This window comes from Acomys minous (genome assembly GCF_964271855.1).
Source record: "Acomys minous genome assembly, chromosome: 6".
NCBI lineage: Eukaryota > Metazoa > Chordata > Mammalia > Rodentia > Muridae > Acomys > Acomys minous.
In genome coordinates this window covers 30,941,342-31,518,057 of record NC_140487.1, presented here as the reverse complement: position 1 = coordinate 31,518,057, position 576,716 = coordinate 30,941,342, and the positions used below count along the sequence as shown (strand labels likewise).

Here is a 576,716-nt window from a genome sequence, read left to right as displayed (position 1 = left end):
TTGATCATCTACTTTAAAGGGAATATATGATTACACACTAACCTAGAAGGAGACAGTCCTCTGTGAGGTCTGCTGAATGTTCTGTCTCAGCTGAAAGGACCTCGTTAGCTCAGATGCCAGAAGCTGGGGGTTAGTGATCAGTGGCATTTTCTTTCTCACCAACTTTACTCAGTCACTCTTAACTCCACACCAACTAGCATGTCATCATAGAATTAAAGAAGTAGTGAATATCACGGATTGGCCTTATCAAACCTCTTGCTTTTAGACATATAATGTGGTTTCTTGGCTGTGTGTGTGTGTGTGTGTGTGTGTGTGTGTGTGTGTGTGTCAGAGAGGGGGGGAGGAGAATCAGCTAGGTATTGAGACACATTTCATAGGCATCTTGAGAAGCTCCTTTCAGATTTCATTTCTCCAACTGTTGCAACCATTTTTAAATTACCTAGTCCTAATTTAAATCACTATATGCTCAAAATACCTGAAATAGTTTTAACTTGTTATGTCAAACTTTGTCTTACACATATCACATGTCCTCATTTGCTTAAATTATACAGTTCTGACCTGCTTTTATAGGAAACTACATCATTAGCATAATATCCATGAGTCTGTTTAATGGTAGATATCTTAGAATTATAAGTCTGTATTTACTTTCCATAGTCTGTTCAGCTCTTCCACATTCATGCTTTATAATCAAGTATATATAGCAGCACATTCATATTATCTTACTTTTCTGTCTTCTTAGACTTGTTTTCTAAAATCTGTCTTCCTTCTTATTTTCATTTCCCTCTTTTTTTTCCCTCCTTTATTAATTTATTCTTGTTACATCTCAATTACCTCTTAACAAACATAGAACTTCCATGGTCATCTAATGAGAACTGGCCACTTTCTCAGTTAAATTAATCTAGCATTTATGTTTCCTTTGGGTCCTGTAAACCTCTTTAACATCATTTAATTTCAACTAAGCATTGATGACTCTCTCTCCTAGTTTGTACTATATTTTTACTTACCCAATATTTACTGTATGTTTATCCATGAGCTGATCAGTGTGCTAGGCTCAGGACTGAGACAAAAACCATGATCCCTGTCTTAATGAGCCTTAAATCCTAGGCAGGTCAATAGTCATTAAATAAATAGGCCCTAGATCAGCACAAAAGCATCACCTCTGACAAGTTCTGTAAAGGCAGGTATTGTGTGTACTCTGTGACCTTTGCATTTCATTTTATCTGCCTTAAGGGCAAAGGAAAGCTACTGATGGAGAAGATATGGGAAATGATGCCTAAGAATGATGAGGTGTTAAATAGCATATGAGATACAGACTGATGACACTGCACACAGAAGCATGCGTTTTGCTAAGTTGGCACTCATTGAGGACATGGAGATCCAGCCCCATCCTCAGAGGTCTGTGATCTTCTGTACGATTTCATTTTTCCCAGAGGTAGGAAGTGCCTTTTCCATAGAGACTTTAATCTAAGAACACATTTTCCTTTCCCGAGACAGTTGTCATGTGTGTTTGAAGACTAATCTTAAATTTAAATTGATACCACTGCATCAATATACAAATTCTATACCAATGAATGAAAAATAACCTTGTGAGGAACAATTAAGGCCTTAAGTTGAGGATGAGACTCAATAATCTACTTTTTGTCCTATCATCCCTATATATTTTTATATTTCTTCTTCTTTCATTTCAACCCCTATCTCCAAACCTAAGAAGAAAAGATAAAGGAAAAGTGATACATCCCTGAATCCAACCTAGTTTTCTGTCTGAGTAAGACCAGTAGTAACTTACAACCAACTCACAAAGAAAATAAACATCTATAGACCAAGAAAGCAATAAAAAATCTACCCAACCCCACTTAAGAGAAATGGGACATCATTCTGTTATGGTTTCTTCCAGCTGATTTGAGACAAATAATATCTTTGTAGAGGCCCAAATAAAATTGAGGGAAATGGCTAAAGAAGGTAGGAATAGCACTTGTGGTCCAGTTTCTAAATGTTGAGAAATAGCAGGATTAATAAAAATCCTGTGTGTGACAGTCTAAAATGTTGGACCAAGTGAAATTAGAAGCTTTCTTCAAAGGTGTCTTGAGAGCTGTCCTGTTCTGATGAGGAACAGCAACTGAAGCACTTGTTGCTGGAACATGAAGGATGCAGGATGTCAGTGTCCAACATGCTGAGAGGAATGAATCCTGTCAGATCTGATCCAGATTCAATATCCAGTTTTTTTTTCTGAAAACATGTAATTTCTCACAAGCATTATACAATCCTAAACTTAGAAATGTATGGGGTGTGTAAGATGCACAGAACAATTAAAGCTGGTTCTCTACTCTTTGTATGAGCAGAAGAAAGACATCTGTAAATCTTCATTCATGCCGTATCAAGAATGGCATCTGATCCTAAATCACAGGAATTCTGTAACCAATAGGAAGCATTGTCTATGCATAGACATTCACGTCTGAGCCAGTCTCAGAGCTATTCCCATGTAGGGAGATTAGCAATATAATTTACCTGCTTGTTCTGCAGTTTAAATTCTTTACATCCTGGTTGTAGCCCCCTCCTTCATTGCCTCCCAAAACCCCACCCTCCCTCCCACATCGCATCTCCCTCCCTCTCTTAGCCTTCAGAAAATGGGGCCCTCCTCCCCTAATATATAACCTCAGTCCATCAAGTCTCATGTGCACTATATTTATCCTCTTCTGCTATGGCCTGGCAAGGCTGCCCAGCCTGGGGAAGTGATCAGCTTTGGAGGGACCAGAGTCCATGTCAGAAGTAGTTCCTACTCCCCATGTTGTGGGACCCACAAGGAAACTGTGCTGCTTACCTACTACATCTGAGAAGAGTGTCTAGGTCCTCATCATGCCTGGTCATTGGTTGGCTCATCAGTCTCTGCAGCACCCCTCCTCTGCCTGGATTTTTAAAATATATATTTTATTTATTATAATTTATTTACCTTACCTACCAATTGTTATCCTCTCCTTCTTATCTTCCCATTCCTACCCTCCCTTCCTCTTCTACCTATTCACCTCCCCTAGACTTCTGGCAACATCCTATATGTCTCATCAGGATAGTCTGCATCCGCTTCCACTGTGTGTCCACTAGGCTGTCTTGGCAAGGGGCGGTGACCAAATCTTGGGCACCCAAGTGCACGTCAGAAGTTCAGCAGCAGTCCTCCCTCTTCTACACTCTCATGATCCATTGGAAAAATCTGAACACAGGGGTATTGGTTCTCTGCATGCACTGTCCTTGCATGCACCAGTTTGTGCAGTCCCACCCCCTGTGCCCAGATCCACAGGCCTTGACGGTCTCCCTGTAGATCTCCTGCTCCATCCTGGACCTTCCATCCCCCCACACTTCCTTACATCTTTCAACACTCTACCTAGAGTCCAGCTTCAAGTCCCAGTATCTGTCTGATCCCCCACGGGGTGGAGCTTCTCAGAGGACATCTATGTTGAGCTAATATCCACTTATAAATGAGTATATATACCATGCGTGTTTTTCTGGGTCTGGGTCACCTCACTTAGGATGATCATTTCTAGTTACATCCATTTGCCTGCAAATTTAGAAATTCCCTTGTTTTTAATTGCTGGGTAGTATTCCATTGTGTAAATGTACCACAGTTTCTTTATCCACTCTTTGGTTCAGGGACATCTAGGTTATTTCCAGATTCTGACAATTACAAACAAATCAGCTATGAGCATAGTGGAGCAAATGTCCTTGTTGTATGGTAGAGCATCCTTATATGCTCAGGAATGGAATAGCTGGGTGTTGAGGTAGAACTATTCCCAATTTTCTGAGAAAGCTCCAGATTGATTTCCAAAAGGGTTGGACAAGTTTGTACTCCCACCAGCAATGGAGAGTGCTCCTCTTTCTCCACATCCTTGCCAGCATGTGCTGTCACTTGAGTTTTTGATCTTAGCCATTCATATAGGGGTAAGATGGAATCTCAGAGTCTTTTTGATTTGCATTTCCCTCATAACTAGGGATGTTGAATATTTCTTTAAGCATTTCTCAGCCATCTGATATTCTGTTGAGAATTCTCTGTTTAGCTCTGTACCCCTTTTTAAAACTGGATTATTTGGTTTGGTGGTGTTTAATTTCTTGGGTTCTTTAGATATTAGCCCTTTGTCAGATGTAGGGTTGGGAAAGATCTTTTCCCAATCTGCAGGCTGTTGATTTGTTCTGTTGACAGTGTCCTTTGCCTTACAGAAGCTTTTCAATTTCATGAGGTCCCATTTAATATTTGTTGCTCTTAGAGACTTAGCTATTGGTGTTCTGCTCAGGAAGTTGTCTCCTGTGCCAATGAATTCTAGGCTCTTTTCCATTTTTCTTCTAACAGATTTAGTGTGTCTGGTTTATGTTGAGGTCTTTAATCAACTTGGACTTTAGTTTTGTGCAGGGTGGTAAATATGGATCTATTTGCATTTTTTATAAGTAGACATCCAGTTAGACAAGCACCATTTGTCTTTTTTCCAAAGACAGTTGTTTTTGGCTTCTTTGTAAAAAATCAAATGACCATAAGTATGTAGATTTATGTCTAGGTCTTCAATTCAATTCCATTGGTAAATTAGCCTATTTCTTTTCTTTTTCTAAATTTTTACTTAAGTAATTTATTCAGATTATATTTAAATTGTTATCCCCTCACTTGTATCTCTCATTCCCCCTATCTCCTTGTTTCATCCTATTCCCCTCCCCTAGGTCTGTGATAGAAGGGGACTTTGTCCCCCACTATAAGATCACAGCCTATCAGGTCTCTTCTTGGTAGCCTGATTACTCTTCCTATGAGTGTCACCAGATCTCCCCACCAAGGTGAAGTGGTCAAAAGGTGGGCACAGGAGTTTGTGTCCAAGTCAGTTCCTGCTCTACACACAATTGTGGAGAATGTGTTGTCCATTGCCTTGATCTGGATAGGGAACTGGCCTATTTCTATGCCAGTACCATGCTGTTTTTTTATTACTGTTGCTCTATAGTACAACTTGAGAACAGGATGCAGATTTCTCTGGAAGATCATTCATTGTACAGGATTGCTTTAGCTATTCTGTTTTTTGTTTGTTTGTTGTTTGTTTTTCCATATGAAGTTGAAAATTGCTCTTTCATGGTTTGTAAAAAACTGTGTAGGTATTTCATTGAATCTATAGACTGCTTTTGGTAAGATGGATTTTTTTTTATTATGTTGATTCTCCTGATCCATGAGCTTGGGAGATCTTTCCATTTTCTGATATCTTCTACAATTTCCTCCTTCAGAGACTTGAAGTTTTTTTTTCATATAAGTCTTTCTCTTGCTTCATTAGAGTAACACCAAGATACTTTATATTATTTGTGGCTTTTGTGAAGGATGTGGCTTCCCTAATTTTTTTTCTCAGCCTGTTTGTCATTAGTATACAGGAGGGCTACCAAGCTTTTCGAGTTGATTTTGTATCCAGCCCCTTTGCTGAAGGTTTCTTTTTATTCCTTGGTAGAATTTTGTGGGTCATTAATGTATACTATCATATTATCTGTGAATAGTGAAAGTTTAACTTTTTCCGTTCCTATTTGTATCACCGTGATCTCCTTTAGTTGTCTCAAAACAGTTTCTAAAATCTCTTTGCCAATCATCATTAATTGACCATAATGAGGTAATTTCAGCATCTCTATGATTTTTTTCTGGATCTGTCCTGATAATTGACAAGGTCTTATTCTGCCTTTTACAAGTAGATCAGAAACCTATCAACATAAGTTTTTAGTTTAGTTTAGCTTTGTTTTGTTTTTACTCTGTTTATATGCTAAGAAGATCCATTCTAAAATATTGTCTTCTCTCTGCATAATAAGTCCAGTAGGGGGAATGAGTAGAAAGCAAGATAACTAGAATACAGTCAAGTTTAGTATCTAGGTGGTCCACATGTGTGCCATAAACTTTTGGCTCTACCTGAGTCAGTACTTTCTCTGTGTAAGCTGCTAATTGTCTAGGACTGTTTACATTCAAATCACCTGGTAATGTTTGAAACAAATTGCTCAACTCTTGAGGAGTTAAGCCAATAGTAGACTGTAACCAGTTAAAATCTCACAATAAAATTTGAAAGTCCTTAAGAGTTTGTAACTGATCTCTTCTGATCTGTGTCTTTTCTGGTTGGATCATTTGACATCATTTGAATTCTAAATAGCTGATAGATCTCCTCTCTGTATGTTTGCAGGAACAATCCGTAAACTCCACAAGGTAAAATTTTTTATGCTTCAGTAAACATTCTTTCTAATGCATTTGCATCAGAATTAGAATTTGCTAACAAAATATAATCCATATAGTGGTATATTATGGATTGAGGAAATTGTTTATGATATATTTTTATAGGTTTCCATTTAAAATGTTTGGACTATTTAGCATCGCTTGAGGAAGAACTTTCTATTGATATCTTTTCACCGGTTGAGGATTGTTATAAGTAGGTACTGTAAAAGCAAATTTTTCTCTATCTTGCTCTTATAGGGAAATAGTCAAGAAATTGATTTTTATTTTAAATCATCTTTCAAATTGATTATATTATAGGTCATCCCTTTTGGTAATAGAGAAGGTATGAGGATTCCAGACTGTAGGAGGTTGGATCATTTTATTTGCAGCCCTTGGGTCAGTCAAACACATTCAATAACCAGACTTCTTTTTAATGACAAACACTAGAGAATTCTAAAGACTTGTAGACTGTTCTATATGCTAATCTTCCAGCTGTTTTGTACCAGTTGTCTCTAATTTTTAATTGTCTTAGTGCTCTTGAGAGAACTTCAAGTACTATATTGATAATAAATGGAGAGAATGGGCAGCCTTGTAGTCTCCTTCATTTCAGTGGAATCGATTTAAGTTTTCATCTAGACTGATGTTGGCTACAGGCTTGCTGTATATTGCCTTTACTATGTTTAGGTTTGTGCCTTGTGTCTCCTATCTCTCTAAGACTTTTAACATGAAAAGGTTTTGAATTTTGTCAACTGCTTTTTTGGCATCTAATTATGTATTTTTTTCTTGTTTGTTTATTGGTTGATTACATTGATGAATTTCCATATACTGAACCACCTCTGCATGCCTGGGATGAAGCCAACATGGTCTCAGTGGATGATATTTTTGGTGAGTTCTTGGAATTCGTTTTGCTAGTATTTTATTGAGTATTTTTGCCTCAATGTTTATAACGGAAATTGGTCTGAAATTCTCTTTCTTTGTTGGGTCTTTGTGTGGGCTAGGTGTTAAGGTGACTGTGGCTTCATAGAATGAGTTTGGTAGGACCCTTCAGTTTCTATTTTTTGAAATAGTTTGAGGATTACTGGTATTTGGTATTTTTTGAAGATCTGGTAGAATTCTGCCCTGAATCCATCCGGCCCTGGGCATTTTTGTTTGTTTGTTTGTTTTTTGGGAGACTTTTGATGACTGCTTCTATTTCCTTAGGGGATATAGGACCATTTAATTTTTTGCCTGATCTTGATTCAACTTATGTAAGTGGAATTTACTGAAAAATTGTCCATATCATTTAGATTTTCAAATTTTGTGCCTAGGACATGCCCTGCAATTTGTTTTTTTCACAAATTGCATTTCCCCAGAAGTTTCCAGAAACTCTGCCCAGAACTAAGCTAACGAAGATACAATATATCCCTAAACCATCAGAACTTTGATTTAAATAAGCAACTTCATTATCAAGGTAGATGCTTCAGATATTTTATTCTAGCAGTGTAAAGCTAATAATAATCCTTACCTCCTACCAAAAAAAATCTAATTTTGAGAAGATATAGTTATTTAGGTCTTGTTGATCATAACCAGATATTATAGTTGCAGTCTGCTGTATAGTTTTTATATCATAGATTCTTTTTTGGGCAATTTCAGAAGGTTAGCTGATAAACTTCTTGTTTTGTGCAATATTTGCTCACTTACTGATTTGAACAGGCAGGCCAAAAGTAAATATTCTGACCTAGAACTTAAAGCAAAAAATGTAAATAATAGATATGAACTTGGGAATATATTAAAATGTTTTAATAAATATGTATAAACTTAATATATATATAGTGGCAAGCAACAGCTATTTATTTAGTTAAATTGGAGAAAAAAAGCTGCCAGATCAGAGACAATCCACTTGTCATTCCTATTTATAAATATTCTAAGCATTACTTGGTACAGTGTGATGCTCAAATGTCATCATATGATTTCTACGCCTTGAAGTGAAGATTGTTTGGGAATTTAAAATTCTGGATGGTTTTCTAATACTTTGAAGGGAGCTATGAAAACACTATCTACAGGAAATTGAGATTTAAAAACACTGTAGAAAAGAGACTTCACAAAGAAAAGACATGGCTTTTATGTTAGAAAATGCAGGCCACTTTACTTTGTCCTTTTATCTTTTGGAGAACTCTCTGGTCCTTACTTCTTTAAGCCTCTTCCATTTGGTGCCATCCCACAATGAAGATGTTTGTGACTGGAGCGTAAGTACTCTCGGCTAGGCCTAAGCTTTTAGACTTCTTGATTTTCTCTGGTTTCCACTTAGATTTGACCATGAAGAGGACCTACATGCTGCAGAAAAGTGCTCTGTTCTAGTTATTCCTCTTATTGTGATGGAAAATACCATAGCAAGAAGCAACTTATAGGAGAAAGGGCTTAATTTACCTCATAATTCCAGGTTACATCATTGCAAGGAAGTCAGGCTGGTAGAAGCAATGGAGAGCAGAAAGAAATGAATGCATGCACACTCAGGAGAAGTAGCATAGTTTTTTGATTGGTTGGATTTTTGTTTTTATCTGGAGTGTGAAGTGGTGGAGGTATACTATTTGTAACTTTTCTCATAAGAACTAGATCATTATCTGGGCATGGTGGCATTGTCCTATGGTCTAGCCCTTGAGAGGGAAGGAGAAGCAAGCATATCAAATACTGGAATTTATACTTGTTTACAAGGTCAAGTTCCAATCTTGGCTATCTAGAGAATCTTTGCCAAAACAACAACAACAACAATAACAACAAAAATTATAGAAAATTTTTACAAGAATTAAACTAAGAATTTACTTATACAGAATTTAAGAGTGCTTCATATCTTCATAGTAAAATAGATCTGTATGAGTCCAGGACAACAAAGGCTGTCTCAAAAAGCAAAACAAAACAAAACAAATCTGTAAGTAGTACACCATTTACCAACAACAACAACAAAAATGGACAATGAAACCAAAGCACATTAGTCTAGAAAAATGCAAGATACAAGAGGAAAGATCACATAAAACACTCACAAATTTGAGATGATGTCACAAATATTATTACTAATTCATTCACCACCAATCCACTTGCAAGGAAGTGGCAGAGAACAGGCAGCCAGCACATAGATGATAAAAATGAGACCTTTTTTAGATGTAATATGAATAAATTAATAAAATATATTTTTTTAAAATGAGACCTTTTATTAAAATGTTGTAATAATAAAATCTATTAAGAAAAGCCTATGTTTAAAATTCTAAATATCAGACTGACAGGAGGGCCGAGCGGCCTAGTGCAGTGGTCTTACCGTGTGTCTCAGGTTCCCTGTCTGGGGATCGGTTAGGTTGCTTTAATCTGACCATCAAAGGGCATGCCAAGTGTGTGGAGTTTGTCAAGAGTTTCAACTTGCCTAGGCTAATGCTGAGAGGAGGTGGCTAAACCATGCATAATGTTGCTTGGTGCTGGACTTAGGAAGGAGCCGTGGCCCTGGACACAGAGATCCCTAATGAGCTACCCTACAATGACTACTTTGAATACTTTTGACCAGATTTCAAGCTTCACATCACCCCTTCCAATATGACTAACCAGAACACTAATGAGTATCTGGAGAAGATCAAGCAGCGACTCTTTGAGAACTTGAGGATGTTGCCCCATGCCCCCGGGGTCCAAATGCAGGCAACACCTGAGGATGCCATGGCAGAGGAGAGCGATGATGAGGATGAAGATGCCCTGACAAAGGCATCTCCATCTGCTCCTCTGAAAAAGGAATTGCCTGTGAGGAAGAATTCTCTGATTCAAATGAGGAAGAAGAAGGTGGTCGCAAGAATTCACCTAACTTCAAAAAAGCCAAAAGAGTCGAAACAGAGGATGAAAAAGAGAAACATCCAGAATAGAAAAAGGAAGTCACAGAAGAGGAGAAAACCAAGGAGGAAAGCCAGAAGTCAAAGGGGTCAAAGAAGAGGCCAAGTTGGCCTGAGCAAGATCTACAGCTCTGACCTCTCTCCCAATCTCTCAGATTTTATATTTTCTATTCCTCTGTGTATTTATATAAAATATATTAAATATAATGTCCCCAGGGACTGAATAGGGACCAGGGACCACAGCCCAGGGCAGTGGTGCTGGGAGAATTCTTCCCAAAGCTACATCGTCCATCTGCCCCAGGTTTTTAGTTTTGAACAATGTAGGGTGTGGATGGAAAGAAAACAACCGCAAGACAAGATCCTGAACTGCCAAGTACCTGCTTAGGAGCTCTGTTAAGATGTCCTTATTAAGTTTTCTAGGTGGGGTGACCAGGTCTTCTGGAACCTCTTATTCAGGCTTAGATACCATCAGCCATCTTTAGATTGGTTCTGTTTATACTTTCCCACTGGTCTCAGGCAGCAGAAAAACTTATCCTCCCCCAGTTCTGCAGGTGGAGGTTGTTAGCCTAGCTTCCTTTTTGAGATATTTTCATTTTCTGAGACTCTTTGTAATAAAACAGCACATTTCTGTAAAAAGAAAAATTCTAAATATCTTTAAACTTGTATGCATGTCATGTAAATCTTATTCCCTTCATATGTACAATTTTGTATGTTAAAATATTTTAAAATATTATACATACTTGAATAATATAAGTAATAAATGTATACCTGGATATGAATTTAACCTAAGATGTATATTTTACGGAAACTTGTTTCTGTTAAAGGTATTTTGAATTAGTAACATTTTACAGACAATAAAAGCCTCAAATTTTACTGAGACTCTTATCACATTATTTTCTTTTAGACAGTAAACTATTTTTATTCTTTCCTTACCTTTCAGTAGTGAAAAATGACTTTCATGATCATTATCTGGTTTCATTACTTGTCTTACATCAATGAATTTGAATTCGTATGTGTGGATTTTGTTTTTTCAAGCTAAAAATTTCATTCACTTCATTTCTCTTCAGAGACATTCACAAAAGGAGAATAATCAATGTCTCAGACAACAACACAGTGAAACCTCAGCAGAAAAGTCACTCATGGCAAGCAGAGGCATCTGGCGCAAAAATAAAGTTCTTTTTCTAACCAAGCAGTCTATTTTCCAACACTGCTAAAACAAAACAAACAAAAAGTTTCTTATTTGTTAAGTACTTTCTGTGTTTCTGATATCAAATTATGCACATACACATTAGTAAACCTAGCCATAGTTGGTGTACATATAAGATATTCTGTTTAGTAATTCTTTGTTATTCAAATATTGACTTGATGGCCAAGTGAAGGTGAATATTGAGATTTTAGTCAAATCGTATTAATATGAAATTATGAACATGAGAGTTTGAAGGCTTGGACTCCTCCATTTATCCATTAAATTAATGATATATGTATAATAGATTAATAATATTATTCATGTGTTCCTCTGTTCATTTATTTAACAAATATTACCTTGCTCTTGCCTGTCACTATGATTATTCCTGACATATTAAGAATAGAGAATCCTTCATGGAATATAGACTTTATACAAAGAGATAGATTATAGTATTACTATTTAACTATGGTAACCAGCACAATTGATGATAGAAAGAGGAATAAGTGCTGCTTCGCCTGAGAAACCTCAAAGTAGAAATAGTTGAATGATGCTTAGGAAAGAATAAAAGAATGCTTTTCAAAAGCTATGCAGTAGGATTGGAAGCAGGTGTCTAGAATGTCTGCAGTACAGACAAGGACATGAACATGGAGAGAGTTCAAATCAGTGAGGGCTCATTTGTGGTAGAGTTTCACAAGCGCTTTGTTACATTGATGTCCTCCATCAAAGTGCATCAAATACCATAAAGAACTTTCTGAGTTGTATTTAAATTTTCTAAAATTTGTATGTGTGAATAGACATGTTGGTGTGTTTGAGGTGGTGGTGGTGGTTGAGTTTATACATGTGTGCACATGTAGAAACCAGAGGTCAACATTGGCAAGTCTTCCTCTATTGCCCTACACCTTATTTTTTTTTAATTGAAAAAAATATCCTACAATATATCCTAATCATGATTTTCTTCCCCACAACACTGCACAGATACCTTCCTCCTCCCCACGCATGCAACTCTACCTCCTTTCTTTCTCCTTTCCTTTAGAAAACAAACCGGTGAACAAAAACCCCAAGAAAAGAACAATAACAAGAACAGCAACAAAAGAAACACACACATACATCTGCACAGCAAAATCCATAAAAATACAAACTAGAAGCTATAATATATGTAAAAGATCAGTAAGGTAAAATACGCCTTTTATAAAACAACATGAGACAAAAAGTCAACAAAATTATTGAGTTCATTTTGTATTGGCCCTCTACTGCTGGGTATGGGGCCTACCCTGAAGTATGTTTAATATACCCCGTGAGAATTATTTGGATATCAATTGAAGACATCTTGTTTAGAGATTGGAGCCCATGTCTCCTTTCCCCTTTCAACACTAGTAAGTAGTAAGTAGTCTTTCTGGTTTGAACCCAAGAAGCCCTGTGCATATTGTCACATGTGCGTTCATATGTGTATCAGTCTTATTGTTTCTGGAAGAGTCTGTTTCCTGTCCATCCACCCCTTGATCTTACAAACCTTCCTCCTCTCCTGTGCAGCCCTCTTAAGCCCTGAAGGGAGGGGTTTGGTAAAGATATCCCTTTTAAGATTTAGTGTTACAAAATTTCTGGGTTAGTTCTCACTAATATATGGGAAAGTTAATTTGATGATGACTGAGCAAGGCACTGGTCTGTGAGTATAGAGGAATGTCCTTAGGTGCCATATTGTTGCTGTATTCATTTATCATAACAATAGTATTTATTTTTCTCCTAGGCCCATGGTCTACTATTTGATTTCAGGTTCAAGGTCACCCATTAGTGTCAGGCAAGATTTCTATCTTATAGAGTTGGCTTTAATTCAGCCAGAAAGAGCTTGGCTACTCCTGCAACATCTGTGCCACTATTGCATCAGTGTATCATGCAGGCCAATCACTATTATAGGTAACAGGGCTTATATCTGTGTTTAACATGGATAATGCATTTTAGCAATATGAACATTAGTCAGGCTCTAGATAGGCACCAGCTCAACTATTCTGTTTCAACCTTATTTTTTTTTACATTTTATTTAATTTTATATTTTATTTAATAATATTTAATTAAAATATATTTTAAAAATATGTATGTGTGTGTATATATGTGTATGTGTATGTGTGTATGTGCACATGTCTGCATGTGCTTATGTGCAACACATGGATACAGAAGCCCATGGAAGACAGAATAGAGAATCAGATCTCGGACTGGAGAGATGGCTCAGAGGTTAAGAGCACTGTCTGTTTTTCCAAAGGTCCTGAGTTAGATTCCCAGCAGCCACATGGTGGCTCACAACCATCTATAATGAGATCTGGTGCCCTCTTCTGGCCTGCTGGCACACATGCGGGCAGAATATTTACTGTACAAATAATAAATTAATTAATTAAAAAAAAAAAGGAATGTGGAGAATCAGAACTCCTGGAACTGGAATAATAGTTGGTTGTAAACCATCATGTAAGTGCTGGAAACTGAACTCAGGTCCTCTGAAAGAGAACTAAGCACTCTTAACAGCTGAGCCTTTGCTCCACCCCATATCATCATCATCATCGTCGTCATCATCGTCATCATCATCATCAAAATAATAATGATGATGATGACGATGACGACAACAACGACGACGACGATGACGAAGATGATGATGATGTCAGGGTATCTCACTGAACCTGAAGTTCAGCTAGACTATCTGGCCTAAAAACCTCTGGGATCCACCTATCTGCTCTTCCCAATGCTGGGATTACAAATGTGTGCCTCCAAAACCAGCTTTTATGTAGATGCTGGGTAGCTGAATCCAGGCCCGCATGCTTCCACATGCTTCCACATACACATACATATACACGTACACATACACTTCACATGCTGAGGCAACCATCTCCCAGCCTCATGAGCTGCATTTTGAACAGTATCTAGTTATTTTTGTGATTATTAAAACATGGGATGACTTTTGGGAAAAAAATAGAAATATGCTGCATTATTTATGAGCAACATGGTGGTATTTTGGAATAAGGTTATCACGGTACAGAGACAAAAAAAAGTGAGTAGAATTAAGAGTATTGAATCGATAAGGAAACATTTGGTGAATTGAATAAGGTGCTGAGAGGGAAAAGAAATTGTCAAGATTAGTTGTTATCCTTCAAGTAGACACACAATGCATTGTTAAAATGTTTGACACTGGAAAGGGAAATGAAGTTGGTCATAATTTCGTTGAATATGTGTATGTGAAGCATTTAATCATTCAAAAGGTGCCAAGTAGACAAGTGAAGCTTGGTGGCATCTTGAACTAGAAGCTTGCAGTTTGAGTTATATACTTATAAAACCCTGTTCTTCAAGTGAAATGAGATCAGCAACAGGAAGGAAGAGACAATGAGAAGCCACAAAACATAACTAACTCCAACATCAACTGGCTAAATAGTAGACTGGTTCAATGAATTATTTATCTAAAATAAACATCTTAGTGGTATTAGTTATAAATTAACTTAAAAATCTAATCACAAATACATACCAGATGGAAAAACATGTGTTTTCCATATGATATGAACTCAAGGAGACACATGCAGAAATCCGTAAGGTAGCAGTGGAGAAAGTCACTAATTTTGCATGGAAAAATAGATACAACAGTAGAAAGAGAGGTGTATTTATTCTGCCCTTGACGTATCCCTGAAAACATTTTGTTCATGGTGGTTTTATTTTAAAAAGAAAAATGGAAGCAAAGATCTCGGAAAAATCTAATTTCATCAAGTCAGGGATGCTTCCTGGGAGAAAATAAGAAATTTTGATGTATGAGACAGGACATAGTGGATCGAGGGAAGGTCAAGATGGATTCTGAAATATATTTTATGACAGAATACAACAGATGCTTCATCTTCTAAGAACGAGAGAGCCGTAGGGGAACGCTGTAAGCTGTGAAGCGACTCTGTTGGGAAATCTTATCTCTGTTGCATCTGCTTGCCAGTGAAGACTCCATCTCCCCACGCTCTAGTCACTTGGTAATTTCCACCCACTTGTTTGGTGTAAAGACCAACTTTCTTATATTTTTCAGTTCAGATAGCAACAACTGGGTGCCTAAGTTTGACCTTTGTTTTAGAGTAGATAATGCATCTAGAGCAAAGTCTTTGTGACCTAAAAGCCATTCACCCATCCAAACCGATAAACTTTCTCCAATTTGACTTCTACATTCACAACTTTTGACCTCAAGAAAACAAATCTTTTCTCAAAACACCTAATCCCAAACAATTAAAAAGTAATTTTTTTCCTGTGAAATAGTGAACATTTCTCTTCTTAATTAACAAATTCAATCCCTAAGTTATATATAAATATGACACTCATAAAATACACCTCATCATTAATTAAGACAAGATAAGTCCAGATTCTAAAAATGAGATAGAGGTTTTGATTGAATAGGAAACTAAAACGTGATAGCACAAGGGCAAATGCCAGCTTTTGAATTATATATAGTGATGATTCATGGGCTTAACCATAAATCTTAAATAAAGAGCGCATCCATCTCAGGGACTGTCAGGAGCATATGGAAGCGTCAGGTGCTGCAGTGACTAATGATGCTCTGTAGGCCAGGATGAACCCACCCCCCCACATACACACTTATTGCAAGAAACAACTAAAAATGCAAAGAAAACTTGATCCATATCAGGCAGGCTTATATTAATAAAAACAACAACATTTAATGCTGAGTAAGACACACACTAAATGCAATTTATTACAAAATACCTAAATGCTAATCACAAATGGTAATTATGAGCTTATGTGTACCTGCCTGTGTTTTTGTGAGTGTAGTAGCTCATGAGAATTTTTTTTGTATGTTTAAAAGCACAGATCCTAGACTTGGTTTCTTGTCCCATTGTAAACTTTTAAATTATCCTTCTTATGTACTGGTTTACTTTATATATATATTCTTTGTTATCGGTTGTATTTCAAGGATGTTTTGGTAAAATAAAATATTGACTCATGAAAAAATGGATTTCTGGAGTAGAGAGATGTAACTTGACACAGCATCTCCAGTTTTGAGCTGAATAGCTAATCATGACTGTCTTATATATTAAACCTAAAAGTCTTGACATATGAAGAGTTTCTTTTATTGAGTTGTGTAAAAAAAAACTTTAAAATTTGGTTAACTCCATAGTAATTTTACAGGGAACCCACATTTAAAAAATGATGTAGCATGGTTTTCCCTTTGGTAAGTAGCTATAGGGCATATATCGACTGTCTGGAATAACAGTGCTCAAAACACTGAAAGGAAAGCTCTCTCCCAGCAACAGAACAGGAGCTGTGATGGCCCCTGCTGAGACTTTCTTCTTTCTGTAAATTGAGTTCATAAAAAAGAACCTGATTTTTGTTGCACTACTGGATCCCATTTTACAAAGCTTTCAGTATATCTGGGCATCCTTGTGAGACTCTTATTTCTAAGCATTTCTTTAGGGTTTCTTCTCCTCACCCGGCCAGATCATTTTCAGGCCTGAAGAGCAATGGTACCAGGTGAGAAGTGAGAGCAGAAGGGCCAGGCCTTCAGATCCAGCCACTAAGCATTCACTATATCATACACAAAGTATTTAAAATATGACTGCGTCCATTTCAAAAGAATAAGTTTTTTTTTTTTGGCATAGTTTTGTATCCATCGAAAGAAAAAAAGAGCAACGTGGAAAACAATGACATTAATTTTTAGAAGTTTGTGATAGTGTGGTGGGTTTTATGCCTCACGTCTATCAGATGTAATATCATCTCCTGAGACTGAGGCAGACAACTCTGACAGGAGAGGCATAGATTACTCCTGGCCTTTGACCATTTCTTCTGTGTGTTTGTAGTTTGAATTTTGTTGATTTCTCCCAGGGATTTTTCTAGATGAATAATTAATTGGTGTCCACGTCAATTTTTCATGGTCATTGAGCTCTGTAGAAATCTTCCTAGAATAATCTTTTGATTTATGAGAAGAGAGTTCTTGCATATTCGACTCTCATTGCTATTTTAAGATTGTCTACAGCTGTATGAGATCGGTCATTAAAAACTCAATTAGCTTGCAGAGCGTAATTTCTTATGTTTTTTCTTGCTTCCCGCTTCCTTTTATCACTTCAACAGTGCCCAGAGAAACTTTCCTGAAGCTTCAGCAGTTTGGAGATTATTGATTTTACTATGATACAGCAACCACTTAGCACCCATGATATATTAGATTTAAATAAAATGTGTAGCTGTTGTCTGGTCTTATGTAATCTTAACATGTTTATTTGCCTGAAAACATCCAGGAATTTCTTTACTAGAAGCAGAATATAAATAAACATTCATACAAATAATCATAAAGGGGGAGGAGGTCCCCTTCAGTCACAGTCATAGGGGAGGGGAGTAAGGGGAAAATGGGAGGGAGGGAGGAATGGGAGGATACAAGGGATGGGATAACCATTGAGATGTAACAAGAATAAATTAATTTAAAAAAAGGAGAAAAAAAAGAAAAAATCATTTTAAATTGCTGTATGAAAATACACAATAATCTTAATAAATGAGTACCATTTACATACTAAGGACACTGTATTCCATTCACTACTTAAAAATTTCCTTCCTTCTGAGTCTCATCCTTTTGAATTTGACTACTGTAATCTATTAATGACTTCAAGTTTTCCTTATTTAAAGAAATGAAATCAAGGCCAGCCAGTTCTGGAAATGAAATGCTCTATAATGTACCCAATGGTTGTCTTATAAACTCTTTCATACATTCTCATCTCATTCTACAGAATCATACATAATGCTGTCTTGCAGTCAGTTTCACTCACAATAGAAATTCAGAAACATTACATCACTTATCATAATGCACTAGTTTAAATCAAATCAATACTCAGAAAACAAAGGTTGCCTTGGCATGGTAGTGCATGGTTTGATCACTGCACTTGAGAGAAGAGGCAGGTGGGTCTCTGAGAGTTGGAGGCCAGTCTGGTCTGCATAATAAGTCCTAAGACAGATAAGGCAACAGAAAGAGATCCCATCTTTAAAAAACCAGTAAGTACACAAAGAAATATATAATAAATGCTAACTCAAACATTTGTTATTTGTATATCATATTGAAAATATTTTTTCAAATTCTAGAAAGTATTTCTTAGCATAGACGATAACAGTCATCGAGGATGACTGGTTATGGTGCCTAGATTTATGAACCACAAAATTGTTCACTGGGTAGTGTAGATGTAGAAAGTGGACTTACCTTGTATTTTCTACAGATAATAACAGCTTCCAAATAATGCAATACTAACCTGTTCCTATCAAGTGTTCTATTGAATTTAACTCCGTGTCAGTTCCCATGATGAGCTAATAGAGCTTTCTTAGACCTGGGCATGGAATGCACATGGTTAGGGGAATTTGGGCAACTGGATCACAAGACTGGGGAAACAGTAATTGTGGAGCAAAATTTCTCAGAGGACACGTTTCCCATATTTATTGAGTCTGCAGGCTTTGTAGTAACCTTGCTGTAATTACTGGCTATGTGACTCGGGGCATATCACAAAATATTTTCTTCCTTAGAGTAGCTCTGGTTTCTTAGTAGATAATGTCCTTGTAAATATGACTCTTCTGAGGGTAGGACTGTGCAGTCTCTTCCCAGATATTTTTAAACCAATTAAATCTTCATAACACTTGTAAAAATTTAGCTTCCATGTAGTTTTAGTGCTTTAATTTCTTATGCACAGAAGCTCTCTCACTTGCAAGATATAGCTAAGGGCGGCTTCTATTTTATTGGGTTGCTAGGAAAATGAAAGGAATCAATGTTCATAAAGCCCTTTGTATACGACCTGACCCATACCACACACCACATAAATACAAATCAATATACGACCAGAAGCTACTGTCATCCTGCTACAGCTACAAAATTTACAAATGACTATATAAAGCAATCCCTACTTCCATAGTGAGTAAGATACAGGAAAGTATTTTCAGAGTTAAAAATTGCACAAAGGATATACATCGCTTCCTTAATAGTAAAAAGCTATAGAAAGCTTGGGGTCATGTCAGAGGAGTGCAATCTTACTTAAAGCCCAGTAGGATACAGACCTACACCCAGATAGCGGTGAAACAGACAAAAATCTGTACACAAACTCTAGACTTCAAGAAATTGGCTCTGCAACTGACAAGCAATGGCAAGGCATACAAACGCGGCTATTCTGACGCCGGCAGAGCGGAGGATGAGCCTCCGGGGACCAGGAAGAAGGCAGTAGGTGGCAAAGAGCTGAGAGACTAAAGAAGATTGGAATCTGAGAAGGAATCAAATGAAGGGCTGAGCCTTTTCACAGAATCCTTAGAGACGGCTCAAAGAAGCCAATATCAAGATCAGCCTGTGGTGCTTTACTGTTTGCTTTCTGCATATAAACATAACTCCTCACACACATGTGCTAACAGTTTTTACACATTGTTAGCATTTCTCCCATGGAGCTATTTTGCTAAATGTTAAATAGCCAACGTTCCAGAGTAATTGCCCATCCTTCTGATCGTCTTGTCCAACTCTGATGTGTTAGTTTCTGTTTTATACTACTATATAATCATCATTTTATTAGCTTATAATAAAATTTTTATTATAAAAATATTTATATTATTATTTTATTATTAGAATCCTGATTATTTTCTAGTAAGATGCAGAAAGGTAGTGAATCTGAATGAGATGAGAGACGGCAATGGTAGTTAGGATATACTATGTGAGAAAAAATTTATTCTCATCAAAAGGGGAAACCGCAAAAATAAAAATTAAAAGTTAATTATTAGATATGAAGATGACTGAGCAAAGTTATGCAGGTAAGGTGATAAGTAACTTGTTTTAATTAATTTTTAAAAAGAGACCATTTATTTGGATGAAAGTAAGGACAGGTATACGGGAGGGTTTGGGAAAAGAAAGGGGAAGGGGAAAACGCTGTAATTATATTATTATCTCAAAAAATTTAAAAGGGAACATTTAAAGTGAAAAAGGGAACACACAAATGTAATTGATTGTATACAATAGTTTACACAGGACTCTCAATGGGCAGAACTGTGACATGGGTAGTTTAGATAAATTGACCAAATCATGCTTATAAATGTTCAGCTCAGTTTTATGCATAGGAGAGTCCTTTGTGGAGTTTTAATACCAAATTTAATTTTTTAAATTATAAAACCACAAAAATTCCTAAGGGTCTATATATTGGCTATAAGTTTGATTCCTTCTGCATGCTTATGGCTCTACTACATCAGTCCTACTTTCTCAGACTCACTGAGGATCTGTATAGTGTGATTGACAGACTCTTTACGGTAGAGATTACAAAAGTGGCAAATGTGGTGATGGCCTTAAGACAGTGCACATGCTAACACCATTGAACTGCATGGCTTAAAAGAGTAAGTTATGTTTTTTAACTACTAATGAGGATCGATAGGTTGTTGGCTATTGCTCTCAAAGTGATAAATATCTATGTAGTAGCCATGATACTGAATTTGACTTATTTTCATTTGGGTTTTAAATCCCAAACCTCTTCTAAGCCCTTTTTGTCGAAATAAAATAATTTGAAGTCCCATTTGGCCACTGTATGGTAGGTATTATTTCTCCTTAAAAGGATTTTAATTTCGGAAGCTCAAAGCCTTGGTTTTCTAGGGAGGCCCAAAGAAGACTGGGGAGATAGATTCCCAGACTCTCAGTAGAGTTCTGGTTGTGTAGATGGTTAGGCCTAGAGGTAAAGCTTTATACAATCCATCAGGGTGATGAGCACTGTGTAGAAGCCATGCAGCTCCTATTCATCTGGAGAATAGAAATACTAGTTGACTCCTTCATTACCAACTATCATTAGATATCAGTATGCACTATCTTTCTACCCACAATCACTTTGCTGACTCTCTTTAAATTTAGTCTGTCTGTCTGTCTGTCTGTCTGTCTGTCTCTCTCTCTCTCTCTCTCTCTCTCTCTCCCCCCCCCCCGTGTGTGTGTGTGCTGTTGTTGATCAGTTTGCCTATCCTCAGTAACTCATTTTTTTCTGCACCATTTTATATGCTCATTATTCTCTGTAATTGCTCTTGCACTGATCACATTGGAAACATAGTTTGCATGTCTATTTCTAAAATTAACATGTATTCATAAAAATCAACATACCCTCCATCAAAATTCACCAGAATGAATCAGAGAGCTAGCATATCAATTATGTTATTCCTCATTTTTGCTTGGTGCTTTATGCGCAGTTTGTTACTTCTCACTCAGGGCCAGAAGTCCATGTACTTTTGGAGACTTGTTATTTTTTAGTTGTCATCATCATTATGACCAACATTGTTGTTGTTATTTGGCTTATTTAGTTATTACAATAATCAAACTTTACTTTTAGGAGCTATTTTCAGTTGGGTTTGATTTCTTTTAACATGAACTTGGAGGAGTTTGAAATTCCTGGCACTTCAAAGCAGCTATTCTCCAGGAAGGACTGGTTAATGACAGTGGTAGGAAGAGAATTAGCATCTAATATAGACGATAAAATGTATAAGGGTTTGGGGATCAGAGTGAGGGACCACTTGTTATTAGGGAAATCTTCCTGAGCTCCCTCAGTCCTCACTTACCTCTGTGGCTGATTCCAGTTGCCTGCTCCATTTATTTCTAATTATTCCCCCAGGGGAACAATTTGAATACGTAGCTGTACTTGTCACCAAAATTTTGCCCTTTTGTACTAACAGCCTAATTTTAGTGAATATTTTTTAAAAAATCAGGGTCCTTAGGATATTTGCTATGAAAAAGAAACAGAAGTTTGGGTGACATAAATGCTATCATTAATGTATTTTCATTTTTAGAAATTTAGAAATTATAAAGAGGATAAAATTCCCTCCCTCACCAGTGAGCATCAAAGTACTATAATAAATAGCTGATCTGTACCAAGGGGACATCACTACTTTCCATTTTATTTCCTCCCTTTTTCCTTCATCTGTCCAAATACCACTTGATTTTCTAATTCTACTTTCCTCTTTTTCTCATGAAAGCATCTAACAACTATTTGTTGATAAACAGACAACATCAAATATATATACACGTAGACATAGCTCAGTGACTTAGAGTAGAAAGTGATCCAACAAAGTGAGAAGTGCTTGGAAGAGAGGAGTTCCCAGTTAATTAGTAACTATGTTAAGGCTCTTAGTAACCTTCTCATCTTCATATGTATCTATAGAAAAATCAGCATGTGAAAATTATAAATTTTGGTATTAATTACAAATTGTGAAATGAGAAGTATGGATTAGGTCCAATGAAGAGTGTTTCACTTCAAAATGTTGTCTGATCAATGCTGTCACTTCAAAGCGATCATGTGTTTCTATTTTAAATACTTGAGAAGGTTTAGTGTAAAAGTAACACCTTGTATTTCTCATGAAAGATCAGTGTGTCTGTATGTTTTTTAAACAGACATTGACTTGATGATATCATTTCTGCTGCGAACACATACATACACATGTGAAGACCAAGATCTTTTTAAACACTAGTTTGGCAATTATTAATGTGCATATCACTTGCCAGAAATAGAAGCCAGAGATCACAGATTTCAATTAAAATTCCTGGCCTAACACCTACTGCTGTATGACTTAGGACAGGGGTACCTAAGTTTCATGTGCTGTTTCCTTCATTAAAATGCAGAAATAATTCCCACCCCTTAAAGTAATTATGAGGATTGTGTAAATAACTATTTTGAGTAATTGTGACTAGTACTGCTACTATCTGATCATTGATTTATGAAAGTGGTTACTGAATGGTTATCTTATGGGCGTGTTGTATTATTCACAAAGCTTCTCTTCCATGTTGAAAGTAATAGTTTCAGGGCACACAGATTTTCCTGAGGTACAGTGAACTGTGATGGTTCCCAAGACCTGGCATTTTTGGAGGCAACTCATACTCCTGAAAAGAACAGGGACAGAGTGGAATGACAGTATGAAGGTCAGTGGGAAAAAAAAAGAAAGGAATGCTAGTTCCACTGGGTCTCAAATAACCCCCCACTCTCTCCCTTAACTGGAATGTGAGTCAGATTTTCACAAGCAGAAATTTTAAGCAGAATGGAAAAGACACATAGGATTTTTTTCTTCCAATTTTCACAGCCTTTAATCTTGATATAACTTTAAACATTTAGCAGTATTCAAATAACTTTTCTTTATTAACTCAGACTTTTCGCCATGTTGAGTAATGTATTAAGATTCCATAAAATTTTGTTGTGTGAGCTAATTTATGAGAAAGCTTTCAATGCAGTTAAGGATTTCAACATCGTTTATAGTGCATCTATGTCCTCATTAGCCTTTCAAGGATTGCCATAAGCCTTGATTTGTAGGAAATGCTTACTCAGTGATGGCTTCTGTTAGTACCAGGATAGAAAGACAAGGAAGTTTAGGTTTGATAAGCTCTTCATGCCTAAAAACACGTGACTGGGCTTATAGTCCTACCCCTCTTAGTCTTCAGATGTATTTTGTTGATATTCTTCTTGGTCTTTGGGAATCTTCATAGATTTGTGAGAAAGATACTAACATGTAAATCCCAAATATGCATGTGTTTATGAACTTTTTGCACGATTATCCCCTTTGCAGTCTATTGAATGATCCTATTATGATTTTTCTATTATGGTATCTTCTATTAATGAAATCCAAAGATTTAATTTGGTAGTTCTTAGAATCATTATTTTCAAGTTGTTGCTGTGCTATATGGGAAATCGTGTTGACTACATTATTTTCAGGGTTCATATCTTGCCAAGATTGGCTATGGTATATAGATAAGGGCTTGGCCATTTTTAGTTATATTTCTACGCTTAAAATATGCACTGTCCGTTGCAGATTCAAAAATGTTACATCATGTTTTTCTTTGTCCTTCCTTCCTCCTTCTTTCTCTTTTCTCCCTCTCCTATTCCTCCTTGCTCATTCTACACTCTCTCTTTATCTCTCATTCAAACCAAGGTTGTTTTACCGTTGTGCCCCATTGCCAGCCCTTTTCTAATTAAAACAAAATGATCAAGATTTGTTTCATAATGCTGACAACGGCCTGTCAGTTTGAGAGAAGTAAATGTCACTAGAGAAGATCTAAGACACAGTAATGTTTTCAGTGATATCTTACTTGTGTAGGTTACTACTGCAATAGTAGGTAGGTAGCATAAGCAATGACAGTAGGAAAGGTGGTAAATAGAGTGATAGAAAATCACCTAGACTCAGGGAGGCAGAGGAAGGCAGATCACTGTGAGTTTGAAGCTAGCCTACTTTACAAAGTGAGTCCAGAACAGCCAAGGCTATACAGAGAAACCCTGTCTCAAAAACAAGCAAGCAAGCAAGCAAACAAGGAACCAAAACAACAACAATAACAAAACAAAAACAAAATAAATCACCTAGAGTTCTTTTTCATCATTTTTTCTTAAAATATTATTTTCATTCAATATGTTCTTATAATGGTTTCATGTCAGCAAATCCTCCCAGATCTTCTCCACATCTCCACAGACCCAACTTCACCCCCCTTTCTCTCTTTTTAGAAAATAAACAGGAAAACAAAAAAGCAAACAAGTCAGAATTTAAAAGACAAAGAAAATAACACACACACAAACTGTAAAAGCATAAAACTCAAAGCTATAATATGCAAATAGAAGACAAATAAATTTTTTAAATGCCCAGACAAAGCACTATAGGAAGAAATCTTCAAAAGCAACACTGGGTAAGTTTTGGATTGGAAATCTATTGCTTGGCATGAGTCCTACTCTAATGTGTGGTTTGTAAACCCAGTGAGACTCCATTGGAGTGAACTAGTTTTTCCTTTGTAAGCAATTTTCACCTGCAGAGTCTTGGCTAGGAATGGAAGATTAGGCCCATTTCCCCTTCCCAGCACCGAGACCCCATCTGGCTTGAACCTGTGCGGACCTGTGCATGCTGCTACAGGCTCTGTAATTTCATATGTGTGTCAGTCCACTTGTGTCTGGAAGACAGTGTCCTTGGTGTCAAACACTTCCTCTGGCTCTTAAGGAGCTTTCTGTCGCCTCTTCATCATAAAATACTGAGTTTTACATTTAGGTATGCGAAAGTACTCTTTAAACCCCATCTTACCAAAAATATCTAAGAATATGCTCTGCCAAAACATAATGAAATTGGAGGAAAGAAAAGAAGAACAATTGTGGAGGTGGACCAGCCATGGCTGGGACTCGCTAAGTGGTAGCCTAGGCAACAGGAAGCTGCTCTCTCACAGCTCTACTTGCTCGAGGCCTGGGGCAAGCACAGTAAGTTTCCTCTGAGGATTCACTTGGATTTCTGATGAGTCCACGTATGCCTCTTCTTTACAATGTCATCCTCGGTATAAGCCTGCAGATGCTCTAGGAGTCTCCATTGAATTTTATGTCAAGAACCTTAGTTTGGATTAGAGCATTGACTTAATGACAATTTTGCTGCAGTGATGGAAGATCAACCCAAAGGGGATCACCACTGTGGCACTGAATCACATCTTCAGCTCAGGACCCCCTTTTAATTCAATTTAATTTCATTCCAGGCCCACTGCTCAGTGATATCACTTTTAGAGAGGCTGTTACTTAGGAGTTGCAAATGTGAGGTCTGGGAGAAGACACCCTGGTCTTCAGCAAGCTTGCTTAAGGCAAGAATAGCAGCAAAGCATAGTTCCTAGAAATGATACTTCAGTGAGAGTCCCCGGGTAACAGCAATGGCAGGCCAGAGAGTCACCAGTCTGCACTGAAGCAGGAAGATCAAGCACTCCCACAGCTGACAATGACAAGAGAAGTCTGGAACAACGTTTACATTTATCTAGACTCCTGGAATGTAGTGACAGAATACTTAACCTTTTGGGAGTTATTCAAAGAAGAAATGGTGACAGATAGATGTACAATAAACTAAGCAAATAAAACTTCGGAAATAACTCACCAAAGAACAAAGAGTTGTAGAAGAAATGAAATATATACTCATTACATGGATTGTTTGCAAATAATAGTTACATTGCCATAATAATAGATCTACCTGCTGCAATTTCCAACTGAAATTGTGATAACTATATGAAGGTGGTCAGGGAAAAGAGGAAGATGCTCAACCCATTATCTGTGTAAGTTACATCTTCACCACCATAATGGGTTCCTGAACAGAAGTAACTTAAGGATTTATTCTGAGTCACAGTTTGAGGGCAAAAGTTGTAGTGAGCAAGGCATCATGGCAGGAAGCTCCAGGATGGAGAAAGGATGAGACAACTCTTCTTACATATCAACAGACCATTTGTGTGTGTGTGTGTTTGTGAGAGAGAGAGAGAGAGAGAGAGAGAGAGAGAGAGAGAGAGAGAGAGAGAGAGAGAAGAAAGAGAGCAACTAGCTGAAAATAAAGAAGAAACCATAAGGCCTGGCCTTAGGAACTCATTACTCCAGCAAGTCTCTATTTCCTGAAGAGTCCACTCCCTCTCAAAACAATGCCACTAACTTGGGACTGAGTTCTGGAACACATGAGCCTGGTCTCCTGGAAGGGAACCTTTCACATTCAAAACACAGCACTTTCTGTAACAGGGAGTCAATATATACCATCTAAAAAGGAAAAGACCAGGAAGCCATATGTGGCAAGATAGTAAGATTCTGGAGGCCAATCAGAAAACTGGAGCACTTAAAAGTCGGCTTGCAGAAGTAAAATCCTAGAAGAAACTAGAAATGAAGGAGGACATTACTGTTTTGTACTGTAGTTTCCTTTAAGGTTTTCAAACTAGAAATTACATTAGCACAAAACTTTGAGAAACACTGACAAAAAGATTTTTAACAAGGAAATACTTTCTAAGACTTTCATGCTGGTAAATGCAAACTGATGTCCCAGGGAAAGTCTTTCTGAACATCTATGGCTCCCAGAATTTTAAAATATATGTATTGCATATTTCATAAGGCGCTGCAGCTTAGTTCTTATGATAGGCTGATCTCTCACTCTTTCCTTTCTTTTTTTTCTCTACCTCATCTCCCCCGGACCAATTCTTTCTGTGTTTGTCTATGTACCAAAAACATTTCATGCAGACAGTTACTCATCAGATGTAATAACAACTCCAGATGACCCAGTTGTATTAATTTTTGAAAAATCTGAGTTCTTTCCTTCTTCCCATATTTGCAGAATCTCCCTATTTTTGGGTTTCTGGGCCTCTTAGTTAAGTGCACACATGTTTGACACTTTCCTGCCTTGAATTCCAATAGCAAATTGGGTCTCCTGCTGAATTTTCTGTCTTTCTCTCAGGGATGAACAAAAGCAATGAAGTCTCTAGAATGTTCTTCCTGAAAAAATTTTCTCATTCTTCACATTAGCCTCAGTATTATAATTGTGTCATTCATAATGATTGATGCATAGAATGTGTATAATTTTCTTTTAAGAATGAATAAATGAGTAGACTATTGTGAATATTGATAGATTCCAAGAGAATGGGTCTGATTCCTTTATTATTGAATATGAGTGATATTTAGATTAGTGAAACTTACATAAAAATCTGTTTCTCTATCCCACTTAAATTTCATGAGGGCTAGAAGACTTAAAACTATCTGTATTGGGAAATTCAAATGTGTTTTCACCTTCACCATCAAGCATCATGTATGGAAAGTAGGAAACTGCCTGTCAGTGTGGGTGTCAGCCACACAGACATCATGAGAAAGGGCCCAACTACTGGAGATGTCTTCTGTTGAAAGGTTAAGCTCAATAGAGGGACACCATTTACTTAAAAGACATCAATCAAGCCTTAGGGTGCCCTCTTCCACATTTTCCTTCCTCAGTTGAGCAACTGTCAGTTACCAGAGAAGACCTCAGCCCTTGTTCTGCTGGAATGTCAGGAGAATGCCTATTCATCTTAGACTACTAGGCACAGGGAGAACTTGGGTGGCTGTCTTTCACTGTGTGTATTTTTAGATAAAATTATTTCAAGATATAATTTTTTTCCCTTCACATTAGGATATAATCTTGACAGCTCGGGGGTAAACAGTCACAAGAGGTAGCTGAGTGGAAAAATTTCATTTCAGTAGCATTAAGTTCAAGAAGAAGAATTTAAAATGAAAAAAAAAAAAAGCCAACCTGTACACAAACAGTGTAACTTCCTTTCTCATCTCCTTCAGCTTTCTGGTCCTGGAACTGTGCAGTCTCAAGATGCAGACTTAACCCCAGTCTACCAGTTTCCTTCTCACGTGATAGGTGGTAGCATGACACACTGTTGGGTGTTTTTCCTGTTTTATTTTTCTTTGTTGTCAGTTCATGTGCTATGTCATGGCCCTCATACTCTATGACCTTGAACACCTATTTTAAAAACGTAAAGCCAAATGTCATCTTTAAACCATGGACCTTGAGTTAGTCACCATTCTGCTAGTGCAACAAAGTCCTGGAGGAAATCAACATAAAAGAGGGGAATTTTAATTGTGTTCATGGTTTCTGAGGTTTGCATTCTGGTTACTTTGTTGTTTCTGGCTCTAAGACTTCAGATTATTTTGACAGGGAAGGTGTGTGTGTGGGAGGGTCAATCTGCTCCCCTGTGGTGGCCTGGAAGCCACTAGAGAATAAAAGATCCAACAGCCTTTAGCCCTTCAGGGACACACTGCCACTCATCCCTACCCTCTTACTCGGACTCCCTTGGAAGGTTTTTCCCACCTCCAACCATGCTACCCACTGGGAACCAAGCTTTTGTTTCCACATATGAGCCATAGGGAGATAAGAAGACATTGTGCTGAAGGCAAGGTTTAAAAAAAATACATCATCCGTTTATACAGAAGGGTATATGAGCATGCCTGACAGTGCAAATTATTATTTCTTACATACTTAGTGTCATGTTTAGTATTGAGTCAGAGACACATACTGTTCTCAGTATAGGTTGATTAGGTACAAGATTTCCTCATGGTGTTGTATATTGTCGAAGCAGAAACAGCTCTATTCAAGAGGAGGATAGGGTTTGGCTTTGAAAATGCGTGAGATGTGGTCCTGTATCAGGATGTGATTTTGCCAGTGAAAAGAAATTGAGTATTATCCATACACACTTTTGTTTGTTTCTATCTGTTGCTTCTGCAGTATATTTAAGCTACTACCATGTAGATAGCTTTGCATCTGGTGCTGAGGGTAAGAGAATGAGCTCAACAGCATTGCCATCATCATATTGCTGCAAGAAGAAATGATTTATTTATTTATTGTTTTTAAACCAAGAACATTCACATATTTTTATTTTACCTTACAATATGAGTTAAAAGGAATAGAGGCCTTTATATTTCACACAGCTACAGCCATACTCTTGGGCTTACAAGAGGTTACATTTCCCACAAGTTGGGATCAAGTGCTTTAACCACTTTGATTTTCCAGCTGAGTCTTCCCTTAGAGTAACAAGCTCTCGTTAGTTGCTCCAATGCATGGCTGTTTCAATCAATACCTGCTAATTCCATTTCAAAAGCCAGTTTTGCATCTGGTGGAATTTATGCATCGAGCTATCCTTTCTCTCCATAGAACTATCCTGGTTTAGTCTCGAGTTGAGACTTTCTTCTCTCCTCATAGTCGGGGTGCTTCAAGCCCACCTCTGACAGCCTCCACGACCCTTACCTGAAAACTTGAAGGCACAGCATTTTCTTCTCTCTTTGAGTCTTGGCATAAAACCCAAAGCTGTTTTAAAGTATATTTCTTTTGCCAGCTCCAAGTAGCACTTCTTTGGGGGGTAGTGTTGGGTTTGTCTTCTATTTTTAGAAGAGATATTGTATATCTTGGTGGAACCTCATCCAGAATATGTGTGGACTTCATGTCTTTGGGTTTTTCTTCATTAGACTGACACAGACATCTGCTCATATGCTTTGCCTGTGTTTCAGTGTCCTTGAAATGCTTACTTTTAAAAAAGATCGTTGTGTTGGCTAGTCTTGGGTCAACATGACATAAGGTAGAGTTATCTGAAGGGAGGTAATTGTGTGAAAAATGCCTCTGTAAGATCCAGCTGTATTCCCCTTTCTCTACACTCACACCAGCATGTGCTGTCACTTGGATTTTTGACCTTAGCCATTTTGATAGGTATAAGATGGAATATTAGAGGCATTTTGATTTGCATTCCCCAATGGCTAAGGATGCTGAGCAATTCTTTAGTGATTCTCAGCTATTCAATATTCCTCTGTTGAGAATCCTCTGTTTAGCTGTGTACCCCACTTTTTAATTGGATTATTTGCTTTGTTGGTGTTTAAATTCTTGAGTTGTTTATATATTCTGGATATTAGCCCTCAACCAGATGTAAGGTTAGTGAAGATCTTTTTCAAGTCTGTAGGCTTTTGATTTGTTCTATTGAGAATGTCCTTTGTTTTACAGAATCTTTTTAGTTTCATGAGGTCACATTATTAATTATGGGTCTTAGAACCTGAGCTCTTGGCTCCTCAGAAAGTTGTCTCTTGTGCCAATGAGTTCAAGGCTTTTCCCCATTTTTTCTTCTACTTTACTTAGTGTGTCTGATTTTCTGTTGAGGTCTTTGATCTACTCAGACTTTAGTTTAGTGCATGGGTATAAATATGGATCTATTTGCATTTACTGCATGTAGACCAGAACAATTTGTTGAAGAGGCTGTCTTGTTTCCATTGTATGGTTTTGGCTCCTTTGTCAAAAATCAAGTATCAGTTGTTATGTGAGTTTATTGCTGGGTCTTCAATTTGATTCCATTGATCAACTAGTCTATTTCTATGATAGTACTGTGCAGTTTTTACTATTATTGCTCTGTAGTATATCTTGAAGTCAGGGCTGGAGATACATCCAGAAGTTCTATTATTGTATAGAATTGTTTTAGCTAACACTCCTTCATTGCTGGTGGGAGTGAAAACTTATACAACCACTTTGGAAATCTATCTGACACTTTCTCAGAAAATTGGGAGCATCTCTTTCTCAAGACCCAGCTATACCACTCCTGAGCATATACCCAAATGATGTTCCACCGTACAAGAAGTACATTTGCACAACTATGTTTATAGCAGTTTTATTCATAATAGTCAGAGTCTGGAAACAGCCCAGATATCCCTCAACAGAAGAATAGATAAAGAAATTGTTGTATATTTATACAATGGAATACTATTCAGCTATTAAGAACGAGAAAATCATGAAATTTGTAGGCAAATAGATGGATCCGGAAAAAAATCATCCTGAGTGAGGTAACTCAGACCCAGAAGGACATACATGCTATGTACTCACTTATAAGCAGATACTAGCCATAAAATACAGGATAACCATACTACAATCCACATATCTAAAGAAGCTAAGTAACAAGGAGGACCTTAGGGAGGATGCTTAATTCTCATTCAGAAGGGCAAATAGAATAGACACTGGAAGCAGTTGAAGAGAGGGAACAGGACCAGAGCCTACCATGGACGTCCTCTAAAATACTCTACTCACCAGGAGATGCAGGTAGATGCTGAGACTCACAGCTAAACTTTGGGCAGAGTGCAGGGATTCTTTTGGAAGAGTGGAGAATATAAGGACCCAGAGGGGACAGTAGCGCTACAAGAACATCAACAGGGCCAACAAATCTAGGCCCAGGGGACCTGCAGAGACTTATCCACCAACCACCAACCAAGAGCAAGGCATGGAGAGGACCCAGACCTTCTGCTCAGAGGTAGTCAATAAGAAACTCAGTCTCCATGTAGGTCACCTAGTAAGGGTACCAGGGGCTGTGTCCAACATGAACTTTGTTGCCTGCACTTTGATCACTTTTCCTGGATGAGGTGGCCTTGCTGGGCAGCAGAGGAATAGGATGCAGACCGTACTGAAGAGACCTGATAGTCAGGGATCAGTTGGTGAGGGAGGAAGTGTCCTCCTTTCTGAGGACTATGGGACTGGCATGGGGGGAAGAGAGAGGGAGGGTGGGCCTGGGAGGAGCCAAGGGAGGGGGCTAATATCAGGATATAACATGAATAAATTAACTAAGAAAAGAACAGAAAAAGAAGAAAGAAAAAATCTATCTATAAGGCAATTTCTTAAATAATGATTGATGAGAGAGGGCCTAGCCCATGGTGGGTGATGCCACCCATGGGTTGCTGGTCCTGGGGTCTATAATAAGCAGGCTGAGCAAATCAATGGAAGCAAACCTGTAAGCAATACTCGCCCCTTCCCCCCTCCCCTGGCCTCTGCATCATTTACTGCCTCCGGGATTCTGCCGTGTCATGACTTCTGTTAATGCTGTACGGTGCTGTAGAAATGTAAGACAAATAATCTGTTTCCCCCACTGAGTTTCTTTGGTCATGGTGTTTCATCACAACAATGATAACCCTAACTAAGACAAGTTATGAGTTAAAAATCAAATGAACTGTATTAGCAATCTCAGCTATATAATTAATGTTTCCTAATGATTTATTCTCTGCAAGAAGAAAAAGTGACTGTAAATATGTGGAAGCCTGATGGTATTTGTTGTGGACAGCTATTCACTGTACAGCTGCACCACAGTCTACACACAGCCTGAGCCACCTTTTCCCCACCACCACTGATGCTCAGAAGAAGCTGATAACAGAGCACCTTCCACATGTTGTCATGTCATCTGAAAGCACGCAAAGAAAAGCCATGATTACTGTTTGGAGGCAGGATGGAGAGGTTCAGAAATGCCTCAGAGGTGGTTTGGAGTATGAAGGAGTAATCAGAAAAGAAAACAAAAAAATGAATACACAGGGGCAGTAGCCTAACACTACAGGAGTAAGCTCTTGCAGGATAAGAAAGTCAACCCCATATTAGAAGACAAAGCCCTTTGGTTTTGGGCCCTCCCTATCCTCAGGGTGGGAGATGGTGGGACATATGGATGGAGGACATGATGGTAATTCTTGGTTGTCAGCTTGACTACATCTGGAGTTAACCAACATCCAAGTGGCTGGGTACACCTAGGAGAGGTTTTATTTTTTTCTGAATTAGATAATTTGAAAAGGGAAGTCCCACTTTTAATCCAGATCATTTGAGTTTGGAAGATCCAGCTTTAAACTGGCCATACAATCTGGTGTCTGCCTATGTAAAGGACATGGAAAAAGGAAGGGTTTTTTTTTTCCTCTATTCATTTGTCCTCACTCCGGATGGCAAGTCCATTCGTTCACTGTTGTCAGAGCACACTTCATCAGGCCTCCAGCATATAGTGGAGATCAGCTGATACATCTAATCTCCTTGACTGAACAACTACTGGATTCTCCTACTTTCTGTTCATAGACAGCCATTGTTGGACTAGCTTGACCACAGCCTGAAAGCCATTCTATTAAACACACTTGCTATGTAGACACTGGTTCCTTCTGTCACGTTGCTTTCTATAGATAATGCTGGCTACTACAGAGGTCCTTAGAAGATAGAGATGTGCATTGAATGGGCAGTGTAATACCCTGGTTCTTATATATTCTTTGTCTTTTGTTTCCTTGCATAGTTGGCCATGGGTTCACTGCCATTGTCATCTGGTGTGACATCCAGAGGCCCATAATAATGGCTTTGGACTGATGTTGAATTTGCACTTCCAAAACTATCAGTCAAGGTAACTTTTTAAATGTGTATAATTAACTCTGTTATTTCATTACAGTAATAGAAAACATGTTAGCACATACAGTCAAAAAATATTGATGATTTGACAGGTAGAAAAAGGAAGGCAGATCCTCTTATGCTGTGAAATCTGATCATTTATAGTCTGTATACACCAGGATATCATGAAAGACTTTTTAAAAGACAACTGTTCTAATAAGTGTGTGTGTGTGTGTGTGTGTGTGTGTGTGTGTGTGTGTGTGTGTATGTGTGTAAGGGGAAGTCTTTATTCTAAAAGTGCCCTGTAGAAAAATTTCAAGTGTAAAGAGAGAAACAGTAGAGTGATAAGAGGTTATATAGATATACATATATATTTTTTCAATTATAGAATGTGAAATAAATCAGTTTTGTATGACAAAGTTTTGTGGTTACCCAAATTCATATTTAGAGTAACAGTGAAGAAATCAATAAAAAGTATGTTGGGACTTAGTCTAAGAGGACTAAGATTCTGTTCTGAACTGTGGCTATAAGCTATCAAATAGATATGTCTTGGCATAAATATTATGAATATTAGTGGTTGATGTATTGAGTTTTAAACTGTTCCAAAAGATGGTTTTACTGGGAAACCATGTCTACTGTAGAAAACTGACAGGAATGAGCAAGAGGGAACAATTAAAGACATCATACAAAGTTAATAGGAAAACTCATCGGACATGATTAAAGGGCTTAAAAGACGTTAAATATAAAAAATTGAGCTTAAAGAGAGGAGAACTCTATGCCTTTGTTTATACAGCTGGCTTTGGGTCATATTTTTTTTTCAGGGGGAGGGTCATATTCTTGTATTCAGTGATATTCAGTAATGAAACAGATCTCTTATGATGTTGAGTTATATTATAAGATAATATTAAGGCATTAGTAAATGAAATTAATATTTTGACTAATAATATATGCAAAGCAAAATCATGCCTCTGTCACTTTAGACAGGAAGCTTAAAATACCTAGCTTTCAGTTTTATATATCTTTTTACTTTTAAAATATTTACTGATTTGAACATGGAAAAATCAGTTTCTTGTGTTTTTGTCTATTCAGTGCTAATATAAATGTTTTAAAAAGGAGAGGATTTCACCTTTTGCTTGCAGTCTCAAGGCTGTATCCAAATTCATGTTTTATCACTTATTGACAATGAGGCCTTTGCCTTAACAAGCTTACCTTAATAACCAGGTTGTCCTACGACTAGATGGGATATTATTTATCATTAAAATAGATGCAGATAAAGTTTACTGGCAAAGTGAAACCACACACACACACACACACACACACACACACACACACACACACATACACAGAGAGAGAGAGAGAGAGAGAGAGAGAGAGAGAGAGAGAGAGAGAGAGAGAGAGAGATACACATATAGTTATACAAAATAATATGAAACATGTGACATTTAGCACATTTTAAAATAATAATCCTTTAAAATTTTTATTTATATCTTGGTCTTTTTAAGCATTTACTTACTGTAAAATGTGCCTGTCTGGAACTGCCAGTATGTGAAACATAGTACTGTTATCTACTTTTCTATCTGGTGTAGTGTTATGTTATCCCAGTCCCTGTGGATGTGTGATGTGTGTGATGTGTGTGTGTGTGTGTGTGTGTGTGTGTGTGTGTGTTATGTACACACGAGAGGGTGATTGTTGATAAATGAGAGAAGACTGATTTGAGAAAACTCTTATTATTACATTAATACATTAATGACACATAGTACACATAGTTTTAACTCAAGAGTGGAGTTTGTGCCTCTGTTTCTCCAACAGCTTCTCAGAATTTGTAGACACTTTCTCTAGTGCTGGGGATGAAAAGCACTCTATCACAGAGCTACAGAGCTGTATCCCAGGCCCCTACAAATGCTTATCACCCACTGTGCAGACATAAAAATGTGTGTGGAAACAGTTCACCAAGTATTCCAGAAAGACTGAAGGAACATAGAGCTTCCAGTGACGTGGATTTGCTTCACTCCATGTGAGTCTCTATAATGAGATATAAAAAGCTCTCACACGACAGTCTCATCACAAAGCTGGGGACACGGCCACTAGATAAGGACTAATTGGAGGACATCAAGTAACTCTATTTTCTGTAATTTAAAGATGTTACTGCTCTGGAACTGGAGGGAGCCTGTGTCAAGCCACTCCTTTATTCCTGCTCCTATTCCCGGATTCTGGTTGACAGCTGCATTGTGCAAACCTAACTGCGATTTTATCCTTGACCTAAATATTTAACGTCAACTTCATCCTCAGTGGATTGTGGTGGAAATTGGAGTCCAAGATTAGCAAGTTGATTGGCTCCTCTATTCTATCAGGTCAGGTTGCTTACCTTCGCATGGAGGTGTCCTAAAAGCCGCAGCCTGAGACTTAGGCATGGCTGCTTACTGTAGACTCTCAGGTACTGCAGTCAATCGGTGGTAGACCTCTAGGCTGGTCAATGTCACTCTCTGTCCTACAGGCGCCTTCTTTGAAATGGTGCTCCCATCTTCTGCCTCAGTAAATAAGTAAGCTTTTCATATGACAATTGAAAGAAATAAAGTGAAAGAGAGAAAGAGACAGAAAAACTCTTAAATGAAAAGAGTTATTTCCTATGTTCTAATTTTTCAGCTGTAATATCTGTCCCAATATTCAGATTGAACTGTTCTTTTCTGTATGAAATAATACAGGTATTGGTTAATGAAGTCATCAGTTGAAAAAGTCAGTCAGCAATCATGTGCCCCCAAAGTGCTGACATTTTGTTTCATCATAAGGTTTCAAAGTCACGGGGTGAAGGAGGATGGATTCCATAATTGCACTTATGTCTGTGTCATTGCTCAGACACTGATAGCCTGCCCACTTCTGCTTCATGCCAGTTACCCTGCTTGCAAAGCCCATTTTCAAGTGTATGCTTTCTCCTTAGGCATGAAGAATGCATTATCCCCAGGGTATTTGTTTGGTAAAGGGCCCTTTTCTGTATTTTACCAATCTAGACATCAGTGACTACAGGGCTCAAGTGACTTGCTTCAAGCGACAGGAGTACATGGTCAATCAATGCCAAAGTGGGAGCTAAATGAATGCTAGCAATTCAGCAAGTGACTACAAATCAGGGTGACTGAATCTATTTATCACATCCAATTCGGTTATAGGAAATACGCTTGATGAAATACAATAACTTAATCCACCCAGAAGCAGCCTGTCCTATCCATCAAACAAACAAGACATCGCCCTCATATTTTGTCCCTTCAAAATAACTCAGAGGAACTTTGTAGAGTTGTCTAAATAACTTTTCGTGCCTTGTCCATCCTGTGGTAAAGCAGTATTTCCCCTCATTTAGTCACTTAGGGAGGAACAATAGCAGATGCCATTTACCAAGTACCATTGGTAAGGCATGGATGTTAAGATGCGTTTTTTAGAAACTTTGCATTTTACCTTCATTATGAATTTATTGCATTGGTAGACTTTTGAACACTGCAAAGAGACTTTTTTATGAATATGTAAGCGATTGGAAACATTTTTCTCAAGTTCTCATTTAGAACTTTGTTGGACACATTTTACCACTTAAGCAAATGGCATTATAGAAAAATCAACCTCTTCGCTGAATGTTATGCAACAAGGTCACTACAGAAGAGGTGGAATCACCCACATAGAGGAGCGATCAAAAAGTTCAGGTGTAAAATGCTTTAGAAAGTGCCAACACTTTCAATTCCCAAGCGCCTCAGCTTAATCACGATCAGCTCTGTGGCGAGGGACCGAAGGACAATTGCAGGGGTGTTGTTTATCTAGCTGGAGAGGATTCATTACCTCAGACGTTATTTGACATGAAAACAGATGTACCCCTGTCACCGCTTTGACCTCCCTAACAAGATGAACAACTGGGCTGATACATTTATTGATCAGAGCAAAACCCATTCCACCGGAAATAGCAGTAGATGCACACGGGTGTAAATGAGGACTTAACATCTGTTCCAAGGGGACTAGCCATTAATCTAAAAATCTCAAACAACACAACTAGCTGCACTGCACTGCTACCTTGTATTGTAGGTTTACAGATAAAAGTTTTATTTGTATTGGTTGGTAGGCAATATTTTATGAATATAGGTTTTGGTGTATGGGACTTGTAAATCAAGAATACTGAATTTGGTCTGCAGTATAAGTAGGCTAAGTATTGAAAGTGTCCGTCATTTTGTAGTGACCTTGGTTCTGTTTATCTTTCCAAAGGTAAAAAAAAAAAAAGTCATTGTAGAATTTGGCACTTACTGAACAATTCATTCAGTTATTCCCCCTGTTAGTGACATTTACAATATATGCAAGACACACTTTACAAAGTATATGGGGTTAATAAAATATTCAAATAAAGGCTGCACAGGGGTGAGGGACATTGCTTCTTGCATTAATGACGAACTCAAGCTAGCTTAGAGAAACTTTGTAAATTTACTCTTCCCAGATGTTTCCATCTCTCTCTTCATGTGATTTTTTTTATTTTCATGTCTCTAACTATTGAAATAATGCAATTAAAATACACAAAACACAAACAGCTTATGCTTGAATAGTTAAAAAAAAGAAAATTAACTTTCTCTTACCCGGCCTAATAATAGATCAACAAAGACATATATATTTACTGATTTTTGTGATACAATAATCTTAATAAGAAAAGAGATGAATAAACAGTAAAAATGTCTGTAAGTTATAGTTGATTTAATGAGAATGAACAGTCATGGGAAAATATCACTGGATAAAGAAAGGATAGTAACCAATGGTAATAAGATAGAGAATGTTGCCCACCATCTTTATTCAGATTCATTTCTGTATCCTTTGGTCTTCAGAGACAAGGATATCCTTTTTTGGGTAAAGAACTCTATTGCATGAATCTTCATTGCTTATTTCCCAGGAAGCATAGACAACCCTTCTTAGGTTTTATGAACTGCCGCAATGTAAGGTTTGGGAAATAGGTAAGAATGAGTCTTCTTGCTTCTGTTGATTTAATCACATCCCAAAGTAGGTATCCAGAGCCCAATTACTAGTTATGAGCCAGTAATTGTTAACCTTCTTTACTGAGGTAAATTATGGTATATAAATGATGCATGTTTGAAGAAGGAGGCTCATAAAAGGATGGCATTGTAGTGGATGCTGAATAACTCCATATATCTACTTTTCTTTTGAAATACATTTTCTGAAATTGATTAGAAGTAAAATACACTAATTGGAAAAAAACACATACACATATTCACACAGAGACACATACACAGTGACACACACACACACACACACACACACACACACACACACACACACACATTCATCCTTCTGCCTGTCTGGATAAAGCTATAAAAGAAAGAATGATGCATTTACTAGGGTAAAAATTTTATATTAGGGATACATGAATCAATCAATAGTTTTGCAAATTATTTCACAAGTCTTTTGTGCCAACTCAAACGCTATAAATATGAGATGTGCCATACTGAAATTGCTTTTTTTCCCCATAGAGATTTACTGACAAATCTAAACCCCTCAGCATTCTAAATGCAGACTTTAAGCAATGATAGATGTTAGTAGCCATTCTTCTATCGTTTCTTCATCCCTTGCCTATGGAGCTGGTCACTTTGACTAGATGTCATAAAGGGAGGAAACTTCTGAAGTGGTTTTCTTGGAGAATCCAATTTCTTCCCAGACACTGAAATTGAAAGTTGCTTAATTATGAGTTGGGGGTGTGTAGCTCAGTGATTGCACAAGTGCTCAACATGTGTAATGCTCTGAGTTGACCTCCAGAAACATCGGCAGCATTCCTGAGTTAAAGCTCATCTAATGGATACTGCCAAAACTTGTTTTAAATGAAAAATTATATTTCATAAAGACAGTCCTCTCAAGACACATAAATCAACGTTGAATTTGGACATCCATTTGAAAATTAAGAGTAATTTTGACAATTTCTCCATCATTGTCGAACTACTCCAACTTTTTTAGCCATCTATTGTTTGAAAGTATAAATTAAATTCTGTTATACAATCAGAGCTATAGCTGTGAACATGAACCATACAAAAATCATCATTATTTAAGACAAGCTTATTTGAAGCACAATTAATTAATATTGTCAGTTGATCATTATAGCAAATTGATAGTGTAGGTACACATAAGTGAATATATTCCTTATTATCATTGATAATGAGGGGCTGAAAAGGATCAATTAGGAAACTTGTGCAAAGTTTTGTTTTGAGAAGCAGAAAAGCAGTCTCATCCAATAGCTGTTTGATTCCCTTTTCACCCCTCTTATATTGAATTGTTGATACAGTAACCTTCCAAGTGCAGTAATGTTACTGTGTGGTCAATTGAAGGCCCTGGATGCTACTGTTGGCACTGTCATCTGAGGTGACCAGGACCTGGGAAAGTTGGATTAAAAGATGAAAGGTCTCTATAACATTGTAGCATAATCTTCAACCCAATATCTCTGATAGACATATTTGCAAGGCAGGATCTATTGAGGACTTGCTTATTCCCTCTTGGCAGAGTTTGGCCATCAACTCTGCCTGCATCTAAACTTGCAGAATTTTAGGCTGAATTCTGTCTGTGGTAGAAACAAGGACATTTTTCCCCAGTGGCTGATTTTCCACATTTGAAGCCAACTCCATAAGGAGGTTTCTTGATGCTCATCTTCTTCTTTGGGGCAAGCTGGGTGTTGCCAAGAGTTAACTAGTCTTGTTGTCAAAGAATCTTTAGAATAATAAAAACATCTTTAAATGCCATATTCTGTAGGTCTTTGAGGTTTTTGAAGACCTTATTTAACATTTTACTTCATATATCTATAGAATCATATCTATCTATTAGACCTAGAATGTAAATTCTTGTGATAAAATTAGACTAGCTTTTGACATGAGCATGATTTGCATCGATACACAAAATTCAATACCATTGAATTAAAAAATAACATTGTTTGTGAGTAACAATCAGGGCCTTGAAATGAGGAGTAGATTCAATAATCTTCCTTTTGTTCTATCCTCCTTCTATATTTCTATAGCCCCCTTTCTTTCTTTTCAGCTCTTATTTCCTTACCTACAAAAGAAAGAGAAAGGAAAAGGGATATGTCCCTGAGTCAAACCTAGTTTTCTCTCTTTAAAAGAGCAAAAATACTTATAACGAACTCCCAAAGAGTAAGCATCTATAGACCAAGAGAGTAAACAGAAACCTACCCAACCCCCCTTACAGGAAATGGAACATCATTCACTTAAGATTTCTTCAGGTTGATTTAGGGTGAATAATTCCTTTGAAGTCCCCCCAAATAAACTGGGTAAAATGGATAAGTAATCCAGGGATAGCATTTGTGGTCCATTTTTCAAAAGCTGTGAAATTCCAGGCTTAATAGGAGTCTTGTGTGGGATGATCCAAACTGCTGGACCAGTTGGGATCAGAAGTTTTCTACAACGCTGTCCTGGAAGCTGCCTTTTCTGATGGGTACCCTCAACTGAGGTGCCTGGAGCTGGATCATGGAGGATGCAGGTTAACAGCATCCAGCTTGCTTAGAGGAATGAATCCTGTCAGGTCTGATCCAGGGTTGGTATCCAGTTCTTTTGTTCTGAAAACATAATTTCTCATAAGTATTATATAGTTCTAATATTGTGATGGTATGAGGTGTGCAGGGTGTACAGAGCAATTAAGACTGGTTGCTTATTGTATGAACAGAAGTAGGACATCTTCAAATCTTCCTTCATGCCCTATTAAGAATGGCCTCTAATTATAAGTCACAGAGAATCTGTGACCAACATGAAGCCTGTGACTATTCAGGCAGTAAACAATCTGAGTAATTTTTTCATTTTGGAAGCTACTAACCTGAACTCCGGGTTTACTCAACTACTTAAGTTTTATCCCTTCTCAAGTCTCTGATGAGTTTGAAGACTAGGTAGTTTAGTCTGTCAATTAAACTTAGTAAGTTAGGGGTTAAGATGTTTCTAGATCATGATAGATGTTTAATTTAATAGAGATGATATATGATAGATATTAATCTCTATTCAGAAATTTAGACCCAACAAGATAGGAAAGATGTTTACTTCAAGTTTGACAAACACAAATAGCCAAATCACTATGAATGGAACATTTATATAATTCCTGATTGTCTCATGGTTCTTCCTGCTTTGTGTAGTTTATTTTATCCATGTGTAATAATATAAATGTATATGTTAAAAAAGAAGCATAAACAGGAATGGTGAGCCAGTCCTTCCCTGATGACATAGGAATGGGTGAGCCGGCCCTGCTATGATAACAAGGGAGCGGGCCCTAATCCAGGGCTCTGAGTGGATGTCACCCCAACATCTACCCCCATGTATGACCTGCTGGAACACATGAAAGGGCTAGACCTATAGATTCAGATTGAGAGATTAAGAATCTCTTTGACACACAGCAACAATGAGATATACAGCAGCAGTCCCAGTGAGGATCTGGTAACAATAGTGTAGGCCTCCAACCAGACCCATGACTCGGAGCAATCAACATTTGAAAGTAAACACATGTGGACAAAAGGCTGTATCGTGTGATACACTACATCTTCTGTGACAAGAGTTTTTTGTTTGTTTGTTGTTTTATTTACTGGGGGGAGGAGAGGGATTTTAGTGAATGATGTTCAAATCATAGACATTCAATAAAGTTCAAAAAAAGAAACAATAAGAAATTAAAAATAATAAAATTAAAACAGGAAAAAAAAAAAAGAAAAGAAGAAAGGTGACATGGACTTTGTTTCTTGCTTTCTATAACTTCCTCCTTGTGAAGCTGCCTTGCCAGGCCACAGAGGGAGTAGATGTGCTCAGTTTTTGTGTCACTTGATGTGCTGGGCTGGGTTGGTGTGGTAGTCATGGGGGGGGTCTCCCTTGTTTTGAGGAGAAGGGGAAGGTAGATAGGGGGAATAGAGAGGGAGGGTGCAACCAGGAGGAGAGGAGGGAGGGGGCTACGATCAGGATGTAAAGTGAAAAAGTAAGTAAATAAGTAAATAAATAAATAAGTTTATAAAAATAGGAGAAAGGTGTGGAATAGAGAAACTTTCCAAGGAAGTGTAGGATGAGAAGTAAAGGAAGGAAGTATGCCCAAACACTACTACAAAATGAAAGCATTGAGAATTTATATATTTTCATAATTTTATGGAAACATCAATATGTTATTCCTAATATTTCAACTACTTTCCTGTCAGAAATCTCATTAGTGAATGCATATGACTGCAAGATGAGGCTAGATAACGTCTGAAGTATGGACAAATTTCCCTGAAAGATTAAATTTGTTATTACTAGTATGAATTAGTTTATATATTCAGTTCTATACTCACAGAGTTTAGCAGATTGTTTAACACATAGCAAACACTTAAGATTATTTAATCATTAATGAGCAGATGCATGATAAAAATCATGGAAAAGTAACTGACATGAATCACTAATGTAACTAAATAGAAAAAATTAGAAAATAATTTATTTAATTGCCCATAATAACAACATCATATACCAAATTTGAATTTAAACCTTTTTCTTTTCAGTCTTTATTTCTCATGTTTATATAATATGCATGTCTTAATATGTTCTATGTTTTTATTTCAATAGTTTCTGTGGTATGTTATTTAATCACTCTATGTTTATGATCTTTATAAAGTTAATACTTAGGAATATCAAATGATTCATTATAAAGGTACAGCAGTTTGTTTCAACATTACTCACTAAGGTGACAGTATGGTTTGGTGACTTTTAAAATGATATTTTACAAATATAGTTCCCTTTAAAAAACTGGATTATGGGCATGGGGCAAACTCTGTGAATTTGAGACCAGACTGGTCTATATAGTAAGTCCCAGGTCAGGTAAGGGTACATAGGGAGACTTTGTTTATTTTAAAAATGAGTTATGTTTTAGGATAAAGCCTCAGAAAAAGAAGTTAAGACAAGATAGTTTTGTTTTAAGGGTGAAATTTTATTCTCAGAATCTAGCTCAATTTAGGTTAGTGTTCAAATACACTGATTTACCCATGTTCTTTGTTTAAAACTTGTGAACTTCAACGGTTTGGTTGCTCATTAGTCAACAAGCAGCATTCTCTTCTCTCTTGGGATTTCTTTCAGGCCTGTATGTGGTCATTCATTCAACAGTGTTTACTAAATGTTAATTTTGCCATACACTGGTTAACACTAGGAATTTAACGTTGAAGAGAAAAATACTTACTTTCAAGAAGTTTGTGATCTCTTTGACATTAAAGAAAAAAAAAGCCCCAAATAATTTTACCTGTTCATTCTTTCTTCACTATGAACAAATTGAAATTGCTACTAGGCCATCCCTGTTATCTGAGAACATATAATTCAAATGAAGTGCAGACTATTAACACAAGCTTTAAAAAAAAAAAAAAAAAAAAACAAGCACCAAGGTGCTAAGTTAGCATCAGATTTAAGGGATAATGTCAAATGAGCCATTGAATGAAGCATGAATATCAAAATGCCTACACCCAAGTGAAAATGCAAGTGATTAACAATCTCTTCCCCTTCAGGAAACTGCCAAGTTTTCTTTTGTGATGGTAGATTAAAATACTTTTATTCTGTACAATTTTCTTTCTTTCTAAAATGCTTTACCATTATCACATCTATTTAAAAATAACTTCCATCAGCATTCTATTCATTTTAGTCAATGATCACTTTTTAGAACACTGTGATTGAGAAGTTGGGATAATTATACAACACAGTTAAGTCTATACATCTATTTTGGACCCCATTGAAGATAACACTTGACATTTGTGAAGTTGTTTTTATTAAAAAAAAATATATGGGTAAATCCACATAAAATTGTCTTGGAATCTGCAACAAAGCCTCCATTCAGAATACAATCATGGAAAGAGCTAAAAGTCTCCAATTTGATACTCCTGACCAACTGTTTATCATAAAATTATTTCCACCTGTTTTCTGCCTTTTTTTCTATAATGACCATTCTGCTTTCTAACTCCTGTCCTTTTGGTTTATATGTTTTCTACAATTGACTAAGTAAACTGCCAACATCAGAAGCCTAACTATAATGACTTTCTGTATTTTTTCTTAAATCTGCTTCCATTCATTCTCTGAGCAAAGTAATTTATACTATTATGTGCCCCTAAAACATTCTGTACTTTCCAATGTGCCCAAGTCGCTACCATGCAATTTCCTTACTAACTAATAAGAACTCTATAAGACACAAAGCCTTTCCCCAAAAGAGTGGCTATAAACAGGCCTATTGACTTAGCCTTCTTAGAACCATTGTGCTATGGCTTCTGATTGTCTTCCCTTCTCTCTGTGAGAACTATTCCCAGTACCCAAGTTGTGTCTATACACAGGCAGCATTTGCTGAATTGTATATTAATATAAAGTGCAAATAACCAAACTAATCTTACAAGTTTGGACTATGATATGCAACAGTAGAGAAGACAGCAAATTTGGACACATCCATAGCATTTAATCATTCTGAAAAGATAAAACCCAATCCAAGTGTTGTCAGTTAACTGTTTTTAAGAGCTCACTACTGACCAGACAGTAAGCTGTCTCTGTCATCTCTTAGTTTTGGGAGCTGTTTGTCTGCACTTCCCATTTAAGTAATACTGATGAGTTTGAAGTCTAGACAGTTGTAGTTTCACAGTTAAGCTTCTGTTGTTTAGGATTTAAGAAAACATTTTAAGATCTAGAAAGGTGTTACTTTTTTTTTTTTAAAGATTTATTTATTGTGTGAGAGTGCTTTATCTGCAGAAGAGGGCATCAAATTACATTATCTATGTGGTTTCTGGGAATTGAACTCAGGACTTCTGGAAAAGCAGGTGGTGCTCTTAACCACTGAGCCATCTCTCCAGCCCAGAAAGATGTTTCTTAGGTTGCTAAATACAAGATATGATTTAGGTGCTAAACTTTAGACTCATCAAGATAGGATAAATAGTATTATCTTCAAGGTGGCCAAATACAAACGGGCTAAACATTTTGAATGTAACTTTTACATGTGGCTTTTTGATTGTTTTGTAATGGTCCTTCTCATATGTAGATATTTTTATAAATAATTTTTAAAAAGATCTCACCCATAGGAGGCTGTCCTGTAGTAAATATTACAGATGCTAGAAATTGCTTTTCATTTTCTCTGGAAGTTCCATTGTAATAATGTAAACTTCAGGGAATCTTCACACAATCTTTCTGAAAAGAAAAGAATTATAAAATATTTTTAAAGATATATCCCAATACAAAGAAATTTAGTAATTTTTGATGAAATAATTATTTATTTGAAAAGTAAATGAATAAAATATTTTGCAAAAATCTAGGAAATATCTTACCTTGACTATAAAACCAATAGACTAACTATGGTTAATGTATATTCTTAATTATTGAATTATATATAGAATATAAATATAATAGTGAATTATATAAAAAATAATATATTCTTATGATATAAGAATATAATTCTTAAATATATTGGAGATAACTTGTGAAATATACTCACCTTTTCATATTGGAAATTTTTAGATATTTGATATGAAAGAAAATTTTAGATACAAAACAAATGAAATTAAAGTTAGATAATTAATGCTCATAAAAAATCCTTGAAGGCATCTGTTATAGTTTGAATGTTTTAAAGGCAGAACACTGATGGCCACCTTAGCTCACATTCTTGAGGGGTTTGGAGCAGCATTCCTAGGTCAAGAACACCAATATTTTTAGAGCAAAGCATGTGATTATTCAAAATAAATTATGCAAATTAAATAAAATGGCCTTTCCTATTATTTTCTGGACAGGAGGTTAGGTGTATAATTTAAAAAATAATTTTATTTTTCAAAAATGTTGAATTTTATTGTGGAAATGGCCTATAAATTTGTACTACTTTTAAATGAACAATATGACTATGTTAAAGCTTCAGCAATTATTTCATTTTAAAAATTAAATGAATAGATATGTTTTGAATGAGAGTTCAAATATATAAGAAATTCATATATATTGAGACTACATTTGACTGTAGTATTAGCATCATTATATTATAAAATGTAGAAGTTATATTAATAACACTTTCTGGTCATTTTTGATATAATCTGCAAAGTATGATAAGAAACTCTAAGAAGTAACAATAATGTTCCTGACCTAATGAAATAATAATAATAATGTTAATAATAATATTCCCACAGTTATTGTGTCAACTATCTAAAAATATAAAGTTACTAATTCCTTAGAAAATATGAGAGTATAAACATAAATGTTTAAAAGGCAAAATATCAATAGTAGCTTCCACCCTTAAGTTTATAATCTCCAGAGGCAAAATCAGAAGGTGGTTCATTACTCCGTAACTGCCATGCCACTGTTGCATCAGTGGGGACATATTGACTGGCAGATATCGCAGCATGTGTTGTCTAACACTAGGTATAACCATTTCTCCACGAAATCCATATGTGTACCTTCTGACACTATAAATGCTAGTCATCAGGAAATAAGAGTTTAGCATACTAATTCAACTGCACTGCTTTCAGCCTTGCACTTCTTTGTGCAGTGGTCAGGAGCTGATGCAGAAACTCATAAGGGATCAAAGACTTGAGACTAAAGAAATATGAATGCTCATCCTTAAGTGGACATTTCTATCTGGACCACGGCTCATGTTACATCACAGAAAAGGAGATGGAATGGAAGTAAAACAGAGAGGATGTCAGGGATTGCTGTGAAATTTTGTCTTCTAGGTGTAAAATAGCTATTACATTTATGAACCAAGAGTAACATGTTTTTTATGCAAAATCTGCACGAGATTGAGTCAGCAAAAAATTCAAGCGTAGATGGGGAAGATGACACAAAGGCCTGCCTCCAAATGAGGAGCTATTGGTATCTCATTGATGTTGAGGGAGAGGAAGAAAGAAATTGAAAAAAGGTCATGTTAACAAAAATCCAGGAAGAGTTGGATAGTGGAAATGGAGCTGGATATGATAACATTTCATTATATACATATATGAAATTCTCAAACAAAATATAAAAATATATAATACATTAAAAGTTAAAACCATGAAATCTAAATATAAACTCTTCTCTGTTTTCCAAATGGAAGTGTTTCTTTGCACACATCTTGGATCTGGGTGAGGGGCACAGGAAATTGACCTTCCTTCCTGCCTTCTTCAGTGTGCCTTTTAAAACACTGCCAAGACACCTCTGTGGGCTCCCATCTGACTCCTGCACCTCTTGTGAAGGTAGTTAGGAGAATGGATATAGAAAACTTTACATTTATAAATCCAAGAACTTTAGGGCAAAGCAGCACTTGAAGAATTATAGACAAAAATACTAAATCAATTAAATGTCAACCCAAGAAAGGAAATAAAAATATAGAAATAGAATTTAAAAGAGGAAAAAACAGTAGAGATAAAATAACAGATAAAGAAACCAACTATCACCAAACAATCCAAGACATACCTCTTATGAAAGTAAATAAATCATTTGCAAACCTGGATAAAAACAAAAGGATGCAAATACAGAAAACAAGTCAGGAGCAGAAGGCACAGTCTGGACTATGACAAACATGTTATTTTTCTGAATTCTGTTTAAGAAACTATGAAAGCATACTCAGGCATAGCAGCCATGTCTGTGATCCCAGCATCTAGGAGGCTGAGTCAAGAGGTGTTGTAGCCATGAACCAGCTAGTCCATAGATTACAAAGCCAGACATTGACGAGTGATTAGGTCACAAGGCTGTGGAATAATCAATGGCTTACTCCATTTGTAGTTTGATGACATTATGGGTGGTCGTGGAAACTGTAGGAGGTGATGCATATCTAGAGGACAGACAAGTTCCTCCCTCCCTCCCTGTCCGCTACTGCCTCTGCTTCCTGGTTGCCTTGAGAAGAGCAGCTTCCTCCACGTATTTTTTTTTTTGCATTTTTAAAAATTAATTTATTCTTGTAACATCTCAGTGATTATCCCATCCCTTGTATCCTCCCATTCTTCCTTCCTTCCTACCATTTTCCCCTTACTCCCCTCCCCTATGACTGTTCCTGAGGGGGACTTCCTCCCCATGTGTATGCTCATGGGGTAGCAAGTCTCTTCTTGGTAGCCTGCTATTCTTCCTCTGAGTGCCACCAGGTCTCCCCCTCCAGGGGACATGGTCAAATATGAAGAACATTATGATAGGCAGATTTGGGCCCAGGGGTCCTGCTCAAACTATGGCACCAGCCAAGGACAATACAGGCCGTAAACTTCAAACCCCTACCCAGATCTAGCCAATGGACAGGACATTCTCCACAGTTGAGTGGAGAGTGGGGTATGACTTTCACACGTATTTTGGTGCCTCCACGTATTTTTTAACTGTCAAGATAGGATGCCTTGACTCAAGCCCAATGCACTGAGCCAGCTAACCTTTTGCCATAACTGTGGACAATTTTTTGTCGACTTCCATGTTGTCTCAGTGGAGAAATCTCCCATCTGGTGCTCTGTTTTGCTACTCTATCACCAGAGCGCAGTTGTCAAGGCTTCCGGAAGACACAGAAAACAAAACTGGGGAGAAAAGCAAATTGGACTTCTCAGATGAAAATATGTGGTTTAGTCTCTTAGCTGCTTAGTTACAGAGGCACAGCTGCCTCCCTGAAAGCTTAACAGAAGGTGGAAAACTTTATTTCAAATCTTCATCTGTTCAGATAAAACAATGGAAGCATCCATTTTAGCTTATTATGTTTGTTTACTAAACTAAGCAGAGTGACAGTTTCATAAACTCTATGAAATGTTGCATTTCGGTTATACATACACAATACACTAATTGAAAGAATTTAATAGGTTCCTAGATTTCGTATGACCGTACTTATATTATTAAAGGTAAATTTCCCATCTTATACATATTTTTATCACCTGGTTTCTAATTGAGTGAACTAAATTTTTTATTACACTTAATTACAACTATGCAAAAGATTCCAAAGACTGAATATAGGTAAAAAGTGTCAATATTAAAATAAATTTCAGTGATTATTAAAACTGACTAAATGTCTTCTAAGAAATTGCAAAATAAATATTTGAATTGGGTTTAAAATGGTATAAAGATAATCTCTGATGATTCTGAAATTTAATGTTTTATGTAAACATTTAAAATTCTCACTGGATTAACACTTTAGGAATGATGCATCTGCAGTAAGTAATTGAGACAGAAAGCAGACATCACCTTAACCAAATGCATCATCTACACTAATTGAAACAATAAATAAATACATAAATAAACAAAATTAAATATATCACAACTGGTTCATCTCTCATGGTCTAGCTGGTTTCAACTTGACAAATCATCTGGGAAGAGAGACTCTCAACCAAGAAAGTGCCTCCATACAGTTTGCCTATGGGCAATTTGGTAGAGTACTTTCTCAATTAGTTATTGCTGTGGGAGAACAGAGACCATTGTGGATGGAGCCACCCCTAGGCTGGTGGTTCTAGATTTCATAAGAGAGCAAACTTAGTAAAATCTTCTCCATAGCTTTTATATATCAGCTCCTGCTCCATTTGAGTTTCTGCTCTGACTTCCCACAGCACTGGAGTTGTAAGCTGAAATAAATTCTTTCTTCCTCAACCTGTTTTTTTCTCATGGTGTTTTATCATAGCACTAGAAACCCCAGAAGAGACACCTTGCAGATAGAAGTGAGATCTCTAGAGTAATAACAGGCTGCTACTTACTACCCAATGAGCAGAGAATATGACAGACTCTGAACCAAAGACATGTCAAGATTTAAAATGAATGTGTTTCTTTAAGAATTTCTAGTGTCCCTCAATAGAAGAATGGATAAAGAAACTGTGGTACATATACACTATGGAATACTATTCAGCTATTAAAAACAAGGAATTCCCCAAATTTGTGGATAAATGGATTGAGCTAGAAATGATCATAATGAGTGAGTTAACCCAGAAGCAGAAAGACTCAAATGGTATATACTCACTTATATCTGCATATTAGCCCAAGGAGCATGTCCCACGAAAGCCTTCACTTACCAGGAAACTGAGACAGAGGGGAGGACATTCTAGTGGGACTCTAGATGAGAGAATCATGGGAGAATGGCAACGTAGAAGGATCCAGAGGGTCCTAGAAGCCTACAAGTAGAACATTATGATAGGCAGATTTGGGCCCAGGGTTCCCGCTCAAACTAAGGCACCAGCCAAGGACAATACAGGCGGTAAACCTTAAACCCCTACCCAGATCTAGCCAATGGACAGAACACTCTCCACAGTAAAGTGGAGAGTGGGATATGACTTTCTCACATACTCTGGTGCCTCACCTTTGACCATGTCGCCTGGAGGGGGAGACCTGGTGGCACTCAGAGGAAGGACAGCAGGTTACCAAGAGGAGACTTGATACCCTATCATCATATAGAGGGGGAGGTAATCCCCCTCAGGAACAGTCATAGGGGAGGGGAATAAGGGGAAAATGGGAGGGAGGGAAGAATGGGAGGATACAAGGGATGGGATAACCATTGAGATATAACAAGAATAAATTAATAAAGGAGAAAAAAATGAAAAAAAAAAAAGAAGTTCCCAGCCTAGTAAGCCGGGGAAGGTTTACTAGGTAGGCATTAAGCATATGAGCTGCAGCAGAAGTCGATATACCCATGCCAACACTGGGGCCTGGTTTGACTGTGTTTTCCAAGGTTTATATACTTGAATCTTAGTGCCCAGTATGGAAGGGTTGAGGTGGGGAACCTTTATGAAATGGGGTGAAGTGCAGTGTAATCAGTGCGGTGTAATCATGTTGTGGGGTCACCATCCTCATGAATGGATTAATGCTGCTGTCACGGAGTGTGCCAATTCTCATGTTAGTGGGTAATTATATGGGGAGTCCCCTTGGTTATTGGCCCTTTTAGTCCTTAGCTTGCTTTCTTCCCACCTCTTTACCATGTTGTGCCATAGGCAGGGAGGCCTTCTCAAGATGCCAGTACCATACTCTACAAGAACCAGGAGCTAAATAAACATTCTACTTTATAACATGAATGGTCTTGGGTATTTGTCATACGGGAGGAAAATGACTGAAACAGGTTTGCCAGAGGCCTCAGGTAGCCTGGGAAATGCCTCTTTTCTTCTTTACCCACCTCTGTCTTGTTCCTTGTTCAGATGAGGTGTTGACCTAGAGGACACACATCTTATGAAACAGCAGAGAAACAGGAGCTAGAGCAGGCTGCTCCAAGGCCTCAGTGTTGTTCCGTGTGACAAGGGCAGAGCTCATTTTGGAAAATGAGAGACAGGAGTATCTGCCACAGCTTCAAGCATAGGTGATCTTCGGAGCCACCTGAAAGTGATATAGCTCTGCTTGGAGAGCTGCGTGATCACCTTTGCCTTTTGCAAGCGGTGTCTCTGTAAGATCGACTAGCAGAACCCGTGCATGTCAGACTCACTGAGAACCAAAGAAGCAGCCATGGATTCACCGCAAAGGTATAGGCAAGGTACAGGGAGTCATCTGTAAACCCGGGAGCTGGGAACGAAAATGCGAGAGAAATAAAAGGATATTGGAAAGGCACAGAGAGAGCTGTGGACATGAGGGCCAAACGAGCAACTCTCACAGTATAGCCTTCTTAGCAGACCTCACAGAAAGGGAAACATAGGAAACCACACAACTTCACTCCCTTCCGTTCTTCTCATCTCCCCACAAGCTCTCCTGAAGAGACCCACAGTTTGATCTTTCAGAGTTCTGCAGGAGAGAAAGCTCAAGGTCTCACCGGTTCAGCTCTCTAGTGTATTTTGTATTAGTTCAAGGGCCCACTTTTATGACTTCATTTCATCTTGATTACTTTCTTACTCTGAAAATAGTCACTCTGGGATTGAGGATTCAATCCCATTATATGAAATGAGAGTGGGTATATAAGTTACATCTACCCACATCTAAAATGTTAAACAGTGATAGCAATTGTACCACAGAAATCAATAGCTACTTTCCAGAGGCTTAGACAATTACGTCAAATGTGAAGCTTCCTTTTATTTGTAGATGAATATTAAGTAAAAAGTAGACGAGCTATTTTTTTTAATAAAGTGGATGGTGTGCCAGAGCATGATCAAGTTTTAATTCTTACATTTTCCTTTGCACAGTCAGTCGAGTTCTGAATGCTTTTTTTAGTTAAAAAAAAATTGCTCAGCAGATGCCCTTGACAGATTGTGTAAAGTAAGACCATCAATAGGTGGATGCCCATGAGCACAAGCACTGCTGTTCCTGAAGAACTTTCTAGTCCTTGACAACAGTTAAACACATCCATTTTGAAGAGTTCAATAAACCAAAGTCTTAGAATTCATAGCTTATCACCCCACTAACAGCTAATCCTTTCAAAAATATCAGAATCATTTCTCTTCTTATCCCTGCATCTGGACTTTAACTACAAAGTAAAGCTGAAGTAAAGTTGCCATCTTTGTACCAGTATAAGTAAGGGATGCTTGGTGCCATTCATCTTGAGTTTATTTTACATTACAAATTTGTAGAACTTATTGGAACAGAAATCTCCATTGTATACTCTAGTCTGCTCACCCCCCCTGCAGAGCCAAGCATAACATATGAATGCTAAATGCAGAGTTGTGGTAGCTGCTCAGTGTGGCTACACAGTCAGGCTTCTAGTTTATCCAGATAAAGCTGATTTCACTCAATGTGCCATTTCTATATTTAGTGAAAACTTTTGCCTTTGTTGTCAGGGAAAATTCAATGATTTTCTGAATCATTTACAAAAAAGTTAGAAGAAAAAAAAAAAGGATCTCATTATGAAACTACTCAAATGTATCATTGTAGACATTTAATCTTCCTTCCATGACATTCATTTTTATTCTTTCCCATTGCTGTTTATTACAGTAATTTCCCTAAAATGAAGCTTTAATTGTAGAGGAATTTTAGTCCAGAAATATGGCTGCTGTAGCAAGCGATCATATCTGAAGAGTTGGTCTATGTGACCCAGCTGGAATGCAGACATGCCACACACCTTTAATCCCTCTGGTTGGAATACATACATGTGCTTGGTACATATGTTTCATTCCAAACATTGAAGGTAAAGATAGTTTGTAGAAGAAGCACCAGTGCTTGAGAGTGATGTCTATTTGAGGGGCAGACAAAGTGACAAATCAGAGAAAGAGTTGACAGAATGAGCCACAAAGAGAAGATGCCCAACTCTCACCAGAAAAGAGAGAGAGGGGGAAAAAAGTATTTAAGCATCCAGCCCAGAGGCAGAAAAGGAGGCAGCAGTTTTAATAAGGGATTTTTTGAGTTTTACAGAGACAGGTTGAAGAAGGAACAAGCTAGACACAAGTGAAGACAGAAACAAGCCAGAGAGTGAGAGGGAGGCAGCAGATGAGAACTTACTGCTAAAGTTAGTATGAGGACAAGTAAAGCAATTCAGTCAGAAACTGAGAGGAGCCAGTTTGAATCAGTCATCTTGGAGAGGAGTTTGAGCCAGAACAACTGAGTTGAAGCATCCATCCCAAGCTCAGAAAGAACTAGAAAGAGGGACTTTATTCAGCAGTAAGTCTCAGAAGCTGAAAACATTCTAAGCCTAGGTTAGATTGTATGGATCCTAGAAGCTTCTAAGACTAGGCCTAGGTTAGCAGATGGATGCAGTGAGCTTCTGGGATGACATTTACCTCTGGTGAATAAAAGTTGCTTTAACAATTAACATAGTTGTGTCTTCAACCTCGTTAAGATAACTGAAGACAGGCTCTCCTTTCTCTAAGAGAGCAATCTCTGTTAACACATTTTCTTCCTGGTGCCTGGCAAAGGATAGGTGGACATCCTGGACTTGTAAAGTGCAGGGTGATGGTTGATAATCATAAGGAAAGTGCTTCTAATTGCTGCTTATGAGTTCCAAATACTTTTCTCTGAACACCTGCCACTGCAAGGCTGTTTCCTCTTTGCTTCAGCCTCCAACTTTAAATGGGATTATTTATGGACAGGGACGTCTCTCATATACCTTTGCAGACCTAGGACTTAGCAAACTGTGTATGGTGAACAGTTTCATTCAAAAGGCTCTACCTCCCTTTGAAGTTGGTTTTTGTCACTGATAGATGTGCTACAGTTTGCGTCAGACATGTCCTCTACAGATGTGTTCTAAATATTCCACCTCCAAGTGGTGATGCTACTTTGGAGAGCTAGGGAAAGGTTTGGAGGTGAACCTAGTAGGGGAAGCCATGGTTCTGGGCTCTGGTTCCTGCTTTTCTTCTTGAACCACCAAGTTGTGAAATAGGTCAGGCATATGTTTGCAGTCACTATGGATGAAGTAGATCCTGTATACTTATGCTCTAAAATCACGAGCCAAAATAACATCTGGTCGTTTTATTCTTATTTATTTATCATTGTGTGTGTGTTCATGTGTGTTCGTGTGTGTTCGTATGTGTCTGTGAGTGAGTGTGAGTGTGTGTGTGTGTGTGTGTGTGTGTGTGTGTGTGTGTGTGTGTGTGTGTAGCCATACATTACTTATCATTATGGCTTATTTCTATTGCAGATCCATGATTTCATATTTTTCTTTTTGAGAGAAGAGAGGGTGGAGCAGGTCTGACTCCCTCCCCCATTGAAGAGACAGTCATGTGATCTAGGTTAACCTGCATAGACATCAGAAGATGAGCATGGCTGGCTCACAGAGAGATATACCATGCAAGGCAGGTGGGTTCGTACAAGAGAGCCAGAAAGTTTGTCCAAAAAGGGGAAGAAAGGTTATCCCCACTCCCCTCAGTAGCAGCCAGCAGATTACATGGAGAAGAGCTGAAGCTGTGTTTGTCCTGAGGCAGAGCATAAAATATCCAAGGCTAGATACAGAAATTTGGGTTCTACCTTGGGAATTTTCAGCTACACTAACTAATCAGTTTCTGTTTTGTTTTGTTTTAACTCAAATTGCTTCGGATTGTGTTTTGTTACCAAAAAGATCCTGACTCATTTGTCAATTTAAATTTCTTAAGACTCAGTAGCTAATGTATCAAATAGAGGCAATAAAAAGTATAGTTGCATTAAGGAGTTTTAATAACATAATATGAAACTACACATCATGTGCTGGTAGTTCTAAAAATAGTTACTCTTTTTAAGGCTTTGATTGTCAGCACTGTTGTAAATGCTTTACAAATGCAAATTCAATGATCTCTAAATAACTGAGATGTGTTTTTCTGGTGAAGAAACTGAAAAGCACCAAATTTTTACAAAATTGTTTTCAGTCACAGAGACATTGAATAGGAAAGATTAAGAGTCAACACAAAATAAGACCCACAGGCTTATCTCCATCCTAGTATGACTTGCCACTGCCCGTGTATTTACTAAAGTCTTTGTTTCTGCAGCAACTGTTGCATGTGCCCATTATGGATGTTGTTTGCAAATTGTGAATTCTCATCCTGGGGATTTTGTCAACATCACCAGCATAGGTGCTTTAATCTAAAATTGTCAAGCACAGTAATAGGTTTTCTCTACTAGAGAAATAAGCCAATTTGAGCCGAATTAAAAGAAAAAAAAAAAAAAAGGCAGGTTTAGTTGGGAATGGGCTTGCAGGCAAGATCACCAGCCTCGGGGGAAACAAGGGGTGGCGGGTGCGGGGACGACCAAAGGCAAGCTATGCTATGGTGGGGAGGTTTTTTTTTTTTTTTTAATAGATTTTAGGTGGAAAATGACGTGTCTGCCACATGCTGGCCTTATGCCCAGGTATGGTTATCTAGGGCTGGGGGGAGGGGCTGGGGGAGGGCTTGGGGGTGACTAAAGACTTCAGTTGCGAGGGTTGGAACAGCCACTAGGAGTGCAGGACTGTACTGTTGACACCCTTTCTTTGTGTGGAGGCTTTCTGAGTGGGCAGGATTAGAGAGAGAGCGAGGAATGTAATTTGTAATTTACAAGACCAGGTTGCGGGTGTGGGGCAGCCTGGGACTCCAACCCAACACATAGAGCTACTGCTTCTGCTTCCTTAAGTCTGAGATGGGAAGCGATTGGCACCCCTAACAGGGGGTGGGTGTAGGGAAGCTGATACAGCAGCCCTACTGTTTCAAAGAAACATTGTGAAGCCCCGGGAACAGATGGTACTTGCAGATCTAAGAAGATAAAAGAGGTCACGACAAGATAAATCTCTGATTTTTTTTTCAATTTTCTTTTTTCTTTTTAATATCCTGATTGTAGATCCCTTCCTCCCTCACCCCCTCCCCTAGTCCTCAGAAAGGGAGAGCCCTCCTGCCCTATCTTTAGACCTTAATTTATCAACTCTCATCTGGACTGCCTGTATCCTCTTCCTCTGTGGCCTGGCACCAGAGTCCATGTCAGAGAAGCCCCTACTCCCCATATTACGGGACTCACAAGGAAACCGTGCTGCTTATACTACATCTGAGCAGAGGGTTTAGGTCCTTATCATGCATGTTGCATGGTGCTTGGTTGGTACATCACTCTCTGCAGCATCCACTCCATCCCCAGCCCCTACATTTGTTGGCTCCATTGGTCTCCTTGTGGAGCTCCTGTCCCCTTTATCCCCCAATTCTTCCATAAGACTCCCAGCACTCCACCCCAAAGTGTGGCTGTGAGTCTCAACATCTGCTTCGGCCATCCTCTGGGTAGAGAGTCTTTCAGAGGATCTCTATGGTAGGCTCCAATTCTGAGATTCCACCTTACACCCCTCAGAATGTGACAGCACATGCTGGCGAGGATGTAGAGAGAGGGGAACACTCCTTCATTGATGGTGGGAGTGCAGTCTTATACAACCACTTTAGAAATCAATCTGGTGCTTTCACAGAGAACAGAGAGTGGTCTGGAGAGATGGCTCAGAGGTTAAGGGCACTGACTGCTCCTCCAGAGGTCCTGAGTTCAATTCCCAGCAACAATATGGTGGCTCACAACCATCTATAATGTGATCTGATGCCCTCTTCTGACCTGCAGGTGTATGTGCAGGCAGAGCACTATATATGTAATAATAAATAAATAAATCTTTAAAAAGGTAGGGCTACCTCAAGACCCAGCTATACTACACCTAGGCATATACCCAAAATATGCTCTACTACACAACAAGGACATTTGCTCAACTATGTTCATAGCAGCCTTATTCATAATGGCTAGAGTCTGGAAACAACCCAGATGTTCCTCAACAATAGAATGGATGAAGAAACTGTGGTAGATTTACACAATGAAATACTACTCTGCTATTAATTACAGGGAAACCTTGAAATTTGCAAGCGAATGGATGGAACTAGAAATGGTTATCCTGAGTGAGGTAACCCAGACCCAAGAAGACATTCATGGTATACACTCACTTACAAGCAGATATTAGACACATAATACAAGATAACCACACAACAATACATAGACCCAACGAGGCTAAATAACAAGGAGGACCCTAGGAAGAATGCCTGATTTTCATTCAGAAGGGCAAATAAGCAGACACTGGAAGTGTTTGAAGAGAAGATATATCTTTTTATATCCCTGTGTAAACATGTCTTATTGTTTCAGAATTGGGTGGTGTGTGTGTGTGTGTGTGTGTGTGTGTGTGTGTGTGTGTACATACACTTGTGTATATGTGGAGCCCAGGTTAGAGATTGAAACAAAATACAAATTTATTTAATATGTACTTTATATGATAGAAAAACTTTCATAAAGTATTTAATACTAAAAGAAATGGTTAAAATCCAGGTGTGATGGCTCATTTCTTTAATCACAGCACTAAGGGAGGCAAAGGCAGGTGGATAGCTATGAGTTCAAAGTCAGCCTGGTCTACAAAGTGAGTCCACGACAGCCAAGACCACACAGAGAAACCCCGTATCAGAAAAACAAAGACAAACAAAACAAAGGAAAATTTGTTAAAATTGTACTTTTGTGCTAGGTATTTGAGTAGCAAATAACTGGGGAGAATGATTAGTAAATTTTAATGAACTATGGAAATTTTAAGTTTATCTTTTGAGATTATTTTCTGTGTCTTTTTTTTTTTTCATCTGTGGATAGGAAGTACACCATTAGAGAGGGATCTGTGGCCCTTAAGAAAATCCCTTCTAGGTCTTATATGCCTGCTTCAAGTTCTTCTCTCCCCAGGTTAAAATGTTTAGAGGTAGAGTTACTACAACCCCATAGTTTACAAATGAATCATTCCTTCTTTTGTCTTTGATTTTTTTTTAGTTCAAAATTCATGATACACACATTCGCAGAAGGAAAGTTTTCCATAAGAATTTTCTGAATAAATGAGCCATACTATAAATAGTAGAAATCTTATGAAAATATTCATGGTATGCCTTTGAAACTTTATGGGATTCACTGGCTTGAAATTTTCTATCATACTCAGGCAGTCTACACAGTACCTGTCTCTTTTTTACTATTTAAACTCTAAAAGAAAATTACACATTAGTATAATCATAAGCAGGCTTCCCATATAAAATCTTCAACCTCGCAGAAGGCAAATTTAATTAGTGTTTATATAAAATCATAACTGCTAAGCAGATGTCAGCACTTAAGTGATTTACAGATTGGTTAAAAAACAAGTTTCAAAACCATGCTTTTATTTTTTTTAATAGGACAAGAAATAACACATGAATAATGTATTCAAATGAGGATTTAGAAGTGGGAATGTTGAAAAGCATGCATGTTAAAGTTGGTTTATATCACAGCATCTATTATCTGTATGTTAATACCACAAATTGAATAACACTGAGTTTCAAACTATGCTCACTAAACAACTGGAGATGAATTAATTGCTTCCTGGTCATGGGACAGGCACACAAGGCACTTGTTATAGCTTCTGCAATATCATCATGAAGATCACAATATTCAGGTATTTTTTTTTGATCTAGGATAATAGCGTCTACTTTTACTTGTTTTACTAACCACCTCTAATTCTAAGAAAGAGTCGGAAACTATTAAAAACTATAGATGAACTTGAGTATTATTTTTAGCACTCCTCCAACTAATATATTGCTTTAATAAACATTTCCAACTACTGAATGTCGCTATAAAGAATCATCTACCAGGGATCCCACATTCAAGAAAATGTATTAACACTTATTACCATGAATTTCCTCATTAATATTTTATAAAAGAGCTGGCACAGGAAGTAACATTAAATATCTAAAAAAAAGTTACTGCTTTATTTTTTCTTACCTTTAGTTGAATTTGAAAAGAACAATGGGGATATGTGTTTCTATGTGATTCCATTGAATTCTATATAAATTCATGAGTTGCTATTTTTATTTTTTTTAATATAATTTTGGAGCTTTCTCATTTTACAAGTAACCGATACAAAATATGTTGATTTATTATCAAAGTTTGTGGGTTGCAGAATAATGGATTAATTTCCTCTTAAAAGAAAATTTTTTTTCAAAGACCTTTATACAAGAAAATATTAGTCACTTCTTGTTGCTGTGACAAAATACCAGATAAAATTGCCTTAATGTATTTGTTTGTTTCATTTTGGCTCCGGGTTTGGAGGCCAATCTGTGCAGAAGGCATGGTGGTTAGAACAAGAGGTAGCTAGCTAGTCCTATTGTAATACAGTGAAGAAGCAGAGAGATGAACTTCAGCAGTGTTCTCCCTTCCCTCTTCCCCTCTTATTCATTCTGAGATTTCAGATTTTGGGATGGTGCTGTCCATATTTGTAGTGGGTCTCCCATTCTCAGAATGGTTTGTTGGGAAAGTGCCTCACATGTGAGGGAGAAAGTTCTTCCAAGCATCCACAATGCCTCTAAGTATCTAACAGAGCCAAAACACTCAATATCTTAAGTGAAAGACACTTATATTCGTAGTGGTTCATTTTAGTTATCAACTTAATTGAATTTGTAACCACTCAGGGGACACGTTTCATTTCTTTATACCTGTTGTATATCCAGTGTGATCACTGCTGGGCACATGTAGCTTGCTAGAATTGAGGAACTGATTGTTTATTTTATTTCAATGAATTGCATTTACATTTAAGTAAGATATCATAGCCAAGAAAGGTATCAACCAAGGTTCTTTTCTCAGTCCCTTTTGTATTTGGTTGTGGTTATGTGACAGTTACAATTTATAAGTCTGTTTATACCATATAGTGATGAAAATAGAGCCACTCAGGATGTAAGAAAAAAAATTAAAATGTGAGGGAGAAAGACATACAAATATTATATTTTCCTCAAATGTATAACATAGGCCTAAATGTGTACATACTCAAAAGCTTACATGTGTACAAGGGTGTGAAATGGAAGCTGTGCAAGGAATTTTGAAGGAGAAGGAGATAGCTAAGTGGAGGGGAGACATGAAAAGGTCATGAGAATACAAATGGAATGAGGGGGGAATGTAAAAAAAATGGAGAATGACAGGGAAGCTATACCTATAATAACTCAACAATATGGCTGTCTAAACAAGACCTTGTAGAGGTATTTTAATCCAGCAACATGGCTGCTCTGACAAGGGCTCACATCCAAATCCCTTCTTAGATGGGATGCAGACACTCCCTGGATTACATTATGATCTGGCTGGAATATAGACATCCTTAGTATGCACTATTATTCCCAAAAAATGAAGGCAATATTAGTTTATAGAAGGACACAGCCATGTTTGAAAGTGAAGGTCTAATGGAGGAGCAGACAAAGTGAATCAGAGAAAGATTTGACAGAACAGGATATGCCCAGCTCTCATGAGAACACACAGGAAAGAGAGGTGAAGAGAGAGTCAGTCAGTCAGTTGAGAGTCAGTGGGGAGTTAGTTGAGAGTATAGTCGAATTGAGTTCATAGTGTTCAGTTTGTGGCAGTTAAGTTTGTGGAGTCCAGAGGCAGTTTGACAAAATTGATAATTTAGGACGTTGTCATTCTGCTCATTAAGAAATGTCATTCTGCTCATCTGAGAATATAAACCTCAAATTTGAGAACATGGATATGGTGGACTTATAATAATCCACCAGTCATTTTAACTATTTATGTGTCATTACAATGCATATTCTATCCCTAACTGGGATAGTTAGCTTTGTCAACTTGACACACCTTAAAAAATCATGGGACGAAAGTCTCAGTAAGAAAGTGTCTAGACCATGTTGGCCAGTGGTCATGCCAGTAGGGGATTGTTTTCATCCCCTTAACTAATGTGGGAAGACCCAGACAAAAGTGTGTGACACTATTCTCAGGATGTGGGCTCTGAAGGGTGTAAGAGTAAAGAACGTTAGGTGAGTGCTAAGCCCACATGTATTTATTGCTCTCTACTCTTAGCAGAGCATATGATCCGAGTAGTTGCTTCAAGTTTTGGTGCTATTTTTTTTAAGGTGCTTAAAGTAAGTATAGAGATTAAAACTAGGACACTGTTCATTATTCAAGGAAAGGAAGCTCTTCTGCTCCATACTTCCCCACCTTACCCTATCAAGCAGCATGGTCAGGCCTGTCACAGTAACACCCTACTCCTGGTACCAACTTCTGTCCTAATCACTGTCTTATTATTGTGAAGACATATCATGAACAGAGCAACTCTTATGAGAGGAAGCATTTAATTGGTGGTTTGCTTCCTGTTACAGAGATTTAGTCTATAACCATCATGGCAAGGAGAATTATGCTGCAGTAAATGAGGTTGAAAGGAGTTGGAGATATCTGAAGAGCACTTTGACATCAAACACAGAGATGCAGACTTTGGAGTTTGCTCTGCTGGCTTTTGGTCTTGTTTTCATTCAGTGTTTCTTCAAAACACTCCCTTTCCTTCCTTTTGGAATGCTAACCTATAATCTATGCCATTGTACATTGGAAATATACTATCTGCATTTTTCCTTACTATTTTTTTAATATTTGAGACCTATTACCTGCTTTTTTATTTTTATTTTACATTGCATTACATATCCGGATGTTCTTTTTCTCCTCAAACTGTACTTTTGTACTTTTCCTTGCTTCTTTTCACTATAGAACTGCATCAGAGTGATCCCTAATAACCAAATGACACAGTCAATACTAGGCTGTCTTAAAATATCTTCTACCAATACCATTATTCTAAAACTGTTCAATTTAGCCTCAAGCAGATTTTCTTGTACCAGGACAGAGAGTATCCATATTCTTTGCCAAAATATCACAAGAATGGTCTCTAGGCCAGCTGTTAATTTTTCCCCTTGAAAACCTCTTGAGCTTGGGCTTTACTTGTCAACATTGCCCTCAGTACCACTGTCTTCCATGCTTTTACTAGGGTTGCCCATTAGACTCCACTAAAAGAATTCAACTGCTTTTCTAGTACAAAGTCCCAAAGTCTTTCATATTTTTCAGGCAAAGAGCATGGTCGGGCCTATCACAGCAATATACCACTCTCTGGGACCAACTTTTATCTTAGCCACTATTTTATTCTGTGAGGAGACACTATGATCAAGAGGGGTGGGTTTTGAGACTTCAAAAATTCACTTCAGGCCCAGCCTCCCCCACCTCTCTCTCTTTGTGTGTGCTTACTCTGGATCAGGATGTAAAACTCTCAGCTACTGCTCTAGTTCCACACCTGCTTGTGTGCCACTAAGCTCTCCACCATGATGGTAATGGACTAATGATGACAATAAACTAACCATCTGAAACCTTAACACTCTCTTTCTGTAATAGTTGCCTTGGTCATAGTATCTCTTCACAGAAATGGAAACACTAACTAGCAGTGGTTCTTTTGTATTGATCATAGGCTCATCCATTTTTCCTGTCTTGGAAGGCCCAAGTAATATCATATTATATGAATTTATGATACTTTTTCCATATGTGTAACCACAATGTATATTCTAAAAAATGCATGGGAAAGTTTGACTGATCTATGCATAATATAAGATCTGATAATAAATGTTTAAAAACTGTAAGAAAAATTAGATTAGGGACACAGAGTTGTGGTAATTCATTTGTCTTATGTGCATGAGGCTCTGTCTTTGGTTCTCATGCCACAAAATAATCATAATTATAAACCATTAATTAGTCTATCCAATGTGAGGCTTCAGTTGGGAGAACAGAAATCAAATGTGATGGTATATGATTCTAGCTAATAAAAATACAAGCATATCTCTTTATTGCCTCATACTCAATTGCAGCCTCATCCATAGCCCTACAACAGAACACTGACTGTACCCTTCTTCCTCCCCATCCCCTGCCCTTGACCACATCTCCTGTGACTTACATAGACCACCCCCTCTTAGAGTTCCTACCACTCATCACTGTACCCAAGTCTCCAAACCCAGGAGGCACGCCTGCACCACCAGAAAACCAGGTTGGCTACTGGCAGACTGTCTCCGCTTTCTCTATTTACCTATATTCAATCCTTTGGTCTCATCCCAAGTGCAGCAACAGAACACCATCTCTAACCTTCCTTTTGCCCTGCACACATCTGTAGATCCCATAGATATTATCCTACTACCTTCCTTTCCCCCTCCTGCTGCTTTGTCCCAGGGCCCAACTCTAGCAAGCACACCCTGCTAACCCAAGGGATACTCCTCTCAGGGCAACAAGAAGACTGAAGACAGACTCTCACCTTTCCTACTGCTCCTGAAATCCAATCCCCTCAGTCTCATCCACAGCTCACTAGCAGGAAACCTGCTGCGGTCTCCTTTTCCTTTCTGACTGCCTCCCCCAGGGATCACAAAGGCCTCCTCCAACTTTCCTTCTTTTACCTCATTCTATTATCCCAGCCTCCAATACCAGATGGCATTCCCTGTCAGCATGCTAGCTGAAGAGGCCAGGAAAACAGGTAGCCCTCAGCCATCACAGAGGAAACAAACCAGAGAACAAAACACCCACTCAAAAAAGACAAACCCAGAAATAAGCACTTGAGCTATAATCATCCCAAACCCAAATGTGGAGACTCCCATTTAAAAACTCAGTCAATGACAGCCAGGGCAAAATGTCACCACTAGAGTCCAGCTGTCCTATATAGCAAGCCCTGAATATTCCAACCTCAGACAGTGAGGGAAACTATTGGAAACAGAGAGCTAGTGAAGATGTTATTAAGCCATGTTTCAACCCCAGCAAGCAGCAGAATTTGGCAGCCTCAGCCACATGGTTCTGGATTTCCAGTTAAGAATAAAATAAAGGACTTGGAAAATGAATCTCCGACCATGACTAAGGAAAGTCACTGAAGCCAGGTGTGTGGCAACATTTCAGACCCAGCAAGCAGCAGACCTTGGCAGGTTTGGCCCTGTGATTTGGGCTTTAGAGTCAAGGATAGAACAAAAGAGTTATGGAGTCTCCCTCAGGGACTAAAGAAAGTTAACGAGGCTAGTTATTTGGCAGGGTTGTCCTTTCATGGAGGCCTAGGAAGGCCATTGTGCGAAGCTGTGAAGGTAAAGCCTGGATTACCTTGGAGACCTCAAGATGTCGGAGATGCCGGAGCCATGGGACGCCTGGGGGAAAAAGCTACTTAATAGGCAACAGAATTAGCCCAAGAGAAAGAAGCATGTTCCAGTCAACAAAACTGAAAGGAGATGGAGATCTGAAGAACGTTTTGATGTCAGACATGGAGATGCAAGAGCTTGGAGTTTGTCCAGCTGGTTTTTGGTCTTGCTTTTGTCCAGTATTTCCTCACTGTGTTCCCTTCCCTATGTTTTGAAATGGTAATGTATATGCTGTACCATGATATGTTGGAAGTGATCTGCTTTCTACTTTTGATTTCATAAGGGATTACAGTTAAAAGATTATGTGACTCTCGGATGAGCCTTCTAAATGTTGTTGAGACTATGATGGACTATGGGACTTTTGAAATTAGACTAAATGCATTTCTGCCTTATGTTATGGCTACAAACCTATATGGGCCAGCGAGTGGAATGTGGTGATTTGAATAAGTACAGCTCCCATAGCCTCTTATGTGTAAATGCTTGGCCCATAGGGAATGGAGCAATCAGGAGGAATGGCCTTGTTGAAGGAAGGATGTCACTGTTGGGGAAGGCTTTGAGGTCACTGATGGTGAAGCTCTGCCTAGTTTGGCATACTGCTGCTGTCACGGGACAGAGTAGAAATGCTTTCAGCAGCCTGACCACCTTTTGAAGCTATGGTTTCTGTTGCTGCTACATGATAAAGTCCACATGCTCCTGTGTGCTGCCACACACCTGAAGCTGTTGACTGTAACCAAGGCCAGCTCTGAAATTCAACAGTCATTCGACAGGAGACATTTTCTGTCATCATCACTTGCAGGATTAGGAGGATGGTTGTTTCCTGAAGCAATCTAATAAATGGAAGTCAGTGTGTTACAAACATCCCACTAACCCAGGATAATTCTACCGCAACTAAGAATTTTGCTGCCCCAAATGCCAATAGTGTTACTATTGAAAGACTCTGCTCTAGTGAAATATTTGTGTCACCTTTAATATGACAGTTTTTAAAGAATTTTATTATTCATTCATTTATTTTATTTACCTTTATTTTATGTTCATTGGTGTTTTGTCTGCATGTATGTCTATGTAAGAGCGTCAGATCTTGTAGTTCCAGACAGTTGTGAGATGCCATGTGAATGCTGGGTTTGAACCCAGGTACTCTGGAAGAGCAGCTAGTGTCCTAAACCACTGAGCCATCTCTCCAGTCCCATGACTTTATTCTTAAAGTAAATGATCATCAGATACCTATCTTCATTAGGGTGAAATAATACATTCTTAATTCATAGTCACTATTTGTCTAGAAGTAATCTGTGTCATCTGTAGTTTTAGAAAGATGATGTCATTGGCTGTAAGGTGACATTTGTAGGGAAAGCTTTGAGCATAATCAAGAAGCTGAAGCTGTGGAAGTGATGCAAGCTAGTGGTCCCTTGGATGCAAGTTGCATTTACATGCATTGTAGGAACATTTTCCTCTCAGCTCAATAAACCCACTTTATATTAATTAGCTAATGACTCAAGTGTTTTAATAATGAAAAATCAAGTATATTATCAATAACATTAATGGTCATTCTACTTCTGAGTTGAACAAGAATAACCTAATTTGCATATATTAGGCATATTTACTTCTCCTTATATCAGATTTTTTTTTCATGGTACAGTTTGTAGATTATTTTTTAGAGACTTTGCATTACTGAAAAGTTTAAAAGAATGTTTTCCAAGATATTTTGTAGCTGACATCTAGGAACAATTTACATTCCAACTTTTTATTTACAGTTTTTGTTTGTTTTATATTTATTGCTAATTTTGGATAGTGTTTCATGTGTTCCTAATTGTCCTCAAACTCACTATGTAGCCAAAGATTGAATGAGATCCTTCTGCTGCCATCTCCTGAGTGCTGGAGAATAACCCAGGACTTTGTATTTGCTAGGCAAGAAGTCGACCAACAGAGCCAAAATCCCATTTCTTATTTACTTTTGTAAATCACATCAAATAACTGAAGGGTTGTGATTAGGTAACTAGGGTAAATAAGTTCAAATTTTAATAGAAAATGCTTTAAGCACTTTCAGATGGTTCTATTGTATGACTGCCGTTCCCCAAAGTTTGTGTCAGGAAGTTAATCCTTATATCTATATGATGATGATAAGTCAAAATGGAGCCTTCAAAAGGCAGTTAGGTTCACACACAATGAAATGTCATTGTGAATCAAAGCCTTCTTAGCACTAGGAAGGCAAATCTAAGCTTGCATGCTCACTGATTCAACCCAGTCACATTGACCCCACCACACGAGTACCCATACAGGTGGAATCCTTCAATCTTGAACTTCTTGGCCTCTACATCCATGAGCTGAAATACTCTATTATTTATAATTTGTGCACTGTGTGACATTCTGTGGAAGCAACTGAACAGAACCTGAGACAAATGGCAAGAGTTTGGAGAGTCAAATAATCAATGTCGAATCAATGCTGGAAATCCTTACATGGCATTTTGTTCTTATAAGTGAAATTGATCTGATTGTACAAGTCAATTATAGTGTGTTTTGAAAAGTACCATTTTATAAGTCTTAGAAAACTTTTTCTGTAAAGGATGGATTTTTTAAAAAAGACTTTGTAAGCTATATGAAATTTTTCCACCCTTCAGTTGTAGCACAAAAATAGCAAGGGATAATATATAAACAAGTAAGAGTTGATACTTGCCCAGAAAATTGGTTTAGAAAGGAAGGAAGGAAGGAAGGAAGAAAGAAAGAAAAAGGATAATAGAAATAAGCTGATATAATTTGTCTTGCAGAAATCACTATGTAACCTTTACTTTGGTTACATCAAAAAAGCATTGTAGGACTGGAGAGGTGGCTCAGCCATTAAAGGATAGGCTCACAACATCAACAAAAAGCGATTGTAAATAGGAATGCATTTCTTCTACTTAGACTATAAACATTTTCATACCTCAGCTTCTTGTCCCCTTAATCTTTTACCTATCTCATATGCAGACCTAAATAAGCCAGTCTTCTATTATATAAGGAGATTTAACAGTTCCATACCTATTATTTAGCACTCTGCCTTAGATTAAAGATCTATGTGAGTTGCTTCATGTTAAGGAATTATCTGATGTTGTCCATCTTTCAATTTGTGAAGTAATTTCTTCCATGTAACATAAAACATTGCAACTGCAGAGTTGAGGGTAAAGCCCAGGCTTTGGGGACATACACATAAAGATTTAAACATCAGTTCTGTTCCTTTTTAGTAATTTGGCTTTGTAGGCATACTTAGCATCTTTGAAGTTTTCTTTTGCAATGTTAGATACTAAATAACCATACAAAAGTAGTATGATTTGGAATGTGCAGTGAGAACTTTGGTTTTTAAAAACATAGAAAAGTTATGTGAATATGCTTCAGTTTCAATCCCCAGGTGTGGGGTATGAGGCTGCTTCAGATTGTCCACAGCAGCTGATTACGATTTGTCTCATGCTCTATCCAGAACATGATTTTTTCAGCTGAAGGTAGTTTATATGTGAAATTATGGGGATTCTTGAGAGTGTATAAATGTGAGAATCTGTGGCAGTGATTGCTGCTCCCCCTGCTGCTGCCCCTGTGCCCCTTTGTTTGCTCCTGCTGCTATTGCTGGTTGCTGCTTGTTTGCTGGATTGCTGGTTACTGGTTGGAGATATCTTGACAATGAATATCAAATCCACCCTGAGAAACTCATTGCCCCTAACCAGCAGAAAGTCAGTCAACAGGGTATCAACTCCCTTTTTCCCCTTTAACCTTCTTTCTCTGCTACCTAGGGGATGGTGTAGGGAGGTAGGATAAAGAATAAGACAGCAAATACAGGCTCAAAATTAATTCCATATATTATTTACTTTTCTTTAATTTTAGGGAATCATAATTAGTAATTGCATCAATCAATAAAAATAAATTAATCTACTTATTATTTGTTAATATAGTCCTTCAAAGCAAAGTTACGCACTGGATGTTTTCTTATTGAACTATTGGTGTTGTAGATGTGTAAGCAATGGAGAAGATGACATTTTTAGATTTATGAAATCCACCAATAGGAGATTGACTGATGATAACTGTGGTATGTCAAATTTTTGGAGTAGAAAGAGTGTAATATTAAACTTGTCATTGTTCTTTTAAAAGTACACCAGATAAATAAAACAAAGTATGTATTTCTAGGATAACCACTTGCGAGATTTTGAGGAGAATATGACAGAAAGGGAGGCCTTAGAGGCATCACCACTGACATATAAAGAAAACAGTGGCAATATGTCAAGATTTCACTGGGGGACAGGGGTGGGCCCAGGAGGCTTCAGCCCAGCTAAGCAGGTATTGATGGTTAGTGGCAGTTGGGGAAAGGCAGAGTACCTACATTCAGTGGATGGTTCCACCCCTATGTGTATATGAGCAACACTAACTGGATTCAGTAGGTCATAAGCAATAGTTAAAATAGATAGAAAAAGAGGAAGAAGATATAAGGTTGGAAAAGGATTGTTAGGGGGAGTCAAAGATAATTAGAAGGTGGAAGAGGAAGGTAGATATGATAAAAACCCAGTGTATATATGCCTGAAATTCTCAAAGAATAAATAAAAGTATTATAAAACCAAACAAACAAAAACAGAGGCAGAGCAAGACTACAAACTCTTCCACCCATGGATTACATGTATCAGAACAGCATGTGAGGACCAAAAAAAAAAAAAAAAAAAAAAAAAAAAGCCCATGATTTCCAAGTTCAGGAGAATATAAGCCCTTTATAAACAGCCTATAGAAGATCTCTGATGGACCAGAATCTTTAAGCCTTAGGTGACTCCCAGCTCTTTAGCCCACTTCCAGTCTCAAGAAAGCTTTTCACTTTCTTGTTTAAATTGTCACTATTTTTATCATTACCCATTTCATGTGTCTCTAATTCCATTTTTCTTATAGAAAACAGCAATCTAGTGATCTCATTGGATGCCCTGTATCTTTCTTGTAACAGTTTGAATCAATGGCAGACCCATTGCCATGTGCCAAGGAAGAGACAACCACAACATGGTGTGAGCATGAAGTAAGGCTGGGGTGCAACAGGCAAGAGAAGAGGGAATTGTTTCAAAGACCAATTCCTAAAGACTTAGTGCTTCTCAACTAGCCCCACATCTTTAAGTTTCTGTCTCTGCTCAACAGCATGAAGGTGAGGACCAAGCACTTAACCTATGGGTATTTGTAAAAGTAGGAACTGTGAGGATGTTTTATGTATATAGCGAAATTATGATCTTCTGAATTTACAAATAGCTCGAGTAAATCAGCCAAAGGAGAATGAACAAACCAATTTCTGAAAAGCACAAGATATTTCCCAAAATCTACAAATGGCAATAAAGTTGCATGCAAATGGTGTTCACTCTCAGTAACAATTGTGGAAATGCAAATCATGAAAGATGAATTGTATTTGTTTCTTATTAAACTGTCAAAATTTAGAATAGTTTGGTTATCATAGTGCTGGCCTTGGTTTAGATAAATGGATTCTTTCATACTCTGTTGAGAGTATAAATTGATTTATCCTTTCTAGAAGACAGTTTTGTAGTGTCTATGAAGACTGAAAATACTTATATCCTACAGCTGCTACTATAAATTTAATCTATCAATGTATTCAGTTTTTTCAGAGGTATGTCAAAGGTACTACAGAAATTTTTGTTCATAGTAAATGCTGAAAACAACCAAAATGTTTATACGAAGGGACCAGCATAATATATTTTAATACATATGATGATAGACAACACAATAATGGAACACAATGATATACAAATTTGTGTGTGAAAAAGAGAAGACATATCAAACAAAATAGTATTTTAATGGAAAACAGAAAGAGACAGAGTAATTTGCTATGGCCTCTTTTGGGGATACTTAGCTGACATCACCTCTTACTATGCAGCTCTGGCTCACATGCTATATCAACTTCTGTTACTACTTGTGTTAGATAACCCTGATTGTGTATAGACATAATATTTATCAGCTTTGCCTTCTAAGATGGTTCTAAGGGCAATGGTTCCTACACTTAAAGGAGGAGTTTTCCTCTCTGTAATTCAGAGGCCTCCAAGAAAACAAAAATTGTAGAGTCACACATAGGTAAAGATTGGATTTGTCATGAATATACCAACTCAAAAAACTCCAAAAAAAGTGGAAAGATGATGAATAATATGGTTGGGGGTCACCATGACCCTCATAAGCTACACACTGCTATCAGACTAAGAAGATCTGGGGGAAGAGATATAACAAAGATGCTTGGACTAGAAAAAGCATATACCCCTCAAATTTACAAAAGCATCCCTTCAGAATATAAAGTGGTTAAACACTTGACAAGAACTTAGCCTGTGAATCTGCCACAAGGACATATCTATGATGTGCCTCAAAGACACTCGGCATTAGCAATGCAATAAATGTTTAAACTTATGGAGTAGGGAACAAATTTCCAATACTACTCAGCTTCAGATTTCAAAAATCAAACCATCATTATCTAAAAGAAAGTATTTTCATTCAAGTATATTTTGAATTTTAAAAAAAGTTTTAAGAAAACAAATTAAAATCTAGTTATATATGTAGTTAAATATTTCAATGAGCTATAGATATGCCAAAAAACTATTAAAAGTACTTTAAGGCTTGTGGACAGAGATGTAGAACTCTCAGCTCCTTCTTTATCACCTTGTCCACCTGCACACTGCCATGCTTCTTTCCATAATGACAATGGATTAAACCTCTTAAACTACATTACCCAAAGCAGTCCTTCCCCAAGGTGGTGGACACACCTGTAAATCTTCATGTGAAGCAATAAAGTCAATTAAAGAGCTAGGCAGGCTTCAAGAATATCCAGTCTCCAGCCCATGACCCTATCCATCTCCCCAAGGAGTATTCATGGGCCCCAGGAAAAGCAATCTTCTGGCCAAGGGCTCTAGCCACCTTCTCAAGGAGACCCTCTGGGCCCCAGGGACACCTAGTTCCAACCTAAAGTCCAAAGCCCAAGGCTCTACCCAGCTCAAGAGGAAACATGCTGGGCCCCAGGGTCAGCCAGGTTATACTCCACCTTCACCCCAATACCCTGAATGTGGGTTTATCTGAGACACACTAGTGGAGGAGAGCTACATCTATTCCCTAAGTTCCAGATGCTAATCCATTCCTCTGTCTACACCCAAGGAGGGCTTTTGGGCCTCAGAAGTATCCAGCCTCTAGTATGAGGCTCTATCTACTTTCCTGAGGAGACCTGCCAGAGCCCCAGAAACATCCATCCTAATACCCAAGGGTCTACCCATCTTCTCAAGGACACATGCTGGGCCCCAGGGACACCAAGTTCCAAGCTCTGGCACACAGCCTGACCCATCTCCCTGAAGAAGGTTCCCAAGCCCCAGGAGCATCGAGCCTTTGGCCCATGGCTCTACCCAACTTTTAAAGTTGGGAGAGCCATTCCAGTCTTCAACCAATGGCCCTACCCTCCACTCAATGAGACCCTTTGAGGTCCAAGATAATCCATCTCTACCCATCTTCCTGAGGAGTCCAGCAAGTGCCAGGTATACCCAGTTGACACCAGAGACAAACAGATGGCTAAAGGACATTGTAAGAACACAATCAACAAGAGGCAGGACAATATGACACCACCAGAACCCAGCAACCCTACTACAACAAGTCCTGGATATCCTATCACAACTGAAACACAATAAAATGAATTTAAATTTATTCTTTTCAAGATGGTAGAAGCCTTTAAATGAACAAATCTATTAAAGAAATACAGAAAAATATAAAACAGATAGAGGCCTTTAAAGAAGAAATGAATAAATCCCTTAAAGAAACATAGGAAAAAAAACAGTCAAAGTGAGGAAAAGGAATAAAAAGGTTCAAAAACCTGACAATGGAAATAGAAACAATAAAGAAAACCCAAAGTGAGGGAATCTTGGAGATGGAAAACAACAGGAACTACAGACATACGCATGGAAGACAGGAGATGGAGGAAAGAATCTCAGATATGGAAGACACAATTGAAGAAATAGATACATTAGTAAAAATAAAGTTTAAATCTAAAAAAGCTCCTGACACAAAAGATCTAAGAAATCAGGGACACTTTGAGAAGACAACAGGAATAGAGTGAAGAGAAGATTCCTGCCTCCAAAGACCTGAAAATATTTTCAACAAAATTATAGAAGAAAATTTCCCTAACCTAAAAAAAGAGGTGCCTATAAACATACAAGAAGGGTATAAAACAAGAAATAGTTGGGACTTGAAAAGAAAATCCTCCCACCACATAATAACCAAAATGCAAAATAAAAGAAAAATATTAAAACAGGCAAGGGAAAAGGGCCAAATAACTTACAAAGGAAGACCTATCAGAGTTACATCTGACTTCTCAACAGATAACCTAAAATGCAGAAGGACATGGACAGACACCTTGCACACCATAAGACAAAACAGATATAATCCCAGACTACTATACTTGCAAACAAAATATTCAATCATCATAGATGGAGAAAACAAGATATTCCATGACAAAACTAGATTTAAACAATACCTATGAACAAATTCAGCACAACTTAAGAAACTAGAAAGAAAATTCAAACACAAGGAGGTTAACTACACCCAGGAAAACACAGGAAATAACTATACTGTGGCAAAACCAAAGACAAGAAGCACACACACACACACACACACACACACACACACACACATACATACACACCACACACACACAAACACCCTACAACTATAACCAAAATCAAATTTACAGGTTAACAATCATGTGTCAATAATAACTCTCAGCATCAATAAATAGACTCACTTTCCCAATAAAAAGACATGAGCTAACAGAATGGATGTGAAAACAGGATCCATCACTCTGGTGCATACAAGAATCATCACAGCACCAAAGATAGACATTACCTCAAAGTAAAGGGCTGGAAAAAGATTTTCTAAGCAAACAGACCCAAAAAGCAAGCTGGAGTAGCTATTCTTATTTGCAATATAATAGACCTTCAACAAAATTAAACAAAAGAGATGGGGGAGGACCCTTCATACTCATCAAAGGAAAAATCCACCAACATGACATTTCAATTCTGAACATCTACGCTCCAAATGCAGGGGCATTCACATTCATAAAAGAAACATTACTAAAATTTAAATCACATATTGAACGCCACACACTAATAGTGTGACACTTCAACATTCCTAATCACCAATGGACAGGTCATAGAGACAGAAACTAAAGGGAGAAATAATGAAACTAACATGTCATGAGTCAAATGAACCTAACAGATTATCTACAGAACATTTCACCCAAACACAAAAAAGTATACTTTCTTCTAGGCACTCAATGGAACCTTCTCCAAACTTGACCACATAGTTGGTCAAAAAACAAGCCTTAACTAAAAGAAGAAAATTGAAATAACCTTATGGACTAAAACTGGACTTTAACAACAGAAACAGCAGAAAGTGTACAAAGTCATGGAAACTGAACAATCTCTACTCAATGACCACTCAGTTGGGGAAGAAATAAAGAAATTAAAGACTTGCTAACATTCAATGAAAATGGAGGCATAGCATACCCAAGCTTATAAGACACAACAAAAGCATAGCTGAGAAAAAAGTTCATAGCACTAAGTGCCTTCATAAGGAAATTGGCAAGATCTCATACTAGTAAATTAACATCACACCTGAAAGCTCTGGAACAAAAAGAAGCAAATGAACATAAGATGAGTAGAAGGCAGGAAATAATCTCAGGGCTGAAATTAATAACTTAAAAACAAGGAGAACAATACAAAGAATCAATGAAACCAAGAGCTGGTTCTTTGAATTCAAAAGGATAGACAAACCATTAGCCAAACTAAGTAAAAGGCAGAAAGACAATAGCCAAATTAACAGAATCAAAAATGAAATGGGCCACATTAAAACAGACACTGAGGAAATCCAAAGAATCATTAGGTCATACTTCAAAAGCTTGTACTCAGCAAATTTGAAAAATCTAAACAAAATGGACAAATTTTCTTGATAGATATCACATACAAAAGTTAAATCAAGATCAGGTAAATAATTGAAATAGTTCTACTTCCCCTTAGGAAATGGAAGCAGTCTTTAAAACTCTCCAAACCAAAAAAAAAAAAAAAAAAAAAAAAAGAGCCCAGGGCCAGATGATATTATCAGAGAATTCTACCAGACTTTCAAAGAAGAGTTAATACAAATACTCCTCAAACTATTTCATAAAATAGAAATAGAGGAACATTGCCAAACTTATTGCATGAGGCCGCAGTCACTCTGATACCTAAACCACACAAAAACTCAACAAAGAAGGGGAATTTTAGACCAGTCTCCCTTACGAACTTTGATGCAAAAATACTCAGTTAAATACTCAAAAACTGAATCCAAGAACACATCAAAAACATCATCCACCATGATTAGGCAGGCTTCATTCCACAGATGCTGAGGTGGTTCAATATATGAAAATTCATGAACTTAATCCACTATATAAACAAACTGAAAGAAAATAATCATATGATGATTTTATTTGATGCTGAAAAAGCCTTTGACAAAATCCATCACCCCTTCATGTTAAAAATTTTGGAGAGATCAGGGATACAAAGCACATACCTAAACACAACAAAGGCAATATCAAACAAGCCTATAGCCAACACCAACTTAGACGGAGAAAAACTTAAAGTAATTTCCCTAAACTCAAGGACAAGATAAGGCTGCCCACTACCTCCATATCTATTCAAAATAATATGTGAAATCCTAGCTGGAGAAATAAGACAACTAAAGGAGAACATAGGGATACAAATTAGAAATGAAAAAGTCAAAACTATTTGCAAATGATATGATAGTATACATAACGGGCCCCCAAAATTCTACCTGAGAACTCCTACTGCTGATAAATATCTTCAGCAAAGTGTCTCAATACAAATTTAACTAAAAAATATCAGTAGCCCTTATGTATAAAAATGATAATTGACTGAGAAAGAAATCAGGGACACAACATCATTCACAATAGCCACAAATAATATAACATATCTTGGTGTACCTCTAAGAAAGCAAGTAGAAGTCCTGTGTGACAAGAACTTCAAGTAACTGAAGAAGAAAGCAACTGAAGAAAATACCAGAAGGTAGAAAAATCTCCCATGCTCATAGATTGGTAGGATTAAAATAGTAAAAGTGGTATTAAGAAACTCATTTTACAGATTCAATGTAATTCCCATCGAAATGCCAACACAATTCTTTACAGACCTTGAAAGAACAATTCTCAACTTCATATGGAAAAACAAAAAGCCCAGAATAGCAAAAAAAAAAAAAAAATCATTATATAAAATGAAAGAACATCTGGAGGCATCACTATCCCCAATGTCAAACTGGGGAGGGGAGCAGAGTAGGGATTTGGACTAGGAAGAGCAGGTGAGAGAGGGTTGGATGAGAGAATGGAAATCAGAGATGGGGGAGGGCATCTCTCAGATGTGCTAGAGACCCAAGATAAGGGAGGCTCCAGGCAGTCTATGGGGCCTCCCTAGCTGAGACTTCTAGCATTGGGGGATGTGGAGCCTAAAGTAACCACCTCCTATAGACACACAGGACTTCCAGTGGAGGGATAAGGACACCAAACCACCCACAAAACCTTTGTCCCCGAATTTATTCAGCCTACTAGATGTGCAGAGACAAAGATGGAACAAAAATTGAGGGAATGTCCAACCAAAGACTGATGCTACTTGAGACCCATGCCATGGGATAGAACCAATACCTGACACTATTTTTGTTACTCTGCTATGCTTGTAGACAGAAGCTTAACATATCTACTCTAAGAGGGTTCACCTAGCAGCTGATGGGAACAGATGCAGAAACCCACACCCAAACATTAGACAGAGTTCAGCCAGTCAAATGGAAGAGTTTGAGGAATGATTCAGAGAACTGGATGGGTCCAAGACTCCACAAGAAGACCTAGAGTCAACTAACTTAGGCTCATGGGGAGTCACAGAGTCTGAACCTCTAACCAAAGAGCATGCATGGATTAGTCCTAGGGCCACTTCACGTATGTAACAAATGTGCAGCTTGGTCTTCATGTGGGCCCCCCAGCAACTGGGGTGGGGGCTTCTGAGGCCTCCCTTTAGATCCCATTCCCCTATCTAGGCTGCTTTGTCTGGCCTCACTAGAAGAGGATGCATCTAGTCCTGCAGCACCCTCATATGCCTGGGTAGGTTGGTACTCATGGGGGACTTCCCTCTTCTCTGATGAGAATGAGAGGGGAAAATGGAGAAAGTGGTGTGGTTGGGGGAGGGACTGTGAGCAGAGGAGGGGGTTATGGTCAAGATGTAAGGTGAATGAATAAATTTTAGAAGTATTTTAATATATAAGTTAACATACAGGGGGAAGATGGAATAAGATTTAATATTCTAATAATGAGATAAGATAACAGATAGTAAACATTTAATATTTTGGGAGCTATATGAATTTGATAACATCGTAAAAGTCAAATGAGTGTTAACTTTTGGAATACTCTGTCTTTTTTCCTATATTTGAGGAAAAAATCAACATCTTACATGTAAATATAGACACAAAACCTGTATAAACACAGAGAGACTTGTGTATGTATGTGTGTTTGTGCACCTGTGTGCATTCCCACACGTGTGTGCATGTGTGTATGTGTAACACTCTTCTCATGGAAGCTGTCTCTAGCGATGTAGTTTGAAGCATCCTGGTAGCATAAGGTACACAAAGAATGAACAAAATGCTAAAATAGCAGGAAAGCAACTGCCTGACAGCTTGTGCATAAATATATCTTGGTTTCCTGGATTCTGTCAGTGTTTCTGCTCTCAACCATATTTTTTTTTTAGTATTTATAATATTGTACATATATGTGAATAAGGAATTGTAAGTTCTGCATTCTCTTTTGAATGTATCTGCACTCTACAAACTATGAGGAGAAGAGGCTTGTCTGTTAATAGGCACAGTGTCAATAGACAATATTTTTAAAGCAGTAAGTGGAGTGGGTGACTATTCCAAATTCCAGGTAGAAGCTTGGATATGGAGATTCTCACAACAGATTCTTCACAATGTATTACCACTTGCCTCTGTTTAATCCATATAATCAAGATTGTCTTCACATATTTTATAGAGAAACCCAATAGTTTTTAGTGAGGTAAAAGTGTTGGAGAAACAGCACCTAGGATGGCTTTGCTAGGTGCTAAGCTGTGTTGTCCTCCCTGTCTCTACATCTTTCCCTTCTACTCTTCTCTCTCTCTCTCTCTCTCTCTCTCTCTCTCTCTCTCTCTCTCTTCTTCCCCTCTTTTCACTATTACACCCCTCTAGATCAACCCTTTAGCATAGTTATTTCATGTTTGTGTGAAAAGAAAAATTAGGTTTTATTTATACAAATAATCTGTAATAAGTTTTACTAATTTATAAATTTTGCCTATTTTATTAGTTCATGCCATAATTACATCACTAAACTTGTTCATCCTAGATATGAGTTATTTGATAGTAAGGATTTTGGAGAAGACTAATTTAATGGGGTACCTTACCCTACGAAAACCCCAAAGGGTAAGTTAATGTTATCAGGAAGTTTCCTGATATCAAAGAAAAATAACTTGCCCTTTAAGATTCCTGAACTTGTCTTTAATGCTGGTTCATAAAGAGAGCAGAGCAGAGGGATAAATGAAGTTGTAAAATGCCTTATAAGATGGAGAGGCTCCTCAATCTAAGTAATAGTTGTGGCTCCTCCCTTCCGCAGGTGCTGAGGGGACGTCCTGAGAGGCAAAAGGCAGTTCTGTACTTGAGTGTCCCAAGCTGTGCTCCTCAGTGGCCACAGTCATTCTGCAGTCTTCACATCCCTCTGCACAGAGAGCTCAGGCTTTATAGAAAGAGCCTCCCCACCCTTCCCTACTTAACCTTCTCCTAGTCTCACCAGGAAGATATACCCTAGAAGCTCCTCCCTCTAAATATTGAAGAAGCTCTTCAGGATTCTCTTCTCTCTTCAACTTCTACCTTTCTCTGAGATTGTTCTCTTTTGCCTGTGAATTCCCTCATTTCCTCCACTTGTTGAATTAGAAAGCCTCCCAGCTTTGTTCTTTTCTTGTGGCTTTCAGAGTGTGTTAGCCCTTCCTTTAAAAGGTAAGCATTTTGGAAGAGTACATTTTTGCAAACTGACTGATTTATTATCCACCACTCACACCCTCATCCATTACACTCTATTTTCTGCCATTACTGCTCCCAAGGGACAGCACACATGACTTGCCAATACTAAAAGCAAATGACAATCTTCCTTCCTGTTCCACTTAAACTCTTTGTGGCGCTCAAAATATTGCCATTCTCTTCTACTTTTTAATTTTTAAAAACTTCATTTATCTTATGTTAAATCTTCTGCTGTTGCCTAGAGTTCACTTTAAAATCAGCCTGACTGGATTTTTCTCTTACCATAGGACCTGGAAAAGTGGTTCTGACCATAAGACCTTGTGTGTGTGTGTGTGTGTGTGTGTGTGTGTGTGTGTGCTGGGAAAGCAGTTCTGACCATAAGACCATAAATGTGTGTGTGTGTGTGTGTGTCTCCCATCCCTCTTTTTCACCTGTCTTACTCTTTCCTTTTTGGTCATGTCTAGTTGAAGGAACTTAATTAAATTCTTAAGTCCTGCCCTGAACTACAACCTCATAACTCTCCAACTTCTATCTGAAGACCATGTTCAGCTAATTCTGGAACTCATATACCACCATCCGCTCCACCTTAGAGCAATTCCTCCTGTCAGTTCTCTTATCAATCTGTGTGGGGAAGACAAAGTACCCTAGACAAAGTACACGATAAACAACTGTTTATTCGCCCTATTCTGGAGGCAGGAAATGTAAGACTGGAGTGTCACCATTTGGTGAAAACCTCTTCCAGGTGGCAGAGCGCCAACCTGTATTCTGCCTTCACACGGCTGAGGGGGAGGTTGGGGGACAGTCAAGCTCACTCTTGAGGCTCTTCTGAGGGTGCTGATCCCAGTTGTGAGCGTTCCATCCTTATCATCTCACCAAATTGCCTCCCAAAGGCCTTATCTCCTAATACCATCACCCTGTGGAGGGAAGTCTAAAATATGAACTTTGGGGAGACATAGACATTTGCTCTATAATTTATGCATCGTGAATTGCTTAAGCGCCAAAGAACAAAACTGAATACTGCCTCTGTAGCCGTCGCCAAATCTATTTAAAACTGAAAATTCCTCCTCAAGGTGCCCTCTTCCCTGCACTTACCCTCTTTACAATGTCCCACTGTTCTGTTTCCTGACCTAGTACCACACTGGTTTAGCAAATAACCCTAAGGCACAATCTCCACTGAACACTGAGAAGTTGTTGGCTCAGTGGCTTGGTTTTGTGATATATCTTTGGGAACTGTGTCTTCAGCTTTCCAGATTGTCCTGTGAAACCACAGTAAGCTTCTTGCCACTAAATTTATCTGCAACACATTTATGGTCTCTGAAACTAGATCCAGTTCAATCAACTACCAATGTAATTTTCCTCTAACAGTAGCTTATAGCCTCCATCACAGTTTTTTTTTCCTTTCTATTGGTACATCCACTGTGACTTCTTGAAGACAATACCCTTGTGGTACTAGCATAATAGACAGTCAATATTTGTATATTAATGATTTCACAAATTAAATGGTATATTCAAGCAGTAACTGTAGTAACTACCTTTTTCCCTAGAAGCTTTTCAACTACATAGAATCATGCTTAAGATATTAATGAAATGTCACCTAACTCAGGGTAGAAAAATGTCTTTTAATAATAGGGATTACTTCCAAGACTTACATTTTGCTTTAGTAACTATCACTTTCTTACAAAATTCCCTCTATCTACTTTTTTTGTTATACAAGAAGTTTTCATGCATGGTTGCACTTTCTTTGTTGCATTTGGAAGCAGAAATTGAAGTTATAAAGTTATAACCTTAAGATACATTGATGCTGTCAAACTGAAGGCCAGGCAAGTTTTTCTTTGCATTCCTGTGTGGTTCTTAGCATGTCAAGGATGACTAGTCGCCTTCATTAAGTGGCATGACCTGCCACTTAATGTGAAAATCCAAAGATATTGTAGGGCTCTGTCAAAACAGCTTAGCTCTTTTAGAATCTTCTGTATCATTTATTTTAAAGTTTAAAAAATAAAAAACAAAGAAAGATTTTGGAGTGATGACAGTTTTCAGTAGTAATTATAAGTGGTAAGTTGCAAATAGCATTTAGTGTGTGTATGAGAAGTGTAGTCAGTTTGAAGCCAGGAGACAAGATGTTTCTGAAAGGGCTGGTTTATGAAATGGAGATGATTGGACATAAAGGGAGTTGGGGTGTGGGTAAGAGGAAGCAGGATCACACTTATGGCCTAAAGAAGTTGTGGCTGCCCAGGAGAAATGAATGAATGCCTTACAGAAAGCCAGCCTATTAGGGACAGACTTGTCGTTAGAAAGAAGTACAAATGGACGGGATGGTTAGATTTTCTGGAATATGTAGATTCAGATGAAAACAAAACTAAATCTATATAAGTTAATGCCTGCCAAGTCCCAATTCCAGGTTGAGGAACACTAAGAAGACAATCATCACAGTAACACAGTTTCTCAGGAGTGTGCGTGTGTGTGTGTGTGTGTGTGTGTGTGTGTGTGTGTGTGTTGTGTGTGTGTGTGTGTTGTGTGTGTGTGTGTGTGTGGTTGGTTGGTTATTCAGACCATTTCTTTTCTTTGAAACCTAGATAATATTTTAGTTAGTTTTAGTATATACATGAGTATATTATTGAGAGAATGAACAGAACTTGGGGCTAAGAATTATATAAAACTTTTGGGGAAAACTGTGTACCTACATACAAAATTTTAATTTAATATAGAAGGCAACCAATCACTGTAAATTAGTAAATGTAATTAACTATTATATTGAGACCAGGGAGTTTTTCATTAGTACATCAAAACAAGTCTATTCCCAAGAGAAAAAAATAATGCAAATAGAAAATGCAAGGTGGAATAAATTCACAGTTTTGCATATGTAGAATTATAGCTGTGATTTTGTACAGATGTGTGATATGAATCCATGAGCAACTTCTATATTTATTACTAGAATGAGAAAAATAGTACAAGGTTCATCACTCACTCTGGAGTCAGGCTCCTTGGCTTCAAAGTTCGCTGTCTGCTGGACAGAGAGGTCTGCCATCTGCTGGGGTGTGGGACAGTGTAGAGCTCTTGGGGGATGCTATGAGAATTATAGAACTCAGTGAGGAGGGGAACACAGTACAAACACCCAGGAAGTACAAGGTGTTTCTCTGAAAGGTATAGATTGAATGACTGATTTCCTAAGTTTTTCAACTAATGAAAAGTTTAAGTTCCAAGTTAGCACAAGTGTGAGTTGAAGATGAACTATTGTTCTAGAATTTCTCATTCATTAGTAGAAGAATTAGAAACAAAAACATGCCCGTGTAAGAAACATGTGATTAACATACACACAGAGATGTGTTCCAATATGTCAAGAAAGAACTGTATGTTAGAAAGCACACAAGTAAGTGTAATGTAAAGATGACGTGAGGTGAGGACCCAACTGTAATCCCAGCACAAAAGGGCCTGAGGCAGGATGATCATTAGTTTGAGGCTAACCTGGACTATATAGTGAGACCTACTCTTAAAAGAATAAAACAAAGATGGTGTGTAAGAGAGTCTTGCAGGTGGCAGAAGTTTTGCTAATGGAGGAAGGAAAGGGATCTGGAATGAAGAGTGAATGTGGCTGCCAGCTACATGAGAGCACAAGGGAGGTGCTTTTCCTTGGAGCATGTTCAGAACAGGGGAAACAATAAAGAGCCGATTCTGTGAGTTGGAGGAAGTTAAAGAATTATTCTTATTTTTTAATCTCACAAGCCTTCGGGGTGCATTTGTAGAGCGAATTAACTTATCCACAAAACAGTTGCAAAAATTCACATAAGGTTGCTAACACCCAGTTGTCTGTGCTATATATTTTATATGTACTAGCATTTAATTTTCATACTTCCATGGGGTGAGTCACAGAGGAAGTAAACAGAAGTGCAGGAGAGAAGCCAGAGAGCCCCAAGACTCCTCACTCTGTAGTATGGTTTATTAAAACATTGGGGTTTTTTTTTTCAGATTTATTTTGGCTAAAAAGTCATGTTCTAAAACTAGTTGTAATTTTACATAATTAGTTATTATATAACTAATATAATGGTTGAATTGTTTATTTTTTTTATTATTTTCATGAACAAATCAATGTTTTATAAAACAAAATATGGTATTTCAGAAGTCATACCTAAAACTAATTATATTGATGATGTTATCAAGACTAATCATGTTTTATCATAATAATAAAGCACATGTTATAGTCAATAAAATGCCAAGACAAGTATTAAATAAAATGTTAACAACTTATTTGAGTGTCTATATCCCTGCTACTTCTTGGAATGAAAGGTTTATCACACAAATGAAAGCACAAACCTAAGAATGAAAGTCAGTGAGTGAGTCCTCATGCTGTTGGCTTCCCTGTCCTGCCTGCAGAACAGATCACGGGATGCCAGCTCTGTCTTTTCTACTTACCTCAGCCTTTTTTGCTACAGCAACAGCTTCAAGGCAATGTGAAATTTGGATAGGCATATAATGCTCTTGCTCTTACCTCCTCAAGGGTAGACCACAGGAAAATGATAACAACGTCCACAGGTTCACACAGCTAGGCGTCAGTGTGTATTGCTGTGCTCCCTTGGAGTCTCTACTTCACACTGTCTGGGAAGACTGTATTTTTATAGCTTGTCCTCAATGAGATTCCTTTCTTTTGGATTCAAGTCCTGTTCCCTCTACTGTTAACACCACAATCCACAGGCTGAAAAAGTAACTTCATATATATTTATTTACATATTTTACACACACACACACACAGACACACACATACCACACCACACCACACCACACAAATTTGTGGCAGCATCTACCTGTGAACCTAACCCTCAAAAGGTAGAGGAAAAACAATTTTAGCAGTTCCAGGTCATAGCCAGGTGGTGGTGGTGGTGCACGCCTTTAATTCCAGCACTTGGGAGGCAGAGGCAGGCAGATCACTGTGAGTTCGAGACCAGCCTGGTCTACAGAGTGAGTGCAGGAGATCCAGAGAGAGACAGAGAAACCCTGTCTCGAAAAACAAAACAAAACAAACATACAAACAAACAAGCAGACAAAAAGCAAAACAAAGCAAAACAAGACAAAAAACACCCTAAGAAGTTCCAGTCATCCATTACCATACAGTAAAGTTCTATATCAGCATGGATTACATAAGACCTTGTCGTAAAACAGATATAAATAAATAAATAAGGAAGGAAGGAAAGAAGGAGTCCTTTATAAACAAGGTTCTAACTCAAATGGAAGTAACAAGGTTCCTGAAAAAACTCACAATAAACTGTGGCATATTTCAGTTTTAGAGCTGTTTTTACTATTGGTTCTGTAATTAAACAAAACCTTTTTATATTCATGCTACTGGACACCTGAATGTCTTTTTGTTTCTTCATTGTCAGAAGCTTAATTGTTCAACATTGATTCATCACAATGAAGTACTTATTATCTCCAAACAAGCTCCACTTGAATCTGAAGGTGGCTTTACCACTAACCCTTGGTATATACATGTAGAAGAACATTTAAGGACAAAAAGGAGTGACATATAATGCTAATAATAATTCTAATATTGTCAACATCACTGGTAATCAGCAAAATATACAATGAAGGCATGCAGAGATATTAGCATAGAATTCAATGGGAAAAATATAGACAATATTAAGTATTGGTGAGGATAGAAAGAAAGTGATTGAGAACCTTAGGTATTGTTTCTAGAAGTAAAACATTAAACAGCTGCTCAAGGAGACAGTTTGGAAACATTTTACAAAGTTAAACATACATTTAATGCAGGACTGGGCAATGAAACCTGTATCCATTTACTCAAGAGAATTACAAGCATATGTTCAACTAAAGGCTTGTATTCACAATGACTTCAGAAAAACAAAAAACAGCACAATACTTGTCAGTGCAAAGTACTCCTGTGACCAGTCACAATAACCAGTGGCTTTCTAAGTCATTAAAGCCAGATGCAAAAGCATATACATTGTATACATTGCAAAAGTATATAAAAAAAATAGTAGTCAAGCCACAAAGAAGTGGTCACTGGGGCAAAGTTTAGAGAACTGACTTCCAAGCATGTGAGAAAACTTTCCGTGGCGACAAAAACGTCTCCCCTCTCAGGTGATGCCTGTGCCAGTGTTTCCCCTAAGTAGTGATTGCACAGTGCACAGTACACAGAGACTAATAACTCACTTTAGGCCAGTGAGACTCGCTCCATTTAAAACAATAGACTCAACAAGTTTTCCTTATTGTATGAGAATAAAATTCGTTAGTTAGCTGTTACCAGAATTTATGTTCTTTCATTAGTGATGCTCTCTCAAAATACCAATTCAGATAGTATAGAAAGTCTAATAGGAGAAAAAAAATTCAATCCTATTACCAGTTCAGAAGAGTTATTTGGATGTTTCTACATATGCACCAGAAATACTAAATAGTGTTTCAAGTAACATTAATATATTTCCATTGTAGTTATTTTTTATTCATCAAAGTTGTTCCTAAAAAACAGAAAGTAAAAGGAACTATATCTCTGTTTCTCTGTGAGTATCATTACCAGACAATGAAGACTGAATAATCATCTCACAGTCCATTTGGAAGAGATTAACAGTTAATATTTTTTTAATCCATATTTGCCAAGATAATTCAAAAACTTCTCAGAGGTGTCAATGTGTATTCCTTGAGAGGCCGTGTTTGTTTTCTCTTAGATTAAAATCTTTTTCTTTCTTTGAAACTCAAACTGCTGACTGCAACCAATAATATTGAGTGTTATAAATATTCTATTCAGATTTCTGAGGAGATTTAGTTGGGATTTTTCCTTTGATGACTGATGAGACAGGGAATACAGGACAGCATATTTTACTGTTTGTATTCTAGACAGACAGGATTTATATTCCTATTTTCTCCAAAGGACAGAGGGTGCGGGGCTTTTTCCTAAATCTATGTGCATTTTCTGGGCAAAGAATATCACAGCCAAATATTGGAGTCACTTCGATTCCAAGTTAGAAATAGTTATCTTCCTTTGAAACAGGAAACACATGGATGGTGACTAATGCTGTCAGTCCTAAACTGGTAAAGGTTTAAAACTAGTGCTCTGAAAAAAAAAATGATTTGTAGCCTTTTCTGATGTCCTTGGTGTAAATACTTCAACCATTTCCAATTCCAACTCACCTCAGTGCTATCAGCCAGCTTGCAAATTTCTCAAGCTTAGCCTTGTTTGTCATGAGTCATTTTCAGCTGGTTCTTAGCAAACCACAGAAGGAACAATATTTCCATGCAGTTATTCATTTAAAGCTCATTGATGACATGATCAAAAGAACAATTACAACTCATTTAAGTAAAAGTGGAAAATAATTGTACCAAACTGTAGATGCTATTGTATTATACCTTTAATGTAGAACAAAAATACATGAAAGTTACCTTTAGTCAAGCTATAATAAAAGAAACTCAGAATAATACAGCCTAATAGAATTGCTCCTGCAAAGACAGAATGCTCTCACATGAAGAGAGAGGAAGGAGGAAAAAGTAGGACTTTGAATCTAGGAAACTAGATGAATGTTATTGTCACCACAATATAAAATACAAAAGAATAGTGCGTTTGATATTGCCTACCTTTTGTCTTAGATGCCTGAAAAAAATACAAGACAAGGCTGGAGATGTGGCTTAATGATTTATTGTCCTTGCTGCTGTTAGAGAACATGTGGGTAGAATTCAGTTCCCAGAACCCAGGTTAAATAACTTACAATTGTCTGTAATTCAAATTTTACAGGATCTGATGCCCTCTACAGGCCTCTGTGGTCATCTACACTCATGTGTGCATGTACAAACATAGACACATGTATATACATAAAGATTAAAAATAAAACAACATAAGAGCTATTTATTAGGAAGAAAAATTTACTTGTCTATAGTTTTAGAAAGTGTCAGGACAGTGACCTGTCTGTGCATTTGTCATGGCTAAACCAAAGTCTTTTCATCATACAATACCTTGGTCCTATAACCCTCATCTCTTAGGTTTATTTAAATTTGTGTTAATTATACATTTAAATTAAATTTGAATTCATCCTGAGTGTGAATTTTTAATTAAGAGTCAGAATACTAGTTTTCTCATGGAAATTTGTTGCTTGAAGGCTGCCTAGAAAAATAAAGGATAAAACAAAAAAATGTCTTTGAGGTTAAACTCAACAAAATCATAAATGTACTCCCTATGAATACTGTTGCACTGAGAAATCCCTTCGGAGTCAGAAAAATAAATTTCTGTCTGCAGTGTTGTACATTCCCTAAACTCTAATCCTTTGAAGCACTCATTAGCGGATGCCTCCTTAGTGTATAGTGTTTTATGGCTTCACTGAGTGTGTCAACATTAAGCATCATTAAAAAGGGTAATTAGAATAAAAAGGGAAACTTCTATGTGTCTTTTGAAGGAGTTTGTCCTTGAAACTAAAAGATACTATAATAAAACTAACTTCTCTTCCTCTCAAAATGCATGGTCAGAATTAGAAGAATGTATCTAGACTCAATGGTTAAAATGGAAGCCCGCATTTAATATAATTTTTAAATTGGGTAACAACTAACCTAGCAATGTATCAGAAGGGTAGGATCCATGCACACATATGGATCATTGAAAGAAATGTTGTTTGGGTTAGTTTTTCATTAACCCAAAAATCAGGAGACAAGTGGAAAAAAATCTTAATTGTCTAACTTTAAAATAAAGATAATTTATTTTTTGTTGTTGTTTTTGTTTGTTTGTTTATTTTATTGTTTTGAAGACAGAGTTTCTCTGTCTAGCCTTGGCTGGCCTGGATTTGGTTTGTAGATCAGGGTGATTTCAAAGTCACAGCCTGCCTCTGTCTTCCTGAGTACAGGGATTACAAGCATGTGCCTGGCTATAAAATGTCATTTCTATAAAACATTATTTAAATAATTAAAAAATACACTTTCAAACACAGTTTATAGAAACAAAATACATATAGCAATAAATGAAAAACATTCCATCTCTATAATAAGAATAATTAAGAAATTTAAATTAAGAAATAAAAATATATTTAATAACATTTTTCTCACCACATATTCCCTAGAACTGTTAACTAGAAATCAAATATTAATCTAAAAACTATTTTGAAAATGAACTGTTTTACATGGTTGTTTCTGTCACATATTTCTTTCATTTTTTAAAATTAATTTACTCTTTGGGGTGCTTTACCGCTGTTGACTGTGTGTTCATCCTGTAATTTATCCTTTGACAATTTCTGTGACATGCACTCTGGCCACCACCCTTCCACTCTCTCTTATGGCCCCTTTACCTATACTTTACCTTTTCTCACACCAACTTCCTGTGATGATTTGAATTATGATGGGTCTCATAGTGTTCTTCATTACCGATTGGTGGGCCTGTTTAGGCAGGGTTAGGATGTGTGGCCTTGTTGGAAGAACTGTGTCACTGGAAATGGACTTTGAGGTTTCAAAATACTTGGACTATTTCCAGAGTCTTTCTCTGCTTGATGCTATGCTATGAGCTATCACCTACAGTTTCAGAGCTGATACAAGCGAGGCATGAATATGTCACTCTCAATCGTAGCATGAATAGCTCAGCAGTGGCTACATCACTAAGGTCAAAGATTTCCTCTCCCCAGCATGCCCTAACTGCCTAGGTAGGATAGGCCTCCATGAGCTCCAACCCCCATCTATAACTGAGTGCCTACAGGCTTAGTCTGTGATGGTCACTGTTGTAAAGTTGATTGAATCTAGAAATAGTTCCTTGATGGACCTTCCTCTACGCATGCATTAGGGGTGGATTATGTTTATTATAGTTATTGGTGTGAGAATACAGACTCATGGTATATAGTGTTTCCTTATAAGAATCCTAGATTGTATAAGTGGGGAAAGGAAAGTGAGTAGCAGCATGCACTCATTCATCCTTCTTTGCTTCCGATAGTGGGTGTGATATGGACAACGGCTTCAAGTTACTACTCACTAGACATTCTTGTCATTATTGACTATACCTGAAACAAGTTAAAATAAACCTGATTTCATTAAATTGCTTTTCCTATGTATTTTACAGCAACAAAATAAAAATTAATATAAGATCCTAAGCAGGCCATCACAACTACCCATTAGACAGCATATATCAAGGCCCTCCTCACATTGGTCCAGCTCTTACATTCTTTCCTGTCTGTCTTTCATGATGTTCACTGAGACTCAGAAGGGAGTGAAATGAATGCTTCTGTCAGTGGGCTACCTCCATTACAGTCAGGCCTCTTTGAACCAGTAAACACATCATGCCTGGCAGGTTGTTACTATAGCATGCAAAATCCAAAGTTGTGAATAACTTTGCTCATGTTTCTCTTTCATCTCCCTGCATAAACAGTTCCCCTGGTACTATGAAAGTGGCCCATGAAGAAGGAAGCTTTCAGTTTAGTTCCACTATTGTTTCTGTGAGCTTGGTAATCAAAGCATGTAGTGTCTTCATCAACAAGTTCTTACCATCTGGGGCTGGTGGGAAACCAAATGCAATGGTGATAACACCAGTGTCCTCTTAGTCAACAACATTAGGAAGTTATCTTATAGCTAGCATTGGAATTTTTGTTTAATAATCCAGGATTTGCTAACATTTTGTTAAGCCCATAGGTGCAAAGAGAAAAACCATTGACCCAAATCATTATGACCAAACTAATTAAAGCATTTTTTATTTGTGTAGACAGGGTATCTCTCCATGTAGTTGCAATTCAAGAGATCAACATTAAACATAGGTAAGAAAAGGATTTTTATTGCTCAGGAGGTTTACCAATTAGTTATTTGGAAGGCAAGTAGGAGAGGTTATGTAAACAGAAATAAGGCATGGTTGCAGTGTGGTCATAACAAGGGAGTCATAATGACAAGATAGTAATAATAACCTTTTTAAACAAAGGCATGGATGATGTTTCCTAGCAATGGTAGTAAGGACTTAAGGTTACAGGTAGAACATAGCCTTGATAAATCTTATTATTTAATAAATAAAAATAAATCCTATTATTTTACCATAAACATGAATGAATCTAGTTTGTCTTAACTATAAGGTGATTTTCAAGCTTAAGATGAAGGGATGTTGGTTAATCATATTCTATTAAGGGAGTCAAGTGGTCATGATTTCAATGGTATAGTGATTTTTTTTGCTCCAGTGTAAGGAGATTCAAGTTCAATCAGAAATATAATGCTTGTTTTGTTCAGGAACAGTAATGTTTTAGCTTTGGACCTAACATGTGTATGACTTTATTACAGTTAGCTTTGATTTTATCTGAATAACCTTCATTGAAAGATAATAATTAAATGCATGTTTTAATTTATAAAAGAATTTAACAAAATACACCAGAATTATACAACCAGCAAAATGTTAAACATTAAGCTAGACACAAGTGGCACACACCTGTAATACCAGCACTTAGGGAGGCAGAGGCAGATGGACCTCTGTGAGTTTAAGGCCATCTTGGTTTACAAAGCAAGTCCAGGACAGCCAAGGCTGCACAGAGATGCCATGACTCGAAAAATCAAAATAAATAAATATATAACTGTGCTTCTGATAATGCTTCCTAAATGGGCTTTAATACTGACATGCAGACAAGGTTCTTTTATGAACTCTCAAGGTACTTTGAAAATTGAAAGTCATGATTTCCATTAGGGAAGAATTTACATTCTGCTTCAGGGGGAACAAGATGTTTTTGGTTTCTTCATGGCTCTTTGTTATATACTTACTCACAAGTTTAGCTTCAAGCCTCAGTGGAGATGAGAGAACCACTCAGGAGAAAGACTCCCAATCCTGTGAGGGAAAAGATTCACAAAGAACAAAGTTCTTACAATAAATAGAAACTTGTTTTTTCAGTGTTGTAGTTTCATTCCTGTTGCTGTAATAAAATATTGACAAAAGGCAACTTAGAGAAGAAAGCCTTTATTCATTTTGCAATTGTAGTTCACAACCGTGACAGCAGGAGAGTCACAATGGTAACCACATGCCTTTATCCGTTATAGTATAGACAAACTCATACCTTGAAGTACCTTGTCATATCACATTCACAGGTGAGTTACAAATGGATGCAGGCATGCCAGGCACTTGCTCTACTGATTTCTCCACTCTTTACAACTCACAACCGCTTGCCTAGGTAATGATTTCACCCATAGTGGGCTGGGTCTTCCCACATCAATTAACTTAATTAAGACAGTCCTACACAGACTTGTCCAGAGAACAGCCTAACATAGACAATCCTTATTGAGTCTTTGGTTCCTGGAGGTGTCAAGGTATCAATGAAAGCCAATTATCACATTCAATTTAATTAATGTTGCAACTTGCATTGTATGTCTATAGAAAAATAACTTTGAAGCTAAAGGATAAAATATATTCAGGGGCTGGAGAGATGGCTCAACCTGTAAGAGCACTTGCTGTCTGTTCTTCCAGAGAATCCAAGTTAAGTTCTTAGCCCCTTTTGGAACAGCTTACAATAAGCATCCCACATCCTTTCCTGGCTTCCCCTAGCACAGTATTTATGTGCACATACAAATACCCACACACACATCCATAATACATAAATAAATTTAAATATTTATACGTGTGGAAAAGACCTTTAAATATACCTATTTGCTGCCTTCTAATGTCAGAGATTTTGTTCTCATTGAGAAAAGCTTGCCTTTTCTTTTCTTTCATTTCATTTGTTTTTTTTTTTCTTTTTTTTTAAGTCAAGGACTCATTAGATAGCTAAGCATGACTGAGAACTCATTGTACAGCTCATATTGACCCTGGACTTCTATTATTTCTCCTTACTGCAGGCAACAAAGCTCTTTACAAAAGACTTCAACGTTTTTTAATTTTATTTTTATTTATTTTTTGTTGGTACTTTGAGATAGGGCCTTACTATGCAGCTCAATCTGACCTTGAATTTTCCATCCTCCCACTCCAAGATTAACCTCTTGAATGCCTGGATTATACAAATATATCACCATAGATCTTTACTAAACCCAAATTGAACTTGGCCAGTTTATGGCAGAGTTATCTTTTCTGCTACTACTTCCTTATTGCTACTAGATCTCAGACTCTAGGGTGTGTCTTGCAGACATTTCTTGGGGCTTGGACTAACAGTGTAGAAAAAAAAAAAAAAACAAGAGACAAAATATGGGAGCTTGCTGGAAATGCAAAAATTTCTGGCCATGACCAAGGTTTGGCTAAGAATGTGCAGGATAAAAAAAATCACCACATGATTTGAGTTAAAATGAGAGGGGCACTACTCTGCCTAACCTAGAGACATCATGGTGAGACTCTGTCCTTTCTTAAAGGTCTAGGTGGATTTTACAGATCCTTTGTCTTTTTAGCCCCATTGAGTTACCAGGTATAGCACTTAAACTTTGCCTGAAAATTACTGAATTCCATATTTTCCTCCTGTGTCTTAAAAAGTAATCTTTATAAGCAGTGTTGAATTAAGTTTTCACTGCTAGAAATTAAGATAAATGGTATGCGGGTACCCAAGAAAAAGGATGGCTGACCATGAGTTTCAGTCTCCATGTATAACCCAGCTACTTTTTTTTCCCAAGGCTCCTAAAATAAATAGCAGGTGTGTCTTAGATATAAAGAATTACACTTTTGCTGAAGTTGTGCCTTGCCTTCATATTCTGAGATAAGAGATACCAATGTCTCTTCCAGTACAATGTAGACTATGTTTCACTAAAAACAATCTACCACATAGCTGTACATGCAAATGCTGCGTGTTCTAGAAGGAATGGCTATTTATACGGTGAGTTCATCAAGGTGCTTCCTTTTCTGAGAGAATGTCACATATTTTCCAGTTTCATCAGAATAAACTGGGGGAAAGCCCTCTCCAATGAAGCCACATTGATATATAAACTCCTTGTATGTGACACCGTGTGAAAGACTCCTTGGAAACTGCCCTCCTCTCTTCTTTCCTTCTGCCCTCCTGAGGACCTGATCCTTACCTTGACTTACTGTTTTTACTTTGTTCTTCTAACTGTCTCTGTCACTTCAGTTGTGTCACCTGTCTAATTATCTCAAATTCCAAGAAAGACTTATGCATGATCATCTTGTGCTGGGGACTGACATTATGCATACTTTCTCACCTACCACCAAGAGATGTTACTGATCTGGTGATAGGATACCGCAAGACAGAATAGAACTAGACCATAATAAGAACCACTGCATTGTGTTACCAAATGTACCTCCTTTTGCCATTATTTATAATCCCTGATCTACACAGCACCAAGAAGCTGTCCCAGTGTGCCCATGCCAGAGGGCTTTACTTTTGTTTGGCACCGTTTCTTTCCTTCTGTCTGCTAGGTGGACTCTTGAGGTAGCAAGCAACCATTGGCCACCCTACAGACATGCCTTGGTAAACACTGTGCCTGAAGGAGAACACTACACGTAGAGTGCACAAAGACAGTTCACTGGGGAAAGTGGGAGCATGGATTTTTTGTTCCGTATGATTTGTGCTCTTGAGTTCTAGGAAAGGCATGTCAGAAATAGGACTTATCTTTTCCTGATTTTAACTTTAATCATCCTCTTTCTTTATACAGAAAAAATGGCCTCAAGTTCCTAAAGGGAAGAGAGAGATTTAGTAATGGTTACTAGTGCAGCTGCCTAGAGCAGGAATTCTTACCAATTAGCTTTAGGTTTTGTAAAGAATTTTCCTCATCTTTCTACTCTCCTGGAACCTATGTTTGAAGTTACCATCTCCTAAAATTGAAAGATAGCTTACTTTGGTTCACTGGTTGTTAAATTACACCAGGAATCTAAATTGTTTAAAAGAATTGTATCTTTTAATATTAGTGTTTAGCTTTTCTCTATGATTTTTATACTTCTAATTCAAGCAGTATTAAAATGTATCCCCAGGAGATATTTGCCTCAGAGCTGTAGGCAATATTTCCTATTCCAATCCTTTTACAATGTACTCATCATTTTAAAAAAACACAACAAAACAAAACAACCCAGAACTGCAGACAGATGGCTTTTTAGAATTAATAAATGGATTTTGAAATATAAAATACACATCTCAGGATATGCATTGTCAGTAGAATTTAGGATATTTATCCACTGTTTCTTTTAAAAAAGAACTACATTTGGATTCTTCTCCTTAATGGAACTGAGTTGGGAATGTAAATTAAGTAAAAATAGTTTAATCTATAATCCTAAAAAAAAAAAAAATCAACATTCCACATGACTTTGTAATACAAAATAAGCACTGTAGTAGGGGGTAGACACTTAAGGTTATGTCCAAGTGGATCTCAAGAGTTCATGAAAAACACAGTTGGTTGTGTAAGTCTAAGAAGAGAACACCTCTGAAACATACTGCTTTAGAGAATACGAAAAGCAACTAGCACAGAATTGTATCATGGGAAAAATCAAAGATAAATGGTTTTATTTGAATTGATCATGATCTCACATACATAGCAGAAGCAATTAAGAGAAGTACCTCATTTACCCCAGAGTAGCCTTCTATTGCTTTGTTTATGTAACCTTTTAGGTCCAGAATTAAGAAAAATCAAATGGACTGGAAAGATGATGGCTTAGCATGTAAACATCTTTGCTACCAAACCAAATACTCTAAGTTCAATCCCCCAAACCCACATAGTAGAAGGATAGAACTGAATTGACTCTCCAAAGGTGTCATTTCTCAACTCTAAAAGTGTACACGATGGCATGTAGACAACACTCTTCAGATACCAGAATTCATATTAAATAAATAATTATTTGTTTTAATGTAAGAAAGTAGAAACAAAGTACAAATAGATCTTAGAAGGGAGAAGCAAATAAGTAAATAAATGCCAAAGCAACAGAAGAAACAGCTCTCTAAGTGCCTAAAAAAGTAAAATCATGAGCATCAACCTGTGAAACTATTATGTCAAAAATAACTGCAAAGTGACAGGCTTCAAGATATCTGTTGGAAACAGGACAGTAAGCAAAATGCCATGGAATTGATTGAAAATGAACTAAAATAATCATAAGAATAAAAAAATAAATGACAACTGTTGTCTGAGAATAAAATTAACTTAGTTTAGAACATTGAAAATTATATTGACTTAGAGTTAAGATTGCAATTAGAGAAAATAAAGATCCAAACAGTCTTAAAAATGTTCTTTGGTGTTTTTCTAAATGACAGCTACGCAAAGGAAGGCATAAGCTGGATGTTATGTTACACATTATTTATTAGTTATGACTGGTTGGTAGCAAAGTTTAAGCTGTTTTGTTAAAAAGACAAGGTAGAATAACAAGAGAAATTAAGAACAGTTTAGAAATCTGTAGAATAGATTGGCTGACTCCCTCCAAGGTGGGTTCACCTCGGCTCCAGGTATGGAAAATGGGAGGTAGGAAGGCTAATATTTAGTGGATGTATTTGCATCCCTATCATATGCTTTACGTGTCGTGGTTATGGCAAAGGCTCACTCGGTGAAATTCTTGCCATCCAAGAGTGAGGACTTGAGTTTGTACCCCTAATACATCAAAACAAAGGAACAAACAAATGCCTTGTTGCAGTAGCTCATATTTATAATCTCAGGTTTGGGACAGTAGAAACAGGAGGGTCCCTGGGACTTTTGGGACAGCTAGTCTAACCAGTCAGCTGGCTCCCAGGTTCAGTAAGAGATCCTGTCTCAAAAAAGAAAATACAGAGTAACTGAGGAACAATACCAGACATTGACCTCTAGCTTCCACATGTGCATATGCACCCATGAACAGACACACACACACACACACAAACACACACACACACACACATGCACACATACACACATACCCTTGTGCGTGTGGGTGAAGGTCAGCAGAGAGTGAGCATGAGAGCGAGAGAGTGAAAGAGAGAGAGTGACAGACAGAAAGACAGAGAGAGACAGAGACAGACAGAGACAGAGACAGACAGAGAGACAGAGAGGCAGAAAGACAGACAGGCAGGCAGGCAAACAGGATGACAGGCAGACAGACAAACAGAAACAGAAAATGTTTGGTGACAATGTACCTGTGGCTAAATTTAATAGTGACATGCCCCCCCACCCATAATCTTAATGCTCTGAATTAGTCTTTCTCTATTTTTAACTTGACACAACTAGTTTAAAATAATCCATTGTAATCATAATAGCAAACTAGATGTAGATAGAAAGTTAGTAAACTAGACTGAATGTAAGAATACAACATTCAGAGAGTGTTTCAGGCCTGGCACAGTGGAACATGCCTCTAGTCCCAGCACACGGGGGGGAGGTAAAGACAGGCATAGCTCTGTGAGTCCAAGTCCAGCCTGGTCTACAAAGTGAGTCCAGGACAGTCAGAACAGGATAGAAAAACTGTGTCTCAGGGGGGAAATAACAGAGAGTAGTTCAGGGATGGCAAAATGGCTCAGGCCCACAAGCATAATGACCCTCTGGTCCAATCCTCTACACTAACCTGGTGGAAAGAGAAAGCCAACTCTCACATGTTCTCCTTTGACTTTTACATGTACATCATGGTACACACATACCTATTCTAATACCTATACATGCAAAATAATAATGAATAATCAGAGAGTAATGAAAAGAAACAATCAATGACAACAGAGAAGGAGAGAAGGAAAATAAAAATATAACAAGAAAGTATATATAGTGATTTGAATAAGAATGGCTTTGATAGGCTCATGGGTTTGGCTACTGGGCATCAGTTGGTAGAATTGCGTGAGAAGTGTTAGCAGCTGCAGGCTTGGTAGAACTGCTTGGGAAGGATTAGGAGGTGTGGCCTTGATAGAGAAGGCATGCCACTGTGGGTGGGCTTAAGATTTCAAAAGACTCACATCATCCTCATTGTGCTCTTTGATTCCTGCTTTCAGATCAACATGTAAGCTCTTAGCCTTTTCTGTCACCATGCCATTGCTCACCTATCATGGACTCCAACCGTTGAAGCCATAAGCTCAATTAAACACTTTGTTTTATAAGTTGCCTTGGTCATTGTGTTGTATCACAGCAAATGAAAAGTAACTAAGAGAGTATAGCATCTATTCAGGGTTTTAGAAAGAATGAGATGAGACAATATTCAAAATTACACTGATGAGAATTTCCCAAGCAGATGATTTAATTAAAAAATTCAAGTAGCTCAAATTATCCAAGCCCAGATAGAATTCCCTCTGCAGACGTAAGGAAAGTAGGTGGGAAGGCAAATAGAAATGCATAAAAGCATGTAGACTATAAAGAAGAGATTGCTTTGAGAGGAATGGTGGCCACATTGAACAGAGCAGGATTACATACAAAAAAGGAATAAGCTTCTGAGCACATATGAAGCAATAGAACTTGTATGGAGGACAAGAACTTATCTGTAAGATGGATTAAGAAGGAAATGTGGGTGCAAATGAAGAAGACATGCTCATAGATTCACAGGAAAAATAAGACTTCTTATCAATGAACTAGGAATCCAGCTTGTGAGTTAATAGCAGATGAAAGAAAACCAATAGAAAACAAGAATGGAGGAGTTAAAAAAAAATAGATAACAGGACTTGCTAGTGTGCAGGCAATTCCACTGGCCTTCTCTCAGCGTCCTAGCCGCTGCTTTTGTCATCACTTGCTGCTGCCAGGTATGCCAGGTGTGTGCTGCATATAAAATGCCCCCCAGCTGTCCCAGAATTCTCTGCATGCCCTCTCTCTGTTCTCCACCTGAGTCCCCTGTCTCCCCCTCTCTCTGCCCTCTTGCCTCTCTTGTTGATTCTGGTCTGTCTGTCCACATGTACACCTACATGTACACCTGCCCAGTCCTCACTCCTCTCTGCTTCTCCTATAAATCTCTTTCACACCACATCTGTTGAATGGTGTGATTTCTCAGGGGTACACCTTGTCACCAGCCCGCCAAAGATACCCCCTTGCTGCAGTATATTTCATAACAGGATTGAATCAGGAATGTGCTAGACTAGATGAGTGTTATGGGAGAGTGGTACTTGAGGGAGAACTTGACAAAAGCAGGTCCCTGTATGACAGGAGATTTGGAATTCTTTCACAGTTAGTTACTGCTGGCATAGCATTAGCTGAGCTGGAAAATAGCACCAGGGTCCATTTTTTAAAAAAATATATTGAAGTTTCTCAAGGATTCTCACAAATATTTATGGGATGGAATCCAGTTAGATGTCATGGTTACTTATACTCCGAAGTTATAGGAATTTTCAGATTAAACATGATATTGATGATGGGATTTCATGAAGTGGTTGAATCAAGGATCTGTATCTTATGAATACAGTGCAGCAGTGACATAAGAATGCTTGTTGTGTTACATTCTCTATTGCACACTGTGATCCTAGGCTCCTGTCTTTGTGCCGAAGGAGGGGACTTCCTTGTCTCATTGCCTTGTCTACACCAGCTGGAAGCCAGAAGTTCTACTGCGGAGAAATTTAAAGACTGTGACAACCCTTACAAGTATTCTCAGGGCATTATTTCAACAGGTTTCCACTGGTGAAATAGTTCAGCGTACTAGAATATCTGGCTTAGCTGGTTGTACTAAACATTAGTTTTGCAAAGAGTAGTTCTTGAGCCTATGTTGTGCAACTTATAAAATATTTCAACAGCTGGGCAAACATTCTTAACTGAAGGAACAGGAAGTAAAGGGCAGTTAATCACTGCAGTAATAGAATACAAATGGGTCCAATAAAAGCAATAGAGGAGTCATTCAGTCTTAAGGGAATGCTAAGTATTTGCACTTCACTTAGCCTTGAGCTGCAGAGCAAAAAGAGCTTTTGTGATGTATGAGTTGGCTTAGCTGGAGATTAAACTGAGTGGTTACAAGCTCAACAGCCCTCAAAGTAAATAATAATTTAAACTATTAGTAACCCACATTTCCCCCCAAAACAATACGTTATTTTTATTTTTCATATAGAAGTGCCCTGAGTTTCTTGATGTCTTTTTAATCCATTGTAAAATAAGTTTAATACTCTACAGAGCAGCATCTCAATAACTGATCATTTTGAGAAGGACTGGAATCATTGCTTTGGTACTATACTTCCCACTGTGTTTCAAGCATTTAGATCACAGCCAGCATACTCAGGTATCAGCTGACAGCCCAGGAGGAAAAGGCCAAAAAAAAAAAAAACAAAAAAAACCAAAAAAAACCCAAAGGCCAAAGGCTTGCTTGCTCAAAGCCCAAAAAGCCACAGGCCAAGGCGCTGAGGAACTCAAGAGCAACAGAACTAAGAGCCAAGGAGCTAAAAGCTAAAGAGCTAAAAATCTCAAGCTAAAATCCTCAGAGGTAAAGCCTAAAGCACCCTTCTTTTTCTATAATTTGTCTTAAATACCCTTCAATTCAAATTCCCTCTTACTTTTTAATCCCTGTCAGATCCTTTCTTGCTCTACCTCTTGACCTTGGGTTAATTTTAGTAAACCCTGTATACAGATAGTGCTTGGGTTAAAGGTGTGTGTTAGGGCCCAACCACGACAAACAAAAGACAGGTTTTTGGGGTTCATAGTCTCAGAGATCACAATGGGATCAAATGCAGGTTTTACAGTTCACAATCTCAGGGATCACGTTGGGATTGAATATCCTGCAATAAACCTTGTTGTAGCTTATACTCTTTCAGCAATGTAACTTGAGTGCAACTGAAGACTACTTGCCCATTCTCATTATCGGATCAGCTTATCTTGGAGAAACCCACAGCCATTCTGTAAGTGTGCTTTACTGTGTCCTTAGCACTTTCCTTTCTGTGTTTAATAAACTCTGCCCCCACTTCATACACGCTCACCTTGAAGTTCTTTTCTGCATTGAAACCAGGAATCTTGGTTTTTCTTGGGTAAAGAATGTTGCAAAGAACTCAGATCAAATTCAGTGACTGCCTAGGTTGGGCCTCTGTTCTTCTCATTGCCCAAATTCCCTGATCTATAGAGATATCCACCAATCTAAATGGAAGTGTCTTGTGTTAAATACACATTTTTGATGCCAAATTACTGACAATAAGACCTTAATTGTCAAAGTAACATAAGTAAAATTAGAGCAGGGGAAATTATCCAGTGTCTGTTTCTAACTCACATGGCATAATTTATAGAATGGAAAAAGTTTAAAAGATTTTAAGTTGGATGTACAACTTATGTTTAGATGGCATGTTATATTTTCCACAGCACGTTTAAAGACATGATCTTAATTTAGCAAGCAGCTCAACCAATTCTTCTCATCTGAAATGAGCCCATTTGCACGTGGGTGCAATGGGGCTCAGAAAGTTTTGGCAATCGTTAGTGAGTAAAAGCTATAGAGCAGTCCAAAAGTTATTGGTGATACGTTTCTTTATGTGAGAATGAATTCTGGTTGACAGTAATTAATTTCAAAGACAGTGTGTCCCACTGATATGAACCATAGCAGTAAGTATTCAGGTGACAATAGGAAACTCATCGGTTACAACTTGTGTGAAAATGGAATATGGTAACACTGTGATGAACATAAAACATCAGTAGAATGACAGAATCACTTTCATAAAAATTGTTATTTTCAAAGCCGTGTGACATGAACTTTAAAATAGTCACATAAACATAAGCACAAAAGTCTCAAAAGCCATTCTGCATATATTTATTTGTTTGTTTGGCTGTTGCATAATTATTTATTTGTTCGAATGAACTTCAATAATTTTTCAAATTGTGGCTGAATTCATGAATATTCTTTTTTGCCACTCTTTTTGAGATTTTTTCTTCTTATTTATATTCTAAACACAATTTTCTTTTGACCTTTTGTTAATGAAATAAACATCTAACATGTACTTTAGAAGATGAAATTTGGCTTCATAAATAAACATAATTTATCATAGTTTTATTGGAACTCTTGTTATATATTTTGTGCTCCTCAAAGACTTGGAGCAAACATGGAGTCCCTGAGCAAACTAACAAAAAGATGAAAATACTATAATAATCCTCAAGAATAATTTCTGGACAAATATTATTGTTATAGTTCCAATCTACATTATCCAAAACTATCTATGAAAAACATTCATCATTATCTAACATTCTAAATGAATTAATAATCTTTAAACAGGTTATTCATATATATGATAATTTTATGAAGTTTTCATGATACAAACTCTCCTTTCCAAAAAATAATTTCTGTCTTTCAAATTTAAATACAAGTCTCATGTTTTGGAACAAGTCTTTCAATAGAGACTTAATAAAAATATATACACATCAGAGAGTTTCTGAATATTTTTTATTTCCCTTAATTATATCTTTTACTCCTAACAAAAATACTATGAATACTCAACTAGTTTTAATTTTTAGGCAATAGTTTGCAAATGTAAATTAGAATGTGATGTATCTTCATGCTAATTGTTTCTTAATCACCAAATTCTTTCAAATACACTATTATTTGGTCTTATCACAAACTGAAATAGGAATAACTCTTATAGAATATAGAATGTTCCAGAAGATGGCTGAAAGTAGATTAATGAGCTTTGCTCAAGGACGCATGGTTGGAATTTTGACTCAAGGCCCTCTGAAAATAATACTAGAAACAATCAGTTCTTTTTTCCAAGCCTTTTTTTTCCAAGCTGAGGAGCCTAGTGAGTAACACTGTAAAATGAGGGAAAATACACATTTATGCATCCCCAGACTTGGAGAAAATATGGAGTCACTGACAAACTAAAAAAAAAAAAAGATGAAAATACATCATTAATTCTCAAGAATAATTGCTGGATAAATATCATTGTTATAGTTCCAATCTACATTGTCCAAAGCTATGTGAGTCCTGAGAATGCCATCCAGAGGGTAAGTGTCCAGGAAGATGGACCAGCTTCCTTATAGGTCTACTTTGGCATGCAACATGGCAGGAAATGTCACTTCATCCTTTCCCTTCCATAACACACACACACACACACACACACACACACACACACACACACACGTCCACTTTACATCCCAATACACACACACACACACACATATATATTCACTTTATATCCCAATTATAGTCCCTTCCCTCCTTTCCTTCCAGTGCCACCCATGCCTCCTCCCTCTTCCCCCACCCCCCCTTCCTTGTACCTCAGAGAATAGGAGTTCACACACACACACACACACACACACACACACACACACACACTCACACCAACCTGTGCCAACTCATCAACTTGCTTCAAGACTTAGCCTGGCAAAGCAGCCTTGCCAGGGGGGAAATGATGAAAAAACAGGCAACAGAGTCCATGTCAGAGACAACCCTCCCCCCTGCTCCCCTTACTAGGGGACTCCCATGAAGCCTGAGCTACACTGTCTACATCTCTAGGAGACCTAAGTCCAGTCTTGGTCCTTGGTTGATGCTTCAGTCTCCACAAGTCCCTCTAGGCCCTGGTTAGCTGTGGAGTTCTTGTCACTTCCAGATCCTTCTATATCATGGCCCCCTTTTCTGCGAGACTCCCTAAGGTTTTCCCAATGTTTGTCTGTGAGTCTCAGGATGTTTCAATCCACAGCTACTCAGAGGACAGCTATGCTAGACTCCTGTCTGTAAGTATCAGGGGTTGGCTCTCTCTCCCATGGGGTGGGTCTCAGGTTGGGCCAGGCGTTGGTTGCACATTCCCTCCCTCTCTATCTTTATCCCTGTATGTGAGCCTTTCTGTGTAGGCAGAGGAGATTCCCCCTCCCAGTAAGCTTTTTGCTTTGTTATAGGTGAGTATACCCCCTGCTGACATGAGCTCAGAAGACCCTCCCCCCAAACCTGCACAAAAAGTGTCAAAAGCTGGCTCTTTGAAGAAAAACATATCAAAAGTGTCCTAGAGACAAGGCCTGGGAAGTGTCCTGGGAGTGGCTTTTGCAACTCAGGCACCCTTGGTTTTAAAAACCCAGAGGTTGGGGGATTAGCCAGCGCACTCCCCATTTCTCCCTCTGTAGTTTTGTGTCTTTGTGTTTCTTTTATCATGAAGGTTAGTGAATCAAACTTTACCTCTATGACTCTTGACTGTCTTTATTGTAACCAAGTGCGGTCAGTCACCTGACTTTTCACAGATGCTCCTTTCCCCTGCTGGAAGGGAGGCTGATTCCTATTGTCTCAAGTGGCATGTCTGCCCAGCGCTCCCTGGAGCTGGGGAATCTGGCTGGGAAAGCTCTCTCCCTGGCCAGGAAGCCTTCTTCAACACAGGTTCTCAGGACAGAGCCTTCTTCAGCTAGCCTCCAGAAGGCTGAACAAAACTCTGGGACCAGATTCTCAGCCCAGCCTCCCAGAGAGAGAGAGAAACCCACACCTGCACATCTTGTAGACAAAGTAAATTTAGGGTCGAAGTTTTTGTGCATGGGTCAGTGGTCTCCCTTCAGGAGGTATCCCAACTAGTTACAAGATGGCCTTTTCAGTCTTCATGACCCATGTTACTAGGTCTCTCAGCTAGTCACCTGCATATACTCCCAGAATCCTGCATGGTCCCATGTCTCCAGCTTGTCACAGAGATGCCTCTGCCCATGGTTTCTCTTCTCTCTGCAGGCCCTCTGTCTTCCTGCCCCGCTCTCCCCAGGTCTGATATCCACCTTAAGTAACAAGGAGGACTCAAGGGAGGATGCTTAAGTCTCACTAAGAAAGGGAAATAGAATAGACAGAGCTAGTGGTTCGAGAGAGGGATCTTTCCTAGCCTTTTAACACCAAAATCCTTCTACTACATATTCCAAACTCTCAAGACAAGTGTCTGTGAAACCACTCCTCAACTCAGCTCACACGGAATGACTTGAATAAAAGTTATATTTGTCTATAAAGAAACCTGACCTCTGGCCTCCGGGAGGTCTCAGGATCAGATCTGGGTATCTTCCAGAGAAAGGGAGAAACTGCAGAGAAATATCAGGCTCGTCATAGGGACCTCTTACCCATTGTCTCCTTGTAAACAACAGTGTCTCAGAATAGCTCTTCTCCCTTCCACCCTTCAAGCAGGAAACTTAAACTCCAGAGTCTCTTGTGTTTCTTCAAGATAGGCTTAAATGACTGTTTTATTTCACTAGGTTTTGTCTCCTGAATTTTCCATTCAGCAGCAAGAAGCGCAAATGTCAGATTTTGACAACAGCAGGGGTAGTCTTCTGCTGGTCTACAGCCCTGAGATGGCTCCAGGTCTCATAAAGGGAGCATACCAGTGACAGACAAATTGACCTTTTTTTTTTTCGAAGAGACTCCAGAAATAACACACTAACCTATTAGCCCATGGATTCATTAGCACACTGCTGCCTGTATCTGTTTGCAATTGTGATGACACCCATTTTTGTTTAAGAAATTCAAAACAGTTTCAGCCAATACTTATTTCTGAGGCTCTATAATGACAACGATTAAGTTTCTCCCATTTCTCTGACTCTGTTTTTATTTAATTAAAAAAATGTCTGCCATGTTGTGGTGGCTCACACCTTTAATCTCAGCACTTGGGAGGCAGAGGCAGGCAGATCTAAGTGAGTTATAGATTAGTCTGGTCTACAGGACAACCAGGGATACACAGCGAAAGTATGTCTGAAAAAAATAAAACAAAACAAAAAGAAAAAAGAGAAATAAATAAATCCTAGGTTTCCATAACCAAAATGAGAGCATTATTTTGGTGAGATAACTTTTTCATTTAAATTTTTATGTGCATGGGTGTTTTGCCAACATGAATGTCTGTGTACCACATGCACGTTTAGTGCCCATGGAGGCCAGAAAAAGCATCAGATCCTCTGGAACTGAAGTTGCAGACTGTTGTAATCTGCCATGTGAGGGCTGAGGCTCAAAGCCAGGTTCTCTAGATAAGGAATAAGTGCTCCTAATGACTGATCAATCTCTCTATCCTCTTGGGCAGAATTTTATGCTTATCTTCAAAAAGAAAAATGTAGGTTTATGCTAGATTATGTGATATTCTCTCTTGTTCTAAAAATGAATACTTTTGAAATTGTGCTATAAACATTTTGATTCATAAAGATGGTAGTATTTTTGACCTGCTGTGTTCTTTTTTGCTCAACATAATTCATATTTATTATAATTTCTTATTGAAATTTTAATATCTGGGTATTACAGTAATAAAACTGTTCACTAAATATGTAGTGGGTGATTTTGTTATGTTAGCCAGCTACTTCACTTCACATTACTGCTATACATAATTTTTGACACCCATAAAGGAGATTGAATATTATAATAAAGTTTAAAGCAGTTATACCATTTTTCAGTTTATTTCAGGTAACAAAATATTTTGCTCCAAGCATGTGGTAACCATAGTATTTGAATATCTAATACTGTATATGGTCTTCAAGCTCTCATGTTTCATTAGAAATGTCCTTGGACTAGACACTTTAAAACCTGGGTCTTCAGTTGACTTTCACATAACATTAAAAATTATGAATTTAAGTGAGCTCATGCCCTACATCTAGCTTCCTTCTTGCCAGTATCCGGGTCACTCAGCAAGCATTCCCTGTAATTTCAAGACTACGAATGTAGTGTTGAAAGACAGACTCTGAAAGACTAGTGATGGTTTGGTACAGTGTTGAAATGTTAACATGTAAATGTCACGTGAACATAAGGTTAACACCAAAGAGAAAATTTAAATTATGATAGAAGCCGTAAGATGGTAGGTAGTTTGAATTAAGTTGGCCCCATAAGCTCCTAGGGACTGACACTATTAGGAGGTGTGACCTTGAAAGAGGAAGTGTGGCAATGTTGGAGGAACTGTGTCACTAGAAGGTGAGTTTTTGAGGTCTCAGCAGCTCAGGACAGGACTATTGTGTCTCATACTCTTCGTGCTGCCTGCTGGACCAAATGTAAGACTCTCCGCTACCTCTCCAGTACCACGTCTACCTGCAGGACACCATGCTGTCTGCCATTATGATAATGGACTAAACCTCTGAACTGTAAGCCTGCCCCATTTAAAGGTTTTTCTTTTTAACAGTTGTTGTGGTCAGGGTTTCTTTTTCTTCATAGCAATAAAACCTTAACTAAGACAGATGGTGAACATGGGTTAAAGACAAACGAGGACGTATTAAGTAGTTCAAAGGGTGCTTGATCAGAACATGGCTCTCCTTACTGATACCCAAAGCCAGGTAGCACGTTGGAGGGAAAGGAGCTTATTCTAGAGTCAGATATGAGTGACAATGGGGCAGAGAACTAAATGCTGGCTACCCCCAAATTCCTTGTTCGAGAGTGCTAACAGTTTATTTTTTCAAACTTTTTCCCTGCATGGAGATACTTTCATTCAAACTCTCTTTTCTTACATTACATTTTCTAATAAGCTTATAAAATAGTAGTCTTCTACATGGCCTTTTTCATGTCATTAATGATGGTTCTCCCCACCTCCACCACCACGCCACCCTCCTCCTCTTCCCTTACCCTTCCAACCCTTCCTCATTTCAACTAGTGTTTCCAATTCCAGTAGTTCCAAGTCTACGTTTGTGCTGTATGTGTTCTACTATCTCTGCCTCCCTGAGGACATCTTGATTTTTCCTTTAAAGGCCCTTGTCTATGTTTCTGGCCTTTATCATCATACAAAGTAAAACATATGACAGTGAAAATCCCTATCTAGGATCTGCAAAGACAAGGTTTGTCTTTCTAGGCTTGATTACCTCACTCAGTGAAATATGAGTTAGGGAAGCTTATCTTCTTTGGGAGAGGTAAAAGAAAGGTGAAAGCATATGGAGAAAGGCAAGGGAGGGAGACATGGCTAGTTCGGAAGCAGGATGGTCTGTTCTAGTGACCCTGGGCATTATATATAAATCAAGGATTGTTGCATAGGGAAACAAGACCTAGGTGGAGACTGGCTTTGGAGCTGGTTCTAGACTAACTCTCTGACCACTTAGCAAGCCCCAGGTAGAGGCTGAAAACTCTCAGTGTACTTCTTACCTCAGATGGCAGCCAGGTGTTGGGATCAAAATAAGGATGTACCCCTTATTCCAAATTCATACTAGAGTAGGAGCCAAAGTGTGGGTTGGATTCCTAACCTTACTCTAAAAAAATGTTCCTGTCCAATACACACATATCATAATCCAGGCATGCTAAGAATAGTAATTTTATCATGTTACTGATTTACAATGTAAAGTGAATCGTCCACAGAGAATATTTAATTATTCTAAAGGAATAGATTTATTAGTATTGGCTCATACTGTTTTACTCTCAAAATGGCATGATCATAGAAGATAAAAACAGTGACCAAGATCATATACGATTACTGTAAGGCAGACTGTATGTACTTCATTGTAAAAACAAGACAGAAAGTTTCCATTTCTGTCCTTCAGGAATGTAAGGAAGGGCTAGTGCCCTTTCTCATCAGAAAGATGAGAAGTTGAGGGTGTTATGCAGACTTAGGCTATCATCTTTACCAGTTTAAGAGCTACTCAGCAGAGGGACACACCATTAAAAATGGAAGTTTTTATAAACGTCTTGTTCTATAGGTCAATACAGTATCAGTTTATTTTCAAACCACAGAGACCATGATATGATTTAGGAAACACCATATTCAAATGTTTTAGCAGTAGCAGGTTTTGTCCAGAGAGTGTGGGTAGCAGTTCACCATTCCCTGTGCCTTAAAAGAGGATTCAGCAATCTTCTATCTTGAATCAGAATTTTCTTTTCTTGGAGATTTATAAAAGAAGACAAGGCAAGATCAGTAAAACATGAGTAAATGTGGGTGCTGAAAAAAATCACATCTTACCTTTTGTTCTGGCACAGCCTCTAAAATCTATTTTATTATTCAATGCATGTGGGTGTAGGTACTATATGCAGTGTGTATATGTATGCATGTATGTGTTCCGTGTATATAAATGTGCAAGTGTGTGTACTCATGTGTGCGCATACAGAAGTGAAAGAAGGACCTGAAGAGTCATTCTCTATTGCTCTGCCTTACTGCCTTGAGACAGGGTCTTTTCACTACAAAAGGGGCTCATCCTATCAGCTATGGCTGGCTCATAAGTTCCTGGGTTCTACCCAATGCTGGGGTTACAGGCACACACAGATATGGATGGCTTTTCCCATGGTGCTCGAAATTTGAACTCAGATCCCTATGTTTGCAGGAAAATGTTCTTACACATGAACTCATCTCCCAAATCCCTTTTTTATTCATTTTAAACATCTCTGTTTAGCTTATATGTAGTTTCTAAAAACTAAAAGACTTTTAAAATATTACCAATTTTATCATGTTCCTTTTCATACCAATTAAAACAGGGCACCTAGTCATGACATTTAATTTCACTGATTAGAATTTTTAGCTTACTTTGCAAAATAAATAAATAAGTAAGTAAGTAAGTAAACAAAAAAGTCTACTTGCACTCCGCCCAATATTTGTCTGTGAGTCTCAGCATCTGTTTCTATCAGCTGCTGGGTGGAGCCTCTTATGGGACAGCTGTGCTAGGCTCCTGTCTGCAAGTATAGCAGAGCATCATTAGTAGTATCAGGGGTTGGATCTCACTCATGGGGGTGGGCCTCAGGTTGGGCCAGGTATTGGTTAGACATTCCCTAAATATCTGCTCTAATTTTATCCCTGCACATCTTGTAGGCAGGGTAAATTTAGGATCAGAATTTTGTGGGACTTCTTCCACTAGGACTCCTGACTAGTTAGAGGGTGGTCTCTTTAGTTGTCATGATACCTGGTACCAGTAGTCTCATCTAGAGTCACCCCTATATCTACAAGAAGATCAACAAAGCCAACTAACCAGGGCCCAGGGTGGCTTATGGAGAATGAAGTACCAACCAAAGGCTATTCATGTACTAGACCAAGGCCTCCTAACCAGATATAGATATAGCTGATGGGCAGCTTGGGCTTCATATGCGTCCCCTAGTAAGGGCAGCAGTGGCTGTCCCTGACATGGACTCTGTTGCCTACTATTTGGTCACTCCCCTCTGCCAGGTCTGTCTTGGCAGGTCACACTCACTCTTGATGTGACTTAATGTAGTTGGGTGGGTTGGCAGGGGTATGGGGGCGGGGTGTGGCGGGAGCTTCTCTTTTCTGAGGAATTTGAGAGGGATTATTGGGGGAAAAGGGAGAGAGGGTGGGACCAGGACAAGAGGAGACAGGGGGAAACAATCGTAATATAAGTGAATAAAGAAAGGAAGGAAGGAAAGAAGGAAGGGATGAAGGAGGGAAGGAAAGGAGGGAGGGAGGAAGAAAGGAAGGAAGGGAAAAGAACAAAAGAAAAGAAAAAAATTAATTTAGGGCTATCAAATGTTTCTCCTAGAGGAAAATATATTGCTATCATGATTACATTCATCCAATTATACAAATACTTTTATATTAAATGAACACAATTGTATAAGACCAGCTTACATGCCTAATGACATGTTTGTGCAAACATGCCTTCTTTGTACTCTGTTTCCAAATTTTCTCTTAAAATCACAAACTTATCTGAGCTTGACAGGGGCCATGTGTTTTGGGTCACATATCTCTGTACTTACTGTAGTGACTTCCTCAGCTTACACACTAGGATATGTCCTCCAATGTGCCTTGGGATAATCTGGCTTGTTTATAAAAACATGAGTTTGTTGCAGGCTATTTAATCACATTGTGAACCTCAAGACTGTGTTGTTTTCTGGAAAAACCCATTTCTAGATGTAGTATGGCTCAGCCCTACTACACACTTTTAATCCACAAGCTTTTGGCTTGAATAGAGTAAACAGGACTAAATAAAGTCAATAATACATTAAGGGGAAGAGCAGACAACCAGTTTACAGGAAGTAAACATATTTTTTAAAACAACACCATAACAAAAAACAAAAACAAAGAGTAAGAGGAAGTCAGGAGGAGGGACAGAGAGATGCACAAGAAGTAGAAAAGAGGAACATTCAGTTGAGGAGTTTGGGGATTATGTGAGGAAGGAACATTCCTTCTTTTGGGATGCCAGCTGAGGAGGAAGGGCAGCTTGGTGCATTCTTTGCCTCTGGCTCCCAAGTCTTTATTGGTAAAACCCAACAACTGAGATTTTTGTTTAAAAAAAAAAAAACCGGTCAAGACACCAGGTAATCCATTAATTACTATCTGGTTTTCCCAGTTGAGACAAAAAGTTCGTTCCAACGCAAGAAACAAAGACATTATTTGGGCTTTTCTATGAGGTTATAGCATACCATGGGGTCACAGGAAAGCACTAATTATATATTATAAAAAGGGCCAATTCTAATTAATGTACACTCTATAAACAACAAAGAATAAAGCCAATGCTTTGAAGCTGAATTTCTGGAAGCAAACCAAATGAGCTGTTTAAATGAAATATTCTCAAATGAAATAAGAATAAGAATAAGAATGAGGAGAAGGAGAAGACAAATGGGATTTAAACAACCAGTTCAAAATAAGCCAAAGGAATATTTTCCCTACTGGCAATGGTCCAGGTCCTGGAAGGAGCTCACCATCCATACGATGAAACAGGGCTGGATGTCTCGGTACAAGGATCTCATTCTGGTGTATGTGCCCACCCAGAGGACTCTTCCAATGAGTGGATCAACCATAGTATCCCACATTCAGGGGCTGAAATCTGTTAATGCAAAACATAGCATTCACCCCAGAGAGAATAAGTTTATTCTGGATCCAAATGTATGTGACCATAGATCAGGGTGATGCAAATCCCATGTTCCTAGTGGTAACAGTTTCATGAGGAATTTATATGTACAGAGCAGAAGAAAGTAAGATATCAAGGGTCTTTTAAAATACATCAGTGGAAACATCCAGAATTGGTTTACAACAAAGTGGGGTAGTCTTTCCTACGGGCCTCAAAATTTAATCTGAAGACATTCATGGGCTTTGAATTCATCAAAGCCAGTGGTCTGTCAATACATTCCGAAGAGATTTACCTAGTAGTTACTAGGCTGTTTCATGAAACACAGATGTGAGCAATGGATGCCACTAGGTGGGCATCAGATAGCTCTAGGTAATTTGCCTTTGGACCCTCAGCATTTCAACCCTGCACAACCACAGAAGTAGAACCATTCAGTGCAGCTTTCATTCAGTGTGCTCCTCCGCCCCCATGGAAACTTTAGTTTGCACATTCTATTTAACATATGGATTATGGATGGAAAACTTGCTCTCCCTTTCCTTAACTCTAATCAAACTAAAATTTTCTCATTGAGTATTTTCATTAGTAAATTTGGTTCATAGCAGGGATAGACCTTATCACCTAAGAAACTTTGTGAAAAATAATAAGTGTAATATTTGCATGTGTGCTGGCAAAGAAACATACCACGGTGCACATGTGGAGGTCTGACGACAACCTGCTGGAATCCATTTTCTCTTCTTCTCCTATGAGTACTCAGGCCCAGCAGCTGCTTCCTTGACCCACAGAGCCCTCTCTCCCACTCAGGATTCTGATCTATGTAAGAAGACAGCCATGATTTTCTGTGCATTTCTTCCTTTCTTATAGTTCTACACCTTGTCCCACAACGCAAGTACACTTTCCCTTTGTCAGTATATTAACTTCCAAGTCAGGCTAGCTAGCCAATTCAGTATGATTTCTTTGTGAGAATTCCCTTCCACATATTCCAAATTAAAACTTTCATTTTCTCTTCATACCATGTCTTTTAGCAGTATGACTTTAGGACCCGAATGTACTTAGATAGGTGGAAGGAAAATGACTATGTCTATAACACAGTTGCTAATTTAGATATAGTCTTGTGAATGTCATTCAAGGATATAAAACTAGCTAGTAGAAGGCTCATTATACGTTTCAATAATATTTGCCATTGCAGAACTGAAAATTATCTAATTCAGTAATAAAATAGGAAGTTAAACAAAGTCATATATTCTTAGGAATTAAATAATCCTTCATGTGTTATCAGATTCTCAAGCCATGCTGGGTCCAAATACTCAGAATTATTAAGAGAAAATTACATAAACACACAAAAAGTAACACATTTACTTTTTTTTGGCCACAATGTAAGAGAGAGAAAATTTTAATCTGTCTCCCCCTTGCCCATAGCAATGAGAGCTACATATAGAAAAGATGAAAAAATGTACATTTTAGCTATGTGAAAAACTTACTGGACTGAGAAGATGATTGTTTGCCTGTGCTCCAGGTCCCTTGCCTTTTGGGTTGGGCCATTATCACTAATAACCTGTCATTTCCTGATTCCTAGTACCCTATTATAATTCTCTTGCTTTCTATTCTTTAATCTTCAGGGACATGGGGCTTTATGTCATCTGGTGAGCTCTTTGTAATTGGGTTAGTGAGGTGCCTCATGCATAGATTCTACCCAGAGCTTATATAGCACATGAAAATGAGAACCATATGGCGGCTATGCCTGCAATAAATTTCATGAACAGAGGCAAGATTTGGCCATGTCTAAGAGAGCCACCTAGTGGAAGAACTGGCCGTGTGTAAGAGCTCTATGCTCCCTTCTGTTCTAGCTATTGCTTTTTATAGGGCATTCTAGTCTTAAGGACTTTATCTCTGAACCAATGTTTTTCCCCAGCCCCTTGTTGATTATCAGTCTCTGCTTTGGTCCCTCATTGGCAGAGGTAGGTAGGCATGGCAGAGGGTAAATAGGCTGTGTGTCATGTCTGTTAGTCGGTTTGAGCACATGTGTAGGATGAAAGGCATTGTAAATGAAATTGAAGTAGAAAAAAAAAAAAAAGAGGTTTGTAAAGAGTTGCCCTTAGGCTAAGTTTGCCAGGAGTCCAGGTTTACAGAAGTGGACTACTAAAAGCAAACCTTGCATAGACACAGACTTTTGTTTTGCTGGAATAGAAGGATTACAATTATTTTGTCTGCAAAACAAACTTTGTTCTCTCCGAAGACTGCATTTAAGAATATTCTGAGTTGATGTGATGGCTCAGTCAGTAAAGGTACTTGCCACCAAGACTGATGGTCTGAGTTGGGTACTTAGGCCCAAACGGTAGAAGGGGAAAACCAACTCACACAAAGTGGTCCTCCGACCTCATGTGTTCTGTGCTCTCTCTACACACACACACACACACACACACACACACACACACACACACACACACCACAAACAACACAAACACATGCACATACACATGCACACGCACATGCAAACACACATATATGCCTGCATACACATACACATACATGTACACACATTTACAGTAAATAGTAATATCTACTAAAAATTAAACAAATGTTTTTCCATCAGGTTAATGTTTGAGAAGATAACAGATTATTTTACATTTAAGAAATTTAAAAACCTGAGCTATTTTCCCTACAAGTTAATTGCTCTTAGAGTTTAATTATACATAATATGTAGAAGAACATTTAATAATTAAATGGCATTTTGTTTGCTCTGTTTCTAGAGGAAGAACCTTTAGAATTCTTTAGGCTCAAACTATAAGCCTACAATAATAGAATACAGGTTGTAAGAACTATTGCTTATTTGCTAATTAGAAGTAAGAACATACATATATCAATGACCATGTTTTGAATATGTTTTGTGATATAAACTAGCTTTCAGGTGTTTATAAACAGTACACTTGATAAAAACCTTAAAATTGACAGTTTTATACTCCTTACATCAAAATATTAGTTTTAAGCTTGCTTTGAAATGAAGATGAATAAAACCAAATGATCCCTTGTTGCTTTATAAAACTGTTGTTTGTGTTAACTTATATGACTGCCAGGATGCACAAAGAGATGTTAGTAACCTAGCAACTCAGCTTCAGTTATATTTTATAGCATATAGAGAGTCAACAATCATGATAGTGTATTAGAACTCTTAGGCTTTTAAGTGTTATAAAATTTGTATGCATGAAATTTACAATTACAAAGGAGTATTAGCTAATTTAAAAGTTGTCGATTGAACCTTATTCAAATTCTTAAAAAAACAAACTTTAATTTTGTTAACTTCCTTAAACAACAAAAACCCAATAGAAGAAGACACAACACATTATTTTAATATATAAGAACTTGTTATTTAAAGCAAATCATTTTATAACTTTTACTAAAAGTGGAAAATTAGTTCAAGAAATATTAGTTGTTCTAGATGGTAAAGTGATTTGCTGAAGACAATACCTACATATCTTATTGAACATTGAGAGTCATGCTGGTGTCTAAGCAGAGCTTTCATGCCTGGTGACTAATGTTCGTGGTGCAGTAAGGTGCTCTGCATGCTACTGGAGCATAAAGGTAAACATCAACCCAGCTACAGTGATGACCTGCCTACACAACATGCTAGTGAAATCATGGCACAAAACTTGTGGGAGTAACTAAGCACTGTCTTATTGGGTTTAAGGCCCACTCCATGAGATGGAAACCATGCCTGACAGTGTTTAGGTGGCTATATCCACAGGTCAATGTCTTGTTCAACCATTGTCAGAGGATCTTCCTGCAGGAGATGGGAACTTTTACAGAGACTCATAACTGGACAATGTGATGAGAGTGAGAGAACTTGGAATACTCAGTCCTAAATGAGATTCTGCCTTCAAATCCCTTTCCTTGGGGCTCAAGAAGCAATGCAGAAAAAGAAACAGAAAGTGTAAGAGCCAGTAGGAATGGGAGACACCAAGGAAGCAAGGCCTTCCAGACACAATAGGACTGAGGCACATAGGAACTCACAGAGCCTGTAGCAGCATGCATGGGGCCGACACAGGATCTAAGCCAGATGAAATGCCAGCTGGGAGGAGAGAAGCGGGCTCAAGGCCCTATCTCCAATTCAGAAAATACCTCCTAGTGTCAACCACTCAAAGAAGAGAAAAACAGTTGTCTTCAATGGAATATTACAGGGTATACAAAGCACACCCCCTGCTCAGCAGCAGCAGTAGATACCAACACAAAATAAACTCAGTGTTTTGGAGATTGTTTTTTTTCTCATAAATTTTTGTTTGGCCTCTTTTTTTTTTTTTTTTTTTTTTTACCATAATGGTCATAACACACACACACACACACACACACACACACACACACACACACACACACACACACACACGTCTATTTCTGAATATGTGATTCTGTGGGGTTTGTTTGTTTGTGTCAGGCTGTATACGTCTTTCCCTATTTTTTTTCTTGTTTGTTCTATTTTATTCTGGTTTGTTTGTTAGTTCTAAGAAAAAAAAGGCTTGGAGTTGGATGTGTAGGAAGGTGTCGAGGATCTGAGAGGAGATAAAGAAGGGGAAATGATCAAAACATATTGTATGAAAAAATACTTTCAATTGAAATGGTTATTTTATAAAGAAATATTAGTTATTCTAAACATAAACACTAGATTCTAGTTTTATATCTGTGTGTAAATTTTGATCGTAAAAACCATAAACTGTGAGGACATAGTCAATGTAATTACGTCACTCAGCATCTGGGCAGGTGACCTGGATTCCATGTCTGGTGGGCTGGTCCAGGCGTTGCTTGCTTCCAGACAAGAACAGGCAGACTTTGGGATCAAAGGTCCCAAAGTCCTGTTTCTTGCTCAGGGGCAGATTAGAGCCATGAGAGTGTGGCCTGTGGCTTGCGCACCAGGCCAGGCTCCTGGTCTTACTGGGGGAGATGGAAAATGACTTTCTACTGAAGTTACAGTTTAGCTCTTTTAATGAGATGGCTGCTATCAGACAGCAGTGGAGACTTGGGAGCTCCAAGAGCACGTGATGATACCAAAGTGTTACAGCCCTTTGTGCTGGGCGAAGCCCTGCAGAGGAAGCCAGCTGAAGCCCCAAACCAGCCCAGCTGGAAGTCAGGTCCAGTGAGACTCAGGCTATCAGTAATAGCTGAAGAAGATGGGACAGGCTCCAATGGATGCCAAGGCAGTCCCGCCATTGTTGCCTGACGACCAGTTGTCCAGTGGTGGTTCTTCCCTAGAATAAATGGAATTACGGATCGTCATGGCATAGGAATGGTGAGCAAGAGAGAGCAAGCCTGTCAGCCAGCCTTTATTTATAACCCTTGGGCAGTGGGGAGGGTTTCGAGGATGACTTTGTCTGATTCAGTCGAACTAAGAGTGCCAGTATAGTTCATTTACATGCAGTTGTACAGCACCTCATTTACATGCAGTATAGTTAATTTACATGCAGTTGTACAGCACCTCATTTACATGCAGTAGTAAGGCATCCTATCACAAGAAGGAAAACACAGTACTTAATTATCCTATGGGTGACAGAATAACTTCTAAGTATGATTAAAAGTCATTTTCTGGAGGATTAGGATCTCTTTGGCATGGGGTGAGTTTTACTAAACTTTATCAGAAAAGGGCCGGGTCTGTGTTCTTTCCTGAGGGCTATGTGGTGCTCCTTATGAGATCTAGAGTTATCATACCAGGTGGAGTGGGGACCCTGCTCAGAAAAGGGAGTTCACCATCATAGACCAAGCTCAAATGGCAATCTGGAGATGCCAGACTTCAACACTCGTTTTTATCAACTTCCTGTAATGGTTTATAAACTCAGACATCCATTCCCAGCATAAACATGCTCCTTAGACTGTTGTAGAATGACATCCTATAAATCAATAAACATACATATGGTACCAGTACTTTTTTTGCTTTCTTTTTCCTTTCATTCTTCCTTCCTTCTTTCCCTTTTCTTTTTTCATTTCCTTTTCCAAAATTCATGTCATAAGCACCAAACTGGCCTTAAATTCCTGATCCTCTGCCTCCTAAATCCTGCCACCACAGCTGAATGACCTTTGTTTGACAGTTATCCATACTTTCTTTACTAGGAAACAACAACAACAACAAAATTATTATGTTTTTACGTTAAACATAATAGTTCCTTAGAATCCAGTTTGTTTCTACTTAATGCAGAGTCTCATTTGTGGATTTCCAAATTTTTGTGGATTAACTGATTTTATATATTTATACCCACAATTCAGACACAGTAGGGACACTATTTAGGTGTAAATATTACACAGTCATTAAAAATGTACCAAATCTGGAGTATGAACTGCCTGAAATTTTTTTCTTTGAAGTCAGCTTTAACTGCAAAATCATCCAAAAATACCATGTTTCTAAGAATCTTAGAAAGGCAAAGCCAGAGGAAACTGTAGCTGACCCATTTCAGAGAAGAAAAGGTCTGTGACTCTTCTCTGCTGGCATTAGGGCAGAAAACTGAACTTTTCTGGTTAGTGAGAAAGCTGCTTATTGAAGTAAAAATTGAAGTTATCAACTCTCTTCAAAACACCCTTTGTTAACAGGCCTTTCCAGTAGTCAGAAAACTGAATCTCTAAGGCTGACGGCCACCTACAGTAGATGGTGACTGAGTCATAACTGAAGTATGAAATGGGTTGCCCTTTTATAAATTACAGAATTAATTTGATAGATAAATATGACCTTTAATCAGCTCAAAGCTTTATTGCTTAAAGCTTATTCCCTCTAAATCATGGACTTATATTAGAAAAAAGAGCACCTTAAGTAAAGTCCTTATTTCTAGTATTAATTTTTCTTCTAAATTGGTTTTTCTCAAACTTATTGAAATATCGTCTCTAGATGGTCAATGAAAAGGACTTTTTCCTGTCAGCAATTTATGAAACACGCTTAACTGACCCATGTTCAGTGTCTTTTCATAGGCTTTTAATAACCCTGGGTTACTTGAGCTCATATTTAGGAGATGACTTTCGTGTTAGCTAAGGTATGAGGAACTCTGATATTTTATTGTGTTAGCTAAGGTGTGAGTAGCTCTGATGTCTTACTGTGTTAGCTAAGGTGTGAGTAGCTCTGAAGTCTTACTGTGTTAGCTAAGGTGTGAGTAGCTCTGATGTCTTACTGTGTTAGCTAAGGTGTGAGTAGCTCTGATGTTCCATTTCATTTCTTTTCACTTTGCTTTGCAATTCACTTTTAGATTCTCTGTGAAGTTAAAGACACCAGATGAGTAAAGTTAGTACCTAACTCACTTCTGTGTCAATGCAAATCCCCAGGATTGCTGTACTAGAGGCCCAGATGCTACATTAGTCCAAATGAGATGGGTGTTAATTCTGAACACTTCTTTAGCTTATCAGGCTTAAATTCACTTATTTTCAGCGGTTTACTGATGTTAAAGTTTCAGTTACAAAGAAAAACACCATGATAATATACATTTACAAGGTCTGTATGCATATGATTAAATACAAATTAAATTTAAGCCAAATTGAAATAAGCCAAGGCTACTCACTTATGTTTTTTAAACCTTAAGATTTACAAGCTGCATAAATGGCTAGAGAATTTCTAAAGTAGAATTCTTAAAAAGGTTCTTGAACTTTTAATCTTATTTCTTTCAGTTACAAAAATCTGAATTTTTATGTATTCATTCCAGTCTTGACTGACTACAAAATAATTCCCTGAATAAATATGAATAGTAGGCTTTCTTTCTATCTTAACTGAAAAGATAAACTAGAAAAATGTTCAAAAGCTTTAATCCAAGAAACCAAAATTCTGGGTGTTGTACTGAGAAGATTGCAGAAGGTGTATCTGTGAGTTTGAGGCCAGCTTAGTATACAAAGCGAGCTCCAGGACAGCCAAGACTACAAAGAGAGACCCTGTTTCCAAAACAACACAAAACAAAACAAAAACAACAGCAAAAGAAAAAAACTCACAAATCCAATCAAACTAACATGACAAGCCAATCGTGTGTGTGTACGTGCGTGTTTGTATGCATCTATGTATGTATGCTACAGTTATATAAATGTATGTATGTATGTATGTATGTATGTATGTATGTATGCATGCTAGCAGGCATATAAATATATCAAAGAAGTAAAATGTGAATTCATCAGAAAAGAACATGAGCTCAAAGGGAAGAAGTGGTATGTACATAGGCCCACTAGCCAGTTACCTCAGGGAGAGCAGCTGCATCATTTTAGAATACACTTAATGCACACTCAGTGCCCTGCTGCATAGCTGTGGTGCACACTCAGTGCCATGCTGGATAGCTGTGGTGCGCACTCAGTGCCATGCTGCATAGCTGTGGTGCACACTCAGTGCCATGGTGGATAGCTGTGGTGCACACTCAGTGCCATGGTGGATAGCTGCGGTGCACACTCAGTGCCATGCTGCATAGCTATGGTGCACACTCAGTGCCATGCTGCATAGCTGCGGTGCACACTCAGTGCCATGGTGGATAGCTGCGGTGCACACTCAGTGCCATGCTGCATAGCTGCGGTGCACACTCAGTGCCATGGTGGATAGCTGTGGAAAGTCATCTCTTGCTGAGCCATGATCAAATGCTGCTACAGAACTTCACAATAGTCAGTGCTCATTTGTTCCCATGCAAAGAACAGCACAGATCTCCAAGTACATCTGTTTTCCTCTGACTCTTAACATCCTTCCAAATTGAAAACAAAGCATCTTAATTGCCTTGTCAAAGATTTGGAAAGGAGCACAATTTTTTGTTCAAAAGACAACTCCAGAAAACACGCAAGAAGCCACAAATGGGCCAGAAGCCACAAAGAATAGGAAACAAAAGAAAAACAAGGCCTGTTGTCTACTGCCAGAAGGAGTTCATCCGGGAGACAAGCTTTGAGTCTGTAGACTGCAAAATAGTCACTTTTCCATTTGTGGCAAAAGGCCATGGATGCTGGCTAAAGGAAGGATAGGATATTCCCGAAAGAACACAGGGTTCCCCTCTGCAAGAACTGCATTCTCCACTTCAGTCGAGTGTTGATGAACTTGAGCAGGAACTCTGGGAGGATCTCATCTCTATGGTTTCATCATCAGCTCTCTCCATGATCCAGCACACTGTTACCAGAGTTCTTGCCGTGGTTTGGTATCTCATCCGATGCTCACTCTCATTGAGAGACAGCATGGTGTAATTAGAAATCAACAAATGCGTTTATTTGTGGGGTTTTGCCATAACTGGAGAAAGAGAATTTCTCAATCACATTTCACTTGGTCCATAGCAGTTTCACTGCTATAGAAGAATGAAATATAAGAAACACACACTCTAGTGTCAGCTGTGAGCCTGGTTTCCTGGAAATGAGCGATGTCGTTTTTCTTCTTGTATCAGAGATGATGTCCATTGGGTAGGCCATTTTCACTCACAGTGTGAATTTCCTGTAGGGAGTCTTACTTCATAGGGCACCATTACAGCTGAGCTTGACAATGCTCAATAACAAAGAAAGAAAACACAGCAATTCCCTTTGCTTATTTGCCAAATATGAAAATAATAACAACAGTTATTATTATTATTATTATTATTATTATTATTATTATTATTATTATTATTGTTATTATTATTACTGCTACTACTACAGGAAGTTCAGTTTAAAGATCTTAGTTGGTTTCACTTTACACTTTTGAATTGGGAAACCGCCCCTGAATAAAGCAAAGTCAGTCTTCTAATGGCCTGATCGGAGGTCAGTTTATAGACAGAGAAAGGCTGAATAAAACACAAAGGAAGAATAAGAAATAGATTGGACACCAGGCACGCATTGCCACCTATAATCCAAGCAGTTGGCAGGCTGCAGTGTGATGATTGCTGTCAGCTTGAGGTCAGATTTAGCTACATAGTGAGTTCCATCTTAGGTTACAGTGTGAGACCTTGTCTCAAACAAAACCAAACCAAGAAAACAAAATAAAAGAGGGAACAAGTTAATAATTTAAAAATTGCCCTTCTCTATAAGGTTGTTATCATAATGTTCTGGCTAAAGCTTCAGCCCTGGGTATACCAATGGACGGAACTCAGCCACCAATCCCAGGATAACAATTAAACATGATCAGCAGGAAACATTTATTCAAGGCAGCTTAATTAGGATGAACATATGAGGGAGCTCAGTAACTTTAGGTGTATTTTCTTTCTTTTTTCTTTTTTATTAATTTATTCAATTTACATCTCAAGTATTATCCCCTTGCTTGTCTCCTTCCATTCCTCCCTCCCTCCCTCTTTCACTCTATTCCCCTCCCCTAGATCTGTGACATAAGGGGACCTCCTCCCCCATCATATGGTCACAGCCTATCAGGTTTCATCTTGGTAGTCTTCCTATTCTTTTTCTGAGTGCTACCAGGCCTCCCCACCAAGGGGAAGTAGTCAAATAGGGGGTACCAGAGTTCATGTCAGAGTCAGTCCCCGCTCTCTACACAACTGTGGATAATGTCCTGTCCATTGGCTAGATCTGAATAGGGGTTCAATGTTTACTGCAGGTATTGTCCTTGGTTGAGGCAGTAGTTTGAGTAGATCCCCCTGGGTCCAGATCCGCCCATCATGATGTTCTTCTTGTAGGTCTAGGACCTTTTGGATCATTTTATTTCCCCATTCTCCCATATTTCTCTCACCTAGGTGTGTTTTCAGGGATCTCAGTAACCCTGAGATTTCCTAGTGTTGCAGTTGTCCTTTTTGTTCTGATAAAACACTAACCAAAAGCACACTGGGGGAAGAAAGGGTTTATTTGGCTTATAGGCAGGTCATGGATGAAAGCCAGCATTGGAGCTCAAAGCAAGAACCTTGCAGCAGGACCTGACGTAGAGATAATGGAGAAATTCTGCTTAACTAGATTGCTTCTCTGATTCTTCTCCCCTTCCCGTTTTTGTTCTGTTTTGTTGTTTGTTTTGTTTTTTGAGTGTGTTTGTTTGTTTGCTTTTTGAGACAGGTTTCTCTTTGTAGCCCTGGCTGTCTTGGGACTTGCTCTGTAGACCAGTCTTACCTCTTACTCACAGAGATCTGCCCATCTCTGCCTCCCCAGTGCTGGGATTAAAGGCTTGCACCACCATCTCCAGGAATCTTTCCCCTTCTCTGGTAATTTTTAAATTACTTCTCAGGCCCACCTGCCCATGGATATAAGTACCCGCAGTGGGCTGTGCCTTTGGTCCAGTCATTTCATGTCAATAGTTATCAAGGAAATGCCCCACAAATGTTCATGGACCAAACTGACAGAGCCAATTCACAACTGAAAATCCTTCCCAGCTTTAACTGGGTCTGTGTAGATTGATAAAATCTAAGAAATTTATGAAAGTGAAACAAAGGCACCAGTGAAGGTCTGTGTAGCTAACAGCTGACAGGGTAGCTAGTTTTAATGTGAGGTGGGTGGTCTTGCAAATCATGATCTCAGTTCCAGTGTTATAAACTGGATTCTGGAGAAAGCGCCGTTGCTCTTAAGACTTGAGAGGAGCAATGTAGCCTCTATAATGTGTTAACTTTATGATGGGGCAGCCTCTGTTTCCTTCAGATGTTAATTGCTCCCACTTGAGTTTGTGATTTCATTATGTGGTTATTTGGCCTTCCAGGCTTAATTCCTTGTTACAAAGATGCTTAACAATCAGTCCTGACCTTCCTATAATCCAAAGTAACTTCATAAGGGGGTTATTTAGGAGAGAAAATATTTTAAAGGGACAAACAGAGCCACAGAAAGGCAAAAATGGAAGTAATTATGTCAGTTACTAGAGCCCCATCATTCCTTCAGGGTGAGTAGACATAGAACTAGAGAAAACCAGTGGGTTGCCAAGTATAGTGGTGTGTGTTTATGGTCCTAACACTCAGGAGGATGGGAAAAGGTTGCTGAATTGAAGGTCAGCCTGGCCAATATGACAAGATCCTACGTCAAAACAGACAAAGGATTCCCCAAGCAGATCCAATTGTGATGAGTACTTTTCGTCGTCAACCTCACCGGCCTGGGAATCACTTGGGAGATACACTTACGGTGCCCGTGAGGGTGTTGCCAAAGTGGTTTACTTGAGGCTGCGTGTACCAGTTGTGTGGGCAGCATCACTCCATGGGCTGGCTTCTCGAAGGAAAAGAAAGAAAGGGGAGGAAGTAGCTTTGTGTTAGTACCCACACCATCCCTGACTGAGGACACAGTGTGACCAGTCCTCTTTAGCTCCTGTCATCATGCCGTGCCGACAGTGATAGACTGAAGTATCTCAAACTCTGAAACAAAATAAAGATGTCCGACATTAAGGTGCTTCTTGTCAGATATCTGGTCACAATACTGAGAAGTTTGACTAGTGTGGAAAGTTGATGAGCCTCTCTTAAGTTTCTTATTAAGTACTATGTCCACAGCAACAACAACAAAGTAGTGGGCACACAACTAACTCAAAACTGATGGGCTAATGTCATGTCTACCGCATCACTTTCCTTCTGACTGCTTTTGTAAGAAGTAAAGGATACAAAATTAAACCAGTGAGAACTTCATCGCATATTGATTGATCTGTTCTGAAATTTTGACCATTTCTTATTTTCCTGGTTTTAGTATGGTAAGATAGCAATATAGTCTTAAATTTTGTGACTGAAACTAGCACAAGTAACTCTATTTTGATTTTTATCCTTGTTTTTGAGCTCCAGTCTATGAACTTAATCCAAAATAATGGCTTCTTATAGTTTTTCTTAATGTAAGTTTTTGCATAGGTTTGTAGCAGAGGGGAAGAAAGACTAGTAAATTGATGATTAAGACATAACTGCTTGGAGGCAAGCTGGACAGAGTTACACAGAAGAGATCTCACTTGGTTCTCTAAGTGAGAAAAAGGTGAGTCCAGGAAAATCACTGAAGTGTTATGATCTCATCTCCTAAATCTTGAACTACATGTAACAGGGATTAAAGACAAAAGACAGACATACATGGAGAGTTCTGCCCAGGACTCTTAACTTGGTTGTTATATAATTATGAATCAAAAAGAACATAGAAGAAAACAATTTGCTAAATGGGCATATGTAGAAGTTGAAAATTTATTTTTGTTATAATATAATTCAGAGTCTGGAACAAATCCCAAACCTACAGCTTTGGCATCTATGGGTAAGGATGCTGATGACAGTCATACACTCACATCTTTACTTGTCAATCCATATGCATGCTTGGTCATCACTTGGCTAATTAAAAAAAAAAAACTATTTCATTGTAGTTTCTATTGCAAACATTTTGGGCAATAAATCTGAAAGCTCTTCAGTTATCACTGCTTTCATTATCTTTCAATCCAAAGTTTCAGAAAATTAAAAAAATACCTAAATATGATATATATTTGCATTATTAAATAAAATACTTATTAATGGCAGATGTTATAAACCATACATAGTATATGCTAACATGCTCTGTATAATCTTCCTTTCTTTGTTTCTCAAGATTTGTTTCTTCTCTTCTGTGTCCTGACACTTTTCTTATTAGAAAGGAAATGAGCATCTTCCAGCTATAAGATGCTTTTGAGTGAGCAACAGACCTTGGTCTTGTGACCTTTGACTTCATATTTTGGTTTCCTATTAATTATAAACTATTGCTATAAACTATCTGGAAGACCAGAAAATTAGGCTATTCTACAGATGACACAATAACGTCTGAGAGTGGGAAAGCATATGGCTGAAGAACAAAGGACAGCCAATAATCATGTTTAAACAGACACAAACATGAGTCTTTGTCACTGTCCTACTGCTGTGAAGAGACACCATGACCATGGATGGCAACTCCTATAAAAGAAAGCATTTGATTGGAGCTTGCTTACAGTTTCAGTGGTTTAGTCTGTTATTGGCATGGCAGAGAACATGGTGGCATGCAGTCAGAGTAGCTGAGAGCTCTTCATCTGGATCATCACGCAGCAGGGAAAGAGAGACTCTGAGCCTGGCTTGGACTTCTGACGTCTCAAAGCCCACCCCCCAGTGGCACTCTTCCTCCAAAAAGGCCACCCCTCCTAATTCTTCTAAGTAGTGCTACTCCCTGATAACTAAGCATTCACATATGTAAGCGTATGAGGGGCATCCATATTCACACCAGCACAACATCAAAATCACGAATTGATTGAACTTACATGGTTTGGGATATAACATGTGAGCCCACCTTTCACTATTAGTAGCTTTGCGTGTGCTGTATTCTTCTGCTTCCTAGACAGGAACTCATTAACATCTCATTAGCATATCATTAGCATACCTTGTGCCATTCTCTAGCTGCCACCCCAATGTAAGATGTAATTCCTTTCTCTTGAATGTAGGCAGGATCTATGTAACGCTTTTAACCAGTGAAGTACAGCAAAAGTAAGGTTTCACTCCTGTGTTAGACCACAAATGATCGTTCACTCCCACCTTTGCAGCCTGCGGACTCTCCTTATTTGATTCTTGACTTTTCTAATTTTTTGTTTGTTTGCTTTCTGAGACAGGGTTTCCCTGTGTAGCCTTGGCTGTCCTGGACTCACGTTGTAGACCAGGCTGGCCTCGAACTCGACGACTCATCTGCCTCTGCCTCTCTGAGTGCAGGGATTAAAGGCATGCACCACCATGCCCTGCTTGCCTTTTCTAACTTTTATCAAGGGACGGGCTAAATAAGCAGTCCTCAAGGCATGGAATTGAGGCTGGCCTCCAGCTGATAGCTGCTGAGAAACTGATGATCCTAGCATTGTGTTATTAGAGAGTCCTGCTAGTAACCAACTAGCAGTATTTTGATATTTATTATTTTCCTAAGTAATGGTAATAGCAGGAGGCTGTGGTGCCATGAATAAGAGTGGCTCCTCTAGGCTCAGGGTGGAGTACTTGGTCTCCAGTTAGTGGAACTGTGCGGGAAGGATTAGGAGCTGTGTGACTTGTAGGCGAAGGTGTGTCCTTGGGGTAAGGGCTGTGAGGTTGTGAGGTTTTAAAAGACTCATCATTTTCTTCTCTCCCTCTCCCTCTCTCTCTCGCCCTCCCCCTCTCCCTCTTCCTCCCTCCCTCCCTCCCCCCCCCTCTCTCTCTGTGGTTGTAAATCAAGAATGAGAACTCCCAGCTGTTCCTTTGCTCCAGCACTGTGTGCTTTAACCCTCTGAAATGTAAGGCCTGATCGTGGTGTGCTACCACAGAAATAGGAAAGTAACGAGGACAGTGGTTTTAATATTAAGTATATTGTTCTGTGATTAACGGATCTCATTTGAAGTTATAAATGATAGAGAAATTAACTTAAAGACTTAATTTTGGAAAATATTTTCAATAGACAGAGCATTAGAACTGGCATTCAAGGGAATTAAAGATCATATAAAAGCAAAGTTCAATTCTACATTAGTATTTGTTTTTCTTATTGCAAAATTTCGTGCTTTTTACCCAACTCTTCTAAAAAAAAAGAAAAAAACCAAACCGTTTTTTTCCCTAGTGACTCAGAAATCTGGTTGTTTTGTGACACCTAGTGGCCTTTCTTGGCACAACAAGCAAAATAAATTCACAGCTTTTCATTCTTTTATAGCAAATTCCATTTAAAAATTGATAAGTAGAATCCTCACTGTCACTGAAAATTCCATAATATTAACCCACCAAAAAATGTAAATGCTATTAAAATGGTGACATATGAAAAAGCCTTCCACAGGCAAGAAGAGGTTCCCAGCCCCACATTGACAGGTGGACTTCCTCTGTGAAGGCATCACACAGCAAATTTAGAAAAATTAGTTCTTTGACTTTTTGTGATTTTCCTTTCCGTGTGTGTGTGTGTGTGTGTGTGTGTGTGTGTGTGTGTTAGTCTGTCTGTCTGTGTCTGCATGGGGACTAGAGATTGAAGTCAGTTGTCCTCTTAATCACTTTCCAAATTATTATTGTTTTATTATTTTTCCTTCTTATTTATTCTTTTTTAAAAAATTATTATTTATTATTATGTCCAGAATGCAGTTTCTCCTTCTGCCAGGAAGATCCTTGCATCCCACTTTAAGCCATTCTTGTTACTTAGCCTATCTCGGTCTGTGGATTACAGCATGATTATCATTTACTTCAGAGATAATATGAATTTATTAGTGAGTACATACCTTGTGTTCCTTTCTGGGTATGTGTTACCTCACTCAGGATGAATTTGTCTAGTTCCACTCATTTGCCAGCAATAGATTATTATTGTTTATTATTATTATTATTATTATTATTATTATTAATTAATTAATTAATTAATGTGAGACAGTATCTCATTGAGTAGCTCTGTCTGGCCTGGAACTATCTTTGCAATCCAGGTTGATCTCCAACTCATGAAGTTCTGCCTGCCATTGCTGAGATTAAAGGTGTGAGACACTGTGCATGGTAACTGCCTTATCTTTGAGATAAAATTTCTCACTAGAACGTGGAACTTGTCTATTTGGCTAAACTGTGTGACCTCTTCGGACCTTCCTGTCTCTGCTCCCAGGGCCCAGGGATACTGTGAGATCACCCTACTCTCAGCATTTTTATATGGGTTCTTGGGGCACGAAATCTTCATGATTGTACGAAAAACACTTTATTGATTGAGCCCCCTCCCCCTCCCAACTCCCATCTTTCCTAAAAGGTGAGGAATTGAGAAAACTTCTTAAAATGGGGGACATGTTAATGGAAACCATTTTAAAATGAAAACCACTTTAAAATTCTTCCCAGTCACTTGAGTACAACAACAAAACACTCCCCAAATATCTAGTCCAACAACTTAAAACTGTTAACCTGATTGAAATGTTGCCCTTTCTCTTTAAACCCTGCGTCCCTCTATGTTTGTTAACAGTTTTATTATGATCATTCTGTTGACACTTTATAAATATCTCCTCACTTGAGTCTATAACCATTTTCCAGAAAATGCTTTTGCTTTCTGAAAATTCTTTGCCTCTTTCTCATGCCCCAACCTTGAGTTCTGAGAGGTAAAACCCAGGGTCTCAGGCTTGCTCGTCAGGTGCTCTGTCGTCGAACTAGATCCCTAGGCCTTGGATTTTTTACTTTTTTGTACAGTATCAACTGGCCAGTTGCTTCTGTAGACAAAGGGTGTTGCTGGTGATAACTGCTCTGGCAGCCCGAAACCCAGCTTTACTTTTGCTTCTGTGAATTTAGGTCACTCCCGTGAGGTGCTGACGGGACTATCTGCATCCAACACAAGCAGGTGAAACTCTTGGCACAGCGCCAGACGCCAGGTGCAGACCAGTCACCTCTGCTACATCCCCCTGTGTGATTTCAGGTCTCAGGATTTACGTTTAAGAAAAATCTCCACAGTTGTTAGACCTGCATAGGGGTTACACAGCGAAACAAAAGCACTCTGTGTTCACATTTTGTTTTGTTTTGTTTTTTAAAGAAACCAATTTTATTTGTTTTTTTGTTGGTGGTTTTATTTTGTTTTTGTTTTTGTTTTTCGAGACGGGGTTTCTCTGTGTAGTCTTGGGTGTCCTGGACTCATATCAGTCTGGCCTCGAACTCACAGCGATCCACTTGCCTTTGCCTCTCGAGTGCTGGGATTAAAGTCGTGTGCCACCATGCCTGGCTCTAGTTTTATTAGTTTTAATTTTTTTAATTATATTTTATTCACATGACATCCCAATTGTAATCCCCATGCTCTTATCTTCCTGTTCCCACCCTCTCCCTCCCTCCCTCTTCTGTCCTATCCCCCTCTCGTAAACTTCTGGTTTCTCTTCAGACCAATAAATCTTTCACCTTTTACATTTTGTCTTTTTAAAAAATAATCAGTTTTGAGGTAAAACAGGCAGTAGTTGCCTTTTTTTTTTTTAACTTTCAAAGCGTTATAGCGCCACCTTGTGGCAGAATGACTGTAAGGCAACTGTAACAAAAGTGCTTTGGTGTCCTAATAAAAATAACAGGAATCTCCAGAAAGTGAAGCGGCAAATGAATTAGTCTTTATTCAAAGAGAGTGAAAAATTTTTTTTATCAAAAGCAAGAGAATTGGAATCTACTGAAATTGTATTCAGCCTTCCGATTGGACCTGTGTGTTTATTTTAGGTGATGCCAACTCATGAAAATGATAGGTCCCTTCTATCTGTTCAACAAGAAGAAGGGAAAATCTGTTTTCAACCTTTATGTGGGGGAAAACCACTTATCTTATACGAACTGGTGTTTGGTAAATATCTTCTCAGAGGTTTACCCTCTGTGCTTCAGCAACTACTGCCCTGTGGAGCCTGTGAAGTGTAGTGACCCAGATCTGCTTCTGGAGTTCAGAGGTTCCTTGGTTGGAAAAAAGACTTCTTAGGCTTCTAAGAAGCAAAAAATATTCTGCAAACTTGAAAGATGGTCTTGTTTTTATTTTATCTTGCCATTCAAACATGGTGGCTATTTTACGCTAGGGATTTTTAAGTGTGTTTTGTAGAGTTCGTTTAATTTCCCAGTTAATTTTTTCCCCTTCAAAACAGGGTCTCTCTGTGTAGCTATGTGTATTCTAGAACTAACTATGTAGACCAGGCTGTCCTCACACTCAGATATCCTCTGCTTCCTGAGTGCTAGGATTAAAGGTGTGCAGCACCATGCCTGGCCCTCCCTAGTAATTCTTCACCTTATCCCTCTTCTGATTCAGAACTTCCTAAAAGAGTAATTATTTGTATGTTATCTTAAAATAAATCTTAATGCGATCTCATCCCACTAAGCATTTTAGGTAGAAGGCTCCAAAGCTTATTTATTGTGTAATAGTGGGAGCAAAGAGAACTGCATATAAGAAAACATTTATAAAGACTGAAGGAAGCATCACTCTGAACTGCAATATATATGTATATATAATATTCATATGTAATATGTATGAACATATTTTATAATAATATTATAATATTGAGAACATAGCAAGAATTTTTCCTCTTTCCTCCCTTTTTAAAAACATTTCAATTTTCAATATTTATTTATTTATTTATTTATTTATTTATTATGTTTACAATGTTCTGCCTGCAGGCCAGAAGAAGGAAACAGATTTCATTATAGATGGTTGTGAGCTGCCATGTGGTTGCTGGGAATTGAACTCAGGACCTGTGGAAGAGCAGCCAGTATTCTTAACGTCTGAGCCCACTCTTTCCTTCTTATACCCCATTTCCAGTGAATATTTCTAGATATCCACTAAAAAGAAATTGTTGGCAGAGGAGGCCCATGGGGCGCCCAAGAAGCTTTGGGCTTTTATCTCTCTCCACCTGCTACTTACTAGCTTGGCCTAACTCAGACACAAAGAGCAAACCAGCAGAGCTGAGTTGGGCATGGGTCACAAACCACATTAGCTGCCATCCAGGAGGCCTGTGGGCTACCCAAGCAGCTTTGAACTTGTATCACTCTTCACTCAGTCCTCATGGGCCTGATTCATCTGGGTCACAGACAGCGAACCAGCAGAGGTGAGTTGCATGCTGGATGGAAACTACATTATCCACCATACCGAGAAGGCCTGAGGGTCACTTGAGCATCTTTAAGCTTGGAGCTTTCTCAGCCTGATCCTTTCCTACATGACCCAACTAGGACATAGACCGTGAACCCAGCAGAGCTGAGCTGGGCATAGGCATCAACGTCCATTGTCCATCATCCTGAGGAAGCCTCTAGAGAGCCCTAGCAAGCAGCCTTCCACTTGGAGATCTTTTCGCCTGCTCCTGACCTGCCTGGCCCACCTGGGACACAGTCAGTGACCCCATGGGAGGAACCTCCAAGCCTGCTAACACCAGAGACAACCAGATGGCTAGAGAGCATGACAAGAACACAAGCAACAAAACTCAGGGCCATATGACACCACTGGAAACCAGTGGTCCTAACACAGCGAACCCTGGAAATACTAACAAACACAAAGTGCAAGAAGATTTTAAATCTGAGGTGATGAAATGATAGAAGCCTTGAAGGAAGAAAATATATCTCTTGAGGAAATACAGGAAAACACATTCAAACAGATGAAGGATTTGAATAAATCCTAAAGAATTACAAGAAAATGCAATCAAATGGAAGAAATAAATGAAAGAAATGGATAAACCTTTTCAAGACCTAAAACTGGAGATAGAAGAAATGAAGAAAATACAATCTGAGGCAATCCTGGAGTTGGATAACCTAAGGAAGAAAGCAGGAACAGCGGACAAAACCAACATCAACAGAATACAAGAGATGGAACAGAGCATCTCAGGTGTTGAAGATATAATTGAAGTTATTGATACAGCAGTCAAATAAAATGTTAAAACTAAAATGTTCCTGACACAAAAATCCAAGAAATCTGGGACACTATAAAAAAAGACCAGACCTAAGAATAATAGGAATAGAAGGATGAGAAGACTTCAAGCTCCAAAGCCCAGAAAACATTTTCAACAAAATCATAGAGGGAAAACTTCCGCAACCTAAAGAAACAGGTGCCCACAACACACAAGAAACCTACAGAACTCCAAATAGATTCGACCAGAAAAGAAAATCTTCCTGCTACATTAAAATCAAAACACTAATTGTACAGAACAAAGAAAAAAAAATACTGAAAGCTTCAAGCGAAAAAGGCCAAGTTATATATAAAGGCAAACTTATCACAATTACACCTGACTTCTCTAGAGAGACTATGAATGACAGAAGGGCCTGGAAGAATGTCATGCCAACACTAAGAGACCACAAATGCCAATCCAGCAAAACTTGGAGAAAATAAAAAACTCCACAAGAAAAACAAGCTTAACTGGCACCTAGCCAGCTCTACAGAAGACAATAGAAGGAAACCTCCAACACAAGGAGGCTAACTACACCCAGGAAAACACAAGAAATAACCCTAATCTCACATCTGCAAAACCAAAAGAAAGGAAACACATATACTGTATCACTACCAACATAAAAACAAACAAACAAACAAACAAAAAACAGGAATTAACAACCACTGGTCATTAATATCTCTCAACAGCAGTGGCCTCAACTCCCCAATAAAAAGACACAGGCTAATAAAGTGGATGTGAACAGAGGACCCATTATTCTGTTTCATACAAGAAACACACCTCAGCAATAAAGATAGACATTACCTAAAAGTAAAGGGTTGGAAAAAGGTATTCCAAGCAAACATATGCAAACAAAATAAAACAAAACCCCCCACAAAAACAAAAAGACAAAACCCCCAAAACAAAAACAACCCCCACCCCAAAAAACAAACAAAACAAAACAAAAACAATTAAACCAGGAGTAGCCATTTTCCTATATAACAACTGTCCAGACCCGCCGGACAATTAACTGGGACCCTCGGACCCAGGGAGAAAATGGGGGGACAAGAGATGCGAAGAATGGACAGTAAGTCAAGGAGTCTGATCAAGCTGACAAAATTTTATTTTCTCACAGGCAATTATATACCATTGAAGCGGGAGGCAGAGTGGGGTGATCCAGGTGGGTGATTTTCACAAGATATCAGGGTGTCAGGAAGTTTGGCAGGGCGAGGGCCCCTGTGGTTCTGGGGCTGGGTGGAATTATTAGGCATCAGGAACCACAAGGTGTTATCTATAGACTTTGTTTCGCACGTCCTCTGAAGGCCTCTGTAATTCCGGGAATACTGAGAACAGCTGGAGAGTTACCGTGAGGGAGGGGAAGAGATCACAAGGCAGCCTTCTGGAATGTACCCTGAGGCAAGGAGGGAAAGAGGTCACAAGGCAGCCTGCCCCAGGTCCACTCGATGTATTATGCCAAGATCCAACCAAGATACTTGTCGGCTATGATCTTGGCTCCCCACAAACAACCAAAACTAATCAAAAGACATGAAGAATGACACTTCATAATCATCAAAAAAATACAGCAAGATGAAGTCTCATTCAGGAATATCTATGCCCCAAATGCAAGAGCACCCACATTCATAAAAGAAACATTACTAAAGCTTAAATCACACATTAAAATCCACACATTAATAGTGGGAGACTTTAATACCCCACTCTCATCAATGGACAGATCATCAAGACAGAAACTAAATAGGGAAATAATAAAACTAATAGATGTCATTAATCAAATGGATCATAAAGAAAATCTACATAACATTTCACCCAAACACAAAAGAATATACCTTCTTCTCAGCACCTTACAGAATCTTCTCCAAAACTGGCCATATACTTAGTCACAAGGTAAAAGAAGTGCAAAACAACCCTTTGTATCTTATCAGCCCACAATGGATTAAAGCTGGAATTTAACAACAACAGAAACAACAGAAAGGTTACAAACTCATGGACATAAACAACTCCCAATTCAATGATGTTGTGTCAGGAAAGAAATAAAAAAAGAAATTAAAGACTTCCTAGGATTCAATGAGAATGAAGGCACAACATACCAAAACCTATGGGAGAGAACGGAAGTAGTGCTAAGAGGAAATCTCAAAGCAATAAGTGCCTTCATAAAGAAATTGGAAAGATCCTATATTAGCAACTTAGCAGCACACCCAAATGCTCCAGGAAAAAAAAGAAGCAAACATGCCAAAGAGGAATCGATAAGAGGAAATCATCAAACTCAGGACTGAAAGCATTAAATTAGAAAGAAAGAAAACAATTCAAAGAATTCAGGGTAACCAAGATTTTCTCTTTGAGAAAATCAACAAGATAGAAAACCAAACTAGCTAAAAGCCAGAGGCAGAGAATTCAAATCAACAAAATCAGAAATGAAAAAGGAGACATAAGGACAGACACCAAAGAAATCCAAAGAATCATTAGGTCTTACTTCAAAAGCCAATATGCCACAAATTTTGAAAATATAAATGAAATGGACACTTTCTTAATAGATACCAATTGCCAAAATGGAATCAAGATCAGGTAAACAAATTTAATAGACCTACATCTCTTAAAGAAATAGAGGCTCTCATCTAGAGTCCCAATAGGATGTCCTCCCCTCTGTCCCAGTTTCCTGGTAAGTGAAGGCTTTCGTGAGACATGCCCCTTGGGCTAGTATGCAGATATAAGTGAGTATATACCATTTGAGTCTTTCTGCTTCTGGGTTAAGTCACTCATTATGATCATTTCTGGAGGGGGAGACCTGGTGGCACTCAGAGGAAGAATAGCAGGTTACCAAGAAGAGACTTGATACCCTATGAGCATATACAGGGGAAGGAAATCCCCCTCAGGAACAGTCATAGGGGAGGGGAATAAGGGGAAAATGGGAGGGAGGGAAAAATGGGAGATTACAAGTGTTCCACTTGTACCTAGTATTTTCTTTCTGCTGTGAAATGGCAACTGTTGATAAACCATTGTGTTTTTCAAATGTAGTGGGGAGGCTGTACTTCAATATTACCTGACTTTATCTGTAAAACGTCACTTAGACGTATCTGATAGCAACACTTGAGGTACCACGTGGGTGCAGCTTCTGTGTCTCCCAGTACACTCATGGTCTTGAGGTTTCTAGTATCCTGCTGCACCTGGACTCTGAGGGATTAGATTTAAATTGCTGAAAGTCAGAGATTCTAGAGTTACTGGCTACTTAAACACTTAGCTTTACTCTGTATTCTGAAAATTCAGTTAATGCCTCTATTGATCTTTCTTGTCATATGTCCTGGAAACTACCAGAGGGCTTGATGTTGTATTTGCAAAGTTTAGGTATAAAAGAGATTGTTGGTGATTATCTTTTCTTTTTTAAAATAAAAGAAAAAAATTTGAAAAATCTAAAAAAAGTTATTTGCACAGTGAGATGATCACAATTCTACAAATATCACCCAATAAACACAGATAAATAAAATGATTAATAAGTGGTCACCTTCCTAAGCAGACACTTAAATTTTAGCAGCACAATTCTAACTTGAGAATCTGAAAGTCCTCCAAATGCTGAAGGAAAGGGAGCTATCATGGTAATGCTTGCCAGAGCACAATTTGTGTGGTTGTTGTAAAGAACCATGCAAACACAACAGTAACAACATATGCCCACGTAAGGGTATAATTGTTTTAGAATCCACACAAATTTCATGAATATTTAACATGATTTCAATTTTATTGTTTAGAATTAATGTTCAAAACTCAAATGATTATCCAATATTTCATTACTATGAAACATATTGGCATTTGTTGTCAATGATGAACTGAACCATTTCTCTTATTAAATTTCAATAATTCTAATGTAATTGTAATCACTTATTGGCTTATTTTTCTAATAGCCTTAACAAGCTAAAATTAATTTTAAAAATCTATTTCATATAAAACAATAAATTGGTAACAAGTTCCATGGTGTTTGCCTTTAATGAAACACTTCTGAACACACTTTGACATTTCCCATTTAATTCTCACCCCACAGGTATTCAATTATCACTCTATTAGCATGTGCATCAGTAATGGTGTCTTTAATCTGTCTCACCATGCTATCAATTAGAAGGAGACTATCCTTGAACACGGGGTGTGGATTTGCTAATACATAATTCCTTGAACCTTGAGATCTCTCATAGCCCTTTGAACAATGTAATTCGTAACAATTTTCTCATTTAAAATGCATCTTTGGAAAATATAACTCAGAAAGATTAAATGTAATATGAACATTAAAAATCCTTGGTCATGGTATTGGTTAATACTATGATATAAGCCTTTAAAATGTTTTTGTATGTATGTATTTTGTATGTACTGATTTATTTATTTACTTCCTGTGAGACAGGTCTTACTGTGTTGCTCAGGCTGGCCTCAGACTTGTAATCTTCCTGACTCAGTGTCCTGAGTGCTGGGATTACAGAGACGCAGTATAACGTCTGGACAAAAATATTTATTTCTTCTTGTCAAAGACTATTACACACTTTTTACATGTAATACACCAAGGCACTTGTGCATATTGCTCAATTTGTACATTGGAAATATAGTGCTGGGTAATCTTATAGGATAACAATAAAAAGGAAAAATATGGATTATATATAACATAGAACCATAGTTACATGATTAGAGGTGAAAGAAGTAACTTCTAAGATAAGCATCACTTGGCCAGTAATCAGCCATTCTCTCAGCATCCTCTTGGTCCTTACTCCTCCAGCCTTCTCTGTAACCTATTAAGTACTATTTAAAAACCAACCAAGTGTTCTTTCTCTGAATGTCTAATTGATATTAATGAGAAAAATCTAAAAAACAATTAGAACAAGAGGCTAGGAACATTCTTTCTTCTTTTACAGTTAATTCCACACTTATTTTGTAAGACTACTTATTAAGTTTATGTAAAAAGGTTGAATTCATAATTACAACTTAAAGATAATTCTTTTCTCTCAACCAATGATTGAAAAATTGAGCCTGGACAATATAATGAAAAGAGAAGATGCCATAACTTTTTATATTGTTTCAATTTGTAGCAACTAAGGCTTCTTTTATAATTATAGAAGACTCCTTGAAAACCTAGACACATACATAAACAAAATAAGCAAGCCTTGCCTTTGTAACCTATACTACAATGAGATTTTTCTTTTAATTAACAGCAACTTATGTACAAATATAAGAATGAAAACAAGCCTCACTGGTTAACTGCATTTATTCTTCTGTGGTTATGGTTTTTTAAAAAAATACTTTTATAAATAACCAGAAACTGTCCTATCACTGTAAACTATGAATTAGTGATACATTATCAGAGCGCTCACAGCTTATGGAATAAAGAGGCTTATTAATTCTTCTAGCCAGTCACAGTTAGTCAACTGTCTTTGTTTACCCTGCACCAATTTTACTGTTTGAGTTTGCTTAGTGGTGGGTTGCACAAGAAGATTCTGGAATCATGACTTCATTTAGAAATTCCCAGCTTAGTGCTTTAACTATGCTTATCACAGTGATCTTCAGGGAGTAAAAACTGCTTCCAAATATGGTCAGATAAAGTTATTTCATCAGGTACAGTAAGTTTAGAATTTTCCTAAAAAAAAACTCAGACCTTTCCTTGGCAAAGACATAAAGTAAATCAGTGCAGAAAGTCCCCAAGAATGCAATGTGCAGGGACCAAAACCTAAAAGTGAGAGACAGAATGACAGTGATTTTTGCATTTGACTCAGCTTTGCTGGAACTGTTTCAAACAGCTTTTCTGCCTTCATGACTTTTGCTATTTCCAGTGGATATGGCTGTGCCAATTAACCTCACATTGCCTGAAGAATTTACTACAGGGTAGCCTCCCTCAAGACAGTTATACAAGACTATGCCAGGTCTCTCCAGATCTCATGCCTACAACATTTCTGTGCATCTAAACCTATAGCTAAAGTTCCAGAAGCTCCATAAAGGTAAGATACAAAATGAAATGTACAAGATGATGAGTCATACTATAAAATGAATACTTGAATTCTCTGTCTTATGCAGACAAAACCCTAAAGGACCTAGGTGGAAATGCACATTGAGAGAGAGGGATAAGGATGGAAAGAAACTAATGTTGCGTCAGGCTGACTTTATGGATACAGGCTCACTGGGAAGAAATTTTGCAGTTAATGTCTGTGTCTATTTCTTTTTATAACTGTTACAAAACACCAGAGAACATACATTTAATGAGAAAATACTTATTTTGGCTCATATCTTTAGAAGTTTTTAATACATTGAGGGGGTAGTACCATCACTTTGAAGTTGTAGTGAAGTAAATGTAAAGGTTGATGTAAAGATGGTTGCCATGTGAAGAGATCCAATATGGCAGCACTCAGCGTGCATGGTTTCTGAGTAGCAAGACCACAGTGGTTACAAAGTCAACGAGAGCCCATGTTTTAGACTCCAAAACACCAGCACCTGTGTGTTTCCCAGGTAGAGGAGAACCCATGCATAGTGCGAAAAGGAACAAGCAGTCCAGCCTCTGGCCATCTGACTATTCCTACCTTCCCGTGGCATGTTTCCGGCCTCCAGCCACCCAGCTCCCGGGATACAGGGAAATGGTTGCAGCCTCCCGTCCATAGCTCTAATCGTATCTCCTGAAGACACTGGCCAGACCTCCGGAGCATCCCAGAAATGACTCCATCACACATGTTGTCTGGGCTTCTTGAGCTCAGAGAACACTGATGGAGTGAGTGAGTGGCAGGGCTGTTGACTCCAAGTTTTCCCCCAGCAAGAGGAGGGCTCCTGGATTCCTGAGGATACCTGCTAGTCCTCAGGGTCATACAGGCTAGACACTCCTCACTCCAATCCCCTGCCTATGGGGCTAACAGGGACACAGGCACCTGAGGAGAAGGAAGGCTATTTCTGAAGATCCAATAGCCAATCCACAGCCATATCATCATACAGAAGAGGGCTGCTCTGGAAATATCCAGGACTCTTCCTGCAGCCTCAGGAAATCCATCAGGCACCACGAAAAAACAAGCCAAGGCCAGCCTAAGAACAGTCAACAAAAGTCAGGGTTTTAGGACACCTGTTATCCCAGTTATCCCAGAATCCAGTTATTCCATGGCAAGCAGCCCTGGATCCCCTAAAACAAATGATACACAAGAAAATAAATAGCCTTAGAACTATGCTTTTGACGATGATAGAGACCTTTAAAGAGGAAAAGAATAAATCCCCTGAAGAAATAGAGAAAAATACAATCAAATAAAAAGATTCCTGTAAAGAGGAAATGAATAAATCGCTTAAAGAAATGCAGGAAAATTCAAACAAACAGGTGAAGGAAATGAATAAAATAGTTCAAGACGTAAGAACGGAAATAAAAACAATAAAGAAAACACAAACTAAGGGTATCCAGGAGATGGAAACCTTAGGGAAGAAAACAGACTCCTGGGAGGACATGAGAGGGACTCTAACAGAGACTCCTAGTAGCAGGTGCCATGGAGACTGAAGAGGACTTTCCATAACTAGACAAGACTCCTAATAGAGAGAGGAGAACACCAACCCACCAACGAAAACTTCAACGCCAAATTTTTCCTGCCTATAAGATGTACAAGGATAAAGATTGAGCAGAGAGAGAGCCTAGATTGAGGGAATGTCTAACCAATTCCTGGCCTAACCCAAGACCCACTCCATGAGAGACAGCCAACCTCTGACATTATTAATGGTACTCTGCTGCGCTTGCTTACAGGAGCCTAGCAGAGTTGTCCTCTGAAGCACTCCACCCAGCAGTAGTTTGAAACAGATGCTGAGACTCAGATCCAAACATTGGGTGAAGTGTAGGGAGTCTTGTGAAATAGTGGGGGGAGGGGGAGAAAAGGATCTGTAAGTAATAGGAGCTCTACAAGAAGATAAACAGTCAAGTAATCAGGTCCCAGTGGACCTTCCTGAGACTGAAGCACCAACTAAGGACCAGGCATGGACTGGACCTAAGGCCCCTACACATTTGTAGCCATTGGGCAGCTCAGGCTTCACATGAATCCACTAGTAACGGAAGAGGAGGATGTCTCTGACATGGACTCAGTAGCCTGCTTTTTGATCACTTCCTCTTGGTAGGACTCCCTTGCCAGGCCACAGGGAAAGAGGACAAGCTCGGTCCTGACGTGACTCAATGAGCTACAGTGAGCGGGAAGGGGGGGGCTCCCCTTTTCTGAGGATTTCCAAAGGGCAGGGCGAGGGCTGTTATTGTAGGAAGGCCCAGGGAAGTCATAGAGTTGTGTATGCTGAGGAAAGCACTAAACCCAATCACTGGTGCATCTCCGAATAGCATACCACTATCGGTGACTTGGTAAGTGCAGGTGTGTTAATTTCCCACACATTGTCACCCAACACAGATATTTGGCTTGAATGGAAGACAGACAGAGCCTGAACAATAAAAGTTTGTCATCAACTTTACCAAGTAATAGCTCCAGCTGTAGCCTCTGTAACATATGTGATTTCATGATTTGAATAAATCAGCATATTCCCTGATTCTTGGAATGAAGTTAGTGATCTCACAAATTCTTTGCCTCCATAATCTTCAATAAGGACCACAAGTAACAGTTTGCTTTTAGCTAACCAGGCAACATACATTCACTATCCTTTGTGAGAGGTATCTCAACTTGTAAATCTTGATTTTATTTCCTCAGAAGATGGGAGCCATACCCAAGCTGTATGAATACATAGCTTTAAAAAAATCTCATGTTCTAACTATCCCCAGGCCTAGGCCTTGAAGCTTCTAGCCTCTGTAAAATCTAATTCTGGACCTTGAAGGCTTCACCTTCTATCTGCTAACCTTGGCGTAAAATGTTTTCAGTCTCTGAGACTGTAACTGCTGAATAAACTCATCCTTTCTAATTCTTTCTGAACTCTGACTGGTTAACTCAGCTATTCTGGCTCAAAACTCCTCTTCAAGCTGACTGATTCAAACTGGCTTTCCTCAGTGTTTCATTGAATTGCTCTTCTTTGAAAAAATTGATCTGCTTTGTAAAACTCTCTCTGGACATCCTATTGAGACTTTAGATGTGAGAAGCCTCGGAGAATGAGGAAACAGAAGGATCCAGTGTGTCCTGGAAAACTACAGGCAGGTCTGGGCCCTGGGGTCCTCCACAAACTATGGCAACAGCCAAGGAAAATATAGGCAGTAAACTTCAAACCCCTACCCAGACCAGCCGATGGAAAGGACATTCTCCACCATTAAGTGGAGAAGATCTGACTTTCACACAAACTCTGGTGCCCCATATTTGACCATGTCCCTTGGATGGAGACACCTGGTGGCACTCAGAGGAAGGATAATAGGTCATCAAGGTGAGACTCGATACCCTATAAGCATATACAGGGGGAGGAGGTCCCCCTCAGTCACAGACATAGGGGAGGGGAGTAGGGGGGAAGTGGGAGGGAGGGAGGAATGGGAGGATACAAGGAATGGGCTAACGACTGAGATGTAATATGAATAAATTAATAAAAAAACTGTAAGAAAATAAAAAAAAACATTTTTACCTAGAAAGCAAAAAAAAAAAAAAAAAAAAAAAAAAAAAAAAAAAAAAGGCCAGCTTTAAAGCTTTATAGGAAGCTAAGAAGGGGATTGGTGGAGCCAGCTTTGTTGGATTTCAGCCAGCAGAGAAAGCCAGAATAGGGCGTGAATATGTTTGATTGAATTATTGCCCAAATAAATAGAAGTTTTAAGAGGATAATAGATCTTATTTGCAATGAATACTTTTCCTCTTGGACTGACTAATAGCCATTTCTAACAAAGGGCAGGGAGAGGGTTCCTAACTGTGTGTGTCAGTGTAAACCTATGCCAAGTATGTGAAACACACATGCCCAGTGCTCCAAGTTAGCTTTCTCCAAGTGTTTGATCATATTTCTTTAAAAGATTAATTATGAACCTCTAATATACCTATATATTTATTGACATATAGACTTTATTTTATCTGTAATGGCAAACTTAATAAATATTTTAATATTTAAAAAAAAACTTTCTCTGAATTCCACAAACCGAACTGTACTGACTGCCTAAACTGAACAGAACTGAGTGAAATTGCACAGAACTCTAGTCCCAAACTCTACTCTACTCTGTCTATAATCTCTCTGTCTCTCTGTCTCTCTGTCTCTCTGTGTCTCTGTCTCTGTCTCTGTCTCTGTCTCTCTCTCTCTCTGTCTCTGTCTCTCTCTCTCTCTGTCTCTCTGTCTCTCTGTGTCTCTGTCTCTGTCTCTGTCTCTCTCTCTCTGTCTCTCTGTCTCTGTCTGTCTGTCTCTGTCTCTCTCTCTCTGTCTCTCTGTCTCTGTCTGTCTGTCTGTCTGTCTCTCTCTGTCTCTCTTTCTCTGTCTGTTTGTCTCTGTCTCTGTCTCTGTCTCTCTGTCTCTCTCTCTCTCTCTCTCTCATTCATTCATTCTCTTAAATAGCTTCTCTTTCCTGTCTGTTCTCCTGACTGAGAGGAGTATCCTATCTTTGATTCACTCTGTCAAATCTTTCTCTGGTTCATAATTGTGTCTGCCCCTCAATTAGACATCATTATTTTGAATTAAAGGTATGTACTAAAGGCATGTCTGTATTCTAGCCAGAGGGACTGAAGGCATGTGCTAAGGGTGTGTTTGTATTCCAGCTTGATCACACAGATGTAAGGGCTACTTGCCAGAGTAGCCATGTTGTTGGGTTAAAATCCCTCTACATCAATTCCCCATATCTATGTCATAATTCAGTTTGACAGTACCTTTTTTAGCTTTGTCTTTCACAAACATAAAATAAATGACACTATGCTGATTGGAATGAGTAAGCAATAAGTAGAAACTTCTCTAGATTTACTGGCAAAAACACGTGTATGTCAGAGAATGGGAAATATATCTAACAGAAATACAGAGGCTTCTACTTCAGTAAAATTTAGAAGGGTATAGCATAGGTCACACAGACATATCCTTTTAAAATCAAGAGTAAATTGTTGCATCTAGATATTTCTTCTACCAAAACACTAATGACATAAATATTAATATATGTACATACACGTATAATTTCACACTCAGTGATGGAAACTACATATATTAAACAGCTCCCATAATTTTCTGAGACATATGTGAAATACACAGTGTTCTCACCCTACGTGTCACTTTCTGTTTCTTTTATTACATCTTGATACCTATCATCTGTCAATATATCTACCATATATCTATCTCTCTAATTCTATTGTCTATTACAATCTATCTATCATTTACCTATCTATTTATTTCTATCATTCCTCTATTTATATCTTCTTTATTATATTTCATCTCATTCTATGTCTATGTATCATCTATCTATCTATCCAACTAACCTATATATCTTCTATCTAATTTGTATATCATCTATCAGTATATCTAGCATTTATATATTTGTCTATCCTCTATCTACCTACCTATCACTACTATCTTTTATTTTATTTCCTCACAGCCATAGATTAATGCAAATTCAAAAGGAAAAAGTGGCTCTTAGTACATAAAATTTTCTAAAACCTCAACTCTAATAATGATAGATATTATATTCTTCTTGGGCATAAAATGTAGAGTAACAGTATGGGTATGTTTTTCTTTTCAAAATTATATTTCATAGAACACATTTGATCATATTCTTTACTCTCCTTAGCTCTTCACAAATTCACTCTACTTTCCTATGCACCCAAATTCATGTTCTCTCTCTAATTAAACTCCAAGTTCCAACCAACCAAATAATGGAATTAAAACAAAACAAAAATAAGATATAAACCACAGATATAGAGGAAAGTACACCATAACCACTACTACTACTACTACTACTACTACTACTACTACTAATAATAATAATAATAATAATAATGATAATAGCAGCCATGGAATCTGTTTTGGGTAGACTAAACACTCCTGTGTATGGGAACTCCTCTAGAGTCTTATTAATATACTCACTGACATTCCTTTGGAGAGAACTGGTTTTCCTTTTCCCAGCAAGCATTAATTGAAAACAGGCTTTTTTTTTTGTTAGGTGTGAGACTTGGTGTCCACCTCCTTTCTCAGCACTGAGACTCTGTCTGTTTTGAACATGTGTAGATCTTATGTATACTGTCATATGTATGAGTTCATATGTGTCAGTCCTGCTGTTTCTGAAAGACTTTGTTTCCTTGAAGTCATTCATAGCTCTGGCTGTTATGGTCTTTTTGACCCCACTTCTACATAGATCCCTTAGACTTGAGGGGAAGGATTTCATACAGAAATCTCATTTATGACTGAGTACTCTGAAATCTCTCATATTCCTTACATTGTGCAGTTGTGATTCTTTGTTAATGATCATCTGCTGCAAGGAGAAGGTTCTTTAAAGAGGTACTGATCTATGGATACAGCAATATGGCATTATAAGTTATTTTATTTTTATGTTCCTTTAGAAGAATATTAGTATTAGGATTCCCCCTCAAGGCCTATGGCCTATCTAGTTTCATGTTCTTGGCAACTTTATCACTGTCAGGTATGAGTTCCATCTCGTGGAATGGGCCTTAAATCCAATTTTTAAAATGCTTGGTTACTACCATAATATTTGTGCCACTATTGCACCAGTACATCTTACAGGCAGCTCACTGTTATAGGTTGCAAGGTTTGTAGTTGGGTGATATTAATGGCTATTTTTCTCCTCCAGTAATGTGCAAAGCACCTTCAAGGACTGTGAATGCTAGTTAGTAGGAATCAAGCTACTTGTTGAGTACCAGTTCTGTTTCTTCAAGCTCAATTATGTAATAAGTGCTGTCTTCAGCAAGAAGGGCTTTATCATTAGCATGGATTGATTTGATAATAAACACCCTTTTTTTTGTACAGGAGACTTTCACCATATTCTGTATTTAAAAAAAATTTACATAGATGACAAGTCATGCAAAGTATTGGGAGGGAAAGTTTAAAGGGGACATTTGTATAGATTAGTCATCTTTAAAATTATGAATATAGGAAATAGCAAATACAGAAAATAGAGAACCAAAAGTCATCAGGAAGTTTAACTTTACCTCCTTATTCATGTAAGGAAAAAATATATAAGTAGATCCAATTGAAAGGTTCTTTTTGCTGAAGAACTGCAGAACATACACTCTATTGATTGAAGAGTTACTGATGACCTCAGATACTCATTAACTTCCACTACATGAAACTTGCATGGCTCTGTCGAAGGGCACAGCTCAAGCCACTGAAGCTGGAGATGCACTGGCCATGCCCACATAAGAAAACAAAACAGATGGAGAGGTCTCATCCTTCTGAAACCTCAGTTCCTTTTCTTTGGCTGTGAATGGATCCACGTAATGGTTCCTGCTGATATAATACAATCAATGTTTTACACACTAAAAAATAGAGACATGAGAAACAGTTTTTAAAGAGAGATTATGGAATGAAAAAGTTTAGAATAGTTACTGGAAATGGTTAGAACAATTATACATATACATATACATATACATATACATATATATATATATATATATATATATATATATATAATTTTGTTTTGTTTTTCAAGACAGGGTTTCTCTGTGTAGCCTTGGCTGCCCTGGACTTGATTTGTAGACCAAGCTGGCCTCAAACTTACAGCAATCCACTTGCGTTTGCCTCCCAAGGGCTGAGATTAAAGGTGTGCGCCACCACTGCCCAGCTAACAATTATATTATAATTCAAATAATTGGAAATACATCTTCTTTATGTAAGTGAAATTCCTTATTGAGTCTGGACCTAATGGGAAAACAAACAAACAAACAAACAAACAAACAAGTCTTTTATTTTGCCAGGTTAGCAAGATAGAGAGTGACCATGCTGAGAAGGCAGCTACATCTTAGTAAGAGTTCTCAACACTGGGCTCTAGAGACCAGTGCCCAGAGCACCACTCAGTGATAATGACCTTGGGTTCTTAGATACATGTCTTATAATTCTATATTGCACTCAAAATATTCCTGAAGTAAAAAGTATTCACATCCTACTGAAGCTGCTGAAAATTCAAGCATCTACTGACCTATATCCTCACCATTGCTCTACCTCCCTGATTCTGAACATCTTCCATAAACATTTTCCGAATGAATATCACTGCTTTCTCCATCCAGACAAGCTTTAAGTTCACAGCAGATAAATGGCAGAAAATGCTCTATAAGCTCATCTCCTGATCATTTATCTTCTGACCCAAGACACCAAGCTTTGGCTGTAATGCTTGAAAATGTGTTTCTATATGCTATGATTTTTGATTTTCTGCTTTAATGTCTACTTGGATCTTACTTCTATCTTATGACCAGGGAATTGCAAACACTTTCCAGAATTGGCTAACGTTTAGCATACTGGAGGCAAAGGCACTTGGAAAGGTGGCACCAGACAGTTGTCAATGATAATGATGACAAAGAAGAATGCTGTACAAAAAAAGAAAAGAAGAACTGGACAGAATATATGAAATAGATCAATAGCAAGAAAAACAAGGCCAACCAGGTTTCAGTTAAGCTTTGGTATGAAGAAAGCAACTTCTGTCTCAATCGCGTATCTGACTGTATCTGGGTCTCAGGCTATTTTCTTCCCTGGGAATAGGCATACTTTTTTATCCTACTTCCTGAGAATCCTGAACAACTGCAGAGGCAGCATCTCTGAGCATTCCTTTGAAGTGAATACTAAGGAGGCATTGCTAACATAGCTAAAAGTGTGCTGCACCATCATTAAAAGAAGATATTAAAATCAGAAACTCAAACCACGTTTACAGCTAGCTAAGCTATTTATTTATTTTTACACATTAAAAGAATATCAACCTGGCACCAATAATTTAGTTAAAAAGATCTCCACTTGTTTACTCTCAGTTAACCAGGCTGTGGGCCAATATTTTGTTTTGTTCATTCTTCCATTTCTTTTAGTGTTTTCTTTCTATAAAAATTTAGGAGACCAACATTCAACATAAAAAAAATTTAATTTCATACAAAAAATAGAATCTTGGAGTAAACAGAAACCATACTTAGGAAAAAAAAGAAACACTGCTTAATATTCTCCAGAATGGGATGGACTAGAACAAACATGTCTCCCTGACTCCAGACCTGACTGCAGATGTACCCTATAGTCTTAAGCTCTAATTTCAATATGTTTCCCTAGGACACATTTTGCTATTTGATACTAAGTTTTTCATATACCTTGATGTACTGGCTGTCCAGATGAGCCATCTGTACCTGTGCATGAAAGCCTGTTATGGCGCAGATACTGCTGTGGTTAAGGACATCTCCACCCCACACCTGCTGCCAACAAAGGGATGAACAGAGAAATAAAGAAGAGCTCCTAAAATGTCCCCTGTCTTCTCTTCAGCTGAGCAACATTTCTGTGGCCTGATGCTCCCTTTCCAGTTCTTCTCTCATTGTCTCAGCTGTCCATCTTAAGACCCTCCGTGTGTACTTCTTGTTCCTTTATGTTTCAGAAGCAGCATCCTTACTAATTTCTTGCACATCATGCTGTCTACATCTTGGAGAACCAGAGCTGCCACTCAAAATAGAATGGAGGGAGGTTAAGGAAGTAAGGAAGTAGGCAAAATGGTGCTTAGGGGCCAGGTCACCCACTGTCTGGTTGGCAAGTCACCCTGGCACATGTGAGGAGTGAAGGGCACCTGGATGAAAAAAGCAGTGAAATTGCAGATGATCCTGGAAGAGAAACTTTAAATCAGTCCCCACACAAGAACATCCTTGTGGATGTTATGAGTAAAGCATTTGAAAAATGTAGAGTGAAAAATGCCTATAAGACAGCAATGTTGACTTTACCTCTTCCTTGTATTGATTACTTAGAGAAATATCCCTAATAAATTGAGTACAAGTAAAAATAGCCAAAGTTAAATATGAATGGCCTTAAAAGGTTCTTATGTAAGTTTATAGAGAAACCCTGTGCTCCTACAGTGGAAAAGCATATGTTCCTGGGAGCAGACCTATTTAACTGGCTTATTTAGAGTAACAAGAACTTCACTAAATGCACAGTAGAAAGTTCTAGATCTTCATAGGATGGCATCTTTGCTTGCCATCTACCATCTGGATATATAGCAGAAGGATTCTATGTCAACACAGGTGATATCCTCAGAAATCCCTGATTATTGCCACACTATTTACAATTGATACAAAATTTAACTAGCCTACATGTCTACCAACAGATGAATGAATTTACACAAATAATTGTTATTCAGCTTTAATTATGAATGAAACTGTTGCAACCTATTTAAACTCTACATCCCCTCTATTTTAGTTCTTGGCGTATCTGTAGCTCCTCACATAACAGGAGCTATATTGTTTATAAGTCTCCATTTTGATCACAAGGTGAAATTAAGTTCAGGTTCTCAAATTCTACCTTCCTGGAATCTTGAATAGCCTTTTACTTAAAATTCAATACTTGTTGAATATTCTGCTTGAATTAATGATATATGTTCTATTTAAACAAAACCACAATACCCTACTTTTTATTCCCTTGTTCTGGAACAGTGGGAAACTGGCATGTTCCCAGGCCTATATCCTAGCCAATCAGCTTAAAATGCTTTGCCTAGCACCTGGTTACACTGTAGCTGGAACAACATCGATTCTTCTTGTATTTAGCTAATCAAAAATGATGTAATGCCGCCCTTCCCTTGCTTCCCACCTGGTTACCTGGTTGTTACCTGGTTATGATTTTTCTTATAAAAAGCCTGCCTAAGAAATAGGCCAGTGTCACAGTTTGGCTCCCAAGTCCACTGTGCCTTTGGCCATGATCAGTTTTGGGGTGTTGAGTTCAATAAAGCACCCATATCTTACTGGGATTGATATCTCAGTGGTTTACATGACTGTTCTTATACTACAACAAAACCATGTTATTTATAAGAAATTTTCTGTAATGGTTAGTGTAGTTTCCAAATTGAAAGTCTGGAATTACTTGTGAAAAATGTGGAAAATTTTAAATCTTGCAACATGCCTGCTCTGGCAAGGATCATATCCACAGACTTAGGTCTGTATGATCCAGCTAGAATACAGAAACACCCTTAGTGCGCATCTTTAATTTGAAACAATGACATCTCATTGAGGGGTAGACAAACTGATGAATTAGAGAAAGATTTGGGAGAATGAGTCAAAGATAGGTTATGTCCAACTCCCAGGAGAACAGACAGGAAAGACAGAGAGAGGGGGGGAAGGGAGGGAGGGAGGGGGGGGAGAGAGAGAGAGAGAGAGAGAGAGAGAGAGAGAGAGAGAGAGAGAGAGAGAGAGAGAGAAGGAGGGAGGGAGGGAGGGAGAGAGAGAGGGAGGGAGGGAGGGAGGGAGGGAGGGAGGAAGAGTATTGTTTGTGGAGACAGTGCAGAAGAATTCAGGAGTACAGTAGAGTTGTGTTCAGTTCAGTACAGTTTAGTTGAGTTTGTGCAGTTCAGTTTGTGGAGTTTAGAGGCAAATTTTCCAAGAAAAGCAATTCAGTGAGAAGCTAAGTGAAGCCACTTTGAATCAGACTTCTTGGAAAAGAATTTTGAGCCAGAACAGCTGAGTTGAACCAGCAAGCCTGAGTTCAGAAAGAACTAGAAAGGATGAGCTTATTCTGCATTAAATCTCAGAGGCTGAGAACATTTTAGGCCTAGGTTAGCAGACAGAGGTTGAAGCTGAAGCCTTTGAGGTACAGGCTTATAGAATATTAGGGTGTCTGGATGCTAGAAGCTTCTAGGCCTAGGCCTAGGGATAGTTAGACAGAAATGCTCTGGGTTCAGCCCAAGCCCTATATGTGTAAAGTTTGAGCATGACTTCCATCTTAGAAGGAAATAAAAACAACATTTGCTGAAAAAAAAATGTCTCCAGGGGGAATCATTTAGAGTAGGTTAGGCAGTGTGGAAGTGAGGCAGGAAGACCTGTCCACTGTTTGTGGCTCTATTCACTTAACAAGGCGTAACAGCATGCATGCATTAGTTTACCAATGATCTTCACTGGAGATGTACTGTGCCAGCTGCTTCAAGATCCTGATGCCTTGACTTCTCTGCAGTGAAGGGTCTAACCTAAAATTGTCGACAAATAACTCCCTTCCATTGTATTCGTTGGGATTTTTTTTCTCACAGCCACAGGAAGAGAAACTAAAACACTTTTATCCGTTTAAAAATAATTTCTGGTTAAATGGATAATCTCTAATTGTTAAAATTGATTTTTTGTCACAATTGGAAAAAATTGATTTTTGTTAGTATATAAATGAGTTTTATTCTGAAATTTTCATATATATTCTAAATTTTGTTCTTATTCTTCCTTATCTGCTGATTTTTTTTTCTCGTGTATACCATGTGTCCTTTTTTTTTTGAGCTAAGTGTAAAAGCTGGTGTTAATAGGTCAACTATAGAAGAGAAAAAAAAGGCTCTTATATGTGGCTGTTTTGTAATACCAATAGTCTTATTAGAGAGCTGTGCTTTATGCAAGGTCCTGAAGAGCCCAGGACTCAGCAAGACCCTCATAAAGAACTGATGCCGACTCCTAGGAGGAGATGGGTCATCACTACAATAGTCCTTGACCTGGTCTGACCAATGTTATTACTAGAGCTCACCAGTGAGGCCTGAGGAAAATGCTACACAGGCATGATATTTGCAAATGCACATTTATAAAATTGATCAGACTATATACATTTATGCAGAATGAATGGCAATATTCACTCATGGCTTTTCCTGAGTTCTGTACTATATTAAATATTATTCAGTCTGTATTCAGAATGTATTCACATCACATATATATTTCAGAGGTTAATATGTTGATTTATTATTAATACATCAAAAATCTATGATGATGTGGGAAGCAAAAAAATTGAACTAGCTGGTGTCTTCATGCACCTTCAAACACACACTTCAGAGAAACTTAATTTCAGTCAAGTTTTCAGAAGTCTATTGGTTACATGTACTTGAAATATTTACTTAAAAAATAAGACATATTGATGCATTCGTCAAGCCCTGTCTCAGGGAAGGAAGGACAGCTCCTGGTAGGTCTCCTGATTTTCTTGTTGCAGGCCTCAGACAGTGCAGATGATGGCTGGACTGCAGATCTGAAGTATAGAATGCTGCCTGCTCTGCCTGAGACCCAGGGTAGAAAATGGCTCTGCAGGGGCTTCCTGTAGAGGTGGAGACATCTCTGCTATTTGTCTCCTTAATCTTCTAGGCTCTCTGCTGTAAAGTGCAGTAGTGACAGATGATGGAGTGTAACAACTTCATGATGAATTCCAGTGAGTGGATCATAGTATATGCTATTGGGCTTTTGAAGCAAGGCCATGACACCTACAGTGGAAAGTGATATTCCATTTAAGATGACCTCTGGGCATGAGGCCATGGCACTGATGGAATACTCAGTCATGAGACACAAAGTGAGATTGTGCCTGGAAGGCTGATATGAGTTGTCTTAGACTGACAATTTCATAAAGTTAAACATTTATTGCAAATTGTAAGTGGTGCTTTCAGGCCGTGCCCAAGCTGAGCAGCGGTGTGTATACCTGTAGCTCAGCACTCAGGGGGATACAGGTGGTCTAGACCCCTCCAGTGGTTGGTCTCCTTCTCAAGTGCATTCCTTTGACAAGTTGGAGGAAGAAAACTAATTCCAAGCTTGATTCTAGCTAGGTGGCCTACTGATGTGACTTTCTATTGCAAGGAATTGCTTAGCAAAGATAATTACCGAAAAAAGAAAATCATCCCAAATGAGTGAAGTTTTAAACCTGAGAACCTGGCCAACCAATCTGTCAAAGGGGCTGTGGACTCGGGAGAACTCAAGATCACTTCTTGACATTTGCTAAGGACTAGGTGGATGGCATTAGGCCAAGAAGTAGGAAACTAAAAGATTGGAAAGAAGATATTGAACAGGAAGGATGTGGGATGTGAGCTCGAGTAGGAAAGGGTTCAGCATTTCCAAAGATCTAAGAGGAAGGAGTCATTACAAGACAGCCACTGAAAAGTGATGTAGACAGAATAATGGGGTCAGATGACATTAGCCATCCTTGTCACTGACATGCCAGTGCTTCCATGTCATATTTCTGTTACTATTTGATCATGAGCAAAGATTAGACTATGTTCCTGCTTATTGGTCTGCCTTTGTCTTCTAAATGAAACAAGCTCATATTAATTGTGGTATTAAATTTTACAAGTTTTTTTTTTTACAGCTATTCCTCCATTCCATGTTTAGTATCTTAAAATAACAGAATATATAATCAATCACAGTATGAATGGGTTAATAAGTTTACCCCTTGGTTTTCTTTTTAAGTATTATTATTATTACTACTACTATGTGTATTTGTGAAGGACCACACATGCCATGGCCTGTGTTTGTGTAGGCTAGAGAACAACCTTTGCAAACCTGTTTTCTCTCTGTTTACATGGGTGCTGGGGACTGGACTTAGCTGGCCACATTTACTGGCTGAGCCATCTTGCCAGTCCCTTGGCCTGTCCTTTGATTGTCTCTTGAACTTCTTTAATTTGTCTTTTTGGTAGTTGATGCTCTTGAACAACCCTTGTGTTTGCTTAAAAACAAGACAAACAGCGGTAATACTGAAACGTGATAGACCCTCCTCCCCCCAAAAACCCTAATTATTAATTTGTCCCAGCTGTTTGGTCACAACCCAGATACTGGAATCTTTTAGAATGTATTATTTAATTTATTCCACCCTGCTTTCTTTCATTTTTTCTTTCTTTTTCCCCACTTTTCTTGCTTTTTCCTCTCCTCCCTTCCTCTCTCTCCTTTCCTCACTTTCTTCTACTCTCTTTCCTTACTTTCCTCTCTCATTCTCACTTTCCTTCTCTCTGTTCTTATCTCCCTCCCCCATCTTCCTTTTCTTTTCTTTCCATTTGATTCCATTCTTGTCATTTAATTTCTCAAAATGAGGTAAAGTATCTTGCTAGTTTCTTTCTCATCCTGATTCTTGGACCCCACTTGAGATTTTAATACTTTTAGTGTGTTCAGTGACAATTCACTTTCATGTTATTTCTATTTCAGGTTCTAAACTGCACACTATTTCTGGGGCATTACCTAATCAGCATTCATGCTGATTTTCTATAAAATTGGATTCCTCAAGTGCTTTGATTAGTTTTGCAATGATAATACAATTATAATGTGTTAAAATTATTGGAAAATAACTTTTCTTCCCAATGCATCTTCTACTTATACTGAAATATTCTATGAAATAATTTTTACTATGTAAGATGTAATAATAATTTTATGAAACTCATTGACAGAAGTACTTAATGCCTTATCATTTTCTTCAGCTGGACCAAACTTTAGACACACTACTTTCAGTCACTAAGCTCTTTCCTCTTCAAAGCCTCAAGTCAATTTACCAAAGTAGGCATGCCTACAGGGACATCTTTGAAATATAAATACCTGGGAAGACGGTGCCAATCACTCAGTTTCTCTGTTGAGTAGCTCAAACTTTAGAAGATCTTTTGCTCTCTGTGTGAGGACAGAAGACTAACTTTCAATTGTTTCCCTCCAAATTGCAAAAACTACATTGTATCATGAAGCCACCAGAAATACATTATTTCTCAGAGAAAGAATGAAGTTTTTTTCCCTATAGTTCTTTAAGTATTTAAGGCTTCCTTTTCTTTCCTTTTTATTTTTTCTTTTGCCTTCCTCCCTCTCTCCTTGTTATGCATGGGTCTTTATTTTGCATTGTATATACTTGGTTATTTTAATTAAAAACATATATTTTAAGTTATTTTATCTCAGGAAAAGTTAGGGCATCCTAGCCTTATAGATGGTACTAGGGTTAAACCATCTGAGGCCCAAACATTCTGTACTTCAAACAGTATTTGTTGAATACTTACTCTGTTTTACCCACAGTAGTCCAACGGTATACTAATGATTATAAAAGCATACATGGATTTTTGTACTTGTGAAGTTTATAATCTTGCACTAGTCAACTATTCACAAAAATAAGCTAGGAAGATGTGTGGTAAGTGTGAGAATGAGAAATGAAGTACTCTTTGACTGTAAGCCTGAGGGATAAACCAAGTTCAGGGTTCTGATTGTTTGTGATAACTTTGGGTGGAGAGACCCAGAAAGAACATCTAGATTATAGGATGCACACCATGATGCCGGAAATGAGATAATATTGGAGGAACAGGGGAAAGGCATCTAGGTAAATGAATAAGATTTTGTGAGGTGATGCTGGGACAGGAGGGTTATACAAAAGATCTATGAGCAAAACCCACAGCCACAACATCACAACAGTAAAAATGTCCAAGTTGTGACTGAATCATGAATCTACTGCATGTTCAAAGCATGTTTGCATAGCTGCTGCTGAAGAAAAAACAAGAAAAACATAGTGTTAAACCTATAGGTTGAGAATAGGAACACTACCACAATTTAAAGTAAAATCTGAAGCAAGCATTAATTAAATATTGGCCAGGTCTATGTACTCTGGCCACATCCATTTCTGGGTTCCCAGAAAATGGTTCAGAGTCATGGTTTGCAAGGGCTTAAAAAGGCAGAACCCACACATTTCTCATCAGGTCCAATTACAGACAAGCTTATATCCTGAAGTACTTCTTGTCTTGAATCTTCGACCTATTTGCAGTCAGAGGCAAGAGGACATGCTAATACTATTTCCTGCCTGCGTTCCTTCTGCCCACAAGTAATCCAGCACACCTGGTGTAGTTGGTAGTTGGGTCAAACAAACTTCTTTAGGGAAGTGAAAACACGTGTGTTGCTATCTCCCATAATTAGTAGCCTCCAGCATTTCATGGAGTATCTGTCCTTGGGCATGAGATTTACAGATTAGCGGCATTTTTGTTTCATGGATCTCTTAGGGATAGTAATTAAAGTTTAAAATGTAATATTGGCTCTCATGATAGTGCCAGAAAAGAGGAGAAGAGTTTACTGTCTGGATTCCAACAGGACAATTAAAAAAAAGGAGAGCTGAGGTCAAGTTTAGTATTAGTCGGCTGTAGTTTTGGCAGAGGATTTCCCTACTGCCGGCAGAGGGCTCTTGGGCTCTCTCTCTCTCTCTCTCTCTCTCTCTCTCTCTCTCTCTCTCTCCCTCCCATCTTTGAGAGCAGCAAGACTAACATTGCCATTAAGAGGCTGCTGTGGAAGTCCAAGTAAGAGCTGACCAGTCTGAGTGAGGGTAACTATTCAGTGTTGTAGTCACAATTTATTTTTCATTATAAGGAGGTAAGGAGGTTCTTGAACCTTTCAAAGACTCTCATCAATTGACATTAACAATTTATTGAATTTTTCTGATACAGCAAAAATTAAATTATCCAGCTCAACAGAATAAAGTCTGTCCCCACCATAGACACTCCTCCCCACACCAAAACCAAAAATTCATCTGATCACCCTGGTGTTCTTCAGAGCCCAACAAAACGTTGAACAGAAAATAAAAGGAAATTGTTCAGTTAGCTAGTGATCAACTACTGCCATAGGTTTGCTTATCATTTGCTTTTTGCTTTTATTTTCAAATGTTCAGGTGCAGTATTGGGTATGCTGAAAAAATGAGAAATTTTTGGTTTTTAAAAATACAAAGCATTGAGATTTTAAAATATATTTGCACATATTTTATGTGAAACAATTTTTAATGACAAATTAAAGAAAATTAAATGTACCCCCTGCTGGAAAACACTGGTTATTTTATTGTAATACAAATTTTTCTACCAGACCAGAGTTTTTGGCAGTTTATGCAATCTATTTTTAACCCCTTATGCACCTGTCTTTCCAGCTGTCCACCATTGTAAGTTTTCTTGAGACTTAGGAGTAGAAACCCATATTTTTTACTGCACTTGTAAATAATATTCCCTCAGCTGTAGTTTGTTTAGTTTTTTGGGGGACGGTTTGAGGAGGATTTCTTTATGTACAGTCCTGGCTGTCCTGGACTTGTTTTGTAGACCATGGTGGCCTGGAACTCACAGAGCTCTTCCTGCCTCTGCCTCCCTGAGTGCTGAGATTAAAGGTGTGTGCCACCACACCCGACTTCGTTGTAATTCTTTTTTTTAAAATAATTTTAAAAAGTTATTCTTTTTATATCCTGATTGTAACCCCCTCCCTTGTCTTCTCCTGGTCCCACCCTCTGTCTTCCCCCCAACACACTTCCCTTAGTTCTCACAAAGGGGGTGCCCTCCTCCAATACCATCTGACCTTAGCCTATCAAGTCTCAACAGAACTGCCTGTATCCTCTTCCTCTGTGGCCTGGCCAGCCAGCCAGGAGATCAGTGGATACATTCTAATCACTGTCCAAGCTGGGCTTGCTTCACAGACGCCTGCAGATTTGCAGACTTGGGTGGAGATTCCGTTCCCTCATCTAATCTAGAGTGATAGATACACTTTAACACCCCATTCTCCATCCCCCACCCCCATCCCCAGTTCATTGTCCCTCACTTCCCTTTTTAGCTTTTATCACTAGCCAGTTTAAAAGCCATCTTCTCGTCTGCATGTCACATTTCTGTGCTCTGGGTGTTGTCTAATGCATACGACAAGATCCGGCCTAATTAGGATTTATCAAGTTTTTTCTCTTTATTCATGTAAACTCTATGTTCAGGCTGAAGAACGTTCCAGCTTCCTTATGTTTTCGTTTATTTATTTAACAACAACAACAAAAAAGTCAGAATGATTTGACTCTGTTCATACAAAAGCTAGTACCCATACTTACTCTTTTGGCTGTTTTTATTCCTTTTGTTCTTGTAAAGCAGTAGTTTTAAACATTGTCTAATAGTGTATAAATATACTCCTATCTGGGCTGAAAAACGTATTGATAAACACAAGATGGGAAAGTTGATATTTTCAATATTTATTAGTAAGGCTGATACAACAGCCTTTATACAGCACAGTTTACATAAATTATCAAGGTACCACTGTGTACAGTCACAAAACCAAGACGTGTTTTTACATAGAGTAAAACTCAAGACAGATTTACAAGCATTTTATTTCTACACAATTCTCATTTATTTTCAGGTCAGTTTATACAATCAATAGCCCAAGAATTTTCATTTCCTCATTAAATTTTTCAGAATGTTTGGTAAACAGAAAATAATAAAAAGATTAGCAAATCACCGAAAGAGCATGCAACATATCGTCGGAAACGAGACGCAGCTCCAAGAACTTCATGTTTTGTTGGAAATAAATTTTATTAGGTTTTGAACTTTTCTTAGACAAGAAACACCTTTTTAAAACAGATGTGTTGTTAAGATATTAGCACGCACATTAATCAGTAGTGGGAGCACCTGAGCACATCACTGAACAGATATACGGACACGGTTGAATGATAGTCACAGTCACATGCTGACTTCCAAAGGATGAGGCTAGCTCTACAGTTGCTATGGTACCAAATGTCTAGTTATTTACAGTGCAACAGATTCAGAAAATGCTCTCAGTCTACCTATCAGATAAAGAACTTGGTTAAATGATTTTTTGTTTAATGTTTATCTTTAATAATAGCCACAAGAGACATATGGAAAACATCAATATGTCATGTTCAATAAGAATATAGCTTTCACTCATTCATTCATTCTTGTGTTAACACTAAAGGCAAGTAATATTTAAGGGAAAAGCTCATGATCATTTATTGAGCCTTTACTTTCATTTCAAACTCAAAGAGCGGGAAAATAACTTCTGTCATACATATAGTTATAAACACATGTAGCTATAGTTGGCTAATTTTGGACTATTTGACATTATAGCAATTAAAATAATTTTTAAAAATATTGTTAGTTATGATTTAAATAATAAAGTAAAAAAATACTATAAACATCTTTATGGTATTTTAATGAAATGAAGCACTGATCAAATCATTTCTAATAAACTGGGCACAATAGAGTAAAACAAATAATTTATTTTACTTCACATCACTGCCATCACTATTGTTACTACGGCTACCATCAACATCAGAACAACCACTCTGTAAAGAGAATCAATATCAGCTGGTTACCAGCTATAATATTCCCAGATTATGACTATTCTAGTGTGTGTGATTCCCCAAATCAACCTTATAGATATGCAGAGAATGTATATTTAACCACCATGAATTATTAAGATGTGGACCATATTAAGGATCAAGGGCAATTACTACCCTTTAATGTTGAGTACTGTTCCTTTTAAACAGAAATGGTAATCAAACAAGTTCAGAGTCACCAAAATTTTTTCTTAATAGTAAGTAAAATCAGAGAAAACACCAACTTCTTGCTACTAGTGTTATCTGTATTTGTAATAATGATTCTATAATTCCCCATCTTTTATAAAAATCCACGCTGTGCTTTTTCTTCTCCTTTGAAAAACTTCTTAGTACTAAATTTTAAACCAATAAGCAACTACCACTTCTGATGACTCAGTGGGCTAGTAGGAAAAACAAAATGCTTCTCATTTTGTAAATGCTGCAAGAGATTAATATTCTAGCAGGTAGAGATTATAAACTCCGTTACTATGAAGATAAAAAAAAGCTACTTCTAATAACATAACATAAAATAAAAATGGAAAATCATGTATTGTGTTATTTACAAAAAAAGTAAAAAACACTAAGAGCCCTATTTGCAATTTAAAAAGAAACATTTTTGTTGTATCCCTCAGAAGTGCATTCATAAAAGAAATGGTGTTGCATAGAACAATTCCAGTTACAACCTAGGAGTTTCGTCAGCTGCGAAGTTGGTAAACTGGCAGGATCTTTTCCTTTCTCAAGGGGAATGCTGGTGCATAATAAGCTCTGTCACTGACTCTCTTGATTGGGCTTGTGATCTTGCCCCATCGATAGTCCCTTGGGGGAGCAGCTGCATTAGGAAGGTTTCTGTTCTTTCAAGCTTCACAGCTACTCAGGGTGCTCTTGCTCTGGTGGTTCCTCTGTTTGTGTAAGTTGTAACTAGGATGGAGTAAGCTACCTGGCTATACCTTTCCCAAAAGCAGTGGAGGACCAGTGCTGTAGAACAGGATCAAAGATGAGCCACAGCTTGCTGTGAAGAGCAAGTGGTGGAGCCTTTTGATGTCAGAAGATCCTCTTAGACTCCTTTCCTCCCCAGCTGTGACTGATTCTAGGCTGCCTCAAGTGCAAGTGTCTGCTGGAAATATCCATAGCAACCACCAGCAGATCTAGTAGTCTCTAAAAATAAAATGTTAGCAGTGTACTGTCTTGGAAAATTCACATCTCTCATGTGCCCCTTAGAAGATTACCAGTGGTAAATGGCATTGCATTGTCAGGGGGGAAGGGACAAAAAACAGAGAGAAGAGAGTGATGCTATTTTAGGACAATGAAGGGTGGATCGGTATTTTTTTTTAATGAGTGTCAGATACACAACTTGTCACATACTAGAAATTCTTTATGTTTCGGGTTTTACATTACTTTCAGTTTTAATGTTTTTCTCTAAATATGAGAAAATTTAATATCCAACTAGTATTTTAAAGATGACTTCCTGTAACACTACTGAAACCTCATCTTAAAGAAAGCAACAGTTTTTAGGTTCAAAAACTCTGCAAAGCAATTTAGTTTAATTGGGATAGGATGTGGGGATGGGATTAGAACTATGTACTTCAGTAAATTTAGAATGACAAATAATTTTTATTTAATATTCAATCTTCTTAGGTAAAATGGAAATTTATATTTAAATAAAATAAATTTTGGAACAACTTAATGTTTTTTCTCCCATGCTGGTGCTTGTCATTCGTTGGAAGTTGTTTCTCATATATAAAATTTGAAAATTAAAAGGCTATATAATAATCATCTCTCAGTTTGTATATAAGGCTATGTTTGCAAATGTGCTTTCCTATTTCATATATCTCTTTATTCAAGCCTCCTGGTGTTCTATGAAGAAGGGTAAGAATACACCATTACTTATGGGAAAAGTGAACTTAAATGAGATTTGCAAGGTAATATGTGCAAGGTCAGTAGTCAGAAGCAGAATTAGGACCAGAAGCCAGGATTTTAGTCCTAGATGAGTGCATTTCCCAGAATTCTGTGTTACTTTCTTTACTGACATTGGTGGTTTGTGGAGAAGATAAAACTGCATTTTAATGATTCATGCATTGGTTGTTTGGTTCTATATTATTAAAATATATGAAATATATTTTAATTTCAAGCATTGACTTTTTACATTATTTCTCACCATGGATGGAGTTTTTAGCTATGATATTATCATTAACAACAAAGCAGAATAGGAAAAAGAACATGGCATTGATGTGAGGACTTTCATTAGTAAAATTGAGTTTAGAGAAAAATTGTGCAAAATCAGGAAATGACAATACTTTAATGAATGTCATAGGAAAAATAAAACATATTTTGTTGGAACAATAATTTTATATCGCTGACAGAACATTACCCAAGATAAATAAAATATATAGAATACTTTACTTGTAATGGCAGTTCCCCAAAGAACAAGTAACCCTCTTCTTGGTGCACACCAATTAATCTGGATGCCTTGGCGGATACATTTGGGAATGGCTTGATGGAAAATTGGAGATTAAAATGTTTTCAAACAAGGTACATTTTGTGGGTCAAAATTCTTCTTTAATGTCCAATCACTACTTTTCATTTTATTTCTAGATAAATACAATTTCATTTTAACTTACTATTATCTTCACTCTTTACTATTTTAAATTACACCAAAACAGAGGTGTTTATGCCACATAGAATTCGGACCTACGGCTGTATAATTTTCTAACGTAGACACAGGGAAAACATGCACAGTGTAATCTAAAATCCATAGCTCCTAAGTCTTGCTTAATTTCCCCCATAAACACAGTCATTTCTTGTTCCGTAGACAAATCATAGTTGAATATCATATCAGAATTCCAAAATACAAAGTTCTATGAGATTAGAAGACAAAGAGTTTTGAACTTTTGAAAAGCAAGATTCATTACATCAGCGTTTTTTCCCCCAACAAGGCTTCTGTGTGTACAAGCAATTGCTTTTACACTACTGTTGAACACCATAATAACCTTTGTGCCTTTTTCTTCAGTTCTAGCTCAGTCTTATCAAAGACATTTACCTTAAAAATATCAAATCTTCTTTCACCATTTCTCATCTCAGCTATAAACAATCCGGTGCCTCAGGGCTATTTCCATCTCTGTGCTTTTAACACGTGAACTTCTTAAATCTTTTTTTTTTGTATTCCACAACAATGCAATCTGTTTGCATCTTCTATTCTATCTCATATTAGCCCCTGAAAACATAGATCAGCACAGTAGTGTTCAACTACAGTCTCGACCTAAGGCTGTGTAGCTCTGTTTCCTCACCCTGAGTAGACACATCTTCAGTGTGTTTGAGTAGGACTGACCAAAAGTTTGTGCCAATTGACTATTCTTTTTCTCAGATCCACTTTGTCAAGCCAGATACAGGCTTCTCCAATCAAAGTCTTCTTCATAAACTTCCCTCCATTGGAGAAAAGTAAAATCTAGAAAACATAGTCAAAATTATACATAGATTGACACACATACACATGTACATTTTTCAATTTTTAAGGAGTTTTTGTCATAAAAAAAACAAGGAAGAGAAGGAGACATGTCCTTGAGAGAGAGCAGAGATATTCTTGAAGTATCTAGTATTACAAATCAGTCCAGATCAACATTTTTATTATTCTTCCTTAAATTTTTTTATATCCCCAAATCACACACTCTGAAAGATAGGCAAATATAAGATACATATAGAAAAGCTCATTCTAATTAGATATGCTTAAATTGATGACACATGTCACATTTAAGATATATAACTTCAGAAGTAAGTATAAGTTCTGGTTTTTGTTTTAGGGGGGAGACTTTTACATAACCGCTTTTTAAAAATCACCTGAGTCCCTATCTTTGTATCAAGTTAATTTCAGGAAATCTCATCATGATTCTTCTTCATAGCTCTTATTTCTTAATCTCTGAATGCTTCCTTTGTTTTCATAGGCTTTAGAGTTTTGTCTTTAATTATTTCTTCATTTCTACCTTAATTCTGGCTAAATCTGTCAAGGAAGCTTAACTTTGTTTTTCAAATATATTTACATAAAATATATATGTATATTTTAAATTTAATCTATGTGTCTGTGTGTTTGGCCGAGTCCAGAAGAGAATTTTAGAGCCCCTGAAGCTGAAGATACAGAAGATTTCGAGCCAGCTGACGTGGGTCTTGGGTGGTGAGTGTGGGTCCTCTGGGAGAACAGTTCATACTTTTAATCACTGAGTTACCCTTGCAGCCCCTGAGCTCATCTTTGACATACACATTTATCTCCGTTTCAAGACATTAAGTGCTGGCATCATGAAACGGCTTCATATATTTCCATCTATTCCCCTCTATCCACCTTTCCTTTCCCCCATCTACTGAAAATATGCTATATGACAATCATTCTGCTAGATTGAAAGAAAAAAGCTAATGAAAATTAGGCCTTGCTGTAGAGAAATAGTGGCAGGTATATATATATATATATATATATATATATATGAGAAACTTTGCTTAGTAGAATAATAAGTAAAATAATTTGTGAATGTGGTGTTATGAATTATACTTAAGGTTCTCAGTAAAAATGATTATAGTAAGATATAATTTGGTATATATTAGAAGGAGGCTTTGAAGGTGAGGAAAATATGAGCAAAGAACTCAAGGTTTAACTTAATTTTAAAAAGTCTCAGATTTGTCTGGGATATATATAGAAAAAAAGTAACAACCAACTGAGACTAAACCAATATGCCTAAAGCCCACTTTGAAGGACTTTGAGTGGTGTAAGAAAATGCTGTTTCACTGAACAACTTTAATGGAAACCAAACAGGGTTTTATAAAGATAACTCTGGCAGCAGTATGAGGAAATTAAAGAAGTGAGACATCGGTTGGAAACTGACCAGGTGAATTAACAAAACACTGTAAACAACAAGGATGATAGCTAAAAAGGTTTAGTGAGTGTGACCATGGCAGCAAGAGAAATCCACCTCAAGTAGCAAAACAGATTCGAGAATTGGTGGGCGACCAACCGACCATAGTAAATGGGCTAAGAGGGTTCAAAGGGCTCTTGGGGTGTAATTCTAACGATGAACTATCATACAATATATGATCAGTATATAAACACAGAGCAACTGAAGGAACAAAAATATAACAATATGAACGGAAAAGTAAATCAGTAATATATAACAGAATTACCTGAAGAGAATGGCCCGCAGGACTTAGGCTGAATCTAAAAGTTTCATTAAAGGAAGGCTCTCGATCATGTCTGCATACCCTTGTTTTCTTTTTGATAACCTTTTTTTGAGTAGAGATGTTTATCACATATATTTTCACATATAAATCTGAAAATAAAGCATAAGCCCATTAAGTGTCCATGGGTCAATCACAGTGTTTTCTGTTGCATGCTAATGTTCTCGCTATATTCTATATAAGCACAGTAAATTTTATACAATTTATTTCAGAAAACATAAACTTATTATAAGTATTCCATTTTCTTATAAATTTAGGTTAGTTACATTTAAATTAACTGTTGTTTATTAAATGTAACACTCTAATTTATATGCTGAAAAATCTAGCTCAAGTTTAGAAAAGCAATTTCATCCTTAAAGTGGAAACTGAAGGGTTTTTTTTTTTCACATTTTTCCAATGTACGTCATGCACAGCTGAAAATTCGGCTAGAATTTGTTATAATATTTAAGACATGGTACTAATAAATTAGTAGATATCTTTCATTGATCACTATCATGAAAGTAGATACCTGGTAAATGATCCGGAGACTTAAATTTGTAGGTAATATTTCTGCACTGGAGAATTTCAACTATTAGTTGTTCACCTTCTGTTTTCATTTCCTTTTTCAATGCTAGCTTGATTTCTCCCATTACTTGAGTTTTAGCTAGAAGAAGTTAACAAAAACAAGTTGTGGAATAATTAATGCTGCTTATTAATGTTTAGCTTAGTCACTGTTTCAGATGTTCACTTGCTGCATGTTTTATCGGGTGTTCAAGACTTTATTGTATGTGGGGATACAGTGTAGAGCCCAACCCCTTAAGGAGTTAACAGCTTCGCGGGAAGAACATCATTCACATACGTGTAAGAAAGCATGCTAAATATGATGAGAGGCTGCTAACCAGGGACAGAAAGGAAATTATACGTAGATGTGTCACGTAGCTGTAGTGTCTCAGGTTTCAGGAGATAATTGATGACCTTGGAGGAAAGACAAACATGGAGATTGCAAAATTACACACACACACACACACACACACACACACACACACACAGGATAAAAGTCGTTTAATAGGTAGTATGCTGTTTGCCAGCCCTTGTGTATCACCAGGCTTGCTTAAGACTACACGCTGGCGCAACCAAATCTTACTGTATATAGTTTTCATTTCCTGTTTCCTTTATGAACTATAGATAGCTGTGGCAGGAATGATAAAACTGCACTAGGCAAAAGTATAAGTGATGGAAACTAGATTCACTGTAGCTTCTTCCAGCATTTGTCTTTTATTATTGAAGGAAACTTTCGTGACGTATCAAGTCTGTTGTAAATCCACTCATTTCTCTATTGATTCACTCATTCGCCGACTCATAATTTGTTCACCATTGTACTTTGTGCTTAGTGCCCTGTTAATAGAATGAATATAGTGTGTGTAAATCACTGAAGCCTACATGCATGTTTCCTTTTGAATTAGAATCTTACATGCCTGAATTAGAATATTACAGTGCTGATAGATATAGTCCACATAAACAAGACCCCCTCACCCCTATTTTTTTTACGAGCAGTATTATAGACTGATAGAAAATGTTTGAGAATACATTGTTGGCAGCCATGTTTTAAAATAGAATATATATTCAGATGTTTGACCTAATCATTGATCCAGGCTCAGAGGAATTTTCACCAATTCGGAAGAGATATTTTTATGGATAAATAAATGAGTAGGAAGAAAATTCTGAAGTATAGTAACATGGTTGCAAAGAGAACATGACAGGAACTATTCCTAGAAAAGATCTAGAGCTGGAAGTAAGATGAGGATTGGTTGAGAGTCAAGGGAGAGAAGTCCAGCATGTTAGCAGACAGAGATCATGTGGGAACTCAGGCCTGAAGGACTACAAGGCACTGCTCACTAGGGCAACATTAACAGCTTTATTTATACATTCATAGCACAGGAATTTATTGAGTGTCTCTAAATACAGCTGCAATGATTTATCTTGAATATTTGTTATTAGGATATATATATATGTACATTAAAATTCAGAAGGGACTTGTTTATGTGGATTATATCTATCAACATTAGAGTTTTAAAATTCTAATTTAAAAATAAAATAATATGTAAAAATTTAAATAATCATCCATTCAGCATTAACATAAACATGTTTATACGTGACTGAAGAGTGCTCTTTTATGTGCTGTTCGATTTTTCTAAATCCCTGGCTTGACAAAAAATGTAGCCTCGAGTACACTAAATCCACTGTGATATATTATTTTCACAGACGTGTATGAAGTTCATTCATTCTTATAAATTCAGGGATGGTGAAAAGAAAGAATATTTTGCCATCCTCTTTGGACAATTGTTGTTAGGAATTTTGATACTATGCTAAGATCAGTCATTTAGGGATAGAATGATGATCCCAGGGAGGTCCAGCTCAACAGGGTCCCTGACCACATACCATATACAGCTGGCAGGAAAGAGTTGGCCAGCACAAGAGAATCCCAGCCCCTAGCCCCGAGGAATTGAGCAACAAGCCCAGATCCAGCCTTGCTGAACTTTTGAACTGGCAGCCTCAGCTCATCACCATGGTGTTCTTTGAATCTCAGCAGTCAGATAAAACTGCTGTGGCAACCCACACCTGAAACTCCAGTATCATGTCCAAGGAATTCATGAAACTTACAGCATCTCTTTGGAATATCAAGACATTCCTGTGTTTGCTGGATTGAACACTTTGACTGAGTCTCCAAAGAGGACATGAAACCAAACCTAAGTAGATGGATAAACTGATTGTCCAATGACTGGATCCCTGTCCCCAAAGCTATAGAAAGACTGAGAGGTGACTTCAAATCATTAAACCATTCCTGAGTTGGAGGGGTGGGATTGATAAAAAACTATTACCAGTATATACTAACTCTACAAAATATTTGCTTTTATTGTGACACTTTCATACGTGCATTAAATTCAATGGACCGTATGTACCATCCGTGACCTGTTTTCCCCACACCCTCACCATGATCACCTTCCTTGGGAAGAGAATTCTCACTGAAAAGTAAGTAGACCAGGAAGAGTCACTCACTATTTGGTGCCAAAAGTAGACAGAAGTGATGGCATTAAAGAGACTGAAGCATCTTCCCCTGAGAAATACACTTTTATAGGTCACGGTCTCCTTTTCCAGATCCAACCTCCACTAGCCAGTGATCTGTTGCCGCCTACCTTCTCACTTGGGAGAAAGGCACATGAAAAGCTTGCTAATTAAAGTTCCCATGTCATCACGCTGTCTGCTTCCATGTTGGAAGTTTAACCCCACATCCTTCACAGTGTGATACCTGTGAAGCTTTTGATAAGTTTCATTCTATTCAAAGATTTTTTTCCAGCTTGCTCTTTAATATTTCTAACTGAAGAGTGAAAAGGACATGTTTACTGAAGTCATCTTAAAGCAGTTTTTGAGTGAGTTTTCTTCTGAAGCAGATTTGTGTGAAGATGAAAAGAAATCTGTGTCTCTGCTGTCTTCACAGGGTGGGCATATGCTCCAGATCTGGGTGAAACATTGAGTCCCAGGGCACCACATATATAGAGAATGTGTGATAATATTTTGGAATAAAGGAAAAATGGAAGTAGTAAAAAATTCACATAATTTTTGTGTCTCGATGTCTTGAAACCCATGCTTTGATTATATTACAAGAGTAATATTCTCAAGCTTGGAGAAAAATAGAATATTTTCTATACAATGAAGTGATAAATATTTGAGGTTATAGGTCTGATTTGAACACTACATAATATACACATAATTAAATCATAATATGGTAGCCTACAAATACGTATAATTTTAATATGTCAATTTACCAAACAAATAATAATAATGTTACTCAAGAAAGAAATTAATTTATTCTGCAGTTTACATTGTGGAACATGCCTATAATCTTTGCATTTGGCAAGTATAAGACAGGAGGTTTAAGAATTCAAACCTAGCCTCAGCTACACCGGGAATTCAAGCCAACTTTGCATATGTGAGACCCTGCCAGAAAGTAAGGAAAAGAGGTACAGGTATCAAGTACCTGTTTAAAAATAAAATACCAAATAATAAATGAAGTGAAAATTAAAAATGAATGTTGTATAAATAATTCATATTGAAAGTATTAATGATAAGAAGCATCTGGAAACAAAAATAAATATATGAATATTACAGAGAGAGAAAATCTTAAAGTAAATTATCTATGGTGGTTTGAATAAGAAGGGCCCCATAGGCCCACAGATTTGAATGCTTGATCATCAGGGAGAGGCACTATTAGGAGGTGTGGGCTTGTCAGGGTGGGTCTGGGCATGTTGGAGGAAGTGTGTTTCTCTCTTCCTGTTGCCTGTGGATTTGGTTGTAGAACTTCCAGCTCTTTCTCCAGCACTATGTCTGCTGGAATGCTGCCTTGTTATTGCCATGAGGATGTGGGATAAACCCCTGGAACTGTATGCAATCCCCAATTAAATGCTTCTTTTTATAAGAGTTGCCCTGGCTATGGTGTCTATTCAAAACAATAGAACATTAAGGCAGTACTTCTCTGTCTATTGAGTGGACCTTGAGTCCAATTAGATGGCTGTTGGGTACCACCAACATGTGAGTGCTGCTTATTACACCTTCGGGGATACCTTGTGGTACAAGTGAATCATGCATGTGGATCATTGTTGTGGTTCACAGGCATCACAGCGAGGAGGACTAGTAGTTGCTTCCCACTCCCCACACCTCCCCTGCAGCCTGCATAGTATTTTCTGATACCGTGAAAGTTGCAGAAAGGAGGCTTTCAAGTTAGATACAGCTCAAATAATATGAGTCCTATGTTCTAAATGTGTGGTGTTTTCAGAACTAGGGTCTTACCTTACCTTTTGAGAGGCAGTAAAGGGCAACAGCCACAATCTATATTGTGTAGAGAGTCACTTGGACTACACTGACCAACCATTGTAAAGGGGATTTCTCATGCCTGGTACTGGAGTTTTTGTTAATCTATGATTCTTGTCAGAAATACTGTCAATCCTATTGATGTAACTTTCTTTAAGTTGTGTGCATGAGTGTGTGTGTGTGTGTGTGTGTGTGTGTGTGTGTGCATGTGTGTGTGTATGTATGTGTGTGTGTGTGTGTAGATATATAGGTGTATATTATTAAACCTAAATTGTGTATAATTTTATGTAAATATAAATAATAAGATTTATTGGAACTTTATCTCCTGCTCCTTCTATGTTGGACCGTCCTTTGTTGGAACTCTCTTCCTCACTCTTCCACTATTCGGTTCATATCAGCTATGTCCTGTAATTTCCCTCTGACCTTCCCCACTCACCAGCTTTTGGCCACTCTTAGGCATTGTCTTCTTCAGGCTTTGGGAGATTCTTTTCAAAATTTTAAACCTTTAAAAAGCTATGTCCACTTAGGTTTTCAATTTCGCTTCTTGTGAAAATGACCTCTTTTTTGTTGCCCTGTTCAAGATAATACCTAAATCCAATTAAAAATGTTTATAAAGAGGTTTTGGCTATTTCTAGTCATGATAAAATGGATGCTAAGAAGCATTTGTCAAAGGGCTTCTTAAAGCCCATTAAAAGCATGGGAGGAAATCAACCAGAAAAGCCTATTTTTCCTCCCTAAATTACGTTCTTGGGAGCTTTATCTCAGAAAGAAAGATGTCTTAACAAAGGATGCAGAAAGGAGTGCAGGCTTGTCCTACTTTCCCAAAACTCTTAAATCTGAGCAGGCCAGTATAATACTTCTTATTGTATGATGTATCTATCTTCTTGATTCTGGGTTATTGCAAATAAAAGCCCTTATAACAGCTTACACAACTATTCTCCCTTGGGAAAAAATAGTGAAAATGTAACAAAATATTTCCTCTCTCAGTCCTCACTCCATCTCAAGGCAAGAAAATGTTTTAAGATCCACTTCATAGCTTGAATAATGATAGCCATGATGTACACATCCATGAAAAGAGAAGAAGTCTAAAGCCATGCCTACTCTTCAATAGGCTTGAAAAGAATTTCAAAATGCCTCTCCCTCATGGCCTCAACATAGTTTAAAGGAAAACCCCCAGATTTTGAGTTAGAATACCTAATAACTTTCTTTTGACCAAGGTGGAAATAATAATTACTTTATTTTTTAATATATTTTATTAATGTATTCATATTACATCTAAATTGTTATCCTATCCCTTGTATCCTCCCATTCCTCCCTCCCTCTCATTTCCCCTTACTCCTCTCCCCTATGACTGTGAAAGAGGGGGAACTTTTGCCCCTGTATATGCTCATAGCCACCAGTAACTATTCCAGAGGTTATACAAATAATCTAATGTACTCTAGATATTTTCTCTGTGGTTTAAAAAGACAGTGATAGTCCTTACACTGTAAAAGCTATGGACTAGTGAACAAACAAGGTGCAATGCACACAGCATGAGTGTTGCTTGGACAGTATATAATGCCATGGCAATTCAAACAAAGGGGTAACTTATGAAAATAAATTAATAGTTGCAAAATTGGGTATGCATTTTTTCCATTCTCTATTGCCAGCCTTGCCAGCCCAGCATCCCCACAAATCTTGAGCTCCCAGTTCACATGTATGTGCACATGCTAGTGCTCTCCCTAAATCTCAAATTCTTTACCTAATGGTTATAGAGGAGTATATACAGGACAAGAGTTACAATCTTATAATCTATTATTATAAACTAGTAAATAAGTCTTGGCCAACTTATTGACAGTATATAATAATATACTTTATGACTTTTTCAATTTAGTCAGCCTATCAATTTAGTCAGCCTAACGTGTACCCTGTCTAATTTTTTGAAAGTTTTTTACAGTTATTAGGGGATTAGTACAAATAATAAAGAATTAATTTACATGTGTTATGTAATGATTTCATAGGTATTCATCATTGATAACAAGTTTTATGTGGTTACATAGGAATATAAACTGTGAAAGAATACATATCTTGGTATAGTGTGAGAATTAAGATGCTTTGTTGTTTTTTTTAAATCAAATCCCGTGGTTGCACTCTAAGAAATTTTTTGTGTCACATTTCTTAGCAGTTTACAAATTTTATTTTATGAACCTTTTAGCTCAGGCACCAGTGGTATAGTCATTGCTCAATAGTCAAGGCCCTTTTTAAAAAACGCTTTTTTATTTATTATTTGAATATATGTAGGCGATATGTGCCTACCATGATGCACTGTAGGAGTCAGAGGACAACTTTCAAGTGTTTTTTTTTTCTTTCTTCTTTTAACCTGTGGGTTGCTGGAATCAAACTCAGGTCCTCAGGTTTTGCAGCAGAGAGCATTACCCACTGGGCAATCCCACCATTCCCTGCGCTTCAATAAATAAACTCTCATCCAGGTCTCTTGAGAAACCTTAGCAAATTTCAAGGATAATAGGCAATGAATGTGATAAAAATATGCGTATGAAATGTTATAATAACCACTGTTAATATCGGTGAATAATAGCAAATTTTATTTTAAAATAATTATTTTACTTATTTTTGTGGTATTTGTTAGTAGGAATTGATGGCCCCAACATTCACCTCTTGATTATAAAGATAGAAAGGGAGCTAGATAACAGACATGACTCCATATTGTTATTTTCACTATATAATTAAGCTGACTTATCAAGAAGTAACTGCAAGAGAACTTATCGTGAGAGTACTGGGAACAGAACTAAATAAGTTAATTGCATTCTGCTTCCTTTTTTATACAAACAAAGGAACAAACAAAAAAAACCTAACTAGGACAGGCCTTCAGAAACATTTCGTTTATTGTATTTTTTCCTATATATATATAAACTGACCCATACAGGTAAGAAAACACCTCTAAGAGTTAAATTTGAAATCTTAGTATTAATATTGGTTTTGATATAGTCTGCAGAAAACTATAAAACAAGGTCATGAAATGCAATGCAAATAAGATTGCCACGCTTATTTTAAAATCTACTAGCTTTTCTTGCTACTGGAGAATGTGGTGCAAAGAAAAGGTACGTGCTAATTATAGGAAATTGTTGAGTTTCACAGTCTAAAGGACTTTGAACTTGGTTTAAAAAAAAACATGCGATTGCTATTTTGTCCTGGCAAGTAAATTATTACAGCCTCTGGGGTAGCATTAGCACACCTGGCTGGAAATAATAAAAAAAGAATGTGGGTGAGTAGAATGAATTAGTGGGCTTCTTCTTCTCTGACAGGTTCAGTGAGGTAGGAAAGGACCTCTCTTCTAAAAGAAAGAAAGAAAGAAAGAAAGAAAGAAAGAAAGAAAGAAAGGAAAAGAAAGGGAAAATAAGCCACCCGTTTTCTCTTGACCTACTTAGGTTTTGTTTTGGTTTTGCTGTCATATCCACATCTTGCACTAGCAAAGCACAGACCTACAAGGTCCAGCAACGAAACACATTGAGGTGGCAAGCATAATGTTTGCATGGTTCTGCACCATGTCCTCTGTGTATCCGTTATGGTTGTTAGCTCAGTGTTTTTATTTTTATTTTTTTATTGCGGGGGGGAGGCTCTAATAGTGGAGTCAGATGTGCCTCTTATTCCTTTGTCTGTTCTTGAGAGTCTTTTCCTCCTATTGGGTTGTCTTGTCCAGCCTCAATATGAGGGCTTTTGCCTTCTCTTATTGTATCTTGTTTTGTCTTGCCAAACGGTTGGTTGTCTTTTGGAGGCCTGCTTTTTTCTAAAGTAATTTTAGGCAATAGAGATGTGGCATATTTAATTATATCTTTAAAATGTACGTTTTTTTTCCTTAAAATAGTTAACTTATATAGGCCTTATGTTAATTCGTATGCAGCTTAAATTCAATGTGGATTATTCTTTTTGCTGATATCTCTATTAAATTATGTCTGTTAGACATAGAACATTGAGAACGGTTATACATAAGAAGATCCTATGTATAAGGCATATCACAGATTTTTAATAAGTTAAAGTTCATGTTATCTGTTATAAGGCAATTGACAAAAAGGTTTCAACTTAAAGTACTGACATATGAATAGCTGGACACATGGTTTCCTTCTTTTGCTTCCTTTATTCTGAGTAAAAGAGCAAACAACGTAATGGCAAACACAGGTTTGCTAGGTTTAAGTTGTCAGTTAATCTAGACTTGATTTTCCATTTCTCAGTGGTATGTGAGGACCTGCACTCCATTCCAACTATCAGAGCACTACACATCACTCCCACTAGTGCAGAAAATTATTTTTCTCAATTAAAAGGAAATTTTGTGCCAGTCTTGGTAACACATACCTGTATCCCCTAGAACTGAAGAAATATAAGCAAGAGTGCAAGGTTGGCCACAGCTACACAGAGAGTTCATGACCAGCTGGGCCTCCAAGAATCCCTGCTTCAACACAGAAATTAATATGAAATAATATTATATATACACATTTAATATAATGAATGTTGCAAAATGAAAGCAATGAAAATTTGTTGAGTTTCCTTATAGGAATAGGACCATCATTCTACTTGGATAATATTGGAATTTACAAAACAGAAAAGAATCAAATATGAGATTGATACAAAGGGAACAATAAAAGTCAATGCGATAAGATGTGAGGAAGCTTACATCACTACTGACCAGTGTGAGAACATGAGTAAAAAATTCCATAATGATGATGTTTAGGGAGCATAGCAAATTATTTAGACAGAAGATATTTAGTAAGTGGAGACCTGGAACTATAAGTTTTAAAAAAACAATACCTCAAAAGCTTAATCATATTACAAATATGATGTAGATATATAAATAGTAATGTAATATACTTTTACATTACATATGAGTACTTATAAGCCAGAAGAGCTTCTGGTTTTCTTCATGAAAGATTATCTTGTGACCTATAGGTTGACTTCCAATTCCTTGTGTACATGAGGGATTATTTTAACCTCCTACGTCCTTCTCCTCCACCTTCCAAGTTCTGAAGTCACCTACACGATCCGCACTACCACATCAGGCTCAAACCAAAGAGCTAATGTGGTACCTGCTACCTCCCTATAATAGAAGGTAAAATTTCCTACTAAAAAGAAATACACATTAGTTCTAATAAGTCTAATAAGACTTACTCAGTCTAATAAGAGTTTCATAGCTTCAGTTTCAGTAATGAGGGGTAGGCAATAGATGCTAAGGTTCCAGAAGGTCAAAATGAACATGCTTCTGTAACACCAATCCCATTACATCCAACCTCATTAGCTGTCACCTGTGACCCACTCCATTGACAAGTAGATATGTCTACTATCTCCTTTGTTTTCATTTTATAGTCTTCCCCTTTAAAAAAAAGTTCTGTTACCTCCTTCATTTCTTTTTCACATTAGTCACTTCCTGTTTATGGAAATGCTCCCCAAGACAGCTTTGCCTAAAATGATCTTGCACTGGAAAAAATAGTTGCTGAGATTGCTGAGACAAAACCGAATTTACATGAAGTTCAGCTAAGTGTTAGAGATTTAGAGATTCTGAAAATGGAATTTCAAAGAATCATTTTCTCAGGGACTGGAGAAGTGGCTCAGCAGTTAAGTAGTTACCTGCCGCTCTTGTGAAGGCCCAAATTCGGTTCCCAGCACCCAATTCATGGGCCTCCCAACAGCCTGTAACTCCAGCTCCCGGCATCCTCCTCACCAGCTCCACTCCATGGGCAACTGCACTTACATGGGCCTATGTCCACACAGAGACACATATGCACACATGGACTTAAAGTAATTTTAAAACAAATCATTAAAAATAAATAATTTCCCAGCTAATATGCACTTCATTAAGTAACTCTACATGTTTAACAAACATTTTCAAAACAATCTTAGATAAGTGTCTTGGAAGTTTTTTTTATTTGTGGTTTGTGTGTGTGTGTGTGTGTGTGTGTGTGTGTGTGTGTGTTTAAGGCAGTTCTGGACTTCACTGTTTAGAGCAGGTTGGCCCAGTGCATAGAGTTTTGCATCTCTCTTCCTCCCCAGTACTGGTATTACAAGGGCAAGCTTCCATGCCTGGTTGTTTTGAAAGATTTTCCATTATCTTTTTGTTGTTTGGTCTATGCTGCACATCTCTGACCCAATGTTCACATGTGGAAAATAACTTCAAGAAGGCATTTTCTATAGTTTAAGAAATGTAAAAGTTTTTGGGCTTAATCTTCCCTGATTTATATGCTCTAATACACGGCTAAAATAGAACACAAAACTATTTCTGAAATCCTTTCTTTCTTTTTTTTTCTTTATTAATTTATTCTTGTTACATCTCAATGGTTATCCCATCCTTTGTATCCTCCCATTCTTCCCTCCTTCCTCTTTTCCCCTTATTCCCCTCCCCTATGACTGTTCCTGAGGGGGATTTCCTCCCCCTGTATATGCTCATAGGGTATCAAGTCTCTTCTTGGTAACCTGCTCTCCTTCCTCTGAGTGCCTTTCTTTCTTTCTAATCCTTTCTTTCTAATTCTTTAAAAAAACATGTTTTTGAAGCGAATAGTCCTACAAATGAAAAAAGGTTCTGACAATCTTACCCGCAAAAAGTGTATCGTGTTTATGAGAGACAGAACCCTAAGTTAGCCATTTCACAATTTGATGAGTTTCCTAAAATACACAAAATACAAACCATCATTTTCTATAAAATGGTGATTATGCCTACAGTATTTTGGGGAGTGCTTGAGATAATTGTTAATTTTGTAGTTTATACTTCCTTAAAATATAAGTTAGATACTTCAGCAACTGTATTGATGTGGGCATGTAGATGTGACAAATACACATTTTTCAAATGTGTATGTAAGTTTTTTGGGGGAAGAAGTGGAAATATCACTGCATATTTTAATGAAAAAAACACATCAGAAAGTGCTAAACAAAAAGCTGTTGAAAATACAGATAATCTGACAATCACACTATTTGAAACATGTTATCTAGATAAGATAATAGGACCCAGTTTTGCCAAAATAAAATTAAGTTATTCATTCTCCTCACAAAATATTAATTTAAGTGAAAATAGTACATCAATTTAAATTAAAGGGATGGATTAATCTCAATAAATATTTATACATTAATTTATTTTTAAAATTTCACAGGCTAAGAAATAATTAAATATTAAGAGATTGACCATGTATCATGTTAATTCTATATTAAATACTACATTCTATTGTTGCCTTTAAAGCACAAAGAACTGTGTTCTCTGTTCATCTTACATTATATGATTGACCACCTGTGCTTTATCTTCTAGGTTTCCTCCCTCCCACTGTCCCTCCCTCCTTCCCTCCTTCTTTCCCTTTTTCTTTTCCTTTCTTCCTTACTTTATCCTCTTAAGTGGTACTTTTTTACTTAAGTGGTAAATTTTACTCATAAGAATATGGATACAAATTTCCATAATGATGACATTTGGGAAATATACAAAATTATTTAGAAGAGAAGATACTTAGTAAGTGAAGGCCCAGAACTGTAGATCTTTAAAAACAAAAAAATCAAAAGCTTAATCATATTACAAATATGAAGTAGATATATAAATAATAATGTTACATACTTTTACATTATATATGAGTATTTATAAGTCAGAAGAGCTTCTGGTTTTCTTCATGAGACCCTTAAATGGTCTTTTAGCCTATTAAATATTCACAGTTTTGATTATTCCATAATAACTATTTTTTTATACAGCAGTGCACTCTTCCACAGGACTTATTCTTTCCCTGTGCACTCTTTAATCGTATTTTTCTGTGAAATGCAATTAAAGGAGCTGTAGCAACATAATACACCCATCAATATTTCCAGAGTACTGCCTTAATGTTCCATTGTTTTGAATAGACACCATAGCCAGGGCAACTCTTTTTGTTGCAGAGAAACCATGCCTGATTCTAAAATTCTAGCAAATTCCAAGGGCTAGTGAATCCTTGATCTTACAAGAGAATTTATTACTGCCACTTTACTGATATTGTAAATCGTATCTGTAGGTAAGTGTAGCTACTACCCTTCATCAAGAAGCTTCTCCTTACAGGAAATGGAGACTATTGCAGAAAATTACAACTTGACATAATAATTCACAGGTCATTGGGAGCCCATGAGTATACATTTCCCAATGGATAAATTTATTTATGGCTTATGAAGTATCATGGAAATGGGGGTGGAAAGATCCTAAGAGCTAGTAACCAGGACGTCTCCTGTGAAATTGTTGCTGTGTAGCAGTTTCTTCTAAGAATAAAGCCTTTCATCTTTGATAGAAACTTGTTAAAACATAAGATATAAAAAAGTAAAACAGCAGGGGATTTTAAGATGGGATGTTTACAAGGATGTAAAACAATAGATTGTTCTAAGTAGAGGAGAAACACTTTATTCTTCAAGGAAGCTCCTTGAGATAGGAAGTAAACAATTCCAATATCTTAAGAAAGTCACAGAAAATGATTAGGATCACCAGTCATGTCCCTCCCCAATAGTATATAAATAGTAGACTGCCAAGAGTCACTCTTAGACAAGGCAGGCTCCATCAAAGACTCCTAGTCAAGCCCAGGAAGAACCAGAGACCAGACAAGCAGCCTGGAAGAAAGAGAGTGCAGTTGAACTACACGGTTGGAACAAAGACCACATGAGCTGCCTAGAAGAGGTTCAGACCTATTGGCTACCTTGAAAGGACACTGAAAGCTTTGAGTGACCGGCAGCATGTGTAGTCTGTTCCAGCTTTTGTGAGCTGTCACTCATGCTAGGGTGAGCTCTGGTGATGTAGCTATCTCTGAGTTATTTCTGCCCCAAGCCTCTCACTCATATTCCAGTAAGCATTCCCTATAAACTCATTGGTTCACCAAGTTGTTGATGTCCGTTTTTGACATCCTATCTGGAGTGAGTCGATATGCGTGTTACACTAGGAAAAGATTTTCGTGTGACAACAGTCTATCACACATCTGAACAATAACAGTATCTATAGACATGCTAATATGAAAGGGGGAAATCTCATAGGATCACACCTCCAGAAAAAGAACTACAGGTTAAGTAATGACTGTTGAGAGATGGGAGAGCTAGCATATCCCAGGGATGATCCCCCAAAAGTTGTCACCCCTGAAACTGTATACACACAAACAACAAAGATAGAGTCAAGGGACTTGGAAAGAGCTGGAGGAAGTAAAAAAAAAAATGGTAAAGTGGTATAATTATATTTGAACAAAAATGTATCCTAAAATAAAGTAAAATGTTAAAAGAAATAAGTTTATATGATAGGCATGTTACCAGAAGTCCTTTTCCAGAGAGGAGAGAAGGCCAATAAGTAGGTCAAAGCCAGCTTGCTGACCTAGGCTGACCAGGCTGACCCTGGATGGCAGCCCACTCAGTGGTACTGACCTTTTATTGAAAGGCAGGCAGCTACTGGCCTTGGGAATGGTGGGTAAAATTAATATTCTGATAAGGCAGAGGATTCTGTGCTACATTTGGAGAATTAAACCAGACAATTATATAATTCAGCAGAACTAAGAGATCCTGTGAGGAAAATGCTTTCGCCCTAAGAATAAAGCTGCTGAAGATTGCAGAATGCCCAGCTCCTCCCCGGGATGTGTGTGACTTGGCAGCCAGTTAATCCCTGAGTGAACCTGCAGGGGGATCCAAACACATTAATGCACAAGGTTATCTACATAATGCCTCTCTCCGACCCTAGGATTACTTATACCACTTTTAAAACACGGTAATTCTGGTCTTCCTTGCATCTTTAACCCATGAGCTTTCCAGTTTTGGGTTGAAGCATCATATGTGTCATGGTGCTGTTCTAGGAGGCACTGTCTTAACCTGATTTTTTTGTTTGTTTTTGTATTTGTTTTCTATTTTTCCCAACTACCATTTTCTCATTTCCTTAACTGTCATTTTAGACAAAGGAGCAAACTATAGTTTCACCTCAATTTTTAAATTTCCCCCTTTCTTTTGACACCCACTTGGATGTTTTCCTCTCCCTCGCCTTCCTTTCCTTGCTCCCTCCCGCTTCCTCCTCCCGGTCCCCCCTATGTAACCCAAGCTAACATCAAATCACAGCCATCTTGCCTCAGCCTTCTTTGCAGGTAAGCCAAAATGCTGGGTTTTGACTATGCAGTCTTAACCTTTGTGTGCCAAAAAAAAGCTGCTATAAGCTTCTAATGGGGGCATTCATAACTGCTACCGACAAATCTGGGTGTTGGAGAGAGGCTCAGGCATTTATTTCTTTTAATCTCCCAAGCCTGCCAGTGGGGTATAGTACCCAATGGGCCTTTCTACAATGGCTTTTTCTTGTCTGGGGCCCCCTCTTCAACACTACAGCTCCTCCTGGGCTCTGAGAACAACTCCTTTGTGTTTCATTATTGGGGGATGGGGTTTGTCGCGTACAGTCCCACTTCTTTTTTCTGTCATTTTATTCTTCCAACCAGCACTTTAGATGTGTCAGTTGATGCCACCTGGGACATTATGTGACATCATCTAGCACAAAGGAAGTTGGATGGCTTAGGGTTTTCCTTCCAGAGGATGTTCTCCCAATTCTGAGATAGTCATTTTGGATTATTATCTCTCCTCCGTTCCACCTAGATTTCCTATAGATTCATATCCCTATATATCTTCTATTTATTCATATCCCTGAGCTTGTACACTGTGCCTTCCTTGTACACTGCTCAGCTTGTTTCACCAAAGTGCCAGTCCATTAGGACTCGGTAGTGTTCTCCTTCTTTATAGTCACAAATCTCATTACCTTTTTTTTTTCCTTTGCTGATTACTACGCCTGAAGGACAAGAGACCTCTGAGGTATCGTATCTGAGTCCAGGCCAGATGTTGCACCCATGATTGTTCCCATGCGTTGCTGACTAGCACGAGTCACAGCTTTCACTGCCTCACAAGCAGCGTGGGAGACAGAGGCTGCAGAACATCAGTGAGAACAGGAGGGAGGAATGAAGCTTCTCTGTCCTTGGTCTCCCCTTGACTTGGTTATTAGCTGCTTTCTATTATTTCATATGTGTTAACGTAAGCACATTGAGTTGCTCAGACATAGCCGGCTCTTGCTCACTGTGTACTGAAGACAGGAGTCAAAACACATCTCTCTTATTTTCAAATTATTTCTATCAGGCATTTGTTAAGGCAAAAACAAACAAACAACCCTTAAGCAGAACAAAGGATATGTTATTTTGTTTGTTTGTTGAGACAGGGTTTCACTGTGTAGCCTTGGCTGTCCTGGACTCACTTTGTAGATCAGGCTGGCCTCGAACTCACAGATATTCACCTGCCTCTCTGCGTCCCTTAGGGCTGATATTAAACGTGTGCCCCACCATGCCCTGGTTAAGGATATGTTAGTTTTAAATAACCAAAACATTAATAAATATGCAAACAATAAGTAGTAGTACTTTTGAAAAGAGAGGAAGTGATCTGATAGTTCTGGTTTGTTTGTTTTTTTAAGCCAGTCTCAGGTAGCCTAGGTTAACGTCCAAATCACTATCTAGTGAAAGGTGACCTTAAACTTATGAACCTACTGCCTCAACATCCCAAGTGAAAAGATCAAAATGGTCTGGTTTTCATGGTGCTACCCTTCAAACACCTCAGATAGAAACTAAAGGAACAATTAGCAGCAGACTTGCAATGATTTGGGTGAGATCTGAGAACCTAAACTTTGGTGACACTCTGAACAGAGAAGTGGGGAAAGACTTAAGAAACACTTTGGCAGTGGGCCCTGTAAGAACTTAACAATTGTTCTCTTTGTATAGCACATTAGATGCAAAATTCATGCTAAATTGCTTGTCAGAGATTCCTTTTTCTGATCGAGGGCACCCCCATCCCCAGCACCATTCGCCCACACACCCCACACCAGTATATAGAAGGACTGGAGCAATCAAAATTTTCTGTATAGGACAGCAAGTCAATGTCACTACATGAACTGACAAAAGAGTGAAATCTAAGAATCATATTTAGTTTAAAATCCATTTTACTCTTTGAATTCATGTTTAAAATGTAATCCCGATTGCATGCCAGATGGCTTTCAATTCACAGCCAGTTTCTTTCTTTAAAAGCCTATGCATTTTATTTTCCTTCAGTTTCCCCTTGCTTTTATTTTTCACATTATACTTCATCCTTAATACTCTTTCTGCATTTGATCTTCATAAATCATTTCTTGTTAATTCCTGACCCCTTACACAATCAGCATTACTGTATCACGTCAGCTGTATGTATAAGGCTACACTTCGAAGCTACATGGTTTGCATTCTCATTCTGAATCGTATTTAGGACAAAAATACCCCCAGTTGTCGCCTTTCCTTCTGTCTCTGCTTCTACCTGCATCTCACTTCCGCCATTTCTTATGTGGACTATAGATGAGCATCTAAGGAATCCCTTGATATAGATAAGTTGTGAAATTCTCCTTTTTGAATTCATCTTTTTCTTCCAACTGCCTAACGATAGTAGGGGTCAATATCTTCCTGATGACATCTCCTATTTTATAAATTATCTGAATAGTGACTCCCTTTTGAGTCCCATATCCCACTATTTCCTCCGGTACAAAATTGCAACAACAACAACAACAACAAAAAGAAAAGAAAACAGAAAGAAAGAAAAGAAAATGAAGCAGAGATATAGTGAGGCTCATTTATGTTGCATGTTCTTTTACGTTGCTTAAGCTCTGACTATGAAGTTTCTCCTTATTGAAACTCTAGCTAGAATTATTCCAGTTATATTACACATGCTTTTTATTCCCCAAACTTCTTGAAACATTCTTCTTTCAGGAAACTTTCACAATCCAAGCTAAAATGCAGAGTGCCTTGATATTCAATGTGCATTCATTTCTAAGAGAATGCATCCTGATTATTCATAAATATGTTTGTGGAAAAAACTCATCATTGGCCACCTCCTGCTGTGCTCAGTGGAAACAAACTACAATCCTGAAAGTGAAGACTTAAAAACTATTACTTAAAGTAAATTATGTAATTATAAATAAGTTTATATCCTTTTTATTCAGGTCTCATGTGGTAGCTTTCGTAAAAGCCATGCATGAACAAATATGAGAAACATCAACTCTCAAGACCCTTGGTTTGATGGGTATGTAAAAGCATCTTGTTTTAAAAAGTCCCTGACGGGGTTGAAGACCAGATAGTTTTACAATTAAGCTTCGTTGTTTAGGAGTTAAGATGTTTTTAGGTCTATACAGATGTCTTAAGTTGATAAAGATGAGATATGATAGATATTGATTTACATAAGAATTTTAGATAGGAGGGATGTTTTCTTCAAGGTTGCCAAATACAAATAAACAAAACACTATGAATATAACAATTATATAATTCCTGATTGTTTCATGGTTCTTCTTGCTGTAGGTGGTTTATTGTATATATGTGTAATAATACCAATATATGTAAAAATATTTTTTGTAAAAATATTTTTTTTAATTCTCAATATTTCTGTGTAAATATTCATGTCAGGTTCACAGATTTCAGTATGCCTGGTTCTGCCTTTAGTTAATCTTAGTTTTGATTTTGATGTTTTATTTTGATCAAAAATATTAAGTATATTGTGTTACTACCTTGCTGGATACTAGAAATAATATATTGTATTGGGGTCACTATATTTTTAAGATGCTAGCAGAGTACTTGGCAGGTAAGTGGCATCAATGCTAGTTTGTAGTTGTTACTAAGGTGTACGTGAGTTTTTAAAGTAATGAGTCATCGAGTAGAATAGGCACATTTCAACTGCAGCATCGCCCTGATAAACCTTGTAAAGCAGAACTCTGCCGCAGCAGTATTCTATAGCAGCGGTGAGAGTTGTCAGGGATTCAGAGTACAGTGTAAATTGCAGAAGTCTCACTGGTGTGCTATTTCCTGGATAAGCAAGCACCTGCTTTGCTGCTAACAGTGGAATTCTCATATTCAATGACCTGAGTAGACTGCAGTTTTTCTACAGTAAAAGACTTAAAAAAATATGGTCTCTTCTCTTCCACGGTTTTCAATGTTGTGAAGCAAACAAAGTATTGTTTATTTTGGAGAATAGCCAACACTTAACACACGAGTAGTGTGTGATTTCTTCAGAGCACATTATCTGATATCCACGTGACATTATTATCTATAAGGCTGGTTTTGGGGGGGCATCTGACACTGGCTTGATAGAGGGATTCTTTTGTGAAATATTCTACCTGTTTCTTTTTCAGTTCTACTTTTTAACTCACATATATATATAATATCTTCCTTTATAGAAACTGTAATTTTCCAAAACTTGCTAGATAAGAAAAATAAAATATATAATTTAATTAGAGAAAAAAGTAACCTAAATGGTAAGAGAACAAATTAACTTTATTGAACTTTAGCATGTCCCAAAATTCTCACTTTTTGTGCTCAGTATTTATAAACACCTCTTACTTTAGAGTGAAAATAAGTAACTTGATAATTTGCATCACATAGACTCTCCACTTCCAGATATTAACTGTTGCCATCTGAAGACAGTTTCTTTTTTAAGCAAGTGAATATACTCTAAACAAAACTGGTAGCCAGAGGTCTTTAGTGAGCACTCTAAAGAAAGTATTTAGTTTATTCAAGTATGATGGTGTATGCTTTTAAATCCAGGACTGGAGGCAGAACAGGGAAGTTGAACTCTCTGAGTTCAAGGACATACTGGCCTAGTTCCAGTCTAGTTTAGGCTATATAGTATGACCTTGTTTAAACAAAACAAAACAACAACAACAAACCAAAGCAAATCAAAAGGCTTACTTTGTTGCAAAACATACCATTATTAAAAAAATATTTGAAAAGCCATAATATTGAAATGGTATGTATTTATCACAATAATATGACAGTGTTTTTGCTCATCTACCAAGTTTGTATTGATCCTTTAATCGCCTCACATATCACTTAATATGCATGACTTCTTATGAAATATCAAAGGTTATATATAAATAGCTCATTTTGTTGAATGCTTAGTAAAATTGCATGGAAAATAAGATAATAAAACTGCCATGAAAATCTTCCTATCAACATGTTCTAGTTTTGTTCTCCCTTCACATTTCTCAAAAGAATTTTATATAATGTATATACATATTTACCTTACAATGTACTGATTTAAAAATATTTCAGTAGAAGAACACAGTCTTCCTGTCTTTCCCTATCTTATGGTATAATTACATTATAATCTTTTTATTTTTAAGTTTATTTATTTCACCACTTATAGCACTTGAATATTTTTCCCATTGTTGAGACAATGAGAACATTACATAAACTATTTTACTGAATTACTTGGTTTCACTCAAACATTAATTGTTGTTTTTAATACATTGTTTTTGAGTATTTCATACATTTTATTCTAATCATAATAATTTCTCATTCCAATGACCCTCTTATGTCAATCCCCAATTTATTTCCACCCATACTTTGTGTTCCCATAGTTTGAAAATTCAAGTGATACCCCATGCTGGCAAGGATTTGGAGAAAGAGGAACACTCCTTCATTACTGGTGGGAATGTAAACTTGTACAACCACTTTGGAAATCTATCTGATGCTATCTCAGAAAACTGGGAATAGGGCTTCCTCAAGACCCAGCTACTCCACTCCTTAGAATATACCCAGAAGATGCTCCAGCACACAACAAGGACATATGCTCAACCATGTTCATAGCGGCCTTATTCATAATAGCCAGAACCTGGAAACAGCCTAAGTGTCATTCAGTAGAAGAATGGATAAGGAAACTGTGGCACATTTACACTATTAAAAACAAGGAATTCCCAAAATTTGTGGACAAATGGATGGAAGTAAAAAGGATCATAATGAGTGAGTTAACCCAGAAGCAGAAAGACTCAAATGGTATATACTCACTTATATCTGGACACTAGCCCAAGGGGCATGTCCCATGAAAGTCTTCACTTACCAGGAAAGTAGGACAGAGGGGAGAACATCCTATTGGGACTCTGGGTGAGAGAAGTATGGCAGAATGGGGGAAATAGAAGGATCCAGAGGGTCCAAGAAACCTACAAGAAGAACATTATGATGGGCGGATCTGGGCCCAGGGGCTCTGGTCAAACTATGGCACTAACCAAGGACAATACATGTAGTAAACATTGAACCTCTACTTAGATCTAGCCAATGGATAGGACATTCTCCACAGTTGAGTGGAGAGTAGGGACTGACTTTTACATGAACTCTGGTGTCCCATATTTGACCACGTCCCCTTGATGGGGAGGCCCAGTGGCACTCAGAGGAAGGATAACAAGCTATCAAGAAGAGACTTGATACCCTATGATCATATAAGGGGGAGGAGGTCCCTCTCAGTCACAGACATAGGGGAGGAGAATAGGGTGAAAGCAGGAGGGAGGGAGGAATGGGAGAATATAAGGGATAGGATAACAATTGAGATGTAATATGAAAAATTCATTTAAAAAAGTCAAAAGATCCCATCCAATGCCATTAGCACAGGCTTTATACTCCTGGGTATGTGGCCACCCTCTGGAGTGAGTTCTATTTACCGGGGCCACACTCTTTAAAGAAATCTAAATCTCAGATGAGAGTGGTTGCATCCGCCTCTACTCTCAGCACTCAGGAGGCAGAGACAGGCGGATCTCTGAGTTCTAGGTCAGTCTGGTTAACAGCAAGTTTCAGGACAGCCAGGGCTACACAGAGAGTCTCTGTTTGGAACAAATAAAATAAGACAACAACAACAACAATGACAGCAAAAATGAAATAAAATAGAATAAACGCTCTCTCTCCTAGCAGCTATGACAAATATTTACTAATTAGGTATATGACTTCTTCCTCCAATTAAGTTATCTTTAATTCTGTAGCTGGTTGTGTATTTATGTTTAATTGTTTCCAACATTTCTACCAATACCAATTCTGTTTGTTGCTTGGTCAGCCACTTTATCTCTTCAATCAGTTCCTATTCTCCATCTTATTTCAACACCTTACTTATTTCCCATTCATAGCTTCGCAAGAGAAGATAGTTTAATTCCCATAGTTTTTCTTTTCTTTACAGTGCATAACACTACTTATTTATCTACTTATGTGTAAATATAATACATAATTTTTGTGATTGTTCATTACAGAGTACCTAGGCTCAGCTAAAGGTCAGTTGTACACACAAAAAAATTCTTCACTATGGTTTTGAAATTCTTCTGGCAGGTAGATGGGCACTCTGTAGCTTATGGTCCTCATGAACTGAGAAAGCAGAGGCACAGGTGACTGAGTGCTCTGTTAGAGCTTGGCGGCTATGTGCACATGTGCACTAATTTGCTTCTCTGGAGACCCACCCCATTTCAAACAAGTCTTCAGAGCCCAGATAGATGCATGGGTTCTTCAGTCCTTGGGACGATATCTTCTTTTTGAGTGAATAAGAGTCTCTGAGATCCCAATATAAATTTTCTTTTTTCTTTTTCTTTTTTCTTTTTTTTTAGTATAGAAAATAGGTAGTGTTTATTATGGAATAAAGTGGAGTGAAAGAGGACAATGCCAAAACAGATCCAGATCTCATTTTAGGCAGTCTTTAGACTACCTCTAAAGTCTCTAGAACAAGCAGATTTTCTTAAAACGATTTTTTCCTGCCCAGCTAATTGCTTAGCCCAATTTGGGTTAACTCAAAGAATAAGAAATAAGTCTTTGTTCTTTATCAGAATGCTTCCTCTTAGTAATTTTATAAAGCTTAGATTAGTTATATATTAATGACTACCTGGATTATTGTTTTAAATTTATTTTTAATTTATTCATATTGCATCTCAATGGCTATCCCCTCCCTTGTATCCTCCCATAAATTTTCATTTAATTTAATTTTTTTAATAATTAGAGACACAGTCTCCTTATTTTAATACAGGTTTTGTTGGGGAGTTCTTAATATTCAGTGCATGCTATAGTCTTAAGATTCTCATCATTTGTGTTTGTTACCCTTATTTTATTTTGGTTCCTCACAGTTGTGCATGGTGTTCAGTATGACTTTGAAGGTGTTTGTGTGTGTGTGTGTGTGTGTGCGTGTGTGTGTGTGTGTGTGTGTGATGAGAAAATAACTGTTTATACAGTGTTTTCAAAAACTTGACTGACTGCTGTCTTTCATACAGAAAAGATTGATAACTTATTTCAGGAATTAAACATTGTCTTCTGTATCACAAAAGAACTAGAGGATAATAGAAATAATTATCTATTTAATCTTTCCTACATAGATAAGGAATATACAAAGATTTAAAAATAAGTAATCCTTAAGTTATAGATCTTATTTTTTTCATTAAAATTTATTGCTCTAATGCCTATTTTAAGGCATCGGACTCTTCCTTTTGTTTGAATACTTCATTGCCAGTTACTTGTGGACGGCAGTACCTTGCTTTGTAATTTCCATTGTTGTTAGTAATTCTCAACAACTTTAAACACGATGCTTACAGGTGATGATACAGTGATGTGTGATGACGATGTACCCAGGGCTCAGAATCAGACACGTTGGGGTCCAGACCATCATGTGGCCATTAAAGCTGTCAGAATCTTCTGACCCACAGTTACATTTTATGTGAATTGAAAGAATCCACAACTTATATGGTATGATTGAGATCTTTCTTGTATCTGGTAGATAGGACTTAAAAATCATCATGGCTCTTACTGCTTCTGGTTTCTGTTAGTCACAAATATTACTACACCACCATTCTGAAATCTTCATTCGAATTCAGACCTCAGTTTTCAATTCTAAAGCCATAGTTTTCCTATATTATACGTCTTTTTCCTGCTTTGAGTTCTTATGTACACTTCACTCCCCAAGAAATGTCTAAAAGACTTTAATTCAGAGCACTATATTTGTGCAGAGAGCACTATTCATCTTTGTGAATGCTGATACTTTAAAAGTCCATTAGTATTTAATCATTTTCATTTGGACCATGCTCATTGTTCAGAGAATATTGAACTCATGTACAAGACTTGGTTTTCCTTTAAATTTCTACTTGTTCTGCCCTTGAACCCTTTGCTCCAGCTTCAGGAGTGATAAAGTGCTCTGCCCAGAGGCACTTAACAGGGGGAGGGTGGAGGCTGAAGTGATGTCAGTGGCTAAGAACACTGGGTATTCTAGAACGTGCTTATTCTGTTCCCAGCACTCACATGACAGTTCTCAACTGTCTGTAACTCCAGGTCCAAGGGATCTGATGTTCTCTTCTGAACTCCTTGGGCACCAAGGCATGCACACAGGCAAACCATATAAAATAATTTTAAAAGTGTAAGTGAGAAAGAGCTTATATTAGTTCACAGTTCAAGGTATCCAAGCAGGAAAACAAAGGAGCAAGAGCTTGGAGTTACAGGTCATGTCCTCAGTCAGAAGAGAGCAGCAAATGCATCCGTGCTCGGCCTCAGCTTGTTTTCTTCACTTTATCCAGATCAAGGTCCCTTGCCCAGGGCTAGAACAGCCATTACACATTAATAAACATAAACTCTATAATCCCCCACAAACATGTACAGAATGGAAATCTTCCCAGGTGTGTTTAAATTCTGCCAAATTGGCAATTTCACCTAACAACTACACATTCTTTTCGCCTCTTTTTTCCCTGAGGTATTTCTTCAATTTAAGATGTGCTCCTCCTATGACAATATGGATAGCCCTCGTGCATTATTTTCAAGGAAAGCACTTAACGCAGTCTATTCCACAAACCGTGCCCTCATCTTGGCTTCTGCAGCTTCAGCAATGTTTTCCAAGGCTATAGTCCCTAAAACACATCTTTTGGCATGCATTTTCTTCATAATTCTTCTTTGTATCATGAAAAGCACACGTTGTCAGAGCAGTTCTTAGAATATTTAATTACAGATATGGCATAATTACGAGCAATCCACATAGCACAGCTGTTCACACCTGAATGCTTCCTGCATGGCACAAGCCAGCGTTGCACTGCACAGACCAGACACTCATTCAGATCAGTGTCTATGTTGACTTGATCACCATAGTCTCCAAATATTTAGCACAGTGTCTTATGCACAATATATTTTTTTTCACATTTAACAATAACCAGTGTTGGAATTATAAGAAAGATAGTGTGGGTACTGGTAAACTAAGGGAGTAAACACACATTTTGTAGTAAATTACTGGCTATCTCCCAAACAATTATTGCTATGTTCTGATGCAGAATCTTCAAATGTTTTTTTTTCTTTTTGAGGGCTACTTTTTAAGTAGTCTACTTGGGGGAAACAGAACACTCTGAAAGGTAGGCTGCATGCTCAGTGGTAGATAGCCAACACAAACCAGACTCAGTGGTGCCTTTGTAGGTTCTTTGTGCCATAAAATTTTGCCTGGGCTTTGGTTTGTTTTTGTTTGTTTGTTTTGTTTTTTGGTTTTTTCAATTTACAGGTCTTTGCATGTATATTATGGCTTGAGGCTTTGTGTTCTTATGGGATTCCTGTGTGTGTGAGTGTGCGTGTCTCTGCAGCTATACATCCTTCTTGTACTCTTTCTTTGGCTTTTTTATTCTGTTTGTTTTGTTCTATAATAATTTGTTTCTGTTTTATATAATTATATTCTTTAGGTGCATAAAAATAAACATATTTTCAATGAAAGAAAAATATCCAGAATTGGAAAGCGAAAGGAGAGAGAGAGAAAGAGAGAGAGAGAGAGAGAGAGAGAGAGAGAGAGAGAGAGAGAGAGAGAGAGAGAAGGTAGGGGGTGGCGTAAGGGGAGTGAACATTAAATAAATACTTTACATAGACCATTAGTGTATTCCAACCTACTTAACAGATTCATATTACTTAATACATCTATTTTTTTCCATTTAAGAGAGGAAACACTTGGAGAATGTGATTTATAAAAATGTCTTTTTGTTTATCTTGAGAGAAGATAGAGCATTCAAATTCATGTTCCTATATTTTCATCTGCTCATTAAAGGGAATAACTTTTGTCCTACACTTTTTTATTTTGAATTTTTTAAATATGTATTTTTTTTTTACCCAGAGCAGAACAATATACTAGCCACTGTTAGGAGTGTACTTAAGATATATATATATATATATATATATATATATATATCTATATAAAAGAAATAATAAAATGTCAGGAGAAAAAAGATTCATGTAATAGTTATAGGTTTACATTAATTTTATATAAATATACAATAATTGCATTGTATCTTGTCTTCTACCCTCCCTCCCCCTCATAGCATTAATGCATGGTGTGATTTCATATATAACAATAACAGAGTCCTTAGATCAAAATACCTCAGCATCTGGGCAGGAGCTCTCTATAGGCAAAGTTATCTATAAATGGGGACCCCAAACTCTATGATAGAGTTTGGTATATTTGTATATTTAAATATTACACACACATATACACACACACACACACATATGTATATATAACACATCACGTCACATCTTCATGGATGAGCTTTCTTTAGAATGGACTGAGATGCTCAATAAAACTTAAATGAGAAATGCTAAATTTTCAAGGTGAAATAAAATACTGCACTAATCTGTCATATTTTAATGAGCTGACTTCTTTTTCTGGTACCTAATGAAGGACTGGAGGGAACAAAAGCACTATGAGAAAACCATGGACTTTGTCTAAAACCAAATTATGTTGACTTTGTTTTGTGCATTTTTCTTCTTCCATTGAACTGGGTGCTTGTGTTGCCTGACAACAGAAAGAAAGCGATTATCTGCACCAGACAAAGCAAACAGCACATGTGTCCTTTGTATACCTTAGGCACAGCAAAGATGACTTCATATTTCTATGTGCACAGGCTCTATCATGCCAGACTGCTGCTGCTTCCCATCTCCCTTTCTCTACTCTCTATAACCTTCCTAATTTGATTGTTTCTATATGTTTAATATTATTGTGGATTTCTTCACACATTAGCTATCTTTTATGTTTCTCTTGCAACCTACTTTTATAGAACTATGAAAATCAATCTGGTGCTTTCTCAGAAAACTGGGAATAGACCCAAGACCCAGCTATTCCACTCCTTGGAATATACTCAAGAGATGCTCCAACACACAACAGAGACATATGCTCAACCACGTTCACAGCAGCTTTATTCGTAATAGCCTGAAACTGGAAGCAACCTAGATGTCCCTCAGTCGAAGAATGGATAAAGGAAATGTGATACATTTACACTATGAAATACGATTCAGCTATTAAAAACAAAGAAACCCTGGAATTTGCAGGTAAAAGGATGGGACTAGAAATGATCATACTGAGGGAGTTAATCCAGACCCAGAAATATACACATGGCATATACTCACTTATAATTGGACACTAACCCAACAGAGATGTCCCCTGAATGTCTTCACTTAGCCGGAGATTGGGATAGATACTGGGATTTCCTATTGGGACTCTACTCTAGGTGAGAGAGGTAAGGAAGGATTGAGAAATAGAAGGATCCAGAGGGTCCTAGAAACCTTCAAGAAGACCATTAAGGCTGGCAGATCTGGTTCAAGGCAGGTGAGCTCAAACTACTGTACCAACCAAGGTCAAGGCATGCACTAAAGCCAGAACCGCTATCCAGATCTAGCCAATGGATACTACATTTTCCACAATTATGTGGAGAGCAGGGACTGACTCGGACATGAACTCTGGTGCCCCCTAATTTACCACTTCTCCTTGGTGGAGAGACCTGGTGACACTCAGAGGAAGCATAAGCAGGCTACCAGTAAGAAACCTGATAGGCTGTGATCTTATAGTGGGGGACAAGATCCCCTTTTGTCATAGACCTAGGGAAGGGGAAAGGGATGAAAGAGGGAGGGAGGGGTAGAGGGAAGCTACAAGTGAGAGGATAACAAATGAGATGCAGTCTGAATAAATTACTGAAATAAAAATTAAGAAAAGAAAGAAAATTAGAAATTTGATTATTTTGAAGATCAGTCTTAGCTAAGGTCAAAACAACTTGTCTGAAGTTCTGCTAGCCCCAAAGGGGACATAACTATAAATGCCTCACATTGCATTACATATTCTCTGTTCACACTCTCAACCCCCGCCCCTCTGTTCTACAGCTAATCTGAGATGCACTGGTGACCAAGGTCAGTTCACCGAAGCATAGACAGACGGACTCACAAGTTTAAATAAAAAGAAGCAGTCTCTGGCCTCTTTTTGGAAAACAAACATATTTTGTGTGGGATTGGCAGGAAGGAAGGAAGCAAGCAAACAAGCAAGCAACGTGGAGTGAGCAGTGTTAACATTCACGCAGAATAAGTTTACTTATAAGCATTAAGGTTAAGAGAAAGGTGGAATTAAGTGTCTAAAATTATACAGGAGCTCTGCTTATTTTTATACTTGAATTCTAGAATCATGAGTAATTAAAGGCCATTGATTATATTCATATGTATTTATAGAATATTCTTATTTCAGTTTATATATCTGTATGTTGGAACACAGCTCAAGAATGGATTCATGTGATGGGCAAGTCCTAATGCTTGTGAGAAAACTCCAAGAAAACAAGACAAGAGTCTATGGCTTCAGTTCTGTTAAAACACAGAAATTTGCTTAGAAGGTGTTTTTGTGCTCTGAGCAGGTGTAGTGGGTAGGAGCGAGTTTCCTTTAGTTGTTGTTATTCATGAGCCAGTATGGAAAACATGCTTTTGCCACATGTGACTTGTTTCAGGGAGTGAATATCTTACTTAGGAAACTATTCTTAATCCTCCAAACTCAAACTGTCTGATGCTCTGAATAAAGCAGATAAAGTTGGAGATTGCATGAGACTTTATTCCACCTAAGTTTTAGGCTTTACTCTCCCAGACTCACACCACCAACGTGGGCTCTACACAGCTATATAAATATTCTCATTTAGGTACATAGAGTATTTTCTATTTTCCTGGTGGCACATAACTGCATAACTTAGTGTGATCTGCAATGAACTTGTATGCTGGATCATCTAATGGATTTTGAATAATATATATGAAAGAATTGAGTTTGCGTGAAGTCTCTGTCTCTCTCTGTCTCTGTCTCTTTATCTGTGCATGTGTGTGTGCATGTGTATGTGAGTGTGTGTGTATATGTCTGTGTGTGTGTGTGTGCATGTGTGTGTGTGACAGGACCAGGAAATGGATGGGACTTTGGGGAACATGGCAACAGGTAAAAGACATACAGATGTTGAATGAGCCAAAGATATCTTATCGAGAAGCCATGAAAACCTGGCATCTTCTAGTACCATGAGGAAACTATCTTTTCTTCCAGGGATTACAAAATGAGGTCTTTGTAGACAGAGAAGCCACTTCACATATCTCACAACAGATCAGAATTGAAGCAAGTCCACTTGTGTTCTCTAGTGATCTCATAAACCATGTCTCAATCACTCTATTTTTTAAAAATGGAAGATTTGGTGTCATATCTTAGGTTCAATTAAATTATAGCTTCATGTAAATTGTGATTTTTTAATCCTTAAATACAATACCAATATACACTATTTATTTTACAAGTTACTTAAAGAATTAAATGAGGTAATGTATTAATAATAAAAGCGATTGAAAGGGGCAGTTCACAAAGGATAACAAATATTAAACTTTAATCACAAAATAACATAAATATCAATAAATGCTGTGATGAAAGAAACAGTCATCAAACAATGAAGGAAAAATTACCAATAAACATATAAAGACATTTAACATCTTAAGTCACCCGAGAAATGCATCAAAAGACTACATTGGGTTTGCTATCTCCACACTTAGAATGAGCACCATCAAGAAAACTAACAACAGCTAATATTGGGTAGGATACAGGACATTACGAAATACTCATACATTACTGTTGATAATGTAAATTAGTCAAGCCACTATTTAAGCAGTATGAAAGTTCTAAAAAATTGAAAGTAGAAATATCACATAATCCAGGTATACGACATATATTTACTCAATATATCACGAAGTTCATGTTTATAGGCACACTACTCAAAATAACTAAGTCAAATAAGCAACCTGAGGACCTCACATAAAATTAACACATGAATAAATATGGTGAATGTAAAGAATAACATTGTATTCAACCACAGAGAAGAGTTAACCCATGACCATTTCTAGAAAACATGTGCACCTGGAGATTGTCACAATGAAGAAAACAAACCAGACACCTAAACACAGTGTCACATTTTCTTCCTTTGTAATCTATAGATTCTAGACACACACACACACACACACACACACACACACACACACACACACACACACACACCATTTAAGCAGCTGAAGAAAATCTGTAGGGAGGGAGGTGATTAGTGTCAAATGGGATGGGGTAGGAGACGGAACAGAATGGAAATAGAACAAGAAATATGGTCAAAACTCATGACATATACTTTAAAAAAGCCTTCTTTAGACTTCAAACTTGCACTGAATAAATTAGAGAAAATTTAAAACTTTAAAACTTGTGGGGGTTTTTTGGTGTGTGTGTGTGTGTGTGTGTGTGTGTGTGTGTGTGTGTGTGTGTGTGTGTGTGTGTGATTAAAGGTATCTGTGGCTGTTTTGCCTGCTCTTGGGACTCTTTTCTTTCCTTCAGATTGGTTAGATTGTCTTATTGTAACTTGTTAAACTGTGTTCAGTTGTTATCCTTGAGTCACCTGCTCTTTTCTAAAGGGAAATTGAGGAATGGCTCTCTGGAAGAGGAGGGGTCTGGTGTGGTGGGGGTTGTGGGAGAACTGGGAGGAGCGGAGGGAGGGGAAACTGTGGCCAGGATGTATTATATTTAGCTATTTATGTAGTGTGACACTAATTATGCCAGGCTTTTGTTCCTCTGCGATGTACAGAAGCTTCTAAATTGCATGCAATCTCACTTGTGAACTCCTGTTATTATTTCCTTGGCTTTTGGCGTCCTTGTCATGAGACGTCCTTGCCTAGGCTTGTATCTGCTCCTTGTGTTCTCTCTGGCAGCTACAGAGCTTCTGCTCTCACACTGAGGCCTTTGCTGCACTTTGAGTCAGTGTTTTCAAAGTGAGAGATAGAGATTTAGTTTCGTTCTTTTCCATGTGGATATTATTTCCCAGCCCAATGTAAGACTCCATCTGGCTGCGGCTTTGTTGGTTGAATCACATGTCCTCTATTCTATCCCACTAAGCTTTTCTTTCCCTTTATCTCCACGATCCTCTTGAAGGCTTCAGCACCCCAAAGTTTCGAATATTTAAGTATGATTGAGGAAATTGAACAAGTAGGTGCTGCACACGAAGTCACTCTTGCTCATTAGATGACGAGTCACCATTGGCTGTTTTGTCACTTACACCTAGACGAGTTTATAATGCCGCATGGAGATTCCGGCACAACTCAAGAACGTCAAGGTCACTTACCCTCTGTGTCTGTTGCTCCCATTCCTGGCTGTTTCACAGGGTCTAGTCCATTCTGCCCCATTTTTCCTCTGTTTCAGAGAAAAAAGTGGCATCTTTGGTTATGATTCACTCTAATACAAATGAGGTAAAATTTTAAGCAAAAAAAAATGATATTATATATTCAGAGTCAACAGTGGATGATTTGTATGGAAAATATGCAAGTAGTTAATTATGCTATATCACATTAATTTTAGAATGGGAACTTCATTATTATTCCTAGTCAGTCTAAACATAATATCACAAAAATCAACACATTTTATTTATAAACTCATTTATAAAAATTGCACTCATGAATTTTCAAATTTTCTCTTATTTAAAAACTATTTTTCAACACACAGAAAACTTTAAAAATGCTCACATTAATAGGAGACTACATTATCTATCTATCTATCTATCTATCTATCTATCTATCTATCTATCCAGTCAAACCTATCCATACTTTTAAACATCTACCTTTTTAAGTTTTAACTTAAGTGAGAGCTATATCTTTATAATAACGAAGTGTTACAGCCTTTTCAGTGAGAAGGTAAATACTGAATTAGATAAAACATGTAAATAATTTTGTAACTTAAATAGATATTTCTTAAATAAAAACAAGTGGCCAATGTGAAAAAATTGAACATTACTAATCACCGGGTATAAATGCTTTGACACATCATATTAATTCAGGCAGGGGTGTGGAGCAGTGAGAAGTCACATACACTATTTAGGAACTTCAATCAGTATAGATGTTTTGAGTCTATGGACAGTATGAACTTTCATCAAAAATTAAAAGTAAATCCTATCAGTGTGCCATGGTCCATGCAGAGTCTCATAACTCCTCAAAGTACTGAGAATAAGTGTGACGTGTTTCACACACCTTAAGGAGCGTGAGAGACTATACAAACCAGGGGGTGGGAAGGAGTGCTATAACCTGCTATATTCTACATATGACACGGCTTTTGCTGTCACAAACACTATAAAAATATAACTAGACAACAAAAATCCTCAAGGTAATGCTGAAATGATGGCTTTCTTACTCAATAAAGATCAAAAGTCAAACTACCATGTGGCCACACAATCCTATAGGGGAATACACATACAAAAAATCCAGTATGTTATAGATATCTATAGTTCAATATCTAGAGTTCACCGAAACTCTGGTTATAATAATTAATAAGTATCAGTGTCCAACCTACTTATAGGTCAGTAAATTAAAATCTTGTCATTTGCCACAGCTAGAATGCAATGAGTTAAGTGAAATAAGGCAAGCACTGGAAGACCAGTATTATTATATTTCACTCATATCTGGGATCCAAAAATGTCCATCTCACATATATGACAATGGTGTTCCCAGAGGCTGGGAGAGTAAGGAGTGGGAAGGACACAGGCAAGGCTGCTTAATGGGATTTTAGTTACAGATAAATAGCTTCCAGTATTCTACTATACAACAAACTGACTGAAACTACTAACAAGAAAGCATTCCAGAAAGTTATTAAAGGGATTGTGTACATCTTCACCACAAACAGATGAGAAATGTCTGAGAAAAATCTCTATGCTTATCTTGGCTTGAACATTACACAGTACACATATTTATTCAGATTTTATATGAATTCCACCAACAGATAAATTTTTGTCTAACTTGGAAAATAAAAAAAAGCTACATTGTAATGTGTTTTTAAAATATAGACTTTTCATCCTACTTAATGAAAAATTTAAGTTCTTTCTATATTTTCTTGTGTGTTAAATAAATTGGTTTTACGTCACACTGCTCTTTGCTTATGGGTCTGTGGTCTCTTGCCGTGTGGCAGCTAAGTGAGAAGACTGAGTCTTCTTTTATAAGAGGGCAGTGGGAGAGGTCTAGGAAAATTGAGCTCAGTGCCTGAGTAAATAGATATTCATAAATATAATGTACTAACAAATAGATAATAAAATTAAAAATTTTGAATTTAATCAAAAATCTCTTTTAGTTTCTGCCTCAAAGGTTTGATCAAGCCAACTGGATAAGGACTTGACAGTACTTCAAAAACGGTGATATTAATGCTGGCTGGGTAGCAGCCAAAACGCTGTAGTTGTGTCTTGTTACCTCAGCCAGAGGAAAGGCTTCATGACATAGGGTGGATTTGGGAATGGTTGTTAGACATACTTAGATTCTATCGTAACATGATGGAATAAAACTCAAACATGGTAGAATCTGGAAGAAGCATGGGACAAAGAATACCTCAATACCCAATCTATGAGAATGTAGTTCTGATGCAGAAATGTTTATTGACAATTCTAATTACCAAAAAATGTTTTTGATTTGCTGAATCCACTAAAGTTGTAACTGTAAGAATCATATTATATCATTTCAAGCATCTCTTTTAAAAATCTCCTCTTGACATTCTATTCCAGACAAGAATTTAAAATGTTTCTGTATATAAAAGAAAACAGAAAGGCAGAATAAAAGAAAGAAAAGATTGCAGGCTGGCAGCGTTTTGGAGGCAGAAAGATCTCTATGAGCTTAAAGACAAAGTGAGTTCCAGGCTACACAGCCAAGGCTTTGCAGAGAAACTGTCTTGGAAGACAAACAAACAAACAAACACACAACCAAACAAACAAAAGCACAAAATAAAGCAAAACCCAGAAAAAGAATAGATGAAACTTTGAAAATTTAGGAATTATTTTATCTTCAAAGCCATTTTATGGTTCGATTGCAGCAATTTTACATCAAATACTTAAGCACTGAATTTTATTTAGTGATTATGAGCACAAGACCCACATGCATATAGATTATATAATTCCTAACGTTTGTATGTGTGCATATGTAATGCATGCATATCTATGTATGATCTATGTGCATATGTAGACTGTGTCCATGTGAATTCATAGTCCTGACTACAAAAACAATATAGAACTTAATTTTCATTTCCTTAATTTTGTTATACTGAAAACTAATCCCAGGATTGTGCATATTCTAGGTAGTTGCTCTACCACTGAGCTATATCTCCTGTTCAGCCATGCACAGGGCTTCAGTTTGTCTAATTGTTTCATTAAGATAAAATCAGTTAGGTTGAAAAAAAAAAAACCTAATGCAGCTCCTTCTTTTACTGTTAGCAGAAATGAAAGCTTAGAGCTTAGCTGCAGTATGTTGCTGGAAGAATGAATCAAAGATATCTATCTCTTGTTACTAAGCAAAAGTATAGAATGAGGATACCTTTAGTATTACCCATATAACAGAGTACTTAAAATGAGTATCTTTGTATTATGCCTAGGCTTATTAAAATATTATAATTTTGTTAATGTTAATAATTAAAAATTTATATCAGAGTCATCAATTTTATTTTTAGTGATATCTGAATATTCTGCTTCCACCTAAACTTCAAGACATTCATCAAAATGTGCAGTACATCCACCTTGAAGAATGTGCAAAATTTTTCTGCACACTTACATGGTGCAGTTAAACGATGTGCAGAGGACATGTACCTGTGAGATGTGTGCAGCAGGCAATTTTCCTGCATTATCAGCAAACTGACTTCAACTCAGAACATTCAGATAGCATATGATATATCTTAAATGTCAAAGTCAGTCACCGAATAGTTATTGAACATCTGCTCTAGGTCAAACAACAATTGTGTGAGATACAAGGAAACACTGAAAAGAAGGAACAAATAGTTCTTACATTTGTCATATAGTAAGTTAAAAGGAAAATATTTTATGTTCATATGGTGAAATGGCTGTCTCCCACACAATTTATAGAGGAATTTGTTTAAAGGGAAAATATGAAATAAGAAAACAAACAAACAAATTGGGAACATGCTAATCTTTTACCCCAGACATTCAGACACTGAGGGAGTAAGACATTTTTATATCTGGAAGTAATAACCTTAACATCATTATTAAATTATAGTCTGAAAGTTACACGCTGACTAGGAGATTTTTAGATTATTTGTAGTACAATATTCATAATTTCCTAAGATACTCACAATCTAGAAAGAAATATAATGAATTTGATTAAACTCCTGTTGATTAGTTCGGCAGAACTATAAGAGGTGAAACATTAATAAAATCAGATTATTTTTAGGAATGATTTCCAATAAATAGAACTGATGAAATATGACCACTTTTATTGAATACACAAATTAAATTTGAAAGATAAAGTCATATAAGAAATCTCTCAGATAAACTGGTACTAGAATAAGAATTCCTTTAAGTTGGAAAATATAACTTAAAGCTATTAAAATAAATGTATTATTCCCTGTAAGAATCTGTTTTCCTTATTATTTTTCTCTCCTAAAATGAAACAGTATCTAAAAGAATTACTGTGGAGATCAAAGAGAATATTTCCATATTTTGTATGAAAAGAATAAATTCCCCTTTTGGAGAATTCTTCCAGTTCCACTTCCAGAGATGACCACACAACTGGCGAAAATGAAAAGACCTATGACTGTCCTTTTAGATACTCTCTGTCACAGCAACACCACCGTGCACTGTAGCACAGTAACAGCAAGGGGCAACACGGAAGTTCACAGGAGTAGCTGTGTCCAGTGCAGCTCTGTCATAAAAGGTCATTTTTATATATTTTTCACATGCTGTGAAATAGCCTCCTTTTAACATTAGAAACTGCTGAAGCCGAGGTTCCGGGTCCTTACACCTTAGTCTGTGCATGCTGTGGCCCTCTTACTGGTGTTTTCCAAGCCACGAACTAACTCACGGAAAGGAAAATGAAAGGTCTGAAGTTCAGAGTTGGAAACTGGAACAGACATAAACTACAATGTATCTAAAATCCACCCGATCACAACACGCTTCAGCTTTGCATGAGTTGTGAAAGCACTATTACGAGGTTAAGTGTACTTATGTGTAAGCTATATTCCTAGCTCTAGAACAAGTTCTGTAAACCACGGGGGGTGGGGGGGCGGAAATTCAGAATCTTTCATTTTAACTGTAGAGAGCTTTAGAGTTGAAAAGTCTAAATGATTTTTCCAATTTGTCATTTGTTTCAAAGATGATATGAATTCCGCAAATGTGAAATATCTACTGAGTCGAAGAAAATGAACCTATGTTGACGTCAAATACCAGCGCTGGTGTCTGGTCATTGTGTGAGGAGCTCCTCTGAACTGCGGGCTGGCCTAGCTCAGTTATTATCCTAACAGATTTTATGTTAAACGCAGGCGGTGCAGATGAAGTCACCATGCTAGTGATCTGCATTCATCTTTAGAATTAACTGAAGTGAACCGGTCGACTCTGAACAACTGATTCTTATATAAGCACCAGCAGCCCAGACGTCCAGAGACAGTGATTCAGAATGGATAATCACCTCGTTTTTCTTCCGTGAAATGTTAAGAATGAATTACCATGTTGTTAAAATTGGAGCCCCCCTCCCTTTTTTTTTTTTTTTAAATAAAAGAACCACTTACATCCTTGGGATAGGAAGTAGATTAGTCTCCCCTGCCACACAGCTGCTTCCTTCACTGTCCATGCTAAACCCACTGCCAACGCTGCTGCCCGAGGAGCCAGTAGACACGCAGCTCTCTGCAGGTCGGTGATTGGCGGGCTTTGCTGCATGACGTGGGGGAGAGTTAACATCACAGTCAACAAGTGAAGCTCATTTTTTTTCTCCTCCAAATGTAAAAATTGCATAGGTACATACTACTTTTAGAAAGGACCAGCAGAAACAAAAACATTCTTCGTTCCTCAACCTGCTTTTCCTTTTCATTTCTTTAGCCGTTAATACACACAGGCAATATAGAATCCCTTCACTTTTTTATTACACGTGAAAAACTTACTGGAAAAACCACTCCCATTGTTAGCCTCAAATAGCATGTAATTGTTCCGCTATTATTTGTACATCACTACAACAGTGCTATGGAATTTCGGAGACCCACACAGAAACTATTTTAGGATACTCTGGTAGTACTAAGAACAGAATAAAATTAATTGGGTAATTACTTTACATATTAATAGCCACTAACCAGAAAATCTTTTTATAAGAGAATTGCATGGCAGAATAGAGACTTTACACGCGGCTCTACCAACTCACCTGGTATTCTAATTTCTTTTTTCAACCTAAAGGTGTTTTATTTCCCCCTCCGGGATTTTGTAATTGATATGGGGACTTGTTTCAGGGTTTTTGAGAGTTTCCGTTTTGTACCCATGGAAGCATAGCATTCACATTTGTACTATATGCTACGCAGGAGCACAGCACTCTCTCTCACCTGGTAGAGCTCTAGACTCGGGGTGGGAGGAGCTGCCATGCACAAAGAAGGAAGAAAGACAGTGCATCTCATACTTTGTGAGGAAGAACTTATTTAGCAATTATTTGAAGCTCTTGGTGTGCATCCCTTGCTAGAGAGAGCAACCTTTTGCCTTCCTGATCTATACTCATTCTCCAGATACCCTAAGCTTTCTTGTGTGGAAACAAGGCCATCAGTAATGGTGACCTCTTTAAGATGGGGATGTAGCATGGTATAAAACTGGAGCCTAGCAGTTTGTTACTTTTTCTCCTGTGATATTAATTGCCAAGCTCCTATCTTTCTTTTCTTGGGATTTATGGTCTGTGGCTATTCACTAATGTCTTTGATCTTACCTGGTCTTTGACAATTATTTTTTTCTGGGTTCTAAGTCTGTATGTGTTACAAACTGCAAGACTTTTTGGCATCTTTTCCCTCTATAAGCATATCCCTGTTCCATCAGTAGTCTCGTATGTGAATGTGTTCTTGCTACTGGGTGAAGGGTTAATAATCTTTTCATACTATGAGGTATATAAGGAAATGTATAAACAGGATGAGTTTTAGTCTGGAAAACAATTATAGTCTGTAATGAAAACTCAAATTGGATGGAAAACTGAGGACAAGCAGAGTAGCTACTGTCAGGTCTTGTAAAATGTTTAACTTTTCTTCTGTCTTCATTACAGCAATAAGACATCCTTACAAGCTACCAAGTAATTGTATATCTATTCCAATGATGACAGAATTCCTCCTCCACAAAAGGAGAACTAGGAAGAGATTTTTATAAAACTCAATTACATATCTGATGCTTATAAGTTGGAAACTGCTACTTAAAAGAAGTTATGAGTGTCAGCCAGCAATAAAAATACTAGTTATCTATATAGCATGAGATTTGTATAAAGTAATAGATCTAATATTTGCTAAACATTTTATTCATCTTATATAAAAGAAACCTATATTGCATATTTGGTGTTAAAGAAAATACTATAAGTGGATAATTTAAAATATAAAGGGGACATGGCTGGAATATTAAATTATAACACATATATATGTATATAACAATTAAACAGCATAATCAACTAACAATAATTCAGATTATCCCATTAATTTAGAAAAAGTTTTTATGCTTTAAAATGGCATTAAATAACCCATCTCCCTAGATTTTTAATAGTAGATAGTACAACATTGAAAGAAAAACATTAATTTCATTAACAAAAACCAAAAAACCTCAATGTCCTGTTTTCAAAGGCAGTAATTAATAGATAATAATTGAAAACAAATTAATCTTACTATTTAAAAACAATTTTTAATCCAAGAGTAAGCACACTACATGCCAGAAATTGCAACCTTATAGAACATACATATGTCTACATTTCAACTTTAGTCATCACCTGCGTCAAGCGTCTTTTTTTTCCCTCTCCTTCAGAGCAACTCTTAAGTCTGGAGGATCCATTGCTCATGATCACTGCATCACTTATGGAGATGACCTCTCTCTACCTTGAATATTTGTTACATTAATGCTGCATCATTGGTAATCCTTACACATTTGCCTTTGAACAGTGGTGAAGTAGTATTTGATGAACAAATGAATGAATAAATAGCAATGCCATTGTTCCTTAACCAAATGCCAAGAATGCCTTAATGAATTAGCAGGCTGTATTTGACATTTTATACATAATATGTTTTAAAGAAATTATGCATATTTCTCATAAAAGTGGCATCTAACATAGAAACATTTTTACTTTATTTTTCCAAAGAAACCTTTTGAAAACAATTTTTGTAGCTTATTAAAATAAGTTACGACAATTTTTATCTGGTATACCATATGGAAAAAATATAGTCATCTGACTAGATTTTTAATCCCAGTGTCCTCAAAAACTGGTTTGAGTGATGAAAGATATTTAGTGCTAGTATAATGAGTGCTGAAAGGCATAGATGTATGTTTAACAAAAGTTAATTACAGATCATGTATAGCATATGAATATTTGCATTAGGATGATGACAGAAAATAATATGTATAGTAACATTATATAGGAGCAATCACCATAACAAATGCTAGAGCTTGTTGTTTCCTATATTGGTAAACAGACAAAGAACTTAGATTTATTTTTTCTGCATTTTGAGCGAAATAACAGAACCATTAAAAGCTTAGCCTTCCATGATTTTATGATTCTGAAAATAACAGTTTAAACTAGTCTAATTCTGCTTTTACTCGTGTTTTAAACAGTTTCAGAAAACATATAATACAATCCATGAAGCTATGCACCTGTGTAATGCAAAGTAAATTGGTCTTTTTACAAGCAAGTTGAAATATTTCAAAAATATGAAACCTAGTTTTTGGAATTATTTTTAGATACATACTTCCATTTTGAAATGCTAATTTCGCTAAAACAACAACTACTACAACAATAACAAAAAACAAAACAACAAGGTACCCACTACAGGAAAGGTTGACTGCTATACACCCGTGGAGGCAGGGAAACTTGTTAATGTCAACAGGGCAACATTTGAGAATGTCCATCCCCTTTTGATACTTGATTATTGAGGAGGCATTTCAGGTAAACACTTTACCTTCATGGGGGTAAAATTATCTTTTACCTCTTTATTGTCTTTGGCTGTTTTATGGTTCAGTGTCGTTGTGTTTTATTACTTCTTGGTGACTAATCCTAATTAAATGTGATACTGTCTCTTTGAAAGCACATCTGTCTTCAATTAGTTATCTCTGTTGGGTTGCCTCATCCTCTCCAGAAGACTTGACTATGCAAAGCTATCAGCCTAGCTGCCACATGATGGCAGCACTGTGCCCAGAAACCTTAGCAAATTGCAAAACAGACTGAGCAGGGGGATCCTGGCTGTTAGGAACTGGTTAAGAATGCTAAGAGTTTAGCATTTTCTTTGATGGTTGTTTCGAGTTCTACGATTGTATCTTCAGGACTATACGTGCAGTAAACATCGAACCCCGACCCAGATCTAGCCAAGGGACAGGTTATTCTTCACAGTTGAGTAGAGAGTGGGGTCTGACTTTCGTGCGAACTCTGGTGCCCCATATTTGACCACGTCCCCTCGATGGGTAGGCCTGGTTGCACTCAGAGGAAGGATAGCAGGTTACCAAGAAGGGACTTGATACCCTATGAGCATATACAGGGGGAGGTAATCCCCCTCAATCACAGTCATAGGAGAGGAGAGTAAGGGGGAAATGGGAGGGAGGGAGGAATGGGAGGATACAAGGGATGGGATAACTATTGAGATGTAATATTAATGAACTAAAATAAAAAAAACTGAAAAAGATAATTTGCAAAGTCTTTACAAAAAGAATTAATTATTTTTTAATTAAAAAATGCTAAGGGTTACTTACCTACTCTAAACCATCATTTGCCTTTAATTGCAAAGATTAACAAATCATTATATCTCAAGGTAATGGGAGCATTCAAAGCTGCTAATTCTCTTTTATATTACATTTACTTTTCACAAACAAACAAACAAACAAACACTTTGAGGGCTTTGTTTTCTTTAGAATTTAGTGTTTAGAAGAGACTTAGCCTTTAGCCTAGGACTTCGTGGTTCTGGTCTTACAGCTGCTGAAGCAGAGACATAGTTACAAATATTTTGCAATAATTTATGTTGGTAGCTTGTAGCGACTTCCTGAATTACTTCCTTATCCAATACTACATCTTATTTTTATAGACGTGGTCTGTACTATTTTGAAAATGTTTGAAATTACAAGAAATGAATCAATTAATATTGACCTCATCTTTTTCTGAAATCATGTGTTCTAAGGATTTTTTAAAACCTTGTTTTAACTTTAGGGACCTTTTCTACCCTCCTTCCCTCCCTTTTTCCCTTCTTCCCTCCCTCCCTTCTTTCTCTGTTACTGCTGCTGTTAGTTTTGTACTTACTTCTGAAGTTTATCTCATGTTCTAAAATGCTCATTGAATGTAGAATTGAAAAATGTCAGTTTTTAAGTTCAAATACGACTAGCATTATTGAGTATGTTTTACTTTGAATCTTGTCTGGTCTCATTTTTGGGTGTTTCCCATTACAGTTCAGGGATTGATTTATTGATTTAAGGAGAGATGTTGAATTTTATATTTCAAAAGCTAAATCTTTCCCAAATCGACTTCAGTGTATTTGTTATCAATTTTTAAAACATATTTCTAGCTTATAAACTAGAAAATGGCATAGAAAGCTTCCACACTGTTATTTGCAGGAGTGTGCACATATCCCATATTATAAGTTCCCACAATGAAAAGTATTGAAAATAAGCATCTCTGTCACCTAACTCAATCACTTGCAAATCTTGGAGTTGAGCGATTGAAGTGAAGATGTCACTGAAACATCTTTTTAAAAAGTTGTTAGTTGACTATCTAACAGTCATTATAAATATTTCCTATACAAATGACTAAACTGTATTTATATCATTATGTGAACCATGATTCTGAAGTTCTGCTACCTTTCTTCCTAATAAACAAAGACACTTAAATTATTCCACATTCGCAGAGTTTCTTCCATAGATGGAAATGGAGGTAAATGTATCCTTTGGTATTGTCTAGGAAAAGTTGGTAGCACACTGAATCGACATATGTCCCTCCTTTCCATATATATTGTATTCATGAATGAAAATTTTAAGACACTTTAATGATCAATTTGCTCTGTTTTATCTAATACTACCAGAAGCTGGCAGTTGTTTTCTATACTCACTAATCATTAATTCCAGCATTATAGAAACAGATTAATGTCCCTTTCTGTTACAGAAGTAAAGCTGTGCTTTAACATATCAAATGAGAGTGAAGTTAAGCTAGTAAGATGACAGGTGCTTCTTTATATAAATTTTCCATAATGGTTTATATAATACAGTACTTGCTTTTTATCTTATGATTTTCTTTTTAAAACATCTTTCTTTTCTGTAAACATTTAATTTAGAACTGATTTTGGAAGAAAAAAACCTAACCACAATTTAAATTAGTGAATGGTAGAATGAGGTTTTAGTAGGATACATTAAATAAAATTAAGAAAGTCAATGCATTTTATCTTGAATAAATCTAATTATAATTTTAGCTACATTCAGGTGAATAGAATGAATCAAGACTATTTCAAGTGCAGTTTTGGTTTTTCACTAATATTCTAATTCAACAAAGATCTCTATCAGTAAAACACTGGTGCTAAAATGAACATGTTTAAATGAGAGAACATTAGAGAATTTCACTCTCATGGCTAACTCTTAATTTTTTTCAATATTAATTTGATATGCGTTCGAAGGAGAAATATTATCTCTCGTGTTTTGCTGACAATGGTCTTAAATTACATCGTCAGACATGTATTTCTCACAACTGATAATCAGAGACAAAAATTATTCATAAAAAAGAAACTACTTGGTAGTATGCCAACTGATTTAAAATGCTACAAGAAGTAGTGATAATAAATATTTTGATAACCAAGATGCTATCGTTAGGTGAAATTCGAATGGTTGCTTCATAAAATTCTATTTTATAACTCATTCATTCATTTATTTATTTCTGAGATAGCATCTTATACAGCTTGCACTGAGCTGAGAAGGTACCAATGCTAAGAGCCTTGAAATTCTGATTATCATTTTGTTCACCAGACAGCTTTTGTTTTTATGTTATTATAGAAATTGAATCCAAACTTTCATATGTGCTAGGGAAGCATTTTAGCCACCACCATTCTGCAATCTATAAAACTCAACTCAAAGGAAGTAACGGAGTACATATCCAGTAGAAGTTATAAATTAATAATAGCAAATAAGCATATGTGGGTAATACTACATCAAACATTGAATAATATTTTTCATATTATTTAAATTTATTCAGTGGTTGTAAAGAGTAAGCTTAATAAATGTTTGATAACTGCCTGTGTAGAACCGGGAGATCTAGCTTCTTTTCTAAATTTCTAAAGAGATCATCGTCAGTCACTGCTTTTATGCAGTTGGTTTTAATGGATTACAGAGAGTACGACACAGCTAATGGGTTTCTTAGTCTTCTTCAATGAAAATTTTAGTTATAGTAGATGGTGATTAATACAAAGACCCACAACAACCCAAGGCACAGAGAGAAGGAGCCTGAAGAATGGTTAGCCTTTGATGGAGTGAATATTCCCTAGTCCTGTTTCCCAAGGCTCAGGAATCATTGCTGAAGAGAGGGCATGAAGAGTGTACCAGCCAGTCGGTAGCTGACTACAAGGAAAGAGTGTCTTCTGGACAAGGAAAAGCAGCTACACAGACGGATTCACATTGGTTGTGACAGCATGCATAAAGCCTGTGTAGTGCAAGCCAGACCAAACCCCAGCCCAGAGAGTGGCCATGGCCATGAAGTCTCACACATATTCACAGAGCTGTCAGCAATTGTTATCTACCAAGAAGAGGAGTGTCAGTTTTCTCTGAGAGTTGTAGCCCTCCTGAGTCAGCCATGCTCCAAAAGAAGGGTGCATATCCAAGAATATTTGTGCAGCACAAATTGGCCTTGATGAGGTTAAAAACAGGAGACAAAATTGGGTGAATTGGGAGGGGAATCCGAGAAAAAATGTGGGAGGAGTGTGCTCAATCAAAACACAGCATACAAAAATTTCAAAAATAATAAAAATTTAAATATGATTTTTCAGATATGTCTAAAGATGATGAAGTTTGGTTGCATATAAACTTGTCATTGACTACACATCAATCTCCATTTTGCATGAGTTTAGATAAAATAAAGTTTCTCCTATTTTACAATTTTTCCCAGAATGATATATTGTGTGTTTGCATGTGTGTGTGTGTGTGTGTGTGTGTGTGCATGTGTGGGTGTTTAAATAAATATTACTAACAAGTATGGAAGCATCTCAAGACAGAGATTTCTATCTTGTTTGCTGTAGTAATACCACAAATTGAAGAGGTTCTGAAATGTAATATGCTTAAACAAATACATGTATGAACATGAAAAGTAATGGATTTGGTAAAATTCTATTTTTTGGTTATTGGATCGTAAGAAACATTCAATGTTTCCTTTCACTTCCTCTTATTTATTTATTCATTTTTGAGAGAGTGTCTCACGTTGTAGGCTAGAGTTGCCCAGAACTTACTTTATAGCCTACGCTGGCCATAAACCCATGCTTTTCCATTTCTCTTCAGATTTGATACAAGATGATAATGTTTCCCATATTTTATGTTAAAGAATTAATTTTTTAAGAAAATGAAGAAAAAATATGATACACATGTTTTTCAAGATATGAACAGTATGAACAGAAATACAATATATTTTTCTGTTATACTGTATTCTCAGTCTGCCCTGGACTTGGCACAGCATAAGAGCCAACAGGCCACTGACCAATCAGAGTTCAGGAATAATGAACAATATATTAATATATGATCATAGTTTAATCCAATTGATGGCCAGAGAAGCATAATATTTTTAAAATAAAATTTGAAAAAGTGATTTTGAAAACCTTTAAAATTATAAATTAGTATTAGATGAGATGAGAAAGAAATGGCATGAAATGTATTAAAGGTAAATAAGACCCAGAAAGTTGAGAGTCAGATGAGGTAAGTAGGCCTTGAAGAGGAAGTTCTCGCTATCGTCTTGTCTTCGCGTCATATAAAAATAGGATTGTGTGTAAAATTTTGTGTGGCAGATCTAATACACTTTGGTTTCATGATAGCTTCCTTGATGGGGGAGGGGCTCCTGCGGTCCCACCCCTTGGTGAAAAGCCAGTTGTTGGTTATTGGAGTGGGGAGAGTTATATTCTCTCAAGGATGTGGTTGCTGGAGACAGCTCATGCTCTAGCAGCCGGCCCTGTAGCCATGTGCATACAGGCAGCACCAATTGTAGTAAGTCGGTTCAAAGCCTGAACAAAGCACAAGATGCTTAGAGCGACAGGTAAGGCATTCTAGAGAAAGGAATGTGGGGGTAATAGTGATAAAGACACAATATATACATGTATAAAATCCTGAAAAATAGTTAATCCCAAGGGAAATTATATGCAGGTTAAATATTCTGATATTTATGAAAGCCAAAATTATGAAAATGTGAAAAGATTGACATTATTATAAATCAAAGATATGACATTCTTAAACTGTATGAGGCCACTGTAAGCTTCACTGTACATGAGAAAATATGAGAATCAAAATTGACTACTATTTTAACATGACAGTTTGATTTCCTGTACAGAGTGCCAAAAAGAGTTTCTGGACTTTCTTGGTGAGTAGTCGCATTAGCGTGATAAGCCTACAGTGATGAAATGAGAATTAATTGTGAACAAAAATTGGTGCCATTTAGCAAAAGCTTTCTTGACAGTCACCAATCATCTGGTACTGTCACATATATTGACCATTTAAGAATACTTTTCATTCACATTTTTTTCTTCAGAACTTGCTTCACTCAGAATGCTATGACTCTAGCAACTAAGTGTGGTCAGAACTAGAAAGTGTATTTAACACAAAATGATTTTTCTTCTTGCTTTGAACAAAAGAAAAAGAGAAACAACTATTTTTATGCTACAGACACAGTAAATAAGGATAACTAGCAAGTAAAAAAGCGATATAAATTATTCCCAAAGGTTTGTTTCTATATGAAGCCTTTAAATATATTCTTATAAATTAATAGTTGGGTAGATTTAAAATATTAACCCTATAGTAATTTACTTAAGTAACTAATACAATTAGCAAGAAGAACACATTAAAACAACTAAACTTAGGATGTATAATAGATTTACTTATGCTGAGAGAAATGTGAGTCACTGCACTCTGCATTTTCAGTTTATCAAGCGACAATAGAGACCCACAGAACTAGAAAGCATGTAGTTCTAAACTGAGTTGTTCAATTAGGAAAATCAGATTTTGCTGCCACGTTCTTTATAAGAACAAATAAAACAACCTTTCATTTTATTGTCTTGTATTTTTCGCTTAACTTTTTTCTACCTTCCACTACTTGTAATATTTAATTATTTTTTGTCAAAATACTACCAATTTATGAATTGTATTTTCAATATACTTAATCACATTGAAGAATGTAGATATGAATTCTCATTAGTGTGAAGCTACATAATCATATCTATGCCATTTATTTTGATACATTCAAATAAATTCAAGATCCCATTGAAATTCTGCATTCATGATGTTACCTTCTGAAACAAACTTTTTGTAGTTTCTTGGCATTCACATGCATGTAAAAACATATGTTGCAATAAAGTAAAAATACTATTTTGATGGTTTGATCCAATATACATGAAGATTCTCCTCATCATATTTTATACCTTCACCTCCTTTGACCTAGTCTAATAGAAAAGGGTATAATATGGTTTTAGAATGTGTATATAATTATCAAGTAATTGCTGTGTTGTTTGATATTGAATTTAGGCAATATTGTTAAGTTGTCCAACAGTGTCTTGTCAATTACTTTCTTCTCCCCTGGTGACTCCATGGTTCCTCCTCCTAAATGCGAAAGCTCTTGGCCCCATAAGTGACATCTTAGCTTATCTACTGTCCATACTCTGTCTGGGCTATGATCTCTGTGTCCCATGATTCTTTCTTTTATTTACCTGCCTGCTTTATTTTCTCAGCTCTAGCTTATTGGTGTTAAGTTGAATAATGTTTTTAAAGTAATATGCTGGAGTCCAAGGTAAAGTAATTTATATTTAAAAACTTGGTTTCGTGGTTATTGTTTGCCATAGACCAGTGGTTCTCAACCTTTGGGTCATGACCCTTTTTACAGGAGCCTCTTAAGACCACTTGAAAACACAGGTATTTACATTAAAATTTGTAACAATAGCAAACTTATAGTGATGAAACATCAGTGAAAGCAATTACATGGTGGTGGTGGAGGGATTACCACAACATGAGAAACTGTATCAAAGGGTCATAGCATCAGGAAGGATAAGAACCACTGCAGAAATTAGTAATATTTAATGATTCCTTCTTTCTTAAACTAGGTCTTCTTAGATCATGGATCAATATTCTCATCTTTATTATTTAGTCTCAGAGGTAGTCAAGATGCTAAGGTATAGCACCATTGAAAACAAGTTTTGGTAGTTTTATATTTAAGGCCAGTGGCTATTGCTAGTCCTATTCATTTAAGAATAAAAATTCCCAGAGTTGACCAATGCAAATTTTGTGAATAATTTGTTGGAGACCCATAGCTATGACTAGAAAAAAAAAAAAACAAAAGCACCTATTGATGGGAAATCATGTCTTCACCTTCACAGAGGAAAGTACATCAATAAGAGCATTATCTGATCAGAACTACATAGTCACTGCCTGTGACTCTGCATGCACAGCAGAGATTTCTGGCAATAAACTTAAATACTTACAAAATATTGAAAATATATGCATAATCATTCTAAAATGTGGAAGCTTTCAAAAGGCATTTTGATTTTGACAGACAAAGAAATCCCCCATCCCACAGAACAGGCAGAGAATGGTGAAAGCTGAAAATTTCGAACAACTTGAATATTGACCTTCACATGCTTTTGGGGGCAGGGATATTTACTCTGTTTATGTGATTGTAAAGTCAATTTTCTTATAATTTCAGAATGCCAAGGGTTTTATTTTATAAATTTGGCTTTTTATTTTTGTACAAATACATTGAATTGAAGAACGTAAAATTTGTGTTTATTAACCATTTACATACAAAATAAAGACAACCCCACCCACAAATGACTATTTCATTTGTCTTGCTTTCTGCTTCACTTTGCCTAAGGCCCTGTCTTTTTCAGAAATAGAATACACTAAATCTCTTGGGACAAAACTTTCTATGTTGAGTCAGAAAAAAATGAGACATGGGTTAGCAACTAACGTTTGTAAGCAACAATTCTCTTCTCTCCCAGACTCCAACCTCACCCAACCAGCCACCCACTGCCACCTCTCCGAGAAAGCAACTCGATGGCTTGGTAGGGCACAGGACAAGGATCGCTCTCTATCAGGTGCAGCAAAGAGCTTCATTGACAGTGGTATCTCCAGCAGCCATCCATGGAAAGTAGCTTCAGGCTTCAGGCTTACAACTGGGCCAACCAACAGGCAATGTAACTTTCTCTTTTATCTCTTATGTATCTCTTTATCTTTATGTTCTCTCACCTCATCTCTTCATCTAGTCCAAATCACCTTACATACTACTCTGTAGGAGGGATATGTCTACTTACTCCACACTACCTACTTCTGAAACTAAGATGCATAATTCAAATCTTAGTGTCAAAGGAAAATAGTGTCCGGCTGCAAATTGCCCTTAAAATCAATAATAGTTTGTAAAGTAAATGAACTGTCAAGATTTTAAGAAGACTGGCATTTGCTTGGGTATGATCTTTAAAACTATATATTCATGTAGCATTCTACTCCAGTCTCAGGCCTACCTGGATTATATAGTCTCTCTGCCCCCGCCCCCAATCTTATCTAATTGGTGCCCATATTTGAACATGTCCCTTGGATGAAGATGCCTGGTGGCACTCAGAGGAAAGATAATAGGTCACCAAGGAGAGACTTGATACCGTATGAGCATATTCAGGAGGTCCCCCTCAGACACAGACTTAGGGGAGGGGAAGGGAGTAGGGGGGAAGTGGGAGGAAGAGAGGAATGGGAGGATACATGGGATGGGCTAACAACTGAGATGTAATATGAATAAATTAATAAAAAAGGAAAAAAAACTATATTAAAAAAAAAGAAAAGGAAAAGTAACCCAAATTCCTTCTTAACCTTTCTTTCTTGGTTGCTATGAATGCAGAGCCTGGGTTCAAACAAGGAATCTAGAAAAAAAAAAAAAGAAACAAAACACCTCCCAAGGTTTCTTATTACAAATCAAAATCCAGTTATACCTCATTGGCATCAGGATGATTTGGTGCAATTGGTCTAACTTTTCCCTCAGGTTTCTGGATGGCAACTAAACTTCAGAGGGAAAGAAAACGATCCTTTGCTTATTCCATAATCCTTGCTTGATTAGTTCAAGCATAAATCTGCTGAGAAGCTTATACAATATCTGAAAAGCTCTTTATGGACAATTTTGTCAGCTTTGATTGAAATATCTCTAGATATGTACACAGCTTCCTCTGAAGCCCTGGCCCCTGCCCCCTGCCTCCTACTTTGTGCACCTGCCCCCTGTCTCCTGCCTCCTGCCTCCTGCTCCCTGCCCCTTGCCTCCTGCCTCCTGTTTCCTGCCCCCTGCTCCTTGCCTCCTGCCCCCTGTCTCCTGCCCCCTGCCTCCTGCCTCCTGCCCCCTATCTCCTGCCCTCTGCCTCCTGCCTCTCTGTGGTTTGTGCACTGGGAAGGTTTCTTCCATTGTTGCAGAAGAGTGGTGTCATGTAGGTTGAGAATGTAAAAGTTGTTCTTGGCTGCCAGTTCTAGCCACTTCAGAAGATGTTTAGTGATTAAAAATAAGCAAATCAAAATTGTTTTAACCTAAAGTAAGAGAGGTTTATTTCAAAGGAACGATTGTGTTTAGAATTCAAGACTTCAGAGCTGTAGACAGGATTATAGGGACAGCTTGGACGTGAGGCTGTGGGCTCAGCACCCCACCCTCTGACCACCTGATTATTCACCCGTAGGACAGGATGGAACACCTGAATGACTTCATCATCCACTTATTGTGATAAAATGAGAAATGGATGACACTACCTTTTGTACAATGCTAGGAACTATTTAAATAGACTGCAAATTTCAGAGTGCAAATGGAATTACATGAACTACATTGTGAGGACTGAAAGGATAGAATTTTAGTCCCATAAAATATTATCACTACTTCTGTGGAAAGTGAGGAGTAAACAGGGATTTAATAATTTGTTGTCTATTCATAATACTGGCCATCTTACTCTCCAGATCAATTGAATTTTACATAAATTTAGTTGTATAGTATGTTTATGATAAAGACTGGAAAAGAATTATTGTTAATTTGTATTATTATAACTTATAAAAATGGGGCAAGACTATATTGATATTTTAGAAATGGAATTATACCATTAAAAAGGGCAAAATAAATATAAAAATAATTTTCCTTCTGATTGGAAATCAATAAAAATGACTTCTTATTCAGTTTTGGCACTTTAAATGTAAAGTATATATTTGAGCATTACTCAGAGAAAAAGGACTAAAATTATTTTCAAACAAACTTTAAGAACAAAGCTATGATTAAAATCTTACCAATAAGTATATAGTAACAATGAAACCACAGTATTAAAAATAAGGCTTGAAATGAGGCAGAAATATGATTATTGTGACACCTAAAGTCAATGCAGGATCTTACACAAGACAATGGGTAACATGAGGCCAACTGGCCTTATTTGATAGAATAAAAGGTAGGTAGTGAATTTTTTTCTCTTTTTCCTCATCTCCTTTTGGGGAATGGTTTCTTACTATGTAGCCCTGGGTGTCCTGGAACTCAAAATAGAATATCTATCTCCAAGTACTGGCATTAAAAGCATGTGGTACTATGCCTGGGCAGCAAGTAGTGTTTTAACTATGTTCAGAGTATTCTAGGAAAACAACAAAGGAAAGGAACCTTGCACTCTGGTGTCTATCTTTAAACTGGACTGGGAAACACACACTCAGTGTTGTGTTTAAGCTAATTGCTTCCTTAGCCAAATGGAAATCTAAAGAAACCCTCAATGGCGCTTCACTCTGTCACCTCAAACAACCATTGGTCTTACATATCTGCTATGAGTGAGTGGGACACATTAGATGTATTACATTTTCTGAGAATAAATAGAAATACTGTAGGCAGATGAAAGGCATCATTTTAATTTATAGCAGATATGTAAAATTGACTATTTCAGAAGTGGAAATTATATAATAAAAATGTCAACTTTTGACAAATTATATTTAACATGTGATTTTGAACTAAATTAGAAGAAAATTAAAGCAACTCTAGTTTGATTCCTGTCGTGGGCAGTGACTACATTGCATGAAAACTCTGGATGTGCTGTTAAGTTAGCCACAGTTGTCAGCTTTCTCCTTTCTTATGCTAGCTGTGAGATCCAAAGCAGGTCCTCATGATATTTACCTTCCTCTCTGCAACAATCTCAGAAGATCATCAACTAGACCAGACAAGGGGACTGGAGAGAGAGTTTAGGAACAGTGAAAGCCCTTCCTACTAGCCCAACCCCATCACACATTTATGTTTCCAGGCAATCTCTGCTTTTATTTGGTAATGCTTTCCCTTCCGGCTTACAGTGTTTCCAGTGTGGGACTCTGTTTTTCTCCCAAGTGTTTCTGTTGTGGCAGCTCTAACTAGCATGTATTGATGACCATATTCTACTGAAAGGAATTAAATGAGAAAAACAAAAACAAAACCAACACACTCATGTTATGCTGCATCATATAACAATGGCTCAGAACCCGGTAGTTTATGAATGAAATAAAGATACTTTATTTATTACACAGGCACTTGGATATTCACATGCCCAACACAGCTGATACACTTAACAGCTAAGGAAACACGCACAGAAGATGTTTACTTGTAGGCTCAGGAGAGAACTTCCTCTGTGCCAAGGTGAATGAGTGCATTAACAATTTTTCCTTTGCTTTCCTCTAAGTATTTCCAAAAGTTACACATCAAATAATATGCAACAACAAAAAAAAAACCTGATCCACATTTCAACTGGTATGCTAACTTGAATTGTGAGCAATGTAAACTTTTATCACAATGCAACATATTTTATAGTCATGCTTGAACAGATTAGGTTAGTAGCATGCATTCCATTCTGCAATATGAATACTGTTAAACTATTTTCCAACAAAAGTCAAAAGACGCCCAGTGCATAGAAAAATACAAATCACTGTAGTCAATATATTGTGAGACTGATCTTGGGGCTTACATGATGATGATGAAATCCTAAAATGCCATGCCCACAAAAGCACATTAAGAAGGGGATAAACATATTTCATTAGACAATCTCTAAAAACATTAAGGGTGAGAGCTTTAAATTTGGGGGGATGTTCTTCCTGTGTGCTTTGATCAGGGCCTTTTCTGCTCACCTCCTTCTGGCTTGACTGGTCCATCGGACATCACCTTCCTGAGGGCTAGCTGGCTTTGGTCTTGGTTGCCATTGGCTGGTGGAGGCAGATTATCAGACTGAGTTCTTTGAATGGGAAGGACGCCTGCTATGCTGTGTCTGTGCTGCTTCCTGGCATGGTTACACTGACCGCTTTTATGTGCTGCTGTGGCAGTGTGGGTGGAATGGAAACGCAGAGTGTACCCTCAGATGGAACCAGCTTCAATGTTACTCATGCAAGCAGAAGTGTGCTCTTGATCTCTTTAGACTGTGTTGTCCAATGCCAAAATGATACCACATGCACAGCGCTGAAGGGGATTAAAACTGGCTGTTTCCTTGGAAGTGGCAACCAGAGAGATGAGGAAAACAACAAACTACCTCCATGGCCTAGCCGATGCTTCCTGGTGGTGACAGTGTGCCTACAGCCACGGGGATATCGGCACGCAGGGTTTTATAGAATCACGTCAGCAAATTTCACAAATGAAAACTTGTTAAGATGAGTGAATGGCTAGACTTTAATCGACTAACAACTACTAGACATGGCACTCCTTGACTTTGAAAACATTCCACTGATTAGAAAAAAAAAATAATTTGTGATTTCTGTTATTCTGTACAAACTGTGATCAGATTATGCCCCTTAAGGAGATTACACTGGCTCATCACATAAGCGTATATGCATAGGAAAAATATACATTTTTGAGAATATGAATTTCTGCACAGGTTCTTCAGGAGACATGTGTGGGAAAAGCTCCTTTTCCCATGTGCATCCTGCTTTAAAATCTTGCTTCAGGTGGCTTTTTACCTTAAGCTTTAGACTTTGACGGCTGATCTCACTAAGCATCTCCTTAATTTTGAGGTCTAAGTACCTCATGGCTGACCTGATTAAAAGTGTGTGTGTGTGTGTGTGTGTGTGTGTGTGTGTGTGTGTGTGTGTGTGTCCATGCTTGCCTTTGCAGGGATAAAGCTAGAAAACTGGCAGTCCCTTGTGCTCTAAACGAAAAAGGAAGTGCACACAAAAAGACACACAACACGGCTTTGCCTGCAAACCTCACAGACAGGGCCACCAAGTACTATGCGCCAGGTTGGATGGATGGTGGAAACAAAGGAGAAACAGCCAGTTTTATTGCAGTCTATGCAAATTAAAAAACAAAACAAAACTAAAGGAGGAAGAGCGTATTTATGTACTGATACTGTTCTTACACAGACAAAAGGACAGAGACCAGAGTGAGCAGGGGATGCCAAAAAACAGAAAGCAGACAGGGAAACACAGCAGGAGAGAAAGGCAACAGATGAACATTAAGCTGCCATGCTGAGGAATTTATTTGCGTCTTTTACTTGGTTGAATGCGGTGTTGTTGCACGGCGGCTTCGGCCGCGGCTATGGCCGCCCCTGCGTCTTCCAGGTGGGTCTGGGCGACACTGGTTTTGCTTTGACTGCGAGATGGTCCGTGAGATCGGAGATGGCCTTCAGATGATGATTTTGAGCTACCAGGACTACTATGAGATTTCTCAATGGTGGGAACCTGCATGTCTGGTTACAAAGGGATAAAAAGACGAATTAAGCTTGCTCTCCAGCCTCTTGATGTCAAAGCCTAGTCTACATATAATTTGAAACTGCCTGTGATTTACATTAATGCTATGTTTATAGGTCATTCACTCAACTTCACAGCATACAGTATTGTGATTAAATATTTTAAAATAATTCGGGAAAGGAAGCAAAGGGAGCTGAGTCTGAAGAAGAGACTTATTCATTAAGAAGATGGAGTTTCCTGGTGACAGTGCAGACCAGGGACATCAGCTTGGCCCTTGGCTCTAGTACGGACCACCGACACTATCATGGACCCTAGGGGCAGCATGGCCCAAGAACCTCAACAGAAGGCCAAGCTGAGGTCTCTGTTCTGTGCTGCATCTGGAGACTGTGTGGATGTCCTCAGTCTGTGTTGTTCCCAGAAAGTCCATGATCCAGGCTGCCACTGACTGCAAAGGGCAAGGAAGCTTCTTTTGCAGTAATATTGATGACTGCAGGCTCACAGTTGAAAATGAGAATATATATATACACATCTTCTGTGACAACCTCTCTGACGTGCCCTCCCCCCCACCCCCACCCCTGCAAGGAAACAGCCTAGACAGGAAGCCATTGAAGAGAACTCTTTACTATTGTGATAGGGACTATGAAGTGTAGCTCCACAGGGTGGAGTGGGCTGGATGCGGAGGGATGTGGGAGGGGCTGCGAAGGGTGCAGGAGGGAAGGAAGTGGAGGGGTAGAGGGTAGGGGGAGGGTTCAATTTTATATAAGGAGCTGGCCATTGGGAGTTTGACCATGCTCCAATGAGTCTATGAGCAGCACATTTAGACACAGTGTATTTTTGTTGTTCTTTTTCGCTTTTCTTTCTTTCTTCTTCTTTTTCTTTCTTTCATTTTTTTCGGTGGAGGGATTCAGGGGTGGATCTGAAAGGACTAGGAAGTGAGTATGATTGGGGTGAATTATCTGAAACTCCCAAATAATCAATAAAAATATGTTGGAAAATAAAAAGAAAACTGAGTGTTAAGAAGCCTCAGATAACAGATCCCTCAGCTTCCCTGTTTCTCAAGAGCTTTGCTTATTTTAGGAGAGGCTGGTGAATGACAATGGATTTTCTCAGCTGTGGAGAGTGCTTAAATGAAGCCATAGGAAAAATTTGAGTGAGCAGATTAGAACATATTAGAAGAAAATGTCTATACAATCATTTTCTCAGGAAATTGAGACTGTAAAGGTGGAGAGAACCAAGAGAGAGAGAGAGAGAGAGAGAGAGAGAGAGAGAGAGAGAGAGAGAGAGGAATATGAAAATATGAGAGTTTTATGTTAATCATCTTCCAGAAAGTTTAGCATGGGAAAGTTGAAGTGGCTAAGGAGAATCTAATCTACAAGCCCAATCTATAACACATACTCAGAAATCATCTTCAGCACTTTTTGTAGTCTGTGGTTGTCAATGACTTATTAGATGTGATCCTAGCTTCTGGTCCTGTAGAACACTATAACACAGCTGCCTCTTTCTAATGTACACAGAAGCACTTGGGGAAGGCAGCGGTATACAATAATTATCTATAATACTTATAATGATTAATGTATCTTGCCACCACAAATTTAACCTGTGCAGGTGGGTGAGCTTATCAGTTATGGGGAGGATGGATAGTCATGTTGTTGAATGGTTGTTTAAAAAGTTAAAGGGAAAACTCATTCCAAGAGAAGTGCTGTGACCATTGCTAAAAACTTCATTATTAATCGAAATCCAACATTTAGGAAGAGTTGAGTTGACATTTATTTTGATGACATGGGAAGATGCTCTTCACAGGATAAGTAAAAGCAGGATGCAAAATTTTATTTATAGACTGACTGTATGAGAATTATGAGATGCAAAAATTACAATGAATGTCACATCAGAAAATTTTACACTTTTTAAAAATAGTTTAGTGAATTCTATAAAATTTTATTATGGATTTTCTGAAATAGAGTTAGCTTATGTCATCCAATCTCGTTTTTATAAAGAAAACAAAGATGGCAGATCTAACATCTATGTATGTGGTGATATGTTCTTAGAGTCACTTTCTTTTGAATTTGGACCACCCTTTCTGTGACTTCACATTACTTTTTCCAAGGGAATTAAATTTTACAATGTATATTAACAATAGAGTCACTCACATGCAAGAAGCCACTGACCAACCAAACAGACAAACAATGGTTCTACTTGAAATATATCCTACCCTTGGCTGGGTCAGGGAAGATACCATGGCTCCTGCTCTTGATAACAGAGGGCTTTGGGGACTGCTGGCTGCTTTGACTGGAGTGAGACTTGCCATGGTCAATGCTCTCCGTCTGTTCTTTCAATGGATACCACCGAGGAGTGTTGTCTAGATGAGATGTGCTAGATAAATCAATCAATACCTGAAAAGGGACAAAGAAGCAGTAAAATGAATGGGCGGAGATAAAATTGGATGATTAGTTTTTCTGTGACCTAAACCTTACTAAGGATGTGGCCAGATGATTAAACACAGCCTTAAAAATGACAAAGCCACCTTTCTCAGCTTTCTCTACATATTTACTAATTTTTCCTCAGACATGATATTGACAGTGATGTCTCATAATGCAAGATGCTTAATAAATGTGTGTTTAAACTTCAATATATTATGCTATTGACCATTCCCTAATTTCTTGAGTAATATGAAAAGATCAGAGTCAAAAGTCAAACTTTTTTTTTAATGAAACATGTTGTTTGGGTTGTGCTATAAAACAATTTTTACTTTGGAAGACAGACAAAATAAAAATTAAAAGAATAAGTTATATATTTGCCTTGATTCAATGTCATTAAGAATCAACAACACCTCTGATGGAGTTGAAGACCAGGTAGCTTAGTTTTACAATGAAGCTTAGTTGTTTAGGGGTTAAGATGTTTTTAAGTCAAGGTAGATGTTTTAAATTGATAATGACAAGATGTGATGGAGATTGATTCACATTCAGAAATTTAGATGCACCAAGATAGGGAAGATGTCTTCTTCAAGGCTGTCAAATACAATTAGCCAAAAACACTTAAGAATGTAACATTTATATAATTCCTGATTGTGTCATGGTTATTCTTCTTATAGGTAGTTTATTGTATATTTGTGGAATAATACAAATGTATATGTAAAAACTAAAATAAAAAAGAATGAAAAAGGAATAAGTTATTTGCAATTGCTACCTTATTTAGTCTATTTTAAATATACTTTACTGTTTTAAATAGAGATGTGACTACAAACTGATGATGACAAACCTTTGTATCATGGTTTAGCTGGAATTTTCCTTTCTTAATCACACAAAAAATCCTGTATTTTTACAGTCACTGGCATTATATATTTCATAAATAATGGATGGTGTAGATATATGATCTCTCTTCACATAAGCAAAAGAGTATAGTAGAAGGTCTTCAGTAAGCCAGTATTTTGAAATGTCTGTAGATCAAATGCAACCTTATATTCTAGGGTAATTCTGCATACAATCAAAGTTAGTTTCAGTGACTGAACTAGGAAGGAATTTGAAAGCTAAGATTCAGTGGTCTGGATTTGACAGGAAAGAGAGGAACAGTATTTTAAAATCCTAAGAAGCCCTCATTACAGAGATGAAATTTGTAACACAGACAATCTTTATTAAGAAGGGGTTACATTTTGTAAGCTTCAGGGTTTCTGGAAATCATACATGCATTCATGCATACATACATACATACATGCATACATACATGTATACATAATATGTATTACATACATATATTCACACACATAATTTAAGTAAAGAACACTAAAGAAACTACTTAGTTTTATAACATTATTAATGAAAACACTAAAAAAACTTGTTCACTCTTCCATATTCCATTCTTAGATATATTCTCATTTCTTATAAATTTGTATAATAATTGGTTCAAATGCCTTCTCTTCCATCTAGTATTAACTTTTAAAAAATTGAAAATCTTTAGCATGCCATTTAGTCACAGAAGGCAATGTGAAATGTTACATCCTTACATTTATTTGGGGAGAGTAAGTAAAAAAAAAAAACCCTGAAATTGTATTTGAAAAGATCCAGCTTATTTTATTTTTCTTGTTATCTCAGATCTCACTTGGAATCACATCATAATTTTATATTTTCCTCCTGAAACACTATTGAATCTTAACTAAATAAAAGGTACATCAAATGGTAGATTGAAAAACACTTCTCAGGCTTTTGTTCACCTATTCAAAAAGTAACTCACGAAATTAACTTCCCTGCCAAAAGGTTTTGGTCAGGAATGGCTACTGTGCAAACTGAAGACATTTCCTTTTTAAAATTTGTCACGCTTTAACTTGTCACGTATGTGATAGTATGAGAAAAGGAAGTCGAGACTTACCTCTCCAAGGAAGTCGTTGGAAGAGAATCTATCATAGTCCCAAACTGTCACCTCCAAGGTCTTCTTCATGAGCTGCATTCAGACACAGCTGTCATCAACCCATTTTCCCAACGTGGATCTCAGCACATTCACAGATGAGTTCACCTTGACTTTTCACTTTACTAATGTACTTGGTATTTTATTTAAGACTATTTTTTAAGTGTTGTGTAAAACTTAATGATTAATTTGTAGTTCAGTCTAGTGTTTGATTACAGGAGATCTCATTATTTTGTGCACAAACTTTTACATTTATTGTTCTATATTTATTCCTCACTTAACAAAAAGCATCTCACTCTTTTAATATACAAAGGTGATGAATTTAAAGCATTTAAAGTTTTTTTTTCATCTCAGTCATTACCAAAAATGAAGCATTGTCTTACTTCTTTAGAACCTAACTTACGTTAAAGAACACAGATTAATATTGATTTATAACTACATATTTAGCTCCATCTTCAGGGAACAAACCAGAAACCTCATTTTGAAAGACCATTTCTATAGTTATTGTATATGGATGAATTTTCAGCTTTTATTTATAATTTCTCCTAGAATTTGACACTTTGAACTAACAGTTAATACTGCTATTCACAGAAGTTATGGAATTCTTATTTTTTTAATTAAAAATATATACAATAATAGAATTTTGTCTAGAATTACTTATTTTTGGTTACCAAGTTTTATAATAATCACCATTACACCTCCTTCTGTAAATATTAGTTTTCTCCTTTTGGTAAGTTTCAATTTATAGAAATTAATTCCTACATCATAGCTGGGTAAAATATATATCACATTTTATGCATCTTAATTTTTTTGTGTTCCTTCTGAAAAATCAAAATATAGTCAGTTGAAAATATTTCCTCCCAATTTGTAAATCTGGCCCAGTTTACTGAAAATGTTTAGTTCTGGAATATTCTACAGGCCTCATTTCACTAAATTATTTGTTCATGTTTTGGCTGCTTTGTCACAAAATGAGCTTTGCTTTTACCTTACCTTTGAACTTCACTTATCTCTTATCACAGAACATATTTCTCATATCTTTAATGAACTTATAATGTGTTTGGAAATCCTTGATATAGGCCTTGATTCTTCCATAATACTGTCATCACTATACTTATTTCAGTCTAGATGTGTCATTTATATAATAATAATTACATACCTGCTCCATGGAAATGCTTTTATAAATTACTGTTTGATTCCATTCAGGATTAAGACTTTTCTGGACATACTTCGTCCTTCTCTTATACTCAGCACTAAATTAGAAGAGAAGAAAGAGTTATTCTGACATTTTGCCTTAATTGATGACTTTACAGTCAAACTGATGGACATGCAGAATTAGCCAGATCTTTGGCCTCACACCACTGTATAATCATTTTATCTTCCAGGTGAAAAATCAATTTTAAGTTGAACACACTGTGACAGTTTAAAAATATATCAGCTGTCTTGTATTTTGCTTGTGGTACTCAGTATGATTTTGATATTTGAACTATATAAAATTTACTATTTCCTGAATGTGGGAGATATTTACATTAACTACCATATTTTCCAGTGTATAAGATGACTGGGTGTATAAGATGACCTCCAGCTTTTCCAGTTAAAATATAGAGTTTGGAATATACTTGCCATATAAGACTACTCTCTTCCAATGCACACCCTGTGCAGCGGACTTGGGCATGAGTCTACTTTCAGGCAGGGCACAGATAGCCAACACTCTATTAAATGCTGGCAGACAGCCAGTGCCAGCCTACACTGCCCCTTTAAGACGTCTCCTGAATTTGGCATGGAATTTTTTGGGTTAAAAAGTCTGATTATTAAAAAAAAAAAAACAGGCTTCTTATGTGATGGAAAATATAGTATATATAAAGTTAATATCTTTTCTTTCATAAATAATAATATACTCTTGAACTTTTCAAAAGTTGTACATCTAGTTTTGTCAGCAAAGGAAAATTGCCTTTCACTAAAATATGGTGAGAATTAAGAGAAAGGAACTTTGGCACATGGGTGTGATCTTCACATTTGCAGATGGAAGCAGGAGTTCAGATTTCTCTGCTACATGACTAGTTTGGACCAAATTTTGTCTACATTAGACCCTGTTTGTTTGTTTTTTCAAGAAAGAAAATAAAGATAAAGCATTAATTGCACCTACAGAGAAAAAAATGCAAATAGATTTTACAACACATGAGATTTCAAAAACTTTCCCAACGGGATATTTGAAATTCTCTTTAAAGTATGACATTTGCAGTGGTTATAAAGCAGGTTTGAACGCCTTTTGCCACTAGTTTATAATAAAATTGAAATGAATTAATACCTTCATTCATTGCAACTTGGGGCATTTAGATGAATTCCCAATTTTTCTCTGGCCTTTGAGCAATCATTAGAAGCTCATATACAATTCATTTAACAACGTGTACTGAAAATCCATCTAAATTAAGTCTTGCAGTACACCTATGGCTGGCGTGGGCCAGTGGCTGGAGTCGGAAATAGCTGACTGCTATCTATGGTCAGTAGAAGTGATCCCACAGGCAAGGCCTTCCTTAACTTTGTCTTTTCCAGGATTTTCTGTCTTAATTCACATCACGTTGATTAAATAATATTTCATTTAGGCAGATATCATTTATAAGGAAGTCTTGACATGTATGTACCTTTCCTTAAAGGCAGTCAAGACTCCATACCCCTCCCACTCCAGGAGAATCCAACGTAATTTTTGTGGGATAAGTTTTGAACATTGTGATTTTTGAAAGCTGGAATGTACTATGTAGTGAAATTTGAGCCACAGGGCTTGTGTCTCAGCAAACCTCACATGTCAGACCTGATGAACTGATTCTAGTGTATTTTCACTTCTAACCAAATAACAAATATTAGAACAGGATTTGATGTATATATTGTAGATACTATGGAAAAGGTGCTTATGCAATGATTTTTTTAAATTTTTAAATTAAATTTATTAACATCTTAGATTGGCCCTATATATTTCTTTCTTTCTTTCTTTCTTTCTTTCTTTCTTTCTTTCTTTCTTTCTTCCTTCCTTTCTGTCACCAAGCTTATTCATTTATTTTTAAATTAATTCATTCATATTACATCTCAATGGTTATCCCATCCCTTGTATCCTCCCATTCCTCCCTCCCTCCCATTTTCCCTGTACTCTCCTCCCCTATGACTGTGACTGAGGGGGACTTCCTCCCCCTGTATATGCTCATAGGATATCAAGTCTCTTCTTGGTAGCCTGCTATTCTTCCTCTGAGTGCCACCAGGCCTCCCCTTCAAGGGGACATGGTCAAATATGGGGCACCAGAGTTCATGTCAAAGTTAGTCCCCACTCTCCACTCAACTGTGGAGAACGTCCTGTCCATTGGCTAGATCTGAGTTGCAGTTTTAACAAGCAGAATTATCAGGAAATGATGAGATTGTACATATATTTTGCCTATATCTTCATCAATATCTTGTGAAGTTTAAGGTATTTTATATATATATATATATATATATATATATATATATATATATATATTCAGATATTTAAGTCAATTAATTCTGTTTCTAGCACAGGAATTTATTGAGTGTCTCTAAATACAGCTGCCAATGACTTATCTTGAATATTTGTTATTAGGAGATACATATATATATGTACATATATACATATATATGTACATTAAAATTCAGAAGGGACTTGTTTATGTGGGTTATATCTATCAACATTAGAGTTTCAAAATTCTAATTTAAAAATAAAATAGAATGTCCTCCCCTCTGTCTCAGTTTCCTGGTAAGTGAAGGCTGCCCTTTGGGCTAATATGCAGATATAAGTGAGTATATACCATTTGAGTCTTTCTGCTTCTGGGTTAACTCACTCATTATGATCATTTCTAGCTCAATCCATTTATCCACAAATTTCGGGAATTCCTTGTTTTTAATAGCTGAATAGTATTTCATAGTGTATATGTACCACAGTTTCTTTATCCATTCTTCTATTGAGGGACACTTAGGCTGTTTCCATGTTCTGGCTATTATGAATAAGGCTGCTATGAACATAGTTGAGCAAATTTTCTTGCTGTGTGCTGGAGCATCTTCTGGGTATATTCCAAGGAGTGGAATAGCTGGGTCTTGAGGAAGCCCTATTCCCATTTTTCTGAGATAGCACCAGATATATTTTACCAGCCAAGGACAATACAGGCGGTAAACCTTAAGCCCCTACCCAGATCTAGCCAATGGACAGAACACTCTCCACAGTAGAGTGGAGAGTGGGATATTACTTTCTTACATACTCTGGTGCCTCACCTTTGACCATGTCCCCTGGAGGGGGAGACCTGGTAGCACTCAGAGGAAGGACAGCAGGTTACCAAGAAGAGACTTGATACCCTATGAACATATACAGGGGGAGGTAATCCCCCTCAGGAACAGTCATAGGGGAGGGGAATAAGGGGAAAATGGGAGGGAGGGAAGAATGGGAGGACACAAGGGATGGGATAACCATTGAGATGTAACAAGAATAAATTAATAAAGGAGAAAAAAATGCAAAAAAAATTCTGTTTCTATCCCAGAGAATTTCTTCCACTTTTATAAAAGAAATATATTTAAGAATATTCATAAGAATATTATTTCTACTAAAACTAATAAATGAATAAATTCACTTATTATATATGAATATATTATATCAATAAAATATTAAACAACCAGATAAATTTAATCTAATTATTGAAAATATTTTTCTTTAAAGTTTTGTAGAAAGGTAAGCATGCCATGGTTAACTTATAATTAATTATGTGATTTAAAATTATGTTAAAAATTGGAAATTACTGAATGTACTTGTATATAAGACATCTATATTAATATCACAGGAAAGTTTAGGAAATATAAAATTTACATTCAATTTAGTAAATATTCTCTTATATTTATGGTTTTGAGCCTAGCCTTTAATGGCTAAGCCATCTCTCCAGCCCTTAGTAAATATTCTCTGTGTACAAGAAAGTGGTTTTAAAGTTTCCAAGTATACTTGTAATATATTTTCAATTATAAAATCTGAATGCAAAGATGATAATTAAATAATAAACATACATATTTGTTAAGGCATAAGTTTTAGTAAATTTGAAAGGTTTCAAATCCAAAAACTGCAAGTTTTGTGGCATTGTATGTCCTTTTGTGTTTTATATTTGTTATTTATTTTTGATAATGGCATAGGAACAACTAATATGAACATTTTATAGTTAACAGCTGATATTGCGCCTACTTTGGAGTTACAGCTGTCCCTCTAAGGTGGTGTACTTAAGCCAGGCACAGACTAGTACATTTCTGCATGACGTGGACTTAGTTATCTAAATGGTGAAACCATGGGAACACCATAGAAAAGATAAAGTCTAAATTTGATGATCACCAGTAATACTTTTTTAAATTAAAGTTCTAAACTAGTGAATATAGTGTGTGTGTGTGTGTGTGTGTGTGTGTGTGTGTGTGTGTGTGTGTATAATTTTTAAGACAAGCATAAAGTGAAATGCAAGCACATTTTTTCATTAAAATACAGCTATGCCTTAAACTGAAATCATCTGTACTGTTGACCTTTTCCAAAAGATTTATCAATCTTCATATTTTCTTTATCCATAAAATATGAGTAAACACTAAAGTTTTCACATCCACATTTAGCAATTCTCGTCACTTACATAGCGAAAAATATTAAATACCAGTTATGTATCAGAAATCATGCATGTCTACCATGATAAACAAATGTAATGGTATTATTTTATGGTCACACGCTTTATTTACACTTGAAAAGCATTTTATAGTCACACTGAAATAATAAGTAACCTTAAGTTCTGACTGCTTCCTAAGCAGATCTCTGACTGATTTGTCCGTGTCAATGTGCTTAATCTGAAAGGCCTCCATTGAAAACAGGTTCTATTTATTATCTCACTTAATAGGTAAGATGGCTGAAGCTTAGACTTTTAAGCCTTAGAGGAAATAAGGTGTGCTAGTAAAGCTACAGAGGTAATAAATGGTAGGATTAGGATTTAGGTAATAAAAAACTCCATATTCTTTACTCTTAAATATGCTATGTGAAATTAACTTACACATTTCCAAAAGTATCACTTATTCATATGTTTTCTTAATAACCTTTATTAGTTGAGCTGTGTACTTTCTCTCTATAAAGTTCCTTCACCTCAATTTACCTATAATAAAAAATATTAATATGCATAGACATTCTCAAAACAATACCTTTATTATTGCCTAGAGATATTCTGAATGGCATGGTGTATTTAAATACTGTGTGGCAATTAGACATTAACACTGCATGAATTTATCTTTTAACAGAGTCAGAAGTTATCTAAGATGGCACAGATTAAAGCAGTCTATTAATAGAGTATGTCTTATTGAACTTGGTTCTTCAGTTCTGTCCAGACTCAAGCCCCTTTCTACTACTTTATTGTTCACTTGAAAAAACCATTTTTATTATCACTACACAGCTTGTTTGTATTGGATTATATAACAAATGGCCAGCTTCTATACAGAGAATCTACATGATTTTTTTTTGAGTTTCAACAGATAAAAATAAATATACAAGCTTATGTACAAAAGTATACAGGACATCAGACATAAGAAAATTTATGTATGATATTTTATGCCACCGGAAGCTTTTATACATTTGAAAAGTAGGACTCATAAATTAATAAATATTGTCCTTTTATAGTCTTGTCAAGTTTAATGGAAGTTAGTTTAACATCTTAATCACTGATCTGATATGTACAAAACAAAAATCATACCTGATGATTCTGTATATATGTATATTTGTGTATATAGTTCTTGATTATTTTTTTAAAGAGAAGGGGGATATGTGGAAAGGACTGTAAGCTTTGTCACAGGTGAAATCAGTCTTGGCGGGCTTTACCCTTGGATACACCATGGATACTTTGAGAAGGACTGGGTGGAGCCATCCTGGGCCTGGAATTCAAGAAGGGGACCTGGGGACTCCACCTGGACTATTGTTTTTCTAATCAACCCTCAAAGGGAGAAGGAGACTGCCCTTGACATGTGGCACAGGCAGGTAGAGAGGAGAAAGCAGCAGCAGGTTCAGACTGGGCTTGAGCACACATGGATCAGCGAACAGGCTGGACCAGCACACAGGCCAGAGACACCTAGGGACCCATCCCGAGGAACGGATACCGGAAGGTTCACTCTTTTTCCCTTTAACCTTTTTTCCCTCTTATGTAAGCTAGTTGGGTTATATAATAAAGTTTAATTGTTAAAAAACAGAGCCTAGATATTTTTCAATCAATTAAAGTCTTAACAGCACCCATGTAAGCCAGAATGCTAGCTGTTTGGTGAGCAAAGACCTTATATCAGTCAGTATAAGTCTATAAACTCCCAAACTGATCCCTTTCAAACTATAGGTTTTCTATGCATTGAAGATGTGAAACCTGAACCCCTTCTTTGCTTCTGGATTTGTGATCTTGCCAGTCCATACTGATTGTTGAGATTTGGAAATTTTCATTTGCTTCCAAGTCTTATCTTCATTACCTGAGCCTGCTTCATCTTCACTTGTAAATCCCGTTAACTACCCACATTTGACACTGTTATCCTTGTTTCCAGAATTCAATTGTCTCACAGTCTGAGAGTCTGAGCTTTCTTTTCTTTTTTGTTTGTTTGTTGGTTTTTGTTTGTTTGTTTGTTTGTTTCCTGCTCGCTCAGCAATCAGCTGCTGCTTGTAGTGGCGAGGCGCAGCATGTTTCTGCCTGGTCTACAGAAAGCAGCATCCCCCTTTTGAACTTTGATGGCTATCTGAGGAATCTGAGGAGTCCTTTGTGTTCCCACAACAGCACAGCAATGATGAGAACAGAACTCCTAGAGGCTTCAACCCCGAAGCCACTTCTTGTTTTTTGTGTTTTCCCCCTTCAAACATGTGCTTCTGTCGTTGTTCTTGTAATTCCTCTTCTCTTTCCAATCTTTAAGCTAAACGTTCCTAGGCGCCCATTGCTCTCTTTCTGCCTCTCAAGGCAGGTGGACTAGGTTTCTTGTTTAGGCATCAGTTACTCCTCTTGGCTTCCCAATTCCCTTCTTTCCATTTCAATTTTGGCCCTTTGTTCTAATCCTGAGCTTGTGTCTGGATGCTGACAGAATGTAGTCTGACCCAACATTTTTATTTATCCTTGCTTCTAGATCTTGACTTCTTGTCTCTGACTCTGGGTTGAAACTTATTTTGATCCCTATTCCTGCACCGAGACACCTCCTCACTTCTACTGTGATGGAGATGTTGATGCTGATGTTGATGTTGAGTGACTCTGGCCTCAGGATGACTTCCTTTCTGTGTGCTGTGCTTGTCTTAATTTTCAGATGAGTTCAGTCACTCCCAATTATCAGAAGTATATTCTTTGTGTTCTTCAGACTTCTGTCTTGGAGGATGTAGCTACAGATCATGTTTTCTTGTTTATACCATGAAGCAGGCTTGCTTTTTGGTTATCTGAGGCTGCAGCGTCTTCAGTTAAGTCTCTTCATTCATTAGCTCACTCTTTGCTTCTTCTCTGGCACCTGTGTTTATGTCTTTCATTCTCTGGTTTTCTGTTTCTTTCTGTTGACCTTGACTATGATCTTGAGTAATGAGTTTTAAGGCACTGGGAGAGCAGAATACACCTCAGGCTCCTTTTCCTTCCTCTGTCTAGGGATGTTTTTTCTGGGACTGAAAGAACGAGAGGCCTAAAAGGATTTTTTTAAAAATTGGTGAACCCCAATATAAGAGACAGGCAGTTAGGTGGTCCCAGGGAGTAATTGGGGAGTGCATGAGCTAACAAGATACTGTTACCTAACACGCCACCACAAATGGCTTGGCACCTATCTAAGGGTCACTAAATTCTTTGAAGAAACAGACTTAAATGGTGATTTGAAAAGTAAAGAGATTCAAGCTCACAACTGCAAGAGGAAAAAAAAAAAGCCACCAGAGATAGCATTATCTGATAGCAACTGACTCCTGTCCTCCCCCTCCTGCTTCTGCCCTTGCAGATGGGATTACTAAGAAGAGACTTCCCTAAGCAAACCAGTGAACAAAGAGAGTTAATCCATGGGTGGTCTTGATGCATTTTTGTAGCCCTTTGGACAATAGACTCTCTTATGTTAACTAGGATCCTCCCTGCATGGGGGGCACTAGGAGGTAAAGAACTATAAAAAGTTCCCAGGCCAACGCCCGGGTCGCTTCCTGATACTGTTGGTGCAACCCAGCTTGAGCTGTATCATTAACGATTCCTTTTTTTTTTTTTTTTTTTTTTTTTTTTGAGGGTTTTGAGTTTTTTTCTGGTTCTTTTTGGGGATCTGAAGAATCTGGGCAACATCTGGTGCAGCAGGACTATCCGTCTTGTTCTGTATCATAGCCTGCAAACCTAATCAACCCTCTTTAGTGAAAATATCATCTTAGTATAGAAACACAGCAAAGCATGCACTACTTCTCAGTATTTATGCCCTGAGTTCCAGAACATTGGGATCACAGATGCTTGCCATCAAGTCCAGTGTTCAGTTGAATTTTGATAAGAGGTACACGATAGTTTGGAGTCTCAGAAGCTAAGATAGTACCTCTGTTTGCCAAAACCAACAGCAGAGGTCAATAGGAAGCTTTACTACAGCCTACTTTCGACAATTAAAACAAAAGTCTTTATTTTTTTCTTGGTTTTTAGAGACACGTTTCTCTGCGTAGTCTGTAGACCAGGCTGGCCTCAAACTCAGAGATCTGCCTGCCTCTGTGCCTGGTTAATAACATTTATATTACTTAAGAATTTCAAATGTGTGTATTTCTCTTGCCCAGCAGCCATCAGTAGCAATATCCTCTCAGCTAGGGGTGAGAATTAATGAGCTCCTCCCCCACCCATGCTAGTGTTCCAGTGGGCATGATCCCACGCAGGTCTGTGTCCTTTCCACAGCTTTCATGACCATATTTTGTGAATCAAAACAATCCTCTTGCTGATCTTTTTTAGTTTTACTTCTTCTTTTTTTCTTTTCTCCTTCCTTCAGTGAATTTATTAGTTTATAGGCATATATGCCATTATGTACTCAAGGCTGGCCTTGAACATGGGATGCTCTTCCATCACTTTATTTATTTATGTATTTATTTACTTATTTTGTATTTCCCAACTGCAGAGCTGAGCACACAAAGCTTTGCCTTTCAAATACTAGTTTAAAGCTATAACACTATGTTGCAACTTTATACAATTGATAAGTTATCAAAATTAAAAAAGCTATGCCAGATATCTGCATTTGTGAACCACAAATGGAGAGAGAAACTGGGCTTCTTGAGTGTAAGCATAATTTGCGTCTGAGGGGAAAAGGCTGTTCTCCACTACCTTCTTGTTAGAGGGTAGAGTACATCAATGATATCACATCATGGCATGTTTAATAATCAAAGATTTATAAATATGAGAAAACACAAAGTTAGTTCATCAAATGAATCTGGCATTTCCACTTAAAACACAAGAAGGGCATTAGAGGCGGGGAGGAGTGGAGGGAGGGGAAACTGCAGTCAGGATGTAATATGAAAAGAATAAATTAACTCGCAGTCTTTGTTTTCTTTTTAATCTATTAAAATAAAGTCAGGTTTGGATATCACATTCTGGTATATGTTCCAAATCACAACACTCATATGCTAACAACGGCATTAAAGAAAGTCTAGCTAGTTACTGTACTTCCAGTTATAATGATAGTTAAAACTTTTTACAAGCGTGGGAAAATCTCATTAATGAGAAAAACTGTATTTTGCCCAACAAGATGATAGAGAAAAATGGGAGATTTTTCGGGTATGCCCATTTCCATTTCATAGTTATCCACATAAATGTATAACCAAGGCCATAGGCTGTTTGCCATCTTTCCCTGGCATTCCCACCTGATCTTAATCCTTTCAAGCCTAAGAGTATATCTAGAAAAAACTCTGGAAAACGTAAGGAAGAGATGATAAAACTGGTCCAATGTGGATTTATTAGGGCAACAGGACTTTCATGATTTTATTTATCTTTATTATTTTAAATTTATTTTTTTTGTGTGTGTGAGTGTTTGGCCTACATTTATGTCTGTGCATCACTTGGGTGCCTAATGCCCACAAATGCTAGAAGAGGACTGGGGCAAGTGTTAGAGAAATTTGAGAGCAGCCATGTGTGTGAAGGCAACAGAGCCCAGGTCCCATGGAAGAGCAGCCATTCTTTAACATGCTGAGGGACCCTCCACACTTCATTATATTATTTTTAATACACTGCACTTTTTATGGAAGACAGTTTGTAGGCCTTTCATGATATTGCTGTAAATTTATTTTGTATAGTTTAGTAACTACACATTCTGTCTGTCTCTCATTTAACTGTCCCTGGCTACTATTATCATAAAGTAATAATAGCAACTTCCACTTAGAAAAGATTACTATGTGTAAGATACTGTGCTTCCCATGTTTGGCTGTCATTAATAATATTACACACACACACACACACACAAACACACACACACACACACACACACACACAAGACGTTATTATTATTCTTAATTGCAGAAGGGAACACTGCTATGGAATATTCATGGCTTCTAGGTGACAATATCAGGAGACAATTCATGTCTCAGCTTAGCAGTTTCCATTGTCATTTCATGTCAACTCCTTTTCACACTGACAGTTCTCAAAGATATGAAGAAAATGGTATCTGGATGACAACTTGACTTGTCATAACAGTCAAATGATAGTCACAATATTCCATGCTCACCAATTTATTATAGGCAATTTCCAAATGTGCTCCCCTGTAAATTAAATTCATAAAGTCACCAACCTGGTGATGACCTCCAAGGTTCATTAGATAAATGGCAGAGAGATGATGAATAAGGTGACTGATCATTTGTGCTCTACACTGACACAATATCTATGAAACAGAACTAATTTTACACATCAAGCCAAGAAATTCAGATTGTGTCCACAATGAAAGAACTAGCCAGCATAAGAAAGCATCACAGTGCCTAGGTTCTCAGGTGGCTAATGATGTGGCTATAAGGAATGAAGTTTCTGATACTAGTGAGGGTATGGTAATAGTGGTGAAGATAAATACTTATACCTTTAGAAATAAGTTTTCCAGGATCAATAAAATTGTCATATTTTAATAACAAACACAGAAAAAAACTGTAACAGTAATATGATTGAGACTAAAATCTTCATCATCCAACTAGTAAAGAGGGTACATGAGTTACTTCAGTGAAATGACACATTTAGTTCATAAGGCATTGGGTGATGAGAAATTATATCCTTTGGGTTATAGCTTGAGAGGTGGTCGTGCTTGGTCAGATAGTGATGCAGCTCATAACAATCAGAGATTTTGCCTACTACCAGAACCAAATAAAAGTGTTCATGTGATTACTCATACATTATAGCAAATTGGCTTTTGTTTGTTTGTTTGTTTGTTTTTGCTTCCCAGTCATTTTGTGGTACAAAAGACATACAATTATGAGACATTTCAACATCATATAAGAAAAGAACAGATTTGACACTACATTTAAAATGGAATAAACATTTTGGTCTAGTCCAAAAATTCACTTTAAAAAATAACTTGCAATATCTTCATTTGTAGTAAGAAGTCAGAAGAACTCAAGTTCTGATCCTCTCATTAACAACTAAATTGGATTCAGTGGAAACTGCAGTCATATTCCGTTTTAGGGTGACATTTCCTTATCCTTTTTTTTTTTCTGTTTTTAATATTTTCTATGTCCTATTTCACATTGGTTAGAACTATTTGTTGCAGGCCTAATTCTTAAAAGTTTAGGCCAAAGCTGCGGTATTAGCCGATGTACATAAAAACACACAGAATACAACTCTAGGTATTAACAGCACAGTTGACACTGAAGGAGGATCAACTCTACCTTGCATTCTGGACAACCATGACTTGACTGCATTGATTCCAGAAGCCAGAGTAAAGGGGACAACAGGAAAGAGAGAAAGACAGGAAAAAGTTAGGAATAGAAATAGACAGGAAACATGAGATTAGCAATCGCGGGGGCAGAAGATAATCTTAGAACTACCACGAACAGCACTAATATGTCTTATAAATCCTAATTATATGGTCACATGTCTAATAAGTCCTAATTACATGGTCAGTCAGTAATTAGTGATAATTTACGGACCGTCGAGGAGTTAAGCATGTTAGTTACCTCAGAGCTGAAGCCCACCTTATGAGGGATCTATGAACTATATGAGGGTCAGAGCATTAGGTGTGCATTTGTTTTCCCTTTCACTATAGTTTTTTTTTAAATCATTAGTAGCTAAGCATTATATAGCAGGCTAAAATATTCATTTTTCCTGTCTCTGTGTCTTACTTACTCAACTTGGCAGCTTTCCAACTAAATCACACCATGCATAAGCATAAGTACTCTTATATAGCATAAAAGATTCCTCAGGCTCCAGTGAGGGAAGATGGAAAAATAAACCACAGTACTTTTTCATTAACACAATCAAAAATACTTACAGACAAATCCCATAAGTTCATAATTTTGTTAAAGAACACAAAAGTTCTCATGACCCAAATTAAAATAAATTTTATTGTTTGTTTATTTTTGTCATTCTCTCCTTAAACGATGTGGCCAAATTGTATAATCAAATATATAAACTTTTTTCATTGTAAGATTTATATCTTTAATTACATCTGTAAAGTCCTTTATGACATATAACATAAAATGTAGCATAAATTTACTAATTAATAAAAATAAACATAAAAGATTCTCTTTCCTGGCTTATATGGCCATTTTTTCTAATTCTACCTAGAATTACTGAGGATTTAAAAATCTTAAGAAAATAAAATTAGATAAACAACACCAACATTTCTAATGTTCTAGAAGGAATTCTTTAGGTAGGAGTATGGAATTAATACCTATACTCTGTTTGTGATATATTGTCTCTGCATTGTCAGATTTTTTTCCCCACTGAAAAACTAAAAATTGTGAACGTGCCCTCTTGATAGTGACAAGGAAACTGAATATCAAAAAATTTGTTATGTGCCTATGGTGCCTTAGTGAGTACGTAGCAGATGTACAGCAGTGCGTAACTCTAATATGGCTCCTCTTCACACAAAGCTCATGCTCCGAAAACACATCTACATCGTTTGGATGCTTTTAAATCTGTTGAGGCATCACAGCACATAATGTAGTTTTAGGAATCTTTGATTTGTACTTGAAAGCATTTGTTGTTGATGGGTAGCATGTTCTACAAACACTACTTAGGTTCTCAACCAACCCAAAATACTATGAAAGATCTTATTAAGGAAATGAAGGAATCATTTGTGGATTTTATATGAATTAGCATTTAAAGATTCATACTTAAATATTTGCAAAAGGATTAACTGGTAGGATTTCTTTTAAAATTATATGGCCATAAATGTATATGAGTAAATGTGAAATCTAATTAGCTAGTAAGAAAAGCTTTTGAAGATAAAAGATGGTCAGTCACTAGACTACTATCTGTGCTCCTGTACTATATTTAAAAGTTCCAAGCAAAAATCAATACTCAAATGTCACCTCTAAACTAAACAAAAATGAACCCAGTGTTCCTGGTAGCTGGGGAAGGTTTTTACACATCTCCATTTGTTGACTGTTCTTGGTTTCACCACATTAACTTGGCTAATATAAATAGCTTAGATTAGGTACAGTGATTTATAGAGGTCAAATCTCCATTTTGAAACCATTCTCAAGTACTCACCGTTATGTCAGAACATTGATATTAGCATTAATTATGTGGTTAATCATTATGCATCTCTAAAGGACACTTATTTTTTTACTCAGTGTTTTTTATTTTGTGCTGGGGAATGAAGAATTCAGACATGTTAAACACTTACTCTGCCATGGAGTTAGGCCCAAGCCCCCAAGCACTTACTTTATATCAAAAATGTATTTGTCCCACTAAAGATTCAATGAAACATCTTTTATTTATAAAAAAGTAGTACTTCAAATGCTATTATTTGTTACTATATTTAAAGCATTGATTTGAAAATGTGTATATTAACATGAGTTCATAGAAAGTCACTTAGTGAACATCAACCATATCAGATAATAATACATATATTGTGTAAAAATAAATAGTGAACAAAAGTTGAGTTTTCAAGTGAATGTAGAGATGGAAGTTCTTGAAATCTGCCACCATTTCTTAAGTGCTCTTCTAGTTAATCTGACTAACTGCTGCAAAAGTGGTTCTCACAACCAAAATGCTGCTTGCTTTCAAGTAGACTGCCTTTACTATGACAACTCATCTCTGAGAACCATTAATAACTAAATTTAAAAGTCTAATTTAACCTTATCTACACATTAGAAGTGAATATGATGGCAAATGTAGGCAAAGAAAGACCATCCAGGTTAGGCATGGAAATTATTGAATAGAAGATACTATCACGATTGTTTAGCCTGTGGGCTGCAATACTTAGAAGACAATGCCTCTGTACTTACCCTCGCCCTGGAAGTAGGTACACCTTAACAAAAGGGTCAGAGTAGCCATTGTTATCTCTGGGGACGAGATTTCTTGCTTGAAGAATATGTATTATCAGATTTCCAAGATCATAGTTGATTTGAAGCTTTAGGGTATAGAAAACAATTCCATGAAAAGAAAAGCACAGGAGACAGTATTGTTTGATACTTTACTAGTTCTTTTAACACTTTGTAAGAAATTACCTACTTCATCTAAATTTGAAACTAAACAGTTAATGCCCCATTTAACTGGAAGCTCCCAGGCATGTCTAGATTTCAGTGAACATACTGTTCATGTTTACTGGACTTCACAGTAAAGACTCTGGACCTTGTTTAAGTTGGCCTAGAAGAAATATCATACACTAAATACTTATTATAATTTTATATTTATATTTTTCATAGGAAAACAATAACACTTCACTGTTATTCATTATTATAATTGCTAAGATTGTGAAAATAAAATAAATAATTTGAAAATGTCTCTGAGGGGAGTTGAAGTCTAGATAGTTTAGTTGGTTAGGGGATAAGATCTTTTTAGATCAAGATAAAGGAGTTAAGTTATTAGAGTTGAGATAGGATAGATATTGAATTTCATTCCGAAATTTAGACCCAACAAGACAGAAACATTTACTTCAAGTCTACCAAATACAAATAACCAAACCACTATGAATGTAACATTTATAGAACTCATGATTGTCACATGGTTCTCCCTGCTGTATGTAGTTTGTTTTATACATGTGCAATAAAATAAATGCATATAAAAAAGAATCAAAAGTTTGAGTATTTCCTGTGTTGCCTGTGGAAAGACAGGTCTGAGAGGACACGAAAAGACTCTAGCAAAGACTCCCAGTAGCAGGGACCATGGAGACTGAAGAAGACACCTTCTAACTAGACAGGTCTCCTAGTGGAGGGAGGGGAACACTAATCTACCTGCAAAAACTTTGACCCCAAATTCACCCTGCCTACAAGATGTGCAGGAATAAAGATAGAGCAGATAGGGCAGAGACTGTAGGTATCTCCAATCAATGCTTGACCCATCCTTGGACTCACCCCATAGAAGAGAGCCAACCCCTAACATTATTAATGATATTCTGCTATGCTTACAGACAAAAGCCTAGCAGAGTTGTCCTCTGAGACGCTTCACCCAGGAGCGATTTGAAACAGACACTGAGATTCACAGCCAAACATGGGGCAATGCATAGGGGGTCTTGTGGAAAAGTGGGGGAAAGGAGAAAGGGACCTAGAGGTGACAGGAGCTCCATAAGAAGACCAACAGAGCCAACTAACCAGGGTCTAGAGCAGTTTGTGGAGACTGAAGCACCAACCAAGGATCATGCATGAACTGGACCTAGGCCCCCTACACAGATGTAGCAGATGGGCATCTCAGGCTTCATGTTGGTCCCCTAGTAATGGGAGTCGGGGGAGGCTGTCTCTGACATGGACTCTGTTGCTTGCTTTTTGATCACTTCCACCTGATGCACCTGCCTTCCCAGGCCATAGGAGAAGATGTACTCATTCCTGATGCGACTTCATGGGCTGGCTTGGGGGTGGAGGTGTCCCTTTTTCTGAGGAATAGGGCAGAGGGAGTGGGAGAAGAGGGCTCTATGACCAGGATGTAAAATGAATACATATATAAACTAGGAGGGAGAGAGGGGGGGGGGGAGACTTCTGCTTCTTAACATCAGCAAGCAGCAGAGGACCAGCAAGATCAGGACTGCATAGCAGGTCATGCTCAGTGCCCTCAGTTCCTTCCGGGGGATGCTCCCTGGGACACCCCTTTGCATTTTCTCTGCTTCACTTTAGCTTTTGCCTGTGTGTGCACAGTCACTTCACTGGTTTTCCAGTTTTTCTACCCTTGCCCTCGTAATATTTTCTGTAGGCTATTGACACACAGCTTTGTATTACATGTTTTTTCATCAGTCTTCCCCTTACTATAAAACATGTAACACTGCTGTACTATGTGAAGAATAATTCACCTTTGTTTGTATCCAAAGTTCTTTCTGGAAGCGTCAGCCACTAAGAGCAGATTCCATCCTTGCTTGAGTGTGAGCACAATGGCTTCCTGTGTGCTACCGCTGCCAGTGACACCCTCTGCCCTTCTCTTTGTTTACTGAAACATTAGTTCCTATCTCTGCTGCCCTGTAAAGTCCTTTGTGAGAATTTACTTTACACTACAGTGGAGACCCATTTGTTTTTCCTTTTTCAACCCTTGCTGTCCTCTGACAACTAATTTGTATTTTGCTAATTCTTACTTCTCATCTACCTTGAGTTACTTTTTGATATTACCTAAATCTAAATTTAAAAAAATATTTTACTGTAATTCAAAATAAGACATAAACTGTGATAACACACTATACCAGAACTATACAGCAATGTTCTATACTTTTAATTCTATTTTCCAGTCAAAATTCTTGCTTCTGATCTTAAAAATTACAATTTTTATAACTTACAGTATGAAACAAACTTCCCTATGATAGTTGCTTATTAATTAAGTAATTGATTTAACAAAAGACATCACTGGATTCATGAAACTTGAAGATTGACCACCAGGCCTTTGGAAGGAGAAGTTGTGTATGAAATAAATTCGAAATACACAGTTGCTAACATCTGTAGGCAAGGACGGAGGATTTTGCAGTCTGGAATTTCAAAGCTATGACTAATTTCCATGCACACACACACATACATTCTATGCTACAATGTTGTATTTCCTTCATAGCCTTGTATATGTTATAGAAAATGAAAGAGCCAGATTGTTAGAAATGTCAATAGACAAAGGCCAAAAAAAAAAAAAAAGATAGAATGATGACATTAGAACCTTTTCATACCTGAATTTCTCCTGTAATTGGATGAGAGGCAGCCTTTGTTGCATCAGTAGTCTGAAATATTAAAGACCACATACTACATTAATAAAATTATTCATAAGTATTCTCATTTTAATTGTCTTTTGAAGTTAACTTCTGTTGGTTGCAGCTCACTGCTTGCAAAATACATTTTATCCATTTGGTTGCTTCAGAATATAGCATCTTCTTATAATTCTCCTATTGTTTAATTTTAGGATACATATATTTATTTTTCATTTTGAAAAACCTGTTGTGAAGCCATAATTTTATGTCAGCATTAAGTACTTTCAATTACTTAAACAAAAATGATTGTTGTTATTTTATGACATTTTGTTTAAATATGTAGAGGGATTTTTGTTGTTTGTTTGTTTGCTTTTCAAGACAGGGTTTCTCTTGTAGCCTTGGCGGTCCTGGACTCGCTTTGTAGATCAGGTTGGCCTCGAACTCACAGAGATCTGCCTGCCTCCACCTTGCGAGTGCTTGGATGAAAGGTGTGCACCACCACACATGGCGTATTTAGAGGTTTTAAAGCTCTACATATTAAGGAGATGATATTCACATAAGACTGCCTAGGAGCTCAGAAGATGGGATGAAAGTCATATTTTGTGCTCCTTGTCTTCTAGCTCCCTGGCATGGTGAGGCACCCATGTGAAATGTGTACTCAGAACACACCACCTCTAAATAAATCAAACTTTTTAGATAAGTTTTCATGTCACTCATAACTCCTTGGGCAAATAGAGCTTTCAAAGCAGTTAAGAAAGAGCTCTAGCAGGCTGACAGGATGGTATATGGTCTTAATCTCAGCACACAGGAGACAGAGGTGAACGGACCACTGTAAATTCAAGGCCAGCCTGTGTATATATGAGTTCCTGGCCATCTAATGCAACACAGTGAAATGCTGTTTCAAAATAAGTTAATAAATAATGAAATTAAAAAGAGTGATCTTGTAAGCTAATTCATGCTCCTGAATAGATGCTTGTTTATGAACTTGTTAAATTTCCATTATATTTTTATACACATGTAGAGATATCTCTGGACCCAAGCCTATGACAGAGTATTAGGTAATAAGGCATCAATGCAGAGTGGCAGCCATCCTATACATAAAAGCTTATCTACTTATAGGTATGCAAACCTGGCTTTACTTTAGTAATTGAGTGTAAATTGAAATATTAATTATAGTATCTTCACATACTCACTTACTTATCTTTTAAATATGATTTTATCACAGAATTAAGACAGTTTAAAAAAACTTTTTAAAATCTTGTTTTAAAAGACTCCCAAATAATAATATCAACTCTACCACTGGGGGTGGGGGTCAAGAGGGTTAGAGGTATTCAAATTAATATCACCTATAACATAAACTATTTATTAACATCAAAACTCTGCAGTTGTTTGCACATAATTATATAAATATAGGAGAAACAGTCACAGGGGCCTGAGGAAAGACTCTCGTCTGTGACCCCAAGTATACAGACAGTAACAGCTAGAATTGACAAATGGAATTAAATTGGACTTACAAGCTTCTGCACAGCTAAGAAACCAAACACATACGGACACATCCCTTAGAACAAAGAACATCTGCAAAACATATCTGACAAACAATTTATTTCCCCAATATATAAGAAACTTTGAAAACTCAATAACCACAAACGGAATAAGTATAAAAAAGGATCATAGTTCTAAATAAATATCTTTTTTAAAAGAAGATATACCAATTGATCAGGTCTATAAAAAAAATTCCTACCTCCCCACCCCCATCCCACCCCACCCCATCATCAGAGAATCACAGATCAGACTAACAATGGAGATCAAACCTATAAACACCCCCAAGGAAAGGCTATTATTAAAAAGACTATCATGAAAAGTGCTGGAAAAACCAAGCTGAAAAAGGAGCCCCTGAGCACTGTTGGTGGGACTGCAAATCAGCATGACCATTTTAAAAACAGTATGCTAGATCCTAAGAGATTGAACAGGAGCCAGTGATGCATTGCTGGCCACATGTCTGAAGGAAATGGAATCTGTATTTTGAAGAGGCCTTTCCATGTCCACATATATTTCAGAAATATAAACAACAGCAAAGTATGGTAACATCAGTTTGTCAATAGATGAGTAGATTAAGGATAAAGAAAATGTGTTATATACCCTATGGCATACTAATGAGCTACACTAATAAAATAAAATAGAATCTTGTTGTTTGTAACATGTGTGAGTTACAAAATTAATCCAAGCATTGAAAGACAAATACTATATTCTTAACTCACATGTGGAATCTAAACTCATGTTTTTCACAGAAATAGAGACCAGTGTGGCAGTTTATCAGAGGGGAGGTAAGGAAAGAGAAGAGGGAGGTGGATGAGAATGAGATCTAGTGTCCCATTGAAAAGTAGTTGGGTGAACGTAATGACCAAAAGGTAATATTTATATAAAATATTTAGAAGAATGGATGTTGAATATGCTCAGGAAAATAGTAGGCATTATAGGTGATTAGTATGCTAAATAACTTGAGTATACACTAGAATTAAAAGATGCAAAAGTGTCAGTAAGATGGCCCGCTGGGTTAAAGGGCTCGCAGCCAAGTCTGACAAGAGTGGGACTTTGTGGTGCAAAAGAAGACTCTGACACATGCACTATGACATACACAGGCCTGCTCCATCCACACAAAATAAACAAATAAAGCAATGAAAAATATTTATTTAAAAACTAACAAAACAAATGCCAAAATATTTACAAGCAATTGCAGATATTTTAATAAAAGTACTGAGTAAAAATGTTACATAAGTGTATTCTAAATATCTAAATTAAAAAAGACATCTAAATATATACTTATATTAATTTTAATTTAAGCAATTTAGATTTAGTATATTATCTTCATTTAAGTGTAACTTATATATTATTAGCATATTTTATAATGTATATGAGTATATTTTAAGCAATTTAATTTTAATTTAGTTAGCTTTATTCCTACACAAATAAAAAATTAAAACCCTAATTCTTAGAGATGTAAGGTACGTTTGTCTTTACTTTTGCCTGGTATTAGGATACAAATGCTTCAGAGTTACCATTTATTATATAGGAGATAGAAAACAAATGATAACTCAAAATATTATGAACTATTTACAAATATATTATTGAGCCAAAGGTACCTGCTAAAAGTAAGACAAAAAAGGAAAAAAAGATAAATACCTGGTGCTCTCTTTAAGGTAAGCCTTCACATTTTCACTTAAAAATATACACATGCACATGTGCACACACACATGCATTCAATACCACATATATGTTAATAATGACCAGATTTGATTATGGATTCATGTTACTGTCAAGGGTTAAATAGTCTCTGTACTAGAATTTTCCAATGGACTATATTTGTGAGTCACTAAATTAATTAACATTTTCTAATAATCGCACTAAATATAAATAGCAAATATAATAATGCCTATGTGAATTCTAAATATCATCACTTTATCTTGTTAGTAAAATAAAAATTGTGTTAAGATATTTGAGTCTTAGGCAGGCATGGTGGTACATGCCTTTAATCCCAGCACTCAGGGAGACAGAAGCAGGAGGAGGATTGCTGTGAGTTCGAGCCCAGCCTAGTCTACAAAGTGAGTCGAAGACAGCCAAAGCTACACAGAGAAACCCTGTATCAAAGAATTTTTTTTCCACACAAAGTCACTGGAATTAGGCCTGCATTTCATATATAGCGATGCTGGCCAGACTGCCAAAATGTGATTGGCAGTTTCCTTTTGGAAAATGAAACACTAGAAATATATATATATATATAATAGAATATATTATATTTATATAGAAATATATATAGAAACTATTATATATATATTTCAATAAGATATCATAAAGCTACATAGGCCCAAATTATTGGAGAAGGAAAGAATGGCTACATGTGATAATAGCTGCCAATACCACATTCCTAATGTTGCCCCATTTTTAGGGTTTTCATCTTTTAAAGTATGGTACCCAAAGCTAACATATTATTAAAGGAAAAACTGTAAATTTGTTCCTATAACAAGAACAGAGGTTCATAAGTGATCACTGACAATGCAGAAGATCTTCCTGACTGTTCTAAAAAAATCACTCAACTACAATATGTGCTCAGGGGGAAAATGCACATGCAGCTAAAAAGAAGAATAAAATAAGAACCTGGTAACTGTGGTTCACAGAAAGCACCTTTGGGAGGAAGAAGGGAGGAAATCAGGCAGGCAGGGTAGGAGGCTAGGAGGCAGGAAAGAAGAGAGCACGGAGGCAGGGGGAGGAGGAGAAGGATGCAAGGAAGGAGAGAAGACATGTGGTTTGCTGACTGCGCAGCTCTTTTCAGGTTGTGTGCTCTTCTTGGAATGTTGGTGCCTTTCTTCCTTTCATCTAAATTGGTTTTTAACTACCTCCTTTCGTGGTCCCAGCGTTCTGGGTGTCCTCTCTCTACTCATATCCATTAAGTTTGGCTGAGAATCTTTTCATCTGCAATTATATCTGCAATGATAAAACGTTAAGGAGTCTCCCACAAGCTGGAGAAGTCACAAAATCTAGATCCCTGAGCTCCATCCACACATGTTTTGAACTAGTCAAGGCTGTGTAAAAAAAAATGCGTGTTTAAGACACTCCTATATGGTGCTGTGTAAGAGATGTTGGACCAGGAGCACGAAGTAGAACCATGCTCTCCCTGGAATGAGAGGGAGGAGAGTTTGCATCTTTGTAGTTGGGTAGAGCACGACTCCTGAAAGTCAGTGGTCATGGACAAGTGTCTGTGGAGCATAAACCAGAGCTGAAGCCCTCAGGAATGTAACACTGATCACAAGGGTATCAGGGTGCATGTAATAGCATCATGTCTATAGCCATGTCTAAGAAAGGAAGTCCACGTCCTTTCTAGGTATTTTTAGATTGTGTAGGAGTGTGCCATAGCAGAGATGGCTCAGTGGACACGCAAGTAGCAGGAACGCCTCCTAAATAGAGTAACAAGTCAGAAAAGTACACATGTTATTGTCATCTGCTTTTACTAGGTTGAAGTACTACTGCATCATCCATTTTTCTACTTTCTAGAAACTGTAAAGAAATGGTTACTACAAGTAAAGAAACTCACATGAAAAGCAACCCATGAGTTGGAATGGAAACAGAACCCAGAATGGTGATCATCAGTCATTGTTGTCCTTTATTTCTTCTTGTCCTAAATTATTTCTATTTCTTTGTATTTTTTAATGTGAAAAATCTAGCAGACTATATACATTTTGGTTTTAAAAAGTCATAAACCTAATGTATATAGGAGTAAACCCCTCGCCACACATCAACTCTTGGAAGTCTCACATTGTTAAAGGTTGTCAATCTAAAAACTGAAATATCTTACGAGATGTGATTCTCTATCTGGGTCAGTTAAGCGGCCAGAAGAGGAAAATGTTTGTTTCAGTAGATCATTAGGACATGACCTGTCACAACGAACATGATTCCTAATGTTACTTCCCTTTTTGTCTACATGCTGGCTGGATTCAACAGCCCGAATTGGCCATGTGTGGTGACATGGGGCGCTCCTCACCTTGCTGCTGCCATGCTTCTTCTTGCTCACGGAGGGTGACCCTGGCTGCCCCGGGCTGGGAACAGAACTGGAGCCTGCTGAAGTAGGACCCGAGTGAGCGTGAGACCCTTTCTCCACGACTGATGACATGACCAGAGGTGACTGCTGGAGTGAGACTTTCTGCAGCTCTGCTGCCAACTGCTTGGGATCCACCCCTGGGGACTTTGCCTTATCCACTAGAACAAAACAAAAGGCTTTATGTCTTGGGTTCATATATTGGACATACTATGGCACTGGTTGGGGTTCTAGGTGATGATGATACAACATTACTTAAGGGCAAAGTTAAACTTTCAAAATCAAGTGTACTCAATTGCAGTTTTATGTATCTATTTCTAGGGAAATCCAGAAGGCCAATATATGAGTATTAGGATGAACTACAGGGCCAATCTGAAGTTCTATTAAGTTTTCAGAAAAATATTTTGAATATTTAATGAAATAAACTGTGGGGATGACAAAACACTCCCATTTTATCTCCAAGAACTCATTTGCAAGAACACATATTTCCTCTCTTCTAAATCTTCCATATTTTGTTCTTTATAGAGAAAATTTCACAGATTATCTATCTATCTATCTATCTATCTATCTATCTATCTATCTACCTATCTATCTATCTATCTATGACCTGGCTTGTATATTTCAGTATTCCTGATTTTCTAGTACCATTGTAATAACAACAGTAAAGGGTCAAGTTGTGCTGAAATAAAAAATAGTAACTAAAAGTTATGTAATTAAAAAGGAATGGCTCAAAAATTGCCTTCTCATGATAAATTAATATTTAATCAGTGTAAAACCTGAACTCATATAGTACCCATTTAACATAGATTTCTTGTTTAGTCTAACAGTTAAATATAAGTTTCCCCAGAAAGCTAATAATGATATCATAATCATAAACATGTATATAAAGCTATAATTTTGTTTGTATCTATGTTAATACAGGCTACTTCTGCATGTATCTCTTCATTCATGGTTGAAACCAGGTTTGTGTCACCTACCAACTTTTGGTGGCTCGTGAAGTTCCAGGTGCTGAGGATTTTCGGAATCGGACAACATATTGAGGTCCCTAAAAATTGAGACAGGTTATTAAGAAAGACACCAAGGAAGCCTGAACCAAAAGGTGCCTTTTCCAATTGCCCTGATTTTATTTTCAGGAGGTCAATGAGAAGTGGTTCATGATATAAAGCAATTCCCAGGCATGCTCACCCTGCTCACCCAGTATGTACTAGCAATGGTATATATTAGCAATGTTGTTAAAAGTCAAAGCTGATAAAAATGATCATTTAAGGTGAAATCTTTATGAAATAAACACAAGACGATTCAAAATATTACACACATTTATAAACTCTACATGGGTTCTGGCCTTGTTTTAAATGAAATATGTTTTAATAAAAGCACAAAGGGGAGAGAACTGTGACATAACCAGAAAGCATCTAGCCTTAGCCTTTGATTCAGGACACAAGAATGCCAAAAATCTTGTATTGACTTGATTTCCTACTTACTGAAAATCTGGCTGACTGGCAAAGGTTCCACCTTAACAATTTTAAATTAAAAGAGACATGGATAGCCAAAAAATGGAAACAGAAAGATGGGGAAAAACTCACAGTCTTACACATATTTCTGCTTCCCCACTTTGCTGATTAATGATGCTCTGTACTTCTTCATATGTTTTAGAAGTTAAGGGGATCCCATTCCATTCCAAAACTTGCATCCCTAAAAAGAAAAATTTGGTTGTAAACTCAAACATGTGTACTATCATCAACCTTGGTTCACAGGGCACAAAAGACTTCTTGCTTGCTTTAAAAAGCCAGAGCAGCACACCATTTCCGAGAACACTGCTTCAGTGTTCTCCAGAACACTGTTACAGAGTCAGATACAAACTTACCTCGATGCATGGTATGTGTTTAAGACAACATGCAAGTTCTGCTTTTGCAGACCTATAAATTCTTACCAAATACATGCATTCTGTTCACACTTCCACTAAGAGAACCTTAGAGAATACACATACAAGTAATTGCAACCATTGGCTTGAGTGTGCTGACTTCTGCATTATTTCATGGAATGGAGTGATTAAAAGTCAGTAGGATTGCCTCATAAAGATCTGCTCTTGATTTTGCCTAGATAAAGAAGATTGTACTTGTGTCTTCTATTTCACTGCAGATGTTTTTGAAGAGAATAACAAGAATGGTACAAGAAAGCCAGATTTGCAGGTCTGTGGCCTGTACAATAGTACAAAACTCTGTAGTTTGAAAATCCACTTTTTCATTTTTCACAGAATCTAATAAATGATGTACCCTTCCTTCCTGGTCAAGGCATTTCATTTATACCACCTATATGAAAAGAAAAATTTGTACAAAAAGAATATAATAATCTTTAAGATTTAAAACATTTTTACATGCAGTTTTTTGGGTCATTTTGTGAGTTGTCAAAATTACGTAAGAGTACATATTTGACTTGGTTTACATGAAGCTGATATGTTCATGAATATCATCTAATAAGGTGCCCAAATATTTATAAATGTTATAAGATTTACCCTAGGGAATATGACAGTATGTCATGGCGTAGTGAATGAAAACTAATTAGTGAACTATTATATTTTTAATAAACTTCACACTCAGTGTAATTCACTCTTGCTTACTTCAGCACCATTTCAGTGGAAAATTGTAAATATTACCATATTTATAATTGGCTGTGTTTTTAAGTTTTAATGATATTATATCCATTGGGAGGTGTGTTACTAGTTGCAATTAAGTAGAGGAAATCTTTTATACATAGTGGAGTAACAGAAGAAGTCTATCAAAAGGCTCAGAGTAACACAAAGGCTTTTCTTTAACTTACTCCAAGAAAACTTTACCTTCAGATGGGTCTTAGGATTATTTCAACTGTCCCAGCTGTTGTACACAGAAAATAATATACATACATAAGACAATGATACTAAGAATAACTCGGCACAATGAAAGCACAACACAAAGGATTTTTAAAAGCCAGAAAGAAAACCTACATTTATTTTGAATTGAAAACTTCATTCGGGAATAATTTAAATATTAACTCTTCATGTTTCTACAGAATCATAATTCATGGAAATAGTCAAAGGTCTATTTTTTTCTATTGTGTTTGCCTGTTCAGTCTAAAAAAAACATTTTAGAACAAAGGGGACACTGGTAAAACTTAATTGTCTTAACTGAAATAAAAATGCATCTATATTGTCATTGTCATATATTGTTTATCAGATTCCTGCCAAGATACACACTTTTAACTCGGGGAGCTGCTATGTCCCAGGACATTCACCTGAACTTTTGCACCCATATTTTTTCATGTTATTTTGTGCATTTGTGAAAGCTAAAAATATTCTACGAGTTCCTGTGTCCTGGCCTGGTACTTATGCTGATGTACTATGAAATGGGCCACTATTTTAATCATAATTATTTAATGTTTCCCATTCCAATGCTTCTCACTTCTTGTAAGAGAATGAAATTCCACTAGTGTTCATTTCATAAAACATTTATAGAACTATGAGTTAAACATCATGTAATTTCAAAACAATATATTTGATTCAAGACACAAACAAAATGAAGGATAGTAATCACAGAATCATCTCAGTAGTTACATAAAGGAAATTAGATAATATTTTAATAGCCATTAATTTGTATAGGAGAAATGTATGTTATCACAGTTTGAAAGATTTATAATAAGCCAGTGGTTAATGTTAAAATGAATAAAGAAGGCTGAGCAGTTCTCTCTGTGATCTGAATAGAGCAAGGGTGCCCATCCGTGGCATGTTTACTCAGCAAAGGTCTTTAAGTGCTAGTTCAGGCAATCATGCAAAAGAAAGAAAGGAAAGGCAGCAGGACTAGGAAACAGCAGTCAGACTCTCACTGTTCACACACACACACAATCTTACAACCAGAGAGCCACAAAAGCGTTACTCAATAACTATTTAGGAGTGATAAATGTGGCAAAATTGCAGGATAAAAAGTAAACATAAAACTTCACTAGCATTGCTGTAACGACAGTTCATTAATAAAAATAGAAAGCAAGAAAGCAACTCTATAATATTCAAGATAATACAAAATACTTTGAAAGATAAAGTAACTAGGAACAAATTTAGTCAATTATGTGAAAGGTCTTTTGAATATAAAGTATAAAGCAGTTGTGAATTGATTAGGATATAAAGTCATGGGAATTATATGGCCATAGTATTCAAGAATCAATGATGTTAATAATGCTTATGTATCAAAAAATTCTCCTGCAGACTCAAATAAACACAAATTAAATATCAAAGATATTCTTCAAAGAAAGGATAGAGTTTTAAAATACTTTTGAAATTACTAAAGTCAAAAACATGGAAATCCAACTTGAGAAGAAGACAAGGTGGGATGTGATTAAATAAGTAAAGGGGAAAATCTCACTGAAGTTATTATTAAATTAAAAAGCAGCACAGCCCAAGTTTTTAGACTAGTGTTATAAAGCTACAAAGCAATAAACAGGCACTCACTCTAATTTAATCTGTTAAAAACAGGAGACATATAAGAGATTAAAAAATATGCTTAACACTATACAGTTATTGGCTGTATACAAATAGAGTCGTCAGCATTCTCCTAGGTCACTGCTAGTAAAATAAATAAGAAAAGACATTCAGTTTATGCTTACTAACATTATATTGTAGCTCTACTAAGTGCAACAAATACTCAAGTATTTAAACACGGCACAATGTAACCAAATTATTTACAAAGCCATTTTAATAATAACAAGGCAAGATACCTTAGAGATTGTTATGTATATGGAAATATTAACTAAATTGCAGACATTTAAGAACTGAAGCTATCAAGGAACAATCAGGAACCTGGTATGCACTATGTAATTTTAGCAGAAGCAATGGGAGGAATGAAAGTGATTCAGTTGCACGTCTCCCTTCTGTGCCTCTGCTAGAGAGAAGTCAGTGTCACCTTTGTCTTAGCTTGCTGATATTACAAGATGCCGCTGGGACACAACCCTATTATCTGATGGAAAGTAAAGTACATGGGGAAGATTCACAAAATTAAAGTAGGGTATCAGTTTTAGTGAAGAAATGGTGGTGGAGGTTTTCAAATGCATTCAGCACTGTTATTCTCTTTGCGTATGTGAATAAGGCTATGGGTGATGGTGGTACCTCAAAGAAAAGTGGGTACAATTTGTCCTTAGGTTCTATGGCTTCCATTGCACCTAGAACTACTCTTGTAAACATGATGGCACAGGAAGGAAACAAAGTTGTGTGCTTTTTTGTATACGTTAGTAGCAATATTGAAAACCCATGCTTTCAAACACAGAGAAGATAAGGGAATAAAATTTCCTATGAATTGTGTGCCAACCTTGAGATTATAATGATAGGATTTTTTTTTATAATTCCTAATGATTACTAAAACAATTCACTATCATGGTCCAGTATTTCCTGGAAAGATTGATACACATGGCAAAGCTAATTTATTACTATAATCTATAATCTTAGATTACTGCGATTTATTAGAATAAGATAAAATCAGAAACTGAGGGAATAAATCAGAAGAAGATATTGTCCATGTTAGTATAATTTGATTGGTCTCCAGGAAATAATATAATATTCATAATGGCACTATCTCATTTTAAGAAAATTTCATTTCAGAAAAGTAGAAACATTTCATAATTGAACTTATAAGTTGATTCTGTTAATATGCCTAGGAAGGATGTTTCTAATGACTTTCTAATTAAATGATATTAGCATATTAAAACTATCACATCTGAATAATGTCATGTCCAATTAATATCAGCCGACTAAATAAAAAGTATACAAATTATTCAGAGATGACTAGTTAACTGAATGGACAACGGAAGTTAAAAGAAGTGCTGAAACATCCAAATGGTTACCTCTTCCATTTTAAGTGTCCAGGTTGAATCATTAAGGACTCTAACTTTAGGTATGTCTTTAATCCTTTTTAATATTCATATATTCTAAACTATTTCTTTTTAATGCCATTAAATGTACTCTACTACTTATATAATTGATTTCAACACAGAATATGATCACTTTCCTTCAGTAATATGGCCTTCTAATAAACATAGGTACTATTGAACAGGTGGCAATATCATCACCACTGAGTATACTCATAAGAAAGTGCAAATTTTGTTTCATAATATTATTTGGTAGATTAAATGCACAGAATGTTGCAACAATTTCTGAGATATGATTTTACAATCCTACCTGAATGAGGCAGGAGGAGATGTGTAATTGAAAAGGCAGTTTTGATGCAGAATCTTGTAATCAATCTTCAGCTAGCATTAAATGGAAGTTTATAACATTCTGATAATAAAACAAAAGCAGAAGGAGAATGGACATTGTAAGGGAGAGCAAGGGAAGTGGGAGGTGGTCGTCAATGTGTTGGAATTCTCAATTATAGGATAAGTGGTTTGAGGTGGTCGTCAATGTGTTGGAATTCTCAATTATAGGATAAGTGGTTTGAAGTGGTCGTCAATGTGTTGGAATTCTCAATTATAGGATAAGTGGATTTTGGAAACTAGAATTCGCAGTGAGTGTGGTTGGTAATATTCTACTGTGTATGTGACATTTGCCATGAGTAAACCTTAAATTTCCTCACCAATAAAGAAGTGACATGTAAGGTCAAGTATGTGCCAACTAGCTTGATTGTTAATTAAGTTCATGTACACATCTATTAGACTAAGAAAGTATAATAGAAATATTTTTTGAGAAAAATTTAAAATATACTTGGTTTGCTTGGTATAGTGTATAATGCATATTATATTGATAAACTGTCATAGATTGTATGTACTCACTGGTAAGCTGGCTCTGGGAGCAGGGCTGAGCCCTATCTTCTTTTTCCTATTCAAACAAGTTTGTGCCAAAGTGTCTCTGATGCCTTTCATCTGAGGGTGAGTTACTTGCCCATCCCAAATGTGACAAGGAGCACAAAGCACTTGAAACAGCAAGAAGGTAAAGAATTTCACACAGAGGTTTAGACTATTTAGCTTATAATGTGGAAGTGCGTGCTGTGGGAAAGGGAAGGAAGTTGGAAGCCATGGGATTTGCAGAGATGGGAGCTCCAGCTAAGCCCCTTGGCTTCTCCCAGTTGGTTTCTTCTGGATGTGAGCATTTCATTTGGTGTGTTTATTTTTGTCTGCTGTTATTTGTTCTTTTACTTGGAAGTCTCACCAGAGGGAAGACCCTGCCTGCACTGCCTGGGAAATAGGACTCTCCATGGGATTCGGCAGCTTGTTGTCTTTAAGTGACTTCCTCACTACCTTTTTGTTGGGAGTTTGTAAGCCCTGTAATTTGATGATTACCCTTTTTTGATTTCTCTATTTTCCTTCACTAATTTTCTCTACTGGAGGTTTTCAATGCTAAATTTATGAAATTATTCTATCTGCTACTTGGCATTTATTCTTTTACCTTTTGCTTGGCATATGCTTATAAAGCCACTTATTAAAACTAAAAATACGACTCTGTTATCCCAGATCTAATCCCTTAGTCTCATCCATAGCATTGCAACGGATCTCCAGCTGCATCCCTCCTTACTCTAGGTCCAAATTTCCTGTGGACCACACAGGATCCTCCTACCCCCACTCCATGGCTGAATCTCAGTCACCAACTCAAGCATCCACCTTCTGCTCAAACACAGGACATGTCTGCCAGAAAGCCTGTCTCCCACACCAGCAGTCATTCCGTGTGAATACAGAATCCAAGCAGGTCAGTACAAGAAGCAACAGACAGCCAATGCACTCTCCGAAAATCCAGAGAAGAAACAGAAACCAAACAGCAAAAGATCCACCCAACAAAGAAAAAAAAAACCTGTAATCAGCACCTAGTCCTGTATTCATCTCAAGCCCAGATGCATAGACACCAGCATAAGAACACAATTATTAACAGCCAGGGCAATATATCTCCACTAGAGCTAAGCTATCTGCATCATGCCCTGAATATTTCAATACAGCTGACACACAAGAAAAATATATTAAAACCCAAAGATAACAGAGGTCCATAAACAGGAAATGAACAAATCCCTTAAAGAAACCCAGATAAACATAAAACAACTTGGGGAACACATGGCTAAATCCTTTAAAGAAATCCAAGAATATACAAAGAGTTGAAGGAGATGAATAAAACTCTTCAAGACCTGAAAATGAAAATAGAATAAAGAAAACACAAACTGAGAGGATTCTTGAAATGAAAATTTGGGAATTTAAAAAGGAACTACAAAGGCAAGCTTCACTAACAGGATATGGAAGAGATAGTCTCAGGCATTGAAGATATAGAAGAAATGGATATATTGGTTAAAGAAGTTCATCCAATATAACAAAGTTAAATCTAGGCCAGATAAGGAACGAAAACAGAATTATAACTACTACTGAAATAGAAGTAGTTATTAAAAGTCTTACACACACACACACACACACACACACACACACACACACACTCACACACACAAAGCCCAGGGGCCATATGGCTTTACCAGACCTTAAAAGAAGAGTTATCACCAGTACTTCTTGAATTAATCCACAAAATGGAAACAGAAGGAACATTGTCCAATTTATTTTTATGGGGCCATGGTTACCCTAATAAGCAAATCACATAGATATTCAATAAAGAAAGAGTATTACGGACCAATTTCCCTTATGAACACAGATACTAAAGTAGTCAATAAAATCTTTGTAAACTGAATTCAAGAACACATCACAAAGATCATCTACCATGGTCAGTAGACTTCATCCCAGAGATGCAGGGATCGATCAATATATGAAAATAAGCAAATGAAATCTATCGTATAAATGGACTGGAAAAAAAGCACCTGGTCTTGCCCTTAGATGCCAAAAAAGCTTTTGACAAAATCAAACACCTCTTATGATAAGAGTGCTGGAGAGATTAGGAATACAAGGGACATACCTAAGCATAATAAAGAAAATTTACAGTAAGCCTATAGACAACATCAAATTAAACAGACAGAAAGTAAAAGAAATTCCACTAACATCAGGAACAAGACCAAGCTGTCCACACTCTTTATATCTGTTGATATAGTACTTGATGTTCTAGCTAAAGCAGTAATTCAACTGAAAGAGATCAATGGGATACACATTAAAAAGAAAGAAGTCAAAGTATTGCTATTTGAAGATGATATTATAGTATACTTAAGTTGCACTAAAACTTCTATTGGGAAACTTCTACGTTCTACATCATCAAAGTAGGTAGACACAAAATTAACTTCCAAAAATCAGTAGGCCTCCTATATACAAATATAGGAAGGAAGTCAGGGAAACAACACATTTCACAACAACCTCAAATAATATAAAATATCTTATGGTAACTCTATCCAAACAAATGAAAGACTTATATAATAAAAACTTCAAGTTTTTCAAAAAATAAATTAAATAAGATGCTGGAAGATGGAAAGATTTCCCATATTAAAGGATTAGTACCATTAACACAGTAAAATTGGCCATCCGACCTAAAGCAATCAGTAGATTCTCTGCTTCCTCCATCAATATTCGAACACAACTGTTGACAGACCTTGAAGGAAAATTCTCAACTTCATATTGAAAAACAAAAGCCCAGGATAACTTTTTAAAAAATCATGAGCAATAAATGAACTTCTGGAGGTATCACTATCCCTGATTTCAATTTGTACTACAGAGCTATAGTAATAAAAACCAGATGATATTGGCATAAACAAACATGTTGGCCAATGGAATCAAATCAAAGACCCAGACATAAATCCACACACCTATAGACACTTGAATTTTGATAAAGAAACCAGAAATATACAATGGAAAAAAGAAAGCGTCTTCTACAAATGGTACTGCTCTATCCGGATGTTTGCACATAGAAGAGTACAAATAGATGAACATTTATCACTCTGCACAAAACTGAAGTCCAAGTGGATCAAAGACCTCAACATAACACCAAATACACTAAATATGATAGAAGAGAAAGTGAGCAATATCCTTGAAATGCACTGGCACAGGAGACAACTTTCTAAACAGAACACTGATAACACAGTCACTAAAATAGGCAATTAATAAATGGGACCTCACAAAACTGAGACGTTTCTGCAAATCAGGATATCATCAATAAGACAAAATGACAGCAGATAGAATGGAAAAAGATTTTTACCAACTCCATATCTGATAGAGGAATAGGATCCAAAATATACAGAACACACACACACACACACACACACACACACACACACACACACACACACACATCCCAGATATTAAAAAAAAAAAAACAAATAATCTAATTAACCAATGGAATACAGGTCTTCACAGAATTCTCAAAAGAGGAATGTCAAATGCCTGAGAAGCATTTTAAAGATCCTAGGGAGGATGCTGAATTCTCATTCAGAAGGGCAAGTAGGATAGACACTAGAAGAAGTTAAAGAGAAGAAAACGAATAGGAGCTTAACAGAGAGGTCCTCTGACAGACTCCACCCAGCAGGGAATTGAAGCAGAAGCTGAGTCCCACAGCCAAACTTTGGGCAGAGGGCATGGAGGCTTGTGGAAGAGTGATAGAAGGACCCAGAGAGGACAGGAGCTCTACAAGAAGACCAACAGAGCCAACAAATCGGTGTGGGAACCAGGCCCGACTGGGCTGCCTGCCTGTCTTGCTATTTCACGTCCTGTTTTTAACAGCTTCCATGTCTGTGCTTATGTTGGTTAGCTAGTCATGTTTACTGCGCTGAGAAGGCACTCCTCCCCTCCTTGGGACTTTCCCTCCTATGTGCAATCACCTCTTAAGGGATTTCACCTGCAAGTGGCATGCCTGTTTATCCAAAGATAAAAAGGATCTTTGGACACTGAATAAAAGCTGCCCCTGCTGCTGCTCTCTTAGCACAAAGGACCCGCCTTCTCATTGTGTGTTAAATCCACAGTCCCTCGCTCTTGACTCGGTATCACGGTGGCCCACACGCCAAGTGGAGGTCTCACCGAGATCAGGGAAAGAAGGGAGGAAACTGATGGATCGCCTGGGGAAGTGGCCAGTGCCTCATGGAGGTAGGAAACGGGCGTATTGGAAATGGGTACCATGTGTTCTTCCATGGTTCTGGTGGATCAACTAGTGAGATTGTTAGAGGATCAAGGCACCGGGATTAAGCATAAGCCTGTTAAAGATTTTATAAAAACAATAGAATCGGGTAGTCCTTGGTTCATGGTATCAGGAGAGCTAAGTATCCAAGATTGGGATCAAGTGAAGTCTGATTTCAAGAGGATTTCACAAAACGAAGGGTGCAACAGTGTTTCTATCGCTACCTTTTCATTATGGCGTCTCGTTAGAGATGTGTTTAGGAATGAAGATGAGAAAATAAGAGAGCTGCTAGGAAGTATGGAACTTGCCCTGAATGAACTGCAGGAGGAGCAATCTTTAAAATCTTTGGTCCCGTCTGAGGTTGCCTCTGATGTATCTTCTTCTACTTCTGAGGAGGAAGGAGCAACTTTAACCTCTGAAATATGGGCCCTAAAGAAGAAGTTGATGGAGTGTAAGGTCAAAGAAAAAGAAACTAGAGGAGAGCGGACCCCCGCCATATAACCCAGATTACCAAAATCAATTATCTTTGGCAGAGCCTTCTGCTCCCTCTCGGGGAGTAGTCTTTCCAGTAGTTGAAGTGCCTTACTCAACTAACCCAGGGCAAATGAAGAGACAGCATGAAAGCCCTCCAGTTTAAAGACATAAAACAGCTTAAGGAGGCAGTTGTGGCTTGTGGTCCACATGCCCCTTTTACGATTGCCGTTTTTGAATCCTTCACAGGACGATTTTTAACACCTAGTGATTGGCAACGAATGTGTAGAGCAGTCCTCAGTGGGAGTGATTATTTGCTCTGGCGCAGTGACTATTAAAAACAGTGTATTCAAGTCTCCTCTTGGTAGCCTGCTATCCTTCCTCTGAGTGCCACCAGGTCTCCCCATCCAGAGGACGTGGTCAAATATGAGGCACCAGAGTACGTGTGAAAGTCATACCCTATGAGCATATAAAGGGGAAGGAAGTCCCCCTCAGTCCCAGTCATAGGGGAGGGGAGTAAGGGAAAATGGGAGGGAGGGAGGAATGGGAAGAAACAAGGGATGGGATAACCATAGAGATATAATATGAATACATTTAAAAGAAAAAAAAGAGGACAGCGTATTCCGACCACTGCACGTAATGCAGCGGCTGGAGTTCCACAGAGGAACATGGATATGCTAGCAGGCGTGGGTTCATGTACTGAACTTAGTGCCCAGATACAATATGACCCAGCTGTGTATGCACAAATTGCAACTTGCACCACGAGGGCTTGGAAGTTCTTGCCTAATAAGGGGGCAGGAGAGCAGCTGTCTAACGTGGTTCAGGGACCCTCGGAGCCCTTCTAGGAATTTGTTGATCGCCTTATGCACTTGGCAGGAAGGATTTTTGGAGACGTAGAAGGAGCCATGCATATTATTAAACAATTGGCCTTTGAAAATGCTAATAAGTATTGCCAGGAAGCCCTTAGGCCTTATAAATATAAAAGTGTGAATGACTATCTGAAAATTTACCGGAGTATAGATACTACTCACGTAATGAGGAAAGTAATAGCTTCTGCTGTTCGGGGATGGTCACCTTTTGGGGGAGTCTGGCTGAAAACATGTTTCAGATGTGGCCAGACAGGACACTTCAAGAGAGAATGTACTCAAAGGGAGACTGGACAAGCTCGAGATAGAGTTGATCATACGAAGCTAGGTTTATGTCCTTGTTGCCAATGAGGGTATTGTTGGGGAAATGAGTGTCACTCTAAGACCGATAGGCAAGGGAGGCCATTTCAGGGAAACGGGCCCCGGGGTCAGCTCCAGGCCCCATCAAGACAGGTGTGGGGAGCCTTGCCCTCCAAGTGATTCAGCCTGTGCATTTTATCCCCCAAAGAAACCCATTTTTATCCGAGATCTCACCCGGGGGACAGCAGGCAGTGCAGGAATGGACCTCTGTACCTCCACCAGGGTCACAGTAGTTGTGATGTAATACAAGTTTTAAAAAGTTATTGAGCTTTCTATAAAGATTCTAAAAGATAGTGGGAAGTTCTAAATAAACATCACCAACATATGTTAATGTACTTCTATATCTATAAATTATCCAAAGAAATAGTAATAAAAATTAAATTTTACACTAGCCAGAACTCTAACCTCATTGACCATTTCAAACCTCAATACTGATGGGCTAAAACAACTGTTAGAATTTTTATTCTAAGGAAAATAGCAGAATAGCAATCTTTAAAATATTTTTTGATTTGTAATTAAATCTACAACAAAGCATAATCCTCAGAAATTACAAGAAAGAATAATAAAAGTCAGACTATTTTCTGCTCAGTATTTGTTCAGGATGATTTTCTAAATGCTACTGAGAGATAGACTTTAAATTTAGAAGAGTTTATGGTCTCTTTAGTATCTGATTTGCTAAGTTTTTAAAGACGATTGTTAACTGATCAAAAACTAGTAGATAAACTTAGAAAATTCTGACACATGGAAAATTGCACAGAAGTTAATATTGGGATTATTTCAAACCTAGGTTGATAATAATTTTGCAGTAACAATTTTTGCCAATCTTACCATTCTGGAATATAACATTCACCTGTTATTAAACAAAATAAAATACTTTGTTTTGAATGGGATCTCAAGAGAAGATTGAATCAAGTGTTTTAAATAAAAGGTCACAATCTGAGCTTAGGTAAAATACCAGCACTTCCTTTGTTATTTGACAACTAACACGTCCTTCAAATTGGCATTAATTTGTGCTAACTAGAAAAATCTACTTCATTTGTTATATGTTGTGAATGTGCAACTAAGATAAGGAAAGAACAAGAGGTAACCAGAAAATAGTTTTGGATTCTCAAGAGACAACAAGAACAGAGTCATTATCATTGAGTGGTCTAAACATGATCATACTTCATGCCCTGATTCTCCTGGAAAGTAACAGGAGAGGTGGACAAACACTGGACATTAGACCTGGTCAAACCTTTTTCAATAATGACTTTGTGATTAGAAGTGAAAAACTACAGTCTAAAAAGTATATTGTGGACAAATTGCCACTCATCACACCTGCAGGACAATATCAATTCTAGAAAACATCACAGTATATATTTTGATATTCAGAAGTACAGACAGCTGAAATTTAAAAGAGATGAAAAATTCTTAGTTTTCCTTAGGTAGAGAAATTCAATTATATAAATATACATACATAATCAAAATATGTCATCTACTACTTACTGACTCAACTATTTATACATAAATTGTTTCCTTAGAAAACAATTAAATTTGAAAAAAGCTGTGAAATATTACCCACACTGCTTTAAATAAATGGGAATAAAAATATTTTAACATTGTATGAGAACAGAAGTTTTAGTGCTATATGCTGTATTAGGGTAATGCTTTACACAAATAATAAAAAGCAAAGTTGTAACACAACCATTCTACAATTTTTAAGACCTTGGCATAGTCTCTAAACTTTATGCTTATGTACAAGATACAATGTATGAATTACAATATTACATGAGACAAACCAAACACACACACAAACACACATACAATAGATAGATAGATTATAGATAGATAAATAGATAGATAGATAGATGAGAGGTAGATAGATGAGAGATAACTGGCGTTCTAGAAGCATATATGCCTACAAAATGGGAGGGATATCCTGAATTTACTGCATTTGCCTCTTTACCTATTAGATAATCTTACCACAACTTATTGAGAGACATGCTGTGAAATGTTTGAACTTGAAGTTGGGAAGGGAGATACACAGGCTGATTCAAGAAGCTGGATTTGCCTAAGCACACACTTTGATAAAAGTACTGTGCATAGACTGTGTAAAATCTATAATAATAACTTATCAAAATACCTAAGGCCCTTGTATGTGAGTTCCAATACATTTCACTTACAATGACGGTGAATCAGTTTTAGAGTAAAGATTGCAAGTCACAATATGCAAAATTTGAACCAAGAAGTGAAAACAGAACACTTCTTAACAATTACTTTATTTAGAATAAAATAGAAAAGTTACAAATATTTTTGTAATAAGCAAATTTCCACTTCAAATGATATTGCCTGAAGCTCATGAGCTATATGTATATAAACATATATATACATATGAGGTATATATACATATAGCTCAGGTTTTCTCCATTTATAGACGATAGAATTTGTAAACAGAACAGTCACATTATCTCAGAGAAAAAAATGAAAATTACCATGATGTATTTTGAGCACCCATTCATAAAATTTATTGTATATAGACAATGGAACACATGTTTGGTTCATTGCAAGATCTATAAAGATTATTATTTTAAAAAACTCTCAGTGAAGTTAATGCTATCTTAAAGTAAACAGAACCACATCCAGATGTTGGCAACCTTGTGAAGTGAAGGGAATATTTAGATGTCACTGACCCTGTGATCTGTGTTGCTGCTATTACCGCAGGAAGGCATGTGTGCTCCAGTCAAAGTTGGAAATCCTGGCTGTGTTCCAACACATATTGCTGCCAAGAGCAGGTGGCAGATGGAATTGACCTGTGAGCCATCTGTAGCTAGTTACCTGACCTTAGCTTCTAATGAGTTTTGTTTAAAATTTTCATGGCTACTTCTTTAAAAAAATAAAATATTCAGCCAGATCATTAAAGTTTTTAAAAATTTGTCCATCAAAAAATCTTGACAAATTTTGTTTTTCAATAAAGTCTCCAGCAACTAGCCAATTGCTAAAAAGAGCAATACAAATTAAAGTAAACTTATCCTATTTGTGGATCCATTTTCTATTATATCATAACACATACTAACATCGTTATGCCAAAATTTTACCACATTAATTACAACATTTTCTGATAAAAATGTAAACAAATTTGCATATTAACTTACATTCAAATGAAAACACTTAATATGAGTACATTCCTTATATTTTGTTATGAAAATTTTAATTCTTACCTTCTACAAGTTTCCCTGTATGTTCCGCACTTCCACCAGGAAGAATCTTAGCAATATAGGCCCCAATTTCTCCACTATGTCCTGGGATTTCTTTACCACCAACAATTCTAATTCCAAGGCCATTACCTGTTTTAAAAAGTTAGCAAAATGTTAGTAATATTTCAAGAAGGAAACTCTTATCACAAATAGGTTACATAAAAAGTGGATTAGATACCCAGAAGTAAATGTAGCAAAACACTCAGAGTAGAAACTGGATATCAATCATAAAAATATGTGATTCTGATTCCAAAAATAGATAATAAAAAATAAAGTTTTTGGGGCTTAAGTATAATACACAATTATTAAATTGTCATTAAATGCTTTCTCAAGGTTAGTTATATTTACTCAAATGGTAAATGACCTCACATTCAGCCAGATATATTTAAAAAAATTCATATGCTCTGAAAAGCTCCAAAGTAAACAATTTACCTTTAAAATGAAGAACAATTTACTTTCAGAACAATAGTCATGGCTATTGTAAGCCAGACGAATATAATTCCAAGATCAAAATGACTTCAAGTGATAATAAGGCTACAACTTATGATTACTCAACCTTAACTCCTAACTGTGCAGTGCTTGGGCCACAAGATTATTGTTCCTGGTTATGAATAACTTAGTCCTAGTTCTTTATTCTATCATCAGATTGATCTATAATTACCTACTTGAAAAGAAAATAGAGAGTAATTATGACAAACAATTCTGATAGACATGAACTTTCACAATTTCAGTTGGTGTACTGTTTCTAATAATCTAAATACAAGTGAGTACATGTAGTGCCAAGGATGCTTTTGGACAAATGTCAAGGGTGTTCCAGAAAATTGTAATACAAGAACTCTTAATCTCTAATGAAGATACAACTATGTATTAACTTAGCAATTTTTATTAAATATGATATCAGAAGTACTATTCCCAAAGGTTTTTAAAAATCTCAAAATCATGTTTTTCCTCATTTTATTCTTCAAAATATTGCTGCAGCTAGCATCTGTACAATTCCTGTGTTTGTTACACAACTAATTATACTGGATTATCACATTTTTGTCACCTTTAAACAAATACATATTAAATAGAGTATCACCTTCTAGTTCCTGTGATAATTATAGATTACCTTCCTTCCCTACTACTCTCCTTTCTTCCTCCTCTTCCTTCCTTATTTCTTCCTGTCTCTTTCCTCTTTTCTTCCTCCTCCTGTCCCCTCCTTCCCCTCCAGTCTTCCTCCTTTACCCCTCCCGTCTTCTCTTGTTTTCTCCTTTATTTTATCTCCTCTTGTTTTCTCCATTTCTCTTCTGTCCTCTGTTCCTCTCTCTTTCCCTCCATCCCTTCTGTCCATCTTTCTGCTTTTTCACCAGGATATATATTCTAACTATCAAATCTCAACATAAACAAGACTAGCTATCTGTTTCTAAATGTCCTGTTATTATTGATTCATGGGAAGCAAGGCCCTAGTTCTTTCTAGTGCCACACCTAGAAATTTTCTGCCCCGTGGTGTATGGCTCACAATTATTTCTTATAAGGGTAATTATGCTATGCAACAAATTTAACATAATAGCAATAGTTGAAATAATCTAGTATGTAAAAATTCAACTAAATCTGGGGAAAAGCAAGTGAGTCATAGGAATTTAGATGTTAAGAAGTTATCAGGGTAGAATCTACAATAACACTTTAGATACGTATCAATCAAAGGTAGAAGATGAAGAAAATAGCATTAACCAATTGCCAATCAATTGATATGGTCCACATTTACCAATATACTAATTATGTTTTTAAAATTGTTAAAAATTTCATAAAATATTAAAGGTTCCTTTAATAACATATAGTAGGAAAGTAAAAGGTCTTAGAAAAAATAGGATGTTTTTACTCTACTGGTATATCATGAAACTAGTTCATATAGCTTTTGGAAATAAATGTTGGTCTTTAAATATCATATATTACATTTCCATAAAACCAAATATCCCTCTTCAAATATAGGAAGCATGATGTCAATGTAAGTCTTGTTTAATTGAAAAATATAATAATTTTGGACTAAAGTTACTGGAACTAAAGGGTCATTGATATATAATATTTATATTAGCAACTTTCCAGCTTTTTGCATCTATTTATTTTGTGTGCAGACATGCATCTGTGGTGTGTGTGTGTGTGTGTGTGTGTGTGTGTGTAAGCTATGGTAATCATGTGAAGATGACAACTTGTGGCACCTGGTGTCCTCCTTCACCCAAACACAAAAGAAATTTCCTTTTCTCAGCAACAAAGAGAACTTTCTCCAAAATTCAAGTGACACCACATGCTGGCGAGGATGTGGGGAGAGAGAGGAACACTCCTTCATTGCTGGTGGGAATGCAAACTAGTACAGCCACTTTGGAAAGCTATCTGGCGCTTTCTCAGAAAACTGGGAATAGGGCTTCCTCAAGACTCAGCTATTCCACTCCTTGGAATATACCGAGAGGATGCTCCAGCACACAACAAGAAAATTTGCTCAACCATGTTCATTGCAGCCTTATTTATAACAGCCAGAACATGGAAACAGCCTAAGTGTCCCTCAGTAGAAGAATGTATAAAGAAACTGTGGTACATATACACTATGGAGTACTACTCAGCTATTAAAAACAAGGAATTCCCAAAATTTGTGGACAAATGGATTGAGCTAGAAATGATCATAATGAGTGAGTTAACCCAGAAGCAGAAAGACTCTAATAAATAAAGGTTTGCTGGCTTGCTGGAGGTGCTCACTTTGGTGCTCGCTTGCTCATCATGGCGCCACCATGACCATTGGAGACTCCATTTATTCCTGGGAGGATTGGCACTAGATGCCCAGGGATCTAGGCAGCAATGGTGGGACTGCTGGCTTGGTGCTGACCCCTCTCCCCTGGTGAGACTGGGAATGTGGCCTAGTCCCCAGTTGACTGGCCTCACCCTAAAGCATTGCAGTTGCCCCTGAGTGAGAAACAAGCCCTTGGGACCTTTGCTCTCAAGGTCCCCAGTAATCATACAGAGGCAAGCAGCCCTCAGGATGTGGGACCCAGGCTATCCACCAGCAGAAAAATCTTAGCAATCCTGGATGACAGTCCTGCAGGACTTCCAGTGTAAGCTGTTTCTATGAGAGGCCCTGAGTGAGGGACATGTGGCACAGGACTGAGTACACTTTCTAGATGACAAGAGTGGTCCTTCTTGACAGCCATGTGGATGAACTAGAATTCAGACCTACAACCTTAAGGAGCTAACTTTCACAATTCTCTTGCTTGAGGTTGGAAGAAGCATCCCATATTTAGAGAGGAACAAAGCATGGAGTATAGACTTGCAAGGTCATAAGTACGCTGCCCATTTAAACCAGGAAAATGTTGGCACAGTTAATGTATATTGCTTCAAATATTACTCAGTTTGTTATGCAGTAATAAGAAACCACTAATATGAGAATAAAAGCTGTATTTTTAGCCTTCTCTGCATGACCATGTGCTAAATATTATCTTGTTATCAAATCTTGCAGAATATTAATATTTATAGGACTTAGAAGGCAGCGAGCAACCAATGTTAGAGAATGGGAATGAAAAGGAAAATGAGCTATGAAAAATAATCTTCTGACCTTTGTAACAGGCTCATTTCCACAATGATGGGGTTCTGGAACAACAGAAGCAGCGATCACCTACCATTTACACAATGGCACTTAATAAAGAATACACATGTACTTCAGCTGATGTCTTCCCAAGTGAGACTAAAGCATCAATGTTAATAATGTTGAAAATAATATATGAATCTTTTAACTGATTCATAGCACATGCCTTTGAAACTGCATGGTCTCATTAGACCTTGAAGCAAAGGAGCAGGAAGAAACCCTTTTTTCCTTCTTATATGTGAAGAAATAAAGCTTTGCTGACATATACAGAAAGGAGTAGAGTCCATACTCTTAATCCATGTGAAAGACATAGTTGTGAATTTTCTACCTAGTTTTGGGCTTTAAGGAATCATTCTGAAAGTATCATGCCCACATTTCTCTACTCAGTTGTTGAAGGTGAAGGGAGAAATATCCATGAGATCATCAAAAGGAGAAATTACTAAGATATGAAAACAACAATGATAACAAATAATTTGAGAGCCAGACTGTCAGTGAAGGCTGAAAAGAAACATTCATTGCTTACGTAGCCCACATGTTATTGTGCACAGATAAATTTAGAATGGGTTAAGTGATTTGGATTGATTATGATGTTGTCAGTGTAATTTCTAGGACATGCTCATGTATCTGTGAAATATAGTCAGAATGGAAATGCATATTTTTTGAAATGATAGGTTTTACCATTCAATTACAACATGACATTTGTATAGATATATTAAATTAATAAGTAAACAGATGACTATTTAGGTGGTTTAGTTTGACAATCTTTAAGTGTAAATGAGTACATGCATAAAGGCCTGGTAATAAAATTTCCCAGGAGCCACATTTTTGGGTGATAAATTGAGAGACTGATATATTCACAGAAGTTCTAAAGTTGCTGACTCACATAAGTATATAAATAAAACTCAGGTGTCCAGACTATTTTTATACTACAGATTGAAACTCCTCTTCTGTTATTTCTCTGCATGATAAATATTCTCTGGTGATAAAAATGCAATCAGTCATTTTTCCATGCCTTTTTTGACCGGTGCCATGCCATCCTGTTCATACTGGACTCTATCACACTGGAAATACAAGTCAACATAATCTCAATCATTACCTAAGTTACTTGTGGTCTAGATGTTTTATTATAAAAATAAAGGAAACAGACACAGGTATTTGTACCTGGAGCAGGATGCTTCTGTGATAAATTTGACTGTGTGGCTCTTATAATACTGAAATGTTTTTGTGGGAGAGTTGGGAAATTGGATTGGAAAACTGTTGAGTGAAGTGGATACAGATTAGTGGGATATTTTTGTAGCAGCTTGGAAGTTGTGTAGTGCTGAGAATTAAGTGAACCGTTATGGCCCAGTTCCTAAAGTCATAGTGGAGAACAAGAACTTTATCAGCATTAAAAAAAAAATCTGGCTACATTCTGCCTGGGTCCTGAAAAATTGCTAAAGGCTAAATTAAAATATAAAGTACTAAATTTTTGTCAAACAAATTTTTAAGAAGTTGCACTGTTATCCTTGTTGGTCATAGAAAATTCATTTTGGAGTGATCAATGGTCAATGCAGAGAATCATAAGTGGTCAAATACTCATAAGTGACTCTGAGTGTTCACCATATGAAGTACTGTATACTCCAACCTCCTGTTCAAGGATTCAGGGATCATTGTGGTAAGGGAGAAAGAAAGAATATATGATCCAGAGAATTAGAGAAGAATGAAGTAAGGTTATGTATTCTGAGTGCTATATAGTTGTTACACACATGTACTTATAATAGGTGTGGTGACATACATGAGACCAGAACAAGATCAAAGCAGTCAAAATTCTGGCATGGATGTGTGATGGGCTTGCTGAAGCCTTTAGCCAAGGAGCTATTGGCAACTGATGGCGGCTCAGGAAAGAGGATGCCATTTTTCTTTGGGGTATGGCTACTGATAGATAGCCTATGCTCTAGCAGATGGCTTCATAAACATAGGCAAATGGACAGAATTAATTGGGTTATAAAATACCAAAAGACATGAACTGGGCAGAGAGAATAGACATAGGCACATGGACATAGCTAATTGAATTATAAAACAAAGACATGAGAGTAGAGAGGGGGAATGTGTTGGGCTTGAAATGTTTTGAATGAAAAATGCCCTCCACCACCTGTATTTGAATACTTATGGACACTATTTAGTGGAGGGTATAGACCTGTTAGGATATAGTCTAATTGAAGAAGGATGTATATTGCTGCGAGATGGTTTTGAGACTATGTAGTCTTGCTTCACTTCTAGTTCACTCTCTGGGTTTCCTGTGAGACAACATGTGATGAGCCAGCTTCCTGCTCTGGCATGTCATTGCCACGCCTTTCAAGCCCTTATGCACTCACATACTGCAACCATAAGCCACAATAAACTCGTCCTTCTAAAAGTTTCTTTTGTTCATGGAAATTTATGATATCGTGAAAGTAGTAACTCCTAAAGAAGGTATCTGAAGGGAGTTTGAAGATTCATATGTATAGAAGGCATTAAATTTATATATGATAATTTCAAAGAATAAATTAAAATATTGAACAAAGAATTGCTGGAAAAAACTTAATATCTATGCAACATAACAAAATAGTCAAAGAATTTATCTTTGTAAGAACATATGAGATTCAAACACTATGTCATTATTAGGTAATTTTCAGAGTATAAAATGTATATGTCAACTGCATTACAATGTACTTTCAACTCTTACTATGTATAAGTGCCCTTGTGTATTTAAACATAGAGAGAAAAGGATGAAAACATAATATATAAAATTAAGATGGTTCTCTTTTTAGCTTTTTGCTTTATATCACTGTCATCTACAGTAAAGGAATTATAGTACATATGTATGTAAACATGTATCCATACCCTTATATGTATAAGAAGGTTGAATGTATATAATTGTAGACATTTAAAGATTATAAGTTGAGAGTTAGATGAGCATTTTGACTTTGAGATTTGCAACCAAGAGGAAAGTAAATATATAGTCTTCATAAGAAAATGAAATGTAGTTTTCATATTTATTAGCATAAAATATGAAAATTAAATATAGAGAAAAATTTATGGCTAGTTTGTGAACATATTTAGGTATTCAGAAATAGTTTAATGCAAATATTGATATTCATGTAGTCATTGTTACATGCTTTATTTCAAGTATTTTGTAAGTACTTGGAAACAGAATTCTACCTGGGGACTTTTAACATTTTGAATCAAGACTGAATCATAGTTTTTATGGTATATCTATTTGTTGTCCCTATACTAAGATTTAACAGCTACAGAAAATGATTAAATAATTTTTAATATTTTTATTATTTGGAAGTAGGATATAAGAATTTTGTTGGTGATAATATATTTAACTTATCTATTGATCAAAACATTGCACATTTAGAAAAAATGCAAAAAAGCATACAAATCTTTTTAGATTTATCTTTCTAGACTTTGAATATAAATGTAGCTTCTGGTGTCCTTCACTGCTTGTTGAGAGTGGATATAAATGTATAAATCACTTCCACTTATACTTTTTGAATTTTTCTTGCAGACAGAAAAACTCTCTTTTGCTCATCAAACAAAGTAGATTTTATTTTACACCAGACAGAGTTGCCTAAATCAATTAAATAACTGACAGATCATGTTGCTGACTGTGTGGTACAAGGAGAACACTCATCTGTTGCTGGTGGGAGGTGCAAACTTGTACAGAAGCTGTGGAAGTCAATGTGGCAGTTCCTCCAGGAAGCTAGGAATAGAAGTACCTCAGGATCTATTCTCAAAGAAATAAAGCCTGGAAGCTTCTCTAGCATCCCATACATGCAAAGGCTACTACATCCTACTATAGAAACACTTGAACAACCATGTTCATTTCTGCCTTATTCATAATATCTAGAAACTGCAAACAGGTAGATGTCTGTCAGTGGATGAATGGGTAAAGAAAATGTGGTACATTTAACAATGGAATATTATTCAGTCATTTAAAAGTGAAATCCTGAAATTCATAGGCAAATAGATGGAGCTACAAGAAATTACTCTGAGTAAGGTAACCCTGACCTCCAAAGACAAATACGCTATATATTAGCTTATATGAAGATGCTAGCTGTTAAGTCTTTAATAAGCAGGCAATAGTCATCATAACCACAGAGGTAAGGTACAGAGTAAGGGGCTGGATGGGGGAGATGGACATCCCTAGATAGTAGGAATAAAATATTTATGGATGGACAAATTGAGTAAGACTCAAACAGGAAGATCAAATGGAGAAGGGTAAGAAAGAACGAGTGATGGTAGTACAGTTAAACTGAGGTCCACTTGAGGAATTGTATGGAAATCTAATATAGCAGAAACTTCATATATATATATGTTGGTCTACATGAAATGGCCAAATAATGGGGGTTAAGGGCATTTAATAAAGATGTTGGACAAGGAGGACTCATGAGAACCAACAAAATAACTCAGGCTATTGTCAAAGCTATCAGACGCTTTCCACAAACTGATGGGAAGGCCCCATGGTGAAGACAATACCCAGAAGACTCATTGAACATGGGGAAGTCAAGCTGATGTCCACAGAAGGATTTCACTCTATTCATTAATGTTCAGGGTATTGTAAGGTATACTACATGCTGCCAAAGAAAAAAGGTACACGACAGCCTAGATACAAACCCTTTCATTTTCAACGATGCGCTACCTACTAAATGCACAATTCCAATAGTGGCACAAAGCTTATGAGAGTAACCAACCAAAATCTGACTGGATTTAAGGTCTATTCTACGAGATAAGACATATCCACAAGACTGAGAGGCCAAGAACCTGAGATAAATTAGGCCAGACACCTATGGGAAAACCATATACTACTGTTTTGTTGAAACTATGTATATAAACATATTACTTTTAAGGCCAGGTCTCATGCCCAGTAGATGGCTAACATAAAATGAACTCAATTGTGTGTGTGTGTGTGTGTGTGTGTGTGTGTGTGTGTGTGTGTGTGTGTGTGTGCTTTTGTCTCATAATGCTTTGTTCATGAATTACAAAAAAATATCTAAACAGGTTGTTTGAATTTGTTATATGTGTTCTAGTTTTGTGTTTTTATGGAATTTCTGTGTACTTGAACATGTGTGTATATGTGTTCTTTTGCTTTTTTTCCTTGGCTCATTTCCTTGTTTGTTTTGTCCTATTCTAGTTTCTTTTTATTTTATTTATTTTTATTACTATTTATATTCTGTTGACTTTCTAAGGACAGAGAAAAAAGCAGAGGATTCACATGGAAGAGGAAGAGAGGAAGAATCGGGAAGAATTGGGGAAGGAGAAATTGCAATAACATTGTATGGAAAAACATCTATTTTTAGTAAAAAATAGAAAAAGATATACATTCTGAAACGTTCACAGTAAAGTGCCAGATTCATTACCCATTTAAAATGCATGAGAAGGTGGAATGGAGCATAAGGCTTTTCCTAATTTCCTTACATATGCCCTTATCAATGACCAGAATGTATGCATGATGGGAAGTAAGCATGGTGGTGAGAAACACCTATTTGGTAATAGTATGTCTGTGGTTAACAGCAAATTCAGGAATGGAAATGTGTCCTCTTGTGAAAGAGAATTATAATAATTATATTTATAACAGTTTTATGTGATATAGCTTCTTTGGTCTGTGGCTTATAGTATGATTATTCTTTACTATATGGCTAATAACCACCTACAACTGAGAACATACCAAGTGTGTCTTTCTGGGTCTGGGATGATAGTTTCTAGTTTTATTAATTTGCCTGAAAATTCCTGATGTTCTTGTTTTTAGTAGCTGATTAGCATTCCATTGTGTAAGTGGCCAAAATTTTCTGTATCCATTCTTTGGTTGAGGGGCATCTGGGTTGTTTCCAGTTTCTGTCTATTATGAATAAAGTTGCTGTGAACATAGCTGAGCAACTGTCCTTGTGGTATGGTGGAACATCTTTTGGGTATATGCCCCGGAGTGCTACAGCTGGGTTTTAAAGTAGATCTATTGCCAGTTTTATGAGAAAGCTTCAGATTGATTTCCACAGTGGTTGTGCACGTTTGCACTCCCACCAGCAATGGAGGAGTGTTCTACTTGCTTCACATCCTTTCCAGCATATGCTCTCACTTGAGTTTTTAATCTTTGCCATTCTGACAGGTATAGGGTGGAATCTCAGAGTCATTTGGGTTTGCATTTCCCTGATGACTAAGGAGGTTGAACACTTCTTTAAGTACTTCTTGGCCATTAGAGATTCCTCTGTTGAGAATTCTTGGTTTAGCTCTGTACCACATTTTTATTTGATTATTTGGCTTGTTGGTGTTTATTTTACTCTACTTATAATAAATGGAGGGATAAAGATGGACAGAGACTGAGGGAATGGGCAACCTATTGAGATGCCTAAATCTGAGACGCACCCTAAAGGTGAGAGCCAACCCCTACTCTATTAATTATACTCTGCTATGCTTGCAGACAGGATCCTTGAATAACTGTCCTCTGAGAGGCCCCACACATCGGTGTGTCAAAACAGATGCTGAGACCCATAGCTAAACATTAGGGAGAGCTTGGGAAGTCCCGTGGAAGAGTGGGGGGAAGGATAGAAGGACCAAGAGGAGACAAGAACTCCATAAGATCACCAACAGAGTCAACTAGTCTAGGCCCTTTCGTACTTACCAAGACTGAAGCACCAACCAATGAGCATGCATGGTCCAGATCTAGGCCCTGTACACATATGTAACTGATGGGGATCTTGGTCTTCATGTGTGTCCACTAGTAAGTGGAGCAAGGGCTGTCTCTGACATGGACTAGGTTGCCTACTTTTAGATCACTTGCCCTTGGCTTGGCTGCCTTGTTACACCTCAGTGGAAGAAAATACACTTAATCCTGATTCTACTAGATGTGGCTCAGTAGATGAATGAGGGAGGGGGTCTAACCTTTTCTGAGGAGAAGGAGAGAGAGGAAAGGGGGAGAGGGTGGGAGGGTGGGACCTAGAGGAGAGGAGAGACTATGATTAGGATTTAAAGTGAATAAATATATAAATTTAATTTAAAAGAGAGAGATAGCTCAGGAATTTCAGGCCCTCTCTTTCTAAAGTTTACAAATCAGTGTTGTTTAGTGTTTCCAAATCATTGGTGTTTATATAATTTATGTACAGCTATCAACATAGTCAATTTAAAAAGAAACTTGTAAAAAAGAAACTATATAACTTCTAGCCATCACTCACCTACTCTCCGCTCCACTTTTGTTCTAAGCTTTCGATTTATTTGTCTATAGATATTTTATTCTATCATTTCCTATCTCTAGACTCATAGAACATATAGACTCCAGGCCCTGACTTCTTCAACTGAGTATAATGTTTCCAAAACTCTTTCAAGTCACAGTGTGAATTAGTCATGCATTCCTAGTACACAGTAAGAAATATCCACTCTATGGATGTACAGTCCAGCCTCAGAACAAGAGGGAAACATTCTGAGAACTACACTGTCAGGGAATTTTATTGTCCCTTCATAGTGTATACTTAAATATTGATGGCTATTATATGAGGTGATATCTTTTCTTGAACCCCGACCATGTATTGCAGTTTGCCATTTAATGAGGCATCTTGGTGCAGTGCATGACACCACCTACTTATATATTCATGCAGGGATCGACATTCTGGTTGCTTTCTTATAAAGATCTGTAACGGTGTCAATTCAAGTATTCTTAAAAGCTTGGAAATATTTCAATTATAGTGATTATATGTTAAAACTTTGTTTTAATGTGTTTCAATTTGTATTATTAAGCAATGAGCAAGGACTTGTATTTGTGGGGTTTCCAGTCATGGCATAACTGCCAGACCATACCATTATGCTCTGAGGCAGAAGTAAGCAGTGAGTTTTGCTCACTTGGCACTTGTCAAACATTACCCACCCACTGTGTCTCAGTGCTCTACTCATGCAATGCTGAGAAGAATAAAAAAGTGGTTTTGAAATATCATAGATAATGAAAAGCTTATTTTAATTCAACATTAAGTCGAATTTCAAAACGTTAAATAAGTAACATTTTCAGTCACATAAATTTCTTATTTACACCTCAAATTTAGGTTATTCTTTAAAATTAAGTCCATGTATATAGACTTAGCTAATGTGAGCATTAACTAACCCAGGGTTAAACATGACAACTCTAATCTGTCAAAGACTACATTCCATTTGGTTCTCTATACTGTATTAGCTTTATACAATTTTTATTATTAGAGGAATCATTAAATATTTCATAAAACTTTTTAAAAAATGAAAGTTATGGAAGAAGGCATGCTGTCTCAGGAAGAGTTTAGAATCTCTGTTCTGTTCTCACAAAGTAGACATTAACTGTCTTTAAAATTCTAAGAATGCCATTATTTTCCTTGGGAACTCACTGGAGTCCTTGAAATGTTAGAGTACTGTGCGGCTTCTTTCCAGATTTCTGAGATTTCTCAGAATTCTGTTGTGCCTGTGAATCAGTTTGATCCAGATACCTAGAACTACTATTGTGTAGCCTGATGATTCAATCCTTTGGAGTACAGGGAGGTTTGTTAGGTCTGCAACTTTCTTTTTAGGCCTACAAAACACATATTTCAATGGAACATTTAGATATTATTGCTTATGAGAATCTTACATTAGAACAAATTTCAATAGATTACTCATTTGTGTTTTATTTAAATTTAAGTGTCATAAGACTGTACAGACAAAAGCAGTTCTTTTAGATGACTAAAAATAAAATATGGTATTTTTACTAGTGTATCAAGACATATGTCATGATTGAAGGCTTGTTTGATAGTCTACCTTCTGTTCCATCTTGGAGAATACGTCATATGCATCTGAAATAAAAAAGAACACTCTCCTTTTGGTTTGCAAGAGCTTGTAGTTATACTATGTCTAAATGCTCTTCATGTCCTCTATTTTGTTGATGATTATTTCTGTAATTATTCTGTCATTGAAAATGTCACAATGAAGTCTTCACCTATAATTACATTAATTTTAACAAAGATTATTTCATATGTGTAAGGGCAGTGATGTTTAGTACAAACATGTTTGTAATCATTACATATTCCTGCTGAATTCTCTCAATTTTTCAATTTAATTTTTTATATCAGCTCTTGCTTTTGTCTGTGATGTCTATTATTAATTACTTCTGTCACATTTGGTGAATGTATGAATGAAATTCAATTTTAAATAATTTTATTTTCAATTTATTTCATTCCTTGGATCTAAGCTTAATACTTTGTAGATAGCACATTGTTGTATGTGCTATTTTACAAATGCCTTTGCTAATATGTGGTGTTTGGTAAATTTAATCCTCTTACAGTTAAGAAAGTGTCTGTTAAGGAACTTGTATTTGTTACCTTGTTGTTTGCTTTCTGTATGCTTTACATATTTAGAGCATTACTTCTTGTATTTTTACTTTATTTTAATCTTTGTTTTATTTTTGCAGTGATACAACTTGATTTATTTATTTTTACTTGTCTCTATTCTATTAATATTTTATTTGTGGTTACCATGATAGTTTTACATTTGAAAATAGTATTAAAACTGTGAAATATCAAATGGTTCCATTTTTTCTTCAATGTCATGTGAAACTATTCTGATAAAGTTCTATATTTATGTTATAACAATATCACAAATTATATCTGTACATATTATGTGCCCAATGACATCAATTTATACTGATCCTATGTATCTTATATCTGATAGAAAAGAAAAAGTGGAACTACATACCATAAAAGAAAACTTTTTTAAGTACTGAAAACATTACATAGCAGATCATAAAATAGAATCCTCTTCCAATGAGTACACTATATAATTGAACAAGACATTATAAATTATTAACTACTTCAGCATTTGGAAGTTGTGAAAATCATACAAAGAAGAGAGAAGCATACATTCCAGAGAAACTACTAGCTTAAAAGTAAGAACAATAAAAGTCCACTGTGCCTTTCCTGATTACTTCTATATGCACCTCAGCTGTCATGTGACCTTAACTGGGCAAATGAGCTATAAAGACTAGAAAGAGGCTGTGATGCTATGAAAAGCAACAAATAGGAAATCTGAAGATTCTCTGGGAATTAGGTTGGGCTACTGATAATTAAGTGGGTCCTAATTAATAAGCTCTCTTCATGTTTCTGGGTAAATGGAGTCTTGGTATATAGATAGCATATGACAGGCAGAGCCTAAACAACTATAAATATCTAGTCTAGAAAAGATAACACACACATGTAACACAAGTGAGAAACTAGAAATTTTATTTATTTATTTATTTATTTATTTATTTATTTATTTATAGACTATATGAGTTTTATTAAGTGGGAATGGGAGGAGAAGGAAAGGGAGTATGGGTATCCCAGAGAGATAGAGACAGAGAGAGGAAGAGTGAGAGGGAGAGAGTGTAAGGGGGAGTAGGGAGAGAAACTAGAAAGTTTAAAACTTCTCTGAATAGGGAAATAGAAGGATCCATAGGGTCCTAGAAACCTACAAGTAGAACATGATGGGCAGATCTGGGCCCAGGGGTCCTGCTCAAACTATGGCACCAGCCAAAGACAATACACACAGTAAACTTCAAATGCCTACCCAGCTCTAGCCAATGGACAGGACATTCTTCACAGTTGAGTGGAGAGTGGGGTCTGACTTTCACACAAACTCTGGTGCCCCATATTTGACCACATCCCCTGGATGTGGAGGCCTGGTGGCACTCAGAGGAAGGATAGTAGGCTACCAAGAAGAGACTTGATACCCTATGAGCATATACAGGGGGAGGAGGTCCCCCTCAGTCACAGTCATAGGGGAGGGGAGTAGGCGGAAAGCAGGAGGGAGGGAGGAATGGGAGGATACAAGGGATGGGATAACAATTGAGATGTAATATGAATAAATTAATAAAATATATATTAAAAAGATATTTTCAATGAAAGAATAAAAATTATAATGACAAAAAAACTTCCCTACATCCCCAATAAAATGGCAAATAGCTTCCTTTAGTCATCAAAAAATATATATTTTAAAATATTATGTTATACATGATAATAGCTACAGGTTTATGTGTCAAAAAGATTTACTAAGTCAAAAGTTAGACTTTTTCTAATTCATGTAAAACAATAATGAATTAGAGAAGCTAATGCAGAGAGGAAATCTATTAAATCATGCAAAAATAATAACATGAATAAACACATTATAGGGCTTGTTAATTTAGGAGAAATGGTTCAACATTTCCAAAATATATCCTATGAAAATAACCTCTGAATAACCAGAAAATATTATCCTATATTGATTTATCTTCTAGAAGCAATTGGAATGATTTTTCAGTAAGTAATAAATTCTATAAAACCACTCCTAAAAGCATTAATTGGACTAAATATGTAAACATTTTCTTAAATAAAATGAAAATCAAATCTAAATAGATAATAAAAGTATAGAATCGATTGTATAGAATAAAATGATGAAAAATAGTTCTAGGAATTAAATACTTCCTTTTTATTTTCAATTTGAACAACTATATATAATATGTAATATAATATATGATTACTGTGTATAGTTATATATTATAACTATATCATATATGGCTGAATTATCTTTCTTTGGTAAAAGAAAAACACCCATGTTACCAAGAACACAACATTAGGTTCTTAAGTGAGGAGTCTCCTATGGAAATAAAAAGCAAACCATCCCTTTCTATTGCACAACCAAGCTTCAAAGTCCACAATAGCAACTGCAGCTGAGAGAACAAGTGTCGTCCCCAATAATCAGGAAAACAAACAAAACAAAGAAGTATATGCACCATGTTACACCCACATTATGTACAGAGTCACAACTGTGCTCTTAAAAATGTGTCAGAATTTCATATTTATATTGACTAGACATGAAACACAGATAATGCACAGTAATTGAGAAAAACACAAGAACTCCTCAGGATATGTATATTTTACCAATTTGAGAATTTTATTTAATCTCAGATTTCAAATAGTAGAAATCTCAAATGTTTCAGGATCATGAAATTCAAAAAATAACAGAAATGGCTAGGTTAGAGAAGATGCAGGAACCGTGACAATGAAGGACAAAGTGAGATCCTAAATTATATCTCGAGGCCGTAAACAAAATTACTGATTTCCAGTGAAAATCAGAAATTTGCATAAGACTTAGAGGTTTTTTTTTTAATATAATATCCATGTTCATTTCCTATGGTTGGTCAATTCAGTTTAGATTTATGTCAACATTGGGAAATTTGGGCAAAGAGTGGGCAGCACAGCAATCAGTGCCATTTTCAGGAAGTCCAAAATTATGCCAAAATAAGAAGCTTAGAAAGTCTATTATCAGCTTTGACCTTTAATAAACACAAGTAATCTGAAAGCTGACCATGATTGACAGTGCTCATCACGGATAAACACAGAGGAAGCTGATCCTAAGAACTCCAGGCCTTTCTTTTCTCTAAACTCAGTGACCATATTATTCAGCAGAGCACAACATACCATAATGCGGTGACCATGATCCTCCCTGAAGCAATAATTATGAGCACTGCCACGTCATGAACTGTTAAAGATATAGCTAATGAACAGAGGATCTGTACCACTTAGTGACACTTCATGCAAAAATCATATCATTAGTGGGTTTTTGTGTGTGTGTGTTGAAATGAATACTCTGCTATTTTTGGACATGTTCTAAAACAGATATAAAGGGTTGTTTTCTAAAATTTAATGAGTCATTTAAACTGAAATACAAACACATATGTCAATGTGACATTAGAATTTGAAATGAGCAGATAGCTCAGTTTGCTGTACCTGAAACTGTGTGATCCTTAGAGTCTCTGGTTATTTTTATCCTTGCATGAGGAAAAATGTAGTGCATTGTCTTCCCATTCATCTGCAGAATCTAGGACATACAAAGGATTAGGTGAAAAATAATCAGTAATAAAAACCCTTGAAATACTTTATGCAGAACCGCACTTGCTCATTTCAAAGCACAGCAATTACATCAATAAAAATATGCCAGATGATTCTTGAATGATGGCAGTTGGAGAATTTACAATCACACTGCATAATGATTAAATTCATTTCTGAGTTCATTGTGGTGTTTCATTTATAACCAATCACTCTTGCAGACTGACTTGTTTTATTTGGGAAATCAATGAACATGGTTATCTCATTGTCCAGGATATTTCAGACTACAGTTGGGTGTATTCATTATTGATGACAATGAGTAATATATATTGAAAAACCAGGTCTTCATTTTGTACTTGAAAGTCAGGATATGTAAAGGCATTCTTAACCTTCAGTAATTAAGCGAAACTAGTGGAGAAAACACAAGAAGGTCCCCCTTGTCCCATCCTCATTGTCCTCATTAGGTCAGTGACATATTTCATATGCTTGAATTTCATTGTGAAATTTTACTGAGGACATCCACTACATTTGTATTCATGCTAAATCTGTCTAAATTAGTAAAGGCTTTCTACTCTATCTTTATATTCAAAGGTTGTGATACTGATGGGCTGTTTCTTGTTACTATAGGAATTCCTAAGGCAGAAGGGGCATCACTAACTCCACTTTTGTGTCCGTAGTCCGCACACTATTACACAACTAGACTTTATTTTAACACAATAGTTTATTCCTTAAAATGATGTACTCTTTCTCACTCTTATTTTAAATGGCTTAATAACTTCATGTAGGTTTAATGTCAGTTTTAAAGCCACTTGCCCAATTGGTCAAAAATAATCTAAAGGCAACTCTAAGCTAAGGCATTTAGGGCTTATTTTTCCCCATTTTCTAGGTTTGTTACTGCAGATGTAACCTCACAGAGGCTAGACAGCAGTTTTCAACAGTAGGCAGGCTTCTTAGTGTGTTCATGAGAGTTTTATTAGTGAGACACTGTCATGATTTAATCAATATCTGTGATGTCAGGATGCTGAATATCTTCATTTATATGATTGCTTCCTTAGAGTATCTCCATACAATTCCCACAGTTGTTAAGACTTGGCAACTCTCATCATGAGTTCACTTACTTCTATAGCTATAACTGATATGGATAAGCCAATAGAAAGCCGACCCACAATTGCAGGTCAACACCAAGAGTCTTCTAGAAAATAAGCTACAGTGCAGCTGTTGTTTTTACCAATATTAGCAAGAGTATGGCCAAGGGACACAGGGAGGTTAAGTGATGCACCAAGGTGCTAGTCTCTGTTATCACAGTCTTTTGACAATTCTACATTAGACAAGTCACCCACATGTATTGAAGAATATACGTTGTTCTTTCTGAACCACATATATTTCACAAGCTGAGCCTATGTACTTATGAGTTAATTAATTTTGCATTAGCATAATTTTATTTACACATTCATCCACTTTGATTAGCACAAATGCTTGTTATATAATGCAGATGCTTCTCTATTTCCCAACACAGTGCACACTTTCATGTCAGGGTGCACAGGGCAGAAGGCTGTTATGTTATATGCGATCATGGTCAAGGACATAGACATATTTACCAAAGTATAGAGAAAGAGACTTTCTCTAGTTTTGTAGCAAGATGGTGCTGGTAGTATCAGCTATGTCGGATTGCAAGAGGGGGCTCATTCATGACAACCTGAGTGATCAGTATGCTTAGCAAAGTGACCAGAGTCTAGAGAGAGAAAACAGTGTTCACACACTAATATAAGGAATGGAATGGCTCCTTCAGAGGAGGCTAATATATCATAAGGCGGAAGCTGCAGAGGGTTTGCAGATGACATGATCGTTACTGTAAGAGTGAGGAAACATATGGTGACTTTAACAGTACTCAGGTAAAATATATCCACCTTCTGCATGAAAAAACACTTAAAATACATAAAGCTTAGATGGTCTATAAATGTAGCAATTAATATTTGGATTTCTCTTGTATAATGCCAATATGTACGAACTTTAAAATGTACATATTTAAAGCGTATAAATACTGATTTGATAATTTTGGACCTAATATGATTGTAAATCTAATCCTCTTTTTTCCCCCAGAAGATATCTGGTTTCTTGTACTGTTTTGTGTACAGTATTTTTACAGAAGATAAATTAATGTTTGAAGTAGCCAGTTGGACTTCATACTCTTTTCCCTAGAGCACTTCATGAGAATAGATTCATGTTGTGCATGTTTTCAAGTAGCAGCATCTTGGTTTATTGGTACCAAGAGCTCAGTATTACCTTTTTTTTTTTTAAATTAGGTATACAAAGAAATGCAAAAAAATGAAAATTATATTTTGTTATCCTCTAGACCAAAATAAAGTTCTTGAGTTAATAGGGAAAACAGTATTTGAAGACAAATATGCAAGAAAGCATGAACATTAAAGTTTAAAGCCTTAAAATTTAATATTAACATGAAAATAAAAGTATAAACATTAAAATTCATGCAATTAAATTTTGGAAAGCTATGTATTTAAGGCATGTCCTATCTTCTATATAGAATCAATTTAGAAAATATATAAAGAAAAATTAATTATTGCCATAATAATCAATATCTGTTACTTGTGGAAAGAAAAGCTGTGATCCAAAATGGCATGCCGTTGTGTGGGGCAGGACATGTTCTTATCTTGGCTGTTGGGTACTTGTATGGCTATTCCCTTTATAGTACTTTATAACATTATGAATTTTTCCTTTTCATCACTGAAAATTGCTTAATAATTTAATAGATATTAATGCAATGGTTCATTTTTTTAAATGTAAGCTTTCTATTAGCAAGAAAATACATTAGGATTGTTACATTCACTTAACAAGGATCTTTATTCTTCTATTTATTGAACTAGACAGACTTTTATGAAAGAACCTTAATATACAATATAATATTGGTATTATATTGGTATTATACTAGTCTGTAACTACATATTTAAGACAATATATTATGTCCTCAATCAAATTACTGACCTACATATTTCAGTATAAGAAAACTAAAAAAAAATCATTTATGATAGTATATTATCCATATAAATAGAGCAGACCAGAATTTTAGAAATTTATTGGAATAAATACAGATTACTTCAATGTATTCTCAAATGTCCTAGGTAATAATTCAGTTTTAAAACTCTTCAGCATCCATAGAATACGGTGTTTGAAGCAAGGACAGTTAGACTTGTGGTTTCTGTATCAACTGTCGCTATGATTTTGTTATCATATTTAGGGATTCATTACTTTCTTTAGGCTTGCAGGGGACACTAAGCTACAGAGATCCACTTGGGCAATAAGTAAAAATAATATTGGTTTCATTATTGTGGGAATTTCTAGTCATATTGTTATGATGAGAGTTGAAACATAAGTATAAGCACAATGTTAAGAAAAATAAGAAATAAAATTCAATGTAATCTGTTAAACTAAAATAGAAGCAAAAGGTGACATTTAGTCAACACAATCCTAAACAAGAATGCACTAAAAACATAAAAAGAGAATATTTACAATATATAGTGAATAAACTCAGTATTTTCCCCCTGAGAAAACAGCCTATAGAAAAACAAAATACATAATTTTTGTAGAAATTGTATTTGATATACTAACAACATAAACTGAAGTTGCTTCCAAAAAAAAAAAAAAAAGGTGAAATCTTGGATGTAGCCACTGCATTGATAGTAATTACCCATGCAAAACCTTAGTTTCCTGTTACTCAACATGAGAAATATTTTCTGAATTAAAACCTAGTGAACTAACTTTAGCCTATGTTGATCATCATAGCTGTTTAAAATATGGTTGTCACTTAAACCCAGAGATCTCCAAGCAGAATGCAGAATACTTGAGAAGCTAATAGAAGTGAAACATTTCAGCCATGTCTTCTGTGTCTGTTTGAATGATCTTAATGAGTACTCTAGCTGGAAGAATCTGATATAGTAGCACTACTGATGTAAAGATGTCCACTTAGAACATCTTTCATTTTTCCCAACTGCACTTCTTTCAAGATTCTTCATTACTTCATTTGTCCCAGAGTGAGTAAATAAATAAGGGTCATGAATGTTAGTGTCACCTTCATCTGGTTGTAAAATTGACTTTTAAGTTCAGTTATTTACCTCATGAAAAAAAGCTATTTTATACATTGTTAAAAGATAAAATCTAAAAAGTAACCATAAAACAATTAATATTTACTTATAGTCGACCTTTAAAATAACAGTTTCCCCCTTTCCTTCATATGAAACTTTTTTTCCACCCTGACCTAATTTCACTTGCCCGTCTCTTCTTTGGTATATTTTAGTCTCTAATGCTTTCATAAAATAACTATAAACATTTATATTACACAATGTTCTTGCAACCCCTTCAGGACCTCTATGTAGCTTCCTGTAAATTCAGAACTGAAGACTACGGTATATCATTTATTATTTGAGTGAATAATTTAAATTGTCTGGTAGAAGCATCGCAATGCTCTTCAAACTGATTAAATAAAGTACTTTCTTCATTAAATTACTGCAAGGAAAGAGTCATGAACTTGATTGGCATATATTTAGGCTAACAGAGTAGTGTGTGTTAGAACTGACTCCTGTTACTTACAAATCTAAGAGAGTATAAAATTTCACACTTACTTGCTCTTGATGTTGACTGAGGGGTCTAGAGTGAACCAATCTTTCTGGCAGTTTCCGGTCCAGACCATGGCCATTTTCCAACCGAGACTCTCTGGGTTTATCAAACCAATCCGTTTCCTCCCGACGCAAGTGGTAGGCTTTGGGGACCAAGGAAACATCATACATTGCAACCGCAACTAATACAGGTGATAGAGGGAAGCAAATATTCTGCAGTATTAGCATGCATTGGGCTTTTTAACCACAGCATGCATTTCAGACATAACTCCCATCAGAACCAAAACCATTTCCAATAGTATCTACAAATAATACAACAGAATAAGCTAGAGAAAAAGAGGCACACATAAGCACAATATCTCATAGTAAAATAAAACAACACAAAATTACATTTTAATCAGTATAAATGAAATTAAGTGACAATAATGATAATAAATAAATAAAACTATATAAGAGTAATTTCATTCAACTTAAGTACATCAGTCCCCACTTACAAACCTTATCCTACAACTCATCACATATAATCAAAAGACAACAGGAAATGCACTATGTGCATATACAAGTTTATCTTAACTTTCCATTTTTTTTATAACTCAAACAGTCGTATATGGTTAATTTTCCATTTTTATATAAGTCAAGCAGCAGCATATGGCTGCTGGCTTTAGCACTGAATAGATATATATTTCAAAATATGACATTTCTTTGACAATCATAAATAAATAAAAGCATTTATTTCTAAGATACACTCTTAGAAAAGCATTTATTTCTAAGATCACTACTACAAACATCTCTACTACAAGAATTTTATAGCTTAATAATAAAATATATATGAATTAGGTGTATATGAGAGAAAATCTTTAATATAAATAAAATCGTTATCTGAATTTTGACACTGACAGAAATGTAACAGGTAGTTTTTATTACTTACTTACTACCATGATACAACTTGATAGTACTTTGAAATTTTAATCACATTTAGAGCATTCAAATACAAATTTAAAAATTTCACCTAGTTCTACAAGTATTTTGTGGATTTCTTATGGGTACTGCCTAGTAACTAAAACTTCTATTTTACTCAGTGGCTAAAACTGGACTTAGTATAAATTTCTTATTCTTGGTGTTCCTTAGCTATATCCTCAGTCACAGTGAATAGCCTTTGGGAACAACACATTGTTGTTTCTCAAATGGTAGCTCGAAATACCTATCCTCTTACTCTCCCAGATATCTGATGTCTTCCCTTTTATTTCCTTGCTAAACTGCCACATATTGGGATCTCCTCTCTATCATGCCAAAGTTGAATTTTTGTGTCCACATTGTCTTCTAAAAATTTCTCCAGACTCTGCCATTTCTGTCATTTATTGGCTGGTAGAGTTACACAGGCATTGTATGCACCATGACTCAGCTGCATACCACTGCTCCTCAACCACATGGTCTCTCCTATGAAAACATGGAATAAGGTGGGATATTATGGGTTTGTCAATTTTAGATTTGATGCCTGGATTGTGGCTACATATGTACTTAGTTGATTTGCCCATTAGATTAGCAACTGCTTGAATAGGAAGCAACTCTGTCATTTTATCATCTTTCAATTTTTTCCTTCTTTTATGGAAAATAATGTTTAGTAATTTTTGTGGAATGAATTACAGATATTTGGCATCATATAAATAAAAAGGTAAATATCATAGTTATGATAGTTTTAAATAAATGCCTTGCCCTTAAAACTAATTTATAGGTGTACAATGTGCTTTTCACAATCTACTAATTATTGTGGTAAACCACAGTACTATTTTGAAGCTGAGTGAATAAATTTAAAAAATTGTTTAGTATAATAGATATTTGATAAATAAAACAATAAACCAAATAGTCATCAGTTTGCGAGTCTTCTAGTTTATACTTTAACTTCCCTAAAGAGGAAATAATTTTGTTTTGGTATTGTATATACATATTATACATTTTTTAAAAAAATAAAAAAGTAATGATTTTGTCATGGATTCAAATCATGACCATCCAAAAAGATAAAGATTATTTAATTTGAATATATTACTTTCCTAATTGAATTTTAAATACACCTGTTTAAAATGTGTTTTAGCAAGCTCTGGATATTACAAATATGACAGAACCTCAACCAGATCCAATTTTTCATCACTTGATTTTGAATTCCGGTGACAGGTTTTGATCTTCTATTGTTTCTAATAATAGTACCATATGTAAATGAACAAAAAGATGTCCACCATCTTTTATGGGTATATAGAATTAACCTAAAGCAAGCAGATTGAGTGACTCTGTTTCTGTATCAAACTCTTTTCCTCAGAGGGTGCCAAGTATCCTGGGTTAGCTCTTCCTAACAGCTCATGTTTGATCTGTAGTAGTTGGATAATATTTCAAATACATTTTATACAATGTAACATTTCAGTTCCATGCTGATGTAAATAATTTTCTTTGTTTTTATATCACTATACAAACTTCATATATTTGCATGATATACAAACAATGAAAATACGTGACATTTTACTGTGCACATATTTTTAATATTTCTAGTACAATTCAATCACAAAGTTGCTAATGTCATTCAATTTTTACAGCCTTTTATATAATTCTTTATTGACAATTTTTATGAATGAGTTTCATCTGCTTTGTTTTAGAATACATTTTATTCTCAAATTTCCCTTCAATTGTTCTCTGCTTTGGCACATGTTTATTTGCTTTAATACTGTGTAAGGTACATGCTATCTTGTCATAATCATATGTATAAATATGATATATATGTGGCATATGTATCATTGAAACAAGTGTTCAGTCATTGGCAACTCTGCTATACACCAAACTTAGAAATAAAAAATAGTCCGTTTATTTCATTCGTACAGAATCAAATAAATACCACATTTTTGCTAGTCACAAGCATTATATGTCTAAAACCAAGTTAAAGACTCATTGTTAAATTCTTTTCAGGTAATTGTCATCTATGTGCACAAATCCTTTAGGAACTGAGATTTTCCATAAGCCCAAGAATTTTTGTTTTATTTTTATAGATATGACCATCAAATAGCTTCTTATTCTTCTTCATGGTCATTCTACATGTATAAAATGAGTATAAAATATGTAGTTGGTTAAAAGAGCAACTGTTTTCATGTAATGTCATAATCCCTTGTAAGCAAGTAGATTAATGAAATACAAGCCTAGTATAAATATACACAAATGAAAGTTTTACTGAAATAACAAACTGTCAATAAAAATGGTCAACCAATCAACTTGTTACAAGAGAAAACAGGTTAGAAAGAAACTTTGTTATTAGAATTTCATAAGCAAAGGAAATGGTTCATTTGCTTCAGGCCCACAGACCTATTCAGTTCAGCAAGCGTTCCATAGTTCATCTTTTAAAATCAGGTCTGTGTCTACATACAGAATGAAACAAAAAATGCTTTTTGTGAAAACATATTTTTGTGTGAGTATTTACTGAGAAAGATACAAATGGGAGGATAGTCACATCAGGTTAGTATTTTTGAGTATACAAATGAACGACATAACTTTTACTCATTTAGAAATATTCTATTTCTAGGACTTTAGTCTCACATTTATCAAACATGAACCAATAAACAAGTTGGGTATGGTGGCTCCTATCTTTATTGCAAGCACTTATGATCCTGAAATAGGAGTATCAACATAAATCTGAAGCTTGCCTGCATAGTAAATTCCAGGCCTGCATGGGCTACAGAAGAGAATCTATCTCAAACATTTAATAAAGGAAATTATATATAATATATAATTATATATTTATGTGGGCTTTTGTACTATGTGATAGTCCATAAGGAGGAGAGATCACAAAAAGAAGGCCTAGACTCTAAACAACTAAACTCTCAAAAGAAGTTTATATTTTTTTCAGTTTTAAATGGAAAGAGTGTTTCATATATACTGAAAAATTATTTTCAATACCTTGTTTAGAATTAAACTTTCAAAATGCATAACACTAAATGCACAAACTTGTCAGTAATAATCTTCATAATAAGGGGAGATTAAACACATTTATTCAATGATGATGATAAAATGCTATGTTATACTAACATCAAGCTATTTCAGAAGCTACTCCAAAGAGACTATCCTCTAATATAGTAAACACTCATATCCACCACAAAAATTACTCAATGGTTCTAACCCTTAATAATTTTATCAAAATTAGTTAAATATATCAAAAATATTTTAAAGGGCAAAGAACCATAGACTAAAAATCTTCCCAGTTATGTACATTAAGGATGACCATATTTTATTGATAGAATTATGTAATACTTTTTAAAAAAATCAGACACAAAACAAATGAGGACAATAATCAAGAAACAGTAAAATAATAAACTAGAAATAACCAAGGAAAAAACATGCCACCAGATCTACACACAAGAAATACACATACAAGAAATAAAAATGAAATAAACATGCACAAATTGCACCAAGAAAGATGGAATACATCTTCGGAGAAAGAAAATTAAACATGCAGAAAGATAAGCGTTGGAGTTTTGATAATAACAGGGTAGTTTGAGGCCCCATTTACCTTCACTGTCAGACATAGCATGTTGGAAGTCATCCATGATGAATGCTATGTCACGGTCATAACCCCGTGTCCGTGACTCTTCTCTCATGTGTTGCTGAACTTCAGGCAATGAGTGACTTGATCCAAACTGATCCCTCGTGTCTGCAGATATGGGGGGCAAAGGTCCAGCTGCAGCCCTGGCCATTCCCATTGGTTGGCCAACGGGACTTAGCGGACTTTCTTCTTCTGAATTCTGGGCCACAATTGGTATTCTTCCTCTGCTCTGGCTGATTGGCAAGCTGGTGGGCTTAGTTCTGGCTGAAGATGATGAATGGCCAAATGAGACATCCAGAGCTTCCGCTTCTTGAGCTTTCAGTCTTAGTGATGAGCTGGAGGAATCCCTCTTAATTGATAAATCAAGCCCGTAGACAGAGGAAGGCCGAGATGATGGCCTGGACCTGCTCCCACTGCTATATGGCTTATCTGCCTCATCCTGGAGAGCTGACCGGATGGTGTTTCCTAATGTACCCAGTCCTGACCCAAGTGATGAGCCCATAAATTTCTGTTGATCTGTAATATTTTTCCTGAGGCCAAATGTGATATCGTCTTGAAGAAGCCTTGCCCTAGAAGAAATACCACCAATAGATGAAGGGCTAGAACTCATGTAACTGGGATAATCAGGCTCCAGGTCTCTACTTTCTTGAATAGGGGAAAACTTTGACATTTTAGGGTCAATTAATGACTTCTTGTGCTTTGATTGCTTTTGGTAAAGTATCGCTGCCGGTAGTTGTTTGGCTGCTTGCTTTTCAAGGGTGAGTCTACTGATGCTGTACTTTTCAGACTTGGGAAAGTGTCTATAGCTCGTGTCAGCATGGTAATAATGTGAAAGACCAGCAAGGTGGTCCAGGCTCTCCGTGCCTCTACGGAATTCTTGCTTAATCTGATGTTTCAGAAGCTTTAACTCGTAGGGATCTTCCATCGGGTCCTCCTCTGCTTTCACATAGCTATGCAATCTGGAGGAGGTCTGCAAAGGCGCTAGGAAATCTGTCACTTCTTGAGACCTACGTGTCTCCGTGGTTCTAAGGAGACGATCTGTTTTGGACAGATCCTTTTCATGGAGACTAAATGCAGTGCTCAGTGCTGCTGTCCCTTTGGTAATCTCCCCAATGTCATCTATTAGGACATAATTCCTTGAGGTGTGGTGGTCAATATCTGCATAGAAAGAGTCTGCAGAGATGCTCGATATTGGACTGCTCGCCATGCTGCTTCTTTCCTCCAAACCTATTCTCAAGTCTAAGCTGTTGTACTTACTCCCAAGATGGGAGACAGCGTATGTGTTATCAGTAGAAACAGGAGCGATCATCAGGGGTTGGTTTCGAATCACTTCGTAGTTAGAAGTTATCTTGGGCTCCAAATACAAGGTTGTTTGCCGAGGCTTCTGCTGTATCACCATCATCTGTGATGGTAACTGATAAGATGGTTGTGGGGTCGGAGTGGGTTGAGCTTGGGGTGTGAAGGACATTGTGGCCACAGCTTGGAACGTTGGTTGGGTCTGATAAGGTGAAACTTGCTGATGGTACAGCGTCTGCTGTTGAAAGTGGGATTGTTGAGTATACGGGGTGGGTGCTTGGGTGGGAAGAGCGGGTGAGGAGTACTGGTATTGTGTGTAAGGACTTGTAGGGGGAACTAGTTGAGCTTCTGTTTGGGTTTGCGGTGGGATGAACTGGCTGAATTCAGTTTGCGGAGCCGTTCTTGGTCGCTCAATGCCATGTTGACTTTCTATTCGACTTGGTCTGGTGCTGCTGACCTCACTGTCAGACATGTAATCTCGGTCCTCCGCTACCCCCTGCAGGTAGGCACGCTCTCTCTTTTCTCTCTCCTTCAATAATGCTTCTTTTCTCCGGTTAATTCCCATCTCCAGATACCGTAGCTTGGCATCAATCTCCTTTTCTTCCTCATCAAGTTCTGCTTGCTTCTTTCTAAGCTTGGCAGACTCCCTTTCCACGAGGTCGAGCTCTCGGTCTATGTCCTGGAGAATCTTGGCTCGAGCCATGGTATTGGTTCTGCACATTCTTCTCCTGGAAGCAGTGCCCATTGTGCTGTAAGTTGACTGTGCTCCCGGGGATGCCTCCTCTGGGGGAGGATTTGGCAGTGTTCTCTTCACTTTTTTCTGGGTACCAGAGGCTGTCATGGTTTGAGAACCTTTAGTCTACAATCAAGTAGAGAAAATATAGTAACTTATTATCAAATGAGAAAATAGAGACCAAAATTAAATACATAATCGACAGTTGAATAACTGAGTTCACATACATTGCAGTATCACAGCATAATAATATAAAATTTTCACCCATCTTTCAACAGTTAATCACAAATCTTTCTTTGTAAATTAGTTGTTTATAATCATAATGCTTGTAACCTTTGAGGGGAGCATTGAACTTAGTAAAAACTCTTTTTTATGTGAGCTTACATTTAATTTTGCTCTTGGAAGAATTTTGCACACCCACTTTCAGGTCAAGTTAATAAAAATAAGATTATTTACTTAATCTATTCTCATTGAAACTGTATTATCACCATCTTTTGAAATGGAGTATCTAATTTCTTTTTGCAAATTTTTGTCAAACTTGTTTGTTTTACATTGCACCTATCTTGGCATTCCCAATATTTCCATGATTATTTGGACTTACACTCTCTTTAAATTTTGGAGTCTTTTTTGTTTGGTTGGTTGATTTTGGGGTGGCATTGCTTGTTTGTACCAAGACAGGGTTTATCTTTGTAGCCTTAGCTGTTCTGGACTAGTTTTGTTGAACAGTCTGGCCTCAAACTCATAGCAATCCACCTGCCTCTGCCTCCCAATTTTGGTATTCTACAGCAACTCTACATTCTCCTGATTGTTTTTATGAACCTTGTAAGAGCAACAATAATTTGCTGCAATAAAAGTTTATTGGAGCCAATTTCAATAAGGTAAAGCAATAGCTGATAACTCATGAACTATTTTTTGTTGTATTAATTTGTCACAAACTTGCCTTCTAAGGGACACAAGCCTTGAGATTCAAAAACTCAGAATAGGCATAAAAATGAACAATCATTGTATAGTTCTAATATACTGATGCTCTCAAAGCTCTCTGTGTACCAGTAGCATGCACAAGTTGGAGCTTAGACTCCATTCTCAACCACATCCAACATTAGATTCTCTTTTCTTTTCTCTTTAGCAGTCCAAAGGCATCATTCCTCCCTACCCTTCAAGCATCAAGCATATATAACAAAAACAGATGATGCATGCCTCCATGAGATTTGGAAGTAAAATTTCATTTCCTCATTATTTATAATTATAACAGTGATGAATTAGTCCATACTAGATCACCCTTGTCTAAGTTCTGTGCTTTTGTTGCTTTCAAACATCATTTCCGTATATACTTGTTTTATGTTTCTGACATGCTCTCCTATATAAATTTGGTGAGGTACAGATAAGGCACATTTCCCAAGCAGCTGTTGCACACATTCCAGATACATTTATATTCAATATATTTTAAAAATTAATTTATTGAAGAATGCCTCACTGTTCTATACAACTGGTCCTGAATGTGGAGACTTGCCAAGGTTTTAGCCAGTTTGAGGCAGGGTATGAAATGAGTGAATTTGTCTCTTGAGCCAAAATATATGGTAATTTGTGTGATTTTTTGAAAGATTTATTTTATTTTATGTGCATTTTTGTGTGCTTATATGTATGTGTACTATATATGCCTGGTGCTCACAGGGTCTAGAAGTGATTGCCAGAGCTTTTACAACTGAAATTGTTTTCTAAATTGTAAAGATATTCTGATCCCTTACTAAATGACAAGAGGCTGTCTCTATAAGAGTATACCTTTGTAGCACAGGATTATGACATGATCTTCTAATTGGGTATTCAAAACTTTTTGTGGTAAAAATGTTACTGACAATGAAAACAATGAAACAACTATACATTAAAGTATGTGTTGAGTATGTTTTAACTTTGTAGGTACCCATTAGCTATTCAACAACAACAACAAAAGAAATAAAGAAAGAAGAAAAACCAAGATGGAGATAACTGTTACAACCAAGAAAAAGAAATCTAACATTTAATTTCTAGACTTAGAATTATAACAAGTAAATGTTATAAAAAATTAGTAAATTAAGATATCTTTCAATAAAGTCCACTTAGTAATTAATTAATTAATGACTGTCAGGACAGTACTCATTCTTTTATACATTGGAATATTCAGATTTAAGTTGTATTTTAAAAAGCTTCATGAAGACTTTGATATATATATATATCCAAGACAGGTGACAATTGAGTCAAATGTTCCGATTCCAGGATGGTATGTCAGATATGTCAGACAGTGTGAGACCAAAATAGGAAAAAACACCTTGCAGGTTAAGAGTTATATTTGCAGTTAATGTATTTCTGTTTGTTCTGTTTGTTTTACCATCTACACTAGATGTGCTTAATCTATATGGGGGTGGGAGATACATGAGCAGGAAATATGTCAAGATTTATGCTGGCTACTGATTGGATCTGATGAGAACTATGGTGAATTGTAGGCTTCATACTTTTAAGCCTCAGCAAAGTGTCACTCAGGGCTCTCTTCTGGGAATGCAGAGATAGCCCTGGTCAGAGCCCATGCACCTGATCAGTATTTATTTAAAACTTGATTCATATTTGGATTTAAATTATGATAATGTTATGGTAATTCTTGACAGGTAGGATTAACAATGCCAAGGGCCTTGATCTAGAAAAAGATTGAAGGCTTTACCGTCTAACGAAGAAGAACATATTTTTTTCTGAGCATTTTTTCTTACATACTAGTTTTAGACTACTGAATTGGAGTCATAGTTTCTGTCTCGTAGGTGGACATTAGCAATGGATCAGTCAGTATTGGTTCACTTTTCATTTCTTAAACAAAAGATGGGATTATCTCCCCTGAATATAACTACTGTCAGTGTACAACTCAGACAGAACTAATGTCACTTCCAAATAAAAGTCTGATAATGACTTCTTAAGCTTTTCCCCACTGTTATAGTTTTTTGAGACCAATGTGATCACTGGTCATATTTAAATTGTTGGGAGAACAAAATATAAGTCATATAGAAAAGTCACAGTGAGAATGAAAAGGAGAGGTCATCTTCAAAAATAGAAAATGCTAACGACACAAGTGAAAGACCTGTGTGACAAGAACTTCAAGTCTTTGAATAAAGAAATTAAAAAAGATAACAGAAGTTGGAATGCTGTCCCATGCTCCTCGATCTGTAGGGTTAACATAGTAAAAATGATTACCTTGACAAAAGCAATCTACAGAGTCAAGAAAATACCCATTAAATTTTTGTACAATTCTTTACATATATATATATATATATATGAATGGATGGATATGTATATGTATGTACATATGTATAAAATAAAAAATAAATAAGTACAAAACAAACTACAGGGTAGAGAAGGATTGCTGTGAAAAGCACTTGCCATGAGAGCACCAAAATCTGAATTTGATCTCCAAGAAACAACATAAAAAAGTGGGTCTTGGTTGCAAGTATTGACCCAAAACTAAAGTTTTATTTTCAGTTTTTGGAAGGAAAAGATAACAGATATGGCAAATTCAGGGTCTAAACAAATGGATGGATTTTAAGCAGGTAAATATTTTTTCTTTGTGGAGTGAAATGTATGAAAATCTAAGTTTTCGGGGAAGTAGCAAGGGCCATCTGGCATCATTATCAGATGGTAATGCATCAGCACCCATGAGTACAATCAGATCCAGTGGCTACCTCAAGCAAGTGTGGAGAGAAAAACTGTAAAAATAAACACATGTATGGGAGCTTACAAAAAAATCTTTGAAAACCATATATATGTATTGATATCGCACAGCATCCATGTTATTCTCTTCCAGACAGTGAAAGCAACCCTGCCTATTACATCAGAGTCATATTATCCAGAAGCATGTGAAATACAGGGGCAAACCATCAAAGTGTCAGTCTTCAGGCTCTGCCTGGTGATATAGTCCACTGGGTAGTAATCAGTACGGCTTTGTCTAAGAGAAAACTGTGACAGCCCAATTTAACTTCCTGCAGTGATAATGCAGCTGTCAGAGCGTAGAATACAAAGGCAATAGATATCATCTAGCAGTGCATCAGCAGGACATTTAATGTCTTTCTACAATGGTCACAAAACTTGTTTTGGCTATAGGAATGAAGAATAGTAATGTTACCTCATGCATATGCTTACAGATCATGGCTATTCATGGTCTGGTATATACATACATAAACACACACACACACACACACACACACACACACACACACACACGCACACACACACACACACATATATATATATAGAGAGAGAGCGAGAGAGAGAGAACGCACACATATATAATTAGCCAATATAGTTCTTATCCTTGTTAGTAATCTATTGGAACCAGATGTTTCTCTGCACTGGGTGATTGCTTTATGCCTTGGAGGATGCTTATGTATACTTGTGGTCTTTATCTACCAAATATTATATAAAAATAATGTCAAGAATTTGCAATCAACTTGTGGAGAGCACGCAGTCTGTAGATAGTACTCAAAGATGTTAGGAAATGTTTTCAGGGAAAGATTATTGTTCTTTTATGATTAAGTCTGTCTCCTAATGTGAAGAAGGATACTCTTTGTATGTCTCTCATTCTGCTTTAGTCTGAGTGGGAAAACACATTTCATAAAACAAAACAAAACAAAACAAAACAAAACAAGCAAACAATAACATGTTCCTGGAATGGTGCCTTGCAAAGACACTGAATGTACAGAAAAAAGAAAATTATTAAAAGTGGCAAGGTAAAAGAACAAGTAACATACAATGGAAAATCTATCAGAATCATACCCAAATTTTCAGCAGATACCATACAGCCAGAAAGGTCAAGGGAGATGTTTTGCAAACCCTGAGAGACCACAGATGCCAGTCCAGACTACTTACTAGACCCAGCTAAACTTTCAATAACCATCGATGGAGAAAACAAAATATTCCATGATAAAAACAAATTTAAAGAGAACCTATCCACAAATCCAGTCCTACAATAGATACAAGAATGGAAACTCCAACCAAAGGAGGGTAAGGACACCTGGTAAAACACAGGAAATACATAATGTCACTTTAGTAAAACAAATATTAGACAAGAACACAAACACACTTCAACAACAAACATCAAAATAAAAGGATTTAACAGCCATTGTTCATTGAACTCTCTCAACATCAGTGGTCTCAACTCTTCAATAAAGAGACAGAGACTAACAGAATGAATGTTTAAACAGGACCCAACTTTCTGCTGCATTGAAGAAAGAAAACTTAGCCACAAAGATAGACATTACATGAAAGTAAAGAGCTGGAAGAAGGTCTTCCAAGCATATGGACACAAGAAGCAATCTGGAGTAATCATTCTAATATCTAATAAAATATACTTTCAACCAGAATTAATCAAAAGAGATGAGGAAGGACACTTCATACTCACCAAAGGAAAACTCAACCATGATGACATCACAATTCAGAACATCTATGCCCCAAATACATGGGCCCCACATTTGTAAAAGAAACATTAATAAAGCTTAAACCACCCATCAATACCCACACATTAATAGTGGAAGCCTTTAACACCTTCCTCTCACCAAAGTATAGGTCAACAAAACAGAGGCTATACTGAGAAATAATGACACTAATAGATGTCATGAATCAAATGGACCTAACTGATATCTATAGAACTTTTTACTCAAACACAAAAGATTTTTGCCTTCTCAGCACCTTGAGGAAACTTCTCCAAAGTGCACCATATAGTAGGTCACAAAGCAAGCTTCAACAGATATGAGAAGATTGAAATAATACCTTATATCAATCTTATCAGATCATCATGGACTAAACCTGGATATCAGCAAAAACAGAAATAACAAAATGCCTACATACACTTGGGAACTGAACAAACCTCTACTCAAGAATAACTGTTAGAGGAAATAAAGAAATTAGGGACTTCCTAAAATTCAATGAAAATGAGGGTACAACATACCTAAATTTATGGGACACAGACACTAAGTGCCTTTATAAAGAGATTATAAAGAAACTGCCCATACAAACAACTAATGCCACATCTGGAAACACTAGAAAAAAAGAAGCAGACACACCCAAAAGGAGTAGATAGCTGGAAATAATCAAACTTGGGGCTGATATCAATAAACTAGTAACAAAGAGTACAATTCAAAGAATCAACAATACCAAGAGGTGGTTTATTGAGAAAAATCAACAAGATAGACACATCCTTAGCCAAACTAACTAAAAGGCAGAGAGACATAATACAAAAAAAAAAAAAAAAAAAAAAAAAAAAAAAGAAAAGAAAAGAAAAGAAAAGAAACAGATATGAAAAAGGAGACATAAAAATAGACACCAAGGAAATTCAAAAAATCATTAGGTCTTACTTTAAAAGCATATATGCCACAAAAGTAGAAAATCTAAATGAAATGGAAATTTTCTGGATAGATTCCACTTATCAAAGGTAAAGCAAGAGGAGGTAAACAAATCAAACAATCCTATATCTCTTGCAGAAATAGAAGCAGTCACCCAAAGTCTTCCATCCTAAAAAAGCCCAGGGCCAGATTTAAAAAGAGGTACAAAGCTAAACAGAGAATTCTTATCAGAGGAACACCGAATGGCAGAAAAACACCTAAAGAAATGCAAATCAAAAAGAATCTAAGATTCCATCTTACACCTACCAGAATTGCTAAGATCAACTTTTTAAGTGACAGCACATCCTGGCAAGGATATAGAGAAAGGGGAACACTCCTTCATTGCTGGTGAGAGTGTAAACATTTGAAACCACTTTGGAAATCAATCTGGTGCTTTCTCAGAAAATTGGGAATAGTGCTACCTCAAGACCTAGCCATATCACTGTTGAGTATATACCCAAAGATGCTCCATCATATACAAGAATATTTGTTCAACTGTGTTTATAGCATCTTTATTTGTAATAGCCAGAATCAAAACCAACCGAGATGTCCCTCTAAGGAAGAATGGATAAACAAACTGTGGTACATTTACACAATGGAATACTACTCAGCTAATAAAAACGAAGAAATAGTAAAATTTGCAGGCAAATGGATGGAACTTGAATCAGTCATCCTGAGTGAGGTAACCCACACCCAGAAGCAAGCATGGCATATCCTCATGAACAAGTAAATATCAGCCCAACATAAGTGTTCTCTGAGAGATTCCACCCAGTCAGAGAGATGCAGGGACTTGCTCATGGACTCCAGGTGAGAGTGGTATGGATGAATGTGGGGACTAAGAGACCCAGAGGGTTCAAGAGCCCCACAAGGAGATCACCAAAGCTGGTAGCACTGGACCTGGGGGGCCTGTACAAGCCCTTGCACCAAGCAGGGACAATGCATGCAGTAACCTAGACTCCCTGTTCAAATCTAGCCAATGGACAGCTCATTCTCCACAGTTATGGGGATAGCAGCGACTGCCTCTGACATGAACTCGGTGACCCTGATTGATCAGTTCCCCATGGTGGGGAGGCCTGGTAGCACCCAGAGGAAGGAGAAATAGACTATCTAGATGAGACCTGATAGGCTGTGGTAATATGGTGGGAGAGGAGGTCCCCTTCTGTCAGTGGTTTAGGAGAGGGGAATATGACAGAAGAGGAAGGGAGGGTGGCAACAGGGAGATACAAGAGATGGGATAACAACTGGAATGTAATATCTATAAATCATAATAAATTAAAATAAATAATCATTAGTCAGAAAGAAAGTACAAATGTGTAAGTATTTTGTCTCCTCCAAATAATATAACTCTATAAAGCATAAACCTGGCTTAGCATGTTCATTTAGCTTTGAGAAATTAACTTAGGAAATGATGACGAGGTTGTAGGTAAGCAGAAGTAAACGGACAGAAGAAAATACATGCGATATTTCTACCCAAATAAACCCAGTGGGAGCAGAATTAACTCTAAAAAGCCAAAGGAAACACCAAGACTGTTTTCCTCTCTCCATACCTGTCCCTCCATAGCAAGACTTATCAGTTTTGAGGCAAAATAGCAGTTGAGTATAGAAACAATCAAGAGTGTGTCCTCCACAGTACGCCTGAAGTTGAAAGTTCACTGAAGACCTTTATCCTCACCACCATCCTTCACCCCCGCAGGTTTAATGGAAAAGAAATGCTAAATCATTCCACTCCCAAAAAAAAATGCTTTAAACACTGTTGTGCTATTTCAAATCCATTATATATTACAAAAGGGTATAGAGCCTTGAGTGTGTGAAATTATGCTGTCAAATCTTTTCAACTACAGTGCTACAGACCATATGAGTAACTTTTTACATAATCAAAATGCTAGAAAATCAGTGCTAAGATGGCGATAATATTTTCAAATTGTGGGAAAAATCAGATTTTTAATAGTGAAACCTTGAATTTTCACTACTCTCAGGGAGACTATACTCTTTCTGAATGGAACTGAATTGTTCATTGGATACTTTAATTGTAAGAGTCTAGGGACAGTAATAAAAGTAGAATAATAATAATGAATGTAATAATTAACAATAAATAATGTTTTAGAAGCTAAATTACAGTATCCTGGTAGTAAAAGATTAAAAACAAAGTAATATAACACACTTTAGAGTCTCATGAGGAGTTATTTATCTTTCTAATAAACTAATCACGAACTCAGTATTTTATCAGTCATCTTTACACTTCCCCTTAATGCACCTTGTGTCCCAATTTGTTTTGTTTTCTTGCTGAAAGTTATTGCTCTTGGGCTGAGCAGCCAAGCAGAAAACGAGTTTCTACCTCACTGGACAGAGTATTAGAGATGCCAGTCTGTGAAACACTTATTGCTTTATATTTTCTGGAAAGTCCCAAAGAGATTAATTTCTTCTTTTTACAAATCTTTAAAAGTATTTTAGAAAGAGCTCTTAGAAGTTTTGCTAAGGCAATGCATTTGTGTACATTATGTTTCTACTGTTGCTCCCTCTCTTCCTTCTTCCCTTCCTTCCTATTGATTCAAACATCTTTATTACAATGAAGAAAACAATACATATGCTATTTCTGAGGCTTTTTTGTGCAGTTCAACAGCCACATTAAGTTTCTTTTTTCTCTCTATCTTAAGCGCTTTGTTCTATTATCACAGCCAAAAGCAGGGTTCCATGGAAGCTCTGATATTCCATAACAGAATGGAATATCAAATTGGTATTTTATTTTAGTGGCATAAATTAGTAAAAATTGAAATTTAGTAGCATGTTTTAGTAGATCATCTTGACCAATGACAAAACCTTTAATAAAATAAGAACAATGTACACATTGGATGTTTTTACATGTCACTTTAAAAAAGCAACAAAATGGTATTAAATGGTTATCATATACAATCCTCAAGATTAATTCTTTACTGTATATAAAATAACAACTTATCTTTGTATTAATGTATTAGCTATCTCTCTACTGATAAGAATGTTTGCATTGTCTAGAGTTATCTTTGCACAAGCTTCTGCTTTCAAATTAAAGGAAACTTTGTTTTTCTAGTATCTTATAACTTCAAAACTGGACAAGGATGGCTTTCTAGAAGGCTTTGCTACTTTAGGCCATCTGTGAAAGGACAATTATCAGTACGTCAATCATTTTCCTAATTCTACAAATTTATTTACTCATGGCTACATGCCAACAAAATTATTTTGCCAGGATGACATATTCTGCCACACACTCACTGTCTTCCTGTTCTTCTCTTTGCTGTGATAAAATATGTAGACAAAAGCAAAGCCTGGAGATTTGGTTTGTTATGGCTTAGAGTTTACCAGTATACTCTGTGGGTGGGTGGCAGTCAAAGCATCAGGTGCTTGAAGCATCCCAAAGGTAAGCTTTTGGGGATGACTTTTGGTGATTCTAGACTGTCAAGCTGAAAATTATCATTAACCATCACATTCACCCATCCATCTGTTTAATTCTCCCTCCTTATCACATTCTCTAAAATCTTACTTAGTAAAAATCCTTTCCTCTTAACTACCTATTATGCAATTGACTATACCTTTAAACATATCAATTACTAGAACCAGATTATACCAATAACAAATGACAGAGATGACCCTCAGTCTATGTTTGTTTAACACTGTTATTCAAGTACAATGTGATTTATGTAAAATTCAAATTGTAAAAGAAGAAAATAACTTACAGAACAAGTAAAACATGAGGATATAGGATAAATAATATTTATGTATTAGGACAATATGTCCACATAGGATACTACAAAATAACACAAAATAAATTTTATACTATATTGTCAATCTCTTACATATATCCATCATGTTGGGTGTTAAACATCTTGTATCTATGATCAAGTTCATACCATATGCTATGACTTGTGTCATGATTGTTCATGGGTGAAAGCCTTGTTCCTTAGTTTGCCAATGGAGAGGTAGTGTAAATCTTACTGCCGTGAGGTTAGTGGGAATTGCTTTGGGCAATAGGGGACATATTACTGGAAGGGATTGTGGGACATCAGCCTCTCTAGTTTCTTGTATGTTCCTGTTATCTCTTCCTTAGGTATGCATTCTTCACCAAACAGACTGAACTCAATGTCAGGCCCTTGAACTTCCACACACAATATATGAACAAACCTCTTTTCTTCACAAAAGAGAGGCTCATGAATTTTAATAAATAGAAATGCAGAGAAAACTAAATAATATACCATATTTGTAACTAATATTTTCAGACCCAGGTTTAAGAAGTGAAGATGTTTATGCCTAAATACAAAGCCTTAGTTTATATGATATAAATACTAAAAAAAATGGAGGTCAATCTAAATGTATGGTTCAAAGATTTTTTTAAGTCAATTAAGGTTCAGCCTTATTCAACTAAAATTTATTTATCTTTCTAAAAACAGGCCTTATGTGAAAAGGTTAGTTATTTCAATGAGTATTCTACCATGACTCTCAGGATAGACAGAATAAGTGTATATTGGTTTTGGCTAGGGATATTTATCATTTATAATATTGTTATTGAATAATAATATACACAGGCTTTATTTATCTTTTAAACATTGTTAAATGATGGTGTTATCAATACAAACTACAAGCTCATTATACTTCTTACATTTACTCTAAATATATGATAAATAAAATAATATCTTTGAAAATTAAATTTTCTGTCAATAAGAATACACACTTATTATATATATTATAATATACACAACAAGAATACTGATTAATTTAATCAGTAAAATTTATTATATATATTTTAATGATTCAAGATTGTTTGTGCTTGGGGTTGTTTTTGTTTCCTTTGCTTGCTTGCTTCCTATTGCTTATTTGTTTGTTTATACAAGGTCACATGTGGCACTAACTTTCTATTTAGCCAAGGTTTGCTTAGAACTCTTGATTGCTCTGACTCTTTCTCTCAAGTACATACAGCACCTAGCCCAGTGCGATCTAGGCCAATTTGTAAACTCAAAACAGAAAATTAGAAAATTTATGTTAATCACTTGAGAAACTAGATAAGGAAAGAGAAAAAATATGGGTAAATTAAAATAGTTAAAATGATGCACAATTGAGGAATCATAATGTCACCGCTTAAGCATGCCAACACTGTGTCACTATCAGAAGGAGGCAGATCAGAGGCGTCAGTTTTCTCAGAAACTTCTCAGTTTACTGAGAGTAGTTATACTAGACAGAAAATCAAAGAAGGGCAAAAAACCCCCGAGGATACAGTTACTTCTCAGCTTGCTATTAAGACAGGCTGGATTGTGGTTTGGAGGTTACCATTTTGAAAAGAGTATTCAGGCTACCAAGAAGAGACTTGATACCCTATGAGCATATAAAGGGGGAGGAAGTCCCCCTCAGGCACAGTCATAGGGGAGGGGAGTAAGGGGAAAATGGGAGGGAGGGAAGAATGGGAGGATACAAGGGATGGGATAACCATTGAGATGTAACAAGAATAAGTTAATAAAAAGAAACTATTTTGGAAAAAAAAGAGTATTCTCTAAAGAGGCACAGGGAAGATAAAATTCTATGTTTTGAGAGCAGAGAACAGGAAATTATCAAAGATATAAAAATGCCTAGAGCAAATTGACAAAGTTTTATATAATGATATTGGTTAACTAGGAAGAATGCATTGTTTCAAGAGTAATAACTAAATTTTATACCAAAACTATATAAAAGCATACTGTGTATTGAGTGTTACTAATGGTTCAGTATATAAAATCTAATTAAATCTCCAACAGAACATTATAGTTAGGAAGTATTTTTAACTGTACACTTCAGATATTTGTAACTTTAGTGATTTATACAACCTGGTCCAGATTAAACCAATAAAAATGACAGAGATGACCCTGAGTCTGTGTTTGTTTAATACTGTTGCTCAAGTACAATGTAATTCATGTAAAATTAAAATTTTAGAAGAAGAAAGTAATTTGCACCACAAATATAAACATCAGGATATATGATAAATAATATGGGTGTATTATGATAATATGTCCACATATGATACTAAAAATAACACAAAATAAGTTTTACACTGAATGGTTAAGAGAAAGTCAATCCCAACTATAAAAGGAAAGTATTGAAATGTAATCATTAATGTCTTTAAGTTTCAAATTTCTTTGTAAACTGATATATATCTTTTCAGCTTTTCATTTTATTCTCAAAGCATAATGTATATCTCCTAAATTTCAGGAGGTAGGCCCAAAGAATTTACTCTTAATGAATGTACTGGAATCATAAAAGCCTAAAATAAAGTGAATAAATATTTGAGATTGAAGAATTAAAGTTATTATTCTGTCCAACTATCTGATAAGTATTTCCTACATCTTTACTTTGGTGCCATGTTCTGTGATTATATAAAGATGAATGGCTCTTGTTTCTTGAAGGTTATGCAGCTTAAAAAAGACTAGAAATGTTTCACTATAGACTATGATTTAACATAACCAATTTTAGAAGAAAAGCTTATACTTTGTTCTCAGAGAATGTAAAATAACGAATTTATATCTCAGATTGATTGATACACATATTGCAATTGAGAGGCATCTTGTGAAGTAGTCCCACCCATGCACTCAGAGGAAATCTAAGGTCTATAAGGGAAAGTGTGTTTGGAAGCAAAATCCATGGACAAAGGCATGGGTGTGTGGATACATATGTGTCCTGGGACCTACAGTACTGACCACAGAATGCTCACGCATGTATAGAAGGTGGGAAGCAATCAGACAACGTGTAGATTGAATCACGTAAACAAGAAGAATCACTGAAGATTCTGTGTATAGAAATGATACAGTAATATGTATTTATCAGAGAATATCTTTGGAAAATCACTATTATGAATAATATATTAAATATGAAACTTAACAAAAATATTGATTGAAAATGAATTCCGAGGTTAGTGGTATGAGAGAAATCATCATCATCATCACCATCATCTAAAACAACAACAACAAAACATTCAGTTCACTACAAATTGGCAACTAATGCTCAAATTGCTGAAGTTTAGTGCATAGACTCTGAATTTTGTGGTAAATAGTTTCTTACCTGTAATTTGCTAACTTTAGTTTCTGTCCAACCTAGAACCCTTCCTAAAACTAGTTCTTGGGCTATCTACCTTCTCCCTCACCTAAAGGTTTAAGGATATTCACAAATATTTTGATTCCTTTTACCATTTCACTGATGGAATTTTAACATAACTGTCTTTTAAATGTTTTCACTTATGTAATTCTTAGAGCGTGCTCTCTGAGCAGAGAGACATTATGCTAGGTTCTTATGGCAGACCATATGTCAGAACCAGAAACCATATGGAACTTTTATTTATGACACAGTAGAAATATAAGGAGGCCTGACTAAAAAATAAGGGATGAATATTGAAGCATTCTATATTGAAAAGCAAACAAAAAAGAAATATTGTTTCCATGCATAGAAAATGAGGCCAACCCAGTAGTATTGAGTTTTAGGCTTTGGCCAGTCACTTTTCTTAGTTCCCAAAGTATTAGTTATTTTTAACACTTCTATTTTGATAATATTTCTGACATTTTCATATATTGTATTAAAATTAACATGGTTATACAAATGCCTATTACTGCTACACACATACAGGAACTAAGAGTCCAGTAGACTAATTAGAGTTAAAGTTTACAAAGCAGGATATTGGGATGGTATGTGATAGGTCTTTAAAGTCAGGGAGCTTCCTGTTATTTATTCATATTGCTTACTTATAAGTTCAGTATACCCACAGTGGACAGTACTGAAGAGGACTGACTGGAGTCCTATCACTTGCACAGGAAAAACATTCTGCTTGAAGTGCAGAATGATGGAAATGCAAGTAAGACAGAAAAAGAGGCCATAATACATCAAATGGTCCAGAATCAAAAGATAATATTCCTTTACAAGAGTGGCCGTAGGTCATTAGATGTAGAACATATGTGATATTAATAATTTCAGGTTTACCTTATTATGTTACTTACATTGACTTATTTCAATTTATAATAATCTTTTGGCATAAATTTGATTACCTTCCCTGTATACATGAGAAAAGTCAGGCAGAGAAAGGATTATTAACATCTTCATGTTCCCAGTCCTTGAATATAACATATTTGAATAAAGGAAATGAAGAATCATAAAGTAAACCACTCCTAGAGTTGCGGTATTAGGTAGAACACACAAACGGTATGTAGTTATCTATTGCCTTACAATAATAAAATGTAGAGACTAAAAGAAACACTATTTGATTCGAATTCATTCAGGGTAGTTTGGTTTTTGTTGTTGTTATTGTTGTTTTTTTGTTTGTTTGTTTTGTTTTTTAATTTCTACAACAAGGCAAATACTATTGTGATGATACATGGCATAGGAGTGCAGAGACAGTTGAGCATATGTGCAGGGTATTTCAATGAACTAGATCATGGGCAACCCTGAACAACAAAAAGGAGCCAATGCATAAGTGAGAAAGGAGTCAATGAAAAAGCATGTTAACATGTGAGAAGCACACATGACTTCTGACACCGATAAATTTCATGTGATTTAAGCTCCAAAAACAATTGTGAGAATGGAAGGCCAACCTGGCTGGAAGTAGTGATCACTTTAAGATGACAAAGAAATAGAGTCTCTAGTGTTAGATTATCCTCACAGATGCAAAATTCATCAACCATACTTCAAGACTTGATTGTAAGTTGGCAATTTTCTAGCAAAAGTTGGAATCATAGAGCAAGTATAATGTTTAGTGAGGCAGACTGGATTGCTTTGTTAGTGCACGGGCACATATGGAAAGATAGGAGCACTTGTGTGTTTTTAATGTTGTATTATAAACCTTTACTTTATTTTAAAACTTTCATGCTATATATTTTGTTCATGTTTGTTCCCTCCTCTAAAACCTCTTGGGTACAACCCCCAACCAACCCAACTTCATTTACTTACAAGCAATCAAACAAACAGAAAAAACCCCAATAAATCAACCAAACACCATCAAAAGCACATTAAAAAAAACATCGAGTCTTGTTGTGTGGACAAACTACTCTTTTTTAATTTAAATTTATTTTAAAAAATGTATTCAATTCATAGTTTAGTCTTACAATTAACCTTAGCTGTCTAGGAGTTAAGATGGCTTTAGGTCTAGGTAGGTATTTAAGATGAGAGAGATGAGATATGATAGATAATGATTCTCATTCAGAATTTTAGAATTACCAAAATAGGAAATATGTTTTCTACAAGGTTGCCAAATACAATTAGCCAAAACACCATGAATATAACATTCTAATAATCCCTGATTGTTTTATGCGTCTTCTTGCTGTATGTAATTTTTTATTTATGCGTAGTAATATAAATATATATGCCAAAATAAGATCTTTTATTCAATTTACATCTTAATTGTAGCCCCCTCCCTCATCTTCTCCTGTTCCCAGTCTCCCTCCCTCTTCCCTTATACTCCTTCCTTAGACCTCAGAGACAAAGAGCCCTTTTTCCTTATCAATTGACCTCAGCCTACCAAGTCTCATCAGAACTAACTGCATCCTCTTCCTCTGTGACCTGGTAAAGAACCCAGAACAAGGGCATACAGATCAGAAAGGAAGATGTCAAAATATCGATATTTGTTGATTATATACTAGTATACATAAGTGACTAAAAAAATTCTACCAGGGAACTCAGACAGCTGATGAACACCTTCAGCAAAGTGGCTGGATAAAAAAAATAACTAAAAACAAACAAACAGTAGCATTCCTGTATGGGCTGAGAAAGAAATTAGGGAAACAAGACCCTTCACAATAGCCACAGAAATATAAAGTATCTTGGTGTAACATTGACCAAGCAAGTGAAAGACTTGTATTTTAAAAAAAACCAAAAACTTCAAGTCTCTGAAGAAAGAAATTGAAAAAGATACCAGAAAGTGGAAAGATTTCCAATGCTCATGGATCAGTAGGGTTAACATAGTGAAAATGGCCATTGCTTTTGGTAAAAGCAATCTACAGATTCAATGCAATTTCCATCAAAATACCAACACATTTCTTTATAGACCTTGAAAGAACAATTCACAACTTCATATGGAAAAACAAACAAACAAACAAAAAACTAGAATAGCTAAGACAATCCAGCATAATAAAAGATGTTCAAGAGGTATCTCCATCCCTGATCTCGAAATATAGAGTAACAGTAATAAAAACAGCACGGTACTGGCATAGAAACCTACTGGTAGATCACTGGAATTGAATTGAAGACCCAGAAATAAATCCACACACCTACAGACCTACAGACGCTTGATTTTGACAAAGGAGCTAAAACCATACAATGGAAAAAAAGATAGATTCTTCAACAAATGTTTCTGGCTTAGAAAAAATCAAAATATATCCATATTTATCACTCTGCAAAAATCTGAAGTCCAAGTGGATCAAAGACCTTAACATAAAACCATAGTTAAATCTATTGGAAGAGAAAGTGAGGAAGAGCCTTGAGCTCATTGGCAAAGGAGACAACTTACTGAACAGGACACCAATAGCTCAGGCTTTAAGATCAACAATCAATAAATGGGACCTGATGAAACTGAAAAGCTTCTGTAAGGCAAAGTATATTGTCAACAGAACAAAATGACAGCCTATAGACTGGGAAAAGATCTTCACCAACCCTACATATAGCAGGGTGCTTATAGTTAATATATATGAGAACTTAAGAAATTAAACACCAACAAACAAAGTAATCCAATTAAAAATGGACACAGATGCTCATCATCTTCTTTGAAGTAGGCTGGGTATTGTCAGTAGTTAAACTGTCTCATTGTCAATGAATCCTTAAAATAATAAAGTTGTCTTTAAATGCCATATTCTTTATGTCTCTGAGGTTTTTAAAAAAAGACTTTTTCTAACTATTTTACCTTATTCTTCTATAGAATCATATCTCTCTGTTACACTGAGGATGTATATTCTTGTGATAAAAAATAGACTAGTAATGGATGTGACTATGATTTGATGAACTAACAATTAGCTTGTATAACTTACTTATCCTAAACAGCCTGCAATAGCACTTCCAAAATATTGGAAGTAAACCTTGTATTATAGTTGAGTTGTATGGGTAAAATACTGCATCTTAAGAGTAGAAATATCTATAATGCATGTGAAGAATAATCTTAAACTTGAATTCTATGTATCTAATTTATCTAAAATTAAACGTATTGGGCTAAATAGACGTTATAAGTTGATAATGATGAGATATGACAGATATTGATTTACATTCAGAATTTTAGATGCACCAAGTTAGGAAAGATTTTCTTCAAGGCTGCCAAACTACCTGCAAGGCAATAATGATGGGAAAAGTACCACTTACGCGTCGACAGACATCAAGAGCTGTCCAACCGGATTTAAGGTCTACTTAACATTGGGCAGAGAGCAGGGAGTCTTATGATAGAGTGGGCATGTAGAAGGACTTGGAGGGGACATGAGCTCCACAAGAAGACTAAGAAAGCCAATAACTCTGGTCCTTGGTTGGGAAAGTGGAGACTGATGAACCAAACAAGGACCATACATATAGAGGACCTATGCCCCCTGCTCAGATGTAGCCAATAGGCAACTCAGTCTCCATAGGAGAGGCGAATAGGGCAGAAAATGTAGGGTGGTTGGGAACAGGAAGGTAAGAGTGAAGGGATTACAATCGAGATGTAATATAAATAGATTGTAATAAAAATAAATTAATTTTAAAAAGAATCAGTTTAGAAATAGTGTCAGAATACATTGGAGAAGGCAGGTCATCTAAGGCTTTCTGATGCTTCCCTTCTTTTTAACAAAGTAAAAAACTCCTAAGGTATTACGTTTTAAAAAGTAGCTATTGTGATACTTGCCGGTCTGAGGGTTGGGGCAAAAGCGCAAACATGACACCCCAAGTTTCACCCCTTGATCCGCACATTATCGCTCTTATTATATGTTAAGGTTTTAGTTGAAACTTTAGTTCTTTTCTCTATTAAAATTGTGTTGAGGTTTTTGTTTTGTTTTGTTTTGTTACTTTTGAAGTTAGAGTTTTCACAGAAATGTTTCAAAAGCACCTCAGTTTGGCCACTCTCTGGAAGGACAGGGATTCAAGGAAACAGCTTGCACTGGGGGAAAAAATCAAGACTTAAGGTCATCTTCCCATTTCCTGGCCTGGTTCCAGACCCCGTCACAGCCTTCCCTAGGAAGATGGCTCAGCTCATGGCTTCTTGACCTTTGAGAAAGGACAAAGTTATTTCCACACTTATAAAGATATTCCTGATCTGTAAGTAAACACTCCTCTATGACCAGAAAATTCTGATGTATTTTAAAGTTGACATTGTATCATTGAGTCTCAACATATGTGCAAGCATAGCACAGTGCTTTGTGCAAGAAGTGCGTGTCAGAAGGCTAAGTTCTCAGAATTGCGTCAGATTGAGCTGATTTCTGTATATTGTCCTTTTTAAATGAGTGAGCTCATCTTTAGAGACTTGAGAACCAGCTTCTTTTCAGACTTGCAAACGTTAATAGTAAACATTTTGTGTGGAGGCAGCTTATCCTTAGAGAAATAAAATCATTTCCTGAGATTAACATTTGGGAGTTTTCTCCCAGTACCCATTTAAAATAACTACATACATTTGCCTAACTTTCCAATTAGCCAATAATGTTCCAGGCTACCTATTATGATAGCTGTCTTTATCCACTAATATTAAAATTATGGCTTTTATAAACTATTATTATTACATTATCTGATTAAAAATGGGTCAAAACTCATGAATAATTTCTCCAAAGGAGAAAAAGAAAACAAAGATTAAGAAAGATTTGAACTAATGTTCACCATCATTAGTTAGTACAATAATCAAAATCACAATTTCCTACTGGTTCACACCTAGTAGGATGCCTACTCTTCTAATTAAAGGAGAGCAAATGTTGAGGAACAGACAGATGAACGGAAATGACTGTGTATTGCTGATAGAAATGTGAGTTTTAAGTGCTATGGAAAAATTTGATAATTTTTCAAAAAGTGAAAGTTCAAATTTCTTGGTAGTGGGTAGCAGCACCAGCATCACAGGTTTCCCTTGGTAAAACACATTCTGAACTGAGGTGTGTAGCTCGGTAGTTGAAACATTGCCTGGTATAGCAAGGCAATGGGCCTGATTCCCAGCACTGGGAAAAGAAGGACCCCACCTACTATGAGTCTATATTTGTGTGTACAATAATCATCTTTATCAGTCATAGCTTCAAGATGGCTGTAATTATTTGTACAATAGAATATAAAAATCCCTACCTAGGTTGAATTGACTCTTAACTATTTTAAGTACTTACAGTGCTAAGGATATTGTTCAAATGTTTCTCCTCATGAGTGATTATGCTTGATATGATTTAGGCAAGTTTATCTAACTTTAGGAATTCTTATCTATTCCCCTACATATTTTACATGAATAATGACAAGTGGATGAAAAAAAACCCAATTCTTCCCTTTTTATAAAGTTTACAAATGTAGCCACCAGCAGGTTCTATTTCAGTTCTATTTAGGACTACCATTGTTTCATCTGCATGTAATTAAACAAAGCCACTAAATTTACTTTTGTGTTTTACAGTCCAGCATTCAGTCACTGAAGAATATATCACAGTTTGAGTGAGAATTTACTGGAATGAAATGGTATTTTTCTATGACCTTAAAGCAATGAAGCACCCTCTCCCATTTTAATCACACGACTAGGGAATCTTACTGGGTAGAGGAGCCCACCCGAGCTCATTCTTTTCTTCTTAGAAACTCATATCTGGGGTTTTGCTGTTTTCAGCATGCGGAAGTTTAAGAGTTGTGGCTTTGCAAATTACATAAACCACTGTGAGGCAATGTTTGCACACACAGAATAGGACCTGTAATCTCTAAAGTCCTATGAAGGTTTGGAATAGAAGACTATATCCAGAAACAATAGGAAAATGATTAATTTCCTTTAAATACCACAATTTCCCTGTGGTCCCTGCTTCCAGGGGAAAGAGGTGGGAAGATTCCCAGGTGACCACACTCAGTGTGGCCTAGATTGTGAGTCTCAGGCCAACAGGACGGACTGACTGTTCCTGGCAATGGAAACCAAATCAAACCCTTCGCTCTTTAAGTTGCAGTCTGTTATTCCATTCTCAATTATAACCAATTTAACTTTTACAGGTTCCTGCTCACTTGGAGAAACTGACTACAATTTATTGACATCTAATGTCACTTTCTTCAATGTAAAATAATATTATATGCAACCTGACTATATTCATTTTTTGAAAATGAATTTCCCTTTGTGTGGGAAATCTGAAGAGAATATTAAACTAAAATTCTAAGAATTAAAATGATAACTTATATGTAGACATAAATGCAAATATGAAAATTGAAAAGTGTCTCCTAATTTTTTTCCAGCAAGCATTCTTTTATACCCAGGCGTGTTAACTGCAGCATGGCCTGCCAATGATTTAGTGAGCTTGAGAACAAATCACTCTCCACAGAGGGCAGTCGCAGCCATTGCAATGTTTGCATGAAATATCTACTCACTGTCACCTTCATCAGAAGAAAATGAATTCTCTTTTACAGACAATAAAATGTCATTTGTTCCTGATGGTCTTTATGAACACAGAGAGTTGGATCTGTGGCTGCTCTGTCATGTTTCCCAAGCATCAGGTCATTAGCAATTTGAAGAACGACAGAGTCACTGAATATCAAAAACTTTGAGCACTGTGTTAAGAATTTTAAAAATGACCCTGAATGTGAGTGAGAAAGACATTCTGTGTTCAGGTTATGATTGCCAAACACAAAGTCTTAGGGATCTCCATCATCTGATGGTTCTGTCTCACCGATTCCTCCTTGTGCTAGAACATAACCTTGAAATATAGTTTGAATACTGTCATTCATCTTGTGTATGTGAATGTGTATGGATCCACGCATCCCACAGTGGACACGTGGAGGCCAGATGACAGTGTGTGAGAACTGGCTGTCTCCTTCTGTCATATGTGCCTGCAAGCACCCTTAGTCCACACGTCGTCTCACTAGCTCCAAGAGTTGTTTTTGTTATCGATATATGTTTGAAATGATGAAGTAATTCTTTGTGATAAATGTAAATGATATCAAATAGTGCCTCTAAAATTTAAATCCTACTGCGGAGTCATTAGTGCTAGACCATAATTCATATATTTTATTGACAATTGGTTCTTTATGAGACAGTCCTATTCACAGTTGATCGGGAATTGTACATTTAATTCAGTTAGTGTCAAGAAGCATTCCATAGGTTTTTTAGAAGATAAAATTCACAAGCCTTTAAAATCCCCCTTTTTGTGTTATTCAAATTCTTAAATTTTCCTATAATTCTCAATTCTATGCAGAAATAGAAATGAGCACTACAATGGTTTTTCAATAGATAATCCATGAAATATGAGTCTATTGTGCATTTCTTTAAGTATTTATAGGCAAGTCATTCCTGCCATAAATGAAAAGCCAGTTGAGTTTTCAATAAAGATGACTTTCCTGAATACACTATTGGAATGATTTTTGTAAGAACATTTTTGGGGCCTAATATCTATATCACCCTTAAGAAAGCTCGCACATAGTTTTCAGGTGCAAAGGAAAAGTAAATTATCACACCGAGTTGTTTAGGAACTCCTAACAACTTCACACTGTCAATTAGCACATGAAGCAGTGTATTCAGGCCAAGGCTCAAAGGAGTAAATAGCTATACAAACAGCCTCTCTGCATAGAGAATAAACCCTGCAATTAGCACTGAGTGTAGTTAGAAAAATCTAAGTAAACCAACAATGATGATATGCCTAGCCCTGTCAAGTACAAACTCAGTTGCTGGCAGAAATAAAATGGAATTTTGATCCAACCTCAAAAGAGTGATTTAGCCATGTGGATAAAATAAATAAGAAGATTTTCTATTTCTTCAAGTAATAAATAATAAATAGCCATTCAATTTGGAGAAAAGGGAATAACAAATGTAATAACTTTCAGCTTCAAATCTACCTGTATTGTACTGGATTTGCTTCATGTTCTTTACTGTTATTCACAACATTAAGATCTTATTTGACATCACATATAGGTAAATGTGACATTCATTTTCCCTACCAAATCAATTCTTCAATTATGGGTCTATAACAGGGATTAATAGTTTATTATATTATTTTCAAGAATTTGCCTTGCTTGGTGGCACATACCTTTAATTTCAGCACTTTGGAGACAGAGGCAGCTGGAGCTCTGTGAACCTGAGGCCAGCCTGGTTTACTTAATGAGTTCCTGAACAGCCAGGCCTACACAGTAAGACTGTTATTTTTAACAACTGTTTTACTTTCAGTCTTTTACAACTTGTGCTTAGTATGAAATTAAGATAAGTAAATATCTTTTTGTTATTATTTATATTTGGGCTGACCTACTTTTGCTTATTTACCCAGTTCCTTTAAGTCTCTGTTCAGCCTACAGACTTATTCGCATTGTCCCTTAGCTCAGACTTTGTTTATATGCCCTGACACAAAGCATCATAAAAAAGGCCTTTTGAACATTAACAAAATTGTACAATAGTAAAATTTATTTTGAGTATGTGTATGGATTCAAAGGACATCCACCTGGATTTCAGAAAATTCACCTTGAAAGTAGTAAATAAAATTAATTTAGCACCTACACAAATTAAGTGATTTGTATAATTGAACTATGCAACAGCATGTAAAACATACAAAGTCATATAAGGAGTATGTGTGAATATTTTCTATATGCATGCATAGTAAAACAACATATACCTGGTATACATGCATATTGTGATACTGAATGTGGCAACGATGTATCTTTAGTGAAACACATGATTCTTTAACTATAACTTATGTCTTGAAATATATCCTCAGTTTTCCCCCAAATTTTTTATTACAATCAGTTTTAATTGCTATTTTATTTTTTAAATAATAGCTAATGCTATTTATCTGTCAGTGGGAATAATGGGTGGTTTTTAGAAGTATAAATAGATACATAAACATGTGCATTTGTTTGTGTGTGAGTTTTAGAGAAAGTATATATGAGAGAATGTGTGTGTGTGTGTGTGTGTGTGTGTGCGCGCGTGTGTAATTTTGTTGTGGATGATTATCAGCCTCACAACTGTTCAGACACAAAATATCATGAGTTGTTAATAAAATTATGTTATAAAATACTTAGGAAGCTAGTTAATGTCAAGTAATGCTGTACATTGGTAAATTACACAAATTGCATTCAGATCTAGTTGTGACAGAGCCCGTCATGTTTGTTAAAATGGTGTGTGAAATAGTCATCCTAAAATTCAGCAGAGGGCTTTTACTGATTAACAGGAATATGAATCTGTTCTCAGAAGCATGTTAACTTCTATAGTTTAACATATGAATTTCTGGAGTAGACTAAAAATGGCCTTTCCTTCAGTATTCTGAGATTTGTTTTGAATTAATCCTTAAATATTGATTATGATAAATTACAATATTTCTTAAAACATCTATTCATATTTATGCATTTGTCTTATTTGATTTTATGATTGGACTTGATAGTACTTTGTCAATTATTAATGACTTTGTTATTTTACTGCTATAATTTTAAAAACACCAATAATCTGTTGTCTATTTTAATTTTAATATGTTTGGACTTTACAACATAAGATTTAATCCCAGCAAATATGTGATCAATATAAAAATGAAGAAATATAGGACCTTGAAAAGATGATGTTTGTAGTATTTACTATCCTACTTTAATATGTGAGTAAATATTGTTACATAACATCACTATAAAACATGATTTCATCAAAATGTTTTAATAGATTGATTTTATCTTGCATTTTCTTAAAAGGTGGCACAGTAACCCTTATTTGAAATTTTTCTTCAAGTCCTGTTTAGCCATTACTTCTTGAATCTTTATACTTTGGAAGAATAAAAAAATTAATTAAAGTAAAATTTCTCAATTTTTGCTATGGAAATTACCTTTAGAAATAGACATTGAAGGGTTCTAAAAGTTTGAAAAAATAGCTATCAAAGCAGCAATCAGTGAAACAATGTATATTTTTGTTAGATTTAACTCATGAATTGTACCTGCGTTTCTAAAGGAAAAGGCCATGAGGGGTGGCAACATGTTCAACAGCAGACTTCTCCATGCCAAGGCTATGAGGAATAATTAATTTTTGTTTTTTTTTTTTTTTTTGACATTCATCATCTTTTTATGGAGAAGTCATTAAAGATTCACTTTTCTTCAAGAAATGAATCTTTGATTGAGTTCAGATTTCTAAGCAGAGGAAAATTCTTAGAATGTACATTGTTTTGTTTGTTTGTGTGTTTTTTGCAGTGGCTAATATCACCTCTTCTGACAGGCTGAAGTGGCGTTCCTTTTTGAAGTTATGGATTGCCCGAGTTAGTGATGCAAGTCGGTTTCACTTTGGAAGAGAAAGAACACAGGCAACATGGTTTGTTTCCTCTGAATTATAAAATCCTCATGGACCTGATGCTACAGATAAGCCACAAAAACATTTTAAAAAACCAGACTGAAATAAATTCTGAAAAAGTCCAATGTTATACAGCCAGGAGGTAGAAAAATGAAAGAGGATAAAACAGAATGAAATAATATAACACTGAATTATACAATAATATATATACATATATATATATTATTTAGGAAGTGGGTAAAGATTGTTTGTTTCTTTCAGGTTTAACTTTTGGGTTTTTTTTTTTGTTTTGTTTTGTTTTGTTTTAGTGGAAGTAAAAAAATTTGTGAGGCCTTCCAAACCAGAAAAAAATGGAAAAAGTTTGATAACAAAGAAATCAATTAAACAATTTTTGTCAGGCATTTTTCTGTGCAATATATAGAACTCTAAACTCAGTAAACAAATTCCTTATGCAAAAATAAAATCTTACATTCTCCAAGTATTCATTTTATATGTATTATGTACATTCTACTGAATAATAAGAGTATTATTTCATATTATATATATTCTACTATATAATAAATATAATCTTTATATGCACTATGTATAAATTTAGGGGCAGAAGTAAGACTTATGTCATAATTGTATATAAGCAAATGAGGCAGGATGGTCTCTTCTGAATATAAGCTGAGCAAAAGCCCATCAAATAAGGGAGAGTTATACAAAGAACTGGGAGAAATCCAGAAGAAAACCTTGGTTTGGGATATGAGGATGATGTGGGTACATCCAAATAACAGCAAGCTTGTGGTTGGAGCAGAAAAGAAGAGAGAAGTATGCGGAAAGTAACAGATGATATTAGCAAACAGGCAGAGTACATTATAAATGCAAGACTACGTCAGGATCTCATCTTACACCAGTCAGAATGGTAAAGTCAATGAAACAAATAATGGTTCATGTTAGTGAGAATGTGGGGTAAGGAAAACAAACACTCATTGGAATTCAGTGTGGCAGATCCTCAGGAAACTGGGAGTAGATTTATCTCAAGACCAAGTTATAACATGCCTCGTGATAAACCCAAAGGACTCTCTTTATATTCTACTAGAGAACTTGCTCATTCATGTTCATTGACTCTTTATTAATAATAGCCAGAAACTGAAAACAACCTAGATGTCCACTAGCAGATGAATGGATAATGTAAATGTTGTAGATTTGCTCAATGGAATATTATCCAGTTGGTTTTAGAGAATGATATTATAAAATGCGCAGGAAAATGGATGGAACTAGAACAAATCATCCTGAGGTGAACCAGATCCCAAAAGACAAACGTGATGTGTTTTCTTATATGTGAATGTTAGCTTTTAAGCTTTCAATATGCATGCTACTACACAGTCTGTATAACCATAGAGTAGGGACTAGTGGGGAGGGGAGGATCTATCTCCCAATGGATAGGATTATATATATATATATATATATATATATATATATATATATATATATATATATGAAATATGGGGGTATATTAGAACAGGAGGATTAAATGAAGATAGGGATGGAAGACAACGATAAGGTAGTGTGGTGGTTTGAATGAGAATGACACCCTAGGTTCTTATATTTTAATGTTTAGTCCCCAGTTGGAGGAAATGCTTGGGAAGCATTTGTAGGTGTTGCCTTATTGGAGTGGGCGTGGGCTTGTTGGAGGAGGTATGTCAATAAAGCTGGGCTTTTGTGCTCTAATTGCCAGTCAGTGCCAGCATCTCTTTCTCTCTGCTTGCTACCTTTGACTCAGGATCTACAACTCTCAAGTACAGTTCCATGCATATTTGCTTCCTGCTATAAAAATCATGGCCTAATCCTCTAAAACTGCAAACAGGACTCTAATTAAATGCTTTTTTAAAAATAAAGGTTGCCTTGCCTATTATGTCTCTTCATAGCAATAGAACAGTAACTAAGACAAGGAGGGGATACGGAGGTGGCGAACTAACACTAAGGACCACTTTTGAGGGATTATATGGAAGCCTACATATTTAGAAGCTTCTTAAAATACAAACATAAAATCTCAACAGACTCACAAATGACGGGAGAGACAAGGCTATAATTGGACTTCTTTTGCCACCAATCTAAACCTCCAGAGTAAGGATAGGTTTCATTTAATTGAGTTGTTGGCCAAAGGAGCTCTACTGAAATCCCCCAAACTACTCATGCTAATTGCGAGTGCTACTGCTTGTTCTCTGAAAAGGGATGAGAAGGCCCTGTTGATGAAGACAATATTTATATATCTCATCAATCACAAAGAAGTCAACGTAGTGTCCACCTAGAGCCTTCTTCACCCCTACTGACATGTATTCATAGGTGCTTTGCACACTTCCAGAAAAGAAAGGTCACGACCAGCCCAGCTACAAACCCACAGGTCTACCATAATGACCTGCCTGCGTGATACACTGCATGATGCACAGATATTGTGCAAGTAACTATCTGATGAGATTTAAGGTCCACTCCAGAAAATGGAACTCATACATGACATTGCTCAGGTGGCCAAGAACCTGATAGTAGATAGGCCGTGGACCTAGGGGCAAACCAACTACTATTGTTTTGTTAAAATTACATAGCAATAATATGACTCCCAACAATATTCTCCTATATGTATAGATCAGTTTCTCATACAGTCATCATCAGAGAAACTTCCTCCTGCAATAGATGGGAACTGATTCAGAGACAATGTGTGTGGATGGTGAGAGACTATGAAAAACTCAGTTCTAAAGGAAATATCTCTATCAAATGTCTCTCCACAGAGCAGAGAGAACTATGCAGAAGAAGAGGTGGCAATATTGTAAGAGCCAGAGGGGATGGAAGGCACCACGGAAGTGGTGTCTTCCAGACACAACAGGAATTATGCCCATAGGAACTTGCAGATACTGTGGCAACATACACATGGCCTGCTCATGTCTAATCCAGATGGAGTCACAATGCTGAGAGAAGTGGGCATGAGCTCCCTTCCCTATCAAAGTAGCTAACTCTAATTGACAACTGTTTTCAAAGGAACAACTAGTATTCTCCAATGGAGCCTAACAGGGTATACAAACCATACTTGAGAGCAGAATCCATGCCCAACAGTAGACAGCCAACACAGAAATAACTCAATGGAGAATTTAATGAATTTCATACTTCACTGTTTTGGCATTTTGTACCTTATTAGACATTCCTTTGTATTTTATGTTTCCTTATTTTGTGTTTTCATGGGTTTTATTTCCCATGCTTCTGCCTTTCTTATTTTTTCAATTTTTTTTACCTGCTATTTTTCTAAAAGAGAGAGTTTGAAAGCATGGAGTTGGATGGGTGAAGATATGAAGATCTGAGAGGAGATGAGAGAGGTCAACTCATGATTAGAACAATATATTGCATTAAAGAATATTTTCAATAAAAAGAAATTCCAAGTATTTATTGAACTCAGTAAGACTCTACTACTGAGTTTAAATTGTGAAGCAAATGATATATATGCTTACATAGAATTTAATCAGAAACGACTTTACTTGCTCTTGAGGGAGCTGACATTAAGTGAGGGAAGAACAAGGGAGTCCAGAGGCTAAACATAAAATGATGGTCACTTTGATCTATCTTTTCATGGAGAAAGGAAATAATTATTGATTCTATAATTAGGTATATTAGAATCCTTGTAATTGGCCTCTCAGTCATCACTCCAGTTTTATTTAACATAAATAAAATGTAATATAAAATATAATAAAAATAAAATGCTTTCTCTTAGCTGCATATCTATCTATTAATCTGAGCAATTCAAAATCTTTGGTTTTCTGTTTGGAAACCAAACCATCTTTCTCTTCATGAACCCACAGACACCTTAGCCTTTGTGTCCCAGAATCTCTTCTCTGGAACCTTTCCTGACTATTGGAAGCACAAGATGCTGATCCAGACTTTGATATACTATATCACATACCTTGTGCATATTATGATGGGTCCTGCCAATATCTTAATGCCAAGCAAATGGTAAATACTTTCCTCATTTTATTGGTCAGTGAAAACTAACAGTCTACAAACTACTGAGCAAGACTACTTAAATGTATGTCAATATGAATGTTACTTAGGGAGCTTATTCTTTTCTGTGTTTGATACCTCATCAGCCACCATTAATATCAAGAAACTGAAAACAAAATAGACTCTGAGAATGTCTAAACATTTGTATCTAAACAATTCATAAGATGCAAGTCAAAATAATAGGCTATTTGTTTTATATAGATGATGATCTACCTGGTGCATGCAATAACAATAAATTTAAGCCTGTGTTGTTATCCCATATTCTGATGTGTGTTGAAGTTGACCAACTAGAGGAAGTTATAATTGTGCTCCAAGGCTCAATGACCCTTGATATTTCAAAGTCAGTTATTATTGCTAATTTTACTTAGTATACTCATGGCATGCATTGTATTCTTCTTTTTACAAAGCCAACAGGAGCAATGTGGGGAAAATACTAAAAACCCCAATCTCTGTCAAAACTGGCATACAAGTTTAATGCCAAATATTGAGTAGTTGTTCAGCTAGCAAAGCTATTCTTTCTAATGACTGATGTTTGGAACAATACTTCAGAAGTTCAAAACATAATGTTTTTTCATTTCACTATTTATGTAAATTTGTGGGTCATGGCTAGATAAATAAATATGCACTATAATTATTTAAACAGAGTTAACAGATGTCAGAAGCAAATCTATCATGGAGCAACCAAAAATTGAATGGAATCTCAATACGCAAGTGCCAATCTGACTGTAATTTTTTCTTCTGTACCCACATAAAGACAATTATACTCCTCCAAAATACTCCTTAGGAAGGAAATAGAGGTGATGAGATTCTGTCGCAAACATGGAAATTTTAGGTGTGAAATTTCAATTATTATAATTATAAATATATATAACTACAGAGTTAATATATTATTATGTTCTATTGTGTTATGTTATAATTTTATAACTGTTTACCACATGTTTATGGCCACTGTTTAACACACAGAGATCAGAGGAAATAGCAGGATCTCAGACTGTTTGTATTTAGATGCATCAGAGTTTGAAGGTCCATAGTTCAGAAACTACTGCACTAGGGAAAACCTTAATTTGAAAAGATTTATTTCAAAACTGATAAACCATATATAATTGATTTTATTAATTATAATATGCCTGCTAGTGTGATTAATTAACATTTCTCATTCACATTTATGGAGATCTTTATATACCTAACATCTATTTCTTTTCATTGGCAAAACTGTGCCTCTCCTATTAAAACAAATATAAAAGATCATTATACTTCTGTAAACTCTACCAGTGAGGCTCCCTTGAGGTTTGTTTAAGGAAATTTCCACAAGCAAAGTAAGCATAGGTGAGCAGGAGCTAATGCACAGTACTTCCCTTGCGCACACGAGTTGTCAGTGAGTTTATGCTAACCTTCTGCGGTAAATAATCTGACTGGAGGAAGAGGGTGAGCATATGCATTTGACCAGCACTCCAGAAATGAGTTTTGTAGCCCTGATTTCAATGCATGCTCAGCCCCACTCCGTTGCCTTTTTGTTTATGTCCAGTGTTTATCCCATCATGTGGAGAAAAGGTGTTAGTTACATACACTGAATGCAGTCTACAGTTCAGAGATTCAGTCTCAAGCTTCGTAAAACAGCAAATTTTGTTCTCAGTTTGTCTCATACAACAGCCTTTTCCTTTGGCACTGTTAAGTGAAGCCCTCTTTCTCACCTCCCCCTTAACACCCACATTCCCTCCCACACATTTATAATGAAATAGTCCTTCTTCAATTTTAGTATTTCACATTCTACATGCTAGTTTTGTTACCTTCTAAATCTGCAAACACATGGATTAACATCATCATCTCATTGTCTTCTGACTGAATAGAATCCCTCTTACCGTGAAGCCCTCGGAATACTGAAAAGGAGCCCTGGAACTCTCGTCTGCTGTTGGACTCAGAGGCTTGGGGTCAGACATAGAACGCTGCATCATCTTGGCTGTCTTAGGACTTGCCGGGGGAACTTTAGCCATATCTGGATGGAGCACTTTCTGTGGACTTATGTCATCAGGGAGGGGTTTCTCGTAAGGTACAAAGGTTGGTTCTAAGGCGTTGCCTGGGGAGAGTGGTGAGATGGGTGAGTAAAGGACTTTTGGAGATTTGGGTGGGGAAGGAGCCAGCTGCACTGTGGTGTCTGCCCGAAGGTGAGATGATGAATAACCAATCTCTAAAGGTGTTGGGCGTTTCTTGTCTTTGGGTGGAGATGTGGCACCCAGATATGGAGGACTCTGTGTGTCTGAATCTGTTTCTGTTTGGCATCCTAAACTGCCCCCTTTGTAAGTCTTTTCAGGTGCTGAAATGTGTTTAATTATTTCTACCTTGGCATCCACCCGCGCTCGTATGGAAGGTGTTCTTATGGTTCCCACTGGTTCAGTTTGCACAGATATCTCTGCGACTGTCTGAACTGCTACACTGGAGACTTTGGAAAGGGGTTTGGTCTTGTCACCCTCTGTAGTGCTATCTCCGTATTTTCCCGTACGCACTTTTCTCCTTGACCTAGAAGGCATATCCCATTCATCTTGATCTTCATCATCAGTTTGGACACTCGTATCCACGCTTTTTTTAGTTCTTCTCCGCCTACTTGCGTAACTCCGATCAGCAGTTTCTTCATCATCAGTTTGCACACCACTGTCCACTATCTTTTTTAAGTTCCGTGGATCGTCTGCCATACTTTCCTCCATCTCATCATACTGCCCCCGAGCTTTAGCTCCAGAACTTCTCTTTTTGGGTTGTTTCTCCTCTTTTACAACCACATCGGTCAGAGGTATCTCCGCGACAGTGCTCAGGATGCCAGGCGGAGCAATGTACTGAGTCACGCCATCAGACTGAACCGTGTACCATCCTTGGCTCTGTGGTATTTCAATGGCCACCACAGTAGACGCTGTAGTGGTGGCGTCTTCGGTGGCCCAAAACTGACTGCCCTCTGGCGCGGCATATTGACCCTCCAAAATCGCCTGTTCAGTGGAGGTTTGTGGGGAAGCAGTTCCAGAGGGGTCGTAGTTATACTGGTAGATCTGGCGAAGTTTTTGCTCCTCCAGCTGCTGGTGCAGCTGTTGTTGCAGCTGTTGGATCTGCTCAAGCTGTAGCTGCTGCTGAGCTAAGCTCTCCTGCCTCATCATGAACTGGGCCTGCCGCTCTTCCTCTTGCTGGTAGAGCAGGTGCTGCTTCATGGACTGGAGTTCCTCCAGCTTCTTTTGAACCATGATCTTTTCCTGTTCTCGGAACCTCTGGATCTCCTGGCGTTCCCACTCCAGTTCCTCAGCAAAGCGCTGCTGCTTAATTTTCTCCAGCTCCAGGAGCTCTCGCTCCAGGTCAAGTTGCTGCTGTTGTTTGTCTTCATCAGGGACAATTAAAAGAGTGCTTTCCTCTCCGGCCACCTCAGAAAACACTTCAGATGCTGTGGTTAAAGTCGGAACAGAGTCCATTGTTTCCGCAGGAAGAGTTTCCATCGTAATAGTTTGCAGACTGGCATTGATATCAATGCTGGTGACTGAGATGTCTGTTTCTGATGCACCTGTTGTTATGAAATATGATCGAGGCATTGGCTGGCTTTGATGCAGGGCTGATAATGAAGTCACTGCATCTGTTGTGTGAATGCCAGATAAATCCCTGACCGTGGTGCTGAAAATGGAGCCAGGTTGAGTGGTGATAGCAAATGTGGAGGGAATTGGAGTCGCTACTGAAGAATAGACAACACCATTACATGACCTCAAAACACTTCCCACACCATACTGGGGTCCTGGAGGTGGAGTCATCCTTGCTGTGGAATACTGCGGGGTACTAATCCCAACTCCTGAAATGACTTGGCGTGTTTCTGGGTATGGACCTGTAGTCTTGCTTGAATAATCCATTACCTCACCTGAAATACAGGGTAGAGTTATAGTCCGGTTCTCAGAATGAATGATGCTGTCTGAGTCTGAAAGCTCTTTTATCTTGCTGAGCGCAATGAATGGGGCTGCATGCAAATCCACAGGTTAACCTAATTCGATGCGGAAGAAAAGCAACGTTGAACATGCAGGCACATGCAGGCAATGGCAACACCAAGAACCACGAAGAAACAAAAATGCACGTGAGCTTTAAAATATACTGCCAGAACACCCAAAGGAAGCAAAAATGTAAACAAGACTGAGACTGGGATGTTTTTCATCCTGAAATAAGATGCATAGCACTGTCATGACATTTCAAGGCAGGGTCTATTGCTACATTATACTGACCTGTAGAAACTCTCCCTGAAGTTAGATCTACGGCTGCATCAGGTCCTCCAGAATAATCAAAAGCATTCTTACTTTTATAGAAAAAATGTCCAGCTTCTGCTAAATTAGTGTCAGACATGGACGGTTTCATTCCACCAATCCCTCTATAACCATATGGCCCTGATCTATCGTATTGATAGTGGTCATCCCTATAACCAAAACGGTCTTCAGGAAGAGTAGTTGCAGGTTGCTGTGCTGTGCAGCTCCTTCCAAAAGGTAACTTGTAAACCATATCACAACACACGGCTCTTCTTCCCGCAGTCAGATCAACAGGTTTTTCATCATCTTCTATTATCTTGGTCACCACATTTGAAGTCGACTCATCCATTGTCACAACAGTTCTATGAGACTTGGATGTGCTGAGATCGACCACTTCTCCATCAGGGATCCCCTGAGATACAGTGCTGTCAGCCCATCCATTTGTGACACCAACAGGAGGTACAGTGACAGGCTTTGTCACAGCCAGTGTCACTGCCTGGGCTGAAGGACCTAGTGATAAGTTTATTGGTGCTTCATCTCTAACAGTAGGAAAGGCCTGGCCACTAGGTTTCCTGTATGTGGGCTCAGCATGTTTTGATACAGTAAGCTGGAGTGGTGATGTCATTGCAGGCTCTATACTCACTTGGCTTTCTGTACCTATTGTGTAAATTGCAGTATCTGTGCATGTGACAACAGCCACTGTCTCAGAGTCCATGGTGACTGGGGTGACTAATGCGGAAGCTGCACTAAGATTTATGATAGAAGGTTGGATGGCACTAATTTGTCGCCCATAAACTTCGTTTGCTGTGGTCTGCCTTTTCACATCCATCGCAGAAGCAGAAAGATCCATGCATTTCTCTGTTGCTTTAGCTTCTAGTTTTGGTATTGTACGTAAATCAATGGCATCACCAATAAGTTGCAATTTCCCATTTTCTTTGTACTGATGCCTGTCTAGAGCAAGAGGCTCTGGGGGAATTGGTATGGAAACACTTCTGGGAGCAGGACTTGGGACTGAACTCCTTGTTGTGGAAACCTCAATTTTTGAAGCTTCTGTTGGAAGAAATGGTGTAAGTGACGTTGGAGCTCCTTGAAATAAAGATGGTGTTGCAATAGGGGCAGAGGAGAATGTCCCTGGCGGCCCTACTGCATACATGGTTGGCTGTGAAGATGTTGGAGCATCTGTAGCAGCCATAGGAGGAACCATGGAAAATACTGTTTCAAGGGAAACCAAATCTTTTGGAGGTGATCCCAAGGGCCAACTGGTAATGGCTTGAGCAGAAGAATCAGTCGGAGTCCCAGGTTCAGAGGGCAATGTGATAACCACATAAGTCTCCATGAGAGACTTAGAATATCTTGGTGAGGATTTGTTAGAGTGCGGGGAAAGTGGAGAGGTAGGGGAAGGCAGTTTGTAATCTGCTGATGTCACTAAATTTAAGGACATACTTGAAGTTAAAGACAGACCTGTTGGTTTGGGGCATGCGTCTGTTGTTTTCTGTGTAGTCACTGGAATCTGAGGAACTGCTGGCTTGGGGGCAATTGGAGGTTTGCTTGCTTCTGGCCTGTGTGTAAATACAAGTCCAGTTGGAATTGAAGAGGGCTTAGGAGGGACAGGCGGAGGTGCAGTGGCACATATTTTGGTTGCAGGTGACCCGTTACTCCTCCGAACAGTGCTCTCTACTGTAGTAATAGCATCAACATGGGTCGTGACCATAGTAGTTGGAGTCACTGGGGCTGCAGCTGCCAACTTTTTTTTAGGATAAATGGTTGGCTTAGGTGAAGTTGCTGGGGGCAATGGTGGGGGTGGAGGAGGAGGAGGTGGTGGTGGTGGAGGAGGAGGAGGGGGTGGAGGGGGAGGAGGTGGCTGGGCTGATATGTCCAAAGAAGAGCTTCGGTAAAATGGACGAGATTTAGATGGAGGGGCAGACACGGGAAGACTGCCAGATGGTAGCCTACACGTGGGCTTTTCCTGAGCGGAGATCATGCCAGATAAAGGAAGTGGAGATACAGGTTGCTCCTTCATGTGAGGGGCTGTTACAGAAGAAGGTGTTTGGGCCAACCCCATTTCAGGTAAGCTAGTTGTTGTTGGTTCTGCCTCAGATTCTTCTTCCCTTTTATCTTTGTAAGCATCCAAAACTTCCAGAATAATTCCATCCCCAGTTTCCTTCTTGTCTGTTGCTACATCTTTTTCAGATATAGGTAAGTCAGTGGAAATGACATCAGCTCGTGGCTTCTCAGCTTTAGTTCCTACAGATTCTGTGATAGAAGGTGCTACACTAGACAAGGAAATCTCGATCTGGTCAGCACTAGCTCTACTTTCTGCTGTGATGGTCCTTTCTAAAGGTACACTTATATCTTCTGGATAGTCTATAATGCTGCCCCGAAAATAAGTTGAGGAAATTTCCTCAGAGTCTTCAAATTTAGTTATTACATCTGTTGGCTCTGTATAAACAGTTGTTAGGCTATCCAGGGTAGTGACAGGTGAGGAGCTATCTGTGGTGCAAACTGAAGAAATAGATGATGTGAGAGAAGGTGTGCCAGAGGGTGGAACAGATGTAGCGCTTTCTGAAGGTTCAGAGTAGGTCAATATCAGTGATTCGTTGGCAATTATCTCTTGAATTTCTCTTGTATAATCAGTTACATATTCATCCTCAAGTTCTTCTGCCGAAAAATGTTGGGTTATCTTAACATCTGGGATGGAGAGAGTTGCACTGCTGGTTGAGTCTGTAAGAGATGCCCCAGAAAGGATACTGGATGTCAGAGATGCATCTTGCACCCTGTCAAAGTCCATAGTGGACTCTGTCATGTCATCCCCCATGGTGGTCTGTATGGGGATGGATCCATCTATTGCCTGCATCTGTTGCCGCTTCATCAGTTCTTCATAGGCAGTATCAGCATCCAATAATTTCTTTTCTTCACTGGTAGAAGTTACCATGGCACCCAGATCCACTATCTCATGGCTTTCTGGAATAATAAAAGAGCTTGAGACAATGTCTTCTTGAGGCACAACAGAATGTAAGCTTTCTAATTCATAAAATTCTTTTTGGAGGTCTGTAATTTTCTGCATAGGATCATCATAAATCTGCTCTGAAAGTCTTATTTTTTGCTCTCTTCCTCTCTGCTGCATAAATCCATTTTGTTCATCTTGCCTTGAGAGCAGACTGCCATCTACTGATCCGTTGTATGTGTCCTCTACTAAAGACTCGTAAATGTAGTCCTCTATTAACATACCACCATACAATGGCTCCTTTTCAAACACTTCATCTCTATCATTTGCAGCTGGAAAAGCTTTATATTTATGGGGTTTATGCATCATTTCTTCATACATTTCCTCAGCACTTTTTAAAGCCTTCTGAACACCTTCTTTCTCCATAACAGATTGCTCATCTGTTGGTGAGTATAAAGACACAGCTGTGGGCAATTTATAAACTTTTTGAACTTCTATTATTTTCTCAGGGCTTATTTCAAATCCTTCTGGGTCGGACTCAATGCTCGGTGAGTATTCAGAACAAGAGGACCTATGGAGCTCCTCCATTTCTGCTGCCTGGCGTAACTCTTCTGTGGGTGAGGCATCCTCAATGGGAGAGAGATTACTGGGTGGTGTCTTTGGTCGTTCTCGCCTTCTCTGAGCTCGAAGTTCATCTTTGTCCTTCCTCGATTTCTTACTCGAACTCTTTCTTTGTTGCTGCTCCAGCTCTCGCTGTTTCTCTTGCTCTTTTAATAATTCTTCTTCCTCTCTCAGTTCTTCTTCCTCGGAAGAATCTTCAATGGTAGGTAAGAGAGGGCCATGTGACCTGTGCCGAGCTTTGCGCTGCTGCTTGCTTTCTCCTTTTTTGTGACTTGGGCTACTGTCACTGTCCTCATCAAGCGATGATACTGACGTCGGGGATGTGCCAGGCGTGAAGCTAGAAGCATGGAGACTAGAGGATCCCTCTCCCCTCGATCTGTCTTCTGGTGAGTCTGTCAGACTTTCCATTTCTAGTTCTGGCTCTTCATCGAAATACAAAGTTGTCTTTTTCTGAGCGGATTCTGCCGAGTATTTATCTGCTATTGTACTGTTGAGTTCTATTGTCTTAAATCGACGCAAGCCTCCTCCTCCAGCAACAACAAGTTCTTCACTCTCCTGACTTTTAGTTTCTCTGAATTTGAGTTCAGGACTTTCATCAAATGTTTCGTCATCCTCGTCATGCCAGGAATGACGTCTCCCGGCATCGTCGTCGAAGCTAGTACTGCTCTTGCGAGTCAGTCGTCTGTGTTTCCCGGCTACGCTCTTCCCCCTCCCCTTTGTTTCTTCCTTCTTCTCAGGAAGAGCACCAATCTCTTTGAGCTGACTCCTAATGAACTCATCATCCTCGGAGCCAGAAGCATCCTCATCAGCACTCATTTCTATGATCTGTTTTCGAATGAAGTCCTCCTCTTCCCCCGAACCTTGGCTGTCTTCCTGTTTATAGTCATCACTGCTCGATGAGCCAACACTGGTTCTCCGCTTCCTGCGGGCAACAGGAGAGTTTTCACTTTCGCTGCTGTCCTCAACTGAATCATAGGATGCTCTTCTTGGACTCAGGTCATCAACCAGCTCAGGCTTTTCTTTATGGTCCTTCCTGGAAGGAAAACCTTGTTGGCTATCCTTTTTTGAACTTTCTTTCTTTTCTCGACTCTCTTTGACTTCCTCTTCTGAAATAGTCATATCTAGTGTTTCAGATGGAGTCTGAGTTTTCTGCTGGTCCTGAGGCTGCTCAGGAGAAACCTTCTGAGGCTGTGCTTTCTTTTCTGACTTTTCACCAACCAGTGTACTTGCCTGAGCTTCCAAAATGGATAGCACTGTACTTTCCAACTTAGCTAAGTCAGAGGGGCTAGAAGGGCTGCTTTCCTGTGAGAAAGAGTCCTTTTTTAGTCCTTTCAGTAAATCTTTTTCATCACTTGGTATAAGACTTGGGATTTCACCAAGAGAACCCGATATTCCATCGGAAGAATATCCCGTGTCACTCAGACCTTGTGGGCTCTTGGGATGCTGAGAACTGGAGGTGTCCGATTTGTCCTCTTCTTTTTCCTGGCAGAGTGGAAGAGACACAGACAAATATGTCAGAATCAAACTAATCATACAGCTCCTCCATTATTATTAAGGAACCACTAAAAATTGAGGAATAATTCAACTATATAATGATAGTTTTAAAATGCTTGTATGAGAACAAACTTGAGAACAGATGATATTCATTAATGTAGGCTAGTTTTCATTTAACCTAAATCTAAATGACATATTCATTCTTAATGTCTCTTGATTTTCTTTAATTTTACTTTTCTTCAAATATATTATCTGTATCATTTACTTTGGAATTTAGTTCAAATTATTGAAAAGAAAGGCCCTCTCTCTCTCTCTCTCTCTCTCTCTCTCTCTCTCTCTCTCTCTCTCTCTCTCCTCTGTGTGTGTGTGTGTGTGTGTGTGTGTGTGTGTGTGTGTCCTTGGAGGCCAGAGGAGAAAGTCGGTGTTCTGTTGTATCATTCTTTGCCTAATTCTCATGATACAGGGCTATTCAATGGACCTGGAGCTGGCTGGAGTTTTTGCTATGCTAGACAACCAGTGAAACCAAGTGATCTTCCTGTTTCTGTCAACCCTTATGCCCTACCCCAGGACTGGTGTCGCAGGTGCAGATGGCCATACCTATCTTTATGAGTGCTGGAGTCTGAGCTCTGTTCTTCATGATCATACAATAATCTCTCTCTGTGTCCTTTCCTCTCTCTCTTTCTCTTCTTCCCTTGTGTGTGTATCTATTTTTTTTCTTTAATTGAAACAATGTTCTTCCTACAATATATCCTGATTATGGTTTTCCTCCTCCAGCTCCTCTGTGCTTAGGTCAACTCGACACAAGCTAAAGTTATCTGAAAAGAGGAAACCTCAATTGAGAAAATGACTCAATGAGAACCTGATGTAAGGCATTTTCTTATTTAATGATTGATGGGGGAGAGCCAGCTCACTGTGTCTGGTATCTTCCCTGGGATAATGGTCCTAGGTTCCATAAGAAAGCAGGCTGAGCAATAAAAAAGTCTCTCCTGATGGACAACACTATCACATGACATCCCACATAATGACACTGATCAAGTTCTAAAAGCATAATATAATCTCCATATTTCTTTTTTATATTACTATTATTATTGTGGTGATGATGATGATGATTTCTTTTTCAAGACAAGGTGTCTCTGTGTAGCCTTGGCTATCCTGGACTCACTTTGTAGACCAGGCTGGCCTTGATCTCATAGTGATCCACCTGCCTCTGCTTTCTGAGTGCTAGGATAATAGGCATGTACCATCATGCCTGGCTATAATCTTTATATTTTTTTAGATAATACCATCCACCCAGCATTCATACTAAACACCATAATAACAGAGAACACTCAGTCAAAATACAACCTTTCATAATTTACTTGCAATAATACAATTTTGATACTTCATTAGTGCCTACATATATGGTGAAGCTCAACAATAATAAAATTTTATACATATCATGGTAAAGTAAATATTGTTTAGAATAATTACTGAACATAATAAAAGGGACACTATTGTTTTATAATATGGATTTTGAAGTCTATCCTGATGTTGTTTTTAATAAAAATAAGATTAAGATCAGATGCATAGAATGCAACCAAAAAAGCAAAAGGAATTCATAACATGCTAACAAAAAATATTAAAATACTTCCCTCCTCATGCCTGTGTACACTTTCCTCTGCTATATTCTACTGATCATCCCTTCTGGTCTTGTCTATTTCTTACATGCTTCACAGGTTTCCATCACTGCTTTTCTGTGGTCCTGGTGCTGTGATGATGTTTCTAATATGTGTTCAAGGGTAGCAAACCTATAGCATGTCCATTCTATAGCCTCATGGCCTGTGACAATATATTAGGAGTGGCTGATGAGGAATCAGCTAGTTGCTTCTAATGCATCTCACAGATTCAAAGAGAGTCATGCTCATTTACCAGGATACATTGATAAACTTCATAATGTCACTTTTCTCCTGCTAACTAGATTTCAGTATGTGTCCACTCACAGAGTAATGTGACATAATTCACGACATAGTTCAGTAGTGACATTTCAGACCACTCATTAATCATGTGATTTGCTTCATTGATTTAAGGGACCTACAAATTAATTTTTATTACTGCTATTAATCATTTTAAAAAGGATTACAACATATCTGAACTTGGCATCCATTTACCTTTTTTGTAGCTGACTGGTTCATAACACTGCTTCATTAATAACACTTATTAGAAGGGAAAGTTAGATGCAAACTAGAGTCCATAAGCTGGATCTGGTGTTCCCTAATTATTGATCTTCAAAATGCTCATTTGAAGTGCCACAAACTAGGATATGGCCAAAGGATTCATGTGAAGGCAATGTAATGTAGACCAGTTTCTCATTACACTAATCTAAATGATTGGAAAATTTGCTTAGGTGCATCAAAAATTTAACAGTGTACTTATTTAAAGAAAAATATTAACCTATTGAATGAAATAATATTTAAATATATAAATGTAACAAGCATATTTATTACAACATATTTAGCACAAATACAGGTATGTAACCTATTCCCTTTTTCACTTGAATAATCAGGAATTTGACATTTTATTAACTATCTCATTTTTACATTTTACATTAAATAGCATTTAGAATATAACCTCTGAAAATTCTCTAAATAATGTCCCTCCACTGAAGAATGGATAAAGAAACTATTCTTCATTTACACAATAGAGTACTATCCAGCTATCGAAAACAAAGAAATTTTGAAATTTGCAGGCAAATAGATGGAACTAGAGGCAATCATCCTGAATGAGGTAACTCAGACCCAAAAAGACACACGTGGCGTATACTCACTGGTAAGTGGATGTTAGCCACTTAATTAAGGTTAACCACATTACAATACAGAGACTGATGTGCCAAGCAGGGTCCATGTGGGATGTGGACATAGACCCTCTGCTCAGATGTAGTAGATAGGCAGCACAGTCTCCTTGCAGGTCCCACAATGTGGAAAAAAGGTACTACTTCTGACACGGACTCAGACCCTCTAATGTTCACTTCCACCCTGGCAGGGTGGCCTTGCTAGGCCACATAGGAAGAGGATACAGGTAGTACAGGGGATCCCGGATAAGCTGAGGTCAGATATTAAGGGACTAGGGGAGGGGGAAAAAGGAGGTGAGGGAAGACATGGATGAGATCAGGAGGTGATGAAGGAAGTGGCTGCAATTGGGATGTAAAGAATCTAAACCGCAGAACAAGCAGGTAACTTATATTGCTAATCCCACTACATGGGAATAGCTCTGAGACTGCTGAGATATGAATGCCTATGCATAGACAAGGCTTCATGTTGGCCACAGATTCTCTGTGACCTATAATTAGAGGCCATTCTTAGTAGCACATGAAGGAAGATTGACAGGTGTCTTACTTCTGCTCATACAATGAGCAGAGAACCAGCCTTAATTGGTCTGTGCATCCTGCACACCTCAGATAATCATAATGTTAGAACTGTATAATGCTTGGGAGAAATTATGTTTTCAGAACAAAAGAACAGGGCACTGATGCTGGATCAGACATGACAGAATTCATTCAGCATGCTGGATGCTGACATCCTGCATACTCCATGTTCCAGCCCCAGGAGTCTCAGTTGCTCTTACCCATCAGAACTGGACAGCTCTCAGGGTAGCATGGTAGAAAGCTTCTAATGTCCTCTCCCTCCCTCCCTTAGTACTCAGACAGGGGAGCCCTCTTCCTCTAATATCTGACATTCAGAAATTTAGAGGCACCAAGATAGGAAAGATATGCTCTTCAAGGCTGTCAAATACAAATAGCCAAAACATTATGAATGCAACATGTATATAATTCCAGATTGTGTCATGGTTCTTCTTGCCATAAGTAATCTATTGTATATATGTGCAATATTATAAATATATATGTATAAAAATAAAATAATAAAAAAATAAAAAGAAGGAAAGTTTCTGATCCTAATTGGTCCAGCATTTCAGATTGTTCCACTCAGGACTCCTCTTAAGCCTGGAATTTCTCAACATTTAGAAACTTGACCACAAATGCTTTCTCTGGCTTGCTTAACCATTTTCCCCAATTTTTTTTCGGGGGGGCCTTCAATGGTATTATTTGTCCTAAATCAGCCTGAAGAAATCTTAAGAGAACGATGTCCTATTTCCTCAAAGGAGGGTTATGTAAGTTTCTCTTTCCTCTCTTGGTCTATAGGTGCTTATGTTCATCAGGAGTTGGTTATAAGTTATTATTGGTCTTATACAGAGAGAAAACTAGGTTGGACTCAGGGATGTCTCTCTTTTCCTTTATCTTTCTTTAATAGGTAAAGAGATAGGAACTGAAAAGAAAGAAAGAGGGATATATAAATATTTAGTGAGGATAGAACAAAAGTTAGATTATTGAATCTACTCTTCTACTCAGGGCTTTAATTGTTACTCACAAATAAGGTTATTTTCAATTCATTGGTATAGAATTTTGTATATTGAAGCAAATCACAGTCATGTCAAATACTAATTTAATTTTATCACATGAATATATATTCTAGGTCTAACAAGTAGATATGATTCTATAGATACATAAGGTAAAATAGTTAAACAAGATCTACAAAGCCTTAGAGATCTACTTATATAGCATTTAAAGATATTTTTTATTATTCTAAAGATTCTTTGACAATAAGATAACTTAACTCCTGGCAACACCCAGGCTGCCTCAAATAATATGATGAGCACCAACGAACCTCCTTATAGAGCTGGCTTCAAATATGGCAAACAAGCCACTGGGCAAAATGTCCTCATGTCTGCCACAGACAGAATTTTGCCTAAAAATAGGCAAGCTTGGTGCAGGCAGAGTCAACAGCTGCACTCTGTAGAGAAAAGGTAAGCAAGTCCTCAATAGTTCCTGCCTCACAAATATGTCTGTCAGATATATTGGGCTAAAAGGCCAGAGATGATGCTTCAAAATTATAGAGAGTGTTGGGTGACTGTTCAAGTAGTAACCTGTCTCAGTTAGTTTTTTTCATTTTGGAAATTGTTAATCTGCACTTGTAGTTCACTCAGGTATTTAAGTTTTATCCCTTCTCAAATCTCTGATGGGGTTGAAGAAAAGATAGTTTAGTCTTACAATTAAGCTTAGTTGGTTAGGAGTGAAGATGTTTTTAGATTAAGATATATGTTTTAAATTAATAGAGATGAGATATTATAGATATTGATTTTCATTCAGAAATTTAGACCCAACAAGATAGAAAAGATGTTTACTTCAAGCTTATGGAATACAAATAGCCAAATCAGTATGAATGTAACATTTATATAATGCCTGATTGTCTTGTGGTTTCCTCCTGTTGTATGTAGTTTATTTTATTTATATATAATAATATAAATGTATACATTAAAAAGAAACATAATAAAAATGTCAGTCCAAAAAAGAATACAATTTCTTATTTAGGCTTTGTTTCTCTTGCATACAAACTTTGTATCTTTGATGCACTCAGGTAGAGAGAATAGTGACATTATTGTAACAGATTTAAAACCAATGGAATTTTTAATTTCCCAAAGAAAATATTTTCTGGTTTTAATAATTAGCATTACATTCCATCGCACTGGCCTATATTATATTGCACATTTTCCATGCACTGAATTTTAGCAACATGAGATTTGCTTATCTATGCATTTAAAATAATTACTCAAAAATTTTAGGGACTAAGCTTTAATTTTTTAAATTACTAATCAACAGCAGGGGCTCGAGAATCCCTTTCTCTGTGAGCATTCCATACTTTTACTGTACAGTAGGCCAGTTGGAGAGAAGGCAGTAATGAGGTATAACCATTGAAACTCTTCAGATGGTGATGTACTTTGTGGGGTACCAGTAGGAGGAAAAGCTCAGAAATACATATGCTCTGTCAAATTTGTCTGTGCTCTTTTCACAAGAGTTGAGTCTGGGAGCACTCCACGTGGAAAGAAAACAGAACTTTCTGAAGCCTAAGTAAAGATCGAAGATCTAAGATACACATAAACTATGCAAAAATAGGTAACAGTAAGTGCTGGTTCATTTTTTCTAGACTTGATTTTAAATGAACTAAAAGCACGCAGGGGCTAGCTTTACTCATTTATAGAAACCTTTTGTTAAGATGGACTGAAAATATGAGTATCTGAATCACCCCAATCAAGACTGCGTCCATAAAACTGAGCCCAAGAAAAAGATGTAGCAGTTCACCAGAACACTTTATTATTTATTTCTTACTCTGATTATGCAGACACAAAATGAATTGGGCATTATATTCAGTGTCTGTAGTTAACCTGAATATTAACCCTTCACTTATTTTAAAGAGAAACCAAGTTCCACACTAAAGTCTGGGTTAATTTTAGTTTCTGTCTAGAGGACTACAACTATCAATATAATATATGAGATAAAGACTTCAAAAGTCTCCTGCTGGCAGTTACTGAGAAGAGACTTGATACCCTATGAGCATATACAGGGGGAGGTAATCCCCGTCAGGAACAGTCATAGGGGAGGGGAATAAGGGGAAAATGGGAGGGAGGGAAGGATGGGAGGATACAAGGGATGGGTTAACCATTGAGATGTAACAAGAATAAATTAATAAAAAAAAATTTAAAAAAGTCTCCTGCTGGTTTAAGTAAGGAAGAACATAGAATTTTAAAGCAACAGGACATAAAAATGTAAAACGAAAAAGCTTAAAGAGGTATACTTTCAAATATATTATATTCAAATACATGTATATCATTAAAATTTACTTAATAAATAAACATATTTTGGAAATTTGAATAAAGAAACTAACTGAAGTAGCAACAAAGAATATAAACAATACAATATTACAACTGACCAACTGATAAATGAATATAAAGTAGTAAATACATACAAGTGGCTAAAGATATCCAAAAGATTGTGCCAAAAAATTGCAAAAAGAGATGAATAAGGAAAGACCAACTGTCAGAAGTGTCCTGGGAGAAAATCATCATAGGCGGTGGCTGTGAGCAGAGTCTTTATAATCAGAACTGTGCCAAAATCCTCTTTCTGCTGGTTCCCTCCAAGCATACTTGTATTGGGGGTAAAAATTCTGATTTGCCTGTTTTTAAAACAGCCATCCTAATGTTTATATCAGCAAGAGCTGCATAGTTTGGTGAGGGGAGAAAGGATTTTTTTTAAAGTACCTAGAATGTGGTCAGTAGTAATTGAGCGGTATTACTTGGATTTTAAAATGGCAATATAAAAATGCCACTGGGAAAAAAATGTCCTTGTTTCTGCCACAGACAGAATTCTGCCTAAAAATAGTTAAGCTTGGATGCAGGCAGAGTAACAGGAAAACTCTGCCAAGACAGGGTAAGCAAGTTCTCAATAGTCCCTGCCTCACACATATGCCTGTCAGAAACATTGGGTCAGAGGATGATGCTCCAACATTATAGAATGTTTTAGATGACTGTTCATGCAACAAACTGTCTCTGCCATGTTCTCATTTTGGAAGCTGTTAACCTGTACTTCCTATATACTCAGGCAATTAATTTTATTCCTTCTCAAGTCTCTGGCAGGCTTGAAGACCAGAGAGTTGAGTTTTATAATTAAGCTTAGTTGTTTAGGGGATAAGATGCTTTTACATCTAGGTAGATGTTTTAAGTTGGTAAAGAAAAGATATGATAGATATTGATTTATATTCAGAATTTTCGACTCACCAAGATAGGAAAGATGTTTTCTTCAAGGTTGCCAAATACAAATAGCCAAAACACTATGAATGTAACATTTATATAATTCCTGACTATTTTCGTGGTTCTTCTTTCTGTATGTAGTTTTTTATATATATAAAATGTGTGTGCGTAATAATATAAATGTATATGTAAGAACAGAACAATAATAAAAATGAGAAAAAACAAAAATAAATAAGTCAATATAGGGAGTTCTGCAGCAGGAGTTGTTGACTTTCAGTCATGGGATAAGGGGAGGGCACCACAGCCCCATTCAGATGGGGCTTCTTCGATGCGCCTCCAGGGAAGGTGCTGCATAGATGTACATAGGAAACCCCACAGCAGTTGCAGATGGGAGAAAACAATCAGTGCATAAGACTCACACGGAAGTGTTTGTGGTCTTGAGTTTTCACTTGCAGAGGATGGCAAGGGGTGCAGGAAAGTTATAGTGCAGCCAGAGGTGGAAAAGTCAAGTTAAGCTATTTAGACAGGACTGCCCATTGTTGGGTGCGGATAGCTGAGTATAGATGGCCTGTCCTCTATGTAAAGACCCAAGGCAGGAAAACAAAGCATTAGAGTTTTTATGATATCATTTAAATGCAAGACAGAAAGGTTTGTTCTTGATGTTAGAAATAGATTGATGGTATTGGTATCCATTAATTTCCTGATAAATGTTTACATGGTCTACAAAATACTAATGTAAAATTGAAAGTTCTACTGTAAGGAAAAAAATATAGTGAAGCAATCACTTTATTTGTTCACTGTTGACACTTATTATTTCGTAAAGAAGAGATGCAGTTTGTGTTACATAGTTCCTGCTAAACTGCCTTTTTAATAGTAGCTAAGTGTCAGACAGAACAATAACACACACATAAACAAAGATCAACTGCTGATAAAACATACAAGGCAAAGAACCCACAAGGGAATCACTAGAAACTGTCACTTCTGTATTGCTAAAGCATTTGTCATTCAAGGTAAAACAATGACAAATTAAATGAGATCCAAAATGGGATAAGCAAAAAATGTTTGACAGTGACAGGAAAACTTAATGGAATCTACGTCTATAACCATTATGAAAATAACAAACTCAGGAACTCAGTGAAGCAGTAAGTAAAAGGAAGTTCTTATGATCAATAATGGTTTGGAAGACAAAGGCCGGGAAAAATGAAACATCACTAGCATCACATTAGTGCCTGGAAGACAAGAGGCAGGTAAATGACAGTGTTACTACTACAGAAGGCCAAAAGTAGGGAAAGTCTCTATAGAAAAATGAGTGACAATCAAACATGTTGAGCTTGAATTTACAGTGAGGTTTTAAGGGGAACTCTCTACTTTGGTACATGAAAATACAGTTGTGAAACTCAAAAGTAGAGAAACATATGCACATGTGAATTTAAGGGTTATTCACATGACTCATCTCCATAGAGAAGAAGGGATACTCAAAAGAAAAAAACATTTGGAAACTGGCAAAGAAAAAGCCTGGAAATGGCAAGTGCAGAACCCACCAAAGATGATCAGAAAGAGAAGGTAAGAGAGTGGAGGTGGGTTAGCAGCCGTGGGTCAAAGTACAGACAACATGCAACCTCCCAGAGTCTAATTCAAGGTTGCAACTGTAATTTCTACTTGGGATTTTAAAAATATTACAGGTAAGTTTTCCATGAATCATTAATATTGTCTGTGAGTTAAAGTTATTTAATTAGATATATTAATAAGATGTTTTGTAGATGGCTAAGCTGCTTGTGTTTTTATTCCTATGTATGTATGTATGTATGTATGTATGTATGTATGTATGTATATGTGTGTATGTATGTATGTACACACACATATATGTAACAATAAAAATCAAAGAAAAAGAAAAAGAAAAGCAATTCACAGTTTAAAAGTTTTCTTGTCCATCGTACCCTTGGTCAGCTCAGGAACTAAGTAAATGTAGTGTACATCAAGACCATGACAGTAGGAAACAGAACTTACTACCTTTTCTTTGCCAGGCTCCACGAGATCATACTTTGCACTGCCTTCTGCCTGTGGCTGTTTGGCTGCTTTGCTTTCCTTCTCGCCTTCCTTGGGCAACGTCTCAGGTGTGCCCTGTGGCAGATCTTCAGTTCTGGTCTCCTGCTGCCCAGCTTCTACCTTTGCAGCCACCCTGCCCGTGGGCTCATCTTCTGGAATTTGTACATGAGTTTTAAGCATTTCATGTTTCTCCTCCCCCTCTGAAGTCTTTGGCTTTACTTCTGGGGCTAATTTCTTATCTTCGGGGGTTGGCTTCTTTTCTTCAAGTGATGGTTTTTTTTCAGCAGGTGGCTTCTTTTCCTTTTTATCTCCAGATAATGGTTTTTCTTCTTCAGATGGTGGTTTCTTTTCTAGCAGGGCTGAAATTTTGCTTTTCTCTACTTTAGTCTCTTCTACTTTTTGCTCTGCGGTCACAATTGGAGGGGTTTTCTCAATCAACGGTGTTTCTTTTTCTGGGATCGGTTTTTCAGTTTCTGTCTTTACTTCTGTTTCCTTCTTTATGAATTTTGTGAGGGCTGCTGAGGGTGCTTTCTGCGACAATGGTTCTGCAGGGCTGGGTACAGGGGATGCTTTGGATCCTGATGATGCAGGTGGCATCTTGCTCATATCTCCAAGTTGTCCTGATATTGCCCTCTGTGTCTGACAGTTTAAACAAAGCCACTCTTGAATCTGCAAAACAAACAGCAACAAAAAAAGATTAAGAGTATTGCAGACTTTCTATCCTAGGGCATTAATCAAGATGAAAGGGGATATAAGAAGGGCCCAGGGAAATTACTCATTTAGGGGCTTGGGATGGAAAGGAGTATGTAAAGTTGAAAAAATTGTTTTATATGTAATTTCTCCAAACTTAGCATTTCCTTCATAAATTTACTCAAATACAATTATATTTCTTGATAATTTTCATTTTCTTCAAAATTAAGTAGAGATGATCTGAACTTGGTTTACCAACACTTTATCTCTTTGTATCAACCAAATAAAATTCCACTGAGTAGCACAAAAATTTCAAGAGCCACCCTATCATCTTTCTAGTCGATAAACTAATCCATTTTAATACTAATCACATGTAGTCATTCGTTTGGCAGGTAGATGTTATTTCACATTGTTGGGCATGTTTTCCCAAAACATATTCAATTTTTTTTAACTGAGATGTTTCCTTATGTGACTGGCGCTCCAGGAATCGTAAATTGTATGTCCCTTCAGCAGATTACCTTAGGTGGTACTCGGCTATACACTTTCCTATTTTAGCATAGCATTGAGTAAAGAAAAGAGAATCCTCCATTTTGAGAAACTGCCAGTTCACTGTTTTGCAGTTTAAGCAATGAAAACTACACTCTGAAAGGAACACCTGAAAACCGATCACACAGGAGGCAGATGGCACACTCTTCTTGAATTTTGTGTTTGGTCCTCCATTGTATCTATTTTAAGATAAGAGATAAAGGCTGTACATGTTGCTTCTTTCTAATTATTATCATTTAATGTGTACTTATTATGCAAGAAGCAGGTTGGGAAGGTCCTATGAATAAGGCTGCCTTCTTTCTTATTTTGCATTGTCTGCAGATAAATTTAACTCAAATGCTTTTGATACCGGCTCTCCCTCCAGGTGCTGGCTTACATCCCTTACAGAAAAATCACACACTGTTGTAAAATACTCTTAGAGACAGTTTCATTTTGTCCACTTCTTTTAATTCTTTAGGAATGTTAACAATGGTGCTTAATAAATTTGAATATTTTGTAATCTGTAAGGGGTTATGCATCCTTAATTTCTTATCTAAAGTTCAAAGGTGAAAGCCCACTGTTAAGTTCAGTAAGGCCTACCTGTAAAGCATTAGGATGTATTTGGGTCCCTTTGCTTTTGGTGTGATCTCTTATTAACTTTCTTTCTTTCTTTCTTTCTTTCTTTCTTTCTTTCTTTCTTTCTTTCTTTCTTTCTTTCTCTTTTTGAGACAGGGTTTCTCTGTGTAGCCTTGGCTGACCTGGAACTCTTTCTTTAAACAAGGCTGGCCTCAAACTCAGAGATCCACCTGCCTCCCAAAGTGCTGGGCTTAAAAGTGTGTGCCACCACTGACTGGCAATATATCAATATCAATCTTTCTTAAGGTTCTCTGAAAGCGTTTCTGGTGTGAACTACAGTTTTAGAGAACAACTCCATCCATAAGTCATGGGGAAGAAAATGACTTGACCACTTGTAACATTGTGAGTGACTCAGCTCTGTGCTGAATAGTCTGTGAAGATAGTACATATAGAAAGTCAATCTTGATCTATACTATGGTTTCAAAAAACATTACTTGATTGAAAAACATCTTAAGATATTTCATTATTCATATTTTGGGTATGGCATTTAAAAAACAGACAAAAATACCAATCTCACAGTGTTGTTTTGTCACAAGGTTTCTAAAAATCACATGCAGGTGTGTACTAAACATTCTCATCAGGCCATTTCCCAATTTACATAAATTGGGGAAGTTTAATCTAGCATGATAACTGTCTGCATTTCATTGGGGAGTTTTGTCTATTATAATATTCTGGGTTTTTTTGTGAAATTACTCTTATTTAGTTGTTATATATTAAGTATATTGCAAGTACCACAGAATACATGGCTTTGTAAAAGGGACATATGTTGAGAAAGTGAAGCACATTGGTATTTGGAATATAGTATATACATATTTTTCATAACTTTTAAAATTTAGGTAAGAGGGTTAACATTGAATTATATATATATATATATATATATATATATATATATATATATATATATATTCCATTATATCAAATAAAACACATAATTTCTCCAATTTATAGTATGTTTGGTAAAGTTATAAAGCAGTGGTGACTATACCACCACCATCTGTCACGTGAACAGAAGGCAGTGCAGCTCTAAGAGATAACAGTCAGCTACGAATCTTGAAACTTACAACAGCCCTCTGCTTACAAGTGGTGCCTGCACAAGAGTGGAACAAATGTTAAGGAAGGGAACCAGTCACTTTTTGGTTGGATTTATGTCACACTCCCGAGATGGATTCTACATCTGACGGTGTTAATGAGGCCAAGAACCCGAGGCCAGATAAATCATGGGCTATAGGGAAACTCTACCATCTTCATTCTGCTAAGTCAACAGAGCAATCAAATAATTGCTGATAACGTATTGTCATACCTGCAGATAAGTCCACTTCTCAACTCTCATCACAGAATCTTCTTACCATAACTAACATTGAAACCCACAATGGACAATGTGCAAAGATTAAGAGAGTTTAGACTATTCTGCCCTACATATGGTATCTGTGTCACATTTCTGAATTCACGGCTTAGAGTTCTATGTAGAAGAGGGGATGGAAAGACTGTAAGAGCCATAGTGCTGGATGACTTCAAGGAGACAGCATTTTCCAGACACAACAGGGCAGATGCATCTATGAATTCACATAGACTATAGTAACATTCATATGACCTGTACATGTATACTACAGTCAGACAAAATACTATCACAGAAGAGAGGAAGTAGTCATAAATTCCTATACCTGTCAAAGAAGCTCTTCATGACTGATAAATTCTGGAAAAAATAAATTCATTTTTTTCCATGGAGTGACTCTGGCTATATCACCCACAATATGGGGCACCCCCCATCCTCAGGAATATCTGCCCAATACAAATTGGACTTTGTTTGTTTGCTTCCTTGTTTTAAGAGAGAGAAAGTACGTGAAGTTGTTTAGATATAGAGGTTGAGGAGAATCTGAGATTAGTTGTGGAAGGAAAAAGAATAAAATCAAAATATATTACATAACATCTACAAGACAACTCTTATACCTAAGGCTTAGAGACCATCATGGAAGATGAGGGGGAAAAGTTTTATAATCCAGAAGACCAGGAAATCTGCTATAAAATTCTACAAGAATTTTAATTGAACAACATGGCTGCTTTGGGAAGGGATCATATCCAAAGACCTATGTCTGTGTGATATAGCTGGAAGGCCAAAACACCACACATCTTTAATCTCTCTGGCTGGAATACAGTTATGCACTTAGTATACACCGTGAATCCCAAACAATGATATCTAATTGAGAGACAGACAAGTGACTGATCAGAGAAGGATCCTAGAGAATAGGATCTGTCCAACTCCCTAGAGAACAGCACAGGAAAGAGGCTATCTAAGAGCTCACAAGGAGAGGCAGTTGAGTTGAGTTGAGCTGAGTTGTTGAGTTGAGTTGAGTTGAGCTGAGTTGTTGAGTTGAGTTGAGTTGAGTTGCACTCTTCAGTTGAGTGCAGTTGAAGCAATTCAGTGAGAAACTGAGAGAAGTCAGATTAAATCCGTTAGGTTGGAGAGAGGTTTAAACCAGAACAGCTGAGCTGAAGCAGCCAGCTAGAGTTCAGGAAGAGCTAGAAAGGGTGAGTTTATACTCCAATAAGCCTCCAAGGTGACATTTTCATCTGGCAAAAAAAAAAAATACATTTACTATTGTGTTTCCTAGATATAAGTGGGAAGCTTAACCCATGATCCTTCAACTAGGTCTGAACAAGTACTATACCAATAAAGATTCTAAAACGGAAGTGGAGAACCTCACAGGGCCCCACTCATAGACACAAACTACAGGCCACTAAATGTTGAAACAATTTTCCTTAGGGATGATCCTCTTATTTTATTATTCCATAACAAGTGGTCAGCCCTGACATTGCATATATATAACTAGTATTAAACAAACTGGATATGTTGTATTTATATATTTAGGCATATATTATCAACTAAACCGAAGAGGCCAAAAATTTGAGAGGGCACAACGTGGGAATATGGGAGAAACTTCTGTTTTATCCAGACATTTTCTTTCTAAAGACATTTCCAATGCTGATTTTACTATCCCTCTTAACTCTACTAAATATAGCTGTTTATGGAAACATTTTCAAGCATACAGATATCAATTTTGAGGTTCTTAAGTCATGTCTATTTGTTTTTATGCATTTTTCTGATGTTAATGTTTTTTCAAGGATATTCTTATTAGTGTCAGTGGAGCAAACTACAATAAAAGATTCTTCCAGATTCTGGCTACTATAAATAAAGCTGCTATGAAAACAGTTGAGCAAATGCCACTCGATGCTGGACTCTGAGCAGTGTGCTGAGAGTGGTATGGAAGAATGGGGGGTGCGGGTGGAAGGACAAAGTGGGTTCAAGAGCCCCACAAAGAGAACAAAGGCTGGCGGATTTGGAACCAGAGCAGCCTGCACAAACTGTTGCACCAACCAAGGACAATGCATGCAGTAAATCTAGACCCCCTGTTCAGATCTAGCCAATGGACAGGTATTCTCCACGGTTGTGGGGAGGGCAGGGACTGCCTATGACAGGAATTCTAGAGCCCCTGATTTGGTTACTTCCCCTTGGTGAGGAGGCCTGGTGGCACACAAAGGAAGGGGAAGCAGTCTAGCCAGATGAGACATGTTATACTGTGATCATATCGTGGGAGAGAAGATCTCCTTCTGTCACAGGCCTAGGGAAGGAGAATAGGGTGAAAGAGGGAGGGGGGTGAGACAATACAATAGAGGGGATAACAATCAAGATGCAATGTGAATAAATTATAGTAAATTAAAATAAAAAGATGTTTCATCTCTGTTATTATTAAATAAACAAAATCAGAAGCATCCATAGTGAAAATAATCACATTCTTATTTACTTCTTTAACATAAGTTACTAGAGCATAAAAATGCATAACCAAGTAGAGAAAATTCTGATAAATAAGAAGTGGATAAAAATAAATATTCTGATCACATAATATTCAAACATTCAATTGTCAGCTAGAACATCTTAGGAAAATGCATTTATTTTAACATCAAATCATCAAAGCTTGTTCAAAACAAAACAACACTCCAAAAATCCATTAATCTTAAGAGGAGAGTAGGAAATGAAGCCAATAAAAAAAGAAACAGAAAAGGGACTGTGCTGTGCTACTCAGCATTTTTCCATCAATAAGTAATTTGCTTTATGTAAGATTTCAGCTGTAACTATAGCAACAGTACCATTAAGTAAAATCTCAGAATTCAGAGCTGTTTATTTTCTTTTCTAAGTATTTTTTTGGGGGAGCATGAATATAAGACCTGCAGCAGGTGGAAAATTTACCAATAGACTTAAAATGCTTTGGACATCATGGTCAAAATACAATATACATGCATTCATATTTGTATCTGAGAAATCTTACAAATAGCATTTTTCATTAATTTTCATTAAAAGACCAATAGGACAGATTTGAAAACTAACACAATTTCCTTCAATAGAAATAATGAACCAGAGGCCATAGCCTTGTCTTAAAACTGAGGGAGCTGCAGTTAAAACAGAATTTTGTGCCTTGGGCACGTTTTGGTTCAACAATAAGATACTTAAGTAATAAGTTAACATTTTGATGACTCATTGATAGGTGTAACATTTAGAATGTTATCTATACAATTAATTAATTTACTTAAAAATCATATCCTACAAAGATTTAAAAATATTTAAGTGTGTGTGTATGTTTCTGTCAGGCACCATGTGCACATGTGAACGCCATGGCCCAGGCAGAGGACAGAGAGGTCAAAAGGTTATTGGATCCTTGGAGTTGGTCTTACTACATGGTGATGTGGGTGCTGGAACTTCTACTTGGGTTCTCTAGAAGAGAAGCAAATGCTCTTAAACACTGAGAAGTCTCTCCAGGCCTAGACATCACCTTTCATGTACCAACAGGTCCAAAAGTTTGTGAGTAGTATTAACTGAGACTTGTCATTTGCATCAGTAATTCACACAATCTTTGCTATATAATATTCTATTTATCTAGGACCCTGTACTCTTAAATGTAATATAATATCCTAAACTGTCTTCTTTTATTTATGAATGCAGTGTTTTTGTCATTTGTAAAGGAGAAAATTTTAAAGTAACTTTTATTCTCCTGGCGCAATTGTTGTCTGAGAGGCTTACTGCCTCCTTCTGCAAACCTAGGCCTAATCCTGGAAGCTTCTAGCCGCTGTACAACCAAATTTAGGCCTAAAATGTTTTAGCCTCTGAGACTTACTGCTGAATAATCTCACCTTTCATTGTTCTTTCTGACCTCTTGGCTGGCTGGTTCAATTCAGCTGTTCTGGCTCAAACTCTTCTCCGAGGTGACTTATTTAATCTGGCTTCCCTCGGCCCAAAATTGTTTTCTTGGCCTCAAACTAAATCAGAAATCTCCTCTAATCTTCTGGCTTCTCATTTTCTAGCCTGTTCAGTCTTTCAGTCTCCACCTGAGTTCTCTCTCTGCACCCTATCTCTCTATTACTGTCCTGGTAAAAACTGCCTCCTCTGTCTGAAAAACTGCCTCTTAAAGTAGCTTCTCTTTTCACTCTCTTCCCCTGATAGTTGGGTGTATCCAATTCCGTTAAATCTTCTCTGATTTGTCACCTTTTCCACCACTCAATCAGACATAACTTTCAAACATGGGTGTTTCCTTCTACAAACCAACTTTACCTTCACTTGGGATTAAAGAGATGTATCACAAAGCCTGGGTCTAAGCTTTCCTTTATCTGATACTTGCTCTATAGCAGTCTGGCCTTGAACTCAGATCTGCTTGCCTCTGTCTCCTGGATTAAAGACATGTGTGTATTCCAGATGGAACACACAGACCTAGATTTTGGGATATGATCTCTTGACAGAATAGCCATGTTCCAAATAAACACTCTTCTACACAAAAGGATAGCATTGAAAGTTGAGAACGCTTTTTCTAGGCTATACAATCAATTATTCAGACTATGAAATTAAGATGTTAGAAATCTTTGATCATAGGATTTACCATTTACAAATATGAAAATGAAGCAGGCATGCTGATGCAAGTCTGTCATATCACCACTTAAGAGCTGATGGCAAGAGGATCAGAATTCAGGGCCTGTTTCTGCTACATAATGAATTCAAGATTAACATGAGCTACATAAGATAGTTTTAAAAACAAATGTATGCAAAATGGTTTACTTGTGAGACTTTTACTTTTTATCCTGCCTCCTAAAAATGAACAAAATGTTGTTAAAGTCCTTTTATTACCACATATTATAAAATTACAGTATATAGTTTTCTTCATATTTCTGGTCTTTTGTGATTGTTAGAAGAATGACTCTGGGCTGGAGAGATGGTTCAGGTGTTAAGGGTCCTGTCTGCTCATGCAGATGTCTTGAGTTCAATTCCCAGCAACCACACGGTGGCTTACAGCCATCTATAATTTGATCTGATGCCCTCTTTTGTCCTGCAGGTGTACATACAGACAGAGCACTCATATACATAAAAATAAAAAAGAAAGGAATGTTTAAAAAAAAAAAGAATGACTCGGATACAAAATACAATATCTAACAATGTGTTCTTTCTTAGTTATTCATATGTACAAAATGATTTTTATAAAAGGCAACACAAAATAAGCATACACACACATACACACACACATACATGTGAGTATCCTCATATGTAAAACTTGGAATTAGATGACTTATGGAGTTAAAATAGAATGACTAACTATAAGGTTAAGGATCAATATAAAAATTCTGGTAGACTAAGGGGACCTGGGAAAAACATGAAGTTTTAAGGTTCTTGGTCTAAGCTGATCAGTGGTCATGACAATGTTCATCATTGCTTTCATGTATGTTCACTTCTGCAATGCTACACAGATCTATATGCCCAATCACAGTTGCTCTGTTTCTTTAGAAGTATAAATGCATGTTTCCATACATGCAAAATATGTTAACAACATTTCCATAAATAGCCACATGCTAACTAATATCATATATACCACATAATATATACAATGATATTATATATTATAATTAGTGAGTTAAAATACCCTGAGAATATAATACCATACTTTTTGTTTGTAATTTTGGTGTTCATTTTTAGTGACCTAAACCAGAATCTCTGGTTTCTTTCTTATCATAATACATATACATTTTCCTAAACTCAAAAATATCTCAGAGGGATAATTTAAAGAGTTATATACATAACACATAATTTCATGTCTGAGTTAATTAAAATATTTGTACATTATTGCATTGAGACAATAGTAACTGAATTCACTTAAGGAAATCATAGGTTTAGGTTCTTCTAATACCATCACCACCATTATAGGATGTTTGATCCCATTGTGAACCCTGAGACTGTGAACTGTTAAAACCTTATCCTAATTGTGGTATGGCTCAGTCTTTGATCCTAGAGCTTTCTGTTTACTGTAAACAAATACATGTGGTGTGGCTCAGCCCTTGCACAGACCTGTAATCCAAGAGCTTTCTATAAACAAGCTTAAATAAAATTAACCCTGTTAGGATTCTGCTTCAGTTGCCTACTTGTGATGTCATTGCTTACCTGCCACAGGGGGTGTGTGGCCTTGCCCAGGGCCATATAAAAGGACAAACCATCCACATGACCTCCTCTCTCTCTCTCTCTCCTCCCTCTCTCTCTACTCTCTCTTCTTCTCACTCTTTCTGTCTCTGTCTCTCTCTGTCTCTCTCTCTGGGGTACCCTTTCCCCCTTTTCTTCTCCCCCATGCTCATTTAATAAATCCCATATAACATAATATCTGGTACCTTGTATCTATCATTTTCTTATATAAATAAATAAAAAAAACCCTAGTTCAAGAGGCAGAGAAAGCAACCAGAGTGACAGGAAGTAGACATGGAGTAAAACAGAGAATGAGAGAAGGTCCAGAGGACAAAGAGAGTATACAGGAAGTATAAAGGAGAGACATTGAGTTGAAAAGTATTTAAGACAGAATTGAAAAGGAAGAAGAGCTCTTTCCTTCTGGGACTAGAGCTGAGTAGGAAGGTCAGGTAGATCCTTCCCCTTATCTCTGAGCTAGCAGGCTTTCACCCCAGCACCTGCCTCATGAGTCTTATTGGTAAATTTGAATGATTGGGATTTTGTATTTAAAACACCATCATGTGTCAAAAAGCACAAAATAAGAGAATAATTTAGCCCAGTGGAGGTGATGCACACCTTTAATCCCAACACTCAGGGAGACAGAGGCAGGTAGATCTCTGTGAGTTCCAGGCCAACTTGTTCTATAAAATGAGTTCCAGGACAGCCAAAGACACACAGAGAAAACCTACTTCAAAGAAGAGGAAGAAGAAGAAGGAGGAGGAGGAGGAGAAAAAGAAGAAGAAGAAGAAGAAGAAGAAGAAGAAGAAGAAGAAGAAGAAGAAGAAGAAGAAGAAGAGAGGTGTTTTGTTTGGTTGGTTTCTTTTTGCTTACAGCTTGAGAATATACTCTATCACAGTATGGAAGTCATGGCCTTAGGAGCTTGAGGAGGAACAGATGTTCATATTGTGTTCATGGTCTAGAAGCAAAGAGTGAAGGGTGCTCATGCTTCTGTAGCTCCCTCCTTTTCATCCAGTCTGAAACTATCCCATAGAATGGAGCAGTCCACTTGTAGCCTGGGCCTACCCACTTTAATTTACCTAATCTCTAAAATGTGCCTTACAGACTTGCCCAGAGACTTGTCTCCAGTGCAGTCTTGGAGTCTACCAATTTGACAAATGATATAAACTATTAAATTCAGCATTAGTTCACAGATACTGATATGACAAAATTCCATATCCTTATCAGCTAGTGTACCCCCAAAATAAATTTATTTTAATCCTGTAGCCTGGGAAGTCCATGAAACCAGAGGAAGACACTTTCTCTTCCTACTGTACTCAAGCTCTGATGGACTGTAGAGGAAGAGTAAAGTAACATCCCATGCCTCCTTCACAAAAGGACCAATCACATTCATGAGCCTCTGCCATAGTGACTACATATTACATGTGCTGTGTGTATGAGTGTGCATCTGGGTGTACATGCACATGTTTAGACATGTACCTTGAGGTATTTTCTTCAATTGTTCCTTTGCTGAATTGGACCTGCCAATTTGAACAATTTAGCTAGCCAGACTGCCTTAGGGATACCATCACAGCCCTAATCAAAGGATGGGATTAAACAGAGGGACAGTACATACCACCACACAACACCAACTTGACTTCTGTTTGTTGGAACTGTATGGAGATATTATACACAATTTTCCAATAAATACCACATAGGTTTTTCAATGGTCAATAATGTGTGTTGGGCATAAAGAATAAGTTTCTAATGAATACCCTTGACCCATGGACCCAATAAGTACTTCGTAGAAGGTGAAGATGTGACTGAATCATTCGGAGACACTGAATGAGTTGAGAAGAGGAGGGACAGACAGACAGGGCAATCATGCCAGAGATACACAGACTGCATTTCACCAGCCTATATTATTGTTAAAGCTACTGCAGGAGTGGTTTGAGAAGAAATACTGAAGTCAGAGGATGATTGGGGCAAATGTGTTACATATAGGGAAGCAGTTGAAGTCTCCCCACCTTGAATGGTCAGCTAAGACAAATGTAGATTCTAGTCATAAAGCGGTCATTTTGAAAGCATCTGATAAAGAACGTATGATAAAAAAAAAATCATCACTGCTGTGTGAGCCTGTGAGCATGTGCATCAGGCTGGGAAAAACACAAAAATAAGACAGAAACCCTAATTTTTAAACAAAGTAGGTTCATTTGTATGGTTCCTCCACTGGCTGCTTCCATTGAAGAGGACCAGTCTTCCCTGAAGGAATGCCATTGCCTTGCAGAGCTGCATGCTTGTGTAAATGAGTAGGACAGCAGCAACAGAAACGGAATGGCGGAATTAACGTTGCTAGGAAAGAAAAAATATCTGTCCCAATTTACAAGGAATATGGTGATTTAAAAATAGAGAAGAAACAGATTCAGGAGAGAAGACTGGATAGAATGTGTTGGGTTAAATTACCCTGTGGCTATGCTTTATCTCATTAAATTCTCACCCCAACTTAGGAGTTTCTACAATTATATTTATTATGCAAATGCAGAAAATGAAATGTGGAAACTCAAAACAATATTCTGTTAAGTATCCAAGGGAAAGAACAGGCAGGCTGAAGAGATGCGAAAAGATACAGAAGCTAGTTAAAGCAGAATTAGTGGTGAAATTCCTGCAACTCCTTCATACAAAGAAAGAGAGCAGAGAGCTGATTCTTAATGCCTTCCTTTAGTCAGAAGAAACCACATGAGCATTTTATGCAGAATCATTAATAAAAGTAGGTGGAAGGCCAGGAGTTTTAGTATACTCAAGCAAAGGAAAATGAGAATGTGAAAGGCAATATTGCTTGCATGGGGCTAATAGGATCTCAAAAGGTTTTGCAGATGCCTTCTTTTTTCCTTCTTTCTTTTCTTTTGGTAAGGTGTCATTATGTAGCCTGGCTGGCCTCAAACTCAGAGACTCACTTGCCTCTACCTCCAAATTGCTGGGTAGGATTAATGGCATGTGCCACCAAATCTAGCCCTGATGTCATTTTTTAAAAATAAAGGAACTGAGTGCTTTGCTAATGATTTTCTTCTTAATTTTAAATTGTTTACCTTCTATTTGTAATGCTTATTTTTATTTTTTCTTAAGTAGCCCATAAAATCAGCTATTTTTTAGTTGTTATTAAATTTGTAGAATAAAGTGTGTGTGTGTGTGTGTGTGTGTGTGTGTGTGTGTGTGTGTAGCATGTTGATGTCAAGAATAAACCTCTGATATCATTGCTATCATTCCATGACACTATCCCTATTGGTTTTGGAGGTAGCATCAGTCTCTCATAAAACTGGAATTCTCCAAGTAGGCTGGGCTGGCTGGCTAGTGAACTCCTGGGTCTACTTATCTCTTCCTCATCAGTGCTGGGATTACAACCCTGTGCCTCCACATTGAGCTTTTTAATAGGTTCTGGATGATTGAGCTGAGGTCCTAATGCTTGCCCCGCAGGTACATTACCAACTGAATCCTTTCCCCTGGCCAGAAGTAGGTGACAAGTGCAGCAACAGAACTATCCAATGAATATTGGACCCGGAGCAGAAATTTATCTACAGGTATCGTCTTTTACTGTAAAGTATTATAACATTAGAAGTTATATATGCTAATTCTTATACAGCAATGCTCAAAACTCTCTCCTATCTTGCTTTTCTTCTAGTTTTTTGAAACAGCAAAACAAAGAGTTCGTAAAGAAGAAATAAAAATGTTTTCTCTACTTTGTACATATTAAAGCATACCTAGAGACCACTGAAGAAATTTTCTTTCTGAGAGAAACTACTGACATACTGAAAATTTCATTCAATCCATTTATCATTCCATATATATTCACAAACACTGCATGGGACTGTGTTAACACAGACATTAAAGTTATCACAGCTTAGTAAATGTTCCCGTAGTCTAGTAGAAGAAATGAAAACAATGTTTATAATAACAGTGGAAGACACCAAGAATGTACAAAAATATTGTAACTCATGTAGAGGACAGGTTGAGTTTGCAAAGTAACAAGTGAGATGGCGCAGTGAGACAACTGTAAAGACAAGATGGAGAGGTCAATTTGCAAAGGAATGCATTCTACAGAGAACAAAAGTGTGCTTGAAAGAGGAACAGTGGCTGAAATAGGATTCTCAATATAAGGATTTTGCTCTCAGTCAGTTCTTCTAGTCGAGTAAAACCCATACCCTGTATTTACTTCAATTCAAATAGAAGGAGTCTCTATTTAAAAGCTTGTTATGATTACAAAGCTAGAGGAAAACAAAAGAAAGTATCTCAGACACAGGCATAGGTAAAAGCTTTCCGAATAACCACCATAGCCTAGAAAATCGCCTCAAGATTTAATGGGATCAAATAAATTCAAAGCTTCAGCACTGGAAAAACAGTTGTCAGTAGTACAAACTGAAAGTCTGTAGAAGGGGAGGAACATCTTCGCTAGCTATACTTCAGATACATAGAATTACATAAATTAAACACAATCACACAACATAATCTGCTGATCAATAAGTGGACTGATGAACTCAAAAGAATTAATGAAAAGGGAGGAAACAAGTGACAATAGATATTGTGATAAGGGTTCAAAATATTTAGCAACGGGGGAATGCTACTCAAACCTAGTTTAGAAGTACATCTTGCCTGTCAGCATAGTTACCACCAAACACAAATGAGAAGGAACCAAGGAATGCTGGTGACTATGTGAGGAAAGAAGAATTGTTATCTATTGCTGGTGAGAATGTAAAGTGCTGCACTACTTTTCATTAGCATTTTGGGGGGAGGGCTGTCCCTGATGTGGACTCTGCTGCTTGCTTTGATCACTTTCCCCCTATAGGATTGCCTTGCCAGGCCACAGGGGAAAGGGAAGAGCTCAGTCCTGAAGGGACTGGATGAGCTGGGGTGGGTGGGTATGGAGGTTCTCCTTCTCTGAGGTAATAGCGAAGGGAGTGTGGGCCTGGGAGGTGAGAAAGGAGGCTATGATTAGGATGTAAAGTGAATAAATAAATTATCAAAGTAAAAAATTAAATTAAAAATATTAGGTAGGCTCTTCTGTGTTTTCATGTCCTATAATAGTCTTTTTAGACTGAGCATCAAGTTAAATTATTTAGACAATTCATTATTAAAGCATCATTGATTTTGAAATAAAAACAACATACAAATTTGATGTTTATCTTTAAATATATGTTAAAATTTATTACAGTGAGTTGGCACTTCAACATTGAGATAGATACTTATATATATAATTTTTCCAATATACAGTTACCAATGAATTCAGACACTTAAGAATCTGGTCATTTTTAATATGATAAATTATAATTGATACCATCTAAAAATTCAGGATGTTAACTGGCTTTATTGTTACAACATTAGGGTTCACATTGAATTTTTATATTGTCAGACTGATATTTCTGGTAATATATAAAACATACTAAATAAATAGTTTTAATTAAGTAATAAAAATTAAAAAGATAATTTTAATATGAATGGGGCATTTAATAGCTAATCCATCTGCATTTTAACTTTCTCACCTGTAAAACTATCATAATAATATTAATACACATTCTAGCTGATCAATTATACTGAAAGGTGAGTTAGAAGTTTCTTGTTAATTTGTAAAGATGTTTTTGAATTAAAACCATTTTGAAAATATTTTCACTATTATTTTTAAAGCATGGTCTTAAGTGGAAATTATCTATTTCTTTATTCTTTCTTTATTCACATTTAGTGCAAGGAATTGTCTGATACGTATAATAAAATATGAGCCTAAATAAAATTTTATATTAATGTTGTCAAACTCTAGGAGCTTTCAAAAATATAATACACATTTTATCCATATTTAAAATTTTTAATTTTTTGAACATGAATATTTTACCTATACATATTTCTGTAGAGCATACATGTGTGCATGGTCTACAGAGGCCAGGAGGTAATCAAGGAATTTTCTCTCCCATCCATCCTTAGGCAGTAGAACTATGTCTAGTTTTCCCAGCTGGAGATTCTAAACCTGTTCTGGCATCAGTACAAGAGCTGGGGCTTACTGGGCAGTATGTGTGTGTTTGGCCTTTATCACTACAACCAGCAGCAAGGGATTGGTAATATCAAAATTTAAAAGAAAAAAGTGAAAATCCTGGGAATTGTTTGAATTGTGATCCACCTTAGCCTGAGTCTCAACAATCATGGGGCGTCCTCCACCAACTCTACCTCATCCTTAGCCATCATAGTGTTTAATAATCTTATTTATTGAGAGTTGTAAGGGACTAGGAGTCAGACAGACTCCTGGGCAGGCAGACAGATAGGAAAGGGGCCATGGCTCTGTGGTCAAGGCGGCACATTGTCAATATGCCACCTTCTTCCTCAATCTTCTGACTTGAAACAAGACTGACAGCTTAAAACATAGGCCTTATTGGCTTTTTGTCTCCCACCATCAGGAAACGTTCTCATGGTGGACTCAGTAAGTTCAAGTTGAGGGCCAGACAGCTACTCTGTCTTTCTGAAGCTTGACCAACCATAAAATCAGGGAGTAAAACTCTTCAAGAATTTTTACAAAACCTTCACATCACCTAAAAATACAAAATAAGGCACCAGGGAATGGCCGGAGAACAACGAGCATGTGAAAACACTGAGATGAAGAATATAAAACCCCGAACTCGAGGAAACTCAAGGAGCTTTAAGAGAAGAGTTAAATCCGCAGTACTCTAACAACTAACACAGAGATGCAACAAGAGAAAAATAAGAAGTTCCTTCAAACGCATTCAAGCAAATGTATAAAAAGCAACAAAAGGCATCACAGTCAGTGCAGATGAATCTGAAGTAACAGTTAAGGAGATCAAACTCAGGACATTTGAAAGGTCACAGTAACCAGAAAAAAAAAGAGAAGATGAAAATAATAAGAAGGCTACAGGAAGTTTGGTAAGCAGTGATAGAGTGATGTTCAAGTTATTTGATTTGAGAGGAAGTTGGGGGTACTAAAGGGGAAGAAAATGTATTCAATGTGAGAATGACAAACTTTCAAGACCACTGTATACAAATCTTTAGGGACCTGAGGACACAACAACTAGTCAAACTTAATTAGGTTTTCACCAAGCTTTTCAAAGTTCAAGATAAATTTTCTAAAGCTAGTAAAAGAAGGCGGGGCATACATATGAGTGTCAACACTGGTTAGACAAAATGTTTCTCAGTGAAACCTTACCAATCAGAAGAGAATAAAAATGTGCTCAAAGGCACTAAAGGAAAACAATACCAAATCTATCACCAATCAAGAATACTGTACCTAGGAAGCTTTTTCTTTAAACATATAAAGCATCTTGGTGTGATGGCATATGTCTATAAATGCCAGATACTCAGAAGCCTGAATCCTGAGAATCTCTGAAAACAGCTTGAGGAATATTATATCTGCCAGCCTGTCTGTCTGTCTGTCTATCATCTATCTATCATCTGTTTGTCTACTTATCTATCATCTTTCTATCATTTATCTATATATCATCTATCTATCTATTGATCTATCATCTGTTTACATCTATCTACCTATCTACCTATCTATCTATCTATCTATCTATCTATCTATCTCATCTTTTGCAAGAATTCTTCAAACTAAAAACAATTGGGAGAAATTACTGAGTACATGAAAAGACTTAATAAAAACACTCGGGAGAGAAAATCCACATAATGTTTTGAAATCTGAGTGTCTTCCTTTCTTAGTGTCATTTCCTGGCCACACAGCTATGGTTTTGCTCACCACCTGGTCTTGCCATATTTTGCCATCTACCCCAAACACTGAGGCCTGATGTTGGTGGGTTAGAACTTCCAAGTGGGAAGAGGTTTGATGAAAAATTTGATTTTGGAGGGGGCTGGGGAAGGTTGTTGATTATCAGAAATATTTGTTAAAATGATGGAAATCCAACTCAGAATATTGTTACTGAGAAGTGGGTCAGTTCTAGCCTATATTTGGTAATGTGCCATGCTTTTAGAATTGAGTTATGAAAAGATTCAGGAAGGTTTGGAAGAGTGAGACAAAAGCTGAGAATTCTGTATGTAAGCAGAGCTTAATGAGGGACTCTGATGAGGACTCAGCAGAACGCTGAGAGAAATGTGTACAGAAAAAGCTATGCTAATGAGGTTCTGAAGGAAGATTAGAGGCCGCTGTTCTCAAAACTAGAAAGAATTTCTCCATGCCCTGATGCACGATGGGAAGATGAAGTTAACAGTGAAGGAGTTGTTTACCTGGCAGACAAGCTTTAAGAAATCACAGAATGCAGACACCACCATGGGCACTGCTGGTTACATCCACAGTTACATGGGAATCATGGCAAAGAGGAGCAGAGCAGGAATTCTTGAAATTTACTCAGTTCCTCCAGAAAAGGAAGCTGTTTGATAATGAAATCCAGGTAAAAGTAGGACCAGCATCAGTAAAAACATTGCAAATTATGTGCACCAATATAATAGAAAAGATGGAAAGAGTCCATCTCAAGAATCAGAGAGACTCTGCAGTACATAAAGATAAAAATGTAAACTTGTTTCAAAGACTTTATTGGCGAATAAAGTCCTGCTGTAAACTGCTCATCTTCCACCACTTAAGGTGGAAGGCACTAAGAGGCTTTGCAAAGGCAGTACTAGTAGGAGACCTTAGAACTGTGCATGCAGTGTTGTGCAGACAGCAGAGTGTGAGAATTTTTGAGCTATGGAGCCTTCCAGTGGCATTTTACTAGTAAGCTAAGGAGACCACATTACATGATTCACGGTCACGATCCCTGTGAATGGTGCTTGATGAGATAAGGATTGGATAACTGAGGATGAAGCCAAAGTGGAAATAGATATCTGAAGAACGTAGAGAGGCCACCAGCCAAGTATGCCTGGCAAGGAAAATTATCACAGCTTGAAAATTCAGTCCAAATAAGACTACAGCCAGCAAAGCTGAGGAATAGAGTTGATGAGCTCTTGAGATCTTTCTCACTATGCTGTATTTCAAATGCTGGAAATGAAGCTATGAGATTTAAGCTTTGACTCACTAGGTTGTGGTATTATTTGGATATGATTATTTTTAATTTTGGATTGGGAATGTGCAATCTGGGTATGGACATGTTTTACCATTTTTTTGAAAGTATGAAAGTTTTCAAATATTTTTACAGGGGCCCAGTATAGACTTTATATTAAGAATTGTTAATCTATAATATGGTCTTAACATGAATTTTATAGATATTTTAATGAAAGTATCCTAAGTGCAAATATATGTGAATATTTACATACATTTATATTAAATGATTATAATAAGAAAAATGTGAACCATATCATTATGTTGGCCAATGTTAATGAGGTCTTGGGAGCACAACGATGCCAAGCACATAATCCAAAGCAAATTTTGTAAATATATATATATATATATATATATATATATATATATATATATGCATATATATTTGCAAATGCATTTAATCTAAATAGTCTTTTGGTTCTGTATAACAGTGAAGATAATTTCCTTAGCCATTATCTTCCTTCATTGCCATTTGCTCAGATTGAATATTTCTACTTGCAAACATGAATATATTTTGGTGCCTGGTAGGAAAATAACAGAGTCTTCCACCTTAACATCTGGCTGTACTGAGTTTCATTTCCATTCTGTTGGGATTTAGATACACAAAAACTGTATTTACATTATTTCTACTCCTTCCTTGCCTCCTTCAACTCTTCATTCTCCTCTCTCTGATTGACTTTCTAGAATTGGTACATAAACACACACACACACACACACACACACACACACACACACACACACACACACACCATACTGAATCCATTTAATGATTCTCTTATGCAGATGTGCTTAGGGCTAACCACATGGGATTAAATAACAATTCAGGGATCTTATCTTTAGAGAAAACTAGTTCTCCCTCTCTCAGTAGCCAGTGATGATCCCTACTGGCATGTCAACTGGTGTGGTCATTATATAGGTCTTGTTAAGGCAACAGCATTGTTGAGATTTTATGGGTATGGCATCCTTGTCATATCTATCAGAATTATCTTGCAGCAGGTGTACTAGTTCTCTCTGGTTCTTACAAAGTTTCTGTCCCTTAACAATGATGGTCCATGAAGCTTAGGTATAGAGATTGTGCTGTTGTTACACCAGTTGGGGCTGGGTACCCCATGATCATTTATTATCCACATTTTATCCAGTTGTAAATATGTACAAACAAGTGTCTGTTGTACCAAAAAGCTTCTTTGATGACAGGTGAGACTTATTCTTATCTATGAGTATAAGGATACGTATTTAGAATGGTAAGACATTGCATTTATTTAGAAGAGAGGCCGTAGTAGGTTTTTCTCTAGCATCTATGAGTTCACTAGTCAAAGTAGCTGGTTAGTGTTATGAGACAGAGCTTGAACTGTCTTCTATTGAATGGGCCTTGTACAACTAAGTGGCTGTTGTTACCCTAGAAATGTAAGTGCCCCTATAGAACCCTTGGGTATATCTTTCCCTCCTGGCATTGTAATTTGAAGACTTAACAGGTAGGTAGGCTTACCAATGCCTTTTGTTCCTTGGCATCTTGAAAATCAACTCTAATACCATGACAGCTAGTTCTAAGAGAGACGGTGTCTAGGTGAATGATTGTGTGTTTCCTACAAGTCTGGTGTCCAAAATATTGATATCTTCAGCAATAGGGTCTTACCTTGAAATTCTGGAATGCAGCCAACTCTCTCATGACATCCAGATCAATGTATATGATTATTGCTACATTAAATATAAAATTCAGTGAGGAAAATAATCTCAATATTGACACTGTATTATGACATTTCAAAGGATTCTTTTTTGGTGTGATAATTTTGTTTCTGTTTATAAAGATTACTTAGTTCCAAGATGTTCCTTCTCAGACATTAAGATCCGGAGGAACATATTTGTTTAAATCATTTAATTCTGACCTCTTATTAAAAATTATCTGTGAACTACTATGAAACATAGCATAATTTTCTCATGTTAATGTCAAAACTTGTCCATTCTTCTCAATTAATGTCAATATTGGATGTGCTTTTTCTAATGTTTGGAAGGTAGAAATGTATGCATAAAGGAAAAAATAAGGCTAGTTCAATTGTGGACTGCTTTTTTAACATGTAAAAAAAGTTCTAGATTTCAGTCTAAGTCAAGATTTTTAAAAAGAACAAGTATGAATGGAGCATCGTGGTCAAGGTTTGAGGAATGGAGGTCAGGACGGAGCAGCAGAGATATGGTCACTGCAGTTCTGAATTACTGGCCACTGTCCTATGGTCTTACAATTGCTTGCTCTATTAAGCATTCTTCACAGTATGGTGCTAAAGCTTGTGCTCACTTAGCTAAATATAACCCAATTTTTCTCTGTACTGGGGATAACATGAAACACTGGCTCCTTCTCTGTGACTATTTCTTGAGGCTTCTAAGGCTGTTCAAGGGACACAGTTGTTGGAATATTTGAAGATTATTTCTACTTTTGTGATGCACAACTGCGGAAGATTCTTGAAGTGCTTTAGCAAATCTAATATGTACCTGAGCTAGCTAGTTTTTATCAGTAAAGTTGAAGAAATGATCCATTTATAGTTCCTCCTTTCACTCTCCCTGCACTTACTGAACCTGCTTCAACTAACATGATAGGGGAGTCAAAATAACTTCCAAGCATACATGGATGCCACACATAACTATATGTCCTAAAAAATAGTCTAAAAGATGATAGTGTGTACACAAAGCTCAAATCAGAGCAAACAAATCTAATAGTGTGAGGTTGAGGTGCACAGAAAGCAATGCCCATACTCTTTGTGTTCTGTCTCATTTAAGAGTAAACATTCTTCAGGCAAAGTGGCATGGTGTTCATTTTGGACAAGCTTTAGGGAAACCTGACCCCAGGATGCTGCAGAGTGAGACTGACTTGAGCACCTAGAGGGCAGTTGCTCTACAGTGGCAATTATGAAAAGCCCTGTTTTAATACTTACAAAAACTAGGGTTGGGTCTCGTGTCCTGATATTATCTTGAGAAGCTGATTAGTGAAATAAGGGTATATGTTGAAGAGAGATGGGTGTGGGACATTCTAATAGCTTGTTCTCATATCTCACACAGATTCATAAAGTATTTGATTAAAATAAATATTTGATTAAAATTGTCAATGCATGTGGCAATACATTAACACAAACTTAAAACTTCACATTTGCCAAGTACTGCAACTCTTCAGAACAAATAGGGAAAACTATACAAAACTTTCTTTGAAAAAGAAGATATATAAGGGGAAAACTGACTTTTTAACTTATTAAAATTAGCTTGTATATGCACTAATTTAAATACCTTTTCATTTCTGATGTCCCTATGTTCTCAGGTAAACTATTTACAGTTTTTACTTTACTATTTTTCTCATATTATCAGTCTTTGAAAGTTATTTCGTTATATTCACTCCTTTCTCTAATCCTCCCAGCTCCATGTCCATTTTCCTACCCACCCAAATTTGTACTTCTTTTAAGCCATCAAGTACAGTTTGTGCTGTTCATATACTTTAGATGCGTGGCCATCAATGGAGGGTAGTCAACCCATCAGGGGCTGTATCCTTAAAGAAAACCAAATTTTCCCCTCCAGCAGCTATCTACTATAAAAGCTTTTGAACTAAGGGTGAAACATCCCCTCCCCATGTTCAAAATATGTCTGACCCAATCCTGTGGAGATTGCGTGCACGCTATCTCAGCTGCCGTGATTCAGAAGTTTAACTGCCCTGCTGCGTCCAGAGAAAACCCTTTACTTGTACTCATTCACTACCTATGGCTGTTACAATCCTTTTGCCCCCCTGAGCCTTAGTGAAATGGCATGTGATATAGATGTCCCACATACTGATGAACTCTCTCCATAGTCTCTTAATTACAAGAACAAGTTATGGATCCCTGTGTTAATATCCATCTATTGCTGAAAGAAGCTTCTCTGGTGGGGGCTGATCAATGCCCTATTCTAAATGTATAGAAGTCATAAGGAATTGTTTTAGTACTATGTCCATTTAGCAGAGCAATTGTGGTAGGGATCCTTTAAGAACTATGGCATGTTCAGCCACAGGCTTTGGGTACTATTATTAGTAGAAGATATGAATTTCAATCTGTGGAGCTGGCCTTAAATTTAACCAGGAAATGGATAGTTATTCACATAACTTGAGTGTCATTACTGCACAATTGAGCATACATTGCCAGGACACTCATTATTGTAGCCTACAGTGTTTGGAGTTCACATATGTATAGGTTAGTGATGCTATTTCTCATGTGTTAGTTTGCGCAACATCTTCCAGCACTATGAAAGCCAATACTAATGAAGTTTCAATGTGAGCACCAGCTTGATTTCTCCATGTTCTATGACTCAAATGATTGATGTCTTCAGCAACAGAGTCTTTCCCTTAGTTCTGAGGGTAACCAAGAATATTGACAATCACCTGTAATGTTAGGAGATCTATGGGACCTCACTGGTTAATAAATGTAGAAGTAACCCAACATTAGATCTAGGCTTTTGCCTTGTTAGCCTGATGTATCTAATAGAGACTTTGTTGCCTTATTATTGGGTACCTCCGTTTAAAGATTCTTAAATAATTTGCATCTATACATTTAAGGAAGTTTCAACAGTAATAGGTTCACAATGACTTTTTCGAAATGTCTTCAGTGTTAGATATCCTCCAACTCTCTCTCTCTCCTCTCTCTCTCTCTCTCTCTCTCTCTCTCTCTCTCTCTCTCTCTCTCTCTCTCTCTCTCTCTCTCTCTTCTACCCTGCTCTCCTATACTTCTTTCCATTAAACCCATCTAGAATGATGGATGACAGGGTCAGAGCACTTGGTGCTCCATCAGAGGACGTAAGATCAGTTCCCAGCATGATTATTATGTAGTTTACAACTATCTGTAACTTCATATCCAGGGCTTTACACCTCCATGTGCACTTACCTACCTTTCTTAAACATAATTGAAAATATAAATTTGTATTTGAATAAATTCTAATGAGGTCAATATGGTTGATTTCATGAAAATGGCCCCTATAAACATACGTGTTTAAATACTTGGTGCCCAGTTAATGCAACTATTTGGGTGGGAAGAATTAAGAAGTATGCTTTGTTGAAGGAGGTGTGGTTTTTATGGTAGGTCTGGAGGTTTCAAAAGTTAGTAGTATTCCCTGTATGTGCTGTGCCTGTGCTTGTGGTTTGAGATGGGAGCTCTCAGCTGTTCTTGCTGACATGCCTTCTACTCCACCATCACATACTGTATCAAGAACTGGAACCCAATTTAATATTCTCTTTTCTATGTCACCTTGTTCATTTTGTGTTATCACAGCAATAGAAAAGCAATAAATACAGTTACAAAAAAATTAATGCAGCATTAATTTTCAAAGAAATGAGATAAATGCTAAGTCAAATCTGATCATCTCCTATGTCTATTTCAATAACGTGGATAACAAATTACCATTTGATAAACTGAAGTTTTCATAATAAAATCATCAGCCATATTATAGGTACATTAAGAAGGATAAGGAGGAACACTGTATCATCTCCACAACATCTGAAAAAGATCACTGGAATCAGAGAGCAGTTTATATATACACTGATTTTAAGCCTATTATTACAATTTCACAAAACTCATTAAAATCTTTACAAGAATTCCTTTGAAGATGCCTTCATTCTCATATGATTTGCAGCAGATTTCTTCTCAAATATGTTTGAATTGCAGCAATATAAACTAGAAAATGCTCCGATATAACTGAGAATACATGGTATTTTGTAAGTCCTCATACAGTTGTTATAAAATAGTAAAATACTTCAGATTCCTTAAAGAAAGCAAAGCACCTCAACCGACACACATAAAACGCATAAACCTTTCATATGGGAATTATTAATTTATTATAAAGCTCCTTCCTATAATTTACCTTTACTTTTCACTATTTGTAGGTAAAAACAGATCTGAGATTGTTTTGATATGAAGAATTCACCCAAAGGCTTGTATACTTAAGTCTTGGGTCCTGGTACACAGAGTGTCAGATGTGGTGATTTGGGGAGGTGGTTGGACATAAGGTAGGACTGTATCATGAATTAATAAATTGAATTAAGTATTGTGAGATGGTGGAACTAGGACATGCATTATTGGAGATAGGACCTGAAAATATATAATTTCTTCTGGCTAGTTTCTGTCCTTTTTTTCCATTATGTGGCCTCAAAAGTTGAATACTTCCGCCTTTCATATCTTCCTGCTTGCACTATGTTGTATCTTATCATAGGCCAACAAAACGCATTCAACTGATCATTGAATGAATCTCTGTAACTATGAATCAATAAATTTTTCCTCTTTTACATTTGTTTCCCCAGGAATTTGTAACAGCAATGAAAGGCCTAACAAGTGCCTATAGTTGACATCCTGCATAAACATAAATACCCAAGATTCTTTACAAATCTAATCAAATGAACTACACATAAACATTTTTGAAATGGGAGTTAAAATACACCAAATGAAAGCTTAGTTCTGCTTAAGTATTAACTAGGGTAAATTAAGGAGTTATTATTTGGTTTTAAATTTAAAATAATTTAAAGAAAAAAATTAAATAATAACATACATACCAAAGAATTAAAGTATAATTTTATTATCAAGGAAAATTATTATATTTAGCTATGAGTCTAATTCAATTAAATGAGCAATTAACATTTAATAAAGAGAAATGAAAAAAATTTGCAAAGGTATAACAATATTTCAATAATACAATTATTATTTAAAGCTATATTACAAATACACATATATACTTACAAGTAAACAAGTAACCATGCAAAAATAAAATATGTATATAATATTAAGTTTATTGTGCCCAATTACAATATGCATATATTGTACCTGATGACTCACCTTAGATACACAGCACATTAAATGCCAATAACACACATCTCAGTTTAAACCCACCTGAGATTCCAGAGATAGGAATCAGAGAATACCAATATTTTACCTGATGCTTAAAAATAATGTTTTATATAGCAAAATGGCTAATATTCTCAGATAAATATATTATAAATAAAACTATTCACTTTGTAAGTACTGGTTATTTGATTTTTGGAATGATAAAGATTAATATCAATTCTACATTATGCAGTTTGAAGGCAAATGGATGGAATTAGAGAAGATCATTCTGAGTGAGATAATCAGGACCAGAAAGATATGCATGGTATATTTCCAATTATCTAAGAATTCAATTAATTAGATAATTGTAACTATAAAATGAATGCATATAGATACATTATTTATGCAACTTTTCCTTACTATTATATTACTATTATATAATTTATTTAACACATAGGTTATCCTGGCCACTAGTTTTATTTTTCTCCTTATTTTCCAGGAGTTTGAATGTTATTTGCAGTTACTAACAGCTTTCATTTAAGATTTCTTAAGATAGGCACAAATATTATTTGATATTTTAAAGGTAGTAAGGAATTATTATTGGGAATCAAAAACTGGAAGATGAGAAGCACAATCAGTTGTTAGTTTGGCACTTTGTACTATACTAATCTATTTTATATATCTTTTAATAGACCTGAGATGATTCAGTAATTATTTACTCCATCCACTATCAGTCACCTATGCAGAACAGTTTCATGTTCACTTTGAAAGAACACAATTTTTATACTGCATCCATTTGATCTTATAACATGAGCACAATAGGATTTACTGTCTTTTCTAAATGAAAGAAATGTCATATTTCATGATACAAACATAATAAAATATATTCAAGATTTTCAGTCATGAATTATTTCCAATGTTTGTAATTTTCGGTGATGGAATTCTGAAGGCATGTCTATTGAAACACCATAAATCCATTTGCACTTCTTAGTAAACCAAAGAAGAATTTTCTCTCTAGAACATTTAATTCTCAGGAGCTGAATTCATGACTCACACACAGACTCTTATTTCAAAAGTATTGTGATTACTATTAGCAATTCTCTGGGGAAAGCGGGTAGTAATATTTTTCTTATTCACAGAACAGGGCAAAAACATCAAAGGCAGTAGTGAAAAGGAGGCATTATGGAAGGAGCCCTAGAGAGGAGACCAGTAGGATACAGCTAATGTTAAGAAGTAAATTTAAAAATGGAGGGAGAGATAGCTCAGAATGACAAAAAATAATTCTAAGACTGTTAGAAATAGCCACAGGAATTCATATTATCTTAAACTTACCTAACACACATAAGTGTATACATATATTTTTAACTGAATTGTGAAACTGTGCCATTTGGGTAACTGTGCCTCTCCTACTGCCATAGGTATTTAACAAAAATACAGTATTAAGCATAAGAAGTTTGCTTTTGAGTTATTTGTCAAGGAAGTCTAAGAGACTCCTCAAACAATCTAGACCATTACTATTGCTCTTGGTTACCTCCTAGGGGTTGAAGGTAAGTTCCTGTGGCTAAAAACATCACAAACTTTGGACACAGGACTGAGAGAATTATAGCTGGGTGTGGACAAAACCTGTTTTCCCCTAAGGACTAGCTTTATGCTAGAAGGTTCAATGCAAGACTCCAATGGAGGAAAGCTATGGAGAGTTCTGCCCAGTTCTTACCCTAGGATTGCAACAATGACCAGCACAGAAAGACATTCCTAAAGGCGCAATAATGACACTCTACCCTAAAGTCATTGAACATACACACACACACACACACACACACACACACACACACACACACATACCAATACAAGAACTCACCAATGACATTTACATGTTTGCATATACACATAACAATAATATTTCTAAGGCCAATAATATTTCGGATGGGGAATGGAAGTATTGGATGGAAGAGAGAGGAGATATATTTATATTTTAATTAAATAAAAATTAGTCTAATAAAGTGCTTTTCGAACAAAAACATTTGAACTTCCTGATTAATTAATTGCCTCCAGTTATGAAAGATCCACCATTTTCGCTCTCCTTAAGAACATACCAAAAATATGCTAACTTAACATCCTCTACAGAATTTAAACCACTTTAATCCTTCAATATGCATTGTTTCTAGCTTTGTAAGTTTATATTCTCTCTGGACAAGGAAAAAGAACACTGCTTTTTTAATATGAAAAAAGGGCAAACTCCAATTATTTTAACTAGAATATTCCAACCAGTATGTAGATTTTTAAGATGAGTAAATTTAAATAAATATAATCTAATATTTTTGGTCTCTTAATTTGAACTTAAATATACTGAATCCATGAGTTCATAAAAAATGTAAAGATTTCAGATATGTATCCTCTGTTAAATGAGACTTTTTTTTAATATCAAGAGTATCCTTTTTTTGGAACAATATCCCCTTATCCACCAAATGTTTTCTGTATTCAATTCTGTGGGTAATGATTGTGTTATAGTCAAAATTCTGTAGCTAGATGGTGGTGGTGCATGCCTTGAATCCCAGCACTCGGGAGGTAGAGGCAGGCAAATCTCTGAGTTGAGGTCAGCTGGATCTGCAGAGTGAATGAGTTCCAAGACAAACAGTGTTACACAGAGAAACTCTTACTCAAAATAAAAAAAATTCTAGTAACCTGGTCGTCTCAAATTCTATTAAGAGCAATGTGTTTTCTGTGTTTATGGCTTTACACAGCCAATGGCTCAGAAGAGAACACATTAAACATTAACAGAAATGAATTTGTTTAATGGAGGAACATTTCTTAGCTTGGGATGATGAGAGAAATTGAAGGGGGCGTGGAGAATGACCTCACATTACACCTCTAGGAGATGATGTCCATATATAGGCCTGAATAAATCTTTCACAAAGAGGTTGTCTCAATGAGTCAGTGTACCTGGTGTATAGATTCAACTGGTCCAGTATTAATTCTGTATGAGTTTACATGCCTCAAAATGACACCAAAGAAGAAGTATGTCTGTGTCTCCCTACAAGTTCTGACACTGACTGAACCATGGGAAGAGAAAGAAAAGTTCTCACTAAAATGAGTGGAATAAAACACAATGATTTGGATAGTCTAACATTCTGCGTGTAGATAGATAACTTGGTCATTAGCTGTGCCCCCTGGCCTCACCCTTTAGAAGTTTATGCAATCTCGTACAAGCAAAGCAGACACAGAATGACGCATTCTGCTCTACTCCTCAATTGATGCCTTGTTCAGCAATCACCAGAGAGGCTTCCTCCTCTGGAAGGCAGCAGATGGGAACAAATCTAAGGATGCACAGGCAGACATTACACTAAAAGGGAGAGATCTTGGAATACTCTGCTCCAAATGGGATGTCTCCTATACAATATTGTGAAGTAAAATATTTTCTTAAGTTTTTTTTTTACTGTACCACATTTTATTTTGTTAAGTAACAATTTTTACAATTTTTTCTATGTGATAAGAGGAACACCAAGGGCATAATTTGTTAGTGTACATGGAATCATGGAACATATTTATTCTGGTAAAATGAAACAATTAAAACAACTAAATAGAAACAAAACTAGAGAAGGTGTCTTGAGATTTTTATAAAGACATTTGAAAGACATAGACTAGGAGAGGAAATATGCATACATCCCAAACATTATAGGGTCATAAAACTATTTTAAGGTTTTTTTTGTACTGTAATTTTGTCTTTTTCCAAGGAGGTACAATTCATTATGACAAATCAATGCCAATGAATCACAGTATGCTACCATCAGATTGCCACAGGCAGGCCTGACCATCCCTCCGTGGGGAGAGAACTTCACTGTGAAAATGTGAAGGGTATGTTGTTCAACATAAAACCAGAGACACTAAGTCACTTAGAAGAAAAAGTGGGGAAGAGCCTGGAACATATTGGCACAGAAGACAACTTCCTGAACAGAACACCAACAGCCCAGACATTAATGTCAACAATTAATAAATGGGACCTCATGAGGCTGAGAAGCTTCTGTAAGGCAGGAGACACTGTCAAGAGAACAAAGTGACAGCCTACAGACTGGGAAAAGATCTTCACCAACTCTACATCTGACAAAGGTCTAATATCCAAAATATATAAAGAACTCAAGAAATTAAACACCACCAAACCAAATAACCCAATCGAGAAATGGGGCTTGGAACTAAACAGAGAATTCTCAACAGAGGAATATCAAATGGCTGAGAAACACTTAAAGAAATGCTCAACCTCCTTAATCATCAGGGAAATGCAAATCAAAACAACTCTGAGATTCCATCTTACACCCATCAGAATAGCTAAGATCAAAAATTCAAGCGACACCACATGCTGGCGAGGATGTGGGGAGAGAGGAACACTCCTTCATTGCTGGTGGAAATGCAAACTAGTACAACCACTTTGGAAATCTATCTGGTGCTATCTCAGAAAAATGGGAATAGGGCTTCCTCAAGACCTAGCTATTCCACTCCTTGGAATATACCCAGAAGATGCTCCAGCACACAACAAGAAAATTTGCTCAACCATGTTCATAGCAGCCTTATTCATAATAGCCAGAACGTGGAAACAACCTAAGTGTCCCCCAATAGAAGAATGGATAAAGAAACTGTGGTACATATACACTATGGAATACTATTCAGCTATTAAAAACAAGGAATTCCCGAAATTTGTGGATAAATGGATTGAGCTAGAAATGATCATAATGAGTGAGTTAAGCCAGAAGCAGAAAGACTCAAATGGTATATACTCACTTATATCTGCATATTAGCCCAAGGGGCATGTCCCACGAAAGCCTTCACTTACCAGGAAACTGAGAGAGAGGGGAGGACATTCTAGTGGGACTCTAGATGAGAGAATCATGGGAGAATGGCAAAGTAGAAGGATCCAGAGGGTCCTAGAAGCCTACAAGTAGAACATGATGGTAGGCAGATTTGGGCTCAGGGGTCCCGCTCAAACTAAGGCACCAGCCAAGGACAATACAGGCGGTAAACCTTAAACCCCTACCCAGATCTAGCCAATGGTCAGAACACTCTCCACAGTAGAGTGGAGAGTGGGATATTACTTTCTCACATACTCTGGTGCCTCACCTTTGACCATGTCCCCTGGAGGGGGAGACCTGGTGGCACTCAGAGGAAGGACAGCAGGTTACCAAGAAGAGACTTGATACTCTATGAGCATATACAGGGGGAGGTAATCCCCCTCAGGAACAGTCATAGGGGAGGGGAATAAGGGGAAAATGGGAGGGAGGGAAGAATGGGAGGATACAAGAGATGGGATAACCATTGAGATGTAACAAGAATAAATTAATAAAGGAGAAAAAATAAAAAAAAGAAAATGTGAAGGGCTCTTATTCTCAACATCTTCTTAAATCGATTACATTGAGAAATCATTGCAGGCTTTCTATATATTCTTATAATACTTTAAGCTACTTTAGGAATTGTCTTGCATACTTTTGATAACTGTGATTTATACAATAAAACAATAACAACAATAAACCATATTTCTAGCTCAAGAGAAATCCATCGCTGCATTTTCAGGTTTTCAAACATCTTTTTTTGCCTGTATCAGAGAAATTTTTAAGGAAGATGCTTTCACATGTTGACTTTAATAATGTTCCCACACACTTCCTTTACATAATCAAAATGATAATTGTTATTGAAAATAAAGTACTCTCCATTTCCTATTCATCCTGAGTCACAAAAACAAACTAATAGCTCAGTCCCACACTGTATCTTGACCATCTCTAGCCTTTGACCTATAAGAACTTACAAAGAGGTAGATGCCATCCTAACTGTTCTACCCCCACCCTGAGACTGTTTCTCTCTGTCCTACCCCGGCCCAGGGACTCTTTCTCTCTGTCCTACCTCCACCCTGGGACTGTTTCTCTCTGCCCTACCCCCACCTTGGGACTGTTTCTCTCTAGCTCATAACAGTGTGCTTGTAAAGAGAAGATCAACGGCTGCTCTCTGTGAGCCTGCTGCTATCCACAATTAGTGTCAAGTTAACGGTTATTATTTGATGAGTTAAAAGCCAAATGTTAAAAGAGCCAAGTATATTATCTTATAATACTAGATCATCTTGCCTGTCTAGCATTTTGAAGTCATCATATGGAACTGATGCTTCGGGTTGCGTTGCAAGATCAAAAAAGTCAATGCCTTACTTTACTATATTCGTTAAAATGATGATATTCTTTTTATTTCTAGTATTATAAATTCAGTATCTGTAGTAAGAAATTGCTTCACAAATAAACATGTATCACTTGGCTTGATATCTCACATGCTTGGGGATTAGACTGTCTAGCCAATTAATTAAGAATAGGTCCAGTAAGAGACTCTATCTCACAAGCTAAGGGAGGCATTTCATATTGACCTCTATCCTCTGCATGTTCACGTGCACAAGCACACACACACACACACACACACACACACACACACACACACACACACAACAAAGAGAAAGAGCCATCCCTATTATTTAAAAGACATTCACTTATTGATTTATTGATTTACTGAGACAAATTATTATTCTGTAGACCAGTATAGTCTCAAACTCAAGATAAGCCTCTCGCTTCAGGCTCCAGAGTGTTCTAACAATCACATACCACCCTACCAGGCTTTATAAACTTAGTTTTTAGTGATTTTCATATTTTGCAGTATGGAAGTTTGAAGCCAGGACCACAGAAATGAATAAACTGCTTAAATTATAGGATGCTTTACTGTGGTGTTCTATATATCCTAAGTAATCTTGTTTGTTTTTATAACCTGAGGCAGACCAGAGATGAAGCAGGGCCTTGAAGTCTTTAATCACGCTCTGAGCTCTTTGACTTGTTTGAAATTACATTTGGGACAATTACTTAAACTCTCTCTCTTTTTTTTCTTTATTTTGAAAACAATTAAAAACTACTTAATTTAAATGTTAAGATGATATTTTAAAATATTTAAGTATGGCAATTAGGGGCTATAGTTAATATATATCACTTGCTGAGCTTACTCAAGGCCTGAGTGTGATCCTAGGAGCCTCTGAAGAGGCCACCCTAATATCACTGACATACCAGACTAGAGCTCGCAGACTTTTGTCAGCTTTTTACAGTAAATATTGATGGAAAACAAAGCACAGCACAGCACAACACAGATTTCATGCTGCTAGCAGGTGGGTGGAGGAAAAAGTGTCTTAAAATACACAAGAATGCTCTATCTTCTTAACCATGCCTGCTCACAAGAGAAACTATTACTCTAGTTCACAGATCAAAGGTTTTATGATTTTTAAAATCTGATTCTAGTACACTAATATAAGTGAAAAAAAGAGATACAGAAACGAGTGCTCATCAGAAAAACAAAATCCAAACCATGAAGTGAGAACCCATGCCTGTTTTTGAGGCTAACATCGACATTCAAATAAATAGTGGATAAGTGTAGGCACTGTCTTTCTGAAGAGTTCAAAAGCTCAAGACACAGTCTTACAATGATCAGTTGGAATGTATCAGATGCAAAAGGCGGCACAGCAAACTCAAGTCAAGCAACACTAGCAATGGAGAAAATTCTTTGTCAGCTATTGCTCCAACAGAGAATGGATATCTGAAATACATGAGCTCAAAAATCAAACACCAAAAGAGCAAATAGTCAAATCAATAAGTGGGCAAATTGACTGAAAAGCTATTTTTCAAATAAAGAAGTACAGTTTATAACAAATAGATTTGAAAAATCTAGCCACCAGGTAATTGGAAGTAAAAAAAATTCTTCTCATTTCAGTGAGAAGAAATGATATTTAACCCCCTCAATAAGGAGTTAACATTTAATACATAGGAACTCAACACTAAACAACAAAATTCTCACCCAGATAATATGATTTCAAGGTTGGTAATATATCCAAACATATATATCTTCAGAGAAAACTTAATAGGAATACGAAGAGGCATAATATTCTCAATTATCAGAAAAATGGAACCCAAACAATGTGCTACCACTTCAGCCTAGTGAAACAGCAATTATAAAATATATTTAGGTGTGGAAAGGAAGTGGAGAAAAGGGAGACTTTTACAGTGTTGAGAGAAAACTAAATTTGTACAATCTTTATGGAAAATACTTTTAAAAATGGAACTACCATGTAATTCAGAAAACCCACATTTGGGTATAAACCATATTTTCAGACCATAAGATGCACCTTTCCCCTAGAAAAGTGAAGGTACACCTTATGATCTGATTGCTGTTGTTTTTGTTGCTGTTTTTGTTTTTGTTGTTGTTGTTGTTTTACTGCTCTAAAAACAGGTTGCACATTATAGACAGGAGTGTCTTATGGTCTGAAAAATATGGTATGAAAAAACAAAACAAAAAAAAAAAAAAAACAAAAACAAAACCGAAATCAATGTATCAAAGAGGCTTCTTCAGTCTCATGTCCACCAGGGACCTATTCACAAGAGGAAAGCAATGAGATGACTGAAGTGTCCATCAACTTATAATGGCTACCAAAAACTGTGACATATTTACACCACAAAATACTATTCAATCACACAAAGAACAACATCCAACATTTACCTGGATGAAAGAGAAAATTACTGCATTAAGTGATATACTCCAAATACAGAAGGATAAATAGCAGATTATCTCACTCATTTGTGGAATTTTGAACTCATAGAATTTGAGATAGGACTGTGGGCAAGTTGAGTGATATTATTTCACTGGAGGTTGTGAATAGGTGCAATAGTGTACTGTATATTTCAAAAGCTAAGAAAGACATCCTTCTTTTGGATCTAGACCATTAAGTGAAATCCTCACCCATCATCAAGGAAACATCACTTTGCAATGGACAGGGACCATTACAGAAACCCACACTTAATCAAAATATAGAATTGTGGAGCCTGTTGCCAAAGAAAACATCTACAATACAACTCCCAAGAGATCATGGCTGAAGAAGGGTTGAAAGACTGTAAGAGCCAGAGGAATAGGGAGTTGGCTGTGAATTTGTGTCTTCTAGTAATGTCAGTAAATACACACACAAGATCTCGCTAAAATAACAGCCTAAGCTCGGCTGAACAAGGACAACTAGAGACATGCTCTCTTGGAATAGGAAAAGCCTGTGAGACCTCAAGGGTACACAGAGAACTAGGCAACTAAAGAACGTGGAGAGCTAGACACATACCCTTCCCTAAGGAAGAACATACCAATGGCTATCAAATACCAAATGGTCAGCCCTCTGAATATATACAAGTAACATTATGCAGACCGAGCAGGTTATACTTATGTTTTTTAAGATATACACATACATGTGTGTGTATGTGTGTGCACGCACATGTGTGTGACAACAATTAACGAAAAGGGGCATGCATTTGAAAAAGAGCAAGAAAGGGTATATAGGAACATTTAAAGAGAGGAACGGGAAGAGGGAAATGCTGTAATTATATTGTAATCTCAAAAAATAAAGAAATAATGAAAATAAAGTTTAAAACATTTTTATAAAGCTGTAAGAAAAGATTTTAAACATTTTACTAGAACATGTAAATGTTTTAGGGTAAACTTAATTTTTACATTAATTTACATTTAAAAAATTCATAGATGTATTTAAATGGCCCATGATAATCTGTAATGTAAACTTTTGTTATATAATTCTTTATATTATTTGTATAATATAAAAGTTTTGTTTTTCAATTTTAAAATGTTTTAAAATTATCATATTTAATTTATTATGTTTGGAAAAACTTCAAATTATTAACATATAAGTAAAGCAAACTAGATACTGAAAAATACTATCTTTATATAAAGTAACATTTTAACATTGTTATATGGCATCAAGTAACAATTTAATGTATATACGAAATGACTGAAAACAAAAATTACAGGATTTTGAAAGAGAGCAGGCTGTGTATTTGGCAGGATTTGGAGCAAGGATGAAATGATGTTATGTTGTAATCCCCCAAATGAAACAATTATTATAAAAAATGAGGACACAATATTTGGCCATTGAGGAAGAGAAGGATACATTTAAGAGAAATTGGAGAAGTAGAGACAAATGTGAAAAACATTCTGTATTTTTTGGACTGTAAGATGCACCTGAACATAAGGTGCACCCAGTTTTTAGAGCAGTAAAACAAGAAAAACAGGAAAAACAGCAATTGGACCATAACATGCACCCTAATTTACACACACACACACACACACACACACACACACACACACACACACACATACACTTTTGGGGGAGAAGTGTGTCTTATGGTCTGAAAAATATGCCGCATCATATGAAATACTTAAGGAATTTTTTTTTAATTTGAAAAATATAAAGAATTGGATTTAAAGTGCAGTCTATGAGATGGAACCCATAGCTGATATTGCTGATGAGGAGAGGAATCAGAGGAAGCCTGTGCTACTGTTTTGCCAAAGGAATAATGTAATGAAATGACTCCTAACGACACACTGCTATACCTGCAGCTCAGTGACTGACTCTCCAGCCAGAGAAGCTTCTTCCTGTAGTAGCTGAGAATGAACACAGAGACCCCCAACTGGACAACATGGTGGGAGTAAGGGTGCTCCTCTCTGAATGGGATGAATTTATCACACCCTTGCCCTCCAAGGATATATGTGAAGGTGAAGACAGAAATATTTAAGAGTTAGAGTGGTGGACAATTTTAAGGAAAGAGTTCTTTCCAGACAAAACAGGGTGGATGTATATATGAACTTACAGAAACGGCTACAGTATGCACAGGCCGGCACATGCTGAAGCAAGCAAGAGACTAGGCCACATGGAGAAGGGAAGTAGGCACATGGCCTTACCCTTAGCCAAGAAGCTGTTTGCGAGTGATAGCTGTCGTAAGAGGGATGATCAGTTCTTTTTGATGGAGTGACTCTGGGTATATCAGCCACACTCCTAGACATGCCTTCTTTTCAGGAGTATTTAGCCAACATGAAGCAGACTCCATGTATTTTGATGTCTTTTTTCCTTTTGTTTCTGCATTTGTTTTTTTTTTTAAAGAGAAAAAAATGAAATTGGATGGGTGGGAAGTAGAGATATCTGGGAGTTGGAAAAAGCAGAAAGAATATTATCAAAATATATTGTATGGGTTTTTTAAAAAGGCAAATAAAGTCCACAACATAAAATAGTTCAGTGTCTGTCAGATATGCTTGGCCAGAAGGCTGAAGATGATGCTCCAACATTATAGAGCGCTTTGGGTGACTGTTTAGGCAGCAAACTGTCTCTGTAAAATTTATTTCCACTTTGGAAGCTACTAACCTGCAGTTCCTGTTTACTCAGTTAATTTATTTTATTCCTACTCTAGTCTCTGATGGGTTGAAAACAGAGAGTTCAGTTTTACAATTAAGCCTAATTGTTTAGGGATTAAGATGTTTTTATGTCTAGATAGATGTTTTCAGTTGATAATGATGAGATATGATAGGTATTGATTTCCATTCAGAATTTTAGACTCACCAAGATAGAAAATGTTTTCTTCAATGTTGCAAAATACAAATAGCCAAAACAGTCTTAATGTAACATTAATATAACATGATTGTTTTGTGGTTCTTCTTGCATTATGTAGTTTATTTTATATATATGTAATAATATAAATGTATATATGAAATATTTTAAAAGAAATATTTGAAAACTATTTCAGAAAATTATGCTGGTAAATTATTAAGTTCAATAAACTTTTAATTACATTTTTATGAGAAATAGATTTATTTATTTTTAAAAATATATTTTATTAATTTATTCATATTACATCTCAATTGTTATCCCATCCCTTGTATCCTCTCATTCTTCCCTCCCTCACATTTTCCCTTTATTCCCCTCCACTATGGCTGTGACTGAGGAGGACCTCCTCCCCCTGTATATACTCACTTATATCTGGACACTAGCCAAAGAGGCATGCCCCATGAAAGCCTTCACTTACCAGGAAAGTGGGACAGAGGAGAAGACTACCTACTGGGACTCTAGGTGAGAGAAGCAAGGGAGAATGGTGAAATAGAAGGATCCAGAGGGTCCTAGAAACCTACAAGTAGAACATTATGATGGGCAGATCTGGGCCCAGGGGTCCTGCTCAAACTAAGGCACCAGCCAAGGACAATATGGGAAGTAAACTTTGAACCTCTACCCAGATCTAACCGATGGACAGGACATTCTCCACAGTTAAGTGGAGAGTAGGGTCTGACTTTCACATGAACTCTGGTGCCCTATATTTAACCACGTCCCCTGGATGGAGAGGCCTGGTGCCACTCAGAGGAAGGATAGCAGCCTACCAAGAAGAGACTTAATTACATTTTATTTATTGCATATGTATACGTATGTGTGCATGTGCCATAGCATGCTTCTGGAGATCAAAGGACAGCTTCCAGGACACATTCTCTCCTTCCATTATGTGGCCCCTGGAGTCTGACCTAAGATCATCAGGTTTCACAACAGGTGTCTTTCCCTGCAGAGCCATCTCCCTGGCTCAAACTAAGCACTTTTTAAATTTCTACTCAGTTTATAATTTCCTTGTTCTTCATTCTATGACAGGCCAGAAGTCGCATCTCTCGGATATAAAATAGATGGAAAAGCATCTGCTTCTTTCACTTTGTGTTTCTCAAGGATGATTCTTTGTAGCATCCTAATGCACATTCTGATGTCCAGGAAATTGGATCCTCTAACTCACCAGCTCCAGTAATCATTGAATTCTGTCAAGAATCTGTCAAAGATGTTAATCAGCCACTATTCCAAATATACTAACACATATAGTCTCGTATACTTTAGTTGGATAATGAGGTAATAAGTTGGATGGCTATTAGTAAATCTACTGAGAAGATGATATGACAGAAGGTGGATTTTATAGCCCATTTGCAAGCCTGGCTCCTGTCAGTAACAGGGTATCAGGCTTTCTGTGGCCTAGCAACCTGCTCTATTTTTAACACAAACAGTTTCAGGTATTTGCCAACTATGTATATTCTGCCAACATCTGTCAATAAATAATATGTAGTCTTTCTTTACCATTTAGATTTCTACGTCTTTTTCTCAAAGAATGTTTTTTCCACTTTCTCCTTCATTTATGTCAATATAAGAGCAACAGAGAGACAAATGTCAAGTTTGGTCACTTTGTACCTTCTTGCTTTACCAGAAGTTTCCTGACACCTTAAGTCATTGATACTTGACCACGAGGTAACTTTGAAAGGACACAGCACCAATAAAGCTACTGGGCCATAGAAAACATTCTGTGCAGCTAGGCAGTATTATGGGACTTTTGGGAAGCAACTCCCAATAACTGGCAGGGTAGACACTATAAGAAGGGTAAAGCCATGAAGGCACTGTGGCCATGGAGGTTGGTCTCCCAAATCTGAACACTTTCTAAAGCACTATGCTGTGCTCAGGTTGAAAAGGTGATGCAAACAGGGTTATTATCTCGAGAATTTAGCAGAGCTGATTGGTGTGCTAAGGTCATCTCTGTCCCCAGTCAATTTGAGAATAGCCATGTGTATATAAAAATATATGTGAGAACAAGTACTTCCATGACAACAAAAAGGGAAAAGGAGTTGGTAGACCTGTTCAAGGATAAGAGAAGAAATGACAAACATAGCTTACTAAGATGAGTCAGCATGCTGATGCGGATGTGGCAGTACAGTTGAGTCTGTGCTTTGTAACATGTGACCTCAGGAAGGAAGAGCACCAGTGTGAATGCTGTAGAATCCTTCACTTTCCTTTTTTTCTTCTCACAGCTTGAATTAAAATTCTAGGGTGGCCTTGGAGGTGGTTACCACACACAATATAATTACATTTTCCGCTTTCTTTCCCTCCTTCTACCTCCCCCATGTTTGCTGCCACTCCTAAATGCAGGGCCACCGCTTCACTCACATCTGTACATATATAACCAACATATAAATATACAACTACAGCCCACTGTTTCCCTTCAGTGTTGCCTGCATGCAGTTTTCCAGGTCTGACAACTTGGTATTGGATAACAAATCAGGAGGCTCACTCCTGGAGAAAACTAACTCTCCCTCTTCCAGCAGTTGTTAATTGCCTGTGGTTCTTCATTTATGGGTGGAGTCCTGTAAGATTCCCTCCGTCTATGTTTAGTTGTTGACTGGTGTTAATAGCCAACTCACTGAGTGGTCATTTTGGGGAAGCAATGATTCAGAAAGGCCTCAGGCCAGAAGTAACTAGTACATTTTATAGAAAGGCATGGCTTTGGAAACATAAATACATGGGCACTGTATAAATTCAACCAAAAGTGACAATTTGGCCTCAGTAAAGCTGAGTAGTCTGAAAGAAGCTAACATGCTTGTGACTCACTTTTCTATTCTGTAAAATGGTATGATAAATGTGGGCATATATTTGGAGAGTTGCTTTGAAGACTAAATGGGAAAAATTCCCAGTATAAACCTGTCACAGGCTATTACTCAGAGTAATACTGCCATTAGAGCCACAAAATAACTAGAGGTTCGTTTAAAGTCACTTCTGGTAACAGATTAGCTATATGTTTTCTATGATCCACATGATAGAAGCAAGTTTGGAATAATCAATTTCACAGGATAGTTTACATTGTTCTCACAAAATATCTAGAATATAAATAGAAAAATTTAGATAGTGCCTGATTTACTGCTGAAAAATTATCCCAAGTGCCATCTAGAGCACGCAGAATTTGGTAAATAAATCTTGTGTAAGAGACCTGGAAAAGGCCCATTTGATTAAGGAAGTTGTTGGTGGCTTGTTTTAAAACTCCTGACTCACCATTGGAAATTATATGCAAGAAGTTCTAAAGTATGTTTTAGAAAAGACTTCCTACTTTCAAGGAAACATATAAAAGATAAATTTATTTCTTTTCATTTGTATTTTGATTTTTTTATATAGTCCTTTGTTATGTGTGAGAATATGGAATAATTTCAATTTCTTTCTTTTATTCACTGGTCTTGTTCCCACTTTACATTTCTTTTAATTTAAATTAACTAGAAAATATTCATTGATCATGTACTGGGGTAAAGCTGAACAATATCAACTACAAATAATGTGAGAAAAAGTACATGTGATGTTGATTTCCAATAGTATACCTAGATGTAAATTGAATATAATTTCATTTAAAGAGGAAAGAGATGTATAAAAATTGACACTAGACTTGGTTTCCTGTGGCAATTTAGAAGAAATATTATTGAGAATTTGAAAATAAAATATGGAGAGATATCTAATTAATTAATTGAAAATTAGAGGACAAAGTAGTTTCAGAAAAAATACAAAATACTATGCGTTTTGAAGAAGAATGTGTACAATAGATTGTAAGTGTAACTCATCAAGAAAGGTTCAATACAAAGAATTGTTAAGAAAGTCAAACAGTTTGTTTTAAATGGACATTCTAAACAGAAGTGTTCGTGCATATGTGTATAAGTAGAACCATTGAAGAAATACTTGAACACTATAGTTTGTAAACATGAAATTATTATTGTTATCATCACCATCATTATCATGAAAAGTGGCATTATTCTTTTGCAATGACTTATATATTCAACTTCCTGCTGTGACTGTTTATTTTTATAATAATTTATTGAGTAATGGATGGGACTTTCCTGAATAGACATGGATAAATACTTGTTCATCTCTGAACAAATATTGATGGCAGGCAAAAGTAAATAATTCTATGTAATTTTCCTATCCACGTCTAGTAGGTTGATGAACAAGTGGCGAATTTACTGTAATTTCTTATAAAAGTAGTGCTGACTTTGGACAGTTGCATCACTGAAAAGCTGTACCATAATATAGCTGATGACTCACAAAAGATACATGCCTGGAGCTCTGTTTCCCACAAGCAATTCTACAGAGTAAGTCTCTTTTCCTAAAGAAATTATTTACTGCATATATTACCTGAGCAAGAAGCCACCTGGACTGAACTTCTTCTTTTTATTTCATTTAAAAAATTTTACATGATATATTTTGTTCATATTCTTTCCTATCCTCAACTCCTCCCAGATCTCTTTCACCTCTCTTCCTAAACAACCTCTTTCCTCTCTCTCTCTCTCTCTCTCTCTCTCTCTCTCTCTCTCTCTCTCTCTCTCTTCTCTCTCTCACTCTCAGGCATACACACACACACACACACACACACACACACACACACACAAATATCACAAAAGTCAAAACAAATAAACAAAGACAAATATAAACTTAGTGACATTCTATTAGAGAAAACTAATTTCCCCCTTCCAAGCAAGTGTCAATTACACATAACATCATGGTTAGGGGTAGGACTTGCTATCTGTGCCTACCTCTTCATGCTGGGGTTTTTGTCTGGTTTAAACCTGTGCTGGTCTTATGCATATCATCACAGTCTTTTTTAATTCATATGTGTAAAACTTCTGCTATTTCATGAAGACAAATTTTTCTCAAGTCATCCCCCACTAATTTTTCTGCCTCCTCTTTTACATAATCCTTGAGCCTTAGCAGAGGGGGTTGGTAAATTCATCCCATTTAGAATTGAATGCTTTTTCTCTCACTCTCTGCTCACAGTCCAGTTGTGGGTCTCAGTATTAATTATAATCTATTTAAAAAACAAGCTTTTATGATGAGCAATGCACCAATATATAAATATAGCAACACGGCATTAGAAGTCATTTTTATGCTATACTCCTTTTATCAGAATATCAATGTTCCGTTTTCACCTTGAGTACATGACCTCTCTAGCTTTAGTGTCTTAGCTACTTTACCAGCATTGGGTATGGGTTCCATCTTGTGGAGTTAGTCTTAAGTTCAACCAAGCAGCACTTGGTTACTCACATTACATTTGTGCCACTATTGTTCCAGTATATCTTGCATGCAGGCCACTGTTGTAGGTCACAGGGTTTGCATCATGTTAATACTGGTGGTTACTTTTCTCCTCCTGTAACATGTGGAACACCTTCCAGAACCATTAATTCCACTCAATTGAACTGAAGCTTCTAGTTGGACAGTAACGTGACTCTCTCCATATTCTATAATAGAGTAAATGCTGTGTCCTGTAATAGGGCTCTGCTATAAGGTTGTGGAGAGTAACCAATACTTCTGACACTATCCTGCAATGTCTGGGGGCGGAGCTACAGGGCCCATTATGAAACTAACTCAACAAGATGCAACTCATTCTTGGCACTGGAGGTTTTATATGGTGGTATCAGATGCCTAGTTGAGGAATTGTCTCTCTCATTACACAGTAATTTTATTTAAATTAAAATACATGACTGGGTTTCAAACGTACTCTGGTGCCTCATATTTGACCACGTCCCCTGGATAGGGAGGCCTGGTGGCACTCAGAGGAAGTATAGCAGGTTACCAAGAAGAGACTTGATATCTTATGAGCATATACAGGGCGAGGAGGTCCCCCTTAGTCATAGTCATAGGGGAGGGGAGTAAGGGGAAAATGGAAGGGAGGGAGGAATGGGAAGATACAAGGGAGCAGATAACCATTGAGATGTAGTATGAATAAATTAATAAAATAAAATTTAAAAAATAAATTAAAAAATACTTCTATGGTAATAGGAGTCCACGTGGGTTTTCAAAAGACTTTAATGTTAGTGTCTCCTTCCTATATTCCCTCCTTTATCTCACCCATATCTTCTTCCCATTTAATCCCCCTATTTTAGTTTCCCCTTCATCCCATTACAACACTAAATTCAATTCCCCTTTCCTGAAAGAGCCCTCAACTCCAATCCTTTAATAGTCAAATAAGCTCTGTGGTTATACTGATTGAAGCACACATATTGAAAGCTTAAAAGTTAAAAAATCTCACATAAGAGAAAACATGCACTATTTATATTTTTGGAACTAAATTAGCTCACTCAGGATGATTGTTTCTAGAACCATCAGTTTATCTACAATTTTCATTTTCTTAACAGCTAAATAATATTCAATTGTGTAAAAGTATCACATTGTGGTTATCCATTCATCAGTTGATGGACAGACTGTTTTTAATTTCTGACTATTTTAATTAGAAGGATGATCAGGTATCTCTGTACTGAGAAAACATTGACTCTTTTTCTCTCTAGAGAAAAAAGGCTCTGATTTGCAGGAAATAACTACAAATGGCATCAGAGAGCCTATTTTGTATAAGGAAGTAAGCTGGGTATTCTTACAGTCTGCTGGCTCAGGCATTTGACACAGTGAATGCTATATTTCATGATTTCACTCGGTATAAGACATAAGTGAATAAGAGTTTTCAAAATGATCACAGTGTTTTATGGCTGGTGGTGTCTATACAAGGAAAAGGTTTGATCGTGGGCTTGATTGTCCATATTAGCCAACTTTCAGGAAATTCTGTCAAATAGGCACAGATTTAATCTAGAATTTAGGAAAGTGCACTTGAGCCTAGAATACATAAAAGAGATAACTGGAATAAAATCTCGGAGAATATTAATGTCAAATTTGAGCAAAAGCAAAAAGAAAGGAAATAGAGATTGAAAGTTTAGTCAGGTGAAGAAAGGTTATAAATTTAACTTTGAGGTTTTGCATTGAACAGCCAAAGAGGAGAGAGCTAAGGTATTCCTCACGGGACATGAAGCCTTCAGCGATGATGATGTGGTCCATGGTCAGGATCCTCTTTAAGAGACTAGTAAGAATTGAATGGCAAATACAGACTCTGGATTGAAACAGAGTGGTTAATAGTAACATCATATAATTACCACGAGCTGAGAAATTAAAGCTTCTCTTTGTTGCATACCAGAAATGGATGTCACACTCTTTAAACATTTAGAAACAACAGTGTGATAAGTGTAACATATTAAGACAACTGCAAACTCCACAGCTAAACTGGCGGAAATAACTAATCAAAGACATTGAGAAAAGTTTGGGATTTTTAGTAAACAAAACATATCATGATGAATCAGTGGTAGACCTAATAATGGTGTGATTGAAGGAAATTATTGAAAAGGTGTATGATAGATGCGGTATCTCTGTTTATTTTTAAATTGTATTTATTTCTATCTATCTATTTATCTACATCTTTATCTGTTCTGTGTGGTGTCATAACATGTGTTTGTGTTCTCATGGGACAACACATGTGGAGACCAAAGGACAAACTCCCGTGTTAGTTTCTGCCTTCCAGCGAGCTTGTGGCCAGGCCTCTTTATTGTTTTGCTAGTGTCAAAGGCAGACTAGACTACTTGAGAGCCTCTGGGTATTCTTCTGCCTCCAGCTCCCAATTACTTTAGGAACACTGGGGGCCTAGGAATGCAGTGTTGTGTCTGTTTTATGTGGGTCTGGAAGCTGAACTCAGGTGTTTGTGCTTAAGCATTAAGTCTTTTTCCATTAACCACCCCATGGTGGCTCCGTAGGTCAAATACAGGCTTTAGCTTAATAGAGATGTGAAAAGGTTGTGCAGTCCAAAATCCTCTAAATATATAGAAGAAACTTCTCTCAGTATGCAATAGCACGCAGTCAGTCTTAAAATAGATTGCTAGAGCTGGAGAGATGTCTCAGAAGTATACAGCACTGACTGCTCTTGCAGAAGGCCTGCTGTCAGTCCCCAGCATCCATACTGGATGGTTCACAGTCATCTATAACTCCAATTTCAGTGAACATAACAACTTCTGCTTTTCAAAGTCACATGCAAACTCAGGTGCACACACACTCACTCACACACACACACACACACACACACACACACACACTCACACTCAAAATACAAGGCTTAAAATATATCACATAACTCTTTTTTAATATTCCCTTAGCACTTTACTGTTCCTGTGATTTTCCTCATCTCTATCCATATGCTAACCCTTATTGTTTGCATGCTTTTTCTTATTCGTTTGCATTTTAGTATAAACTGTATACAAGCAAAGGGGCTAGGGACAAAATTGAAAAGAGAAAGAGTAGACTGATGCACAGCTGTTCAGAGAAGACAACATAGTACTTAGTTAGACCACCCAAAGGTTCTCCCTTAATCACATATTTGCTTGTAACGTTGTATTATGTCTGATATCTATTTTCCTCTCATATTGATGGAGTCCTGCATTATTAGAAATGTTTTTTAAGATTATAAAACATTTGATCATTTCTCTCCTCCCTTTACTCCTTCCAAAACTTCTCATATACTCATCTTTATGCTTTTCTAAATCAGTTACCTCTTTTTTATTAATCGCTGTTGCATGATATATACATGCATATATACATATATATTAATATATACATATATTCATATATTACTAAGTACATAAGTACAAACACTCAACCTGTATAATGTTATCTGCATGTGTGTTTTAAAGTCTATGTCAAAGGTACATCCATTACAGAACAATTGATTAATTATTGGCATCTCTCTTCAAGAACCACAGCACCATGCCTTGATGCCTACAACTGAGCTCATCAAATTATGCTGGAGTTTTTAAATGTCTCCCTCCTATCAATTTTGAGGCTCATAAAGCCTAGCTGAGCCTTTTCTTATGTAAGTAGCATTGAAAACTAACATGGTGGCTGCTGCAATACCACTGGGCAAAAATGATTATTGGTAAACAGAATGATTAAGAAGAATTAATCAGGAATGAATCAATAAGATTTTCTTCAATTGAATATGAAAATGCCTTCTTGAAAACAAAATTTCTACAATAGTTTATTGGAATTTCAGGATTTACTGAAAAATAAAATGATAACCTAGCTGCCATTATTTATATTTTCAGTATCATAACAAAAAATACATTTTTACTTATATCACCTTTCCAGACTTACTGAATTGTATAACAAATGAAACTAGCTGAGCCATTAAGGTATTCATGAAAAACATGTTCAAAACTTTATTTTCCCAAGCAGGCTTAGTCAAGAGAAGACACTATTTCTGAAAATGCAGCCTTCAAAAGATATATACCTTTTCTCTTAATCTACTTGGGACCTTACACTAGTTTCACACTTTTTTAAGTTTTCAGTTATAAGCTTTTTTGTTATTTGGCATATGTACTTACACTAGTATTTCACTCATACCAGAGAACAGTAGCTATGTGTTGAAGAATGGAACACAATCTAAAGTTAGCTTTTCCAGCATTAGTCCATAGAAGCTCTTATAAAACTGATAAACTCAGCCTTTCTTCCATTCAGCAAGGCTTTCTTATCTTCCTGCTGGGAACTTAGGAGCCTATGTGTGTTTCTCTCAAAAAGCATACAATACAGGCTTGTAAAAACCCTGAAGTTAACGCAGTCCTTAGTTTACAAATATAAAGCATTATGTATAAATTCAAACTATGCCTACTGAATAAATATTAAATCATTTTCATGTTTATAGAAGATAGGATGCACCAACACAATTAGCTTGGATTTCATAAAACAAACCTGTAGATGTCCAAAGAATATGACTGTGGTATTTTACTCAGTCCCTTATAACACTACCTTTATTTCCCAGAGCATTGTATGTGTATCACTTTGTATCAGAACTACTATCTACTATACTCTCATAGTATTTGAGGTCTAAACTAACAAAATACCTTACAGTACATAGCATATAAGCAACAGAAACCCACTGCACAGTGGAGTGTAGGAAGCACCACATCAGGGTACCAGGGTATCACTATCATAGGAAAATCCATCTCTAATAGATAGTACCTAGAATGACTCCTCACAGACTACTCAGTCTTGCTATATAACAGCATTTACCCCATTATTAAGGCCTTATACTCATTATTTCACCACTCTCCAAAATACTTCCCCTCTCAGTTCTAAAACATTGGATATAAGATTTCAACATGAGAACTCTGGAGGGACAAGAGAGACGTAGGCTGTGACATGTAGTAACAAGTTAAGATTTGGACTACTTACATAACTCAGTGAGTAAGGAAGCTAGCCATCAAGCCTGACTCCTTGACTTTGATCCCAGGACCCAGATGATGGGTAGAGAGAAAGAAATCCCTCAAAATGCTCTGACTTTCACTTGGCCACCAAACCATACACACACACACACACACACACACACACACACACACACACACACACACTCACTCACACACACTAAGCAAGTAAGTAGAGAAATAAATAATAAATAAATAGTGTGGTAATTTTAAGTTAAACATTGACAGAATTTTCTTGCTAGAATGCTTGAATGTCAATATAAACAGCTTTATAGCCTATACATATGAATATACATTCTCTCCTCCTCTGTCTGTCTGTCTGTCTGTCTGTCTGTCTGTCTGTCTGTCTCTCTCTCTCTCTCTCTCTCTCTCTCTCTCTGTCTCTGTGTGTGTGTGTGTGTGTGTGTGTGTATGTGTGTGTATGTATGTGTGTGTGTGTGTGTGTGTGTGTGCACATGTACAGATACACACGCCATAGGAGGCCAATGGAGGACCCAGGCTGAACTCAGTTAGCCAAGGCTGGCAGCAAGTACCTCCTTCAATTAAACTATCTTGCCAGCCTCAGATAATCATTTGTGGAAGTGCATTTCTTGACATCTGGGATCAAAAATGAGCTCTATAATCCGGTTCTAGCTGTGCTTGGGGAAATCCTGACCAGTAAATCTTTCATGGTCCCTCCTTTTCTAGTTACTGTAACTTCGCCCTAAGGAATATTCATAGTTCTTGCCTCACAATCCACTGGCTTTCACAACTCTCCATCTCTCTCTCTGTCCTACTCAACTGTGTCCTCATAAAGGTCTCAAAACCCAAATATTATATGCTTCCTATACTTTTCCAATACTGAAATAATTTGATATTATGACTAGGTTGTCAAATGTATCTCAAGGTACTATGTTTCTCACCCATGTCCACTGGCTCATCGAAGATATACTTTAATATCTTCCTCTTTGCTGAATACAGTCATTGACATTTTAGTAAGAATCAAATTACTTCAAGCGTTTAACAAATCATTTTAGGTGTTCCTCTCATTCTTTGGAAACATTTTCATGCTTCTGATCCTAAGGTTTATAAAAAGCCACCTTTCCTTTGGATTTTCAGTTCTTTATATTTTGTTAATAAAGATTATATTATTTATTACATTTTCTGGTGAATGGTAATCATTCTAGCATAGCTTTGGACATTAAGTTAGGCTTGACTGCTGCACCCTTTGAGCCATCAGAGGTGAGAGTTGATTTGTGGTTTTTGCCAACCACTCAATATCTAGCTATGCCTGTGCTCAGACTCAAGTTTTCTATTTCAATCTATTTTTAATCACAAGATAATAACTTTTTTGTATTTTCTTTCTCTATGTCACAGTCTATATATTACCAAGCTACACTACAGTGGCTTTCTGGCTTCTTAAGAATAACTCCCACATTTGTTCATGAGCCTGGCATTTCAGGCCCTCCACAAGAGACCTGTCTCTGCCACATTATTTCTACCCCCTCCTCAGATTCCTTCCCTAATGACACCAATTATGTAAACAGTAATCTGCCCTTAAAGTTTAAAACAAAGCCAACAATACATTCTAGGTTGACCTAGCACTATATAACTGCTTATTGAGATATATTTGGCTTCTAAATCACCCATAGAAAGTTGCTATATGACAATCACCTAGACTCATCAAGGAATAAAACACAAAAATCCTTCTTTATTCTTTAAAGTCCTCACACATGATCTGTTGTTGCCATACACAACTAAAAACACATCATTAATCCTTTTCCTGATTCTAATACCATGTTCCTATTTTCACACATATTTTTCCCTTTTCCTCAAACTATGTGTTTTATTTTATTTTGACATTTTTAGATTTTGGCATCAATACAGATTCTGACTCAGGCCATCTGTTGTTGGGCCTCTGACAGTGGGTGTTCAACCTCATGCCATGTCCTTTTTTACATGAGGAACTCAGTGAGCCAGTGGGAAGAACATCACCTGCCTCCCAAGGTTTGCTTTTCTATCCAGGCTGTGCACTCTCGTGAAAACCAGTTCGTGCTTAGATGCTGCCAAATTTCTGCTTTCTTCAGGAAATAACCATAAGAAGGTGTGACATTTCAAAATCATAAAATTTTTCAAGAACTATTATGTTCAAAGATGATGTTTTTTAATCTTTGGCTTTTGATCAGGCAAAAAGCATATGTTCTTTAGTGTAGAAAAACAGAAGATCATTTCTAAAATCTTGTTTTGTTAGATAAAAAAACTTTTTGAAAAAGGACTAATTTTTAATTAATGGGAGTACTATGATATATTTCACTACTGAGCCAACTGAAAGATAATAACTGCATCATTTATCTTCTTCAAGTGGAATATTTGTGGGTAAAGTATTATTTTTTTGTTTGTTATGGTCTTAATAAAACATTCTAAGGATAATTTCTTATAGATTATTGTCTATTCCATCTGTTTGTTTCAGGAAGCAGTATCTTGTTTATATAACTCGTTGGAATTTTTATTGTCAGGATGTGTGTTTATTTAATATAAATGTTGTCATTTCCCAGCAATACAAAGTGTTTTGTTTCAGCTCCACTGTAGAGAAATGAAAGACAATGCGAGAAGCCTCAATTTTAGTACAATGCAGTAAATGTGTCATAGTAAAAAATTGTGTGGAGAAAGACGTCTGATCATTAATACTCTGTGGCTTAGAAATGAAAGCCTGGAAATTTAACCTTTGCAAGGTCTAAAGGTGGTACAGAATTTAAAGATATTGATTAATGCCTATGAAATTCATAGATGCATTTTGTATAATTTGTACTCTTTTGATGCCACTAGAAGAAATGAAAGACCACTTAAAGAAGGTAATAGATTTTGCAAAATGTTTTCTTTTTTTTATTTTATGACTTTATTCAGATTATAGCTCAATTGTTATCCCATCCCTTGTATCCTCCCATTCCTCCCTCTCTCCCACTTTCACCCTATTCCCCTCCCCTAGGTCTATGACCAAGGGGGACCTCCTCTCCCACTATATGGTCACAGGCTATCAATTTTTTAAATTGAAACATAAAATTGTATATATTTATGGATTGCCATGGGGCATTTCAATTGATCTATGTATTTTTCTTACTGAGAAAATAAGGTTCTTTATCCCAAAATATCAACAGTATAATTCTTTTACCTAAGACTCAATGACCATTGAGGAACATGAAGCAGAAACTCTGTAAAAGTCAGAGGAATAGGAAGTTTGCTGTGAGGTTGTGATTCATAGAACTGCCATAAGCTACACCAACATGGCTGTCTAAACATTACCTGAACAAAGACTTCCACAGCAGATATGGTAATGTGGATGTTAATGGTGGAAAGTTCCTGAGGCCTCAACCTTATGCAAATAACTATAGGAATCAAAGGGATACAAAGAGTAATGGAAACAGTCTTCCCTAGGGAGGAGCACACCAATTATCATCCAATACCAAATGTTCATTTTTCTAAAAGGAAAGCTGCAGCTTAAACTGCACACTAACTACTGACAAATAATATTAGTTTGTTTTTTATATTGGCTAGCTTACAGATGAAATTTGAGTAAAATTCTGTCATCTGAATGCATATAGGAAGGAGTCTTTATTATTTTATACAACATCTTTAATGAGACATAATTTACCTGACGGAAAATACCCATAAACAGTTAAGTATATCCAGATATGGGTAATCATCCCGTCGATCTTAGAATAATTTAATCACTGCAATAATAAACAACACCCCTTTTCATTTCCGTATTATCTATTTTTTTGCTCCTTGCCTCATCCCCAAGAGAATACTTAACTATTTTAGATCTTAATAGATTTAACAATATGGGGAATTTCATGCCACTTGGAATCAAAACATAATCTTCTGTTGCAAGCAAGCTTTGTTCATGTAACAAAGTTTTCAAGTTAATTTGGATTTTCTCACATATAAGCAAGTTCATTCATTTTTATATCTGAAGAATACTCTGTCTCGTGGTTGTATCATCCAATCCCTTTTAGTTAATATTAATTACACAGCTACAAATGTTTTTCCACAAGGATTATGAATATATGTGTTTTAGGTTTTCTGGGTTATTGATGGCTAGAACCTAGGTAATTCTCTGCTTAATCATTTAAGGAAATGTCAAGCTCTTCTGTACCATTTTCACCCAAAAGAGCAGAGTTTTAGACCAGTTTTCTAGAGACTTCTAGAGACACAGTTGTCTTCTGAAGTTTTGACTCTAGGCATTCAAGTTTGAATAAAGCATTATAACACTTAGGTTTTGTTTACCCATAGTTCATATAAATGAGCTCGGATATGAAATCTGCTAATGTGTATTTTTCTTTGTAGGCATGACTATATCATTGTTCATTTTTAAAGGTTATTTCTCTTACTGACTTTTAAAAGTTACATTGTAAAAAAAGAAAAATAAGTTGTAGCATAGAAAAAAATGTCTCATCAGATAATTGTCTCAAAGTCATTTGAGTCACTGGAATTTTTAATTTTCATGAAATTTTATTGCTTGTTTATATGTAGCTATAGCTACAAAGACATTTCAAAAATGCTTCTTGTATTTTCTTATAGATATTTATAGTTTTATTTTTCCCAAGCCTTTTGCCCATTTTGACTACAATTTTAAGGCATGAAGTTCTAATTTCATTCTTTGCATGTAGGTATGCATGTGTTTCAGGAATATTCTTTTAAGTATGTCCAATTGAACTGTCCTGGCACTGTTGTCAAGTGTCAGTTGACTACAAATACCTGAGTTTAATTCTACCTTCTATAATTAAATATCTTTATGCCTACCATAATGTTATATTATCTTGAGTATGGTTGCTTGCATTAAGCTTTAAATAAAGATATGAGTACCTTCTAATTTTGTTCTCTCTGTATTTATTATTTTATATATTCTTTGTAATTTGTAATTTCATGTGAATCTTAGGATCATCTTATATATTTCTATAAGAGACGAGTAACGTTCTGCTAGGTGTTGCAATAAATCTGCAGCAGAATTTTGAGAATGCTGCCACTTTAGTGATACAAGTATTTTTCCATTAATATGTACTTTTGGCCAGTTATTTACATCTTTAATGTCTTCCAACGATGTTTAGTGGTTTCAGGAATAGTTTGGCATTTTTTCATCAATGTATTATTAAGGGTTTGTTTGTTTTTGTTGTTCTTTGAAGACTGGGTCTCATGTAACATATGGTAGCCAAGAATATACTCTGCTGGAGAAAGAGGACTTTTCCATCCTCATCTTCCTGCTTTTACTAACAGGATGCAAGATTACAGCCATTGGTCTTCTACCCCAGAGGCTGGACAAGCACTCTAACAACTGACCTACATCGCAGCCCTATTTTATTGTTTTTAATGATACTATAAGTAGAATTGCCTTCATATCTTTTTTTTCTTATATTCACCATAAGTGCAGAAAATATAATGGATGTTTATATTGGTCTTTACTCTACAGCCCTGCTGAGGTTATTACTTCCAGTGGTTTTTAGTGGGTTTCTTAGAAGCTTCTTTATAGAAGATATGTTGCCTGACACTAGGAGTTATGCTTTCCTGTTTTTGTTTTGTTTCGTTTGTTTGCAAGTCTTATAATCCATTATTAGAAATAGTGATTTAGACACAGATGTTTCATATGTCCTTTTGGAACATATTCCCACTACATATTTAGTGACTGAAAAGGTCATTTTACTGAAGTTACTCATTGGCCCTTCCAGAGCAGGGCACATCAAACCCTGACTGCGTAAATAGAGAATCTACCTGGAAGGACAGAGTTTTCAGCCTTTTTATTTCCTTTAAGATTTCACCAGCTGCTTAATTCCACTACCATCCACTGATTCTTCTCCTGTTTTCAAGAATGCATTGGGCATAGCATAAACTCCATCACAGTTTAATCTACTCTAATGTGGGCTTCTTGCTTTCGATACTTTCCCATTTCAGTGTTTGATATTTTTTTTTTTGACTCTTTTTCTTTCATTTCTCTCCCGCTGACCTACAGTTCTCTCCACATCCCTGATGAGGCATTCCATCATCTCTAAATTGCCTCTCATTACAATTCCCACTTTTATAAAAAGTGTCCTTCAGCTAGAACTTCTCCATCAGTGGTGATACCATTGACTTGCAGGTGAGAATTTGCCATTTGCCACTCCAAGGCCAGCACCTTCTCTCAGAGATAATCTCTGAGCCATGGCCCGGTGCTGAACCAAGGGACAATGCAAATGACCTGGGTGGTGCTGAGCTCTGCGTGAATGTGGGTGGCAGCAGTCTCAGGTCTCTTTACCATACCTCTTTCTTTTGGGTTCCCTTTTGATACAGGTCACTGACCTAAAACATTTTTGTCTCTTTAACTCTATCTTGCCTGTAACTTTATTCCTTGCTCTCCTTCTGACTTCCCATGAGTTATTCATATTTTCCGATAACCACCATAAACATCAGGACAGATAGGCTTGCTGCTATTCTTGTGATAATCTTGATGCTAATCTTGTGATAAGAGTCTGAAGCTAACTTGAGCAACTTTCTTATCGCCAGTAAGGCCAGCTTTACTGGATGATCCTGTGTTCAACCAGACCAAAGTCTAGCCCAAATTATCTGCTCTGCAAGCTCTGCAACCCCTGTCACAATGCTTAATTTTTAATTTATTGGATTGAGAAGTGCCTGTACGATAAGTAAGACATGTCTGAGTGTGTCTCTGAGGGTGCTTCCAAGACAATTGTGAGAGCTGGGCGGCATTGAATTGTTTAATCTGTTGATGGATGAAAAATCTGAATAAGCTTTTTGGAGGGTGTGGAACTGCAAACAATAGGGTCTTCCTGAAGGAAGTGTGGTTCAGGGTCTTGGAGACTCTACCCTGACCCAGCTGCTTCCTGTTATCGCTCTACGCTGCTAGATGAAATGAAACCATGAGACAACCAAGTATTTGCTGTATTAGCTATTTCTGTTTAGTACTTAATTGCAGTGGTGATCATAAAACTAATGTCCCATCATGATTATACAGTTATCTTTTTTCATTGCTCTGTTTCCTTTTTCCTAACCTTCAAAGTTCCTGTATCTCCTAGAAGATGAGAGTGATGGGAGATTGAGTCTTACATTCCCAGAGTGGTTTTTGTGTTTTATTTTTTGTCTCCCCCTCCCTTTCTAGTGCAGCCACATTGGGTAACTTTTTTCTAGTCCTTCAACACTACTTTTCACTTGGATAGACACAGTGGGACATGTGATCCAGACTGTTCTAATGGGATCCCCTCTGCTCTCAATCTCTGACCAGTAGCGTGTCTCCTGAGTGAGACAAACAACCAGCTTACCCCATCAGACACAAAGATACCCTATTCAATAATACACAGATGGAGAAAGAAAAAATGATGGAACAGAGATGGTGCCTCTTCCAGAAGGAGAGCCCTCTGACTGGAAAGAGCCCTGTGTTTTGTGGGCTCTCTACCTCAGAATCCTATTTCCATCTCACAGATTAGGGATGGAATCCAGAAGGTCTGAATTCAAATGCTGCCGACTTTTTCAAGTCTTCTAAGATTTAACATAATTCTACTTTGTTTTTTTATTTTTTATTTTTTTTGTTGTTTTGGTTTGTTGTTGTTGTTGTTGTTGTTGTTTTTGAGACAGGTTTTCTCTGTGTAACCTTGGCTGTCCTACACTCGCTTTGTAGACCAGGCTTGCTTCAAACACAATGATCCACCTGCCTCTGACTCCCAAGAGCTGGGATTAAATGTATGTGCCACCACACCTGGCTAAGACTTAATATAATTCTATAAAGCAAAGTATTCTTAATTTGCTGGGTGTCCCTGGGACATCTTCACATACTTTAAAGTGCTTTTTTTTTTCAAACAGTACTGTCAGTTTCTTTCATCAGCTTCATGAACTGACAGATCTCTGGAGTTCCTTAGACTGCTACTTGACAAGCTCAACTCAGAGGCTGTCTGTGGTTGGACTGAGTGTTTTTTCTCTCTTTTAACCTGTTGGATTTTTTAACAAAAATTTACATAAGAGATATTTATATGCATATATTCACACAGGGAATGGGCATACATACTTAAATAAAAATAATAAAAATAACGGTTAAAATAATTTCCAGAGTTGTAAGCATTAGCTTTACAAGGGAGAATATAAATATGATAGGGAAGTTAGGTCCACTTTTGCCATCAAGAAAAAACATAACAAAGGGGAAAATAAAAGGATAGAAATCAACCCTTGGGTGAAGTAACGGCTATCAGAAACACTTGAGTTTGCATGACCAAGCCCACAGAAAGAGCTAGGCCCTTCAATCAGTGCATTTAAACTGGGTGCAAAGTGGCAGAGCCTTGCAGATTCCTGGAGCTCATTGACTAACCACTGTACCAACTTGAGCTTTAGCTTCAGGAAGACGCTCTGTTTCAAAGATAAAGGTAGAGTGGTTGGAGAGATAGCTCAGTGGTTAAGAGTGTTGGCTATTCTTCCGAAGGACCTTACTTCAGATGCCAGCACTCACGTCAGGCAGCTCACACCTTCCGTGGGATCATACTCTTCTAGCCTCCTCAGGCACTGACAAACATGTGGTACATACTCATACAGAGGAACACGCTGATACACAAATAATATTAAAAATAAATATTCACAAAAGTAAAAAGTAACCCAAGAAGACACCAATTATCTACCATGGGCCTCTACATGGGCCTCCACATACCTATTACATATGCTCACACTTGTGTCCATTCACCATACGAATTCAGCCAGGATACATTAACAGAGATAGAGTATTCTCCATATTTCGAGTGCACCCCAGCCCAAGCCCATGGTCTGAACGCTAAGTGTGCGCACCTGTAGGTGATCATACATGAGGAGGAGTTTACAGCGCTCTGAGTGTGTAGCTGGAACAGCCAAGCTCTGACTCATCTCCATGTCAGGCTTGTTTTTTAATGCATAATTTTGTTTTGACGTGAAGCATTGAAATTTAGGCATGTTAAGCTAAATATTTGAACAGTACACAGAACCTTTATTTAAAAAACAGAAGAAAGCAAAACAAAACTACAATATGCATATAAACTAATATGATCGTATATGTTTTTAAGACAGGTTCTAGTAAGTTCCATTTATCTAAGTTTATTGTTTCCTAGGTACAATATTAAGTGCATAAAGACGATGACCTCTAATCCACCATCTCATATGAATAAATATTGCACTGACTGTAGGTCTGAAAATTAGAAAAATATATATAAATTGGTCAAAATCATATATGATTATACTGCAGATTCATGGCATAAGTCCACTGTTTATTCTCAAAACATGTGACTTTTAGGAGTAAGCTACTGATCATGTATCTCTTTCACATAGATAAATCTATCTCATGTCTACGACATATAAATTGTGTGTGTGTGTGTTTCTATTTTCTGATTCCTTCATTTATCAACTTTGAAAGAGCTTATCATCTAAACTTTACATCACATTATTTTTGCTGTTTTATACATCTTTGACTTGTGCTCCTACATTTGCTAAAATTTAAATTTAGGTTAATGTCTGATTGAACTGTTACAGCACTTAGGTTAGATGCTCAGAGCCCTAAAGACAGTATACTGAGCTTGAGCTTTAATACTTAAGTTAGTGACTTCCTTGAGTTGTTGGCTCATAGTGCAGAGAAAACCTGAAAATTAAGATCCGCTGAGCGGCCAAGTAGAGTAGGTGTGGGAAAGACCGAGGTCCTCTGCACATATGTAACAGTTGGGCAGCTGGGTCTTCATGTGGGACTCTTTGAGTGGAGGAGGGGCCATTGACTACATTGTCTGATTTTTGGTCCCCTTTCCTTTACGGCCTTGTCTATCTTCAAAAGAAGATTCACCTCATCTTACTGCAACTTTATATGCCAAGGATGTTTGACAGCCATGAGAGGTCTCCCTGTTTCTGAGGAGATGGGAGTGGGCTAAGGGGTCTAGGGTGGGTGAGAGGAAGGGGCAGGGAGGAGATGAAACAGTGGAGGGTGCAATTTGGATACAAAGTAAATAAATTAATTAATCAATTAAACAATCAGATCAGCTAAAATGGCCATATTAGTCAAGTTTCTCTAGGATAACTGAACTGATAGTATGAACATATGTTATAGGTAGGTCATATACAGGACTTGTACAGTATTTTCTGGGTAGTCCAAAATGGTTATACCATAGAGAAGAAGCCATGAATCGCGTAGCTGTTCATTCCGTTAGGCTGGTTTCCTTAGTAACCCTCATCTTACAATAAAGGTCTGGAGGATTCCTGAACGGCCACTGTTCTTCAGTCCAGATATGAAGGCTAATGAAGCCTGTTTCTGATTCCAATGAAGTAATGAAGGTGCAATGTGGTAGGTGAACTTGCCAGTGAGAGTAAAGGCAAACAGGCAAAAACAAAGTTTCCCTTTCCATTTCCCTTGCATGTAAGTTGCCACTGGCAGGGGCTGCTCACCTTTAGAGTGGGCCTTCACAGGATTTCCCAACAGCTTGCCTTGTAGTCAATGTGAAAATACAGTCTACTTGACAACCAAGATTGACCATCCTGATGCCCTAAAACAGGACTATATTATGATCCGAGAAGAAGAAATCACTGTTGAACCAGATCATGACTATGGATTTCTTCTAACAATACTGAAACAATTAGGTCCCTGGTTAACTACGGTCTTCATTTCATGCTATGTCATATGTCAGCACCGGAAACCTTTGGAGAATTAGAGCAAATACAGTATTGTCTCTTTGTTTTGCCTTCTCTTCTCAAGTGCTAGCACTGCAGGTGAGCACCGCCTTACCTAATGTGTATTTTAAATAAATGATGTTCTCCTTAACACTGAAGGTAGTTTTGAAATTTTACTTGATATTCTTTAAGAGGTAAATAGAATTCCTTAGTGAAGACAGCCAAGAATCTGCTAAGCAGAGTATTCTTTGGATAGCACATGGAACATTCAGGAACTCACTCTCTCCATACTTGTGGTGGGTTTAACATCTTCTAGAATGCTTGTTTTTACTCTATACATGGTTTAAAGAACAATACCTTAAATCTTTCTGATCCTTCAAATTGTGGCTGAGAGAAGCATTCTGAGCCCACTAAGTTGGTTATTTAACACATTGTTTGTTTGTATTTTTATGGCAATGTCTTTTTTCCTCACACTTTCACACAGCTGGGAAAGTATCCTGCAATTTTAAACAATGAGAACAGTTGGCTTCGTCATGGTTGAATGTCGTCCCAAATGACAATACTGCACCCTTCTGCATTTTGATCAAGCTGAGGTAGCCACCTGCTGCTAATGTCTCACCAGGTTGATTTAGCCTATAGTTATTGAGTTGACCTCTTAGAAAACAGCAGGAATACAGGAAAGTCACAGCCAGCTGTATCATTCTTCTCTCAGACAGGAGATGACAAATGGACACTTTCAGGTGTGAAAAATAGATCCACCAATCTCACACAGGCACTATACATTGACAATGTAATGGAGAATTGCAATAGCTTATTATATAAGACTGAGTTATTGTTACCTTAATATGACTACATAATAAAAAATCTAATCTTAAATCTTTCTCATCTTTCCTCCAAGACTACTATTTCTTTAATAAATTATCTTTCATACCAAAGTCTATTACTGATGCTAATTCCTACATCCCTTGGCTCGGCAAGGGATCCCTAGGCAACTACATAGGAACCTAGTCATTAGCAAAAAGTAATGGCTGAAGCTTGGGCTTTGAGGGGAGATAATTTGAGTGTTAAGCCAGGTCCTGAGAAATAGTGTTTCACTCTGCCCTTGTTTATAAAATTACAGTAATCATAATAAAAATAAGCAATGCCTCCTTTTTAGAGTAAGTATTTGTAAACCACTTATAGTATTTTCTGGAATAAATAGCTTAAAGCATAAGCTACCATTGCTATCATTATAATTTTATTAACATATATGTGATGATTGCTTACCTTCAGATTTCATACTTTAATTTCAAACAATCACACTCCTTATCACTTTTAAACTCGTGACTCCTAAATTTCACTAGGGTGACTAAACAAAATGAGTTCTCAATGAAATATTAGCAGGTTATATCCCACAAAATAAGAAATAAAGAAAATTATTTGCCATATCCAAGAAGAGCTTATTCTAACTGTATAAAAGCATTAAAATATTCAAATTTTAACATAATCTATCACAATATAAAAATAACAATTACATTTATTGAAATAGATAAAGATATATTCTTGGGGGGAAAAAAACCTCAGGAAATTAGGAACAGAAGAACTCAATCTCAATCTGATTTAAAAAATATTCTAGGTACACTGACTATCCTTGTGCATAAAGATGAAACTTGAAATTCTGCAAACTCACGAACAAATTCATATTTGCCTCACTACTTTTGACAAGCCCAATTTCTATCTCTCTTTTAATGGGATTACAGAGTGATGACTAGGGCTGCACTGAGTGTAAAAAGAAATCTCTACTCTTCCTTATAGACTTCACTTCATGATGGTTAACCACTGCCAAAATTTTCCCACTCTACCACTGACTTAGCTCTGTAATCCAACTTCTTGTCCATTTGTTTTCCTAAGTTAATTGCCTCTCCTGCAATTTACAACACAACCTTCTAACATGAAGTGTCTAATTTTAGTTAAATTTTCATTCTAGACATTTTACACACTGCAGCCTCAGTAAAATTTTAAGAATCCCCCTTATAACTCTTAAATTGAGTTCATAATACCCTCCAGAAAAGCAGCTTTCTTCCTCAGTAGCATGTAGGAAGCCTTTAATGATCTAGCCTTCCTATTTCTTAAGGCTTTATTGTAATGACATATATATATGTGCGTGTGTGTGTGTGTGTGTTCTTATATATACATAAATATATATTTATTATTCTGTCTTTTGAAATTTTCCATAGAATCTCTGCTCATTCAAGCCACTCCCTGTTGCTACTCTGGGTTTCATATACTTTCCCATTTGGATACTCCCACTGATCCTTTGAGCCAGTGGTTCAAGAGCAGCCAAGTTATTTCACTCACTAGCATTGCTTTCCTATTACATTTCCAAACTATCACGCTATTGGAAAGGCTCCTTTCACCAACTGATTGAAAATGAAAGGCAAGTAACTTGACATCAAGGATAATATAGAGTTCAAGGTCAGATATTCTTTCTTTAAGCCATAACATATACTCTTCAAACATTTGTTAGCAATAAAGAAAGGCAAAGGGAAAGGAGGAGAAACATAGAGATGGTTGGATAAATTAAAGGAGCAACAGAACAGGAGGAAAGGAAGGAGGAAGATTAAAAAGCAGGTACTATTTCGGAAAGTTCATTTGAACAAACAGAAATTAAAGCATTTATGAGTTCCAGAGATAATAGGGACATGATCCATGTTTCAAATATATTCAAATACCCATGGAAATTTGTAAATTTATTCTATTCATTTGAGTTTTAAACAACTCTTTTCAATCTACATAATTATTCCTCAAATTTCAATAATTGTGTGATATTTAATTTCACTGAATATAAAATAGAATATTTTGAATCCCTCAGAGAAAATGAAATGCTAAGATGTAGCAGATAGTGATTTTACATATATATATTAGATATGTTTAAATAAAAAGAATTCTCTGTAGGATCAATGAAATATAGTTGGCTGTCTCATCTAGGATATCTATGGCTGTGATAAAATACAATGACCATGAACAACTCTGAGGAAAGTGTTCATTTCAGCTTATACTTCCATATCATCATTATCCAAGGAAGTCAGGGAAAGAACTCAAACAGGAAGAAAGTTAGAGTCCAGAGCTGAAGAGTCTATGGAGGAGTGCTGCTTACTGGATTATTCCTTGTCACTTTCTCAGCAGGCTCACCCACAATGGCCTGATCCCTCCCATATCATGAGTAGAAATACATAACAGGCTTGCCTATATGCCAGTCTAGAGGGGGCATTTTGTCAAATGACTAGATATAAAACTAGTCAGCACAATGGATACAATATCAAGTTAATTCCTTATTACCCACCCTCAAATAGAAAATCTGTTGTCTATGACCTTAGGCCCAGAGATGTTAGTATATATTATCTAACAGACAATGGCATGATTTTAATGGAGTGGTTTTAACTGCTGTAACTTTGTTTCTTCAGATTTCAGTATGAGATGTTACATGAGTCAAAAGATTTATACAACGTTTTTAAGCATTTTGGTCTAACAAAGATATGAGCGTGTTTCCCAAAGGTAATAGTTAATTATTTAGAGCTAATTAAAAAAAAAGGAATACTAGAGAATCAAATCTGAAAAGACTCTCACACGATGCACATGAAAAATGCCCTTAATATAGGACTTTTTAGCTGGCGTTCACTGTAGACTCGGTTCACAATCCCCCAGGGGGCACACTGTGAAGTGTGTCTGTGAGAGAGTTTTCAGGGGGGTATCACAGAGGTGGGAAGACCCATGTGGTATATATGTGCCACCATCCTGTGGTCTGAGGTAATAGGGACAAAGGAGAAAGCTAGTGGGCCACAGCCTGCATCCCTTGATTCCTGATAGTAGACACAATATGTCTAGCTGCCTCAAACTCGTGCTACTCTGTCTTTCCCATGATCATTGACTGTATCTTCAAACTGTGAGCTGAAATAAAGCCTTCCTTTCCTTCAAGTTGTTCTGTCAGGCATATTGCCACAACAATGAAAGAAAAAAAGTCTAACATTTAATAGATCTTAATATAGAAAATCAACCAGATCCTTGAAAATGTTTTCCATTTTAACGATTAACATAACAAATGCCAAATATACTTGTTCTTTCATGGTAGTTTTATGATGTTATAGGATTGCATCAGCAGCCATTTAAGTAATAAAATAGAAGAAAAAAGAGAAGTGAGATTTCATACTGCTAAAATTCAAACATTATTTAAAAACTGAGAAACTTAATTTAGGGCTGGCAAGACGGATCATCAAATAAAGGTGCTTTGTGCTAAGCCTGATGACTCGATAAGAACCCACATGATGGAGAGAGAGAACCAACTGCCTCAAGTCCTCCTCAAATTCCCCACACATGAACCATGGCACAAAGGTAGTCCTCAACACACACACAAATAAGTTAATGTAATCAAAAATACCAAACTAAAATGAAAAAGATTTTATTCTGACTCTGGGAATCAGTCCAAGAGAAAAGCCAGACGCACAGTAATCAAGCAGCTGGACCAAAACAGTCCCTAATGGCCAGGATGAAGCATCAAGATCTGCATTTACATAATTTCTCACCAGCATAGGTCAAGTTGTTCAAAACCGGGTACAATTTGAATAAAAATAATTCACAAGACATGTGTATTCTAAGTTAGAATTATTGCCAATGACAAGCAATATTAAGATAAAGAATTTAATCATGTTCAGTCAGTTAAGCAACTTCACAGGTAAATATATTCTAAAGTGAAATTTACACACTATAATAAAATAACTATTAATTGTCAAATTAAAGATCTTAGTTCTTTCTCTACTCTCATATTTTAGAAATAGAATATCTTACATATTGGTTTACCTACACTACCTCATCACCATAGAGAATGCATGGATTTAGCAGGAAAAGAATGACTTTTTTAAAACACTATTTTCCCCTAATGCTGTGAGCAATCCCAAAATAAATTCACACCCTAGAGGGCTATAGTCACTGAAGAATAAATGGGACATCTTCCTACCCACTGGCACTAGGGGTGTGGAGAAGGACGTGACAAGAGATGATATTTAGAATGAGATTCTTAATGACCTGTGACACGCTGTCAAAATTACTATCAATTTTATTTGAAGAGGGCTACCACAGGCTTTATGAGAAACAGATTTTTTTTAAAGTGATGACCTTTCTTTATTTTTAAAACTAAAGGAGATTTGTGAAGAATGCATTCTGGCCTTAAAACACCAGCATAGCATTATTTCACAGACCTAGATACCAACATTGCTTCCCCATTGTGTGTGCTTGTGGACAGTCTGATATTCTGCCATTCAGCACTTATTTAAATCAGGTTTTGAAAGATGTGCATTTACAAAGCTCAAAATCTCAATTTTTTACCAAGGATGAAGGGAGAAAAATATAGTCAGTGGGCAAACACAATAGCAAATTTGTGAAATTCTAGTAAACAAGAATAGCACTGATGGATATTTTGGATAAACCGTGAAGGTTTGGTATTGCTTTATTTCTGTTTGACTCTATACAATAAATAAAAATGTGTTAGGTACAAAGAGGAATGTAGTGAAAACAACCACTTGCTACAAGTTAAAATTTGGGCCAGATATCCAAGTATTTCTATACATTAAAAATCTAGAGATGGGGTGATTTGGGTCTTAGAAGAGAAGATACATAGCTCCTGAAGTGGGAAAATCTGTACTGCAGATAGACTGTGCAATGAATTAGCTCATATGCAGAGAATTTCAAAACCAGACACTACCTGGTTTTCATAATGCTAACTATTTTACTTGGCAATGTTATGGAAATCTCAAATCAGACTTATTTACTTTATTAATTAAAAATATAGGTTTGGGAGCCTCATAGTTCAGACTGCACATCAGCATGAACGTGGAACGCTAGCAACAGCAGCTTGAAATCATATGTTGTGCTATTCAAGCATCTTGCTTTTGCATTTCATTTGCTGAAAGTTAACTTCAAAGGGAACAGCATTCTGTGCAAATTTTCTATTAAAATGTAAAGTATACTTTCAACCATTATGATAGTATGAAAAACCAACAATTTCTTAAAGAGTATTAAACTCCTTGAGGATAAAAATCTGTAAATAAATCTAATGTGTTTCTCTAACAAGAAGAAAGACAACAGTATAACTCTAAACTACAGGACAAATCAGAGCTCTGTAACTTCCTGTGCAATTTAAATGGCATATACTAATAGTGATAAACTTAGCATAAATATATATTGACCTAACCTTTAATAGGAGAGGTTTTGAGTTAAGAGTACTACATGGATCAAATAATGTATTCCTCCTCACAGCTACCCATGTCATATGAGCTAAAGAGCGGGTGGGAGGGGTGTTACTGCATACCCAAATTCACACCATCAGCAAGTGAGGGTACTACGTTGACCCTAGTCATTCTCACCCACAGGTCACACTCTTAGTAACCACACAGCATCTTTCCCACTGGGCATTCAAGGTCTTAGTTATTGTGGAGTGAGAACCAGCAATATAAAAGAAGCTTTACCCAATGAGAACCTTTCCTGTACTAATTTTAGTAAAATTCCTAATCTCTCCTAATACCTCCCCCTTCTGCTAACCTTAATACGAATAGAAAGCATTGTAGCTTAGAAGCAACTAAAAAGCCTACCTTCATTTATTCCAGTTAATAGGGCGATCAAGTTGCATAAGCCACAGCATGAATGAGAAAATGTCTCTAAATACCATATATGATATTGATAAGTGTAGAATACACATACATATATGTGTTTATATGTTATTATGTATACACACGGTTTTGAGAATAATTTTAATAAGAATAATATAAGAAGTTTGAGCAAATGGGTTTGTCAGTACAGTGCCAGTCACACAAACATCTGTGCTTGGATCCTCGGTACCCACCGGAAAGTGAATCAGAGAGAATGCATTTGTAGCACCATCACTGTAGGGTAGAGACAGACAGCACTCTAAACCTCACTGCCCAGTCAGGGTAGCTCATTAGTGAGCTCTGCATTCAATGACAGGTCCTATCTTAGTAAATAAAGTGGGGGGTAATAGACTCCCCAATGTCTGCCTCCAAATGCACATATATATATGCACATACATACTCATATCTATGTAAATATATAAACATACACACATACACTATAAACACACGTACACAAACAAGAAAGAGGAGAGAAAGAAAAAAGGAGTGAAGGAAGAAAGGGAAAGAGCAACCAATGATGGAAAAGTTGATTAATGAATATGTTTCACTATAAAATTCACAGCTTTAAAATAGAAACCTACATAAATCACAAGTCATGAGAAAGTTGCATTCTAATACAGATAAAAGTATCTATACATTCATTATTTTTAAAGAAATGAAAAGAGGGTAGGGATAAAGTAAAGTCATAGCAGGAATGTCCCTAGTCTAGCTATATGTACTAAAGACAGAGGACCTGGAATCATGGATCTGTGGTAAACTGAAAAACGTTGCGAGTTTAGGAATAGCAAGTCACCCAGGAATAGTGTCATGATGGAAATCTTTTTTTTTCTTCTCTTTATATTACCTTTATCTAAGACTAATGCCACCAATGTTAAGACATTATATTCTTTATTAAATTCTCAAGAGGCAATAATGGTCTAGATTAAGATAATGTAGATAAGGCTGGTGGAGAAATAAAATCTGTTTTAAAAGTACTTTAAAAAGACAGTGAATGAGGTAATTATTCAAAGTCAAACCAAGGAAAAGGACCGCAATCCAGATTTCTCACTTATATGAGATGCAGAAAAAGCAGAACAATGCGATCATAGAATAATTTGAGATGGAACTTTGAAGTCTTTTCAAAGTATGTGAAGTCTGACACTACGTGTGGTGAACGTAACCATGATGAGGGAGGATTATTCTCTGAAGGTTTGGAACCTCTATGAAAATAGAAGAAGCCTAAAAGTTACTATTGCTTATAATGAGGGGGTCAATCATTTTCTGTGCACTAAATTAAATTCATGAGGAAAAGAGTCAGTAAGAACTCCCATCACAAATTTTTGTGAAGTGCTAGATGCAGTGGCAATAACAGCAGATGACAAATAGCATCTTAAGGTCCCAAACTCAATCTTGATTTTCTGAGAGCCTTCGATAACAAAAATGGCCAGATAACAGCCCACTGGTAAGTTCTGCTGCTGACACACTGTCCTGATTTCCAAGGTGAAATAGGCGTGCTGCTCCTGCTTAGCATTGGCCTGATGCTGAGGCTGCTGGTTTGTGACTACCACCACTGCAGCTTGTAGGCTCTCTGCTTCCAGAGCAGTGCTTCTTTCAGTTCAGTGTCACCATCATTCCCCACCACTATGTTCTCTCTGTCCTCACGTCACTCACCCATCCTCTAAGTTCTGCCTTTGTGGATACACTTTTGAGATAAGAAATAGCCAAAGGACCAAGTCTTCGATTTCACTCAAGTAATAGTTGCTCCTAAGTGTGTGATAGTGAGGATTCCAGGGTAGTGGGAATACGTATGGCTAACTGTGGACAGGTCCACTCCACTGCTCTTAAAACGCCTTTAGTCAAGGTGGCAAAGTTCAGCCCCACATGATACATCAATTAATTCTATATATTTTTATGACAATGACATATGTTTTAGGAATGTTTTGATTTTCACTACTGCTATCAACAGAAATTGCTGATATAGAATATTTGGTATACACATTAATGTGTTTATATACTTCAATTGCCCAAAGACTATTCTTTCATAAACTGCTTTATATTTCAAAAGAAACCATTGGGTACAAAAATGTAGACAAATGGGTGCCATATTTGTTTATATTATCATGTGTAAAAATGTACCAAAAAATAATGTCATAAAGTAACAACAACAACAACAACAATTCTTTACCTCATACTTCTCGGAAATCAGATGTTCAGAAACCACGCTACTGAGTTCTCTGCTTAAAGTTTAAGAAGCTTGAAACCAAGGCATTAAGTACAACTACTCTGAGTTTCATTCTTTTTTTCAAGCTCAAACTTACATTTTTTGGCACCATATATTACGTCTACTGAGCATAAGAAATTTGGGGTGATTGTGTTGTTACAGCTGTCATACATTTCTGCCCTATTCTTTCACCTGGCATTCTTTTTTAAAAGCATTTTTCAAAATCCTCTAGGATAACAGTGACTTTTGAATATTAAACTAGATTATCTGTCTAAAATTACAGTTATTTCAAGAATGTCATGCATATAATTGTGTGCTTACTATTTTCAAATTCCCAGTGTAAGTTAACTGTTGAGTCATGTCAGGATGGTATTTACCAGATTCAGTCTTAATTAATTTGTAAACATTATGTAATTTGAATCAGTAACCACTTAGTTGATCTCTTGTAATTATTTTTCAGAGAAAGAGTAAATAAAATAAAATAAGAGAATTATTCCAAAAGTATTGACAGATATTTGATTCCAAACTATGTTACTATCAATAATTGAAAATTATTATTACTATTATTATTGGTGGTGGTGGTGGTGGATTTTGAGATACGGTCTTTCTTTGTAGCCCTGGCTGTCCTGGAATTCACTTTATAGACAAGGCTGGCCTCAAGCTCAGAGTGTCACCTGCCTCTGCCTTGTAAATTTTGGGGTTAAAGGCATATACCATTTTGATGGACAGATATTTAAATCTGTTTATGAAATTTGGCCTATTGTATGAAGTAAAAACACATAGTATTGTGTACTATTTTAACTATGATAATAACTTCAAAATAAGTTACAAAGTCTTCTTCAATGGATTTTTTTAAAGTCAGATGGTTTCGTGAACTAAAAGACATCAAATCAAAAACTCAGTTCTGATTAAAAAGGTCAGGACTATATCTAGGTACAACAATTCCCTCCTGGACTACAAAACTAGAGACAGCAAACTCCTCACCTCACCTGAGACCACATTCATGGAGGTGATACTCATCTTCGACTCCACTGACAATGGAGTAGCCGAAGCCACTAAATATACCCCATAATTTTTTGTTCTTTAGATACTTTTATAATTAGATTTAAGCATTTGTTTATTATATTTAATAGTTGACCTGATACATTACTATGTAATGAAATAACATAAATCCTGCTCTTAATAAAATCACGAATGATGACATCATGTCCTTTTGTTCAGTCATGCTTTCTGCTATACCTGTTTGCTTACCCTAATCATTACCTTCTTTCAAGACTAGATTTAAAAGATTCAACTGTTTTTCACTACCTTTGTAAACACATATGCATACATGTGACATATGTTGCATATGACATTTACCAGATATGTCTTAACTACTTTAATGCATTTTTAATTTAAATCAGTAACAACTTAGATGAACCCTTACTGTTTTTTTAGAGGAAAACAAATCAAAGAAAATATGAGGAATTTTTCCAAAACACAGCCAGATATCTGACTACAAAGCTATCAATGATGTATTATTTGTTTGATTGTTTGATTCTGTCTTTCTGTGTAGTCCTGGCTGTTCTGGAGCTCATTTTGTAGACCAGGCTGGCCTTGAACTCAGAGATAACACAAGTAATATATCAAAGGGTTTTCCTTTAATATATTTTTCATAGTTTACTAATAAATAAAAGGCAGAGAAAAAACACTATATGAAATGTAAGTAAAGACTACAAAGTCATTTTTAAAACAAGAAATACTTTTTCCTTACTCAGGCCACTTTCAATGAATCCAAATCATATTTTATTATACATATTAAAATTGAGTTGAAAGTGTTCTTAGGTAATGGCTTTTGAGATTCCCTAAAACGATATTCCTGTTCAAAGCTCAGCATGCCTTTTTAAATGTAGAATTTTATTAGACCTTTTAGGAACACATATATCCCATGAATCTTCTATACTGGAACACTAAGCATCATTATAGTCTTGACATTCATTCCTCATTTTGTACAATTAATTCATTTCCCTGAGTACATTATTGAGAAATTTACTTCTGAATGTTCATGGAAAATATTTGGATTTTGATTAATAGCGTTCTCTCCGGCCACAAAAAATGCAAGCATGCAAGCAATAAACGCAAAACAACAACAACACCCCACAACAACAGCAACACAAGCCAGAAGCTTACAATCTTTCAAATCTTATGTTAAGTAGTAAATGGAAATTATCCAAAGAGCATAGGGTGGCTGTGATTAGTTCTTAAGTCAGTCTATTATACGTATAGGAAGCTATACATATAAAAAGTAAATGCTATGCATTTAACACAGTTAATTGCAAGAGTGTCTAGAGCACTGCTCTTATATTGAGGATATAAAATCCTGATTAAGAAACCAATCAGAAAATATACCACTTTAAAAATCTTTTAAATGTTGATATATATGCATGCATATGGAATAATTTAAATTTTTATTTTAAAAAACATTATTTATTACTTATTTTTTAAACAGGTTCTCATCATGTAACCCTTCTGACTTGGAACTCACTATGTGGATGCCATGTAGACAAGACTGGCATCTGGCTCACAGAGAGCTTCTTGTTTCTGCTTCCCAGGTGCTTGATTTAAAGGTGTGAGTCCCTATGTCCATCAAAACTCTGTTAGTGTGTCAACTTACACATAATAGCTAGGTTAGTTCAAGTTGTCAAGCAGCTTACCTACAAAATGGACCATTTATTTTGTTTTTTTCTTTTTTATACATATTTTATTATAATTTATTTACATTGCATCTATAATCCCTTTGCTCTTATCTTCCTATTCCCCACCTTCCCTCCTTCTTTGGCCCAATTTCCCTCCCTTAAATCTCTGACAGGTTGGCTCCTCTTCCCCTACCATATGACCACAGTCTATCAGGTCTCATGTGTATAGCCTGCATCCCCTTCCTCTGTGTTCCCACAGGGCCTATCCGCCAAGGGGCAGTGATCAAATCTGTGCCACCAGAGTTCATGTCAGAGACAGTCCCCCACTTTCCCAACCCCTTCTCCATGTGGAATGTAGCCAATGTCCATAGGCTATATCTGCACAGGGGCTCTGGGTCCTCTGCTTGCAATGTTCTTAGTTAGTGCATCAGTTTGTGCAGGCCACCTGGGGTCTAGATCTGCCAGCCTTGGTAGTCTCCTTGTGGAGCTTCTGCTAGCACCCCCCGTCTATCCTGCTATCCCCCATCTCCTCCATACTACTTTTTAAAATATTCTTCTGCATAGACAAAAACCAGAATTGTACTTCACACACGAAAGCTGGCTTATACAGAGTAACAAAGAAGTGCCACTTGCTATCACACTGAAGAGTCTCACTACGCTTTCAAAATTATTGTCAACTCTTCAGGCTGCTACCGCTTTGCTGATACCCATTATATTTTCCAGGCCATGTAATTGAAGCAAGTCAAGGAAAGAAGAAAGGGCTGCTTTTTAGACCTTAATGACAAGATTCAGTTGCAAAGAGGTCACCATAATTTCATGAATTCTCTACAGCTTTCCTCTCTCCTGACCTTTTCAGCTCCATCTCGCATTACTTGCTGCCTCTGTTATGGTTGAAATTTGCAAAGGAATTTCAACATTTAAAAACATATTAGTATGTTCAGACAGGAACCAGCCTCTGCCAGACTTACGACATATATAAAATTGACAATAACTGATAACGTCAACTACACATAAAGCTGTTTGAGGGATAGACATATTCTTTACATAATAAAGTCCTAGACAAGGAGCTAACCAAATTAAAAGGCCTTGAGAAACACTTCCTTGTGTTTTCGCACGTGAACAGACTCCAGTTCTCCTCCAATCTAAGAACAGATGAATCAATCTGTTCCATGAATAGATTACTATTTTCCACAGAAAGTCAACTATGGAATATTTTAAATGATGGTTTACCTGAAGAAGATGATACCAAATTATCAATACGCCCAAGAGAAGCATGCATTTTATAAATAAATCTATCAATGCAAGCCAGCCCTCAAAAATGCAATAGGAAAAAAATAACTCGTCTCTGCAGCTGATGGAGCACAGGACAGAAAAGGCAGGCAGGGCAATGGGGTCATACTGTAGTGGAAAGAAGTCTATGCCAAGCCATTTCTGGCAATCAGAGAATAAGAACAAAAAGGACCCTACCCTGCGCTACAAGCTCTTGAGGCTGCCTAATAATGGCTACGAGGAGAAATTAATCATTAATTTCCCAAACATAACCACATAAATAGAAACTGAACCTATTATTGTCATCCTACAATCATCAAACATACATTATTAAAACATTAAAATGATGACATTGAGTGGAGAGAACTGTTAGACATCAAAAGCACTCAAGGGTTACTTTTAAGAAGTTATTTTCAAATAGAATTTTAGCTTGATAGTATTGAGCCATCTTGTAGTAATTCCCAAAATAGTCTATGTCAGGCTTAACTACCCTCCCTACTTATTGAACAGAAATTGTGAAGACATAATCAGAAATAAGAAACATATTTAATGACCAATGAGAGTGTATTTTTCTTAAAAGTTATGTAATATAAGCCAGGTCAAATAATTGCTTCAAAAGATACTTCTTATATTTTCCCTATTAATGTTAATGCAACTGTGTTGCAGATCTTGATATTTATAAATTGGTAACATAAAAACAAAGAAAGAAGCTTATAAACACAGCCAAGCTAGAACTAATGAATATATGAAAATGGCATTATGTATATAAATGATGCATAAACAAAGCAACTTTTATAAAAAAGGTATCATGAGAATTCTCTAACTTTAGGTCACATTGACACAGCAAAGTTCATTAGAAATATAAAGTGATCTACATATCAATCCAATATTTTTGGAGATGTGACATGATGCTAGCAGTGGAGTGCTGTACCTTGACAGATACCATCAAACTACTATGACACATTAAAAGTTGAATTTTATTTTGCAATGCTGTTACATCATAAGAATATCAACAAATGCTATAAAATTGCAGTTGTAAGCCTCTTGCCCATCCTAAACTAGAATCAATATGAAAATGAAAACTGAAGCGTGGCACAAAAAAATAAGACAAATTACTTTTATTATTCCTGAATCAGGTCATCCAAAATAAAAATAGGAGTGGTGACGAATAAGACAAAGGGCAGAAATAGCTCTGACAGAGACACATAAGAAGAGAGAAGAAACATTCTTAAAAATCCCCTTGCAGCACTTCCTTCCTATTTCAATGTTTAAACTTTTGCCTAAGGGTGGAAGTGTTTGGGATAGGACAACTGGCTTTTTTCAGAAGGGATTATGAATAGATTCTGATTGTATGGTCTGTGCTTATACACATTTTCTGTTGGTGTTGTAACTATTTCTAAGCAAGCATATGTCATCTTCTTTAGAATGTACATGGGCTAAATAAAATGTGATGATAAGAGGATATTGTTTATGCTTAACAAATAAAGCAGAAATTGTAAGTTCCTAACGTACATTAATATAAACATGGCTCAAAGGTGTGGATCAAAAACGCTAACTTAGGTAATTTTAATGATCTTTCATTCTATCTTTTGTTCATTTTATACTTATGCCTATTAATTTGATCATTAATAAAAATAAATAAATGCCAGGCAACATATTTTAAGTGGTTTCCCATATACAACTAAGACTGTACCTTAACTTAAAATATTGAATTATTTTCATTATATTGACTTCTAATCTCAGCAACTTTCCAACATGTTGTAATTTTTATTCCTGATTTAAATTAACAACAACAACAACATACAAACACACACACACACATATGTCTGTATGTTTACTCAGGAACATATAACATTGTTTTACACTTTCAGGCTCTCAAAAAGCCAATGCTCTCATATTTCCCTATTGCACAATATAGATTTTAAAATTAGTTGGAGAAAATTAGCATATATATACCTCACAAAGAAAAGTAGCACTTCATTCAGCAAGGTAAATTCAGTGACTATTTGAGTGTAGAGAGTGAGCCTGGTAACTACAAAGAAATTTCTTTTCATTTCACCATCATGTGTCATCATCCAAAGGAAAACAGAAAATGCTCAGACCACTCTGACATATGTGGAAGTGAGAAGATGTTTAACCTGATGTTTTTATATTAAATATTATGTAGACCATTTCTGTAGAAAAATACAAATACCTACATCATAACATAGTTTCAAAAATGTTTGATTAAGATTATTATTTATCTTGTGTCATTGTGTTTTATGTAATTATAGAAAGTGCAAAACTACAAAAAGATGAAAGTACACTAATAATGAAATCATCCATATCTTATTAAAATACCGGCTTTTGGGTTATTTTTAAACTATTAAAATATTAACAAATATATTCTTTATACTGAATAATTGTTTCTTTGAAGTAGATTAAACTCATCAAAATAAATTAATTTGAAAGCCATGGATGACCTAGAGTGCTGTTCCTATAAAATATGTCTTAAATGTAAATACACAAAATAAATAGCTATATAAAGTTTATGAAATTGTTAATTATATATACATGTACTATTAAACAGGATTTAAAATGATAGCTTCTGTATGGTTTTATAAAAGGGAAAAAAAGAATTTAAAACATGGAAATTATTTCAGTGCAGTAACTTCTTAGGCTTTTCTACAAAAATGTTCTTCTTTGAACAACAGAGTATTTAAAACTACATTATTTAAAAACAGTTAAAAATGATCGAACTCACCAAAGAACAGAATATCTAAAAGCAATGTCTAAAAGACTGATGAATTCTACATATGATAATAGACCCTCATAACACACTGAGGAAGAAATCTGTCACTTAGAAGTAAACACTGAGATAATAATCTCTTCAAACCCTTTAGAACTCCATTTTTCATTCTATATAAAAACTAAACCTCATATTATGAATATGATCAATACTGAAAAAAGCTAAAAGTAAAAGTAAATGTTTCCATTATATTAGAAGTAGCTTAAATATATAATATAGCAATATTTAAGTTATTAAAAAATATTATTTAACTACTATATGTTTAAACACTTTACTGATATAAAGTGCAGCTGCACATTTCTTCATTTTTATTATTTTTCTTTTATTACATATGCATTTATATTATTACACATATATTCAGTAAATTACCTAAAGCAAGAAGAACCACAAAAGAATCAGGAATTATATAAATGTTAAATTCATAGTGTTTTGGCTATTTGTATTTGGCAATGTTGAAGAAAACACATTTCCTATCTTGGTTCATCTAAAATTCTGAATGTAAATCAATCTCCATCACATCTTGTCATTATCAAATTAAAACATCCATCTAGACCTAAAAATATCTTAGCCCCTAAACAACTAACCTTCATTGTAAAACTAAATTATCTGGTCTTCAACCCCAACAGAGACTTGAGAAGGAATAAAATTAATTATCTGAGGAGACAGGAAGTCAGCTTAGCAGCTTCCAAATTGGGAAGATGACAGAGACAGTTTCCTACCTGAACAGTCACCGAAAACTCTCTATAATGTTAAAGCATCATCTTCAGCTTTCTGGCCCAATATATCTGACAGACATATTTGTGAAGAAGAAACTACTGAGGTCTTGCTTGCCCTGTTTTGGAAGAGTTTTGCTGTTGACTCTGCCTGGATGCAAGCTTCTCTATTTTTAGGCAGAATTTTGTTTGTGGAAGTAATAAGGACATTTTGCCTGGTGGCTTGTTTGCCACATTTGAAGCCATCTCCATAAGAAGGTTCTTTGGCACTCATCATCCTCTTTGAGGTAGGCTAGGTGATGCTAGGAGTTAACCTGTCTTATTGCCAAAGAATCTTTAAAATAACAAAAGCATCATTAAATGCCATATTCTGTAGGTCTGAGGTTTTTAAGACCTTATCTAATTATTTACCTTACATATCTATAGAATCATATCTATCTGTTATACCTAGGTTGTATATTCTTGTGATAAAAACAAACTAGTAATTGACATGACCGTGATTTGATCAACTAACAATTAACTTGTATTACCTAATTATTCTTAGCAGCCTACAATAGCACTTACAAAGTATTGGAAGTAAACCTTGTATTACAGTTAAGTTTTAAAGGTACACTACTTCATACTAGAGTAGAAGTATATATAATGTGTGCAAAAATATTCTTAAATATGAATTCTTTACCAATGTAACAAAATTAAACTTATCTTTCATCAATATACAAAATTCTATATCAGTGAATTAAAAATAGCCTTGTGAGCAACAATTAAGACATTAAGTTGAGGACTAGATTCAATAATCTACTTTTTGTCTTATCATTCCTATATATTTCTATATTCCCCCTTCTTTCTTTCCAACCCCTATCAAGAAATGTAAGACAGAAATATAATGGAAAATAGAAATATGCTGAGTCCAACCTTGTTTTCTCTCTAATAAGACCAATAATAATTTATAACCAACTCCCAATGAAAATAAACATCTATAGCCCAAGAAAGCAACCACACACATTTTAAAATTAAAATATGCCTCTGGCTTTATTAAGCACTGCGCAGAGAACAGTTGCAATGCAGCACTATCCATGGAATTGTTAGCTTCTTGAATATTTGAATATTTCTAATTATATTGAGAAAAAACTAGATATTAACAAGTTGGAGTCTTGATTATTGCATACCAAATAAAGTAGTAAATTTTTGCATTCAGAATTAATCTAGCCAATCAGTTTCCCCTAATCTTTATTAACTTTTACTCTTCTGTTTCTATGAACTCCCAAGCAGACAAAGATACTCTCTGTATACTTATGGATAAGTATAACCATTTTTGAAGTAGCCATATTCACCATTATAAGCAGATGGAAGATTACTACAGCTGTTTTTAAAACAATATAAACTATATTACCTAATTTACAAGCAGAGAAAATATAAATTGACTTATCTTCTTTTCAGAACTTTTTGGGCAATAGTAGTAATGACCCTATTCCCCAAAATGGTCAGCCCCTACAATATACAAATAACATTATACAGGCTGAGAAAGCTGTATTTACGTAATTAAGAGTGTGTGTCTTAGATATACAACAGCAATGAAAGAAAAGGAGGCCATGAATTTTAAAAAGGGTAAGGCAGAAAGGTATGTTAGATAATTTGAAGGGAGAAAAGGAAATGGAATGAGGAAATGGTGTAATTCTGTTTTAAAATTAAAATTAACAATTAAAATATTCCCAACTATTAAACATATATTTGAAATTCTGACAGTAATAAGAAATATCCTTCACATAGTTCTCTTTTGTCAACAAACACTTTTGAGAAAAACTATTAGTTAAAAATGTGATTGGGATGAATATAAGTCGCTCTGGGAACAAGTTGTGAAGAGGAGGAGAGGGGCAGATTAACAAGCAAAAACCATCTCTGTGGAAAATGAGACATGTACGTGACAGATGAGGAGAGAATCAATCAGTGATCTCTTTCTGGTGATCACCTTTGTGAAACACAGAGCCTGAGTCACCCCACTGGAACCATCATTCAAAAGTAGGAACTCTGTAGGTGTTCTTAATCATGTAGACTAAAATTAAGTTGAGTTTTCTAAGATTTGTACATGTACATGAACAAATTTAGGGGTCTGATTTGGAAGTAGTGTTTTTTGGTAAATAACGGATAAGTATGTGCTTTGAATCCAATGGGAATTAGAGCTGGGGGACTAACATGAAGAAAAACCTGTGCCTGAGCTATGTATGTGGAGCCTTGCCTATCTTGTGCACGACCTTACACTGGATCTGAACTTCTACTATTGAAGAAGAAAAAAAATTCACCCACCAAAACTTGAGTGCCTGATGCCAACTGGAAATGTGCTACCATGTACAAAACTCATTAAGATAGATAGATAGATAGATAGATAGATAGATAGATAGATAGATAGATAGATAGATAATAGCTGATTGACAGCTAGATAGGTAGGCAGACAGATCTGGAAAACAAAAGTGAAAATTAAAGTGAATACAACTACAACATTTTCTGATGAAGTACCTGAGGCCTATAGTAGCTAAGTATAACACAAGTGTCACATCACTTTTAAAACACGTGTCAAGGGACAAGATGGTGGCACAGAGTATGTACTGTGTCTACAAAGCAGAAGAGCAGAGGCTAGGAAACAGACCAAAGGGAGCACCCCCACAGGAGCACCAGCCTCCCCCCTCATCACAGATGGACAACTCCTGGTTCAGAAGGCACAAACTTGAAGCACCCTGTACTCCTCCAAATATAGGAACAAGTTCAAACCTCCTGGGGAACAAAGGTTCAGTGGTGGCAGGGGCAGTGTGGCACAGCAAAACAGATGAGCAAACAGGCTACTAATCCATTGGGAAGGATAAGAAGAAGCCCCCACTCTCACCTCCATCCTCACCATGACTGGACTTCCCCCAGGGTTGGGAATCACAAGTTCCAAGCACACTGCACTATTCTGAGTACTGGAGCAAGGTGTACTCCCTCTGGAACAAAGGATCAACACAGTGAAAACGTCACAGCATTCTAGCCCCCAAGCCACTGTTCTACTCTGTGGCTGATTCCTCTGAGGAGAACAAGAAGTCAGAAGAACCCTACTAAAACACGAGTCCTAAGTGGCAGAGCTCAGACAAATCTGGCTCCAGGAGGACAGTGTCTGCCAAACCAGTAAATGAAGCAGCTGCCCTCCAAAGAGACTCACCCCCATGCCTACCATCTTAGAAATCCCAAGCCCCCTCAGCAGATGCCTAAAGGAAAGGGTAAGAAACAAAAACCAGGACAACATGTCTCCACCAGAAAGCCCAGAAAACAACAGATACTCTAGTCCAGCTGAATCTCAGGAAAATGACCTTAAAGCTTTGCTTATGAAGTTATTTGAAAATTATAAAGAGGAAATGGATACTTCCAAGTATTTACAGGAAAATACAAACAAACAAATAGAGACCATGGAGGAGAAACAGGAAACCACAGTCAAATAGCCAAAGGAAATTAATAAAGCTGTTCAAAACATGAAAACAGACTTAGAATCAATTAAGAAAACACAAATCAAGGAAAAAAAACTCAAAATGAAACAATTAGAGAAGAAATCAGGAATTGAATAGATAAGTAAAAGCAACAAAATGAAACAAATGGAGGAGAAAATATCAGGGGCTGAAGATTCATTACAAGAAATTGATACAAACAAAATATTACAACAGAAAAATTCATTACACAAAGCATCCAAGAAATCAAGGACACTATGAGAAGGCATAATTTCAGGATTATAGGAGTAGATGAAAAAGAAGATGTCAGTTTCCAATACCAGAAAATATTTTCAGGAAAATCATAGAAGAAAATTTCCCCAAGCTAAAGAAAGAGATATCCTTGAACATGCAGGAGGCATAAATAACACCAAATAGGCTAGACCAGAAAAGAAATTCCTCCCACCACATAATAATCAAACTACTAAATCTGAAGAACAAAGAAAAGTTATTAAAACCAGCAAGGAAAAAGGCCAAGTAACATATAAAGGCATAACCATCAGAATTACACCTGACTTCTCAACAGAGACGATGAAAGAAGGGCCTGGGCTGAAGTCATTATGACACTAAGAGACCACAGATGCCAACCCAGACTACTATATCCAGCTAATTTCAATCACCGTAGATGGAGAAAACAAGATATTCCAATGACAACACCAAATTTAAATGATATCTATACACCAACCCAACTCTACAAAAGATAGTAGAAGAAAAATTCTATCAAAATGAGGTCAAGTACACCCAAGAAAACACAACATATAGATAATCTCACAACAGAAAAACCAAAATAGGCAAAACCACACACAATCACCACCAACTCCACAATAAAAGGATCCAACAATCATCATTAATATCTCTCAACATCAATGGCCTCAACTCCCCATTAAAAAGACACAGTCTAACAAAATGGATGCAGAAACAAGTTCCAACATTCCGCTGCATTCAAGAAACACACTTCAGCAACAAACATAGATATTACCTAGGTGTAAAGAGGTGGAAAAAGATTTTCCAAGCAAAAGGACCCAGGAAGCAAGCTGGAGCAGGCATTCTAATATCAGATAAAATAGACTTTCAATTAAAATTGATGAAGAAAGATGGAGAAGGTCTCATCAAAGGAAAAATCCACCAAGAGGACATTACAATCCTAAATACCTATGTCCCAAATACTAGGGCACCCACATTTATAAAAGAAACACCTTTAAATCTTAAATAACACATCCATCCCAACACAAAAATAGTGGGAGTCCTCAACACCCCATTCTGACCAAAGAACAGATCTTTGAGACAGAAACGAAGTAAAGAATAATGAAGCTAACAGAGGTCATGAAGAAATGGACCTACAGACATCCACAGAACTTTTCACCCAAACACAAAACAATATACTTCCTTCTGAGCACACAAGGAACCTTCTCTAAAATTGACCACATAATTGGTCACGAAGCAAGCCTCAACAGATACAAAAAAAAAAAAAAAAAAAAAAAAAAAAAAGAAAGAAAAAGAAAAAGAAAGAACTTCCTGCATATTATAAGACTACCATGGTCTAAAGCTGAACATCAGCAACAATAGAACTGAAAAAAGCCTACAAACACATGGAAACTGAACAATATTTTATTCAATGACAACTGAGTCAGGGATGAAATAAAGAAAGAAATGAAAGACTTCCTAGAATTAAATGAAAATGAAGGCACATCTCCAAACCTCTGGGATACAATGAAAGCAGTGCAAATAGGAAAATTCATAGAACTAAGTGCCTTCATAAAGAAATTGGAGACATACCATACAAGTAACTTAATGGAACACCTGAAAACCCTAGGAAACAAAAAGAATCAGACATACCAAAGAGGAGTAGATGGCTGGAAATAATCAAACTCAGGGCTGAAATCAATAAATTAGAAATAATTCAAAGAATCAGTGAAACCAAGACCCTGTTCTTTGAGAAAAATCAACAAGATAGAAAAACCCTCAGTCAAATTAACTAAAAGGTAAAGGGAGAGTATCCAAATTAACAATATCAGAAATGAAAAGGGAGACGTAACAACAAATACCAAGGAAATCTTAAGAATCATTAGGTCTTACTTTAAAAGCCTATATGCCACAAAATTTGAAAATCTAAATGATATGGAGAATTTCCTGGATAAATTTCACTTACCAAAGTTGAATCACGATCAGGCAAAAATTTAAATAGTCCTATATTCCCTAAGGAAATAGAAGCAGGCATCAAAAGTCTCCCAAGCAAAAAAAAAAAAAAAAAAAAAAAAAAGAAAGAAAGAAAGAAAAAAAGCCCAGGGCCAGATGGATTCAGCATAGAATTCTACCAGATTTTCCAAGAAGAATCAATAGCATTACTCCTCACTCCTCAAACTATTCCACAAAATAGAAACAGAAGGATCAATACCAAACTATTTCTACTAAGCCACAATCACCTAAGCCACACAATGACACAACAAAGAAAAAAAATTTCAGACCAATTATGAACATAGATGCAAAAATACACAATAAAATACCGGCAAAGAGAATCCAAGAACACATCAAAAGTCTCATCCACCATGACCAAGCAGGCTTCATACTAGGCATGCAGGGGTGGTTCAATATACAGAAATCCATTAGTGTAATGAATCATATAAATAAACTGAAGGAAAAAAATTACATGATCATTTCTTTAGATGATAAAAAAGCATTTGACAAAATCCAACACCCTTATATGTTAAAAGTCTTAGAGAGATAGTGGATAAAAAGGCATATACCTAAACATAGTAAAGAAAATATATAGCAAGCCTAAAGCCAACATCAATCTATATGGAAAGAAGCTTAAATCAATTCCACTGAAATCAGGGACACAAAATGGCTGCAGCCTCTCTCCCTTTTTCTTCAATATCATCAAGGTCTAGCTACAGCAATAAGACAGATACAGGAGATCAAGGTGATACAATTAGGAAAAGAATAAGTTAAGGTTTCACTATTCACAGATGATATGATAGAATACATCAATGACCCCAAAAATTCTACCAAGGAACTCCTACAGCTGCTAAACACTTTCATCAAAGTGGCTGGATACAAAATCAGCTCAAAAAACTCAGTAGCCCTACTGTATCCTAATGACATATAGGCTGAGAAAGAAATTAGTGAAACCATACCCTTCACAATAGCCACAAATAATATAAAGTATCTTGGTGCAACTCTAACCAAACACATAAAAGACTTAAATGAAAAGAACCTCAAGTCTTTGCAGAAGGATATTGAAGAAGATATGATGAACTACAACGATCTCCCATTCTTATGTTTTAGGAGAATCAACATAATAAAAATGACCATCTTACCAAAAGCAATCTATAGATTCAATGTAATCCCTATCAAAATGCTTATACAATATTTAACAAAATGGAAATATTAATTCTCAAACCTAGATTAGCTAAAACAATCCTGTACAATAAAATATCTTCCAGAGGAATCTCCATCCCTGATCTCAAATTGAATTATAAAGCAACAGTTAAAAAAAAAACCAAAAACAAACAAACAAAATAAAACCTACATAGTACTGGCATAGAAAGAGGCTAATTGATCAATGGATTCAAATTGAAAATTCAGAAATAAATCCACATATTTGATTTTTGACAAAGAACACAAAACCATAAAATAGAAAAAAGACATTATCTTCTACAAATGGTACAGGACTAACTGGATGTCTACTTGTTGAAAAATACAAATAGATCCATATTTATCACCCTGTACAAAACTGAAGAACAAGTGGATTAAAGACTTCAACATAAAACCAGACACACTAAATCTGTTAGAAGAAAAAGTGGGAAAGAGCCTAGAAGTCATTGGCACAGAAGACAACTTCCTGAACAGAACATCAACAGCTCAGACTCTAAGATCAACAGTTAACCAATGGGACCTCATGAAACTGAAAAGCTTCTGTAAGGTAAAGGACGCTGTCAAAAGAATAAAGTGACAGCCTACAGATTCAGAAAAAAATCTTTACCAACCCTACATCCGACAAAAGGCTAATATATAAAATACATAAAGAACTCAAGAAATTAAACACCACCAAACCAAGTGGTCCAATTTTAAAAAATGGTGTACAGAGCTAAACAGAGAATTCTCAACAGAAAAATATTGAACAGCTAAGAAATACTTAAAGACATGTGCAATGTCCCTAGTCATCAGGGAAATGCAAATCAAAATGACTCTGAGATTTCATCTACACCGATTCTAATGACATAGATCAAAAACTCAAGTAACAACATATGCTGGGGAGAGTATGGAGCAGGGGAACTCTTTAGGGCATATACCTGAAAGATACTCTACCATATAACAAGGACATTTTCTCCACTATGTTAATAGCAGCTTTACTTGTAATAGCCAGTGTCTGGCAACAACCTAGATGTCCCTCAACCAAAAGAATGGATAAACAAACTGTAGTTCATTTACACAATAGAATACTATTCAGCTATTAAAAAACAAGGAAATCTTGAAATTTGCAGGCAAATGGATGGGACTAGAAACAATCATCCTGAGTGAGGTAACCTAGACCCAGAAAGGCATGCAAGGTATATACTCACTTATAAGTGGAAATTATCCCAACATAGATGTCCTCTGGGAGACTCCACCCAGTGGGGGATTGAATGGGAAAAATACTGGGTCTTGAAAGTGGACTCTGGCCAGGGTGCTGAGAGTTGTAAGGAAGAGTAGGGGAATGGAAGGTCCAGGAGGAAGCATTAGCTCCATAGATCAGGGCACAGGAGGGTCTGCACAAACTGATGCTCCAGTCAAGGATGATGCAGGCAGAGAACCAAGAGCCCTTTTTTTTTCAGATGTAGCCAATGAACTGCTAATTCTCCACATGGGAGAAGGGGGGAAACTACTGTTGAACCTCTGACATGCACTTGTGTTCCCACTGTTTGGTCACTGCCCATGGTAAGATGGCCTAGTGGGCACACAGTGGAAGGGAATGCAGACTATCCTGATGAGACTTAATAGGATGTTGCCAGAGGTGTAAGGGAGGTGAATGAGCAGAGGAGGGAGCGAGAATGGCAATGGGAAGATAAGAGGAAGGGGATAACAATATGGAGGTAATACAAATAAATTATAATTAATAAAATATATATTTTAAAAACCCAGGCAGAGGAGGGATTTGCTGCAGAGACTGATACACCAACTAAGGGACCATGTATGCGGAGGACATAAACACTCTTCTGAGATGTAGTAGATAGGCAGCACAGTCTCCCTGTGGGTTCTACAGTAAGGGGAGTAGAAACTACCTCTGACATGGACTCTGGTCCTGCAATGTTGATCACGTCCCCCTGGCTGGGCAGCCTTGCCAGGGCAGAGAGGAAGAGGATGCAGGTAGTACAGATGAGACTTCATGAGCTGAGGTCAGATATTAGGGGAGGAGGTCCCCCTTTTCTGAGGGCTAGGGGAGGGAACGGTAGATGATGTGTGAGAGGCAACAATTGAGATGTAAAGAATTCAAACTGCAGAACAAGCAGGTAACTTATATTTCTAAGCCCACTACATGGGAATAGCTCTGAGACTGGCTGAGACAGAATCCCTGTAATGCTATTCTTCATATTATATGAATGAAGATTTGTAGATATCTTAATTCTGCTCATACAAAGAACAGAGAACCAGCCTTAATTGTCCGTACACCCCTAAAATTATACTTTTAACTATATAATGCACGTGAGAAATTATGTTTTCAGAACAAAAGAACCGGACACTGACGCTGGATCAGACTTGACAGAATTTATTCCTCTCAGCATGCTGGACACCGACATCCTGCACCTCTCATTTTCCAGCCTCAGGATGTTCAGCTGCTGTTACCCATCAGAACAGAATAGCTTCAAAGAAAGTTTCTGATCCCAATTGGTCCAGCATTTCAGACTGTCCCACACAGGACTCCTATTAAGCCTGGAATTTCTCAACATTTAGAAACTGGACCACAAGTGCTATTCCTGGCTTGCTTAACCATTTTTGCCAATTTTATTTGGTCCTCTAAAAAGGTATTATTCATCCCAAATCAGCCAGAAGAAACCTTAAGAGAATAATGCCCCATTTCCCTTAAGGGGGGTTGTGTACGTTTATCAATGTTTCTTGGGCTGTAGATGTTTATTTTCATTGTGAATTGGTTATAAGTTACTATTGGTCTTATTCAGAAAGAAAATGAGGTTGGACTCAAGGATATCTCTCTTTTCCTTGATCTTTCTTCCTTAGGTTTGGAGTTGGGGCTGAAAAGAAAGAAGGGGAATATAGAATATATAGGGATGATAGGACAAAAGTAGATTATTGAGTTAACTTCTCAATTTAAGGCCTTAATTGTTATTTTTAATTCATTTGTATAGAATTTTGTATATTGATGCAAAATAAGTTTAATTTTGATACATTGGTATAGGATTCAAATTTAAGATAATTCTTCACACATATTATATTTATTTCTACTCTAATACGAGCTATTGTACCACTCAAGTAGAATACAAGGTTTACCTCCAGTACTTTGAAAGCGCTACTGCAGGCTGTTTAGGATAGTAAATTACACACATTAATTGTCAATTGATCATATCATGGTCATATCAATTACTAGTCTGTTTTTATCACAAGAATATACACCCTAGGTATAACAGATAGATATGATTCTACAGACAATAGTTCCTGCCTCACAAATATGTCTGTCAGATATATTGGGCCAGAAGGCCGAAGATGATGCTCCAATGTTATAGAGAGTTTTGGGTGATTGTTCAGGCAGCAAACTGTCTCTGTCATTTTTTTTTTCAAATTGAAAGCTGCTAACTTACACTTACTCTTTACTCAGGTAATTAATTTTATTCATTCTCAAGACTCTGATGAGATTGAAGACCAGATAGTTTAGTTTCACAATCAAGCATAGTTGTTGAGAGGTTAAGATGTTGTTAGGTCTAGATAGATGTTTTATGCTGATAGAGATGTGATACAATAGATATTGATTTACATTCAGAATTTTAAATGCATCAAGATAGAAAAATGTTTTCTTCAAGGTGGAGAAATACAAATATCCAAAACACTATGAATGTAGCATTAATATAATTTCTGATTGTTTCATGGTTCTTCTTGCTGTATGTGGTTCATTTTGTATATGTGTAATAATGTAACTGTATATGTAAAAACTAATTTTAAAAAACATTGTGGCTTTTGAAATCAGGCAGTTTTCCACCACAGCCCATTCCTCCAACTTGTCTCATTTTCACATGTTTCTATTTCTTTCTTTGCAGTGATTCTGTGCTTAGACTTCATAAAACAGGGGAAAATGGTTCTCTTCCCTTCTCTTTTGATTTTGACTTTCATCCTCATCACCGTTTCAGCCCTGGAGTCACATAGGTGGATGTTAGTAGGTGCTATGTCTGGTGGGTTAATTTTAGTATATTGAAAGCATTCTCCCGGTTTGCCCCTCACTGTGGCTCCTTCCCTACCAATAACCACAGCATTTCACAGGTCAGTACCTTCTGCTGCCTTACAAATATCTCCCAGGTTTTCTTTTTCAGCTTTCCTCTTCACTGATGCTACCTCACACAGAGACAATGTAATGTTGCCTGTCTTTCACACTGCCTCCTTTTATCTCAGCTCGCTCTCCTTTCAGCCATGCTCCATGATGCTGACAAGATAATCTTCAAAAAGTCAAGAGTGATCACAAAAGTCTTTCTGCAAATCCTTCAATGTTCACTCCAATTCTTTCAGGATAAAAACCGCAAATCTATATTAAGATTTATAAGCCCCTTCAATAGATTGCATTACACAGTGAGGCTAACTCTGTGAGAGGATGAGTCAAACTCTGTTTTGAAGAACTTTTTCAAAATTCTTCACAAAAGTCCAGAAAGATACAGGGCTGGGGCTTGGCAGGAAGGACAGTTTTGCGGGTTTTTTTTTTTTAGAGATTTTTTAATTGATTATTTATGAATTGCACATCGTGAACCTCAATGCCAATCATCTCTTCATCCCTCCATATCTGCCTTCTGCTCTTGCAACCTCCCCCTCAAAAGAAAACAAAAAGTAAAAAGAAAAGGAAAGACATCTTGCCCTGGAAGCTGCAGTGTGTCACAGTGTGTCAGACAGTATACTTTTTTGCCCAAACAGCTTTACTTGTGAAGGTTCATCGCGATGAGTCATGGGTCTAGCTCAAGGCCTCTGGCTTATGCTACACTATCAATATTGGATCCTCACTGGGAATCCTCTAGGATATCCTGTTGTTGTTCTGTGTCAGGGAGATCCTGTAGCTTTGGTTCTGTAAGAATGCCCCCTCCATATGGCCTTACAGTTCATAGATGGGTAGATGTTTGGGTGGGGTAACTCAAAGCCTTGCACCTGGGCCTGGGTGAGAGTTGAGTTTGTCAGCCCACCTCCTTTCCTGTGTCTCTGCCCCCAACGCCAGCTCTCCCTCTTTACCAAAGTGAAGGGTGGGGCCTGCTCTTCCTAGTGCTGCAAGTAGTGAAAGATGATACCATTTGTTGTATACCATAGCAAGTGAGGCCAGCTCTCTTGCACACACCCCACAGGGCCAGCTCTCCCATGATGCCCACCCAGGTAGTGGTAAGGGGACTACCCCTCTCTCACCCATACCACCTCACAGCTGCCAAGAGGTGGGGTCAACTGTCAGGGCTAACCTGTGCCCACACTACTAGGGCCAACACTACAATGCTGCCCACACAAGGTATGATGTGAGCTCTCACACATGCTCTCATGGCTAGCTCTCCTGCCTGCTGCAGGCAATCATGCAGCTAGTGAGGGATCGGGCCACCTCTCCCAAGCTTCACAGGTAAGGGGCAGGGGCTGGTCTGTGCAGCCCTCAGACATCAGAATGGCCCAAAGCGGCAGCCACATGGCCTTTAGTGGTTAACATGGGCCACAGAATTGACACAGACCCCTGCTGCTGCAGGGCCACAGACCCAGACATTGCCCTTCACAGTAGCACTGACCTGGATATCAGGTGGCAGCTCAGGCTACTCAAATTAGGCTGTTCATCACCCTCCTAGCATCTCCAGTTCTCTCTTCATAGTGCACAAACAATTGCACTTCTCTTTCTCTCCCATCTCTCCACCACATATTTGCTCACCATAGTGGTGCCCATCTGCCTACACAGGGTAGCAGCGGGTAGGGGTCAGTTTTATGAAGGTTATTCTTTTTTTTTTTCAATTTATTTATTTATTCACTTTACATCCTGATTGTAGCCCCCTCCATCCTCTCCTCTCTGCCCAACCCTTCCTCCTTCTTTCCCTCTCCCCCATCCTCTATTCCTCAGAGGAATCCCTGCCGCCCTCCCACCTAACCCACCCCAGCTCATCAATTTGAGTCAGGACTGAGTGCATCCTCTTCCTCTGTTGCCTGGCAAGGCAGGCCTGCCAGGAGGATAGAATTTAAAAGCAGGCAGCAGAATCCATGTTGGAGACAGGCCCCACTTCCGTTAGAAGGGGATCCACATGAAGCCTGAGCTGCCCATCCATAGGCCACATTTGTGTAGGGATCTAGGCACAGCCCTTGGTGGGTGCTTCAATCTCCACAAGCCCCTCTGGGCCCTGGTGACTTGTCCCTGTTGGTCTTCTTTTGGAGCTCCTGTCACCTCCAGGTCCTACTATCATTCCACTACTTTTCCACAACACTACCTCTTCTTTGCTCTATGCTTGTCTGCGAGCCTCAGCATTCCATCATACAACAAGGTTATTATTCTTATGGTCTGAATTGTGTATGTTCCTTTCCGTCTTCTTGAGAATGCTTTTGCTACCTCATCATCTTCATCTCCCTCCACTTACCAGCCTGGCAATCCTCCCCCGTATTCCTAAAACCCCTCTCATAGTCTAGACTACATCTGGTCTTAAAGGAATTTATAGGTTTGCACATCCACCTACATGACTACAGAGCTCATGTCTCCCTTATTCCAAGAAAGTGTCTACTAACTTTTTAAACTTGGTTCAGTGATCAAGTTTCCAGAAGAATGCCTTTGGTTGAAACTTTAAACTATACTTGATCTCATTAACTGATTGTTTGAGGGTGGTGGTGGAACTTACCTTGTTGGGGCTTCAAGAACTCAGGATCTGACCCTAGCAACTTCAATATCACTAACTTCGCCTCTGTAGTGCTGGGGTTGCAGAGCTGTACCACCAAACCCGGCTACATAAAAGTTTATATAGTTTTTCTTTGAGAGCAGAATTAAGTGCACATAGTCTATAAAGATGTACACATATTACTGGCAATAGTATCTATCTACGTCCCCACATACAGTGTGTGATAACTATAGCATTCAGTACATGTTCATAGCAGCCTTATTCATAATAGCCAGAACATGGAAACAACCTAAGTGTCCCCCAATAGAAGAATGGATAAAGAAACTGTGGTACATATACACTGTGGAATACTATTCAGCTATTAAAAACAAGGGATTCCCGAAATTTGTGGACAAATGGATTGAGCTAGAAATGATCATAATGAGTGAGTTAACCCAGAAGCAGAAAGACTCAAATGGTATATACTCACTTATATCTGCATATTAGCCCAAGGGGCAGGTCCCACAAAAGCCTTCACTTACCAGGAAACTGAGACAGAGGGGAGGACATTCTAGTGGGACTCTAGATGAGAGAATCATGGGAGAATAGCAAAGTAGAAGGATCCAGAGGGTCCTAGAAGCCTACAAGTAGAACATTATGACAGGCAGATTTGGGCCCAGGGGTCCTGCTCAAACTAAGGCACCAGCCAAGGACAATACAGGTGGTAAACCTTAAACCCCTACCCAGATCTAGACAATGGACAGAACACTCTCCACAGTAGAGTGGAGAGTGGGACATGACTTTCTCACATGCTCTGGTGCCTCACCTTTGACCATGTCCCCTGGAGGGGGAGACCTGGTGGCACTCAGAGGAAGGACAGCAGGTTACCAAGAAGAGACTTCATACCCTATGAGCATATACAGGGGGAGGTAATCCTCCTCAGGAACAGTCATAGAGGAGGGGAATAAGGGGAAAATGGGAGGGAGGGAAGAATGGGAGGATACAAGGGATGGGATAACCATTGAGATGTAACAAGAGTAAATTAATAAAGGAGAAAAAAATGAAAAAAAAAGACACTAATAGAAAATACTAGACAAAAAAAAAGATGACACAACCCCCTTTTCACAAGTTTCTTAGGCATATTATTTATCACAGCAACAGGAAGCAAATAAATACAATATAATCTGTTATAAGAGCTAGTACAATGATCCTTGGAAGAAGCAGATGGAATCTGAGCACCAAAGGCCTAGAACACTAAGAAAAATCTTGATGCCTCTTAAAACCTCAAGATATTCCCTTCTCCACATTCCTATGTTGGCAAAACTAGAAATTGAGAACTTCTTTTAATTCATGAACATTAAGCAGTGTGTGAAAAGGTAAAATTAGTAACCAATTTTCCAAAATTACTACACAATGTAAAAATGCAACATTACAAAGCCTGAATTAAATCCTTATAGCATTCATTTAACAAAGTAACATGGTTAGTTGAAATGTGCTGAATATAATTTCAAAAATACACGAAACTCTTGATAAATGAATGAAAAAGAGAGCATGTCTCTCAAGATTGTTAAGTTCTTTGTGGGAAGCCCCTAGCAAGACTGTTTCCAAGAAGTTTTCAGCAAACAAATGGGGTTTATGCAGTCCTATAAATGATGCTAACCTTCAAATTATGAGCCCAGAAAAAATCTCTGTGAACGGGAAAAGGAAATGACGCCTCCTCAGTATCAGAACGACCTGCCTGTTATTAAAGCTGTTGACAAGGAGGTCCATCATCTCATGAGCCAATATGTGTCTCTATGATGGGTGTGCTGGATGAACAAGTGGATAGTTCAAAGTGATTTTTATTTATATTTTAATTCAAGGAGATAATACTCTACACGTTATATTTAAATTGATCCTATTTTCTGTGGATAAACATGGAACTGAAACTCTTGGTTCTATTTTAAATGAAATTACATTTTAAAATAAAGTTGCACTAGTCCTGTACTAAATTTAAAAGACTGTATCCCACTATCAGAAACCCGATTCCTTCAATAAATAAGGCCACAGAAAGTTAGATTTTACTTTTTAAAGCATAAGCAAGCATAGTTCATTTTTCTAGTACTTAAATAATTTTTGCCTTAATGGTGCTTTGATAAACATTGAAAGGCTGATGCAAAGAAGTAATTATTATTTTCATAAAATAAATTTTTATAAACTATAAAATCTTGTCCATCTTCTAATCACTGAAGTGAGATCAACTTTGTGTATGTATATATGGAGTCTACTAAATAATATTGTGTGAAAATAGAATTAAAAATGCTCATCTTTTAATCTCAATCCATTTCTCCAGGCTTACAAATAACTTGCTAAAACTGGACTAACCACTATGGAAATCTCCCTGAGGCTGTTCCTCAGTTAAATGGGATTCATCTACCTCAAGATCCAGCTATAAACACACTTGGCCATATGTACAACATAAGCTTCACCCTACCACAGAGACATTTGCTGAACCACATTCATTGTTGCTCTGTTCATAATAGTCAGAGATTGGAAGCAACCTAGCCGTCTCTCAACAGAAGAATGGGTACAGGAAATGTGGTACATTTACATAATGGAGTATTACTCAGTCATTTAAAAATGAAAACATGAAAATTTTCAGGGAAATGTATGGAATAGGAAAAAACCATCCTGTGTGAAGTATGTTAGACACAGAAAGACAAATACAGTATGAATTTTCTTGTTTGCTTATGTACGGATATTAGCTATGAAGCCAATGATAACCAAGCTATAATCTATAAAACCACAAAGGGTAGATACAGAATAAGAGATGGGGCAGAATGATATATAGGTCACCCTACAGAAGGAAAACAGAATATATAGTTAAAGATGGAGTAGGTAGGCAAGAATGGAACAGGAGAGGTGGAAGAGGGAAACAGGAGAATTTAAGGAGAGATAACTAAAATTAAGGGCCATTTGAGGTGTACTATGGAAACCTAATACAGTAGAAGCTTCCTAAAATATATACATAATGAAGGCAATCTAAACGAAATACCCAAACAGTGAGGCAGAACCATAAATGGGCAGCTCTTGTCATCAAATGAAGCTTCTAGCACTGGGAATCGGTTACTGCTAACTGATGTTGTTGTTGGCTAAAGGAATCCCATGGAAACCGTCATAGAACCCAGGCTATTGCTAAAGGTTGTTCTTCACAAATGTACAGAAAGGCTCCATTGTTGGAGACAATACCTACACAAAACTCATTGACCATGAAGAAGTAGAGCAGTGCTCACTGACAACCTTCACCCCTATGGGCTAGCATCTTCGGCACAGGAAAGTACTCTGCAAGCTACCAAAGGAGAAACATAAACAAAAACAAGGAACCAGTCATGAAAATTTGGTCTACAATGCTTTTCTTCCTACAAGATATGCATGAACAATGGTGGCATAAAGCTTGTGGTAATAACCTGCCAATATCTAATTTGATTAAAGGCTCATTCCATGAGACCAAACCCATAGTTACATTGCTTTTGTGATAAAAAATAAAACTGAGACTAGATAGCTCAGGGACCTAGGGGAAAACTAAATACTAATGTTCTTCTAAAGGCACATGGCAATAAAATGACTCCTAATGACATTCTGCTGTACTCATAGACCAACGGCAGGAGCAGAGGAGGAGGAAAACTATCATCAGGATGTATTATATAAGAGAAATTTTGTTCAATAAAAGAAGAAAAAAGAAAAGAAAAGAACTTGCTACTCAATATCTAGTTGATAAACAATACCCCCTTTAAAATATATCATAGGAATGATGGGGCGAAAATTGGTAAGGGAAATAGAACCACACTTTCTGTAGGCAACGGAAGAAAATGGGCTCCCCTAGTACTGTGCCATTCTGTGGGAGCTCATGAGAAATGCATCCCAGATTCAGAGAATGCTGTATGAGAACAGTGCCATCTTAGGAAGCAGAACGGAAGTGGTTGTGAGAGTAATCTCCCCTGCTCTGCTCCCAATCTGCATGAGCTGAGGCCCCGTCCTGAGGACCTGCACTATCATTTCCTCTCACTGCTTTCATCACACTGATAGAGATTGTTAGACACTTTCTTGAGATAAACGCTCAAACAATTTTGCACTTTAAAAATCAACTCCAGATTGTTTCAGTCATGGCAGGAGCATTCTTTCATTTGTGTTAGTAAGCTAATCAACTGTATTGCCAAGTCCTTTCGTAGCATTAAAATGACAGTTTTCTATTTTATCATATTTAAATACATGCAGTTCAATGAGAAAATAAACCTCAAAATAAAACCTACTTATTTACAGAATTTTCCTCTTGCTATTTCCCTAAATCACTCTGAAATTATCAGCTGACCAAGAACATGAAAGTATTATTCTCAAATTTATTTTCTTCCTCACTGATACATTTCCACCCTTCCTGTTACACATGTGAATTTAGTAACTATTGGGTGTTGCATATATTTCGATACATGACGAAGCCTGGATGTTAAAAAGCTCAGCTTAGGAAATGAGTGCTTAGGAAACGCAAACATGCTGAGTTGGGTATAAGAAATCCAGAGTGATAGTGGCCTATTTAATATGCTTTGTGAATACTCCCACAAATCTGTCCTGAAGAAAATACCCTCTTCATGATCTGAATGGGGGAAAAAAGTTCTTTTTCATCCTGAAAGCTTTTCAATCTGAAGTGATTCTCCCCTAGTCTTTAACTCCTTAAACTCAAAACAACTTGAACTGGGGTCCCTCACTAAAAAACGGCACAGACTGACACACTGGAAAGAAAAGATTCATGGGACTGACAATAAAAATAATGGTGAGCATAAAATGGAAGAAGAAAAGCTTCAAGCAAGGAGTTTTCCTCATTTACCATGTAGCCTGTGACACACACACATACAAATTGTCACAAATCTTCTGGCAGTCAGCATCTCTAGCTAATGTTCTAGAGTCTCTGGTGGGAAACTCACAGGCAGAGAAATAGAGACTGTGGAATGCTCTGGATTTTGGTAACTACTTTCCCAACCAAGTAATTAAAAAAAAAAAGATTGTCTTCTTTATGAATATATGTCCTCATTGATATATACATCACATCTTTAAACCAAAAGGAAATCAATATTTTGTAGTTCCATATTTTTGAAAACCAAAATCTTAAGCATCTATAAAATAAAACAAAGATTAAATGAATGAATGGATAATTGAAGTAAAGATACATCACACGAGATATTCTCATTTTAAGCTTTTTATAACCTCACCAAAATCTAAAATCTGGCGTTATTTGTAGATTCAAGTGAGTTGTGAGAAATAAAATGAACGTATCACATGTACTCTTTTTCCCGTTTCAATCCATGGCGATCACTAGCACAAGTTTGCCACAATATCAAATCAGGGCACTCATATCAATCCTGGACATTTGCAGGATTTCTTTTTACTTTTATAGTCATATGCACTTCCTCCTACCCCTCCCTTAAATGCCTTCACACACACTAATCAGCCTTTACTAGAATTTTTCTTTTCATGTATGATTTACAGAGGGAGACTGTCAGTCTGCAATTTGGGGGACTGGCTTTTATTCACTTTTCATGATTCACTGGAGAGTCACCAGGACTGCTGTTTGTATCATAGCTTGAGTTGCTGTTTCATGGTAGGGATGTCAGACAACAACTTCCTATTGAGGGATATCATTTCCCACTGGAGGCTGGTGAACACCATAGCTCTAAATATGAACAGATCTTTGTACATACGGATATGTCTAAATTTTCTTAGTAAGGCTATGTCTAAATTTTAGAGGATCAAGTTCAGAATTACAACCACTGAATGGTATAGAAGTTGCATATGGCTTTCTAAGAAAAAACTACATTGGACATAACTCTTCTTCTATATTATAATTTTCTGTTAGCTGTTTAAGGATTCTCATAAGCCCTTTGTATTGATTAGAACTTGCTTGAGATTTTCTGGTCTGGACTTTGATTTGTATGGCACATGACTTGGAATGTTTTCATCGTCTAGATTTGGAAAATACTGCGTTGAAATGTCTTCAATTCCCTTTCAAATGTTTGGTAGAAATTTCCAACAAAATTGCTTTCATGGGACTGAATCCACAGCCCTGGATTATTATGCCAGGTATGAGCAAATTGCTTATTATCCTAGCAGTTTCTTCATTCTACAAGTGAAAGAGCTAATACTGTGAACAACTAAATGTAATGCTGGAAATAAAAATATATCAACATTCAAAGAATCTATACCATTGTCTGTGTGTGGATGACAAACTCTGATAGTAAGAACTGTATTTGCCAATGATGGGCAAGAAGCTTTTGCAAGTATCATGTGATACACATGACTGGCCTACCATTTGTGTCACATGGCATTGTGAATAAATTGGCAATATAAATAAACCTAAGTAGACAGGCCTAATTTTTCTATGTATGCATGTGCCTTGTGAAAATCATTATTTTTACAGGTTATAAATGTTAATTTTAAAATTGTTTTGTTTATTTTTACCATTGGGCTTTACAACTTATGATATAGAATCTACAACGATGAATCTCTGTGAAACTATCCCAGTGTAACGGGGAATATTGAAAATCCTCACTATTCTTCCACTCCAAGACTATTTCATTTATCCTACACACTAACTTGGAATGTCCCCATCCCTTTGCTTTACCTCCCTGGCACTCTTTTTCTCTCCCTCTTCCCTCCCTTTTCCCTTTCCCTTCTCTCCAAATATCACACTGGAAAGTGGTCAAAAAAGTATGGGTGGCAGCTATTTTATAGTACTATCATTGGACATTGAAAATAAAATGCATATGGCTAATAAAGATGTTTGAAGACTCAGGCCATGTCCAATAGTGGGTTTTTCTTTTTGCACTGTAACCCAAACTACATAAGACATCTTCCAGGTTTAAATGCCTTTCTAGCTCCGACTTCAAGCCTTGGTTCACTCTTTACCAAAGCAAACTTTATTACAAAATGGATGGCTGGAATAATTGTACATAGGTTTACCATTATAACAAGAAAAGGTGCCTCAAAGAGAAAAAAATTAACACTATCCAGTGTGCAAAGAGTATTCAGAAAGAGCCTGAGAGCTTTGGCTTTTCTAATCGGATATTTAGAGTATAGGGTCACTAGGGACCAGTATAGCTAATTAGGAGAACATAGGCAGATCATTAAATGGCTTTCACAGTTTGAGCTCAATTAGTATAATCTTGAACTAAATGTAGAATCCCCTTCATTTCCGACATGCACATTCTTCACATTTCTAGTCTGGCAGAATAAACAGTACAAAGGGCAGATGGCAAGAGGAAGTGTCAGAGTTAAAGATGGAAGCTATTTGCATTGATCGGTATTGCAATTTATAACTGTGAATGCTAAGTAGCAATTACATACTGTTTCCATTATATTGATAGAGAACTGACATAACTCTGTGATGTTGATGGAATATGACAATTAGCTGGAAGTATTTAGAATGGGTGCTTAGAACATTACTCTTTGTTCTTAGATGGTACAACTAAAAACACTAAAAAATTATAATTAAATATTCAAATGCTTCTTCATTTTCCTAATGAAAATCTTACATATCCTATAGTTATTTTTCCTGTGCCAAAGAGGATAAAATATATTCATCCAATCAGTGACTAAATACTAGGTGTACAAGGAAGGTTACTGAAGCTCACAGCAGATGACCCCAGGAGCATAGAGGGTGGCTTGCTGGGCTGTATACAGAAGAATGCTGGAGAGCATCAAGGTCACCATGGATTTTTATAAGAACACATAATCTTTGCACAACATGGATTAAGTAACCCTTCTTTTTAAAACGTTTACTCAGCTTTGCACAGAATTGAAATCAAAAAGATGCCAAGGGGCTTATTTCAACACAGTTAAAATTCTCATGAGACAAAGACATTGAGTAAGGTGTGTGTGTGTGTGTGTGTGTGTGAGAGAGAGAGAGAGAGAGAGAGAGAGAGAGAGAGAGAGAGAGAGAGAGAGAGAGAGAGAGACAGAGAGAGAGAGAGACAGAGACAGAGAGAGAGAGAGAGACAGAGACAGAGAGAGACAGAGAGAGGGGGAGGGGAGAGAGGAGAGAGAGATCAAATTTCAGTCAGGTGCAGTTAAGAGATACAATGAAATAGTGAAAAAACTCTATTGAGAATTCAATGCTTGATCCAAAGGTTACTTAAAAATCCTTCCTTCTTTTGTACTCTATGAGAAAGACAGTCACAGTTTCATTATTTGATATCCTGTTATTGTTTATCAAAAAGACTAAACTTCTCTTTTAAATAGAGTATCTTGTCTCTTTGCTTGGCTATACAACCAAGAAAGGCAGTGTTAGGGGTCCAGCTGAAGGCTTCACACAAGCTAACCACACTATCTCGCACTGACATGGACCCTCACTTCACTTTTTAAATGTAATTATTAACATCTAAAGAAGTAAATGTCAGGGGTCCTGCTCAAACTAAGGCACCATCCAAGGACAATACAGGAGGTAAACTTTAAACCCCTACCCAGATCTAGCCAATGGACAGAAGACTCTCGACAGTTGAGTGGAGAGTGGGATATGACTTTCTCACATACTCTGGTGTCTCACATTTGACCATGTCCGCTGGAGGGGGAGACCTGGTGGCACTCAGAGGAAGGACAGCAGGTTACCAAGAAGAGACTTCATACCCTATGAGCATATATAGGGAGAGGAAATCCCCCTCAGGAACAGTCATAGGGGAGGGGAATAAGGGGAAAATGGGAGGGAGGGAAGAATGGGAGGATACAAGGGATGGGATAACCACTGAGATGTAACAAGAATAAATTAATAATAAAAAAGTAAAGTATAAAAAAAAGAAGTAAATGTCACATTAAAAAATACCTGAACTTCCAGTTTCATTTTCCATGAAACCAGTCATAGACCACCTCCTTTGGCCTCTGAATCCATGATTTTGCTTTTGTATTTCTTAATTTTTTGTCAGATTAACCATTGTTCCATTTGTTTTGCTGCCAAATGACATGTCTAAGACAAACAAAAATAGTATCCCGAGATGTAGGGATGAGGCTACATAGAGAAGATCATTATTAAGATATATTAAAAAAGGAGTTGAGCTCATAAAGGTTACTTGCAGTAAAATCACATATATGTTATCCAATAAATGAAATGAGCCAGTGTTGGAATTGGACTCAAGTAATTTTTGAAGCACAGGAAACAGTACTCTCATCTCTAAAGGGAACACGAGTGACTAACATCTGCCTCATCCTTGGGGTGATCTCAAAGCATATTAAACTTTACATGAGACTCTGCACTAATATTTTCTTTTAAATAATATTTTCTTTTAAATGGTTATAATATATCCTCCTATTCACAATAGCCTATATATTAGTCAGCTTGTAATCCCAGAACTCTGGGAGGCAGAGGCAGAGGCAGGTGGATATCTGAGAGTGAAGGCTTGCCTAGGCTACACAGGGAGTCCAGAACAGTCAAAGCTACACAGAGAAACTCTGTCTCATAAAACAAAACAAAAAAAAGAATCACATCAGTCATACTTTTCAAAAAGTATCTAACCATGATTTATGAAATGAAGTGATAAAATCTCCCAGGGATGGGAGGGGCTCCAACATTAGAATGCCCCTCCCCCCCCCCCCGCACATGTGTGACTGTTGTAATTCAACTTACTCAGATTATAATAAATTAATTTTAATTTGTTTCAGAGAAAATATATTAAAGTTTCTATTTTGCATACTGGATATAAAAGTTATCTTTGTATAATAATCTCTAAGTATTTATTATAAATAAATTGAGATTTATGTGTTGTATTTTATATAAAACATACATATAAAATGAGCATAGAACTGAAATACAACCTTAGGAACCAAAAGAACATTTGATTATTCTTTGATTATTTTATTATTACTTTAATCTTAAACACAAATATTAAAGTGACTTTGAAAGTGTGCTTAATCTCTAAAATCAAAATCATCCTTCTTAGTGTCTATATATACTAATAATCAGTGAAATTCAGCATAAGCTAAAGGAAATAAATGTGGTAAATAAGGAAATATAATGAGAAAAGTAAATAAACTACTTTAGCTAATATCACCTGATACAACTGAACAATCAAGAAATAGGATTTATATGTCTTAGGAGCAAGTAAATTTATTTCTGTATTTTGTGACCTGCAGCTTTGAATAAGTAAGTTTGTTTATACCAGGATCATTCTCCCCAGAGATACTCTGGAGTTTAAAGCTGTTAGTAGACCTAATGTGCTCCCCTGAGAAAAGCTGACTAGATGACCCCACACACCTTTCTGAGTAGAGAATGTCACTGCTTCTTTCTCTGACTCAGAGACAAAAGACAACGTGGTTTGCATGAAGCAGACTAGGGGCTCTGCAATAGTTCAGAGACTGCAACCAGGACTTTAAGAAGTGAGACTGTAGTTTGCTAGACTTGAAAATTGTTTTGTGCCCACTGTATTCAACCTCAGCACATTTCACTAGACCTTTTCTAATCACTAAAAGTGAATAATTATTTAGTCCTGATTACACATTGTATAGCCTCTTTCATAACTCAGCTTAGAGATGAACAGCATTTCTTGCAGATTCACTTTTTCCCATTAGCCTCAGCATTTATTAATTAACATTCCAAATAGGACATGTTTCACTGTATTAGTAAAATATGCTAACTACTTATAAGTGTATAGATATGGTTACATGGCTTTCCTCATAAACTTGATGAATTTGTTAAAATCTGCTCTTTCATGAGATCTGGAGCACTTTTTTTTAAAATAATTTCTAAGCCTGATTATTAGGAACATCATCTAGCTACCCTGAGAACATGGCAAGTAAATACCAGAAATACTTTTGATGTGATGACTAGAGAAACTTGAGGCTTTACTATTACCAGATGACTGTGGTGCTTATTACCTTTGCCAAGGTCAATGCCAGCCTCTAGGCTCCTCCATTCCCTCCTCACAAACCCCACCCCTGCTCACAAGCCCCCTTTCTCCTGGTTCACTTAACCCTGAGAATCTTTCCTCTTTGGCTTTCTTGCTTTCTCAGAGATAGCCTTGGCAGTTTAGAACAAAGTTTTTCTTTTTCTTTTTCACCCACAGAGTGGCTATTTTTGGATTCTTTACTGTGTGAATTTTCATTCACTGACAAAAAATAAAAATTAAGTGTTATGCATTTGAAAATGAGTGAAATGTTTTTTTTTACCAAGAGCGTATCTGTATTACCTGCTAACCAGGGCCTTGAAGAATTCCATTCCTTCTGTCAGAATTGCCTTTCATGTGTCCTTCCATTAACATATTTGGTCCTCCACATGGTTCTCTGCTAAATGACCTCATCTAGAATAGGCTTTGATAAGTCACGCTATTCCCCTAGGATTTATTCATTTGCTTTTTTTTTGCTTGTCTATGTCCCAGATAGGAAACAACAGGGCAGCATGTCATGAGGGTACACTAAAGGCAGCCTGATTAAATGTACTTGAAACATAATTTTTACTTCTCACAAAATTCAAAATATTGGGAACTCTTATGTTTTCACATTAGTAATTTTCTGTTCCTTTTCCATTTAAATTCATTTTTTAAAAAATATATTCACTGTACACCCAATCGTCACTCCCTCTCTTGTCTCCTCCCTCTCCTGCCCTCCCTCCCTCTTCCCCTGCTATCTCTCTCCCCTAGTACTCAGAGAGAGGGAGCCTTTCTCCCCTATCAACTGGCCTCAGCCTACCAAGTCTCATCAGTACTGCCTGCATTCTCTTCCTCTGTGGCCTGGTAAGGCACCTTGCCAAGGGGAAATGATCAAAGAACAGGCAACAGAATCCATGGCAGGGACAAACTCTGCTCCCCTAACTAGGGGACCCATATGGAGACTGAGCTGCCTATGGGCTACATCTCAGCCAGGGGCCTAGGTCCACTCAACACATGGTCCTTTTTGTGCATCCGTTTCTTCTGGTCTGCCTGGGCTCAGATTTCTTGGCTCCACTGGTCTTGTGGGGCTCCTGTTCCCTCCTGGTCCTTCTATCCCCCAACTCTTCTAGAAATCTCCCTGCCCTCTACCCAAAATTTGACTATGAGACTCAGATTCTGCTTTGATCCCCTGCTAGGTAGAGCTTTCAGAGGACCTTGATGGAAGGCTCCCATCCTCTTCCCTCTCTTGAGATTCCATATTACAACTACCAAAATGGCTAACATCAAAAACTCAAGTGAAAGCACATGCTGGCAAGGATGTGGAGTAAGGGGAACATTCCTCCATTGTTGGTGGGAATGCAAACTTGTACAACCACTTTGGAAATCAATCTGGCCCTTTCTCAGAAAATTGGGAACAGCTCTACCTCAAGACCCAGCTACACCACTCTGGGTATATACCCAAAAGCTTCTGTACCATTAAACAAGGACATTTGTTCAACTATGTTTATAGTGGCACTATTCGTAATAGCCCAAAACTGGAAGTTTTCTGTTGTTAATCATTATTTCTTCTACGAGATATATAGGATTTATCAGAACTTAGTGAAGGAATAAAGTGCTTAGTGCCCAAAAGTCAAAAGTTACATAATGAAAATTTGACAAGGAAAGACTTTCAGAAACCATCTTCTTAACTCTTAATTTGGTAGCAAAATTTCTTCCTCTTGTATGTTTCAAATAAAAATAACACATATGTGCAACTCACTGTTTATTTCAGTTTATAAGTTATAAATTATGAGAGTGCATCCTCTTAATCTACCCATGTTTAACTTGACAAAGGAACCCTGAATTTTTCCCTTAATTTTTTTAATTTCAATTAAATGTTAGTCTACTTCTAAATTTGTCAACCTATAGTAAAGATTTCAGTCACTTTTTTTTATCATTATCAAATTATCACTGGTAAAATTAGGCTGCCCTATAAATACCAAGAATAGACAATTCATAAAAACATCAAGAAACAAGAAACCTATCCTCAATGTCCTTGCAAATTTTCTTATATATTAACAAGCTGGTTTATTGTACTAATACATCAAGCATCTTTTAGAAAGTAAATCTTACTTCACTCCAAGGCATCTACATATATATGTATATATAATTACAAACTCAGAAATATCTACATCAAAACATTGAGTTCTTCCTAAGAGTCACATAATAAAACTTCCCCCAATCTAAAAAAGGAAATGCCTATAAACATAAAAGAAGCATACAGGACTCAAAATAGAGTGGACCAGAAAAGAAAATCCACTTGCCAAATAATAATCAAAACACTAAATGTACAGAGCAAAGAAAAAATATTAAAGCTCCAAGAGAAAAAAGTCAAGTCCCATATATAACCAAACCTATCAGAATTACACATGACTTCTCAACAGAGACTATGGAAGCCAGAAGGGTCTGGGTGGATGTCATGCAGACACTAAGAATCCACAGATGCCAACCCAGACTACTATACCCTGCAAATCATTCAATCACCATAGATGATGAAAACAAGATAGTCCATGACAAAAACAAGTTTAAAAAGTACCTAACCACAAATCCACACCTAAAGAAGATACTAAAAGGAAAATGCCAATCCAAGGAGGGTAACTCTACCCAAGAAGACAAAGGAAATAAATAGCACCACATCAGAAACCAAAAGAAAGGAAGCACACACATGTACACTCTACTGCCAACAAAATTTAAAAAAAAAAAACAGGAACTATAACCACTTGTCATTAATAACTCTCAACTTTGATGGCTTCAATACCCCAATAAAAAGGCACAGGATAACATAATGGATGCAGAACAAGGATTTCTAACATTCTGCTTCATGGGCACTTAGTTCTCATTCATTTGTTTTTCATAGTGCACCAAGACATATATTTTTATTAAGTAGTTGGACCCGAGGGAAGTGCAAGATGTATATCATTGGTGTTATCCAAAAAAAGTCAAAATACAGGGTCTTTAGTGGCACAGTATTGCTCTCAGTTATCTCCACGTGACATTCTGAGAAACACGAGGCAGAAAGGTGCTGAGCACTTTACTGTTTTGGTTTTGATTTTGGTTTTTTAAGCCCAGGTTTCTCTGTGTAACCTTGGGTGCCTGGACTCACTTTGTAGACCAGAACTTGCAGAGATCCGCCTGCCTCTTCCTCCCCAAATGCTAAGATTAGAGGGGTGCACTACCACGCCTGGCACCACTTTATTTTTTAACTCATACTTATCATTGCAAACTTGTAACATTCATACAAAGTGTATAGTGAAATCATGATGTTCGTATTCAGGAGCTATTCAGAGCATTACATTAACTTAAGAACGTAGCTACTCTTATGAATTCAGGTCCCTTTGTAAAATAAGGACAATGACAATGTAGCCCAACAGTCTGCACTTACAGTGCTTGTAAGGAGGAAGCAAAGAGAACTTAATAAATATCAATACTTGATTATATACATTACGGGGTTCCATGCCTTCTTTGTGTAATTGCCTATGTCTAATGCAGAACATGAAGGTCTTCATCGTATTATTAAAGGCTATTTTCCCACTAAAGGAAACACTGCAGTCATCATTAGCCTTTCATCTCTTAAATCTTTGAATCTCAAAAAGTTGTATTAATCACATGATAAATATGTATATAATTATTATTATTATTAAAAGTAGTATAAAGCATTTACTAAGAGATCATTTTATCACAGTTTTTGCTGGAACTCAGACATTTCACTTAAATGTATCTTAACTTTGTTTTCAAAATGTCCTGGCCAAGAATTCAGCTCTCATCTCTTACACTATTTTTCTACATCTTTCATAACAAAAATTATTTTGCTTACGTAGAATATCTAATTCTCTGTGTTCTTTCCTTATGTAATATAATTTCCTGACTTTGACAACATTTCAATTCTGATAACATCCAAACCAAATAATTGTCCTGAAACATTTTTCAGAGCTAGATTTGAATAGCACAACCCCCTTCAAACAGCAAGCTTCCATCTTTTTGTTGTTGTTGTTTGTTTGTTTGTTGGATATTTATTTATTATTTTTATTAATTTATTCTTGTTACATCTCAATGGTTATCCCATCCCTTGTATCCTCCCATTCTTCCCTCCCTCCCATTTTCCCCTTATTCCCCTCCCCTATGACTGTTCCTGAGGGGGATTACCTCCCCCTGTATATGCTCATAGGGTATGAAGTCTCTTCTTGGTAACCTGCTATCCTTCCTCTGAGTGCCACCAGATCTCCCCCTCCAGGGGACATGGTCAAATGTAAGGCACCAGAGTACATGAGAAAGTCATATCCCACTCTCCACTCAACTGTGGAGAATGTTCTGACCATTGGCTAGATCTGGGTAGGGGTTTAAAGTTTACCAACTGTATTGTCCTTGGCTGGTGCTTTAGTTTGAGCAGGACCCCTGGGCCTAAATCTGCCTGTCATAATGTTCGACTTGTAGGTTTCTAGGACCCTCTTGATTCTTCTACTTTGCTATTCTCCCATGCTTCTCTCATCCAGAGTCTCAATGGGATGTCCTCCCCTCTGTCCCAGTTTCCCGGTAAGTGAAGGCTTTCATGGGACATGCCCCTTGGGCTAATATGCAGATATAAGTGAGTATATACCATTTGAGTCTTTCTGCTTCTGGGTTAACTCACTCATTATGATCATTTCTAGCTCAATCCATTTGTCCACAAATTTTGGGAATTCCTTGTTTTTAATAGCTGAATAGTATTCCATAGTGTATATGTACCACAGTTTCTTTATCCATTCTTCTATTGAGGGACATTTAGGCTGTTTCCATAATCTGGCTATTATGAATAAGGCTGCTATGAACATGGTTGAGCAAATTTTCTTGTTGTGTGCTGGAGCATCTTCTGGATATATTCCAAGGAGTGAATAGCTGGGTCTTGAGGAAGCCCTATTCCCAGTTTTCTGAGATAGCACCAGATAGATTTCCAAAGTGGCTGTACTAGTTTGCATTCCCACCAGCAATGAAGGAGTGTTCCTCTCTCCCCACATCCTCGCCAGCATGTGGTGTCACTTGAATTTTTTATTTTAGCCATTTTGATGGGTGTAAGATGGAATCTCAGAGTTGTTTTGATTTGCATTTCCCACGGTCAAGAGAACAAAGCGACAGCCTACAGATTGGGAAAAGATCTTCACCAACCCTACATCTGACAAAGGTCTAATATCCAAAATACATAAAGAACACAAGAAATTAAACACCACCAAACCAAATAACCCAATTGAGAAATGGGGCTTGGAACTAAACAGAGAATTCTCAACACAGGAATATCAAAGGGCTGAGAAACACTTAAAGAAATGTTCAACCTCCTTAATCAACCTTCCGTCTTATAGGACGTTTCTCTAGGGTTTCTCCCTTCCCCTGAGTTTTTCTATTCCTCCCTCTCTCCCTACCAAACTTTAAGTTCTTTCACAAAAAGCAAGCACACAAACAAACAAACAAACAAAAAAAAAAAAAAACAAGAAAAGCCAGCTCACATTAATTTATAAATGTTCACTCATTATTCCAGGATGAAAATCATGGAGTTTCATTTGTTTTCCTATTTCCGTACATTCAGCCAATTGATAAACTCTGCAAGTTCCTCTCAACAGATGTAATACTACAATCTAATTTGCAATACACTGTGTCTAATTAGAAAACTACAAAGTAGGTTAAGCATTGAAGGATAAGTCCATATATGCCTCTCATTGCTATCTGAGATAAGAGAACAGAACGTTATTGGACAATGCCATCAAGAGAGCTTCTGGTGATGTCATAGCTCAGTTCTCCTTGTTGTGGTATTTGACACAACGTAATTCTATTTTACATTAACATGTCAATCAATTATAAGTATAGATTTTGTTTCTACATCCTGAGTTTCTATTGCTATGTTCTATGTTTTCAGATGGTAAGAGAATTGAAACACAAACCAATGATGAGATTTAGAGTTGGAGCTTTGAGGAGGGGATTAACTGGGGAAATCATCAGGATGGAGACTACATGCTTAAGTAGCAGTGTGAACAAGCAGGCAAATAGATATACAAACAGAGGAACCTACCCATAAGAGCCCGGCTCCCTCCACACAATACCCTTCCAGCCTCTAGACTTAGTGAGTAAAACACCACCACTTTATCGTCACATTTGGACCAGAACTGCAAATCAAAAATAACTATTTTTCTTTTTAGCAGATGAAGTCTGTAGTTTTGGGCTATTTGAAACAGAAAACAGACTTATACACCTTGTGGCAAAGTCAATGAAGTGAATTTTCCCAAAATTTATAAATTTATAAATTGTATAAATCAATCAATTTGTTGTTATGGTGATAGAATTCTAGGATACACTTCTTTATTCCCAAGATGTCTCCTTTTCAAAACTTACCTTGTTTAATTTTTCCATTGAATATGAGTGGGACTATAACATGATTGAATATCATGTCATCACTACATTACTAATCAGCTGAATTTGTGTAAAGCAAAATAGTTACCTATTATTTAGGTTTCCTATAATCAGATGAGCACCCGAGACCTTCTCCACATCAGATATTCTAAGTAATAGATGGATTTCATATGAGCAAAATGTTTTTTTACTGGCCCTGACATGGAAGAACCATGAGGCAAAGAATACCAGAGGCCTCCATCTGGACATCAGTTCTAAGAGCAATGTTGCTGAGTTCAAATAGTAACTAGACCTCAGTTCTGATCTAAAGTCCTTAATCAGAGAATCCTACATGGTAGGCTAAGTTTCTGATCTGCAACACAATGAGTAACATCATGTTGTTGGAGGCTGTTAAATTGGTGACAATTTGTTTCATAGAAATATAAAATAAAACTTGCAGAAAAATCTGTTTAAATACCTACATTGAATATTAACTTTTTACAGATAAATCAAATGAGATCATATTTTAAATTCAAATGATTCCTTCAAGTTCTATCAAGTAAGTTTATCGTATCTTTGGCAGTTGTATCTTACCCTCAAGTTAGGGCAGGCAACCGAGAGCAATGACAATAGCTTATATCATTTGGAGTGGTCTACTTGACACTCTCTGAACAACTGGAACTAACCTTCTGAAAGCTTCCTTCCTAATGACCAGTTGTCACAGTTTGAAGGACCTGTACAGACTGATGAGGGAGAAAATTTATCAATGGTCCCAGCCAGCTGTAATCCTGGCCTGGCAAGCTGTGTTCAATGGCTAATAGTGGCAAAAAATGTCTTGAGTAACCAGCCATTGGATTTAAGGCTCTTTTAATAGGAAGGAACTCATGCCTGGTGCTGTAAATTTAGTCAAGAACTCATAGATGGAGAGGGCATTAACCCTAGGGGAAAGCCTACTAAAATTATTTTGCTAAATTGATACTGTATTTCATTATCTTCTAAAAATGTATCCTTAAACCCATACATTAGCGTAATGCTTACCATTCATCAAAGCAACTTCTTAGTGAAGTGAATGAGTTTATAGATAGTATCACAATGGATCAAATTTTAGAGAGTAACTGAGTGACTTAGGAGCAATCCTCTTTCATGAGTTAGCTATATCATACTCTCACTGGACTGCCAGTCTTGGCAACATTGTGGAAGAGGAAACAGAAAGACTTTAAGAGACAGTCCAGTAGGATTAGAATTCAGCAGTGTCTTCTGAAAATGGCATGATCACTGAACATGGATGAAGGAGGCTCTCAGAAGGCCTCATCTCTAGATGATAAGCTATCGACAATTGATGGCTGCTGAGGAAAGGGGGTATGATTTCTTTGGAGTGTAGCCCTTAGTAAGTTGGCTATGCTCCAGCTGATCACTCTAAATCCATACATATAAGGGCAGCACAATTGGATTCATATATATATATATATAAAAGTTGGCATGGGGTGTGGCAGAAGGAGAAGTTGGAGGAGTGACTATGATCAAAATATATTTGTTTATGAATCCTCAGAAAAGAAATTTTAAAATTGAAAAACATACAAAATGGCATGACTCTTTATACGTGTAACTTAAATAACACCTATGCAATATGTTTCCACTTCACTGAGACTGACAAAATGGTTTCATTAGTCAATGTTCCCTTAAGGATTGAAGGCAAATGAAGCTGATCAGACATTTGAGTATGATTTAGCAAAAACATCAGGCTAATAATAAAACCATCTCACTCTGAAAATTTCAGAGATAGAGAGAAATGAATAACTTGTTGACATGTCTGGAAAGAAAATAAACCCAAGATCATATTCAAAATGAATTCAGCAATTTATCTTTAACTTTCATCCATCATTTCTCACATTGATGTGTTCTTGTTTGTAATCACTTGTTGGCAATTTTCTAAGGCTTTTTCTAAGCATTTCGTGATAAAATTTCTCCCATTAAACTATTTTCAAATCCCTATAGATAGCTTACTCTTTTCATATGTAAAAAAAACACATTCATATTAATGACAAAATCATAGAGAAACGCTTGTTAAACAAGTAAAGAGAGAAGCAGTTTCGATACAGCACATGAAAAAGCATAGCAAATAAGTGTTTTCCATTGACTCAGGGCCCATTTCTTTTTACCACATTAAAAAGTAATCTAAAATAAGTTTTCAAGTTCTGAGCATATGTCCTCAACTTGGCATTTAATATCAAAACTTGCCTTGTTAACCAGCCCAACTCATCTCGAAAGTGACTCTTCAGTAGGGAAGAGAATAACTTTAATCTCGTCTGTATAGGAAAAAAGTATATCATGCTACCAAACACCTTTTAAACCTGACAGCTTTGGCTAACAAAGTAAACAGTGATTTTGCTCTGTCAAGTGCCATAAGATATCTTTTAACATGAACTCATTGGCCATTTCTTAAATATCTCTAGCTCTACACTGTTGAGCAACGTATTCAGGAAATTATTAGGAAGCCAGGGGGCTGCTTTTGAAGCTCAGGCTGTCAAGTACTACAGGTGCCACTGTGACACCCTGCTACCTTGTTCCTATACTATTACCACGCCCATCTCCCCTTCCCTGAAACAGTTTGACTCACATTTCCCTGAGCCTTAATAGAGGTTCATATGATATTCCCCACCGTTGAGTGGAGAGTGAGATCTGACTCTCACACGAACTCTGGTGCCCCTTTTCTGTCCACGTCCCTTGGATGGGGAGGCCTGGCGGCACTCAGAGGAAGCATAGCAAGTTACCAAGAAGAGACTCGATATTCTTAGAGCATATATAGAGGGAGGAGGTCTCCCTCAATCACAGACATAGGGGAGGGGAGAAGGGGGGAAGTGGGAGGGAGGGAAGAATGGGAGGAAACAGGGGAAGGGCTAACAATCAAGATGTAATATGAACAAATTAATAAAAATACATTAAAAAATAGAGGTTCATTATTCTCTATGGACCAAATTTAAAATAAGAATTTATATGGAGAAAAAATTTAATATATACTATATACACTTTTTCTTTTTGTCTTTTAAAATGGAAAATAGTAGGAAAAAGTCATATTTGTAGGTAACAAAATCTGAAGTTAATCAATAATCAATATTATTTTTATTACTTATCTACAATATCTGTAATGACTATATAGGATTAATTCTTTCTAAAAAGCTCATATTAGCATCTACTATGTAAAAATATCCTGGAATAGACAGTATCTCACAATAATAAAACTTGTACCCCAATAATGTTAAGAGATAACCTTTAAAACACAAACGTTGGTAAATGAACCTTCATGTTTTTTAAAGGTATTAAATGCTAAGGACAAAAGAAAAAAGATCAGGATAAGAAGATTTCATTATGAAAATTCTGAGGTAATTTTTATTACTAAATATAATATTCAGAGTACTATCATTAAGATAACATTTAGCCAAGTTATTTTAAAACATAACTTATCATTTTTACATATATAAAATGTGTCACTAAAAACCATCTCATCTCATGCCTTAAATGTTGAGATGTCCATGTTGGTACTAAAACTCTCACTAGTGCTTTAAGAACACTTGTTCTCAGGCTTGTAAGATAGTGGTGGGTAAAGCTGCTTGCCACCAAGCCTAATGATCTGAGCCTGATTCCCAGGACCACATTTAGAAAGGAGAGGACCAAATTCTGCAAGTTCTCCTGTGATCTCATATGTGACATACCCCTAACACATAATAAATAAATGTAAAAAAAATAAAAAAAAACTTTTAGTCAATATAAGGCCAAATAAACAAGTCACACTATCTCTAATTACAGCTGTAATAGCATTAATATAATACTTGAAGTTGAATCTGTTCCATTTACCAAAAATGCTGGGTATTGCTTTATCCAATAAATGTGAATTGCTCACATATCACAGATACAGATTTTAATAGTGCAAAATAAACTAATCCACATGTCCTAGGTTTCACATTCTTGTGAGATTACAAAAATAGAGAGAGCACTGTAGTCAATTTTTGAGAACTGGATATGTTATGAGGAAGCATGAAATGGGAAACAAGAGAAGTAATACTTGAGCAAGTGAATATGATACAAGAAAATACTGGAAGAAAGCCCATTAGAAATACGTAGACAGTCACAGAACATTAAAACTATTTACCCCAGAAATCACTAAATATAGTCTTCCATAATGAAATAACATAAAGCAACTTAAGAGATTCAGTATAATATTAATATCAGAATATTTTGGAGGATGAAACTTGAAGGTCTGGGTTTTCTCAACTAAACTATTAAGTGTGGACTACAGTAGCAAAGATAACATTAGGCAAAGAAGATCATATATTGGAAACAGAGGAGACAAGAGAATAGGGACATCGTTAGGCGGGAGACTTTTCAAGAGGTAAAAGACATTGCTTTTGCAGTGCAAAGGCGAGAAAATAGAATGGCTTTTCAAGCTCCTTTGCAAGTGGAAGACACACGAACGATGTCAGCCCCCTGGTGCATGGAGCATATGAAGTGTCGGTGCAGCATGTCAAAGGGGATGTTCCCTGAACAGTGCAGTTGTAAAGCTGGAGGCAAAGAATGGAATTTTAGGAATATGAAAACGAGGTTTTTCAATATTTAATAATGCTGTTTCTTGAGCCAATGTTGCCAGTGCCTACACTGAAAGAGTAAGTCAATAATTCTATCCTTAGAGACACACTGTGACATCATGGTTCATTCTATTTTCACCAATTCCAAGAGATTTATTGAGGGTCACTGCATATCCGGGCAATACTCCACAAACAAGCTGGATCACACTGCCTTTGCAAAGCTTTTCACAGGGCAGTGACTCAGTCAACACCTTACAAGAGGCCAGTAAACAGCCAGACTAGATTTGAATCCAGTTTAAGTTTAAGATTTTGAGTCTTTGACCATCATACTATATAATCTTAGAAGTTATGCATGAGAATATGAACTATTTAATAAAGCAGCAAACGATCATATTAGAACAGCAAAGACTATACATGGTAGCTTCTATAAGATGAACAGAACAGTCTGAGACTGTGGGTTTTTTTTTTCCTCCTTCTGTTCGACTATATATGTATACACTGCATTCTGAACAATGTTACCTGTCTAATTAAGAAGTTTTCGTTTGTCTATTTTATTCCTGTTTTTAAACATGCATAGTTTTACCACACAAGGTGTGGAAACTGAAGAAAATCTGCTTTCCCATAATGGCAAAACATTTTTGAAACATATCTCTACCTTACCATTTTCCAACGAGTCTCTTCCAAAACATTAAATGTAAAGATGTGATATACTTGTGTGTGTGTGTGTGTATATATATATATATATATATATATATATATATATATATATATATATATATATATGTATGTATCCTTGTTGTAAGACTACAAATAACACTTAGTAAGCTTAAATATATACAACTCATGTCCCTTAATGGGATTAAACTAAAAACATTTTCAAACTTTGTTAATCTGGAATTATGTATTTTCAAATATCACTAGACTTTCAGTCAATAAGGTACATTTTCAATAAAGATAAGGGTAGTTGTAATCTACTCGCCAAACACACAATGTTATTGTATTGGTAATACTAGTAAATATTAGTAAATCTGTGTACATTGCATTCCATTGTCACAAGAACATTGGCCTTAAGTGGTTTTGTGTCTGATGAGTAAATGAAATTTTAAAATAGAGGATTTCATTCAAAAAAGCCTCAAAACGTGATCATTTGCTTGTTTTGCATAGTTCAGGTGACACTGCTCTCTTCACTGTTGTAAGTCCATTTTATGGGACACAGATGATGTTGGATAATACTTACATAATCAATTTCATGAATGTCTTTTTATGAAGGGTGTTATTTTTCTTATACTCATGCCTTATTTTATGTAGACGTATTAAACAATAAGTATGTGACAGGTAATCAACAGTAGAAGACCAGTGTCATGAAGACAAAAAACAGCCAAAATTCTTAGCAGGCACTCTTGCTGTTTACCTGGTGTAAACGTATATTGTTTATGGTGTTCTCACCCAGAGTTTCAGTGGAGTGTGGTTCACATAGAGCATCCCAAGAGGAAACTGTTAATGTGTAACTCTGAGGCGATAAAGGAAATATGGATGCAATACGTTGAAAACAGCATTCCATACATAAACATGCTGGTATGCTGGAACTAGGTAGAAAATATAATAGTTACTTGAAATAGTTGAAAAATACTCAAAACAAATATAAATATAATGCCAAGATTTAAAAAGAAAACCTGTGTGTTTTTTATCTTATTTTTGGGTGCTTATCATCATCATCATTATTATTATTAATTATTAATTATTACTATTGATATCTGCTAGTATACTAATTAGAGAAAGTGTGAATTTAGATGGGTGGGAAAGTGAGCAGGAGATGAAGGCAGCTCTGGGAGTTGAAACCATATTCAAAACATATTGGAGGAAAAGAATCTATTTTCAATTTTTAAAAGGTTAACATTTTAGTCATTACTGAGCTATGAGTTTCATCCACTACTAAGTTATTAATATGAGTATTAGTTTTTTTAAAGAACCTGGAAGAGCTTTAGATAAAAACCCTTGCCTTCTGTGACTCCCTAGATCAGCTACCTAAAGAGGCAGGTCTTCTTGCAGTTTATTGTGATGCTTCCTCATAACATGCAAAAATACATCAGAGAAACAATTTTTTAAAGTGTCATATGGTACCCTAGGCAGAGCTCTGAGGCTATATTTAATCTCATGTGCAGTCAGTTCCATGTGCACATCACTTCTTGCTTCCCTTAGCTTGCTTTGTTGTCCCTATCAGTACAGCATTCTTCTCCTCATTGAGAAAACAGACCTGATTCAACATTGTATATGTTAATCCAGAGTCTTGGATATGCCACTCCCCACAGTGACTTGCCTAAGCCATTATGAATAATTTTTCAATATTTATATTCCTCACTGCTTCTTAGGATACTTTTTATTACCTGAATATAAAATATGCATAAATCCATTTAGACACATATGAATATGTACCTCTACATATACACATGCATATAAACCTTCCAACATTAATGAATATTAAGGCAATGTACTATACTTCAAATAATTATGTGGAGATCCACTACTATTTTTCTTCAACTATAATAAAATAAAAAACTGTGACTTATGTTACATTATAAGCACTACATACTGCCATATTTAGAACAAAATTATTCTTATCATTAGGTTAGGTATATTTAGGTTTTTAGGTATTTAGTGAATAATTTCAGTGATGCCCACAAATCTTGGTCCATAACAGAAATGTTATAAAATTGATTTTCAAAGCACATAAACATGTATGTAGACTATACACAATGAGACAAGAGGATATATATTGAATCTAACAGAATGTATTTTCAATTAAGTAGTGCTTGGTTGAATGTAAGACCATGAACTTCATATATACATACATACACCAGTGGGATATAAGACATTCATAATTTTCACTGATATAAATGTCATATTTCTTGCATTTTAAACAAATATACTTTATACTCTCATAATCAGTTGACGTAAAAACAGACATTATTTTATCAACTTCTCAAATGTTTCTACCTATCAGTGCTCATTACTTTTCTGGAAAGAAAAATCACATAGTATACTGGATATTTTTATATCAAGTTAACACAAGCTAGTTATTAGAAAGGAGGGAACTTAAACTGAAAAAAAAAAGCCTCCTTAAGATTCTTCTTCAGGCAATCCTTTATGGTATTTTCTTAATTAGTGATAGATATCAGCCCATTGTGTTTGGTGCCATCCCTAGAGTGCTGGTCCTGGCTGCTATAAGAAAGCTGGCTGAGCAACTCAGCAGGAGCAAGACAGGAGGCAGCACCCCTCCTTGACCACTACATCAGCTCCTGCCTCCACGTTCCTGTCCTGTTTGAGTTCCTGTCATGACTTCTTTAATTATGAACTATAATGTGGAAACATAAGCCAAATGAGCCTTTTTCTTCCCAACATGCTTCTTGTCATGTTTATCACAGCAATGGAAACCCTGATGAAGACACAAAGTGATGTTGGCATCAGTGCTTCTGAGCCCCAAAGCCACTCCATCCTTATAAACACAATGGTGCAACATAGCTACATTGTCCAATAGAAAGCAATGTCTACTAGCTCCCCACATTTACAATTGTAGGAGTTAAAATACTAGTAATTACCAACTGACATATGAGAAAAGAGCATAAAACAAGTGGTATTTGCTCTCTAGTTCCATGGGTTATTTAAAGACAATATTGATGTAGCTACTAAAGGAAATATTTGTTATTTTATAACTGAATGTATTTCATCTCGTTTTAATTCCAAAAATAGGGCTTGAAAGATAACAGATAGTCATATGGGGGGAAATATGTAGCACATATCAGTTTTCCTTTCAAGCAGTGTCTATACATTTTCATTTATCTAAACTTAAATTCACTTTACATTTAAAGTATAGAATAAAGACAATCACAATCTAGTAAGAAAAGAAATACAAGCCAAAACAGACAATTTTATGTTATTTTTAGATTTGCAGATGGATACATACTGCTTTAAATGACATAAAAGTTCAGAGAGTCTATGTGAGAAAAAGCTCTCTGTCAGCCATATTTCTGCATTCTCTTTTATGAGAATTTATTATCTTATTTGTACTTAGTTTATAGGATTAAAAAGAAAGCTGCTTTAACAAATTCTTAAATAAAAAATTATTCTGGTTTAAACAAAAATGAAATTTCACACATGAGTGTTATTTTCTTTCTTTTTTTCTTCTTTTAATACGTTTTCTTAATTTATTCATATTACATGTCAATTTTTATCCCATCTCTTATTATTTTCTTTCTTATCTCCTGATAGTTTAATACTCCCTGATCCTTATTCTTGATTTACCACAGGCACATTCTCCTTAGGAAGCATTCAAAACATAAATATTTATATATGAAAATTCCACTTGTTTAGGTTAGAATGATAACCTAAATCCCTAATATATAGAGATAATGTATACAATGAAGTATAAAGTCACAGAATTGAATCTTCTTATTCATTTAGATACACTAAAGGTGTTCGCAATAGTGTTACATGCTCCCTGAAGAAAGTAGCTATCATACAGACTAGAATGTGAACTACTTTTAAATGCAGTAGAAATCAGGATTAATAGAGAAAACAATTTCTTAAATGTTGTTTGAGCAAAACAAAATCCCAATTTTAAACCCATATGTGACTATTTTAAATGCAAATCAAATTTATCCTTAAGTTGAATTTTTAACATTTATAACCACATTATAAATAGTGTTGCTATAAAATCATGTAAAGGTTTATCTCTTTGTCACTAAAGTCAGAAATGTCCACCCAGACTGCAGAATTCCATCACATGATTCATCTGGGATTGACTGAGTAGAGCCCTTTATTCATATGCATGCAACCATGGTCATACTTTTAAACAATTTTTAAGAGCGTTACATAGGCTTTTTATTGTATTATGTAATATTCATTAGAGCAAAAGAAAGATACTATGCATTTCCAAGCTAATGTGTTCCTTCTCCTCTAGGCCAGCTGTAAGTGTTGCAGAGTGCAGAAGCCACCACAGCTAAAGAAGAAAAAACTGAAAGGATCTGTCTCACCACTGGGTCTTAATCAGCTTGAAAGGCTCATTTGTTGCCTAGTGACAAATATATGCTAGCTAGTTCTACACCATTTAGGCCATGCAAAAATCATCTTGCTCAGAAAGCAAAATTATGACTCTAGGCAGTCATGCAGCATAAAAGAATATATATTCATGTTAAGTCTTGTTTTCATGATAAAAAGTTACTTCAGAAAAGAGTGGCAAAAACAATAAAAATAAATGCCTACAATAGGTAATTTTGGCATCTTTTGCATTTGAACTAAATGAGAATTATTGAAATTCAGTAGGGAAAGCCATTGCCAACCCAGGCTGTTTTCTTAGCTTTCCTTCCAGATACATTAACTTCAGTTCTTTCAGAATGGTATACTGCCACATTCAAAACTTTATCCAAGAAAATATACGTCTTTCATGGACAAAAATCAACCCTAAAAGAACAGTTTCTTGTTATTAGAGATAACTTAGTTATTGTACTATTTATACAAACTGGCCATCACACAGTTGAATGGTAAAGCTCAGGTCAGACACAGAATGCACCCAAGAGCCCACCTGAAGCCTTTGGCACTCCTCAGGTACAGCGAGGGATAATGTGCAAGGGGGACAAGAAGTGACCTTAGAGACAGCTGCATTTGCATAAGAGGTGGGCAGGTGGCGTACTGTCTATAGCTCCCAACACATGACAAACTGCAATGAATCCCTTCTCATCACCAGAAGAAGAAAAGCAGAAAGAAGTGTGACAGGAAGGCAATATGGCACCTTTAGGAAAAGCATCTGCCTCGGCACTAGGATAAGAGAATAGGGACTTACAGCAGAGTTAAATAGTCAGAAAATGAATGGAAGCCGCTGAGGATATTGAGGAATAACCTTTATCCGTATGCTAGGAATAAGTGTACATATTTTGAGAATATCCTCCTAGAACTAAGAGCACAATAACATTGAATCACAAGAAAAATATCACAGAGTAAAAAAACATAGAAACTAAATAAGTACTAGAAGTACATGTTTTTCCAAAGAGAAACCCAAGAAAAAAGTTTAATATGAACAGTGGCATAATGATATAAATTAAGCCTTAAATATTCTGAATTATGTCAACACATGTAAATCTGCCTATTAGTATACATATACATACGTGTATAAAGCTATACATGTGCAGGGTATGTGTATGCAAATACATACACACAAGCAAACACATTATACCACTATCCTTTTAAGCTAAAGCACCTGCCATTCCTCTGAAATCTTGGAGGCAGTATCTAGGAACTATTTGAACATAAATAAATCACCTAACTCATGTGCTTTAATACTAGAGCAGACAGTAGACATGACAACAGCAGAGGTAAGTCTGCCCACTGAGTGAGCTCTTTACCATGGTCGGGAACACTAGTTACTTAGTTCTATCAAATTTTCTTCTTCCCTAAATGTGGTCTTCTAAACGCAAGGAAATACTGCAGAGCATAATCATCTGAAAAGTGACAGACATTCCATATCCTACTAGGTCACATTGAAAATGTGACCTTACTTAAACAATTAAAAAATTGTACACAATTCACTCCATCAAATTACCCAAAAATTAAAGTACCACATATGTTGTCTAATTCTGTAGTCTATTCAAAGAATCTCCTTTCCAAACTATGATGTTCAAGGTATGATTAAGCGACACATACACTGTCAAACACTTCCTGGAGAATGTTTACTGACTCTGTAATCAAGGGACTCTCATTTCATTATTACAAATTCTGAAAAATTCTGGCATTAGTGTATAAACAAATATTTCTGTATACGTTGCAGCTTTGTGTGTATAATATAAGCTATGTTTCTTCCCTTGAACCATATGCATGGTTATGTTAAGAAAATATAGAAATTACAGTTTTGTTTTCAGGGTTGCTGTTTGCTTTACAGCTATTTCAATAAGCACGTTGTGTTGACACTATGAGACTCCTCATTAAAGGGTACAATTGTTTTAACAGCTTAAATAAATGGAGCTGTACTGGGAAAACAAAAAGTTACTCTCATAATGAATGCCTCCATAAAAACACTGCCCCTCAAAATCTATGAAGAAATTAAATTTTGTTTTCTGTTTTATATTTATGCTAAAGGTAATTTGCAGCGATAAAAATGGTTAACACCCATGAAATGCTAAGAGGATACAATATAGATCCACTGTTCATCACAACTGAAAACAAAACAAACACCCTGCTTGACTCTGCAGTGATGGTGCTGCCACATAACGGTAGCAATGTCATGGTAACCTTTTGTGATTTTAAAGTGAACTATAAAACCTTCCTAAGCTTAGTCTTTCCAGGTACATCCATCCATTTACCCGGAGTATGGAGAGGGCTGGAGCCAGGGTACCTGGGCCTGTGGGTGGGGAGCTGGAGGGAGGAAAGAGAAAAGGGAAAGTGCAGAAATTCTATTTATATTAAAATGTATATTTTAAAAATTAATGCCCAGGGGGCAGAGAGATGGCTCAGAGATTAATAGCACTAACTTCTTCCAGAGGTCTTGAGTTCCATTCCCATCAACCACATGGTGGCTCACAACTATCTATATTATAATCAAATTCCCTCTTCTGGCATTCAGGCTTACAACAGACAGAGCACTATATACATAATAAATTAATAAATCTTAAAAAAAAAATAATGCCTAAATAATAAAACAAACCTTGAGGTTTCTTTGACATAAGATTTTCCCAAGCTTCTTCAGCTCTGGCTAAATAACTCACAAGGTCATACAGCGAACTGAAAGACTGCTTAAGTAGTTTGATTCATATAAAAGTGATGGACAGTTAATTTAATTTTTAAAATGTTTATTAATGCATTGTTCTTATTTATCTAAGCTAGTAGCAATCATTTAAGCCTTGAGTACCCTATATCCAAACATTCTAGTAGCCTTAGTATAAATACCAATGCTTAGCCATCCATTCTTTTACAACTATATTATTAGGTATAGAGTCACAAACTACGTTTTGGTTATTTACGGTGTGGAAACAGGACAGTGTCTCTGCTTCAGTCACAGATACACATTTGTCTTCCACAGCTCCCAGAATCATTCTCACTATATCAACAGGCAATATCACCAACAGACATATAAAAAATCTAAATATATTATATGTGAACCACTAAGTACTTGGCAATATTCTTAACTTACACAAATTGTTAGCAGTTTTTATTCATATTTATATATGAATCTAATCAATTAAAGTTCTTTTATAAAATGTATCAAAGGCAGTGGATGGCATGGTAGCACATGCCCCAAATCACAGAACCTGAGATGCCCACACAAGGGGATCACGAGTTCCATGCCAAGCTAGACTACACAGCAAGACCTTGAGTCACATAAAGTAAAGTACACTTCAACAGTAAACTATATACAACTCAGGTGATTATAGAAATGAGAACGATGTGTTACAACTTTTATGGAGACTATCTATATACAAACTGAAGATTCTCCCAAGACTAGGTCTTTAATTCATGAGAGACAGGAGTCACTGGCACTTTAATTTTCCAGCATAGTCTCTTACTTTTACTATGATGACCCCAAAAAAGCACAAAGAAGAAGAACTCAGAATAATGTGTGGATGAAATAATTTTAACCTCTTCTTATCTATCAACATTCCTTTCTCTTGTTCAGTAGAAACATTTTATTGTTTAGATGTTTAGACACTTGGGTCCTTAAATATTCAGAATAAAGTGATATAAATTATCATCCATAGGTAATGTAGGTGTTGCTTACCTCAGTCAAGTGCGGTGTTGGGTTAAATCCACAGAGATTGCACACTTGGTTCTTGCATTCTGTGCAGGTGTTGAAGTTGGGAGGCTCCTGGGAACCTGTGTTGAGTTCAGTTTTGCAGAGAGGACAGGTTGGCTTGGGTTTGATGGTCTTGTCCGGCTTGTGGATGAGGGCAGCCTTTTCAGGCTCGGCAGGTGGAGGTTTGCCAACCTTCCCAGCTTGTGGCTGCCTGTCTTTCTCTGTCCTCTTCACTGCTGGAGCTTGCTCAGGTGTGGACTCTAAGTTCTCGGCTGCTGGGGCCTTTGTTTCCTTTACCACAGGTGTCACCTTGGCAGGTGCTGGTGGGAGCTGACCTGTGGGTTTGGGTGGTCCCTGAGCAGCAGGAGTCTGAGATGCGGTAGGGGCTTGCTTTGTTGGGGCAGGTGACCCGGTCTGTGGATGAGGTCCTGGCTGGCCTGCTGTGGAAATTAAACTTGATGCCTGGCTAAAGATGGATGCTCCGAACCCAAATAATTTTCCAGTCACAGTTTCTTGGGGAGTTGTGGGTTGCGATTTGGGGGCATCGGTGATACTACCTAGATTCAAGCTGAACCGTCTTGACTGCTCCTGTGGCTTTACGGGCTGCTGAGATGGAGGAACAGCTTGGCCAGTCGTAGGTCGTGGACCAGAGTGTGATGGTGACCCTTTTGGCACTGGCTTCGCATCTGGTTTAGGACTCATCTTGGTTTGTGCTTTCTTAGGCTCTTCCTTCTTCTGAACTGGATCGATGTGTTTTGGATCCTTGCTCTCAGAACTGGGCCCAGGATGTGAAATAATTTTTGAGTCTGATGCAGGCCTGGGAATGGCTTTAGAATCAAATGGGGTGATTTTTTCTCCTGTTGGTGGGAAACTCTGAGAGGGTTTGGCAGAGTCTGTTTTCAAAGGAGGGGCTGTTTTAGCTTGACCCTGTGGCTGTACTTGTGAGCTCAGAACATCAGGCTTTGTTGTTGCTGCTGGAGATTGGGTATCTGGGCGTGGCTCTGCCTTCTTGGGCTGCTTTGGTTTAACATCCACAACAGGAGCCTTGGCTTGTTCAGGTAGGGGTGCCAAGGGCTCCTTGGGAGGGGCAGGCTCAGGTACAGCCTCTGCCACTGGAGGCTCTGGGGCTGCAGTTGGGGCAGGTCCATGAAGCGTTGGCTGTGTGACCAGTGGCGGTGGCTTTTTCGATGCCTTTGGGCTGTCCTGTTTGGGTGGAGGTTCTTTCTTTGGGGAAGCCAGCTGTGAAGGTCCCGGTGGTTTGCTGGCTGTTGTTGTGGGTGCAGAGGCAGCCTTTGGGCTTGGCTGCGGGGAGGGTGGGATCGCAGCCAGGTCACCTCCTAGAGCTCTTTGCATCTGACAGTTTAAACAGAGCCACTCTTTGATCTGGAAATAACATATAACCATCATTAGTGAGATAACACTGTAAACTTCTCCCACCAACAGTTTTCAAAGCATGCCTGTTGTCATTTTTAACTCTCATTGTTGCAAGAATCAAATATAGTCATTATTTTAATTAATACACTAAAACATGCAACTTTATGGAAGATAATGAACCTCAGAAACTAAAGCAGGAAACGACATGTTTTTTTATTCTGCCTGTATTTTGTCATTCCTCATTCATGATTTGCTCAAGTGAGTTAATTCCAGAAATATAGGTAATATATAATAAAAACATGACTTTTAACTTATTAGACTCCATTAATATGTTATAATATGTATCTTTTCTCCTGTTGGCTCATCACCAGGCTTTGGTTATACAGCCCAGGGTAGACTTGTCAAATTATGAAAACATTGATTTCCACTTACAAGTGAACATGTTCACATGTCTGAAAATAAAAGTTAATCAAGCTAAGTCAGAAGGAGACTACTTACTAAGGCTAATTTCTAATTATCATAAGTAGCATGATTTCACAAAGGAAATGTTGTTTCCTTATAAAGTTTATCAAGATATCTAGAAGGTAAGTGTTTTAGAGTATAAATAATGCATAGGAATGTGTAAACTATAGAAGGAGAGGGAGGGGGAGGGGGAGATTAAGCAAGAGGAAAGTACATAGGTAAAAGAGATGCATATACATACATACATACATACATACATACATACGTGTGTGTGTGTGTGTGTGTGTGCAGAACTGCACCTGCATTTCACATTTCATTGGCTGTGAATAATGTGAGGTTTAATATCACAATTTATAAGATAATTTAAAGGCATGCCTGTTTAACATTTTATATCCAAAATGTTTATCAGAAAGTATTTTAAATAGTTTTGCAAAATTTAGAATTTTGAGTTCTACCACGGACTAATTCTGTCCATCTAGAATAAGCAGTGCTAGCATTTTGGAACCAAACCTCTCCATACAGTATAGCACGGTAGGGGACAGAAGGCTGCAAACTACATGCAATAGGGAAAAGGTTCAGGAGTCCAAAATAATAAAGTGTTGGCTGGTCAAACAGTGTAGTCCTTATTTTCAAGCAACAGTCTTTTTGGAATAAAACTTAATTAATATTTTCTAAGACTTATAAAGGAACTTTATTTTGAGACAAGGTATTACTATATAATACACGTACCACAGTCTCCTGAGAACTGGCATTATAGGTGTGTGCAAACAAAATTGTTTCAACCCATGACTCAATATAAAATGACTTTGCCATCTCATGAGCAGCAAACTTATCACTGGACAACTCTAAAATGTGACATTTCCATTTTAAAAATTAAATTAAATTTTTTAAAATATTCATGATAAGTAACAAAGTGTCCCTCCCTTAAATTTGTTTTCAATATAAATGTCAGGAACTTCATTATAATTTTATCTTTAACTTTTATTTTGTAAAACATTGTCTCAAGTGGCCCAGACCTGCCTAAAACTCACTGTATTGCTGAGGATCACTTTGAGCCTCTGATTAACTTGCCTCTAGTCCTTAGTGACAGGGTTTCAGGCCTGTTGGTACAGGAGACTAAACCCAGGGCTTCTGCATGCTAGGCTCATGCTCTGCAAACAGTTAGATCTGCACTCTGCATCTTTACTTATCATGTGTTTGAAGTGTTTCAAAGAGTAAATAACTTTTGTATAAATAATGTTTGAAATGATAAAGTAACTAAAATCAGGCTGAGGTGTAAAGGAATTTTCATTTCACTCCAATCCATTTAGATGAAAAAAGAGTTCTGTATATGTGCAGGTTCTCACTACCCAAATTGCCAATTATAAATGTCCTACTATTTATTTTTTCTTGTGTATTTTTCCAAATCTTGATATAATTAGCTTATACTCACATAACCAAACAAAAGAAAATATAAGTATATCCCTAAGTCTTTATAAGTACTTTATAAGTATCTGATTTTTCTCCTACCTTGTAAAATGTCTGTTAAGTATGTAATATGTAAACTTAATAAATATAAATTACAAATTTCTAAGGCTAGTTCTCATTACCGTCACTCCCTTTTATTATTTTTGACAATTGGTGTAACCAACGTGGATGATAAATATAATCTCTATTTATTCCTTCACTCAACTGTTTATAAATCACTTTGAATAGTGCACATGCCTCTGAAGGAAAGAACCAAAATTTCACACCTAATGGTAGCTACAATAGAATGAAAAGTCAGACATGTCAAGGCATAATGTAACATTATGGGTTTAGACATAGAAAAGAAGCATCTAACTATAGTATAATGATTCCTTCCCTCCTGCTAGTTTCTGCCTCATGATGTACTTGTAGAAATTTTAGAGGAGATGAGCTTGAATTTAAGAGTAAAGCTAAAAGTTCTTCTGAAGTGTTATCACTAGGGCTTCATGTCCATCACTGGTCCTTAAGTGCATCTTTGGGCAACTTTAAAATTATTATACTACCACAACATATATAATGTCTGATGTACATAAACACATGGAAAAGCATTTTATATGGCCAAAATTAAGCAACTGACTATAGTTTATAAATGTACATCTACTTAAATACAGAAAGGAGTTAGGGAAAAGGAGCTAGGATACATGTGTGGCTGCCCATTCACAGAGAATTCTCTTCTCTTAGCACACTCTTCCATGAACACACTTCACCGTCTTATCTTTTATCTCTTTAATGCATTGTTTTGCTTTTATAAACAACACGTGAAACATTTCATCCTTCTGTATTCTGATTCACTGCTAGAATAAGAGTTGAAATAATTGCCTATAGTTATAATAATCCAAACAGACTTTTATTATTTTGGGATGTTTTTAGAAATAGCCTCCTTTTAATTTAATTCTGCTGGCTATATCTCATGAATATATAAATGATTCTTATGTCATAACTTAATAATCTTCACACACACACACACACACACACATCTTAATGCACCGAGCAAATGAATACATTCAAAGGCAGCCTCAATATTCACATAAATAACCAAGAAATTTGTGAGCTAACTTTGACTTTGGTACCAGTTATATTCTTTACAATGTACACAGAGATAAAAGGGCATAAAGCAGAAATAGTGCCGCTACCCTCTGTCATCCAAGCTACACATTTTGTCATATATTTACTGCAGTTACTATACAATTACTCCCTAAGTAGGTCTGCAGTAGGTATAAAAGATCATTCCCCACTGATTCTTTCCCTTTTCCAACACCATTTTCTCTCCTACCAGCCCTAACATCTCAAATAGTTGATACTCCCATATAATAATATTTAAAATGAACAAGAGATGTGGTTATCTCTAGCTTTTACTATCAAAATATGTTGTTGCTTTTCTTATGCCAATAATTACACAGTGACACTATGGCAAGATCAGTTTGCAAACTCCCAAAGATATGAATCAACCAATGGAGAGGACTTCCTTGTGTTTATCTTGACACCCCACTACATTTGGTCTTCTTTGGATCCTGAACACAAAACAATTTAGCTGATACAAATTTCAGACATTAAAAATGTTTAATTTTGCTTACTGTAGTGCCTCTTTTTATGCTGTGGATTACCACCATTAACACAGCCAGCACAGGAGCTTTAGTATTGATTATGTGGTTCCATGCAATTCTCACTAGAACCCCTGTCTGAAACACTGGCCATAAACAGTCATCCCCTTGTGGATTCAAACTGGAGAGACTGTGCTATAATTGCATAGCTGCAAATGTTTCTGTATCTAGAAATAGTAACTTCCCTTTTGCCCTTTCAAAGTTAAACCCTTGTCTGTAATGCTGGCTGCATAGAGATACCTGGTGTACTACCATCATCAGCTAAAACACTTACTGTCACTTATGCTAGTGGCCATGTCTCTGACAATTGCTCCATCATTCCGTATGACTGTGGCTTCACTCTACGATAGCCATGAATGGAAAAATGTTAGCTCCTAGTAGACACCAAAGGCTAAAGATTGGAATGGGTTACATTTTTTGGAGTTGTTTTTCAGTGAGGTCCCATATACTCTCAAACAGTACAGCTTATATCCAATGCCATTTTTTACTCTCAGAACTTGACAACGAGGACACATAGCCAAAGATGCTGCATACATAAGTACGTATAGAATATGGAAGTATCACATTGGTACTTTATCCCTGAAAGATAGTTTTCACAGTGCTAGAAAGTGTCGGGCACATTGCAGCATGAGAAAAGTAATCATCTTCCCCAGCTGACAACCCTGTGAACTGCAGTTGGCCTGGAGAGTCATGACCATGATGTAATAGTGGCATGAACATCATGGGGGTAATTTCCTACTTTCTGAGTGTATTTGTGTTCCATCCCACAAGAGGAAACCTTGTCCAAGAACCTGTGGGCAGGCAGGTCATAGACCTTATGATAGCCGTAGAACTAACTACCTCCATCATACTGCTAACTGGATACAGTATAAAACAGACTCATAATAACTTATCGTTACACCCATATATCAAGGAGCACCCCTCCCTGACATTTTATTTTAATCTTCTACATCCATTTGATAAAATGGAAACCGAAACAGAATAATGAATAGTGGTACAAGAGGAGTTGTCAACTGCCATCTCTCCATCTTCAACAGAGAAGCTTCTATTTGCAATAAATGGGGATAAATATGGAGACACACCACTGGTCAAAGCACAGAAAATAAGAGACTGTGGAATGCTTAATCCTAAGTGGAGCATCTATATCCCATACTCTTCCCCAAGGCTCAGAGATAACTGCAGAAGGAGGCTTGAATCAGAAGTCCTTGAATGACTACAAAGAAAAGTGTCTTCTTGACACCACAGGGCATGTCCTCAAATGAACCCATCGTGGTAGTAACAGCATACGCAAAGCATGTGAAAGTTTAAGACAGCCTAAATCTCAACAAGGAAAGAGGAGACAGTTACAGAAATTCACCTCTAGCTCCTGGCTACTGACATTTGATAGCTGGTGGGTGGGGAGTCAGTTTCCTTTAAGAGTGTAGCCCCTTGTAATTCAACTGTATTCCAGAGTGGCCCCACACTCAAGAATATATGGGTATCCAAAATCAGACGTTGTAGGTAAAAACAACAACAGCAACAAAGTGGTGGGTAGGAAAAGAGTAGTAAACCTGGGCAGAGTTGGGGGCAGTAAATATGAACAAAATTCATGGTGTGAAATTATCAAAGAACTAATACATTTTTGAAGAAACAAATTAGTCCTCATCACTTCTCTCTGCTTTCACAGACACGTCATAAACAACTCACCAGTTTCCTTGTCACAAGCACACTCTTCCCTGACAGTATATTTTGATCATCTACATGCATTTGATAAAACAGAAAGTAAAACAAAATAATGAATAGTGGTACCAGAGAAGCTTTCAACCAGGAAGCTTCCATGTCCTGGAAGTACTCTTACTTTTATTTTAATATATTGGTATTTTAAAAAGAGCATAACATGATTAAACAGAGCTCAAGTTGAAATGTCCTAAAATTCTAGATTATACAAGACAAGTGCCAAAATAGTCAACTTTAAGTTTCTGACAGACTAATTTATAGAAAACCCATCAAGGAAAGTCAAGATATGGAAACACATTTATTTAATGAACTAATCTAACTCAATTAGTTCTCTGGAATGGGAGACTTTAAAAACCACCATAATAGTGTTCCTTCATTTACTCTCCCCACTTAATGCACTCCATAAACGTGGGTAAGGTAAAGGTCAGAAAGTGCTTCTGTGCATTCTTGAGTCACTCTGTATATTAATACTGATCTATACATAATAGCCTAGTAACCTCCCTGATTAATACAGGCTCAAGATTTCCTTTCTGCTAAACCCTTGTATAGGATCTTGGAAATATACAAATGCAGTTTCACAAGCTAAGGCTGTGGTAGAATAATTAATGCCTTATTTACATCATTCAAGAGGTTTAATTGTGACTATCACATATAGAATTTCAACTAATGGATGCCAATTTTAAAACTGTATGAAAACTACTGATTACCAAAAACTTATATTGACTCTCAGTTAATTCCAACAATAGTAAAGATACTCAACTTGATACATCTAGTTAATAGTAACAAAAGTAGATTTTCAGAGATCCAGAAGAAAATCAGCAGTGTTATTTTTAATATATTTTCAGAATGCAAACTTTTTTATCCTTTGAGATTTTCTAAACACATGTGTTAATGTGTTTAGCTTCAAAATAGAATGTAAACCTCTCAAAACAACAATGGTTAAAGCAACAACAAAAAAGCATACTTTCACTAAAACAAGATTAAAATCCACCTAAACATTATAATGGAGTCTTTACTGAACTTTAGATAGCTGATGTATTTGAAAGAATGGAACTTCAAATTAACAGTGTCAGGAACTGATACGTGCTGGTGTTCACATTAGCTGCTGACCTGTTTTTCTTCCTGTCATACTTCCACCATGAAGTTGAAGAATAATAGGTTTTATTCTTGGCTCCTACAAATAATTGTTCTGCAAGTCACAACAGCTAAATGGACTATCTACTCCATCAAGTTGGTACTGCCATCACCCCTGACCCGAGCTTGTGATTCTGTTCACGGTGAGGTCATGTGACCTTATGAAACCCATCTTCTACAACGAAAGTCTTCATTTACCACTTACTATTATTTCAACAATGTCCTAATTACCAATTTGAAAATTTGCATTTTAACTAAAATCCATAACAGCTTTATGTGTTTTCTAATTATTTATCTATCTCTTATCTTTGCATTTTAACAGGACTGGCTGCTTTACCATGTTGACTCATATCTCTGTGTTGGGTAATATAAATCTGAGGTGTTTTTAGTTATAGACTATTACAAAGTTTTTCCCCTGTGTATCATTAATTTATTTTAAAATATGGACTGAAAACCTTACATAATTTCAAATGCCATAGAAAAATATAATAAAGTCAGACAATGGATTTTTAAAAAGCAACATTACATATTAGGATGCAAGCTTGGGCTTCATAGACAAATATGCTTGCTGCAACTCAGGGACTGTCCAGAGCACATGACTCATGACTCCAACAGAGACAGCCACAGCAGCAGCAGTTTGGCTGCAGATGGATCATAGTAGGTACAATCCTTAGCTACACATATCAATGCATAGTTTATTTCAATTAAAAGGTAGATAATGGCATTCCTCAGAACTGTGATAGTAATCTCTGAAACTTGGTAAAAAAATGTTTATTTAGCACATAAAGTATTTGGATGTTGCTTCTCTTTAACTGTGGGCTGCAGTTTTCTGCTGAATAATTTAGCAACTATGACCATCGTTTGTGATAAGTGTGCTAAATGTGCACTTTTGTATTAATAAGCCAAAGCAACATTCACCAGTTGCTAACAGTACTGTTCTTTTTTTATATATAGCATTTTTTTCTCCTTTATTAATTTATTCTTGTTACATCTCAATGGTTATCCCATCCCTTGTATCCTCCCATTCTTCCCTCCCTCCCATTTTCCCCTTATTCCCCTCCCCTATGACTGTTCCTGAGGGGGATTACCTCCCCCTGTATATGTTCATAGGGTATCAAGTCTCTTCTTGGTAACCTGCTGTCCTTCCTCTGAGTGTCACCAGGTCTCCCCCTCCAGGGGACATGGTCAAAGGTGAGGCACCAGAGTACAGTGCTGTTCTTAATCCTTGCACACAGCTTCAACTGACAGAAGCCTGTTTTAACGTTTGCCACAGCTGTCTAAAGGAAGGAGCACTGACGCTCACTGGAGCACATTTTACAACATCTAAGTGTGAGGTTTTCAGAACATGTCCAAGAATGCAGATGTGGGAAGGAAATCCTGAGCGCATCAGAGAACACTCCGACAAGACAAGAGCCTTGTGACCTCAGCATCTTCACAACATGGAACTGTTCTTGCATTATGCTTTCCTGGCCCTCCCAGGTGTGTAGCCAGGGATGAGTTTACTTCCGATTATTCAGTTTTGCGTGCTGTTGCTATTCAATTAAGTATTTTCACTATCTTTTATATGCCTTTTATAGAAAAACATCTTTTTACCATGTGCAGCTTGGGCTAGCGATTATATACAATTTGAACTTATGAGAACAGTACTCGAGAGACCTTTCTTAACACTCAGAGTATAAATGGTCGACACTTTGAACGAAGCTGGCTATTGCGTGAGACCTAGGTCACTGCATTCTTACGCTCCTCTCTCCCAGGTTCTGCCACCTCTATAGCGGTAAACACGGGGCTACGAAAGACAGTCCGTGTTCGCAACAGTTACACAGGAAGAGGAAGCTGTCTGACCAGCAACTGTATTTACATACATTATAACTGAAACTTCTAAGCAGCTTCTCGCGCTTCTATGCTTCAGCAGATCTACAAACAGAAGCCTCGGGCTCTCAGTTTTGCAGCTTATGGCTGCAACGACTTCAATTAAACAGTGTTTGTGCAAGCCTAGCTTACTGTAGTATTTCGTAATTATTTAATTTTAAAATTTTAAAAAGAAAAGATAAGCCACGCTACTCAAATAGACCAAAAGTCTCATGGGCTGAATACAAAAAATACAACTATAAATTCAATATGTGCTAAGAGCTCAACCAGAAGCTTGAGGAAATGAAGCCAATCACCCCATGCACACTGGCTGGGGAGGGTAAATACAGTTTACAATATGCTAGAATTGCTAAAACCAAAAACAAACCAAAAAACCCACGTTGAATCTTACGTTAAAATGCATATTTTTCTAAGGGAACTTTTGATGTTTTTAGGTTTTTGAATGGAACCCCTTTCAACCTGTGAATGCTTCAAATGTTACACAGCTGCATCTACACACACTTCACAGATACACATCAAGGAAATGGGGTTTTAAATCCTGATTCATCGCCTTACAGCATTCTGTCATTGTTTCAACAAATTGAATCTGAATGTCCATTATCCTTGATTTTTCTTCTGATAACGGATTGAAATGTTCCTTCCTCTGTCAGTACAACAGAACAAGAGGGAACCTGGAGAGAAGCTTAGTTTGTTGTGCTGGGTTTTTCCCCCAGTCAATCCAAACAGAATTCCTATTATCATATCCACATATGAAAAAACTTGTCAACTAAATTATTTGTTTTAGATGAATTAAATATCTTGCTAAAATTTAAGTTTAGAACTAAAACTTCTAACTGATAAATAATACAAACATAATGTTTCTATGAAGTATATTTTATAGTTATTGATTTTTTATTAGAAAAACACAATAGTGGTTAATTGTTTTATATTTAGGAAGTTTCTTTGTGTCTCCGCCTGTTTGTCTCTCTGACTCTGTCACTCTGTGTCTCGGTCTCTCTCTCTCTGTCTCTCTCTGTCTCTTACTCTCTCTCTCTCTCTCTCTCTCTCTCTCTCTCTCTCTCTCTCTCTGCCTCCTTTGCCTCTATTTCTCTCCATATATATTTTATTTTACAAACAAAGTTGCACCTTACACTGCTAATTTATTGCTTGCCCTTCTAGATCCCATGTGCTATTCCTAAGGATAAGCAGCTATCACTTTCTGAATGTCTGCTACAGAATGCTGGTAAAATTGCCAGCTCGGAGGAGGAATGCTCATCTTTCCTAGAGGACAAAAATGAAGACATCGAGGTAAAACTTTAAGCAAGGGAAATCAGGAAGTTAGGAAAACAGGTTCCTTTTTCAAGATCCTTGGTTTTTACACCAATTGCTTTTCAAAAACTAAATGGCCAGCAAATTAAATTTCTTTGAACTTTTGAGGATATGTAAGATAAGCAAATACATATACTTAGAGATTTAGTAAATGTCTGGCAAATCTTACTTCCAGTTAAGGACAATGTGATCTTCTATACATATACATTAATTTTAGGGATCATTAAATTTGGAATCTTGTAGGACCTGTAGCTAGGCAATTGTATGCCTCTGTTAAACTTAAATTTTTACTATCATTTTTTTAAACTCCAAATGAAACTAATAATAATGGCACTAACCCCTACTGCCTTTGGGAATATTACACCACTTAATAACAACAATAAGATGTAGCTATAGTATCAACTTAAGAACAGTTCCAGCTTTATAGCCTACTGTGGCTTTTAATTATGCTTACTAGCTCAATGAAAAAAAAGAAAAGAAAAGAAACCAACCAATCAGAAAAACAGAAGCTTGAACAAATTAATCAACCAAAAAGTAGTTAAACAAGACTTCAAACCCATGATTTCCAAACATAGAATCCTATATTTTTCAACTTTTCCAGAATCCTCTTATCACTAATTAATAAGCAAATGTTACATGTTTGAAAATTCTTCAGAATTTGAATTCTGATGTAAGTAGCTTAGTAACTTTTACAAATATGAATAGCTCAATAGGAAAGTACTAAATGTCAAAATTCAAATAAATTGATAAGTAAACAGTTTAAAATGTAAAATTTTCAAATTATTACTTCCCATATTATGGCAAAAGATTAGTATTTTTTCTCAAGAAAAATGCAATAAACATCATTCACTGTAAGGTGTTTGTTAGGCAGCTCAAAATATTTCTAGTAAAGTTATACTATCATCAACAAGCTTGAAGGCAAAGCTAAAACAAGACTTCAGATCATCTGATGGTATCCATGTATTTGATGTTATATTTATGGAAAATTATAAGGTTGTTATTTATAGACTATACATTTGCCTTCCGTAAAATAGTCAAATTATTTTTAAGTAACAGGTTGCCTATGGAGGGCAATTAATATTTGACATGAGTTAAAATGTTACAGAAGCATGCTTTCTCAAAGAACAGGAACAAGCAGGTGTTACTATTACTCACTACGTTAAGCTGATTAGCTTCTTATTTGCTTTTCCAGAACAACATCTGCCATTACTAAGCTATATGGACCATAATACTAATTGTAATAATACATAACAAACAGTGTAGACATAAAAAGAGCCAGGTCTTCAGAAAGACATCTGAAATGTTTAGTCATTTAGAAGACAAAAAGTAACAAAATGTAATGGCTTTAAGATCTACTGGCTAAGCTTGTAAGTACAGCCTGAAGCTGTGCACAGACAGAGAGCCAAGGAATAAAAGAATCAGAGAGACAGTTTAAGAGATTAAGATACAGTGCAATATTTTGAGCATATTTAAATAATACATATTTTAAGTAAATGTGTCTTTTTGGTAAGGTAACATCATTAAAAAACTAGTTTTAATGGCCAACTCACTTCATTATAATCAAGATATTCTACTTCTAATAGTAAACAAAGTAGGAATATCTAGATTATTGCAGCAGCACGAATGCCCTGTATCTTCCAAAAATCTTATGCTTAGGATTACTAAATGCTATTCCCCTTAAGATTTCATGTGAACATGACACCAGTTAAAGGACATATAATCTTGGTGAAAAAATAATGAATAAAGATACTGACTGAATAGCATCATAAGCATTATTTCAAAATATTACAAAATATTCAACTACACTCAACAATTAGAACTTCCATTAAAAACTACTTAAATATTGTGAAAAGCTTGTTTATTTTGTGTATGGAGGTGCACAAATTCCATGGTTTCTGTGTAGAGGTTGGAAGACAACTTTTGAGGTCTCTCCTCTCATGATGTGAGTTCCAGAAAGAGATTCCAGTTGACACGCTTGATGGCACACACATGTACCCGCTGTGCTATCTCATCCACTTCATTGAAACCTTTCTTCCCCAAATCCTAACCCTAAAACACTGGGATTCAACTGAAAGAGAAAAAGAGAACCACGGTGCTCACCCCAGCCCTCTCCTGTACATAATACAATCCTTGGTACTTCATTTTCTTTATAACACTATACCATCTGCCACACCATATGTCTTAGTTATTTGGGATGCTGACTAGAATACCCTCCGAGAAGGTAAGGACTCCAGCCTCGTTTGCTCATGCCTGAAAGCCCAGAATCTAGAACATCCATGAACCTTAGTGGATGCTAAGCGAGCAGTTGAAGAACTTTGTAGATTTTTTTCTTTTTTTGGTTCTGTAATCTGGGGGTGATTGTGAGTTTCTGCGTTCCAGGTCATTAACCAAGTCCATTTTTAACTTCAATCAGCCCATTGAAATTTGACTGCAGTAATTAAAGAAATATCCTTTCAAATGCTTATCAGAAGCCGCATAAGTTATGTTATTTATATTACCTGGATGAACCCACTACGTCTTCATATTTGCTGATTCAAAGGAACCCTGAGATAATGTTGTGAAGTTTTTCCTCAGTTCTTCCTCAGCTTCTTGCAATTCTCATCTATCTCTATGATTGCTTCACCCTATGAACTGATACTACCTGTCCTGTTTCACATCTTCTGCAGGTACTACACCTTTAACACTTTAAAAGATGGAACTGTAAAGGAAGCAATCAACATCTGTGAGCTGGCCTTCTTTTTAAAGAGAAATTGTGTAGCAATTTTGTTTAGAATTGAAGGTGCCAAAAAAATCTCTGTGCTAAAAACAGCAAGCAATTGAAAAAAAAATCATCTTTTGTAAAAGCTCTTTCAGCTATTCCAACATGAGAAGAATGCTACCCTCTTTCTTTCAGCAGAGGTGCCAAGCAGTGTCTGGTTGTTTACCATAGTCATCTCTTCTTCTCTTTCCAGGTCTTCATAACAATCCTGCTACACACACACACACACACACACACACACACACACACACACACACACACACACACACACACGACACATGTGCACAGATATACAAATGAACACACACATGCACACATACAAGCACACACATACACACACAACACACATATAAACACACATATAAACACATGCACACCATACAAAGACACAGGATCATGAGCAAACACACACACATACACACAATTTCTCTTAAATCATAAGTAGTGAAGGAATATTACTACTAGCGAAACCACTTTTCCCAACTAAAATATATGAAGACTATTTTGTTTCATCTTTTAAATAAGGCTTACATGTGCATATATATGCACACACACACACACACACACAAAGTCCAGTTTGGTTTTAAAAGTAGTCATCTTTTTGTTTAGTTAAACATCCAGTTTTGACCAAAAGCCATGTATAATTACAGAAAATAATTAATCTGTCCACAAATATGTCTCACCTGAGGGTATTCAATGATACTGATAAAGTAAATTCATAGAAAGAACACAAAAAATCTTTTGCCACTAACTAGAAAGTAAAGGTTCAGCTTGTGTCAGGAGGTAGGCTCAGAGAAAGTCTGCATTGTAGTGATTAATTCCATTAATGGAGCAGCATGAAGGACTTGCAGCCGGGACTCCTCCATGCCCGAACTCTAGGCTTGGAGCCAGGGGTTTCTTAAGAATGTATTTGGAACAGCTCCCATCTCAACAGTCTCCAGAGAGCAAAGGTAATTTAAAGGTCTCCCACTCCACATAGAGGACTAAGTTGAATTACAAGAGTGTCCGGGAATACCACAGCGCACATATGGAGACCAGAGGGAAACTTCCAGGACTCAGTTATCTCCTTCCACCTGTGATCTGGGGACCCTGCTCAGAGCACCAGGCCTGTACAGCAAGTATGCTTAGTGCCTTTATAGACAGAATGATCTCATCACTCCCAGATTTACTCTTAATATCCTAAACACACTCTGTATTGCCCTATGTCCAGGCCTTGCTTGAATCCTACCCTCTTGCATGTTCTCTACCTGATGAACTAGTATTTATTTGGGTACATTCTGTGGGAAAGACACTTTTTCCATGAAACGTCCCTCAATCTTATCCGCTGGAAATGAATTCTCCCTTCTCAAGAGTTCATAATATTTGCTTATATCTTTCATACCTCTTATCATTTGAGTCCATATAATATTTACTAGTGTAGACATAAATGTAATATATTTTAATCATATTAAGTTTATCATTCATGCTTTAGCCACATATCTATCCCATAAGCATGTAGCAGAATGCCTTCCATGTATTAAACATTTAAATAATGTGTCTTCCAAATGCTGGGCACTTAAATAATAAATGATACATATACTTCTAACTGTATTTTTTGCTTTGTGACTTGTCATTGAGGCATAATAAATGCAGTAGTCAATGAAAATACCATCAAACCATTGCCTTGTATCATTACCAAAACAGTATACAGTAGGCCAAAATACAACTTTACTAAAATTTTAGAAGTTTTATACATACACATAAACACACACACCTAAGCCTCTAATTGCAATATAATTCTGGCCATAATTTATAAGAACATATAATTCTGTGTTCTTACTCCTTGTAATTTTGTCAGTAAGTGATGTCTCATTTAAATGGTTATAGAACCCAATAAAACCTTTGGTTACAAAACTAAAATACTTTAGAAAATAAAAGTCCTTGACAAGTTTTGAAACTATTTTTTTCTCACACACTATGATTCAGTGACCAAATAATGTCAATGTAAATCATTGATACTATTGACACAATTTCACTTATAAATAGAGTATGCAACCCTATGCTGTAGGGATATTTAAATCACACACTTTTTTACTTCCTGGTGTCAGTTATTTCAAGGGTGTTCTTGGACACGGTGCACCAACAGCCCACTAACAGTCTTCCTGATGGACTAAATGCACTTTCTATATAGTAGGAGGTATAAGACCTCTTCAAATTAGAAGAGGCCATAAACCTTTGCTATACCTTTAAGCTCAAGTCTATTTACATTCACTGTATAATATTATACCATCTTCACGTTATTTTGTTTCCCCGCCCCCAGAGGAAAACTTACATGTCATTATTTTGTGTTCAAAATACAACCATGGAATAAAACTACTCAAGTAAAAGCTTCTTCAAATTTAAAAGAATTCAGTTCCTGTTTGACATCCAAACATAACGTGTTTTGCTTTGTGGTCCATGTGCTTTTGTAGGCAATGTGGCAGCCTACAGAATAGAAAAAGACTTTTTCCAATTATACATCCAATAGAAGGATAATGTCCAAAATACATAAATAATTCAAAAACCTAAATGTCAGACAAACAAATAACATGATTTTTAAAATGGGGTACAGATCTAATTACAGGAACCTGACAAGAGGAAACTCAAATGGCTGAAAAGTACTTAAAGAAAAAGAGATGATCAACATTATTACCCATCAGGGAAATGCAAATCAAAACTACTTTGAGATTTCATTCTACACCTGTTAGAATGGCTAAGATCAATAAGGCGAGTGATAGCACATGCTGGCAAGGATGTGGAGTAAGAGAACACACAAACATTGGTGGGAGTGCAAATTTGTACAGCCACTATGGAAATCAGTATGGGGCTTCTCGGATAGATGGAAATCCATCTACCACAAACCTCAGCTATAGCACTCTTGGGCAGATACTCAAAGGACACTTCGTCCTACCACAGAGACACTTGCTCAACTCTGTGAATTTCTGCTCTATTCATAATAGCCAGAAACTGAAAACAGCCTAGAGGACCCTCAGCAGATGAATGGATATAGAAACTGTGGTGTATTTACACAATAAAATGTTCTCAGTCATGAAGAAGAAGAAGAAGAAGAAGAAGAAGAAGAAGAAGAAGAAGAAGAAGAAGAAGAAGAAGAAGAAGAAGAAGAAGAAGAAGGAGAAATCATGAATTTTGCAGGTAAATGGTGGATGGGACTAGAAAAATTCATCCTGAGTCAGATAACCCAGACTCTGAAAGAGAAACACGTTAACATTTTTTAATTCATAGAATTTTCTAGTTTTTCCACTGCACTGTGACATTTAGTCTCTTCCCTCTAGAATGTCCCCAATATCAACCTACTAAATACTTCTTTACCCCAGACTATTAAAGGCTAAGCTAATACTTACTGACTACCTGAGAATTATTTTACCAACACTAGGAACAAACAACCTGTAGTCATGTGCCTCACTCTTGGTCCCTTTTGCAGGTTATCTAGGTAACTGACATAAACTCATCTTGTGAGAACACACACATCAATGATAAGCCCATGTAAATAACTTCATTTTGCCAGTCGCTCAGCTAATGAGGGAAGTATGTCATCTTTGTACATAGAAGAATCACCGATAGGGATGAACATATACAAATTGAAAACTGAATTTCAGTTAATATTAAAAATATTTAAAACTTGAGAACAAGTAGTCATCTACCTAAATGCAAATTTATTTCAATTAATAGTATCTAAATGTGATCTGGATATGGTCAGGCATGCCTGTGTTCCCCAAATTTGGAAGGCTATGGAAGGGAGACCACGAGTTAGAAGCAACTTGAACTACAGACCTCTAAGTTAGCTTGGCCTACATAGCAAACCTTGTCTCAAAAAGAGAAACAAAACAAAAAACTAAACTAAAGCAAAAACAAACCATATGACAATGGTATCAAAATCTGGTAAGCATCAACTTAAAAATTAAAGCAGTATCAGTTCATGCTAAATAACAACTAATAATAGATATTAAACACAGTTATATGTGATCAACATATTAATTAACATACCAAGGAGTTTAGTTCCTTCCCTTCAATTTATACTCGTATTATATACATTTTCAGAAACTGTGGCAATGTTAGGATTGTCATTTGAGAGAATATTTTATGAAAATAAATTTACAGTTGACACGGGAAAGGACAAAAGGGAGGGAGGGAGAGAGGGATGAAGAAAGAAAGGGCAAGAACAAGAGAACCACTCCCTGGCCTATGTGACAAATCAGGCATCATGTGTGGACCCACAGCAACGCTTTGCTTACAGAGCTTGGACTGGTATATCAACGCACTCACCTCTGTTAAATGAGGATTGGGGTTAAAACCACAGAGGCTGCAGACGGTGGTTTGACACTCAGTGCATGTGTTAAAATTGGCCTTTTCTGGAGTGTGCAACAGAAGTTCGGTGGTGTTGCAAAGAGGACAGATGGTTTTAGAGGGGCCTTGTACTGGAGTCTGTGTTGCAGAAGTCGGCGGTGGTTGCCGAGGTCTTCCCGTAACGGTTTGGCTTATGGGTTTTCCCGGGGTGGGCTGCTGAGGCTGGGGCTTTGTTTGGGTGGGCTGCTGAGGCTGGGGCTTTGCCTGGGTGGGCTGCTGAGGCTGGGGCTTTGTTTGGGTGGGCTGCTGAGGCTGGGGCTTTGCCTGGGTGGGCTGCTGAGGCTGAGGCTTTGCTGGGGTAGGCTGCTGAGGCTGGGGCTTTGCCTGGGTGGGCTGTTGAGGTGAAGGCTTTGCTGGGGTGGCCTGTTGAGGCTGGGGTTTTGCTGGAGTGGGCTGCTGAGGTGAAGACTTTGCTGGGCCTGGCTGTTGAGCTGGTATCTTTCCAAGTCCAGACTGCTGAGCTGGAGTCTTTGTTGCCCCAGGTACCTTAGCTGGAGTTTGTGGGCCTGGCTGTTGAGCTGGGACTTTTGCTGCCCCTGGCTGCTGGGCTGGGGACTTGACTGGCCCGGCTGGAACCTTTCCAAGACCAGGAGTCTGAGCTGGAGACTTTGGCCCAGGTTGCTGCGATGAGGTCTTCTCTAATCCAGCCTGCTGAGCTGAGGGCTTGGCTGTCAGTGGAGGTTGGGCTGGAGGCTTCACTGTCCCAGCTGGCTGAGCTGACTTTGCAGGTCCCGACTGCTGGATGGTGGCCTTTGCAGGCCCAGGATGTTGGGCTACAGGTTTCCCAGTACTTGCTTGCTGAGTTGGTGTTTGGGCTGTGCTCTGCTGCGAAGGCTTTCCTGTGCCAGGGGCTTGTGGCTTTATTTTTTCTGCTTGATGGGAAGATGCTGACTTGGGAGGGCTATCCCGCTGCATCACTTCCTTCTCTGGTCCTTGCTGTTTAGGAACCGACTTCGGCGAGGGCTGCTGTAAGGGAGGTTTTGTGGCCCCTTCAGACTTCCCTTGGTCCTTTTGAGCAACTTTTTGTTTCTTTGTAGTTTCCTCCTGGGATGCCTCAGAGTCCGATATCAAATCAAAAGGGTTGAATTTATTTACAACAGAGGAGACAGCACTTAAAGGGTTAACATCTGAGAGGAAACCAGGCATTATGCTAGACTTGTACTCTTCCTTAAAATCAGTTCTGGACTTTGATTCTTTCAAGCTAATAGTGGATGGACTCCTTCCAGGCAGTTTCGGTTCTGACCTAAACGTGTCCGTAGTTCTGCTTTTACTGAGGCCAGGCTGAGTGGGCCGCCCAGGGTCCGGTGGCTTCCCTGGTTGTCGTGCAGGCTGACTACTATCCAGTTCTTGTTTCCTAGAAAATTAGAACAGTGGAAATTACTTCAAAACAAACCAAATTAACGCTATTGGTTTTCTTTTTTTTTTTTTTTTTTTTTTTTTTTTTGTAACTCAAATGTATGTAGACACAATTTGTGTCGCAACCCATATTGATCATAAACTTTGCTTGTCTGGTGTTTTTGAGTGGGTAGAAATTGTCAACAAGAAGTGTAGCAAAAGCTGCTTGTAGACAATGGTAATTTATTTGTTAAATAATTTCAAAAAATACATAAATATACTTAGCCAGACTATAATTATAGGTTTAAAAGGTAAAAATGCAAAAAATAAAATATAAAAATAAAACCAATGTACTGTCATATTGTAACACATGTGGGCCTACCTGTACTGGCTTTCTGATTAAAAGGTATGGTCAAGAAAAACAAAGAGAACTGAGAACTGAAACTTTGGTTTAAAAATATAACAGCTTGTTGGGTTTCTTTTACTTCATTTTGACTATTCACACTAGTTACATAAGGTACACAGTGTGACATTTAGGTGGTTTGTGGTAATTGAGCTTACAGGACGCTTTTTTAGTATGCTGAGAAATCTAATGCTTTACTCAGTTTTGCCCTGTTCTACCTAGAAGGGTAACATTCATCAAGCATTATCATTATTAATGATACTTTATAAAGATACATATGTTACTTACTAAACTTGTTTGAGAAACAAATTTTCTTCTGCAAGACCAATATTACTTTACTTTTTCTAATAGTTAATTATTAATGTGAGGTTTTAAATACAACATCACAGTTGAGGCTTAAAGTATATACTTTAAGTATCTTCGCCTGATAGCCAACAGGGTGAAAGTAGCTGTGACACTTCTCAATAAAAGAAAACAAAGTAGAGCATGATACTTCTCAGTAGAGGAAAACATGTGACAGCTTTGTTTAGTGTTTGCCACATTTCTTTATTGTCACCATTGTAATTTTATCTATAATCGTTCACATTTTTAGAGGGCTGTGACAAGTAGATTTACAAGACAAGTATTTCTTTTTAAAAAACAATATGTTAGTATGCTGAATGTTAAGTGATTTGAGCTGAATAATTAAAATTATGTATCTTAAATCTTGAATAAGCCATTTTTATCAGGAACAAAAGTGCAACTAACTGCATTCCACATTGTAACTGTGGAGAAAACCAGTTAAGTAGTTTTGTTTTATTTATGCCATTATACATTTGGAGAAATATGTTTCTGTTTGAAAGAAACATGAAATAGAAGAAATGATTTTGGAGCAGCTGAAATATGAGATGGTCACAATACAGTTTACATCTTTTATTCAATTCAAAATTGGCTCATTATTGGTACTGGCTACATATTTTCTACTTTGTGTTAATTAATAGCTTTCTTCAGAACTTTCTTAATGCCTACAGCCCAAATCAGGATCTAAGAGAAAGTTTAAAGAAATGTAAAAGTATGACTTGTAGCAAAGGCTCAGAAAGAAAATAATTTTCACTGACATATGCATATAACTACATAATATGTTGAGTGGGTATGGTATAGGCTGTAACTCACTGGGACAGTGTCTGCCCGGCATGTGCAGTGATGTGATTGATCCCAGTACTATATAATATTGATGCTAACAATCATAGAAGAGACTCAAGAGACCCAAACTGTTTTTTGAGTAATTTTGTCTTAATACACAAACCATGAGCTAGAAGAACACATTCCAGTCATCTTTTCACTGCTAGAATCAAACCTGGCAACTAAGAGAGAAGTGTTAATATTTGATGAATCAAGGAATAAATGGATGGTTCACAATGTGAAAACCAGCGAATGAACGTATCAGGTTTTTGCTTCAGTTTAGATTAAAACTTCTTGAGTTCCTTTCATCTCAACGACTTATAGAGTTTTTCTAATATTTAAATGGGTACTTCCCATATTTGCATAAGAACCTGGATTTGACCTATTGTTCTATATTTAATACAAAGGAACAGTAGAACAGATGGCCACTCAGTAGGGGAGGCTCAAAGGAGCACTAAAGGAAATCATCAATTCTATCACAAAAGTTCTGAGGCAAGCCATCTCACTTCACATGTTCATGAATAAACTGGATAATAGTGATAAAATTGTCTTTCACTGGGTCTACAGTGAATCAACACTCTGAAGAATCTTATTTGTAACCTTCTTCTGATTCCAGCATAAGCTATTTGTGTTTAATCCTACATCCTTTTCCATTTTACTACTGCCATACGCAGATTAGAACTTTCATAAGTTAGTAGAGAAACTGTTTGAGATAAAATGATATTTCAGGCATATGTAAATATAATAATATGAAGGCTGCTGAAATGATTAAATGTTTTTAAATGGAACAAAGCAATCAGTGACAATTTGATAGTGCTGAGTCATATAAAATAATCCACATTAGAAATAAAAAATAAGCTTAGAAATGTCTATTCATTTTTATACCAGAGAAGATATGGGATTTAAAAGGCTAAGATAATAATTCAAACTCATAAACCTAGCTAAAGAAGTCTGGCCTCCAGCCTCCTAAGAGGGATGCTCCTGGGGGATTCATTCTTGCCTACCCATATTTAAAAGAATACACATTTCTATCAAAAGTATTTCTAATAATGAATAATATAACACAAATACAAATATGCCTGTGGCCATATTTGAGAGTGTTCCATTGCTGGCATTAAGATTTATACTTGTCACACTCCTTATTATTAAAAATCCAGCAAAAAAAATTACTCTGAACTTTGAGTCATCCTCAGAATGACTTCCTGAGACAGGTAAGACAGGTCTTATTATCCTCCTTCAAGGCAAGGAACATGAGACATACATGGGCTGAGAAATGCATGTTAATTTGCTATGAGTCACATAAAATCAATACAATAAGAACCTGAGTTCTGGGGGTGAAAGTAGAAAAAAATGCATTCTGTCATGTCTTAAATGCACATCTCTTTAAATTCTTAAAAGTTGAAATAATTTGAACCATTTATATACATATATTTAGTGACTATGATCAACGACAAGGTCAATGAGTCTCCTGCTGTCATACATCTGAATATTTTTCCAAAAGTATCCTTCATAGAAATACTTCAGCAAAATAAAAATGTGGTGTAAAAATCAGAACTTCTGTGTGGGTATCTTTTGCAAATTGTTACCAGTTGCAATTTAGGGTAAAAATTACCTTATAACAACAATTTCAAAGTGTCCCACTGGTAATGGGAAACTGAAAGTACACTGTCATACACATACTACACAAAGTAAGAGTTGTACAGGCAGAAATGTCTCCAGTGACTGTTGTACAAAAGCAAACATAGAAATACAAACACCAACGCTCTCATTTGTATTTGCAACCAGGCTACACCTGTTGCATATGCCCTCTGGAAAAATTATAGATCTGGCTTATGATAGCAATGCATCTTACTATTATCCTAAAATGACAGAGTAAATGCACATTTGATTTTTTTTCAAAGTCAGGATTCTAGCAAGTAGAGAAAAACAGCTCACCTCGTAAATTATTTTAAAAGGCCAAACAATGCTAGTTTTAAAACAATAAAAAGCACATTTTAAATTTGAGGGCTAGTTTCCATGCTTTTGTGGGTTTCTTTCAAATTAAATAGAGACTTCTACCTGACAGTTTTCCAACATTTCACATATTACATGAAAACAAAATCACTATCCTTCCGCAATTTTAACTGCTCCTATGTTAAGTTTATTATGATATTTGGCAAGACTAAGCATTTGTATTTGCATGCTGGCAAGTAAGCAAAATTTTGTTTAAAGTTTATGAAGTAGAACATTTACACCTGTGTACACAGATCCTTCATACTTTCAGTATCGAAAGTGAAGACTGTGCAAGTCCAGTAAATTGTTACAATGGATGTTTCAGGACCACGGAGAGATCTCTCCTGGTGAAGTGTGTAAAGTTAAAGGGTTTGTTTCTGATAATAAAGGCGGAGAAAGCATGATTATACCCTCTTGGCACTCTAATTAGAAAACAACTTATTCATTAGAAAGGGGGAAAATAGAAAGCTAGAGAGGAAATGAATATGTTAATATTACAGATTGCCTTTTATAATTGCCTGAGCAAATTGTCTTTTATTTTGGTTTTAAGTGTGTATTGAAACCTTATCTTAAAAGGTAATACAAATTCACATGGTCTATAAACTGAAAGTCATTTTGCATTTAAAAAAAGAGCAATGGTTTAAAAACTAGCATATGCTAATTCAGAAATACATGTACAGCACCTGCTCTGCTGTGACCAAACCATCTGTTTAATGTCACAAAATATCTTAGGGCCTCTCGCTGAATATAAAAGGTATATTTATTCTATGCCTTTTACCTAGGCAGCTCCTGTTCTCTGGGGACAGGCTGGGAAGGGAGGACCAGTCACCTCCAGGGGGTTAAGGGTATTGTTACAGGGAGATTTACACATCATTCTCAGAAAAAAAGACATCAGAACACTAAAAAGGTTTAAGAGTACAGGTAAACACGCAACCCAGCTCTAACCATTTTCCAATACCTCTGTGTTGTATTAATGGAAGATTTCCAGATTAGTAAAACACTGTAGGGCGTCTCTCTACACCACCCTAGAGGGGAAGGCTTCCAAAAGGCCAAAGGGGGATTGGAGGGGGAGGGGGCACAACCTAAAATCCTAATACCAAGAATGCAGCCCATGACTATCCCACCAGAAACTACACTGCATCATTTTTATTCCGCCCATCCAAAAGCTTATGATCGCCTTATCGCCACCCCATTAGGGAAATAAAATGAAGGGAGGCGACATATATGTACCACCCGTGCGGGCACATACACATACGTGCACGGGGAGCAGCGGTATATATATGCCTGGACCTCTCCATCATGCTGTGCGTGCCTGTGCATGGAAGGCGACTCCGCAGCGGCCGCGGGGACGCTTCCCTTGGGCAGCCCCTGCGCCCTTGACATGACAGCAGCGATCTGTCTCCTCTCCTCCTCGCTCAGCTGGCTCAGGTCCGCCTCCATGCCGGCTGGGATCCCGGGGTGCAAGGCGCTCCCCGAGCCGCCAGCCCCTCCTGCGGCCGCTGCCAGCCCTTCGGGGAGCCCTTCCCCTTCCAAGCTCGCCTCGTTGCCCATGGCTCGGCGGGACACGTCCCGGTGCAGAAGCTCGCGGCCGTCCTAGCCCCGCCAGCCGGGGTCCGCCCCGGGGCGTGCAGGATGCCCAGCCCTGGGGGGGTCCGCGCCCTTCTGGCTGCCCGGAGGACCAGCGTAGGCTCAGTGTGGTCCGTAGGCGTTGCCCGCGGCTGGCCGCTCCTCCATGTTGGACAGCGCCAGGCAAGCTTCTCGCACCCTGCCTTCTGGTTGCCGCCTCAGCACCGAAGCAGCCCAGAAGCAGCAGAGCTCCGCCAGCCCGGTGCCGTGGGCCCCGCCCCGCGCCCCGCCCCCTCGCCGCGCCTGCACTGCGCCTGCGCCGCCCCGAACAGGTGATGTCCGCCACGCCCTCCCGCTCTGCGTCGTGTCGCGCGTAGGCTCCCAGGCACCGACTTAAAGGCAACGGATGAAGCCACCGAAAAATGCCGGGCGAACTGCGGACGCTTCTTTCAGGCACGTAGCTGGATGCCTCAACCTGAGTTTTCGCGAACTCAATTTCGGGGAGAGGGAGAGGGAGGGGGTGATGTCTGCAGCTTTGCCTGCTGGGATTTGTAGTTTCGAGGTTTTTTTTTTTTTTTCCCTTTTCCCAAGGGACTGTGGAAGGATTTTAAAACCTCACAGGAAAGGTTCAGGTAGCTAAAAAGATAAGGAAAAAGAATCCGTCCAGATTTTGAGGTAAATTTCCCAGTATGAGGTAAAATGGCCCTTATCATCGAGAACTTTACTAGAACCATTAGATTAAGACTTTGCAAAGTGATATATTAGTAAATAGCTAAGACTTTTGCCTATCTATACCTTGCAGTGATTCCTCCATGGATTACACCAATGTAAAGAATTACGAGAAATTGTTCACCAACAGATTTTTTAATATGTTACAGTAACATGAAACTTCAAAGTCATAGTTTCAAACCCTGTCCACCTTCTTTATTATTTTTAATTTTACAAATGAGAAGAAAAAAAACACACTAGATAAATCTCATCAATCACATAGCTGCTTAACAATAAAGATGCCTACATTTTCAGTACTCCACCACACACACACACACACACACACACACACACACACACACACACAGAGTTCCTACTCCTCTTCATAAATATTATTTCAGTTACTGCTGGATCTGAAATTCCAACGTTGCTATATAATGTTCTCTTATAAAGTGTATTTAATGTCTCAACTTTTGAGCTTAAAGAGATCAACGCTAAGAATAAGGAATTGAATCAGCGCACAGATACAAACAGGCTCTTGGAAAATTATTTTCAGGTTTTGGCAAAAAAAATCATATATATGTAGGAGATAAGCACCTTCTTCCTTTAAAACTGAAACTTGGCACAGTTAACAACAATCTGTGGCTAAATTGATATATTTAAGGACGGATCACTCAACAGAGAGAATTGAATTATTTGTTGTGTCATTAGAAACCCATTAAGTTTTGATTCTCTGACAATATATTGGGTATGTGACTTCCAAAGTCAGAACGGCAAGAGTCTTTCTTTGAGGTAAAGAAAATATTTTCACAAACAAATTAAGGCTAGGCAACCAGACTTTTTGATAGTCCGATTTAGAAGCAAATAGAATGTGCTAATACCATTTTTCAAAAGAGAATTTGTTTCAAAGAAGGGCATGATTAGGCACAAAATCCTGCATCTGGTAGTATTCCTCTTTTGGAACCAGCAAGTGTTCCATGGTGGACACTTCATGGAAACTAGCATCATCTCTAGACCAATGGGAGAAAGGAAGATTCACTGTTAACTGTTTTCTCGGGCTTTTAAAGAAGAAAATAGTATCTGGTGTATGCACAACCACAAACCACAAGCTTAAAACTGCAGCTTTAGAGTAATGATTAAGCTGAAAAAAAAATGCCCGGTTAATTTCTATATACTCTTTCTGCAGATGGAAAGAAACTTGGGAAATAGTAAGAAAAAAGTCAGTGATGATCTGGATGTGGGCTAAGAAAAGTAGTAACTTGTTTTTTGGAAAACATACATTCTCTCTCTCTCTCCTTTGCACACTTTCCCATGGAACCAGACTCCACCCAAAAGTGACAGTGAGATTCATGGAAGGAAAATATATGGACTGTTAAGTGGGGGTCTAAGGACCAGAAAGCTGTGGACATGTTTGGAGTGTTGACTTTCAAAATCATTTTGTCAATCAGGACCCTTTTTTAACTCTGGGTTTTTTGTATAACTGTTTTCTTTTTCAGTTATCTGTGTAGGCTAATTTGCTAGTTCTTGGGAGGTGAGTGGTTGATGTTCTTTCTGAGACAGGGTCTTATGTAGCCCAACATGACCCCACTCTGGTGCTGTACCTAAGAATGGCTTTGAAGAACTCACTCCTGCTTCCTGTATAGTGCTTGGGACATTAAATGTGGGTCTTCATGCCTATAGGCAAACACTCTGCCAACCATGGTATAAACTGAAACACTAAAGCAGAGTCAAGTTCTTTCCTTATGTGTGAGTTATCAGAAATCTGAGGTACAAATTGGGTAGTGTTATGAGCAGAACTCAAGCTATGGAGAATGTCATGGAAGTTCTTATTTTCCAGGAAAAAACAAAATTAAACACTATCAATTTAGAAGAGTAAATATAGACTGATGATACCCTACTTAAAATATTTTTGCCATATGCTCATCATAGAGTCACACTAATGACTTTTTAATAAATTTATATTTAATGGAAGATAGTTTGGGGTCTAAATCACTCAACCTGATACCCTGATCGGGAAACAAGTCTATCTCTGAAATGCTCTACTGATGCAAGCCTTATATTCACCTAAACTGATAGCTTCAGAGAAGGGAATCTTGTCATTGATTTCTCATCTCACTGCCTCGATAGATTGTAATGTAATATATAATGACATCGCTAGCAACTAAGCAGGACTGGCAAGTGCAGTTGGCGCAGTTTACTCATGTCCTTAAAATTATCATTAATGCTATGTCATTTTTTAAAAAATCACATCTGTTACCATATATGAAATATCTGAGATTTTGAAGCAATTGAAATTATGGTAGCTTGCAAGTTTGGGAGGGAGTGTTGAGGGTTAGAGAAGGAGGAAGAGGTGCAGATCAGGAAGAGCAGGCGAGGAGAACAGATTCACTTGTAAACTGTGAGATACACTAACGATGTATGGTATCCTGGGATGATGAAGTATTGGTCTTAATTGAGTCAAAACTCATAAAATGCACATCCCTTAGCAGTGGGACTCCCAAATGGCCCAACAATGGATAAAGGGGTTTCTTTTTTCCTTGCACTAGAACCAAAATCATTCATCATTCTTTCTCTGACCAAAAAAGAGCCAGCCTCCAACCAAAAACCTAGGTGGGGACATTATCTAGCTTCAAGTTCAACCTAACAGCTTAGCCTTCTTTATATCCTAGTATCTCAATGTTCAAAGCAGCCCAAGGTGTTAAGATTACATGGAGGGGACTGTAATTCCCTAAAGTCTAGGTTCACAGTTAAGTTTACTGAGGCCCATAAGCCCTATGAACAAGCTGAGCCCCTTTCTGCTTACATTTATTTGCACCCATGAACTGGGTATAAATGGCAGAACCAAGCACTCAACACAGCATCACAAAAGCATTATAAAGATGATTATGGTGATGATTCTGTCAATAGTATAAGATATTAATACAAGGAAGAGCTACTCTAAGTCACATGGTTTGGTGGCTTCAATTGCGCTATATAACTGATATTGCCAGATTTTGCATCCTGTAATTATACACAAGTATTTAAAGTTCCCTCTTTACTATATTTTATATGTTTAATGTTTACTGTACTTATAGTTTTATTTAATGTAAAACTGAGAGATTGAGCTATTTGTTCAAATCTTCCAGATCTACACATCTAAGCTATGAAATAGACAAGTACAATTATCTTGAATACCTATGTGTGTATTTCATGAAAAACCACACTAAGAATATGTTTAAATGCTAACAATAACTAAGAACAAAGTTATATTAAATCATGAAAAACTTACTCATGAGAAGTTTTCTGAGGGATACCAATAGATACATCTTAGGAACTGCTGAATGAGGCTAGCGACAGTCCCAAGGTCCTATGCAAGATGGCTACATGACAGCTATACAGATTCCTGGAGGACACTTGGTGTCATTAATTGAAAATACTTGAGGGAAATTACAAATACAATATAAACTATTATATGTTGTATCGTGAATTTTTTTTAAATATAAAATAATTGAAGCCAGTTACTATTCAGTTACTACTTAAACCCTAAAGGAACTGAGATAACATCATCTAGGGGACTTCTGAAGTTATAAAGTCCGATATTTTGAAAATAGAAATGTAGGTTTACCTTAATTTTTCTGGCACTGGTGTAGATGATAGAGCAAATTAGGGAGATGCTTATGATAAGAAGGGAACTTAGTGTTTCTTAGTTTGGAAAGGAGAAATGTCTCCAGTGCTACAACTGGTTACTGTATGGAACTTTGTAGGACTCAAGATGTCATTGGTACCTCAAAGCATATTCTACTGAAAGTACAGTGTAGTTTCATCCCTCCCATACAAATGCAGATATTCCCACCTTACTAAAATATTTGTAGAGCTGTGATAGTTATTTTATGTATCAATTTGAATGGATCACAATAGTCCAAAGACTTAGCTAAATGTGTTTTTGGATGTGTCTAAGATGCTATGCTTTTTTTTCCCTAGACAAAAATACTTTGACTTTTTTTTTTTTTTGAAAGATAGTTCTTCTTGCAAAGACAGTCACATGTTGTCCTGGGTTACATAGTGAAGTCCTGTTTTTCTTTTAAGTCAATAAATAAATGCAAGGAAAAACATATAGATATTTTGATTCTATGTAGTAATTTAATAAGAAATTATCTTTATCATTCTCAAGTTGTCATGGTTTATTTCAATTAGGAGTAGATCGCTTTACTTCTAATCAGCACAAGAACTGCATTATTCCCTATATCAGGGGCCATTTGGGGAATGTTTAATTGTATTTTAACAGAACTCTATATTTGCTGGGTTAATTATTGATGAGTAAGCTCAGGGTAGAAATAATATTAAATAATTCTGCCTCAAGCTTCCCATATCTTTATCCAGTCAATTGTTGAATCCCACATATCAATTGGGGTCTGCTCTTGGCAACTTATCCAAAACATACTTACAATAGTAATGTTTTTAGTGGTCTTCATTGCTAGGGTCTCAAACTTTTTAGAGACATACAATGAAACATACAATGTTACAGTAGCTGTCACTGGTCTATGTTTACAAATGGTTAAACTGCAGAAATCAATCAGGAACAAATTCTGAATCATTTCTTCTTGACACTAAAAAAACTTTTTTTTTTACACATTATATTCTTATCATTAATGTTGAGCAAGCAGATTCAAAATTTCAGTGCTTCAAATAAAAATAATCATAGTATCAGTCTACAAATGATAATCCAAAATACGTTACCTCTCTTTCAATGATTTGCTTGCAATTCCTTACAGGAAGCAGGACTACTTTTAACTATAGATAGTAAAATATTCAGGGAGGTATTTGAAACATTTTCACAGAGGAAAATATCCTTTTAGGATAATAATATGCTTATACTTTCTAGTCACTCTGTATATTTCATTCCTTTCTCAAATGTGACCTGAAGGAAGAGGAACATTCGGTACCTGGAGCATGGACATACCTGCCAATTGAACAATTGATTCTCTGTGGTTGAAGAGCATCTGTGGGACCACCTTGCTTGCCTGCTTGCCTCACCAGCTGGTTGTGATTTCCTTAGCTTTGCTCAACAGGACAGGCTCCCTTCATTTATCAGCCACTTCAAACACCTACATTAGGGTACAAAAGAGACTCTAACTCTGTTTCCAGGGAAACACATTTCAAAGGGGTTTATATTTTAGAAGATTGCTCTAGCCAGGACTTGAGGAAAAAGCAAGCTGTGACTGCTTATGTCAAGATGTCACACTTGGAAGCTGGCAGCCTTGGAGTACAAGGTCCTGGGCTGCCCTCTCTATGTGGTAGTAGGAAGCAAAGTTTCACAGTGTCTACATGCTCTGTTCTGAAGAAGCAGAAGCCATCACCCACTGCCTTTGAGATTCTCAGGGACACACCAATTCCATTTTGGCAATACTGTGTGTGGGTACCTGGATGCCATAGAACAGAGGTTCCCTGAACAAGAGCCTTGTCATTTTCTATGAAAACATAATACTGACCTTTAACAGGTCAAATAGTGGGCAAAACTGTTTCTACCCTCCTAAGCGAAGTCTTTCCATGGGTGAGCCACTGACCACGTAGTAACTCCACTACTAGGTAATGAATACTCATTCAGATGGCTATCATCCAAGCAACCATCAATCTGGCGTCTGTGAAACCAGCCCACCAAGCAATTGGAATGAAATATGTCCTCAGAAAGTTGGGATACAAATCTCTAAAGATGAATGTAAGTTTTTGACGCTTGAAGCTGGGTATGAGATGGCTAAACTGAACAGATTAAAGAAAGGAACAAGGTCTGGTAAAGACAGCAAAGTCAACCTCAATATGTTTCAACTTTCCTCCAGGAAAACCCTCCCTACGGCAGAAAGTCAAGACACAATGGCCCTTACTCCTGCTTCTCAACTTCACCTGTCCTTGTGGCATTGCATATATTCTTATATCTAATGCATCAAATTGTAAGAGACTAAATTGTAGGTGGGGACACCATCTAAGAAAGCATCCATCTATTTGAGGAAAAGAATACATTAATAGTGTCCTGTGGTGAACAAGGAAGGTGATATGGTAGGTCTGTCCAGATTTATTAGTCCAGACACTGAAAGCAGCCCTTCACTGTTGCTGCTTAGCTATTGCAGCTTCCTAATGACACTAGAGCATATGTTTTGCTTTGCCTGCTGAGATAAGCCTGGATTTGCCTCCTCTACTTATGCTTAGATGTGAATTATTCTCCTTCAGGAGTATAGGAACCAAGACGAATCACTACTATGGCTGGAATTGGAAGGAATATTAAAGAAGACATCTCACTCCTTCCATAGCATTAACCAAGTGATTAAGCAGTAGGGCCTCCTGAAAGACATGTATCTGTACCTGGAAAACACCTAGAAAGGAGATTTGAAGGTTCAGAGGCTCTCAGATCTGACCACTGGCATTTCTGTGGATTTTCCTTTTGCCCAGGGATCCTGCTGTTGAATGAAATGATGGTAGCCACTAGGAAAGATGCACACCTAGTCCAGCTCTGATATCCTGCTATGATATATTAACAACTAGTTCACCTTAGTGATGACTAATAGCCCAAAGGGATCACTGTGTTCTCACTACATCATTGTGAACAACTCCAACCCTATAGGCCAGTATGTGAAAATGTCCGTGAAGAAGGTGCAGGTGGTACTTTCCAGTTTCTTACTGGTGCCCAGGCTCTGTGCAAGGTACAATGGCATGTGTAATGCAGAGTGCCATACTCTTCCTGTTCTTCTCAAGCTTCATTGACAGGAAAGGTCATGTGAACTCCGTGCAGGCCACTATGTACAAAAGGCAGAAAGTGTTAGCAAGACCATGTCTAACACAGACGAAGACCTGCATTTTTCAATGTGGAGGCAGGGCAGCTGGGGAAGCGGAACATGCTGAGAACTTGCACACAAAGGTACCTATTATACAGAGTTAATGGAGTGAGTTTCCAAAGACTTTTGATGCAGATGGATAGGCCAAGTGGTACTGGACCTTGATAGGTAAGCAGGGCTTCTAGAAGGTTGTAAACCTCTCCAAACACATGATTATCTTGGTGCTGAGAATAGCTACCTCACAAGGCTCAAGGGCTTCATACATATCCTGCCAAGTACAAAAAGTAAAGGGAGTGGTGATGGGGAGAAAGGGCTAGAGAAATGTGTGCCTATATCCAGCTAAACAGTGGGGAGAATACCACAAAGGAAGAGATAGAGTTTTCATTCACAGGGGTTATGTGTGACCATTGGAAAACACATGTATTTACATAATTATTCAAACTGTAGCAAAGTTACAGATATGAAGGAGCAATGAAAATAATTTAATGAAAAAAAGAAAGAAAGAAAATAATTTAATGGTTGGGGCCCGCACAACATGGGGAGGTGGTAAAGGGTCACAACACAGGAAGGATGAAGGAAGAGAGGCACTGTACTGAGGGAAGATCTCTCTTTTTAATTCCCCACTGTGCTATGCTTGTCAAGGACAAACTTCTCCAGAGCGATCCAGAAATTCAGTCCAAGAGCAGACAGAACTAACTGCGTGTGACACACAGAAGCAAGCAGAGGAAGGGTCTTCCTTAGCCTACACAACTCTTCTCCTACTCCCCTATCACCTTTGTGACTTGGAAAGGGTTCTCTGCTTGTTTCTGTGTGTTTGCAATTAATTTGGGGTTTGTAAACCATAGTGATTTGAACAAGTCACCTTGAAGAACTAACAAGTCAGAAAAAAAGGAAACACTGAAGAATATAAAAGTACATCAAAGAGCTCACAAAACAGTGAGCTAATACTAGGCCAGATCTCAAGAGACAAGAACCAGTGTGATACTTTTGTGGTAGAACCTTTTCTGTTTTCTTATAAAAATGAACTTTTCCTTCTACACCCTTCTTGAGTGAAGGGAAAATGACTAAAAGCCTGGAGTATGTGAAGGGCAACAGATCTAATGAAAAAACATAGGATTGCATTGTTAAGGTGAATGAAAGGTGATCACTTCTTTTTTTTTAAAGTCACTTGGCTTTACATCGAAATTCATCTCAAACTATGTTCCCAATAGTAAATTGAACAGAACTGTTGGTGCCACAACAGGAAAGGTCCAAAGCAAGGCAAGCATCCGCAGGCAGGTGCTCTCATCCTGGCCCTCTAAACTTAACATATCTGGGGGAAGTGGTATGTGAGGAGTAGATTTTTAGTTACCTGATGAGAACTGGTGAAGTCTAGTTCATGTTTGAAATATCTCATAAGAAGATGGGACACCAAACGTAGGGAATAAAGAAAAGTTGGGAGGATTGAGAGGAATCTGACTGATCCTTGAGCCAGAGACTATAACAATTGCTTATGGGTTTTGTGAACAGAACAATGTCTGGTAGATAGACCTTCTGCATCAGCACTACCCGGGAGCTTATAAGTAAACCACATTCTCGAGCCTGACCCCAGAACAGTGGAATCAGATTCTGTATTTTCACGGAGCCATTAGCTCCTAATATCAAAAGTTTCAACAATTAATGAGAACAAATAAGTCTGAACTAGATTAGGAAAGGTATAGAAGAATGATCAGCAAAATAGAAGCACAAGCTGACCCTAGAGCACAGACTAGACAGCAGGAGGCATGCTCTAAATGAACTTCTCAATAACTCAACATTCTTTCAAATCCTGATGTTGCAAACAAAGCTAGTAAAGGAATGGAAACAGCAGTATCTAACTCTTTTAAAATTACTTTCTGCTATGGACTTAAAGAATGTGGTTGGTTATTTAGACTATGGGCATTTGGTTGTGGTGGAGGTATCATTGAAGTTTGTTTTTCTGAGTCTGGGATTTGTGTCCCTTCCATTGAATGCATTAAAACCTAATCTCCTGGGTGTGGGGAGCAAGGCTGACTGTGGAAAGCAATTTAGCTGTTTTGAAAGTTTCACAATATTTATACTTACCCAGATAAACTCCCATGTATCTTTCGGTGTGAAACTCCGCTGTTGAAGTCATTCACAACTTCTCTTTACCATGTGCTGACAGTTTGCTCTAATTTGTTTCTTTAAAAATTATCATATGTAGAGCTAACATGAAAACAAGATCAAAATGGAAGTAAAGATAAACAAAAATATACAGTTGAATAAATCCTTGAGGTAATCAAAGGTGGCAGATTGTTCTTAAAGAATTGAATTTGAGTGAGTGATCGAATTTAGAAAAACATTAAAATCCTTTCAGGGTATAGAACTGTATAAAATGGTAATAACAGGTCCATTTCATCCTTCAACAATATATATATATACATATGCATACATATTTGCATGTAACAACAATTAATGAAAAAAGAGGTCATATGTCCCCTTGATGGGGAAGCCCAGTGGTACTCAGAGGAAGGATAGCAGACTACCAAGAAGAGACTTGATACCTTAGGATCATATACAGGGGGAGGAGGTCCCCCTCAGTCACAGTCATAGGGGAGGGGAATGGGTGAAAGTGGGAGGGAGGGAGGAGTGGGAGGATACACAGGATGGGATAACAATTGAATGAATTCATAAAAAATTGTAAAAAAAAAAAAAAAGAAAGAAAGAAAAGAAAAAAGGAAAAAAAAGAAAGAAAAAAGAGGTTATGTATTTGAAAGCAAACAAGAAAGGGTGTGTGGAAAGATATGGAAAGAGGAAAGGGAAGAGAGAAATCCTCTAATTATAATCTCAAACAAAAAGAAGTAATTATTTAAAAACTAACTACACATGACAAGCCAACTGTTAGAGAACTCAACGTGCCCTATATATGTGCTCCAGAACACCTGCAAAATTGTATTCGCGACATTGATGTACTTTGGAAATTCCTCATTAAAAATGTCAATTGTCCATTTTCTTGAGAAATTGAAAAGTTAGCCATAAATATTACAATTTGGAAATAGTCTCATTCTGTTAAGCTCTGTGCGCTTTCTGCCTCTTGTAGATAGATCTTTGTATTTGATTATTCTGTAGTCTTATGTCTCACCAAGAAAGGAATAAAGTATTTCCACAAGTAAGAGATAACTTCCTGGGACTTGAAAATTCATAATTCATTTTAGATTTACCAGCTGATCTACATTTTTTTAAAATGGGGGAAATCAAAATTCTTCATGTCTCACTAACTTCTTTAAGAAATTAACAATATTTTATGAAATCTTATATATACATTTTGAAAGATAAACATGCAATTTGTGATCATAAATTTTATTTTAAACTGTACTCTGAATTAATTTCTGAGCTCATAATTTTTTATTTGTTTTAGAATAAACATCTTGCCTAAGCTGAGTAAGTTTTGTCATTTGAGAAATCTCCCTTTCCTGAAAGAACAGGTCTGTAATCCATGTGCTCTAACACACACATTCCCATCGTGACTTATTTTCCCTGTTTTTCACTTTAAATTTCATCTGTCTTCCAAGATTTATTACACAGTACCTTAGACTCTGCCCATGTACGCTAGTCCTCAGTTTTCACACCAACTGCCCAAGCTTCCTGGGCTTTCTCAAATGCATTTCCTTCATGAAACTATCACAAATTACTACTGACACTGGTCAAATATCAGTGTTATTTTGTAATATTATTTCTTTTATCAAATAAATTGAATTAATAGCCTTACAGATTAATTATGTTACTTACTAAATAAATCGACCCCATTCTATGTTTCTCATTCTACTAAATCGCCTTCTATAGGCAGTTTGCTTCTGTACTTTCTGACAGATGAGCTAGCTATAAGCTCTAGAAGCCTAAACCAAAGATTCAATATCAACAGATGCACTCTCTCTCTCTCTCTCTCTCTCTCTCTCTCTCTCTCTCTCTCTCTCTCTCTCTCTCTCTCTCTCTCTCTCTCTGGAATGTCTTCCCTATCATCAGACGAACATGAGTCTATTCCCAGTATACTTTTGAAATGTCTTCTTTGACCTCCTTTCTCCCTGCAGCTAAAGTACATTTTTCTCTCCTTCTTTGCATCAGAATTCATGGCTCCACCAAGACTTAAGTTTTTATTTTCAGCTCATATGATTTTCAAGAGTTGTATTAAAATAAGCACACTTGACAGTACTGATCTCCACTCAGACACACCCCTAACAGTCCATCTCTGTGTATCATCTAACAGTAGCCGCATTGTGTCCCAATATTTGTTAAAATGAGGGCACAGTCCTCAATGGCTTTAGTGCTAGCACTTAGTAGGCAGACATAGGAGGCTCTCTGTAAATTTGAAGCTAGCCTTGTCTGCATAGTCTCAGTACTCTCACCTCCACTCTCACCTTTCCAGCACATAATCTCATTTCTCCTTCAAGATTGCCAAAGCATACTTACAGCTTAGAATCTTTGTGTTTGCCATTCTTTGTGCCTGAAAACTTTGTTTATATAGGTGAACAGAGACATATATTTTATTACCTTGCTCCAATGCCACTTTTTTGTGTCTTTAAGATGTTAATCCCTCCCTACATTAGTTATCCCCATGGCTCTTACTACTTTATATTTCTCTACATGATTTAAATACATGTGACACTGCCTTTATATAATGTATTTATTATATCATCAACCAGAGTGGATAGGGAATTTGAACAAGATTTCTTTTGCAAGGAGTCTGCTTGCTGATTATCTTCAATGAATAGTGTCTGGATGTCACATAATAGTTTTTTGGCTAACAGTTTCTGACTTTGAGGGGTTTTTGCTGAATAAATAAAAGACTAATAAAGTAATTAGTAGATGAATTTAAGTTATATTATAATGTGATAATTTCAGAAGGAATTATCCTTTGTGCCTTTGGGTAGTACAAAACGCTTTGTATGGATTTAGGTACCAGTTACCTCAGTATTAATATACTCTAAGCTTTCGTTGTTCCCTTGTGCACCCACATCTCTGTAGGACATTGCACAGTAATTTTCTTGGACACACTAAATTCAGTATGCATAAATGTTATCGCATTGCTTTAAGACTACTTGCTGCACCATTGTAACTGTATTAATGACAGCAACAATTCTTTCCCAAGCCAGTTATGGAGAAGTTGTTCTAGAGTTTTCTTCATCCTGTCCAGGAACATATCAACACTTTTTAGATAAGGGCAAGCTTATCTCTACCCTTTTTTTTAATCTTTTGAAGCAACTGTGGCAAGATAATGTGGAAGAGGATTTTTTGTTCTATGTTGTTCTCTGTTCTTTTTCTCTAAGCAAGAAGATAAATATCCTGGAATACTTTCTAAACCATATGAAGGTTTTGTTTTGTTTTGTTTTTCAGTACTGAACATAGAAGACTGGCTTAAGTAGCAAAAGAGAAATATCAATGACAAAGAAATTAGGCCAGATGCATAGTATTCCATAGAATTCTGTGCCCTGTTCATAATGATGTTCAGGCACTTCAGAGACCATTACATTTTAATCACATAATCTAGAAAGTCTAGATTCAATATGCACTCTAGAAGTATAAATGACTAGAAGAGGGCTGGTTGCCAAACACCTCCTTTACTAAGACCTTGTATGGTAGCAAAAACATGGAGCTTGGGATTCCATTACAATTAAGAGTTAGTGCTTTTCTGAGGTAGCAGGTTATGGCCCTGGAGTTTTCAAGTTCTACAGGAAGTAAATATCCATGGGATATCAGTATTCATAGTCTAAGATTTGTGTCATCATTTTTTCTTTCTCCCTTCAGTCCTTCCTCCTTACTTAATCTTCTTCCTTTCTCTGTTTCCACTTTCACTTTTAAGAAACAAAGGCACTAGGATGACTAAAATTTTAGGTTAACAGTTGTGTTTAGGAACAACCCAAAGGATTAGAAAGAGAAAGAAAGCTTGAAGCTCTGGGGCCTACAGCTTCATCAAACTTACATTAAGCTTAGGAGACTGCAGTTTTCATTTGTCTTAAATCAACTAATTTCCCACAATTAGAATTATCCACTGGCATAAAACAGATAACATCTAAAAGAAAATAATTTAAGATTGAAAAAATCCACCTCAAACCTAGAATCTTGGAGAGATAATAAAGTAGAGAAGCTAGAAACTCCCAGAAATTGTAGAGGAAATGATACCAAAAAAATTATAAGCTTAAATACCTAGGTTTTTCACTCAGTTATTTTAATGCATCCACCTAAATAAGCAACAATTTTTGTGCATGCTTAGTCAGAATGTTATAGCTGCCACACTTTTGTTATTCAGAATTGTAAGGGAAATCTCCAGTCTTCCCAGAACCATGGCTCTTAGCTCCCAACTTAATGATAAATTAAAAGACACAAACCAGTTATGGAGAACAGATAGATAAGCTTGGTACTGACAGATGCATAATCATTTAAACAAGATTTGATTTTTGAGAAGAGATAGGTTTGGTTGACTTACTGACAGCTACAGTATACTTATTGATCTCTAAAGGATTTTCCATCGCTTTAACCAATATCTGTATTATCTGAGAAATCTCTTCTTTATATTGAATAATCCACTTTTCAAATTATCTAATACTTTAAGATTGAGTAAGCTTCCAACTTAATGAATAAACAAAATTGCATTCTATTCGTGCATTTTATTTTCTTCCTTCTCTGAAATCCTGAGAAGCAGAAATCTCTGTCTTTTGCAGGCCTAATAATTATGATGACTTTGCAACATTAGGAACAAATGCTGGGCACTCAATGGCAGAGGGGTGTAGAAAGTGCTATTTGTGTCTTTTGAAGTGTGCTGGTCAGCTATTTTTAAAGATTATTCTTCAATTTGAGTTTTTCTGATGTGTTCTCATGATTAGATTTAGAGTATGCAGTTTTTGGCAAGAACACTACAGAAATTACATGCTTTTTCTCAGTGCCCTTTTCTTCTGAGATCCAGACTGTATAGAACATTCTGAGCAAATGTCCTCTTAGTTCAGTGAATAAAAGATCTTGTTTGATTTTATAATGTGGCTAAACTATTTCTCACTTTCTTCCTGTACAGAATTTGGATTCTAAAGATGCTTTATTTACAAATTTAAACATAGGTATTTATAAATAATTAAACAAAGATGCACTGATAAAATATTTAAATATAGCTAATTTTATTCATACTCTCACATTTATGCCCCCTTTCAATCAGTCATGGTATATATTATACAGTGCCCCTTCTTTTCCTATCTTTTTTATTTTCTCCAAACATCGCCCCCCCCACACCCTCCAAATTGATAAATGAGACTAACATATTATGGACAGTGTATAAAGAAATCAAACAATCCATACTAAACATCCAATTCAGATGGAAAAACAAACAAACAAACAAGCAAAGAATATAGAGTTCCATTGATGATAAAGGATTTGGGTATGAAATCAAAACTAATAGATGAGAGTTCAGATGTTTTTAACCAAAATTTTCATACTTAATGACTAAAATACAGAAATAGCAATGAAAGACACGGTGATTTTTTTCCTAGTGAGGCTTGAATTTTTAGGTAAGAATACTTATAATTCGACACAAATAACAAGAAATATGTAGATCTTAAGAATCCCTAAGCAACAGATAGGGAAGTAAGCTCTGATCGCTGAAGGAAGTGATGTCAAATGGAATAGAGTCAAAGTTGGCTTCAAAGCAGCTTTAGTAGAGTCGTAAATGATGCATGTGAATACCTGGTTGAAAGTAGTCTATACAAAAAAAGCTCTCAGAAAAAAGGAATATAAAACAACAAAGAACTTAGTGAGTACAAGGGATAGGTAAGATGGCATGGCAAGCATTATGACTGGAAAGAAGGCCATGAAGAAAAGAGTAGCGAGAAGCAAGTGATGCCAGATGATATTTCAAGGCCATTGAGTCACAGCAAATTATTTTGTTTTTATTTAAAGAGTAATAGCAAGACACTGGAGGTTGAAGAAGAACAATGTAAAAAGCAACAAGGTTGGAATTATTTTATTCATCTTTTCTTTTCCACTTCCTTGTAGTATTCTGGCAAAGGAATGAGTAACAATTGATGTTCATGTAGGGAAAAATGTACATTCTGGAAAATACAGGCAAGCAAATGGAGAGTATTATAATGATCCATGTGGTCATATCTATGTTAGAATCAGAAGCACCAATGTAAATGCGTGAATAACTTAATATAGGTAGAAAGCTGAACATTTAGAATTGTTTAAATATATGTACATGCATGGCTCAGTATACACACTGATATTTTCTTTTTATCACTGAAGGTAATACACAGAAACAATATCTCAGTAGCACCAAACACACTTTGCACCCAGTTTTTAGGTTTTCTAACATTCTTCAATAAGTGACTATTTGGAGAAATGGCTGATTATATGAGGCAGAGGTCTTAGAAGATGAATCTGAAAGAGTCTTTTAGTTTCTGATGTCTGAAGGTTAGCATGTATTGAAAACACAAGCCAATGAAAGGGCATGTTAAGTGGACACATTGGATAGCGATGTCAAAGAGATGTAGGGTAAATAATATGAAATACACAAAGTAGCCTGTTATTATAAACCGAGTTATAACATTCATCAGTGTGTCTTGATATGGTTAAGTGAAGTGTGAAAGGGGGTAACAAAGAAGGAAGGATGGAAGGAAAGGAGAAAGGTGACAGAAGGGAGAGAGCTCTCCCGCGTAACTCAAGTGTACTGTCATTCTGAAATCATAGCTAACTTGATAAAGTATAAGTCTCCACATCTTGAATGTGGACCATTTAAACGGATTTCTCTCAAAGCATAGAAGTATAGAAGGAGGCAAAGGGATAAAAATGAAACCCCATTGTGATACATCAACTAGATGAGCAGAGAGTTGATTTTACACTGCTTCTGTTCACCCCTGCTTCAGGGTCCCTCACATCATCTGGAAATGGGAGAGAGGGAGGGAAGGAGAGAGGGAGACAGAGAGTAAGAGCAAGAGAGAGGGAGAGAGGGAGAGAGAGAAATTTGATATTAAATAGCAAGGTGATAAAAAATGCTAACATTGGTTCTATAATTACAACAAATATTACTCTAATGTAATATGTTAAAATATGGTAATTTGGGTGTGACGCATTTAAGAATTTCTTGAACTATATTTTTCACTTTTCATTTAATACTAATCTGTTCAAAATAAACCTTTATTCAAATTATGGAAATGAAAGGTATTATCAATTAAGTAGAAAGCCTTTTGCCAACCAGCTATAATCTGCTTTCAAATACTTCAGTAAGATTAGGTAAACTTTCAAGGGAGGAAGAAGAAATAGGAGCTAATCCAGTATGCTAATCCATGCTACTATAAATTAAACATGGTTTCAGGTCACAGGGAAATGGAAACAGTTCGAAGAGTAGCAAAGTTTTGTGTGTGATTGAACTTACATTGAACCTAGCCCCTATACCAGCCACTGAAACAAACTGAAGGGTTAAGTACTTGGTCAATGTTTAAATGTTAGAAGTGGAATAGTAAAACAATTCTGTACAATGTACATCTACAGTAGCTCTAATGCTCTCAGCATAATAACTGTATTTATAGTCAAGTTTCTTTTAATATAAGCAATAGTTCTACTGTGTGTTAAATAGAAAGTTAGAATTTTGTTTAGTTATAAGGAAAATTAGACAAAATAACTCATGAAAAGCAATTAGAAATATGTCTATAATACAAGAAATAATGAAGAAATATTAGAATTGAGGAAATTAAATCATAAAGAATGAATAACCTTGTGATTTGTATCCCCTCTCTCATTTCAGCCTCATAGTGGTAAAGCAGAAAAACACCTTATGGGGAAGCAGTATTCAAGTCCCAAGTTGTTTATCTCAGTGGTTAACCAGTATTATCTTTCTCCAAACAATAGAGCTTTCCACACTGTGATCACAGGACAAGCCTCACCATTGTGAGAAAATGGAATGGATATCAAATGCAACCAAAGGACTGAAATGGATGGAGAAAATTATTTCCTCTAGCCTTAGAAGCAGAGGTTTATGATTTTTGAAACTGAAAGGCAACTAGTTTCCGTAGAACAGACAATGGTGTGATGTATTGTTGAAGATTCTTGGGTCTTCTCACCTATTCTGTAAGAATGAGTGTGCAGGTAAAATGCAGGGGTGGGGGCGCGGGAGGAGAGCAAAGAATTGTTCCTGAGTTTTGAATGTGTCTATCATCTTCTCACATATTTATCTAAAGAGCACTGAAAATAAAAATGTATAGGAGCCAGTCACTCTTGTTTTTTCTTCTTCTGCTTTCCCTAATGAAGCTGTACATCTCACATTTCAGAACATAGAATAAGAAATCAATGTCTAGATCTGGGTAGGGGTTTAAGGTTTACCTCCTGTGTTGTCCTTGGCTGGTGCCTTAGTTTGAGCGGGACCCCTGGGCCCAAATCTGCCTATCATAATGTTCTACTTGTAGGTTTCTAGGACCCTCTGGATCCTTCTACTTTGCTATTCTCCCATGCTTCTCTCATCTAGAGTCCCAAGAGGATAACCGCCCCCCCACCCCCTCTGTCCCAGTTTCCTGGTAAATGAAGGCTTTCATGGACCTGGAGGAGGAGACCTGGGTGGCACTCAGTGGAAGGACAGCAGGTTACCAAGAAGAGACTTGATACCCTATGAGCATATACAGGGGGGAGGAAATCCCCCTCAGGAACAGTCATAGGGGAGGGGAATAAGGGGAAAATGGGAGGGAGGGAAGAATGGGAGGATACAAGGGATGGGATAACCATTGAGATGTAAAAAGAATAAATTAATAAAACATTTTTTAAAAAAGAAATTAAAATTTTCTTGGATACAAAAAAAAAAAGAAAAAAGAAATCAATGTCAGAGAACAGAGTGAAGCTAGGCGTGAGGTAGAATTGGGAAGCCACTGAGTGGGCTGTCTCACGTATTACTATAAAGCATTCAGTAGTTCAGTGATCTTACTTTTGATAAAGAATTGGAATCTTCTCTACATGAAGGCTGAGTAAGAGTGGCTGTATTACTACATATTCTGCTTCACTCAATGTTATCTAGGACAAAATTTTGGCTAGCAGTTACCTTTCTGGAAAACTGCTAAATTTCTTGTTCAGTATATAGAACATAGTAGCAGAGTAATGATTTGAAGAGCCAGGCACTTTACCCTAAAAAAAAAAAAAAAATAGAGAGCCAGCTTCTCTTCGAAATTATGGTCAAGGTATCAAAAGTAATTTTCTAGCAGACTTTAGAAAGTGACTACTCTAAGAAATATAACCCTTTTAGAGATTGAAATTTCCTATAAGTTGCTAAACCAGAGAATTCCTTTAGAAATTAAGCATTGAAGAAAAAATTATGAAACATTATAATCAATTCTGCCCCATTTTTCTTGTGTTTGTTTGTTTTGTTTTGTTTTTGTTACCTTTCACCATAGGAAGATTATTAGTATTTCTTACTATTAAGTATTATTAATAATTTTTATAGTATAAACTTTCAGTAGTCCTATGAGTCCACAATAAACTACCTATAGCAAGAAGAACCATTACACAATCAGGATTTATATAAATGTTACATTATTAGTGTTTTTGCTATTTGTATTTGGCAGCCTTGAAGAAAACATTTTTCCTATCTTGGTAAGTCTAAAATTCTGAGTATAAGTAAATATCTATCATATCTCCTCATTATCAACTTAAGACATCTATCTAGACCTAAAAACATCTTAACCCCTATACAACTTAGCTTAATTGTAAAATTAAACTATTTGGTCTTCAACCCCATCAGAGATTTACAGGCTGTTAGGATAAGTAGTTATGTAAGTTAATTGTTAGTTGATCAAATCATGGTCATAGCAATTACTAGCCTATTTTTATCACAAGAATATACAGACTAGGTATAACAGATAGATATGATTCTATAGAAAGATAAGGTAAAATAGATAAGGTCTTCAAAAACCTCAGAGACATACAGAATATGGCATTTAAAGATATTTTTATTATTTCAGAGATACATTTACAATGAGACAGGTTAACTCCTGGCAACACCCAGCCCACCTGAAAGAACATGGTAAACACCAAGAACTTCATTATGGAGATGGCTTCAACCATAGCAAACAAGCCACTGGGCAAAATGTCCTCATTTCTACCACAAACAAAATTCGGCCTAAAAACGGGCAAGCTTGGATGCAGGCAGTTTTGACGGCCAAACTGTGCAAAGACAGGGTAAGCAAGTCCTCAATAGTTCCTTCCTCACAAATACATCTGTCAGATATATTGGGCCAGAAAGCTGATGTTCTAATGTTAAAGAGATTATATTTTAATTACAGTATTTCTTCCTTTTTTTTTTCTCCCATCAACTCCTCCACCTAAAGCCTCCCTGCTTTACTTCAAATCATGATGTCTTTTTTTTAATCAGTTGTTATTGCATACATATATGTATTATCCCTAATACCACCTGTTGTGTCTGTACAATGTTACTTGCATATATGTTTTCAGGGCCGACCATTTGGGACTTAACAACTAATTGTTTGCTCTTCCTTGGGGAGTGCCACCACTCAATATATTTTTTACCTCTTTTATTGGGCTCTATACAACAGGTTGAAGACCAGATAGTTTAGTTTTACAATTAAGTTTAGTTGTTTTGGATTAAGATGTTTTTAGGACTACATAGATGTTTTAAGTTGATAATGGTGAGATATTACAGATATTGATTTACATTCATGATTTTAGACTCACCGAGATAGGAAAGATGTCTTATTCAAGGCTGCCAAATACAATTAGCCAAAACACTATGAATGTAACATATATATAATTCCTGATTGTTTCACACTTCTTGCTGTAGACAGTTTATTGTATATGTGTAATAACATAAATGTATATGTAAATAATAAAAATTTAATATTTTTAAAAGGAAAAAAATCATACAATACATTCATTATAGATAATCATGGAAGTTCTACAGACTGTATTTATCCTTTATATTGGAAATAGCACAAGAATGTCTCGCCAGTCTATATGTTAGAATACACTGTTAAAAGTAAAACACATATCTGGACTATGGCAATATATTTTTATTTTAATTATATAATATATAATTAATATATTTATTTATATCATTTATATATATTATTTATATATTATTTGTTTATATATTATTATATATATAACATTCTGACCACAATTTCCCCTCCCTTTTCTCCCAGTTCCTCCCTCTACCTTGCCTCCCCCATCTATTCCTCCTTCCTCCTTTTCTCTTCAGATCAAACAGTTACAGTAAGACTAGGCTCCACCTCTCCTGTTAAGGGGAGAAGAGGCAACCCAGAGAGAGGAAAGGATACCAAAGGCAAGCTACAGAGTGAGAGACAGCACCTGCTCCCACACAAAGACCAAGCTACACAATTATAGCACAGATGCAAAGGGCTTAGGTCAATCTCATGCAGGCTCTCTGGTTGGCAATCCAGTATGTGTGAACCCCTCAGAGCCCAGGTTAGTTGGTTCTGTTGGTTTTCTTGTGGTGTTCTTGAGCCTGCTGGCTCTTAAAATCCTTCCTACTACTCTTCCACAGGATTCCCCAAGCTCAGCCAAATATTTGACTGTGTGGCTCTAAATATGTGTCCATCAGTTTCTTGCTGGGTGAAACTTCTCTGATGATGTTTAGGCTACCCACCATCCTATGAGTGTAGCAGAGTATTAGGAGTCATTTTCTATCTTAGGTTTCTGGTCTATCCAGCCTTTAGGTCCTGGCCCTCCGGGCAGTGTCATAGTGGACTCCCTCTTGCGGCACTCACCTAAAACTGAACCAGTCATTGGCTGGCCACTCCCACAAGTTCTGTGCCACCTTTACCAATGCATATCTTGTAGGCAGGATTAATTACATATCGAAAGTTTTGTGGCTTGGTTGGTTGCCCTGTTTCACCACTGGCTGTCTTGTTTGGTTACAGGAGATGGCCAGTTCAAGTAATATTATGTCAAATATTATTTAAAATAACCAAATTAAAATTTATTCTTTATGCAGTTCAATATAAGCTGCCCATAATGCCAGACTGCTCTGTCTCCTGTGTCGTTTATTGACATTAATCTCTTTAATATTCTTATTTAAATAAATAAATATACTGATCTTAATAATAAATATGAATTATTAAGTATATCTGCTTTCATAGAAAATTACTTTCCAAGAAAATTTTTATAACTGAATAATGAAATTAGAATATATTACTATAGATAGGTTATACATATATATTACATGCAGACCAAATGCTTTACAAAGTATAACCTCTAACATGGTTGTATCAGACATACTGATTTTTCTTTTAATTAAATAACAAAAGTATAAGTAACTTAAAACAATGAGCAAAGATGATATCAGCTATAAGCATATTTACAGAGTTATGTGAGTAGATATAAGGAATATGTTTTTGAACAATAATTTGTAAGTAAATTTTATTTTTAAAGTTTGATTTGTTAATTTCCCACAGCTCCTTTTCAGATCAATTTGAGTATAACTGTAAATTAAGAGATCACGTTTTATGTTGTGGACTTTGGTGCCTGTTATTTAATTTGCACTTTATAGTCTTTGCTCAGAGCTCAAGAGAGCTTTTCTTTTTAAGGGGTTAAGATGTTTTTAGGTCTAGATAGATGTTTTAAGTTGATAATAATGAGATATGATAGACATTGATTTACATCCAGAATTTTAGACTCACTAAGATAGGAAAAATGTTTTCTTTAAGGCTGCCAAATACAAATAGCCAAAACACTAAGAATATAGCACTTACATAACTCCTCATTGTTTCATGTTTCTTCTTGCTGTAGGTAGTTTATTATATATAAGTATAATAATATAAATGTGTGTGTAAAAAATAAAAAATATTTCATAATAAAAAATATAAAAAAGAAAAACTCTTTTCTAAAATCTTAGTTTTTAAATTAAAATATGACTACACACTTTTCTTCCCTCCCCCCTGCTACCCCACACATATACATGCACCGTCCCTTGCCAGGCTGTCTCTTTGCCAAATTCATGTAACCTGGCCTCTGTCTTTTCACTTAATAATGTTACATCACTCTCTATATATATTTTTCTATGTCATAGAAGCAATAATTAAAAACTGAACACGAAGAACATTGAAATTGATTTTCTACTAAGTCAGCACGGAATATACCATCGGAAAAGAAAATTGTCATCATAAGACCTTGTACCCTTTCTTATTAAGAAGATGAGACTGATTCTGCACTTAGCAATCCGTTCCTTAAATATACGAGGGCACATCTTCCTATGGGAAGGGTAGCTTGCAGTGGAGTAAGAAGGAGAAAGGCAACACGAGCAAAGTGGTGCAATCTAGTGCTTCAGACAGATGCATCCAGCCCAGCTCTGCTCTGTAGCTTGCGTCGTCGGCTGAGTAGTCATAATGGCTAACCCACTTACTGCGTTTATGATGGGCGAGGCAGCGCTCTGCTCACCACATCAGTCATTAGGCTTCAAAACGGATTCGAACATTACAGAATTGAGTTACATCACCACCTCATGTCCATTTGGTTGTGGAGTTGAGATTTATTTCATTTTAGCCTATCTGTAGTGCTTGTGCCTTTAATGACTATATTCCTTTAAGGCTCCGTTTATATGCAAAAGGAGGGCATGGCTGAGTACAGCTGTGCACTCTGCCTACTGTCATCATAAATTTAAGTATGTCTAAATGGATGTTGAAAATCTTTTCTATAATATACTGCAGGTAAGTGTAGACAATTGCTAAACTGCCAACACAGTGGCCACAGTGTCTGGAGTCGTAAAATAGAGTTTTACAGACCATCTTGTTTTCATTACATTTAGACTGCTGAGTCAGATAAACCAGACCTAATGTTAGCAGGGAACAAATGTTCCACAACCATTAGCTTTGCTAATCAAATCAACTAATTTTGAAATATCAGCTCTGACTCTGTTTGGTACACTGCAGAATATTTTGCTTTTCAGAAAGCTTTAAGGTGCAATTAAAATGCACCAAAGATTTGAAAAATAGTTTTAAAAAATTGTTGAGTCCAGGAACCAATTTCGGTTTTTGATTGACCCTGACATAATGAAACAATGCTGGGCTCCGAGTCTAAACATGTCCTCTCCGGCTCATGTGTCAAAGGCTTGGCTGTCAGGATGGGGAGTCTGAGAAATGGCTGTAAAAATTAGGTCACTGAAGGAAGACCTTGAAAGACTTGTCTTTTCCTGGTACCCTCTTTTCCTTGTCCCTTTATTTCCTGGCTGCCGTGAATTGACCAGATTCACTGTACTGTCACCTTCTGGCTTACCACGCTCCTAAAAGCAATAGATTTAACTGACTGTGAACTAAAACTCTTGAAACCATGAACCAAACTAAATCTTTACTAATTTAAATTGGTATTTCACAGATTTTTGTCACAGCAATAATGTTTACAGAACAGAGAAACACTACAGCACAAATGTGTACCATAGAATATATTTAGCTGATAGCCTGCTAATGCCCAAGTGTTTTACATACAATTTCCAAACTCATTCAGAAAATTGCTCTAGACAGTCTAGACAGTGTGCGTAACTTAGACAAGTTATTACGATTGATGAGCTTTTGCACTAAGAAGATAGTGCCTTAGTTACAGAAATAGGTCTTCATATTCCATAAATAGAAACATACAGTCTAATATACTAAAGCAGTTTCACTTTGTTTTTGGTAAATATATATAGTTGTGGTAAGGAAGTGCAGTCATTAATCTGATGCCAGTGTAAACACAATAACTGTATGTTACATGTTTTGCTTTCAAGTCTATAAATGGCTGTCGAGAATTCAGCATACCTGAGCTAAACAGTATCTTAAACATCTTGCCAAAACAGGAGTCAGTGTTTTAGTGTTGTTAGCTTGGAAAACTCATCTGCTTTGTCAAGACTTTGAGGCATAATATTTTTCTCTGTTTTCCAAACGGATACTACTCATGCATAGTTTTACTTTGTGTGTGTGTGTGTGTGTGTGTGTGTGTGTGTGTGTGTGTGTGTGTGTGTGTAGTCTCCATAGAGAGCAGTTATTTCTAGAAACTGTTCTCTAGAAGTTGTTTCAAAAAACAAACTAGGACGTGGAAAATGAGAGCATAACTTTCAAATTTTCATTTATATGCCTGCCTTTCATAATACCCTTTACAAAATTATATGAGATATAAGATTCAGATATGCCATAATTCCCTTGAACTTGGTTGAAATTGATATATAGTATTTCATATATTATTTTCTATCACTTTGTTGCTGTGAGACTTTTGGAAGTAATTTCCAGGAAAGAAAACTAAGAGGCAAAACTTTGTAAAGATTATCCAATTAAAAATAAATTTGTAATTAAAATAAATGTGGTTTTGAAAAAGATTTTTATAATAAAAATTTAACACATTGTCCAGGGATATATTTTCATTTGCTATAGTATTTGCCTAGCTAGCATTCTAAGAATCATGATATCATGATTGATCTGGATCTTCAGCAACACATAAACTCTGTGTGTGTGTGTGTGTGTGTGTGTGTGTGTGTGTGTTCTGTGGTGGGACATGGCCATCACAAACATCTAGAATTCTAGCACTTTGGTGATGGATGGAGATTGTTTATAAGTTCTGGATCATATTTGGTTAAATAGAGAGTTTGAGACCAGCCAGGGATGCAAGTGAACATGTCTCAAACAAAACCACATATGTACTTCAAAATGTAAGTCATTTAATACAGAAGAAGAAGAATCCATTCATTATTGAACTAACATCTCACACATGTTTGTCTACTAATAATATAATATTGATATGCCTTGAATAATCTGTTATTGAATTATTCACCTGTTCAATCAACCATAAATTTGCTCCTTTACTAACTAATAAATGACAGCATTGATTAATAGTGACAGAGGAGTTCAACTGGAGAGATGAATATTCTGAGGAATAAATTTAAATCTCCGTGCATGAAGTAATACTTCAAATTAAAAGTCACCCATAGCTCTTTGTCTAGAGGACATGTCCAGTAATATTAGCAGCGTTCCTATCTTGTGTATGCAACTATTTCTTCTAAGAGATATTTAGCAAATACAATTAAGAAATCGGCCACCAACTTGATGGAGAGGGTAAGGTGGTGTAGGAAAGTCTTGAGGGATTTAAGGAAGAAGCTAGAAGGAAGAAAGGGAAGGGAAAAGTGGTGTGACCCTATTTTACATAGAAACCTTTAGAAATGTTAAATCGTCAAGTTAAAATAATGAAAAATAATTGTAATTGTAAAATACTTATATTTACTAGTTTGTTTTCTTTTATGTATTTGAGTGTTTTGCCTGTATGTTTGTCTGTGTGTCATGTGTATGCCTGGTACCCGTGGAAGTCAGAAGACAGCACCATACATCCTGGGACTGGAGCTGCAGATTGTTGTGAGCTGCCACATGAATGCTGGGGACTGAATATCAGGTCATTTGGAAAAGCAGGCTGTGCATTTAATTGCAGAATCATCTCTCTAACCCTAAAAAATAATTTTTAAACCATGTACATTTTTCTGTATATATTCTTGTTTAGCCAATATTCTATCCATAATTGTATACCAGACTTACTTAAATATATAATTTTGTTTGGTAACAGATAGATAAAATGTTTATCTATTTATATAAGTTTAAATTTTATTGCTTTTCTACTTCTAGAAGGTATCTTATTTAAGTTATTCAACTTTCATGTTTGGACGTAGGTCAGACTTCGTCTTGATCTCTGCCTTCTTTCTCACATACTCTGGTGCCTCACCTTTGACCATGTCCCCTGGAGGGGGAGACCTGGTGGCACTCAGAGGAAGGACAGCAGGTTACCAAGAAGAGACTTGATACCCTATGAGCATATATGGGGGGGTAATCCCCCTCAGGAACAGACATAGGGGAGGGGAATAAGGGGAAAATGGGAGGGAAGGAAGAATGGGAGGATACAAGGGATGGGATAACCATTGAAATGTAACAAGAATAAATTAATAAAAAAAGGAAAAAAATTTGTGTGATTACAGTCATGTCACTATTCTTGGATTTTAATAAATCCTTAAAATTCTTATGCAATTCTGGCAGAAATATCAGATTCAAGGTGGGTGACAAAGACTTTACTTTCTTAGAAAGACTCTGATCTCAATACAATCCTATTGTTACTGTCAGGAAAGTATTGATTTATCAACAGGGCCCCAGATCTTTCTTGTACACTGGACCTTGTAAATTATTAGTCATACAACCAAACATTTACTTTATCAGCTTGTCAAATCATTGTTTTGATAAAAGAACTTTTATTTTAGATTTGAATTTTGCCATCCCCCTGTTGGGACATCTGCCTGCTCAAGAGCATGCACATAGCAGTTCTTAGGGCCTGACAAAGCTGATTGGCCTCCTCCCACCACCTTCTCCAAATTGTCCCAGCTCTTCCAAGGATTGCTTATGGTACCAGTATTCCAGGAACCATCTAATTTATTGACTGACTTTTGAATTAACCAAGCCCGTGTAGACTTCAGTGAAGATTAAACAAATGAAATGTAACTGATGCTGACACCATAAGCAGGAAATTGATTAAAACTAGCAAGGAAACTCCATTAAATGCACTATAATGCAATATGGAGAGAAATGAGGTATAACTAAGAATGTGATGGGGAAAAGCAGTATCGTATGTGTGTATGTGTTGAATAAGTTATAGGAGAATAAGAAAATGATGTCTCCATATCATTGTTTTGTTTTTAGAGATACTTTTAAATATGAAAGTAGTTTGGAAACGTGCATAATGGTAGCATTAATTGATATGGTTATAAAAGTATCTATAAATAATAAGGTATTTAAGAGGATTTTACAATAGTGATTGTAAAATAATTCCTATTTCTACAGAATGAAGTGTTGCTTTTGAAAAATAGTTTATGTAAAAAATATAATTTTTCTTTAGATAAAATTTGAAGATTATTGGGTTTGATACAGAAAGAACATGTAATAAAGCTTTTAGTTTTAAGCCATTCACTAAATATATATTGTAAGTTAAATGTTTAAAATTGTAAATGGTACAATTAATTATAAAATTAACTATTACAATTATTTATATAACTGCTTCCTTTGACACTTTGCCAATTATCCAATAATTTCAAGTTTATAGAAATGAATTCAAATCCAATCCATTGCTCTTACAGACGTTTCAAGGCTCAGTTACAGCCCGTGACAAAAATAGTTAAGTAACACCACTGTGTGATTAAATATACAAATGCAACACTGGCCTCAAAATTCACACTACAGTGAATCAGGCAGTGATAAGAACAGTATACACTTTTATTGATGAATGATCTTGGGGTAACTATTGTAATAATGTAAATCTTGATGCTAATTCTTGATCTTTATGGAATTCTTATTCTCAATAACATTTCCTCATGGATGGTGTTACAATGATTAAGTAAGAAAAAGAAATAACTGTGTTTGTACATAATTGAGGACACTAGCTTGTTACCTCAAATGGTCAACCCAAATGTAATAGGACAAATTAATGAATAATGCTGTATTACTTATTGCACAGACTAAGTCATATCTACCAAAAAACCATAACTCATGGTGAAGTCCACTACTCTTATCAATATGCACATTGTATAATAGTATTAACATTTTAAAAAGCTTGTTTATGAAATAGATAAGTGCCAATTATTTTTAGTATTACCATCATCTTTAGCATCCTCTTTGTAATATGCTTTTCCCAACTCATAGTACAATTGAAAATTATCACACTTCAAAATCAACTATGTAAGAGATATTAGGTTAGGATAGATGCTTCTGATTTATGTTCTTGTTAACTATGCAGAATTACAGGTTTTCAGATGGTAACATATGTAAAATTAAAATGAATTTCAGAATCTTCTAATTCACTTCTTATATCAAATTATATACTTGAGTAAATAGCTTGTACCCTAAAGATGTTACACACACACACACACACACACACACACACACAGGAACATACTATCATATCTACCCATCAAAATAAAATATAAATTTAAGTAGTTGTTCAACTTTTCTTATAACTAAACATGACTTATTTACAAACTTTAAAAGTATTTTCAAATATGAACCTTTTTAAAGGGTAATTCTTTCTCTCCAAATAGTCTATGTTGAAATATTAACAGCCAGTATCCAGAATGTTACTATATTTGCATACAGGTCTATATAAATACATAAAATAAAATGAGGTCATATTTGTTTGTTGTAGACTGGTGTCTTTATAAAGGGATTCAAATGCAGTTACACACAGAGAAGTTTTTCTGAAGACTTTCCTCTAACTTGAAGAAGGTAGCCATCTATGAGTCAGGAAGAGAAGCATTAGAAAATCTACCCTGCCAAGACGTTGACCATGGCCTTCCATACTCTAGAATCATGAGAACATAGTTGTCACTATTTATCATTAGTATCCATGGCCACTCTGAAGAAGAATAAAAGTCTTAAGAGGTACAGTTTAAAAGTAGATTTTTTATGCCAGTTGCTTACAGAAACACAGATTCTCAAAACAAGCTAGAATAAAAGCCAAGTGATTATAATTAAATCAAGTGACAATTGCCCTCCTACTGTGGCACATCTTCAGCACAGTCAACAAACAAGCACATCACCTCAATTATGTAATTGCTGTGACATGTTCCCTTCAGAGAGCCACTGCAAAGGCCAGCCTCTGAGGTCCTAATCACAAAACTTAGATTGTGACACTTTGAGCATTGGAATGACAGACAGGCAGTGTATGTTGGCTGTTACACTTAATTCACAAAGCTGTTGGGATTTGAGGACTCTGGAGAATAAAATCAACCCTTTAAACTTTGAAAAGAAACGGAAAAAGCACAAATATGAGTGGACACAAACTTTAAACTGATGGTCATGTGTTAAAACAAAACAAGAATGTTTATTTAAGTTGGGTCATATATTCTATAGCATAGTTGTTTCGGTTCCAGATTCTATTTTCCCTTAGACTCATATGTTAAAAATATTGGTTGTGCTGTGAAATTGGGAGGTGGTAGAACCTTTAGGAGGTCTGGCCTAATTGAAGAAGAATTCTCTGTCATATGTGGCAGGTGGTTGAAGGATATATTGGGACCCCAGTCCTTGCAGCATACCTTTCTGTTTTGCTGTTTTGCCTTCAGAGGTGCTCCCAAAATGATGTTCCTCTTCACCATAGGCTGAAAAAAAAATGAAGACAAAAGAGTAATGGGTATAGACTGAAGAAACTGTGAACTAAAATCATTTTTCCTTTTAAGTTGATTATCTCAGACAAAGAAAAAAGGTAGGGAAGTAATTGGTTCTTATTAAAAGTCTCAAGACAATTTATGAGAAGACAGAAACATGTCACAGAAAAGAAGGTCATAATGGAATCGGATTTCTCATTTCAATTTGTTCCCAAAGCTGACTATATCCTTGGCTTTATGTTCATGAGTTATTCTTGATTTATTTTTTTCTTCAATTTTTTTTGTTTTGTTTTAGGGAAGCAGGAGCAAATTACCTCCATACATAGGATAGATGGGCCTCAAAACTGACCTTATCCTTTCTCAGCCTCATAATGTTGAAATTATTGGTCATGCACAATCATGTCTACTATACTTTCTCTAAGTCCATACAAGTGATTACTTTATGGGCCCTTACAATGAAAATTTAGCTTCTCATAGTTAACAAATAAAATGGCAAAGAATAATATGGAGAGAGCTACATATGATGTATGAAAAATCAGATATGATGTATCGTAAAATTTGGACTAAAACAATCCAGGCATTTGATCAATTTCTTGTGGTTAATTCCTGTTCTCTACAGCAGACCCAGTATTCATTTAAAGCAAGAATATTTTACAGCAGGGGCCACACTGATATGCACAAATGGCTTCTGATGAAGTTCTTTTTATTTGTTGGTTATATTTTTGAAGACAATATCCTCAGGGTGTGGCAGTGCCTTTCTTGAAACATCACATCATTTGCTTAGAAGAAGCTGGTAGACTCCTCTATGCTTGTCCTTTTACATATGTACAGTATTATTCTTAATAACATGTCTAGCAATGGTCATCTCTACTGTCATTTACTATGAGGTCTAATGATTGTAGCCTTCCAAGTGTGCTCAAATTTGAGTGTTTCAAACTTCATGCAGATTTTTTCCTAAAATTTCAAAGCTAACTTGTAAAATGTCCAAGAAATAATTCTTTATTTTCTTTCCTGGATTAAAATCAATTCACCTTGAGTTGTTCAAATGGCTATTTTAAACTTCATAGATTTCTCTATTGAAGTCTGTCAAGATTTTTCACTGGCCTTCATCAATAATTCTTATCTAACAATCCTCTTATGAACAGTGTTTCTTTTCACATAAAACTACAACCTCCATAACAACCTGCAGCTACTCTACCTAATAGATCTCCTTTTTTTGTTGGTCATATAGCTTATTAAAACCTTTAGTTAAACTGGGTCATGTGAGGCCTACGTTAGAGAATTCAGACATAATGGTAGTAAATAATTATCTCAGTCTCATAGAACAGATTTGGGTGAACCCATGCCGTTGCAGTCTGTGGCTAAGAGAACTTGACTATATTACATCCCCGTCTCCTCCAATAACTGTGTCATAACAAATGCACCCCTTCAAGTTCTTCCCCAGAATAAGAAGCAAGATCTAGAATCAGGAACACTGTGGAAGAGGGGTGGAGAGGTGGAGAGGTTGTTAAGAGGGAGGGGATCAAGGAGTTTGCTGTGAGATTGTGTCTGCTAATAATGTCTGACACTACACCCATGAAGTCTTACCAACAGGACTACCTAAACATAAGCTGAACAAAGACAGCAACTACAGACATGCCAAGGTAGCAGGAGAAAGCCCACAAGTCCTCAGGCCTACACAAAGAACTACAGGAAACTAAGGAATACTAAGAGTGGGGAAATCAGTCTTCTCCAGGGAAGAGCACAGCAATTGATTATGCAATATGTTCAAGCTTGAAAACATACATATGTTTGTTACCATTAAACAGACTCACCAGGTTATGTTTAGGAATAAATATGTATATGCATATATGTGTGTAACAATTTTTTAAAGGACATGGATTTGAAAGAGGGAAAGGAGAATGTTTAAGAGGGTTTGCAGAGAGGAAGGGGAAGGAGTAAGTGATGTGATTATAACCTCAAAGGTAAATAAATACTTTAAAAATATTTTTTAAAAGATCTAGGAAAGTATCATATTTTCCTGACAGCCATAAAAATAGCAACCAAATTGTTAGAGTTAAATGAACCAGAAGTTCTTAGCATTGATTCTATCGCACACACCACTTGAGAAAGGTATCACATGTTCCTTTGCACTTGCCTTTATCCTTATGGGCACCACCTACACACATACACACATGTGCACACACAGACATACACACACAGACACATGCATGGACACACGTATGCTTCTATGCATACATGCATACACATGATACACACATATCCCATTGGCAAGTTTAATTTTACTAACTTGTCTTGTGGTTCTCAAATGTCTGAAGCTGGTACAGAAAGTAGACCCTCAGGGGGGAAAAAATAGAAGTTATTTTTTCCTTGAAGAAAACAAAATTTTCCATATCTCTCTCACTATGTATAATTTGGAAATATTTGACTTAGTCAAGTAAATTTCAAAACTAGCATTTTTTATCAATGCTTGTTGTGTCATTAATGTCTTCAGTAATTGGGAGATGAAATTTTACATGTTACCTAAGAGCTAAAGTCATTATTAAAACTCCTTATATTTTTCACATCTCACTTATCTTTGAATGACTATTTAAAGAATATATATTATTAATTACTATGATATATGCCATAAACTATAGCAACATATGCAATACAATGTGGATGCAAAGAAAACTCCCTACCTGCTATCAGTGATACACAAATTGTATAGCTAAAAACAAAATAATAAGTTGTTTGTAAAAAAAAAAATGTTGAATACAGAGGTAGATCACTTGCTAATGTAATTATATTCTCTTCTGACAAAAATAGGTTGGTTTTGATTTAAAAATAAAAAGGAGAGTACCACGAAAACTTTGGGGTCATAATAAATTTCACTTTTGATCTGCTTTGCTTTAAGCACTATAAAGGTATGAAATTGTGTCTCTAGCATTCAGGCTGGGAGGTGAGCAGATGCCGGAGGACTGCAGCAAGTTTTAGGTTAGCCTGGCTTCACAACAACACTTTCTCCCAGAACACAACAACAAAACAAAAGCTATTGGGATATGAATATGAATATGCAGTGCTCTGTTTTTTTCACAATTGTGATGCTGATTACCATGAATGCATCTTCCACTGTTTCTGATCAGGACTTTCAGCAGAGATCAAGTATGACTGGTACATATGTCTTTCACTGACATCACTTTAGCTACTGTCACGGTCATTGTGTTTATGCCATCTTCTCCTTCGTCACCTGTTGAAATCCACCTACCTTTCACATCCAGAGCAAACCATCTGCCTTTTGATCACCAGAGGAAGAGAGGCTTCCCTTCCAGATAACAATTTCTGATTTGTTTTGAAAGTTTGTGCCCTCCTTAAACTTGAAACTCTAATTTCTTTTAATAACTGTAATTTCCCTTCATAACTACTATCTCTTTCCTAATAGCCGCCTCTTAGCAATTGTGTCTTCCCAGTTTTTGACATATAGTATTACAAAGTATTACCAAGTTGAGCAAATCTTTAAAGGAAGCCTGGACATGGTCCAATATCAGCATCCTTGAATATCTAAAAAATATGTTTATTTTTTCACATTTAAATAAAAATTTGTTGAGATAATGAACTGTGAGTTCTCCCCACCCAGTTTCACTTAGAATTAAAAACAAAACAAAAAAAGCCACTTCATCTTCTTAGTGTGCCCATTGTGAAAACTGGGGTGTCCAAAGTCTACCTACTTTGGTTTTCCTTTTTATATGCAAGTTATAGATTTTCTTCCTCTTGAAATGTCACACTTTGGGGGTCTGTATCCTTCCTTAGTTATCTTATTCAACCCAATGGGTTCCTTCTAGTCTGAATAGTGCCGTTTTTTTTTTCTCCCATGATCTCCCTCTCTTCCGTCTTTTCACTGCCTTCAAAAATTCTCTTGAGGAAAAGTTGAAAAGGCTACTTATTTTGTAAAATTCCTGGCCCATTTTATTGACTTACATTGAAATTGTTTATTTGGTCTATTATCATTTAAATTTTAATATCCACCATCCTCATCATCATTAAAGTGCCTTTTTGTTTCACGCAATCCAGACTTCTGTTGTTCTGTTCCTACGCCCTCCTCATGAAAGCTTGATTTGTTTTCAGATTCCTTATCTTCTCTCCTTCTTCTGAGGACACTCATTAGAATTTTCATTCATTGTTCCCTAAATTATCTGTTCTCTTTAATGTCATTTGCTCAGATTGTTTGCATGAAGCTTTCTATTCCATGCTGTTAATTTTCCAAATTATGCAGATCCTGCATTTCCTGGATCGGCTGTGAGGCAGTGAGCAAAGGTCTCCCTGCAGTGCTGTATCTAGTTCTCCAGAAAACATCTTTCTCAGTGAGAAGAGTGATAAGTGTCTAGAACATTCATTCCAGACTTCCATAATTTTCTGAGTGAAAAATTCTCCCTGGGCGCTATATTTGCATACAGTGCATGTGTGTGAATGTGAAGGTGCCTGTGTGTCTTTGTGCATATGAGGAGTGCAAAAAAAATTGTTTCTTTTTCTTTTTCCTGCGTCCCTCATGATTGTCAGAAGATGGGGTCTCTTACTCAGCCAGAAGTCGATCCCTTTGGCTAGGTTATCTAAGGAGCAAGATCTCTGTATTTCCCTGTATCTGCCTTTCAATACTGTGGTACAGAGAATCCATGGCCCACTTTTTGTGTTGGTGCTGAGATTTCAATTCAGATGCTGGTGCTCTTGCTTGCACAGAAAGGGCTCCTAGCAAAGGAGCCATCACCACAGTTCTTCCACCAGATTTTTCTTGGGATATGAGAGGGAGAATTTACTAATAGCTGCATGACCTTATCTCTAAGTACACGTTTTTCTCTTCAGTTCTTTGTTACTTGGTTAAATTACCACTGTGTTCTTCTCTTTGTTCCTTTTCCTCTTACATTTTCCATTCTCCTTATTTTCTTTATTTCCTCTTAAGAGTTTAATGTCCGGAATCATTTCCTAGAATCCATTTCCTTCTTAGATTTGGTTTTTACTAAATAGCTTGTTTATTTCTCTCTTCAAATTTTACATTCTAATTAGCACTTGTAACCAATTGGGATCACACTACAGTCTCTTAAAAATTTATTAAACATTTTTCAATTTTTACATATATGCTTATATTATTACACATATATACACTAAACTACCTACAGCAAGCAGAACTATAACACAATTACAATTTATATAAATGTTACACTCTTAGTGTTTTCCCTATTTGTATTTGACAGAATTGAAGAAAACATCTTTCCTATCTTGGTGTGTCTAAAATTCTGAATGTAAATCAATATCTATTATATCTCATCATTATCAACTTAAAACATCTATCTAGACCTAAAAACATCTTAACCCCTAAATAACTAAGCTTAATTATAAAAATAAGCTATCTAGTGTTCAACCCAATCAGATACTTGAGAAGGAATAAAATTGATTGCCTGAGTATCCCAGGAGTGCAGGTTAGTAGTTTCCCAAATGAGAAAATGACAGAGACAGTTTGCTGCCTGAGCAGTCACCCAAAACTCTCTATAAATTTGGAGCATCATCTTCAGCCTGCTGTCCCAATATATCTGACAGACATATCTTTATAACTCACTCTTTGTATTCTGTTCACTGTCAGCATCCCTCATATATCCTCCAATAGCAAAGAGGGAAAAACAAGTCTTTCTGATCAAGCCTAGTGAAATGACTATCCTCACCTACGTAGCCCAGTTGCCTTATATTGGTGCATCACTGAAAAGTGACTTGAATGAAATTACTGTGAAAAAAGAAGACAAACATTATCATTGAGTTGCTTTACCCATGTAACTTTTTTTCATTCAGCCAAGTTATGGGTCATATGGTCAGCATTTCTTCCATTAATTCTTTGGCTTGCCAATCTACCATGAGTGTCAACTACCATTTTCTGTTTCTATATAGAAGTAAGCAATAGCTATATATTGAAATATAGAAAACAAATGAAAGTAGCAGAGGTGGTACTTTTCATGTAATTAGTAGAGAAAAATGAAAACATTAAACTACTGAAGTCGCATTGCCCTTGCTGTATCTTCACTTGAGCATTCCAGATTCAAGTCACAAACATACATCTCATTTTCTTGTAAGGTCTAGATAAGCATGTGTCAGGCGAAGGAGGAAATTGATAAGGTTGGAGCTTTAGGATGGACTTCTTCATGTTCTTGATATGATAACAGTTATCAGTCCATAGCTCCTACTACTCAAACATTGACACTTTCTTGATGCAAACATGAAAGAGTACAAACATTGAGTATATATCTGAGGTAACCAAACAAAGTGTCACGATACTAGATCATTGTTTAAAATATGATTTATATGTTTATTTAGGAGATATTTAATATATTTGCTATGTATTTGAAATATACTGAACAATTTTAAAGAAAAAAATATTCTTTCTCTTATAGTTTTTAAAATTTTTTTATTAATTAAATGTATTCATTTAGTCACTTTACATTCTGAACGCACCCCCTCTTCCTTTCCTTCCCACCATCAGTACCCTTCTCCTTAGAAAAGAGGTGCCCTCACCCCCATGCCACAACAACACACCTTGACACATCTAGTCACAGCATCAGGACTAAGCCCATCCTTTTCCACTGAAGCCAGACAAGGTAGCCTAGCTAGGGGCAAGGTATCTAAAAGCTAACACCAATACTCCTCAAACTGTTCCACAAAATAGAAACAGAAGGAACATAGCCAAACTTGTTCTATGAGGCCACAGTCACCATCATACCTAAACCACACAAAGATCCAACAAAGAAAGTGTGGGAAGGATTGTAAGTTTTGTCCCAGGTGAAAGCAGTCTTGGTAGGCTTTGCCCCTTGGAAACATCACAGATAGATTGAATGGAGCCATGCTGGCTTTGAAATTCAGGAAGCAGACCAGGGGACTCCAGCCAGGCTATTGTGTTTCTTTTTTTTTTTTTTTTTTTAATCTTTGCAGACTTTTATTTCATATTGCTTTTTTCAGATTTTTTGTCTTATTTATCTTCTACATAATGTTTGTGCATTATATAATTTATTGTTTTTTATTAATTTATTCATATTAAATCTCAGTTGTTAGCCCATCCCATGTATCCTCCCATTCCTCCCTTCCTCCCCCTTCCCCCCTACTCCCCTCCCCTCCCCTAAGTCTGTGTCTGAGGGGGACCTCCTCCCCCTGAATATGCTCATACGGTATCAAGTCTCTCCTTGGTGACCTATTATCTTTCCTCTGAGTGCCACCAGGCATCTCCATCCAAGGGACATGTTCAAATATGGGGCACCAGAGTTTGTGTGAAAGTTAGATCTCCTTCTCCACTCAACAGTGGAGAATGTCCATCGGCTAGTCCGGGTAGGGGTTCAAGGTTTACTGCCTATTTTTTCCTTGGCTGTTGCCACAGTTTGCGGAGGACCCCAGGGCCCCGACTTGCCTGTAGTTTTCCAGGACCCGCTGGATCCTTCTATTTCCTCTTTCCTACGTGTCCCTCAATAGAAGAATGGATAAAGAAACTGTGGTACATTTACACTATGGAATACTACTCAGCTATTAAAAACAAGGAATTTCCAAAATTTGTGGACAAATGGATTGAACTAGAAATTGTCATAATGAGTGAGTTCACACAGAAGCAAAAAGAGCTAAATGGTATATACTCACTTATATCGAGACACTAGTCCAAGGTGTACGTCCCCATGAAAAACTGTACCTACCAGGATAGTGGGTAAGAGAGGAGGACATCCTATTGAAACTTTAGGTGTGAGAAGCTATTGTGTTTCTAATCAAACATCAGTGGAGGCAGGGATCCTGACCCAGACTGGCCATTGTACGCCAGAGAGAGACACAGACAGAAGAGAGAAGAGAAGGCTACAGTTTTTGCAGCAGGATCGCCAGTGGATTTGGACAGAGACCAACTTACACACCAGAACAGTGTGGAGGCCAGAAACACCTGGGGATCTGTCCCATGGAACAGATACTGGACGGTTTACTCTTGTTTCCATTTAACCCTTTTTCCCTCTTGTATAAGATTGTTGGATTGTGTAATGAAGTCTAATTGTTAAGAAACAGAGCCAACAAGAAAGAATATTTCTGACCAACTGTCCTTATGAACATTGATGCAAAAATACTCAGCAAATACTCACAAACGGAATCCAAGAACACATTAAAGATATTACTATCAAGATCAAATAGGCTTCATCCTAGGGATGCAGCTTTAGTTCAATATATGGAAATCCGTGAACATAACCCACCATATAAACAAACTTAAGGAAAAAAACACACATGGCCAACACAGTAGATACTGAAAAAGTCTTCCACAAAACCCAACACCTATTCATGTTAAGAATCATGTTAGAAAAATCAAGGGTAGAAAGTACATAGCTAAACATAATAAAGGCAATATACAGCAAGCCTATAGCCAATATCAAACTAAATGGGGAGAAACTTAATGCATTTCCATTAAGATCAGGGACAAGACAAGGCAGCACACTTTCACCATATATTTTCAATACAGTACTTGAAACTCTAGTCAGAAGAATAAGACAACTAAAGGAGATTAAGGGGATACAAGTTGGAAAGGAAGAAGTCAAAGTATCATTATTCCCAGATGACATAAAAGTATACATAAATGACTCCAAAAATTCCAACAGAGAACTCCAAAGATGATAAACACCTTCCTCAAAGTGGCTGGATACAAAACTAACTCAAAAAAATCACTAGTCTTCCTGTAATATGAAAGACAAATGGGCTGAGAGAGAAATTAGAAAAATATCACTCTTCATATTAGCCACAAATAATATAAAATATTTAGGTATAACTCTAACCAAGCAAGTGGAAGACCAGTAAGACAAGAACTTCAAGTCTCTAAAGAAAAATTTGAAAAAGATTTTAGAAAATGGAAAGATCTCCCATGCTTATGGGCCTGTAGGATTAAATAGAAAAAATAGCCATCTTGCAAAATGTAATCTACAGATCCAGTAGAATTCCCATGAAAATACCTAACAATTTTTACAGACCTTGAAAGAACCATTCTGAACTTAACATGAAAAAAAAATCCAGAACAGCTAGAACAATCCTAAATAACAAAACACTTCTGGAGGTATATCCATTCCTGACATCAAGCTGTACTACAAAACAAAAGTAAGAAAAACTACAATGTACTGGCATAGAAAAAGACTGGTTGCCAATGGAATTGAAGCAAAGGCCCAGAAATAAACCCACACATCTATGGGACACTTGATTTTTGACAAAGAAGCCAAAACCATACAATGGAAAAAAGATAACATCCTCAAAAATGCTCTAACTGGATGTCTACATGTAGAAAAATGCAAATAGATCCATATTTGTCACCTGCACAAAACTCAAGTCCAAGAGGATCAAAGAACTCAATATAATGCCAGATATACTAGATTTATTAAGAAAAAGTGAGGAAGAGCCTTAAACTCATTAGCACAGGAGACAACTTCCTGAACAGAACAAGAGATCAGGTTCTAAGATCAACAATTAATAAATGTGAAACCATTAAATTGAAAAGCTTCTGTAAAACAAAGGACACTGTCAATAGAACAAAGCAACAGACTGGGAAAAAGATCTCACCAAATATTCCAAATATATAGAGAACTCAAGAAATTACACACCAACAAACCAAATAATCTAACTGAAAAAGACAGTATAGAGCAAAACAGAGAATTCTCAACAGAGGAATCTCAAATGGCCGAGAAGCATTTAGAGAAAGGCTCAAAATCTTTAGTCATTGGGGAAATACAAATCAAAATGTCTCTGAGAGTCCATCTTATACATATCAGAATTCAAATGACAGCACATGTTGGTGAGGATGTGGAGCAAGGCAAACACTTGTCCATTGCTGGTGGGAGTGAGAATGTGTACAACCACTGTGGAAGTCAATCTGGCACTTTCTTAGAAAAGTGGGGGTAGTGCTACTGCAAGACCTGGCTATACCACTCCTGGTTATATACCCAAAAGATGCTCCACCTTAACCACAAGGGCAATTACTCAACTATGTTCATATCAGTTTTCTTCGTAATAGCCAGAATCAGGAAACAACCTAGATGTCCCTCAACCAAAGAATGGATAAAGAAACTGTGGTAGCCAAGCGTGGTGGCGCACGCCTGTAATCCCAGCACTCGGGAGGCAGAGGCAGGTGGATCACTGTGAGTTCGAGGCCAGCCTGGTCTACAAAGTGAGTCCAGGACAGCCAAGGCTAACACAGAGAGACCTTGTCTCAGGGGAAAAAAAAAAAAAGAAAAGAAACTGTGGTATAATTACATAATGGTACACTACTCAGCTATTAAAAACAAAGAATTCATGAAATTTGAAGGCAAATGGGTAGAACTAGAAAAGATCACGATAAGTGGGGTAACCCAGACCGAGAAAGACACCCATGGTATATACTTACTTGTAAGTGGATATTAGCCATATAGTTTGTACAGGATAAACATATTACAACCTACAGACCCCAAAAATCAGCCAAGGAAAATGAAGGAGAAGATTCTTGATACTCATTCCGAACAGGAAATACAATAGTAGATGGAGGGACAGAACTGGATACAGGAGTTGAGTGTGGGGATCAGGTTAGAGGAGGGAAATGAGGGAAAGAACTGGGAGAAAGAATAGAAATCAGTGGAGACAAGAATCTTTTGGACAAGGGAGGCTTCTGGGACTCTAGATGAGACTTCAAGCAACAGGGTGTTATGGAGCATGAACTTGGCACCTCCTGTAGCCAGGTTTGACTCCTGGGGGGCGGGGCACACCAAGCTACGCATATAACCTTAGTCCCAAACTATGTCTTTTCTACAAGAGGTATAGGGGTAAAGATGGAACAGAGATTGAGGGAATAGCAATCCAATGACTGGCCCAGCTTGGGAACCATCCCACGGGAGAGGACCAAGCGCTGTCATTATTACTGATACTCTGGTATGCTTGCAGAGGGAAGTCTAGCATAACTGTCTTCTGAGAAGCTTCATCAAGCATCTAATGGGGACAAACACAAAGACCCAAGGCCAAGCAAAGGTCCAGGCTCTGGGAGTGCTGTGGAAGAGTGGGAGGAAGAATAGAGGGAGCAGGAAGGGCCAAGGACACCACAAGAAGATCTACAGAGTCAACTAACCCATGGGAGCCTACAGAGACTGAGCCACCAACCAAAGAGCATGCATGGACTTAACCAGAACGCCTACACATATGTAGCAGATTTCATCATGTCGCTCCCCTAACAATAGGAGTAGAGACTGTCTCTGAATTGGCTGCCTGCTGCTGGTCCACTTTGCCCTAACTTAGCTGTCTTATCACTCCCAGATGGGAGAGGATGTGCTCAGTCCTGCTGTGCCTTAAGATGCCAGAGTTAATTAGTATCAGTTGTGGCCTCCTCTTCTCTGGAAGTAAGGAGAGCGGAGGATGAGAGAGGCTGTGGGGGTGGAACTGGGAGAAGAGGCAGGGGGCTGGGATCGGATGCAAAGTAATTAAATAAATGAGGAGAGAAAAAAGAACTGTCTGTAGGAACCTGGGGAAAGTCTCTTGCCATCTATTTCATGAATGAAACTTCATTACTCTGAAACAGCCTTTTAATTGGGGAAAAATATTTCTTTTTTAACATAGGACACTGATTGCAAATACAAGATTTTTGAATTTAGGATTTTGAAATCACACAGAAGAATTGCTATTGGGGCTTAATTGTTCACACCCTAAGCTTGCTCTTTTTCCTTTATCCATGTCACATTTTAAAGAGGGTCTCTGTGTGTCACCAGAGTGCTGCAGCAGGGCATTTAAAGGGCTAACATCCAGACAGACACTTACGCGGCATCTCTGTTTAAAACACAACCGTGAAAAATTACTAACACGATGTTGTGCCAATACCATGAAACAGGAGAGATGCTCTCTAGTCAGCAGGAAGTTGCAAGGAAATGTAGTAGTACTTTTCAGTGCCAAATTTCTTTCTCAGAAGAGCGCCTTTCTGAGGCCTCCTTCTGACACCCTGAGCATCCTCTCAGACTCTCATGCTTAGATAACTCTGTATCCCAGGTTGTCACTTACTTTAACTTGTGGCTGGCTTCAGTATTAAGTTTTAGTCATAGCTGGGCCTTTGGCATCATGGAACAAGAGTTGTCTGGGTTCCAAGGCTGCTTACACTTTACCCTGTCCTTTTTTTCTGCCTAGTTGTTTACCCACTCCACTCTGCTAGTCTCCTGGATTTATTTTCTCATTTATAAGTAGATCAGTGTGTGTAGCACCCTGCTTCTCATTTGTGCATTTGTGAGACACGTAGAAGTTGCTATCTTATCCATACTCTTTATGGCATTCTCTTGTAGGCTCAATTTTCTTAACCAATATATTTTATTAACAACTTAGTGACCGAGCATACGTCACTTATAACCCAACTAGCCAAAACAAGAGGAAATGAGGGTTAATGGACACAGTAACAAAACCTTAAGGATATCAGTTCTGAGGAATGATTCTCCGGGCATGAGCCACAGGATTTCTTCTTCTGGAACCTGGGGTAACCAGAATCCAGAACCTCAGCAGGAGCCGGAGCCCCGAAGCCTTCCCTCGTGCGGTTCTCTCTGAAGTGCAGCGATGAACAGCCACATCTATCCCAAGTCTCCAAAAAGCTCCCACCTCCTGTTCTGGGCTCATTTATATATCTCCTCCCAGAGTCTGTTCACGGAATCTTTTCAGCTGACAACAATTAAGCTCCTGCATGAGGTGATTGCTCTTCTAGTGAATTAACCTCACCTGTTCTCTCATGAGACCATTCTGATCCCACACTTGGAATCCTAAAAAACAGGTTTATCTCTCCTTCATTCTCTGGGTATCTGAAGTATGAACTCCCCCTCCATTGCCCTTCAGAAAAGAGCAGGTCTCCAAGAGACAATAACCAAACAAAACAGAACAAAATACAATAAGACAAAACAAAAGCCCTTATATCAAGGCTGAACAAGGCAACCTAGTAGGGGCAAGTACAGGGTCTGCAAGTGTTTGCACCATGTGTATATGTTATATGTTATGTGTGTTAGTTTGGTGTTTTGTGGTACTTCTATCAGTGGGAGTGGGTGTCTCTGACTCTTTTGACTGCTCTTGGAACTCTCTTCCTCTTGTTAAGAAGGCATTTTTAAGAAGCCCTTATTCTGAAGCAGATAACAAAGTAACAGTCATTTTCTTATTCTTTTCATACATTATATGAGAAGATTACGAAAACTAATGTTCTCTCTGTGGTTATCAGAACCTTTTATAGCCTACAAAATATCTCTAAGAACCTTACAAAAGAAAGAAATATTGAAATCTTGTTCTTATGTGTGTGTGTGTGTATGTGTGTGTGTGTGTGTGTGTGTGCGCGCGTGCGCGCGCGTGTGTTACGCATGTGCATGAATGGGTGTAAAAACACATGACTGTGGTGTATATCAGAGATTCATCTGCATGCATGTGCAGGTGTGTGGGAGGCAGAAGTTTATGTCTGGTATTTTTTACATTTTGCTCTCTACCTTATTTTTTGAAACAGAAGTCTCTTCTTGGGATAGGCGGCTCATTGAATATGTTAAATAGGCTGACCAGGAAGACCCCTGGTATTTATCTCTACTTCCCTCATTGGGCTAAGAAGTACACACCAGAAGATCAAGTAAAGTAGCTAACATTATAGCACGGAAGAAAAGGAGGTTCGCCAGCTCCATCATATCTAAAGATTTACTGACATTTTTGGTACCTGGTAGAGGAAGACTCAGTTTTTTTTTAAGGGTGTGGCTCCTGGTAGATCAACTATGCCCCATTGGATACTGTACAGCATGAATATATGAGCAGCACAAATTGGAGCTTGTGATTTTTTTTTTAAGTAAGAAAAGAAAGAAGGAAAAATCAGCCATGCACTTTAGGGACATGAGATGAGTATGGTAGGGGTTAGAGAGAGGAGCAGAAATGAAAATATATTATATTAAATTCTCAAAGAGTAAAATAATATATAAAAATCACAGATTCTGGCATGAACCTCAAGTCGTACTGTGCAAAATGCCAATAGTTTATTACTGAGATATCTCCCCAGTCCTAAAACATCATTATTGAGGCTCAAAATTCATCTGACAAGAATGTCAAGGTTTTGCCTACAATGTGCTACCTAGTTCCATTTCTAAAAATGCTCTATCCTGGCAGTCTATTTTGTAAAATCTTGTTTAAAAGGTGTATGACTAAACATTTTTTAGTCTATATACTGAATTATTTGTGTTTAAATGTTTATATTAAAGCTATATAGCTCATTTACTATTAGAAAATGAATAAATACACTTAACCTCAGCCTGTGCTATATTGAACACCACCAAGAAGTTTTGACATCTAAGAATCAACTTGTCCCTAGAGAGTTAAATGTTTTAGCTGCTAAGAGACATGGGTGCCACTGTTATCAAAGAGTTCATTGCTTTACCTGTACTTTAAAAACGCAATTGCTTCTAAATAAAATCTCTTTGAACCAAAAATAATTTAATGTTTGCACTAAAGAACTGAGCAATTTGATTAAGCTATGAGACTATTCATAACTCATATATGCATGCTGGACAGAGGATATACATAAGATATAAGAGGGAGTGGATAGTATGAATATATAGTATATATGCATGAAATGCCACAGTAAAATGCATATTTTTGCACTTATTATTCATTAATAATCATGACAAAAACTGGTTTGATAACAAACCAAGAACCTGTTTTGTTGATATTCATAACAACAGTGACATTCAAAATATGTGGAACATAGGAGAAAACTATACATTGATAGATGGATGAATGATCAGAATAGTAAATATACAATAAAATATTGTTTAACTCTTTAAAGGAATTAAAATCTGAAATGTGCTATAACATGGATAAGACTTGATATTTTGCTGATAGAAACAAACCAAAGATAAAATACAAACAAATTATTTTATTTACATGGGAACCCTAGAATAGGCAAATTTACAGGTGTAAAGGTACTATAGAGTTCATCAACACTGGTGGTAGGGCCATTGGGGACTTAGTCAATAGGCTTAGTGTTCCCATTTGAAATGAGGAAGAAATTCTGGAAAGAATAGACATGGAAGTATACTTATCTTGTATAGCTTGGACTATACTCATAAAAATTGCTGATGCATTGAATTCTATTATATAGATAGATAATGTGATGGAAATTGATCACATTTGGAGAAAACATAGTTTATTATTTCTATATAATCATTCTTTTCTCCTAGAAAAATAATATAGCACTATTGTGTATATGTGAATTTAGTAATATTATAGTAATGTCTACATAAGAGAAAATGTAATTAAAATTAAAGTTAAGAATAATTTTAAATCATTTACACATTATTTTATTTACTTAATTTTAAGTATTATGTATGTCCATTTTACTAAGTGACACCAATACTAATCCCAGATTTTCTGAATCAGAATGACTCCAACTATATATTTTGAAATATGTTTATACTGATATGGATAGAATTTTTCTTACTTTCTTCTATTTGTAGCTTAGTGTTACAAATGTATTAAATTACTAAAAATGAATGTATTAAAATAATTGTAAAACATCATGGAGAACATTATTTTCATCCTCATATTTTAAGAGTTTGATTGGCTTAAAGTATTCACTTGTAACTTTGATATTTGTGCCTTTATTGTAACTAAAAGCAATTTTGAAGACATCTATTAGCTTCCAGAATCTTTTATCATGGATTCTGACAAAATTGCTCAGGTACAGCACTCTTAAAATTGGGTTCAGCAGCTTTGAGAATCAGCATGTGATGATATAATCAAATTTCATAACAACCACTGATTATTCATGTACATTTATGGCAGTTTATTTTTCTTTTAATTTTTAAACATTTTTCTTATATGAATCCATTGGATCCTCTAGAACTGATCACTAAGTGTGCCCTTTTATAGATGACATTTTAAGGGATTGTGTTCTTACTGGCATTTATTAGTTGGAAATATGAAGCCATTAACTCTGTAAAGTATTAGATGAATGCTTAATCTACTCCAGTCTCTCTTTCTCAACATAACCCACCAGATGCCCTTCATAGACATTCACAATAACATTAGCTAATTTCTATAATATATAAAATTTGAAAATTACAGCAAGAATCATATTCCTGTTCATATTTAAATGGCAAAGCTGAGGATGCTGAACAGAGGCTATAGACAGTGCTCCCAAGGAGAAGCAGCAAGCCACACTGATTCCATGCTGTGTCACCCTGGTGCATATGTAGAGAAATTGAGTTATTTCAAATAAAATGCTCTATCTCAATTGTGTATTTATAAAAAATTTAAATCATGGCTCAAATCTTATATTACACCAAAAAATATGGATCATAGAATTTACATAGATGGGGATTAAAAATATGAAAAGTAATGGTTCTCTCTGCATTACTTAGAATACAGAAAGTTGTCTTAATGTGCAGAAAGTTCCTAGCATAAAACAAGTTTTCAGGGATGACCAGTTGGTATCAAATAAGTGATCAGTGTTCTCCTTGGAGAAAAAGGGAGTGTTTTTTCCACTCTCAGCTTTCTTTGGGTGACTGTAGTTCTTCGTGAAGGGGTGAGGGCTCCTTCCTGGGGGCTCCCCAGTGACTTTAGCATTTCTATTGATGTCTTCCTTGTTCAACTCATTTTAGGGCAGTCATTCTGGTGAGACTTTTTGGGTGTGGCTTCTGACATTACCAGAAGACACAATCGAACAGCACTATCCCTGAGTCAAAGTGCAGGAGTATTTTTAGATATATTCCATCCCTGAAAAGATGTGACCAAGTAACATTGTATGTGTGTATATATATACAGAGAGAGAGAGAATATATATAGACTATATAGAGGAATATATATATATATATATATATATATATATATATAGAGAGAGAGAGAGAGAGAGAGAGAGAGAGAGAGAGAGAGAGAGAGAGAGAGATATGTATATAACAACTAATGGAAAAGGAGGCTGTGAATTTGAAAGAGATCAAGGAGGATTATATGAGAGAATTTTCAGGCAAGAAAAGGAAGGGAAATGATATGATTATTATATAGTCACAAAAATAAAAGAAAGTTAAAAGATAAGCTTGATAAACTGGATATAATAACATCTAAGAAACTTACTTCATCATCAATATCACTAAAACCTTCAATATACTGTTAAAAGTTATAGCTATCAAGGGCTCACATACTAATATTTGTGTATGTAATTTAAAAATACTAAATATTTTTAAAACCTTCAATAAATAAAAGAAATGAAGATAAACAATTTTATTTTTAAAAAGAATCAACATGTATGGGCAGTGGTTTCACAAAAGATACTAAATGACAAATATGTACAGAGAGTAATTTTAAAAGCTACACTTGGATGTCACAAAGCATTGAGTAAAATGTCAAAATAGTTGTACAACTGTCCAAGGGTGCATTGTTTATATGTCTTAAAATGTCTTTTAAATTAAGTGTCCTTCAGAAGAATGGGAGGCTGCTTTGGTCACAACATAAACTGGGACAAAGCAACTTAAACAGCTGACATTGTTCTGCACATATCACCATGAGCCATATAGCATCCAATGGGGAAGGAATGACCAACAGCATGACTCTATATGCCAACTGGGATTAGACATCTATTTTATGGTTATGTGCACTACATGGTCAACTATAAAATGAGCACTTGAATTAACATTTTTGGGCATAAAGAAAGGAAATGAAGATATGTATTACTTTTATGGTGTCTTACAGATGTAAGAAGAAGAGAAATAATACCAGTAGAAACAAAGTACTTTTAATGATGCTAAAATTTAGAGGTCAGTGTATCCACTGGTTTTAGTAATGTATGTATTATTGCATTCGATTCTTTATATGTAAAAGTTCAATAAAGAGATCACATTGACAAGATGTAGCAGAACAGGAAGGTATTCTAAAAAATATTTGAAACTGCCTTTTCGTTAACTGCGAGCAAAAGATTTTAACTGAAATTATTGGAGTAAATTACACTGAAAAATATGGTTGATTGAGGTACTCAAAATAAATAGACATTTTAGAGAGCCAGTGTTCTGGTGAGGAATAGAGACTGGTTGGGAAGGAACTGAATGTACTGGCACAGACTGTAGCCAGCACAAAAAGGTGAAACTCCAGCTGTTGCCTCAGCATCAATCATGTGGCAGGAAGACAGAGAATGGCCCGATTCTTCACGCTATTCCTGACATGTTTGGACTAAGCCAAAGTCTGGATTTATCAGTTTAATATTTTGTTATTGTAAAGTTAAAAAATACAAGATGTAGTTTTTAAGATTACAATAAAATTATTAATTTCTAGTAATCCTACATTATGTTCGTAAGTAGTCTCTTTCAGACTATATTGTATAGATATAAACATTATATGCGGTTTTCTTAACTTTTTATTGGGTGGTTGTGTATTTCCCATTATCCACCCCAATTCCACTCATTTCCCTCTCCACTTTTACCTGCCCTTCACCCTTGCAATTACTGCCCCCCCAACAGAGAGGAATAAATCTTACTGTATACTCTGTAGTGGGTCGCAATGTGTGTCCCACAGTGTACCCTTTTGTTCCTACTTCTTTGCCTGCAAATGTTCATTGAAATGACTGTTTGGTCTGGTATGAGGGCTCTGGCTTTTGCTTCTCGATCAATACTGGAACTTCACTGTGACTCCCCTTGGATAGCTTGCCCTGTGTCATGGAGATCTTGTAGATTTGGATCTGTACGACCGGCCCCTTCATGCACTTGAGAAGTTCATCAATGGGATAGATGTTGGAGTGAGATAACTTAAAGCTGTGGTGTATCTGAGCTGGTCAGCTCACTGACTCTCCTGCTCTCACACCCTTAAGGATGGCTCACCAGCAACCCCTGCAACCAGGGCCCCTCTACCCTGCTGCCCAGGAGAACTACAGGTCTGTTCTCCCTAGTGTTGCAGCCGGTGAGGGACATTGACTTTTCTCCCATTCTCATGACCATGGGGCCAGCTGTCCTGCCTGCCGTTGGCGGAAAGGAATGGAGGAGCACATCTCTCCCTCATGTCAGTATCACTTGACAGCAGACAAGGGGCAAGGCTAGCTCCCCTGAGCTCATACTTTTATCTTTTGCTGAAGCATATATTTCTCCAAGTTTTAAAAGAATAGGGTACATTCTCCCAACCAATAATCAAAAGATAACAGTGCCACTATTCAATATCTCAAATAAAATCAAGTTTATTGTTAATTTTTTATGTCGGTGTCTTTAACGTGGTAGAGCTTTGATCTTGTTAAAATTCTGGCTAAAGTACAGAATTCTGGTACTGAAGTACTTTTAAAATTTATGATAGCCAACCCACCATCATCTATGACTTTGACCCAGGCAAGATGCAGTTGGTCAGCCCTCCCTCAGAAATACGTATTTCAGGAAGAAGCTAATTCTGATAAACTTACTGTCAGAAGAGGAGTGGGGAGCTGTCAGTATTGCAGGGCCTATTCACTAGTATGAGTTTTAGTTAGTTGAACAAGCTTAAAAACTTGTGGGCTTCTTATCATCACAGAAATAGGATACGTCATCTGAGTGAAAATTGAATTTTGTCCTTTTTATTACTTTTTAACTTTTTCATATACATTTATGTTAATACACATATATACAATAAATTACCTATATCAAAAAGAACCATGACACAATCAGGATTTACATAAATGTTGCATTCTTAGTGTTTTGGTTATTTGTATTTGGCAGCCTTGAAGAAAACATCTTTCCTATCTTGGTGCTTCTAAAATCCTGAATGTAAATCAATATCTATCATATCTCATTATTATCAACTTAAAACATCTATCTATACTAAAAATATCTTAACCCCTAAACAACTAAGCTTAATTGTAAAACTAGACTCTCTAGTGTTCAACCCCATCAGAGACTTTTGTCTTATCTTCCTTCAAGAGTGTTCATTATCCTGACTTCTAGCAAATTAGGTGTCTCCTTCCCTGCCTCCCTCTTCCTTTTTGTTCTTTATATTAAATGTTATTGGAGACTACACATTGATTCTTTTTCTACATCATTTTTTTCAGCATTAAGAACACTTCCATTTTCATCTCTGATGAAAATTTATAAATATGTAAGTATATATAATACCAATATAATTTGTTTTGTTATGTGGATCTATAATCAAAGGAATGTGCTTGCATTCCTTAGTATGTATTAAAAATTAATTTCTAACATGGTGGCACTAATTCCGACACCCCTGAGATCCTCCTGATCATTCCAATTTTATCTTGCCTTCACCACCATATGCTATTTATTGCCTGAATCATGTGCTCAGGTTACATTGTACTTATCTTGCTTTGCCCTGATGTTACCTGTGTTTAGAGACTATTTTCCAGATAATTAATTTCCCAGATCTGCTAAGCTCTTGCACTCTTTTGCTTTGGGAACCAGATTTGCTCTTTCTATACAAGAGAGATAAAATTTATTGTCTATAAAATCTATTAGAAGATTTAAATTAATCGATAATGATGATATCCCAAAAAACAATCCTGGCATTTAATCTACAATGAATACATGCTTATCATCTAATCAAGTTTTGAAACCTTGACTCTTAATTATAAGTAGGAAACCAAAATTCATTAAATTTTTTAGAAAGTTACCATAAGATAGGAGCTCAAATCATAAAATAGAAATAATCAGAAAGAATAACAATTATTACAAAGAAGAAATGTTTACTTTAATAACAATATAAAATCTAATTATTAATCTAAGCTATATATGCTATAACTATTAAGAAATTGTATGCTGTATATATATATATATATATATATATATATATATATATATATATATATATATATATATATATGGAGAGAGAGAGAGAGAGAGAGAGAGAGAGAGAGAGAGAGAGAGAGAGTAAAGGGTAGAGATAATGTAGCAGAAGTTAGGAAAGTTACCTAAATTTTGTCTTTCAGTTTAGAAACTTAGCATATGATGCTTGATGTTAAAAAGTGAAGAGAAAAACCTTTGTGTCTGGTTGAGTAAGAACAGAAAGATAAACATGTGCTGTGAGAATTACAAGTGGCCACCAGTGGGAAGATAAAACAGTGCTGGAAAGGAAGAACTCGCCTTACAGTAAGAACCTTTGTAAAAAACACATGCCTCTTATATGTCTTCATGGATGTACTTAGAAAAGGAAAACAAAACTTAAAATTCCTAGACCATCCATTTGTTGTCTCAAGATAAGAACATAAATGCGGAGCATTGGCCTCTTCGGTCAGCAGTTATAAGTGCTTTTTTCACAAAGTCTATCAAAAACCTCAGTGCAAGAAAGTGACTGAAAGAAACATAAAGTCAAGGAAATAAATAAATTCAGTATTCTTTTCCTAATAGACATGATAGATAGTGAAGACACATCAACATTATAGATAGGAAGTAACAAAAATGATCTCCAAAGCCTGAATTATTTATTCTCCCTATATTGTCTACCACATGTAGTATGATGAGAACATTTTTATTTTCTTAAGTTAGTTTGACCTAGTGGAAGAATTAGGATTATGTACAAGGAAGAGTGCCTGAAAACAACCATATATGAGAAGCATGTAAGCCATTCTCAAGTGTGGCCTAAACAAAACAAAACAAAACCCTGGGATTTCAGATATGTACCCAAAGTTCTAAAGAAAAGATGTCAACTATCTGCCAGGAGGAGTTCTAGAGTTGGAAAAAAAATCTCAAAACATGGCCATTCCACAAAACATCTAACAGCAGACTTCCAGATTCTATATGTACATAAAACACATAGAATGTGGTACCCTTAGAGGTGTTTCAGGTGTGGCTACTGTGACACATGTGTGTCACTAGGTGGCAGAGAAGAGAGGCTGTGCCTATGCTCAATGTTCTGACCTGTGAACTCTGAATTATTAGTAGCCCAACACTCCCTGAAAAAAAACAAACAAACAGTGAGCAGGAGAAAGCTACCAGTTCAGCCCTAAGAAGGTCTAGTGTGGGTAGGTAGGGGGCATGGCACAGGTGATACCTGCCTAGTGCCATAATGCACGAGCAGGGAACAGCACTCCTGAAACAACTTCTGAGGTGACCCTAGCCTAGACACTCAAACACCTGGGGCAGCACGAAGAGGAAGAGGTTACTTGGGAAGAATTGGAAGAGCGAGAGAAACAGAAGGACATGGGCACAATGAAGAGAGGAAGAACTGGAGACTCAAGGGTTGTGAGGGTCAGTGATGTCACCTAGGACCATGGTGGGGTCCTGGCCTGTGTTGCCAGCTGGGTCCACACCTGGGACTGTGGCCCTGCAGTAGCAGGGGGCTGTTACCACTAACGGCCAGGAGGACATCCCCGATCTGGTCGGTCTGTCACATGTTGATGTCTGAGGACTATGTTGAATCGGCCCCACCCCCCACCCTGGGGGCCCGAGAATAGGAGCTTGGTCCTAGCCAGCTGCAGTAGAGCTGACACTGATGGCAGATTGGAGTTGAGGTGAGACAGTTACAAAGGTGTGAGTGAGCATGGAAGAGCTGGCCCTGCGGCTTGTCTGCCAGGTGACAGCTTGGACTAAGGAGAGATACCCTTCCCTACCCTCGCCCCTTGCCACCTATGACACATGCGAGAGTTGGCCCTGTGGTCATGAGAGCAGAACTGTCCCTGCCCCTTACCTGCTGCTAGCACTTGAAAGAGTGGGCCCACAATACTGCCTGGGCAGCACAGTAGAGCTGGGCCTGGCTGCAGGGTTAGCTCGTGAGCCAGCCCTGAGGGAATTATCATTGCGATCAAAAAGAAAAGTGTGAACAAAAGGGTATGTTGTGACAAACACTGTAACACCCTACAGATTCCACAAGATATTTTTTTCCTCTGATGAGAGGAAATTTACAAGGGTGTAGGGCAGGTATGAGGGGAGGGTGAAATAAGTGGGTTTGGGGTACATGATGTAAATGTCACAAAGAACCAATAAAAAGATGGAAAAATAAGTATGAGCTCTGAATTAACCCCATTGCCTAAAACAAATAGGACTGAGACAAAATGTAGGAACAAATGAACTTTAGTGTTATACATCAGTCAACAAAAGACTGGGAACCTCATAGAAAAGTCAGCAACTCTTCCTTGTATTACCCCAGTTTACTGCCTTGGGACAATGTGCAGGTCACAACAGAGGCATAAGCAATTCAGTGGAGCCCAAGGTACCTCCTGGGTTAAAGGGACAGAACTAGTAATTGTATTCTTTTAAATCAACATGCAGAAATTGATGATGGGTGTGAGGCAATTGCAGTAAAAGTGGGAAAGGACTCTATGTTGATTACATATCACAATCGGGAATTTTTTCAGTCTTGGAGTTGAAGCATGGTGGATTTTACTCCCCAAAGTAGTAAGAACACTTTGGTAGAAACACAAAGTTTTCTGGTCATTTCAGTACCCATATTGTGTACTGGGGAGAATAGTGGCAACTAATTCACGGAGTTTCTTTTTTGTTAACTAATTAATTAATTCACCTTACCCTCTGGCCATCCCTCCTCACCTCCCTGTCACACCAACACTCTCCCTCTCCACCATCTCTCCTCCCTCTTCAGAAAAGGGGAGCCACCCCCCCCCACTCCAGATCATCAAGTCATATCAGAACTGAGCATATCCTCTTCCCCTGTAGCCTGGCAAGGAAGTCCCTCCAGAGGAAATAATAGAAAAGCTGGCTAGAGAGTCCAAGTCAAGAGACAGACCCCAATCCCCTTACTAGAGGACTCACATAAAGCCTGAGCTGCCCATTGACTACAGCTTTGTAGGGGCCTATGTCCAGTCCATGCTAGGACCTTGGATGGTGCTTCAGTCTCAGCAGGCCCCTATGGGCCCTAGTTAGTTGGCCCTGTTGGTCTTCTTGTGAGGCTCCGGCCCCTCCAGCTCCTTTTTTCCTTTCACCCACTTTTCTATAATACTCCTTTTGCATCACCCAATGTTTGGCTTTGAGTCTCGGCATCATTTTCAAGGAACTCCTGGGTGGAGCTTTTCAGAGGACAACTCTGCTAGGTTCCTGTCTATAAGCATAGAAGAGTATCCGTAATAGTGTCAGGGGTTGATTCTACCCCAGTTTGTACGGGTGTTGGGTTAAGACAGGCATTGCTTAGACATACCCTCAATCTCTGCTCTGTTTACTCTATATTTTTCTCTGCATATCTTGTAGGTAGGGTGAATTTTGAGATGAAAATTTTGTGGTTGGACTGGTGTTTCCCTCCCTCTACTAGGAGACTTGTCTAGTTAGAGGGTGTCCTCCATAGTCTCTATGGCCCCTGATACAAGAAGAATCTGCTAAAGACCCTCTCATACACTCCCAGGAGCCTATTCAGATCAGGTACAGTGGGAATCCCACTGAGAAAAGGGAGTTCACCTTATACACTGAGTGCAAAACAAAAACAACTATCCAGACAAGCCAGACTTCAACCTCATCCAACAGAGTCCCACAGAAACCTGGGAACCCTTCTTACATTTTCATTGGTTATCTTCTTCCATCATGGAGATATACGCAGGCCCTGTTACTTATGGAGTCACCTCACCAGCTCCCTTGGAACCATTTGAATTACATTCTGATATCTCAGCTGATCAGAATGAAATAGTTGGTAGAGAAAGCCACATAATATTCTTTTCTGAGAATCTAAGTGAATTACAAAATTAAGAATTTCCTAGGACTTTAATATAAACTCCATCAGTACATGAGGAAAAAGCTTTAGATGTAAAATATTTATGGTAGGTTCATTGGAAATCATTACAGTGTATATATGAATCTAAAAATTAGAGCAGAGCATAAAATACAGCCTTTCCTACTCATCTTTTCAGGACAGAGACAGATGGTCATGTAATGCTTTAACCTGATATTGCTACCACTGGTCAATTGTTTAGATTTTTAATTTGGAGCTGAGCACTAATCCCTCATGTCAACAGAAGGGATTTTCTTACGTAATTATGTTTATATATAATCTTCAAATTTATTTATATCTAAAAGTTAAGATCTTCTTAAAATTATTTTAAGTACAGCAATTTTTACACATAGAATACAATAAAGAGAGAGAGAGAGAGAGGAGAGAGAGATATTTGTACATATATTATGTTTCAACTCAGTACTTTTAGGTATATTTTGCTTTATGCATCTATTTTAATGCACTAGTGTGACCCCTTCCATAATTGTGTTTTGATGTTTTAATGAATTCTCTTAGTTAAAAAAAAGTCTCAGGAGCAGACACAAACCCAGAAGTATTCATCTAATTTCATAGTGATTCTATTTAAAGAAAATGCTAAAGCGTGAGCTCAGTACAGATGGCCCCTGCCCTGAATTGATGTGTATTTACGGGAGTCTCAGGGGGAAATACAGTCATTGATGATAAGGATGCTAGGGAAGCAGAATCAAAGCTGTCTCAACAACAGGACTCAGCGTACTCGCACTATTCTCAGTCACCCTGTAACAAAATAATAGATGTTCATTTTTAATTCTTCTCCCTTCACCTGCTCTTCTATTCAGAATCTCCTTTTGCCTCAACCTCTATGAAGAAGTCATAGCTTTGTAGTGGCTGTTGAGGTGTCTGCCTACTGCTGGGTTACACAGCTCCAGTTTGTTATCTTTCGTTTTCTGGGGAGTATAGATATCACATCTTTGGAAAGTGTCTTCTTCCCAATGCAGGGCCGTCTACCATTCTGACAATAACTGTTCTGTTTATTTCTCCTATCTCATTAAAAGAGATTTCTTTTCACGCTCTTATTCCCTTATCCACTTACATATAACATATAATTCTATTTCATAACTGCCCTTCCACTATTCTCAGATTTCAAACACTATGAATTAAAATCAAAAGTTTCCCTAGAATCAAATTTCTTCACTGTTTCTACATCATTTAAGAACATATTAAGTTTAACCTATCTTTTCCATTTGCTATGGTAGGACCTGACTACATACCTAACTTGTGGTCAGTTTTCTTTGGCCTTCTGGGTACTAGATTTCAGGCATGGACCATCACTCTTACCTTACTTGTATTTTTCATTCTCACTGACACAAATTGAAACTTGTTTCTTTTTTAGCAAGTACCATGCCAAGCATATTCTTTCTTAGATTCCTAATTTTACTCTCTCTTAGAACCTGTTAATGTTTGGAATACAATCTTTTGTGAATTTTTCAAATTTCTGTGTAGTCTGAGTTTTGTGAGTAGAATATGATTAACCTAGGTTAAATAATAATAGAACAGTTAAAAATACCTCTTATACCTGTAAGATCTAATGGTATATATTGCTATACTATGAAGATTGTTTCCCCCAAATTATATATTGAAAAATGATCTTCCGTTAGAATTGTAAAAGTAGGGTTAGGAGGAAAGGAGATAATTTGTGAGCATAGAATGCTCATGAGAGTAATAAAGCCCTCTCAAAACAGGCCTGTCAAAAACAGGGGGAGGGGTGCTTGTGATTTCTACCAAGCTAGGAGGCCATAGGAAGGCACCATGTACAAACAAAGAACCAGCCAACACCACATATTAAACAGGCAGGAACTTTTATCTTTAAAGGACTTCTCAGTCTTCAAAATTAGGAAATTATTTCCTGTCACTTACAAATTACCCAATTTAATGCTTTTTTTATAGCAGTCCATAAGATTGGAAGATTTCTCAAAATTATTTGCTTGTATTGTAAAGATTATACAACCCATGTGTTACTTCTTAATAGAGCTGTTCAAAGAATTGAAGACCCTTCACTAGATGCAAGCAGTGTTGTTCACAAGAATGGCATGAGATAGTAGTGCAGCATGGTTAAAATGATCTGTAAATATCTGTCCTCAGATATATGTGTATCTTTTCTATTAAAATGAGTATATTAACTAAACAAACAGCATCTTGAGAAATCATTAGAAATTGGTATTTTTTTGAATACCCAATATCACCCACTCATTTTTTCATAGAATATCTATCTGTAAATATATACTCTTATATAAATAAATATTTGGTATGCATATAAATATTCTTTTCACCATTCATCAAAGTCTCCGTTCTCCCTCAATGTGATCATATACTGTAGTTTGTCATCTTGATTTCACAAATAAATTATGCATCCTGCTTTTCTGAGAAAGTAGGTCTACCTGTTTACTAAGAGATACTGCAATAGTAGAATAGTTTTAAAGAAAAAGACAGACCTTGAAGTGCAACTCATATTGAGATGATGGAAATATATCAGAGAATTAAATGTAAATAATAAAACCTAGGTGAAAACATTTATATTCTCAGAGAAGATGTTCTCGTTTTATTCTCTAAATAAATGTACAGAATATTTTTTAATATTTTAATCCTTTGTCAAGTCTCTTTGGCATCTCCTATTTGTCTTTTGTTGACTAAGTGTCATTTCTTTTATGTATATTTATCATTAACTGAAAACAGGAGACAGATATCTGATACATTGTAAGACTCCTGGGTGGGTTTAAGCAGGAACTCAACTCCAAATGGATCAAAAACCTTGGGCATACGACAAGATACCCTGAGCCTGATAGAAAAGAAAGTGGAGAATAGATTTGAACTCATTGGCACAGAAAAGGACTTTCTGAGCAAGATGCATATATCATAGACCTTCAGAATGACAATTAATAAAGGCCTCATGAAGACATGTTTTTGTCAGCAAAAGACACCATCATTTGAACAGTGCAGCAGCCTAGAGAATGAGGAAGACGTCATTGCCAACTCTATATTTAGAACATACAAATACCAAAAAACAAACAAGCAAATAACCTAGCATCAAAAAAGCAAATAACCTAAGTAAAAAATAGGGTATAGAATAAAACAGTGACTCTTAAGACATGAAACCCCAGTGACTGAGAAGCACTTTTAAATGTTCAACATCCTTAGCCACCAGGGAAATGCAAATTTTACCTACCTTGAAACTTCATCTTATCAGACTCAGAAGGGCTAAGATCATTAAAACAAATGACAGGATGTGCTGGTGAGGACGTGGAGGAAGGGGAACACTTATTCATTGCTGATGGGAGTGGAGACCAGTATGGCCACTTTGGAAATCATGGAAGAAGTTCCACAAAAAATATAAAAATCAATCTTTCACAAGATGTGTTTATACTACATATGCAAAAAGACTTAGGCACATACTCAAAAGACTTTATCTTATTACAGAGACATTCCTCATTCACGTACCTGTTCATAACAATCCCACATGGGAAACATCCTAGATATTCATCAACCGGTAAATGAACATTGAAAATGTGGTGCATTGAAACAATGGGATTTGGCTCACCTCTTAAGAACAACAAAATGTGCTGGTAAATGGATGAGTATAGAAACAATTGTACAGAGTAAGGTAGCCCAGATCCAAAAAGACAAATACGGAAATGTGTTATTTTATATATACATCAAAGCTTCTAAGTTTTTGAGATGTGTACCACAATTTGAATAGCCACAGAGGTTAGATAGTAAGGAAACAAAGCAGAGAAGATGGTCACCCAAGGAATGGAGCGTGAAGCCTAGTTTATACGGAGATAATGGGAACAAAAGAAGGACAATTTGCTATATCCATATATCAATGCATCATTCATTTCTTGTCAAAAAGCTTCTTCCTGCAGTAGAAGATAATTAAAGAGGAGGAGGAAGAGGAAGGAGTTCTCCTCTAGTGTCCATGCTCTATCTTATCTCAGGTTCTTGGCCACTTCAATAGTACCATGTTGTAGCATCAGGCAGATGATGGCCATCTGCAGGCCAAGGACCAAGGTCTTAGAATAAAGCGAACATCAGACACCTCAATCTTTGGATCTCAGCTTCCAAAAGATTGAGAAAACAAGCTTTGTTAGCTCAAACTACCTGGCCTGTGGTATCTCGTTATGGAATTACTAGAAAAGTTGTATCCTATCTCTGTGTTAGTTTTGAGATCCCAAGCTCTTGCTGTCACAACCATACTCATTTCCCAAGTTACACAGTTGAACAAATATTGGTTTGTAGAAGAATGGACCTGCATCAAGGCTGATTATCTGCTACTGGAAGTGGAGTAGTTCATTTAAAATGCGTGTGACAACCATAAAGTGAACTATATGGAAATAGTGGTTAATACTTAGTTATGGTCCTGAGTTACTGAAGGGATCCCCAACAGGCTGAGTTTTCCAGAAAAGACACATTTCCTATTGTAGCTCACTCGTCTCCCATAGATACACAGTGTTGCCTTCTCTGATGTGAATTCTTGGCTCTCTTCAAGGTACCTCAAAGGCATCACTTGAATTCATATATCTAACATCCCTCTTTCTGCTTGATCATTAAAGCATATCATTTTTAGTGTTTGCTTTAACTGAAGTTCATTTTGTCGATATGATGCAGTGTCAGTTCACCTTCAATATTAAAACACCATCCTAAGACAAATCTATCAAGGTTTCTTATTTTATCCAGGAAGCATGCATTCTTTCTTTAGTATAATTCAAAGAGGGCAATATAAGGCTGTTCTTTGTATCCTTTTTCTTCTAAAATAGATGGTGCTATTCAATTCACCAAAATTGGTGTCGCATTAGGCATTAATCTCTGTACAATAATAAGAAAATAAATTTAAGATCAAAGGTATTATGGACATTATTTGGATTTCTCATAATCATCTATGATCAATTTTGGTTTCTTGTTTCAGAAATATAACTACATTTTAAAATTATTTTCCTTTTTTAATTCCTTAAGATCCATTTTTCTCTACTTATATATTTCTGTGTGCAACACTAGCACAGTTTATTTTTCTCAATATGATGATAAGGAAGTCTTCTCTTGCCATCAAACCCTCATGACTGGCAATTATAACCAGAAAATGAACCTTATCATTATTATTAATCAGTGTTATCCAAATTCACCTGGATATGTTCTCTAACTGGCTGGTTCATGACACTCCTTGAGAATGATTATGATTTGATAAATTAGAGGCAAGGTTGCATTACAATATTTCCTCATTCATAAGAATATGCTCTATAGTCATTCATCAAAAGGCCATATATCATCCCACAACTATTTATTAGGTTGCCTGGTTTTCACATAATTTCTCGCGATTTTACATGAAGGGGTTTGGCAAGCAAAATCCTTCACCCAAGGCATTTGAAGCTAAGCATATAAGCTTCTTATTTTCTTGTCCTAAGCCTCTACTGAGCTTCTGTTATAGTCTCTTTTACCACTATTTATTGATTGTTGGTTGTTTCTCTTTCTGAAACTGTCATAATATTCTTCACTTTAACATTTTATTGAAAAACTTTACTCAAAAGCCATCTAGTTAACCTGCATTGCCAGTACAAAGGTACACTGTTTTACTGCAACTCTTATGATCTATTTGCAACTGCAGTCAGTCAAAAAAGATAGGCATAGGACAAATGGACTAGTCACTCTCAGTGTATGGATAGGGTAGAGTGACTTCACAAATTCTGTTAGAATACTGGCTGTTATTTCAACTTGATAGACATGGAATTTAGCTGTTGGCTAATGCCAGCTAATGCCAACTCTTAGTGTTACCTTCAGTTCAAGGATTATTGGATGCATCATTAACAAATTCAAATGGCAAAATAGTAATATTAAATATGCAATATCCCAAAACCAGCTTCATAATTCTACCACACAAGTGTAATAATTTGTCTAATAGAAATGTATTATTTTAATATTGTCTTATGTGTATTCATGCCTTGTTAAAGTTATTTTTATATAGCATGTGTTTTTTCTCAATTTCTCTCCTAATCCAGCTAACACAAATAATTGAGATTATATAATATTATTTTATAATAAGCTTCACAACAAAATAACTGAGCAATTATTACTTTATTCTTAATCTTCTATGATAGTCTGAGTCCCTTTTTGCCAAAATCTCTGAGTACTTGCTCTTTGTGCTTTCTCTGCTCCAGTTGCATCTTCCTCATCTTTCTTGGCCCTGTGGCTGCGGCTGAATCTCCTGTTTCCTCTTCAATGCCTCCCTGGATGGCAGGAAGTCCAGCCCTTTTCTCTTCTTTGCTCAGTGATTGGCTGTAAACTGCTTTGTTGGCATAGCATGGGATAATTGGGGAACAGTGATTAGACAACATTAAGACACAAGATTCTCAGAACAAGGATGGCAGCCAGATTGGGAGAGGGTACCGAAATCAATATTTGAATTACACAATAACCTTATGCCTACATGCCTGTGTACCACATGGAGGCCTGGTGTCTATAGACGCCACAAGAAGCTGTTAGATCCCTAGACCAGGAGATATAGTTATGAGCCACCATGTGAGTGCCGTGAATTGAATCGGCTCCTCTGAGTGAGCAGCTAGTGCTCTGAACTACTGGGCTATCCCTTCAGCACCAAGACATGTATTTTGTGTTCCCAATTGAAGTTGTAAACAGCATGAATAAAGCTCTTCCATTAATTATCAACTTTCATCTGATTCCTATTAATTCATTATTTTGAGAACCACTAAGGTATATGATAATTCAATTGAATGTATTCTTTCTTCATGTCTTACTGCATCATGTGGTAAGTGAATTGAGAGTCCTGGCTTGGTGAAATATGATAGGGTAGTCAAGTCATAGTAGGATCAATTTCAGTCAATAGTATTGTAGCATCAATCTGGAATGTATCATTACATATTGTCAGTATCCCCATGTGTCCACTAAATACACAAGTAAGATAACACAGTCTGTTATCCAGTTATCTACTAAACTACTGTAATAATATGCCCCTTTGTGAAAGGGCAATCAGGCCAGTTTTTAATAATAGTGTTTGAAGTAACAATCAGTGCTGTGTATCACTAATTTTGCTCATCTCAGAGTGGATTTTCTATGATGTTCACCAATTTTATAGAATCAAAAGATAGAACCGAGTCAATGGTTCAGATTTTATCGATTCACTCAAGAACTTCCCAATTCTAGTAAACTTTAAGTTTCCAGAAAGCAATATCAAATATAAAATCATTTTGTTATTTCCATTATTGTTATATATTAATCTATGGGCTATGTTCTAATCCAGATTGCAGAAATTTTTGAGATCTTGAAAATAACCTCAGAACCATGGAACCAAACTGAAGCTTCAGTGAAGGTTGAATCTAGTCTTTGTACATTTAAGGGTTTTTTTTTGTCATTGATTTTGGTTTTTGTTGTTTTCTTTTGTTTATTTTTTCTTCTTTTAAAATATAAGAATCCCCAGCAGAGTCAAGAGAGGTAGCTCAGCATTGTAATGTACATGCTTGCCTTGCACATGAGCCATGTTTGGTTTCGAGGATCTATATTGGGGAGCTCACAGCTTCAGCTTCTGCTCCAGGGGATGCAAAACCCATGGCATCTAAGTGCAGTGCATTCACATATACAGACACAGACACATAGTTAAAAATAATGAAAATAAATCTTTGAAAGTTATATTTCATATCAGCGTCCTTAAGATGTCTTTCTTAAATCAACTGAAATTTATCAGTGATGTTCTTCTCAATAAGAAATACTGAAAAACTTTAAGTAACTATAAATTTCCTAGAGATATAGGATATAGTTATAAAAAATTAATTAGTATGACCTGTTTTGACCAAAGACCAGTACCTGGTAATTCTTTATTCAAGTAAAACATTTTCAGGGAAATGTCAGCCTTGCTAGAATTATTATTACAATCCAGCTGTCATACTGTCTTCTTCAAATGTCTCAGTGCACTGACCATGAACTCTAATATATAATGTACCCAATTAGACTATAATAAGAAATTTGATTGACAGGAACTAAATTTAATAACAATCACTTAGGCATTGACAATGAAGATATAAATTTTATATCTCCCTTCACCCTAGACTGCTTGCTCATTTTGTTTTGTGTGAGTGTTCCTCATTTCATTGTGGATGGTGGTAAGAAAATGGTCCTCATTGATAGAGCGTAGCACACTTGTTTTAAAATGATTGGTTGCACTACTGGTGATAGCTGCATTTTCATGGATAGACAACTGTTTAGCATTTGGTTTATATTCTCAACAACTTTTCCAGAATAATTGCTTTAAAATTCTTAATAGTACATAAAAATGATTAAAAACTTTATTTTTTCTTCTTTTTTTATTATTAATTTATTCTTGTTACATCTCAATGGTTATCCCATCCCTTGTATCCTCCCATTCTTCCCTCCCTCTCATTTTCCCCTTATTCCCCTCCCCTATGAATGTTCCTGAGGGGGATTACCTCCCCCTGTATATGCTCATAGGGTATGAAGTCTCTTCTTGGTAACCTGCTGTCCTTCCACTGAGTGCCACCAGGTCTCCCCCTCCAGGGGACATGGTCAAGTGTGAGGCACCAGAGTACGTGAGAAAGTCACATCCCACTCTCCACTCAAGTGTGGACTGCCATCCATTTTCTCTATTTCTTTTCTTTAAAAATAAAATAAAATAAATAAGAAGTAAAAATACCAGATCCTGACGCCAGCCAGGCTAAAAAGCAGATCTTCACCTCTACCTCCTTTCCTTCGAATCCACTGCTTTAGTCTCAGTCGGAACTCTGTAGCAGAACTCCTGCTGCTGGCCTTACTTTACTTTCTGCCCCCTATCTCCTGTGGGTCACACAGATCTCTGCCCCTGCTGCACCTCCATGGATTTATCCCAGGCTTCAACTCTACCAGGCATTATCCAGGAGCTCACAGGGTGCTCAGGACAGGAAAGCAAGAAAACTCAAGAAATGGTAGATCTTCACCTCTCTCCTCGATTCTAAATCCAATTCCCAATCATGTCCCCACCTCTGCCTCATTCAGAGCTAATCACACACACACACACACACACACACACACACACACACACACACACACACACCTTCTCCAAGCTTCTTCCCATTGATTCTCTTATCCCAGCCCCCAACTCCAGCAGGCTTTCTCTAGGAACTTGCCTGCCACACTTGCCAGAGAAGCAAGCAGGACAGCAATGCAGGCACAAAGGCTTCCGTCATTCCCTCTCCTCTCTGTCATATCCAAACTCTGCATCGCATCCCCAGCTCTGTAGCAGACTGCCATTTGTGACCTCTCTTTAATCTTTGGCCTCACTCTCAGGAGACTAAGCAAATTCTGGTGGAATACTCTGCTTTCATCCCTACTGTGGACTCCCTCAGTCTCACCTATGCCCAACCCCATTATTAAGGGTTATCTTATAATACCTAGAAACACATTTTACCTGGAACACTCAGTGGCCACAATTATCAGGATCACAGAAGAATTTCCTACTAGGCAATTTGGTGCCAGATAGGCACCAAACCCACATAAGAAACAAAGAGTGCAACAGAAACCAAAGAACAGAACACCCACCGAACAAACACAAGAACATATTATCAGTGCCAAGAATTGCAATCTTCCCAAATGTAGATTGACAGTATATTCAGATATGAAGCAGTTATCAACAGGCACAAGTAAAATTGAAATAGCACCTTACATCCTATATGACTGCCATGGGTTAATGTTGGATATCAACAACAACAGAAACAAGAAAAACCTTACAAACTCATAAAAACAGGACAACTCTCTACTGAATGAGCAAATGGGTGAAGACAAAAATCTAAGAAATTAAAGACTATCTAAAATGGAATTAAAATGAATACACAACATACTCAAAATTATGAGACACAATAAAAGTAGTTCTTATATTTTTGATTGTGAGCCTAGTCTTTATGGATGAACCATTTCTCCAGGCTGAAAGTAGTTTTAAGAGGCAAAATCATAGCACTACATTCCTAGATAGAAAAAAAAAAGGTAGTAATTTAACAGTACAACTGAAAGCTCTGGAGGATAAGAAGAAATCACGCCCAACAGGGGTCGACACCAAGAAATAATCAAACTTGGCTAAAATCAATAAAATGGGGAAATTACAAAAACCATGAAACAAAAAGTTGCTTGTTCAAGTCCAATGGTTCCTGCCTCACAAACATGTCTGTCAGATATACTGAGCCAGAAGGCTGAAGATGATGCTTCACCATTTTAGAGAACTATGGGTGAAATGTTCAGTCAACAAACTCTCTTTCTTCTTCTTCTTCTTCTTCTTCTTCTTCTTCTTCTTCTTCTTCTTCTTCTTCTTCTTCTTCTTCTTCTTCTTCTTCTTAGGGATAACCAAATACTACTGTTCTAAAAACAAACAATTACTCAGGTAATTAATTTTACTCCTTCTGAAGTCTCTGATGGAGCTGGAAACCAAACGTTTGAGTGTCAATTGAGCCTCATTGTTTGGGGATTGAGATGTCTTTAGATGTTTTAAGTTGATAGAGATGAGATGTGATAGATATTGAGTTACATTCAGAATTTTAGACTCACTGAGAAAGGAAAATATTTTCTTCAAGGTTGCTAAATACAGACAGCCAAAATATTATGAATGTAACATGAATGTCATTTCTTAATGTTCTGTGATTCTTTTGCTGTATGCAGTTTGTTTTATGTAGGTATAATAATATAGATGTATATGTAAAAACTTAATAATAAAAAATGCTAAAATAAAAAAAGAACACACTAAAAAGAAGTTGCTTGTTTGATAAAATAATTGAGATTGAGAAACCCTTTTCCAGATTATCTAAAATATAGAGAAAGAAGATCGAAATTAACAAAACTAGTAATAAGTAGGGGGACTTAAAAATGGACACATGAAGAAATCCAGACAGAATCATACCTCAAGATCCAGCTATACCACATTTTAACATATGCCAAAAGAACATTTTATTCTACCACAGACACACTTGCTCAACCATATCATTTCTGCTCTTTTAATAATAGCCAGAATTTGGAAACAATCTACATGTCCCTTACAGAAAAAAAAAGGGTTAAGAAAATATAGTATGCTTACACAATGGAATATTACTCAGCTCTGAAAAAAATCATAGCTGAACACTGTGGTGCATGCCTGTAGTCTCACTATTCAGGGAAGCAGAGGCAGGCAGATCTCTGTTAGTTCAAGGCCGTCCTTGGCTACAAAGTGAGTCCAGTACATCCAAGGCTACAGAGAAACCCTATCTCAAAAAAACAAAGAAACAATTGACATCATAAAATTTGTGGGCAAATGGATTGAACTAGAAAAAATTTCTGAGTGAGGTAATCCAGACTCAGAAAGGCAAATGTGATATGCATTTGTTTATTTGTGGCTATTATCTGTTAAGTCATTGGTGAAAGCTATAATCTGTAGAACTGCAGAGGTTAGTGTAGAGTTAGGGACCAGCAGTTGGGGAAGCAGAGGGACTAGGAATGGAAAGATAAGAGCTATGGATGGATTAGATGGATACTGGAATGGGAAGATCAAGGGGATACCGGGAGGGAAGTAGGAGAAGGCAGGGAAATACTAGTAGAGACACCTAAGGGCTACTGAGGGGTAGAAATGGAACCTAGCACAGTAGAAACTTTCTAAAAATGTGTACATATATGACATCTGTCAAAAGGAAATCACCAAATAATGTAAAAAATAGAGTCCCAACTGTACAGCTCTTGTCACCAAATAAAGCTTCTGGCACAAGTACTGGGCTCTAATTGAGTAGTTGGCCAAAGGCATCCAATATTAAAACCCAAACAACCCAGGCTGTTGCTAAGACTATAGGTTGTTTTCCATAAACTGATGGCAAGGCTCCATTACTGATGACAACACCTATACACCTCATTGACAATGGAGAAGTTGAGCTAGTACCTACCTAGAGCTTTCACCCTTATGTGCTGTCATTATTGATATAGGAAGGTACTCTGCATGCTACAAAAGGAGAAACACTAATCTGGCCACAACTTTTTTGCTCTACAATGGCGTCATGTATGTAAGATATGTTAGTGCAGTTGTGGCACAAAGTTTGTGGATGTGAACAACAAATATCTAATTTGACTTAAGGCACACTCTACACTCTACAAGATGAAACCTATACCCAACACTGCTTGGGTTATCAAGAACCTGCCACTGGATCGCCCAAAGTCCTAAGGGATAACCAAATACTACTGTTCTAAAAACAAACAAACAAACAAAAACATAGCAAGGAAATGACTCACAACGACATTCTGCTGAACTCAGTTAAGTATGTTGTGCAGCCATCATCAGAGAAGCTTCCTTCTGCACCAAGTTGGGGGGAGGGAAGTCGGCAGGGGGAGGCAAGGGAAAGGGCCACAGCCTGACAGTATGCAGGGATTAGAAAGCTTGGAACACTCAGTCCTAAAAGAGGTGTGTCCATCAAATTCCTTCTCTCAGGGCTTAGGGAACCTTGTGAAAAAGGAGGAAGAAAGAATGTAGGAGCCAGAGACAATGAAGGACACCAAGAAGATGAGGCCCTCTAAATAAACAGGATTGATGTATATATAAAATTACAGATACTGGGGAAGCATGCACAGAGAGCAGAAACATGATTGCACCAGATGGGGATCCTTAAGTTGAAGCAATCTCCAATTGAAAACCACTTGCAAATAAAAAAAAATTGTTTCCTTCAATGAAGTGTTACTTGGAAAACAAACTACTCTTAGGGGTAAGCCTAAAGCCCAGAAGCAGATGGCCAACAGAAAACAAACTCAATAGCATAATGTCCTGTCAGCTTTTTCCTTTTTTTTTTCTTTTTAATTGGATCATATTTTTTATTTTAATGTTATTTTACTTAGATATTTTCTTTTATCTTTTGCATACATATTATGGCTTCCCTTTTTAATATTTTTATGGGATTTCTGAGTCTGTAAACAAGCAGATCTCTGCATCTGTATCAGTTTCTTGTGCTGTTTCTTGGACTTTTACTTCTTTTTTTGTTTGTTTGTTTGTTTGTTTTATCCTATTCCAGTTTGTTAGCTTTTGTTTAATTTTAATTTATTTTGTTTTTTCTTATTATTATCCCTTTGAAGCCTTATGGTTTTCTAGTGGGGTTGGTCTAGATTGGAGGGTAGGTGTCAAGGAACTGGAAATATAGAGAGGGGAAATATTTTTTAAATATTTTATTAATTTATTCATATTACATCTCAATTGTTATCCCATCCCTTTTATCCTCCCATTCCTTCCTCCCTCGCACCTTCCCCCCTACTCCCTTCCCCTATGACTGTGACTGAAGGGGACCTCCTCCCCATGTATATGCTCATAGGGTACCAAGTCTCTTCTCGGTAGCCTGCTATGAAAGGGGAAATCTTAACTAGGGTATTATGTAAGGAAAAAAATATATCTTCATAAAGGGGGGAAAAAGAATTCCAGTTCCATATTGCTGATTTAAATATGTAAGTGTCTTAGTAAATAAAGTGACAGACCATGTTTATGGATTAACTTAGTATGTTTAGTTATATTCTTAAAATGAGCCAATAAAAAATAAAATTGTAGTTAAAAAAAAAAAGAATTCCAGTTCCTTCCACATGAAAGAGACAGGATGAGCATGGTGTCTTAGAAAAGGGAGTGGAACAACTAATTAATTACATCCCTCAATTATCTCACACTTCCTCTTTATTTATAATATAGTTTACACAAACTGTTGTGTACTAGGAAATTATTGTTAATGTCCAACTTAGTCATTATTGTTATTATAATGAAATGCATACTAAAGTTTGTAAAAGCGTGGTAAATGTTGTTACTATTTTCAAATGATTTTTGATGTACAAATATGCATATATATATTGATCTGGATAGAAAAAAGGAGTGTATCATAATGTTTATTGCTGCACATTGCAGTGGTGATATAGGTAATTCTTGCAATATTTTCCATGTGTTTGCATGTTCTTATAACAAAAGATCGAAAAAAGCATTATAGTTACTTCCAATATGCAGCAATTCTTAGAAATTTCAGAACATTTAAAGTTCTGAACAAATAAGGCAGCCATCATAGTCTCCCCTTCAGCATTTTAATGGTTGATTTCAGTTTCCTCTGTGAGTTCTTTCTGTTTCAGTCTGTATCACAATATCATGAGTTATGGTAACCAAGGCTAATCTAATTGGCCAGCTTTCCATTGTGAGTGCCCTATGATTCCACAGTCACGCTGTAGGAGATGATTATATGCCATTTCTAAAGATACATTTTGTTATCATGAAGAGGAAAAGGAGAAGATTCTGGGAAGAAAAAAATCTATACGTTCCACAGCTCTCTGAAAATACTGAGATTGTAGTAAGAGAATGTAAGAGTGGGAAATGAGACATTTGCAGCAGGAAGCTGTTCAAATAAGAATTGAGATTTTTTTTTTAATCTTCTAAGTACTAGGTTGAAACTCTTATTTTCTAGGTTTGACTTAATCTTCTACTGAATTCATTTCTAAAGAAATGATGGTTTTAGAGCATATTACCCTGGACAAAAAAATGAAAACCCTGGTATAAGGATTTAACATTTTTGTTAAACTGAAAAGAGAGTGCAGGCCATGTCCCAAATGGCAGATATGCTCCTGCTTATCCATCACTAACTCCTTATCAAGTAAAAGGCCAAATACAAACTTAGTGGGAAAAGGTCTCTGGAGTGGGCCTGGCTTGGTGGTAATATAGCATAAAGAAAAAAGGATGTCTATTTAATTGCTCAAATGAACTTTTATTTTCTTTTTCTAATTTCTCTCTTGATTCCTTAAAGGATCTGGCATGAATTTAATCATGAGTTTGACTTAGATCCATGATGATGCACCATTGAAACACTCTTTGTTTAGTTGTTTTTATTAACTTATGCAGATTACATCTCAATTGTTATCCTCTTGCTTGTCTCTTCCTGTTCCTCCCTCCCTCCCTCTTTCACCCTATTACCCTCCCCTAGGCCTGTGACAGAAGGGGACCTCCTCCCCCACCATATGGTCAGAGCCTATCAAGTCTCATCTTGGTAGCCTTCCTATTCTTTCTCTGAGGGCTACCAGGCCTCCTCACCAAGGGGAAGTGGTCAAATATGTGGCACCAAGTTCATGTCAGAGTCAGTCCCTGCTCTCCACACAGCTGTGGAGAATGTTCAGTCCCTTGGCTAGATCTGAGTAGGGGTTCAATGTTTACTGCATGTATTGTCCTTGTAGTTTGAGCAGACGCCCCTGCATCCAGATCCACCAGTCATCATGTTCTTCTTGTAGGAAACACTCTTATTATTGAGGAATACAAACATTAGTATTTTCAAAAGGATTTATATCCATAGAGGAAAGAAGAAAATAGGTTAGCTTTAATTCAAACTTTTAATCTGTTAATTTATGATCTGCAACATTCTCCTGTGCTTGAGAACCAACACATTAAATTCTACTGTATGGACTGAAACTGTGAGGTAAACTCAACCTTTCTTCCTTTAAGTTGTTTATGGCAAGTGTTGTCAAAGTGACACAAAACTGACACATATAGTTAAATACCTGAGGTGGGTTAAATTCAAGAAGAAAAGAAGTGAATTTCATTTACAGTTCAGACTGTTCAGGGTGTGTCTAATGAAGTACTTACTGCTGCGAGAGTCCTAGGAGACACAAGACATCACATGATGACAAGCAGAGAGCACTCATGTAGATTTACATCCTTTGATACTCTTCCTTATGTACTCTGTGATATTCAATCATGAGTATTCATCTTGATAACCATGTTCACTTTTTCACTTTCTGAAAGCTCCATCTTCAGGCACTGCAGTGGGGATAAGCTTCCAGTCTCTTAGTGTGCGTCTCCTCTTCCCTAAGGGGGATGTTGGGCACCATGCCGCAAAGGCTGAAGTTAGCAGCAGAGTGAGAAGCACAGGGCTCAGAAGGCCTTGAACAGAGGAGAGAATATCCACTCCAGGAATCACTTCAGGGAGCTAGTTCACCTTTAGTCAGGGAAAACAAAGTCTTTACAGTCCTTGGGGGCATGGGGGAGGGGATCCCAAAGTAGATGTACATAACTGGTTGGAATTAGGCACTTCAAAGATGCTTGATTTGAATTAGGTAGGACATGCCTATCATATGAACATGAACAACAGTACCTAATTACCCTATAGGCTCAAGGAGGTGAGAGCTAGCAAGGAACTGTGTCAAAGGCCCTGTATCAAACATGACTAGGGGTATTTATGTGTGAAGACACTCTCCAGATGGGGCCAGGCAGAGAGTAGGAGGCCCCGCTGGGGAGAGGGAGTCCTCCATCTAATGCTGAACTCAGAATGGCCATGGGGACTGGGAGGACTGCAACCTCAAACAGCAGGGTTCTTCCAACATCTTTGTACAACAGAATGGAGGAACTACCAGAATAGATGATACGCTCACCCTGAAGAGATAAAGGAATAATAGAAACACAGATAAGATACAATAATAAGCCCTGGTTTTAAAAACCCAACAATAAAGCTCTAAGTATTTATACCTTCAGCACAGATTAGTAATATCAGTACGAATATCAGACTACCCTAAAATAATTTGATTATTTTTAAAAATAATTTAAAATTTTAATGATATTTAAAACCCTTCTAGGTCATTCATTTTCACAGCTATTGTCAATATTAAAAGTGCACATTAGAAATTACAGCCTAGGATACAATATAACATTTGTTTTGAACTATATGAAATATCATCATCTGATTTCTTGGTTTTCCTGTGTGTTATCCATTTGCCCTCACTGTCTTAAATGTCCTAATATTTTTATTATAAGCTAAAATATGTCCTCCTTCAAATGCATATATTGAACTTTCAAAAGAATATCTCAAAATAACTATATGGTAGACAAACTTTGTAGTGATTGAGTGGAATAAGATCATTTGTGTGGGCTCAAATCCAATCTGGCTTATGTCATAAAGAGAACATATACACATGACCATGTACAAACAAAGCAAGAGTGGGCCAGTAAAGCCTGGAAAATTGGATTCAGGAGAAACCAATACCATTGGTACTTCAACCTTTGATTGCTATTCAAGTCTCCAGAATCATACAAAAACAAATTTACCAAATGTAACCCTTTCTTTCAGTCTGCAATATTGTGTTGTGCAGCTCTATTATACTCAAATGCCCTCATTTTTCAGTTTCAACAGTTTCAAATCTCCATGTCTTTTCTGACCAGGAAAGCTTATGGAAAAGATGCCTATTCCAGGGCTTCATTTTTATCTCCTCCCTCCATGCATCTGCAAGTAGCCATGTTATCATCTTAATTCCCAACGTTCCCAATGTGTCACTTTAATTTTCCTCATAAATGAAATCTCTTTGGAAGCATGCCTAAACTTCCAGAGAGATGCCTCATTATTTGTTTATCATAGGGTCCCTTTACATAGCTCAGGCTAGCCTCAAGTTCACAATCTTCCTGACCTAGCCATCTATCCAAGTGATGAGATTACAGTGCATGTCAGCACAGGCATCTTGAACTAGTTTGCTGATCTCTCTCTCTCTCTCTCTCTCTCTCTCTCTCTCTCTCTCTCTCTCTCTCTCTCTTTCTCTGTCTGTGTCTGTTTCTGTGTCTGTCTGTCTGTCTATCTGTCTGTCTCTCTCTTTCTCTCTCTCTCTCTCTCTCTCTCTCTCTCTCTCTCTCTCTCTCTCTCTCTCTCTCTTTCTCTTTCTCTCTCTCTCTCTCTCTCTCTCTCTCTCTCTCTGTGTGTGTGTGTGTGTGTGTGTGTGTGTGTGTGTGTTGGAGAGAGAGGTTGTAGTCAGCTCAGAACACACCCAGACACTGAATTCTCAAAACAAATGAGATGTATTACCCTGGAGGGATAATGCATCTCTACAGGGTGTGATGATGCTGTATCTGGATCAGACCTTTAAAGGGCAGTTTTTTGTTTGTTTGGTTGGTTGGTTGGTTGGGTGTTGTTGTTTAGGTTTTAATTTTTTTTTTATTAACTTACTTTTATAGGACTGGCTTTTGCTGTTTTGGTTGACTGGTTGGTTGGTTGGTTGGTTTGGTTTATTTTTTGTTTTGTTTTGTTTTTTAGTAGAAAAGGTGCTAGAGGGAGTTGGTAAGAACTGATTGGACAGGTTATCCAGGTGTGATGGTTTAAATAGGTATGGCCCACATAAATTCATGTGTTTGAATGTTTAGCTCATAAGAAGTGGCACAATTAGGAGGTGTGGTCTTGTTGGAGTGAGAGTGGCCTTATTGGAGGAAGTGGGTCACCAAGGGAGCAGGCTTTAAGGTCCTCTAGGCTCAAGCTAAACTTAGTGTGGCACACTGGTTCCTTCTGCCGCCTTTGTTTCAACTTGTAGAACTCAGCTCCTCCAGCACCCATGTCTGCCTGCACACAGCTATGTTTCCCTCCGTGATGATGATGGACTAAACCTCTGAAACTGTAAGCCAACCCCAGTTAAATGTTTCCTTTATGAGAGTTGCCAGGATCATGGTTTCTCTTCACAGCAATAAAACCCTAAGGCACAAGGGTAGCTAAATAATTAATTTTGATTGCTGGACCTTGGTGTTTTGATTGCTGGTGTTCAGTCCCAGGAATGAGTCAGTGGCCAAATAAGGGACCAAACACTGGAGACTAGCTTTAGTAATGTAATCTAATGGTTTGCAAGTGGGAGGAAAGGGAAAGGGCCAAACCTATCTGTGACCTGCTTGCTATGCTTGGGACTGTTAGGCCTTCATTGCCACCTTTTTATTATTGGGTCATCAGGTGTTGCATAAGTGGGTGCTGTTCTCTCTGGTAGCTTTTTGCTGATATTAGCACATTATTATTAGGGATCCACAGAAGCTGGAATACTGTTCAAGGTTGTGAAGAACAGGCTGTGCCCGTCAGTGCCCATGCTCTGTTGGACCATCTAAAGCTGATGAAGTACAGAGAGCACTGGGCAGTTTGTGAGGCTGGACCATCTGGCACTAAGACTCTTTGGATCTGTCTAGGATGCAGATTCTGAGAGATCATCCATGGCTGGCAAGTTGCTGGCATAGTTTGCAGTTGATTTGAAATATTCTGGGAGAGATAGACTATGGATAGAAGTTAAAGTTGTGGAATTTGGAGGAATTTTTTTTATCTTGGGTGTATATTAGGAACTTTTAAGCCCATGCTCTTGGTAATTGGGAGAGGAAGGTCTCAAGACCAGAGAATGGGGAAGAAAACCAGGGGACAGGAGAGAACCCGCCTCAGGAATAGACAAGAGTAGAAATTCTGGCTGTTGGTAGACAGAAGTACTTATCTAGAGTCCATTTAGTCTATGTGAGGTGGGCTCAAATAGACTTCCAGAATCTGACAACATTTTAAGTTTATTAAAGATAAAAATTTTATTGTTTATAATCTAAAATTCACTTTGTAGAAAAGGCAGTATATTCATGTCTTTGGGACATAATAAAACTTTGGAAATTCAAACAATAGCATGGAGAAGAAGGGAAGAAATATGAATCAACTTTTCATGTATCTTAAGTTACTTTTTCAGGCTCATACCTTAAATCTCTTTCTCAGACCCGCACAACTTATTTAAGCTTTAATATCTGCAGGCCTTAGACCTTTATAACTTATTTTTATAGGCTTTAACAACGAAGCTTTTATATCCCCAAGCCTTCATAACTTATATTTCCATACCTTCAAACATTTTCTTAGGCTCTTACAATTTCAGACCTTTATAACTTGGTAAGTGTGAAAAGTAGGGGGATATATAGTAGAAGTAATTCTCTGAAACATATTGTAGTTTGGGGTCAGGTTCTGTCAGAAAGTCTAATCTGATGGGGTGAGAATCAGGTGAGTTTGGAAGGAGGTGGCTTAGTTAGGGTGTGCATTGCTGTGAAGAGACATCATGACCATGGCAGTTCTTATGAAGAAAACCATTTAATTGGGGCTGGTTTATAGTTTAGAGGCTTTGTCCATTGTCACCATAGAGGAAAGCATTACAGCAGGAGGCAGAAGTGGTGCTGAAGAGGTAGCTGAGAGTTCTACATTCAGATCTGAAGGCAGCAAGAAGAGACTGAGAAACACTTCCTCTAGCAATGCTGCAGCTCTTTCAACAAGGCTACATCTCCTAATAGAGCTATGCCATATGAGCCTATCAGGGATGTTTTCTTTGAACCACCAATGAAGGGATTTAGTATTAGGGTGAAATATTTTATGTAAGTAGCAAATAATGTCCAGTGTTGAAGGAAGGTTAGGCATGTTTTCATCTGGCTTATATAATAGGATAGCGAGGAAAGAAGTGAGATGAATCGTGAGGGATGACAAAGTAGCTTGATAGGTTGCCACTTGGGCACAATTTTGCCTTTAATGACAATGGGAAGGTCATTCTCCTATGCCTTGTAATGAACTAATCCAATTTGAGAATGTAAAAAAAGAGGCGTCTAGGTTATGAATATGAATATTAGTAACTGGATTACATTTATGTTTAGAAATCCTCCTTCCTTCCAGATGGCTGCGTGTGTTAATAAGATATAGCAAGTTTATTTAAAGTCCGTATACATCGTTAACGATGCACTCTTGGCAACTGGTAAGGATCTAGTGAGGGCTATTAATTCTACCTGTTAATTGGGAGTATGTAGGGGTAAGGAGGCTGCCTCGGCTATGGCACTGTCTGAGATCACTACATATCATGCAACATGATGGCCATATGACAGAAAGTTGCTAGACTAGTATAGAAAGTGTAGGGAGAAGTAGGTAGAGGACCCTCTTGTACAGGAGGAGAGAGAACAGAGGGCTGAGGCTGATAGGAAGGTATTTTTTAGTTTAAAGAATTGCTTGTGGGTATTTATGTATGCTATCATATCATCAATAATGACACTTCATCTTCTTCCTTTCCAGTTTGTATCCCCTTCATCTCCTTTACTTGCGTTATTGCTCTAGCTTCAAGTACTATATTGAAGCAATATGGAGAGAATGGACAGCCTTGTCTTGTTCCTGATTTCAGTGCAATTCATTTCAGTTTCTCTCTGTTTAGTTTGATGTTGACTATCAGCTTGTTGTGTATTTCTTTACTATGTTTATGTATGTGTCCTTGTATCCCTGATCTCTCGAGGACTTTAAGCATAAATGGGTGTTGGATTTTTGTCAATGGTTTTTCAGCATCTAAGGAGATGATCGTGTGTTTTTTTTTCTTTCAGTTTGTTTATATGATTGATTGCATTGATGAATTTCAATATAGTGAACCACCTCTGATGCCTGGGATGAAGCCTACTTGGTCATAGTGAATGATATCTTTGATATGTTCTTGGATTCAGTTTGTAAGTATTTTATTGAGTATTTTTGCATCATTGTTCATAAGATAAATTTGTTGTAAATTTTCTTTCTTTGTTGAGTTTTGTTCTTTGTGAGGTTTAGGTGTCATGGTTACTGTGACCTCATAGAATGAATTTGGTAATGTTCCTTGTGTTTCTATGTTGTGCAATAGTTTTAAGAGAATTGGTATTAGCTCTTCTCTGAAGGTCTGGTAGAATTCTGCACTAAATCCATATGGCCCTGGGTTTTTTTGGTTGAGAGACTCTTGATGATTACTTCTATTTCCTTACGAAATATAGGACTATTTAATTTGCTTACCTAATCTTGATTCAATTTGGTAATTGGTAGCTATCAAGAAAATTGTCCATTTCATTTAGATTTTCAAATTTTGAGGTGTATAAACTTTTGAAGTAAGAACTAATGATTCTTTTGATTTCCTCAGTGTCTGTTGTTATGTCTCCCTTTTCATTCCTGACTTTAATGATTTGAGTACTCTCCCTCTGCCTTTTAGTTAGGTTGGCTAAGTGTTTGTCGATATTGTTGATGTTCTCAAAGAATCAGCTCTTGGTTTTGTTGATTCTTCTACATCAGACAAAAGGCTAATATCCAAAATATAGAAAGAACTCAAGAAAATAAACACCACCAAACCAAATAAGCCAATTTAAAAATGGTGTACAGAGCTGAACAGAATTCTCAACAGAGGAATATTGAATGGCTGAGAAATACATAAGGAAATGCTCAGTGTCCTTAGTCATCAAAGAAATGCAATTGAAAATAACTCTGACACCTTGCACCCATCAAAATGGCTAATATAAAAAACTCAAATGTCAGAGCATGCTGGTGAGGATGTGGAGAAAGAGAAACACACCTCCATTGCTGGTGGGAGTGCAAACTTGTATAACCACTTTGGATAGCAATCTGGTGCTTTCTCAGAAAATTGGGAATAGTGCTACCTCAGAACCCAGCTATACCACTTCTGGACATATACCCGAAAGAGGCTTCAGCATACAACGAGGACATATATACATGTTCATAGCAGCTTTATTCATAAAAAGCCAGAAACTTGAAACAACCTAGATATTCATCAACTGAAGAATTGGTAAAGGAACTGCTACATTTACACAACAGAACACTATTCAGCTAAACAAAAACATGGAAATCTTGAAAATTGAGGGAAATGGATGAAACTAGAGACGATTGTCCTGAGTGAGGTAACCCAGACTCAGATATACACACATAATATATACTCACTTATAAGTGGATATTAGCCCAACATAGAGAAACTCCACTCAGAGAGAGTTCGAGACAGATACTGGGACTTGCAATCGGACCTTGGAAGGAGAGATGAGAGTTGTATGGAAGAGTGGGAAGGGGGAAATGGAAGGACCTGGAAGGGTTAGGAGCTCTATAGGGAGACTACCAAGATCAGTGGATCTGGACCCAGGGGGCCTGCACAAACTGATGCACCAACCAAGAACAATGCATAGAGAGTACCTATACCCCCAGTTCAGATGTAACTTATGGACAATTCAGGACAGGCCATGTGTATGCAGAGGGGACAGAGAAGGAACTGCCTCTAACATGAACTCTGGTGCCTGTGGTTTAATCACTGCCCCTTGGCAGGGTGGCCTTGTAAGTACACAGAGGAACAGGATTCAGGTACCCTGATGAGACCTGATAGACTGTGATCAAACAGTGAGAAAGAAGGGACCCCCCATCAGAGGTCTAGGGGAGGGGAACAAGGTGTAAGAGGGATTAATAATAATAATAATAATAATAATAATAATAATAATAATAATAATAATAATAATAATAACAACTACCTGTTTATCAGTGGGAGGAAGAGGTCCATGGGAGATCTAGAAGAGTTCTTCTAGAGTCTGGACAGGAGTGAAAAGGGTCTGGGGAATGTTCAGGTAAAGTGAAAGGCATGAAGGGGTTGAAGGGAGGAATGATGAATTTTCAAATGGAGAAGTTTTCAGTGGTTGAATTCAAAACAGTAGGAAGTATTGGAGTCCTCTGTAAGTTAGGAGTTGAGAGAAAAAGTGGTAGGAATAGATTGATAGGGGGGAATTCCAGAGTTAATTTGTTAGATTTACTGGTGAGCAGAGAGGCTTCAGCAAAAGCAGAGAGACAGGGAGGCCAGCCATGGACAGTGTTGTCTAGAATTTTGAAGAGGTAAATAACAGGCAAAGGTTGGTGCAGTAAAGGGTTCAAAGACCGCAAGGGCATAATTTTGTATTTTGGAAGGATAAAGATGGAGAAGTCTGTGTAGATCTGTGAAGAAGTAGGCTGGGGTTGAAAGGTGGGTTTTTTTTTTAATTTAAAGAATTGTTTGTAAACTGTAGGAAAAGATTCATGGGAGATCTAGAAGCATCTTGATATAGAGGATGTGCTAGAACTGAATATTCATGGCGCCATGAGTGGAGGAGACTTAAGAAGTGAGATACTAGGTTCCTGGAGAGTGTTTGGTGCATGTTTAGGTGAGTCAGTCAATATTGTCAGAGATCTGAGATGGGGAAATTATAGTAGGAGATAGAATACAAATGGCCTATGTATCACTTAAAATGGTGAGATTTTAAAGTTACCTAGACAGGTGTCCTAGGCTCCTTTGTTTCAATGGCTGGGCAGTGGTAGTTCGTCTTCAGCTGCCATACACAGCAAGGTGGCCTTTGGCTATCAGACCCAGGTCTGAGAGAATAGTTTCTCTATAGAAACATGGGGCATGTGAGGGGAGATGTGGGGCAAGGCTGCCTCTGGGTAGGACAAGGACAAACAGCAAGCAACAGGTTTGGTTTTGTTTTTGTTTTCATGAGATGGTTTTTTAAGGAATTTGGGGAAATTGACCTTACTTTGACTAGGCAGAGCAGGGCAATCGACTCAAAATCGTTTACAGTTTGAACAGACCTCTGGCAGTTTGGTCTAATGGTTAGTTACCACAATTCACACAAAGTTCTCATGGCCTATCTGTCATCTTTGGAGACCACAGGATTTGAGATAAGCATCTTTCTATAAATCTCCTTTGTGCTGAGAATTTGGTGTCTGGTGTGTTCTGAGCTGACTCTGAGGCCCACCTTGCCCTACATTGTTTCTGTGACTAAGGCTGTGACTCTGTTCAGTCTACTGAACCCCTAACTCAGTTCTCACACTTTCCTGGCCATCCAGTGCCTGGTGACTTCATCCAACAGTGGGTAGTTCATGAGTTTTCCCTTACTAGCCATCCTTGGTATTACCCCAGACAGTGGGTGGTGACTGCCAAGTATCCTACATCTCTTCTCTGTTTTGTGGGTTTGAGAATGCACCCAGCCACAACCTTGAGTACCCATGATGGACTTGCTTGGTTGACTGAAGGGCACATTCTGTTCAGTTCAGCTTGGTTGGCAATTTTTCTTTTCTTTTTGGTGGCCACTCCACCAGATTCAGGTAATAATCCTGTTGACAGGTCCTAGATTTCTTATTAGACTCATCGTGACCTTCTTTGGTGATGGAGCATGAATAATGCTCTTTCTCTCCCAGAATCCTCTTTATTGACTATGCAAGACCGAAGGGAACCCACTTGTCTTTTGACTGTGGCTCCCACCTAGTACTAGCAAAGAAGATGTGCTCTCTCCATCCTGACTGAAGACTCAAACTCATACCTAACATTACTCGTGCATCTTAGTATTCAAAATTAGCCCTTATACTCTATAAATATAAACCAAAGAAAGCTTTACAATTTTGTGTGGGCACACTGACCAAAGAAAGGAGATAGCCTCTCTCCTCTACCTCCCTGCATCCTGTCTCTGAAGACATTCCATGCCTCTGCCTGTCCCAGCCCACTTCTTTGCTCTAAGCCATTACTTTGCACTTTCTGTTTTCCTATTGACCATCAAAAACTCCACCTTGGCTCCCCAGGAACACCATAGCTGACAGATAGACTGGAGCTCTGGGTCCAGCCCTTTGGCTGGTCATTGCCCTTCCAATGACACCACCACCACCTGCATTTAACACCTCCACTGCTGCCATAGCCATTCAGTGGGATCTAGGTGCTGCCTCTGTATTAGACAAAGGCAGTCAGTAACCAGCGCTTTTCTGTTTATAAGGGTTTTTAAGAAGAAAAGGGGTACTTGGATAAGTCTTGATTGTTCAGGTTAGCCAGAGTAGCTCAATTGAAGTTTGGTTGCTGGGCCTTGTTATTTCAATAGTAGGACCCTGGTGTTCAGTCTCAGGGTTGAGGCAGTGGCCAAATAGGGGACTAGACCTTGGGGGATAGCTTTAGGAATGTGTTCTAATACTTTAGCAAGGGGGACAGAAGGGGAAGAGGCAACACCTGTTTGTGCCATGGGTGCCATGCTTAAGCCTTTTAGCCCTTCCTTGAGCCCATTGTAGGTTCAAACAAATGAGGTACAATCTTGTGTGATATGTGTCTGAAGTTATAAACCATGGACTAAACAAATTGCTACAGAACAATGGGAGAGATGCAGTGCAGAAATGCTCAAAACATTCCTTGTGTAGAAGATGTGGTGAGAGAGGTTCCAGGTGCAGAAAGAACATGTCATATTTATAATCCTGGATGAATACCTTCATCTGTTTTAGACATAAGCAGATTTTTTTTTTGCTATTGTTGGACTAGTTGAGGGCAAACTAAAGAATCTGAAGAGGAGTGTGATGAAATGTTAAGAGAAAATGAGTTGTCGATAATTGACATGATTGATTCTTGACAACACACAGATGTGAATGAAGTGTTAAGAAGAGCATGGCCCTGAACAGAGTGGCCAAGCAGCATTCCTTAGTACTTTTCTGTTTGTGAACTCAGGAATCCTGTAATTTGCTACCTAGGAGATACAATCAGCACCCTATGCTTGATAATAAAACCAGAACTGCACAGTCTCTTTGTTGTCTAATGCTAATGGAAGTTTTCTGCACATGGATCACCAGTTTTAAGAAACTCCATACCTGTGCATGTTGCTGCCGCTGTAAGTTTAGACAGTTTAAAATATAAACACATACTAAGTACAACTCTCATAAATGATTTTAGGATCCCAGTGATATTTTACTAAGATTTAATTTTAATAGCAAATAAACAAATAGAAAGTACATCAATTTAACATGTATCCACATACACGTAGTTGATATTGTTTGAACAGCACTCACTACACTGGTACATAGTTCTCTTAGTAAAACTTGGTTTATACACCATGGTGGCCAAGTATAGAGATTCCATCAGAGTCTCCTAGATGTTCCATGTCCTATGATCTGAACAATTGTGCATTGGCCTTTATACCCATTTACAACAGAACACAGAGAAGTACCACTTGCCCTAAGTGTCTTATGTGCTCAACTTAGCCATCCTTCCATCCTCCCAAGCCATCAGGAGCTGCAGAACTTCTTAATGTTTTCATTTTTTTCTTTTTCTTTTTTCTTTTCCACATAATATTAAGAATGTTCATATTTACTTCTAAGCTAACTGCAGATCTTCTTAGGGTTTGACAACAAATATATTTCCATAAATAGAATTTCATTCTCCCAATGAGCCTCTTTACTTATTCATTTGTCTATTGCAAAGGATTCTTGTTGATTGCAAGTTTTGTCAACCATCATTAAGCTAGTATAAACATCTGTGTGAAATATGTGTGTTTTTAATCTCATTTAGATTTGTCCTCTTTTCATCTCTTTTTCCCCAAGAATAATAATTTTGATATAGAACAGACAATTAAGAAGAATTTGTTCATTAAAACAGAATCAGTACAGCATAAGTAAAGTACCTATCAAAGTTACTTGAGAGTGTAAACCTCATAGGTGGAAGAAGAATGTATTGTTTATTTTATATAGTTTGCATGCTAAAACCAGAGAAAAATGTTTTTTCTTTTGCTGTCAATGACACTGTCAAGAGAGACACTTTATTTATTTTTCATTTCTTTTAAAAATATTTTTGTTTTTTATATATACACTTATACTGTTATACATATGCACAAAAATCTACCTACAGCAAGAAGAACCATGAAACAATCAGGAATTATACAAATGTTACATCCATAATGCTTTGACTATTTGTATTTGGCAACCTTGAAGAAAACATCTTTACTGTTTTGGTATATTTAAAATTCTGATGTAAATCAATATCTATCATATCTCACCATTTTCAACTTAAAACATCTCTAGACCTAAAAACATCTTAACCCCTAAAAAACTAAGCTTAATTGTAAAACTAAACTATCTGGTCTCTATCCCCGTCAGAGACTTGAGAAGGAATAAAATTAATTACCTGAGTAGAGAGGGCATGCAGGTTATCAGCTTCCAGAATGAGAAAATATCAGAGACAGTTTGCTCAGCCTGAACAATCACCCAAAACTCTCTATAACATTGGAGCATCATCTTTAGCCTTCTGGCCCAATATATCTGACAGATACATTTGTGAGGCAGGAACAATTGAGGACATGCTTATCCTGTCTTGGCAGAGTTTGGCCCTCGATTTTGCCTGCATCTAAACTTGCCCATTTTTAGGCAGAATTTTGTCTGTGGCAGAAACAAGGACCTTTTGGCCAATGGCTTGTTTGCCACATCTGAAGCCAACTCCATAAGGAGGTTCGTTGATGCTCATCTTCTTGTTGTTATTATTTTATTAGAATTTACTCTTCCATTCCAAATTTTGGACAGATTTTATTTTGAAGCTGAAAATAAAAGCCTTTTCACTCAACTTTTTCATAAAAGCTTAGCTAAATGCCACAAAGGTTTCTAATTCTCATAAGAATAATTCAGATTTACTGAGAAATTGAGACTGGTTGAAAGTTCTCATTGATGCTCAAATGTGTCTATGGATCTGTGTAGACACATGATACCCTTGTCTATGTGTAAATGTTCATAACACTTCATTTTAGTAACTCCGTTGGGCATAATACCATTAGATGGACAGTAGATGGAGTGTGTGCTTGCATATTGTGTTCCCAGAGCCTCTGTCCCCCACTACAGTAACTGACATAGAATAGAACTCACATAGACAACCTTCCATCTTCTTTTAGGAAAATACAGGAAAGGAGCTTAAGAACCACTGCATTCCACAATCCAGAAGAAAATAAATTTATAAACCTGAGAAGGGCCACTGTGAGGAAGGAGAAGCAAAGTTTTCACTGTGTGTTAGAGAACAGTTTCATCAAAATCCCTGGTAAGATCTCCGGGAGAAGACAGGATGGAAAGGGGTTTAACACTGAGCCGTAGTACTTATTCTAGTCCCACTCAGACTTCCTGGTCTTATGAAAATAGACAGAACTGAGAGGTTACAATGAATGACAATCACTTGTATTCAAGTGTAAAACATTGTCTCACTTTTTTGGCATATCCTGAGCAAGTGGGGCTGGAGAGTGGCTCAGTGTGGCTAAGAGAACCAACTCCCTGTTCTTTCAGAGAACCTGGGGTCAGCACTCACAGGGAAGCTCACAAGCTGGAACTTTAGTTCCAGGGGACTCAACATTCTCTCCTACATGGGTGAACACCAAGCATGCAAGCAGTGCTGAGATACGTGCAGGAAAAACATCCATTCACAATGAAGTTTTAAAACGTAAATCTCAAACAAGTAAACTGCAGGATGGAAAGAAAGTTTAGAGAGTGTCACCATAGCGACTGTGCTGGCAGTGGCAGTGGTAGCAGATGTCCAAGCCGCTGTGCCTCCTGCTGCTTGCCTTTCAAGACTCCCTTAATTTTTAATTTCTAAAGCCCAGCTGTTCAAGTCCATATCCTAACATCCTTCCTGTAAATTCTCCTTTGCACAAGTCAGTTAGAAATATTTGCATAATAAATGCATCCCTAAGGCCATTTCTAGTAATGCAAGTTAAGCGCTCAACTGCTCAGACTGGGTAGCCCTCAAACACTTGAAGATGTAGACTCAGACCTAACTTTAATTTAAGTTTTAAATGATGGCATATAAAATATCATTTACTAAACTAAAAAACAATTAATTGCCAAGTTTTCGTAATTCAAACTTTATTATCAACCATTAGTCATGTCTACCAGAGTATAACTTCTGCCTTAAATTCTATTCCTTTGGTAACTCTCACTTGGATATGATAATCGCGTTATCTAGAAGGAGAGGCATACAGTACAGTACTGGCAAGGAGATATTCTACCATGGGAAAAGGTGTTATTTTTAAACTGGCAGCCTCTTCTCCTCCCAGATGGAAAGCAAAGCATACCTGAGAAGATATTTTTATTTTTACTCTGGAAAAAAATGAGACTTAACAGGCTCTCATTATATTAATGTATTAGGTAGGGAATGAGGTTTTAACCTTATACATTCACAAGCGACCAATTTTCAATACTCTTTGAAGGCAGAGTGGACAGTAGATTTACCATAGGCAGCTGTGATTTTGCAAAAGAGAATAGTGACTGAGAGGACCAGCTTTGGTGTCATAGCATCAATAAAGGATTCTGATGCTAACACTCACCATACACAAATACACACACATACTACTTTGTTCATTTTTATAATTCCTCAACCATCAGTTTCATCTCATTTTATGTGTTATAGTTATCATAGCTGTCAGAGAGGTGTTTAAACTTTATAGTTTTATAAGAAATTTGAACAATGTATTAGGATTGTATTGCTCCCCATCACCTTCCCTTATCTTTCCATATCTTCTAATTATCCCTTCTTCTTCCCAAATAGTGACAAGTGTGCTTGAAGAGCTGGTGCAGGTAGCTGCAGCTACTGTGCATTCAGGACAACAACATCAACATTATACACAGAAGACAACATTTCACAGCACTTTTCTTCATCTTTTGATGCTCTGTCTTCCCACATCCTCTTTCATAATGTTTCTGAGCTTAGAGGGGGATGATACAGGTGTCCAGTTTTGGGAGGAACCTGTACCTGCAGCAGTCACTTATTTTTAGCACGTTATCAGTTACACATTTCTATGTTAACCATCCTTCACTTTGTGTGTGTGTGTGTGTGTGTGTGTGTGTGTATTAGAAAATATAACATAAAATAGAATTTAAATGTCTGTTTCAATATATAGTTGTATAAAACAAGATAAAATTTACATTTCAAAGATTCATTCAGTTATTTTATGTGCATATTTTTGTGCTTGCCTGAATACATGGATCACATGGGGCCAAGTGTCCACAGAGGCAAGAATAAGGATTCTGACATGCTGGAATGTAGTCTTTAAACTTTTTCAAACCTACATTATTTGGAGTTCTTTAATTCTTATACCTCCCTTCCAACCCACCTACCCTAGACAGGAGAGAAAAGATGATGTTAACACAAACAGGAGAAGTAGAACTTTTTAGACTCAGTTCCTTGGAGCAGTTCCACTGGCAGAGTTGACAATAAGTATTGCAGCAGACCTGTTAAACAGAAAACCACAATTCAACAAAGGTGACTGAAACCACAGCCACCAGAACCCAGAGCAGCAGCTGGAATCCCTAAGAGCCCACTGGAGTGATTCTCTCTATGAGTGTCTCAAAGAGGAGTGATAAATAGCCAAACAATAGGAAATTATGCCAAGCAAAAGAGTCTAGCCTCTTGTTTTGAGGATATATATATATATATATATATATATATCCACATACACACATATCCTCTCCAAGTCTGTACCAAGATGCGTATCAGTTGGTAAAGACTATGTCCATGCAAAAACTGGTTCCTCTTCTAGTAGACAAATATCACCTGTTCTTTCACAAGTCTGTTTCCAGAAAAAAAAAAAAACACCACACATCCTCATACAAATCTGTTTCACATCCCACACTTGGGATCAAAACAAAAACATTTACATCCACCACACTGGAACTGGAGTTATAGATTGCTATGAGACACCATGCGTGTTTTGAAAACAACATTCAGGATCTCTGAAAGAACTCCAAGTACTTTTAATCGCTGAGCCATCTTTCCAGCCCTGAAACATAATATTAATAAGGAAATAAAACTCTTCAAGTGAGGATGATTCCAAAACTAGAACAATACTACAAAGACGGTAATAACTGTTATCTGGCAGATAACAAAAATGCCTTTTAGATTATATGGTTGGCTAGTTACAGAAAACAAAGAGTTCAAATTAAAGTGATGATTCATTAAACTGTGTATAACAGCGCAATAAGAGAAAAATATTGAAACTTTTATGGCAATAGCTCCAAGCTAGGGTGGGAACTTGTGACCATCTCTCATCTCCTGTCAGTGGTCTGATTTGGGTGTACATAGGTCTTGTGCAGGCTTTTGTAAGCATTGTGAATTCAGGCATGCAGCTGACCTTCCGGGCCAGGAGACAGTGTTTCCTTGTAGTCATGTACTGCTTCTGCCTCACTCATTTTCTTCTCCTTCTCCACAATGATAGATAAGCCTTGGGAGGGGAAGTGTACTGTGCATGCTCCATTAAGGGATGAACATTCTGTTGCCGTTTATTCTCTACCCCTTGGACACTTGTGGGTCTCTATGTTTATCACCTACTGCAAATAGAAGCTTCTCGTATCATGGTGAGAGATGCATGGAATTATGGGAATAATGGCCAGTGGTTAGCAGTCAGTTCAGTTCTGTGTTTATTTATTAGAACAGTAGTTGCTGCTTCAGTCCTAGGTCCTATGAGTTTTCTAGCCACAAGTTTGTTGCCTCAACAATGGTGTCAGTAATGGGTTTCACCAGAGGAATAATGGAACATGAGGTGTGAAACTGGCCTGGGAGGGTGAGTGCCAAGGTAGAATTTGGAATATGTAAAGAGATAAATAACACTAAATACCTTTTGAAAAAATACATTGAAAGCTACTGTTGGAGAAGTTTCCATATGATTGATATATGTAGGCACATAAAAAGAGTTAGAATGGAGTTACTTTATAATGGGCCAGTAATGCTCCTACTAGACATGAAGACTAACAAATAAGATCCTGTTGTCCATTATGGTTAATTTGTTTACCAGTAAGGTCCTACAGAGCTCCAAAAGTATCGGCTCTTGATTACCTACTGAATTTGATGGTAACTTATTTTTAATAAGTTTAATAGCAGAACTTATGCTGAAAAGACTACATAGTCGAGCCATAGAATATGACAAAATCAAGATGGTACCTACTTGGAAGTCTCATCCTTACTGGTTATCACTGATACTGTTGGAAACAGCTGTGCATGCTACCAGAGGAGAAAAAAAATCAGTCTTACATAAATGTGAACACTTTGAACAATAATTAATGTCTGGCATGGTAAGACATATACACTAGTACAATAGTGATATGCACATCAGAGGAGTAACTTTCTGTTTGTGTTTAAGTGCTGTTCCATAAGGTGAAACAGGACTTTTTAAAGCTTGGCTCTAAAGGCATTTTTTTATATTAAATATTTTTACATAGGCATTTATATTATTACACATATATACAATAAACTACCTACAACAAGAAGAGCCACAAAACTATCAGGAATTATATCTATGTTACACTCAGAGTATTTTGCTATTTGTATTTGGCACTCTTAAAGAAAACATTTTTCCTATCTTGGTGAGTCTAAAATTCTAAATGTAAATCAATCTCCATCACATCTTGTCAGTATCAACTTAAGATATCTATCTAGACCTAAAAATATCTTAACCTCTAAACAATTAAGTTTAATTGCAAAACTAAATTATCTGGTCTTCAACCACATCAGAGGTTTGAGAAGAAATAAAATTAATTACCTGAGTAGAAAGGGAGTTCAGGTTAGTAGCTTCCCAAATGAGAAGATGACAGAGACCGTTTGCTTCCTGAACAGTCACCCAAAATTCTCAATGACATTGGAGCATCATCTTCAGGCTTTTAGCCCAGTGCTCCTGACAGATATATTTGTGAGGCAGGAATTATTGAGGACTTGCTTACCCTGTCTAGGCAGAGTTTGGCCATCAACTCTGCCTGTATCCAAGCTTGTCCATTTTTAGGCAGAATTCTGTCTGTGATAAAAGCTAGGACACTTTGCCCAAAGGCTTGTTTACCACATTTGAAGCCATCTCCATAAGGAGGGTCTTTGATGCTCATTATCTTCTTTGAGGTAGTCTGGGTGCTTCCAGGAATTAACCTATCTCATTATAAATCTATCTTTAAAATAATAAAAAGATCTTTAAATGCCATATTCTGTATATCTCTTAGGTTTTTTTAATACCTTTCTAACAAATTTACCTTATACCTCTATAGAATCCTATCTATCTGTTACACCTAGGATGTATATTCTTGTCATAAAAAATAGACTAGTCATTGATATGCCTACATTTGATCAACTAACAATAAACTTGTATAACTGACTTATCCTAAACAGCCTGCAATAACACTTTAACGTATTGGAAGTAAACCTGGTATTATAATTTGGTTGTATGGGTACAATATTGCATATTAGAGAAGAAATATATATAATGGGTATAAAGGATAATCTTAAATTTGAGTTCTATACCAATGTGTTGGATATTGGTATGATGTGTTTTGATGCTAATTAATAAAAAGACTTCACACCTGGGAAGGACAAATGGGATAGACGTGGCTAAGATTTCCAGGATTAGGGAGACAGGGAGATTCTTGGGAAGATGAGAGTGAAGGAAAAGAGGGAAGAAGGCCACCATGGTTTAGATGGAGGAGACGCACATGGCCAGCATGGATGGAGGATTTGGCCCAAATGAAGAACATTAGCAAGTATCTGGTATTATGGATGAGAGGTAGCTTGATAGAAATTATTAGAAGCAGATCGCATGAGATTTGGTCAGATATCCTATACCTGTCCCACTATGGGAAGTAGTTTAGGGTATTAATATCTGCCCTGCCCCAGGTTAATTAAGGCTATTTTAAAATATAACAATTGTCTGTGTCTTGATTGATTGCTAGTAGGCTATACTGCCTTAATAAGTATAGGCCAAAAATAAATATTGTTAGGCAGGAATGATAATTTAACAACAATAAAGTGATGCCCAATGCAATAGGCCTAATAATACTGATAATTTAATAACAACACTGATGTATCTAAAATTAAACTTATTTTACATCTCTATACAAAATTCTATACCATTGAAATAAATAAACTTGTTAGTAACAATTAAGGTATTAAGTTGTGGAGTAGATTGATTAATCTACTTTTTTTCCTAAAGGCATTTCAATTTCAAACTTATTGCAAAGAGCTGTCTACTAGAGCAGAAAATGGTTCATAGCATTTGTGGCCTCTGTGTACTAGATACAATAATTTTTTCCTCCTGTTGTGACAATCAAAATGGTCTTTGGGTTTTCTCAGATGTCTCCATGGGACAAAGTAGCTTCCAATTAAAACCTGATCTAAGCTGGACGTGGTAGCACACACCTATAATTCTAGTGCTGGGGTGGGGGGCAGAGGCATGCCCACAAAGTGAGTCCAGGATAGCCAAAGTTGCCAGAGAAACCATGTCTCAAAAATAAAAATAAAAATAAAAATAAGAAACAGACAAATAAATAAATAAATAAATCCTCATCTAGCTGTTTATAATAAAATTGTTTTCTATTATAATTATAAAGTAGATCCAGATACAGTATCCTCACAGTTGTATAATTATCATCAATATTAAGAAATAAGAAGCAGAAGTCAAATCAGGTTAGATAGTATTAATTTTAAAAATGAACATAGATGAGAAACTTGAAATAAATTTAAGGTTTTCTAGGGTTGTAGAGACAAGATTAGTAGCCGACATAGCATCAATTAGTTGATAACCAACATCCTGAATCTGAGGAATTGTTTCTTTGTATAAAAATACTTTACTACAATAGTGTAACTAGATAGAAAGAGTTTAAAATCTGAAAATGTTACATAGTAGGACTAGTAAGAAAAAGTACGTAAAAGTTTGTTTTTATGTTTTTAAAATTAAGGGGTCCAGTCTTAATTTAGTAATAAGTTAGAACCACTGATGTACATTTCTCGCTACTTAAAACAAACAGAAATTGCCAAAGTAATTGAACCAACCAAGTCAAATTGGCTATGAGGATTCAAATATTTGGAAACCTTTAAGTTTCTACCACCTATGGACATTCTAAGTGAGGGATTTTAAGGCTTTACTTTTGTGTAATAAACGTATAAGATAATTAGCATTAAAGAATGTATCAGTATTGTATACCTTTTCACAAAAAAGCCATCAGACCACCATTCCTATGAATATTTCACAGTCCATAGGAATTTTTCAAACCTATTTAGCATCTCTTTTGCAAAGAAACTAGTTTAACCCTTTCTATTTCTCCATTAACTCTTTTGAATTTTTTCTAGGTAAATATAACTTCATGCCTATTCCACTTGCCTGCCCATGTGTGTCAGCTTTGTGTGTGTGTGTGTGTGTGTGTGTGTGTGTGTGTGTGTGTGTGTGTGTGTGTGTCTGCATGGGTCAGCTTTTTATTGGGCAAACAAAAGTAAGTTTTTAAGTAAGGTAACAAACATCATTTGGGGTTATATGAGGATATATATAAATCCTGAACACTGACATGAATATCTTGCTTCTAGCAAGATAATATGAGAAAATTGTGATAATCATGAGAACATGGCATATAAAAAGAATATGGAGGGGCTAAAGTGGTCAATGTGCATGATACATTTAAAGAAAACTGTATTTATGAACCCTATATAAGGCACAACAAATACAAACAATAACACTATGGATTATTTTCATTAACAAATACAAATATATGACATTCATTTTAATAGTTAAAAGTATTTCAATGAAAGAACATGTTAATCTTCATTTTGTTAATGTGATTTTGATGAGTGTTTTTAATTTTTAACAACAAATTATTCCAGTACACAGTTGCAAGAAACAAGTTTTTATTCTATAGAACATTTGTGTAAATTATACATATATTATCTGCACTGTCATTCTTTGCTTTATTTTATAGCATCACATAATTCATTTTTTGGCAATTCATTGCTTAAAAATCAGCTATCCAGTTTGCCTTTATTTAAATCAGTGAATAGCTCTTCTAGTGTTTAAATTTCATTTTGCATGACTTTATGTTTATGTCCTCTTTCCATATTCCTGTTGACTTTTTGAAAACCCATGGCTCAATATTTAAATATTCTTTCATGTTTCTACTTTGAGGCTGATGGTGGTGTGCAAAGTGCTATGGCATTGCCTCAGACTCTCAAAAAGGACTAAAGTAGTAAGCAGTAACATTTAATTTTTCCCATGTCACTACTAAAATTAAACTAAAAGTTAGGTGAGATTAAATGCCTTTCTTCCTGCATCATTTATACATGTAAGTAAGGGTTTGAATCATGCTAGAGTGAACATGTTGCTAAGGTTAAAATAGGTTTCTAATAATATGTGGTATATATAAAGGTAACCTCTGTAATTAAACACAATGTGCTATAATAGCAAATGTCTGCTTTGTCAGTATCGATTATTGTAGTTTTAGAACTAATAAATACTCCCCTTCCACTTGCATAAATGTATAGCTTTAAAGATTCCCAGTAAAAATTCAGAAACATTTCATCAGTGTGGTGGCTATGGCTATAGAAGAGGCTTGTTACTAATTATGAACCCTCAGTCAGTCTATGAAACACTTAGAATATCAAGTATAAGATCCCAAGAAGATAATTAGATTAACACTAGTAGAAGTATATTATTAACAGAAAGCCTTTGCTTGCCAAGGGACATTATATTCATAAGATAACACAATGAATTCTCAAGAATCTAAAACACATTTTCTGAATAAATAAAATTCATTGTAAAGTAACATTTCAGACAATTATATGGGATAATTTTCCATGTGTCTAGAAAATTTCGTAGAAATTTATTTTATTTATCATTTTAATCCAGTTACTTAGAAAAAATATATTCTATTAATATCTGTGGTTTCCTTATTTCTTGATAATTTGTTCTCTGAATTTTATTTATTTATTCTTCTTTCATACATTACATCCCAATGGCAGTTTCTCCAGTCTTTTAATACAGTTAGATGGCTGGTTCTTTATCTAATCCCTGGATATTTGATATCTAATAATCAACATCATTGTAACCATGTAAAATACTGCATAATCAGTTTGTAGTATGTTATTATAATGTATTAAAATATTCTATTTCACATTGGCTTACATAATAATTTAATCAGGAAAGAAAAAACTATGTTCTATGACTTACACTGTTAAGTTATAACATAGCACTATTATTTTAATTCTCTGTATGTGGAATATGCTTTTATGTAGACATATGCTTGTGGCACACTTGCCTAGGTGTTCCCATGAAAGCTAGAAGTCGACCTAGGCATTTTTCTTTGTGACACGCCACTACACTTTTAAACGGTGTCTCTGTCTTGTTTTCTATTGTTGTGATAAGACACCACGATGAAGGCAACTTATAAGTGGTTTAGTTTGTGCTTATAGTTTCAGAGAGTTAGAGTACATAACTGTCATGGTGAGGAACATGGCAATGGTCAAACAGGCATGTCCCTTGGACAAAATTTGAGAGCTTACATCTTATTCCCAACCATAAGGGAGAGATACTAACACTGGTATGAGCTTTTGAAACCTAAAACCTGCCTCTGTGCCATACCTCCTCCAATAAGGTCACAACTCCTAATCCTTACCAAACAGTACTGCCAACTGGGAACCAAACAGTCAAATACGTAAGCTGATAGGGTCATTTTTATTCAAACTCCCAAAGTCTTCCACTGAACCTGGGGTTTCCCAACTCACCTAGAATGGCTGACCCAGCAAGACCCTTAGATACTCCGATCTCCAGCTCCTAGGTCTACAGGGATTACAGATGCACACTTTCATTCATGGCTTTTTCAGGAGTCTAAAACTAAATTCAGGTCTTGGCAGTAAGCACTTTACCCATTGAGCTAGCTCCCCAGACCCTATGTTCAGATAGTATATTCATAACTAATATCTTTTTTATAAAACTAATCCAATTGAAACCTTGCTAAAAAGAAGATAAAACTGGATTCAAGGCAAGGAGAAGTGATGTAATTACACTATAATCTCAATTTTTTTCCAAAAATTGAGTTAAATGGGTAGAAAACATAGCTAGCTGTACTGAGGCTAATGTTGAATATTAAAGTCTACATAAAAAAATATAAATACAGGGATGCTTCAGTTGCTGCACTATTATGGAAATAGACTTTTGAGAAAATATATTTTCTCAAAATATACAGTCTATACTGAGGAAATAACATAAGAACACAGACATCTGGAGCGGGAGAGATGATTCAAGAGTTAAGAGCACTGGTATCTTTTTCAGAGGACTTGAGTTCAATTCCCAGTTCTCATACCATGGCTCACAATTATTCATGACTTTAATTTCATGTTATCCAACTCTGTCTTCTTATGTCTGTACACACACAGCACACATGTCATACACTTAACATATATACATGCAAGCAAAAAATTCACTCACATAAAATACATTTTTAATAGCCACTAAAATTCATTGATCTAAAAATGATAAGGTTGGAAGAAAATACATACTGGCTGCATGCTACTTCACCTTTCATTGTCAGGAGTCAGGCGTTGTTTGGGGGAAGTGTCAGTTAGAGCACTTTTTTCATTGCACTCACCAAACAACACGGCAATCATACAGTTTCTCAGTAGGAATAAATTTACTCTGGACTCTGGGTGCAGAATATCTCTCCAAATGAAAAAATTTATTTTTGTTATTCAAGACCAAGCAATCAACATAAACCTTAAGAGTTTAGCCAGCAAAATCCTAATGTGAATAGGTGTTTTAATTTTAACTGTGGCATTTAGGATTGCAACATGCACACTGTCATGAGAGAAGCCTCCCACATTAGAGGTGATAAAGATGAGTGCCCTCCAAGGAGTCTTCATAGTGAGGTATTATTAGAGCCTTGCTAAGGCATATACCTCTACAACTTATTTCCTTTGGAATTTTAGAGTGTCTGCTTTTTAAGTCCACTTAAAATTTCAGTGAAACTGTCTAGTGTTTTCTATTTCTCTCTGTTGGAAGTACCTTCAGAGATATTTAAAATTAATAGGAAGGCAAATAGCAGGCCGAGGAGTTAGAGTTGAACTTTCTCTTTTGTATGCCTTTGATTACTTAGGAATTCTATTTACCTTGCAAATATAATTTTCTTTTGAGGAGGAAAAGTTAACACAGTTGTACTCACATACCTATTTAGAACTATATCTGGATCTATGCGTATTCCTACCCTCCTTCTCTTTCCTATTGATGCTCATGCCCCATTTGCTCAGCTTTTTGTTACTTTCCTTCATGTTATGTATGTTCCATAATGAAGCTACCTCTGCCATCTTTCTTATTTTATGTCCCATCAGATTGTTCCCTTTCTATTAAGTTGGATCACAATCAAGTCTCAAAATATTATTAAAGGTATGAACCTACTAATCCTAGCCTGTAATCATTGGCCAGATCAGAGTTATTATGGAATCAGGAAATCAATAAAACTGTGATAACATCTGTGCTAAGTTCTGCTATTCAGTGAACTCCTAATATATGAACCATAAAATTAGCCATGTATGCTAGGTTTTGTGGCATAAACCATTCATTTAAACACTTGGGAGGCAAAAGTAGGTTGGTCTCTATGCCTTTGAGCCTAGTCGGTTTACATAGAGAAATTCATACCACCCAGAGCTATATAATAAAACTCTGTCTCAAAGTGAGAGACAGAAATGCACACACACACACACACACACACACACACACACACACACACACACACACACAGAGAGAGAGAGAGAGAGAGAGAGAGAGAGAGAGAGACAGAGACAATCAGAGACAGACAGACAGAGAAAAATTCACACAGATAGACACACAGACAGAAAGGCAGTGAGAGAGATTAGAATAAGTTGAACAGAGACAATGTTGAATAGTTACATGAAGTGTTCCAAAGTGTGTTCATAGTCCCTTTCAGTTTTAAATAATTCTTGTTTTTGGGATGAATAGGAAAGCCTAGTACTGATAGTGTATAAATATAAGAAAAACTATTAAAATATCAATAATTTCACTCCTATTATAAAAATGTGGACCAAATATTAAATTGAGGTTTCTAGAATTTGAGTTTTCATTCATCCAATATCCCTTGCGGACACGTATTCTCATTCATTTTAGTGTATTAATTAACACTTTAAATTTTTTTTGAGGATTTCATTCATGATTACTATAGTCACATCACGTCTACCTCTCTGTTTTGTTCCTTCCAAATCATCCCTGACCCAACTCTCTTTCAAGATCATAATCTCTCCTTGTTTTTAATATTTTTAAATTGTATTTTTATTATAATTTATTCAGATTACATCCCTATTGTTATCCCCTCACTTGTATCTTCATATTCCCCGCCCCCTCCCCTAGACCTGTGACAGAAGGGGACCTCCTCTCCCACCATATGATCACAGCCTTTCAGGTCTCAACCAGACGGCCTGCTTCCCTTCCTCTGTGTGCCATCACACAATATGTATGTGTTTTATGTATATGTACATATACATACATATATCACACAGGCACACAAACAACAACAGCTGCATTTACCCAATGTTGCTTATATTGCACAATTAAGGTTGACCACTTGGGATTGGATAACTTATCACGAAACTTGTCCCTGGATAGAGTGCTTCTCCATCTCTCAGCAGCCATTAGTTTACCTCAGCCATCCATCTGAGGGTAGAGTATCATAATATTTCCCATAACAGTTTGTATTAATTCAACAAATATTTATGTCCACTTGTGAAGTGCCAAGTAGCTTGATCCTGCTTTGTTGAGGCATATATTATTTCAGAGCATGTGAAGTCGTCCTCACAGTCTTCAGACTCAGGCGCTCTTCGCCTGCAAATACGAACTTCTGCAGGCCACAGTGAAACATGGATAGATGTAGCCATGTCTTCAGTGACAAGAGCACATCCAGTCTGAGTGTTCACGTAGAACTGGGAGCGACATACATCCATACACACAGAAATTTTACAAGGAGCACTTTGTACTTTCAGCCACAGATTTTATGAGATTTACAGCTTTGGCTTTTCAGCTGAATGCTTTGCAACATGTTTGATCTGTTAAGCACCTCTGTGTGTGTACATTGCGCATCCTCATAAACAGAATGACTGTGAGATCTAGCCCATCATCTCTTCATGCATTTGCTCATATACATAGCAAAAGAGGGGAGAAGACCCTGAAATGGTAGTTCTGTGTGGATTCCCAAGTAACTGGAACGTGCTAGGCTGCGAACACGTTGCTAGGAAGCTGCTGTCCTCTCACTACAAATTAGCCAGTCCTTCCAGCCTATCTGATAAACAACCTTGCTGAAAGCGCTAGGGATGTTGCTTTCCTAGGCATGTTTTATCAACATACATAGCATTTATTATCATCCTACCTTATCCTGTACTTCTATATTTCTGCACTGGGGAGAAATCATCATGTAGAATTATAGAAAGGATGATTTCACAAAGGGAGAAAATCCCTCCCACGGTTTCCTTATTCCTTTTAGTATTGTCTTAGAACAAGTCTTTTTTTTTTTTCATCTCAGAATTCATTAGCCAGAAGTATTTTTTCTTTTTTTAATCTCTCACCCAAGAAAGGCGCCTGTCATTGAGTCAAAATTATTCCATTTAAGCTTCAGGGCTTCTCCCCATGTTAAGTGGGTGAATCAGAGAGTGGTCCTCTAACCTTAGCAAGTGGTGGTGCTTGCTGTGTGCTCTGCTTCCACAGCTCATGCTCTGGAAAAGAGAATGAGAGCATGGGGGAAAGCCTCTGACAAATCCGCAGTTACAACTGAAATTGAAGACCCATGGCGTGCTGTCGGTTGCATGCAGTACAGTCTAAGCCTCAGCGCTCATCCATACAAGTTTTGGATGTGATCAGAAGAACTTTCAGAAGTTGGACTACATCCATCCAAACATGGGACATGTAAGCAAGAAATTAAGCTTTTAAATTTGTTTAATTTTAGCTTACTTAAAATTAAATGTGCACATATAGTTAGAGGCTGCCGTATTATGCAGAAAAGCTCCCCAAGACATTAATTTGTGTACAGTCTTACTCATATTTGCAGATAATCAACCACCAATCAAATATCTCAACTGAATTAATTTGAGTTATGGAGACAAAGCCTATACCATTCCAGGGTAGACTATGCTCAAAATATCTCAGTTCAAAAGAGAAATCTGTTGATATCTATATTGCAAATGACAACATCTTATAACTATAGGTTATTTTTTATTAACTCTATACAACTTTTTACATAGGACTCACATCACAACAATCCATATCCACTGATCCATCCAATCTATTGATCTGTCCAAATTCTACATTCTATTGAGTTCAGTGACTGTGAACTCATTGGGAATAAGAAATCTCAGGAGACAGATCTTGTCTATGAAGCTTGTTGACTGATAAACCTGTGAGAATAAATTTGCTATCAGCATTAGTGAGTCCATCAAAGAAAGTGCTTAACAACTGTTAACAGAATTTACAGCATGGGCAATCATTGATGTAACAGTGCTTCCTTGTCCAAAAAAAAAAAAATGCAGAGGTTAAAGGATATGATCAGTGTTTTGTAAAGGGTCTGCCATGGTCCTGAAATGCTAATACTCAAAAATATTTTCAGACCTAAGATGTAAAGATTCAATATGGATTTTTTTTATTATACATACTGCAAGAATCTAACATAGGCTAGTAAGCAATGTGTCGACTTGCTCAAGGGTCCCTTTATATTCTCTCTCAAATCTGCTTGAGACAAAAACCCATGCACAGGTTATGTATGTGATAACTTATGATAGTAGGTTAGAAGTGAAAATGATATGTTGTTAAGAAGTAAAATAACCTGATTTGGATCTGATGGTCCAGGAACACCCCTCAGAGTGTATTGTGATGGGAAACAGGCAACAGGAAGGGTCAGAAAACAGGAAGGAATATCAAGTGCTATACTGCAACTGTTTTTTATTGAAAATAGATTCTTCTCTCACAATAAATTCCAACCTCACTTTCCCCTCCCTTTACTTCTCCCACTTCTATCAGCCCTCATCTCTCCAATCACCCAGATCCACTTTCCCTCCAATTCTTCTTCAGAAAAGAGCAAGACTCCAAGAGAAATCAAACAGGGCAAAACAAGGTACAATAAGACAAAGTGAAAGCCCTCCTACCCAGGCAGGACGAGGCAACCTAATAGGAAAAAAAAAAAAAGAGTCTCAAGAGCAGACAAAATAGTCATAGATACACCTGTTCCCACTGTTAGGGGTCTCACAAGAACCCCAAAGTAACCACCATAACAAATACTCAGAGGACTCGGTGCAGACACATGCAGGCCCTGTGCTTGTCATTTCAGTATTGTGAGCCCGGTCCCTAATGATAAAATCAGCTTTGTTCATTCATTTTATGTGCACGAAATCCAGGGTAAATTGAGAAAAAGAAAAGGTAAGCAGAGTTAAACAGTGTCCTTATGACACAACTGACTTTGTCTGTCTGTCACAAGTATATTATGTCATGACAAATCCATAGAAATAGTTCACAGCGTGCTTCTTTGAGTAACTCCGGAAGTTTAAATTTAATTCTGAGAGAAATGGAGAGTCACTGAGTATATTTAAACAGAAAAGTGGCATTCATTATGCAAAGTCTGTGACTGTGATAAAAGCCAGAAATAGGTGGTTCTGCCCTGGCTTTGGTTACCTTCGCAATCAAAAATATAATGTCTTCCAGTTCTGAAGTCGGGTAGGAAGGACATGTTTTTGTTCAAGCCTGCCAGCTAGCTTACAAGTCCTATTCTTGACTTTCCCCTTCATTTGTGTCTGTTATGTCTCTGTTCTATCCCTAAGTGGTTTGCAAAGAAGGCTTGTTTGGGCTCTGCGATAGCTCTATCCTTTACCTAGAGGACGTTAAAATTATTTTGGAGAATGACTTTTAATTCTTGTGTTTCTTGTAACGCATACTTGAGTTCAGACAGTTATTTTCCATCTGTTTCTCTTTTATATTGCTTCCCAATTTCTTGGAAGCTAAACACAAGCGCTGAAGAGCTGTGACTCTCTGATACGCTGCCTTAGAACTATGTGCCGCCATCTGGTGGAAGAAAAAGGAATCGCTCTTGGTGAGTATAGGGCACATTGCAACCTGCAGCTCTTGTTAGCTCACAGCATACCCAAGAGGATTTATAAAGGGGTTACTTTATTTTGTTTTGTTGTGAAAATCTAATTGTAAAAGTAAAACAGTAATCTTTTTAATTATTCAAAGACAATTATATTACTCAGAAATCTGTATCTTCTTTATATAAAAAAAAGAAAGAAAAGAAAGAAAATGAAACAAATTAAATCAGTTCACAGGTAACTTAGAGGTCACATGGTATTTACTTCTCCACATGGTAAAGATACAGAATCATAATCACTGAATCCTTTCCTTATGTGCTACTTATGAAACAGTTCTCTTTATCTTAATGCACAATTCATAATTTGTGCAGTCATTTTCATCTCAGCATATGCATTGTTTTATGGATGGATAAATTCTCCTCATTGTATACATTCAAACAGAAGCAATAATTCAATCATCTGTTTGCCCTGCTTAGCACATTGGTATGGAAAACATATGCAGAAGGAACTGAAAACTTTTAAAATCCAGACAAGGTGAGTGTTTTCTTTTTGAAATCATAGGAAAACAGTGTCTACCACCTATTATTGAACGTGTGCACACTGTGAAACATGGTGTTTTATATTTTGCTATTTTAATCCCAGTGTTCTTGGTTCGTTTTAAACCTTTTAGTGAAATAGGTGAGGAGGCTGCTGTGCCCAGCTCATTAAGCGTTGCAGCAAGTATACTCAGGGAGGAAGGGAAGCTTCAGACAGTACACACTGTGACCCTGGAAGCAGGGAGGAACCCCAGTGTCTCACACTCTCTCCAGCACTAATGCATGATGTGATTGCCAAAGAGCTGCAAAGCATGAGCTCAAGAGGCTCAGCCTAGAAGAAGCTGATGGAGATCCCGTGCCTGAGAGAAAAGCAATGATGCGTAAAATACAGCTATGATCAACACAGAAATACTGGACTGCACCATTAAATAGTGT

At 36.9% G+C, this 576,716-nt stretch overlaps 1 protein-coding gene and 1 long non-coding RNA gene across 13 annotated transcripts; one reads left to right on the top strand and one right to left on the bottom strand.

The window, feature by feature from the left end:
• Positions 1-155,021: 155,021 nt before the first annotated feature.
• PCLO (piccolo presynaptic cytomatrix protein) lies at positions 155,022-477,585 on the bottom strand. 9 transcript variants are annotated; one of them, XM_084786068.1, is made up of 26 exons: positions 477,005-477,585; positions 470,778-472,212; positions 452,733-454,130; positions 334,734-335,438; positions 320,033-325,097; positions 317,660-319,677; positions 284,957-287,144; positions 280,423-280,598; positions 275,690-275,780; positions 259,301-259,426; positions 244,967-245,075; positions 244,361-244,428; positions 243,330-243,544; positions 237,779-237,829; positions 234,936-235,060; positions 232,368-232,394; positions 220,692-220,785; positions 219,500-219,571; positions 217,350-217,530; positions 214,945-215,139; positions 213,593-213,667; positions 197,845-197,986; positions 192,431-192,498; positions 161,897-162,031; positions 161,335-161,480; positions 155,022-159,619 (listed from the first exon to the last, which is right to left on the bottom strand). In XM_084786068.1, the coding sequence occupies exons 1-26, from the start codon at positions 477,298-477,300 to the stop codon at positions 159,479-159,481; spliced, it is 15,342 nt and encodes a 5,113-aa protein (XP_084642194.1). In that variant the 5' UTR covers positions 477,301-477,585; the 3' UTR covers positions 155,022-159,478. The 9 variants fall into 9 exon arrangements, with proteins under 9 accessions (XP_084642194.1, XP_084642195.1, XP_084642199.1 ...); XM_084786069.1 differs by having other exon boundaries at positions 280,423-280,559; XM_084786073.1 differs by having other exon boundaries at positions 318,137-319,677.
• A 68-nt stretch (positions 477,586-477,653) lies between these two features.
• Positions 477,654-503,660, top strand: LOC311599944. 4 transcript variants are annotated; one of them, XR_014780067.1, is made up of 6 exons: positions 477,654-477,772; positions 482,931-484,909; positions 494,691-494,927; positions 496,784-497,000; positions 497,981-498,263; positions 503,067-503,660. It is a non-coding gene; the product is annotated as an uncharacterized lncRNA (long non-coding RNA). The 4 variants fall into 4 exon arrangements; XR_014780068.1 differs by having other exon boundaries at positions 494,587-494,909; XR_014780069.1 differs by having other exon boundaries at positions 494,587-494,927.
• The last annotated feature ends 73,056 nt before the right edge of the window (positions 503,661-576,716 follow it).

Coding starts and splice junctions, on each gene's coding strand:
- PCLO (XM_084786068.1), bottom strand. CDS start 477,300: ATGGGCAACGAGGCGAGCTTGGAAGGGGAAGGGCTCCCCGAAGGGCTG. Junction 319,678..320,032: donor TTCAGGGAGAGTTTCTACAG/GTCAGTATAATG, acceptor CCTGTATTTCAG/GTGAGGTAATGGATTATTCA. Junction 159,620..161,334: donor CTGCGGGCCATTCTCTTCAG/GTAATTCTGTTA, acceptor TATGTTTTCTAG/ATTTTACTTTTCTCCAATGG.